The sequence below is a fragment of the Arvicola amphibius genome, chromosome 9 (genome assembly GCF_903992535.2).
Source record: "Arvicola amphibius chromosome 9, mArvAmp1.2, whole genome shotgun sequence".
Lineage (NCBI taxonomy): Eukaryota > Metazoa > Chordata > Mammalia > Rodentia > Cricetidae > Arvicola > Arvicola amphibius.
Window position 1 is genome coordinate 7514242 of NC_052055.2, and position 576716 is coordinate 8090957.

At 38.9% G+C, this 576716-nt stretch overlaps 1 protein-coding gene and 1 pseudogene across 1 annotated transcript; one reads left to right on the forward strand and one right to left on the reverse strand.

Annotated features, from left to right (window-relative positions):
• Positions 1 to 155135: 155135 nt before the first annotated feature.
• On the forward strand, positions 155136 to 156836 carry LOC119823685 (annotated as a pseudogene).
• A 16479-nt stretch (positions 156837 to 173315) lies between these two features.
• Positions 173316 to 416331, reverse strand: Angpt1 (angiopoietin 1). Its single transcript, XM_042055692.1, has 9 exons — positions 415681 to 416331; positions 272366 to 272521; positions 261687 to 261808; positions 242072 to 242304; positions 227072 to 227199; positions 217903 to 218004; positions 209185 to 209351; positions 187547 to 187677; positions 173316 to 175724 (listed from the first exon to the last, which is right to left on the reverse strand). The coding sequence occupies exons 1-9, from the start codon at positions 415975 to 415977 to the stop codon at positions 175564 to 175566; spliced, it is 1497 nt and encodes a 498-aa protein (XP_041911626.1). The 5' UTR covers positions 415978 to 416331; the 3' UTR covers positions 173316 to 175563.
• Positions 416332 to 576716: the final 160385 nt, after the last annotated feature.

Genomic DNA, 576716 nt, shown 5'->3' on the forward strand with positions numbered 1-576716 from the left:
AATCTAATGAAGTTAGCATTGAAGAGTAATCATCAAAAATTCACACCTTGTCAACTTGACACCACAGGCATATCACTTTAATGGCTAAATTTCTACCTCTAGCTCCCGAGTTCTCATTTTCTTCTCACAATTCAAAATGCACTTAGTCCATCTCTAAAGACCCCAGAGTCTTTAACAGTTTCAACATTTTTCAAAAGTCCATCTGAAATTAAACATGACCTCTTAATTGCATGCCCCTAAAATGAAAAAGAAAACCAAAGATAAAGAAACATTGGATACTTTCAATACAGAATTGTAGGTAATAAAGATTCCCAATTAAATAAACAGGAACAGGGAGTGGTAGAAGAAAGAAAGACTAGACCAAAGCAAGATCACAATCTGGAAGAAAAACATCAAATCCTGCAGCTACATGTTGGGCATCTGGGGCATGTGATGGAATCATTTATTCTCCAGAGGATTTGTTTAACCCCATCCCTCCAGCTCTGCCACCTTTAGCACATATAGCCTCATTCTTGGCCAGTTTCCCCTTGAGCAAGCATCTTTTCTTTGTTCCACAGTTTAGGCATCCTGAAAATCCTACTGCCATGATCACAATGTTGGCTTTACTTTAACCACTTCATGCTGTCTTCTTTCAAGACCATTTTGAAAAGCTTTTCCTGTGTCTCACATTGCCTTTGGAAATCTAGTATTTTTGGCACAAGCCTTCATGATCCCCTCACTCTTGATTCTTGCATGCCGGCAAAACAGTACTGGATGGTTGATACTACTGAGTTCCATTGCAGGCTAAAGATGCAATCTGGCCCATTTTGGCCACAGTTTTTTTTTTCTGCCTTTGTTCGATGAACCTGGCAAAACACTTCCCGGATCATTGACTCTGAGTAGACAATCCCTTCAGTGACATTTCAATTTATACTATAACCTTTCAAATGAAATTTATAATTTCACAGCATGGAGCCTCATCTGAAGTCTTACTCTTAAACATCTTTTCAAATATATGGCATGAGGTTTCTTGACAGTGAGATTAAACAATTGTTAAGATATCTGCTGTTGGACCCATACTGCTTGTCTGCATCTTTGAATTTATATACATTCCTTTCCTGAACAACTACATACTTTCAATATTTCTGTCCCACTTATTTTTCTCATTGCAGAATTGGATAAGTGCAGTAAATGGTAATTATGACTTAGACTGAATGATATCCTTTCTTGAAATACCTCTGACAAGTGAATTGGCCCATTACTTTTGAATCCAGCCTCAGGTCCTCAGGATACAGGAAGAATTCAGCTAGATCCTTTCCCAGAATGTAGTAACAACACCCTTTAGCTCAGTTCTAAGAGAATCCTTGTCTTAGGGTTTCTATTGCTGTGAGGAGACACCATGACTATGACAACTCTTATAAAGGAAAACATTTAACTGGGGTGGCTTACAGTTTTGTTGGTTTAGTTCATTACCATCATGGTGGGCAGTATGCAAGCAGACTTGGGGCTGGAGAAAGAGCTGAGAGTTCTACATTTTGATGTGCAGGCAACAGGAAGTGAACTGTGTCTACACTGAGCATAGCACAGGCTACATCAAAGCCCTCCCCCACAGTGATGCACTTTTTCCAATAAGGCCACACCTATTCCAACAAAGCCACACCTTCTAAGAGTGCCACTCCCTATGAGCTTATGGCAGCCAATTATATTCAAATAATGGTAGTCCTTGTCCTTTGAAACTTCATGAGCTGGGTTTCCACTGTCCATGATTCTCTCAGCATTATGGTCTTCTAGATCCCACGGGGGGGGGGCACTGAGTAATGCTCAGAGAATTATAGGCCTTTCCAAACCTGACGTCCCGTCCTGTTCCATATTCCTCTTGAAAACAAGTTCTAAAGGCCTAGGAACCACATGGTAAGGTTGGTTACAGCAACATTACTACTTCTAGGAATCATTTTTTTAAACCTTAGTTACTTTTCATATTGCTGTAAAAAAGTATCCAATAATGGCAACTAAGAGAAGGAAAAGTTTATTTTGTCTTATGGCATATGAAAAAATAAAATCATGTTAGAGAGGAATGTCAGTGGGAACATGAGGCACCTCGTCACATTGCAGTCAGGAATCGGGAGCAGAGGAGGATGAACGCTGGGTACTTGGCTCACTTTTCTCTGTTTTACTAAGTCCATGATCCAGCCACAGTAGTGTACTGCCTATACTCAAGAACAATTCCTTTCTAATAGCTTAGAAAGACCAGGGGAAGTTGGACCTTTCCATTTCCTTGATTCTGGCCTGGGAAAGGCCCTGCCATTCCCTTGAGTCTGGGATGTTGTCATCCTGAAACTTTCATGTGACCATACCATGAATGCCCATTTTTACAAGGGTACACTTGCTTTTTACGGTGATGCTAAATGAAGTCAAATTAACAATGAAATCTAATCATCACAAATAGTTTACATAAGTTCTATAAGCTACCGCTAATACCTAGTTTTGAGTATTAGAGTAAAACAGCTGTAATTTCAGTTTTGTTTAAAACAGAAACAATATAGTAAAAGTAGACTAGAAAACTACAGATTTTTACTGTAGGGAGAAACCTTAGAACATTTTCAGCCAGATGCCTTTTTCTCTGGGTGATTACATGAATGAGACAATGTAAATGATGTTTATAAGACAAGACATTCATACCATGTTCTTCTGCAGTACGATGCCTCTAGGAACATGCTATTGCATGTTCCATATACTAAATCAGTGACCATTCTTAGACATTCAAGAAGAGATGGCAACTTTATATCTAAGCTTATATATTATGTTTCAATATCTTTGTTGGAGTATGCAGCTTACTTAAGGGATATTGCTGTGTCCGTGATATTTAAGCCATGGGGTGGGGGAGGTTTCGTGGGGAGATAGTAAACATAGACAAGGTATTGTCAAGGTAAGCATTTCAGCATACAGCTATACCTGAAAGTTTCCTAGAGACAGAAGATCTTAAACAATGAGAAAACAATTCTGTTAGGAGAGAGGCAAAATAGACAAGAATATATAATCATGGAAACTTTTTTTCTTAAATACAAAAGAACTTCAGGACAATGGTGGCAGCAGCCCACATGACAGAGGTTGCTTAGGTGTCATGATATGAGACCAGTAAGTGAAAGACAGCTTGTGTTAAGGTTGGTCCCTAAGAACCCTAAGGGATTCACAGGAGCATTATGCATGGCAGTATAAGTAAATATATTTTATTTGCAATAATTCAACCAACTTAGCATAATTTCCTTCAAATACTGGCCTCCACATGCATACATAATACTTACCAGTAAAACGTTTCCTAAGAGGAGTGGGAATATGAGCACAGAGTTGAAGACCATGAAGGGGACAACCACTGAAACAACTTGCTTGAACTAATGGGAGCTCACCAACTCTGGCAAGACAGGGAAACAACCAGAATAGGGCCAAACTAGACTCCCTAAATGTGGGTGAAAGTTGTATAGCTGGGGCAGAGTGTTGGGCTCACTGGCTAAGGTGAGCATTTGGCTGAAATTTTCTGCCTTCCTACCTAAGCCCTACTAAATACTACAAGTTATATTTTCAGCAACCGAAAATATGAGCTATGCGATGAATAGCACAGATGAACTTTCCAGCTGAAAGGAAACATAAGATACTAACAGTGCAGTCAGCATATGTCTCTACACTGGGACCTGTTACAGAGAGACAAAAGACAAAAAAAAGGAAGCATAAATGATGGTTTAAGAATCTTCCTAAGTTTTGAATGAATGCAGCCTGTTAGATAATGCGACTAAACCAGCGTTAAATTCTCTAAGGCCAATTATTATTGTTACATAAGAGAATATACTTGTTCTTAGAAAACCCACAGGCAGTATACACAGCTTATTTGTGCAGTTGGAGTTTTTCATCTGGACTACTGTTTCCCCAATAAATGACATAGAAACTTGGCCGGTAGCTTAGGCTTATTACTAACTAACTCTTACAACTTATTTAATTCATATTTCTTACCCACTCTCTTCCTGTGGTGGTAGCTTTTTCTAAACACAGCATTTTCATCTTGCATCTCCAAGCATCTCCTGGCAACCCCCCAAACTTCTTCATTACCCACATTCTGTTTTTCCCTGTCCACAAGTCTGCCTAACCACTTCTTGCCTAGTTACTGGCCATTAGTGCTTTACTAAACCAATGAGAGCAGTGTACAAAAAAAAAAAAAAAAAAACAAAAAAAAACAAAAAAAAACCAGTGTACAAAAAAACTATTCCATAACATATTTGGAAATTATTTCAAACTTAAAATGTAGGTTGCTGGGTCTGTGTATATAGGTAGTTAGAGAGGTAGTGTAAAAACTATGATGTGGCAGGATTATAAAATTTCATAAATATAACCAAAATGATTATAACAATTTTATGTATGGCTCTTCCAACCTTTCTTTAGTTCCGAGATAATCTCAAAATAAAGTTATTTTAAAAAGAAATATTTTAAGCAATAAATGGCTTATATTCTTTGTTTTTATGTCTTCAACTGTATTGCATTGGAAATCTCTCTCATCCGTAAGCTGCTTCTAGTGCATATGAGCTTTATTAAATTTTGATTTTTTTTTTGTGAATCATCTGATCATGGCCAACATATTCTACACTGTCTTACTGAAATGCCTACACATTTACTGAGACACTAAGAATTTTGAGTTGTTTTAATAAAGATGCATCAATTTGGGACACAGCCAAATTCCTGGCAAAACTATTAATAATTAAGGACTTCAGGAGTCAAAGACTACTTGTCCATGACACTATTGGGAATTAATTGCCCTTATTGTTCAACAGAATATATTCATCTAGATAGCAACCAGCTATTTTCAACTCAGTGAGAAAGGCTGAGGTTGGAAGAATAATAACAGCATTGCTCAAATGCATTCACTCCAAAGTCAAATGTAGTTAAAAAAGGAAGGAAGGAAGGAAGGAAGGAAGGAAGGAAGGAAGGAAGGAAGGAAGGAAGGAAGGAAAGAAGGAAGGAAGGATAGAAGGAAGGAAGGAAAGAAGGAAGGAAGGAAGGAAGGAAGGAAAGAAGGAAGGAAGGAAGGAAAGAAGGAAGGAAGGAAGGAAGGAAGGAAGGAAGGAAGGAAGGAAGGAAGGAAGAAAATAAAGCTTGAAGCAGAGAGAGAAAATTGTCAGCCACTTCCAAGATATGCTCCAGGATGCGATTGCTGTGCAGTTGGCCATGTTTCATCTGGATATGGGAAAACACTTGCACAGAGCCCTGTGATTCATAAAGTATGTGTATATATACTGAGATGTCGAAGCTGTCGACCAACCTTTATAATAAATCACTTCCAAAACCATCATTATATTCTGTTCATATTCAGGTCATAAAAATGTCAGTTGTTTTCCTCGAGAGTATTAAGTAAAAGGAGGATACACAAACTGAATCTAGTTTTTATTTTATGTTTACTGCCTTTTATGCTTTTCTCAGAAACTCGCAGAAGCAATTAAAGACATTTGTCCATATGAAAGAAGTCAGGAAGGAAACAAATACAAACAGGAATGATTATTGGCAATTCGGGTCAAAAGTAAGAATACTACTCCTTCAGTAGATGGTAACACAAAGAGTCACAGCCATAAGATCTGTTTGGACTGAACACTAAGCCCTAAATAGGATATCTCAATCAAATTCCTCCCCTGCGGCCCAGAAAACCTGCAGGAAAAGGAAACAGAAAGAGCGTAAGAACTTGAGGGAATGGAAGACACCAAGGAATCAAGCCTTCTACACAAAACAGGTCTGATACACTTATGAACTACCACAGAGGAAACGGAATGCACTGGACCTGCATGAATCTGCATTAGGTAGGCTCCTAGACCTGAAAGGAGAAATAGACACAGGCCCCAATCTCTAACCCAGTAGCTAGCTCCAAATGATAACTGTGTGCAAATGAAATCCCGCTTTTCTCCATGGGAGTCTCACTGGGGAAACAAGCTACTCTTAAGAGCAGGTCATGTCCCGTAGTAGGTGGCCAGCAGAAAATGAACTCAGTAGCATCTTTGGAGCTTCTCTGTCTCAAAATGATTTTTTTATTTTATTTTTTTCATTTAAAAATTTCATCTTTTTAATATTTTTATTTTATTTTACCCTCCGGGTCTTTTTGATACATATTATGGCCTCCAGTTTTGTGTTTTTATGAGATTCCTGAGAATGTCTATAAATCAATATGTTTCTCGTACCTCTTTTGACTACTTTTCTTTATGCTTGTTTGTTTTGCCTGATTATGATATGCTTGTTTTTGTATTATCTCTTATGTTATGATATAATTATATTTCATTATTATCCCTAGATGCCTGTTTGTTTTCTAATTAGAGAAGAGAGGAGGTGGATCAAAATGGGAAGGAATATAGGGAGGAACTGGGAGGAACAGAGGGAGAAGAAACCAGAACTAGAATATATTACATGAAAAAATGTTTTTAATAAAAGAAAAAAAGATATGCTATCTAATTTTTAGCAAACATATAAAAGCTACCTCATTGTAAGGTGTACTTAGAGTGTTGTGACAGAATGCAATCTGGCTTCATATGGAAGAAAGAAATAGGAGCCTTCTTCGTGCCCTTGCAATATCTGACATTACTCTAATAATTGCACATACTTAGAGTTGGACAGACACACTTCTGAGAACAGCAGCATTACAGAACTTTTCTGACTGAAGATTTTGATTAAACTAATCTTCTTCATTCGGTGTTTAGGGAGGCATATTTAGAGTGATGGATACTTGGACCACTCAACTGATTGCACCATTGGATAAAGAATTATGGATTTCCTGTGGGTTTTGGAACTTAAAGAGGTATTTGTCCCTGACCCTTAAAATATGGACCTCTGCCTTTCTCCAAGAACATCAGCACATATTTATCTTGTGGAAGGATAACGTACCCTTCAAGTAATTTTAGATTCCTTCATTTTTAGGCATACATTCTCTTTGGGGAGGTAATCAACTACAAAGAAAACATATTTAGCTCTAGAAGAGATAAATAACACTCTACTTATATTTCAATTGGATGGATGATAAGGATTATTAATACATAGATGTCAATTACAAGTTCAAACTGGTCATTCTTCCAAATCTAATACACAGTATTGGTTATGCTCATGGGCTCCAAAGACATACTTCTGGATTTGAATCTTGATTTCCATGCTGGCTAGGTAGGTCTTAATACAACTTTGGCCAACCCCTCTGAAATTTAATAAGTAAGGTGTAATTCTAAGATAAAAGTCATAAAGTGCTTTGAAGATGGACTAAATGAAAATATGTAAAGACGTCAGTTTCTACCATATTGCAAGTAAGGAAGTAAGTTATCTATTTGGTATTTCCAAAATAGTGATTCATGACTAGTGTTATTTTTGCCAATTTTTTTTGTGCACAAGTGTAGTAGTTAATCTTGGCTGTCTAAATTGTACTGAGGGGTATAGAGAGACAAATATTAGTAAAATACATCTTTAAATATGGCATTCCATGACTGGAGAGAGAGAGTTCAGTCTTTAGAAGCACATGTTGACATTCCAGAGGACTGAAGTTCAGTTCCCATTTCAGGAAGCTCACAACTGCCTGGAACTCTAGTTCCAAGGGATTAGACACTAGCTTCTGGTCTCCATGGGTATTCTTAGATTTATGGCACATATTTCAACAAATGCACAGATACTAACATGAAAAAATATTAAAATCAGTCTAAAAACTGCATCCTGTGAAGATGTTTCCAGAGAGGACCAACTCAGGTAGAAGGTCTGCTCTGATTGTCAGTGGCATAAGCCCATAGACTGAAGGCATAGATATATAAAACTCATATACATAACTCATAATTTCCTATCTTCCTCAAATTTCACATGATAAATAATACATTTGCCTGAAATAGCAAACCTTTAATAGGTTTCTATTCTTATTTATTTATTTTCCATTTCATAGAATTGAAACTGTAAGTCTCATAATGTGTTATTTGAAATAAACCAGTGTATCTAAATTAATTTTGTTATTATGAAAATTAACACACAAATCATTTTTGCAAAGTATTAGGGAGTGCAATTATACTAGTACAGTTGGTTCTAAAGTTGTTTGTCAATACTGAACCAAAAGATATTTTTTGTCGATGTCTTTTTTTATAAAGATTTATTTATTTAGTATACAGGGTCTGTCTGCATGTATTCCTGCGGGCCAGAAGAGGGCACCAGATCTCATTACAGATGGTTGTAAGCCACAATGTGTTTACTGGGATCTGAACTCAGGACCTCTGGGAGAACAGTTAGTGTTTTAAACTGCTGAGCCATCTCTCCAGCCCTGTCTTGTCCATACCCTTGCATATTTATAGTCTCTGTGAAGAGTAATTATAGCTTTGGAATTGATGTTATCGAGGCAAAGAGTTTGAAGAATATATTGTTACAAGTATCAACATGATTTCATAATAGGAAGTTTCCAAAATTTGCTTTCAAATTTTAACTCAAGAATTAAATCGTTTTAAAAATGGAAATGTTCGTAATTTCATAGATGCTCTTCCAAAACACAATCTAAAAGAATAATTAGCTTTGCTGGTATAAGTACACATTGGTATAGACCATATCATGTTTCTACTCCCCCTTTGATTCTGACAGATATGATTTGACACAATTAAAATATATTCATGTATTTTATATGAAGTAACCACAGAGAGTTTAGTTTCCTTTTGTTGCAACAACAGCTTCAGTCAGTAGACAAAATGCCCATGTCTTAGTCATAAATGTACTTACCTGGTATAGGTAAGGCCCAGCATTCAATCTCCAACATCACTAAACAGAAAAACTAAAATGTTCTATAGATTACTGCTGACTCATTAATAGAAAAAAATCATAATTTCAGTAGCTTATTCCTTCATTTCTCATAGTAATTATAAACTTAAATCTCTTTGAACTATGCCTCTCTCTTCCTGTTTTCAAGTGTGAAGCATCTTGAAAATTAGATTTGGTTTTTAGAAGTGACTAGCTCTAATTATAGAAAAGTCTAACTGAAACATGAATAAAAAACAACTTACATGGATTACAAATTTTGAAATGGAAAGAAATTAATATTCCAATGACAAGATACTTTCTCAGAATTCAGCAGATTCATGAAGATGACGAAAGTGGTCACTGACAGAACAAAGAAAAATATCAGTGCTATGAAAGGTCTGCTGGAGTAGACATTTGTGTATCCAGGAATGCTTATTTTTGTTATTTTATTTGCGGTTTTTCTGTGTATGCTTGTTTCTTACCTAGAACTCCAGGTTACCCAATCAGACAATTAAGCTTTGATCCAGGACTTTAACCCCCAGCACCTGGAAGATGAGTAGGTGAATATCTGCAAGCTAAAGCAAAGCCTGGTCTAACAGTGAGCTCCAGAACAACCAGGCTTATACAGTTAGATCTTCCTAAGGAAAACATGAACGCGTCTCACTCTGAGAGATTAGGGAAGCTGCCTGTTGTTCTTATTTGACTATCATTGAACTTAGAATATCTTGGTTTAACATTTGTGTGCAAGGCAAATAAAATTTACCAAACAGATTTGCCCTTTCAAAAACTTTATAATGGTGTAGCCACTTTGGGAAACATGTTGTTCAAAAGGGTAAATAAAGAACTGCCCAAACACCTAGCAATACTCGGGACTAGGTAACACTAAGGATGTCTGTATCTGAGGAAACAAACAACAGAATGAAAAACCAAACTACAGGTCGTGAAAAAAATCTACCATGCATCTGACATGGAATTTAATATTTTAAATGCATATAAAGAATTGACCCTAGTCATTGAAGGATAAAAGGTAACTCAATAAAAAAAAGGCAGAAGATTTGAATAAAAAACTTTCTCAAGACTTGATGGAGGAGTGTTTATGTGTTACTTTCATTATTAATAAAGAAAACTGCCTTGGCCCTTTAAGAACAGAAAATTAGGTAGGTGGAGTAGACAGAACAGAATTGTGGGAACAAGGAAGTAGAGTTGGAGAGACGCTTCAGGCAGTCGCCATAGGAGTCTCCATGCTGCTCCTCTCCGAGATGGACGCAGGTTAAGATCTCTCCTGGTAAGCCACAACTCGTGGTGCTACCCAAATTACTAAATATGGGTTAAAGGAAGATGTGAGAATTAACTAATAAGAGGCTGAAACTATGGGCCAGGCAGTATTTAAAAGAATACAGTTTCCGTGTAATTATTTCGGGTGTAAAGCTAGCCGGCTGCCGGGTGGCGGGACGCAGCCCCGCCGCTTCTCACTACAGATTGGCGCTCCAACGTGGTGCTAAATCCACTTAAAAACCTTGCCCGCTTGGGATCGGAAAGAAAGTTCTCTGAGACCATGCCAATGGCTCACTGCTCCCTGCCTGCACCTGGGCAGATGGCGGAATCAGGCTTAGGCGAGCGGGACAGCGTTTGCGGATTCCTGCCGCCATAGAGAGAGAGATGTTTCCAGTCTGCGCAGTGCTCTGCGCATCTGATTTGGCTGTAACTTGGATGAAAAGAGTTTCTGTGCTGCACGCTCAGTCTCAGAATTAAACTGCTGAGTGCGGCTCCAATGTCGACTGCTGTGTGCCTGGAACTGTGTGCGGCTCAGGGGCACCAAATGACTGAGGCAGGAGCGGCTTTGGCTCTGCTCCGCCATGCTGAACTGTACTGATCTCAGGCAGGATCTATCGTAATTACCATGATAACAGCGCAGTTAAGGTTTGGACTTGGCTGTAAACAGGCGGTACCGTATTACCCCTACCTGGCGCAACTTAAGTTTTTAAGAAGTGGTTAACCTTTTAAGAAGTGCTCCTGGATAGTAAAAAATTACAGATTCACAATAGAAAAGATTCAGACATAGAAGGCCTTTAAATGGCTCACGTAGGCTTAAAAGAGAGAAAAAAAATATAGAAAATAAAGTTAATGCCTTAAAAAGAAAAGGTTAAAGTCTTTAAAGAGACAGAGTACAGATAGTTATAGATTAAAAGAAGTAAAGTGATAGAGTAAAAATAAGCCACGTAAAAATGGAAAATTCACAGAGAGTCTGGATTATATATTTTGTTGTGTTTTCTTTGATTTTTTTGACTGTAAAGGAGCTAAATACAGAGAGACATTTCATTATATGGGCTGCCAGTCTAGACCAAAATGGACATCTTAATGGTATGACTTCAGGATTTGGATTTAAGAACATGATGCTTTGGAAAAGAGTTTCTTCTTTTGTTTTCACAGAGGACGAGACTCTGTGGATTGCTTCTATCCCAATATGGTATGATAGACCACGCCCTCCTGAAAGGTTGCTGTGAACATCTTCAAAAAATTACTTCACTCAACTGCCAACTGAGAGGAACCTAGCACACAGGTTATACCATGAAAGACCTAAATAACAACGCCCCCACTCAGCAGGAAGCAGTTTGGAGAGAAATAACTGCGCCTACATTCCCAAATATTGTTTATAAATGTTCTTTTACATTTAAAGGGGGATATGATATAGATATGAATAATTTGCATTGGTATGGATTTTAAGGTCAATTTGTTATATGTATATGTATTTCTGATTTTGATTAAGCTATTGTGATTGTAGTTCATTTTAAAGAATGTAATGTATTATTAGGAAATATAGGTTGTTAATGGATAATCATCGATTAATAGTCAAGCTTGTAGTCATGTTAGTCATTTTCTAGATGTGCATAGATATATTTCAGATAGGCATTCTTCATATCTTTCAAAGACTGCAGAATATGGCATTTAATGTTTTAATAACTTAGGGTTTTTCATGACAATGAGACACGTCTGCTCCTGGCAGCACCAATCTACTTCGAGAGGAAGATGGGCATCGAAGAGGCTACTTATGGAGTTTGATAGCCATTTGGGCAAGAAACTGCACTTGCCTGGACTGTTGCATAGACTGGACACAAAGAACCCGCAGAGAGAGGACTGCTGAACTTGCCTAAAGGTGAGATGGTTTTTCGGGGTTCCTGATTCATGAAAGAGTCTGCGAGACGTTCTGCAGGACACAGTAGAAAGTGACTGAACTGTCTTTGGAATTTTCTGCTTCATGGAAATGTCTGCTGGATACTGTGGGCCTGAAGCCCGAAGATGGATGCCCCAACGGTACAGAGGAACTTTGGGTGACTGTCCAGGCAGCGAGTTGTCTCTGTCATTTCTAGAGTTTTATAAGTTACTTATTTCTTGTTTACTTAGGTAGCATTATATCCTTCTGGAGTCTTTGATGGAGTTGAAGAATAAATAGATAGTTATAGCTTTCCTTAGTTATGATAAAAGATAAAATAGATTTAGATATTGTAACTGTAATACTTGCTTGATAACTGTTTTGTTATATGTAATTTTGCTATGTTAAAGTTAAAGCCTTTCTTTTTTGTTTAAACAGAAAAAGGGGAAATGATGGAGGAGTGTTTATGTGTTACTTTCATTATTAATAAAGAAAACTGCCTTGGCCCTTTAAGAACAGAAAATTAGGTAGGTGGAGTAGACAGAACAGAATTGTGGGAACAAGGAAGTAGAGTTGGAGAGACGCTTCAGGCAGTCGCCATAGGAGTCTCCATGCTGCTCCTCTCCGAGATGGACGCAGGTTAAGATCTCTCCTGGTAAGCCACAACTCGTGGTGCTACCCAAATTACTAAATATGGGTTAAAGGAAGATGTGAGAATTAACTAATAAGAGGCTGAAACTATGGGCCAGGCAGTATTTAAAAGAATACAGTTTCCGTGTAATTATTTCGGGTGTAAAGCTAGCCGGCTGCCGGGTGGCGGGACGCAGCCCCGCCGCTTCTCACTACAAAGACTTAAAAAATTAGATATGAGAAATAGCCCTAATCATCATTAATCATCAATAAAATGTAAATCAAAACCTCAACTAGCATATACTTGTTAGAATAGCTATTATTAAAGAAAATAAGGCTAGTAAGGGTAAGGATAAAGACAGAAGTGTAATTGTTATAGTCATTGCAGAACATAATACAGGAATTCCCCATATTATCCATCAAGGTAAAACTAGGAAAGACATCCAATCCAGCTCATATCCCTCTTTGAATATATGTCCAAAGGAGGCTAATTATTAACTTACGCACACATCTTTGTTATTTCATTGTTTCCTTATCCACAGTGACTAAGACAAGGGAACTATTTCATGCCATATATCAATGAATGGACAAAAATGTGGACGCTGCACACTGAAACTGTAAGTCATCCATTAAAAGGAAGAAAACCATTTGCAATGGCAAATATAAGCTCAGAAAAAGAAAACTGGACAGGGTCTCACTTAGATGTGTAATCAGAAAAGGCTGAATCCATAGATACAGAAGGTACGAGGGTGGATACAGCAGAAAAGGCTGAATCCATAGATACAGAAGGTACGAGGGTGGATACAGGTGAGAGAAGACAAAGTGAGGAAATCTGGGCAAATGTAAAAACTGGCAGACACATTGGATGGTCATGCGTACCACAGTTAATTTTATATTAGATCATAAAGAGTATAAAACCATTCTATTTTAGGTATTCTCCCAGACACACACAAATGAGTGAATAATGAAAGCCTACAGTTTGGATAACTTTTAAAATAATTTTAGCAATTTTTCAATGGATAGATAGATGACAGACAGTTAGGTATAACACTCCTACAGAAGATATGTAGGACAGGAAGCACTGAGAGTAATTTTTAAGAAGGATTTTAAGTTGAAAGCTCAATCATCATAAGTAAGGAAGCATGATAGTACAGTTGGTATGAAACATAAAAAGAAAATTAAAAAGTAGTATGTGAGACAGAAATGTAATTGGTATAGTCATTGCAGAACATAATACAGGAATTCCCCATATTATCCATCAAGGTACCTATATTTGGACCAGTTTGCTATTATATAATTTATGATATTTCATATTGGCTAATATCAAATACTGTCGCATATATTAACTAATCAAGCATTTATGGCAAGCTCTGCAGTCATGAGGTTAACCTCAAATCACTGTAAATCAAATGGAGAACAAAGAGCGAAGAGGTAACTCGATGCAGAAAAATCTCCCACCCTTTACTGAACCACATTCAATAAAGTCTGCTGTTCTAATTTAGAGAATTCATGGCCTTATATGATAACCAATAAAGCTATCTTTCCCTGCCTCATGATTCAAGAATATTTCCTCATGTTTATTAAGGAAATTCAAAATGCTTAAGGGTCTGTTGACCTTCCCACTAATAACATATACCAAAATCGCTTATGAGGTTCTGGTTATGAGGAATGTTGATACATGCTTACTGAATACCAGTGCTGACCTCAACCTACGGACGCTTGTCAGCTTCTGAAGGGAAGAGTGTAAAACTGCCCGGATTGCCATGGTGATTAACTCCACTGACCTTTTTCATCAGTTCCGATTTTTCAGGATTTGGAGTTCAAAGGAGGGCCTCACAGTTTAGCCCATTACAAAGGGGCCGGAGGCTCAGCTCTGTGTGCCCCTCAGATGTTTATTGAGCTTTGTTGGATTTCTTTTGCATCCTGAAGAAGCTGCAGATACTCAGAAAACATTTCCTGAACTTCTATTTGAATTTTTCCCCCTCTGCTCATTTCCCTGGTATATAAAACATCTCCATCTTAAATTATTTTTAAAGCTTTATAAATGCATGTTGAGCCAAGATTAGGAAAATGCTAACTATCTGAAGAAAACAAATCAAGTTTACTTTCATCCTGCCACCTGTCAGTAAGAAAACAGTTTTCCCTTTCCGTTTTTTTTTTTTTAAGTGTTTTTAAGCTGGGTAGAGATAGTGTGTATCCCCAGAGCACATTTTAACAGCATCGGTGGGCAGTAATATTCTGCTACTTTCCTTTGGGTCTTTCTACCTGCAAATGTTTGTGCTTGCAAAGCTTGGTGAGAGGCTAAGAAATATGTGTATAGATTTACAAATATCTAAACTTGATTTGCCAGTAGGTACAAACTTATGAGGTCTTTATTCTTCTACTTATAACTAGATCATGAGAAGCTAATTGGTTTTTATGTGCAGACCATGAGAGTAGCAATGTAAACTAAAGATATTTGCTAGCATTAAGCAGGGTGAAGCAGAAGTGAGAAGGAGGTAGTTCATGTGGGCAATATAACTCTCTGGGGTCCTATCCTGGCTAACTTAAGCCTTACAGCTAATAGGTCTTATCACCATCTGTGACATGGAATTGGCCAGAGGCCCAGACCCAGAGTATTTAATTGGATAAATGATGATTAATCTGGAGACAATATAAATCAAGGGATTCAAGGAAGCAGGCTGCTCTGTTCATCACAAGTGGCATCTTTGGCAAATTAACAGCTCCCATTCACTCAGTACAGACAAATCGAGTCCTGGTAATCATATGTAGGATCCAGCCCAAGCAAAAGTTCGGCTTCCCAGGATGCCCAGCCTCTGGATCCTAAATGCAGTAAGGAAGCAGCCCTTACTGTGAGGTGGCTGTAACATAATCTGTGAGCCAGCAGATGTCGTACATACATTGTTCATTATTTGCTTTCTCTGAGGACAGAGCAAGTACTGGAAGGAGAGGAAACTGTTGCTACAGCTGTTAAGTGACTAAGAGGATCCTACCTACAGTAGTGTTAAGTTTATTGATAAAATTTACTTCCTCTAAAAGTGCCTGGGTGGTTCATGAAACCTGCTTTATTCATAGGAAGCATCTTAATGACAATGAACCATAATGATAGCTTTTGTGTTGGCTCTATTTTTCTGCCCCAAATTTTTAAGGTTTAATTCCCCTCCAAGGTGATTTTAATTTTAATTCATGCCTGCTTTTTTTCCATTTGCTCATGGCTTGATAGTTTCTGAGAATATGAACTAAATAAGGTTTTCCCTCTCAGTGACTTGGCTAAAGACATAAGCTAACCGACCGAGTACTACTACGGTGATGTTTGAATCTCTGGAAGGAGACGCTGAGATGAAATCCAGGGAGGTGGGCGCTTATGAGGAGATGGTGGGGGGCAAAGGGAAAAGCCAGTGTGTGTTTTATTCAGCCAGAGCTCTAGCCGGCAATGTGAGGTGTCTGGAATAAATATCCTACAGGAAGCCGGCCCCACGTCAGTGATTTAAATCTCTCTGTAGCCCGTAGCCCGTGGCTGGAAGTGAGTTGCCCTAGGAAAGTGTGACCTGCTTGCTGTGGGCAGAGAGGTAAACCAGGACTGTGCCTCCGATAGTTTGAGGCTGCACATGCGCATTCCCTGTGGAAGCTACAGGATGCCCTTTCCTTGTACGGAGATCTAAGTGATGTGGAGGAGACCCGAGAAGAATGTTACAGCTCAGCCTTTGGGATATGACCATGGATGATGAGTTCCCAATAAACCTTAGAGGCGTTAATAATAATACTGAGCTGGGCTGGGATGGCGCATGCTTTTCATATCAGCGTTTGGGAAGCAGAGGCATGCCTGGTTTACAGAGTGAATTCTAGAACAGCTAGGGTTACCCAGAGAAACTATGTCTTAAAAATAGTAATAATTAATAATAATACTATAATTGAAGATTTACTAAACCATTACTTTGTATCAGGTATATTTTAAAATTCTCTCCATGGATTATCTTTCGACATTTGTCACAAGCTTAGGAGATAGATATGTAGCTATCATTCTCAGGTTGTAAACGAGGATACGGTGGCTGAAGAATTAAGTCATTTGCTAACGTTTACACAGTTGGATTCATCCTGTGCTGTATAACGTCAAGGCCCATTGGGTATGTAACCTGCTTTGCCGGAGTGTGGACTGGGATATTGTGTTAATCCTGAGATTTGTGAGAGAAAAACCAGTTCCACATATTTGAGCCAAATTTGAAACAAGCTTAAATTAAGTATTGGCCAGGTAAAAAGAACTCTGGCCAGGTCCACCTCTGGGTTCCAAGGAGAGGACCACAAGTCACATTTTGCAGAGGCTTAAAAAGGTAAAACCCATAATTCACTTCGTTTCCCGTTAGGTCCAACCAGGGGCAAGCATTCATCCTTACTTATTTCCTGCTTAAGTACCCCATTCGCACATGTAATCAGTATAGCTGGTGCAAACAAACTCATTTAGCGAAGTAAAAACATGTGGTGTGTTATGTCCCAAGGACTACGACTCCCAGAATTCCAGGAAGTTACCGTGTCCTTGGGCAGGCGGAGCTTACTGGTTAATGTTAGCTCTTACCATTGCACTGAGAAAAGAGTGAACAAATGTGAACTCTCCAGCAAAGTTTCTGGTATAGAGTTCTCTCTCTCTCTCTCTCTCTCTCTCTCTCTCTCTCTCTCTCTCTCTCTCTCTCTCTCTCTCTCTCTCTCTCTCTCTCTCTCTCTCTCTCTCTCTCTCTCAGATGGTATCTATAGGGAGAAGAAAAGTGTAACGAAGAAAGTAGAAATCAAGTGAAGAAGAAGGTCCTCAAGAAGGTAGGGTCAAATAATTGCCTCCCCTGCCCCGTCACCATGCTCCATGTCCCCTCCCCCGCAAACACTTGATAAGTATTAAACACGTTGTGATTTCTGTGGGAAGATGCCGTTTTTGAGACTATTTTCCTCCACTCCCTAAAGATGTACATGCGGAGGATCCTCAGCCAGTATCCCTCTGTAGTCCAGTCACGGCCCGGCTGCATGCAAAGGCCCCTGAACTATGTGGAAATAGTTTATGTCGAGGTCAACTGATTCTTGCCTCTCAGAGATTCTCACTACCCCGGTAAGAACCATCCACTCGCACTGCCTGGCTACGGGACTTGTGTTCCCAGAATCTGACGGTCACAGGGTTTCATCTTCTGTTTTTGTATCTTTGTTTCAGCCTTTTCTCCAACTGCTAATTTTGTACTCGGTTAACAGGCAGCAGCACTGCTGTCTCTTGCTCAGTTCCGGAGCCCAGTGCTCATGCATTTCCACAGCCACACTCCTAATTCCCGAAGCACTGAAGACTTGCCCTCTCCCAGATATCATTTGTCTTTCAAACAATGTTTTGAAGATCGTTTCTAAATAGCATGAGCCACTGCTTGGAAGACTGGTGTTAGCCTATGGATATTTTTAAAGTACAGATAGGGCTTTGTATTTTAGTCACAAAGTTTTGAGCATTTTATTGATTAGATTTTCTGGTCCTGGATGTATTTTAATTGTGTGGCTCTCCTTCAAAGCCCATCATTTATGGTTTCTAGAGTTGAGAACCAAACAATATCCTGGACTGGCTGAAATGGAGGAGGGGAGAAAGTGAGCTGAGCTCCAGCGTTCATGTGTCTTTGCTTCCTGACTGTGCTCAGCCTCATAGTTTCATTGTGCTCTATCACCACGCCTTCCCATGATGATGCTCCTTAGCCCTTCAACCCACGAGCAAAACATTCCGCTCCTCCCTTCCTCCCTCCCTTCCTCCCTTCACCTTTCCCCTCCTTCCCCTCTTCCTCTCTCCTCCTACTCCTTCTCCCCCTCTCTCTCCATCCCCATATTTCCCTTTATAAGGTGCTTTTCACAGCAACAGGAACGACAGCAAATAACTGGAAGAACTAGAAGAGGTGGATAACACCATAGCTGCCTTTCCCGGGGATCTGGAAGTTGTCTTGCTAGTATTATGAAGATTAAACCAAGTAGAAGCCCTCAGACACCTAGAGTACCTGGAATATGATATGTCGTATTTAAATATATTTTTATTTTGTTATAAGATACTCTTTCTTATGCTTCCATTGTAAAAGCAAAATTCCAAACTGTCTTGAGTGGGAGGCATTATCACTTCCTTTTTTTTTGTAAGAGATAGGATCTCACTGTGTTTGCCAGGCTGGTCCAAAACCTCCTAGAATGACACAATTGCCCTGTTCTAGTCTCCCGAGTAGCGGACAAGACAGAGCTGTGCAGTCATGCCCAGGACCAACGTGTGTTTATGTTTCATTTTATCTTAAATGTTTAGAATATTTGCATATAGCTGACACTCTGGAGAACAGTGAACCAAGAATGAACGAGCTCCTACTCTTACTTAGGAAACCACAGGAGTTGAGGATATCCAAATGAACAAAATCATGCCCTTAAAATCTGCAACTTGATTATCTTAAATTAGGCAAATCAAGTGAAAAGCACAGTCATTCAATTCAGCACAATTTGAAATAAGTTAACATGATAGTGGAGGCATGGAAAGTCTAAACGCTTTTGGAGAAGAGACACTTGGGTTGATTTTTTTTTTTTTCCATTTGGTGAAAGTATCCAGGATTCTGTTGCAGCTAAGATGTACATAACCAGAGCAGACAGATGTGAAAAGGACATCCAGCTTCACAGGGATAATAGAGAAAAGCAGAGAGGCAGAGAGCAGGGCAATGTTTGGAAACAGCAAGGTGTATAAGATGACATGACAGAGGGAAAGGAAGAGCCTGAAAACAGAAACCCAAGCCTGTGGCAGTTCTGACATCAGTTGGAATCTAGTGGGGCTGGAATACTTGCAGGTTTCTTTGAATAGATATTTGTGAATATGAGGGGGCTCTTCTGGGTCAAACAGTTCTGTTTAGCTGCCTTTGAAGCTTTTGAATCTTTACAAGGAGTTTTTTAATGAAAATCTATAACTTAAGGGCCTTGTGTTGTAATTTATTTAAAAACACTGTGAAGAGAAGTCACGCCATGCAACAGGGCTCACATGGGAGGTTTATTGGAAGAGGAGAGAGATGGGGCAAAGAAGAGGCAGAGAGGGAGGCAGAGACCAGTCCCTGGGGACAAGAGTGATGGAAAAGAGAGAGAGAGAGAGAGAGAGAGAGAGAGAGAGAGAGAGAGAGAGAGAGAGAGAGAGAGAGAGAGAGAGGGGGGGAGGGAGGCAAGAGGTGAGCAAGGCTAAGGGCATATCCTGTCAGGTTAGACCAGTACAGATACCTTAATCCTAATATTCCTCCCTTTTGTTTATTATAAAAAGGTGAGGAGTTAGAAATGGGTAGCAGGTGAGGCTGGGATAAGGATGTTATGTTCTCAAGACTGCTTCCTGCTGACCTGGGTGGCATTGATCATCTTTGGGGGACCTGAGAAAGCTGGGGTGCTGGCCATGTCCTGGGGTAGCTGGCTGTTTCACTTCACTGTGCAGGCTCTATGGAACCATCTGGTGCCGCTTGGACCTGGCAAATGCTGTTGGAGATGGATCCAAGTTGGCTCCCTGGAGCTCACAAAAACTTTAAGTTTACAAAAAGAAGTAAGTTTTAGACACATTAGAAAGCAACCAAAGAGAATTTAAAAACCTGATCCTGTGGCTATGATGCAAAAGTGGTAGAGTATAGCGTTTAGTGCTCTGCCAGAGCTAGACTAATAGCTTCAACACCTATTTAAATTCTCTAGAAGTTTGGCGTTGAACACTCGGCAAAGACATAAATACTTAGGTGTTCTAAACCAAAGTTACCAATCCAAAATATTTGAGACTTGTTGCTTTCTAAGTCTGAAAGGAGATAAAAATGAACAGAGAACTCATTAGGATTAAGAAGTGTACTCTTTAACCTTAGTAAAAGATGGCTGCCAGCCACGTGAATGCTGACATCATGATGAGGTCATGATGAGCCAAGATGGAGAAGAGCCACATGATTGCTGTTTAAACAAAAAGAAAGGGAGAACTGGTGTGTGCTGAGCAAGAGGAAACTGGCTTCTCTATCTAACCTGCACAGTACAGCAAATAGACAGGACATTAAGAGAGGGAGAGCAGACAGACCCAAACAGGTTTTAGAACAAAGAAAAAATAAACCAGTGGAAAATTCTTAATTGGTTCCCTGACTGTCTGGTTCAAGAAGTACTGAGGCCAAATTTGATTTAAAAAGAGTGGTCAGTGGGTCTCCAAAAGACACCCCAATGGGAGCGAGGAGGTGTGGGACACAGCTCCCAAGGATGAGGCAGAGGAAGAATGAGTGGGCTCAACAAGTGGGTAAAGAAAAAAAAAATCCAAAGGCCTGAATACGCTAGCATCCTAGGGATCCAGGGAGGATCGGATTGCATGGGCACAAGCTGTTCAGTACATTGTCACACTAGTACAGGGGCCAAGGTCTCTGAGTCCTAGAGATACATAGGCATCTAGTACTAGGTCTTCGAGAAAAGCCAGAAGACAAGGAGAGGACTGTGCTTGAGATAGGAAGCCTCACATCCAGGGGAATGGTCAGAGGCGGGTAGGCCCTCCAGAGACCCAGTTCCCAGTGTTGAGTGGAAGGCAAAGCCATCAGAGTAGGAGAAAGCAGATTTGTTGCAATTGGAGGACAGTGGATCAGAAAACAGATTTGGAGCAGGTGGGAGAGAGCGGATCAGAAGGCAATAGCTAAGGGGAATTGAGGCCAGATCTGACTGTAAAGGCAGATGAGTTCAGAAGCCCTTAAATCAGGCGCTGAGTGCAAGAGTTGGAGGTATAGATGATGCCAAAGTTCCCATAAGTGAAGCAGATAAGTGAGACCCAAGGGTCTGTAATTCCTACCATCCCAGGAATTCAGAGAGGGTCCATTTCGAGAAGTCACAGGCTGCTCAGTGATTCATTAAACACAGAGCAAGGGCCAAGGGCTCCAAGCCCAAAAAAGCCTTGGTTGTCTCATACCAGGGCTTAATGAGGCCAAAAGGCAAGAAACCACGCCCAAGAGATGAGTCCTCACTCGTGGGAAATGGCCAGAGGTGGAGAAGAGGGGCGCACCAATCATGCCAGTGGTAAATGGAGGGGCCCAATGACCCAAGAGTTGCAGAAGCAAGACTGTTCTATGTGTGCTGGGTTCCAGGGTACCGGCATGCCTTAGACTGTGGGTGGGCAGGGGAAACTGTCAGGATAGGCTTCCTACTCAGGGAACCAATGCTGTAATTTCTTTTAAAACACCACAAAGAGAAGTCATGCCATGCAACAGTGCTCACATAGGAGGATTATTGGAAGAGAAGAAGAAGAAGAAGAAGAGAGAGAAGGGGCAAAGAAGGGGGCAGAGGCAGGCAGAGGCTGGTCCCTGGGGACAAGAGTGATGGGAGACAGAGAGAGAGAGAGAGAGAGAGAGAGAGAGAGAGAGAGAGAGAGAGAGAGAGAGAGAGAGAGAGAGAGAGAGAGATACACAAGGTTGCTCTTAGTGGTTGTAGCTGAGGACACGTCATGTCAGGACACCAAGCGTAGGTCAGTACAGATGCCTGAATACTAACACTTTGCTCTTTAGTGACTTTCATTCAGTGCTCTTGAAGGTTGTTCCAAATAACCAAAAGATTGTGTAGGTTGGAAAACTCACTTTTCCAGGTTGAATTTTGAAATCCTGTCAAGTTTTGTTTTCATAGTGTAAGATGCCAGGAACTTAACCGTGGGAAGTTTTTACTGGTATGGAACCCACACTGATCTCAATTTGCCATGTTTTTGTACCAGAAGGACTATAACTGAGCTTGGCCAGAACGTATTCTGCCCTTCAATTTTGGAGAATGAGAATGGTCAAAGGACATAGAAGGCCTATGTGTAATTTTCACATTTCTATCTTTCATTTTTGTACTTATCTTCATCACCATTTTATATTTTAAATGTTTTAGGACAATAAGTTTGCTTAGCACACAGTAAAAATTCAATGATAGTTACTTTACCTTTTGAATGTTATTTTCCACGTAAACTAATTAATATAATTAGTTTAATATAATTAATATAATATTCAGTAACACAGAGAATAGGAACTCCCCAAAATATCCATGCTCTGAGCATGTTCATATGGAAACCGGAAGCAATGATGAGTAAATCATCGAAAGGCCTGCTCACACTGCTTTCAAGTTTCATGATTACCCAGCTATCTGGAACCCAGGCTTCCCAATCCCGGGAATGATCACTTTCCCAGAGATAATCTATAGCCTGTACTATGGCCTTTTTTTGTGGAGAAAAGGAATATGGAAAGTAATCAAAGATTTTATTTCTTCCAGGGAACAGTTTCAAAGTAAGAATATGACTACTATATGCTTAACAGCAACTGGATTTCAGAATTAGATATGGGATCAAAATTAGACTCCAGTTTTGGTTTCTCAACCATGAAATTAGAATTCCTGGTATCCACTTCTTAGGGTTAATTTAAAGATGAAAGAATGAACAGGTTGGTAGCATCTTCTGGTATACCTATCAGGCAATCAGTACACCTGTATGTCTATGCCAGTACCAACCACATCATGCCTTCTGGTTTCCAGAGGGTTCCCCTTGTCTGAGGAATGAATCCTTAAATTTGCCTACATGAAGCCTTTTCAAACAATCCACTGGATAATTTAAGATTGCTAATGTTGAGTATTATGTCAGAGCTTTGTTAGGAGATGCCTTATTTTCTGTGATTCTATATTTGAGATAACCTTACTGATTCCATTACATATGAAAGGGTTGTCTATATACAAGATCCAGACACATACATTCAGGTTTTACACGATTCAGCTGAAGAGAAGGGTTAAGAGGTAGATATGTAGCTTATTATTGCACCCAGCATACTATTGCCTACCTTTCAAAAATATTAGGCAAGCTAGTGATGTTATCCTTTTCTATTGGGACTGATAACATGACAGAATATAGATCAGGAATCCCATCGATTATCTTGTAAACCATGTAGAAAAGACCAGTGGGAAGGGGAAGTAGGAGACAATAGAAGGAGGAAAGATGAGCAGGAAGGACCAAAAGGGGGAGAAAGAAACAGACAGAGAGAGATATAAAGATACAGAGATGAGAGACAGAATAACAGAGACACAGAGAGAATCACATAGTATCAGTTCAATGCAATACTGAATACAAATAATCCACCAATAGCACTTTTGTCCCCAGACTTCTTCACATAATTCTTCATCAGTCTTGAGATGCTGTGATTTATTTGTAAAGGAAGGCGTTGTGCAAATGCATAATTTACTTCCTCAGAAAAGTTACTTTGGCTAAAAATATTTACTCTTTTATAAAGGTATTTAAATTTTAAAAATAACTATGAATTTTTTCTTTTATAGGTTCATAATTTCTAAAAAACAACAGCACACACTGAAAAGAGGTTATTAAAATAATACGTTGTTTTTATTTTTTGAGGCCAGTACTATTAATAGCTAGACTGGGGTTTACAAAGTGGGATGTGTATTTCTTGTGCGAGGTGGAATATTAATATTGGAATGAGTGGCTAATTTTTGTGTTCAGGTCACCTCTGGAACAAGAGAGGCCACTTGGCTTAAGAATCACCCAGAAGTCAACACCACTACGAAAATCATAACATAGAAATAGTGAGAATATTCCAAGGTGTTAATCAAGGCAAGTGCCTGACTAAGCTGCTGGATTACAAGCCTGACAGCCCCTCTACAGTCCCTCAAGTGTCTGCAGTGTGGCTCTCTACACCTCACCACCTCCTGGTGACAAGGGATTTGGGACAATTATGGTGAAGATATCAAAAGAAGTAAATTTCTTTTTTAAAGAGGCATGGGAAAGGATTGGTTAGAATGATACAGGAGATTAAACACTCATTTCCACAAATGCCTAAAACCCAGGATCTCTGTCTTATTGAAACCTTCTAAGGGATGTGGCCTCATCTTAGAAGGGCTGATAATAATGATTTTCAGCACTCCTTTGGGTGTTTACTGAGTTTTCATTCAGTGTTAGTGACTTATCTGAACAGAGGACCTAGAAACAGAAAGCAATCCTTGCCCCTATGGAATCTGTGTTCCAGAGAAGGCAACTAAGAAATGAAAATAAATGAATCTATAATATGCTCAATTGTCGGTGTGCTATGGGGCAATCACACTGCACAGAAGGAATGCTTTAGTGAACAGAGGTAGGGGAAGGCCTCACAAAGAAAGGAAGGGAAAAGTACAGGGATATCTGAGGAAGGGTTTGAAAGAGGTGTGGAGGAGCATGACTAGTCCCATGACTAGCAAGCAGCAAAAAAGAGCATGGTTGGCAAAGAATGAAGATAGGAAAGATAACAGGAAATGATGTCAGAAAAGTGGCAGGGCCCAGACCGTGAATCTTGGAGCAGATGCCCAAGTAGATAGGGGAGAGACTATGAGACCTCAACCCTACACGAACTACAGGCAACTATAGAATTCTGAGAGCAGGAGAAATTGTGTTCCCTAGAGTAGAATACAGAGATAGTTATCCAATGCCAAGTGATCAGCCCTGAAAGCATACACACAAATGACATTAAACAGCATGAGCAGATTTATTTAGGAACATACATGTTTATAAGTATATGCACATAGCATCAATTAAAGAAGAGACCATGAATTTGAAAGAGAGGAAGGAGTGGGTGGGTATATGAAAGAATTTGGAGGGAGGAAAGGCAGGGGAGAAAGGATATAATTATATCATAATCTCAAAATTAAAACAAAATAATTAAAAAAAAGAGAATGGGCTTTTATTCTGAGCATCAGGGAGCCTTTGAGGGAAGTCTGACAGCTCCTCACTTACCCAATAATATGCTTACCTAATTCATGTTTGGAAACTTGATGGTCTATATATGTGTATATATGTACACACACACACACACACACACACACACACACACACACACACACATAAACCCCACAAAATATGCAAATGGTCCCACCATACAGGTTAGACACTGAAAGCACTATCTGTAAATGAGGCAGCAAGATGGGTGGATGAACATCACATATGTCGCTTCCACCTGTGATAGGTCCATTGCCTCACTGGGATTCAACTAGAGCACACCTCCACAGATGAAGAGATTCAGGATGAAAAGAGTTGAGCATTAGAGAGAATGCAGGGTGACCATGCAGGTGGCATGTGTGTAAACATCCACATCTTCACCTCCATTTCGCCATGCAGTCTCATCTTTTCCGTTAGAGTTCAGGAAACCTATTGGTTGCATCTTGGATTCTCATGGGGCTGAGGGCGGAGCTCGCAATTCTTCAAGCCTCCAGCTTTGTTGCAATATCATTAACAAGAAGAGTTTGAACTTAATTAAGGAGCCCTAACGTAGGACAATATGACTCCAATAGCAGTGTAGTCCGGTGTAGTTGAACCTCGCTGAGATGGAAGCCTCCCATGTAAAATTATCTGAGGCTATGCTGATTAGTTCGAATGTGGAAGGAAATCACAAAATTCACATTTCCTGATTCTTTCCCCCCACTCTTTCCTTCCTGTTTTCCTCACCTGTGAGGGTGTCCTGGGAGACTCAAATCTTCTCAGACTCTGTAAATCATATAGTTCTGTTTTGCTTTGATATCTTACTCCATATCACCCAACCAGACCTCCAGCACCCAAGAAAATGTGCCTTCAGGACCAAGTTGCTGTTGGTTATACCTGTGGAAGTACAGTTCCCCATGAACAGAATTCCTCCCTAAACAGAAATAAACATTTATAACTTAGTTATCTCCACCTTATTTTTCCATACTTTTTACATAGATACAAAGTTTAACCATTTTTAAATATATGACTTTAAAATCATTGTGCACATTTAATTTAATAGTGTTTCAGAGCATTTAAAAAATAAGTAATTTAAAGAAAATTTGTGGCACCCAGTTTCTGGTCCCACATGATAGCACTTCCATATGCTCATGATCCAGCTGATCACTCAGAAATACAAGTTTTTACACCACTTCTGTCTTTCTTATTTACATGGTGAATACCCCGAAGGCACAGATACTGATCTATTCAGATATAAACCAAGAGTCATACATGAAGAGCTTATGCAAGGTCCCTAATAGAAAGCACTGAGAACTTAAATCCTAAAAGAACAAAGGGCTGTTTCTTATTTCTGGGGCTATAATTTTAGTTGAGCTTTCAAAAATATACTTTAATATTTATAAGGCATTGTTTATACAGTGTTCTACTTTTGGGTTGATTTATGTAATAAACCACATCTAGAGGTCTATAAAGTTTAGGAATACTCATGCACTCTTACGCATTTTATGTTTTGTTTTTACAGTTACTTTTAGTCCTTAAAATTTCTGAATATATTTTTTCCCAACACTAACATTAGTTAAGGGGCTGAAAGATGTCCAGCAAACTGTTCTCACAACACTACTCTTTTGGTCTTCCTTCTGGGCACTGCTTAGTCAAAAGGTGCCTCTATTCGCAAGTCTAATTTCTCCCAACACCTATGGGCACTGCCAAAGAACCAAAACAAAGTAGAAAGTAGAATTAGGTGAGTAAAACATATAATTGTACTAGCACCCAGCCCATTTCACTTATCAAGTATGGAATTCTTGGGTTGCAAGCTGATACAGATATATAATAGATCTTTCCTAATGTATGGATCTCTTTCATACCGTAAGCTCTGACTAATTCACTAAAATTTTAACTTTGAATTCCAGCCTCTGATCCCTTATTCTAATGGGATGGGAAAAATGTGTGCCTGTATTATACACATAAAACACCTGTAGGATGGCAATCTTCACTAATCACAAGGTATGTGACTTTTGATTTCAAAAGATCCCAGCTTGCAGAATATATTGCCTTTTAAATGATCTTTTCTTTCAAGAGTTTGGAGAACTTTGCATTTATCTGTTGTCAAAATGGGAAACGTCATAATTGTGAATATAACCATGCATTTATTTTGTTTATAAATGTGAAAGCTACCTCAAGAGGAATTGTGCCATGTGAAAATCCCCACTGACTTGCTATCTATTAAGACTATAAGAGTTGAGTACCAGTTACTTTTTTTAGCTTTTGATGATCTCAAACACACACAGCATCTTCAGAAAACTTATTATTATTTGAAATAGAAAAATAGCTAAGCAAGCAATCCTATAGTTATCAGAATGTGAAAGCATAGATATGTGCATTAGATACACACATTTAATTTAGAGTGACCAGGATCAACCTAGATGGTAAATGATGAGGTCTGAAGAGGTAGAAATTGCCATGGTTAAAAGAATAGAAAGCAGTGTGTTTGATGGTCCTATGAGCGGAAATACCAAGGTAAGTAAGAGAAAGAAACCAACAAGGGCAGCAAAACAAATGCAGCGTGATTCAAAGAGGGGCAGCATATGAGGTGGTTCTGGGTCTGATGATAGAGGACCGACCTCACACATTCCATAAACAATTTGACACTCAGCACAAATAAAATGGAAGATGCTGAAAGTTCGTGTGAGTTGATGACAGAGAGCAGTGTGAACTGCACTGGGTGTGTGCAAGAAATGCTTTTTAGAGCCAGCTCTTGCAAGCAATTCTTACACAATTGGGAACATGGAGAACTTGAGTGAAGTTAGTGGAGGCTCAAAATTGGACTCAATGTCTTTGCTCATGGGACATTGGCAACCATCTCAATGAATGTTTGGCTGTATGAGTTCCGATGTTGTTGTTGGGAAGACATTTTATCATCCCGCCACAGGAACAGACGTAAATAATGCAAAGATAAGCAGAAACGTGTAGGACTGACCATACTGGGGAATGAAATGGGCGCTGATGTTTGAAAAGTATTTACGGGTGACTTCTTGTGAATCAGATATGGAGCTGGACAGAAAGCATAGCGTGCCCCAGGCTCACGTGCAGCCCATTTTCTCTCTTGACAGCTTTCAAGTAGCTCTAACTTGAAAACAAATGTCCAACTCTTCAAACATCCCATTGCCCATTCACTCAGACAACCTGCGTCTCAAGAAAATGGGTGTTATAAATCTTCCCATAGACTCTGGTGAACAAGTAAAGAACACATTCTTCAATTTTGATAATACTATCAGCATCATAAAGAGAACGTCACTTTATGTTCAGAGGCTGTGCTGTCCTCATCTGGTATTTATTTCCGATGTCCTCCAAGCCTCTCAAAGACAATATGAATACCAAATGGAGTAGGCAAGTTGGCCATTAAACTATATGTCCTCGTGCATTTTTTTCTTTAGGGTAACACTGAAGCAGATGTGATGATTCTGTGAAAGTTTTATTTGTCGTTTTATGAGATTAGAAAAAATTTCCATATGGAATGTTCTTTTTGGTTTTCAGTAAGAATTATACGTAGCGCAGAAAGGTAAGAAACAGACAGGGAAAGACTGTTTATTTTGGCTAATTCTGTTGCTAAGCGGACATATTATTTGTATTCTGGTTCCAAATGGCTCATTTTGAATATAGAACAGATTTTTTTCTTGTTGTGTCAGATGACAAAGGTTGAGGCACTTAGCCAATGGTTCACCTTTCTATGAAGGCAAAGCCATATCATGTCATTTTTACACCCCAAAGATGATTCTGTTTAGATAGGGTGAAGTGTCAGGAACGAAGCCCTTCTGACAGCAGGGCGAAACTCTCACCTTTAAAGAATTCTCACCAGAGGTGTTTGTAATCTCCCACTATTTTCCCTTCTTCAGAAAACCTGTTTGAAGATAAAGCAGAGTGTAACCTGTGCCCTGTCAGCTTCCTGCCGAGTGTTAGCTAAAAAATCCCCATCAGTCACAGAGGACACCATTTAACAAGTTCCTGGTGGCCAGGAATGAGTTCCAGATCACTTTCCACACTATCTGGCGGTCTTCTGCCACAGTCACCCTAGTGATTCATTCAGTCCGCAGAAGGCAGCATCTAGCTTCATGTTTAATGTTTTTCCTGACAAGGTCCAGTATTATTGTGTACCTGAAACTTAGAAATAAGGCAAATGACTTACCAGATTTTGATAACTTTACTAAAATAAGCATAGCATGAAATCACCCCTAATCTACTGTCTGTTGCACAGGTTGTTAGAAGTGTCTGATTTTACCTTTGGTATAGAGAAATAAAATTTTCTGAGTGCTATGTTATTTTACTTAGAACAAATTAAAAATTCTTCTCATTGTATTATGCCCATGTGTTGGGGTTCCCATGCTTAACCAGGAGGTCTTTCCTCTCAGGGAGCTTGTATTCTTAGAATGAATGATTAGATGAAATATCTCCTGGAAGGTGTGATGTTGATCTGTTTTGTTTCTTACCTAACTTCCTTCCAACTTTTTTTTTAAAAAAATATTGAAATAAATCTAAATTCAAGAAGGGCCACAAAGATGGTGCAGAGATCTTTCTGGTCTGCCTAAGCTGACATCTTGTATCCTGCGTAGCCAAATGATCATTGAGATATCTAAGATTGGGCTGACAATCATGGGTTTACGGGTGTTATACATGCTTCCTGTTTATCGTTTTGGTGTTGCATTGCCCTAGTGTGGATATCATACTGCAGACAGTTGTCATGTTTGCTTGCACTTCTTCAATATGTGACAATTTCTGTTTTTTATTTTTCATAACTTGGAGACTATTGGTCACACCTTATAGAATGTCCTTCAACTTAAAATTGTTTGGTATTTTCTTATGATAAGACTGAAGTTATGGATTTGAGGAAATGTGCAGAGAAAACCTTTCTTCTTATCACCTAATGAAAAGGATCATGGTATCAATATTTTATAAGGAGTGGCACTGACTTTGATCACATGTTTAGGATCAAACCGCTAGCTTCTGCCTCTGAAATCACTGTTCTTCCATTTCTATTATACCCCAGACCTGAAAACTCAATCACAGGATATAAACTGCACTCAAGGGGAAGAGCATTGAGCTCCCTTCCTAGAAGGGGGGGGGGGAGGAAGGAATTGGATACAAAATATATTGAGATGTTAAAAGCAGTATTTAATACAGACCTTTTCTGAGCCCATGTCTATCTCCCATGTCTCTTTAATATGACTTCCTTCAGTGAATATCACAACAGTTACTGCTCTGGAGGTGAACAGGTATTTGTATGGATATGATGTTGTGTATATGTTATTCTTTGCGTTTTGGTACAGTCTTATTATTATGTATTTTAATGTTCAGATTCCTCCAACTGTGACCACTTCATGCTTTGCTAGATACTCTGCTATTGGTGGCTAAAAGTGCAGCCCTGTCACTGGCTGCTGTCTGGCAGGGAGACTTCCTTCAAGGCAACTATATGAAGGTCTGTGATTAGCAAGCATGGGAAAGAAAGCTGGGGGAAAAGCCTTGTTCTCACTTTGGGAATTACTTGCACGTGTATTTGAAAGCATCAGTAGCACTTTGCTGAGCACAAGTGATAGCCGTAGCAGAGAATACAGGCAGCCTTCATGTTTTTGAGTTTGTTTATACCTGAGTAATAACCATGCATTTCCTTTAGTGAGATACCACACACTCATGGGTTACTTCATCCCTCCCAACTCTGTCTGAGCCCAGTAAAATGTCCTGTAAACAAGCCTGATTAACAATTACATGTTGGGCTTTATCTGTATACTCTGCTGTGTTCAGTTTGTCATGGGAAGAAAAATGAAGGATACGTCTCTCTTATATGAATGAAAATGAATTCTTTTGCCTTTAAGAATTCCAAGTTTGGGCAGATGACACACATGCATGGAGTTCTAGAATCTCTGGGAAATAAATTGGAGATAAAGAGAAATAAACAAGCAAACAACCTCAATTTGCTATTTACAGTAGCCAAGAAAAGTAATACAGGAAACTCCTGAGCAGAGCAGAAAGAAATCAAGTCCAGTTTCTTCTGGGGACAATTCCTACCCATTGTGAAGCACTCTCCTCCCAGTGACAGGAGCCCAACTGTAGAAGGTCAGAGACATGACTTAAGACAGATAGGTGCTTAAAAATATGCACTGTAGTTCAGCAGTGGACATCTTTCTAAAATACATTTGAATTTTTGAGGCTATAATTACAATACTTTCAGTTTTCTCACTCCAGGCCATTCCATGTATCCTGTTCCTGCCTATATATAATGTGATATATGTTTTATATGTGTTATATATGTGTAAATGTGTGTGCAATCCTAAGTATACAATTTGCTCAGTTTATAAAGTATTACTTGTGTGTGTGTGTGTGTGTGTGTGTATAAACAACTGGTGTGTTCTCATCTTGGGTAGACTATGTTTTCTGCTCTCAGCATTCCTTAGCTGCCTGCATTTCTTTGTGCAGGGTCGAGGCCTAGAGAGCGTTCCCTTATCCACGGTAGCTTGTTACTGGTGTCATCCTTCTTCAGGTCGTGTTGAGGCAGCCGTGCTGGTGCTACTTCATGGGTGTAGCTTCTGAAATTTCTAGGAGACGCAATCTCACAGTAGACTCTCTGCTCCTCTGGCCCTTACAGTCATTCCGCTCTATCTTCTGCAGTGATCGCTGAGGCATAGGACAGGAATTACATCATAGATATATCAGCTAGGCCTGGGCTCCTCAACTCTACATTTTGATCAATTGTAGCTGTATATAATGGTCTCCATCTACTACACAGAGAAGTTTCCTTATTAAAGGATGAGGACTGTACTTACCTATAGGTTTAAGTAAAAACACTTAGAATATAGTTAGGGATTATGCTGGTTTAGCAAAGTGGTAATTGTACGTTCTCCTCTGAGATCCATGACTTATTTAGCCCTGAGTAATTGGTTAGGTATCCAGTATCAAGTAGGGTTTCCCTCTTGCTGAGGAGATCTGAAGTCCATTCAGAGGGTTGTTGGTTATTACCAAGCTATGTGTGCCCAAACTGTACCCTTAGGATTATCATGCCAGGCTGGTCATTGTTATGACCTTGTAGTTGGGTAGGACTCTTGGCTGTTTCCCTCATTTGGCAGTTTGCATGGCACCTGTTGGCATCACAAAAGCTAGTCATCAAGGAGGCGGGATTCAGGTCTGATCGAGCGCAGGAGACCCCTGGACTGAGTGTCGAAAGTGCATGGTGTCTTCAGCAATAGAAAATTACTTTCCTCTTCTTAGGGGCAACCAAGGGCATTACCGTAGTCTGCATGCTTTGAGAGTCTCTTGATAGACTTGATCAACAGCTCAAAACAGGGCTTCTCATGCCTAGTATTGGAGTTTTTTGCCAGAATGACTGTCGCTCTTGGGGACAGTGTTGTCAGTCCAGAGAGGAAAATTTCATTTAAACTCTTTAAGTATATTTATATACCCAATTAATGTGTATTATATGATATTTAGGTAGACACTTAATAGCATCATTACTTATACATTTTTCAGACTTGTGCACATGTGGTTTTTTTCCTTTTGCTGGTGTGTTCTTATCTATCAGTACATGTAGAATGAATTTCTATCAACATACGGATGCTTCAGCAGTGTCTGAATTCAGGAATATCTGGCTTCAATATGCAAGCACAAAACCTCTTGGATATTTGTATTCTTAAAGATGATGTTAGGATTTATAACTCTCAGGGGCATTCAAGTTACAAATTATTCAGGCACCAAGTATCTGTAGGCTCACTCAGAAGCATTAAAATTTGCAATTTAAATTGAAAATATATATGCCATTTTTTTAGATGAAGAATAAGGCAAAGACTTAGGAAGATCTTCTTTGCATTATTGTATGCATCTGGTACAATCAACCTAGTGGAGAAGATCGGAGAGTGTACAGGAGTGTCCTTGCCAGAGAATTTGAGAACATGTCTCTTCTATGTCTAATGACATATATTAAGTGTAATATAATATAGTGTAATGAATTTCATTTATCTACTGTAATGGCTGTGTCAGAAAAGACCATATTTTATGACAGAGCATCATAAAGATAAGTATCTGAGATGCTGATTAAAAAACATGATATCACAAGAAACTTCCTTCTGAACGTCATTGTTGGAAAAGAGGAGAAGAAACCACTTACATAAAAATCAAGCACTTTTCAAAAATTAAGTGTTTTTTTCTTGACTTTATGCACAGGCTTACTCTCTCTCATACTCCCTGTTCCACATGTAACACTCCCAGCATTGCTGCAGTTAGGATATTCCACCTTTTGCTGTCTGCTCATCTTCCTCTAATACTAATTTTTGTCCCAAGTAATTTTCTTTCTTTTTCTTTCTTTCTTTCTTTCTTTCTTTCTTTCTTTCTTTCTTTCTTTCTTTCTTTCTTTTTTTCTATCTATCTATCATCTATCTATCATCTATCTATCATCTATCTATCTATCTATCTATCTATCTATCTATCTATCTATCTATCTATCTATCTATCTATCATCTATCTATCTATCTATCTATCATCTATCATCTATCTATCTATCTATCTATCTATCTATCTATCTATCTATCTATCATCTATCTATCATCTATCTATCTATCTATCTATCATCTATCTATCTATCTATCATCTATCATCTATCTATCTATCATCTATCTATCATCTATCTATCTATCTATCTATCTATCTATCTATCATCTATCATCTCTATCCATCCATTATGTATCTACCTCCCTATCCATCAACCTGTCCTCTATATACTAATAGTTGTCTATACTCATCACCTAATAAACTTTGTCCCTCATCACTGTTTTATTACTATTTGTTCTTATTCAAAGTGATAACGAGTATAAATGTAATCTTTTACAATTATTATTATTATTATTATTACATTACAATTTACAGGTTTATATTCTTAGATTATAGAAATTTTGCCTTTGTTTTGAGACAGGGTCTCTTGTAGTCTAGGATGACATCAAATTTGCTTTGAAGCTGAGGACAACTCAAACTTCTGATGCCCCTGCAGCTGTCTGCCATGCTCGGATCGCAGGTGCTCACCATCTCACTGGCTTTTGGGGGTGCTGGGTATGGAACTCTCACGCATGCTATACAAGCAGGTTGTCAGTTGCGCTGTGGCCCCAGCCCAGATTATTTCTGTTTTGTATATTAAAACCTAGATAATGTTCTTTTCTCACAATTTGGAATCCCTCTCTGTCCATTTTAGTACTAGAAATACCTTCTTGCCCCACTCATTTTTTTTTTTTAAATTTCCCCCAATCAGGAAAAAAAAGAAGAAAACAAAAACAGGCCAATCTATAAACAAGAATAAGAGCCTCCTCTTTAAATTACAGTTGCTGGATTGGATTGGGAGGTCTGTCTTGAAAGGAGTCTACTTATCTAATGAAGTAGCTTTCATAAATTGTGGCTTAACATTACACAGGAATCTGGCTAACTTTCATACTGACACATGTCTTATAACTCTTAACTGGAATTTCAAGGAAGCAGACATTTGCCTGGTTTTGATCACATAGCCTCAATTTCAAACACTCCCATTTAGATTAGGGAGGTTTAAATTACAAATTTTATTTAATATGTGAGTGTCACAGTGATAAGAAGTCCATAAATGTAAGAACTAAACACATTAGAATAAGATTATCCACATCCACGGAAACCCCAGGAACAACAGCTCTTTACGTTCAGATCTGCATGCGGAAATTTCTCTGATAATGAGAATCATCACTCCATTCAAAACTAATATTTTTTGACATAGCAAAAGAAACGTTAATCTCCTACTTACACTGTAAGTCAAATAACTCCTTTATTATTCTATCAAAAAAATCTCAATGCAATATTGTTTGGTTAATAGTATGGCAATCCTAAAATAGGATTTTTTTAAAAAAAAAAAAAAGAGAGAGAGAAATTAGATATTTGTGACAGTTAAAAGGGAGAGCAATATTTTGTTTCAATATTTTCTTAAATTCTGTGAATATGGACACCTTTTGGTTAATATAAAAAATGATATCGGACCCCAAATGGCGACTTAAAAATTTCTCTTGTAAGAACGGTTTAAACTCTTTAGGAGATAAAAATATGATAAAATCATAAAAGTTGGTTCTTTTCAGAATCATCTTATTGTTCATAATGTATTCTAAAGGCAATGTGTGTTCATAAACTATAAGATTAGTGCATGACAGTCAAGTGCGGATTAAATACAAGCTCATGAAAGTGCCAACTTTATGCCTTTTCAAGTGCACCATATATTGCCATCGACGTGAGAGCACATACTTCAGCAGCACAGTGTCCCCAAGAATGTTTCCTCTTGCCTGCGAACATTGTATTGTGCAGACCTCATAATCTGAGCCTCTCATGGTTCTACCTGCTCTTTGCTTCTGACTTTTCTCCCCATCCATTCAGCATGGAAACTTACTCCAGACTAAGGGCAATCTGCTCCATCATGTCGTAAGTCTGTGATGAGTTCCAAGTCACCAACAGGAATAGCAGTAACTCCGAATCTGCCCCGTTCTCTCCACATGTGCTTTCACTCCTCGCTACCTCACCTGGGAGCTCTTACTATTTTTATACCATGTTTTTTTTTTACTTAATACTTTATTGCAATTTTTCTTCTCTTCACACGTTGTGTTATCCTTAATCCCAGTCATTTCCCCAGTTCTATTTAATTCCAGATAATACTGTCGTGCCACCTAATGCTTTTCCAGTGTGGAGTGCTGAAAAACCTGGATGTAGGCATGCTAAGTATTACTCCACACGATGCTGAGACAGTCCACATCTTCCATTTCCTTCCACACAGTTTCAAAATTTCATTAAACCCCCCTTTTTTTTGTTGCAGCTTTCAACACATTTCCATCCTTTAAAAGTAATCGAATGAGTTTTGCCTATCCTTTTTGTTCATTTGACATAATTTAACTCTTGAACTATCCTTTATGTACATATAAATTTCAAATTTTAGGGTGAATCTTTAAAAATTCTTTTGAAAGAAAGAATTTATTTCATTTCCACTTCGTAGTCCCTGCACTCAGGGAAGGAAGCAAGAACCTGGAGGAAGGAACTAATGTAGAAGCCATGGATTTTTTTTCCCAAGCTACTTAACTGACTTGTTCCTCATGATTCGCTTGCTCCTTCTGCTTCCTTATAATATCCAGGACCACCAACCCAGGGCTGTGCATCATTCACAGTGCGCCAGACCTTCCCAAATCATCCATTAATCATGAAAATGCCCCCACAGGCTTGCCCATAGATCAATCTGATGGGGCACTTTGTCAGTTGAGGTTACCATTTGTATAAAAGTAGCATAAAACTGTCCAGTACAATTGACTCCTTGCCATCTTGACACAAACATATCACTACTCAACTAGAACTTTTCCTTCCTGTTGATTCCCAATATTTCATATTAATATCAGCCTGACAATATAAAACATTTCAAACTTTGGATGTCTTAAAGTCTTTAAATTCATTTACGGTTTTAAGTGGAAATAGAATTACATCACTTCCCTCCTTACTTCCTTCAGCTTCTCTCCTCCTCCCAGTTATCCTCCCTTAAGACTCTACCATAACTCTATCAAGTTGATAGCCTCCTTTTCATATATGTATATATGAGTGTGCCTATATATGTAACTTAATAAATATATATGTATATATATATATATATGTGTGTCCCTATGTGTGTATACATGACTTAATAAATATAGGCACACATATATTAGTAGATCTTGCTGAGTCAATTTTTATTGTTTGTGTATATTACATGTAGCTCCAGTTCCATGGCATTCAATTTCCTCCTTTGGCCTCCAGAGGCCGACCATTATGCACCGGAAAACCAATAAGGGGATTCACTCCTGAGAGAGGCTAATAATCCCTCTTCCAGCAGTTAGTAGTTGCCTATACTTCTTTCTCCAGAGGCGGGACTCCATGGAAGGGACAACCCCTTCCATGTCCGTGTGTCCATCACCATTGTCATTGTTCTGGTCTTGTTTATGCATTGATTCTATCTACACGATGCCATCTATCGTTGATCTGTTGATGGTAAAGTCATGTGGGGTGGGCAGTTCTAAGAATGGAGACTCCAAGCCGGGCAGTGGTGGCACACGCCTTTAATCCCAGCACTCGGGAGGCAGAGGCAGGCAGATCTCTGTGAGTTCGAGGCCAGCCTGGTCTACAAGAGCTAGTTCCAGGACAGGCTCTAAAAAAGCTGCAGAGAAACCCTGTCTCGAAAAACAACAACAACAACAAAAAAAAAAAACAAAAAAAAAACAAAAAAAGAAAGAAAGAAAGAATGGAGACTCCACTCTCCATTTGGCATTATGACTTCGCAGTATAATTTTGGCTGGTGGTTCTAGGTTCTTAAAAGAGAGGAAAGGGAAAGAAGAGGAAGGGAAGGGAGGCAGGAAGAAATATGAGCAAAATTAGCAGGAACTCATCTCCTCTAATATATTTGTTGATTAAATCTTTCTAATGATAAGCTAGATTAAAATTAAATTCCTTTGTATTTAAGTATTTAGTGAAACAGTGTGAAGTAAGTTCACTAAAATTAAAATGTACTAATTAAAATTTGAAAAAGTGTCTTTCTTATTTTGGATGCTATATTGTGCTTTCAATATTAGAAAAAAAGTCTTTTTATAGGCTTATACTTTCACATCAAAGTGTTATAGATATTGCAAATATTAACGGGAAAAGATTAAAGTGGGTGTAAACTTGAATAGTCTTGATTTTATAATTTTTTTAAAAAAAATCTTTGTGGAGATGACAAAAATAAGACATTCAGGACAATGTAGAAACTTTAAAAAAAGTGTTGAATTTTAGATTTAGGTTTCGATAAATTTCTCCTCGAATTGTTTCTATGTGAAGAGGCTTCAGGCAAAGCAGACTGAAGTAAACAGAAACAGATGTGCTGCATCTGGAATACTGGCATGTCCCACCCCAAGAGAAAGACTTTCCAGCCTGGTGACATCTGCTCCAAATCTTGTTCTTGAGATGCTCAAACTGTGGACGTGGCCTGATGAAGGCCGATTTGATTATCCTTGTAGAGCACACAGGACCTTATTTGGGATCAACCCTGAACAAGTAGATAGCACTTGAGTCTTAGATGAGGAGCTTCCATTTGCAACTGGTATCTGCTAGGAGAGCGAAAAAGGGTTTTCTCTGGTGGAATGTCCCTGGGTATACCAACCACACTCCAGGATACACCCTAGATCCAGCAGTAGCTGTAATGATATTTCATTTGTATCTTGATAAATAAAGCTTGCCTGAAGATCAGAGAGTAAAACAGCCTCACTGGTTGGTGGTGACACACACCTTTAATTAATTCCAGTAGCCATACTAGTTTGTCATAGAATCCTAGCAGTAGAGGTGCACTCCTTTAATCCCAGAACTAGAGAAAAACGTAAGACTGGAGGAGACAGCTCTCAGACACAGTCTCATTCTGAGATTCCTGGAGGTAGGATCGCCATTTTGACTGAGGTAGAGGTAAGAGCCAGTGGCTGGCTGTTTTGCTTTTCTGACCTTCAGGTTGAAGCCCGGTTTCTGTCTGTGGGGTTTTTTTTTTTTTTTTTTTTTTTTTATCAATTGTGTTACAAGTAGCTGGCCAACACAGAACAGACTCTGTCTTTTTTTTAAGTTGTTGTTATTTTGTTTGTATGTGTTCTTTTTTCTTTCTTTTGGTATTTTGTTGTCCTGTATTTTTGTGTTTGGTTTTAGTATGCTTTGATTTTCATTTTTTGTTTTTACTATTTTTTGAAGGGGGGAGAGAGAGAGATGAAGTAGCAATGAAGATAATTTTATGATTGGGAGTCACCACATGAGGAACTGTATTAAAGGGTTACAGCATTAGGAAGGTTGAGAGCCACTAATCTTATAGCCAACAACACCTATATCTATGAACTGTTTAGACAAAATCTCAGAAGCTGAGATTTTTGTAGACACTGTATCTATCATTCAGTACAGGTAAACCAACATTAACACTGAATTTGAGCAAAGTCTACTGGGAGATGTATCTCCAGATCATGATATTTGGTTAGTTACTGACTAACAATTATAATGTGAAGTTCAATGTGATACTTTGGTTATGGAATGTCCTCAAAGTTTCATGTATTACATATTTAGTTCCCCAAAGTGGTGATATTCGGAGGTAAATTAACCTTTGGTAGGACCTACCAGAAAGTATTAGGTCACTGGAGACATGCTCACAAAGGGCCTCTGGTTTTTATTGGTCCTTCATCTTTGGATGGACATCTCTGATGTGCTATATGTTCCCTACTCATGATATGCTGCCTAGTTTAATTGCCAGGAACAATAAATCATGAACTGGGGGCTCTGAAAACACAAGCCAATATAAATTTATATAAAAGTATTGTCTTTATAAGTTGGAGTATTCAGGTACTTATTATGGAATCAGAAAACTGAAATAATAAGCAGCAGTTCACATCCAAATTGGCAAGATTCCCTTGTACACAGATAACAGACAGGGCAAGGGTGTAGAAGGGAAATGCAATTAATGTTGACTAGATTTAATTGCTTCAAAAGAAGTCTGTCAGCAAGCATAAAAAGCAGAGGCAGGCTTTACTTTGTTCATCACTATATGAAATGCTACTTGCACTACCAAAATAGTTTCATTGTTTTGTGTTTTCTATACAGGCCAGGAAACACTTCTGTCATGAATGTGCATTTGCTCCAGTACCACTGACAGAATCATTATTCAAACTCAGGACAGGTTTAACAATGATAGTGGCTCTCTTTAAGGGAATATTGGGTGAAATGTACATAAATAAGGATTTTTCCCCTGTAAAAACATGTGTCACCTTTATACAGCTGTGGAAACTCCTTTAGCCAATCACCTTTAAGATACCGGCCCATTTTGGGAGTGGTCTCATGTACTATAAATGTAGATGAAGAGTATGCGTGGGCCTCTTGACTGTTCGATTTGATTTTCGTTTCCAGCGCACGCAGAGGACTGTGGATCGCTACTCTCTCTGTGAGTGTATCCCTAGGTAAATAAACGTTTGTTACACTCCATTTTGGGATATTTTGGAACTCTTTTGTACGTTACCAAATTGGTACTCATATGTTCGGGGGCTAACCCACGTGGCCAGTCACACACTTTGGATTCAGATCTGGGTGCTTGGATGCCCACTAGATTAGGTGAGGATCAGATGTTAAATAGTGATATCAATGTGAACCAGGTGGTGCTGGCACACGCCTTTAATCCCAGCATTTGGGAGGCAGAGGCAGGTAGGTATCTCTGAGTTCGAGGTGATATCAATGTGATGAACAATACCAGTGCGAGCATACATTTGTTCGGGACACGCAGCATGTTCTCAGGAGGTTATTTTAGTTGGGTTGATAGGACATCAAAATTCTAATTCTTCACATCCATCATATTGAAGAGCAATATTTGATCCTTCCTTCATTGTATTGCCAGTTGATACAGGGTTGGTAAAAGTTTGAGGTGTTGGTGTTAAAGCTGAGTTCAAGTTTGACTAAATTCTTTAGTATTGGTAGGATGTGGCATAAACCAGTAAAAGACATGATGCAAAATAAAATTGCTTTCCTTGTTGCACATGGTTTCAATAATTCGACATGCTCAGCATATGACAGACAGTCAATAAATATGCAGAAAATGAAATACAAGATGCTATCATACAAATCCCCCTTTTAAAAAAGTTATCCATGTTCTGCTACAACTGTACAGAACATCTGTGACAGGAAACACAGCTCCAGAAGGACACACGGAGCCAATTTCCCTGGGAGTTGTTAAATCTTCTTGCTTACATTATGATGATCTGAAGTCTGTCTTTCTGCACTTTCTGTCTTTCCTGTCCTTTCTGAATTAAGAGTCTCTTTCCTTTCTTGGTATTCTAGTACTCCTCTTTAGATAGTTATTTTGCTCCAGGCAAAGCATCTCATTAATTCCAACACTCATAATATGACTTGCTAGTTGGAAGAGAAGTATTTTACAAATAATCTCGGGATAAAGCATGAACTTGGTGTGTGTTGGAATTAATAGTTAAGTCAGTTTATTTGCTTTTTCTATTCTGGACAGTGCATTAACGTCTTGATTCATGAGCTGTAGTTATTACTGATAATAAATTTTCGTATCCCTGTTCTGTTTGCTGTTATCTTTGCTTTGTCTCATTTATCACTTTTTAATCTGCTTTGTGAACAGTCATATCTGCCACTAAAATTTCAAGAAACTATTAAACAGAACTGTTTTCTAAGAAAATATACCATGTCCTTCACTGGAAGAGCCACTTAAGTTTATAAAAATGGCTTATCATATTCCTTTCCTACCTCCCTTGTCTCTAATCCATCATTTCTTAGATTGTTAATCTAAACTTCTGTGCATAAACTGTGTCTTTTAATCAATCATTATTTGAAAGAACATTTTATAAATGTGCTATATATATGCAAACGTGACATATGAGATGTTGTGTTTTCAACAGGCAAATACATTTTCATTGCTAATTTTAAGTATGGGTAACTTCTAGCAATTTTTGTCAAAACATCAAATTTTCATGGGATGAGATATAATTAAAGAATAGTTTTGGCTAGCTAAACAATCATAGAAAGGCTAATTTGTTTGTTAAGTATCTTAAAAGTTAAAGACACATTTTATTTTCCTCACAAACATGTAGAGTGATGCATCTTTAAAACGACTCCTGCACCTAGGGTTCAAGGGACATCATGGAAGATGGAACAATAAGTTTATAAGAGACAAAGGAAATCTGCTATAAGATGGTGTCTCTTAGATATGACAGGGAAAAGCTTCAGTCATGATACTTCCAACAACATGGTTGCCTAGAGAAGAGCTGAAGGAATACATAACCAATGTACACGATAACATGAAAGGAAAAAAAATCTCACCAGGCCTCACCCTGGACAAAGAACTTAGAAAATTAAGGAATACTAAGAGCCACAGAAATAATCTTCTGCAGGCATGGTCCCCCAATTAGTTATGCAATACCAAGTGGTCATCCCTGAATTCATATGAATCATGTGTATACAAGTAACACTCATAGACATAAGCAAGTTTTGTTTATATATTTACGCTTTCCACATACACACTGTGTGAATATGTGTATATTTAAATTCTTAAACATTTTAAATGCCATTTCTGTAGTCTTTGAAAGGTTTGAAGAATGCCTATCCATCTGAAATACATCTCTGTACATCTAGAAAACCTACCTAACATGACTAAAAGCTTGACTATTATAGATGATTATCTATTAACCTATATTTCTTAATTTTAAATAACCTGCACAAACATAATACCTTAATCAAGAACAGAAATACATATATAACAAAATTGATATTAAATTTGTGTCAATAAACCAAGATCCACATCAATGCAAAGTATTCATCTCTATAGCATATCCCCCTATAAGTGTAAACAAACATGTATAAACAATATTTGGGAATTTGAGCGTAGTTCTTTCCAAACTGCTTCCTGCTGTTTATTGTAATTTTTGAGGGGTGTTCAAGGCAACCTTTCAGGGGTCTTAATCCATCAAACTATATTAGTCTAGAAGGATTCCACAGGTTCTCATCCTCTGTGGAATCAAAAGAACCTCTTTTCCAAAGCAATATCCTTAGACTCAAATTTTGAAGACAAGATAACTTTAAAGTATATATCTTGGTTACTGAGCTCCTTCACAGTCAAGGAATTTAAAGGAAACACAATAATATACATAATCCAGACTCTCTGTATATATTTCATCTTTACATGGCTTGTTTTTACTCTATTACTTTTTAATATTTATTTTATTATCATTAATCCTTTAATCTATGCTGTCGGTACTCTGTCTCTTTAAAGACTATTTTTTAATATAAACCATTCACTTCTTTTTATAACCCTCTACACTCTTTTTCTTTTTCTCCCAAGTCTATATACATTTTTAAACACACAGTGTCTCATTTAGAGTTCTCTTATGTCTGAATCTGTATAGAAGTTAGCTCAGTTTGGGAAATAACCAGGCTAGCTAAAAGATAATACAATTATATTTTTATTTATTATAAGGGGAAAACTCATGGGACAGAAATGAGAAATCCATGCTCAGCTGTGTGGTGAGGGAACTACAGAGAGAGCACCTGGGCCACGTAACCTTTTTCTCCAGGTACCAGAAAGCCACACCCTAACTTGGTCCCACCTCTTGAAGCTAATTGGTTAGCAAAGCTTCCCCATCAAATCTGTCCTATTGTGTATCTGTAATTTTTTTTCTGTTCAGGAGCGTTTCTTAAAATGCTAAGTGCTTCTAAGGCTGCTTTGCCTTTTGGCTCTGCTCAGTCCAACATGGCAGAGCAGAGGTCTGTTTAGCATGAGCTGTGCTCACAGCCCTATTTTTCAGGCACACAGCAGGCTTATGTTGCCATTAAGCTAAAAGCAGACCTGTCACATGAAACAACAATACCACCCTTCATCATATACCCTAAGAACTTTATACCCTGCAAGATATACACCTGTGTTTCCATGTTCATTGCAGCTCTTTTCATAAAAGAAATGAAATGGAGCCAGTGTATATATCCACCAACTGGTGAATTTTGGACCATATATATGTATAATTGATATATATGCATTTATATATAATAGAATTTTAGTAAGTAGAAAAGAAGAATGGGATTATGAAGTTTGCAGGAGGAAAACGTATACTCCTCAAAAATATTAACCTGAGTAAGGTAATCCAGACTCAGAAAGACAGTTGCCACTAATTCCCTCTTATATCTTGACCCTAGCAATAATTTTTTAGACTAGTGTGTTTCATTCTGAGTGACAATAAAATCCAGAAATACCAAAAGGGATCATTAGGGAGCACTTCAAAATGATAGAATACAGAGAGTGGGAACATCTAATCAAAGAAGGGAGGGTGATGTCAGAGAAGAGAAGCCAGGAGGAGGGATGGGCAACTAAAACTGAGAACATATGAAAAAGACACATGGAAAACCTAGTATTTCATAAACTTAATAAGTTATAATATTAAAAAATCAGATTGGATAGATGTGCCCTTAGTAGGTGAATTATGGTTTTCTGTAAAGACATGGATTGCAGGCGACCTTCCTTTCCCAGAGGTCTTCTAAACAAGAAAAGCCATTCTCATTGGTCTTCATTGCCTACCAGCCCCTGATGATAAGACTGTACTGCTAAACACACTGAACATTTTTTTGGCATAAGACAGAGAAGTCTGAGTCACAAGCTTCCTCCCTCTTTTCTAACCTTCATAGTACCAGAAGGTAAACTACTGGTAGAAAAAAATCATTAACCATCTTATGTAAATCCTAAAAACTAGAGATTGACATGTCAATCAGTACAATAGTGACTTTGAATCAGTATTAATATTTAGATTATTAAATTGAATAAAATTTTAGAATTTAGTTTTCATTTCACATTTCAGTTTAACATTAGTGCCTGATATACATTCTATCATTATATTTAATAACTCTTTGTAATTGCTTAGGATCTAGATATTCAGCTCATTAATTTGATCAAAGCTTGAGATCAGTTTAATTGCAGCCTTTCAATTAAGCATGTGGTTGTTGGGTTCTTGGTATATCCTATCATTTGATCTACTAACCGTCTTCATAAACATCAACAAAGAAATTAATGGAATTTAAACTCCTAATAATAGTTGCATATTAACTAAATTTATTTCCATAAACAATTCAGATGTATGAGATTTGAAGCTAGACATTCAATATATCAAAATTTGCTATACTTAAACATTTAATATCTTACCATATCAAATGTATCAATATAATGTACCAAGTTCAACATTATTTCAATAATCCAAATAATAATATAGTTATTTCAGAGGGGTTAAAACTTAGAAGCTGGAACAAGAGCAGAATTCTACATCTTTGGGTTGACTCTTTCTTTACTGTATAATTGAATTCTGAATTCCTTTCCTCTTCTTTTCTTCCCTTTTTCTTTTTCTTCCTTTCTTCCTTTCTTTTTCCTTTTTTTCCTTCTCTTTCTTTCTGTCTTTCTTTTTTCCTCTTTTGTTATTTGTTCAGCAACGACTTTCCTGGTAGATAAAAGATAGGGCTATGAATCAAGGTCAGCTCTTCTAAGTCCTATCCCCCAATATTTGTTTATTCTGTAACTGCTCACTATTAATCTACTGTATTTATTGAAATTATACTTCTCCCTTCTCAGCCAGGATCTTCATATTTCATTTTGAAATTGTATTCTTTTAATTTCTTTAGCTTGTCTGTGACTTCACAAATATTTACAGCTTCTGCCATTTCTCTCATTCATTTTCAAACATTAACCAAAAATTGAGCTTATTAATTTACATTCAGATGTTTTTGTTTGTTTAAATAGACGACTTATTCCTAATTCCTTATTTGTCAAGGACCCACCTCAAACTTATAAATAGTTGATTGGTGTTACTGAAATCTTGACAGTTAGGGACCCAAGCCTTCAACTATGGCTGAACCAGAGGCCCTACTGAGATATCATAATGTTTGGTTCTGCACATCTTCCGGTCTGTTGCCATGTTCGTCTATCTTCACATTTCAAATTGAGTTTGAGTCTGTTTCTTTTCTCCCCACAATGAATGACTTCTTCCATATGGCCAATGAAAGTGATTGTAACTCCTCCACTTGCATATCCTTTCATGTTTGATTATGTGTGGAACAAGAGCGTTTCTTATGATTTCTTACAGGTCTTGAAGAAACAATCTGAGGCTAGCCATTAAGAGTCCCAGTTTGAGCTACTTGACTGCCTCTGAATAAATTATAGGGCTATATATGGATATGAGGGTAGAATTATGTCATATATGTGTTCTGGTCTGGAATCAGTTATACTTAGTATTCATTGTATTGATTGTATTGTATTGATTCTAACAAGAAACACAAACTGAAGTGGCTAGTGATTATTTCAACTTTGATGAACATTAAAGAAATTATAGGATTTTAACATGCTTTAGAATGAACATAGACTGTAAGTGAGGACAAACATCCCTCTGGGAAATATTGCTGAGAAATTCATTGGGTTCTTTAAACTGACTAGAAAATAGGAGAAGGAAGGAAAACACATGAGGAAGAGTAGAGGGCATCTGTATGCAGTCTCTGGAGGGAGGGACTTGGGACAGTAGCTGAAGCAGGAGAGTGAGAGAAGGCTTTGGTTGCACAGAGGGTGGGAGCAAACAAGAGATGGAGTTTGGGGGATGGGGAGAGATAAGGGCAAGACCATGTCAGGTCTCCAGCAATTATGATTCATGGTTTTTAGGGTTGTGTAATCCTAAGGAATGAAACTGATGATAGGAATTTTGGGATAGCACAAATTTGGGACAAGAAGATACAGAGGAGTCATAATATTTGAAGACATCTGGACCTTAAAATTTTCCTGTATCCTTCCAAGTCACGGGTGTTGGACCTTGTCTAGGGGTGGGATTACTCAAGAGTCTGAGGCATTGTTGAGAGATTCTTCCCTCAGTATTTTTTTTTATCCAATGATATATGTGGTGCATGTTATGTGGGTGAGTGACTCCAGACAGTCGTTTTACACTCCACACTGTGCTTAAACCATAATCTTCCCTGCTTTTAGGTCTTGAAGAGTATTAAAAGTTTTATAACCATCTTCATGCATCCTTTCTCTTTACTCTGCTGTGAAGCTAACATCGTTCCATCTTCAGATTGGAAAACGAGAGCCAGCAGCTTGGGAAACCTCCGCTACTCAGAACAGTTCAAGTTCAACCCACAGTGCAAGTGTGAGTGTGGTCCTTTCATTGGAACTCATGTAATTACTCTTTCTACATTTGTGTGATGACATATAATCACATCTAACCTCACTGGATTATAAATCCCGAGTAGGCGATGAATGCAGCCTCCATTGTGCCCACCAGGGCTAAAAGAATAGCATGAATGAGGGAATAATCTCACCTTCCGATTTGTTTTTAGTTTTCACGTTATTAAATGTGACAATAGTCTGTTTGTACTAGCTTCACTTTGACAAGTTGTTCATGATTAGCGTGCAAAAGCATTTGCGGAAATGAATTAAACTGAGAAAAATAAATCAAGACTGTTTTTAGAATGCCTGAAACTATGTAACTTTTATATATAATTTGATTAAGAGATCAAAAGAACAGAAAAACTATTTGAGTCATCTCCTTTTAAATTCCGCTCTTTGTAGACACACACATTGGTGACCTTTGTCCTTCCCTCAGAATCTCTCCATCCAAAAGATGCCTGCTGTTGCAACCCTGGAGGGGACAAGACAGGAGGAAATGAGAGAAGGAGTTTCTGGGCCAAATAATAACCTCATCTCATCTGGTCGGGACCAAATGTTCTATGCCACAGGTCTTAATTCTCAGAATCATATGTATTTCCCTTTGTTAGCCTTTTGGTGTGGTGTTTAAGTGCTGCTAAGTCGAGGAGTTTTACACCCCCACACACATGTACTTCTCATTTCTGAAGCTCCCATGTTGAGTTCCTGGGCCTAACGCTGATGCTCACAATGTTGTGTTATCTTTGCCCTTCAGTTTGCACTTGAATAAACAACACATCCAGGCCCCCAGCAGTAGCTGTTTGGAACGGCTCTGTGGCTAGGAGGAGAGGAGATCTCAGTGATACGAAAGTATTCCTGGCATTTGGACTCAGTGGCTGCTGTGCTCTTCTAGAAGGGACATTTTAAAGATGAGTTGACATAGCTCCATCAGCAAACATCCCACCGGATGTTTTCTTAAGCCTTCTGAGCAAAGTTCAACTGCCCTTTGGGAGACAACACATAGTTTTTTCTCAGTTATAATTTCTGGAATGATACCAATCAAAAATATTTAAAGTTCATTAGGCAAAAAAAAAAAAAAAAAGACCAACTATAACAATACCTTACTTGTCCTTCATTCGCTAGAAGCATCTAGTTCTTTTTAAGTACCTCAGCAATCATTCGCTACCATCTTTTAAGGGAAGCAGGAAGCCCCAGTGTCCTGGCTGTAGAATAAACAGAAAGGCTTTACCACCCTGCGGTTAGGCTTCTTCCTGGAAGAGGGCTAGCTTCTTGGAGGATGTGTTAATGGTTTTGGAGTTTACCCATTGCTAATTTTAACTCTGCAAAGGACATGGGCAATGCAAGGGAACCTTCACAAATTCATATATCCTTTCAAACGCAGATTGTCTCACGGGGTTTGCTTTTAAATGGTGAAAGACACAAGGTTTTACAAAACTTGGGGTAGTTAACATCCAACGTGAGAAAATTTATCTTAATTTTAAGTATATTTGTCAATTTTTCGTATTTCTCTGTGGGCCAGTAAAGGCTGGAGTGGGCTACAGAACAAAAACACAATGATTCCCAGCTAGGGCACAGCACGCTACCAACTTCCAGCAATATCACAGGAACCTGACGGCTCCAGGCCACCTCCAGCATCCCTGCCTCAGCCCACCACCCTAGAAAGAGTATGGCAGACCTCAGGCCACTCCTGAAAAGTAACAAAATCTACCACACAGGAACTTCCATAAAGGAGACCATATACTGCACACATAAAATGAATGTGGTGTGTCTGTATGTATAAGCAAGACTAAGGAAGGGCACATCCTGAGCCCACCAGCCAGAATAGGAAACAGAATTGGACCACAGAATCTGGCTCTGTGCCTTTCTCCCACCACAGGCGATAATCCCCCCCCCCCCCCTGTCTGAAGTCACTGCATGACTGACCATTAGCTTGGTCTTCCTGACATTTCTTCTGATAAAATGTAAATCAAAAAGAAATATGGCAATTGCTTTTTCATGCTTTTAAATTTTTTAACATAGAATTAAAATATCTTTTTTGCGACATGCTTGTTTTTCTAAATCTATATTTTTTTGAGACTCATTCATATTAGTGTTTACAGACAAGGTTAGGACGTTGCATATTTACTCTGGTTTATTTTAAAAATTCAGGCTGTATTTTGTTTATTTGTTGAAGTTTTATTAATGTATATCATATATCTTGATCATATTCACTCCATCTCCTTTCTCCCACTTCCTCCATAAGTGTTGTGTGAATTATCATTTTAAAAGTCATTGCTCCTCTTGATGGCACCTAAGTTAGCATTTCTCCCAGTTTTAGCATTCTTTTCATAGAACCATGTAGCTTTTTAAAGTATCTCATCAATCATTTACTAATATCTACTAATATGAATAATGATGTTCTGAAAATCTAGGTTCTGTGCAGTTCTGCATAAATATGGGGTAGGAGTAAAGCAGGTGATGTAGAGCTCATAATTTTCATTTGAACCTTCTTAGGTGTGGCTCACTGTTTTCCAAAGTGACAGTATGTATACAGTCACCAACAGCAAGTTCTTTAGTGAACTATGAATTCTCAATTAGAAATCTTTTTGAATTACAGTACTATCGGTGCTTTGTCTAACATCTAAAGTTTTTGCAGCTCTACTTAGCGTGAAACATCATTTCGCTGCAGTAAAGTTTAGGTTTAGTGTGTGTGTGTGTGTGTGTGTGTGTGTGTGTGTGTGTGTTTATATGTTAAAACTATGAACACTTTATTTTTAATTCATGTTTTTGTTTTTACATCCTGACCAAGGTTCCCCCTCCCTCCTGTCCTCCCAGTTTCCCAAACTCTCCTCCTCCTCCTCTGTTTCTCTTCGGAAAAGCCCCTCCCCCATACAAGCCAACCATGGTATATCAAGTTGCAGTGAGACTACTCTATCTCCTCTTCTATGAAGGCTGGATGAGAAAAGCCTGTAGAAGGAGCAGATCCCAAAAGCAGGCAGCAGAGTTAGAGACAGCTCTCGTTCTCACTTGTTAGGAGTTCCACAAGAAGACCAAGTTACACGATTATAACATATATGCAGAGGGCCTAAGTCAGCCCACACAAGCTCCGTGGTTGTTGGTTCAGTCTCTGGGCCACCCCATGAGCCCAGGTTAGTTGATTTATAATCATTACTCCCTCTTTTCTGCAGGATTCCTAGAGTTCCACCTAATATTTGGCTGTGGGTCTCTGAATTGTTTCCATCAGTTGCTTTGGGCAACCTCTCTGGTGATGATTAGATTATGCTAGGCTCTTGTCTATGAGTATTGTAGATTACCAGAAGGAATAATTTCATTGACTTTTTTTGTTTCTGGGGTAGTCCTCTGGATCCTGACCCTTGGGAGTGAGCTCCGTCTCATGGTGTGGGTTTTGAGCTGGGCCAGGCATTAGTTGGTTACTCCCACAATTTCTGTGGCATCTTTACTCCAGCACATCTTGTAGGCAGGACAAACTGTAGGTTTAAGGGTTTCTGGCTGGGTTGATGTCCCAGTCCCTCCCCTGGACGTTTTGCCTGGTTGCAGGATTTGGCTGGTTCAGGCTCTATATCTCCTATTTCTAGAAGTCTTAGCTAGGCTCACCTTCATAGATTCCTGGGGGTTTCCATTGCACTAGGTTTCTGGCTCACCCCAGAGATTCCCACAGATTCCAGTTGTCTCTCCCAGTTCTCTCTCTCTCTCTCTCTCTCTCTCTCTCTCTCTCTCTCTCTCTCTCTCTCCCAGTTCTCTCTCTCTCTCTCTCTCTCTCTCTCTCTCTCTCTCTCTCTCTCTCTCTCACACACACACACACACACACCTCCCTTGACCTGATCCCCCCTGTTCCCATCCCCACACCCCGTTCAGATCATCTTTCTCATTTTTCTCATATCGGTTTATACAAGCTGCACATCCCTGTCCACGTCCATGTGGCGGCCAGATGAAGATGCTGTTATCTCTGTCACTCTGACATCATTGTCTAAGGCAGGGTCTGTCCCTGAATAGGAAGTGTACCATTTCAAGGATCTGCTGGGTCCACACCCTGACACTGGGATGATGGATATACACAGAAGTATCTGGCTTTGTTTGTGGGTACTATTTAACTCAGTGTCTCATGCTTGCAGAGTAAGACCCCTGACATCTTATTCATCCCTCAAAACCCCAAGTTTAGTTTCTGTTATATTTATATTGGTCACTTACATTTCCTTTCTAGAAAATGCCTATAGTATCTTTTCTCTTTTCTTATTTTTTATTTTGAACTTGAAGAAATTTTTTCAGTTTTCATGTTTGTTATAATTTTTCCTAAAACTATTGCCCTGTATATTTCTTAAAATTTTAAGATTTTTAATTTGTTTGCATTTGTTTTGTATATTTAGAAACCTCCATTTTCCTCTATGCATCACTTAATGAATACCTGGCCTTTGGTTTTCCATTTCTCTACAGTGTATCTCTGCATCCTATCTTTTTCCTGCAATGTGTGTGTATGTAAGTATGTATGTACACATGTATATACATGTGCATGTGCTGGTGCATTGTATGTTTTTCAAACGACAGATAGCACTATTGCTTTTAACTTTAAAAATGACTTTCTGTTTTAATAGAGCTCAACTAACCTTGTTTGATTTCTTTTACATAGCGTGAGCTTATACATTTAAATATTTTATACTTTGTGTGGTGGTTTGAATAAGGAACTTCCCAATAGGCTCATGTATATAAACTCTCGGTCCCAGTTGGCGGTGCTCTTTGTGGGTAGTGGGTTAGAAGCTGCAGCCTTGCTGGAAGACGTATGTCTCCAGGGCTCTGAGGGTTTGAAGAGTCCGGCAACTTCCAGTTATTCTCTTTGTTTCACGCTTGCATTTCAAGAGTTGAGGTCTCAGCTTCCATATCTGAGCACTGTGCCTGCTGTTCACTGCCATGCCTTTCTGCCATGATGGACTCTTTTTCAGGATCCACAGACCAAAATAAACTCTTTCTTTCTTCTATGAATCGCCTAAATCGTGGCGATTTATCACAGCCACAGGGCAGTAGCTGATACAGGCTGTCTTTGAAGAGTCATTATGCAATATGGAGACATTCCTGCCATGCCCCACTGAAATGTGGAAGGACCACCAGAAAGGGACAAAAATGATCTCACAATTGTTGTCCTTGAAAGTTAATGACACAGTCGGGCTCATCTTTCAGGCTGTTTTCTCTTAGCAACTGACACAGAACTAGCATCTATGACTTCAAGCCAGTCTTGGGTAGTAAACATACTCCACATCTGAGCTCACTGGCTCCCTCAAACACCAAAACATCAAATGAAAATTCTTTCACAAGAACTTGGAGAGATATTTCCATTCAGTGAGATCCCTTTGTTCTCTGGTTATAACCAAGTCCCTCCTGGCTTGTATGGGCATTGCTAAGAGCTCAATCCTATTCTTTAGTCTTAAATAAAAGTTTCTTTATTTCAGATTTATCTGAAGCAGATTGCCTCTTGTGCACTGTACTGCCCAAACTGTATGTTTTATTATGACTAGCATTTGGCATTGTGGTTACTGATACATGTGAATTAATTTTTTGCCATTTTATATTCTCCTTTTATACTGTTTTCTTTTTCTGCTTTTCTTAGGACACATGGAAATTTTATTTTCCTCCTATTTTTTTTCTGATTTGGATAGAAAAAATATTTTTAGGGCCAGGGAGGCTCAGCTGGTAAAAACATTTGCCACATAAGTCTATGTATATGTGGAGACCAGAGTGGACCTTGGATTTCTCAGGGGCCATTCACATTAATTTTTGAGAGTCTTCTCTCTCTCTCTCTCTAAATTTTTATTTATTTTCCTCTCACACAGTACATCCCAACTGCAGTTTCCCCTGCCTCTGCTCCTCCTTTCAGTTCCATCTCCAATGGTACAAGAAGATAGAATAAGGCCAGGTGCAAACTCTCACATCAAGGCTGAGCCAGACAACCCAGTAGGTGGGAAAGGGTTCCAAGAACTTGTAAAAGAGTCAAAGATACCTACAGTCCCATTGTCAGGAGTCCCCCTCAAAACCTCAAGTCAACAAGCATACATGCAAAGGATTTAACATAGACCTATGTAGACTCCAAGATTGCAGCTTTAATCTCTGTGAGCCACCGTAGGCTCTGCTTAGTTGATTCCTCTGGCTGTGATTGTTCAATGTCTTCAAACACTCTGCCCCCCACAATTCCCTCTCCATAAGGTTCCTGGAGTTCCAAGAGGGAGGAACTTGATGTCCAAACTGGGCTTTTCCTTTGTCTAGTGTTAGACTGTGGACTTATTCATCCACTCCCATCAGATGCTGATGGCTGGACTAGGTACTGATCTATGGATAAAGTAGAATGTCATTAGTAATCATTTAACTGATTTTTTTTTTCCCTGGGACCTGAACTTCTCAATTTGGCTGATCTGGCTGCCTAGAAACTTCAGAAATTATCCCCCTCTCTCTGTCTCCCTAGCACTGGGATTATATGTGCAAGCAAGTCATCATGTGTAGCTTTCCACAGTACTCAGAATCAATCTCAGGTCTTTATGCCTGCACGGAAACCACTTCACTGCCTAAGCCGTCTCCTCAGCCCCGGATGTATATGTTTGTAAACATAGTCTTCTTTATTTCCATAGTTTCCGATGGTTCGAATATTGATAACATCCCCCAACTTGTATGTCAAATATTTGGCTTCCAGGGTATTGAGAGCTGCTGTGGACCTATGAAAAACAGAGTCTAATGAGAAACCTCAGGTCAATGGAAATGTGTACTTAAGGGAGTGATCTTTCTGCTAGCTCACGTTGTGTGCATCTTGCTTGGATAGGCGCTCTCACCAATATCTTTGCCCAACCTGGCCAGAGATCCATAGCATGGGGACTGTCAGATCTTAGAGTGAAGATTCTAGAACTACAAGCTGAATACATGGCTCATTTTTCTTTCATATATTAATTTTCATCTGGTAATTTTTTTAATGAGATGCAGCTGGGAATACATTGGTCTTCCTACACCTGAGAACTGGGTCTTAAACGTCTTCTGGGAGACAGTAATTTTGCATGTTCTCCTTTCCGTGTAGCTCATTCTCTCTTACCATTGTCTTCTATGTCATTCACTCTACATTAAATGTCTTCTTCCAACTTCGCATCGCTATGTGTCCCTGCATCAAACTTGGGCTGATTTCTTCAGATTTATTTCCCATTTGACATTCAGCTCTCTCTTGAAATGACTTTGTCTAAGCATCTGGTGAAGCTATTTGTGGATTTTTTTTTTAATTTTCATTATTTATAAGAAAAGCTTGATTGGCTATTTTGAAATGATGTTCAATCTGTTATCTATTTTATCATATTTTTAAACCTGATAACAGCTCTGTTGATGTTCTGGGGTAACCTCATCGCGCTTTGCATGTCTGACCCCACAGTCCTGCTCTTGCTGACTGGGTCTACTTGTGGCTTTTTGCATGTTTTGCTATTCTTTTTTTTTTAAAAAAAATTAAATTTAAATGTTCTGCACAATTGTATATGTAGAACTTCTGGGAAATCAAGCATCAAGCACATTCCTTCACAGAGTGTCAGTGTTGGCTTTTTGAGGCTTGTTGGTTGCCCCTTGCACACACGAAGGGTGTGAATTCCCGCATTAAAACCATGTGAGTATGGGCTGTGGTTGGAGTGTGACAAGGGGTCCTTGTTTCACACGGATCTGTCTCTACCTAGAACTAGGGTGAAATCAGACGTGATTTTCTACTGTCTTTTCCTGTTATTTTTGAAATCGTTCATCTGCTGAAGAAGGCACCCCTCATTTATGTCAGCATTTCCAGCTTGCTCTGCTTGGAATTTTTCTTTTTTTTCTTTTTTGTACCAAAACGAAGCTTCAAAACATTGTGCTTTCAAGTTCCTCTCATAATCTAGTTTAGTAGTTTACCTCCTGTGATGTGTGCTTTCCAAGAGTGAGCAGTATAGCGGTTTTACTCAGAGGAAAAGTCCACAAGATCCTTCTTCGGCTCAGCTTTTGCTTTCTCACACCTACATACAGGAACCCTTGCCATTTTGCTATGCGTTAGGCTCTAGTTATGCAATAATTAACTTTTCTCCTGACCTGGATTTGTTAGAAGCCCGTGCCTCACTCTTTCCAGCTGAGTCAAGAATCTATTAGCTGCCCTTCTGGCTTTGTTCCCTATTGCTGAGATGAAACACTTACACATAAGAAATTTAGGGTACAAAAGGTATATTTTTAGCTCAAAAGCCTTTAGCTACCGTCTCTTATTGTGGGGAAGCCAAGATGGCCAGAGTCTGAAGCAGCTGGTCACATCTACAGTCAAGAACGGAGACAATAAATGTGTCTATGCTTGTGCCCATCCATTTTTCTGCAAACCGGAAATCCCCTACTGCAAACCAGGGGATAGGGGTGCTCATAATGGAGGGGTCTTTCCACCTTAATTCACTTAGGAAATGTTGTTCAGGTTTGCCCATGTGTTGACCTGACCTAGGCAATTTCTTATTCAAATTGTCTTCCCAGGTGACTCCTGACAGGGCCAAGTCAACAAGGAAAACATCACAATTGCATGTTTGAAATTTCTCTCTGGAGTTTCTTTCCCATGACAAAATAAGAACATAGCAAACACAGTCCCTAAATGATATATTTTCACCACAGACTGACCTGACCACTGCATGTGCATCTGATCTCGGGGTTTGTGAGTCTTTCTCTGTTGCTTTTTGTCAGTCACTTTGGCTTCGCTGGACTCCTTCCTGACTCAGCACCTTTGCGCCGTCTGTCACCTCTGCCTGGGAGTTTTCCTTCGCACCCTCTCAGTACTCAGTGTCCCCAGACTTTCTCTGTTGTCCTTACATCACTTCCTCAGAGATGCCCTTCTGACTCTCAAATTATTTAAATTAACAACCTTCCATCCCCTCATATCTTATCTTGCCTTTTAAAACACAATATTATGTCTACGTCTTTGTTTTTTTGGCTGAATCCCACACCAGAACATAAGGGCCACGAGGGCAAATATTTTATTTGTTCTTTTTTTAAATCACTAACTCTATAGCTTTAAAATAAAATCCAACAAAAATTAGTCACCCAATAAGTACGTGTTGATATAATTAGTAACATAATAGCCACGAAATTTTGATAAAACTTCTCCGTTTTCAGTATAGTGATTTGCTAATTAACACAGTATATTTAGATGAATTGCATGGCTTTTCACATGGGTAGTTAATCAAGAAACTATGTGATTTTCAGAATTATCTCTAATCTGGATTATGTCTTGCCAAGTAAGACACTCTAATGCCAATATAGTAGACACACTATTGCAATGATCTTTGGCCATGTGTTTAATACTATACTTAACAAATAAAGGCACTGAGGTTTTAAGCATTTAAACTAGGTAGTTTAAGGGTGATGAGTGCCCAAACTCCTACTTGAAAAAGACATCTTACTCACTAGCTACCATAATTGCAGCTCCGGTGGGCTCAGTTATATGTGTGGCGGACCATCAGAAGGTTTTTGAGGACAGGTAGGTGGAGAAACTGTGACCAAGATTCTGGGAAATTGGATTATAGTTATTCGCATGCTATTTTAAGGATCTCTTGGATCGTCGGTCTTGATTACAGACAGCCAACCTTACCCAGTTTCCAGTAAACTCAGGCTTTTAACTCAGCACAGACTCACACTTCTAGGCGGTGCGTTTGTTAGCCAGCTACTGAGTTTATGTGAAATTAGAAATTGTGTAAGCATTTGGTGTCTTCCTGTGACTATAAGGCTATGAAGCATCCTAGCCTTGATTTGTAGATCCTTCTGGTCTCCAAGGGAGTTATTGCAATGAGGTGGGTAAACATATTTTCCCCTGGCTTGTCCTCTTACCAAGAAATCCTACCTTTCCTTCCGTTTCTGTTTGAGAATTCCTTTCTGAGCTCACTTCTGCTGTCACGTGGTAGGTATTTTCTTTCCCAGATACTTGTTTCTCTGGGCCTCGAATAACTGTAACTCTAAGGAGAGCAGTGCGCTCCATCTCTTTGGATGTGCCACTGCCGAGGGTACAGATGGTGTCTGCTCACTTTGGAGCACCTGTTACCAGGCCCTTGAGGGGCTCTTCCTACACTCAGGGTAGGCTGTGCTCTCGAAGTTCCATGATGAATTGTCTATGTAGAGATAAACAGCTACTTTTGTATTACAGTGGAGGATCGGAATCTTAAATGGATGTGGGGACTTAAACCTCCAATGAGGTTTAATTATTTAATTTTATGTTCCTTTGCTTTTTGACTGTTGATGGATCAATGGATCTGAGATGCATGTGTGGCAAGGATGAGAAGGGCAGAGGCAGGGTGATGACTAGTAACTCAGTCTCAGCTATTATCATATTTACTGGGGTGTGAACTATAGGGCAGACTTAAAGTGAATCATACTCTACTACTTTCAAGAGGTCCACACCTCCAGGGACTGCTCTTGCTAGGTAGTCTCAGGACCCATTTTTTGATATTTTAAAATGACGTCACTTCCAGGTAGATCATTTTCTCACTGGGTGAACAGGTTTCTTCTGGGCCATCCTACAAGCTCTGATTGCATTAAGTAGACAGATCCCAGGATAGAGCTATGGTTATTAATTTTGGATGGAAGCTCCTGAATAGCAAAGACTGGCCACTTTGAATTTATAACTTTAAAAATTCTTAACACAGTATCTGATTTTCTTCCGTGTCTCCTTTATTAATTTGCTTCCCTTTTAAGCATGGAGACTGTGTTAGTCTCCTGGGGTTTCTCTCCTGAAGCGCACACCCTTGCTCAGCTGCCGTAAGTGCCCACTCTGCCTTCGAATCACCAGGCTTCTCTTTCTTCCATTCATTGTAGTGTTCTTCTCGTATATTTTCTTTTATCCTCTTGTTTTCTCCATTTCCCGATTTGCACTTATATATCTTTCTAGTTGCTTGTGACTTCAGAGTTTGACAGTTTCTCAATCTCCATTTTCCTTCTTTTCCCCTTTCCTTTAGCTGAGAGATGGGTGGAGTCACTCGCACGCTTTTCTCTTTGCAAAATGTTGTTAAGACCTCCTTTGGTGATTTTGCTTAGCAACCTTTTTATATATTTTTAAATTAGCTGAATAAAGAATTTAAAATTAATTTCTGAAATTAGATATATTTCTATTTCAACTTTTAGTTCAGAATAATGCAAAACTTTACAAATCCTAATTAATCCACTCTGCGTCCTAAATTGAAAGTAAGGACCTGTGGTGATGGTGTCATAGCTGAACATTGGTAAATGCTATTCAACTGTGGTTTAAACAATACTGGCCTCCACCCAGCAAGGTTCCCGTTGACCCTGGAGAAAGAAGAGAAGCCCTTTTTAATCCCAGGCTTGACTTGAACTTGAAATGTAAATACGCTGCTCCTTATTTTTGTTTTTGTATCACACAGTTCAACAGTAAAGCTTCAAGTTTTGAATTACTGTCTACTAGGAACCAAGTAGCATCTCAAAGAAGAGAGAGGGAAATTAGCCAGTTTTGCTGGCAGAAGCAGCATTTTTAAGGCAATTGTGGAAGTGTGTGTGTGTGTGTGTGTTTGACATTTAAGCTACATTTTAATTTTTAATTTACATTTATTCATCTGAATAAAGGTAGGTGTGTGTGTGTGTGTGTGTGTGTGTGTGTGTGTGTGTGTGTGTGAAATTATACACCACCCTGCATGTGTGGCTGTTATCTGTAGGAATCAGTTTTCTACATCCAGCATGTGGGTTCCAGGGAAAGGACTCGGTTCCTCGGTCTTGGCAGGAAGTGCCTTTACCCACTGAGCGATCTTGTTGAGTTACTGTCAGATTTTCTTTTCATCATGTATTGAACTTCTGTGTGCCTGATTTTTTTTTATACTTTGGGATCTGTATGTTTAGTGTTGTATAAAGTGAGTTAGAATTTTGTTCCAAATAGGTGTTGTTCTATCTATGGCAGGATATATTTATTCTTCTAGGCTTTCCTATGTGTTTTTCTTTTGTAATTACTGTGATAGTATTGTGTGGCTTAATAGGTTTCACATGACACATACGTACAGGCATGTATCATGACTTGCTAGCATTCGTGGCCTTAACATTCTCCTTGCTCTTGCTCCACCCCCAGTTCTTTCTTTCTTTCTTTCTTTCTTTCTTTCTTTCTTTCTTTCTTTCTTTCTTTCTTTCTTTCTTTCTTTCTTCTTTCCTTCCTTCCTTCATTCCTTCATTTTTTTCTTTCATTTTGTTTGTTTTGGTTTTCAAGACAAAGTTTCTCTGAGTAGCCCTGGCTGTCCTGGGACTTCCTCTGTAGACCAGGCTGTCTTCGAACTCAAAGATCCACCTCCCTCTGCCTTTCAAGTGCTAGAGCTTAAGGCATGTGTCACCACCCTCTGATTACAAATTTCAGATAATTTTTTATTTCCTCTTATCTTTATTTTTTCCACATATGAGAAAAAAAAACATAAAGTGCTCATCTGTCTGTGCCTGGCTTCCTTCACTTCAAATGATAGTCTTCAGTTGCATTCCCCTTTCTTCAAGTGACATGATTTAATTTTTCTGAGCACTGTACCACATTTTCTTTACCCATTACTGTGCCCACAGGTCAGGTCCTGTTTTTAACCTTTGTTAGAAATTACCCCAATTTGGTATTTGAAAGGCTGGAATAGGATAAATCTTCCCGTCATCCATACAAACACACAGAGTCCTCTTTTCTTCAGGGCAGGATGCTCACAGACGCATTTCTACCTTGGCCAGTCCCTTCTGCCACCAGTGTCCTCTACTCCTCCTTCACAAGAAGGCTGTCACTTTGGGGTTTCTTGTCCCTCTCACTGCTACCCCACTATTGGATTTCTACGCCTGTAATTTCACATACAGCAAATGTGAAATTTGCTTCTTCCAACCCTCCTGACCTTTCCCCTGTTGTTGGGGATTTTTATTATGTTTTTCATCTTATAGATGAAAGCAGAGCTCCTTTATATCCAAGGGTGGTTGGAGTATTTTGAAGGAAGTAATTAGGAAAATTTTGTATGGTGATGCTGGAGCGATGGTTCAGCAGGTAAGAATCTTCACTGCTCTTGTAGGAGACTTGGGTTTGGTTCCCAGCACCCAGATAAGAGGCTCGCACCTACCTGCAACTCCAGTTTCAGTGGATCTAGTGTCCTTTTCTGACCTCTGAAGGCACCAAGCAACCACATAGTGTGCACACATACACACAAGCAAATACTTAGATACATAAAATAATAAGGAATCTTTAAAAGATCCCTTATTGTTAATTTCGCTCGGTGTCAAATTTCTACTAGCAAAACGTATTGTTGCAAAGGATGAAGCTGTGTGCCTTGTGATACACTTGGGCACCATCTTGCCTCTGAGACCCATCATGTGCCTTGTGATACACTTGGGCACCATCTTACCTCAGAGACACTCCCCATCTCTATTCTTTTTTTTTCTTTTTTTTTTTTTTTTTCCTCAGTTACCTCATAAAAAACAAGCAAAGATTTTTTGCTCTGTCACTATCCTTTGCCTTAGATGACTACTCTATTTGGCCTGGTCCTTCTAAACCTTTGTATTTTAAACAGTGGTCTTAAATCAGCCTTTTAAAACATCCACTTTCTCAGTAATACTTTTCAGTGCAGCAACAAAATGTCTTACCTCAGCCCAGAGTTTAACATCATGTTACCTACAAAGACTTCTTTTGAACATAGTCGTCAAGAAGTCACAGTGACAGAGGACAGCTGTTTCAAGCAAAGGGCTTAGGAGTGGTAAGAGAAGAGGGAATCATGGGACAATAGACTTTTGGGAGCAGCTATGTGTGTAAGAGTTCAATAGAGATAAGAAGTATATTTTTTTTTAAGTGAGAGACTGAAGAGATGAAAATGAATTGGTGGGATTCCTTAACTTACATGGTACATTCATATTGAAATAGACAACATTAGGATACATATATTGGTGCCTCCATATAAGGCATAAGGAAAAAGAAATTGTAAGTGAGCTGCTTTTGGCCTACTATGTCTTATCTGTGCTTCCAGGAAGAAGGGTGGTATTAGGGTCTACAAAAGTATGGTTTGGATAGACTGAAAGAAAACAGCTAAGGGGAGATATAGACAGCACCCCTAAAGTTACTCAGATTCCTAAGCAGCTTTATGAACCCATTTAGGTTTGGGGAATTTTTCATAGAAGAATATCTTGCACTCAGTTGCAGTGCAGGTAATCTTTGCTGTTCAGCATTTAAGGTAAAGTTTCAGAAGGGTAATAAGGTGATGCATGTTCCAGTATGGTGGCATGATGAAAATCCACCATTCACAGTTGTTGAAAATACATCTAAACACATCAAAGAAACCATCATAGACAGCCCTGGGCAGGTCACAGATGAAAAAGAAACCATAACACCTCTTGCTGAGTTTTTGTTAGAAATTCATTGGCTCTGAATGAAGTTGGGAAACAGATCTAAATAGGTAGAAAGGAACTGGAGTGTCAAGTTAAGCCATTGATATTTCCCCCACTCTTTGTTAGTAACTTATCCCTGTGTGTGGTTACAGAGGGACTTGTGGCTTTTGAAAGAATTCTACATTTGGAGCAATATTCCAGACATTTGAGGAAATAACAGCTCTCCTTACACCTGCTCAGTCACAGAGTTGCGTTCAGTACATTCTGCATGCCATTCTGTTTTCGAGCTGGAAACCATGGTTTTAAGATTTGATCCTTGATGTATGTGGGCATTTGAAATATTCCTGGCCACATCTCACTGGTTTCTGGCAGATCTTGTTTAGAATGTTAAGCCCAAAATTCTGAAGGGAAAGTAATGCAAATGCCAAGTTTTAAGTCCTTCAGAGAGTCTTTCAAAATGACGTCCCATTATATGGAATTCGGTGCAGTTATTAAAACATGCATTCAAGTATAAAAGGAGAGACGACTAAAATAATCACCATTTAACGGGCTCTTTACACATTTTTATGTGAGCTTCAGAACTGGCCCTGGGGTATTATTTCATTCTTATAATAATGCTCTTGATTTTCATTATCTAATTGAAGGATACATATGAATTTAAAGCCAGAACTCTTCGTTCATGAGCAAATTATTAAGTAATTTCTTTATTGAAAGGAGCTGGTACAGGTTTGTTAGTTCATTATCTTACAACTATCCCTCTTCATGGTCTTTATGATACATTCCTTAACTCCTCCTCATACCAAACAGACGAACGAACAAATGAGCACGTTATGCAATGCCTTAGGAAACGATTGAGGTTAATAGGCTCAAATACTGCTGTTCCCTTAACTCATTTGAACCTCATTCAATGCCTAGACTTTTCCAGTGCTCAGAAAGCTCCAAGCTCCAGCTTTCAGAGTTTGGTCATTAAACTACAAATCACCTCAACAAAACAGGACCGTGCTTTTGGAAATTGAAGCTCTGTAGCACGCAGTAATATTACGAGCTGTGAAACACTCATAAAAGTTATGCTTTTTAAAAAGAGAAACCTTGGTTTAACCAATTTCAGCAGGGTTCCTCCTCTTTCTGCTCAGATGCATCACAGTCACAGACAGCACTCAGGCAGTAAATATTTATCTAGTCCCTACTGTGCGCCAGGAACATGCTTTCCTCAAAGCAACATCAACACAGCCTACAAGGGTTCTGTTTGCGTAGAAGTTCTAAAGTAATTGAAAGACAGGGATTAAAAGAAATAAAGATAAATATTTAAACAATAAATTATGGTCTTATGAAGGAAAAAAATCAAGATGCCCTAAGAATTAACAGTAAGAGGTATCAGTTTAATTAGAGGGCGGATTTAGGGGCAACACCTCATAAGAACTGAGCTCTAAACAGAAACAAGAAGCAAGATTAGCCAGGTAGAGAGGAATATAAGAACAAGTTTGGTAGTATACGCTTACAGTTCCAGAATTTGTGAGGTGAAATACAAAGATCAGGAGCCAGACAGGGTTACATGAGGTTTGGTCTCAAGAATTAAAACGAAGTATTTTTTTTTTTTTTAAAGTGTGGCATCCAGGGCTGGAGAGATGGTTCAGCAGGTTAAGGACACTGACTGCTCTTCCAGATGACATGGGCTCAAATCCCAGTACCCACATGACAGCAAACACCTGTCTGTAACTGTAAGATCTGACTTTCACACTGATGTGCCTGAAGGCAAAACACCAATGCACATAAAATAAAAGTAAATAATTTTAAAAAGGCTGGCATCTAAACAGAGTGAAGAACAAATCCTAAGTTTGAAGGAAGAAGAAGGTTCCAATGTTGGAAGACAGAAAATGTCAAGATGGTGAGGTCAATATGATGAGGTCAAGATTATGAGGCTTACATGATTTTATCTAGATGGTGAGGTCTACATGTTTTGAGGTCTACACAATGGGTTTACTTGGTGGATCTACATAGTGAAGTTTCAAGGAGCGACAGTCTAGGGTGAAGTAGGAAACATAACCAAAGGCAAATTCCTGCACATTTTTAGGTTCTGCAAATAGTTTTGCTCTGTTTTTTCTTTTCTCCTAAGAAGAGGTTTTATGAGAAGCATGATATTTAAAATGCCATTTTCTTAAAGAAAGTGTAATATGACATTTAGTGTCCTGAAATATAGTTAGCCACGAGAACAGACTTCTTTGAAAAAGGATTATAGGAATCAAACTGGGACTCCCATGTGTGCTAGATAAACACTCCACCATAGAACTGTATTCCTGGCCCCAAAACTGACCCTGTGAAATATTCCAGGAAGTAGTTTATTTAGAAGATCCTTCCAGCAATACTTTCAGAAATCTTCCTGTAACTTAGCTTCTCAGATCCTTAGACTGTGATAGAAAATAACAAAAAGAGACTTCATCGTAAGCTTCAGCAACTTCATTTCTGGCAAAAGAAATGCTCAGAAATGGGACCACCAACTTTCTGTGACCTGATTCAAATGTTGGCAACCCCAAATTCCTGCATTTATCAATCTTTTTGCTTCCTGTATTTGTTTTATTCTCTCTCAACAATATAACCCCCGAGTTCCAGCATTATCAAGTGCTGTGTCATGGTGACCAAGTCATCTCGTCACAGGGTTTTGGACTGAAGTCTGTTTTGCGACATTCTCACCCAAACCCTTTCTGTCTTGATGACTCTAACTGAGGTATACTTACAGGATTCAATCACTCAGACTAAGGCAATGGGATACAGTGGTCATTTAGGTCCAAGTTATTTACAGTGCTGACTATTTTGATTCTCAAATATAAATAGAAAATGAATGTTATAAGAAGGAAAATGTTGGTATGACAGAAAAGTTCCCATGTAGAGGGCCTTTCTTTCACTCTTCAGTTGCAGTGTTTCAACTTATTCATATTATTTCATGTTGTCATGTTTTAGTTTCTGTTAAACTATTAAACAGAGCTCTAGCTCTGTTGGTGGAACGCTTGTCTAGCACACATGAAGCTATGGGTTCTAGCCCAAGCCTTCACTTATAGGTAGAGTTGTAAATGCCTATAAGCCCAGAAGTTGGGAGCTGGAGGGAGGCAGGAGGACCACCAGTTAAACGTCATTCTCTAATACCTAGGCAGTCTGGGGCAAGCTTACACTACTTGAGACACTGCTTTTATTTTTCTTTGGAAGTAAAAAAGAGAAATCCAATAAAGTTAATACAAAGAACCTCAGGAACTGAGGACAACTGAATGATTCCTTTTTGTTTCTTCTTGGTGGTTGGGTATTAAAAGAAGAAAACTTTTGGAGCAATAAGATTGGTAACTCACTCCATCTGTCTATATTATATGAAAAATTTTCTGCCTGACTAATAAATCACAAAGTAAGTTGGGAGTTTCTTTTAAATTAGTGGTTCTTACCCTCTTCTTGTGAATTTTTAAACAATATACAATTTGGTACATCAAGCATGTGACTAAATTTGCTTAGACTTCAAACATTTTTAAAGAAACTAGAAATATATATACCTATACAAAGGAAATAAAATACACATGCCTTGTAGTATTTATACCTACATCAACAAAGTATTGAAGATTATATAAAATAATTATATAGTTAGTTTTTTCAATCAAAGTCTCTGGTACATGAATGTTAACAATATATGAATTTATAAGAGATAATGAATCAAATTTATTATCACATAATATAGCTGAGAAATATAAAAGGAGAGCATACCATCTGTGAAATGATAATATAGTCTCAGTGATAAAAATAGACTTAAACTGTGCAGCTTGGAGAAAACTATGGGTCAGTGAAAAGCTTTGACCCTTACAGCATTGTCTAGCAAAGCATTTTCAGTCTTAAAGGCAATGATTAACACCTCTGGTCAGTTTTATTTTACTTCTTGCTGTATGACTGCTGTTTAAAAACAGTTGAGTTGCAATAAGTGTTGGAATTGTTAGGGAGAGGCGTGGGGGTGAAAGAAGACTTTGGGGAACTTATTTTTATGGTGATTACAAGAAGTTCAAGGTGGAAACATCAAGACAGGAGTCAAAGTAATTCTTTGGGAAAAAAAATCCCTTTGCCTATGTGGAACCATGTATTGTGATGACTCTCCACACCCGAAATCCCCCTGTGGCCTCCTGATTACACCAAGAACAGGAAAATTAGAGATTTACTAACTGGGCACACCTGACCCCAAGGATGAAATGCATATAACCCAGATCTATAACCTGAGGATGCTAACGGCAAGAGATCAGTTAAGTATAGAGAATTCAGAATGGTACAGTATCGTGGGAAAAGAGTAAGACATTAGGACCTTCCCTTTTGGGAGCATATGAGAGGAACAGACTCATATAGTAAGACTAAGACACAGAAGAATTTCGGGACAGCTCAGTGCTTATGCTGCATCCTGCTGCTTGAGGAATGAAAATTGCTCTTAAATTGTGATGGGGTTGTCTGGTCCCCAAAAGTCCTTTTCCCAAGGTCATACATTCCGTTAAGGGCCTCTACTCCCTCCGGATTGAGGAAAGTGCCTGCTTGCTAAAAGCAGTCATTGTCCTTATCAGGCAGGGAGATCTTGGGCCCTTCCTGGATGTAAGAGGAACTTGGTGGAGTTACCCAACTTTTGAAAACAATAGGCGTTTAGATACCTGCTGAACTTATCAATTCTGTCTCAGGAAAAGTGCATTGATCTTGCCTCCAGTCTAGCCTGTGCATAAACTATTGTCCAATTAGAGAGTATTAAAAGGTGTAGCCTTTTGTCAATAAGTGGACAGCCATCCCAATTCACCCTCAGATCCCGTCAGTCTCCTCCTCTTCCGCACCTCCTCTTTGGGACCTGAACCCCAAGGGAGTGGGTCTGTGGAATGAAGTGTTCTCAGAGTCCTCGCTCACACTGGCTTTCGGTTTGAAAATGAAAGAAGCCTCAACAACAACAAAAAAAAAGCAGTGGATTTCCCCTTCGCCATCTCCTCATACCTCCCCTGTCTCTCGATATATGCACTAAAATCAAAAGCTAGCTGAGAGGGAATGCGGTTGGATTCCTAAGCGCGGGTGCATTTCCTCCCTAGTGTCAGCGTGCATGTGCCCTCTCTTCTCCATCGTTTCATACGGCCATCTTCTCTCTTCACTCTCCCTCCTGTCGGCTTGCCTTCACGAGTGTTTTCCGCTTGCCTTACTATATCCTGTTGTGTGCTGTTTGGTTACTGTCTCTTGGATGCCTGCTCTTTTCTGAAGGGAAACAGAAGATGAGTAGATCTACGGAAGAGGGGAGGTGTGGGGCTGTTGGGAGGAATGGAGGGAAGGGAAACTGTGGTCGGGATATAGTGGATCAGAGAAGAATGCATTTCCAGTATAAAAAAAAAATCAGTCCTAATATCTGTGCACTGCCATCATCATTCTTTACTCTTTGCTTGGGGAAACACACCTTCTTCCATTTCAAGTTCTTATGTTGTTTTCAGCTTCACTTTCCACTGAGTTCCAATTTCTGAAAGTAGACTGTCAAGGACTGTCTCTGTGAAATTTAGATTTCTAAAAAAAATTTCCCATCAGATTGATCAGGACTAGTTCAGCTATAACTGATACATAAAAACTATCAAATCTGTCTTGTTGTTGTTTTTGTTTGTTTGTTTTGTTTTTTGAGACAATGTTTCTCTGTGTACTTTTGTAGCCTGTCCTGGAATTCGCTCTGTAGACCAGTCTAGCCTGGAACTCACAGAGATCTGCTGCCTCTGCCTCCCAAGTGCTGGATTAAAGGCATGCATCACCACTGCCAAGCTTCAAATCTGTTTTAAAATTAAAGAAAACATCATGCATAGTTGATGTGGGATTCTCCTCTGTATGCTGTTAGTATGTTTTATTGCCATTGGTTAATAAAGAAGCTGCTTTCAGCCAATGGTTTAACAGAGTAAAGCCAGGCAGGAAACCAGAACAGAGTTGTAGAGAGAGAGTAGGAGGAGTCAAGGAGCTGCTGAAGGAGAAAGGCAGATGCCAGAGCTTACTGGTAGACCACAGCCTCCTGGTGATACACAGATTAATACAAATGGATTAACTGAAGATGTAAGAGCTAGGTAGAAATACATCTAAGGTATTGGCCAAGCAGTGTTGTAATTAATGTACTTTCTGTGTGATTATTCAGGTCTGGATGGCTGGGAAATGAGCCAAAAGTCTCCATCAACACCCCAGGGTATTTGATATCAACTAAACTTCTCCTTCTCTTAATTTTCATTTAGGTTTCTTTATATGTTGGCCAGAGACTGAGGAAGACTCTAGTATTGGGCAGAGTGTAACTGGGGTCCTCTGGAAAGAGCCCCAAGGCTTTCCCATCCTTTGCCTCCTATCCTCATTAATTCTCCCAGTTAAAGTCTGATGAACCAGCTGCCAAGGCCATGTCTCGCTGTCTGACCTTCAATACCTCTGAGAGAGCCACTAGCAGAAGAAGAAGAAGGACAGTACCATGAGAAACGGGTCTCCCTTACAGTCTGTAACTTGTCACTGTAAGGTGACAGTAAGTGGAGTGTACAGCACCTACCCAGCACAGCTTTTCCATTTGGATAAAATCACAGAGTTACCGAGAGGGTATGTGGAGAAGGGCAGGTCATTTTTCTAAAGAGAGACAGTTCAGACCCAGGAACAATGTACATGCTGGGCATAGTTATTGGATCCTAAGTGTTACCTGGTGATGGAGAAACAGGCAGTTTAATTTAGGAAGAAGATAAGTCATCTCCAATTCCTGATCCATGTGTTCTGTTTTCACTAATTAGTTTGCTGTGATGTTAGCTAAGAACTTAACCTGTGCACATTTTATTCTTCTCATCATTAAAGCTCATCGGTGTCTATTTGTCAGAAGTGGCATGTATGTAAGCGACTCGTGCCTTCAAAAGTGTGTTGAGGTGCTGAGGTTCTATAAAGCGTCACGAGGAAGGAAAAGGACTCTTTGGTCAGGTGATCTCTATGAGCAACTGTGCTAGCGGCGTGATTGAAGATGGTTGTGCTCATAAAACAAGTGTCACATAGAGTTCCATGCCTGAGCAGGACAATGCTATCTGCATTAGCGGTGGTAAACTCCACAGGACGACTCCAGAAGAAAGAAGTGCTCCCTCTGAGCACATATGTTCCAACAGAAGACAACGAACCCTCCCAGAAGACTTAGGGATGCCTGGGGATTTTCATGATGGTGTAGAACAGCGTCCTCCAAGCAAACAAATCACCACCTTCATCATATCAGTGTGTCTGTTTGCAAGGCCCTATCAGGAATGCCGCTGTGGATTGATTGTTGGTATTCCCTCACAGGAAGTACCTATAATCTTTGAACCCTCACCTGCTTTTCCAGTTCCTAAGACATTTGTTTTCAATTCTACCCTGATTGCACATGGGTATCAAATCTCCTTGGGTGCTAGAAACTTAGGCTTGGAGAGGTTAGTTCAAAGGGGCTCTATCTATGAGGTTTTTGAGAAGCTATAATCCATGGTGGGTAGAGACTCTAATGTGGCTGTTTTGGGGTCACTGACATACATTTCAGGAATTCTTCACCCTTTCTCTTACACGCTTACAGACTTCCTTACAGTAAGTCCAATAAACTCATTTGTTCCCTGAATTGAAGGCTGAAGAGACTGTACTTTGGTTTGTCAATGGAGCCTAAAGAGACAGGAGTAGACTATGCTTATATTTCCCTAGGGAAAGAATTTCTGCAACACATGGCCACCCACAAAAAGCCTTCCTAAGGAACCTTTCTTTTTTTTTTTTCATTACTGCTAACCCCTTCTGTCAACACAATCATAGCAAATGTCTTTCTGGACTCTTCAGGCAGTGAACATGCGAAACTTTTCATCAAGGAACAGAATTCATCATGTAAATGGACAATTTTTCCTTTTTGGATACTCTGCTTGTAGCCCTCGGGGGGCATCAATCATCACAGCTTCCTCCATGTGGTCCACAGAAGGGGAAAGAACTGGAGAGACATGAAGGACAAAGACACTCAAAGACATGAACATGTGAAATGCAAAATTTATTTCCAGTTTTGGTTTATTTTTCACTTGTTCTTGAGGCCCGTGCTTTTCTTGAACTTGAATTCTCTAAGGTGACCCAATATAATTGTTAATTACTACAAGTGTTTTTTTTCTTTCTTACAGTAATCCAAATATCTAAAGTCATAAAAAACTGGTAGGCCCTAAAGCAAGTTAGCATTCAATTATAAGTTAAGTTTGTATATTTATAACTATTGCCTAGTTTGTTGATGATTTCTTTAGACATCAAATATTAACTATAGATTATTTTAATGTCTCCCAAACTCTACAAAATGAAGAATTTTGCCTCCTTCATACAGAACATTAAAGTGGAGTTGAGAAACCGGATCTAGAGCGCTTTGGCCTAGCACATGTTCAGGGGCAAAGGCCTCCTCTCAGGTTTGTGTTAGCTCCTCTCAAGCCTGAGCCCTCAGGCCCATGCTCTTGCTGCTATCTCGTAAGATTAAAAACAGTGTGAGTTCCAAGTGGGAAATGTGAAGTCATAAAAGTATACAAAATTTTGGTTTCTCTAAGTCGTCCCAAATTTTCAGCAAAGGAAATCAGTGTGGCTTTGGAATGATGATGGGAAGAAAGAGCGGTTGGGTTTTAGAGGAGTTGCTAGCAAAGCGAATCTTCCTGTATGTGATTCTCTAACCCCGAGTGCTATAGCTCCTGAGGAGTCGGCTGCAATGGGAAGGAAATTATGTAACGAACGGCCAGTTTGCTCAGAAGTGAAATCTGTTCATCGTTTGGCTGGTATTTACCAGTGCCAGAGGTCAGAAGCTACCAGTTCGAGAGATAGTGCATTCTTCCTCACTGAATGTCTCCCAGTCTGCAGGGCCTCCCAAGTCCTTTCAAGTCTATCTCTGTTGTCTTCACAGCATTTTAATCACATTCAGCCGGCCACAAACACATTCCTCTACCATTCCTTCATTGGTGTCTTAAGAATGAACTAAACTGTGAACTCACTTTAAAACAAAGCTGAATAGCTGAAATATCTGGCTGCTTCCTATCAGTCCCCCAAATATTGATTGGTTCAACAGCTGCAAGTCGTTTCTGTAAGGATTAAGTTGTACCCAAGAAAGGGGGGGGGGGACCAGTTGTCTATAACAAGGAAAGTGTAATGTTGTCCATAGAAAGATATAGACACACCCTTAGCTTTTTAAAGTTTGTTTATATGAAAATGGCCTTTTCTGTTATAATCTATCAGATTTCCAGAAGATGAGAAGTATCAGATCATAGACATTGTACACTTCATAAAGAAAACAGGAGGCAGGAATTGAAGTGCTTTGCAAAAACTAAAAGTATCAAATATAAGACTCTTGATCAAACATTACTAAATGTCAAGGCTGCTTTGCAAAGAACAGGAAACCTGCCCTGGAGGTCTTTTCTCGTCGGCAGCCCTCTGCCATGAGTGATCTAATCTGTATCTTTTTGACTGACCAAGATTACAGAACAGTATGAAACCCTTATAGGACAACTGACAAGTACTCCCAGTCCACTGTGGTTTTAAGAACAGCATCCCCAACTATGTATTGTAGCTACTACAGCAATCGGTAATGCTCCATCGCCCAGAATTCCCATATCTACCCTGGCTCTGTGCACCCAGCACCGAACATATTTGGCCCACCTAGAGAGGGTCTGTTTCTCGGTAGCCAACTTGTTTATTAAATCATTCAATTAGTCACTCAGGAAGCAAGGCATGAAGAATGAGAGAAGTGATTTGAGAGCCAGCTGCCAGATGCGAATGTCAGCTTTCCTGCTTAACCAGCTTTCCTGCTTAACCAGCGAGTGGCTTAACCACCTAGTGGTTTATAGATAGGAATGTTGGTGACTCTGTGGGGCTGGGAGAATGAGGAGGGGCTTCCAAAGAGATAGAGAGTGGGCAAGGAGATGGTGATAAGGACCTAGAAAGTCAAGCTAAAAAGTTAGGGTTTCCTTTTTAATTCTGACAAGATGTATTTCTTTTATGACTTTAACGTTTTTGTCACAGTTTATCGTGGCAAACATGACACATACCCGGGGTGATGCAATTTCATTTAAGGAATTGCTTCCAGAAGAGTGGCCCATGGACTTCTCTGTGGGACATTTAATGAAATATTGTTTATTGATATCACAGAGCCCATCCTTCTCTGGAAGGGGTCATCCCCAGACAGTAGGTCTGTGTGGTAAGAAAACTTGACTGCCGGCCCAGACGCAAGCTAGTAAACAGTGTCCTCCATAGTTTCTGCTTTAGTTCCTGCCGCCATGTTCCTGCCGTAAGTTCCTGCCCCAGCTTCTTTCAAGGGGGGGACTGGAAACTGCCTGTAATCGGCAACAAATGCGGTCCTCCTCAAGTTGCTGTTGGGCCACAGCGGCAGAAAAGCAAATTAGAAGAGAACAGAGGTAAAAATAAAATCTTACTTAAGAAATGATGAAAAATGTTACAGCTTAGCACCAGTAGCAAATAAATAAAGGAAAATTCCAATTCACAGCGAGACCTTTGATAATACATCCACTGTAAACTGTTTTCCCATCTCTTTACCAGTTCAATATTGATTACAGTCCTAAGTTTTGTCTTAAGATTGTTTCCTTTATTGTACTGACTATGGTACCCACCAACACTTGCTTTATACCTAATAAAAGTTTCTTAGGGTAACTTTTAGTGATCAAAGTCTCATTCGTGTAGAAGCTTTACTGTTTCTATCTGTTGTGACTGGGTGATCCTAGAGCCTCGGAGTCCTAGATAGAGGCTTCCCCAAAGGGAACTTAACAGTGTTCCTTACAGGACAATAGGTGATCTCTGCACAGGGTTGCCAAAGATTTCTACCCTAGATCTCAAGGCACTTCTGCAAAGTGGGTATGCCTAGGTAGTGTTGATTGACAGAATCTCATGATGGGCCTCTGGGCATGAGTATGAGGGGTTTCTTGATTATGTTAACTGAGGTTGTGCTGCCTGGGTGTCCGCAATAAGAACGCCATGCCAATTGAAATCAGAAAGGGCTCAGAGATGAACCCCGCAGAGCAGGTTTAGAGGGGATAGCGTCTGCTTTTTTTTTGCATGTGGGCTACCCCTATCTACAGTGGAAGCCTATGGACCGTGAGGGGTTAGCATGCTACCTCAGATTGGAGAGTGAACTCTCATACCTCCAGGGTCTCTATGCAGAAGAAGCACATACAAAGAGACGTGGGGAGCATTGACTCCTCTGCTGGCCAGCCACTGGCTACTCATGCTACTTCAGAGTTCAGTGTTGCAACTTCAGGGGCATGGTGGGTTGTGCGTGCTTCTTATCTAGACGTGCAGTGTGGTGGGGATGCCAGCCACTAGGCCATGCTTGCTTTTTATCCTGCTTCTTTGGACTACAGTGGATGGCAGCATTCTCTTTGATCTACCAGCTCACCAATAATGACATGGAGACTTTTATTAATTATGAAAGCTTGCCCTTAGCTTAGGCTTATTCCCAACTAGCTCTTAAAACTAAAATTAACCCATTTGCATTAACCCATGGTCTGCCACATGGCTCATTACCTCTTCAGTACCTTGTGTCTGATTTGTGTCTGGCTGGTGAATATCCCTGGTTGTTTTTTCTTTTGTTTTTTTTTTTTTTTCCCAGAGTTCCTATCTCTGCCAAGAAGTCTGGCCTTACTTCTCTTGCCTAGCCATTGGCTGTTCAGCTCTTTAGTAAACCAATCAGAAGGTGCCTAAGGAGGTGAGGAAAGACAGAGACACATCTTCACACAGTGTGAAAAAAGATTAACCCAATATTTCCTGACTATGGACGTGAACTGTGTGAATAGAGAATAGAACCTGAGAAACAGTATGCATTTATTGCTGTCTGTTCCTAACTGTAGACAGAATACTTCAAGCCCACGCTTCCTTGACTTCCCCACCATGCAGGGATGAATTACACACTGACAAATAAACATTTTATCCCCAATATTCTTCCATTGGAATATTTTATCATAGCAACAGACAAAGAAACTGAGACATTAAGTGATGTAGTTTTGGTTACATGTAATAAGTGATATTTTTGTTCCACAATATTTTTCTTACTTTTATGCAGTTTCAAATATTTTTCTTTTTCTTTACTTCCATCCTCTGATGGTAGAAAATGCAATCATGTCAATTCCAAGTAAACACAAACTAGGAATTTTCCCCTTCAATCCTCTGAGCTGAAGTGGTCCGCATGCCAGTGGGCTTATGTAACAGCAAGGCTTTAAATGACTGGGCTTGGGGAATCAGAGGCCTTGCCCAAGTTCTTCTCGTGTTCACAATGTTGCCCACACAGTGTGCTTCACTCCTGTCTCCATTGGTATCTGTGAAAAGCCTGTTCTGTTCCTATATGTTCCACACAAACTGCCTCTTACTGGCTCCACAGAGAATCCACCCCTCCCTCCCCATGACACGTCTGTCCTTTCCTAAGAACTTAATAAATTTTCCAATTGTTTACAACATTGCCAACAGCTGGAGGTGTGAGTCATCTTTAGCTTTTCTCCTAGGCACTTTGGTGCCATGGTTCTACATTTGCTGACAGCCATGCTTAGGTTTGAGGATCCCTAGGGGGCGTCTGTGTCTGTAGGTTCACTCCGAAGCTTGGCCCAAGTCATCATCTACTCCTAGGTCACTAATCTTTGGCATACGAACAGTATGAAGAAAGGGGCATGGGGTCCTGCTCAGGAGACCATTCCCACCTACATCCTTTCCACTCCCTTCTCAGGCCCACACTCTCTCCTTAGTCCTGTATTATTTTAAGTTAACTTTCAAATAGAAAATGTCAGCTGTTTAAATAGAAATGTTCTTTTCATCTCTACTGTTTACATATAATGTGATGTATTTTGACCTTTAAAAGACTGGCTCCAATAACTCAAAAAATCATTTTTTGATATTTTCCATACTATTTTTTAGTCTTTAGCCTTGCTATTTTAAAAGTTTATTTGTTTTTACATGTATGTGCATGTACTACATGTTTGCAGGGAGGAGGAGGAGGCCAGAGAGTGGTGTCATATCTCCTGGGATGGGCATGGCAGGCAGTTATAAGCTGCCATCTGGGTGCTTGGAATTGAACCCAGATCCTCTGGAAGAGCAGTCAGAAAACTTGCTATCTTCGTGTTATCTCCAGCCCTCCTATCATTTTTTGACTCTTCTTTTCTCTGTGTGACTTCTCCCCCGCCCCAACATGATTAGAGTTCACATTGGTTGACATTGATATAACCTTGTCTTGATAAAAATTCTTTAGGATTTAGATAAAAATCTTTCTTGGTATCTATGGAGAGAGATGGATGCTTCATATCAGGATCAATTTTTCTGAACTCTGTTTTATGGAAACTCATGCTCATCTTTTTCTGAGATGGAACTTCTAAGATCTCTTTCCACCAAAAACTACAAAAGAACAACCTCTGACTCACATCTGGCCTGGCCTTCATCACATTCTATACTGGATGTGCAGATGCCAAAAAGAGGAGCCCTGGACCTGTAAAAATAGGCATGTGCTATTTCGTAGCAAGACCCTGTACAACAAAGGGAAACTCCTAAGATGGAAATCAAGACAGAAAAAACAAAACAAAACAAAAACAACAACAAAACAGGTCCGGGGAGACACAACGACAATTCCCTGTGTATGTTGAAATTTACTTAGCTGCACAGTGATAATTCCATGATTCTCTAGTTTATATACAATGTTGCCTAGTGGTGGGTATATTGCCAATGCATCATGGGTAAATATCCCTGTCTTCTCTATAATTTTTTTTTTTTTGGTTTTTCGAGACAGGGTTTCCCTGTAGTTTCTAGAGCCTGTCCTGGAACTAGCTCTTGTAGACTAGGCTGGCCTCGAACTCAGAGATCCGCCTGCCTCTGCCTCCCGAGTGCTGGGATTAAAGGCTGTGCGCCACCACCGCCCGGCTCCCTATAATTTTTTTAAAGCCACAGAAAATCTAACATCTATATTCCTCCCACCTAATGATGAAATTTTAAGATAACTCATTTAATTTCTTTCTCTGTATAAATCCTTAGTTGTATTATGTCTGTAGGGATAGAAAACACTGTGTCTTTCCAAAAATAAGTAAAATATGAGGCCCAGTATAAAAAAAAAATATAGCTTTAGAAATAGTCAAAAGATCTAGGTAAAGTATATTAAAAGAAAACAAATAAGAAACAGCTGCCTACTGCTAAGGAAACAGAGAGAAATCAACTCACAACACATTTCCACTATAGCTTTAAGGGAGGACAAGACTAGATCGTCATAACTATCTGTTTTTTCTCAGCCTTGTCTTTCGCTCCATCCTGCTCTCTCCTTTCCTTTCCCATTGTTGCCAATGGCTGAACCTGGCAGGCTGGCCCTGGTAAGATACCTTTGTGTTAATATCACCAGTTTTCACCAAAATGATTGCCATAGATCAGTTTCAACAGTTCAGTAAAAACAAACCTACACACAAGGGTTTGGGGGACTTTCTTTTAAAACTTCTATAAGAACTTTTGGTTTTTTTCTTTGTAGTTAGTCTACCAACATTTCCCATACACTGCTACCTTGTATCTTTGGCCTTTTGTCATAGTAACGTGGGAAATAATCATAGCATGTCTTGACAGTATGTGTGTATTATTTTTTTAATCTAAAGTATACTTCTGTGTAAGCTTGCCCACAAATGTGTTTCTACTAAATCTGAGCTGCCTAGACTCAGTGCTGAGAAACATGTCAAATACCATTTCCCTGGTCTAATAACTTAGTTCAGTAGAAGAGCCTTCAGATTTTAGTTGGATGCAGACCCAGTAACTTTCAAAGGGGTTGAGTGGCTGTTTTTTTTTTTTTTTTTTTTGACCAGATAGATATCTTCTTGTGAAAAAAAGATGGCCTTAAATTAAGATGAAGATGTTTTTTTATATAAAAATAAAGCTATCATCATCCATGTCAACCAACTGTTACCTGTTAATGTTAATTGTGTTGAGCATTTTAATGGTGGTACTCCAGTCAATCTTGATTAAAAGACATAGGAGAGAATGTATGTTATATATTGTATATATGTTGTCATGTATATCATCATCTTCGTTGTATAGGTCCCCCTAATGACCAGTAAATGGAAGACTGAAGTTTCAATTTAGATGGGCGGATACAAAGTTCGCTGAAATTGAACAGTATAGAATGTGATGGGCTAGGGTGTGGTTTGTTAAAGTTATTTTGTACCCAGTACTGAAGTTCATGACTGATGATGATGTTTTAAATATATATTTAGCTGCTTTGTTAGTAGGGAGACTTTTGCTAAGCATATCAAGACACATGGTGGATCAGCTTGTTTTACTTTACAACCAGAACTCCAATTTGAACATAGTTGAAGAGAACAAAGATATTGCCTGTCTGTTTTATTGCTGTCTTCCCAGCATAAAAAAAAAAAAAAACGACCATAGCAATTGCTCAATGAATATTTGTTGAATACTGAGCACACATATAAAACCACAGCTATAAAAATGAGCACTGTATCAGATACCTAGATAGAGTGAAAATTAGACTGTGTGCTCATGGGAAATTGAATCTGTTTTCTCAACTCTTCCAATTTTGTGCACGTGTGTGTGTGTATACAAGCATGTGTAAACATTATTTGTGTCTTTTGGTGGGTTTAGTGAAATTGTCATATATATAAAAAGAACATTCAATGGTGAGAGTCACAGTAGTACAAACTGTAGTAGTATAAATTTAAATATGCTCTTAGCCATAATAGAATATGGTACAGAGAACCTACAATTGTTTCACACAGAAAAAAAATGTATGTTTAGAGGGCTAATTGTGTGAGGACATCTTGAGAAGATGATTAAATATTTAGGCATCTGGTATAATAGCTGAGTTTGAGAGACATTTAAATTATAATTGCTTATTTGTAGTCTCTATGTTTTCTATAATCTTCTTTCCTTGTTCTCAATTCTTACATTTTTTTTTAATTTTTATCTTCTTTTGCCAGCTAGAGCTCACAGCTGAATGTTGACGCAAACAATTACATTTGAAATCTCATTCCATTCTTGCTGACTTTAAGAGAATGTACTAAAACACTAAGATAGCTAGCGCAGAGAGGAGGAAGATTGTAGAACGAAAGACAATATTTTGGGGAGCGTTTACCTAACAGTAATATTAATACATGGGCAATTTAAACCACTCAAAAACGTAACACACAACTCATGAAATACAGAATCAATGGCTGAATAAAGGAACTGAACAAATAGTTCTCGATAGCAAACATTCAAGTGGCTCATAAATATACAAAAACATTCAATTTTCCTAACCATAACACTTCTTATTGAAACTGAATTAAATTTCATCTGACCCTATCTCAGATTGGCCGTCATCAAGAGGACAGATACTCACAAAGGTGTAGTGGACAAGGCCTAGGGACTCTTAACACGGCTAGTGTGACTGAATGCTAGTGCAGACACCAAGGAAATCAATATGGAAATTCCCCAAAAATCTAAAAATAGAGGTACTATATGTCCCAGCTGCACCAGTCCTGCGTATAAACCCAAGTTAAAACAAATCAACACCAAACAGAGATTCCCACACACCATGTTTATTGAACTATTCTTGAGCTTTGTTTATTATTGTTGAGCTATGTTTATTATTAACTATTCACAGCAGTTATAGAATCAGAATTTGTGTCCATCAGAAACGAATGGATGACAAAAGGGACGCTTTTGTAATTGGCCTCAAAGAAGTATGAGATCATAACATGTGCAGGAAAATAGGTGGAAATGAAAATAATCATGGTAAGAAAAATTAGGCAGGCCAAAAAAGACAATAGCATGCCATATATAGAACTTGGACATTGTATAGTATGTGTGTGTCCTAATTAGCATTTATCATCAACTTGAAAGATCCTAAAATATCATAATAAAGAGTCTCAATTGAGTAGTTATCTGTAGCACGTAGGTCTGTAATGGGTTATCTTTTTTGTCTAAATTACGATAGGAATTCTCAGCCCACTATGCCTGTAGGCTTCATTAGAAAGCTACTTAAGCATGAACCTATAAATAAGAGAGAGAGTAAAGTAGAATCAATGTTCCTCCATGTTTCTTGCCTTGATGCCTTGGTCCTGAATTCCCGTTAGTGATGGACTGTGACCTAGGAGTGTAAGTTGAAGAATTTCAGTTTGCTCTTCAGGATGTTATGGTCATTGGTATTTGTATTACAACAGCGATTAGACTAGAACAACACATGGTATGGCCTAGGATGAAGGAGAGGCCAAGTGGGTAGGAGAAAGGAGGGACCAGAGCGGGAGGAGAGACAAAGGAGGGTAATGGGCAATATGACTATCAGCTAGGTGGTGTGATGGGTGTGTGCAGAAACGTCATAATGAAACTGATTATTTTCCATGAAAATCAAAATTAATAATATTAAATAAAAATTACATTTGATGCTCTTCATTCTGAGCATCCTTATTAGATCCCACCAATTGACTGTGTGGTCATCATACTATTGCTTCTCAGTTTTAAATTCTCTCTTAATGAAGGCCATGGCCTATGCTGTGCAAATTGAGCAACCCCTTTACATAACTTTTTCATTTTATTTATTTATTATTTTAACATGATGGTAAGATATATATAGTTCAGCCAGAGTTTTTACAGAGTTGCAAGAAGGGTTTTCTTCTTGTGGTAGTGGATTGGATTATCCAGTGCCTCATTCCTGCCAAAGAGACTGCTGTTTGAGCATCTCTCTCAATGTGTTATAGACTTTCCAGTGCCAGAGCCCTAAAGCATAAGTGGCTTCTCTGCTATCAATTCTTGTGTACAATCCCTATAGCCCGAACCATTTCATTAGGACTAGGCTATTGCAGTACACGGTTGTCAGGAATGGTTATCCCACCAGCTAGGCCTGCAACCTCTCCTCTCCCTAAAAATTATTTTCCCCCAGAAGGGTTATGAGGAGGTTCTGGGGTTAGATTTTAGCCATTTTTCTGACAGGACATCACAGTCTCTGCCACCAACCTCTAGAAGGTCTGATTCTTAGCTGGAGTAAACATGGGGTAGTGGGGAATCTTTCCTTCAACTTTACATAGCACCATGTTCAACACTAAGAGTAGGGACGGTTTTCATACTTGATATGTTCCTTAGTATTTCCCTTCCCTTTCTTGTGTGGACCTGGACTGGTAATGTCAGCCTAGGTCAGTTTTTTTCCATACTTATTTTGCCAAAACTTTGTAATATAAAGATAACTATGAATGGACACTGAATTTAGAGTTTTTTCTGTAGTAATTGAAATGGTATGTTTTATACAAGTTGTTAACGTGATGATGCACATTAATGTTGATGTGAACATCTCATTCCTGGAGTAAATTCAGTGTAGCCCTGGGCTTTATGTGCCTTTGGTTCAGCAATGTTATTCCAGAACATTATGTCTATGTACAAACAGACTGAGCCACAATTTTCTCTTTTGTTTGTCCCTGGCTTACGTTGGTCTCAAGCACATATAAACCTCAAGAAATCCACTGAGTAGACCACAATCTACCATCTAGATTGCTTTCCTTTCTGATCTTCCTTCTCGTCCTCAGGCAGCTCCAATGAAACCTCTTGCTGTTCTGTCTACTTTTGCCTTAGGCTTTTAGTATTCTTATGCTGTGTTCTAACAAAGGCGTTTTTTTTTTTCTCTTCCCCATGTAGGTATCTAAACTAACTTTCTCAAGCAACAGCTAAAGGGCCTTACTATATAGCAGCTAAAAATGTATCTAATAGGAATGTATTTGAGCTGGCTGTGGAATAACGTGTTATCAGAGAAACTCTATTCTTTCATGACTTAAAGTTAATCCAAAGTTTTTACAGTTCAGCCTTTTTTAAACACACTCTTCAGTGTATTTTTACCATTTCTTTCACTGTGTTCGTTTTCCTCCTAATCAGTCAAGTAGTCAACAAACTTAGGTTCAGTGAGTTCAGATGAGGCTGAATGATTTCCTTTTGACATGATGATTTTCATATCCGTCTCAAGTTGTCTTGCTTCATGAGATCTGCTTATCACCAAGCCACCACTTTTCAAAAAGTCTCTGGTGATGAACGAAGGTCAACTGCAGTTAAAAAAACATTTTAAGATGTTAAACGCTAATTTTTCTTTAATTTCTTAACCCCAGCAAGCTTGCCACTTAATGATAGTTTATCTCGTGGACACTGACATATGAATTTGGAACACTAAATGGCAGGATGAGATTCCTACGGTTAATGTGGGAAATTGAGCATAGCACTGCCCCCTCTGTGCTGTCAACAATGTCAACTTATCCTCTCAAACCTGGGCACACGTTATTCTTCTATTTCCAGTCTCTGCTGTGTACCTTTTATGCTTTCGGCCTGGCTTCAGGCTTCCCCCTACATTCATGAGTTCTGAACCATCGATTATTTTCAGGCTCTTCTTTCCTTCTCTCAAAATTACTAAGTGTTTCCAGGGTTTTTGAAAACAACCACAACAGGAACCCTTCCTTGCTCAACTTCATTCAGTCCCTAAGAAATATTACTTTTTCCTATATGTACCCTGAATCATTTATTTTTTTTTTGAAATTGGATCTTACCGTTGGGGATTCACTCTATTAGTTGGGGATACAAAGTTAATCATATCCTTTTAATATTTTAATTAAATAGTTTTAGTCATCCATAACTTTTCCAACAAGTTCTCTTATACCTAGGGCCCACATTCTAGAGAAAGCCTGAAAAAGAAATAAGTGCTAATAACCATTAACACCTTACATAGTACTTAAAATATGCATTTTACAATATTTCATCATTGCTGTGATTCTGTTATATATTATTCCAAACATGTGCATTGTACAGTGGGAAATTTTGTTGCCCAGAGGTTAGAGAGCTTTGTTTAAGGTCATCCAACTGTTCTTTGTGTCTCAAAGTATTCTTTTCAGCCATATTCACAGAAAGCTCCAGATGAAAGAGGGAAGAAAGTAGTTTTGTGAGCAATTCTATAAACCAGGGTAGCACCAGGCAGGGTTTGGGGGTCAGGTGACGTAGTGGGACAGAATCTGAGACAAAGAGGCTCTTTTCTCACTTCTGAGAGGTCTCATCTGGCTTCAGTACAGAGAGGATTCATAGGAATACAGTGTCCCACACACCCTAAGGGTGTTCTCCCTGGCAGCAGTTGGAGCCATGTCCCTGGTACATTTCCCCTGTCTTCTTGCATCAGTTGTGTGGGCACAGAAAACACTTTGTGCTTGGAGAAACTGCTGAGGAGATTTTTGAGTGTTATGTACATATCACCAGGAGCGATTCTGTACAGATGTCAAAAGGACCTTGGAAAGCCATGGGTGTAAAGCTGTCAGAAGTCCTCCTCTATCAGGCACTCGGTTGGTAAGAGGCACTGAAGGCGGCCTTGTTGTCCTTGCTGAGCTGCCAGCACTAACAGCTTAGCTCTGTGGGTGATCTTCCCTAGGGCCCACAATTACCTTGAAGATGCCTTTGCTATTTCTACCTTGGAAGTTTAGGAACCGGAAGTCAGATAAATAACTCACTGGAGTTCAGGTTTCCTAGAGCAGCAGCAGAATCGGAGTCCAAATCAGGCCATCTACTTCTGAGTCTGATATCTTTGTTTGCTCCACTGTTTGAATGCTGCCTTCTCAGGCTCATTTCTTTTCAGACACTTCTGTGTCTTCCGTTTTGACCCCCGCAGGCAAGGCATTCCTTCTCCATACTTAGCATTTCTCATGACCTAAAAATTAGAATCCATTGATCCTCCCATAAAATGGATTCCCCAGGGGATGTTTTTCCTCATTCACCGTCAACCAGCTTCAGTCGGCTCTCCAATCTGGTGATTATCCATGTGGTTTTTTTTTTTCTTCTTCAGAAAGTGTGGGTCTCTGATGTAGTTATCACTTTTAACAGGAGGGTAAGTGTCTGTGCATGGTCCAGCTGTTCAGCTCTCATGTGGTACACAGATGACAGCTACCCTCCTTTCCCACAGTCCACCTCACAGAAGTGGTTTTTTTTTTTTTCCAAATGTTCGCAACAAAGCAAATTTCTCAAGGCATTATGTCGTTCATAAATCTTAGCATTTTCCTGCTTAAGAGATTCTTCGAGCTTTTACTTTTAATTGAAAAATTAAAGGGAAATACGGAAATTGTATCTCAAAAGCAGAAAGGAAGAGGGAGTGGCTCTGGAAGATTGTAGAAAGGTAGTCCCATGGGGGATTCCACCCTGAACTGGTCTCAGTACTTCCCAGTCCTGATAGTCCTGGTAGTTTACTTTTTTCTCATAGGTAATGTGCTCCCACACTCCACACAATTGTTAGAACTTCCAAAGAAACCCCAGATCATTTCTTCCTAAAGGAGAGGGGAATGCCATCACTGACAGTCAGGGTTAGCTGTCATCTCGTCTTCAACCTAGCTTGGGGTTTTACATTATTTGTATGTCAGGGAAGCATGTTTTGTTTGTTCGGACATCTCGGCTGCCATATGACTGCTCCCTGGGGTGGGTTAGTTCAATCATAAGAGCTTCTATTGTCCTTTTGGCTGCACTGAATGGCTTAGTTCAAGCAAGAAAGTTGGGGGTGGCATCTTCTTGTCTTGTACCAAATTAAAAAGATAATACACTTCGGAGTAGATAAGAATTATGCATCTGTGCTACAGCATTGAAATTTTTTATTGTATTATTCATATGTGTCAGACTGTGTGTATAATATTATATATTAAACATGTATATTTATATATGTTATGTATATATAACTTTATAAATACATATATATGTAAATATACATTTCTTAACACACCGTATATATATATAGAACTTTAATCATAAGCCAGGAAAGGTTTATGTGTATGGAGATGACTGTGGAGGCAGAAAACAAAGCTTTTTCACTGAGTCATCTCCTTAGAGTAATGCAAAATTTTGTGAACTGTCTAAAGAAACACGAAGTATATTAGAGCAAGAATATTCCGCCTAATATTTTAGTTTCAATAAATTTTCAGAAATTTAGAAATTGAACTCATTCCTTTCTAAGCTCTCTTCGTTATAATATTCATAGTTTTACATACTTTTTTATTTGATCCGATGTGCAAAGTGAAGGATCAGTTCAAAAATATGTTCTTGGCTTTATACTCAAATTCTAGTAGGGTTTCTTTTTGAATAACGTTTCTTTCCTTTAGCAATCATGAGTAAACTATTGGCCCTTCACCTGGTGGATATTTAAAGGGAGTTCAGAATGGACAACAATAAAAAGTGAGGGATTTTTAAACACACTGTAAACTGTTTAGAGGTTTTTTTTCATCTGAATCTATCTATACTGTATACCTCTCTCTTTCTGGCCACATGAATCTTTAATTTGCTAAGTAATATGACTAGGAGTAAAGCCATGGCTTTGACGACTGGATCCATCCTATTCCTTAGCTTTCTGAGAGTCTAGCTTCATGGCAGAGGTACTGGCGGGAGCCACGTTTACTGCCACAACTCTATGAAGTTTCAGGGCCCCTGCCACCATCAAGAAGCATGCTGTCAGCTATTCATAAACTCCATTTAAGTGTTTGGTGTCAGGGCCTCTTAAAAGAGCAGCAAGTTTTTTGCAGCTGAAGCTGAGTCAGGAAACCTCTCTTAAATGAGACGCAATTGCTTCTAGCAAGCAGAGCTCACCTGAGAAAATGCTGTTACCAAGAAGCTGTGCTTTATTCTGTTCTTTTGTGTCTAGAATTACTTCCCAATCTCAGGTTTTATGTGGATGTAGCTGCCCACATAGGACCATTTGTTGACCAAGGTTTCTTTCCTGCCCGTTCCACAGTCATTCAGTACCAAAGAAACACACAGAGGTCTACATAAATTATAAAGTGGCTGGCCTGTTAGCTCAGACTTCCTATTAACTAATTCGTAATCTTAAATTAATCCGTAATTCTTATCTGTGTTAGCCACGTGGTTTGGTATCTTATATCAGTGAGACATTCTTATCTTGCTTTATCTGCATCTGGGTGATGACTACAGACTGAGCTTTTCCTCTTCCCAGAACTCTCCTGTTCTTGTCACCCCACCTATACTTCCTGCCTGACTATTGGCCGATCAGTATTTTGTTAAACCAATACAAGGGACAAATCTTTACAGGGTACAAGACCATTGTCCCACAGCAGGTTGCAACAGTGCTGGGCTGTGGTGTCTTATCAAAGTGGCTGTTGCTTCTCTAGCAACCAGTGTCTGGTGTCGGGGAGGCCACTAACTGTAGCAAAAGTTAAAACCTGTAGCAAAGTGTTAAAAGTGTTAAAACATGTAAAGGGTAAAAATTTGCTGAAAAATATTTTCATATATACCTTAGAATCTGAGAGCTTGTGTCCAAAGACGTGCCCTAGAAACATGACTATCCACCATGCACTTCACCCTCATCCCCAGATGGCCAAGCTGAGTATTCCTAGGTTCAGTTCAGATACTACTTCTTCCCCCAATGCTTCTCTCATCTGCCCCACTCTCCTTAAAGTGTGGGTTGAATACTAGTGCTGTCTTAATGATTTTTCCCCTTGAAGCAAATGTCCTACCTTCATCAGACTGAACAGACTTTATGTCTTAAAACCCTCTAAGCAGTCACAAAGTTCCCACGAAGAAGTTCTTCATTATGAAGTTTGTCTCTGAGGTTTTTTTTTCCCCCGGCGCAAATGATGGAACGAGAGTCCTGTACATGCTAAGCGGGTGCTATACCATTCAATTATATCTTAACGAATAGCTAGTGTAATACACAGGAAGGAGCTCTCCCCTGAAACTACATCTTCACAAAGTTAGTGTGATACACACCAGGAAGAAGCCAAGGCAGAGCCACTGAGAGTCACTGAGCATTTGCTATGTCCCCGTCAATCTGAAATTCGGAATCCTTTAGTCCTCTGAAAGGTAAGTAAGTAAGCATTGCTATTTCCTTTTCACAAGTTTTGACCCAAGTCTTCAAACAAGTGAAAAATTAGCAAATATTCAAGCCCTGACAATTGGACTTTGAAGCTGGTGTTCTTTTAAAAAAAAAGGCTCTAAGTGAGAAAGAAGAGAAGAAAAATATTAATTTACCAAACAGTGGTGGGGATTCCAAAGCAGACTTAGATTATGTGTTTCAGCCTCATATTATGAGAGTATTTAAAGAATCAAAGCCCCACTTAGATATGTTCTAACCCTCTCTAACCATCACAAAACACCCACCTGGGATGTTCTAATCTTCTTTAGCCCATTACAAAGACACCATTCATAGTTTCTCTCAAAAAATCATCTGGTCAGTTTTACCCTAATTTGGCAGGGCAGAATACACATCTAGGAATATTGCGACCCAAATCCCTGTTATTAGCTGTAAGGTTACAGCCTTCAGTTCCTACATGGCATATTCTAAATGTCATTTGTGCCTCAGTTCTGTCGTGTTGCCCTGCTGCTTTGCTGACCAGGTGCTGCTGTCTTCTGGGGAAAATCAGCCGACAAACCCTGTCTTCCCTACTCCTCAGGCTTTCATTTCCCCCTCAGCCTCCCTTTTCCAAGGTTGAGATAAACTATCCTTTCCAATCTCTTCTACTTCAGTCACTTTTTTAATACACAAAAACATTCTTGTGCCTCTTCGTTGCCCCTCCAGGTTAGATTGCATGTGAACCACTAAGTAACTTGCCCTAGTGGTTCAATTGTTATCCAATAGTTGTGCTTTCCCATTGGAAACACTGCAACTGGAAGATTGCACAGGCAGCGTCCAGTGACTTCATTGTCATGTTGCACGATATGAAATCAACGCAATGGAAGCAGAGGGAAGAGGAAAGAGGGAATGTAACTGCCAGCGGGAACTTCAGAAAAGAGTGATGTTCTTAGAACCTCGGGAGCCACTGAGCACAAATGAACCTTGTCTAGTTTTGGCAATGATATAAGGATGCATGCAATCCTCTGGCTTTTCTGGCCTGCGCCATGTTTTGGGGGAGCAACAGTGGACATGTTCTCTTAACATTTGTGTGTCTGTGTCTCCATGCGTCTTGTCTTAGAATACATCCCCCTAATTAAATGTGCATGAAAAATTATCGGGAGATGTTAGCAGACAGATCCTCTGTTAGTTTGGGGAGATGGCCAGAGGATTCGTTTATGAGTATCATGTCAGGTGATGGTAATGCAGCGATCTCTGATTAGAGAACATGCATAACGAAGTCTCACTTAAACCAGTGTGACCAGGACTAATGGTACTTCTCTAGATAAATGGTCAGCCACTGAAAAAAGTACACAGTGTTGCTATCTTCATATAGAAAGAAATAGTTCTTCACTATATTGTAGACCTATTTGATTTTTATTTCCACTGCAATACCACCAACATTCATGCTGCTGTTCTTACTTTTCTCTACTCATGAAGTTGCTTGTGTTCTCCTTGAGGGCAGCCTTGGCTGCACAGCAAATTTGAAATCACTATGAGCTATAAGAACCCCCCCCTCTCTCTAACACACACACACAACACAAACACATTGCTTATATAACTCACACCCTCTCATGTATCAAATATTCCAAATGTTTCTTGTTGACTTACAATGTGAAATTTGAATAAATGTTTGAAATTAAAATATAGTTGCTTCACCTTTCCTTTTCTTCCTTCCAACATACTCTCACTTTGCCCTCTCTCTTAAGTGGTGGTCCTCTTTTCTTAATTGTTGTCACATATGTATTTATATATGATACACATCCTAAATATATAAACACATTGCAAAGATTCTGCTTAATGTCCAAGATTCCCCTTTGCTTTCCTGAGTGTGATGCACCATGCGATTCTGAGGCAAGTTTGCTAATTTGGTTAGAGTCTAAAGCATTCCTCTCTTACCTACTCTTTTGCCTTGAATGCTTCAACTCTTTTTTATATCTGATATCTCTCTTCTGACCTCATACCAATGTCACTGCTTCAGACAACCCCATTTGACTTTCCAGATTATTGGGTTATGATGTGATAAGCTATTTTAGTGTTCCCCATGGGGAATATCATCATAGACATAATTATATAATTAAATGAGCAAATTAGTCTGTTATTCCTGCTATTTTAATATACAAGGACAGGAATCCTCTCTGTCTCTTTGTTTCTGAAGAAAGTGTGACCAGGCCAATGTCTGGCACAATATAGTGGCAACTTACGAAAAATATGATTTTAAAAATGGAAGGGGATATAATATTCATCAACATTCTTCTGTTCAAAATAAGTGGTTTGTCAATTTTCAAATAACCAGTCTATTACAAAACTCATGTCCTTAAAAATACAGCCTGGCACCTTAGTCAGACTTGAAAAAAGTAGAATCCTCTCTAGTACGTCTATATTAATCCTATGTTACACTTTTTCCCTCTGGTGTACATGAGATGATTAATGAAAACTTAAATTATTACATATAAAACCCCAGCTGCTCATGAATCTGAAAGTGTTTTTAATACCTGCCACATCCAACCTCCTACTGCTTCATAAATTGTTTCCGGTGACACACTGCCTTTGTGTATGCTGAAATATTATATTTACTTAAGAGTTCTGTGTCAAAAAGAAAGATGAATATTTGAGAGCATCCCAGGAACCTTTGTGATTTTATTATTTGTATCTTCTAAGGTGCCACTTCTTCATCTTTCTTCCCTTGATTAATTTCATGCCTATTCATTTGTGAAAATATGGGCTGAAACGGTTTCTTGAAGCTCTGCCATTGCTCTGGGGCATGGTGGGAAGGAACTCCAGGTGCCCGACAATGGTCCTGCAGTCTTCATGGCCTTTGGCGGTTTGGACCACAGGTGCTCAAGCCTATGAGGTCTCTATGATCTCTTTGGAAAGCATTAATTGATAATTATGTTTTGATTTTTCAAAACGGCTGGAGAACCACATTGGATTTGGAAAGGTCCTTGCATCTACCTTGTGTATAGTCAACAGGAAGAACTGAAACGGATGAATGGCAGTGACGTTGTTGGTGGCATCATGCATTTATCTGAGCCTCTTGACTCCAGTCTGATCACAAAAGGTCAGAGACAATGTCCTCAGTTCCCAGAGGCACACACATTCAGTTACTCCAAGGTGGTAATTCAGTTTTATTTTGAGCCCTGTGGGAAATGGGGGAAATTATTCTCCTCAGGTCCTCTATGGGCTCTAGGCCAGCGGCAGCTGTCAGCTCAGCAGGGTTTCAGTGTGCCCTTCAACGAAGACTGACTCTAAGCCCTTGCCAAGGGTGAATGAAAGCCCCGCGGTTATGGGAAAACACTTAGGTTGTCTGTTCCCTTTGGTTTGCTGCTGGTTTCCAGGCCAAGTCTCACTAAGGGGATGTCAGGGAAAGGCTGCGCTGTCATCAGTGTTCGTGGAAATACCCATCTTATCAGGGCAGCTCTAGGGAGGCCTTTGGTTCTGAGCTGAGATGCTCTGTCACTGACAGGACCTAGCTCTGCAGAATGATATGGTTACTCTGAACCACATGTTCCTCCCATTCTTACCTTCTCACATGTGCATATTGAGCTTACACTGTTTGCAACAGCTTCATACTATGGCTACAAAAAAGCGTTCTTATTCTTGCCCTTCTTTGTTGCTCTTACAAATCTTTGGGTTAGCTTTTGCCTTCAATTTATAGTAATATTTAAGTGACATAGTAAACCATTGGTTGTAGTTTTTAAGTCACAGAAAAAAGCAGAAAGGTAACGAGTCTATGAGTGTCATGGTTTGGAATATAAGACAACATCAACAGCTCATGTGTTAAAGGTTCGGGGCCACCACATAACAGTGTTATTAAGAGGTGGCTGGACTTTGACATATTATCACCTCAGCAATCAATCAATCAATCTACTTATAAGCTCATAGGTGAATGGGCTATTAGGTGGAGAGCTCTGATTTGGGGTAAGCCACTGATGCCATGCTCTTGAATGGTATGCCTTGCTCTGCTCCCTTTGCTGTCTGCCACTCTGCTTTAGGGCCAATCTGAGGCAGTCATCTCCTAGGTCTCAAGTTTCCATTACCATAATGTTCTGTCTTACCCCAGGCACATGACAGTGGGGCCCGTGGATGGTGGAATGAAATCTCTGAAACTGTGATCTAGAATAAGCTGTTCCTTCATTAAGATGGCTGTGTCACCTTTTTGTTACAGTGACAGAAGTGACCAGCACAGTGAGTGTCAAGAGGCTCATGCTGTACGGTGTTTTATTTTTGTGTCATTTTATGTATTCTATTCTGATTTCTCTTTTCTTTCTACATCAGAGACCACAGTTACATCCCTGAAAGACCTCTTACCCATGCGGGGTTGTTTTTGGAGAGGAGGAAGGTTTAAAAACATTCCAGGAAAAAACTTCAGGCCTTAGTTTGAATTCTCTTCTCTTAGTTTGAATTCTTAGTTTGAATTTCTTATCTTCCTATATTTCATTCATTATGTTTCTCTATAAAGATTTTTAGATTTCTTTTCATTCACTTATAGGAATTTTCTGAGTCATGCCATGTTTTACAAGTAGGACTAGGTACAGGGACAATGATAAACAAAGCCATTATTTCCTCCTGGGCTTCACTCAGGTGAGAAGAGCCCACAATCTGCAGAATGACAATCAGAAAGGTAAAGGCACTGACAGATGCTACCAGAGAGTGGTTCTTTTCTATCTGAAATAGATGGGATTTTTCCTGTTCTAGAAGCTCTTCATAGAATTAAGTTTAAGCTGAAGTCTGGATAATAGGACTAATTCAAACCTGTGAAGAAAGAGGAAAAGCTAAAGAAGAGGACATGAAAGGACACATATTTGGAAACTAGCAGAAGTCAAGGGTAGCTGTGGGATATCAGAGAATGTTTAGACAGATTTAGAGTGAACCAGGCCATGTAGATGTAAGTTTCTGTTCCTCCTTGTCCTGCAGCCATTTAGTCCCAAAAAAACACACAGAGGCTTATATTAATTACAAACTGTTTGTCCCATTTCTTAGGCTTATAACTAACTAACTCTTACAACTTAAATTCACACATAATTCTTATCTATGTTTAGCCATGTGGCTTGGTACCTTTTCTCAGTAAGGCAATCTCATCTTGCTTCCTCTGCATCTGGCTAGTGAGTGACTCTCTGTATTTCCTCTTCCCAGAATTTTCTTAGTCTGGTTGCCTCACTTATACTTCCTGCCTGTCTTATTAAATCAATATGAGTGACAAATATTTATGGTGTACAAGAGCATTACCCCACAGCCAGGCTGGGGAAAGAGTCACAAGAGAGCTTTGCAGGCCATAATAAACCTTTGAACAGTATGAGGCTCTATGTGAAGGACTTTTTTTTTTTTTTTTTTTTGGATGCATCTAGGTGATGACTTAAGGGATTCACCTGATTGGTGATTTGTGAATAAACACACTGGCCTTCGACCTGAGATAAGAGCTGACAGAGAAACTTAGAACCATCAGGTTCTTCGTTTTCAAGAGTATATCACATGTTAAATTTATACTGTGTAGGATAGTCTAACATGGAGAATGTTTCTAGTGGATACACTGACACATGGTGTTGTAGCAAACATTCTTGTCAGACTGTCTTTGGACAGCCAGCGGGCAAATAATGACAGGACGACTTACTGTTAATTATAAAAGCTTGGCCTTTAGCTTAAGTTTGTTTCCACCTACCTCTTAAACAAATTTGCCCGTTTTTATTAATCTACATTTTGTCACACGGCTTTTACCTCTCTCACGTTCTGTATGTCCGACTTACTCGCTGGCATCTCTCATCTTCTCTTCTCCCCAGAGTTCCTCTGTCTTCCAAGAAATCTTGCCTCTTTCTGCCTCCTTAGATATTGGCCTTTCAGCCAACCAGAAGGCACCTAGGCAGAAACATCTTCACACAGTGAAGTGTAAACAAGTACTCCACAACATCATGTAATCGTTTAATAGCACATTCAAGACCTGTTTATCTAGGTCAATCACACAACTACAAATTTCTGGGCAGACTGGATTGAACCAAACTTACAAAAAAAAAAAAAAAAAAAAAAAAAAAAAAAAAAAAAAAAAAAAAAAAAAAGTCTAAAACAGCCCCAGGAAACTCCTTTTAGCTTCTTATTTTCATGGCTCTTCTCTCCATGGATGCCTATCAGGCTTGGACATTGTACAATATTCCACATCTGCTAGTATTTTACTCTTTTTTCATTCTTAATATGTTTTCATCACCCTCCCCTGTTCCATGTTAAAATGTGATCATTTGACTCCTAAATCTTCCCCCGGCTTGGTTTCTCTGTGAGGTTGACCATTAAGCTATAAACATTTAATACTTTAGAAACTTTAAATACTAGTGAGATTTCTGTAAAATTCCAACAAAGCACTTTAAAACCTATTTCAAACGAATAGTTTAATTTGTTTCCTTAGGCTTTTTAAATAGTAGGTTGAGCCAAAGGTAAAGTAATATCTTATTATTATCTGCATTATTGTGCTGTGGAGCATGTGGCTCAGTGGTGCAGAACTGGGAAGAGTCTCATGTAATGAAGCCAGGTGGTAGAAGAGCGTATGTTCCATGCGTTCATATGCAGAACACATCAAACAAGTGAGCTGTTCACAGACATCCATTACATCGTCAAAGTTGGGCATAATCATTGTGCTTCTGTCAAGAGACCAAAGTGGACAACAGCCATTTCAGTACAGTTAACATTAAGGGATTACCGCCTTAATTTTAGACCATAATCACCTGTAATTGGAAAACTCATAGTTCTATATGCCTTGTTCTTTTCTGCTGTCTGCTAAATATTTATGCTTTTCTGATTTGAGAGGTTGCTACGTGGACTAGTATTTAGAAGTCAATAAAACTATACAATATATTGCCAGGTAACTGTTGAATAAATAGGATGTTCAGAGTATATAAAATCTGGTACCTAAAAAAAATGCATAAAAGACACTATTGTTAAAAATATGTAAAATCCGTGACTCTTTTCTCATATGTAATAGATTTAAATAAATTAACATGTATTTCATATACTTGATGGAAACTGTGATAATAATGTTAATATATATATAAATATGTATATATATTCATACAAACTACACACATACACACACAAGGAAATACTGGTGATATTTTTATGACATTTCTTAACCCCGAATTTCTATTTTTGGTATTCTACCTGAATATGTCATTGATGATGTGTCTTCAACAGCAATGTTTCATGTACTTTGCTGAGACCACATAAATCACTTGCAGAAAGGTCACAAAGCATGAGAGGCGTTTGACTAACAAAACATTTGCTTTTCAAAAAAATCCAAAAAATAGCTAATGAACCAAGATAAATTTGTGTAGCTATGTAGTTTTAACTTGAAACACAAATTCAGTGCATCTTATTTTTTTTAGCATTAAAACCAAAGCTCTGATGAGGAGAGAGTTACACAGTGCTCGGCACAGGAGGCCGCGGGTTGAGAACTGTACCAACAGTCACAGCCCTGAGTATTTTTCGTTGTATTTAGTTTTATTATTTTATATATATATAGGAGCTTTCCCTGCATGTGCGCTTGTGTACCAACTGCAGTACTGGTGCCCACAGAGACCAGAAGAAACAGTCAGATGCCCCGGGACTGGAGTCACAGGGGATGTGAGCCACCATTGCGATGCTGGAAACGGAACCCGCATCCTCTGGAAGAGCAGCCAATGTTCTCAACCACTGAGCAATCTCTTCAGCCCAGCTCCCTCAAGGTTGATAATAAAATATGCATTATTAGCAAAAAATAAGTATTTATACTCTGTTTCCCATATGAATTTGATCTTAAAATATCCAAATGGCATGTCTTTCTTTGTTGATAACTCAATCTAACAATTCAATAAATGGGTTTTGAAAATAATATTAAAATATTCATCTTACTGCTTTGTCAATAAGTTTATTATCTTTATGAAAGAAAATCTTCATAAGAAATTCCTTTTCCTCTCAGCAGGTTGCTCCTAGGTTCTGAGGAAGGCTGTTTCCTTTTGAAATCAGTGATCCAACTTCTTGTCTTAGCACGTAACATTTGGTACTGCTCCACCTCTTCATATTAGCTTCTGTCTTGGGCTTCTTCTCATGAATTGGGTTCCCGAGGATAGCAGCATAGTCTTCTTATACGTCTTCTCCATTCCCCGAGTTCTCTTGTTCATTATGCACTGAGAGACCTGCTTCTTACAGTCATCTCTGCCGTTGTGTGTAAGGTAGGACATGAAGTTTGCAATGTTCTGACCCATTCTGTGCTTCTGATGGTCTTCTGCACTAAGCTCCTTCTGTCAGAATTGTGACCAGGGAACCATTTGGTCCTGTGAGGGATAGATGAGGCTCCACCCACAGATTCCTTCCAGGCCCCAAACCTTTATTACCAGTTGTGGTTTGGGCAATACCTGTATTCAAACTCTGCCCAGCAGCAAACCAGTATCAGACCAGATGCTGCAGCAGTATCTCCCAGGCTGAATTTGAGAGTGTATTCTGGTAGTTTGTGTGATATAAGAAACCCGACAGACCGTATCTCTGTTCATTAAATGAACTATCATTCTGTATTTGGGTTATATTGTTTTTATTTTTGTCCCAGGTCATCACTTGTTGGTTGATTTAATATTCAGTTTTACCTTCTCATCATCTCCTCAGCTTCACTTGGGATTTCTTGCCAGAGTCCTTATTTCTGACAACTTTTATGACTCGATCCTGCAGAATAGAGACCAGCAGTACTCATGCCAAGGTGTCCAGGGGACCCTTCCATTGAACAGTATGTGGAAAGTCAGGCAGAGTAGGATTTCAAGCATTTTCCTAGATTTTCATTACGTATAAAATTCAAATAAGAGAGGTGAAAGGACATAGTTAATGTCATTCAGGAAGTGAGTGGCTTCTCACACTGTAGTCACAAATACATTGAATCCGGTTTCCTCTTTTGGTTTTATGTCTGTTTTAAAGACACCAAATGACTTGCTTTTTGGTGCTTGCTCTGTGACGCCAGAACTGTAAGAGCCCTTGAGATTCTACTGAGTAACAGGACCATTAGCTGTAAATCCTGATTGCCTGTGTGTGAACTTCACTGTGGGATGAAGCTGGAATTGCAGAGCAGGCTCAGGGCCTTTTCTTCCAACTCCTTAGAGTAAGGTTACAGCCGTCCATGTTTTCAGTAGGTCCAGTGGTCAGACTCAAGACAGTCCAAGACACGGAAGCACATCTTTGTGTTTTGTTAATTAGTGCTTCTACAGGAGCAGTGAGTCTCTGCCATATTTTTCCCAGGCCTTTCTGGAGCTTTCTATGGCTTACTGCTCAGAAAGGAGGAAAACAAACAGAGACAGACCTTCTTTGTGTAAGGGTTCTCAGCCTGCCAAACTGGCGGGATGCAGAGGCAATTCCCTTCAAGTGTGCAGCCTCGCTGTGACTTCTGCACAGGGAAGTTGGGAAATATTTATTGTAGAATGGGGCCCTGGGAGATTATTCTTGGAAGGCACAGCTCTGTGAACCTTTGTGTGGTGATCTAAAAATGTCTTATGGCTAGAATTTTGTAACTGAGATGTGAATGCTTCCACCTAACACACACACACTACAGAAAAACAGAAGAAAACAAATCTTTGTGATTTGAAATTCAACCATATGGACTTGGTTTTTCTTGCTTAAGATAATTTCTATTTCCAGAGCAATGAGCAAGGGAGGTGTGTAATTTAGAAAAACCTTTAAGATACTATATTTTGTTCTTTAACATTTTGGGAACCATTGAAATTTAAAGTAGTAATATTTGTTTACTCATCAAACAGAGTATTTTTGATACAGAAAGGTGCAAAATGAAAATAAATATAAGCATTCAGTTTAAAGGGTTCGTAAAATTCATTATTATCAAAAGATAGAGTAAACTTTTGGTGTATATATCTAACTGAAATGTTCAATTTAAAACTTCCGTCTTCCTTACACTTAGTCATTCTCATAGCATTCCTTGCCACTCTTTCTTTTCCTTAGGTTTGTGTCTTAAGTTAGTGACCCACGTTAGCCTGTGAGTACTTGGTTACTGGAGTAGGGCACACACAGCTATACTAATGGCAGCTGTCAAGGTCCCCAGATACAACAAGCAAGGATCAGCATCCCTAGGCACAATGATGTCTGTTACGACTAGACTCTAAGGCAGTCTACCTCCTGCAGCTAATTCTTCTGGCCATCTTGATTCATAGCTGGTCTACGGCTGACAATATTTTAAGTTTCCCTCAGTGGGTGCATCAGAGTTACCTCTGGCTTAGCACTGGCTTTTGCCATATAGAGACCCTACATTCATCTTGTTCCATCAAAGTCAGTCTGTTTTTATAACTTTGGTGTAAAACAATCTTGTCAAACTAATAAGAAAAGCTCAGCTTAAATCGCAGTTTCTTTGAGAAAACCCTGGGTGCTTCTCAAAGGTTAAGTTTGGAGGCCACTCTGCTTAACCTCTAAATGATGCTGGTCACTATGTTCATCGATACCAGCTGATGGCTTGGGGATGTGCCAGAAATGGTCTCTTTTAGGAAGCCTTAATGTGAAGCAGATATAGCTCTTCTCTACCTTACTGGAACATTCTCACCTCTTCATTCAGAAAGGACATCAGAAGATATTCATTTCCCTCAGACTTCAATTTGTATCTTTTCCACAAGTTTCCTAGCATGGCCAGTTTTGAGGTTGTTATATTTCCCCCAGATCATATCTCCTTTGCATTCCGCTGCACTGCACACCACGACCAACCACTGAGTTTACTTTCATTACCTAAAAGAGGAAAGAAGTCTCTGCAGATTCTGTGATCATGAACATGGTCTGCTTTTATCTCAGGGACCAAACAGTGCCATGTTCTTCTCTTCCTGTTATCTAAGCTCCCCAGCCAAGCTAATGAATTGTTCAGGGAAACAGGAGTGGAACTTCATGTTTAGGAAGGCAGAAAGGAGCACTTGACTATTGTTGAAGGCATCATCTTGTTTACATTTAAGATGCATGTCATGGTGGTTGGAGAGATGGCTCAACTGTTAAGAAAACTGACTGTTCTTTCGGAGGACCCAGGTTCAATTCCTAGCACCCACATTGCAGCTTATAACTGTCTGTAACTCCTCTTCCAAGGGACCAGACACTATTATATAGACATACATGCAGACCAAACACTAATGTACATAAAATGCAATACAAGGGCCGGGCGGTGGTGGCGCATGCCTTTAATCCCAGCACTCGGGAGGCAGAGGCAGGCGGATCTCTGTGAGTTCGAGACCAGCCTGGTCTACAAGAGCTAGTTCCAGGACAGGCTCTAAAAAAGCTGCAGAGAAACCCTGTCTCGAAAAACCAAAAAAAAAAAAAAAAAATGCAATACAATACAAATTAATAAACTATTATTTTTTTTTTTAAAAAAAGTCTGTCATTTCCACTTGCCTTTTATCCAGAGACTAAAAACTCTTGCCCAAGTAAGTGAACAACATCAGACATACTTTGGGTGTCACCTCTGTGATCTAGTGAGACCAGAAACCATCAACCACTTCTTGCAGTCACAATAAGCAGCCCAAGATGCTTCCCTGATAGAAGCTGCTTTTGTTTGCAGAGGAGTCTTCAATCTAAGAATGGGAACCTCTGAAGGCTGAGAGCGCATGAGGCACCCCCTCCCCCAGATCCCCAACCCTCTCACAAGAGCAACTGTTTGTACATAGGAGGGTACCTGCCTTAGGCTTTTTAGTGAGGAGATGGATGAAGCAGAGAAAACAGAAAAGGCCAAGAGTAGCAGAAGGAAAATGGAAGCAGCATGTGTGGGGCAAGCTGCAGGGTTTCCTCAATGCTCTCAGAAGGTGGGAAGGCCTGGCTAACTAACAGCGGTGGCAGTTTGCAGAACAGAAGGCAGATTGGAACATTGCTGAGATCTGTAATCTTTTATTTCCCCGTTCCCGCTGATGAAACTCTACGTACGATATACAGCACAGTAGGTGAGCGCATAAAGGAATGGATCCATGTGCTCACTATTTGTCTTTTCTCATGTTGTATTTCTGGTCAGTTTCATTCCTTAAGAAATTTGATGGCTTAACTGATTCAGGGTTTTTTTTTGTTTTGTTTTGCTTTCAGTTTGCAAGCATCAAGATACACAGAAGGCAATGTGGTCTAAGTTTTATAACAGAGACAGATAAAAAATAACCATGCCCTAGAGTTGTTACCACATGGGATGCTGAGACACAATTCATACCGTGTCTTCTGCCTAGAAACTCCTTTCCTCCTACTCTTTCTGTGTTTTACTTTGTGTGCTTGCCTAAGCAGTGGTCCCATAGTGAGTGCAGACTTTGTGACTCTTTGGCATCCCATGCATGTTCCTGCTTAGTACTTTCCATGATTTATAATTCTGTATCCATTTGTGCTATTTTTAAATGTTACCTATGTTGTCCTATTATAATGTTAAATACCATGGTTCATTCATCATGGAATATAGAAAAGGGACAATGAGACCCTTGTCTCTAATGTCAGTGGGTCTAGGAGGAACAAAAGAAAGTGTTGAATCCAAACAGCTCTGACTGTGGACAGAACAGTTATTTTGTTGAGCTTCATGCTGTCCTTCTTTTTCTCTAAATTGACAAAAGCCAGTATCCACACCCATTACTTCTCTGTTCAACTCATGATCCATCTTTTTCCCCTTACTCCCTCCTTTCCTCCTCCCTCCTTCCTTCCCTTCCTTCCTTTTTATTCTCCTTCCTTCTGTAATGGTATATTCATATATGCTGTATGCATTAGAGAGAATGTGTGTGGAAGTGTGTCTTAGTCAGTGTTCTATTGCTATAAACACCGTGACCAAGGCAACTTTTATAAAGGAAAGCTGATTGGAGCCTGCTTACAGTTTCAAAGGTTTAGTCCATTAACATAATGGTAGCGCACATGGCAGTATGCAGGCAGATGTCGTGCTAGAGAGGCAGTTGAGAATTCTATATCATTACCTACATGCAGCAGACAGAGAATGAGACACGGAGTCTAGCTTGGGATTTGGAAACCTCAAACCCCTGTGATGCACTTCCTCCAGGAAGGCCACACCTCCAAATCCTTCTGAAGCAAGGCCATTCCCTGGTGACTAAGTACTTAAATACATGAAGGCCAGGGCCATTCTGATTCAAATGACTACAAGCTGTTTGTGTGGATGTGTGGTCCCCAGTGGATATATGGATGTCTGAGATCAACTGTCAAGAGCACATTCACAACTTTGACTTCGGGATCTGTGGATAAACTCAGTGGTCAGGCTTACCCAATAAGAACTTATAGCCATGAAGCCATTGTGATGACTTTCTATTTCTCTGCTTCCTCCTCCAAACTTGGATCCCCACACCCAGAGAATGGGGGGGGGGGGATATTTCCTTCCACCCTTTATTAGGTTGGAAAGAGACAAATGATGGCAGAGGCAGCAAAGAAGGGGCCAAACCACCAAAGAACTGTGGACAGACAAATGCACTGGGTCCTTCTTTTCAACTCTTGCCTCAAACAACTAAAATACTAGAACGATAGTGCGGGCTGGCCAACTTTGAAGCATGCTTAAGGTGTCCAGTGTATGAGCTTGAACTCTGGATGCTCTGATTCCAGGACTGTATGTTTCCTAACCTACAGGTCTGGTGTTTGCAACTCAGAATCTGGATTACCTAAATGTTGTGCCATTAATTTCAGACACTGAGCTCACTGACTGAGCATTCTGGGTTCTTTACTTAGGGCCCTTCAGAAACATGTCTCTGGCTCCTGATTTTCAGCACCCCACCTTTTTCACTTATGCACACCTGTGCAACCAAATCTCCCTCTTCTTCCAGGACCAGTGGGTTGTTGAGCTGAGAGTGCCAACTGCATGTGAAGAGAGAAGCCCTGGGGTTTGAAAATACCATGCCCCCTTCAGCTTGCATTCCCCAGAAAAGCTGGCATCACCCCAACTTTGAGAGTCCTTTTTGGGACCTTTGCAGAAGGAAGGCCGTTTGTGCTTGAATCATTGCATCACCATCATTTCTTCAGAATCTGGCCCATGGTGAATTGCCACGCACCGCGCCCCCGTGTCTGCGCTCTGTGCACTATTACCCAGTTACCAAGCTTCGGGCAAGGGGCTGGAGGTTAAAATACAGAGACAGACACACAGACAGAGAGACAGCGACACGAGTCATCCTTAAATTCCCCAAGTTTGCCCCCTTTATTGTGTTCAGGGGCAGATTATATAGAGATAGCCACGCCCCAGCCAAACCCACCAGAAACCACTCTCCTGCCATCAGGAACTCCTGAAGGTCTCGTGCTCAGAGCAGCTGTAGGCACTCAGATGAGGGGATTACAAGAAATTCAGGATCTGGGGTCTCACTGCTCCCAACAGTGAATAGTTCCCCTGGTTCAGTCTAACACTTCAGTTCTTGGAATCTGATTTAACTTCCGTGTTGCTTACTGTGTGTTTCTTTTAGCCAGTTCCTGGGACACCCTCAGCGCGTTCCTCACTAGAAAGCCTGCCAGCTGTTTACCATGTGTCCTAGACACATCTGTGTAGATACTCATCTCTTTATTTCTACACAAATGTCCTCTCGGGGACATCATCATGGTCTGTCTAGTCTCTGGGTCTCCATTCCTTTAACCCCTCCCTGTTTATTTGGGTCTGCCCACCACATATATTTACGCAATTATGCCTTGTTTTTCATTGTTAACTTGAACCTACTTTTAATAGCTTCATCATGAGTGAATGAGCTTATAAAAAGAGTAATGTGTCTTCCTTACAAACATTTTTATATGAATTCTTTTTTTATAGGCCCTGAATGCCTTGATTCAACCAGGAAAACACAATAGAACACAGATGTGTGGGCCGAGTGAGCTTGCTTGGTAGTGTCCCGTATAAAATGCTCTCAGGCATGTAAATATTCATAAAAAATGATGGACAGTTTCCCCCCATCCCTTGGAGGCCTTTATTCTTTTTCCTCAGGCTTGTCAATAGCTGGTTTGTAAATGAAATCTGTGGGTATTTCCTTAAATATATCACTGTCAAAATGTGAGTGAATGTTAAAGTTCACGAAAAAAAATCCCTTTAATAAAACCATCAAGCCATTTAAAACTTGTTAGATAATCTTCTCTGCTGACTTAGGACCTTTGGGTTCATATTCTTGCTCATAGGATTTCTGGGTTTGTTTTGTCTTCTCTGAGCCGTTGGAAATGCACTCTGATAATGAGATGGTGTAGTCTGGCTTGGTGGGGTCCTACGAGCTGGGACCTTCATCAAGGATCCATTGCGTAGAATTCATTGAAAGAAAATTACACTTTATATTACTGTTTTGCTTGTGAACAGTGCATATCCATTGGATACTGTTACCACAATAATTAGCAATTGATTTTCTTCTCCATACCCAAAGTGAATATGGGATAATAATATACACTAGAGAATTAAGCTCTAGTTATAATGGAAAGAGCTGTGTGCAGGAATCAGTGGTAGCAAGTGGAATCTTTTCAGTCAATAGCAGCATTTTAATCCTGTCTTCTCTTACAAAGTTTCTCAAACTATGAAGTACTATTCTAGAGAGAGAGAGAGAGAGAGAGAGAGAGAGAGAGAGAGAGAGAGAGAGAGAGAGAGATTGTGTGTGTGTATGTATGTACTAGGCATTAGAGGTACACGAGTATTTTATCTATTATGTATACTAAAATATGTATATTATAACATATTGTAGTGTGATCTATTGTGACTATTATATTGCAGTATATACTTATTTGTAATTCATGTGAACTGATAGTAAAAGTAACTAAATACCATTTTGTGGTACTATTTCAAAAAGTTCAGAGAAGTTCATAAAAAGGTTACATCTGAAGAGAGAGCCTACTCTGCATTCTGAAGAAGATGCCAGTTTGAAATTTCCATTTTTAAGACATCTCCCCTGGCCCCCTCAATAAGATACAGGTTATGTGAACCAGAGTTTTCAGTTAGAAGGTTTATCCTTTAGGACAGTAAAAATGCTGTACATTATTATAGTCTGTGACGTGTTTAAGGGGAATGAGGAATAATACATAATCTCGTCTTATTTCTGGATTTAATATGATTGTATGTCATTTTATGGAAAGAGGTAAATTATCTTATAGTTGATTTCTCACTCAAATGAGATATTAGTCACTCAAACAGATAAAAACATTTCCTGTTAAAACCATTACTAGCCAGATATTTAGGAAAGAAACAAAACTGTTTTACTCACTAGTCCCATCACAAACACGTGAATTTGTTAGCACGCAATCTACATTCCTGTTTTTCCTGGTGTGCGTTTGGGGGGATGATGCGGAAAGGCAGTGATCAGGACTCATGTGTCTGTATCACTGGTTTCGTGTTCCGATGACTGCACACTTCTCTGTTGCTGCTAACCACACCACTGAAGATGATACAGCATGGTGTCAACTCTCACCAAACTTGAAGTTAGATTTGATAGTTTTCTTTTTACTTACCTGTAAATTTATACCACCTGAAAATACTTGTAGTCCAGATAATAGAAACCATTATCAATTTATCTGAATAAACATATCTGTTCTTCTAAAGGAAAAAAAAATGAAAACATATAGGGGAGGGGCTGAAAATGCTGCCTAAGATAGACATGAATTCAAATCTTCAATTGATGATGGTATGTGTATTTTAGAGAATGTATGCTTGCTCTCCCTACTAAGAGGAACTTCTCAGATTGGTTGCCATTCACTTAGTCAAGATGAATAAATATAGTCTTACTCAACCAGATCAAAGAAAGAATGCTAACTGAGGTTGAATCAGTGGGCAAAGTGCTTGTGAGTCAACAAAGAGGACCTAATTCTGTAGCACCCCATAAAAGCAGGGTAGCGTGATCATTTGTGGGTCTGTAGTGGTATCTGCATACTGAAAAAAAGAAGTTCCTTTGATGAAAGGTGATAGCCATGCTTACTCTTTGTAAAAGTATTTAGAATAGAGTTAGAAATTATATTGATTTAGGAAAGTGGCAGTGGGAGTTTCTCCTCTAGGTTACGTGGTTTCAACAGCCAGGAGTAGTTGGCTAGGTTTGTAGCACAAGATATGGACTCCCTCCTATGAGTGGGCATTCTATCCAATTAGATGGCTACCCCAAGAAACACATGCTGCTACTACACCTTCGCTGTTCATTATTGTGGTTCATAGACATCACAGCTTTGTAGAACTATTCATTAATTTTCTCCCTTAAAAATTGCAGAGTGTCTTTCAGTACTATCAATTAAATATCTCAACTGCTCTCTTTCATATTTAATCCTTCTTAATACCTACCTGCATCCTGCTAATCTCCTCCCTAGAGCTGTGGGTTACCCAGAATGATACTCTCACATCTACAGATTCAGAGTCAGGAACTACAAATAAGAGATAATATGTGGTGCTTGCCTTTCTGGATCTGGATTACCTCACTCAGTGTAACATTTGCTTGTTCCATCCACTTACCTGAAATTGTCATGATATTATTTTCTGGGAGGGAAGAAAATAATGAAAAGGAAGATAGCAATTCCTTAAAAAGTGAAGCATGGAGCTACACATTAACCAGAAAGTCTACTCCAAGGGATAGGCCCAAGGGAAATGAAACTATGCATCTTTATCAAAACATTTTAGGAATTTCCATAGCAGCATGACTCATGATAGCCCACAAATGGAAATACTCAAATATCTGTCAACTAATAGTCTGATAAATGGCATGTGAGGTACAACTTACAGGGTTCACTTAAATAAAATTTCATAAGCAAAATTTCTCTATTTTCATTTAATTTCACATACAATGTATCTTGAACATATTCCTTCCATCTCCCAGCTCCTCCCAGATCCTCGCCACCTTCATCCCCTCAACTTCATGTTCTTTGTGTATAAAAAGAAAAACACAAAGACAAAAAAATAGTAAAACAAGACAAAAGCTATGGAGTCCACTTTGCATTGTCCAACTGTTCTTCATCACATGGACCCTGTCCTGGAGTGGGGTTGATATTCCCAGTGACACTCCCTTTGAAAGGACTTATTTTCTCTTTCCCAACAGTGACCAATTGTAAAAGCCTTCCCTTGTTAGGGGTGGGCATTGGTTTTCATTTACCGTTTTCTATGCTGGGATTTTGCCAGGCTCGAACATGGGCACATCCTATCTGTGCTTTCACAGTCGATGTGAGTTCATACATGTGTCAGTCCTGTTGTGTCTGGATGACACTCTTTCCTTGGAGTCATCCATCACCCCTGGCTCTTACAATGTTCCTACTTCCTTTTCCATATATATCTATTAGCCTTGAGAGGAAGAGTTTGATAAGGACATCTCAGGGAGGGTGGAGTTCTCCAAAGTCTAAGACTCTGCACAGTGACGGGTCTGTGCGTCTCTGGTGTTAATAATAACACTGCAAGACAAAGCTTCTCTGACAAGGATTGGCAATGCAATCGTTTGTGTATGGGCATAGCAATATGTCACGAGAAGTCATCTTATAGCTATGTTTCCTTAGCATCATAGTAGTAGTAGGTTCTCCCAAAATACCAATGACCTATCTAAACCTCAGGTTCTTGTCTACTTTTACAACAACAGATGTATGTTTATTATCTACATGGCCTTGAATCTGATTTTTAAAGAGTGTGTTGTTGCTCCCATAACATCTATGCCACTGTTGCAAATATATCTCACAGGCAGATCATTGCTGAAGGCCATATGATTTGTAGCTGTATGATATTGATGATTATTTTTCTCCTCCAGCAGTGTGCAGGGTACCTTTTAGTATGATGAATGCTAGTCAGTAGGCATGAATGCATGAATATTCTAGTCAGACTCTAGGTTGATTTTTATGTTTGATGTCATATGTAAATTGTGTCTTAGGGAATAGGACTTTAATATCAGGTTGTAAAGGATAACTAATAGCCTTGAGAAATAGCTTGTAATGTTTTGGGGTCCTTTTGGTTGATTATATTTATAGAGAAGTCCCTGTTTCAGAAAACGTTAAGTATAAATATTGCATAAATGATAACCTACCTACTTCCAACACTTAAAAAAACTGACTCTTCCTTTCCCAGAAGTCATCAGCTATTCATAGCACCTCAGGTTGGGAGCTGCAAGCTCACAAATAATATAGATATATTATATTGATATAGAGACCTATTATTAATCATGAAAGTTCAGCTTTAGCTTAGGCTTGTCCCACTAATTCTTGTAACTTAAATTAACTCATTTATTTTAATCTGCATTCTGTAGTGTACCTTGTTATCTCCTCTCTCTATGCTGCCCATTTTGCTTCCTCCTTGTCTGACTGGTGACTCTGCCTTCTTCCCAGAATTCTTGCTTTGCCCTGAAGTCCCTCATATACTCCGTGCCTGCCTTTTGGCCATTCAGCTTTTTATTACCCCAATCACAGCAATGCATTTTCACACATTGTACAAATATCCAATAATGCCTCACTTGGGATGATATTTTCTAGTTCCTCTCATGTGCCTGGAAGTTTCATGATGCTATTCATTTAAACAGCTCAGTAATATTCCATTGTGTAAATGTACAACATTTTCTTTATCCATTCTTCTGTGGAGGTACATCAAGGTTGTTTCCAATTTCTGGCTATTTGACACAAAGTAGTAAGTTGTGAGTGGTTGAGAACCCCCTAGATTTTCTTCTCCCAAGACTGACTCCACCACCTCACACCTCATCATCCTCCCTGTGGCTAGCCCTTTCCCACAACTCCTGCAGACTCCATCAGACCAGGAACAGTCCACATAGGCTGGAGAACAGGTGAAGGACCTGCCTCCCAGTAAGCTGCCCCACTCCCTAGACCCTTCCCCTTTTCTATAGTTTCAAAAGCTTTACTGGAGGTCAGGCTGATCCTAGGCACTGAGGTAACACACTCTTCCACTATCTGCTAACACTCCTTAATACCTGCCCAACAACCTCAGACTTCAGCCCCTATCCTAGGCTCCATAATCTGGCCTACAACTTTGGAAGAAGACCTCAGCTTTACTGGAAGCCAGGCTGGATCTAGGAACCCAAGGCCCCTAAAACCTCTTCAGACACCCAATTGGACTGAAGATTTGCCAGTCACCAGAACCTTTGGCCAAATAGGCTATAATACCAGAAGTGAAACATAAACCAAAGAACAAAACACTCACCCAACAAAAACAAATGCAGGAATCAACACCTAGGCCTATAAGAAATCACAAATCCAGATCCCTAAATGCCAGTTAAAGAGCACAATAAAAAAAAACAGAAAAGGCAATATGGAACCACAAGAATCCAGCTATCTTATGACAGTAGGACCTGAACATTCCAATGCAACTAAAGCACAAGAAAATGACCTTAATAAATTATGAAGATAGACATCCTTAAAGAGGAAGTAAAAAAAGTCTCTTAAAGAAATTGTGAAAAAGACAAAGAATGAGATGAAATAAATAAATCCCTTAAAGAATGCCAAAAAAAGCCAAGAAAAAACAAGCAGGTGAAGGAAATGGTTCAAGACTTGAAAACAGAAAATAAAGAAAACAACAAACTGATAGAATTATGAAAATGGAAAATCTGGATAAGCAAACAGAAACTACAGATACAAGTATCACCAATAGAATACAAGAGATGGAAGAGAGAATCCTAGGTATTGAAGATAGATAGAGAAAATAGATTCATCAGTCAAAGAAAATGTTAACATAAAAAGTTCCTAACCCAAAACATTTAGGAAAACTGGGACACTGTAAATAGACCAAACCTAAGAATAATAGAAATAAAAGAAGTAGAATGATCCCAGCTAAAAGAAAATATTTAACAAAATCATAAAAGAAAAATTCCTCAACCTAAAGAAAGACATGTCTAGAAAAGTATAAGCAACTTTCAGAACACCAAGTAGACTAGCCCAGATAAAGTCCCCATGTAACATGATATTCAAAACACTAAACATCAGAATAAAGAAAAAAATATTAAAGCATCAAATAAAAAAGTTCAAGTAACACATAAAGGCAGACCCTATCAGAATTATACCTGTCTTCTAATGAGATCCTAAAGCCAGAAGGACATGCACAGACATCTTGTAGACTCTAAGAGACCAACAGATGCCAACCCAGACTATTATACCAACGGAAAAGTTCATAGATGAGAAGGAAAACAAGATATTGCATGAACAACACCTATCTACAAATCCAGCCCTTAAAGAAGGTACTAGAAGGAAAACTCCAACAAAAGTTCATTACACCCATGAAGAAATGGGCAATAGATAATCTCACACCAGAAAACAACCAAAGAAGGGAAACATATACACACACACACACTACACACACACACCACACACACACACACACTACCACCAACAACAAAACCAGAAATTATTAATCACTGGCATTAATAACTACCAAATAATGGACTCAATTTGCCAATAAAAGGACACAGGCTAACAAAATGGCATACAAAAACAGGATTCATCCTCTGCTGCTTAGAAGAAACACATCTCACAGTACCAAGGATCAACATTATCTCAGGGTTGAAGGTTTGGAAAAGAATTATCCAATCAAACAGACTTAAGAAGTGAGATGGTTGATGGCCGTAGTTATCCTAGTATCTAAGATAATAGACTTCAAATCAAAATTAATAAAAAAAGATAGAGAAGGGTATTTCATATTCATAGAAGAAAAACCCACTGAGAAACATTACTAAAGCTTAATTAACACACTGAACCCCACACATTAATAGTGGGGTATTTCAAGACCCCACTCTCATGAATGAACTGGTTGTCTGGACAGAAACTACACAGAGAAATAGAACTAGCTTATGTTATGACCTAACAGATACCAATAGAACATTTCACCCAAACATCAAAGAATACACCATCACCTCAGCACATCATTGAAAATTTCCTAAATAGATCATATACTTTGCCACTAAGCCACCTCTCAAGAATACAACAAACAAAACAAAACAAACTGGAATAACCTTCTGTTATCAGATCACCATGGATGATTAAGCATGGATTAAAACAAACTACAGAAAACCTACTAATTCATGGAAGCTAAACATCTCTTAATCAAATCATCACTCGGTCAAGGAAGACGTAAATAAAGAAGATAGACTCCCTAGAAGTTAATGAAAATAAGTGCACAACATACCCAAATTTATGGGACACAATGGAAGCAATGCTAAAACGAAAGTTCATAACACTGTATGCATAAAGAATTTGGAGAAATCTTTTACCATCATCTTAAGAGCACACCTGAATGCTCTAGAAGAAAATGAACGAAACACACCCAAAAGGAGTAGATAGAAAGAAATAACCAAACTGAGAACTGAAATCGATAAAAATAGAAACAAAGAGAATACAACAAATCAATGAAACAAAGAGTTGGTTCTTTGAGAAAATCAACAGGATAGACAAACCCTTATACAAACTAACTAAAGGGAAGAGAGAATATTCAGGTTAACAAAATTAGAAACAAAAGGTGGACATAACAACAAACACTAAGGAAATCCATAGATTCATTGGGTCATCAAAAACCTATTCTTCACAATATTGGGAAATCTAAAAGAAATTGACAAATTTCTTGATAGACACCACATATCAAAAGTAAATCAAGATCAGATATACCATTTAAATAGATCTACACTCGCTAAGAAAATAGAAGCACTCACTAAGTCTTCCAACAGCAACAAAAAAGCCCAGGGCCAGATGTTTCAGTGCAGAATTCTATAAGACCTTTAAAGAATAACTAATAACAATACTCCTTAAATAATCCCACAAAATAGATACAGAAGAAACAATGTCAATTCTTTCATGGTGTCAAATTCACCCTGATTCTCAAATCACACAAAGACTCAACAAAGAAGAGCATTCCAGACCAATTTTCCTCATGACAATTTGTAAAATTATCAACAACAACAACAAAAATCTGAAATCTAAGAATGAACCAAAAAGATCATTGACCAGGATCAAGTAGGCTTCATCCCAGAGATGCATTAATGGTTCATCATAAAAAAAATTCTGTCTGTGTAATCCACCATATTAACAAAAATGAAAGAAATAAAGCATGGTTATTTCACTAGATGCTGAAAAAAACCTTTGACAAAAGGTAGCATCCCTTCATGATAAAAGTATTGGAAAGATCAGGGATACAAGGAACATACCTAAACATAATAAAAACAACAGGCTGATAACCAACACCAAATTAAATGAGAAACTCAAACCAAATTCACTAACATCAGGAACAATATGCGGCTGTCCACTATCCCCATATCTATTCAGTGCAGTACTTTAAGTTCTAGCTAGAACACTAAGGCAACAAAGGAGATTAAGGGGATACAAATTGGAAAGAAAGAAGTCAAAGTACCCTTATTCAAAGACAATATAAGAGTATACATAAGCATACTCCAAAATCCTACCAAGGAACACTTATAGCTGATAAATACCTTTAGTGAATTTGGTGCATACAAGATTAACTAAAAAGAAATCAGTAACCCTCCTTATACAAATGATAAACAGGCTGAGAAAGAAATGAGAGAAAACAATACCCATATTTTAGGATAACTATGATCAAGGATGTAAAAGACCTGTATGACAAGAACTTCAAGTCTTTGAAGAAAGAAGTTGGGGAAGATATCAGAAGATGTAAAGCTCTCCCATGCTCATGAATCAGCAGGATTAACACAGTAAAAATGGCCATCTTACCAAAAGCAAACTACAGATTCAATGAAATCCCCATCACATTTCCAACACATTTCTTTCCAACTTTGAAAGAACATTACTCAACTTTATATGGAAAAAGGGTCAGGGTAACTAAAACAATCCTGTCCAGTAAAAGAAATTCGGGAGATATCACCATTCTGATTCTAAGATCTACTACAGAGCCACAGTAATAAAAAACAATATGGTATTGCCATTGAAAACAGACAGGTAGATCAACGGCATCATATCAAAGATCCAGATGTAAACCCACACACTTATGGATGCCTGTTTTTTTTTTTTTTTCAAAGAATCCAAAGTTATACAATGAGGAAAAAAAAGAACATCTTCAACAAATTGTGCTGACATAACTGAATGTCAGTATGTAGAAGAAAGCAAATAAGTCCATATCTATCACCATGCACAAAACTCAAATACAACTGGATCAAAGACCTTCAACATAAATCTGATACACTGAACCCAAAACAAGAGACGGTGAGAAAATGGCCTTGATGCAATTGCCATGAGACAACTTTTGAAAAGAATGTCAGTAGCAGAGACTATAAGATTGATAATTATAAATGGAACCTCAAGAAACTGAAACGCTTCTGTAAGACAAAGAACACTGTAAATATTAAAAAAAATGGTAGTCTACACAATGGGAAAATAACTTCACCAAACCCTACATCTGACAGAGGGCTGATTTCCAAAATATATAAAGAACTCAAGAAACTAGACATTAAAAAGCTAAATAATTCAATTAAAATCAGGTTTAGCTCTCAACAGATAATTCTCTTTTTAAAAAAAATTATATTTATTTTACGTGCATCAGTGTTTTGCTTGCTTGTATGTCTGTGTGAGGGTGTCAGATTTAAGCATTACCTATAGTTACTAGCTACCACATATATGCTGGGTATTGAACCCCAGTCCTCTGGAAGAGCAGTCAGTACTATTGACTGCTGAGCCATCTCCCCAAGGCCCTCTTTTTCAACTTTTATTGATTCTTTGTGACTTCCACATCATGTACTCCATCCCCACTTATCCTCCCCTATCCCGTTGCATCTGCCCTATTGCCTTTGCCATCATCCTCCCAAACAACACAAAATTTAAAAGAAATACAAAAGGCTAAACTAACGAAAAAACAAAACAAACAAACAACAAAAAAATAAGAAGACTCTTGTCTTGGGAGCTGTTGTGGTGTGACCTGTTGAGACACACAGTTTATCTTTTAGTCTGTTCGTCTTTACTTGCAAGTGGTCACTGTCACAGGTCATTGGTCTGGCTCAAGACCTCTGGCTCCCGTTATACCACTAACACTCACTGGGCTCCTCTTGGATATTCTGTTCTTGTCCTGTGTCATGGAGATGCTGCTGTTTCGGATCTGTAGGTGTTGGGAGCAATGAGACCCCAGATCCTGAATTTCTTGTAATCCCCTGATCTGAGTGCCTACAGCTGCATTCGTTCTGGGTCCAAACTGGTGCATGGAGTGGAGCCGAACTCAGGGAAGCAGGCTTGCTGCTCTGCAACCACTGGAGGGGCCCCACTTAGAGAATTTGGGCATTGTCAAGTCTGTCTGGCTACTTCCTGCTGAGAGGGGACGCTGCATTCTTGGGGGTATTTACTACAATTTACTGCCATTTTCCAGTAGCGCTATGCTTCTGTGCCCTGAGGCAGGCACTGGAGTGGGCCAAGCGTTCTTGCCTCATTGGTCCTGAGCAGGTCCCGGGGTTTGCTAGTGTCGCAGACCCTCAGGGCCCTCTGCCTGGAGCCGCTTGGCCTTGGAGCCACCTCCGCTCATACTGCAACATTTCAGGAGATCTCGGGGATTCAAACCACATGAATCTCGAATAAATCGTTAGGCTCTCATCGTCTGTGGAGACAAAAACAGAACCTCCTTTCCAAAACATCAAATTCTTAAGCCCATATTTTAAAGTCAAGATACCTTTCTTAGCAGTTCTAGAATCAAATGTCTTTCTCCAGTCCAGAACACAAAAGACAACACAATCAACATATCATACATCTGTACACATTTATCTTTTTTAAGCTATATACATTCTTCTATCTTTTCCCAATACATACGTTCCCTTCGACTGGGGACCACCCTGTTCGTTTTACCCCTCTTCTTGGTTGGACTTTGCTTTGTTCTCTACTGAGCGAAGGACGTCAGGATTAACCATACTCCAATCCACACTCACCCTTCTGAAGGCGACCCTCTCAGCGTTCCCCTAGTCCCGATATCTCAGCTGGAACCTCCAATCGTCGAAATCTCCGGTGGAGACCTCCAATTGCCACGCACCCGCGCCCCCGTGTCTGTGCTCTGTGCGCTATTACCCAGTTACCGAGCTTTGGGCAAGGGGCTGGAGGTTAAAATACAGAGACACACACACACAGACAGAGAGGACAGTGACATGGGTCATCCTTGAATTCCCCAAGAATGCACCCTTTTTGTGTTCAGGGGCAGATTATATAGAGATAGCCACGCCCCAGCCAAACCCAACCAGAAACCACTCTGCCATCAGGAACTCCTGAAGGTCTCGTGCTCAGAGCAGCTGTAGGCACTCAGATCAGGGGATTACAAGAAATTCAGGATCTGGGGTCTCAATGCTCCCAACATCTGCCCCCTAATTTTTTTATAAAAGTGTCTGATCTTAAGTATTCGGGGGGGGATGAGGGGTCAGTATCTCCAGATAACATGTACTTCGGGCACTGCTGTGGCATCCACCAGGCTAGGCACCTACTGGGCTGAGGCAATGTGCCTTCCAACACAGCCCACCTAGCAAAGCTCTGCTCCAAGCTGCCTTCTAGCCCCAGCTGCATTCGTTGGGAGCAGTGAGACCACAGATCCTGAATTTCTTGTAATCCCCTGATCTGAGTGCCTACAGCCTGCTCTGAGCACGAGACCTTCAGGATCTGGGGTTTCACTGCTTCCAACATGTAGGTTCATCCCCTTCACATGCTCCAGCAGTTTATAGATTTGGTACACAATTGGGGTAGGCCAACTCAGCGTCTTGGTTCTGAGCTTGTTTGTATCTGGGTTAGTCAGCTCACTAGCTTTCCCTCATTGTCACTACCTGGCTGAGATCTCCAGCACTGCTTCAGCTTCTTCTCTCCATGCAACCTACTGCAAGGAGCAGGGCCAGTTCTGCTCTTGGGCTCTCAGACCAGGTTCCCCTCACTTATGTGGCCCAGGCAAGGTGCAGAAACTTTAATCCCAATTAAACAGGGGGTTCCCAACAGAAGAATCTCAAATGGCCAAGAAGCATTTAAAGAAATACTCTTCATCCTTATCCATTAGGGAAATGCAAGTCAAAATGACTGAGATTCCATTTTATATTTGTCAGAATGGCTAAGATCAAAAACACATATGACAGCTTTTCCTGGAAGGATGTGTAGCAAGGGGAAACATTCCCCCACTGCTGGTGGGGAGTGCAAACCTACACAACCACATTGGAAAATCAATATGGCCAGTTTCTCAGAAAAATGGCAATAGATCTTTCTCAAGACTCAGCTATACCAACTCTTAGGCATATACCTAAAGGATGCTCCATCATACAACAAGGACACTTGCTCAAACTATGTTCATAGAAGTTTTATTTGTAATAGTCATAACCCCAAAACAACCTAGATTCCCCTCAACTGAAAGAATAGGTAAAGAAAACGTGGTACATTTACATAATGGAGTATTATTCAGCTATTAAAAACAATGACATCATGGAATTTGTTTTATTTTTTATTTATTTATTTATTTATTTATTTATTTATTGGTTTTTTAAGACAGGGTTTCCCTGCTGTAGTTTCTAGAGCCTGTCCTGGAACTAGCTCTTGTAGACAAGGCTGGCCTCGAACTCAGAGATCCGCCTGCCTCTGCCTCCCGAGGTGCTGGATTAAGACGTGTGCCACCACCGCCCGGCAACATCATGGAATTTGAAGGCAGATGGATGGAACTATAAAACATCATCCTGAGTGAGGTAACCCGGATCCAGAAAGACAAACGTGGTACGAGCTTATGTATAAGATGATACTGCTGTAAAGATAACTATGCCTACAATTGACAGTCCAGAGAGATAGGTAACAAGGAGGGCCCAAGGAGGTGGGGCACGTGGATATCCTGGGAGGGAAATAAAAGAGATCTCATGAATTGACTGGGAGTAGGTGGGGACAGGAATATGAGTGATCTGGCTGGGGGATGGATAGAGAGAAGGAGAGAGTACTTACAGAGATGACTGGAAAGGGGTGCCATATTTCAGGGCTAGATATAAAGCTGATGCAAGGGAAACTCCCAGAAATCTACATGGGTTGACCCCAGCTAAGACTCCTAGAAACAGTGGATCCATAGCTTGAAATGGTCATTTTTTTGTGACCCAAACAAGACTTCAAGTAGAGGGACCTAGGGACACCAACCAGACATGCAACCTTGGACCTATAGTCTGTCCTACCTATTGGTTGTGCTAGGGTAATGGTGGCATAGAGATTGTAAGAGTGGCCAACCAATGACTGATCTAGCCTGAGACCTATGACACATAGGGAGTCTACCCCTGACATTGTATGAAGTACTAGGAACCAGAGGTTAGAAGGTCCAGAGTCCTAGGGAAAAAATCAAACATGATTAGAGAGAAAAAAAGGCAACATTATGATGCCTAATGATATTATGCTAAACTCATAGATTGGTGACTACCCTTATTGTCATCAGAGAGCCTTCATCCAGAAACTGATGGAAACAGATGCAGAGACCTACAGTCGAACATTAGACCAACCTTGAGAAATCCTGATGAAGAGGGGAGGAAGGATTGTATGAGTCAGGGGATCAAGAACACCACAAGGAAAACCACAGAAACAACTAATCTGGGCTCATAGGAGCTCATGGAGCCTGCATGGGACCAGCCTAGGCCTCTAGTATATAATGACAGCTGTGTAGCTTGGACTACCTATGGAAACTCCTCACAACTGGGAACAGGGACTGTCCCTAAGCTTTGACTGGCTTGGGGAACTTACTCCTTACGCTGGGCTTCCTTGCCCAGCCTTAATACAAGGGGGAGGTGTCTTAGCCTTACTGCAACTTGATATCCGATGCTTCATTGATACCCATGGGAGATCTGCCCGTTTCTGAACAGGACAGAGGAGGAGGATTGGAGTGCAGGGCCGGACAGAGGAGCAATGGGGAGAGGAAATGAGAGGAAAGGAGGGAGGGTAAACTGTGGTCAGGTTGTTAAATAAATAAATGAATTCAATTAAAATGATCTTATGAGAAACATATGCCCAGTAGAAATTATATAGAGAGAGACATTTAAATAAACATAAATATGTATTGCATGCATGTATATTGCTGTAGTGGTTTATAATAGTTGAAATAAAATACTTTATTAAAGTAAATAAATAAAAAGAGCAGCAAAGAACATGGTTGAGCAGTTGTCCCTGTGGTAGGACAAAGTGTCCTTTGGGTGTATGCCCAAGAATTGTATAGCTGGATCTTGATGCAGATTGAGCCCCATCTTCCTGATGAGTCCTCACACTGATTTCATAGTGGCTGTGCAAGTCTGCACTCTCCCCAGCAATGTCTGAGTGTCCCTCTTGCTCCAAGTTCCCCAGAATGAGCTGCCACTTGTTTTGTTGATCATAGCCTTTCTGATGGGTGTAAGATGGAATCTCAAAGAAGTTTTGATTTGCATTTCCCTGGTGGGTAAAGAGTTGACCATTTATCAGCCATATGAGATTCTTCTGTTCAAAATTCTCTGTTTAGATCTGTAACCTATTTTTTAATTGGATTATTCGGCCTTTAAGTATATAGTTTCTTGAGTTATTTACATATTATAGATATTAGACCTCTATCATATCTGGAGTTGCTAAAAAGTCTTTTCCCATTCTGTAGGCAGCTGTATTGTCAGAATGACAATGTTCTTTGCCTAACAAATGCTTTTCTATTTCATGAGGTCCCATTTATTAATTGCTGATCTTAGTGTCTGTGCTGTGTTCTGTTCAGAATGTCTTTTCCTGTGTCAGTGAGTTAAAAGACTATTCCCTACTATCTCTTCTATCAGCTGTAGTGTCTCAGGTTTTATGTTGAGGCCTTTGATCTATTTGGACTTAAGTTTTGCGCAGGTCGATATGTATGGGTATATTTGCATTCTTTTACATGTAGACATTCATTTTACCCAGCACAATCTGTTGAAGACACTTTTTGTTTATAACTTCTTTATCAAAAATCAGCTGAATATCACATGCAAATTTATATCTGGATCTTCAATTCCATTCTATTGATTGACGTGCCTGTTTTTATGCCAATATTATATTGTTTATATTAATATAGCTTTGTAAGAGAACTTTAAATCTGAAATGGTGAGACTTCCAGTATTTCTTTTATTGTTCAAGATTATTTTACCTATCCTGGGTTTATTGTATTTCCATAGGAAGCTGAAAATTGTCCTTTGAAGATCTGTGAAGAATCCATGAAAAAAAATTAAGCAATATTTATTTACAAATCTGGCCCTACAGAAGGTGTTTAAAGGAAAACTCCAGCCTCAGGAGGTTAACTGCAACCATGAAAACATAGGAAATAAATAATTTCAGACCATCAGAATCAGATGAAGGAAAACACACACACTCTCTCTTTCTCTCTCTCGCTCTCTCTCTCTCTCCATGAAAAGCAGTAGCAGTAGCAACAACAACAATAATAATAATAATATAAAATAACAGAAATTGCTAGAAAGATAACTCAATGCTCTTTTAAAGGACCTGGTTCAATTCCTAGCAATCACATGGCAGTTCACAACTGTCTGTAACTCCAGTTCTAGGGAATCCAACACCCTCACACAGATATACATACAGGCAAAACCCCAATGTATATAAATACAAGTAAATATTTAAAAAAAGAACAGGAATCAATATTAATTGGTTGTTGTGGAATACTATTTTATCTAGGCAAAGATGCGTCACATTTGTTTATGCTATGGAATACTATTTTAACTGTGTAAAGGTGTGTTACATTTGTTTCTGCTGCCTTTGGTAATGTGTGCCAAGATGAGTTGCATTCATTTATACTGCATCTGTTTAATTATGTAAAGATGTGTTGTTATTTCACCTTGCCTGCCTAAGGCACCTGATTGGTCTCATAAAAAGCTCAATGGTCAATAGCTGGGCAGAAGAGAGTTAGAGAGGGCTGGTAGACAGAAAGAATAAATAGGAAAGAGAAGAACTAGAGGAGAGAATGAGGGAGAGAAGAAGGGAGGCACCGGGAACCAGTCAGGCAGGCAACCACCAGTCAACTAGATGGAGTAGAACATACAGAAGGAAAGAAATATAAAAGGCCTTACTTTTCTTTTTTTTATTTTTCCATTCAATTATTTACACTTCCTTCAATCCTCCCATTCCCCTCCTGCTCCTCCACTCACTCTCCTCCCTCCCCTCCCTCCAAATGAGAGGGCAGGATCCCCTCTACATCCAACCAGGCCTAGGGAGCTGTGCATCCATACTAGGGTTCCAAAAAGCCAGAACGTGCCGTAAAAACAAGTCCCAGTGCCTTTATCAATGGCTTCTCAGTCAGCCCCCCATTGTCAGCCACAATCAGAGTCCCGGACTCTCTGATTGAAGCCTTACTTTTCTTACTTAACATGTTGGCTTTTTTCTCAGCTATCTCAGGCCCTATGTTGAAATTCGTGCCCTGTGCTGGACAACAAATGTACCAGGATTTTTCTTTTAGGCAACCAACAAACTCTCAAATCATGACAAGACAGGGAGACTCAATGTCAGTTATGTATGCCTGGCCTTATCTTATGCTCATTTCTTGCTAGATCTTATAATTCAGCCTATTTCTCTTTAGGTAAATTTTGCCTACTGAATGAAAAATGGGTCAAGACAGAAATAAGGAAAACAATTAAAGCCTTTCTAGAATTGAATGAAAATGAATACCCAACATGACCAGTCTTATGCGACATGAGGGAAGCCTTTCTAAGAGGCAATTTCACAGCACTAAGTGTGACATAATAAACCTGGAAAGATCTTATAGTAGCAACCGATACTTATATATCATTTTATATTAGCATGCCTGAAATCTCAAGAACAAAAAGAAGAAATCAAACTTAAGAGAAATAGGGCAAGAAATAATCAAACTGAGAACTAAAATCAATTTTTTAAAAGAAACAAAGAAAGAAATAAAAAGAATAAAGGAAATTAAAGAATTGGTTCATTTTTTGAGAAAATTAGATTGGAGAATCCTGATCCAAATTAACTAAAAGGTGGAAAAAATGTATCTAAGCCAGGTGTGGTGGTACATGACTCTAATCGCAGCACTCGGGAGATAGAGGCAGGCAGATCTTTATGAGCTTGTGACCAACCTGGTCCACAAAGTTAGTTCCAGAACAGCCAGGACTGTTACACAAAGAAAACCAGTTTTAAAAAACAAAACAAAATACACAGAGAGCATATTCAACTTAACAAAAGCATAAATAGCCGGGCGGTGGTGGCGCACGCCTTTAATCCCAGCACTCGAGAGGCAGAGGCAGGCAGATCTCTGAGTTCGAGGCCAGCCTGGTCTACAAGAGCTAGTTCCAGGACAGGCTCCAAAGTTACAGGGAAACCCTATCTCGAAAAACCAAAAAAAAAAAAAAAAAAAAAAAAAAAAAAAGCATAAATAAAAAGAGGGCCATTACAACTGATACCTAGGAAATCTAGAGAATCTTATCATCCAGACAAAAACTAAATAGAGATAGGTCATGTTTTCAAAACTGTACTTCACCAATTTGGAAAATCCAAAAGAAATGGATAATTCTCTTGATAGGGGCCACTTGTCAAAGTTAAAACAAAAATGAATTAAGTATTTTAAACAGATATCTATCTCCTGGTTTAAGAGAAGCAGACGTTAAAAATCTCCCAGCCAAAAAATCCAGGGCAAGATGAGTTTAGTTCAAAATTCTATCAGACTTTCCAAGAAGAGTTAACTCCAATACTTCTCAAACTATTCCACAAAATAGAAACAGAAAGAACATTGCCCAACTAATCCTATGAGGTTACAGTCACTCTGATACCAAAGCCACATAAATATCCAAAAAAGAAAGAAAATTACAGACCAAATTTTCTTATTAATATAAATGCAAAAATAATAAAATACTAACAAACTGAATCAAAGAACACATCAAAAAGATCATTCAACATCATCAAGTAGGCTTCATCCCTGAGATGCAAAGATGGTTCAATATAGGAAAATCAATAAATGCAATCCACTATATAAGCAAGAGAGAGAGAGAGAGAGAGAGAGAGAGAGAGAGAGAGAGAGAGAGAGAGAGAGAGAGAGAGAGAGGAGAGAGAGAGAGAACAAAACACATGATCATCATACTGTCCACTCTCTCCATACCTCTTCAATATAGTCCTTGGAGTTTTAGCTAGAGCAGTAAGACAAATGAAGGTGATTAAGGTGATACAAATTGGAAAGGAAGAATTCAAAATATCTTTATTTGCAGGTGATATGATAGTATACATAAGTGACCCTAAAAATTCCACCAGGGACCTCTGATAGCTGATAACCACTTTCAACAATGTGGTTGGACACATAATGAATTTATAAAAGTCAGTAGCCCTCCTATATTCAAATGACAAATGATGTGAAAAAATCAGAAAACAACACCTTTCATGATGGCCTCAAATAATTCTAACCAAGCAAGTAAAAGATTTATATGATAAAACATCAAGTCTTTGAGGAAGCAAATTGAAGAAGATATCAGAAGATGTAAGGATCTCCCATGCTCATGTCAGTAGGATTAGCCTAGGAAAAATAACTATCCTACAAAAAGCAACCTACAGATTCATTATACATCTCCATCAATATTTGGAAACAAAACATAGGACCTTTAATGGACAGTAGTCAGTGGTAGGTATTAACTTCTCTGTGAATAATTACACTGTTTTATTAAGTTTCTTTCCTCTTAAATGGCTGCTATTTTATCAAGTCCTTTTCTGATGTATTTTACAATTGAGGATATCTTTGCCAGCTTTCACACTTGTATGAGGTAGAGCAAAGACTGAAATTCAAAAACAGTTATACTATGTTGAACATTGTTATTTCAACCCTGTCTGAATCACTAACCAAATAGCACCAACATTTTTTTTTCATGCCATTTGAGTCAAATTGGAGAAGGGAAAATTAAATTAGTGGGTGGTCAAATTCAATAATTTATTGATAAACTTTAAGATGTATAATCTTTAAAATATTAATTCTGATAATATCCTGCCATTTTCTTCCTTCTCAACAGTTAGCAGAATATGGGAGATGATAAACAGAATAGTTTTTAACTCTTCATTTGATTCTCTTAAAATGGCTGCACTAGGCTGGTCAGTGGAGAGGTTGCACTCCCATATGAAAAATCTTATGTCACATACCAAATGCAAATATTTTTGAGAGGAACATGTGATAGTATCGTCCTTGTACAAGTAAAATGTCTTAAGAGAAATAGCACATAATACCTTGAAACTCTGCTCACTCGTATGCTTCCTGCTCACTACTAAAAGAAGAATCTAGCTTATGTTGGAGCCTCCTGCTTGTGTGAGACGCCAACAAGCCCCTTGTAGTGGAATGGAATCCCTCATGTGGCCATTCTTTTACTGGCTTATTTCACCAGCATATGGTATTAAGATATATTGGGTTTGAGTCAGGCGGGCTGATTCTGATAGTGTGCCAATTAGCAGAGAAAGGGTATCATCCAATTACAAGATTGTGGGCAGCAGTGCCAAGCTTAATAGAGACTTTACTTCTGAGGGCTGATTGATTTAATGCATTGCTAATTTGTAGCCTTGGCTCCACTCTGGTGTGTGGAGCCTCAAAGGATTGCCAAACGAACAGCCATGTATATTGCATGACATTACTATGCCTTTTCCGTATCAAAGGGAGAGCTTGTTTTACCTTGGAATTTGGCAGTGATGCATTCTCCTTGGCTGCGGAGCAGAGATATCATGGGCTGAGATGAAGGGTGGAAAATGAAAGTAGATCAGAGGAAGCAATCAGCAGATGAGAAAACTGAGCAGGAAATGCTCATTTAGATAAACGAGGCGCATGAAAGGCTAAGAGGCCGCTCATAGTGGTCTCCTCAAAGGAATTTTAAACTCTAAAACAGGTTGAGATTTTTTAAAAATGGCTTTAAGCCGGGTGGTGGTGGCGCACGCCTTTAATCCCAGCACTCGGGAGGCAGAGGCAGGCGGATCTCTGTGAGTTCGAGGCCAGCCTGGTCTACAAGAGCTAGTTCCAGGACAGGCTCTTAAAAAAAAAAAAAAAGCTGCAGAGAAACCCTGTCTCGAAAAAACCAAAATAAATAAATAAATAAATAAATAAATAAAAATGGCTTTAAAAAATGCCTGGTCACAGAAGTGTACTCTACTACTTTATTTTTAAAAATTTTATGTAAGAAAGATGGCATCATTTAAAATCCCTCTTGTATACACACCAAAACACATGCTTATAGAAAAATATGACACTGAAGAAAGATATCCATAGCTCATCCCTTCAGCCACAAATATCAATATAAAAATACTAGCCAGTTTGAACTTTTGAACTTTGAGATTCTTTGCAAATTGTTTTTTTTTTCTGATTGTTGGTAAGATAGACTAATTATAATTCAAGGTGTCACATTCATCAGGAGTATATGAATTTTAATAAGCAATGAAGAACTTTCAGAGTTCTGTGGCCCGACCCTAATGATGAAGTGTCATAGAGCTTGATGGGGTTTTAGTAGTCATACACACGGGGGAGGGAGACCTCACATAAGTCTTTAATCATTCTGCCCTCTTCTGAAGCAAGCTGTAATAAAGAGTTCGCAGGCTCAACTGTACACGAGACTCAAGGGAGCCTTAAATAATCCCGATGCCCAGGCCACCCCACAGACCAATCAAACGGAACTTGCATATCACTATTTTGTAAAAGGCCCCTGGGGATTCTACTGTGACGTCAAGGATGAGTAGCCCTGTCTTATACCTTCAGTCAACAGAGCATAGAATTGTGGCTCTTAAACAGAGAAGCTCATCTTAGGTCAGACAAGCAGCACGGGAACCAAACCAATGAGTTCTTCTCTCTCCCCATCCTCTGGCATGCTATTTCCTCAGAACTCTCGTCTGCCTGTTCTCCTCATTTGGTTGCCCTCAAAGCTGGCCTTTCTATGAGCTGCCTTTCAGATCTTCTATCCCACACTTACATACAATACACAACAGTGTTGGAGAAGCCTTCTGCTGATGAGATTTCCACAGACCATTTTCCTTTCTTGAAGACAGTTTTTTTGTGTTCTCAATTTAGATCCAGCTCTAATTATTCCATCATATTATTGAGGGGGGGGAGGAAAATAAGAGCTAAGGGGATAGGCTAGAAATATTTCATGAAGCAAAGAGTAAGGTGCAGTCAGATTAACATTGTGTAGCTCTCGCACAAGTTCTTTTCTACTCTTAGAAGCATTAAACTTTGAAGGTGGCCATACTCAATAGCATCCCTTCCTTGGCACTGCTTAAGGGGCAAGCTCACACATTAAAGGGCCCTGAGATGGAGAATCTGTGAGCAGACGAAGCTACTGCTGTCTTCACAACAACCATCATACTTATCATGTTGGGAGATCAGAAGGGAGCCCAGAATACTGCCCTATAGCATAGTTCAGGTTTAGATGCTGGCTCAACTCAAGAGTTAGAACAGAAAGCCCTGCTCACAGGTGCTGTCATTTCTAACCCAAGCCAAATATTGTACATTAAAGACTGATGAAGAAAATTAGGAGTAGAAAACAACAGCTGATATTTACACAACATTGTTTAGCTCAAAATGTTCTCACTGAAGATGAGAGTGATCGCTAGATAAACTCATTATGTGGTTTGAATAGAATGCCCCCCATTAGGTTCATATATTTGAATTCTTAGTAAGTGGCACTCTTTGAAAAGATTAGGAGGTATGGCCTTTTTGAGTTAGGTGTGACCTTGCTGGAGGAAGTGTGTCACTCGGGCCTTTGAGGTTTCAAAAGCTTATGCCTGGACCAGCAGCATTGCTGTCTGCCTGGTGCTTGTGGTATGGGATTTATATTCTCAGCTACCATGTCTGACTGCAATGTTCCGCCATGCTCCTTGCTATGATAATGATTTAAAACATCTGAAACTATAAGCAAGCCCCAATTAAATGTTTCCCTTTATAAGAGTCACCATGGTGTCTCTTAATAGCCTTAGAACAGTGGCTAAAAAAACCCATTATGTAAGAAGGGAGAAGGAACTGCCAGACTATTAAACATATTCCAATGCTATGTTGAGAGTTTTGTACAATACTTGTGGCAATTCGACGGTGCTATACTAGATTTGATGGAGCTAAGCTACTGCACACATACTTGTTTATCAACATTCTTCACAGACATCTTTACTGAAAGTACTAAAACACTTTTCAGAAGGGAAGAGCAGTGGAGTTGGTGGAGTGTTACTCTTACTGGAATTCAGTTTGTGTATACGGATTTTGAAAGTTGATAATAGCTGCAGAGAGGAGATCAGGGTGTTAGTCAGATAAACCGTGAAATGACTTGAGTCCTTTCCAAGTGACTGAGCTGGAGAAGTATTTTAATCTCCAGAATTCAGGTGAGAAAAGTCTTCCTCCAACCAAACACGCTGCCTTGTATAAAGAAGGTTTGAAAACACAGCAGGTTAGTTCTGTAAACTTGGAGTTAATATGTAGGCCAGCCTAAACTCACCACTCCTCCAAAATTTCTATTAACTCCTGAGAGTCCAGAGTATTATAGATTCCCTGTTTTTGTCCAAAGTTCAAAGTAGTGGAAGAAAAGGGAAGACAAGATTTACAGAGCAGAAAGAAGGTTGTTTATAATCTGTAGTGGACTTGGGAAATTTTCTGAGGCTAGCACTCTCATACCTGTGGTACAATCTCAGCTGAGCTTTTCCTTCCTAAGGACCATCATGCTTCCACAAGACTGAGGAGAAATTTTTCAAGACAACGAGCTATTTTGTATTTCTCTTTGGGCATGCAAGGAAACAGCCAGACAGCAGCTCACAACTGTTAGTAACTCTAACTCTAGGGGATGAGATTCACTCCTCTAACCTTCTCTGCACCTGGCAGGCTCATGGTGCACACACATAATTGTAGACAAAACACTCACACACAATAAGAATTTTTAATGAAAAAAGGAAACACTGAAGATCAGAATAAGAGTATATAGTGGGCATAGCCTCCTTTTCATGGACCCAAGTTTGGTCAATGTATCAATTCTCTGATAGAAAGATATGAGAGAGAGAGAGAGAGAGAGAGAGAGAGAGAGAGAGAGAGAGAGAGAGAGAGAGAGAGAGAGAGAGAGAGAGACAGAGAGAGAGAGACAGAGAGAGAGAGACAGAGACAGAGACAGAGACAGGAGAGAGAGGGAGGGAAGAAGGAAGGGAAATATATATATGTATATATATATATATATATATATATATAGAGAGAGAGAGAGAGAGATTTACTGTTCTTTTTCAGAAGTATGTATCGAATTTGCTCTTGACATTATTTCCTGTATTCCAGACCTACTGGTTCTAAAACAAACTATCTCAGAACCTTTAAAAGTTCCATGAATGCCTAATTTATCCTGAGAATTATTTACCTGTCTCAGAAAAGATCCTTAGACAATGTCTGCCACCTTGGCTTGGTGGGCATTGTTTGAGACAGGATCCTTGGTTTCACCTGCATGTCCAAATGGTATCCACCATTCCTACTTACATTCAGGAATCAGAGACAATATGATTACTTGATGAATCACAATGCTAGCTTTGGGAGGAACTATAGAGATCAAATGTGTCGTTTCTGGAACAAACCTTGACAGTCTTCCTCAGAAGACTATGTCTCTTCTGTCCTACTACAAGTATGTTTACAAGGGGTTACTTCCTTAGTTCAAATGAAGTTACCAGTCATAACATCACATAACAGTGACTTTGAATAATGAAACATTACCTTTTCTCTGGATATTGTCAGCTCTGTTGAATTCTTAAAAGAGGCCAAATATATCATAATAGGTAAAAGAAAGAAATTATTGCCACTGTAGTAACTTGAATCTTGTGATGTCAACAGCCACATTTTTGTGAGGGGGAGAGGCATGACTCAAAAGCAAGAAAGAGGAGATTTCTTAAGATTGCTTTTGCTTCTTGTTACATCAATAATGAAAAACATTGGGGTAATTTTAAAATCAGTAAAGAAGAGTTCAGTCAGTGAGAATTTTCTACCATTAGAAAGATCAGCAACAAGCAAATATGCAAACTTAATTCCCAGATATATATATTCTAGACCATCCCAGCATGAGAACTCATTTCCTACTCTTCGTGTTTTCCCATGATAGCGCCTTTTCTATCCTGTCCCGTTCTTCTCATAACACTAGTGAACTATAATCCTTTTGAGGAGAAATTAGTACATGTCTGCATGGACCCTACTGTGGTACTCCGCAGATGGCACAGTTTCATTGACTGAAACATGTTCTCATATATATTTTATGAATGTCAGAGTTCCTCATGTTTGGAGACATCTTTAATATTTCCCATCTTATACTCCAGTCATATCTCTTGATTTTGCATTGTAAGTTTTTCCTTCCTTTGCATCTGGAAATGCCTCAGTTTTTTTTTTTTTTTTTTTTTTTTTGCCACATTCAGCCAATTAGTCCCAGATCTCTACAGCAATGAATCCTTCTTACCTAAACTGTTCTCTTTTTGTCAATTGCTTGTTAATACCTTTTTTACTTTAGAAGTATTATTTAGGGGAAAAAGGAGAAGCAAAGGGATTTTTCCATTGTTGTGTTTTTATTTTTGTTTTTGTTTTTTTTTTGTTGTTGTTGTTGTTCACTTGGTTGCTTACTTTGATTTGTTTCATTATGAGTGTCATGGCAGGGGTGAGGGGAGGACAAGGGGGACTGGGAGGCGAACGGAATTGGGGTGCATAATGTAAAACTCCCAAGGAGTCAATAAAGAAGTTATTTTTTAAAAAAAGAAATATTTTTTATTTCCCTTGCAAGAAACCCAAAGTAATTGCCACTTTGCATTAACATACAATGTCAAGAATTTATTCTAACTCTCTGTGAATATTTTGACTAGCAACTTTGACGCAGGCAAACATCTGTGGCTTACAAACCAAATTGAACTTGTCCTTTCGTAAGTCCAGAGCAATTTCATTTACAGCCTGAATTGTTCCTTCGCATAGTTAGCTTAAATAGTGAGCCACCGAGCCTGAGTTTGAAAAGCTGCAAACCCTTGAACCACTGTGGCGTCCTTTGTTGGCATTTTGAGAGGAAAAAAAAAAGCCACACTAATTTTCATAAAACCCAAGAAGACAAAAGATTAGTCAAAACAGTTATGGTCTATATTCCTCTATTATGCATAGCTATTTAATGCTGGAAAGAAGATAGAAAATTAAAACATTGCCACTCCTACTGCCTTAACCCCCACGGACCATGTCTGGCCCCAGTAGAGCACAGGACTGTTTTCAATTGAGAAGCCCAGTTCTGTTCACCAGCCATGCTGTCTGCGAGGTCTAAGCCTTTCAACGTTTGGGGAAATGCATTCCGTCGCTCTTCACTGCGTCGTAAGGTCTATGAATGCTCCCTGTTCCTGAGGCTCCTTCAAGAATAATTACTACCCTCATCAATTTCTCTGCCCTTGCTCAGTTGACAAACAAGTGCCACATGAGTGAAACGTTTGCCTTCTCTGCTCAACAGATTTGGTGCGGTTCCTCCGTGGGCTTCACAGTAGAAATGCTCCCAGGAGGGTCAGAAGTGTCTGCTAATGCAAGCAGCGTCGGGCTGTTTGGCAGTGTAGCGTTACGTCTTGGAACAGACCTTTCCTTTTAGTGATTAGCAGGTGTGGTGCGCGAAGCCTTTGGGCTCAGCTCGGTCTAAACCAAGGGTCCGCTTCTACTTTGTTCACAGCCTCAGGGACAGTATTAAGCTCCTAGAAAACAGGCCTGGATCTGCCCATTTAGATCGTCTTAGAGATGTCAGAGCTGGGGAAGCCTACTGTAATTCTTTGGATCAGGCACGGTTTCCTCTTTTTATTTTCCTAAAATTTTGCATATAAAACTAACTGCTTCAAGATATCTACCTATGTTATTATTCTTTTTATGTCAGAATAGCATTATAAGTGATGATTATTGATTAACCAGATCAATTCTGAATCATTCTCTTGAGAGGGAGCTGTTTGCCTACATTTCTCTCCAAGTGCCTGCACTTGGGCATTGCTCTTCCAGGTAGTGGAGAATGTCTTACCAATACCAATTCCCACTATTACTTATTACATACAGCAAAAAGGAAGACAGTTGGTGAGAGTTCCCAGATTGCTATGCTGTTCCATTCAAGCAGCATGTGTGGAGTACTGACTGCACCCTTGGCATTTGGTTTTGAGCACCAGAGGGAAAGAAACACATTATTTCCACTGTTTGAGAAATGAGGGATAGGCTAATGGCATGTGAGATGAAAATAATACAAGGATCTAAGAAGGTCTGGAAGTGTAAAGTGGGAGGAATGGCATGCTGGAGCTGAAGGGGCGGGGGGGGGGGGGGGGGGGGCGGTGAGGAGCTGGAGAGGTGAGAATGCAGAAGGGTTGGCTTTTAAGGAGAAAAGACAAAATGAATCTTAAGGCACAGAAACAAAACACATATTATTTGCACCCAAGTGGTAAAGCTATGGCAGTTGTTCAAATCCTACATAACAAGCAGGGTGTTATTTACATGACTGTGGAGAGAGTCACTGACAAGTTACGAATAATGAAATTCATAATAACAGAGAAAATTTATAATTAGAGAACTGATATACAGTGAATGTCTCTGTGCATTGTCCTTAGAAAGAGCTAAATTAAATTTGATATTTAGTATAGTAAGCCTCACATATTAAATACATTGGGAAAAGCATTCAGTTTTTATTATAAGGGGTTGCTACATTGAGATAGATCACAATTAGTAGATTTGCTTAAAGCTTTTCAGTAACATTAAGTTACTGTCTCCCAGACTACATGAGTAAATAAAATTTAAATTTAAAAAGTAGTTACTTTTGCCATCCATTTCCCCAAATGATCTCCCTTGAATAATTATGACACAAAATTTATTACCCTGAGATGTGATCAATCCAGACATCTAAGACAGGGGTTCTACAGAGAAGGTTCCTGACATATTCCATTCTTTATTATGACACTAAGAGCCATAGAAAAAGAAGGGCTTCATATTGAAAGTTTATGGGATTCACTGAAACTGAGGATGACCTTGCAATCCCCAAAGTCAGCTTTCAGAGTAATCTTTCAAAAAAAAAAAAAAAAAAAAAAAAAAAAAAAAAAAAAAAAAAACCCGTTTGAATGCAAATTGTCATTATATAAGGTCTGGATTTAAAGTTGGGATTTATGATTGCTGTGGTGATCCTGATACACATTGCAGTAAGCATTGGTCTGTGACACAGTTTGACATTCATGGGAGATATTTTATAAGCAAAACTTGGCTTTTGCTTTGGTCGATGGTTTCTTCTTTATCAAAAACAGAAGAAAGCATTTATCGGTATATCAATCAAGGATTTTGAGATTCAGAATGTAAAGTTATTAAGGGGAGCCAGGGGAGACATTGGAAGCTGTCTATCGAAAATGACTTCAATGATATTTTTAAATTTACTGTAATGCTAAAGATATTTGTTTTTATCTGCTCTACCTTAGAGTTACTCCTGAATAGATTCACAATCATATAGTAAATTTAAAACTTATACTCCAAAATTTAATTAAAGCATTGTAATCAATACCACCCTGACAAGACTGTCGAATAAATCAGGGCACTTATTTCATTCTTTTAATGTGAAATATAAATTAACAAGGTGTTCAAAGTGTAGATTTCATGGCATGTTTTGGCTGTACCCTCAGTGATGTTTTCAAAACATACAAATGAAATTATAGCTTATTGATGGAAGAAGATTGACTGCTAATAGAAGCACTTCCACATGTGATTGCTTTCTCCATGATTGTGATGTGATGTCTTCCATTCCACAAATATGCCTTTGCTCTTGTTATCCAGCTGGGAAACACATAAGACATTGGGCGATCAATTAATATTTGCCATTCTCCATTTTCTCCATACTCTCCAGTTATTTCTTCTATTATCCTTATCTAGTTTGTCCCAGGGTTCCACATACTCTCTCTTGGTCCCTCATATTCTGTTTTATTGTTAGGGAAACTTATTTTTATTTGTTTGAAAGCCATGAGAATTTGTAAGCCGACAAAGAAGTCGAAACACTTCTGTAACATTAGCTATTATAGTTAAATAGGTATTAGCATCACATCATTAAATGAAAGCAGGACAGTGGAAAATGTCTATGGTGACATATGTTTGTTTTTTTTTTTACATTTTTTATTAGTGCTCTTTTTTATTGTTATTATTGAGTTATACATTTTTCCCACTCCCACTACCCCTTTTACCCTTCCCCTGTTCCCCCACCCCGTGCTCTCAATTTACTCCGGAGATCTTGTCCTTTTATCTTTCCTAAGTGCATCCATGTATGTCTCTGGAGGTTCCTGTATTTTCACAATGGAATACTACTCAGCAGTTTAAAAAAAAATGACATCTTGAAATTCGCAAGCAAATGGGTCGAACTAGAAAAAAAACCATAGTAAGTGAGGTAACCTAGGCCCAGAAAGACAAATATAGTATGTACTTACTTATAAATGGTTATTAGACATAAAGTAAAGGCTAACAAGCCTACAGTCCACAACTCCAGAAAACCTTTAGATTCTTTAATGGTAGTCGGAATCCAAAGGAAGGTCACGTTTAATACAGCCCCTCTCCCTTTAAGACTGGGTCTTCCTTTAGTAAGTTATTGATCTTCTTTGAAGGATATGTATTCCTAAAGTTATTTCTAACTCAGGAGCAAGATTGTATCAGATTTGAGGAGGTCATGAAGGTAAAGAGAAGGAGGCTTGGGGCTAGAGAGATGGCTCCGAGGTTAAGAGCCCTGACTGCTCTTCTGGAGGTCCTGAGTTCAATTCCGAGCAACCACATGGTGGCTCACAACCATCTGTAATGAGATCTGGTTTCCTCTTCTGGCCTGCAGGCATGGAGGCTGAACACTGTGTACATAATAAATAAGTCAATTTTTAAAAAAAGAGAAGTAGGCTTAATAAAAGGTTCGTGATAGTACAGTGTCTGTCTTGACTACAGGAAAGAAATTGCAACAGAAGGAAAAGAAAATGGAAGACCAAAAGGATATACATTTAGTCAGCTTGGTATTCAATTATCTTTCAAGAGTTCCCAAACTCTGTAGAAAAATGGGGTGTGTAGGTATGTGTGGGTGTGTATGGATCCAATTATTTTAGAATATTTGACAACTACATTCAATGCGGACAGGAAGACCAATCTAAATTTAATGAACACAAAGAAAAGAATGACTGCATTACCACAATTCTCCCTTGGGATAAGTGAGACAGTGAGTTCCTCTTTTGTGATAAAAATAGAAAAATGCTATGAATAAAGAACAGAGGACAAAGAAAAATGAGAAAGTCTAGTAAAAATGATCCCCACATTCACTGCCTGTGAGAACTACAATGGTTTAATGATCTTCCTATCATGATAACGAGCAAAGAGCATAGCCTTGGAAGGAAATAACACGCTTTGCACTTGTCTGTATCATGACAAGTTTGAAGACTGTAAAACATTTGTCCAAACATATCTGCAAGCTTAACATCTAGGTCTAGACAGGGGGAGTAGCAGTATTGGCATAGGGAGGTCATCTGGGAATGATCTAAAAACCACATAAAGCTGGGTGTGTGGTGGTGTCTGCTAGGGAAGGGAGGTGTGGGTTCCATGCAATTCAAAAGGAAACCAGTTGGAGAGATTCTCAGGGACTGGGGCAGGAAGGCTGAGGTTCGAGTGCAGAGGTCACTTTTCTGGAATCTGGAGATCTAAGATTCTGTAGCTGGGTAATTATTCCCTCTCCACCTGGCCTATAGTTCAGAAGCTTAATGCCAGCAAAATGGGCGAACATGAAAAGAACAGAGCAAAGCCAAATGCCAACAGGAATGGTACCAAGAAGTCTGAAGATGGTGTTACCATAGTCTCTAAACTCCATGAGGATGGGAAAATGTGATGGTTATAGGCATATATTATTTTTTTAAAGATAACTCATTCCATCTTACTTTGACACTTGACATTTGAGCTGTTTCAGGATTTTTCACTCCCTTTTGCTGGCCTTATAGATTGATATTTGCGGTAGGCATTTGAGACTCTAAATGTTCTCTTCTGTGCAGAACTCTTTGAAAAAATCCCCAAGTGACCAGAAGGACTTACAGAAGCCAGTCTGGCTAACAGCAAAAGAAAATACCAGAGGACAGAAGTACACATGTCTACCTGCTAACTGCTGTCTTGTAAGTCATGTATGGTTACAGAGGTTCACGACTGGCAGGGTAGCTGCACACTGGAAAAATGAAGGAAAGATTTAAAGGAGAGGAAGGAGAGCCAGGCTTTGAAAGGTGGGGTGGATAGATATGCCAAGACAGGGGAGGAAAATGGCATGTCCAGTACAAGAGATGTCATAAAGGTGACACTGATGTGGTATGTGTGAGTACTCTTAAGACAGCCAAACTCTCAAAAGTAGTCTTCCTTGCTCTGCTCCTTTTTTTAAAAAAAGAAAAACAGAGAAGTTGTGTTGTAGGAAGCTGCATTTTCTGGCTGTCGAGACTCCCAAAATTATCACACAGAAACTATATTATTTAAATCGCTGCTTGGCCAATCACTAAAGCATATTGCAAGCTAGCTCTTATGTCTTTGGTCACCCATTTCTATGTAATATGTGTGTATCGCCACGTGGCTGTGGCTTACTGGATAAAGTTCTGTCTGGAGTCTGGTGTCTGTCTTCAGCAGGGCTGCATGGCTTTGCACTGACTCCACCATCTTTCTCCCAGCATTCAGTTTAGTTTTCCCCTTAGCTCTTATTCTGTCCTGTCACAGACCAAAGCAGTTTCTTTATTCATTAAACCAATAAAGCAACTCATATACAGAAAGGACCGCCCACACCAGAGGAGTGGAATCTGGGGGAGAGATGAAGGGGGCAGGGGGACTGTGAAGAATGGAGATGGAGGGGGAAGCTAGGTCAAGATGCAATATATGAGAGGAAACTAAAAAGAAAAGTGGTAGGCTAGAGGGCTGGGAGTGGAGCAGAACTGAAAGGCTTTGGAAGATGGACAGATGGAGCTAAGCAGAGATATGATGAGTAAGTCTCTCTTCCTACACAGCAGCTATCAAAGAGCAGACTGCGTGCTGTTCAGAAGGCCCATTCACACCAATGGGAATGTTCCATTGCATTAGCCAACCAAGCTGGTTCCTGCAACTGTGTCTCTTTCTCTGCTGGGAAGAACAGCGCTGCATATTCTTTCTCTTCTTCGTTTCACCACCTTAAAGTTAGTAAAGCAAAGCAAAAACTTCTGTCTTCAAATTACTGGTTGATAAAGGGTTGTCTTCTTACCAGGAATGTGTCACTTGGAGCCTTGTTAGATATGTATAATTTGAACCCCACTCCAGACTCACTTAATCAAAACCTCTGCAGATGGACTTGGCAGTATTTATTTATTTATTTAAATTTGTGCAAAGAACCAACAGGTACTCCCATAAGTCCTTAAGAGACTAAGAGTTAGAAGAAGTGGTGATGACTCTTAGGGGTACCACAAAAAGCACTTTGTAGGTCTCCCAAAATTCTTCCCTGAGCCTAACACACATCCCCATGTCTGCCACATCACTGATTATAGTGCACATATATAATATGACCACCCCAAGCACATTATATGCAATCTTTGTCTTCATGATATTTCTATCATTTCTGAAAAGTGCATGTTCCATGATGTTTACTTTTCACATGCCTCTGCTTGTCTTTCCCATTCAGCCCCAAGCTCTCTGTAAATCCTATCGATCTTTATCTGTCCTGTCATTGCAAAAAACCATCAATGTGAATTTGATGTTCATTGTGAGTCTGACTAACCTTGATGACAGAATTGTCACCGCCAACTCTGAGCACCTAGCAGCTAATTAAAGCATACTAATGTTTAAGGAAAACAAATGGACATATTATTAACCATATATATAGTACCTATAGGTTACATGTGATGTATAAATTTTATAAAAATAAAATGGCATTACTTCTTCATGCTAAATGTTTCATGAGCTGGTTGGTTTTCAAAAAGGCTCAACCCCACAGGCCATATGCAAGTGAACTCTAAGAGTTGTTCCCTTCTCAGCAATGGCTGACGGGGAGGCAGATATGGGCCACCCACAGTATGTTGAAGCAACGGTTTGCAGCCAGCAATGATTTGGTTAACCTTTGGTTAAACGTAGGAATTTAAAGCATGAGAAGGTCTGGAACTTGACACAACCCCTTGACACCCACGCTGTCTGTCATTAATGATAACCCCATTAGATGTTCAGCTTGAAAATGGAATTAGACTTCAGTCTCCAACCCTAAACCCTGCTGTACTGTAAACTGAAACCCTGCTGTGTTTTGGAGACTTCCTGATTTTACTGCTCTGCCCTTTTAACCATTTGCAGGCACTTGGGGGTTGGGAGGAGGGCGGAGAACTGCAGGGATCAAGTGAGTACAAACAAGGGCCTCTTAAGTACCACCAGGGAAGAGACTTTCTACTTAGCTAAGCCACAGGTCAGAAAGAGCATCGTTTCCACAGTTTGATTTCATCTTCCCCCAGCTAGGTATAAGAATTTCCTCACTGGGACATCATGCAAGAAATATTTGGTATCCCTTTTCACTTCCTTTTGAAAACAATGGCAGTAATGTTAAATTCCCCTGATCCCTCCTTAGTCTCAAGATTTTCTTTACTTGTTAGCCATGATGTGTTGGAAGACTTTACATCTCATTTAACATGCAGGGCTGTGCTCCTTCTCAGGGCACCCATAGGTGTTAGCGCTTCCTAAACAACCTAATTGCCTCCTGTTTCTAGAGCTATGTTTTACATATAAAAGTACATTTTGGACACCAGTTAAATTATATATAACAGATTCTTCCTGTTAAGAATCAACTTGTTCACTTTGGAAGTATATTTTGAATTACCACTGCGTTAGTCAGGGTTCTCTAGAGTAGCAGAAACTTATAGAATGAATCTCTCTGTAGATAGAGCAAGGGGAATTATTAGAATCACCTACTGGCTGGGGGTCCAGCTAATCCAATAATTGGCTGCTTAATGATGGAAGGTCTAAGAATCCCACAGTTTATTTACTCCACAAGGAGGGTGTCTCAGCTGCTCCTCAGTGGTACTGGGATCCCAGAGAAATAGACTGTAATGCCAGTGAAGGAATGCACTTGCTAGGGAGGCTTTTGGGGCAATGAGAAAACTCTCTTCTTTCATGTCCTTATATAGGGTTCCAGCAGAAGGCAAGGCCCAGATTAAAGACAGTTCTTTCCACTTCAAAAAGATCTGGATTAAAATATCCAGAACAGAAGTGCATCTTCAAGCTTCAAAATAAGCAAAAAATATTTCACAGGTGTGCCTATCTTTGGGTTTAAGTTAAACCTCAGATATAATCAATCTGAACAACCAAGGAATAGCCATCATTCTGAAGAAATAGAATATCCCGTATGTTCTTTAGGCCAGTCTCTAAACCGAGATATGTTTTAACATGGTAATTTTTGTCCTTTCCCACAAAGGTGAGTGCATCATATCAGTGAACATACAAAGACTTCTAAAACTGTTAATCTTAGAAAGTTCTGTTTCAGGGAAAGCAAAACGATACAGACACCAGTAGCTTAGTCCAAGACAGCGGTATTACTTTGTGAATCTAGAAGTGAGGTCAGAATTAAGTCAGCGTCATATCAATTGACCATGTTCAACTGGAAAGTTTTGTGAAATTAAACAAACACACATAGTAGTTATTAGAAAAAAGATTATGCTTTATGAGCTACTTATATGTATTCATTTAGTTTGGGGGAAAATAGGAGGCTGGTACCACTGCTAGTCCATCTTAAAAGAGTTTGGAGATGTTCAGTGAATTGTCCACAACCTCACAGATATGAATGATGGAGCTTGAAATTCAATTTTAGGCACTGCACCTATAATCGGTGCTTGTTTCATGCTCTAGAACCATGATAAGGTTTAGAGGAGATTTGGCTCAAATAATGTCAAAGCCTGAGGGGCCCTAAGCCATGAAAATCTCAAATCTAGATGATCAAACCCCACTGTTCCAAGCCTTAGTGCTTCTTGGTTTGAGAACAAGGAACTTAGCTGTCCACAGGCACAACACAGATAAATGTCCCAGTTTGAGAAAAGAGACAGAGAACTGGCCTTTTCCTGTCCTGTGGGAGATCCTTAGGGTGACTTAAGGTTTACTCTTGAAGAGATTGAGATGGTTGTGCTGGACCCTTCCTTAGCTATCATTAGCATCATGAGGGGGATTTGTGGCAAACTGTTAACATCTGTCAACCCCGACACATGCAGACTTCCTGCCATGCCTCTTCCTTCTTCACCTGCACTTACCATTCTGGTGCCATACACAACTGATCTCCAACGGACCAATCCATAGGCTTTCAGCCTCTAAAACTGTTCCCAAAATATTTTTTTTTTTTGCCTTGGTGATTTCTCAGGCTTCAGGCATCTTGTTACAGTAGCGGAAAAACCCATTGATGAAAATACAGTGGATCTTTCATGTTTTATGATGTTTCCAAAATAAGATGTTTTTCCCCTTTCAATTGGGCATTTTTATTCCATTTCTTGCCCAGTTGCCTTAACTAGAAGCTCAAGGAGAATTTTTAATAAAATGAACAAGGAATATTTATTTCAATTTTCAATCTTAGAGGAAGCATTTAACCTATGAACATTGAGTGGTGACCACTCCTGCAGGTCACAGATGTGCTTTTCAGTTGAATCAGCGCTCTTTAGTGCATCACAACGTAACTCTGCTGGAGAAAACAACTCAGAAGCTTATTCCCATCATCCTCTGACCCCAAACCTTTTGTATCCTCTCACCATAAGAGAATTCGCATGCTGAATCCAGGCCGAGTCCTTGAGGCATCATAGTGAATTTGGAATTGGGTGATGGTGGTCCCCAGAAATTCCCGTATGAGATGCAGCCACCAGAAGTCCATGGATAGGTCTGAAATTTTGACAGCGCTTCACCATCCTGACTAGGAGAGTCTCGTATGCTGAGAAAAGAAGAGTAGAAAGAAGGTAGTAAGTAAGATGTTGTCGGCTTTCTCTTTTCACATTGAGGGTCAGTTCTTTCTCTTAAATATTTCTCCATTCACCATTTTTCTGAGAATTCAAGAGCTCTTGACTGTTTGTGATTGTCATTTCCCACCACCTGGGTTAATGGCATCGTTAGGGAGTGAGTCACCTGAGCTCACTCTTCTCTCTGGGTATCCTGTCATTAGTATACTCCGAATTCCTGGACAACTTTATTTCCCACTAGAATAAAATGTGCTATTCTCAGCATGCTTCTCAAATCCCAGTGTAATTTGGCTTCTTTGATAACTGCCACATTCTTGATTTGTTCTTTCTGTCAAACTGCTCTTCTGATTTCACCTCACAGCTCATAGCCAGTTCTCCCATTCCTTCACTATAAAATGAAGACTCCTGTTATGTGCTCATCTTCAGTTCACCACTCTGGTTTCATCTAATAAATGTGATAAAAACTTAACTGTGCCACTGACTTCCTCTTACTTTAATTGTAAACAAATTTAATAGATTTAACTCTTCCCTTGCTTAGAAAAGATCTCAGCAGAGGAGGCAGTTCAGAAATAATTCTTGCTCCATGATTAACTGGTTGAGATAAATCCCTGTGGGAAGCAGGGTCGAAAGCAACAACTCTGTCATTTCATGGGCATTTTATCACATATATGTGGCATATGTTTATCTTAGTAAAAATGTTAGTCAAGATTGTCACTGTCTTCCTATAGGGAAGTTGGAGCTTCTAAATTTAAGAACCACATAGATATCCATCCTACAGATACAAAATTCCTGTTTCAGATCTAGTGAATTCAAAGTCCACATTCAGTTCAAAACTCAGCTTGTTCTATACTGAAAGGAGACCAAAGAATCAGGAGCCTTTACTGCTGGGAGGACCAAATATTTTCCTTTAAAATGTAGTAAGAACAAGTAAAATAAGAATAAAATAGATAAAGGAAACCCTTTCTGAAATTTTTGCTTAGAAGTCTAAAATTTAAACTTGAGGTCCTGGTCATGAATAATGGTCACACAATAGATAGTAATAAAGTAAGTCTATTCATCACAAACTCTCTCTGTGCTAGCCTAACCCTGTGGCTATCTCATTACAGTGACTATGTTGTTTCGAAAAATAACTCATTCTGCTGAAGATGAAAGATAACCAACTGCCTGCATGAGGAGCAAAGAGGGAAGCTTTGTTGTATGTGGGGCAAATCTAACGTTGGTTGAGTGGAGGAATAAAAGGTCTGGAAAGGAATTAACTTGTGGGTGTAATTTTAGAGATGGTATTGAGTTCTGTTCTTTGGGTCACCAAGTCACCTATGTTGGTCATTCACCAAGGGCTGCTTTACCATACCTCTAAAAGTCCCGTTTACTCTCAGTACATTTGCTTCACAACCTCCTTTTACGTTACATCTGGTTCCTCCATACTGACAGAGTTATCAACAAAGGTAACCTTTTGTGGATGTTGGCTAAGATGGAGAAAAATTCTCTATCAAGGATGTAGGGAGAAAGAAGCAAACTATACAATGTAGTGCTCTATACATAATGTGTACACTTAACATTTTATAGAAAAATAATGGGTGCCATTTTGGCCATCTATGGAACAGGCAAACTACATGTCGTCCTGAATACTTTTAAAGCCGTGAAGTTTTCTAAGAAAATGATTAATATTCTGTGTGTCCCTCTTTCATGCCTCTCTTTTCCTGAACTCCTCGACATATGGTGTACAGCCCCCTTGATAGTTTTCACTAAATTACATAAAATCCCTCGCAGAAGAGTGTTGAGAGTTTGATATGATGAAATGCATCAAGAGGGTAGGATTTCTCCATTATTTACTTTAGTCACACCATTTAGTGATGATGGGGCTCTCTTGGGTGATGAAAGATTCAGTGAAAATTGTGTATTCATGAGAGAGGGCTCATACGTTAATAGGTTATTTGCCCAATGTTCTTTATTCGTGCAGGTTTCTATCTACGTTTCACTTTGATTTTCTCAATATTCTCACGAAGCAAATGTTTTTAATTTTCATACTGCAAATGAAGACAATGACAGAGAGACTGACTTAGTCTTATACTGAATGTTTAGGAGGAAAACACTCACACAGCCAGTTTTCTATTAAGAGAAAATACTTTGTAATTCTATAAAACGTTGAAGAAGGACATAGAGACTCTACATCAGGAAGGAGGTATCATAGGCACACTTGGTCAGTGGTCAGTTAGTTTTTATTCTAATCTAAAATAGCTCAGGCCTTGTATTATTTCTCTATGTGTGATTAGGTCAGGACAGTGGCATATTTCCAATGAAAATAGATGAACATAATAATAAGTGTTTGTTGATAGTTACCACTTTCACAGAAACAGAACAAGACAAGAAAATACTCAAAGATCAAAAGTATAATAAGTTCAAGAGCCCCAAACTTGAAACTTAATGCAAACTTAAGTTTGGAAATTAACTGTGGTTAATATTTTTAGTTTGTTGTCTTCTACACTACCAAGTAAGTTATTTGGGAAAAAGATATCTGCATTGTATATATTATTAAATTAAAATAAAAACATAAATATACACTGCATATAGCTATATACAGAGAAAAACTTGACACGATTATTATAGAACATTTCTCCCCAGAAATAAAGATTAAATTACATTTTTGATCATAATGTTTAAGTCTTGAGTTTTAGTCTGATTTTTCCTACAAGATCGAAACCCTCGTTCTTGAGATTGTTGCCTCTGACAACATTGCCCAGAGCACTTGCTGAAGATAAACATAATGGAATCAACACAGTAATGTGATATTTCCTGATGGAATACCAGGCTTGCCCCTTGTGGGAGACAATCCCATAATCAACTGGCAGGGCTGTGAGGGTCTTTCTTACATACTAGATTGATGTGATAATCCATACCATGTTTTGACATATTTTGTGTATTACAACTTCTATGCTTTTGCTTCTATGGCAACTGATAGCTTTGTCAACTGGCTTCAGAGTGCCGGGGAAAGAAATATACTGGCAGAATACTTCAGTTTTCATTTTTTCCATACGATAGGAAAAGCAAGATATTTAACCACGCTGGCTACGATGATGTGACAAGAGATTGTTTAATTATTTTTGACAAAAGGTTACATAACCAAGAAAAAAAATTTCAAGCTTCTTACATTTACATAAAGACAGATCCAAATGCAAAAAAGTACCTTCCTTATTTTATTAAAGTACATTTTTAGACATGGTGGTATGCACGTGAAACATTTATACTGTTGGAGCTGCAACACAAGAAAGAAGCACCGCTATTTAGTCTACAGTCACTGTGTTTTGATGACAAACAATTAATTATATTTTAAAGCAATCTTTAGTCTCTTAATTTTTGTGAGAAAATTAGGTGTTTATTTATTTACATAAAATATGCATGTGCATTGGCTAATTCTTTTTGAATTTCTTATGTGGCTTGTAACTTTTATTGAAACAGGTGAATGGTTGGTTAGCTATGAAAGAATTATGATCATCTATATTCAGGCATGTCGTATTTGTATGCATTGTAAAGTAATAGCATTTACTTTTAAATCATTAGAAAAAGCATTATGTATATTTTATAATACATGAAAATTAACTTATACTCAAAATTTAAGCAAAGTTTTTTCTTGGAAGATAATGTTACTCCATTTACTTGTCATTACCTATGCTGCTATTGTACAACAATACTAGGCAGTACTGGTTAGTTGAGACAATGACCATATGGCCCTCAAAAATGAAAATATTTGCTCTCTGATTCATTACAGGACAAGTTTACCAATGCTTGAAATATTTCTATCTATAAATCCCAGATGACTACTCAACTGTTCTGTGGGATAATGCTCTTGCACACTGTAACATTTTTTCAGTCATGTTGGTTTAATAAAAACACCGATTGACCAATAGCTAGGCAGGAAATATAGGCAGGGAAACAAAACTAGGAGAATGTTGGGAAGAGGAAAGAAAAAAAGACATAGTTGCAAACTATATGCAGAGGAAACAAGATGAGAATGCCTTACTGAGAGAAGGTACCAAGCCATGTGGCAAAACATAGATAAGAAGTATGGATTAATTTATGTTCTAAGACCTAGTTAATAATAAACCTGAGCTAATAGGCCAAACAGTTATAATTGATATGAGCATCTGTGTGTATTTTTGGAACTGAATGGCTGCAGGACTGGGCAGGACAGAACTGTCTACAATACTATACTCATGCTCAAATACAACACATCATTAAGTTATGTGCTGTGAAAGAGCTGTATCTAAACACTTTGCTATATACAAACTATCATTTCATATTTTGAACATTATTTTCAAAAATCTTAAGCACTGATATCCAAAGCTTATGCATATGAAAACATAAGAAATTGTATATAAAATACTCAGAAAATCTTACATCATAAATTGGGTATCTTTGTTTGTCTTTCTAGCTCTTCACCAATACACCAAAACATCAATGCAGTTATTACTGGGACATTTATCAGATACATAGTTGATACTAATATTCATTTTGGTCTCTGGATTATTATTGAAAATGATGGATGCTAAGTTTAATTTAATTTTAATAATTTGTATCATTTTTACTGAAAATCTAATTATATGTTATTTGACTGTCAGGCGCCTAATTGACATCTGATCCCTGTGGTATGATAAGGCATATCTGAACATTATATGGGGATTTGTATTTTCCAGAGAAAGAGAGCTCATCTAGCAACAGTTTCCAGACTGTGTAGAGTTCTCTGGAGACAGTAGCCTGTGGGTGATGTGTAAGGGAGCAGCTAACGTGCTTAGGCTTCATGACTTTTGCCATGTCCTTGCTGAAGAAGTTTGACTTCCATTTTCTAATGGTACAGGTTCTACTTGAGGCATTTTTAAAAATATTTTTCACAGTTGTGAATTGTAATGTTTAATTATGGTAGGCATTTAGCACTAGTAGAACTACATTTCCCAGAATTCACTTCTTTGTTTTTTTTTTCTAAGTTAGTCTTAGCCACTGGGGCCTTGAATTAAATGTGGTAGGCAAGAGTGCAGGGACCCTCTGAAGCCCCCTCCCCTTGAGCTGGAGTGCACAGCTGGTCACCCAGCCCTGGGGTCCAGGAGACAATCAGTCCAATCAGACACAGCAGGGAGTTAAGCGGGAACTCATTTATGCAATCTATAAAGGAAAAATTCACGAATCCCAGAAGCAGAAGGGAAATTAACCAATCACATCAGCAGTCACATCTGCATCAGCCACGCATCACTTGGGCATCAGGCACTTTATGTCATCTTACCCCATCTCTTGCTCCAGTTATCCTCTTGTAAATAAGCCAGATTCCTCCCACCCCACCCCTTGCTCCCCTTCAGCGCCATCTTGGCTTGGAGTATTCTCCACGGGCTTTGCAACGTCACCTTTTTTTTTTTTTTTTTTTTTTTTTTTTTTTTTTAATTTCGCGCCTTTTTCTAACTGTCATGATTTTGGTGTAGTTCTTATGCTTTTGGCGCCAACTGCGCCTTTTTCTGTCACTGTTTTTGGCGCTAACCATATGCTCATGCTTGATTCAGCCCACACAAAAGGAGCAGGAACTTTCAGCTCTGGAATTTGATAGATTTTTTTTTTTCATGTCATTAAAGGACTGGGCAGTTTGTTTGGTTCCATACTCATTCAGTTGCTCTCTGTCCTACTGTGTTGAAGAATAATAGCATATTTGATCGCTTCCATCATCATAGTTAGATGATTCCAATATAATTTCATAGATTTGTTTTGTTCTTGAAATTTTCTTTTTGGTCACATTTTTCCCTCTTCATGCTTTGCTTTCTTCCTTGATGAAGCTCCAGCAGCTGCAAACCTAAACTACTTCAGGCTGCTAGTAGTCTCCCCCAGTATCTCCAGAGCTTCTACCATGGGAAAAGGCATGGCACACAAAGAGGTTCTATCCTTTGCTAGAATCATGATAGACATACAAAGCTGACAGAAAGTAGCTATTAGCCATCCACGTTGGTTTATACACAAGAACATTGCAATCCAAAGGAAACAGTATTAGCAGCAGTAATAAATATTTATTGAGTATTTACTCTCTAAATACGTTCAACCAGGGAAGCTTCCTAATTCTCATTCAAACCATGAGTTTGTGTGACTGCTCTTTCTCATGTTAAAGGAAGAAAATATTAACACAGAGAAAATGTGCACTTCAGCCACAGTCATAGTTTTATAAATGATAGAGTTAGATTTTTGAATCAAAGCAGTTTGACTCCATCCCATCCTTTATTAATCACACCTTTCCTTTGATAGTACTTTTTGTAGAAAGGTAATAAGAAATGTTTTTTTTTTCCAGGTCTCTACTTCCCCAGACAATTGTTAAACAATGCACAAATTTTTGCTGGGTCCCTATTAAATGGTTTGTGATTTCATTTTCCTCTTTCTTTTTCTTTCTTTCTCTCTCTCTCTCTCTCTCTCTCTCTCTCTTTCTCTTCCTTCCTTCCTTCCTTCCTTCCTTCCTTCCTTCCTTCCTTCCTTCCTTTCTTTTCTTCTTTCTTTCATTCTCTTTTTACCAAATGGAGCAAGCATGCACCCACATTTGAGAATGAAAATTATGCTCTTTATGAGACTACATTTATATTTAATCTCTTGCTCTCTTTCTCTAGATGTATTTAATTTTATTGTAAATAATATATTAAAGATTGTTTGATGAAAATGTGAGAATTTAGACCAAATGTATTGAGTAGCAAAAAATAATAAAAAATTGTGGCTTCTAAAATATTTAATATAGAATTCCTATTCTCAAGTGTCATACCATGACAAGAAAATTATGTCACACATACTTTTGCAAGACATTTTTCTAATTCACAGATGAAACATGTACTAGAGCTGACCACACACTCTCCTGCATCAATCACAGTAGTTGAATCCATGGAGATATTTGTAATTAAGACATGGCAGATGCAGAGGTAAATTATTAAGGTTTATTTTGGGGTTAAGCCCATTAAACCTGCCAGAGTCTAGAAAGATTCTCTATGGCAGGTAAAAACTGGCTAAAGGGATCTGAGGGTAAATAGAATAAATCGACTCGTGTATGTCACAGCTGCATGTCCTTCATCCTTTTGTATGAAGAAGTAGTGAGAAGAAGGATGGGGGGGGAAGAGGAGGAAGAAAAAGAAGGTTTGTGGCATAGAAAAATAAAAAGGTACTGTATGGTGGGCATGGGAGAATCTTCACATGGGGTTTACTTTTTTATGACAAGAGGAAGCCACTGAGCAAGAAAGTGCTTTTGCCTCCATTGCTGATGGGATGCTGTCCTAAAGGAATAAGCAGGACTCAAAAGAGAATGACTACCACACCCTGCCAAGAAAAGGTGTTACTGTCCTTCACAAATCCTGCTTCTTAGAAAAGTCTACCAAATATTCTAGGCCTGTAGGCCGAAGATAGGTAAGCCAAAGTTACAGAAGAACCTTGGGTGACTGGCTAGGTAGCCAGCTGTTTCTGTCATTTCTCACATTTTTTTTAGAAGATATTTGCTTTTACTTCCTGCTTACTCGGTTAATATTATTTCCTTATCAAGTATCTGAGGGAGTAGAGGACTTGATATTTATAGCTATGTTTTCCTTGCTTACTGGACTCAGAAAAGGAACTCACTATAAAGCTGTAAATTGTATAAAGTTGAGAGACATCAAAAGATAGTTTTCGATGCTAATGCAAGTTAGTATAGAAAGTAAATTAGGTACAAGACTTTGGACTCACTGAAATAGGATAAATAATGGAATATTTTCTCTAAATTTGTTAAATGCAAATGGGCTAGATATTGTTGATGCATTTATTGCTTGTATATATTATATAGTTATTGTACTTATTGTATATAGTTTTTCTTATATTAGGTATAGCCTTATTTTTATTTTAGACATAAAGGGGAAATGTTGTGATGTTTTGTTTGTAATCTAACAGATAAAGCTTTCCTGAAGATTGGAGTGCAGAACTAAGTCACGAGTCAGCCATACAAGCCAGGGAGTGGTGACACATACCTTGAATCCCCGCACTCAGGAGACAGAGGCAGAGGGATCTCTGTGAATCCAAGGCCACCCTGGGCTTCATGAGATTGAATCTTACTAAAAGAGAACCAGAGCTCAAACAAAGGTGATCCCTTATGCATCACATGCCATTAACACCAGCACTAGACTAGGGAGGGGGAGACAGGAGTGATATGGCTGGGCAGAGAGAGGACTGTAAGGCGGGAGGAAACAGGAGCTCAGATGCAGTCTGAGGATTTAGTCTGAGGGGAAGTTTGTGGTTTCTGCAGTACAGCAGCAGTCCGAAGATCAACCTTTGGTCTGCGCATTGGTAGAGGTAAAAGGTCTCTCTGGTAGCTGCCTGCACTGCTTCTCTGATCTCTCAGTTTTTACCCCCTAATATCTGACTCTGGGTTTTTACTATAATTAACAATTAGAATTCATGCTACAAGGAAATTAAAGTTGAGTCTTGTCAAGTAAAAGACTGATGTAGCCAGTGTACGAGTGTGCATCCCTCCCAGGGCATTAACTTATGTGCTAGTCAAAGACAGACTTTCAACACTGTGACAAAATTCTACCCAGAAAACAATAGCAAAAGGAGAGCTAAACAGGGCAGGTTTAGCAAGCAAGCTCCCTGCCCATCTTTTCTCCTCCATTTGGTCCTCCAGTCAGCGGCAGGTAGCAGCACTAAGAGTTTAGGACATGCCTCACATCCCAGCTGCATTCTTACCTACCACATTTCATATTACATCATCCCTGGAATACGTTGTCCCGGCAGCATACACAGAAATGGGATTTACTCATTTCCTATGTAAGGTGCAACACAAGCAAGTTGCCATTTTCTTAAAAATAATTAGATAAAATCCCAATGTCAGTATAGATAACTGGTCAAAAATCGTGTTAGGATTTCACATTCTGCTGAATCGTTTTTGTGATGTGTGACATTTTCATCCCATAAAATATCACCATGCATTGTAGAATTGCAAATTCACATGATTTGACGTTCATTATTTTCTTTCTTCTTTTTCAAATATTGAAAATAGATTTTTTTCATACAAAATGTTCTAATTATGGTGCCCCTCTGGCAACTCCTTCAAACATGTATCTAAAATAATAATAATAATAATAATAATAATAATAATAATAATAAAGAATCAGATAAGATTAAACAAATCAGAATAGGACAAACAAGCAAACAAATAAGCAAGTAGAAGAAAAAGAGTCAAAGCAAAAGCACAAGAAACACATAGAGATGAAGAAGCACACTCATTTTCACACACAGAAACCCCATAAAAACACAAAACCTGAAATCATAATTTATACACAAAGGTTTAAAAAAAGCAAACAAAAATGAAGTGGACCTTAAACCCATTCAGATATTGCTTGGTTGTTCCCACAAGTTTTGTGCCATTATTGTACTAGCACATGTTGTGGGCACGTCAGCATTGTAGATCAATTGGAGATTTGTATTTGTAATGTGTGTGTGTGTGTGTGTGTGTGTGTGTGAACTCAGCTGGAGAAGGGTCTTTAGTCTTTTTCTGATTAGTTTTCTTCATGTGTTAATCTTTATGTTGTTATCTATAGTCCCCAAATATCTGCCACAACAAGGAATTTGGGATTTGGAGTCTGGCTTATCCTATTTCCTTTCAGCTTATTGGAATCATCAGAAATAATAAAATAAGACAAAAATTATTCATAGTACATCTTTGACCATCAGAATATTGGTTTTGTAGTAGATATCATATTTTATGGCTTGTAGTTTTTCCACAACTATATTTTGGGGAGTTTTTAAGAGTTTTGTCAAGTGTTCAATAAGGAAAATTCTTATAATGGGACATACTGAGCACTATAAACTGTGTGGGAATTGGAATTATACTGGCATTGTAAAAACAAATGATTTTGCAATCAGTATAACTACCAGTGTTGTTTTATCTGATATTTTAGAATTTACTGAATATAATCTTTCTCCCCAAATCCCTATTTTATTTGGAAGATGGTATTAACTGAAAAGTGAAGCTGGTACGTGTGAAAAGGGCAGCATCCATCTACTTGTACCCCAAAGTATAATCAGGAAGTCAGCCATGAAAAATGACATAAATTCATGTCTCTGTTAAGTATGAAAAATAAGAAAGGAGAACATTTACGTATCAAAATAGCTCATCACTAGCTGAGTAGAGATTGAAGGTTTCTACTAACTACTTTCCATATGTGGCATTGCAGTATGGCATGCTCAGGCTTCCCATAACTGATTGGGTCATATGACTACTTCCAGTCAGTAAAATGTGAGCAGCAGGCACATGGGTCTTTTTCCGGGTAAGGCAAATAAAGACTCTCTGGGTGAGAGTGATAGATTCCTGACCTTCCTGCTCTCCAGAGACAGGAGTGGGAGGATTGTGTCAAGTTCGGAACAATCTAAGACTCTGTTGAATTCCAGGACCTCTGGGGCTATACAGTGAGACCTTGCTTTGAAACAAGAAGTAGGGGATTCTATGTGTAGTTACTCAGTCTCTTCATTGCCTTGTCTTTATCACCAAAAAATCTATAAGCTTCTGAATGTGGAGCAGCAAGCTGGAAGCGTCTCTTGTAATTAGGATCCTTGTGTGAGAGTTTGGAGACAAATGGGTACCCTCTCCTCACTAATCCACTACTACTTAATGTGCCTTGCTTGGGTATGCATTAAATAGACCTTTCTCTTAACTAAAATGATGCAGAATTTGTGCTTGTATGTGTTTTCTGAGTTTGAATTTTCAGTGGAACACTGGCAGTTAAGACTTGTGCCCTGTAATCCCTCTCTCAATTGTATATCGCCTAGTGCTGTAATCAGAGAACTTACGTAACTGTCTAGTTACCACAGTGGACCTCTAAAACTCATGCGAGAACAGGGATCTCATCTGCTGTCTTATACTCATTCTTGTTGTATGCACGTGCTTGCCTCTAGGGTCCTGGACTCTGCTAAGTGACCGTAGCAGAGGCATCTCAGTTCTTTTATTCATTGCTAGAGTCTAGCATAGCACTGGGCCACACAGCAGATATTCAGTAAGTGTTTATAAAATAAAGGTGTTTGTTAACCAAACCAGCTTTGCAATTTGACTAACCCAAGCTCTGCAAGTCTCTTGAGGACTCAGGTGGATGAGGAATCAAGCCACGAAAAAAATCCCTCTGACCTCCCGAATCTTGGATTATGTCCCAAGTTCATCTTAGGGTCATACTGCCTTTCTATTATCAATCTTTATTTTCAGAACTTTGCAGTTTATGTAGGGGAAAGAATCCATTCCATGTGTCAGAGTTTAAATTAAATTGTTTCAACCTTTAAAACACTGGCTTCTGGGCCTGGAGCATGAAGCATGTTCTTATTTCATTTCTAAGCACTTTAGGAGCTTGGTATATATAATAGGTTCATGATGTCCATCTCTCAAGCTTCTTTACCTCTAAATAAATCAAAGTAATGAAAAACCATTATTTACTGTGTTTTAATAAGGCTTATAGCCTTTAAACCAGGATGGACAGACAGGCCCCAATTTATTTCTGCTTTTCTTTGAGAAAACTCTGATCCTTAATCTTAATTAGCAAGTAGGAGTATGTTTCTTTTTTCTGTAATTCTAACAGAACTGAAACTGTCGGAGATTGTTGGTAGGTAACCTTTATGCTCAACCTTGTGCACTGTGATAAGCCTCCACTAAGTAGCTGTCCTCCCCAGGGCCAAGCTACTGAAAATAATTATAGCAGCACAAATGATGCTGATAATAAAATACACTAATGCCTACACCAGAACAGAGAATGGGCTAGATTCATTTAAGTCATTGCCTTCTTTAATATTTACTATGGCAGTTCAAAGACAGTCAGTTCTGAGGGCTGACCCGGCATGAAAGATGTGACTACCATTGGAGCTCCCCGAAAGGTTATTGCATAGGTAACTGAGGAAAGGAAATACACAAAAATATATAAATCTACATGCCAGTTGTGCTGAATGTACCCAGAAGACGCTCCAGGATTGGCATGATACTCCCAGTAGACACCAGTCATTGCCTCAATGCATGAAGGTGTCTGAATATTTATGACAAAAATAATACCTTTAATCAAAGTATTTTTTGAGTTTTGGACTGATATTTTTTATAACACGTGTAATACAAAGGCTAGATAGATGTTAAGACATTAATCACTATATAAGATAAAAAAGCTTTACTTTCTTAAAATATTAACGTTCAACTAAGTAATACCACAAAGAGCTTTTGATTGACAGCTAAGGCTGTGATTGTTGAAAGTACACCCTGATAGGCAAGACACAGAGTACACAGAAAATTTTGAAACGAAACTTTAGGTTCAGCCCTTGCTGCCCAATAATGAATTGTACCTTAAATCTTTTCATTGTATGCCCTTAAATCTTTTATTGTGCATTAAATCTTTTCATTATTAATTAGCTAATAAGATAGTAGAGGGTTAATATTTTAATGGAAATATGGGTAGATAATTATTTTATCACGACCATGTCAGCTCTTATTATAGGATGATCAAGAAAAACCATTGGATGAGCCTCTTCCTTGTGTATACCATGAAATTTACATGCAATCCTATTACTGAGAAATTGCTTCTTTGAATTTTCATTATATATAAAATAATTAAATGACTAACTTTTTCAAGAAAAAAATGGGCTTCCTTCTGAGTATTAGTGACTCAAAAACTGATTCAGTTTCATTTTGGTGATCATTATTTACTGATATTTATGTCCTTTAGAAGAGAAAGAAAACATCATATACAGTGTCATTACTAGGAAAGTAACATGATCTGAGACTCTTCCATCAATAAGGAAAATAAATACCCTACATGGCCACATTGCTTGGACTTTGAGAGTGGACTCATTCTCCCACTGGAAATAATTTTCTAGCACTCAGTTTTCAAAGAGATAAAATTGCCTTTCATTTATCAAAAAGTTTCCCCAAAGACAGCTTGGTTTCCATAACTAGTGTAATAATTATTGCTCTGTTTAAGTTTCACACTATCAGAATAAATGAGCTACATTTTCCAAGGATGACTAATTGCTTGATAAAGACGCTAATGAAATGTGCTCTCTCTCTTTCTCTCCCGCTCTCCTCTCTTTTCCTTCTCTCTTCTTTCTTTTCTTCCTCTTTCCCCATCAACACTTTGCTCTCTCCTTCCTTGTACTTTGGTTTTTGGTTTAATTTCTGAAATTATTGTTGAATGCATGCCATGTTTATTTATGACCACATATAAGCTCAGTGTCTTCCTAAAATCAGACTTACTGTCTTCCATACCGAGCCTACAATTAGAATGATAATTGTAATTCAATCCATTCCAACATCAGGAAGAGCGGCAACAATAAGATATAATTGTATTATAGCAACAAATATGGGCCTATGATTTATGTGAATTATTGAACTACTATTCAAATCATTCCAAACATATGTTGCTCCTTCCCTTCAAAATTCAATAGAAATGAAAGACACTGGTTTTGAATTCTGAAATAAAATGAAAGATAGACAGATACTTTTGGAGAAGTAGTTCTTAACTCTGATGCTGAATAGGGTTTTTTTTTTTTTTTTAAAAAAATAACGTCTAAAAACATACACTTAAAAGGTGTGTTCTGCTGGTCACATATGTTAGGGGACTTTAAATTTTTTTTTTCCTGTCTATGATTTTGTCCTGCAGAGCATCTTGACTCTTCCATTTGAGGACATGAAAGTTAGGATTCTCTGTGCTTTCGTGGTGCTTGGAGTGTACTATGCAAGTGATTGGGAAGAAAAGTCCATAGTAATACCTAACAGTGAGCCCCAAATCCCATGCAAAAAGTGAAACCTGTGCTCACTGATACAATAACAGCATGAAGGTTATAGGAATGACCAGCCACTTTCCGATTAGACTAAAGGCATGTTCACAAAAGGGAAATGCATGCCTGGTAGTGTGAATGTGGTCACAAGCCCCTCACGGCTAGGGACATTATTCTCCCTAGTTCCATCTATTGGTGTTGCTTCACCGATGGCGTTGTCTAAATGCTCTTTAAATGTTCATGTCTATTCCCATAGATTCCTGTTATTTTCAGTCTTGGCTTGCAAAGTTCTTTTGCAATGGGGAAGTAGCCTACGAAAGCGACTCAAAACTGTTCAAAGTGTTGAGAGTAAGTGATTGATGACTCTTTGACCTTACATGCAACATCTGTGGTCACCTTGTCTTCCCACGGCTCAGGGTATACTATGGAAGAGGATGTGGACGAATTTAAGAACTGGAGGACTGGAAGGAATTCCGGGATGTGTTGTCTTCTAGACAAGATAATACAGTCATATTCATGACCTCACTGCTGCAGGGGTTTCCTGCACAAGACCAAGTCAACAAAATCAGAAGGCAAGCACTTAACAGGCTGCACCAATTTTCCTCAGCGAGGAAGAGGAGGGAAGAATATGAACATGGAAAGGCACATGTCACAGGGGAGTGGGAAGGGACAATTGGGGCGCATGAGCTCAAGATCCACTGTATACATTATGAAATTTTCAAAGAATAATAAAAGTTATTTAAAATAAAAGACAATAGAGGTTCTGATAAAAACAAAAATGGAGACATGGTATCTCAAAGAACAGAGGAAGGTACTAGTACTCTATTTTCCCAAAACATTATATCACATTGTGAGTGCATAGAAAAATCAGCTCACAGAAGGGGCAGGGGGAGTTGTAGTCTCAATCTTTTTTCAAATTATTTATATGTTAGAATGTGGTGGGTGATAAGGTTATAAACATTAACCCAATTATTCTGAGAGCGTATTTCGTGTGACTTCTCAGGACTATAAAGATAAAGTAGCCAAATATTGCTTCTCAATCTTTAGGTATCTGATTTTTTTTTAAAGTAATGTTCTTTTTTGTTGCTTGAAATTTAATAAGTAAATAAAGCTTCTTGAGTCAATAGGTTGACGAGAGAACTAGTGTGTGCCCATGTTCATCCTACACAACGACTGAGCTAGGATTTTCTTCTACGTAAGCTTTCTAACAATGTGAGGTATTTCCCATTATTTTGTATTACAGGTGTTTGGAGGAGTCAAGTTCCTTGACTATTTGACACAAATGCCTGGTTCCATAATTTGATACTTTCCTGATGTTAGAGTCATTCCTGCTTTACAATTTTTTATATTTTTGTATAATAGTCTGCCTAGGAAGCTGCCATTTCCTCTATTGTTAACCTAACAAAACCAGTCACAATATAACCTGCCGCCCTTGAAGGCTGTGCTCTTTTTGGTGTCATTGATTATTAGGCCTTTAATATATTTATAATCTTTGATTGAAGGGTAAGTTGAGTATATGTAAATATACCAGAATGACTGATAAATAAATATCCATATAAATAAGAATGCTTTTTAAATCTGAAAATTTTAAAAGAGTTCATAATTTATTGTAATTTTACAGTTAGATTTTATGATAATGTGACCAGGATGAGCTCCTTTCATCGTTAATATGGTAAAGATGGAGCTTCAGAGAGTGCGTTTCCATGCATTGCTAGCCTCTCCTATAGCAACAACTCAGTGGAAGCTCTTGCTCACCAAGGACATCTAACATAGCACCTCAAGCCTACTTGGTCTATGTCCTTCCTGAATTTGCTCTATAGCTTACCTGCCAAGAATTTTCTACCCGCCTTTTGAATATCTCCCACAATGATCATCTCATGAGATTTAAAAAAATTCAGTACTCTTTAGGAAACGGGTTAAGATGGAGTCTCATTGTCTAGTCAGGTTGACCTCGAGATTTATGCCTTTGCCTACCAACTTCTGGGGTTCCAGACACGTGCCCATGTAGTTTCCTAGTGCTCAGCATTGAAGACAGGACTTTGCTCGTGCTAGGCAAGGGCTCCACCACTGAGCTATACTCCCAGCCGTCATTGCACTTTTCAGTATTTCTAATAATCAGGTAAGTTTGCCTCAAATAGTTGCAATCAGTGTACAATTTTCAGATATAGAACATATTTAATTTCTACTCTGTATAACAATAATTAAAATTATTGTCCATGTGAGACATTACTAAAATATTTCCCATGTAGTAGTCATTCAAATTTGATAGCCATATAAAAATAACTGTCGTTATCTGTCTCTGAGATTTCCCTACTTCTTTTAGTAGCACTTGGAACGACAGTCCTTTGACTTTCTTTACCTAAAACCAAGAAGACACACAGGACTAAATCAAAACATTCTAGCATAATTTTAGAATATAATTTTATGAGTAAATAATGTATCAATTCTAAATACTCCCCTCTTTGCCTATTCTAATACAGGCTATTCAATATATTTCTGTCATTGAGTCTCAGTTTACATGAGTTTATTTGTCACGTGTTAAATATTGCCTTATAACCTCATGAATTTTTTACTTACACTATGTTTCAATTCACAGTGTGAGTTTTTGTGCTGTTTAAAATTTGATTAGTTAAACTTTTCTCTTTTAATATTATTTCCTTTCTTTCTACATGACTTAGAATTTATTTTTAGTGTTTCATACTTTTACAAATCTAAAATTAGTTTAAATTATCATAATATTTTAATTTCTTTTGTTTAGTTATTTTAGGGGGACTTTCATTCAAATCCATGATTATTTTCATTGACGTGCTGGTCTTTGAGGACCTCATTTGAGCCCAGTGGCATTACTTATTTTGTACTTTCTTGACAGCAAATGTCCAACAAGAAACAACTTGCTGGGAAAGGTTTGTGGTCTAATCCATTATGGTGGTGAAAGCATGCCTGCGCGCTCTTAGCTGCTTGGTTATAGAAAATGTAATGAATGCTAGCGTTCAGATTCTCTCCCTCTCCTCCCTCAATCCCTCCCTCTCCCCCTCATCTTTATATCGAGAGCCCCATCCTATGGAATGATGGCCACTCTAATTCAGGGTGAGTCTTTCTACTTCAGGTAAACCTCCCTGGAACACTGTCAGACATACCCAGAGACATGTCTTTAGGTGACTCTAAATATATGAAGTTGCCAATCAAGTCGACCATGACTTTGGAAAACAAAACAACTACATTTTGTTATTTGTTCCTAATTTGACTTTGAACATTTGTAGTGATTTTATAGTAGTTCAGAAATGTTTATACAACATTTTACAGTTTAAATAAATGATGTCACATTTAAAGCTCACAGAACTATAGAAGGTTTAATTTTAGTTTATATGAGCATGCTTATTTCATAATTATGTGGGACAAATGAATTCAAATAAATGTAGAGAGAAAATAGATTGACAGAGAGATAGATGCATAGATAGGTAGAAAAATGGTGGATAGATAGATAATAGAAAGATAGAGAGAAAGTAGATAGATAGATAGATAGATAGATAGATAGATAGATAGATAGATAGATAGATAGATGATAAATAGATGTCCAAAAGATCTTAGGAGAAATCTAGTTGTTAAGTGGCACTGTGGCTTGTATAGTCCTAGTGTTTATAGGAAACAGATATAAAATAACTTAAACTTCTCCTACTAACTACATAGAAAAGCGCATGGAATGTAGGCCAGAAACACTGAAGAGAGCTGTAGCTAAGAGTTCATGAATCTAGCAAGGACTGAGAGGAATCCCATAAGTTATACTCTACAGCTTTCTTCTCTGTATAATTTTTCTGAAATTATTTCTTTTACCATGAACCCGTAATTCTATTAGTAAGATATAATGTAGTTTATCTTATCCCTTCATTTAGCTTGTCTTATCCCTTCATTTTTCTTTGTGTGGGACTCATGGTAAGAAAGTCTGACAGACAGTCGCTGTGTTAGATAGCCTCTGTACTTCCTGTAATGTGAAAATTGGTCAAACACAAATTCTTTAACACCATCAGTCATTGGTGAAAGATTGGCATTTGAGTAATGCCTCTCAGAACCCTTCAGGGAGGACTTACAACTTGTACCCTGGTACCCTGATACACACACACACACACACACACACACACACACACACACACACACGGGGGGGGGGGAGAAACAGACAGACAGAAAGACACATAGACAGACAGATAGAGACATAGAGACAGAAAGACTCAGAGAGTCTAACTCTTTTCTTCCTTTATTTTTAATTGCTCTCCTCCTATTTTCCTCCACTCATTTCTACCTCTGTCCCATTGTCCTTACTTCCCTTTCTCTCCTTGTTTCATTCCTTCTCTTCTCAATACATTTTCTGATAGACAAATTTAAAAGATGACAGTGTTGTCATCTTTATTTTCTCTGCACTATAAAGCCACGCTCCTCTGTCACAATTACTTAGGGCTATTGGGCTATAAAGTCTAGCTCAGTCGTTTCCTAGTTTGTCTAATACCCCCTTTGCTCTGTGACACTGGGGAAGCATTCTTGCTTTCTTCTCCCTTCCTGACACCCACATGCTTTCAGAGGTGGCCTAGGAGAGAGCGTTGAGAAGTTGTCTCTATGAGACCCTGAGACTCTAAGACTACTTCCTTGTCATACCGCCTCAGTATATTGTCATGTTAACTGTTTAAATTAGAGCAAAATCTAAACAGATGTTTGCCAAATCAGCAGAGAAAAATAGAATTACTCACTGGGCACTAGTTATTCCCTTTCTGTTTATTACAGTGGTTAAATGTGATTTTTCCCTTCAGCTATCTGCTTCTAAATATATATCTGAGAGATGCCAAAAAGGAGAGAAAGTTAACAGTGATTTTTGGATGGTTGCAGATTTCAGTTCTGTAGCATCGTTTCCTGGCCTTGTGGGACCACGCTGACGGCCCTGAAGAGCATCCAGAAGCATCGTGTCTCCTAGGCTTCTCTTTCAAACTCCTGGAATGAAGTCAGATAATTGCTTTCAGTTTTTATTGTTTAGGTCCATTTTTAGGCCCTATGCAAGATGTCAGTTGGAAACCAAATAACCTTGTCCTATTGTGACTCCGTACCTTTGGGGTTCCTTCTGCTCCTCCTCAGATTCCAGGAAGATTAATCATTGTGCTTTCCCACTGTGTTTGTATTTTGGAAAGAAGTGAGAGTTATATCATGGTAGTCAGCTTGATTTCTCTAAAACAAGAGTCCACATTGTGAAAATGTGGTTTTCCTTTGTATTTGTTGATATATTAATCTATATTTCTAACTATATTTATTTTTGAAGGAATAGTACTAAAATTGATTTATAAAATCTTGGAGCTTAAATTATCCTAAGTAAAGAGCAATGATATTTCTTTTTGAGACAAGTCATCCTTGTACAATTCAAGTGGGCCTCAGATATACCATCATCCTTTTTACTTAAATGAAATTATTATATAATTGTTCTCATAGCTGATATGTTTCATTTTAATAAACTAAGCTTTTGAGATAAAAGAGAAAATTACATGATTTCAGAACCAAGTCATTAGTCTGAAATAATACTTATAAACAAAACTGGTACTGGTTCATCAATCTTGACTAATTCATACCATATAACCATGTATTTAGTTAAAAATTTAAAATTAACTATTATTTGTTATAAGGAATCAATTTTTTGACTACAAACAAAACCATGAATAACAATTGTTAATCTGGTTGCATATGTGATCCAACATATGTAACAATAAAACCTACAGTTTCTGCCAAACTTAAAAGACTATAAAACTGTATAATCGTATCCAGAACTTATAAAACACCTTTTGAATATTTTATATGACTTTCTTAATTTACCCCCGATATAATTCTAAAATATGTGAATTACTATTGTTAGCTCAATTTTATAGTCAAAGAGCCTGAGATTTTAAAAAGGTTCATTAACAAATTCAAGGTCATCCATTTACACAGTGAAGAATTAATCACTAACGTGGAAGCCAGTGTATTGGGAGAGTTAACGATCAGAACCTTGGTGGTAAATAGCTTCTTAGTATTCCCATTCCCACATGATAGGTGAATGCAAATCCATGTCTAATAATTCTATGTGAAGAAAGAAGTCAGCTGCAATTCAATTCAAGTGTATGGATATGAAAAGATTTTAAGACTTGTATTTTATTTTCTCTCGACAAGTATTCACAATAGGATTCAGGAAGAATCATAAGGATGTTACAGGTCAATGGTTGACTGAGGAGAATTGCAGAAAGGCTTATGTTGGGACTGGTTCTTATTAGAAGCCCATTGTGAAGAACCTAAACACAGACAGGTGCTTAAGATTAAGTTTTTTTAAAAAGGCCATTTTACCCAATGGAACCTTCTAGAGACTGTCCTGAATAAATTGTTGTATTGCTAACAATTTTCCCTGGCATTTATTACAGGATATTGCCAACACTTCACCATTTGGTGCATGGCCAGAAATTTCCCAGTTTTCTCTGATATAAAAACATATTGTTAGATCTTCTTGTGAGTCATCATCTTTCCCAGACATCAGATAGCTGAGTCAGTTAAAATAAAGTTAATTGCTATTTTTTCTTTGCTAATTAAATCATCGGCTATGGAAAAGTTTGTAGATTCTAAGCGAGGTGAAGGCTCAGATGCCATGGCTCAGATGCTGCTGTGCTTGCCTGGAGAGAAAATAAACATGATTCTAGTTCTGAAAATGTCATTTCCAAATTATGTAGATGCCAATCTTTGCGAACGCCATCTTCCGCATTTCCTAGAGATTCACTTAATGTGCCCACAGAGGAACTCGAGACTGAGCAGCGTAGAGAGATCAGCCCGAGAGAGTGGTTGCTCCCCTTCACAAGTGTTTACAACCTTCTTTAAATTAGCCAAAGTTTCAACTCCTAAGGCATGCAGTTGTGGCAGTTGAACAATTCTGTAGCAAAATTATATAAATTTAAAATACTTCAGTGTTCTATAGCTTTTTGACTTTCCACCTAAAGTCCTCCCAGGTAGCTTTCTGTATTTTGTTAGACAGGTAGATGATGGATCAGAAATGTCTACAGATTCACCTTCTTCTAAACAAAATACAATGCTGAGAAGATAATTGTCACTTTAGCAACTTTAATACCGGGAACCATTTCTTAGAACGATGCATGCGAAGTAAGTTTTGCAGAACTTTTCTTTTTCAGTTACCCTAATAATAATCTTAGAAGGCAGAAATCATCTTGTGAGGACAGTTTTCATAATTTACACAAGCTCACATAGCTTCAAGGGGGATGGATTCAACCCTCTCTTTGCATGTTGAAAGGCCATCTTGGGGGCTGAGGAGATGTTTCTGAGAAAGTGCTAGGTAAGCATTAGGGAGGAAATCCCATAAATTTCTTTAATCCCAGCATACCGACAATGGAATGGCCACAGAGCAGGGAGAATCATGCAGAAGCGCTTAGACTAGCTAGCCAGGTGCAAAGAGCACAGTGAGTGGAAGAAACAAGAGAGATCCCGCTTGAAGTACATAGAAGGAGAGAACAGACTCCCTCAAAAGCCCTACGACCTCCACGTATGTGCTAAGGAGTGCCTGTGCCCTCGCCCTAAAATAAATAAACAAATTTTAAAAAAATGACGGCGAGATTGAAAACATAGAAGTTAAGGAAGATGGGCAGAGTGGAAAAAAGAGAGAGTCGGCTTTTGTAAGTGTTGATGATTAGGACTCTGTTGATAAAACTGTTCAGAAAAAGTAACTGTCGGTGTGCATAATTGTGAAGTTAAAAAGCGCTTTCTAAATGAGAGACGCAGTCTGTTGGATCACGGAGCAGTTGTGGAGGTAGATCTGGCAACCTTATAGGTTATGGGAGACACTTTAGAGGTAGGGAAGGTAATCTTGGTCATGGTGCAATCTTTGGATGAAGAAGAGGCTGTGATGGTCTAGATGTCAGCAGCCGAGGTAGTTCTCGAAATGGTGACGGTGGATATAATGGTTTGGAGGTGGTGGTGGCGCTATAATGGTGATCCTGGTTACAGCAGTAGAGGAGACTACGGTGGTGGCCGACCAGGATCTGGAAACCACAGTTGTGAGCAGGATGATGGAGGAGGAGGCTACGGTGGTGACAACAAAGGAGGAATTTTTGGTAGAAGTAGCTATGGTCATGGTGGGAACTATAATGTCTTTGGAGATTATAATGGACCACAGTAATCAGATTATAGACCCATGAAGGGGGCAGTTTTGGTGGGAGAAGACCAAGCAGTCCTTACGGTGGCGGCTGTGGATCTGTTTGGTGGTGGAAGTGCTGGGGATGGTAGCGGAAGGTTTTAAAAACAGTGGGAAAGGGCTGTAGTTCTCAGCAGGATAGAGCGAGGTCTTGCCAGGAAAGCTGCAGAGACAGTCATTCCAAATACATCAGAGTAACAGAAAAAATCAGTCACAGAAAGAACAATGATCCGTAGTGAGTTAGTGAGATAGGTCACTGCAGCTTAAACAGAAAACCCTTCTTCTCAGGACTGTCATGGTCAACAGTTTGCAAAATTTGCAGTTATTGATTAATGCGATGTAGCGCCTAATAGATATACAGTCTTTTCTCTGTTGTACCTCTTTTTCTTTTTCTTTTCATTACCTCAGCTATATTGCCTTGTAAAAATGTGGTGATAGTACCAGGACTAAAAACAATTAAGGATCTTCTTTAACTTTTCAAAAACAAAACTAAATACACCATGGAAAAATTTGCCATTTATTCCGAGTATAACTCAGAATAAAATAGGCACAAGAATATCAATAGATTGTGTTCATTCATAAAAAGAACTGACAAGGACTTCGGACAATGTGTACGAACAGCTAGGTGATTGACCTGATTGAAGAAAGAAGGGCATGGAGCAGAACTCATTATTAGAACTGTTTTCATCGCTACATGCTATTCCTAAATTGCAAAAAAAGAACCATATGCACTTGTGATATTCTTATAATATGTCATTATGGATGCAGTATGTTGATCTCATATATGTGTACAGTGTGGAATGGCTACTTCCACCAAGTAACATGTTATTACCTCACATTCCTGCAGTTTTTATTGTTGCTTTTTTGTTTATTTGCTTGTATTTTTGTGGATGAAACATTCAGTCTACTCTCAGCCATCTTCAAGTACATCACATTGTTGCTAACTGCAGTTACCCTGTTGTAGAAAAGATCATTTGAATTTATTCCTCGTGGGAGGTTTCCAGCAAGAAAATTATGCCTGTCCTGGCAGCAGTGAGAAGTGAGCACAGCTGGAGCAAGAACACGTCTGAATTATTTGCTAAGACGTGGTGGCTGTTGTAAGAACACCACGGTGCATTTGATGAATCCAGAAGAATCTGCTTCCAACAGTTCTATTCCCAGGAGTTTGTTGTAATTCTGATCATCGTTCAAAATTTTCCTAGCACCGATTTAGTAAAAACTAAAGTATTTAAAAACAAGTGTGCTTGGCTGTTGCTGTATCCTGCCCCAACAGAAAGATTTTGCTGTCTTCGGAACCAATGCACACATTGAACATTAGTCTTCATGGTATTCATTTAAAAATCGTGTATGTTCATTTTTTTTCCCAACACTCTCTTCCTCACATAGATATCCCCTAAGGAATGTAAACCTCTACCTGATAGACATTTCTGGAGTAATATTCAGGGAGTTGTTTGGCCTATGATGATCTCCATCATAAGGAAAGGATGAAGATTATCTTCCCAGCCCTTGGATGTAGATGTCACAATGCAACTCCTCTGAAAATTTTGTTTCTGCGTGGGGGTTTTCTACCAGTCTTGCCATGCTTATTAGTCATCTTTGGAGCCCACAGATGTCAAAAGTGACAACTCTAAGGCATGGTTGAGGGGAGAGTTTTTGTCATAGATACAATGGAGAGTACAGCCAGAGGCATCAGGAAGAGTCCATAGCAAGCAAAGTAGTACACTAAATGTGACCAGCAGATTAAACTGGGGCTTGGGGAAAGAGAGAAGGTGGGAGATTGAGAAAGGAGGACAAAGATAGGAAGATAAGAGAGAAGGCGTCAGGGCTGAAAGGACAGAGTCATATAGAAATGAGAAGTTTGGGGAAGGGAAGCTGAGGAGATGGAGAAGTTTATGATAGGGGGTTGGGAAGATGAGAAGTAAGATGCCTCTACTAGAAGACTTTTTAACAGGTATTTGTGATGCTAATAGAGCCAGAAGCCTGCATATACTTTGGGATGCTACTAGGCCCTACAGTTAGCTATTTGTCCTGAGTTTCCTTTGAAACTCATATGATGCATATGGACCCGTAGATGACTATGACACAATATATCAATCAATTATGCCTTTTAATTTTGAAGCCCCTCACCACTGTGTTAGAGTAGCAATTCTTACCCCTTTCTCGTTTGAGTCTTTCTGTCTTCTCTGAGAATCAGGTTCCACTGTTTTTCAGGAAAGAGATTAATTGTTCTTAAGCAAACAGAAACTGGGAAACGTGCCTTAGCATCCCACTGACAAGGCAGAAAAGATGAACGATCTATCTGGGTGCTCCATACAGTCCACGGTACCTTCCTCAGACGCTCTCACGTGACGGATTATGGGTAAGGCATTAGTACTGTAGAAAAAGAAAGTCCTCATGGGAGTTTCTCTTATGAACATGCCATTCAATTTATGTTCTCGTGACTAGCAGTGAACTGGGGATTTGACACCGTGGTGTCCCAACTGGATTTGCTCATTTCTTGTAATAAAATGCTACTTTGTTTTATGCATGGTGCCACTGCAACATTTCCCACTCAGTAGGGGCTCTATAAATATTGACTGGTTAAAAATCGGAAATTTCAAGTGTCATAACTTTGGGTTATTGGCTTCTTAGATTTGCCTTGTGAACTACAAATGCAGCTAAAATTGGATCCCTACCCAAAGCATTTCCATGGAGATTTTGGCCTATGTTACAGAGAAAATCCTTACCATGGAAATTATCCCTTTTTATAGCTTCAAGTATTATTATTTAAGGGCAATAAATAGTGGTTAATAATGAAGAAGTCTTAAGTTTCAGGCATGTTTTTAGAGACTCAGCCTACTAATACAATTAAGTGTAGGTCAAGAAATGTTATTTGTTTTGGTCATAGACCCTGAATTTCTAAGAGAAACACACATATCATGGCCGTGGTAATGGCTTTGTGGTTCGACTCCTGCTCCTTACATGTGGGAAGTGACTTGAGATGAGCATAATAACTATTTTAGGGCTGGAGCCTCATTTTCAACATCACAGATATGTGTGGACATTCCTGGAACTGATTTTAAATACATAGCAAAGATAATTTTTAAAGAACCTTGCTAAAATATCACTAGTTTTAAGGAAATTTATTGTGAGATCTCATCTTATATCATTAGAATATTAAATCTAACAGACGAAATTGAAGGAGTAGATGGGACCAAACTCTTGAGGGCTATGTTTGCCATTCTGAGACAACCTACTTAATATTCAATTTTGCTTGGAGACTCCCACTGGACTCCTTTGAGGAGGGAAGAAGTATGTATCCCATTTCTTATGATTGACTTTCATAGTCATGGGAAGATGAAATTGAGAAGCATAGACTAGGATTATATGAGTTCCTTAGACATACGATATATGGATAAACAGGTTTTAAAAAAGTTTTTTTGTGGAAAAAAAAATGCTTCTCTGTCTCGAGATTGTTTCCAGAAAGTGTGCAGACTGCATGGTAGGGTAGCAAGGATATGGAGCCATGAAGACAGGAAAGAGAGTTCTATTGCTCAAGGGTCAACAAAACCATTCTGAGAAAGGAGTAACAAGGGAGGAGTCAGTTGGAGGAAACAAGGAGAAGGATCTGGAATGAACTCTATAAGCAAAAATCATGACTACAGTATTCACAAGTATCATGCCAATATCACATGGACTACAGTATAACAACGTATCATGCAAATATCACATCATATCGTCACGTAGCATAGTGTAGCATAGCATATTGAAATAGAGACAGCAGAGTTCTCATTTGGGTTCTTAGTTTTATTGATAAAATAATATAAAAATGGTCTCAGACAGAAGCTCAAAGACAATTTTCTTAGCACTTAGGAGGAAAACAACAGGAAAGGCAAGCTACATGTCTTAGAAGCTGCTGCAGGGAGGGAGAGAGGGGTAAAAGAAGAGAGAAAGTCATTCCTTTTGAGTTGAATTCTTAAAAGGCTGGTATGCTTATCAGTGAAAGTCAGCAAGTCAGCAGGGAGGTCAGAGTGAGGGGAGCTTCAAAGAGAACGAGAAAGCGCAGAGTGTCAGAGCAAGCAAGCTTGGGCTTCCGGCAAGTTTCTGAAGCAAAAGAGATAGAAAGACAGAGAAGGAAGATACATGCTTCTGAGTTAGAACTCAGAACAGCAGACAGGATTACAAGTGTTTCAGGAGAGAGACTCCATGAGTATCAACTAGGGGCTTAAAGGAAGGGTAAGCTCATTATCTCATTAAGGGACTAATTATGTCTCCTAGCTCCTTCTCACATCCTCAGGCGAATTAGCTTTCCAATGCTGTGGTCCTCTGGCCAGATGATTGACAGGCCCATCTGGGATGAAGAAGGAAACATAGTATGTAATGAAATTTTTGGAGATTAGAATGTCATGTATCCAAGCAGAGCCCTCAGACTGCCAGTTATTCAGATGGTAATTTAAACCTCAAGGGGGTAAATGGAGGCTTTCTCTTTCATGTTTACCCAGAGAAACACTGGAGGAATGTCCCAAGGAGGACTGTGAGGGATAAAACAATCTTCAGTGGTTTTCAAAGCTGGTCTCTGTAACAGGATCATCATATATAGCATACGTAAGAAATACAGTCATAAATGAAACACGCAAACATCCAGAGACAGCAAAGAATCAGGTAAGCAGCACACACTGGAAGTTCAGTAGTGTTAGGATACCGATGGCAAGGGAGGAAGAAGAACTGACAAAATTATTTCCAAGAATATTCTCCTTGGTGAACGATGCCTTACAGAATTGAACTTTCATTAAGAATGTGACAATTAATTAGCAAAATTTGTCCTTTCCTGAATGATGGCTACTGATAAGTAAGCTTTATACCCTGTGTTAGGCACTCTTATGGGTATTTAACAATATTGCTAAGAATTGGAGGCAGAGACAGAAACTGGCTAAGTCAGTTGTTGGGAAAAGGAGCCTGGAAGTGAACAGTTCTAATTCTTGTCCTTGGTCACAAGCCAGAAATGTCCTTGGTTCTATCATGGACAGAGACCAAAAGACCAGAGTGAGCTCTGATTTCTTGTAATCTCCCACTTTTAAATGAGCACCCCCCGCACCCCCCCACCGCCTAAAAGCTATGTGTGAGGGTGTGACTGAAACCCGAGTCCAGACCCCAGTCCCTGGGGAGAAATTTTGGAATTAGATCTCAGGATTTTCATGGTAGAGATGAGTTGTGTCCTTTTCCCAAATTCATTTCTTAAATAGTTTTAAGTTCTTAACTGTTTTTCAGATTTGGCTTTTCAGTTTTATTTGTGAGTGACCAGGGTGTGTGGGTATCTGTTTGTGAAGGAAGACGTCCCTGAAGGACCGAAGAGGGCACTGAATTCTCTGGAGATGGGGTAATAAGCAGTTGTGAAGCACCTACTGGTTGCCAAACCTGAGCAAGAGCCACAAGCACTTTTAACCTCCTAGCCATGAGTCTAGCCCAGAGTCTCAACTCTCTGGGGAGATGTTTAGGTAACTAGACCAAGTTTCGGAGTCCTGGTGGCCATTGGAGACGGACCCTCCTAGTCCCGAGGTAATAATACAAAGGAAAACATGACAACTGACCCTCCTTAGACCTTCTGTCTTTGGATAGAGGCATGGTATTCTGATGTACTTCAAAAATTAAAACACTACATAACATTTTCTTTTGTATGGTTTTTTTTTTTTCTAATTTGATCCGCCAATCACCTGGCCAGGAAAGCACATAATTGGACGCTGATTCAGCTGAGGACATGTAAAAACAAAGAGAGGAGTAAGTAGCCCCTTAAGGCAATGGTTCTCCATCAGTGATCCCTGCCTTGGAGTATCGAATGACCTTTTCACAGGGGTTGCCTAAGACGAGTTATGAAGGAGCAATGAAGTAATGTTATGGTTGGAAGTCACCACAACATGAGGAAACGTGTTAAAGGACGGCAGGAAGATTGAGAACCACTGCCTAAAGGAGACAATGTTCCTACCCTTCTCAGAGACCTCCCCTTATGCAGCCTCGGTAGAGAAGCTGGCCCATTTTTTTCTGAGTTCTTTCGAACTCAAAATCTTAACATTTCCTTTTTCTTCTTTCTATTGCCTTTTCTTTTGGACACTGGCCTGACACCCAGGCTTGCTTTCTCTGACACTCGGAGCTCTCTCACGTTCTTTGAAGTGCTCACCCTCCCCTCCATGCAGTTACTTGCTGACTTCTATTGCTAGACAGACCTATGTTCCTAGACTCTTAACTTGAAAGGTTTGGTTTCTCCCTTCCTACTCTTTCCATATCCCTTGGCAGCTGCTGAAATTTTTGCACCTGGCCTGGTCTATTTTTCTTTCAAACTCTAATAAAATCATGCCCAAGCATCTTCCTGAGTCTATTTTAAAATTATTTTATTAAGGAGACTATTAGCAGCAGAAAGGAACCCTGACTATCCAGTAAGAAAGATTATGGGCTTACAGACATGGGTATGAGGCCACTGTGGTGCAGGGAGATTAGTCGAGGAGAAATAATGTTTCATAAAATGTGTAGGAGTTTTGCCAAGGTCCCTAGCAGGTATATGTATAGGACAGAAAGCAAAATGTACTTCAGATAACAGGGCCCAGCTCCACAATAAAAACAGGAAATCGTGTTTGTGACTGAGGAAGCCATCTTGCATTGGTGCAGCTTTTAGACCTGTACCCAGAATGGCAGACACCTACGGATAGAGGACAGGCCGACTTCCACAGTATTTGAGGTAATATTGGCTGCTGAAGATGAGACCCTAAATTACAGTTTTGAAAGCAGAATGTTTAAGAATCACAAAACAAAGTCATTCTACATTACATATAATATACACTTTTTTATCCAAATATGTTAATGTGTTTCCCTGATTTCCATTTAAATAAGATTATATGCAATATATTTAAATCTATAGTGAATATTTCTGACTGTTTAACTGTAGGCTGATGTTCATATCTAATGAGGTGTATGTAAAATTACTTTAGGTCAGGTGTACCATTTTCTTTTAAAGATTTCGTGCAATAGAATACATGCTTTAGGAAATGAACAGGATGTGTCTGCACATAAGGAATGATGTGGTAAGACTTATAATCCAGTTGTGAATTGATATGACATGTTGAGCTGATAAGGGTGTTTTATGACTGGTCATGCTTTTTATTTGGAACACTGAAGCTATTTTATCAAGGCTAGCTTGTAAGCTAGAAGACATGAAATACTAAAAGCACCAAAATGTCATTTCAGCATTGTTGTAGATGATAAAATTTCTTTTGAGCACAGAATAAAAAAATGCTGGGTTAGATAGCAAGAGACTAAAGAATTCTGCTGCATGTCACTGACAGGAGCCTCGCCTCTCCTCCCCTCCTCTCGCCACCTTTCTCTCCATCTTCCCTATATTATGACCTCTCTCACTGTTCTTTACCTCTCTCTTTCCTCCTCCTAACCATTCTCATCCTTCTGTATACCCCTCTTATTCCATCCTCTCCCCTCCTCTCTTCCCCCTTACTCTCCCCATTCTCTCCATGCCCCTCACTCCCCTCCACAGCTTCATCTCTCCTCTCCTAGCTCCTCCTTTTTCTTCTCTCCATTGTTTTCCCTTTCCTTCCCTGTGTCCTTTCTTTGTCCTGTCCTCTTTTAGCTGAGGATTGAACCCAGAACTTTGGGCATACTAGGAAAGCCATCTATGGCTAAGCTACAGCTCCCAGGCAACACTTTTATTTCTTTACTGGGAAAAATGCGTGTATCCTATGTGGGTTTGTGAAATCCTACACTTCTACATTTAGCATTGCCCCTGATGCTGTGCTAGGGTGTGGATTCTAGGATCAATGTTTCTGAATGCCTGTTTCTGTAAAAAAACAAACAAACAAAAAACGAAAAAAGAAAGAAAGAAATATGTATTGCATGTGATATGGAAGTTCAAATTTTCTAGTCTGCATATTAAAGAAGTAAAAAAGAGAACAGATTAAAATAATATATATTCAAGAACTAACAAAATATGAAATTAATAATGTAAAAATGGATGATCATATCTTTTAAAAAACTTATGTACCTTTATACATGTGAAGCACATTTTCTATCCCTTTTCACGTTGGATCAACCATATTTTAAGTGCCCAATGTGGCAGCAGAAATGGCCGGTGTAAGGTGCAAGTCCCAAGCTAACTGATCTCCTAGCATCACTACTCAGTATACAATCCTGTCCTTCATCCTTTAACCTGTTGTCAGAATCATAATGCTCTTGGTTTGCTTGCTCGGTGGGGGAATTTCTATGTGGATACCCAGTCCTTCCTCTCCCCTGGTGTTCTCACCTTATATAACCTCAAAGTGCATGTGCTAGATAGATTTCGCTCCTGCATCTGGCCTCTGAACATAGATTTAAAGGGCCTGTGCGATTAGATCAAACTCATTAAGATAATCTATCCAAACAGTAGCCGTGAACGATCTCCAACAAGAAAGCAAGGCCTGAAATCTATAGCCCTAGGAAATAAATTCTTCCAACAGAGACCTTGGAAGAAGATCCTGAGTTCTAAAGAAGAACCCAGGCTGATGACACTGATTTCAGATGTGTCAGACACTTAACAGAAAGTCAATGCATTAACACAAAACAGTATCACAGTTTGAAGTAAACATTTTGCTAAAATGTTTCTTGGAAGATACTGTTTTTATGTTGGGAAACAATACTATATCTGGAAATACTTAAAGACAAATAAATGTTTATCCCTGAAATAATAATGGTAAAACCAGTTTGAGTTTGCATTAATTTGAAGCCTGAGTTCTATACTTCAAAGGATTGAGTGTGTTGTGGGTAGGAACAGTTATGGAAAGCAGAAAGGGCCAAGAGGCAGTGTCAGGTATGCCAAAACTGCAGATCTGCAGAGGGACCAAAGTGAAGGTCATTGTCCTCATCCTGGACTGAAGAATTCGCTACATTTTAGATTAGGGAACATTTAATTCCTTAAATGTTTAAATTTAAATTGAGGGAACATTTTATACAAATGCCATTAAATATTCCCAGGCTACAAGTATGGAAGCGACTGTCACAAGGGAGAGTGGTATGATAAACTGTCCTAATTCACATCCTTCGCGGGGACTTTCTGAGTCCCCAAGGCCACATTCAAAACTGCCCCAGGAAAGGTCATCTTCCTTCTCTTCTAACTGCAATTCAGAGTGGGCACAAATCCTTGTCTCAGTTATCTCTAGCATGAGTCTGGATGAACAGATGTGAGAAAACTCAATAAAGGGATGCCTAACGTCGAGTGAAATAACTATAATACAATTCACAACTGGTTCTGAGATGACGGCTTTGGCTCCTTGACCCTTCCCTCTGTCTTCCGAGGGTCTGGCTCTCTGAGACCATGTTTATGGAGAACCTTTCTCCTATCAGACACGAATAGTCTTTAGAGTCGTCAGGAATACAACCTGACAGAAGTAGAATCTCACATACGAAAGGACAAGCAGCTTTTCTTTGGGAGGAAATAATGCCATTATGGATTTCAAATGAGACAATAAATGATGTATTAATTACTAATTTTTGAAAACACAAAATCATTTTAATATAGTATTATTTTATATATGCATTATACTGCTATATATAAGAAAACATTATTTTTAAAATACAAAAATACTTTATTAATTGCGGCTTAAGAAGCAAAGCAAACAAAACCCGAGAGAGCAGTTAGAATATACCCACAATTCCTTTTTCGGGGGCGGAGGGGCGGGGGAGAGGCAGGGTATTTATCTATGAAATGTCATTCATTTGTAATAATGGGTTGAAACCCATTTACTGAGATATTAACTATTTAGTGCTTCCAGCTTGCCCTGTTTCAGGTGTGCTATAAAGAAAGGAAGGAAGGAAGAGGTGCGGGAGATGGGGAGGTAAAGAATCTCAGCCTTATCAGTAAACGCCCCTACCATGTAGAGGGAAATGTCTGGGTCACGGGAAGCTTTGCTCCAAGTCTAATCGTGACACAGATTTTCTTAGAGATAGTGGACGGCATTTACTGGTCTCTGTGTGCACCAGGTGCGTTCTGCAAGGGGCTCACCCCTGCCCTTTCCAAGAGACTTTGCAAAGGCCATTTCGGCCTACCTGAGACCACAATGGGGACTTTTGTCTTTATATAACAATGGAAATTTCTATATCTTCCCCTCTCTACCTTACCATCCCAAGAAATGTCAATATAGCTTGGGGTTTGATATTTTAGAGTCAGAGGAAGCAAAAGAGACTGAGTCAGATGGCTGCTCTCTGGCTTATAAGTGTTTATTTTTTCCATTTTGTTTTGTTTTGATTTTTTTTTTTTATCATGAACATCCTCGCTATACAATCCTGCTATACTAGCATCCAGGGCTTACTCACAGTTACTTTCCTTCATGTTAAAAAAATAAAAAAGAACACTTTTAACTCTGAGGAAATGAAGTCCACATGATTCTCATTAGCACATAAATATTCTGATGTCCGTTTTACATGAACTCTTTGATGTTTAGGGGAAAACATGTGTCTTTATGATCTTTCCCTTAAAGTTTAGAAGGAATTTTTTTAATATAAACTCGGGGTGGGATGCATAACTTGGTAGACCATTTTGAGATCATGTTGTTTTATACATTTTTCAATTGCCCATTCATTTCTATTTTTACCAAACAGACAGGCAGACAGAGACAGACAGACAGACAGATAGATAGACAGACAGACATACAGACACCCCCCACACATGTCCAAGAACAAGAACTCAAATATTTTTCCATCTGCAACAGAAAAAAAAAAGCAGCACAGGAAATAACTGGGTATTTGAACATTTAACTGGGTCAAAGAAAATCTCAGACACAATTCTAGGTTTTAGTAGCACAAAAACTAGGCAATTTTTTTTTTTCGAGACAGGGTTTCCCTGTAGTTTCTAGAGCCTGTCCTGGAACTAGCTCTTGTAGACCAGGCTGGCCTCGAACTCAGAGATCCGCCTGCCTTTGCCTCCTGAGTGCTGGGATTAAAGGCGTGCACCACCATAGCCCGGCCTAAGCAAATTTGTAATTGAAGTAACCAAGTCATCTTTTAAGAGAACAAGGATCAACAATTGAGCAGAGCAAAACTGTGGAGATCCTGTAATTTAAGTGTCTTCGTTAGTGTTCAGTTCTGTAATTTAAGCATCTTCGTTAGTGTTCAGTTCAGTTGCTGTGAAGAGACACGAGGACCAAGGAAGCCCTTATAGGAGAAAGGACTTAATTTGGGGCTCGTTGACTAAAAGTTTTAGGGGTTTAGGACCTGATTACCATGGCAGGAAGCAGAAGCCATGGGACCAGAGCTGTGGTTGGGTTCTCCATCTTGATCCACAGCCGTGTTTCCTAATTCTTTCTGAAAAGTTCCACTAACTGGCACCAAGCATACAAACCTTTAAGCAAGGCCATTCTCATCTTAAAAAAATAAAAACAAAAACAAAAAAACACACTAAGCAGAAGTGAATGTGGTAGGAGAGCAGGATCAAGATGAATCCAGGCGTTTATTAATGTATGTCTTGTGCATCACAGATTTTTCTTTTACGTAAATAGATTGAAGGTTTTTGGCAGCTCAGTTTTTTACTTTCTTTCTTGGTGTTATTTTTGAAACCTCAGTATTTCAAACATTTTAATTATTACTCTGTTATAGTGATATGTGGTCAGTAATTTTTGATGTTAGTGTTCTGTTAAGAGGAGGTAAGACATGTTTTGTTTTGTTTTCTCAGTTTCTTTTTTTAATTGATTTTTATTGAGCTCTACATTTTTCTCTGCTCCTCCCTTCCCTCTCCCCTCCCCTTCACCCATCTCCCAAGGACCGCATGCTCTCAATTTACTCAGGAGATCTTGTCTTTTTCCACTTCCCATGTAGATTAGATCCATGTATGTCTCTCTTAGAATCTTCATTGTTGTTTAGTTTCTCTGGGATTGTGATTTGTAGGCTTTTTTTGTTTTATGTTTAAAAACCACTTATAAGTGAGTACATACGATAATTGTCTTTCTGGCTCTGGGTTACCTCACTCAAAATGTTTTCTAGCTCCATCCATTTGTCAGCAAATTTCAAGATATCATTTTTTTTCTGCTGTGTAGTACTCCATTGTGTAAATGTACCACATTTTCCTTATCCATTCTTCAGTCGAGGGGCATTTATATAGTATTCAGTTTCTGGATGTGACAGATAATGAGGTGAAGCAAGTGCTGGTGGAGTAGCAGCAGCACACTATCCAGAAAGTTCTACCTGAGTTCAGTAGGTTGGACCAAACAGTAGGTTTCCAATGTAAATACAACCACTCTATGATGGAAACAGATGAAGAAGCAGTTAATTCCTGATTTTAAAGCTTCTGGGGTCAGTTTAGCACCCTTGGCTGAGGCTACGGTAGTTGGCAACTATATTTCAACTTTAAGTGATTTGTCATTCTGAAAATGTCCGTTCTCATAAAAAAATTCCCTGCTTGTATGCTCTAAGTGGAACATCAGAGCCCAGAAGATAGAGCATCTGTTTGTATATGGTGGCTGAAAATCTTCATCTCACTGTTGAGACCTCCAGTTTAGCCAAGAGAATGTCTTTCAAAGTGTCAATGACCATTGGCAATGCATCTGCCCACCTAAGAGTTCGTAGGGAGATGTACGATGAAATCATTGCTGTCTTCATGCCTGCTAACACAGCATATGTTCTACAGCCTGTGGGTCAAGAAGGAATTTTGACTTCTAGTCCATATTCTTTAAATAAGCCACACAAGGCTACAGTGATTTGTCTGATACATTTAGACCAAATAAATCGAATATCTGGAAGGAGTCAGCACCCATGCTTAGCAAAATTATTCTTGGCTCATGAAAGGAGGGCAATACGGTAACACTAAGGTGGTGATGTGTGGGAAGGTTATTTCCAAGCCTCATGCATAAGGTGGGAGGGATCAAGACTTGTGTAGGAAGTGATTCAGGTGTCAGTCATACCTAGAATTGGGAGTCAAGGCTGAGCAGGAGATTGAACTGCTGCAACCTCAAGCCAACTTAGAGAGGATAGAGGGTTACTTGTAGAAGAAAAAAGAAAGTGAGATCCTAAGATAGAATCTATTCTTCCTGGAGATGGCTGTGGACAGTGTCCAAGTTATAGCGAAGGATCCGCAATTATATACCCCAGTTCATTCCAAAGGTGTGGCTCGGATTATGATTAAAATTCAGTCTTGATAACATACTATCCAACAGCATACATGCTACAGAGAACTCTTTCAGGAGAATGAGAATAAATGGATTCAAATATAGCACTGTCTCCTTTTAAGCAGCCGATATCCCATCTTCCAGCAAACACAACAGGAATTAGTTGGCTGCTATGAGCATCACTGTGAGAGCCTCCACTAACAAGGTTATGATCCACTGAGATCTCAGCTTATTGTGAACACTTTTTAACCAATGAAATATTAACAAAGTTATATACATTCTGTTTACAGCAATATGGCAGTCTGATGTCATTTCATAAATACTTAATTATACAGTGTAGTATAAATGGGACATATGTACCCAGAAACAACAACAACAACAAAACTCTGTTGCTCATTTTACTGTGACATTCTCTTTATTGTGGTAATAAACCACCAGACTCACAATAACTCCAGGGCATACTCAGTAAGGAGGTTGGGATAATTAAGGTGAACTTCAAAGAGGAGAAAAGGTTTTATGGGTGTTCACATTCACAGACAAAAATGTTATAAGATGAATTACACACAGATGCTGTAAAGTCATTTCATTACTTATAGGATAGACTGAAACTTTCAAGTTAAATGTCGGTATTATTCTATTATTATTATTTATTATTGTTATTATCATCATTATTATTATTTTATATTGACCTTCATTCTCTCTCTCTCTCTCTCTCTCTCTCTCTCTCTCTCTTTCTCTCTCCCCCCATGTGTGTGTGTATGTGCGCACGTGTGTGTGTGTGTGTGTGTGTGTGCATTCAGGACATGACATGGATGTGAACATCAAACTTAATCTTTTCCTCCTATCATGGGACAGGATCTCTGTTTTCTAATGTACACGCTATGATGCTCCGCTCCCAAGCTTCTGGAAAGACTCCTGAATCTGCCTCTTATTTTCTGGTAGGAAGTCTGAGATTATAGACACTTATGCTATCCATCTGACTTTTATGTGTATTTTAGAGATTCAAACCCAGGTCCTTACATTTGTATAGCAAACTCTTCAGACAGTTATCTGTCTTCCCGGCACTAAGGGGTTTTTTATTTTACTTTAAGTTTTGGCAAGAAAACCTATCCAAGCACGTCTCATTTTGAAAGCTGTCACCACCTCCTATTCCTTATTACTGTACCTCCCTGTTTCCTTCTACTCGCAACCCACCTTCTTAGAAACACAACCTAAAGATTCTCAGATGTTAATGCCTTTGAGCTGTTTGAACATGGTCCGAGGAAAAGGAAGAAAATGTTAACCTTGACTCCATTAGAAGAGGCAAGCCAACAGTAAACTAGGCATCAGTGGGGTTTTACACCCTAAGCTGGCCTTAAACAAATAATAACAACAAACATATAAGGGACAATGATTACAGGGTTGGGGAGACAGCCCAGTGGGTAAACGCTTGATATGGAACCATGAGGATCTGATTTTAGATTCCCTAGACTCCACATAAAAACAGGCATGGTGGCTGCTAATAATAGCCTTTCTGTGCTAAGCTGAGAAACTGGGACAGGGGAATTCCTGGAAGCCTGCTGGCCAGCCAACCTAGCATCAGCAGCCGTGAGCAAGAGACACAGTCACTAATAAGGTGGGATGTGAAAATCAGAAATCTAAGGGTTTTTTTTTTTCTGGCTACTCTTTGTACCATGGATAAATTTTTCAGTTTTTTCAAACAATTTAATTTTATTCAACAGATAACAAGTTTTTTTTTCTTTTTCAGGCACTGTAGAGAAATAAAAATAAGTAAAATAACCACTCTTGACCATGAATTGAAGGTCTACCTGGGTTATATAATGAATGCAAGACCAAACTGAATAGCCCAATAGTACCTTTCCTCAAATTAATAATAATGATAACAATAATAATAATAGTGTAACTATTATTAGGCAAAGAATTATTAAGTACAGAATGCTTCTCTACTATACCTAAGGCCCTGGGTTCAAACCCTTGAACCTGGAACTATCAAATAAATAAAACAATATCTGATATCTTTTTTGGGGGGGGTTTCAACACAGGGTTTCTCTGTGTAGCTTTGGATCCTGTCTTGGAACTAGCTCTTGTAGACCAGGCTGGCCTCGAACTCACAGAGATCTGCCTGCTTCTGCCTTCCGAGTGCTGGGGTCAAAGGTGTATGCCACCACTACCTAGTTGAAGCAATATCTTAAAATAATATAAAGGACTGTACTGTTCAATCCAGTTAAGAGAGGTAAATTGTATATAAATGGAGGTGACAGGGGAGTGGGTTTGAAAAGGCAGGAAGGTGGGGAGGGGCTGGAAGAGTAGAGGGAGAGGATATCATCATCAGAATAAGTTATGTGAGAAAAGATATACTTTCAGTGGAAGAAAAAAATGGGAAAATGATTTTTAAAAAGTATTTTCTCAGAAAAGGGGGTCAAGAATACCTAATACCTAATATTTAATGCAATCTAGAGGGTTATTTTGTACATCCGGACTGAACAAAATGACGGTTCTCCTAAACCTTAGACTACTTCAGAATCACAGTGTGTGCATGATTGAGCACGGTTATACACTGTATTGCCAGTTGGCTATGGACATTTTAACAAAACACTCCAAAATCATGCGTCATAAGATGATCACCTCAGCCGTTCTCCTCAGATGATGTATGTTATCTGGGAAATTCTGTTGCTCTGCGCCAAGCACAGTTGACCTCAGCTGAGATGACTCACAGAGTAATAACTGTCCACAAGTCAGCTGGAAATGAACTGGTCTAGGGTGGTCTCAGCTGGTAAACTTGGCCTTTGTGGTCTCTAAGCTCTCGTTAGTCTGTCCTGGGAAGAGAGATGCAGAAGAAACTCTACCTTTCTAGAAATCAGGACTGAAGTTAAAGAAAGGTTGAATGGACGTGGTCGTGAAGGGAGCAGGGTGAAGAACAGAGGTAACAGAACTCCTTTCTTGTAGATAAGACTGTAACTTGCAAGTCCATACGAGGCACATAAGGCGTGGGGATGCGCTGGATTTCTCATAGGCTCTCTCCTCTTCCCTTTATGCCAAACTCAGATATTCAAATAATTGATATTTTTCCAGATCCCACAAAAAAAAATCAAAAGGTTGTCAATTGCCACATGACAACAGAACCTGAAAATTGTCAGAACAAACATAAAACCATCAAGTGCAGATGTAGGATGAAGAACTAACACTTTGACCTTTCATTCTAATGGGTCAAAGCTTTTCTATTGCCTCCCAGCATGAAATTTTTGCAAATATTGAGGCTCTAGTTCATCTGGCAATTTTACAGTGATTCCATCCTTTTGTAGATTGTGACATTAAGTTTTATAGCATATATAAATAAAACAAGATGAAGTTGCAAACATTATTTTCAACTTTATTTGAAACAAATAATGTTGTGAGTGTTATGAAGACATTTCCATAGAAACCACACAACTTTTTTTGAAGTAGAAATTGAAAGACAAAATTCTAGTATCTAATTATTTTATCCTGAAATAATTAAAAGCAAAAGCTATGAATGTCAAATTGCTACAGACATGTTGGCATTACACAGTGTACAAAATGGAATCACTAAACATTTATACTGTTTTATTATAAATAATTGGAAACATTATCTCATTTCTCAAACCCAGATAGAAAAACAGTAAATACCATGCTTTTTTCCTATTATATCACTGTATTTTTGTAATATAGATTGAGAAACAGTACACCTAATCCGAGACTGGTTTGAAAACATCTGTGGGAAAAACAACAACAATAACAGAACCACAACCACAAAAATATTCCTTTTCCTTTACCTAAATGAAAGCAAGGATTTTAGATGGAGAGGCTTAGAAGAGTTCTGAGGGAGTTACCAATGTCAGAAAACCTGTAATTCCTGAACATACCACTTGTAAGGCAAAACGGCATTGCATACAAACATATAAATATAAGAGAGACTTGATGGTAAACAATGAAAAAACCTTTTCTTAGTACCATGAGTAGCTTTATTCTCCCAGGCACGGGAAAGCCAGTGAGGCTGAGTGAGTGCAACGGTCAAGCCTGATGTGTTGAAATTTGTATTCCACAGAAAACCTTTCTTCTCCAAGGAAGCAGAACTGATGTACAACATTGTTTTCTCATTTCATAGTAAATCATGGGGATTGCATTTTTTCTGACGTAACCTTGACCATTTATAGACGAAGAGCATTGCTTGACGGAACCCTGCAGTAACATCAAGTTCTTGCAAACACATGTGTCCAAATAGATTATGCCATAGGGACATCTGAACGAAGGCACTTACAGTAGCTGATAATCAGAAGTTTCCTAGCTACATGACTGTAAATTTTTATATCTCTCACATATAAGGAATTATGCCAATTTTCTCTACTAATATTATTTTTCAAGAGAGAAAATGCTTGAAGAAATAGAGGCTGAAGGAGAAAACACAATGTGAAGAGTTATAGGTTTAATCAGGTAGTAGAGTAAATGTCTTTGAGCATTCATGTTTATGATCGTCAGCTGGACAACACTGTATATCCCAGATTAAACAGGTGTTGAGTTTAGCATGGACAGGGCTAGCAGGCTATGTACAATGGCATTTAAAATGCTTCCATTCTATTTAGACTTCAAAGTTTAACTTTATAAAGAACTGGAGCAGGATACCTTTTGTAAATAAACTTCAGCTAATTGACAAAAATTAGCACACAATATCTGGATGAAGAAATGAAGATCTACAAACATTTTAAAAATAATGATGCCACAGATATGCAAATATATGTCAGAAAATCTGTACAATGGGCTGCTCCAACTCAGGTACTCCACACACTGCTCCCCTATACACTGTCAATGAGACCGTTAGCTGCATGCGTGTTGTTTTAAGAACAGGGTGCATTTTTTTATATATGCATACACACACACAAACACACACACACACTCAGGCTCTAGACATACTTGTGTATCTGTGTATCTGTAAATCAATTTCCAATGTAAATGAATACTTTAGCACGAGAGTAATTTTTACCGGTTGTATCCATTCTTGATTATATTTTGACGCTTCTGAAAATGGCACCCCCAAAACTGAGAGTTCTTGAGTATCTTTCTACCTCGTACTGTAACCCTCCGTGTGCTGTACTGTATCATGACTTTCAAAAATGGAATTTACCCTTGAACAGAGGAAAACCGAAACCAACTATTGAATATAACACTAGAAATGGGCTTCCAAAGCCAACTAACTTTTTACCAGTTCAGAGGACAAGGCTGTTCTTATGTCACATTTGTGCTGTGATGTCAGTGTTACGTGTCAGCGAGATGTCCTGTAATGATACCATGTCACCACGGCAATCTGTCTTCAACAGATTCTGGCAGGCCTGTTCCCATTTTTTTAAAAAATGTATGTTCTTTGTTGTTTATTCTTCATTTGGTTTTATATGAAACAAGCTGCATTTATCATCAGCGTGCTATAGGTTCAAAATAAAATCCAGAAGCACTTTGAAGTGTGGCAAGCCGAACAGCTTCCTCCCTTTCCAAAGCGTGACAGTGAGCGGCCTTCTCTGGATGCAGTTCACTAGAACACAGTGACCCACGTGGACACTTTTGAAATCAGAAGGCTCCATAGTCAAGAACTTGGTGCCATCACATATCCTCTTGCTGATGGAAAGAAGACAATGCTGTTTGTTTCTGAAGCCTCCAAAAGGCTTCTCATCCGGGAGCACTCCCAGATTCCGTTGCAGATTTCCCATATGGGCACAGGGCTTTCAAAAATCCAAGGGCCGGATCATCATGGTTGTGGAACGTAAGGAGTAACTGGGCCCTTTGAAGTAGTGCCACTTTATCCCGTTCAGTTTTCCGTGGTTCTGTCCCGCAGTGTAGAACATTCCATTCAGATTGGAGGGGCCACAGGCATCAAACCACCAACCTGGAAAATGAACCAATGGGAGGGAAAGTGAGAAAAAATAGAAGCAGGTCAGGCTTAGCATTTGAGAGTAACTGTCATGATTGATGAGAGATTTCTTGGTCTGATTATTTGCAAACAGGAAGCCTTGAAACAGTACCCTCCCAGCACAAGTGTCCCAAATGACACTTGGAATACGTGTAAGTAATGAGAATGACAGAAACTCATGTGAACCAACTTTCAGTATGACCGCGTTGGGACTCTCTTCCCACCGTAATTAGGCGGAGCTTCTACACTTGGATCTTAACATAAAGTCAGGCCTAGATATAAATTCAGAATTGCACCTTACTTCTGTAACTGAGAACAGAACAGTTATTAGCATATTAGTGATGTCAGAAGCTTAGACAACTGTCACTTAAGGTAAGGAAAACATTTTCCATTAACTTCATGATTTAGTCAGGAATTGATCCTAAAATTAATCGCATATTCTAGGGCCTATAAAGCTCAAATTGTATCTAGCATATCTATAATTTATAGCTACAGGGACCTTTTGCCAATAGTGGCCACATGGGTCATTTTTATCAATATTTCATCTATGATTGTCCAAATTGTTTTCAAATGTAGCAGAAGGAAAACAAGCTGAAAATGACGTGGTGGCCCAGTGTTAGAATAACTGAACACACTACTTCTCTTTTCTTGATGAACTAAAGCTTTAAACTTTTCCTTTAAATCATAGTTCTTTTCTCCTGAAGTAACACAATTGAGGCCTTTAGGGAGAGATTTATGCCAGAGACATTCTAGAATATTTTTATTTGGATACACTTGACCTCTATTTGATTGCAGAGCTCTACCTAAGGGACTAATTGCTAACGAAAAAGAAAGTTGTCCAGCTGCTGTCTGACAGTAACATGAGCATTGTCTTGCAGAGACGTTAGAAAAAGTTAGATGAAGTAACATTAGTTCCCCCTGCTTTCAACTTTGGAAGGTGAGTGCAGCTGGGGTCTGTTTATAAAGTCACACCAGGGGCATAACAAACTGCATTCGTCATCAATCCACCTGAGGAACAGTAAGGCCTGTCTGATGGATTGTGAGAGGTCCCGAATCCATGATAGAAGGACCCAGCATGAACGTTAACACGGTCAGAACACAGGGGACAAGAAAGCTCTTGTTCGGCCCAAAAGGAGGAATTGTGTGATTCTCTCTTTCCTTTCTTATAATGAATTCCCCAACATTTGGTCAGTATTTCTAGTAAAAGCTCTTGATTTATATTGCAGAAGATATTCTAGTTTTATGGAGTTGATCTACCCAGAAAATTCTCTTGAAGGGACCAAGCTAAAACTCTAAAATGAATTCCACTTCATTGCGGTTGGGCTTTAACTTCCTTCCTTCCTGTGCAATCCCTAGGACTCTTCTGTCACCTTCCTCAATCATGCCATCTTGCCATTGTCCCTCCTCATCTCTGGAGGAAGCAAAGGCTCTTACTCGGTAAGGAAAGCGGTGAAGAGCCACAGAATCAAGCCTTGAGTTGCATTCTGTGGCTGTTGCTAAAATATAAACTTTATCTGGTTTACACAAAGAAACAACGGTTGTGGGGAAAAGTATAAAAATAGACCACAGCCTGGCTGCTAAGGGAGATGCTAGAGACTGGAGTTACTGGGCTGAATGAGCTCAGGAAAGAGAGGACACTGGTGTCCTGTGTTAAGAATGAGGCAAATCTCTCCTGTGTTCTTTATCTAATTAGTTAAACAAGTGACCATAGTGGAGAAGGCATTTTGAAGACAGTTCAGGAATATCCTCCCTGCAAGGGACACCATCCATAAGAGAAATAGTCACCCATACCTCAGAAGATTCCAGAATGAAAAACCCAGGCTTTTGCTCATTACCCTAAGGGCAAATACTTAGTATGTCACCCAGTTGGGCTTCCCAAGTAAATGGCATGCAGAGGTTACAGGCTTCTCAGTCACTGGCTATGACAGAATAGTTTCCTTTATGGAGTTATTTAGTTCACTAAAAAGATGTTTTAACGAATGCTTGCACAAAATATTTGGTCTTATTGTGTTCATACTCCCCATATACAGATATTGTTATGCAATAGTCAACATAACAGCAATCTTGTTTTCCCTCACAGAAACTACATGCAAACTGAAAAGCAAGAACAGAGTGTAAGAAGGTCATTACCAGTCATGATCAGGAACACTATAAAGAAAATAAGGTACTAAGAAGGGAAAAACAACTTTCCAAGTTTTGGAAGAAGCCGATGATTCATGAGGTCTGAAGAAAAAGAAGCGGGCAACCAGATGAAAACGAGTGAGGACTCCCACAGCTGCTGCAGATGCCAACAAGGAGATGGAGGTGCCCAGGGCAAGTGCTTAGAGACGGACAGAACCTAACTGTGGCCGGCACACAGTAAGCAAAGAGACTTTCAGGAAATGAAGCCTGAGAATGGTCCACTTAAATTTAGCCAGCCTGCTTGTCTATCACGAAGTGAAGGAGCACAATATTCTCTATCAATGGGAACTTGTGTTTAACCGAAGGAAACAGCTCTGCCAGCTGAGACGTTTAGTCAAATGTGGAGAGCTTGGACTCTGTATTGTCTGCCAAAGCCATCTTGACCATTCGAATCAGTCCAATGAGCAGGAAAATTGAGTCTAGAATCAATTCCACAATACTAATCCATGGACAAACACAGGATAGGTGTTCAACCCAAGCAACATTTCGACTTCAGGCCATTTGTATTGATAAAAAGTGTTCAAAGTTAGGAGATAGCTATTAAAACTTTGTCGAATGGAAATGGTTTGCAAATAAAGAGGCTAGAGACTCTCATGGCCAAGAAGCTTCAAAAAATTACTCATTTACCACTTACACTGGATCCAGGAACATGAATTCCTGGCCGGAAAGCCATTCGAAATAGTGTGTGCCTGAGAAGACAGGAGAATGTCTGCCAGCGGCGGGGACCGCTGAGTGCCAGTGGGGAGGAGATTCGGGGAAACAAGTAGAGGAGAGCACACAGAGCGAGTTTCTATGGGTGGGAAACTTTCTGTGAACAGTGGGGAGCCGAGAGAGCAGCCAGCTGGTAGAGAGAAAAACCTTGATTGACACCGACCTCATCAGTTAACAACTGCGGGATCCTCAGCAGCAACAGTAGTATTTGATGTGTACTGCTAGCTAATGTGTGCCGCTGACTGTGTGAAGATACTTAGTCTTTTTTGTTCTCCAAGCAACCTTACAGAGTATGACAAAGTCCATACTCGAGACATCAATGCTCCCAGAGTTTAAAGAACTCTTCTCAGGTGGCATTTGTAATGCATGGACTAAGAGCAATTATGTTGCAGCACAGTTAGAACTAAATAAGATGATCCACTGAGTCTGGCAGCCTGTACACTTCTATCTAGGTGCTTAGGACCACTTAGACATGCAGTGGTGGAGTTAGAGTGGTAACCAAAAGAGCCAGATGCTCCGCTGTGCCCTATGGGGCAGGAATGAAGATAAAGTCGTAGGTGCCAAGGTATTGTCTTATTTTTTTTTCAAGTCTAAGAGAAAAATATGAACTGGCATTCGAATGAGTACAGTTCACTCTGATATTAATTGTTTATTGATAGTCTTCATGCGATACGGGATATAAGTTTGAAGTATTGTTAGCTTTAAGGATCAGTGGGCCACAGGTAGAGGGATCGATTAGAGAGCAATTGATTGTTGGGAGCTGTGAAGCCCCAGATCCTGAATTTCTTGTAAACAACTTGTTTTCCTCTGCTCTGAGACAGCTTTCAGCTGCTCTGAGCATGAGACCCTCAGGAGTTACTGATGGCAGGAGAGTAGTTTCTGGTGGGTTTGGCTGGGGCTTGGCTATCTCTATATAATATGCCCCTGAACACAATAAAGGAGACATTCTTGGGGCATTTCTGTTTCCAGGATGACCCGTGTCTCTGTGAGTCTTTGTGTGTTTCAATCCCCAGCTCCCTTCCCAGCTCAAGAACTGTATAGTAGTACAAAGGGCTCAGGCAGGCGCTACAATTGATGACCACTAAGAAGATGAGTTAACATGACAGAAAACAGAATGTAAATATTCCCCATGAAAGTTTCTGCTTCTATATAAAATATTCTGAACTTCTATGTAGAGGAAGCTGACGCTTCTGTTGAGCAAGATTTTGATAGGTGCATTAAATTAACCTGAGTAACAGGGACATTTCTTTTTGTCAAACATTTCTAGTAGTTTCTTTTTCCCTTTTTATCTTTTTTACAAAAATTTTCTCAGCATAGCCAGTTTTACTTGTATATATCCCAATGGTGTAAAGCGCAGTCAATGAAAGGTTTACTGTGTGTGCTCTTGTACCTGCTAGTGCATTTAGACATGGATGTACAAGTGTGTTTTGGAGGGGGCATGACTGGGAAAGGGGGTGTAGGCCAGAGGTTGATGTCAATGTCTTTTGCTGATCACATTCCCCCTTTTGAGAGAGTCTCCCACTGAACCTGTCTAGACCACTAGCAGCTACAGGTTAGGTTGCTGAAATTAGCAGCTGGTGTGTAATACACTGATTGCTAGTATGAAGTTCTGCAGGAAGGCCTGCTGGGACAGAGCTGCGTTTGCATCCATAAGACATGAGACACTGCACTGTAGCAATTAGGACTGGTAAGAAATCATTAATTCTGTCTTTTGTCCTGTGCATTCCTTGCAGTAACAATTAGGAAATGCATTATAAAGTGAACTGGGAGAATGAAGAGATTGCTCAGCCAGTAAAGGGCCCAACAGAAACCAAGAGGACCTGATCTCAGATGCCCTGAACCCACATAGAAAGCAGTACTTAATCGCAACACCAGTGGAGTGGAGACAGCCAGATCCCTGAAGCTCACTGGCAAGCTAGCCTATCTAGCCTATTCATGGCTTTCAGGTTCAGTGGGATACTCTCTCAAAAGGGGGAACGTGATCAGCAAAAGACATTGACATCGACCTCTGGCCTACACCCCCTTTCCCAGTCACCCCCCCCCAACACACACTTGTACATCCATGTCTACATGCACTAGCAGGTATGAGCAGCACACACAGTAACACACGCTGAGCGGCACACCGGGAAAGACACTTCAGGCTCAACAGAACCCAGTGAGGCAAGCAGAGGGCAGAAGAAAGCAGCTTCCACTTGTCATTGCGGGGAACTGATAGAATGTCTCAAATGTTTGAAGGCTGGCAGCTCCATACGTAGGCTTTGCCAAGTATTTTTCATTATAACCTGTAACCTCATGTATATTTTAATAAGAAATCTGAGACGCATGTTTCTAATTCATTTACACTTAACTCATTAAAAGTTAGTTTTGCAATAACTATCTCAGGCTTCCCAGGACTTTTAAAATTATTTGAGCCTTTTATCTTTGAAGCAGAAAACTCACATTTTATCACTAATAAATGAAACTCTGCCCAGAACATAGGAATTGGATTTTAAACTTTCTACTCAGGAAGTTCAAATTTATTTGAAAGTCGGGAAACCTAACTCTCACAGTCCTGTGATCCTAAACAAAACGTCTCTCAGCACGTCTTTTTTAAGGTAAAACATACAGCGAAGCGGAAAGATATATCTGTGGATTTCTTCCACTCACGTTACTGTGCATAATCTAATCATCGGTATGCAGGAGCGTCTCCGCAGGAAGCAAGACTTTTCTCTTCATCAGTGAGGATGGGTGAGGCTGGGATTCAAGCGCTCTGTACCATTGCTAGCACCAAGATCATAACATAGAAGTCACTGGCTGCCTTTAGGTGTCAACCTCTTCACCCTTGCACAGCCAGCTTCAAGGGACAGTTGAGTGATTCTTGTGTATGTGAGGCAACAAGCTTTTTCAGAGGTCTGTCTTCCTTCTCTTCCTTCTCTTGTCTCTTACTCTTTCCCCTCAGGCCAAGTGTGTGTGTGTGTGTGTGTGTGTGTGTGTGTGTGTGTGTGTGTGTGTGTGTGTGTGTTGTTTCTTTCTCTTTTTGTTTCAAAGATGAAACGGTGTTTGCTCTGGCCAGCAATAGTGAATTTATTTAAATCTTGTATGTGTACTCTTATTGTCTTTCCCCTTCTATGGACTTCAGTTCACCTTTAAGCATGTTGAGTGAGGAAGTGCTTGTGAAAATAGCCTTCCAACATTTAAATACAACCCCTTCATTCCCGTTGAATGCCTTTACTCCCAACAGAGGCAGTAGAAGCAACAGGGTGACGACCTTGGGGTTAAGTACATGTGCACAGCTCAGACTTTTGACACTAGTTCTGTGAACACAGGCAAATGGCAAATGATCTAACTTTTCTGTATCTCGGATCTGGTGAAAGGAATGAGTTAGGTCCATATTTTCCCCAATCGAAAGGCTTTGGTTAGCCACGTGTGAGTTACGAAATACAGATCATTTAAGCTAATGCAGAAAGTCTGTGAAACAATCAAAGCTGGGTAAGTGTTGGCTGCATTGTGGAGTGCAATGCATATCAAGCTATTTATTTGGTAGTTTCTCACACGTAGTCAGCTACTAAACTGTGGCTGAAACATTTTGCCATCGGTATAATTATGATATGTGCAAAAGGCTAACAGATTATAATTCTAATTATCTCCTTCAAACTTGTGAATAATTTTCTTTGTTAATTTTGAAACAACAATATTGTGTACTGTAAAAATAGAAATACGATTCTAAGCATTGAGATTGGGAAGATCAATTTATTTGGAAGCCGGAAATCTAAAAATAAAACTTTAACAATTCTGGAGGTCATTCTTGGATTCTGGAATTCTTAGAGATGGTACCAATTCTTGATTACTTATCTTTTTTTTCCTGTTTGTCTATGCAAACACTTATTATTTTTATGCCTGTTCACAGGATCATTTGTGGCTCATCCATGAGTTTGCGTGTCCTCTCACAGTCTCAGATAACATAGTCATCGAAACCCTGAGTTCATGGCGTGTGCCACACCCTAACAGGATCTGGAGATACAGTGGGAAGTAGCACGCAGTTAGAATGAGGGGAACATGACTCTGTGGTCTGGTCAGGTACTATTTAAAAAGTGAGTTAGAATAAGAGGAATTCAAGGTAGATTTTGTTCACTCAGCCCCAGATTATCCACGTGAATCTTCTGGTAACATTTAAATTAATTAAATTAAAACATTTAAATTAAATGGTAACATACAATGTGAGGATAGCCTCTCATCTTGTAAAAGTTTGCCCGGCCCTTCCTGAATTATCAAAAAATGCCAACTTGACTACATTTTCCCAAGGGTTCTGTCCTTTCAACGTCATGCACCACTTGAAGAAGCAGCTAGTGTTTTTTGTTTGTCTTCGTCAAGGATAGAACACAAGCTGAAGAAGTATCTATCAACCCTGCTGCTAGCATCTGGTAAGTCCTAGGACAGACTAAAAAATTTATGTGTATGGCTTTATCCGTTCTTTTAGGCTGGAACAGAAAAATATCCCTTGTTAGCTTTAGAAAGCCATGCCTGTCAGCTGACATGGTTTATGCGTGGGAAAAGAGGGCAGAGTTTCTACCGCAATGGATTCTTTCTGACGAAGGTTAGGTCACAGTTTTACAGAGTTTCTATATTATATACTAAATATGGAAATCATATTGGAGTAAAACTTAAAAAAGGAAAGGGAAGTAAAATAAAACCATGCTGCTTGGTCTCTGTTGTTAGCAACTTCTAATAATTGTATTTTATTATGAACTTTCAGACAAAACAGTTTATATAATTATTTGATACTTAGATTGATTGTAGAACTAAAGCTTAGTAATTGAAGCTTATTTTGACTTTTAGAACTGTTTATCTGGAAGATTCTTGATTTAGTACCAGGGACTATACTCCAGGTGAAGACAAATTTACTTTAAAAATGACAGTCTAATAGTAGGAGTTCTTTTTCTCCGTAGTTTTGGATTCAGAATAATTTTTTTTGCATAACTACTTTAAGCACAATAAATACAGACAAACAAAAGCGTACATAGAGTGGCATTGCATTCGCTCTGTCTTAATGTTAAGTAGTAGTTATAATTGACCAGTTTTAATGAAACTGATTGATTGATCTCTCTGAGTTTAAGAGCGCACAGCGAAGTTCCTCCTCTTCATCAGCGCCTTCCATTTACTCCAGACAGAGCTTCACAGTTCTGTTCTCTATACAGGGAGGAGTCTATAGCAAAACTGAGCACAGATAAAATCACACGACAAAGATATGTATAAGTCCCTGTGGATAAATCATTCTATTTACTTCTTACTTGAGAAGTCATTTCAGTAGAAAACTCTGTGTCCAATATTGAAAGATATGCACTGTTGCAATAAAAAATTGTAATAAAGCATAAAATCATTCAGTATTTAAACGGGGTGGGAGAATTACTGGTTTCTTGGTAACATGGGAATAAGTTTGCATACTTGTGAGATGCTATAAAATGTTGTGCTGTCTGCTTCTGCACATGCTAATGTACAATATTGTCTCAGCCCATGGTGCGCTCCCATGTTGCGCGTACAATGTTACGCATACAAATTTTCATCTATGTGTTGTATTTGTTTTTCCTAATTAACACTACAATGACAACATGGAAGGATAGAAACACAGAACCAGAAGAAAGGCTGATACTGTTTTTACCATACCCACGCTCCAGAAAGGATCATAAATAATTCTTTAAAACAAAAGCCTTTTCTTCATTTCTTGCAAGTGTCTTTGATGGGGAAGGCACTGCCCTTCCAGCATGTCACTCCAGAAACTGACTCCTGGATGATCAGTCTGAAGTTTCTTCCTTGCTCCTTACAATTCTGCCATAATTTGTGTTTTGTCAATAAAGCTGTTACGTGCAAGGTTACCTCATTCCTTGTACATAATTTTTCTGATAACCTCTTTTTATTTCTTTTTTTTTTTTTAACTGAGATGAGCTCTAATTTGCTCAGTTCATTTTTCTAGTAGAAGTTCACTTAACCCATACTTAGAAAATGTAATAAGTTGGTTGGAAGAACTAAGGATATTAGAAAAGAAGGTACATGCTCACAATGCTCCATTTTGCATCTCTCTACAATACTGTCAGCTTTCAGTTAAGTTCATCTCCTGGTCTCCAGCATTTAACAGATGAAGGTGACAAAGACGCCACAGTCTTGGACTCAAACCCTTCCATGTTCTTAAATAAAATGCTCCAGGACAGCTAGCGAGCATTGAATCTTACTTCAGCCTTGAAACTCTTGAGCACATGACAAGCCCCACAAATTCTTACTTTCAAACGGTGAAGACTCTTGTTGCTTAAAAGAGTCAAAATCCAGCAGGAGTGAGCTCAAGCACGATGTACAACGCAAAGGAAAGGAAAACTCATCAGACAACGGAGCGGTCTGATTTCTAAGGGAGATGTGATGAGGAACAGACACGGCGGTGAGCAGCAGCTCTGTAGCACATACGTTCCAGGCCATGCTCCAGTGACTTGGACGGCTGTTGACATTCATGCCTATGATTTCCAGCTCTCAGCTCCCTAAATTCCACGGCTTAACTTTTCAGTGTGAATGGCTTTACAAGACCTGGTTTCTCTCAAAAGGATATTTGATAGGGTATTGGTGTTTATGACAAAAACACATTTACTTAGACTCTTCTAGCCCAAGCAATGAGTGGAGATTTTTCTCTTCCCAATGTATGTGTTGAATAGTGACTGGGAAGCGAATCCAAGAGTAATCATGGATGAAAGTTTCCGACAGAGTTCTGTCATGTGAGGCAGAAGTAACATCATAACCCTGAGTAGTGGTAGTTTCTCAACGACCAAGAAGTGAATTCCCTTCTTCGCACCTTGTTGGAGTAATCCTGACAGAAACATGAACACAGAGGGTGCTCTTCTAAGAACACAGTGGAAGGAACTCACTGTTGGTTGTTCAAGGACTGTATTTATTTACTGCAAAAACATATCTTTCAAAATGCAAATGGAGAATATTTCAACACTGAAACAAACATTGGCTGGAACATTCAAGTCTTTGTATGAAGCTGCCGATAATGTTGGTTATGGAAACGGGGCTGATGTGAGCCACATTCTGTGGCTATGACTTTAAAATAGTTCTGAGATATGTAGTTGATAATAATGAATAAAAATTGCTAAAATCATTCTGACAGCTGAGAACTGGAAATCACAGGCATGAATGTCATTATCTTAGGTATAGATCTCGGAGTTACATATAGGTAACTTTAATATGCTCAATGAGGTCGAATTATGATGCCAAGTGACACATTCAGAACTGAAGTATGATGTGAATGTGGATAGAAGCAGATTCATGTCATGTTGTCCTTGGTACTAGGCTGACCCTATGTTGATTTGATGTCACTGTAGGTGAATTTTTTGGTGTTGTTGTTTGTTTTTTTATTTAGACAAGGTTTCTCTGTAGCTGTGGAGCCTGTCCTAGAACTAACTCTTGTAGACCAGGCTGGCCTTGAACTCACAGAGATCCACTGCCTCTGCCTCCTGTGTGCTGGGATTAAAGGCCTAAACCACCACCACCCAGCCAAGGTGAAGTGGGTTTTAAGGTTGTTATTTGATAATGATAGCAAGGCAAAATGGCCTCCTCAAGGAAAACTTACTCTAAAACTTTTCATGGTTTTCTGTGTTCTGATAATGTGTGACAGAAATGCCAACTTAAAATTCATTTTACTGGATTTAAAACTTGAGAGCAGAGCATTTCATGGATAAAAAAAATGCGCATTTATTTACCACACCCTGTATTTTCTACTAGGTTCCCTGTGCATCACAGTAGAGAAATGACAATGTCTCTGCTAACATTGAAAAGATTTTTCTAGAGTAACACAAAAAGAATGTCAGAATGGTTGATGGTAGAAGCGCTTACTCTTATATTAAAAAAGAGAATTACAATTCTGAGAAAAAGAGCCATTTATATAAAGCCTTCACCATCTTGTTTGGAACTAACCTCGTTCCTGAGAAAACCCGCACTACTCATGACCAATATCCCTGGGTTTCAGGTTAGTGTTTTCTACACTTCCACCAATCACTGTAACAACTTCTGGAAGACTTTCGTATGTTATGTATACAGCATTTTAAAAGTTCAAGGTTTTCTTTAAATCAATAATTACGGAAGTACAAAGGCATGTTAACCTGTGAAGTTCATAGAATTCCTTTAGAGAAGAAATCAGTACAACTTGCAATAATGGAAGAGAAACAGAAAATATAAGAAAAAAAGAATATATCTGGATCTAGGAGGAGCCATTTTGCCTACCAGAGCCTCTGAGAAAAAGAAAAAAACCCTGCTCTTTCTTGGGTAAAACAGTGATTATTAAGTTTGATAAAAGTTGCAGTTATTTTAGAAGCAAATTAGAGTTTCTTTTTGAAACACTCAAAATGCTTAAAAAGATGTGGAATGATACAAAAAACATTGACTTTTTTTATATAGTGATACAATGCTATTTGATGGTGTTTTCTCTAGCATCTATTTTTTTTTTTTTCCAAAACCCTGGTAAAGCTGGTCTGAATGTATAACTTTGTTTTAAGCACATTTCTTTATTTTTGTTCTGATTTTCTGTGAAAATTCATCACCAAGAATGACTGTGATAATTATAAAGCGTCTGGAAAGAAGTAATGTTCTATATATCACTAAGAGCAACCTAGATTAATTTAAAGGCAGAGTACCTGGTGCTTGAAGCAGTCAGAATTCACTCAAATTGATGCTTAGGTTACCGCCATCACAGATGAAGGGGGAGACAAGCTTTTAGGTATGCCAGCAATGGCTTGCAGGATAACAGATAAGTCCCTGTGCAGAGCTCAGTGATCTCTAGGGACTTGCTCTTCAGTTTCCTGACCAGTAGTTCAAACCCCTTTCTCAGCTATAAGAAACCCCACACTTCAAACCAACAAAAGGCAGCTCAGGGCAAGGCCGCTGGGACTTACCTCCTGTGAGCATGAGGGCACACTTGCACATACAGTTGTCATTGTCGGCATCCTTCGTGCTGAAATCAGCTCCGTGAAGGATTAGGCTGCTCTGTTTGCCTGCTGTCCCCGTGTGACCCTTTAAATATAACCTGCAGTTAAACAGAGCGAAAGATCAGCCGCTTGGCAGAACAACGTAACCTAGACGGCAATCTATTAGCTGTTTAACCTCTCCTTCCTCCTTTCTTTGAGATCAGCCCTTCCAACAAATCACTTTCTGAACCGAAAGTCAAAAGATAAAAGAAGGCGAGAGAGGGGGGGGGAGGGAGCGGGGAGGGTAAGAGGGATCCAGATTATAGGTGTGGGGGGGCACAGGTTCTAAATTATGAGTTGGTAAACTTCTCTGTGGCCCGAGCTTGGAGTTTATTTTGCTATGCATACAAAACCCATGTGTTTCTCTGATAATGCGGGACCCACAAAAAGAAATAAAGTTTATTCTTACAGTTGTTTTTAAATTGAAATCCCCCTTAGAACATCAGTGCAGCAGACTATTTCATTAACACCTCATACAGATAGCATGATAAACATTTTTAATATGAATGCAACCACTGTGACTGAGCCTCAGTGACAGACGCTTGTTCGGTGCAGCTCAGAGGAAAGATAAAGGTGACCCCAACAGGTAACAGTACCTTCAAAACAAATGTTTGCTGAGCACACACTGTGTCTCTCTTCCTACAGCTCCTTAGTTAGGCCTTTCGACTTAGGTCACATGCCACACTTCTGTATCTGAGCTATTTAGTTCTAGTGGCTTAACAAAAACTCTGTTCAAAACCTCAGTAGCTGCCTAATCTTAAAACTACACTATGTAAAGAACCCAAAATTACTCTCTAGAAACATTTCTTATATGTATTTTTCAATAACATAGATCAAGGGCTTTCTGATGATGTGTGTACAGCAAACCCTCAGATGCTTCGAATACAGGCCTGGCCAACACGCCTCCAAAAATTGAGTTTTCAAGATCATCTATGACAACTAAAGATTTGTAGACCATCTACGGATTACACATGGGAACCATGGGAAATCACAGAAGGCGTCTGGTGCAGCTTTCTATCTGGTGGTTATCTTCTTTCTTCTTGCCCTTTTCACTTCTGGGGCCATGAGAGCCTGCCCAGGTTCTTCAGTTGCTTCCTTGGGGCTCTGAGCATCTATGCTACAGTGATCAGCATAGCCAGTTTGGTACTTGTGGCTGTCTCCCTTCCTCTCTAGCAATATGGATTCTCACCAACACCATTTAGCAACGTCCACAGTGTCTGTGATTAGTACCCACACGTGATCAATGGTGGTTAATATTTGCATGTAGAAGAGTCTCCTAGGATCTGCACCAGCTCTGGCAGGATAGTAAACAGTACTAAAAAAAAAAAGGTCAAATAAAATGTGAAGATATGTAAATACATGTGACTTGTGTTTGCACCTAGATATATGTATGATGTAATATTTTCTCATTATTTAGTGATGTTTGCTAATTTTTGTTTGGGGATTAATAATAAGCACCATATCATATTTTGAGACTTTTTCTTTTTGTTCTTTTGTTTTTGTTTGTCTGTTGATTTTAAGCCAGATTTTCAAATGTACAGGTAAATCTCATTTAGTCTGGCTGGTGTCAGTGACTAACAGAATTTCCAGTTCGGAGAAGAATACAGAGTTTCCCAATCTTGCTCATCTAACACTGAATGGTCACAATTTCTGTTTTCAGACTCTGAGAGGCAGAATAAATGTCCCACATGCTAATGCAGGAAAGAAAGAAACTCAGTCCCAATTCTTGATATTATGAAGGTTTAGTCTTTTTCCTTGTTTGTCCTTTCCCAATATGAGATATTTTCTATGTAAGTGTATTTCTAATGTCTAAATACATCCTTTTATAAGAATTTCTAACAGCAATTAGTCATTGCAATATTCCTCTCTCTTTCTTGTTTCCCTTCTCTTCTTTAAAGATTTGTTTTTATCTTATGTGCGTGAGTGTTTTGCTTGTATGCATGTCTGTGGCCCTGCATTGGTGTCTGGTGCCTAAGGAGATGAGAAGCGAGCATTTGATCTCCTATAAATGGAGTTACTCACAGTTCTGAACCAACATTTAGGTGCTGAGAATCAAGCCCAGGCCTTTTGCATAAACAGCTAATGCTCTTAACTTTTGAGTCAACTCTCCAGCTCTTTGTTTCTTTCTTTAGAATGAAACACCATTGTCCAATTTGCATCTTTCAAAGTCATTTCTCATCATGTATGAATGAAAATTGAAATGACATTGTACATTACATATTTCCTTACAGCCTGAATTTGGTGCGCTACTTTATTACCATTTCCCAGACATCCCATATTCTTCTCCAGCAGCTCCTGGAAACTATGGTCTTAATGTATCACAGTTGTAATGTTTGAGAGAGCCTTTATGCCTCTCGATGTGCATACAAGAATAGATATATGCTGAAGTTAAGATGACATCTGTAGCATCTCCTATCCCTATCCTTCCTCTGATGGAAGATTGATGCCCTTGTCAGGGTCATTTCCTTTGAATCTTTCCAGTTCTTTTTTTTTTTTTTTTGTCTCAGTTTTCCAAATACAAAACCATGTTCAACTTATTATGTGTACAAAGGCTATATCATGTTTCTTGTTATTTCTTCTGTTTCTTAGTAAATGATTTATTAGTATTGAGAACTGCTTCAGTGAGATGGGACCCCAAATGCACACAGGACAGACCATAATGGTGTTGCTCTGAGAATTCCTTCAGTGAGGTGGGAAGACACAGAGAGAGACTCACTAGGAGCCCTCATGTAGGTAGGCTTACTGTTATAGACAGAAATGAATAAAAAGATATTGTCTCAAACATGATGGAAAGTGGGGACTAACACTCAAGGGTGCCTTCTGATCTCCACATATTCATGCCCATACTCACACCCATAAACACTCACGAACACATCACACATACACTCATGCAAAGTATTTTAAGAAGTAGATGAGACCAGTATTTTGAGTATAATAGATTTGTCCCTGAACAAGACAAGATGCATTAGTAATGTACCCTGTGAGGGTCTCCTCTCCTCCATGACTATGTCTTAGTATGTCACAGAGGGGCAGTTTATGATGTGAGAAGAGATACTTGCTTTGATGCCCATTCTCTTACATTGGGAGACAGAAGTAAAATTTCATAAATGAACACTTTCTCAACATTTTTAAAAAAGAAATAAAGACAGCTGTGAGTCTGTGTAGTTATACAGCAATACTAGAGAAACCCAGATCAAGAAACAGCCTCTTTCCAGGGGCTCATTTTATGCTCCCTTTTACGCAGGCGATAGAGTCACATTTGTTGACCCGCAGTTGACATCCACAGATGACTTTTTGCTACAGCTCAACAAAGACTGTCCACACACTAATGCCAAGAATTTTTGTAATTATATAAGGAAACTTATTTGAATTGAGACTTAGGAAATTATAGACTGTTCTTTTGAATTGTGGATGTGGCCAAGTTTTTGAATCCTTGTGTATAAGGAAGTACTTCTGCCTTCCACTATTCAGCTAAGATGTTGCAATTGGACCTTTGCTTTACCAAGTAAAAGTCAAGACTCTCTTTGCAGTTGATTCTGGTGAAATGGTGCACCAGTAGGCATGATGCTTCTTCTAAGACAACTCCATGGGAATCCTAAGCATTTGTTCTTCGTAAACCAGGGGGGAAGTGAGAGGCATGAAAGATGATGTTAGGAGATTAAATTAAAATGTTCTTCCACAGCAAAGCATTTAAGAAAACAGGAATAAGGAATCAGGAAAGGGTGGAAGTGGGGTATTCAACAACAAAGAAGGATACGACCAGGGAGACAATCAGATGTGAATGAAGAAAGACTGTCTGTAAGCACAACAGTGCTAATTGCTGTAAAATATATCAGCATTTTGGCTTTCTCCAGTTATTATGTAATGGGAAAATGCATCCAATGGGTATACAACTAAAATTTGTCACCGTTCTCCAGTTATCTGTAGGAGAAATACAGAAATTTTTATATTTATAAATTTCTCATACAGAAATTTCAGCAAGTGGAACGATAAAGCTATTGCATTTCTCAATGAATTCACGACAACAGTACGTTCTATTATGGAAGAGCAGGCGTCTCAGTTCCGTGAACCTTGCTTCTCATGTTTCTCACAAATTTCATCTACTAAAAAGACTTCCAGCTCTTCCACTTTTGCAGCTTGTTTTTAGGACGCCAAGAGTCTTTTTCATTGTTCAAAGGAAAGTGAGTGGTAGGGAGGACAAACTGAAGGTTGCCCTTGAATCTGAAGTGATAGATGAAGTCTGAGATATCGACCTTAAGGTCTTAGGTACTCACAAGCTGAGCACATTTTTATTTTTGTTTCAAGGTCTCTCTCCTGCCAGCCTAGGAAAGTGATTTGTCATTCTTACAGTTACTTGAAAAATATGCGGATGACATCACTTCCACCACCCCACACCAGTATTTCTTCAGAGCCTATTTGTAGTGATTCCATCGGACAGAGTTTCACAATAAAGCCATGTCACTGATGCTGTGGCCAAGTTCCGTTACTGGTTTAACATCTTCCTCAATCAATCTGCACCCGTAATGAATGGGCAGAGTGTCATCAGCAAGGAAGGCTCTTAGAGCAGGCCACAGCATTGCTATTGAAAGATACAGGTACATCTTTTGCTGAAAATAAAGACAACATTTCAATTGATGATTTACATTGAAATAAAACAGTGTTTGCTTTAGTTTAGACTTTTGGAAAGAAAGATATTATAAACAGAGACTACTTGTTCGTTTCCTGGCCGCCCAGACCTGAATAATCACAAAGAAACTATATTAATTACAACCTTGTTTGGCTGATGTCTCAGGAATATTTCTAGCTAGCTCTTCCATCTTTTTAAAAATCTCATATAATGCAATTTAATCAAGAAAGTACAACTAAGAAATATTTGCGACTACCAGCTAAGAGTTCTGTTAATCCATAAGTTAGTCCATAATGGACTAGAGAATGTGACTTTTCTTTGTCTTTTCTTCGTCTTGATGAGGCCCTTCTTGTGAAATAAACAAAAACACAGTGTTCTTTTAACTACAGAGAGAAAAAAAACTCAGATCATGTCAGAGGGACAATCAGAGGGTCTTAATGGCAAAGGAAGATAGTGGAATGTCAAGGTATGTCTAAAATTTATTCTGTGAATTCTGAATACTGATAGAGACCTTTCGCTCTTCCATCTTAATTAATCAATTTCTATTATTTTATACTTTACTATGAGGCTCCTGGTTTGTTGAGGAAATGCAATTCTAAACCAACTTTGTGATTTCATTTACCACAGTCAGAATGGCAAAGATCAACAAAAGAGCTGAAAACAAATACTAAAAAAGAAAGGGCAACCGGGCGGTGGTAGCGCACGCCTTTAATCCCAGCACTCGGGAGGCAGAGGCAGACAGATCTCTGTGAGTTCGAGACCAGCCTGGTCTACAAGAGCTAGTTCCAGGACAGGCTCCAAAGCCACAGAGAAACCCTGTCTCGAAAAACCAAAAAAAAAAAAAAAAAAAAAAAAAGAAAGGGCAAAAAAGAAAAGAAACAAAACCCAAAAATAAAAATCAAAAAACCCAAGCCCAAAACCAAGATCAAATTCAAAAAAAAAACAAAAAGAAAAAAATCTTTCACTGTTGATTGGAATTCAAATTGTTGGAGCCACTCTGAATATCAGTATGGAAAATCCTTATTAAACTTAATTAAATAAATGAAAAAAACCTGCCATATGACCAAGCTATACCACTCTTGTGTATATGTCCAAAGGAATCAACATCCCCCACAGATAATGACTCAGCCATATTCACTGGTATTCTACTCAAAATAGATCAGAAATAAAAGCAACATACAGGTCCTTCAACTGACTAATAAATAGTGAAAATATTACATACATAAATGAGCTATGAAATACTATTTCACAGGAAAAAAAAACGAAATGATGAACTTTGTGGGTAAGTGGGTAAAACTAGAAAAGATCATATTGAGTGAGGGAACCCAGACCCAGAAAGACAAACCACATCAATTCTCATCTGAGCTTCCTAGGTCCAAATCTTCAGAAGTGAGTAAATAACCTGGAGAGATTCCAGAAACCAGCAAAGAAAAAGGGACAAACATAGGGATAAAGGGTGGAAAAGCAGTGGAAGACAATGACAGGCCACATGTGATCTAAGGGGAAGTGGTTAAGAAAGAAAAGCAGGGGATCTAATTAGAAAGAAAGGAAGAATATAAATATAGAAGAGAGAAGGGTAAAATGTAGTAAGGATGTCGGAAAAACGCCAAAAGAAACCATATTATCAATTATTTCCCTAAAATATCTATAATACACATAAGATTGGTGTGGAAATATCATACATAATTTAAATGGAAATTTCCCATCTGGGCTCACAGTGCACCCTCCAAGGCCCAAAGAGTATCTAACAAACGTCCCAACACCAGTTATGAGAAGCCCTTTTGTAAGTTTTTGGTCAAGGTAGTCCAAGTGACTCCTAAAGCATTATAAACAGTTCACGCCCTGAAATGGAAGAGAGGTTCCAGTTGCTGAAGACAGCATGTGTTTCAGACACAGGACCCAGAGACATCTGAGCTAGCGCTGACCTAAAAGCCTCCTGCCTGAGGACTGGCTTTCATGGTGCCAGAAGAGGCCACGTAAGATGTCAAAGGAGGGAGCCGAAAGTATTACCCGGCTATGGTGCCTATGAACCACGGCAATGGCCACAACTTGGTGCGATAACCCTAAGGGTACAAAAGCAGTTCAGTACCTTTTCGTAACCAGCAGTTCTCTGACTGGACTTAAGACCAGCAGAGCAAGAGTGAAATCATGCCTGATACTGGAAACCTAACCAACTAACGACCCAGGGCCAGTAAAGTCTTGGGGAAAGACCTAAAGCCACTATTTTACTAAACCAGTAAAATCCCTATAATATTCTAGATAATTGTCCTTCTATCCAGAGACATTTATTTCTCTTTCTGACATGATGAGGATGGCTTGCAGAGTTCTACAAATGACGGATATCGAAGAACAAAGTTTTGTGAATGAACGGATTCATTTGCAAAAGTTTGATAGAGATTATTTTTAGAAGATGTGGGGGGTGGGGAGGTTTTCTACAAGGTTTGTGAAATTTGAGCCTAACTGTGTTTTAAGGCTATCTAGCATCAAGGAAAGAAATGAAAGAATAAATTCCTTCAGTTAATTGAGTGTGTTGCAGACATCCTTTATTTAGTGATATCAGAAAACTTAGTATATTCCCATTTCTTGTCTGTATTTAAACTAAAATGTTTTACATTTCTATAAAATAGGAATATATGTTCATAATAGCATAAAGGTGACTTTGAGTCATATATTAGATTTTGTTAATATTGTTAAATTAATTCTAGTTAAATATTTGTAATTATTCCTGAAATGACATCTCAATGCAACATTTAATTTATTTATCTTAAATTACTCAAAACTCATCCAATTACAGAGCCTATGATAATACGGAATCGGATATTTACTGAAGCATGTCCACACGGGTGATGTGGATCTGAACTCGGGTCCTCACCCATGCACACACTTTTCTCACTGAGACAGTCCACACACCCTCTTTTCGTTAAACTATCAAAACATTGAAGAATTACTTACCTTTCATAATGCAATATTATTAGTTATATATGTGCCTCATTTGCTTGACTAGACTGGAAATTTTTAGCGCTTTATGAACTCTTATATCCCCCACACATAATAGACTTTCAATAACTATTTATTGAATCAGTATAAACTAAGGTTTCAAATTGTTTGGAGCTTAAATTTTAGTCATCTCAAGAGATGGTCTATATGCTGTAACACCCTAACTCTAATAAAATAATTATCTTTTAGAATTCAAGTCCCAAGGACATTATTTTTTCACGATTTGACCTTTAGCCAGTATTAAGGATCTGTTCACATTGTATTTGGGTATTGCTTTAATGAGTATAGTCTTTCCCAATAAAGAAAGACTTGAGAAAATAACTCATAGAACACCCCACTAAAATGACTACTTAAGTCCAAATGAGAGATGAAAGCATCACGATTTTTTTTTTTTTTTTTTTTTTTTTTTTTGAGACAGGGTTTCCCTGTAGTTTCTAGAGCCTGTCTGGAACTAGCTCTTGTAGACCAGGCTGGTCTCGAACTCACAGAGATCCGCCTGCCTCTGCCTCCCGAGTGCTGGGATTAAAGGCGTGTGCCACCACCGCCCAGCCAAGCATCACGTTTTATGAAGGGACCTATATCACATACAAGTGCCCATTCAATTGAGTAATTCCCATTGGAATCCAGGCATTGAATTTTTGAATCTGTTTCAACAGCTTCCTACTGTTTGTTAAAGAACAGAAGTTTAGTTTGCTGGTGTTGAATCTTGGGATAGTCCCCTATGCTGGAGAAGGCTCCATAAGTCTTCTGCAGCACTTTCTTGTGTGTTGGAGAAATGGTGTTTTACCAAAGTCTCCAAAGGCAACTTAAGCACTTACTTGTTCCCCAATGCCTATCTCTGCGTTTGTGAGAAAATGATAAAAAAACCCATGAACTTCTCAGTGAATAAATGTCCAGAAGAGATAGTCGTCTGATGATGACCAATATCCACAAACACAAATCTGTAATGAGAAGGAAAAACTGAAAAGAAGATTGGGAAGAAAAGAGTGTGTGAGTAGGAAGATGAAAACAGCTGATATTCTGTACTTTGATAAGTTAAGAGTTAAGTTATGAGATCAACTTTTAAAAACCAGAGAGAAATAAGGATCAGGCACATATAAGTGGTGCAGTAAAAAATAAGTACCAATTGAAAGAAAAACCCTGCCAGTGAAGTCACCGATGAAGGCATTATTTCCTTCTTCTCTCCTATAGCCGGGGAATAAGTAAAGAAGTAAACAAGTTAACAGCTTCCAAAGAGACTGTGTCTCACACTACCTCTGGAAACATGAGTTAGGTGAATGACTGAATCGAAATTAAAGAAATATGCCTTGATAGGCAAGTGTCTGGAATCAAATTTGTAAATATACTGAGATAGAAACTTGGACTATTAATATAACACTAGAGGCGGTAAGGGGGAGAAGTCACAGATGAAAGGATCCGTTTTCCCAGGTGCACACAGTTTTACATTATTTGAAAGAGTCAATGGAACACTAGGTTCAAAGAACAAGCAACTGAAGAGTGGATGTCGGGGCAGATGACCTCATTTAAGGTCAGCGTTTTCATATACAGGAGCTGAAGAAGATTCACTCAAACATCTATTCTTTAATCAATCTTCCAGCCCTTTAAGAACTCTTAGGTTTCTTTTGCTGTATTATGGAGTGCTTTGTTTCTTGAGTCTAGAACACTTTTTACTTATTTTCTTTCTTTACTCATGAAGGACTCTGGAAACTCTAACAAGGTCCTCTAGCTCACCTGTCCTTTAATTCTCATGCCTACTTCCTGAAAAGATAATCACTATAACTCTTGTTGAAAAATTACGCTATTTATACTAAGAAGGTGTTTTATTTTCAAGACTCAGATGTCTTGAGTTAAGCATGCTATTTATCTTTGCACACCTGTAGTTAAAAGGGCACTGTTGTGGGGGTAGGAGGGCAGACAAGCTCTGTAAATTGAAGTTCCAGGGCTCTGCATTGTTAGGGCTTCCAGAATCCCCAAATCCTTAGCCCCAGTGATGATTAGCATTGAAACTCTGGTCTCATTTACTACTGGTCCTTTTGGTATTTACTTTCAGTATCATGCATACATCCTGTACTATTTCTTCCTTATCTATTAAGTTAATTAAGAGTCCAACCAAATTAATTAATCAACTATTTAGGACTTCTTTTTGAGGTTTTGATACTAAAAATACCGAGACAAGCAATTTCTATTGAATATCCCAGCAAAAGTTAATTCTCAATGTTTCTTAGGGACAGTCAGAGGCTTGCCTGGTTTCAAAGCTGATGGTCATATATTCTTTCAAAGAAAATACTGACAACAAATGTTATTATCTTTGATTTTCTTTGTGTAGTGATGAGGTTGTACCATGCTTTGGCACACATGCACACACACACACACACACACACACAGAGAGAGAGAGAGAGAGAGAGAGAGACAGAGAGAGACAGAGAGAGACAGAGAGAGACAGAGACAGAGAGACATAGAAGAGAGAGAAACAGAGAGACAGAGAAGAGAAAGAGGGAAAGGTATCTTTGGGAGTCTAAAGAAATAAAATCTTACTTTACAAAGTTTAGAAAAATACAATTAAAATTTTCTGTTACAATTCAAAAAGCAAAGAAACCAAAACATTTCTTCTAGTGCATCTTTCCTTTTCTAGTAATAAATCACAAAATTGGATCATCAAGATGAATTATGTGGCATAAAATCCTGACATTCAGTTTTTGTGAGGGTTTATGTGATTGACAAAATCCCTCTTTTGGTGCCTAAAGCCTCAGGTCAATTGCCACCTCAAAGAACTTAAGGATTCTTTTTCTTTGACTGGAAAATAACTTGGAACATGGTAAAAATCTGATATCTCAATTGGTGTTTTGCAGTACAAAAGTCCAAGAGAAGCAGATATAGTCTCATAGTTATTTCCAATTTAGAGTACAGTAAGAAAATTCCTTCCCAGCATCTTCTAGACTGAGGACAGAATGGAGTGATTAAGATGCTAAAAATCATTGAGAGGCATTGTGTGAGGTTTGCTGCAGGGGAAGAATTCCTTCTCTTTTTGTGCTTGATGGAATGTTACAACAAGAGCTGCAATTAAGAACCCAGTGTGTATACGCAGATTCTTCTGCAGACCAAAACCATCCCTGTGTTTAGTTCTCTTCACAATTGGTGTAACTCCCAGGTCTTCAGCATGGATTATGGTCTTCTGTTATCTGTGGCAGAGTGAACCCCCACTTTGGAGATGGTGGCTGTCTCTAAATGAGGCATGCTCTTTCCTACCTCATTTTTTTTTTGTCTACATACTTCATTCTTACCGGAATCCCAAGCTCCCTCCTCCACTGCCACCATCTTTCATATTTGCCTCTCACACACATCCTCACATTTCAGAAAGCATGGGGGATTTCCTCAAGGAAGCCTTTCCCAGTCCTCCTCAGCTTGCTCCAGCGTGCCTCATCCATCTTCGCTCTCAGCAGAATGACTCTCTTATCTCTAGTACCCAACTATAATCTAAATCAGTTTCTTAGCCAGGGACTTGGGTATTGAGCTAAATCACAAATATATGCATGTGAAATTTTAGTGTCTTCCTTATCCTGGGGAAGAAAGTCTACATTTTATTTTAAAAAATAACCAATTTCAGATTGGATCTGAGGCCTATTCTGTTGAAAGCAACTCATGCCTGGTATTGTGAACCTAGTCAAAGCCCCGTGGCACAGAAGTCCTAGGCACAGGGCTGGGCTTAATATCCATGTTTTGCTAAACTGATATGCTACCAAAATCCTTACTAACTATTTGCCTTTATGTCTATAAACTAATGCTGCTCCAAGTCTTGAGCAGCAAATCTTCTCTTTGCAGCAAACAGCCGATGCAGAAACTCGTAGCAGCACCAGACTCTGAGAACCAGCGACTGCAGTGTGTTCACCATTAAACAAGACCCCATTCTGCCACCTTCAACGTAACTCCTAAACCTTCATATCTGCTATTACCTCTATTGCCAACTCTTTTCCCATATTAGGTTCATTTAAGCTACTCCTGGTGAGCCTTCCCAACCTCCCCAAATAGTCCATGCCCCCCTACTCATGCCATGCTACTTTTGTTAGAGTTTGTGGCATTTTATTGCTTGTGTGGCTCTTTCCTATCCATATCTTCTCCCATCCTCCAAAATGGTTGTACCTCAGAAATATTTCATCTCACGCAAGGAGTTTATAATACAAATTCCAACCATTAAGTTTTAGGAAATAATCGCAACAAAAGCAATAGGTTAAACAGAGTGATCACTTCTATTAAATAGGAAGAACTATTATTACTCAGGTATGGTGCCACATTCCTGCAGTCACAACACCCAAGAGGCTGAGATAAGGAGGTTCACAAGTTCAAGGCCAGTCTGGAGTATATAGTGAAACTCTGTTTTAAGAGAGAGGCAAAAGGTACAAAGATGCTTTGTAAATTCAAATAAAACTACTTGAAAGTTCAGATTGGAAACCTCTGCCGGATATTTAAGAGAACAGTTGAGTTCTGCAGAAATAACTTTCTTAGTACTTCAAAACATCTGCTACTGGTTCCAGCCAGGACCATAGGGCCACATAGTCCCAAAGATCAGAGAAATGAGAAACATTTCACAAAAAGTTGGGGAGGGCAAGTTTTCCAATACCTCCAAAAATGCGGGGCTCGGATTCACATGGGAAGCTCAAGAGACTTCTTTTCAGTTCATATGAATTTGTTTTGTAGATTTGGAATGAACTTCAGCTTTACCTCCTCATTTTACTCCCGAGGATCTGAGGTTTGCAAAAGTGAAGCAACATGTCCAAGGTCATTCAGAAAAGCAACCGCAGATCCAAGTCTGGAGTTCATGTCTCTGCTTTCCCAGTGCAATATTTCATACTCTACAACAAACCGCTTCCCCAAACAGGTCCCAATCAAAAATAAAACTTGTGCAAAAAAAGTGTGTTTAGTGGCCAAATCATTTCAATTCCTTTCCCAAAATTTTCTCAATATTCTCATACTTTACTCATCTGTTAATGTAGAGCTTTTCCAGGCAAAGTTTATGACAGACATTAGTCACTCAGTTCTGATCTAAGTACCACTCAAAGCCCACAAACATGGAAATAACAAAATAATCGACCTACGTGAATTACAGGTGGCATAACCATATCATGATTAAAAGGATCATTATTAAGTGATATAAACTATCTTCAGATTTAAGTAATTCAAGTTTTCTACTATGTGTAGAGTGGCTCATTTTACTATCTGTAATACTATAAGATTTACTAATTATGCACAAACAAGAACTGGAAAACAAAAATTAAGTTCAGATCTTTAAAACTTTCCTAAGATCTGATAGAAAATAATCCTACAACATATATGGTTTCAGATGATATGTTTTTACATTAAAGTTAGAAAATCTTTATTCAGTTGTTCTGTCCTGAAAGTAGTAGCACAATTAAATTTGTTTTAAAATAATAAATCATACTTTTTACTTATAATAACATAAAGAAATAATGTTCAATGATGCATTACAAACATTCAAAATGCTAGCAAGAGGAGAATCAAAGCTAAAATCATTTAAAAATATTAGTTTAGTAAATTTTATGAACTTTGATTTTTTCATAAATCATTTAACTTAGCCCAACCAATTATGGAACAGATGAACCTTTAATAGGTTTGAGTGTCAGAGAATGTGAAATGTTCAAATTATTTGTCTAAGAGATAGAGTTAAATCTAATCGGGAACAATAATCAATAAAAGAAATGTCCTGAAAAAAATTCATGACGTCTTTAATAATATCAGTTTTCTATAAATACTATTAATATTTTACTAATTTACATTAATTTTGAATATTTCCTAGTTATTAAGTATTCAAAGAGTTATGACCAATGCAATGAGTGGTTCTGGTTTAGATTCTGAATCCATATAATGAATAAATAAATAGTAAACCACAAAAGAAGCTATTAAGATAATGGAATAGATGTCAAGATAGATTATATTATTATATTTAAAAATTATGCATGTATATGCACCAAGTATGTGCCTTGTGTCCACAGAGTCCAGAAGAGTTTCTCAGATCATCTGGAAATGGATCTTCAGATAATTGTGCTGCAGTGTGGATGCTGAAAATCAAACCTGGGTCCTCTAGAAGACATCCACTGCTCTTTACCACTGATACGAATCTCAAGTCCTCACATCAAGATAAGTTGAATTTAAAAAGTCTCACATTTGTATGGCTAAATTTATTTACCAGGTACAACATCTGATGAGAGTATTTTCTCACAAAAAGATAATTCAGATATAAATATTATCTTTTCCACATATCTTGGTTTTATGAGTACAAGTTGAGTGTTTGTCCATATACATGAGCCATAGACTATAGCAAAATGCTACTGGTGGAAACTTGGAAACGGCATCCTTACTAGTTAGCTCTCACAGTACTGGAAGGAGCTATACAAGCTACTGGAGGCGAAAAGTAGTAATTATAGCCAGATTGGCCTGGCAAGCCATGGCCATCTTGCAATAGTTACATGAACATAATGGAAGTAACCAACCACTTTCTGATTGGATTCAAGTCCTGTTCCATGAGATGAAACCCATCCATGGATTATTACCAGGCTTCAAATATATCAACATGTCGTAGACACTAGGAGGAAGCCGATTATGAAGATAAATGGACATAATACTCAATAGACTCCTAGTTGCTCATTTACATATCCATAAATCAATGAATCTCTCAACCATCATTTGATGGTGATTAATGCAGTGACCCACACTGACCAAGGTGCATAAAAAGCAGACTGTAGAGATCTCAGCTTTAAAGGAATACAACCACCACCACCCCACTAACACCACCCATCCACCACCATCACCCAACCACCCCCATTACCACCCCCTACCATCCCCAACCCCCCCACCACCATCACCACTCATCAAGTGTCAAAGATCACTGTGCAAGAGGGGTGGAAAGAATGTTAAAACCCTGACACAGTGGTTGACTACATGGAAACATCTGGACACAGCAGAACAGCTGTTCATATGAACTCACAATGGTTGGGACACCATGTACAAAACTTGTGCAAGCCAAAGGTGAATCAAATTCACTCATGTACAGGGAAATGGGGTACATAATCCCACTTCTATCTATGGAGCTTTTGAGAGTTGTTAGCTGCTAAGGGAGGAAGAGGCAATTCTCGCTAAGAGTATCGTCCCTGATGAGTACACTATTCTCCAGCAGAAGACGATGCATTCAAGAATATTTGGGCAGCACAAGTTAATCTCGAAGGATTTTTTTTAAAGAAAATGTTGGTTGGGTAGGGAAAGAAAGTGGATCTCAGAAGAGTTGTGGGAGAGGAGGTAAACATGGCCAAAACACATTGTCCTGGCTTGTCCACCATGCCACATGGTATGCATTGATTTCAATGTAATTACCATAGCAAGCAACACAACTCTGTTTTTCTGCATAACCATGGCTAGTATATTTCTGTCGGTTTTATAGACAATGAGCCCAGATTTCTCTAGAGCCTGCACAGCTCTGATTCTCATTACAGAATTGTTTTCTTTGCACTCCACTGAGCACAGCGTCTTTTCAACTCCACAATTAATCTGTTATTTTGAAAGTAGAATTTATTGTTGTTCTGATGATTGTATATTTGTTTTTTATCCGTGTTTTGAAATAGCAAACACTTTTTCTGAGAAGTTAAAGGTCACTTTAATCTCTAAACTGACAGAAACTCTTGACTATTTATTAGAGAAACAAAATCCAATTGTTTATCAAGTAATTCAACACCCGTAAAATCAAAATGTAGGCATAGAAGTAGAGCGACAGCTGGAGGTATGCTGCATGGGCAAGAGCACTTGCTGCTTTTGTAGATAAGCTAGGTTTGGGTCCCAGCATCCACATGTGGTTCCCAACCATACATAACTCCAGCTGTAGAGTGTTTGTTACATTCTTATGACCTCTGCAGGCACTAGACACTCACATAGTGCACATACATACATGCAGACAACAATTCATACAGTTAAAGCAAATCTTCCTAAAAAGTACCAAGCTATAAAATACTTTTTAAGCTTCAAAAAGCTTCACAAACACTTTAATTTATTGGGCTGGAAAGTTGAGAACCACAGCAGGATGAGGGTTCCCACCTGTGGTCCAGGTTTTAGGAGATCAAGGCAGATGCATTAGTTTAAGGCCACTGTGGGCTACAAAGTAAGTTCCAAGGTTTGTCTAGCTCACAGAGTGAGACACAATCTCAAAGCACAGAAAGAATGGAAGAGAAGAAAAGAAAGAAGAAAGGATAAAAGGAATGGGAAAGAAAATTGAGAATAAAAGAGAAGAGGCAATGTGTATGGAAGAAAAGATTAGAAGAAACGTGCTGTTGTAGACTTAGGAGTTTTATTTTCTTCAGTTTAGAAGACTAGCTAATGCATGGACCTTTATTGTGGAATGGCCATATACATGGTGCATAGTTAAAAGACCAAACTTCAGGTTATTCCTTGAAGTCCTATTAGTTCATGTGACTTTATGCGAAGTGCCATGCCCTGGTTTTCTGATGTGGAAACAAAACATCTGACCCATAGAAAGTACACAAGTGCTTACAGGATTTATCAACACTTGCTAATTTTGTTAACAGTCGGAACTTGGATTTTTATGGAAATTGTTCCCACACACATAGAAAACAAATATAAGAGTGTCATATAGATAAAAAGATCGCTGGCTATAATTAGTTTATAAATACTTATTAATGACACAATAGAATGTAGATGCTGGAAAGCCAGTCACAAGTCAATAGAAGTACAGAATCCAAACTGGTTTGAGAATGAGATAACATGCTTTAGAGGGGATTGCTTCTAGTTTTTACAGCATTGTGAAGGGATCAGGACATCATGGCCAGGGAGGTAGTCCTAAAACCAAGGCACTGTAAGGAGATTGTACACCTTGTCCTTGAATGGGGACAGGAGGGTTTTTATACATCTCATGTATGAGTCATTGATCATAATTTTCCTATTAAAAGGAGGATTGACCTTCAGTGATATGACTTCCCTTGGCTACAGTAATACTTGGAGAGGGAGCATGAGCTGCAAGCATTCTGCCACCAACATTCCCAGGAGGTAGGAAGAGTGACCCAGATCTCAAGGAAACAGTGGGCTGACACACCCCAGCATTTGCTAGAGAAGGTTTCTGGGAAGATATCCTCAGTTAAGATAGAATCTGAATGGTAGAAAACACATCAATGTAATAAAGTTAGATTTGTGTATGCATGATATGGATACAGCCCAACAAGGCACAAAAGTCTAAGAAAATCCATCAACAGTTACTGCAGCAGCATCACCACTAGGAAGGTGTTGGGTTGAAGAAGGCTGGCAGCATCAGCTGGATTTTGTTAGTAGTGACAAAAAGCATGGAAGTGTTAATAGTATATTTCATTGTGGATATTAACATATTGTTCAAATCTATGAAAGAGGATAAATACCAAACCCAATCGTCTATTGGAAACCCATTCCAGCTATAGCGGGAAAGAAATATTTGAGATCAGCAAGGCTGGAGGCAGGAAGGCTGTACAATAGCCTGAGCGTTAGATGATGAGGACAAGGATAACACCACCCCACCCCCAGGGAAGGTGTTTAATAATTTCACATTTATTGTGTGTTATTCCACATGTTATGTTTATCATGACACTTCTACATTATTATTTTTTTCTGATTCATGTTCTCTTGGGTTGTGTGGATTTTATTTTCATCTGAGAAAAATCATTTGAAGTTTCCTTGGAGGATAAAAGGGAAATACGTATGTAATGTGTGCAGCTCTGAGCTAATCTACCCATTTACAGCACTTGCTTTTAATCAGTATATGTCAAGAACATAAGAACGAATTTTTATTTTTAAAATAAGCTCTGTGACTATTGCTAAAAAGCATTTTCAGAATAAAATGTCTAAGAATCTCATGCAATTAATCATTGTGGGGAAGAGAATTAGCTTTTTTTATTAAGGAATGAGCCCCCTTATTGATTATTCAGTGCAGAGTCAGTTTTGAGACCTTATACATAGAAACAACAAAAACAGACGCAACAGACCCTAGTTTTATATATATATATATATATATATATTGCATACACAATTGTGTGTGTGTGTGTGTGTGTGTGTGTGTGTGTGTGTCTAGGAAGTATATTAAAAGTAAAAGAGGCTATCAACTTAAGAGCAGAGGGCTTCAAATAAGAGGGAGAGGCTGGAGGGAGGAAAGGGAAGGGGGTAGTAAAAGTATTATTTCACTTAACATCAATAAAAGAAAAGAAAAAGAAAACCCTGCAAATTTAATTCAAAACACGAATAGGGAGAGAGACCTCATTGATTTAACTTTTCTTCCACCATGTAGGTTACTTTTCTCATTGTTGTAATAAAATACCTGATAAAAACAACTCAGGGAAATGAGGGTTTATTTTGGACTATCGTTTAAGAAGTACTACAAGGGCTGGGGGTGGGGGGATGACTTGGTTGTTAAGAGCACTGACTGCTCTTGCAGAGGACCTGGGTTCAAGCCCCAGCAACCACATGGTGCTAAGAACCAACTGTAAACCCAATTCCTGTGAATATGATTCCCTTTTCTGCCCTTGCTGGATGCCAAGCATGCATGTGCTGCCCAGACATACATGTAGACAAAACACCTATACACATAAAATGAAGTGTTGCAGTCTACCGTGAAGGAGAAGGAATGGCAGCAGTTGTTTGATGTGGCTGATAGCATAGTATATACAAGCAAGAATCAGAGAGAGATGGGAAGTGGAACCATGCTATAAAGCCTCAAGACCCATTACTGAGTCACCTTCTTCATCCAGTGAGGCCTCCTAAAAGTTCCACCACACTCTAACCCTGAGCCTCCTCCTGGGACCAAGTACTGCAACAAAAGAGCCTATGGGAAACATTTTATATTCAAACTAAACATCTTTGTGGGGAGGAGGGATGAGTAATATCTTCTATGGCATACTTCCCTTAACCATATACCAAAGCAGGCTTTTGATTTAATGCATCATAATCCCCTATTTGAAGAAAACAAGAGTCCTATATTCAATTTTGTGAGAGGCAATTATGGCAGATCTAGCTTTTGTTAGGTCATGGTAAGAGATAAAGCCAGAGTTACCCACTTTGTTATAGCAATACTATCAGAGGAACCACCGTGAAAAAGATAATAGTAAAAAAATGCCTCTCCATCCCTGAGAAAAATTGTGTGCTTTTTAGCCCCCACTTTCTTTCCTTTAAAACCAGAAGTATTAAATTAAATCACAGTCCTAGCTTTGCAATTTTGTTTCTCAAGTTTCAAACATCTTTCATGAAAGAAAATTCTATAATATATATCATTCCAAGCTAGGAAGACGTAATATTTTACTGTAGTTCTGTATCATATGTGTGAAAGACATGTGGACAAAGGAATCATAGATACCAAAAGTTCATAGAGGATTTAATAAAGGTAGCAGGGGTAGACTCTAACACGAAGCCAGTGATCTCGCATGCATATGCAAGAGTAATGAACACTTGCCACTAGAAGCCTTGCCGATGCCAGCTATTTCGAGCTTACCCTAACTTTATCCACCAAAGACCACCCAACCACACATGCACGCGCATGTAGCTTAAATGTCAAACACACACACACACACACACACACACACAAGCCCCTCTACCACAACGGCATTACTACCATAGCAAACTGAGCAGCATTTTGGAAAGGAACCAGGGCAAATTCTTCAGAAGCCTAGAAAAAGACTAGACTAATTACTTGCTAGTTCTATTGTCAAGCTGTCTGACATTAGCCAAGTTTCATACAGTTTCAAGTTTCAGGTCAAAACATTTACATAAGAGTACCCCTGATGTTTTACAGTGGTTTCTCTTGTTGCAAAACTCTCAAGATATTGACCTTGCTAGAAACATTTCTTCTTACACCCCATTGCATTTTATAAATGTCACTTCTTTGGTTTCTGGAGCTGCCATAAAGTATACCCTTGATCCCACCCTGAGACTTCTATTTTTTATAACTATTCCTTGTCCTTTATTATGTGACATCATCAGTATTTGTTAAGGAAATGATTATTAGATACCCAAAGCTCTAATCGTACACATCATATGCTAAGAAATGAGTTGTGCCATTAAAAAAAGATTCAGATTTAAGTTCCCAAAGATTTCTATGACTGAAAAAGACAAATAAGAATCAGAAGTAGTTGATCTTCGAGGACACAGCCAGCCACACTGGGTGAAAACACCACAAGGCTTTGTTTGGTAACACTATAAGTTACACACGGTCATGTGTCACCATTTGATGTTCACTATTATGCTTGCAAGACAGATGAGGAATATGGAGACTCAATAGCCATTGCACTGCCTCTTTACCTGTTATGAGATCAAGGCACATGTGACTGAGGATCCGTTATGTGATTAGTATTGCATCGCGAGTCATGAAAGGACACCAACTACAATCGTCTCCAGGTCTCAAGGAATGCGACCCAGGCTTTCAGCAGCTGTCAGTCACAGAGCCTGAAGACAAGGCCTGTGAGACTCACTGAGAATGGCCGCTGCCTAATCAGGATCTTAGAGCATGACAGTAACACAGGAAATGTTGAAATAAATTTACTGTAGCTCCATATTTTCCACTTTTTCTACGCTATGAGCTTGCTCTTTGAGAAGATAATCAGAACCAATTGAAATTAATAGGTTAGTTTGTCTATTTCCACATCATATTACATGTACAGCCTTCATCATTTAGATTTATTTTTGCAGTTTATGTTATTTAAAAATCCTGTTGATGATGCTTTGTCTCCTCTGATGTGAATCACTCAGAAATATAGATGTTTCCTCTCGTTACATTGAAAGTGATTGGAAAAATTAAAGTTATTTAATAAGAGTAAAGGAAATAAAACCTTACGATCTTTTGTTAGAAAGAGTGGATCATTAGAAGGCATTAAGTCATAATTTTCTGGTATCATTCTTAGATACATGAAGTGACTACACATTCATAGCAATTACAGTGGAGCTACACATGCATCATTTAATCCATTATCCTCTCAAACTGTTGCAACACCAGTCAATCTATGAGACCCATGCCACGAGAGAGAGAGAGAGCCCTGCCACCCCCTACATACACACATACTGCCCAGAGGACCAGGACTCACAGGCTGGAATGCCCACAGACCTAGGATAGAACCAAACATGACTGGAGGAAAAAAAGTCAATGTAATGACGCATAGCAATGTTCTGCCATACTCATAGATTGGTGCCCAGACCTATTGTTATCAAAATCTTCATCCAGAAGCTCAGGAAACATATGCAGAGACCCACAGCCAAACATTAGGCCCAGATCAGGGAAGCCTGATGAAAAGAGGGAATATAGGTTTGTAGGAGCCTTAGTGGTCAAGGACATTACAAAAATACCCACAGAATCAACTAACGGAGCTCGGAGAGACTGACCCAGCATCCAGGGAGCCTGCATGGACTGACCTCGGGGGGCCTCTGCACATATGTGACAGTTGTGTTGCTTGGTCTTTTTGTGGGACCGCTAACAATGGGAGCAGGGGCTGTTTCTGGCTCTTCTGCTGGCTTCCTGAAACCTTCTCATCGTACTGGGTTGCCTTACACAGCCTTAAAACAAGGCAAGGTGCTTAGTCTTACTGCATCTAGATATGCCATGTTTTACTGATATGTATGGGAGGCCTCCTTTTTTCTAAGTAGAGGAGAGGATTGACGGGCGCGAGGGCGGGAGGGAGGGTGACAGAGGGAGACAGGGAGAGGAAACTGCAGTGGGATATAAAATACATTAACAATTTTTTAAAAAACCAACATTGAAGATGGTGAAAAGCCCTTACAGGGTTTTCTGTATTTCATCATCATAGGCCTAGACAAATAAGTTGAATTTTCACTGTCGGGCATCATGCACATTATTTTCAGCTCTGTAATTAAAGCTCCTTGGTGGTGAGGTCAAAGCCTGCTGGTTGCCGTTCTGCACGTCGCTTACCTATAGTTCTGCTTTTCATTTCCTATGTGGAATCTGTCGTACTGTGAGTAGGCTCGGTTTCCTTCCCAGTCTGTCAGCTCAATCCTCAGCATGTACTGCCTCTGACTGGTTATGGCAAAGATGAATTCATTCCCCAGCCAGTATTCACCAGAGGGATTCCCAAAGCCCTGGGGAAGAAGAGAGGCATGCTTGTTACTCCGGAGAGAACTTTGTCATGTGCAAATCTATTTTCTAAATAGCAATGTCGAATTATCTTTCAAAGACAGCTTTCTTTGTCTTTTTACACGTTGTTTTCATTACTAAATTATTCTAGTACTATTCTGCTATTTCTCTCCACTGACGTTAACATCTAATTCTTATCATAAAAGCTTGTTTTGATGTGACATTTTTGGGTTAAATTAATCTAGTTAGTAGACTTAACCAAAAAATAACTCCCAATCCAAACTTCTTTTAGACAGTTTTTTAAAACTAAGTTGACATTTTAAACATAATTTGAATATTATCATGAGACTTCCCCTTGTTTAATAATGTTGTATTTGTTGTTATCACTATGCAGAAGCCCAGTTATACTATAATTTTATAGATGATTCAATTCTTCTAGTGATCTCATGGTTAATTTTAATATTCAAGTCTAGAAACCAATGGGTGTTATCACTTAGAGTCTTCTTTGGCAGAGATTTGGGTTTGGAGGTAGGAGGATGACTTAAGGGCTGTTGAGTGACTGAGCTGAACTCATTGTATCTCAGTCTCACTGTCCTCTAGTTTTCTTTGGAGTCACCTAAGTCAACACTGTCAAAATTTCAATTATTTTTAGTTTCTGTGTGTGTGTGTGTGTGTGTGTGTGTGTGTGTGTGTGTATGCTCACGCGCATGCGTGTGAGGGAGGGAGAAGAGAGGGAAGGAGAAAGAGAGAGAGAGAGAGAGAGAGAAAGAGAGAGAGAGAGAGAGAGAGAGAGAGAGAGAGAGAGAGAGAGAGAGAGAGAGAGAGAGAGGTGGTCTCCAAAGCTGATTCCTAATATTGAAGATATTGACAAAAAAAAAGGAAGTTGAGAAATTGCTGATATAGATTTGGGGCATTTTGCAGTTGCTCAGAAAGCCCTTCCGTGGTAATATCTGATGATCACTTTAATTCCCTGTGCCCACATTTGTCTTACTGAAACTGTTTTGGGCTCCTCGCAATAAAAGCCATGCTTTATTTGTGAGTTCTCAAATACTAATGAAGAAGTGGCACACAGTGAGCAAGAAACACTAAATTTTTCAGACACTGAAAGGGAAGGAGGACGTGAAAGAGGAATATATATCAAATGTTTCTAGTATTTTGCACTAATATTCAGAGATAATTCTGTTGAGCAACCTAGAGCTGGTAAAAATAAAAGTGTCAGCTTCTAGACTAAGCGTCTGAGAATCTTGCATATAATTCCACATATGGGCAGACTCTTTAATTGTGCCGGCACACACTAATATTTAAAAGACCAGGTCCCGTAATCACAGGATATATGCATGGTTGTTTTATGAAGAAATCGACCATGGTTAATTGAGACATTTATTAATGAAGGGTTAATCTGTGCTTAGTGTGAAGGAGTGTTGTAATAGTTACATCAGCATTGATTGTCTCAATACAGGTGATACAATATGGAAAATGTTTATTTCTCTTCCAACTTAACACCAATTTCAAAGTAAAACAGATGTTTCCTTAACTTCTCCTTCATTAATCAACCTAAGAAATGAATCAATGCTCAATGTCTACCAATAATTCTCTAAATTTGTTCTATTGCCTCTTACAATAGAGCTGCTTCCCACAACCAGCAGTGTTTGGTGTCAAATCCCTTTCTGTGAGGTCTGTTACTGCATAACTACAGAACACAGTGCACTGCGTTTCAGTCAGTGCTGAGAGCAAATGCCTAGAGTGGCCAGAGTTGGCTGCACACCACACACACACAGACACACACACACACACACACACACACACACAGCTATAGATTTATATGTGTGTGGACATTTTCAAAGTTACTTTCTGATTTAACTAATTTTTTTATCCAACTGCACAATGTTCGTCTGGATGACATTGAATATGGAGTCCACTAAAGACTACTTGCATAACACAGAGGAAAATATTGAATTCATTAAAATTAGTACTCTACTGACTCGGCGTGCACGCGCGCAAGTGTGTGTGTGTGTCCATGTGTTTTTGTTTATGTGTGTATAAGTCTTCCACACAAGTGCTTGTGGAAGCTAGAGCTTGACATATGATATCTTCTTTTCTGTTTTTTTTGTCCATGTTACTTATGCAGACAGGATCTTTCCTGAGCGGGAGCTCACATCCTTGGATAGAACTGCTGGCCTTCAATCTCTGGCAGCGTTCTCTCTGTCTCCCAGTGCTGGGACAAAAAGTGTTTGCCCCAACAAAACAAACAACAGAGATTTTTATGTGGGTTCTGGGGTTGTAATCCCAGCCCTCATATTTTGCTTCCTTACTCCTAAGACACTCAGGCCACATTTGGTGAAAACACCACAGTAGCAGAAATTATCAGCCATTTTTAGGATGTGCTAAAGATTTCGCAGCATCTCCCAAGAGCTAGTGCTCCATGCTAAGAAGTCCAACATTTTCCGGCTGTAACACAGGCACAGAAGAGAAAGTTACAGGGGCTGAAACTCGGAGGTAGCGCTCTTCAGCTGCAGCAATTGCTGGAAAGACAGGGAGGACCACTGGGATTTCTTTGCAGTTTTCAGCTCAGGCCAGCCAGTGCTGTCCCTCTCGTCACTTGACAAGTCCCTGTACCACGCAGCATTGAAACATGGATTCGGCAATCATATTAAATGTGAGTAGAGAGGCTGGGGATGATGAAGTGTTAATTCTTAGGTCTCATATTTCCAAAAGTGTTGTGTGGATAAAACTCTCCACTTTCCCCAAGGAGAAAGAGCGTGGATCCTGGGTGAGCCTCAAAAGCAGACAGACAAGAGAATCGTTCCTACAAAAGTTCATGCTCTCTTGCTCTCTGTCAGTATACAGGTCTCAGAGAGCGCCAGCCTGTGTTCTCCCTCTCAGCATTCAGGTCAGAAGGAGCACTAGGAAAGAAAAGTGTTACTTGCTGAACAGTTGCTTTTTTTCCCATTCAGGGGGACATAACTGAAGAGAAAAACACTGAAATTTGCCACTAGAAGCCAAATTTTTAGTTCCTGCACCTCACCCCCCAAAACTGTCTACATGAGCAAACTGTTTTATTGCCATGATAGCGGAGGAAGGAAACTGTCTAAAGGCCAAGTGCAGTGGAGCAGAAACAACTGTTTCATCATCGTGAAGATGACAGACTTGCCAAAAAGGGGAAATGGAAATGGGTTCCCACATTAGGAAACCGTTGGGTAGTTTATCAGGCACATCCATGGGTCTTGTGGGGGAACAGAGGGTTGGGTGGGATTAAGTAACCTCTCCCTTATCTCTGCCACACTTGAAGCCTTCCTTTACCACACATTTTCAGCGGAGCTTTCTACTTCACTTAAAAGACTCGGGTTCCTCATCTGCAGAAGAGATGGTTTAAAATATTTCCATGCACGGTGTTATAAGAATGAAAATTAGCCAAGGCTCCTGAGTGTTCGCACAGAAAAGGCACTTAGGAGAAACCTACTGAGTTCTGTGGCCTTACACATTCATGTTTTGCTTTGTTCTGTAAGATGGCAAGCTATTTGATGGGGACAGGAATCCTCCTCTGTAAGATCTAAGTATCCGAGGGTCTTGTCTTGGCTGAAAATTAATGTGTATATCAATAGCATTAGTCAACAGGCTTTTAGACATGAAGGTGTTATGATAAGCTGAGCGCTGCTTTGTGGAAGAAATGTTATTTTAACCCAAGACTTTAATTGAGAAATGAAAAGTTAAAACCAACTGTTTGTATAAATGGGGCCTCACTGTGGCACAAACGGCACAAAAGGCAATGACCACTCCCTCCTTAACCTTTTCTGCTCGCCTGAGAAAAACAAGTACCCAGAATGAAGCTAAATCTTCAAGCCAAGCCTTCAGCAAAGCTGATCAGCGGATTAGTGACAGTGGAGAGCTTATCATGTTGGAGGTCCAGAACCTAACACAATTTATCTTGAGCCATCTTTAGCCCTCCAAATAACCATTCCTTGCCCATTTCTGTGTCACCTAATGGCCTGTGACTAACAGGTAAACCATCTTAGAACACATTAACTTAACAAAGTCGTAGTTTCCATCAATCAACGGGCTAAGGAGGCTAAGGCAGTGAGTGTCTTGGGCCTACAGGAGACTCACCCTCCTGTCTGCTGTTTCCTCTAATGTGTTTACTATGTCTTGATTTATGAGTTTATCTGTTCTATTACTATAAAATCTTCATGAAATTGCTTCCATGGTGGACCATGGAATTTGGGGTAACCTAAATCTGTGTTCCCAAGTCATGGATCCCATGTCAATTGAACTATCTCTTATCCCCTTTGAGGTGAGTGTTGTCTTTGTCAACACATATTAATGGGAGAGTAGCTGTGTCCTTTGCCTCCCCTTTGACTAGATTTCTCCCCATCTTTCCCTTCCTATATATCTCACGTGCTCTGGGATCTGGGAGAAAATAATTTAAGTTCATATACCCACAGTAATAACTAATTGATACCTCTAATGATTCCTTTACTTGGAAGTGAATATCAAACAGAAGGGAGGGGGTTATTTATGAATAGAGATGAAATACTCTTCCCATGTGTATTTAGTTTAGAATGCCTGAGATGGGCTTAAAGATCAGTATATTCAAACAGTTTCACATATTAAAGGTAGAAATTCATATAAATACAACATTAAATAACTATGTACAAGTTAGGAACAATATATTAATCAGATAAAATTATCTGAATAAAGGAGGTATGAAGCCACATCTTTGTCCTAGTCTCTGTACCATGACTTTTGATTATGTAGTAACAGAAAAAAAGTCAAATTTATGCATAAAATATAGTAGTACATAACTCAAAAACCATTTTTATATATGTTTGGATATAGTAACTTATCACAGGTCAGTGTTTTATTTTAAATACCCTGTAAAAACATAAAATATGAAAATAATGAACAGAGTTCTGTTCTGATGTTAAGGAGGCAGAGGTGAACCAGCACTAGGAGCAGCTTATTCTGTTGTTGATAAGATGCAAGGACTCCATTGCACACACAAATGCATGTATTCAGATTTGCACAAAGAACTTTGATGCCATGAATCAGATTCAGTGCTGATTAATTTCATTTGTCTTCCAGTAGTTTAATAAAATGGGGAGCACAGGAATTTAAAAGAAAACAATGCTGACTTCCAATTGGCCTCAAGAGTCACCTTACACTTCTAAACTACAGAGGGAGGAAAGGACCAATATTCGTTAATTTTGCCAAAACCTGGAAAAATGTCCAATTTCAGCTTGCACTTTTTCCAAGTTAATAAAATAATTGTCTCGGATACTTTATTTGTTTTGTCTGATAATACTCACAGGAAGTGTTGACTTTTTATAGAAGAAACAAAATTGAAACCAGACACAGGCCTTGTATTCTATGGGCTTCATCTTTCTTTCATACACATTATTAAAGAAAGCAGATAAGGCTGGTTTTCCAAAGGTTTTCTTTTCTTTCTTTCTTTTTTTAAACTTCACAGTTAGAGCTAAGGTTAGAAGTATCTCCTTCCTTGGCTGAGACACTAAGCCCAAGAAAGACAGGAAGAAATTTTGATTTAAAGAATTTTAAATTCTTATACATTTTTTTCCAATATGGACACGCAGAAACGCAATTTACAAGATATGCTTTTAATTTCTTTCCACAAACAAGAACGCCCAGAAAGTAAGTACATGCTCTCACAGAAATGTTTGTTTCAATAGGAAGCTCGGTTTATAGGGATAATTGTCTTCAAAACAAACCAACTTTGTCCCCAGGGAGTTAGTGACTCCCTGTCATAAAGCTGCCACTTAGAGAAGTTGTTGGAACTGTCTGGTTCACAGACTACACGCAGAAGGACTATTGGTGAGTGTGGTGTCCCCATAGTCCCTAAGTGCCCTGTTAGAAGGACCACCACACACTTCCCTCTGAGCAGTAAATGTCTTTACAAGTCTGTAACCCAGATTTGCCGGATTTCCGCCTAAGGAAATGTTAAGAGACAACAACGTTCAGAAGTTCTCCTTTGGGCTAAAGCCAACGCTGAGAATCATGTGCTGTGGAACCTCCATGTAGGGAGTGACTTAAAAATAAAAAGATTGGGCTGATGACATTAACACAAAATTCTGAAAAACTTAATAGGAAAGAGGCAGTCAGAAGGTATCAGTCAGTGGGACGTGAAGGACAGAGGGACAGTCATCAACAGGGGAAGGAACAGAGGCCACAGCTACTTACAATGTCCCAAGAGTGGAAACTAGTGAAGACGAGAGAAAGAACTGCGTGCACACAAGTGTGACTTTCCACGAGCATGTCCACTCTCAGCCGAGGAAGCTTGTAGCTAGTTTCCAGCAAGCAGCACCAGGCGTGCGTGAGACATGAAAAACCTTTCATGCCTCTACCCTTCCTGGTGGAATTGTGCTCTTTTGTTTTCAGGTGAAAGAGAGACTTTGAAAGAGCTAGGACACTTTTGACCCTGTGCAATGCTGAATATTAACTAAGTTTTAACATACAATGGATTCTTTCAATTTAGAAAATCTTCATATTCATTTTTTTTGCCAAAATCTTTAAAAAATTCAGAACTAATTTACTTTCTGACCATGAATAATTGAAATAGAGGCGATAAATTTTTCAAGCTTAAATAAAACCTGATAGCTTTTCCTGTGTAAGCATAAGGGAGAGGGGAAAATGTCAATGGTTAACGAATATTCCCAGTCTCCTTCCAATAATGAAAAATCAATTGTCTAAGAATGAATTCATTTGGTAACTACTCAAAAGGCATTAATCAATTCCATGCCTAACAAGTCAGTGTGTCTTACATTACTAGTGTGAAACAGGTAGTCACGATGACAATTTCACATTCGTTTTCCTGTTTTTAATATAAGTGGTGATGGAAGTCAGAGCGATTTGACTCTATTTATTTTTATTCTCAGTTGTAGTCACTGGCTCTAGACAGTGTTTTCCCCTCAACTCTAACATGCTGCTTGCAAACTCTGGGCTAGTCTGTCCATTTGAAACCCTCCAGGGCGGCGCAAAGCATACTGTACACACACTCCTGATGTAACTAGGTTGTGGCACTCCCTGCTGAGTTGTGCGTGTTTGTGACTTACAGCTTATGCGGATGCACTCTGAGTGTGTGACGTCTTGCTCGTTCAAGGCAGACCACACAGACTGAGCTCGCAGTGAAATGGTTCCACCTTCCGCTCAAGTTGCCACCCTTACCTTTCATTCCCCGATTATTTGTTTGGTTTTTTTGCCGCAGTAAAAAATCACAAAGTTATCTCAGTAGATTTTAATAACCCTTTATTATACTCAATTCTGAGCTAGTCTGGGATATCATTTTTTTTTATTAAAAATTTCCGCCTCCTCCCCGCCTCCCATTTACCTCCCTCTTCCCCCTCCGTTCCCCCTCCCTCTCCTGTCCGAAGAGCTCACCAAGGCCAGCTGGACTGGGACTGAAAAAGCACGGGATAAAACCGGACTCTCTGAACATGGCGGACAATGAGGGCTGCTGAGAAGCCAAGAACAATGGCACTGGATTTGGATCCTACTACACATACTGGCTTTGGGAGTTTTTAACGTCAAGATTTCAAATTCTTGTGACTTTACAGTACTAATTTGCATTGAGGATGCTCACTGAATTTCTCAACAAATGCCATAGATACAAGGACAGCATGGTTTCATTAACACTTTGCTTAGCCTGGTTAGCCGTGTACTTAATGCAAGGTTTGTGATCAACCAAAAAGAACTTTTGCATTGTTTGCTAAGATATCAAGACAGAACTTTGGCTAACAGGGAATTCTGATCACTTTCTTTTCTTTTTTTTTTTTTTCCTCTCTCATGGTTTATTTTTTTTTTTATATTTAAAAATTTCCATCTCCTTCCCTCCTCCTCCCCCATCCCTCCCCTTCTCCTCCCCCTTCCCTCCCCTCCTTCTCCCCCTTCCCTCTTCTGATCACTTTCTAATTTTCACCTTTGGAGAGAAAAATTGTTTAAAAAAAAGTCAAATTACACAGAAATTTTAACGCAAAATGATGAGAATCACTTCATAAATGAAAACTTCTTCTCTTAGAATGACTCTAAAAGTTTACTTCTGAACTTGGGAAATGCTAACTTTGACTTGAGAAACCTGGCAATCCTGAGTCATTGCACCAAGAGAAGTCCAGGCTAGTCACATGCAAAGGTTTATGGAGACGCTCTTATTCAGAGGTCAGCAACTTGAAGCAGTGTGAGGGAGGCCACAGTTAGGTGGCATCCATCTTGTTCCATGACCTGTGACACTGCACAGCTTCCTGTCCTGCTCGTGTACCCAGCCTGGGTTGGAATTCTACTTTCTCCCACTAGAACAAATGCGGACAGTGCATAACAGATCACCAAATAATGACAATAATGCATTTTTCTTTCTATTGCACATAGGGAAATAATTTACTGAACATGATTTATGAGCGTTTTGTATCTAATGAAAATAATATCTTTAATGTAAGAATTGTTATTTTTAAATGACTCAAAGGCATTTAAAAGGTCAGGGTTTATCGTATATTGTGGGTGAAGATAACCTTAGGATAAAAACATCAAAAGGCACTGTAAATTTTTCCATCTTACCATTTTATATTCTTTCCAGCCCCTTTGGAAGTCCAGACTTCCATCTTCACGGTGTTGTATTACAGTCCAGCCTCCCCCATTCACATCCATATTGCAAAATACCTGAAAAATAACAGAAAAATAATGGTACATGGAAATTACATACAACTTAAAGAAATGTATGGCTGATATGTTTCAAAATATAAGTAGGATAGACAGGTCTAGCCTGAAAGACGACAAAAAGCTATATTTCAGGCATATTATTGATTACTTCTTCCACAATTTACATTTGTGCTACACCTGATAATGTTCAACAGAAATGTTTAATTATTTCTAAAACAGAAAATTGGCCTGCAGAAAATTAATAGCCTTAGTTTCAGACCACAATACAGTTTTAGAGTTCGGGGTGTAGCTCAGTGGTAGCATGCTTGTCTTGTACGTGCAAGATTTTGAGGATAACCTCTAGTATCCCCTCCCAAAAAAATTTAAAATCTCAAATTTAAATAAACACTTGTGGAAGTTTACACTTAAAAAAATACTAAAATTCCCAATGTGACATAGTATTTTTTTGGTCAAAATATAAAGTTCAGTATTCTTTAATCTATTATTATAAAGTCAACGCAATTAAGAATAAAAGAATGAAATTTCCATATTTTATTGACAAATTCTCCTATGCTTACATATCATAATACATACTGTAATAATTACTCTTGTTTTATAAATTTTACACAGGAGGCAAAATTTGGTGAATGGAGAACAGATTGTTTAAATTTTAGTAGCAAATAATATAGCTTTGTGTTGGGAGCAGTGAGACCCCAGATCCTGAATTTCTTGTAATCCCCTCATCTGAGTGCCTACAGCTGCTCTGAGCACGAGACCTTCAGGAGTTCCTGATGGCCGGAGAGTGGTTTCTGGTGGGTTTGGCTGGGGAGTGGCTATCTCTATATAATCTGCCCCTGAACACAATAAAGGGGGCATTCTTGGGGAATTCAAGGATGACCCGTGTCGCTTTCTCTCTCTCTGTGTCTGTGTTTTCTAACCTCCAGCCCCTTGCCCGAAGCTCGGTAACTGGGTAATAGCGCACAGAGCACAGACGGGGGCTCGGTGTGTGGCAGCTTAGTGTATGCCTCCTGACTGTGGCAGGCTTTTCTTTCCTATGTAGCCGAGTTACTTGAAGATTTAATGCTCATTTCAAAAGAGCTTGCATGCAATAGCATTTATTTGAAAACTAATTTATTCTCGCCACACTTCTGCAATGGTCTTGTCTTTGGACGTCCCTGAAACTCACGACACGTGAATATAACAGTCTGATTTCTCAAGAGCTGCACCCTGGGGAACGGCATTCCTTCATAAGTTGAATAGTAAAGCATACCGAAGGTTAGCTAAGTTGTGGGACTGAGGCAAGAGCAGTGAGCAGGCGCTAAGGGTAGGGTGTTTTCCCTGAAGCATTAAGTTCGAGCACAACGGCCAGGAATATAATGACAAGAACTGTCATTCACAGCAAAAGCTTTTAGTGTACATCTGGGTGACAGGAACTAAAACACACAGGCCCGTGTGTGCATATGAATCAGGACAGATCTCCTGAGGGCTCTACCTCCAGTTTGACACTTACCCTTCTGCCTTTATTACCCCTAGTAATCGACTCATCTCGAAATTCATACATTCTAAATTCTCCTTCTATTCCCAAGATTACTCTTCTGCTAATCTTCTAGTCTTCTCCATCTGCTCTATGTCCTCAACATGACTCCTAACAAGTCTGCCTTTAATTATAAATATTCATCTCTCCTCCTCAATTCTAATGTACTCATCCACTTATTGTTTTCACTCATTAATTCTTGGGCAATGAGTCTATATTACGAAAGGGGAAATTTTGACAAATATGACATGGATCATGTCGTCAAGATTCCTTGATATTTCAATACTGATTGCTCTCATAAGGGTAAGAAGGCAGCAGAGTCCATAATTTTCCAGCTTTAGTGACTTCAGGAATGATAGCAGTAGTGACAAACATCAAGTGGGGAAAGAAATGATTGATATTTTGGACACTTCGTGATGCATGCGACATGGGCACCCAATAGAAGGAGTATCAGATGGTAATGAGAGATGAGATGATCTCCTGGAGGTAGACCAAAGGGGTATGAGCAAGAAAATGAGAGGATAAAGAAGAGTCATTAGCAATGACTCTTCGCATATTTTGAAAACTTAATGTGCATTTTCTAACTTAATCCCAGAACAGCTTTCAAAAGGATGATTATTATATTTATGCTACAAATGCAACACTGGAGTTTAGGTTTTGTAAAAGTAACCTTCAGTGGTTATACTTATTAACTATAGGGAATCCAGGATTTGAGTTGGATTTTAATTAGATTTAGGGTTTGAGGCTTCTGTATACCGAACTCAACATTGTTAGTAGTGATGTAACGGAAAGCCAATGTTGACATCGTTAAGAACAATCTGTTACTTAAATAAATAAAGAAAAAGATCTTTTAGTGGGAAGGGAAAATCCATGAGTGGGTTTTAGTAAATAATTGTACAGATAATATACATCCGTAACTTGTAAGTGTGTACATATTTTGTGTTATTTGTTGTTATCTCTAGTTTCTCAAGCAGTGGGCAACCTACTGTCGATATTAAATGAATGTTCATTGCAGTCATAAGAAAATGTGATTACCATAACCCCAAGAAAATGAGCTATATGTGGAGTTGGGAGGGAGAATAAATTAATCAACTATTTGAGAGAAATCAAGTTAAGTGAATATTTTCAAATATCTAGAAACTTTAAATGAAGGTGCCACTAGTGACCTTGGCCAGAAAGGTTTCAGAATCTTTATAAAACTAAAGTCAGACAGAAGATTTTAAGCAGAGCATGGGTAGAAATTCCAAAGAAGCACCTGGAGAAGTTAACATTTGAAAGTGATAGAAGCGAATATATCAGGGAAACATTCTGCTAGGGGAAACTAATGTCATTGGTTTCTTAATTAAATTTTGTACCACATTAACTGATTAATCCAAAGAAGGAATCTATTTATCTGCCTGTCTGTCTATCTATCACCTATATATCATCTATCCATCTGTTGATTTTTGTCTCTCCACTATTCTCTTTCTTCCTCTGCCCCACCCCCATTTATCTCTTAATGGAACTACATACTCAGGAAAGGACTCATCACATTGATAAATGTGCAAACTGTAGAGAAAACTATGCTATGCGTTTTCAAAGACAGTCACTTGCTATTGTAATTGTACACACTTGTTTTAAATCACTCACAGTTTTTCCCCCAAACACAGCTTTCCTTTTAAAAGGAGGCGTCCACCAACTTGACATATTAAGTGCTGAGAATGCATTTTAGGGGACAACTCAGAGAAAGATGGAGGGAGAAGTCACCAGGTTGAGAAACAGAGAAATAGGTTAAGGGATTTAAAGTGGGTCTGATTCCTGTGAACACACAAAAGTAACAATGATAGTAGATGCCGAGGCAGGATGTGGGGACAACAGAGCTCAGCGGACTTGAGGGCTAGATTAAAGTTGTAACTCAGCTTTTTTTCAATTTTCCTTCCTTCCTTCCTTCCTTCCTTCCTTCCTTCCTTCCTTCCTTCCTTCCTTCCTTCCTTTCTCTCCTTCCTTCCTTCCGTCCTCCCTTCCTTCCTTCCTTTCTGTCTGTCTTCCTTCCTTCCTTCCTTTCCATGTGTATGTGTGGAAGGTTAAGTGTACATAGCTTACTCACAGCTGTGTTTGCCACGAGCACTGCCATTACTCTTAGATCTTAGATGTACTGTTGGAGGACCCTCATTGGTTAATAAAGACACTGCCTTGGCTTTTTGATAGGGCAGGATTTAGATAGGTGGAGTAGACAGAACAGAATGCTGGGAAGAAAGGAAGTTAGTCTGATGCCATGCCTCTCCTCTCTGAGACAGATGCCATGGAGCCAGCTACCAGGTCAGACATGCTAGAATCTTCCCCGTAAGCCATCCCTTGTGGTGCTACACAGATTACTAAATATGGGTTAGTCAAGATGTGAGAATTAGCTAATAAGAGGCTGAAACTAATGGGTCAGGCAGTGTTTAAATGAATATAGTTTGTGTGTTGTTATTTCGGGGCATAATCTAGCCAGGTGGCTGGGAGCCGGGGCAGCAGGAACACAGCCCGCTCCTCCTTACTACAATGTACCTTATGGACAATATAATACAGGTTTATATTAAGCATTACTTATTATACATATTTAGCATATTTACTGCATTGAAGTATTGTTATGTATGATATTGAACATGATTTACATTTATTATTTATTATTAATAGAATAGACTATTCACAACAAATCATGCAAGTGTTCAACAAGTTTGCCTAGCGAACATGATTCTTGGCTGCTGTTTATTAATACTGGTCCTGTGAAGATTAATCATGCTAATTTGTATTTTATATATATTTAAAATTTGGGTTCAATATTGAAAAGCAATGAAAGAAACCCCCATTGTTTTCTCTACAGTCTAAAGCGGAAGAAAGGAGCCTATTCCTAAAAGATTCAGGACATTTCATGGAACAAATGACCAGTTACACAAGGATTTGAACACAGAAGATCCAAAGGGCTCATTTGCTGGTCTTGTGTGGTCTATGTTATCTGGCATGCTCTTCCTGTGACCAGGGTCCTGCTCCATTTGCTACGTCTGCTGCATCTATTGATTCGATGACTGGAGTTTAGCTCTGTCCAAGAAAAGGCTAAACTGGCTTCTTCCCTGGGCAAGGCCAAAGCTTTCAAGCATTAAACACCTTTTAACTTAATACGGAGATTTAAACCCAAACAAAAAGGGGGAATTTGATTCACATACTTTTTATGCTTCTATGCTTTATACAAATTGGAATGATTAACCTTCTGGATGTTAATTATTTTTCCATAGCCTTAAATGGAAAAGGCTTAACACATTTGTTACAGTACTTTTTCAAGAATTCGAGGAACTGTGAGTTCTGAACAAAAATTTTAATATTTTAAAAAATAAGACTTATGATTTAATGACTTGTTTTTGGATGAAGCAAACTGACTACAGGGCATTTGGCTTTAAAGACTTGTGAAATGAAAGAGACATTCCATTTCCCTCTGCTGTGCCTTGAGGGGAACACAGAGGGAAAGAACCACAAACCATGAACGCTGTGAAACAGAAGGAAGATATAAAAGATAGAATTCTTGTTTTCCTTCTGCTTGAAAAATCAAATCATCCCGAGCTAACGCTTTTGCCATCCACATGACATCTGAAAAACAACCCTTTTCAAACTTTAGCATGCATTTCTTTTTGTTTTACATAGAGCAATGTCAATCAAAACAGACAGCACGAACAGGACCTACAAAGACTCACATCTCAGTGCTGAAAGCAGGAGGCAAACAGAAGCTCCCATCCCTAACATAGAAGCTGTCTCTATTGGACACTTACTTGAAAGGAAAAATTCTCCAAAGTCATCTCACAGGGAAGATGCTTAAGGGCAGGCCCTATTCCCAAGGGTAAAATGATATCACAAAAGGCCATCTCTGGCATTTTGTAGGTGTTTTTCTCAGTTCATTATGTATGGGCATTTTATGTATTATTGGTTCTTTGCTGTGTATTATTGCTTCTAATTTTGTGTTTTTGTGTTTTGAGGTGTGTGTGTGTGTGTGTGTGTGTCCACACATGTACATATAGTGTGTATCTTGTGTTTTCTCTTTGTTAATTTTTATAATTATTATGATTTGTTTTTTTGTTTTCTAAAAAAAGAAAGGCAGAAGGCATTGAGTTGGGTGAGTAGGTAGGTGGGGAGAATCTGGAAGGAGTGAGGGAAGAAAACCATGATCAAAGCATGGTGTATTGAAACATCTGTGTGTTAAATAAAAATAAATACACAAATAGTTCTGGTAACTGCAGTCCCTACTCTTCTGAAGGATGAACATTTGCTGACAATTGCTTTTATTGTTCCCTTAAACACCCCAATTTTATTGATTGCTTCATATTCCACATCATACACACTGAACTCAGTTTTACTTTTTAGTTTTCATAGACTTCAGTCTCCTTAACTTCTGATGAACTTATGAGAACATTACAAGAAGAGAAAAAAAAAGAAATGAACTTTTGGTAAGCGTATTCAGGGGAAGTAGCAGCTGTTTTGTTGATGGTACCCTAGTCTATTTGGAAGGGCCTAATATTAAATTTTCTCAATATCTTTTATTGTAATTAATTGAATATCAATAGTTTGGATCAAAAGAAAGAAAGTGAAACCTTAGAGGATATGGGGAGTGAAGGAGATTTCAATAAATTATTCCCTCATGCCTCACATATGTCTTCTTCAACTTCATATAAAAAATTGGTCGATGGAACTTCAATCATCACCAATGTAAACAATTATATTTTTAGAACTTCTCTGAAACTGGAAACAGATGCCTGCTTTCAAAGGCAATGTTCAATAGTTGCCGTATATAATTTGGGCATGTTGTCTTTCTGACATTAGGATGCTAGAAGCACACAACTGTTGGAGCTATTGAAAAGGAAAGTGAGTGTGCCATAGAGAAATCAAGTTCTCAGAACCGTGTCTGGCAAACTGTTCATGATCAATATTTTGAACTGTTCCATTAATCAGTTTCTAGATGACTTGAATGAAATTCATAAATATTTATTCTTTCCAAGGCCATGCTAAATGAATTTTAGATTTCAAATGAAATGCATTACCAGTCATAAAAGTGTAGCTATGGCAGTTTGAATCAAACAATATTACAACTTATTAGAGAATTCTGTTGGGGGAAGATAAAAAAAATACTCCTTTAAGCTTCTAATTATGAATACTTTTAGCTTACACATTGGAAAGGTCAGAACACCCTATTCTAATGTTGTAGCTGGATCCTATGTTGAACCCCTCAAGAGAGTGTTTTAAAATTACATTTCCACAAGTAATAAACAAATAATTAACAATTGCATTAAATGGATCTTTTAAGTTGTTCTCCAATACAATAATTTAATAATCTAAATTATTAAATCTGTAATATCATGTATCATTTGGACGAGAGTTAAGTAAATGTACGACGCATGTTTAATGAGTTAGATAAAATATTCCATTTGCTCTAACAGGAGCAGTGGCTTAGTGTGTAGCCTGGCTATCATTTGGTTCTCAAAACAGTTTGAAAGGTAGCTGACTTATGCTTTTATTTGAATAGAATGATATGAGTTGAAGTTCACAGAATGACTCCTTATGTGTGCTCCTGTCCTTTCCCAGGGACTCCACAGTAGCGTGAGCGACAGAGTGAAAACAGCTTTCAGGACTTGTGGGCACAGTGTGTGTGTGTGTGTGTGTGTATGTGTGTGTGTGTGTGTGTGCATGTGTGTGTTGTGTGCAGATTTATTTTTAGAATATCAAAACCCCCTCCTTACCCTCAGCTTTCCTCATCCTTGTACATTCGTATTTTATATGTTTCTTTGTTTCACTTTATTTTAAACCACAGATTTCCTAATCCAAAGACTAATGCCCAGAAAAGCAGACGACATCATGGTGCCTTTGTAAGTGACTGGGGTGGGGGGAGGAACAGAGAGGACTGCACATGCGCCTTTACCCCTTCCTGTGCTTTTTGTCCCACTTCCCCTCTGCCATCTGTAAAGCAAAACTAAAGGCTTCTTTTCAGAAGAAATTTTGTTTCAAAAAAGAAAAATAGTGAGACCACTCTACCCAGTAGCCCTATTCAAATCAGTATCAAGAGACAGGGGCAGAAAGAAATCCAGCCTTGGAGTGGAGGTGGACTTTAGGCCAGACACCTAGCCTTGGTAAGTGCATAATATCTGGTACAGGGGTCTCCAAGATTCACTTCCCTTGCTTATCAAAATTCACAGAAAATCAGGGGGAAAAAGTTAGGCTTGGTGGATGCTAGGTAGACTTGTTGAGGCTTTCATTATTAGTGCATTCTTTCCTTCATCTGTACATTCTAGTGCTTATTGATTAAGAACTTGCTATGTGCAGAAGACATGCTTAGCCCCAGGAAATCAAAAATAAAAAGCCACAATTCTACCTTGTAGAACTTTAATAATAGAAACATCGAGCAAAACTCTTGGGCAAACCTCAGAAAGACTTTCATGAGCATGTTCACAGGATTCAAAGAAGGTTCATACATAGGTGTGTCAATGAGCAGAAGACAGTGTTTTAACCCAGAACAGACTTCTGTCTTGGGACCTTATAAGTCCAAAAAAAAAAAAAAACAAAAAAAACAAAAACCTTACATGTTACAGTAAGCAGGTCTACTGCCTCTGATTGCACTGTCTTTTTCTGCCTCCCTTAAAGAGACATTTCCAGCACTACACTTCTTATATTTTGGGTTGTGAGCCTAGCCTTTAACAGCTGAGCCATCTCTCCGGCCCCAGCACTACATTTCTTTAGTACTTGGTAACTGCCTTCTTTTGGCAAATGCCTGTCTTCTCTATCACACTCAGAACTGTTTGTCTTGTATTTGTGTTTAAACAGTGACTGGCAAATGAATGGCATCTCATTCATTGTTCTGAGCGAAGGCATAAATGAATGATGTAATGGACAAGTTGGGAGGGGTCTCTAAAAGGTAAAGGATAGCAAGATATTGCTTCATTGTTTCCATGATTACTTTGGGCACTGACCAACATAAAGATGAGTCTCTTCTTCCAACTTGCACACAAGTATGTATGAGGGGAACATCCTTTCATTACTGTGTGTTAGATAGGATACATTTTTTCCCCACATCAACAGAATCAATAATTGTCTAAGGAGCTGGATCTGGCCTGCTCTTATGCTGGAGGACATGTGCATGCTGACATCTTGGGACTTTAGAAGATGATTTCCAGTGAAGGTGCATGTGACTAACAAACATTTTTGAGCACTATGATATTCAAGAAATGGAAGAAAATAAAATTTATATGACTAACGGATCAGAAGTACTGGTGTTGGAGGATGTCTGCAAAATAGGGTTTTTATCCCCTGTGGACCAGAGAAACACACTCTCTCTGAGAACACAAAAGAACAGCTGAGGTGTGTGTGTGTGTGTGTGTGTGTGTGTGTGTGTGTGTGTGTGTGCACGCATGTGCGTGTGCTCATGTGTGTGTGCGCGCGAGTGTGCATGCATGCATACCAACATGTATCATGTATAACAAACTCACAAATTTATTTGATCATATAGCAGTTCAACTAGGATCTGCTTTAGTTTACATAAACAAGTACTTCTGATTTTACCTTTTTGGGTTCTGGCATATTATTAAAATAAATAGTGTAGATTCCACTCTTATTAAAACCAGCTTGATATACATCTGCACAGTCTCGAAATGGTTTCTCTTCTTCTTTCTTTCCCCCCTTTAGCAAAACTGCAAAATAAAAGAGAGATTATAATATACAAATAAGAATATCAGCATCATTACCATCCAAATGGTCTGCAAACATAGCAGGTTTTTGCAGCCTTCACACAATATCTATATTGCATATATTGAGAAATAAAACATACCACCCCAAAGTAACTGGTAAATTGAAAATTTTTTTTTTAAAAAAAGCTGTAAATCAATTTTCATTTATATATTAATCTTACATCCATTTCCTTACCTTGGTTTTTCTATATCTTCATAAACTTCATCTTGATGGACAAATTACATATTTATATAATGCTTCCTATTGTTAGCAATTTATGTCAATGTTTCCTGTTAAATGTATAAAACACTTCTATCTACATTTCAGAGAGAAGTTGACTTATTTATTGCATTGTTGGAAATTTCATGTGTCAGGTACACGCTCTACCAATGAGTTATATCTCAAATGTCAGGGTTAAAATATGCAAAAATATCAAAGGCAGCAACAATGACAACAAAAACAAAAATAATTCCTGTCCTTGGTGTTGATGGTGCACACGTTTAGTCCCAGCACTTGGGAGGCAGAGGCAAGCAGAGTTTGAAGCCAGCCTGGTCTTCAGAGTGAGTTTCAGGACAGTCAGGGCTACACAGAGAAACCTTGCCTCAAAAAGGAAACAAAATAAAAATAAAAATCAGGAAAAACAAAAAGGGAAAACATTTAAAAATACAAGATTCTTATTAATTCTTTAAGAACTTCCTACATTCATACAGTGCATTTCGCTTAAGTGCTGCTATCACAAAGTGCAATTTCAACATAGAATAAGTACACACTGGAGAGTTCATACGACAGTGAAGAAGTGTCTTTTGCAAAATGTACGCAAAGAATCATTTAAAAACATATAGACAAATGCTTACCAAAAGGCAATTTTTAATGGCATTGGGCTAAAAGCAACAAAAAGTTTGCTAGGTTTTGCTTATAACAACTAAATGGACCATTAGTTTTCAAAATCAGTTTTTCCTAAGTACTCAGTACTTGATCACTTCTAATGTGCAAATGTGGAAAAATCCTCATTAAGTGCCCCAAATAGGAATGCAAAGAAGTATGAACTGAAATTTATGATGGCATAAGAGAAGAAAAAAACACAGGAAAATGTGGTGAACAGAAACCCATTGGGGGAAACTCATTTTTCTTTTTAGGGAGAGAGAAGAAAAAAGTCATTTATCTAAGAAGAAAATGTTTCTCTCACTGAACACACTACTTCCTGGCCTCTTGTATGTGGTTATGCAAGGGAACACATTCCCTCCTTCCTTTCTTCACTTCCTGTGCCCTGTGCTTCTCCACTGCAGGAAGATGTGGGTGAAGGGGCTATGTGTGGTTAGACACATGCTCAGAAACAGGAAGAAGGGAAAGGTTGGCTAGTTCCTCCTTTGTCGAATTTGTGTCAGTGCTGTCTAAATTAGAATTAAAAATTCTCTATATGGGAGAATCTACTATGGTTGAACTGGAAATTTTTATCATAGTGGTATGTGTGACATAGATCTTTGCTTTGATTGCCATTTGAATCAGCGTTTGAAAACCTGACAGATCATCTTTCCATAAGATGAATGTTTCCCCTTAAACACTAGGCTACTTTTTCTAAATTATTGTCAATTTTTAAAACTTTGGTTTAGGTACTACATTTAGAGTGTTAAAACTTTGAAAAATGAATATGATCTAAAAATTCATCTACAGTTTATCTCTGTTTTATTTTTAATTTTATATTGTGGCTTAAAGAAGAGTCCATCTCTAAAGGTAGCTTGACTTCCAGGTGCTTGTTAAAATCAACCTATAATTTGAAGCAGTCATAAATATTTCTGAGGTAGGCATGTCAATCACAAACAAAGCAGAATGGAGCATGGTAATAGAGAAGAAACAATAGTTACAACCACTGATATAATAATGGTAAAAACACTCATCATAGCAAACTTAAATCTCTACTCACTTTCTGTTCTACCACCAGAACAGAGAAGCCCACAGCAGGTGGAGCTCCTATGGTCTTTCTCCCCTCAAGTTCAAACCCTGCAGCTTACTAAATCCAGGGACACTAAAACCATTCGATCATTTGTAAGATTTTATTGATTTGACTTCTTAAAAAACTTAATTGACTTAAGATATTGCTGCTTTGAGTCAAAAAGAAGGAAGTAATCACATGGTATGCAATAAGCTTGATCTAAGATTAATGATTCAAAGCGCCTTTCCTACTTCTTCCTCGTTGGTTCACTTACATGTCACACACATTTGGATGCACACTGGACTTCCATTCTTGTAGATTTACCCTTATACATCATCTGTCGTGACTTCAAAGTACTACAGAGATGACTACAATATAAAAGCATTTTAAACTTCATATCTTTCCCTCTTAATTTCATGTTTCTTGTTTCTATTTATCTGTCAGGCTGCTACCTCAGCTTTGATTTACCTTAGGCTGGCCAATCTTCCAAACTCCATGTTCACTTTTTACCCTACTGACCCATTTTCTTCTCCTGTTTATTATCAGTGAAAAATTAGCGGCAATAATATAATAATAATAATAATAATACAATTAGCCTGTGGTTTTATAATTACTCTCTACTTCTTGCCTTTTCTTATTAATTAATAAATTCAACACATATTTATTGATTAAACACTTCCTACATGTAAAATTTTGTCTAGGCATTAAACATAAAGACATAAGGACTATAAAAGATTTCCTTAATGATCTCACAGCCCAAGGGCAGAAAGTTCTGTTCCCTCATGACAGCAGAAAACACAGCTCCCACTGGCACAAGCAAAAAGGCAACTTTAGGTAAGGCATGGTCAGGTTTCCAACACTGAGAGCAGAATGTGTTTCTTTATTGTCTTCATGAGTCACTTTGTTGGTTCTCTACCTGGTCACAAGATGACTGCCAACAGCCTCTAGGGCTATAGTATTACCGGTGTAAACAGAGTATCAGAAAGAGAAAAGGCAGAACATTGTTATCTTAAAGACATATGTCAAGTGCGTTGGGAGCTTTCAAGGAGAATGCACTCCATCTGCCAAGCAGACTCAGGAAGGCTGCCTCAGAGAGATAACACTTAAAATAATAAAACCTGCAGAACAGCTTAGCGGAGGTAAAGTTTAAGAGCCTGGTGTGTCAGTTCAAAGACTTCCCTCATGCAGATATCAGCAATAAATCTAGAATGTCTTGGGAAAGAGTCATTATTCATTCTTTTCACTTCACCTTATCTGGACAAGCAAATCTTTGTCATCTAAAGAGAAGAATAGGAACATGAGCAGGTGCATGTCTGTCTGTCACTAGCCAACATTCAGTCAGTAAGCAACTGGACGCTGAGACTAGCAACTGTTGACTGTGGCTTGCTTTTCTCTCCATTTGACCAACCAATATCAGCCCAGATGGTAGACGAACCACCCAACTGACTTCAGGAAAGGGCCATGAAAGCTGAGCAGAGGGTCACTTCAACTCAGGTGAACCTTCAAGAGAAAACTTCCTGGAATGTGTACTTATTAATTCTTAATCTCAGTTACCCTAGAGAACATAGAGAGCCATTAGCCCTGCTTCCAGAGACAAGACAAAACACTGGCTTCTCTTCCTAACCACTTCCCAATAGCTTGCTGCAAGAAGTCCATGACTCCGGCATTCTTTGTAAGACTCTTATGTGGTGAATGATCCAAGGCTTTTCAATTTTTAAAATTATCTGTCCAAGGAAAAACCTAGTGGAATTTTCTGAACCACATCATTAGGGAGATCATAGCAGTTGGAATTGACCTGAATCTGTGATTCCAACAGGTCACTGAGGTTCAGTGAGCATAAGGAGAAGTAAAAATGGCAAACTTGACACGGGCCAAACATGCTCAAAACTTGATTGATTTAGTCTGTACTTCCTGGCCAGGTGCATGGGCATTTTAAGAAAACTCTGCTTTGAAGACATTCCCCAGAAATCTAAATAATTTACAAGGACTTTGAGAAGTAGAACGCGGTCCTTCTTCACACTAACAAGGGTGTGAAAAATGAGGTATTTACAGGTGGTCCACAGTTCAGTCTTTTGTAGACAACATAGACATAAAGATGAAAGATACTTCCCAGTGATGTTACAGTATATGCACAAATTTGTAGTTATAAATGTACATTAAAGTTTTTTATAAATTAAATTTTTTCATTTATTTTATATCCCGACCTCAGTTTCCCCTCCCTACTCTTCCCTTGTTCCCTCCCCCCATCCACCTGTTTCTTTTTGGAAAGGGGGAGTCCTCTCATGGGTGTCAACAAAGCATTGCATATCAAGCTGTGGTAGGACTAAGTGCATCCCTTTGTATTAAGGCTTATTTAGCAACCCAGTATGAAGAAAAGGTTCCCAAAAGCCAGCTCAAGCATTAGGGACAGGCCTTGATCCCACGGCTCAGAGCCCCACAAATAGACTTACCTACACAACTGTCACAGATATGTAGAGGGCTGAGGTTGATCCCATGCAGGCCCCCTAGCTGTTGGTCCAGAAACTGTGAGTTCCTATGAGACCAGGTTAATTGTTTCCTTGGGTTCCCTTTGTACTTAGAAATCATATGGTATTTTTGTCATGTCTAAAGTGCACATCCAAAGATAAATATCTGTGGATAGATAGCTTTGTGTGATGAATTTAGCCTACAGAAAACTGGCTATATATATATGGATCTATAAGCACACACACAAAACACATAAATATCTACATTCTATTCTTAAATACTCTTAATATGAAGCTGAATCAAACTAATATTCCTCTTTTTTTCAAAGCTACTGGTCCTCCACATATTCTCTCTGACACTGGCGTAAGGGAAACCAGACCTGAATATAATTTACTTACTACATTGTCATTTCAATTAGTTTATTCTGAACTATTCCACTTTTATATGAAATATTTAGATGTATATTACATAATCTATAAATTCTTAAATATTTTCACAGTGGTACTACCATAATCATATTAATAATAAAGTCAGCTTGTGTTCATTGAATACTACCAAATGCTCCATTCTGAACTATGTACAGTTTGTGTGGAGTGTTTCATTCCACCCTTGTAGATAACTTACAAGAAGTTTTTGGGTATATTACCATGTAAACTCAGAACCAGTAATGCATCTTAATCTCATTAAAACTTGTAAGGGGCAATGCTCAGTGGCTCCAGTGATGAGAGACATGGCTGTGGGTGGCCAGCTTCTGGAGTCAGACCAAGCTGAAATGAACCGCCAATAGAACAGCTGACCGAGATGCCCAATCACTGCCATTCTCAACAGCAGAGTCACACACAGTTTCTTAGGTAGTTTGACACAGGCCTTAATTTTGAATTAGTACAAGCTTTTCTCACGGAAGAAGGCTGCATAGGGAACTGATAAGAGGCAGACGTGACAGATGTTGACATGAGGATAAAAGGGAGCCACAGGCGGCAGAATTGACCATGAGATGGGGATCCCCGTCAGAAATGGGCATCTGTGATGATCTGCAACTTCAAAAGCTAATGGGATTAGAAATTAAGCGGTCCCTGGAGCTGGGCCTAGGGCAGGGATGCAGGTCAGTCGTGGGGAAGCCGTCTTGTGTGCCAGGAGGCTCTGGGTTAGACCTCTAGTTTCATGGTACATTTTTTTTAATATGAAAGAATGGCACATAGTTTTAGTGTAGTTTGATCAGTATATCTGAGTATGTTTTCCAATGGCCTTGTAATACAAAATAACTCATATGTAAATTTTAATTGATATTCATTTTTTCTGGTATGAAAATAAGAGCAGAACAAAAATATCTGACTGAAAATTTAAAATGGAGTTATGAATTTTTGTTTAATGAAGCAATCAATCATTTCTCATAAACTCTTTTTCTGTGTTTTCTCTTTGGGAACCCTACCGGCAGTTATGAATGCCGTGTGACCCCTGACATTTGTTCAGAAGGTCACTTCATTACCAAAGATATTTCAGGTTTCATGTGTGTTAATTTCCCATGTAATGTCTTCAGCCTGTATTGATTTTACACAAAAGGCTTCCCGCACATGTGGGAAAGCTTAAAAAGCCTGGTTTATGCTCCGTCATGAGTGGACAAATAACTGATTTCAGCAAAAATCCATTAACATGGAATGAAAGTCCCCAGGCAGTGCTGGACGCACAGAGAGTCCCTGCCAGATGCTTCTGAATTCTGCTACAACAGAAAGTCTTCAAGGTTTTAAAGCAGATAAGGGTTGACTGTCCCCATGTGACTGGCACTTCCCTTTTACACGTGTGATAGTATAAACTTGAATTCTTGACTTCTCATTCAGTGCCACATGTGGCTCCATTCTGTTCCTGGGACTTCCTAGGGAATTAGGAGAAGACAGGGAACAATTGGTTCATACTATGAAGAGGGTAGAATGGGTTAAGACACCAGGCAAGCACTTGGATGTGTGATATTTTACCTGGCAGCCAAGCCGGACCTAAAACTAATGTCCCTGTTTCTGATTTTTCTATCTATGCCACCCTGTACTGCCCTCCAGATGGTGTATTCTATAGCTGCTCCAAGAAACTCAGAAAGGAACATCGAAGTCAGATATGTGGGTCTTGAGGGTTTACTATGGTTGAGATTAGTTGTATGTATATGTGTCTACAAGTTTAAATATCTGAGCATCCTTCCCTTCACAATTGTGTTTCTACTTAAAACTGAACCCTAAGTTTAAGTTCATGGTTATGCAAGAACTCATTCTAATGTGCAATTATAATATTCATATTTAAATATGAGTATAAATCCATGTAAATATACAAATTAAAAGAAGTCAGGCATTGATATCACCTTTATAGTTTCAATTTTATAAGTCCATTATAAAGGTGGGTCATCTCTGATAGGTCCCATATTAATACAATTCAGCATAGACGATCTGGCTTGGAATGTGAGTGCCATAGCCATCTCTAGGATTAGAGATGACAGTACTCAAAAGTAGTAATAATTCTTTAGCCTAAAGTAAATTAAGAATTTATATAAAAAGCCAATGTTTTTATATTTGTTATTTATTACTATTATTGTGTGTATGTGTGTGTGCAGATGTGCATGCATGTGCGTGTACATGTGTGTGTATGTGTGTGTGTGTTGCATGCACACACAGTGCCACAGCAGGTGTGCACAGCTCAGAGGAGAACCCTTAGACATTGCTTCTCTCTGTCACTGTAGGATCAGAAGATTGAAGTCAGGTAATAGGGATTAAATGTTAAATGCCTTTTCTCAGTCATTCTGTCACATGTTGAAGCTTTTATGGATTACTAGAATTTTAAAAATACTTTGTAGTTGTTTTTTAGAAAAATCTTATGCTAAAATACATTTGTATGTATTTAAAGCTAGATGCATAGTATAATGTGGTTGAGATTTTACTCTTTATCCTCCCTTCTGAAAATGTACACATTGCCAGGACATTTTTACTCTACAGTTCATAAGATGCACGCATATTTAATTATTGAATGGTGCTGATGGAGTGTGTTTCTCTCAGAGAACTCATTGGTGTCAAGTCCTATGCCTAACTAGCCCTTGCTGACACAGTGCAATCTGGATTCATAAAACAGCTACAGAACTTGACTTGTGTGTGGTTGAGTCCAAGAAACTTAGTTGAGGCTCTATTCAAACTATTTGTACTTCGTTGCCTGAACTAAGAAAGCTGTGGGAGCAAAAGAGAAGCAAGGATGGAGGTTTTTCATCATTGTGTTGGAACATGAAGGAGACTCTATTTTTTTAAGGGTCCTTTCATGCTGGGAATGTCCAGTCCTGGCCGGAACCAGGAGATACCACTTTGCAGATAGTTCATTTAGTGTCTGAAGGAGGAACTAATTCTGAAAGAGAACCACAAAATTTCAAATCTACCTCAAAAGTTGTGGTTTAGAAATAGCTCATGGATGAGATCAGCAGCTGTAGTTTTTAATTTTGCTATCACTAGTTCAGCTATCCACTATTCTCCCTCCTCCTTTTTTTTTTTATAGAAATTGCAGTTTTCCAAAAAGCAGATAACATGCTTCATCTGAAAGAAGAAACACACTATGTCCAAAAGTAAACAGCCACTTTCCCCTTAAGCCACTCGCTCTGTTTTATGAAAGGAAGTGCTAGATAGTGCGGTTCATTTTACGGAAACTGTATATGTTTGACATATAATTTTCTGTCAAGATAAAGCATTTCCCCCCACTAAATGCAAACAAGGGCTCGCTATAGTATGCAGCCGATGACTTTGTTTATTTTCCTTTCTCCTTCTACCTAATGTTAAATTGTACAGTACTAGTGGTCAGCAAAACATCAAGTATCTCACTCAGTCAATGAAAGGGATATTTCCTATTTTCCCAATATTTATCTGAGTGTCTTTTAAGGACTTTTTATTTCCTCCCAAGACTTGCCATGTTTTTAGAGTCATTCTGAACTCAAGAGACTTGCAGTGCAAGCTACCCCGTCTCTTGACTGGGTGATCTGCTTCAAAGACTCAATAGATGCAATGGCAAATTCCTTTCAGATGGTAGAATTGTTGTGAGAACAGAGCCAAAGGATTCTTCTGTACTGGGAAGGATGCGAATGATTTGATTCACCTTTCTAAAGAAGGCCAGAAGACTGACAATAATGATCACATGTTCATACCATTGTAATCAGCCTCTGGGAAAGGCACTCTAGCCCAAATAATGCAGAGCACTGAAAAATGTGTCTTATCAGTCATTGCGGCTCCCAGACCATGTGAAAGAATCTTTTCAAAGGACTCCCATGGGAGATTCCTATAACTTACAATGTGAATTTTTAGTCAGGAACTGAATATGTTATTATGCCCATGGCCTCCGCATTTATTCTTGTTTCCTTTCTCTCCTATGCATTTGCCAGTGCAAAACTTTTACCTATGCTTTAACATTAAAGTTTCTTGAGAGTAGATAGTCTTCAATCTATGCAACTGAGACAAGTATGTATATATACATATATGTGTAAACATACATATATGCATATGTATATATTTAAATATACAAATATGTATCTTTACATTTCTCTTCTTCTGGGAAGGGGACACCACTCCTAACTACTCTCCTGCATCACATTTCTCATTAATATCCACTCCCTAAGTTGCTGGTGTTATTTTTTAAAATCTAATTATAAGGCACTCTGAATTTGCACTTCCTGCCTTATTTTAATTTTACACTTAGCATTTTATAAAATGAGCTTATTATCTTAGTAAATAAATTCTTTGAATCTATAAACAAATGCATGCCTTTGTAAATGGGCTCCACTATACCCCTCCCTGCTCTTCTTCAAATTTGTGGTCTCCTTTATCAATAATTGTTATTGCATATACATATGTTTCTTAATGATGTGTTCAGTATGTGTAATGTTACTTGTGTGTATACTTTTAGATTTTTTTCTAAAATGCAAAAGCCATTCCATTCCATCCCTTTGTACTGACAATGGACTGTAATTGGTTTAGAGGAGGGGAAAATCCTGCCTCTTTTATCTCTCTCAGTTGACCTCTTTTACATCCTCTTCTGCTGTCTCTGCCTTGACTCTAAGATTTAGCCTGTTGATCTACATATATGTTCCTATGCTTTCCTGACAACACACATGTTATTTGCACTCCCTGTGAAAAACTGTTCCTCTACTATATTCCTTTCAAAGACATAGCCATCATTTCTCTTTTAGAGCCAACTTACCTATGCTTCAATACTGGTTCCATTTTTTTTCTAGGTATGAAGATAAATTGGTTATATTTTTAAGTTCCCCATGGCAGTTACAAAATGTGCTAGACTTAGTAAATTCTCCATAATCTTTTAGTGAGAAAACTAAATACAGGTAAGTTTACATAGTATTAGAGTCACACTAAACATTTAATAAAATTATTAAGAAAAGTCTATAGATGCTGAATGGTACTCTTATTCTGTCCTGGTGATGACATTTTATGTGGGGTGTGTGTGTGTGTGTGTGAGTGTGTGAGTGTGTGTGTGTGAGTGTGTGTGTGTGTGTGTGTGTGATGTCTGTGTGTGTGATGTCTGTGTGTGTATGTGTATGTCTCTGTGTATGTGTGTGTGTGTACATTTTCCTGAGTGAGCAGATGCACTTGTGTGTGAACACACGTGTATATGTCAGAAGTCCACCTCAGGTTTTTTTCCTCAAGGGTCATCAACTTTTGTATTGAGACAGGGTTTCTCACTGGCCTGGATCTTGCTGAGCAGCCTAGGCTATTTGGCTAATAGAGCGCAGGGGATTCACCTCTTCCCAACACTGGGATTACCGAAGCTTGTCCCATGCCCAGTTTTTTCCATCATTCCTGAGGATCAAACTCAGGTACCAATGCTCACATCGCAGGCCCCTTGCTGACTGTGCTAGCTCCCAGGTCTCCTTGTCATGATTTTATATATGTGTTTGGTTGGTGCCTGCAAACCTGGGTTTACCACCAATGAAGAATTCAGGAACTTATTATTCATTTAACTGTTTTTCTCTCAAATTCCAATTTCCTAGAAGCCACTAAATTCTAAAACATATTGTTTCTTCCCAGACCAGTGAACAATGGGAAGAGATGTAGGAACTTAACAAGTTTTTGTTATGTAAAAACAAAAATAACTGGTATTCCCGGAAGAGGCTATGTAAAAAAAAAATAGTTGCTACAAAGCTACTTTTGATTGAATAGATAAATTCATGAATCACATTTTATTATGGCAGGAATGCACTCAAAGCTGAGTTAAATGAGGAGATAGTGAATGTGTCACTTTATGATTTGCCTAAATAGTGGTTCCTCTTTCAATTTTTCTTTTCTTTCCTCCTTTTTTCTTTTAGCATTCTATTCCTCAATTAAATTCCAATTTCCTATTATGATGTGGTTTCTGTTGCTTCCATCGTACGTGGCGATAGCTTAATTTACCAGGGCACAGGGACAACGATGGCTGGTGGCTACGGGCAGTGACCACAGGGCTCACGTGTCCTCTCTAAAGCAGCAAACACATTGTTTCCATGCCATTGCCACTGTGAACTTTTTAATTCTAGCAATAACTATGATCTGCCAAAAATCGTGAAGCAAGCAGCTCAGCTCTGATGCAGTGATAACACGGAAGGCAATATTTCTCTAGTGGGGAATGTACCTAAGAACAAATGTGACCAAACGTTCTCAAAGATCACACAAAAATAAATGTGTTATCCGGAAGCTGCAGAAGTTTGAAATGACCACTGGCCTGTGGGATCATTGCTGCCTGTTGGTGCGTTATTGTGAAAGCACGCTTCTCAGCAATATTTAGGGTAAGTGTTTCTTATGGCGTCATATGTTCTAGAACGAAAGCACCATGAAATGGAAATGATTATTCTATGGAAAGACAGGTTAACAGTTTTTTGAATCAAAAAAAAAAAAAAAAAAAAAAAAAAAAAAAAAAAAAAAAAAAAAAAAAACTTCGGGGAAAGTAACATATCTACTCATTGTGTCCCAGACAAACTTTGTCATGGCACCTTAATGCATTATCACATAATTTTCACTTCTTTGTGGTAAAACACATAAAATCGATTCCTGCCCAAGCTTGAACTATACAATAGACAACGATAAGCTCCACATATTTATGATGTTCCGTGGACTCTTCAGGGAAATCTGTGATCCTATTTTAGACATCAGGAAACTGAAGGAGGCTAAAAGTGGAAGCTTGGATGGCTCTTAGGCGTGAGTCTAGAGGACCGTGTTCAGTGTGCCGAAGAAATCCTGCTTGCAGACAACTCTTAATGCTTGTCTAACCGAATTTTATTCCGGAGGAAAGATGGAAGGGACTAAAGCTTAGTGCGCAGTCTGTGTCATTGGAACTGTGTGCTTTGCTTTATATCAAACATCTCATTTCATTCTTTTCTTATCCTGGCAAAGGAGGCAAAATTATCCTGCCAGATGTTTTCTACCTCACCATCAGACAGAGAAAACTCACTACCAATGTACTCTACTTGCATGGCATTATATTTGAGATCATTCCCCAAATGACTAAAGTACAGTGAAATCAAAGTTAATTTTTTTTTTTTTTTGGTTTTTCGAGACAGGGTTTCCCTGTGGTTTCTAGAGCCTGTCCTGGAACTAGCTCTTATAGACCAGGCTGGCCTCGAACTCAGAGATCCGCCTGCCTCTGCCTCCCGAGTGCTGGGATTAAAGGCGTGCGCCACCACCGCCCGGCTCAAAGTTAATTTTTGTTTTGTGAGCTTCTCATTATGACACTGTTTGAACTTTCAATATTTATTTTAGGAAATTTAATGTCGTGTTGTGTTATATCAATTTTGCTATATTTGTATGCATATAAATTTAAAAGTACAACAGTTTTATATACTCGTCTGATAAACAGTAAGCCTGGATAACAAATAAATTTTGGGCCATAAAATAAGAAAGGTTGGAGATGTGTTTAATTGCTATAATGAAAGCAAAGTTCATCTGGCAAAATATTTAATTCAGCACCAAGGTATTTACACCTTGACATTTAAGTGCATGGTGAGTAAAGACTGTGTATGGCTCACGTGGAAGTATAAAGATGAAGAGGATTAACATCTTGATAGAAACCACAGTGAGAGGTACATCTGTTGTGTGCCTCTTAAGAGAACGAAAATGGCTGGGTCGCTTACCTGAGATGAAAGGGAATACAAACTATCCAGAACAACGTCTGCAGCTTTGAGAGCACAAAACCCAGTGCAGCATCAGACAGTCCTGCACCGAGTCTCAGCTAAGACAAGGTTTGCTTTACAGCTGCATCATGAAAAGGAAGGACTATATATGAAGTCTTAGAGCATCAGAAAATTCAGTCTGCGTCATTATTGCCACTACCCTTCAGATGTTCTCCTCCTCATAGAGCAGACGCCGACACCTTCCCCGCACCCTGAGTAGATGCTCAGCATGGCCGGCACCTGTCATATTTGCTACCATAATTTCTCAACAAATGAACAAAGAAGACATTTGGTTACTGATATTGGAGTCAAAGTCCAAACCACAGCAGAAATTTTAGTTACAATCCCTGCTTCTAACAGCTTGAAGACATGTTTATTAGACAAACACTGAGGAATGAAATTAAATCATGATAAGTAGGCAGACATACGAGCTTTGTGAGAATCCCCAGTGCTGGACATTTCTGAAATCATGTACAAAACACTACCCAACTCCATGTGCTTAAGTCTCAGGATGATAAGAAAAATATGTTTTCAATCTTTCTCCCAATGTATTCATCTCAATATGAGAATAGATAGGTTTCATATTAATGCTTAATTTATAAATACTCATGAGCTCTATTAAAATTCTCTGGCAAAATCCTACCAAGCTTTTCTTCCAGTGGACTCCAGCTCAGGGTTTGGCAAGCCCTGTCTGATTAGCAGGTTTTTTTCTTCCCAATCACATTGCTGAGCACACCCAAATGGAGCTCTCCAGACTCACTGTTTAAAACAAGTTCTTTACAAAATATCTCTGGGGCTTGTTTAGACTATCTAAAGGAGATACAATGTAAGGAAATGGAGTGTAACAGAGAAATGTGAAACGTCTCTAAAACAAGATCTCTTCTCGTCAAGTTATCTTGTGTATTCCTATCTCTACATGAAAGAAAAGAATGAACCACAGCTTTTTTTAATGTAGCTCCATGAGTCAAGGATCGGCCACATGTGTACATTGCACACCCACACTGAACCGTGGCGTGAGTGGTCACACCAGCCACAGCTCGATGACTACAATCAGTTTCAGATGTAAGCAGTGCTCTCGCTCCTCTTCATTTACAAGCCCCTCCCTGCTCAGAGGGCTGACTGCAGGCTAGAACTGCAGGAGATGACCCCAGCCTCCAAATGTGAAAGCCCTGTACTAAGCTGCAGGTCAGGGTTCTGCTTATACTGGATTTGTGCAAAAGCGCATTCCTTCAGGGATGCTTGGGTGAGAGGAGGACAAGATGTTCAAAAGGGAAAGGAGTTTGATTCAGAAGTCTGAAGACTCGAATTGGGTCTCCAGAATCCATGGAGATCTCGAAGCAGAGAAGAAACTCTATGAAGTTGTCCCTTGACAGACACATCTACACTATGGCACACATATGAACGTAGTTTTACATACATCAGTCCCACACACAATAAAGAAAGAAGAATTAATGGATGGATATCAGTCGGGTGGTGGTGGCAGACGCCTTTAATCTCAGCACTCTGGAGGCAGAGTCAGGCAAATCTCTGTGAGTTCGCGCCCAGCCTGGTCTACAGAGCGAGTTCCAGGACTGACTCCATAGCTACTGTCTTGAAAAACAAAACAAACAAACAAACAAAATGATGGATATCTTCTCAAGGTATATTGACTTGCAGCTGTGTGGCTCCAGATATTCCAGTTATATAAAATTTTAAATTCCATCACCACAAAGATCCCTACAGAGATGTCCTTGTTAGATCCCTGCACAGGACCAAGGATAAGGGATCTTAGTGGATATTTTACAACAACCATCTTTCCTTACTATAATGCTTATTAAAACCATCTTTCACCTTTTCACAGCTGGACTTCCCTTCCCCTCTCTCCTGAAACAAGAAACACTTAAAATTAATTATGAAACAGGAACTGCCACAAAACTCACCCCAGAACTCTGAACTCATTTTTAGTATTGCCTAATTTCTGCTCTATACAGAAGTATCTAACACCATAACCATTACAGTATAAGGGATTTTATCAATGTTAAAAATACCAAAAATGAAAGATGATTTTTATAGCATCCTTTTAGAGAGACATTGCAACACACAAATTCAAATTTAAAAATAATTGTCCTGAACTTAGCGAGCAGTAAAACCTGCCAGCTAAATCTTGAGAGTGCTTTTCAGGATGAAGTCCATCTACAGCATTTGCATTGGCACCCGTGCAGTTCAGAAAACAGTAGCAATCCTTTACTTGTTTGCATGAAAGAAAATATTCACAAAGCCAAAAGCAGGAAAGAATTCTTACCACCTTCCTTAGTGCACAGGCTGACGAGGTTATGGACTGTGTCCATGAGCTCCAGCTGTTGTCTTTGAAGGACGCTGTTGTTGGTGGTGGCTCTCGTGAGCTGCTTCTCTAACTCCTGGATGATGAATGTTTGCCGCGTAACCAGACTTTGGAGGTTTTCCTTCTCCTCCTTCAAGGTGTCCAATTCTTCTTTGTGTTTTCCCTCCATTTCTAAAATTTTATGTTCTAATAAACTACAAGGAAATGAAAATAAGACTTAATTCTTACAGTGCTGGAGAAACAAGGTTGTAATTCTACTTGTCCCCGGGATTAAGATTACAAGTTTAAATTATTTATTATAGGAGTGTGTATGTGTGTGCATGTGTTCGTGTGCATGTGTGGATGTCTCCATGTTCATCTGCACATGCACATTTGCTTACACGTGCTACAGTGCATTTGCATATTTCAGAAAATGGTTTACAAGTGTCAGCCATTGCCTTCCCCTCTGTGGGTTCTGAGGACTGAACTCAAATCATCAGGCTTGGTAGGCAGTAAGGCCCCTTACCTGCTCAGTGGTCTTACTGGCTCATAAAAGTAGTTTTTGTGAGACAAAAATGTATAGAGTGTCAACCACATGAAAAGCACAAATCGAAACCACAGTGAGATTCTTTTTCACCATTGGCAGACGCCAATCATTAAGAGAATAGCAAGAAAAAGCCCCAGTGGCTAAGAGCACTTACTGCTCTTAAGTAGGGAGGACCCGGGCTCTGTTCTCAACACCCACATGGCAACTTACAGACACTTGCAATTCTAGTTCCAGAAGATCGAAATGCCATTTCTAATTTCCATGGGCACATGCATGCAGCTGGCTCATATACACACTCATGCACACATATGCACATAAAATGGATGAATTATGAAAAAGAAAGTGACTTCAAATGCTAACAGAGATGTGGACAAAAGGAAACCTTTCTGCAAGTAAGAATCTATTGAGGCAGGTTCTGCAGGAAGAGAAAGCAACTTAACCAATCCTGTTTTGCAACTCTAGCTTTCTTTTCCTGTGAAGTCAGGCTTCTGAATGAGACGTGTGGCTATCACAGTTCCTGAATCACTAGGCTGGCAGTGCGGAAAAGGAAGACTCCACTATGTGAGTACCATAGTCTTACAGAGAAATGTGGGATACTTGGCTCAAAGTAATGCAACCATGGGAAGCTTTTCTCAGCGCTCTTCCAACGCCACCCTCCTTGTGCAGTGTGCATGAAAAGCGACAAAGAACGCAGAAGCACTTGGGGATCTGGGCAACTGACTTGAAATAAAAGGCATTTTACACTTTATAGAGTGTCTAATACACTAGTATTCTTAGGGGAAAGGACTCACTCAGTTTTCTTAGTTCTGTTTTCAGACGGTTCCAAGCCGTCCTTAGTTTACAAGGTGCTATTCCAATGCAGCACACCCAGAATGGGCACTTAATTTACCTTGGAGAAATAGAGAGCTGAATCATTCCTATAAGTCTTCAAAAAGAAGACACTAGGGAGTGTTTTAAATTTAATACTTAAATTATACAATCTAGTGTGTTTGAAGAGTCAAACTTTCCAAGTGTTTGCGAGAAGGGGCAAGATGTAACATCTGACCATCTTTACACACAGGAAGAAGTGTGGCAAGAAACACTCAAGGATATTCCAGGTCTTTGCTAACAAATCTGCTCTCCAAAAGAGAGTGTAGCCTAGTATATGATAGAGAGCTGCTGGGAAGCTGGGCCCATTTGTGAGACCAACTTAATTCGCAGAAATTTTGGGATTGAGCCAAAGTTCACATATGCAGGTTCCACACGGATACCCCGTAAGGGATGCCGCATTTCTCTCTTGAGTTTCCTTCATTCTACGAGATGCCAAGACAGAAAGAATCCTTCACTTCTCCTGGCTGTACAGGGACCTCTATTTGTGAAGGGAAGAGGAGAAATAGTTATGGTCATTTATATTCGTTTAATATAACTGAAAAAAAAGTTAGAAAAGGAAGCCAGAGTAAGATGAAAGAAGGGATCTCTAGGGAATAAGTGTGATGCAGTGTCTTTTAGTAGTTCCTGCTGTGCCAACAACTTGTTGCTGCTAGAAAAACTCTCATGAGAGGAGAAAAAAGCAGAGGGAGAGGTGGGGGAGAAAGCAGTCAATTTTTCGATTGTTTGTATTGATTTTAAATAGTGCCATCCACATCCTACTTAACTGAGGAGTTCTCTGCTGTGGATGGTGGTGAAGCCTTCCTTTCTGCTTGTAGATTTTTGGCTTTTGATCTGAGAATTAACCACAACCAATGTTCCAGCTCATGTTTAGTTTACTTTTTAGTTATGTTTGCTCCTATTTCAGGAGTGGAGATCTGATTCATGACTGCCGCAACTCAGAGTCGTTAACTTATAAGAAAATCGTGTGTCATATTCACATCAGTAATCATATTCTACCGGGAAATCTTTAGCATTAATGGCTAAGATGATGATCATGTACATGCAGTTCATGACTTGGAAGCTGAAGAGTTCATATGATTCTGGACAAACGTTCTGAGCAAGTGTTTGTATCCCAGAAGTAAAATCAGAGCTGGCCTTCCAGGTTTCCTAATTAACAGACAATATCAGGTTCTAGTTATAAGTCATATTTATTAGTTGCTAAGTGCCAATAACTATGTGGCATATAAGATGGCAATATTTCTACACCAAGGATTTATTTTTAGACAGCAAGTCTCAGAGAAAAATCATAAGCAGCAAGAAACTTCTGTTTCCAGCATAATTCATTTTTCATACTTTGTGTTAATATTTTCCACTTCTGCATCTGACGTGTCTCTACGAGAAGAGCACTGGGAGAGGCTGCTGCTCCACTAGAGAAGTCAGTCAACGACACTGGGAGCTTTGTTTTGCTTTGTTTTCAACACAATTTGGAAAGCTGGGAGAGTAAAAGGAAGATGAAGGAGATCCTTAATCCAAAGAAAACAATCTTGGGGGTTGGCTTGTAGAAGAAAAGTGGTTTCCTTCGTTAAGGGAATAGACATTATCACATTGGAAAGAACATTAATTTTCATTACCCACTAAACAGGTGTTAATCTACCATGACGTCCAGGTTTCAAGTGGCATCAGCCCAGACTGTCACTTTAGAAGAGATATTCAGGGAGAAAAAGAAGCATCCACCATCAGGATGCAAGAAGACACTGATCATAGATATCTCAAAGGACTGGGAAACCAAAGCAGCAATGCTCTGGCTGCAATACTGGATCCCTGACATACGGAATAAATAAAGTTTCCCAGAAAGTGTTTCCTATCAGGATACTTAGGTCTCTCTTCATAGCCTTCCTAGTCCAGTTATTTTCTAGTACGATTATAACTAATCTTTTACATGTGTGATATCCCTTAGACTCTTTCAGAATGACCATCTCTTCCTGACCCTTCTGTCTGCTCTGATGGAACTCATCCTCTTTTTTCATCTACTCTTTATGTATGGTTTCCAAAAGACTTTCCTCTTTCCTCTTTTTCTCTTTGCCTCTTTTTGCACTTTCAAAGTCAACCTGTTTGCCCTATTTATTTCAAATGGTTTGAATCCAAGATTCACTCTTCAAAAAGGTATATACAGTCTGCAGCTATTAACACATGTGTAATATAATATTAGAGTTACATAACACTTAAGGAAATCCCTATCTCCTTTGATTCTTTTTCTTAAAAAAATTTCTTTTTATGCTTATTCTAGGTGTAAGGGTGTTTTGTCTGCATGTATGTCTGTGTACTATAACATGCAGTATCCATAAAAACCAGAAGAGAGAATCAGATTCTCTGAACCCTGAGTTATGAGTTTGAGCTGCCATGTGGGTTCTGGGAACTGAACCTGTGCAAAAGGTTGTGAAAGAGATGCAACCAATCTTCTCTTCAGTCTTTCCTTTGATTCTTACAGCATTAGAGTTGACTTGAATGAAACTGATTTCCAAGTCCTAGAATATTAGTAGCAATCTATACTTCTTATCTAAAACCTTAAAACGTACATTAAGTATTGGAATCAGGGCTTAAAGAACATGTTCTCAGTTGCTTTATGTTTAAAAGCTACACAGATCCCCACTGCTATGAAACTGGTCCCCATCCACAACTATCCCATTGACGCAGTGTAATGCAGCCTTTACCTATGTGATGGCTTGATTAAGAGATGATCCCTCATGAATGTGGACCTATACTTAATCCTCATGAGGGGTGCTATTAGGGTAGGTTTGGGAGATGTGGCCTTGTTGGAGGAAGTATATCACTAAGGGGCAGGGTTTTTTAGTTCCTAAGCTACAAGCCATTCCCAGTTCTCTCCCTTTCTACTTCATGCTTAGAGTTTAAGATGTGAGCCTTCAATATTAATCCTGTCGCCATACCTTCAATGCATCATCATGACCTCAAACCCTCTAGAACCATAAGAACGTGGTATTTAATTACAGAAATAGAAAAGTGGCTACTATAACCACTATTTACATTATTTACATTATTTACATCACACCATTAATTAAGCTATCACCAGAAACATCTCTGCAACATGTGCTCTTCATCATCTGATTGGTTTGGGAGCTTGAGAGGCACAGTACTTTAACTTACCCATTTTTCCCATCTGTAAGGGAAATCTTTTTAAAAAGTCACAACTAAGTTTTTGTTTTTAAAAATTTATTTTATTTATTTGTGTGTGTGTGTGTGTGTGTGTGTTAGTGTGTCTGTCTGTCTGTCTGTGGGCGAATGTGCCCATAGAGGAAGGCCCGAGGTATCTGATCCCTGCTGCAATTATAAGGAGATGTCAGCTGCCCAACATGAATACTAAGAATTGAACTCAAGTCATTTGAAAAAGTAATCAGTGAGCCACATTCCCGGTGCCAAGGGGTTCTTAATTATAGCTGAACCTTTAAATGTCTGCCATCCAATTTAATCTTTCTATCCAATACATTGATCATATTCCATCTGGTCCCTGAATCCTTCTATAGATTCTCTATCATTACTCCTAATCAGAAAAAGTCCAAAGATCCTTTCTCCATCTGGCATGGAGACCACTAGATAAGAAAGTCAAATCTTGGGACATTAGATCCTAAAACAGGATTTTAAAAAAAAGTTGTTGATTTCCTTAATGATAACTTTTAACAAGTTTAGTTGAGGGTTAAGCTCATAACAAAGCTGGGATCCTGACTCAAAACATCAGTGCCTGGCTTTTGTTTCAGAGTTTATTAAACAGAAAGAGAACTCTACGGTCAAACTTTTGGAAGATTCAGATGAGATAAACCCTTTTTCTTGGGATGCTTCTTTTGAGCTCAGTGTTCCATGGGGCAAGTTTACCAACTGTGCATTCAGCCTACACACACTGAACTGCAAATTCCAAAACATAGTTTCTCACAGGATTCTCAGTACTTCCTGTTTCCCATCTTTCTGGGAGCACTTTGAGAAGAGACATGCATAGGATTTTGGCACTTAACTTCTAGTTTGAGGCAGAGGTGCACTCTAATGAAGAATAAAATAAACAAAATAATCTAGGTCTTGAACTTCAGTAAAAGCTCGTGAAAGGGTATACATAATTTGAACATTCTGGTTGATTTGCCTGCCCAGCACACACCCTCCTTTTCTACAATATATCTTCCTGGAAATATTTAAAACCATTGGATACATCTTGAAACTTTCACATAAATGCTCTCCCTTTCAAATTGTTTCCCACAATAGAATTCTTAACATAGCAGCCAATGAATGCTAGTGGTGAGAGCTGCCTGTGCTATGTGTAAATATAGCTCTTGATACAAGGAAGAGATGTTGAAAATATAGAAAAGGCTTAATTTTTATCTGTCTTAACTTATTTACAAAAGCCTTAATTATTTCCTTGTTTGTAGCATGCACTATGTCACCATATGGTACAACTATGGGCATGAAAAGGATGACTTTTTTTCTAGGTTAAATTTATAATTTGCTACTAAATTAAATACTAAATTCTCTTTCAAAATATGGTCACGTTTGTTTGGCAACTCAAATTTGGGGCAGAATTATAAATACTATAAGGTCATTATCAGACAGCAAACATTTCAAAGCTTGAGGAAATAAGAATAAGCTAAATATATTGTAGAAGCCAGAAATAAAGAAGAAAAAAAGACTGATACATTGTGTGACTTAAGAGAATGTAATAGAGATATTAGAAAATGAATGTTTAACTGCATAAAATATTTTCAGTACATATAACAGGATTTATATGCCACAAAGAATTCATGTGAGTTAGTAAAACAAAGACAATTGATGTAATCAAATGAAAACACTTGGGCAATCCAGTCATAAAAGAAATACATATAGCTTATAAGCACTATGACCTGATACCCTAGTAAGCATAGCAGGGATATTTTGGAAAATTAGAGCACACATACACACACAAACTTGGGGAGAATATATAATTTAAAGTAGTTGTCTACATTTTACAAAATTTTAAACAATCAAGATATATCTAATTAATATTATTTTATTAGTATAAATGCAAATATATGTTGGGCATAGTTGCATCTCTAGTCCCCACATTTGGGAAGCTGAAGCAGGAGTGTATTGTGGAAATTCAAGGCTAGTCTTTACTTCACAGCTGGCCTGGGCCAATTAATGAGAGCCTGTCTCAACAAAGTAAAACAAACCAAGACAAAAAAAATAGCAAAAAATGAATAAAGAGAACTGTAAATTATGGTGTATTAAAAATGAGTGGGTGCTCATTCTTTAGAAAAAAGAGTTATGACCATACAATTACACATGTATTAATGTAAGATATTTATGACATACTTTATGAAATAATAGGAATAATCCTACATTTAAAATAATATCTAAAATATATGTGTATAACATATAAATATGTCCATATGTATAGTTGCATGCCAGAATGTGTTTGTGTCAACATTCTAAAGGTTTATATATTTGTATAGAACTATGTACACTACATACTCATGATCATATTGCTAGTGAACTTTTAGAAAGTATAGATGAATAAGAACCAATTTATTTAGCAATTGGTGCAAGGGCATGTTGCAAGGGAAGGTGGTGATGTGGAAACAGGCCAACGTTAATTGCACATACTCATATTTAATTTGTGGTCTACATTACTTTTTAAATTTTTTCAAGGAATGAATTAGATAGAAGTCTATAGATAATGGATTCTGTACACCCTGTTAAGAAGTTTAAAAGTTGGACTGAATTAGTCAGCCTCAGCGTGTAGATTAAGAGCCTTGGCTGCTATTCCATTGGACACTAGATGTGCATAATTGTGATGTGATCATTATGGTTTAATAGTGTTAACAAAAGTGAAAAAATTTCAGTATTTAGTGTAAATCATATGATTTGTGTTTTCCACTGAAAGTATTTTAGTTATGTGTATGTTAGTTATGTTAGGGATGTGTGTGTGCATGTGTGTGTGGGCACAGGTGAGAATAAGTGGCATTTTAGGGGCTAGCATTACTGGTGTGATATTGGCCATTTATTCATTTAACATTTGAAAATTATTTAAAACTGTTTATGCTATGTGAGGGGAATTGGGCCTGGTAGTAGATAAATCATAAAATTCAGACTATACCAGGAGATTACTTCTTAGTGCTGTACATTCTGCACACATGCATAAGCACATATGTCATGGAATGGGTCGAATAACTGTAGAAGGTAGGTATTATGTATATTGTAATTAGGAAACTTCCCTCACTGAGTTAAAGAATGGCTCCTAGCCAAAGCAGTGTGTGTAGTGAGTTTTCAAGGATGAACAGGAGTTTGCCAACCAAATAAGGAATGTCAACCACGCTAGACAATTCAAGCATCAAATTAGTATAGAATAACATCATGTGGTAATGTGGGATACATCTAACATAATTGAACACAGCTATGTCTGCCAGGCATCGTCCTTTGTGTTTCATATACATTCATACAGCATTAATCTTCATGTCAACTTCAAACAGTATTATCATCATCATCATCACCTCTATGTTCAACATTAGCCAACAAGCCACAGAGAGTCTCATGAACTTGCCTAGAATCACACAAAAAGTACACAATAGAGCTAGTTACAGCAAGAACAGAGGAAAGTGAAACCCAGTCAGTCTGGTCTCAGAATTGCTGCCGGTAGCTTCTAAACTAAAACCAGTAGGGGGAAAATGCTTCAGAATGATTGTATTAACAGCCAGGCACTGTGTTCTGCACCAAAGAACTTTAACTTCTTTTGATCTGCTATAATATTCAATGGGTGGAAGAACCTTAGGAAAAAAAAGATTGGAATTTGAAAAAAATAATGATTTTGTCCACAACCTGAGTAGGTCATGCTGGCACAAAGCTAAGGATACCAAAGTCGCTGCAGGGGAACAGTTGAGAACTGATGAGAGTCCAACCTAAATATACTCAACTGATAAAGATAGAAAGGACGGGATGTGTTTGAAAAATACTTCAGTGGTGGAAATCATCAAGATCGGCAAAGGCTGGCAAAGTATAGAGGATGCAGAGAAAGGGAAGGATTAATATGGTTCTTAGATTCCTTGTTGACTCAGAACTCTCCATTTCTCTCTGCTCCTGAGGCTCTTAAAACTGAGAAGAAGAAACATGGGTCTGCCATTCAGTTCACGATGTAAGAAACTTGACCTGGAAGATAAAGGCAATTCTTTCCCTGATTCTAGTTACAAGGAATAGGGTACCATAAGATATTGGACGTTTCTTTTCCTGCTATTGGGGACAAACGTGAGGGATTTGTGCAAACTTACACTCTGCTACTGAGCATCATGCTCAACCCTGAGTACTTGACCTCTTACAGCACTTGTCCTTGGTCAATATTATACACAGCTAATGCATTTAAATCCACTCTAATTTCTAGTGCTAGAACTTAGCTTGTCTTCCCTTTAGTAACTTTAAAGGCCTTATCAAATGGGGGATAGTTCCAATTAGAAGACTTTTCACTTCCTCCAAAACACTATTAAAACATCAATATTTCTTTAGTAACTCATTAGTATCCTGCAATTACATCAGATTCAATCACTTAAAAATACTTAACTTAATGATTACTCATAGCTCCAGCTGGGAGATAGATAAGACATCAACTAAGTTGAGTAAATTCCCAGTGTAAACTAAATAGTTTATGTGTCCGGTTCCAACACTGGAAGGACTAAATAATAGTCTTTACCTTGGTAGGTCAAAATCCACCAGCCTACCACTTTCTTCAATTTTATATTTGTTTGTTCTAAGCCAATCACTTGATGACCACTCCAGTTACACCCTAGGCTGCATAATGCTGGAAAATCTTTCTTATAGTGATTAACACAGAAAATCATCCTGGAAACAAATGTGAGCTTGGCTAGGTACTAGCTCTTTAGTCATGGACCAGCTATTTGAACTCTGTAAGGTTCAGCCTTTTAATTATGATGTGGAAATAGCAGGTTCTTTAGAAGACTCCTTGGAGGGGTAGCAACAGTGAACGGCGTGCATCTGACCCAGATGTTTACATTGTTAGATGTCAGCATGGTGGCAGCTGGAAAGGCGTTAGAAGATCCATCAAGCATCTGGTCCCATGTTACTCTGTACTGTCTTAATGACAGTATCCCTTGTCTTTAATCAGTACATTCAACACAATTGTCAAGAAAGCCTGAATGCCCCACCTTTGTATAAATGTGTTAATGTTTTCCTTTCAGGTATACCCCATTGTGTGAGAGAAATTTCTTCTACAACATTCTTCTGCCTACCTGTCTTCTCCATTTGGAAAACAATTAAGTCCAATATATGGCCTAGGAGACCCATGCTTCAGAGGCATCCTCCAGGACAGCTATGAACGCACATGAAAAAACAGCAATCATAGACTTACTCAAAAGTTTTAACTCTTTTGAACAACTTAATTTTGTTGTCCTTGAATGTAGAGCTTTGTAGATGTCAGTGTGGTGTTGCAATTCAAAAGATTGGACCTGCCTAGTGGCGTGATGCCCACTTGGTTATTTGAATAAAATTTCATTGATGTATATTCTCCTACACACCTTTAAAAAAACAGGGTTTCTCTGTGTAACAGTTTGGGGGATCCTGGAATTAATTCACTGTCTAGACCAAGTGGTCCTTGAACTCACTGAGCTCCCCCTGATTCTGCCTGCCTAGTGCGGGGATTAAAGCTGTGCGCTACCTCTGCCCATCTTTTCTTTTTTCTTTCTCTATTGTTTCCCCTTAGACAGGGTCTCGCTCTGTGACACTACAACTGCACTCTATCTGTCCTAGAACTCATCATGTGGACCAGACTGACCTCGAAGTCATAGAGATCCACCTAACTCTGCCTCTCCAGTCCTGGCACTAGAGACACTTGCCACCACACCCACCTTCTTTTCCATCATTTTTGATCAGAAGAAATGGGATAATATTAGAAGAATGTCACAAAATTTAGCACATTACATACCTCATTGCATGGTCATCCTAACCCTATCACAAGCAAAGCCTAATAGATTTCCATTTGTTTGGGTGTTTAATTGTGTATTTTAAACATAGAGATGGGAGGCCAAGTCTCCTTTTGATGTGGGAGAGTCTTCTGTTTGAGTTGATTTCATTGGCTAATAAAGAAACTGCCTGGCCCATTTGATAGACCGCCCCTTAGGTGGGTGGAGTAGACAGAACAGGAAGAGGAAGTGAGGTAGAAGGATCAGACAATTGCCACACCTCTCCTAAGTGAGGCAGACCGCTGTGCCTCTCCTCAGAGAGAAGCGAGATGCAATGAAGCTCCAGCCCAAGATGGACGTACGCTAGAAACTTCCCGGTAAGACACCTCTCATGGTGTTACATATATTATTAGATATGGGTTAGTCAAGATGTGAATAAGAGGCTGAAAATAATGGGCCAGGCAGTATTTAAAAGAATACAATTTGTGTGTTGTTATTTTGGGGCATAAGCTAGTCAGGAGGCCGGGAACTGGGCCACAGGAACGCAACCTGCAGCTCCACACTACAGAATGGTGCCCAACGTGGATAACTGAATCCACAGAAAGCCTGAGAAAGCTTGGGAAAGACTAGAGAAAAGCATGTTTTCTTGATAACAGCAATTTCTCAGTTCTGAGCAAGCGCTCTCATCTAAGAGAGGCTTCCTGACTCAGCTTCAGCTGCAAAACCCTGCAGCTCAATAAGAGGTCCTGCCACAAAACACTTAAACGGTGTTGATGAAAAGCTTTTCAGTTTTCAGCTGTAGCAGGAAAAAAGTTGTGCTGTTTTAAAATGCCGGCTTTCTGGGTCATCCTGCCAAGGGAAACTCTGACTCTTTTAAGCAGGGGATCCTGACTATGGAGCTTTTGATTGTTGTTTAACACTGTTGCAGCTTGCTTGCTGGGAGGGACCTTGAACCACCAGAGTTGTGGTGATAAACATGGCTACAGTCAGTACCTTTGCCAAGAGGCTGGAAAGCTAAGGAATGGGCTGGATCCAGCCGCCAAAGTCACGGCTTTAGTCCTACCGATATTGTTTGGTAAATTAAAGACTCATGTGATTAGAAAAAGAAAGAGATGTACAGTAAAAGAAAGATTCAAAGTCGAAGAAAATGTCCAAATGGTTTACAATGTGTTGAAAATATACGCAGGCTAAAGGTTAAAGTTCTTAAAAGTAAATAAGAAAAAAAAAAGGAAGTAGTTTGGTGTGGTAGTACACACCTTTAATCTCAACACTTGGGAGGCAAAGGTAGATTGACCTCTGTGACTTCAAGGTGTGGTAGCACACGCCTTTAATCACAGTGCCTGGGAGGCAGAGACAGATAGATCTCTGTGAGTTCAAGGTGTGGTAGTACACACCTTTAATCCCTGCACTGGGGAGGCAGAGGCAGACAGATCTCTGTGAGTTCAGGGACAGCCTGGTCTGCAGAGTTATTCCAGGACAAAGATATACAGAGAACTTGTCAAAAAATAAAAAAATAAAAGTAAAAATAAAGGAAATAGAGGTTAAAATAAAGCCATACAAAGATGGAAAATACACAAAGAATCTTGATGCTGTATACTATTATGCTCTCTTTGAATTGTTTGAATGCTGAGGAAGGAGCAACAGCTGCTAAAAGATATTTGTTTATAAATGCTGCTGAACTAATCCAAGATAGATATTTTGAAAATACCTTGACTTCAGAATTTGGATCTAAGGATATGATACTTTGGAAAAGAGATTCTTCTTTTATTTTTACAGAAAATGAGACCCATTGGATTGCTTCTATCCCAATATGGCATGATAGACCACGACCTCCTGAAAGGTTGCTATGAACACCCTCAAAAAATCACTTCGCTCAACTGATGACTAAGATGAACCTGGCACACAGGTTACATTATGAAAGATCTGATTAACAGCGCCCCCATTCAGCAGGAAGCAGTTTGGAGAGAAATAACTGCGCCCATATTCCCAAATATTGTTTTTAAATGTTCTTTTACATTTAAAGGGGGATATGATATAGATATGAATAATTTGTATTGGTATAGATTTTAAGGTCAATTTTGTTATATGTATATGTATTTCTGCTCTTGATTAAGGTATTGTGATTGTGTAATTCATTTAAAAATGTAATGTATAATTAGGAAATATAGGTTGTTAATGAATAATCATTGATAATAGTAAAACTTGTAGTCATGTTAGTTAGATTTTCTAGATATATAGAGATATATTTCAGTTAAATAGGCATTCTTCATATCTTTCAAAGACTACAGAATATGGCAATTTAAATGTTTTAATAACTCAGGACTTTTCATGACAATGAGACATGTCTGCTCCTGGCAGCACCAATCTACTTCAAAAGGAAGATGGGCATCAAAGAGGATCCTTATTGAGTTTGATAGCCATTTGGGCAAGAAACTGCTCTTGCCTGGACTATTGCATAAACTGGACATAGAGAACCCTCAGAGAGAGGACTGCTGAACTTGTCTAAAAGTGAGATGATCTTTCGGGATTCCTGATTCATGAAAGAGTCTGCAAGACATTCTGCAGGACACAGCAGAAAGTGACTGAACTGTCTTTGAAATTTCTTGCTTTATGGAAATGTCTGCTGGAAACTATGGGCCTGAAGGCCGAAGATGGATGCCCCAACAGTACAAAGGAACTTTGGGTGACTGTCCAGGCAGCGAGATGTCTCTGTCATTTCTAGAGTTTTGTAAGTTGCTTAGTTCTTATTTACTTAGGTAATATTATATCCTTCTGGAGTCTTTGATGGAGTTGAAGAATGGATAGATAGTTAAAGTTTTCCTTTGTTATGATAAAAGATAAAATGGATATAATATTGTAACTAATTCTTACTTGATAACTATTTTGTTATATGTAGTTTTACTATGTTAAAGTTAAAGCCTTTCTTTTATTGTTTAAACAGAAAAAGGGGAAATGATGTGGGAGAGTCTTCTGTTTGAGTTGATTTCATTGGCTAATAAAGAAACTGCCTGGCCCATTTGATAGACCGCCCCTTAGGTGGGTGGAGTAGACAGAACAGGAAGAGGAAGTGAGGTAGAAGGATCAGACAATTGCCACACCTCTCCTAAGTGAGGCAGACCGCTGTGCCTCTCCTCAGAGAGAAGCGAGATGCAATGAAGCTCCAGCCCAAGATGGACGTACGCTAGAAACTTCCCGGTAAGACACCTCTCATGGTGTTACATATATTATTAGATATGGGTTAGTCAAGATGTGAATAAGAGGCTGAAAATAATGGGCCAGGCAGTATTTAAAAGAATAAAGTTTCTGTGTAATTATTTCGGGTTTTAAGCTAGCCGGTGGCCGAGAGCAGGGCGGTGGGAAACCGCCCGCAGCCCCACACTACACCTTTAAGTGATTTTTTTTTAATACCATGTTTTAAAATTAGGACGGTATTCCACCAACAAAAATAAAATTCCTAAAGAAAGCAGACTGGCAGATTCCCAGTCACCTCTGTGAGACTTCTGGGAAAACAAACAGTGAAGCTATCCTATTCCTGCTTTGTGCTTTGGGGTATTTAGGGGATGAAAAAGTGAATCCAATGAGGCCCCAAATCCACACTCAGCCCTGAAAGAGCTATGCTTAATTTTTCAGGATGTAAGTCAGCAAGACCTCTCAGCATGTGTGTGTAGTATAATCCTAACTATAAAACATGATTTTTTTTTTCTCTGCCAAAGAGGTGGGAGATACTCCTGAGGCCAGCTCACCGACTTGGCAGCAAAGGCAGGAATCTTTCTCAAAGCTGCTAAGTCACACACCCAGACACAACTCCTGACATTCCTAGGGGAGGAAGCAGAGCTTAATTTAGATAATCCCCTCTGGAAAGTGTATTGGCTGATTCAAACCAGACCTGGCTGACTAGGGCATGCTGTTCTTACATTTCAGAGATGCCTCCTTGTAGAAATAGCTTCTTGCTGTATCTGGGGGATTAAGATTCACATAAAGAATAGGTAGGTATGATCAACTAACTATTTACAAAAGCGTAAACATTAGACTCTGACCTCTTCTCTGCTTACTTGGGAGGACACTGTCTTTGCTGTTTTCGATAGTGCTTGGCGGAATGCCTCTCCTTCCACTGACCATATGAAACAAACAACAATAAATAGAATGGGGAAATACGCTACGTACCACGAAAGGATATTTTTGGTTTGTTTGAAGAAAATCACTTATTGAAAATGGGGCAGACAAGGATACGTGACCTAAGAGTAGCTGTCTGGCTCACACACCATTGCATGAGCTGGAAGTTCAACAGAAAGACAGGACAGATCGCTGCAAGGACGCAGCCAAGTGGGAAGATGAGTCCACTAGGAACATGCCCTCATGGATCACCCTCGGATGCTCCAGAAAGAAGAAACAGGTGTCAAAGGGGGTATGAAATACATGGATATAGAAATATATATTAAATTAAAATCCAAGAGACTTAACTAACTTAACTCTTCTCAAAATGCCTATATTACAAGAAAAAGGGAATTGCTATGATCCTAAAATTCTATCAAAATGCCTATATTACAAGAAAAAGGCCTATATTACAAAATGCCTATATTACAAAATGCCTATATTACAAGAAAAAGGGAATTGCTATGATCCTAAAATTCTATCATTAGCAGTAAATGACATGAGTTATATGTGGAAGAACACCCCACTTTTATACAGAAATTAAAATTTGATTAGAGGAAAAGTCAGATGTGTCACATTTAGCAAATAAAAATGCAAAAACCCCGATTAAATTTGAATTTCTAAAAAAAATTTTTAAAAAACTTAAAAAGTCAAGATGGAATGGCCCAGTGTGTGTGTGTGTGTGTGTGTGTGTGTGTGTGTGTGTGTGTGCGCGCGCGCGCGTGTGTGTGTGTATGTGTGAGAGAGAGAGAGTCTGTATGTATGTATGTATATGTATATTGATAGTAGATTGAGATAAGATAATATAGATATAACATATATATTTGTTAAGGAAGGGGGTAATGAAAATAAAATGAGAAGGAAAGAAGGAAGGAGGGAGGGAGGAAGGGAAGGAAGGAAGGAAGGAAGGAAGGAGGGAGGGAGAGAGGGAGGGAAGGAAGGAAGGAAGGAAGGAAGGAAGGAAGGAAGGAAGGAAGGAAGGAAAGAAGGAAGGGGATAAATGAACACAACTGACAGGTGAGGGCAACAGTTTTTAACGCCACTGACAGCTAGTGTCAGTTATGTTTGTAGCTAAGCACCCATCATTTCGTGTTTCTCACTGGAAACCTAGGGTATCCCAAGAGTGAAGTGAGAGTCAGCCCTACGGAGGAGGAGACGGTGTACATATCAGTAAGAGATGCTGTGACGATTGTATGACAGCAACTTTATCAGATATTACTCAGAGGCAATAATAAGTCTGCCCAGAGAAGGATTAAAGATCGATCTATACAACACTATGGAATGTAGTCAAGATTTGTGTTGCAGGGACATTTTATTGACGTTATATTTCTGTGATGTTCACGGCATCATAGGAAAAATAAGGAAACCGATTGCCTCTGGGCAGACTTGATAAAATACATTATGCATAGATGTCTTCAGTTTTTCAATTCCGAAACAATTTGTATAAAGAAATACAAACATTAACCAACTTGCTAATAACACTACTCTAAAATTCTTGAATTTGTAAGTCCTTATTGTAATTAAACTTCAAAACAACGTTCATGTACTATTTTATTTAATTTTAAGTATTTCTTTATTTGTGTATTTACTTATTAGTGGTACAGCCCCAGCTCAGGTCTTGTGCTTGCTTGGCAGGCAATACATCACCGGACTATGTCTATAGACCTTCAATATAAAATAGATATAGTAAGATTCCTTGCAATTCACCTTGCCAAATTAAAATTTTAAGTAGAGAAATGATGGCTGATTAACTTTACATAGTAAAGCATTAGTGTTAATTCTGAGGCTCTCTAAAACATTCTGGCATCCTGATGACTCTATCCTATTAGGCATTCAGCCAGTCCTAAAAGTGAAGGGCATGTTCCTTACTTTTACAATTGAAAAAAAAAATCCGAAGTAGCTTATTTTGTTAGGAAAGCATCTTTTAGAAATTTACCTGAATTTGGGAGTGGAAAAAAATTGAGTTTAGATACTTCCTATGTTTCTTTAAAATTACTGGAGTTGTTACTCTGAGAACAAAACTCAGTTGCAAAGGTCTGTAGTCAACCTCACGCCGCAGGAGTTAACATCAGCCAATGCTCCTAGAGAACTACTGGATTGAAACGGACTTGCAATTGGGACTTTCCTGACTGCTCAAAAAGCATCTTATTAACATTTAATCTAAAAAAAATGGGAAGCCGGGCGGTGGTGGCGCACGCCTTTAATCCCAGCACTTGGGAGGCAGAGGCAGGCGGATCTCTGCGAGTTCGAGGCCAGCATGGTCTACAAGAGCTAGTTCCAGGACAGGCTCTAAAACTACAGTGAAACCCTGTTTCGAAAAACCTAAATAAATAAATAAATAAATAAATTAAAAAATGGGAATCAATTGGAAATAGCTACGTAACTAAGTTTGACCCATAGCAATGCATTACTGCGGTGAGCAGGAGCCTGATAAATGCACTTGGGAGAAAACCCTGGTAAAAGGAACATACTCCCAGTCCTCTGGTTTAACTAAGAAGGGACAGGAAATGGCAGGCTGCCGCATTAACATCTGTTTGTTCCCTCCACCTTACTGCTGTGACAATACACTTGGCAAAAGCATTTGAGGAAGGGTTTGTTCTGTCCCATGGTTTGATGGTACAGGCCATCATGACAGGGTCTAGCGGTGGCGGCAGGAAGAGATGGTTGATCACATTGGGCCCATAGTCAAGAGTCAAAGAGGGGTAAATGTTGGGAATAGCTGACCTCCTCCGTTTTGTTCAGGCTGGGATTATAGTACATCCCTCCTTTAAATTTCTCTGGAAACTCCCTCACAGATAGTTTAGAGGCTTTTCTTCTAGGCGATTCTAACCCCATCGAGTTATGAAAATTATCCATCACCACAACCCCCAGGTTAGGCCTGCTTCTCCTGGCCAGTTCACCCCAGAGTTACAACAGGGCTTTACCTCTTCCTCACACTGTGTAACAAGTCATGACAAGCATCCTTGGGCTGCTAATGGAATGACCTCTGGTCAAGCCAAGTGAACAGAAAGTTTTAACTGACCAAGTAACTAATGCGATATTTCATCGTTTCTTTCCTACTTCACTTGTTTTTATAAAAGAATTTTTCATTTCCCATTTCTGATAGAGCTTTTGACCACCCTCTCATCATCTTTATGGTGATATGCTCTGCAAAATGTGTTTGAAAATACTACTCAGAAAATATTCAGTCTTCTCTGTGGGTTGGGATGGCTATTTTAATTTTTCCTTTGTGTATTTTTCTCTCGTTTCTAAAAAACTTTGAGCTAGTTTTATAATTCTAAAAACAAACAATAATTCAGAAAAACAATGTAACCTTTCAATTGCTCCTACATATTAAAAATTCCTGGACAGAAATCCTGAAATATATTATTATAAGTGGGATTCTCTTCAGCAAGAAAATTAAGGCATTTGGTGGTGACCCTAAATTGACTGTGACTGCAGTAAAGTATACCTGTTACACACAGGCATATTTCTAGTTATTGTGTAACTGTGTTGGGATAAATAGCAGTTTGCAAGAGGATTTTCAATTTCAGAGCATTTCATTAAACAGCCACTTCGGGGTCATGTTCTGTCAAGTTTATTTATAGTTAAATAATGTATCCCATATCACCCTACAAGAATAAATAAATGTAACATTTGGTAATTTAAGTCATCATGCATGAGTGACCCTTGCAGATGCTATATCAACAGGCAAATTTCTTTTATTCATGCAAGAGTTTAATTGTAATTGTTGGCATTGATGTCTATTTTTTGCTTGAGGTTGGTTAAGTCTTTAGACTGTAGATCATGTCAATTCCTGTGTGAGGGGGGAAATGAGAGAACTATCAGAAAAGCAACCTGGATTGCATTCCTAGTTCTGTCATTAGCAAGGTGTGTGACCCTGGATAGGCTGCTCACTTGGTCTCTCTGGTTCTTCTGCAAGGTAGGAAGGCTCACAGTCCTGTCAGAGGCTCGCCTGCCTTGGAGCCTAGCTGCAGCAGACAGTGGTATCTAACTACTTCCTACCAGGACAGAGGCCTTTAACTGAACACAGGGGATAAGAGTGGAAACATCTTCAAAATAACCAAATATTCAGGAGAAAATGTAACGAAATAGAAGATACTTATTTGCTGCGCACCACGCCTCCCCTCCCCTCCCCCCCGTCTGTGCTCTATGCACTAGAATCCAGTTCATGAGCTTCGGGCAAGGGGCTGGAGGTTGAGGAAACACACGCAGAGACAGACCGACACACGGACCTCCAATCACTGGTACAAAGCCCTTCTTTAATAGCACCATGAAGGCTTAAATGCACAGCCGTCAATGGCCAACAGGTGAAAATCCCATCCTCTGATCCTCTAGGTAAGGCACAGCTTTTAGTAACTTCAATTAGCAGGCTCTAGACAGAGAAGAGCAGCTGAAGGCCGGGACTCAATTTGTCCCAACACTTATTCCTCAGGAACTGGTGTTCTACTCAAACTACCCTACCCTCAGTTAATGTTAATGACTTTGAAATGAGCTAGTGTTTCATTGATCCGCCTTTGAACATCTTAAAGTGGAATTCAATGACCTGTTAGGCTTCTAACCTCCACGGAACACTACCCTATGTTGATATCTGTAAGTCAATTAGGTAAATGTATTCTGTCCAGAATAGAATAAATGACTTTAAGTGCAAAAAATTCCTTCCTACTTATTCTATAGGCGAGTATTTTCTTAGAAGCACAAGCTGTGTGAATTTAACCTTATTGTATGCCACAAAGATTCTCGGGAGTAGAATGGGAGACAACTGAACAACAGCTCAAGAGACTCTGCTATTCTTTTCTCTAGGCTTACAAATTTGATGCTGCTAAGAAACTGTCAATCTATTTTGCCAAAATATCAAATAATTTTTGGATACATGGTGTTGTTTGAACAGTTGCTCATTGTAGCAACTGAGGACCAAGCACCTCAAAAATTGAAGCAGGACATACGCCTCCGTGTTGAGACACTGATTGCTTTTGTGCCTTTCTCCTCTCTTGTGACTTTGTTCTTTAAATATCCACAACATTAAATATTAAATGGTAATATTAAATACCAATGAGATGGAGGATATAAAGAAGTATACATAAAAGCACTTTTAGGATACCATAATCCTTACCTGTTTTTCTCATGAATCTTCAGAATTTCATTTGTCTGTTGGAGAAGTTGCTTCTCTAGTTTGTATGTTGATAATGAATTCTCCAGTAGTTGTATTTCAAGTCGAGATGTTTGATTTAGTACCTTGAAATAGTTTTTAAAAATTAAATTTCAATCACAAAGAAAGTAGCAGGAAAAAACAATGAACATTTTAAAGATCATTTTTTCTTACTGTTTTTCAGAAAGACTTAACTAGGTAGTGTCCAATCTATCAAAGAGTACACAATAAACAGATTGGAGTCCGAGGTGAATTAGGCTCATTTGCATACTCTAATTTTGATACCCATACATTCTAAGATATTATATTATGCTCATATATTTTATCTCCAAATTTTATAAGCACAAAAAATTGCTAATCCAATGTCTTGATATTATAGATCATTTAGAACAATTAGGAGATGTATAGAATACACCTACTCAGACCTATTGCCTTATTCAATTGGAAATACAAACAACTCTTGAGATTGTTGGGAGTGATGTCTATTGTTGGCTGGCTATTATGGCATGGGGTTAAGCAAAGAGAGCTTCCATATATTATCTCAATTCCTTGACAGTATCATCTGGTGGCCATGTCATTTTATGAATGAGAACATTGGAGTCCAGAGTCGTACACATTCACACAGGAACCAAGTCAAGATCTGAGTTTCTAGCCAGAGACATTGAGCCTACATGATAAAAGGAATCTGAAAATATTCATTTTTTTCAATATCAGAATCAGATCCACAGTCCTGCTCTAAGCGTGCCAACGCTGGAGTGCTCCTCCCCTATTGGGCAGGGGTAAAGCTGGGATCTAGCCGAACCTGTGGAAGATGCCCTGAAGTGCTTGAGCTGAGCTATGGCTGCAGGGACTGCCATGGAATGGGGCTCTGTGTTTGTAGTAGCAAGACAGAGAAAGAGCTAGGAGAGAGGGGAGAGGCCAGTGCCTTGGATGCAAAATCTAAAGAAAGGCTCTTTCCCTCCTTGTCTATCAAGCTAAAGTATACGTTATTTCTTTGTATATATTATTTCTGAGCAGAACGATTTTTAAATTCAAACACATTCCATAAGCATTAGATATGATTATTATTGACTTCAAATCCATATCTGTGAAAACTTAATATATAAAAGAATAATAGCAAGTTAACTATTTTAAAGTATAAATGCCTCACCTTAGCATTTTCTCCTCCCTCCTCATCACCTCATTCCTTGTTAGACAAGGAACAGGGTAAAATGAGGAAAACAGCCTGGATTCGACCTTTTCAATGACTATATTTACTTTAAAATTACTTTTCTGTTACATGGGGTTTTAAAAACTTTTTAAATAATGCATTTTTCCAGGCACGTATGAATTCAGTGGTTGTGACAACAAACCCACACCTTCACAGCTCAAGACGAAGACCCAGCACAGAGGCTGAAATGTAGGTATGAAACTAGCTATTGGCATTGGATGACTGTTGGAAGAGCAAATTTTCTTGAATGATGTGAGCTTGGTGGGTGGACACACTCAAAGTAGGCCCTGCTCCCAGAGTAGCTGTGCAACACAGAAACACAAAAGTGGTCTCAAGGTGGGAAAGGAGAGCAAAACTGAAAGCTGGAGACTAATGAGGGGAGAATGGAAAGGGAACAGTGGGGGGAGAGTTTTTGTGACCAAATTATGCTGTATGAAATTCTCAGAGAATTAATACAAATATTATTTTTAAAAGGTATTCCTTATCACTTTATTTAAGGTTAAACAGTATTTCAAGAGCAAAAGTTAAGACCGAGGCTATATTCGTCAATATTTTTATTATTTTAAAAAAATATTTTTTTATTCTTTCTTCATATCAACCACAATTCCCCCTCCCTCCTCACATCCACCCAACCTACCGCCATCCACTACTCCAAAAGGGTAAGGCCCCTTATAAGGAGTCAACAAAGCCTGGCACATTCAGTTGAGGCAGGACCAAGCATCACTACCTGCTCCTGCACATCAAGACTGAGCAAGGCATCCCACCATGGGGAATGAGCTTCAAAAGCCAACTCCTGCCAACTCCTGCTAGGAATAGCTTCTGGTCCCACTGCCATGGATCCCACAAAGAGACCAGGCTTTGAAACTGTTGCCTGCATGCAGAGGGCCTGGCTTCATCCTTTGCATCCCCACCTGTGGGTCTAAAGTCCATGAGTTTTCCCAAGTTAGGATCAACTGTCATCATTTGTTCCCCAGGCTAGTTTATTTTTTGTTTGTTTTTTTGTTTACTGAATGACTATTTACAAATATTTGAAATGAGGAGTAAAACATTTGGGGTATTTTGTGACTGAACTGTACCTGATATAGAGAAGACACTCAACATTTGTTTATGAACAAAAAGCAGGCATGCCAGCTCATAGGATTAAACCCTTTGTTCACAGGTACCTCAAGCTTACGTTTGCTTTTATTTGCCTTACTCCCCAAGAGCACATCCGCTGGTTGGTTTTTTGTCAACTTGATGCCAACCTAGACATATTTGGAAAGAGTGCCTCTTAATTGAGAGAATGCCTTCTTAAGACTGAGGAGGACTGGATGGGGAGTGGGGCAGATGGGAAGAGAGGAGGGAGGAGAAACTGTGATAGATATGTAAAATAAATGGAAAAATGTTAATTAGATAAAATAATTAATAAGAAGATTGACCTAGAGGGAGTCAGTGAAGCAGTACCTTGACTAATGCACTGTCATCCCTCAGCGGGTGGCCTCAGATAGGCTAAGAGAGTGGGCTGAACCACCCATGTAGAACACGCCTATAAGCAGCACTCCTCCATGGCCTCTGCTTAGGTTCCTCCTCAGGGGTTCCTGCTTGAGCTCTGTCGTCCCCTCCCTGTGACCTGAGAGTTTGCAGGACAAAACAGTTCCTTTCCCCGAGTTACCTTTGTTACGGTATTTCATCACAGCATTGGACACCCTAACTAGGACACACTTCCTGATGCACTCAAAGACCAAATGTTTTGCTTACAGGGAGTAATGCACATCATACTCTATGTTCCCTGGAAACGGAATGGAGTCACCATCTGGAATTGACCATGAAATACCTGTATCTAGCTCGCTTACAACTACAGCTGTTATTGATCTGCCCTCTCTTTGTCTCTAGTCTACACTGTCAGAGAGCCATGGGTCTTCTGTAAAAATGAGCGAGATTGTTGTGGTTTCTATGCTGGATGTGCTAATGGATCCTCTCTGCAGGTAGTGTCCTTCTCAAAGAGCTGTGTGTGGTCCACAAGGCTGCTTAAGATCAGCAGCCTGCTCACTGCCTGCCTGTCACCCCTGCCACCTGCCCGGCTCATTATTATCTCCACCATCTTTTCTCCCTGCTGCATTTGCCAAATCCCCTTTCACTTCAGGGCATTTGTACCTGCCCATGCATCTCTCTGGCTGGAATCCCCATTCCCTCCCAGATGCAGAACTAGCTTCTTTTCATATTCAAGACATGCTCATGGGTTGACATGTTCCTGCCGTGTCTAGGAAAGTTTCTTTCCCCATGCTCTCCATCCATTCACTCCATCCTACATTCCTTCTATTGAAAAAATTCCTGTATTTTTTTTCTTTCACTCATGTGGTGATTTCCTGACATACTGCCATGTCAGTACAATGCTGTGTCCAAAGGGCCTACAATGCTGTGTCCAAAGTTCTCCAGCATAAAGTCAAGAACACTAGGGTGTTCCAACTGTGTGTTGGAAGACACACTGATAGTGTACAATGGGTTGTTTCAAGTTAGACAATAACCATGGAAGGCGACAGCCCCACATTAGTAGTTAGACTCTTACAGCCCAAACCTGAAGATTTATCTGACATGGAAGAAGGGAGCTGACCAATCTCAGAGATCCAGGATAAGTGCTGGGTAACTTAGGCTACTTTAAAGCACAAATAACATGTTCTTGTCTTTTCCCATCGTCTTGACTCCATTGCTGTTTTATTTCAAGTCACCCCACTGAAGTCTTCAAATAGGCTTGAAGTTCAAATCTGGGCATCCACGGGAATTGTAGAAAACTATGATAAATTGACCACTGCCTTGCATGTGTCTACAGATCTTGCTGCTGGCAATAACTGAAGTACTCCATTAAGATGACAAAAGACATGCTCTTCGTAGCTTAAACACATCCCAAAAGCATATCACTGGGGAGAAAAGTTTAAGAGGGAAGTAAAAAAATGAAGACAGGAAAGAGTGAAGAATATATTCAGCAGTCCCCAAGGACTGATGTCCGAGCTCAAGATTCCCAGAGTATGCCATGGAGTAAGGATGGCGTACACTCTGAAATGGAGGACTTGTGTACTGATAATTTAGCTCTTTCTTAAAAGAATAATAATTATTTATTTTCAAGAAAAAGTGAGCTAGGGAATTTAGACAGCCTCTTTTAATATTTTTAAGAGTACTTAATTTAAAACCCACACTAACCAAAAGGTCATTACTGAAAAAGAACACAGCAACCACAAAAGGAAATCTCTCTGAACAGCACCTTGGCCTTGAAACAGTCTTCCCTGCTGGGCACATGTATGCTATTGATTTCATTTTTTTTTTTTTTTCAAATAAAGCAAGGTAGCAACATACAATGTAATTAGACGTTATGGGAGTATGAAAGCTGATCAGCATATAAAGAATGAGAGCTATAAATTCACTGTTTGGCAATATCAGTGAAGTAAGTTTTTGGCCAATAAGGGGCAAAGTGATCAAGAACCACCCCGTGGGTTACTTGGTTGCTTCATAAAGGGAAAGTGAGCATTTGAGATGGAGTGATGTGTGTGGCTGCTAATACTCTGACTGCATCCAAATCCCTGAGTGCATGATGGCAATCTGTCTTTTCCCCTCCCAGTGAGATGCCACACGCAAAGAGATCAGCAGTTCCGTAAAGCAACCCTGCTGCTCAACTCAGCTCCGGGAATCCTTCACACATAGCAGCTTCCAGTTTAAAGGAACTGCAGTTATGAAAAAATAAATCAAAACCCATTGCAAATAAATACTGGGGTGAAGCCAGAATACGAGAGGTTATCAAACGATTGTCCTAGTTTCTTAAAATATTATTCATTAGTGGAGTGGGTGGTAAGAAGCAAAAGATAGACCTAAGTTCATTGAGACCACCAAAGCTGGAAAACAAACTACCTGCAAAATTACTGTGGAAACTAAGGAACCTTGAAAAAAAACATTGTTATTATAAGACATGTTTTGATAGTATATATTTAATACTATATGAAAATTGTGACATATTATATTTTTGTCATATATGTTTATATTAACCATATGTATTAGTATTCATAATGTTTATAGTAACCTTATCATATTTCATTATCATGTAATTGAATTCTCACATAGTCTAATTATACCACAATAATGTAACTCTGTGCCATATAATATTATAGCTGCATTTATTTGTGGAATTTGGTAAATTTGGTGCCTTTGGACAGACACAGACATTATAGGTTGAATTATCTGTTCATTAGAATTAACCACAAAGCTCTTTGAATTTAGCATCTCTGTTCTTCCTAAAAGCTCAATTAACTAAGAACAAACAACTCCTCTGCCTAAGAAAGGTGACCTTGTGATCCATACCTACTGCTAGCAAATGTTTTCTTTCTAGTCATCATTTGCTCCTTGGTTTGCAGCAGTGGCTGACACTGAATTTCTCCTTTCACATACACATTAAATTATCACAATAAGGCAGGAAGGGGCCAAATTTTTCATATTCTTTAGAGTACAGAAAAGATATGTTGTCACGATTTCTACTTCAGTCACGTTTTTTTTCAGTAGGTTATCTTTCTGAGCATATTCTGAGCCATCTGCTATTTTTTCATGTATATTACTATGAACACACGGCCTTGGGCTAAAATACAAATACATTATGGTTAGTGTTTGCTAATTTAATTTCTTAACTAGCAATTATTGAGCGTTTGATATACATCATGTCTTGTTAAAATTCTCAATGATAGGTACTAGAAAAGAAAAAAAAAATCCTTGCTTTCTACTTAACACTGACATGAAGAGTGGGTTAGGCTTTCAGTAAAGGGACAGATATTAACCACATCAGCTTGGTCAGATGTCATTACTTGAATGTGAAATGCTCCCAAAAGGCTCGTGTGTTTGAACATTTGGTCTCCAGCTGGTGATGCTGTTTGGGGAAATGATAGACCCTTTATGGGTTGGGAAGTCATTGAAAGAAATGGGTCCCTAGGGAGTAGGCCTTATGGTGCATAGTTTGTTCTGGTTGTACCCTCAGATCCGTCTGCTCTCTGAGCCAGTGAAATGTGACTATTTCTATCTACACACTCCTGATGTGGCCTTGCCCACGTCATGAATTTTGTACTCTCAAACTGTGAGCCAAACCTAATTCTTGCTCCCTTAAGTTGCTTCTGTTGGGTGTTTTGTGACAGTAATAAGAAACAAACAAACAAAACCTTGACATACAGGCCATGTTGTCTTTGCAATAAATCTGGTGCAACCTGCTGTGAGAGCAGAAAAGCAACCCTGGACAACACACGTGAGGATAAACGTGGTTGCATTTAGCACAGCTTTAGAAAGGAACGCCGTGTCACATATCCACTGTGGTCCAGGGTTTCCTGAGCCTTCTTCCAGTGGCTTATACAAACTAATTACTGAAGTATTTTCCTTCTACGACCCCTAGCGAATTTATTTCACCATCATTTCAGCTAAATCAAGGTGAAAAGTTTATTAAACTACACCCTCATCGAGTTAAAGAAACACAGTTCAAATTTTAGAGCTGACCTTTGCATGTAGACTTAAGAGGAAACTGATTGTTGTTTAGGGAGGTGTGCTCATTCCAGAGAATTCTCAGGAATGGCTTTAAATTTCTAACTTTGCTGTTTTGAACCTAACAACAGTTGCCATGGTTACTTATCTCCGAGATACAGAGGAGTAGGATTAGATACATAGGGAATTTATTAGAGCAAATGTCAAAGAAAGGAGACTGGGAATAAGTGGGAGGAGCAGGAGACAACCTTCAGATTATGGTGCAGGCTTTATCCCAGTGAAGAAGAGGGGAGGTAAAGGGGCCTTAGATGGAAGTTTTAGCCCTCAAGACAGCCATAATTATATTCAACAGGCGATGGGAAAACCTTAGTCAAAGTCATGTGTCAGCAAAGTTCTCAAGCTCCTGGGAACAAGACTAAGTATCCTGCCACAGTGAGTCATGGCTTAGAAATGGCTTTAGAGAATTGTGGTCTCTGTGCCAATACCTGATGGGTTCAGGAGCACAGCAGTTGGGGTTGCTGGTCAATTACAGTTCCCACAGTAATGCACTGGAAAGATATGCTTAAATCTGACAGAAAGAGAAAAGAAAACAGACCTGGATACCTTTTCCCACCTGAACCTGAAATCACTGGACATAATTACTGCTCCAGGTACTTCTGCAGTCTGCAAACCACCTATTGGAACAACTTGCATCATGGAAATACGCAAAATAGATCTGTTAAATTGTGATTGAATTCCACGTCTACTACTATAGCGCTGGGACTTGTTGGAGACTGAAGGAAACTTGAGATGCCAGTCTAAAGAGCTTCCCTATGGTTAACACAGCTGGCAGCTGCCAAGGGCAGCACTAAGGCCTTGGTGATGAACTGACTGGCACAGGAGGGAATGATGTGAGTGGGTGGGCCTGCCTTTCTCACCAACAGGAAAACAGCAGCATTTTCCAAGAAAGCAGCAGCATTTTCATTGCATATCAGAGACTGTCTGCAGTGTTAAGATTAGTGCGGTAGTTTGCTTGCTCTGCATTAAATCTTGTTGTGTGCTTGGACCCATTGATACAGTCCCGAAGTCTTAGAGAAAAAGCAGAGCCAGAAGGGAGAGATGAGCATGGGTAGTAGGATGAGCACGTAGATGTCAAACTGTTTAAATTCTCAACCTAATATTCACTAATTCTTTCATTTGAACCAACGTTTCACATCCCTATTTTGGTTTCCTCATCTTTGAAAAAGGAATGAAAATACTACATACGTCTGCAGAATATATTTGCTAGTAAGAGTTAATACATGTGTAAGATTATTTAAAACCGAGCCAAGGAGACGATTAAAAGTAGACTTAATTTGGCTTGTTGATCTGATAATTTTCTATACACCAAATTTGCCTGAGGAGAAAGGGAGGAGATTATGCAACAGGAGAGGGACATGAATAATTCCTGATCCTAACTCCTTCATGCAAAAGAGGAGCTTGAAGGAGAGGGGATGCCAGGTGAGACTGATAAGAGCTGGTTTGTTCTGCTGGTCTGTGGAGGAAGAACAGGTTTTCTCTGCTTTGGGTTTCTCATTATCCCTCCTCCCTCCCCTCCCCCTGCCCCATGGCCAGCAATGTTTTCAGGTGGGCTCACCATGCAGTGTTTTTTCTGAGTATAATGGTCATCGAGTGTGGGGATCTTTACGCTCTCACAAAGCGATGGTCCTGCCACCTCCTATGAAAGTACTCATCTGGAAGGTCACCAGAGGACTAGCAAGCAGTCAGTTGCTTATCTTTACAGCATCATCACACAAACGGGGCTAAGCCATTGCTACCTGATCCTCCAATACCCAGCAGCCTAAAGTCAGTTTTCAGAAAAGTAAAATACAAATGTCAAGCCAAGTTAGGTGAATGTCAGAGCAAAAATGCAAGAGCCAACCTGGACAGAGCAGAAGCCTCCTCCAGCTTTTAAATGCCAAGAAATGAATCACATATAAATGTGCTGAGGCTTCAGTATTCTTTTCGTAAACTTCACCCTGCATCAAGTCGTGGGTGCACTGAGTGGTTATGTTGAAGCAGGACACGTCCTGTCCTAATAGTTCAAGTATACACCATGTGGATACACACCTGCTTTAAAAAGGGTTGGACCACAAACATCAATGACTGTAAGATGTTCAAATGAAAATAAGGAGACCACAAAGGTTTCCATTTATAAAGTAGATTATGCTGCCTACTTCCCTCTTTTTAATAATTCTGAAGGATTTGCGATTATTTTTTAATTTTGTCTATCTGAAAAATGTTCTTGCTATTTCTAATAAGCTTTAATTGGTTTCATGATGACTTTTTACTGTTCTACATAGGGAGTTTTATTTTGTCTTTATTCGTTGACTTTTGTGTGCAGTCTTTCCAACAGCACATATCTCAAAACGGGCAGAACAAATTTTACTTTGGAAAACTTTTACAGCATTGGTCTTTACAGTTTGGAGATTAAAATATTAATGAAGGTATCATTTTCCTCCATCACTGCAGCAACTTTCTAGATGAGAGGAGAACAAAACCACCGCAGAGAAAGTTTTAGGGAGACTTAAACATTAATAAAGGCCTGTGTGCATGCGTGCATGCGTGTGGGGTGTGCAGGAGCATACTGGAGTCCTTTCCTTCCACCACGTGAGTTCTGAGGATAGAACTCTGGTCCTTAGTCTTGGCAAAAAGCATCTTTATCTGCCAGTGTCTCCAGGTCTGAACTTATGAAAATGTTTGCAGCAGGTGGTAAGTTTTCTGACTTAAATGAAGAGAAAAATACAGTCTTATTATATGTAATGCATGAAGCCGATATTATATAGATCAGCACGCTTTCTTCATGTGATAAGAAATGAGTCAATATATCTTGTATTGTTTAGTTATGAGATATAGTTCCCATTCCCTGTACTCTGTGTGGATCTGATAATGATCCAAAGGGGGAAAACGTTTTCTAAAATCTTATTTACCCAGTGTGACCAGCATTTAGATTCTGATTCCACTAGTTGATAATTAGTATCATTAATCAATGGAAGAAATATGAGGACTCCAGAGTTTGAGTCTGGAATTCTGTAATTACGTTAGTGAGAGGGATCAGTGCAACTACCTGACCTACAGGCTCTAAGCGGCTTCCATAAATGTGTTTTGTATCTAGGAATCCAGTATTTTAAAGAAAATGCTTTGTCCATGATAAAGCATCTTTATTATTTCTCTTTATATATAAACACATAGTCTGCAATGTCACTGACACAGATTAAATAAAGTATAAATAGTCCCCCATTTTTGAATCGTCAAATTTGCATATGCAAACTTTCAGCTACACTGGAGCAGAGTCACCCCCACTCCAAGTTCAGAATGTTATCAAGGTGGGCTCACAGAAGCCACACCTAACAGTACTAAGAGATCATCTCGTACTACTTTATTGTGATCATCGTAGTACTTTATTGTGACGTTGACTAGAATATTTTTGACCATGATACTGAAAGAGCATCCTTACACTTTACTAATTTCTACTCAAATATGCAGGTATATTCAGACTCATGCTTAGTCCTGCTCAGTGCGCACAAGGTTTTCCTTTCTATGTATTGAATGCACAGGCCACTGCAGAAGCCACTATCCCTGGAGCATTACCAGAGACAGAGCAAGATAGGTCGAAAATGCTCGTCAAAGGCACCAGTGAGACCCGAATAGCTAGTTTGTTTGACACAAGTCATAGCACAGTTGGGAGCTGCTGTGTTTATTTGAACTTAATACAGATTAGATATTCTTATCTACTCTGTTTTCGCACACACTAAATACACTCAACATCATTAATGCAAAAAAGCATGTATAACTTGTCAAACGCTCATTGTTGTTGTTACCAGTAAACAAAAACAAGCCTCATGCTGAAATATGCTCTGAGTTTATGGAGTAAACAAAAGAATAAGTTCAAAATAATTCTCTGGTTGAGTATGTGACTCTGGCCCTGGGGACATACCTGGGTCTCAACATCTGTCAGCTTTCGGGTCTGTTCTGCAGTCTGAGACAAGAGGCTGGTTCCTATCTCAAGCATGGTGGCCGTGTGGTTTTGAACCGCGTTCTGTTGTATCTGGGCCATCTCCGACTTCATATTTTCCACAATGTAATTCTCAAGCTGCAAGAGATAAAGGACAAGGCATGCAAGATTATAAGCAAAGCCTCCCTGTTTGGGGCATGCCATATTTACAACGACCAAACAAGACCCAGCTGGCAGACCAGCCATCTGGCAGATCTCCTTTGCATGTCAGGGAGCTGAGGAATGGAAGTCGGACACACACCAGTCCAACTGCTAACAAACTCGTTACACACAGACATGTACACATGATAACCACAAATCATAAGAAGAATTTTCACTGGGGTTCCACTCTCCTGTTGTGGACATGATCTCATCTAACCCTCACAGCAATGAAGTGAAGGGGGCAATTAGTTGCCTTTTTTTTTTTCATTGTATAGTCGAGGAAAGAGAACTGAAAAGAGCTGATAATAAAGCCCACAGTTACCTAGCAAGAATGCAGGTGATTTAGCAAATAATTTAAAAGTAAATCTTACTGCTTTGGTCTTTTGGTTATTTACCATGCTGACTACTCACTTCAGAAGAATTCAGCATCCTGTTTCTATTTCCCACTGATAAAAAGCAGGTTGTGTTGAGAGAATAAGAAAGGGAGGGAGTAAGAGGAGGGTGGGTACCCATTAAAAAAGTCTTCAAAACAGTATTACAGCATCAGCATTGATGGATAGTAGGAGCCACAGAGCCTGGGAGCTGGCCTTCACCATTCTCCTTGCTCCTTTGAAAGCTCCAAAAGAAGGCAATGAGACTGCAGTTCATAAACTACCATTTGCCCGGCTCGCCTGGGTAAAATTTATCCCTTTATGATACCATCTCAGAGAACTCAATGACCATAAAATAGATGGTACCATAGGGGCCAACAAGAATTATGAAGTGGCTGACTGTGGCGGGGGGGGGGGGGGAGTGGGGGTGGGGAGCTTGTTAGGCACCTGGGAGAGTGAAAGAGCATAGGCATTGCTTAAAGAATGCAGACAAAGCCAGCACCTCTCTGTCAGTGCGCTTAGCTCTGCAGCACGGCTGTGTGGTGACTGTACTTTATTACCCAATTTCTCATATGAGGAACTACATCCCAGAGACATCAGCTCCAAGGCCACACACCACACAAACAGTCAAACTTGGACTTGAGCGCTGAAGTCCTTAACTCGCATACAAACACTTTCAGCCACTTGGTAGCTCTGCCAAGTTGTGCTTAACAAGCCGAGTTGGAAATCATTAACAGCTACATGATTTTTATTGATTCAATGAACTATAATGCATCCATATTGTAAGTTCCGTAGTTTCATTATCATGCAATAAATAGAGTCTAAATGTAAAATCCCCGCTGAAACCTTGGCAATTGCCTCTCTAACACCATCCATTGCTGACTTGTACTTATCTAACTTGACTCTGGTCCAGATGAACAAAATGAAAATCAAACTCATTGTTGGTGATCCCTGAATTTGTATTTCATCAATATAAGGGTTTTGCTACAAATGCAAAATAAATCATAAAATATCTGAATGTTACTTTAGCAAAATATTTGGCCTCAGAGCCAAATCCGGAGTTTATTCTCATTAAATCACCTCATTGCAACAACCAAAGAATGGTAGAGGACCAGAGGCTTCGCCAAAACGGTGAAAGGCCCTCCTTTTGTGATTCATGTTCCTAATGATAGCTCCGCTGTCTTTTGTGTAATTATCTGTGGCTCTTTCAAGAGTAAGTGCTTCAGATAGAGTTAATCCACCACCGTTTCTAAAATATGTTCATGTTTCCAGAACCTGGAAGTCTACAGTGTTCTACATTCAGTTTGCTGTGAGAGTTGTTCAAAAATGAAAAGGCGTAGCGAGCCACGTGAAGCTTCCGTTTCAGAATTCTTCACAAGAGAACTTCATTTGCCTCTGAGATTCTTACACTAGCAACGTAGATGCCTGGTACTGTAGATGTTCAATTTCACCACCACAAAATCAAAGCCAACCTAGGAAAAGCAGTCTAGGAAAAAAAAAAAACAGATAGGAAGGTGATGGATGGGGAAGCCGGGTGACAGCAGTAGACAGATGTTGCAAGTCCCTGGATAGAGGCATGTTTTTAATCAGATTGACCTTTGGACATCCACTTGTAAGTTGCATGATCCAATAATTTCCCCTGAGCAGCCAAGGTATTTTTTTTTTGTTCAATCACATTGATTTATGCTTTAGCATAATCAAAAGATTATTGGCCCGTTACCAATGAAAGATGTGTAGCACGAGAAGCCCCTGACAGACAAACGTCAGTAGTATGATCTTTTGTTGTCCAGGAAATTTGAGGCTTTCATGGATATCCTATAAAATGGCACGTGAGATTCCATTGTGAAGACAGCAGCCATTTATAGCTAATGTTGGTCAGCCGCCTCTTGCACAGCAAGCATCAGAGTAAGCTGGTTCTCTTTATAGGATAAAACCTTAAGGTGTTAAACTCACAATAATTTGCTGGTCTTGTCTGTGCTTCTTTGGAGGTGGAACTGGGGAGGCTTAGGAACCCCAAAGTAACTTGCTTATGATCAAGCAATAACTCGCTCATCAAACCCCCACATGCTGTTCTACTTTTTTATATCTTTACTCTACATTCTTTGCCATTAATCTATCCAGCTAGGACTATCTAGGGACCATGTATATTTTACATGCAACTCAAGATTCCTGATTATTTGTTAAAACTGCAGAAAAGGAGTTTTCAACATGCAGATGAGGCACAACATGCTAGAAAACTCCTAAGGTAATTATCAAGACAGTATTTGTTTAGAAAAGCTCTTCTATATAGTTCTGATTCAGCTAAAAAAAAGCAGTGCTTTTTAAGACATTGTCCATATTAAAAACACCTGTATGTAAACTGTGAATGACTGGTCATTAAAGAAGGAATGAGTGCCAGAATGCAAATTGTTTGGGTCACTAGCATATTGTCTAGTTCACCTGACTGACAAATAGGAAAAAGTTTTATTCATCTTAAAAAGGTTTACATGCTAGGCCAACCTTACATGGTTCACAAAGTGGGAAGAGAAAAGAATTACTGACTTAAGCAACCAAATTTGTACTAGTATGCCAGATTTCATGGTTTCAAGAAATTCAAACGATAATTTGATGACCTAAGAAAATTGTGCTCGACATGTATAAAGTAACAGTTTTTTTTTTTTTTTATACTACTGCCTCATAGAAAATAGTCCCCAGTGCTTGTGTTGGTATGGACAGGGACACAGAGATGTACTCCAGGCATCATGTAGCACTGGGGCTACATGGAGGTTCAGCTACTCTGTGATCTATTAGCAGGTCAGATCCTGACCACTCTTCACTACTGAGTCTCCTATTTAACTCGGAGCTTTAGAACATCAAGTCCGAACAGCTGTGCCATGTCAGCATACATCACAACCACAGAGAGCCTCCCGGGTCAGCCGTCTCTGCTATAGAAACACAGTAGGTCTCCCACCCTTACAGAAATCCTCATTTGAGCTGCTGTGGTGCATGGAACTCCAGTCAATTATTTTTTTAATCAAATGGGGCTGTTATGGCTAGCGCTAGCTGTCTTTTAGTGCACAAGTAACGGCACTCTGAAGTAGCAAGAACCAGATGCCATTGATTTAAAGGCTAAGAGGAAGGCTAAAGTCAAATATACAATGTGTGAGGACTATGAAGCCTGCTTTCATCTTATCTCGAAACATTCCTCTAGATACAGAACTGTGAAATCCATCTTTATGCTCCTGATTGGCTACGTTCAGGAACGATTTGTAACAAATTTGATTGTCTTCATATATTCTCTAAAAATATGTTTACAGAAAATGATGGCTTTATATATTCTCTAAAATATATATTTACAGAAAATGATGGCTACCGCAAGGCATAATATTTTAAACATGCAAGGGTTGATGTTAAGCTGAGGAGGTACTGAGCACAAGAGCTGATGAGTTATGTTGCGACACTTGAATGATAAAGTTATTCTGCTTATGACCACGCCAGTGTCTGACTCCAGAGTTTTATAAGGAGTGGGCCAACAGGCTAGGAAGGGGATGCAAGATCTGGAACAACTAATGACAGGAAAGTCAACGATATTTTAAAACAGGGAAATGGTATTGGCTTTGTAAAATGATTTAGTATTTATAATGGACTTTCACACAGATTCTCTGCCTTGCTTCTTCTATCAACCCTACAAAGGGAAAACTGGTTGCATTTGCTAGTTCGAAAAACAGGGGCCTTGAGGTAACTCGATAGAAATCAAGCGAACTAGCATCTTGCCCTCCTGATGCTCCACTACCCTCAGAACTGGAGTCACTGATCTCTTGCTAAATCATTTGACTGGATGATTAATCTCACTGGTAGCTCATAAAGATTCGCTTACTTGCTGTTCTTTTGGGGGAAAAGCAGTGGAGGGCGATTGCTTTCACTCAGCTTCCCTCTAGAGGCAGCCAGACTAATTGGAGGTAGTTGAGAGGTCCTAGGTATCTGGAGAGGTGAATTTGTCAGTTGTATCAATGCAATTAACACATCATGGTGGTTTTTTTTTTTTTTTGGCCAATTGCTTTTCTCACAAAGTATTTAAACCATATCAAGGGAAGAAACTATATACTAAGCTTCTACTGAAGTTAAATATGTACCAGGATTGATCAAGATGTTGCTCATTTGACTCTTAACATAACCCAAGTTATGTTATTTTTCTCATTTCACTAAGAGAACTAAGGGAGGTACTTAATGTCTAGTAGGGAGTAAGAGGCTGGCCTATTTTCCCTTATGACAGCCTTGAAGACATTACTGGACTCAGAATCCTTGATAATTCATGTTCATGAGGAGAGTCTCAATGAGATTATGACAAGTCTTGCATGTGCAATGCATTCTCTAGCAGGTCTAGGCCTGAAGTGGCTCTTCAAGTGACATACACAAAGAATATAATTCCTCCATGTAATTCTTAAGAAAACAACATTTTGAAACCTATAAAATCTGACCAAGGCATGTTGGCTTAAAATATGTTATAGATTAAGTAGACTCTCATTGAGTCAGGGTGCATATGGTATTACTCAGCTATGGCCAAGTAACCATGGAGCAAAATAGATCAGTAAATATGAGAAAACAATAAAAAGGTAAAGTAATTCAAAAAATGTCTTACATGTTGATGGTTTTATCTAATACCATCATTTTACAAAGCAGTGGGAATATTGAAAATTCAGATGTATCTAGGTTTATGGCCTAATAAAAAGAAATGGCTAAGGCCAGCAATATTATTTGCAAGAATTTCTACTATAAGATCTCTGAAAATATAACTTATTTTTTATTAAGTAAAGAATAAATATCTTCTTAGACAATAAATAACATTTAGCTAAACTTTCGAAACCATTTCTCTGCTCTCAGCTTCTTTGTTGTCCTGTATCTTGACATCAGTTGTGTTCATCTCTGAGGCCCTTAGGATAGAGAACCCAGGCATTGCGATGATCTCCGTGAACATCACTTTATAGACATAGCAAGGGACGTCATAGAAAACAAAGTGGCATAGGTAATTAATGTCAGATATCAGGTTGCAGACTACTGGTTTGTGGAAAAGTCAGGCCTACATTTGAAGACTGAGCCAATATTGGTGGCCATATTCTGGGCTTACCTCCCATGTCTTATTAAACCCCAGTTCCTTGACTTGCTTTATTTCCGCTGGTTTCTGGTTTGGATACCACATTTAAGAACGCCAGTGTTCACACTCTTTACTCAACCTTTGCTTCCTGACCCTGACATTTTCTAGCTACTTCTCAGTCACTGACCCCAAGAACCCATCAGTTGATTCTCTTAGGTATCACTCCACAAGTAGCAAAGCCAGAAACGGAACCCTGTAATTTTTCCAAGTTACTAAATCCCATGTAAGTTCAGCATAGTTCAAACATGTACATATTTGTTCTATGAATTAAGTCTGTACCTGACTGCCCAAAGACAGGGTTCAACCCAGCAGGAAACAGATGTGTAGGAGGACACTGTGGCAGCCTACTTCTGAACATCTGCACTACTTCCTACAAACACTCTTTTATCTGTTGAAAGGGAATATATTCCTAGATATTGATATTAAAATGTGAGTGCATATTTGCTATATGACCCTCAAAGAAGAATTAGCAGCTGAAGCATTGGGAGAAGACTTCAAGAGAACAGCACAAAATCCTGACGGGCAGATGCTCTCTCAAGGACTGTTGTTAATAGAGATTCGAATGCATATTTTTGTGACTGTTGACAGTTCTCAAAGTCATGTTCATTATCCCAGAATTAGAGTAACATCTAGGAAGTTGTTCTCCCTTTATATAAACAAAAGAGAAATTACCTGCACCCGAACACATTTTCCTGGTCTGGGACTTTTCTTTTCCACTCTGTTTCTTTCCCCATGAAAATATCATAGTCAAGAAATATTTAAGACATTAGCATCTTTATACATTTTCAAAAGGAGATGATATGTGAAAAGCATCTTAAATCAGGAAGGACTCGGATATCTGGAGTTTAATCCAAGGTCAATCATTTTTTTTTTTAATTAGTATTTGGGGGATTTTATTTTATTTTTTATTTTTGTAGTTTTTTTATTAAATTATATAATTTTACAAATTTTACAAATTTTTACCTCCTCCCATTTCTCTTCTCCTCTCCCCATCCTCCCTCCCCCTCCCTCTCCAGTCCAAGGAGCAGTCAAGTCAATCATTGCTTTATTCTACAATCTTGAGCAGTGTATTAAGATTAGCTTAAGACCTTCATCTACTAAATAAAAGACTGACCGATTATTTCAAATGCTTCCTGAAGTTCTCATATAACTTCATTTAAAACTTTTGCTGCGAGGTATGAGTCTGAAAGATTTCAATTATTTTAATTTATTGTAGAAGAAAGAAGCAGGGATGTATCCATTTGTATCTATAAAACGTGTCCTACTTATCCTTATTGGCAGTAAAAAAGCCATGAAACCAGGAACACAACAGAAGAGCCCTGTATCAACTCTTCTGAACAGGCACGTCTGTCTTAAGGTAAAGAGCAAGACCGACTGAATCTCTTAATCCCCAAGCACCATTCAGTCCAAAAGACATTCATTGTCTTTTTGCTACACAACATGCCTTTCCTTCTGTGTTTTTTTTCTATCAATGAAAAATACTGCTATGCCTAAACATCCTTCTGAGCCACAGGGAATCCTCCTGTCAATTCTCCATTCTCACCCATCAATCTCTCGAAGGTAGCCTCGATCCGCGTTCCCATTTGCTCGCTGTTGACATTATCCCTTTATCCTCCCAGCCTCCAGCTAGGGTCAGACTCATCCATTTTCTTCTGGCTCTGTTAACGACTACATAACTGGTCTCTTGACTCCAGCTTTGCTGTTCCCAATTCATCATCTGATGTGCAGCCAGAGGGCTCTATCTCAGTACGGATTTGTCCTTTCTCCCCATGTTTAGGCTCTTTTAGTGGTGCCCACTATCTGCCACTCAAATTACAACCCTTTCTCTGTATAGAAGATTTTGATTTAGTTTTTTATGTAGTTAAATTTCTGTATGTGTAGTATAAGTATGTGGTGTACATACATAGACCTGTATGAGCATATGCAGAGGCCAAACAGGGATGTTGGGAGTGCTCCCTACCTTGCTCCCAGGAGGACTTAAATTACTCGTCAGCCATATTTTCTGTTCTCTTAGGCTAGATCCTATATTTTAAAACTTAAATCAACCTTTCTCTCCTAAAAAGTCTTTTAGGTATACCAAAGACACAAGCAAAAGACCAGAAAATTATACAAATTAACAAAGCAATATGAGAAAAAAATTTCACAAAAAATACCATTCAATTCATTTTGTTGTCAGCCATCTACTTCTGGATGTGGGGCCTTCCGTGAAATGTGGTTTTAATATACCCAGTAAGATTCTATTGAAGAAAACTGACTTTTTCTTTGCAAGTGGTTATTGGAGACAGCGCCTTGGTTGGGGGTGGAGATTATGTTGACTCCTTGTTCTCAGCACTGAACCGTGTCTGCTGTCTTGAACTTGCTGCCATAGTCTCTGTGAGTTCATATGTGCATCAGTCCCGTTGTGTCTGGAAGACATGGTTACATTGGTGTCTTCCATCCCATTGGTTCTTACGACCTTTTCGCCTCCTCTTCCACATAGCTCCCTGAGCCCTGAGTGGAGGGGTTTGATGAAAATGTCCCATTAGGACTGAGTGTTCCAAAATTATCTCACTCTCTGACAAACATTTAAGTATCCCTTAACACTGGTTCTTTTTCAAAATGAGTCTGGAAAACTAAATGGTGGGAAATGAGAGCAGTCACCAAGAGATTCTGACCACGCATAAGGAACTGTGCTTGCTAAACCAACCTGTCTTTCCTAACCATCTCCTGCAATCTGCTTCTCTGGAAATCAAGTGGCAAATCAGTAATAAACCAGGGCATGTCGCTGAGGCCACACAGGGATACCAAGAACTTGATATTAAATTTTCAATATGATTCATTTGCAAGGTTAAGACAGTTGTTTTCCACATTTCCAAATTGCTATGTTCATTTCCGTGTAGTTTGTTGTTGTTGCTGTTGCTAAAGATTTAATGAAAATAATAAATGCATCACTTTTCTTTGGAATATTTTATGTAAAATTACACAAATTTGACTTCATGTTCAGTATAATATGTGTTTCCTTTTTGGTCTTGTTTTGGTTCTGTTTTTAAGAGGGAGAAAGAGCATGAAGGTACGTAGATGGAGAATATGGGAGGAGCTGGGGAAGAGGAATGAACATGATCATGAAGTTCTCAAAAAGAATAAAAACCTTAAAAAACACCCATGTGAATTACTGAAACTACATAATCACTCAAAAGTAAGTACAATTTTATATAACCATTAAAATTTTAAATGTTAAAACTTCTAAAAAATGTTTTAATTACTAGGATGATGTTTGTTAATCTTCAGAAGCAAGCCCAGTATGCTACCTAACAACCTAGAAATCTTATTCCTAAGATGAGTTTATATTTAGATGAAGGGAAAGTGGAAGAACTATAAAATAACTTAGTGTGTGTTGTTTTCCTAAAAATTAAACATACTATACAAAATTCTTTCTGGTTTACTTAAAGGAAGGAAATTTGTACCTTGAGCAGCCAATCACCCACACAGGCAATAGGTGATAGAGGATAGATAGGGGGGAAAAGACCCCATATAGGGGGATTTCTACTTCTAAGAATCATCTTCTATCAACATTTTTTCTTAACACAAGTAATATAAATGAAAATAATAACTTAAAGTGGCATTTTTAAAGGAAACAACATTAAGAGAAATATTCCAGGTTATACTATGAAACTTAACACTCCAGTAGATAATAATGTATTTAATATCAGGATTGCATAAGCCTTCATGAGGGGATTTGTAGATTTTTTTTTCAGAAGTATCACTGGCAAGGAGAAAGCTGCTATCTCTTCACTCTGGTATTTCATACGAAATTTCAATGGTATTAGCTCTTAAAGTCAAACTTCACTCCAGTGCGGTCTCTGCACTTAGCCTTCTGACTTAGGAGTTATTTTTCTCATGCTAATTCTTTTCTTAAAATAAAAATTCTCCATCCGTTGTCTGTATCATCCAAAATGCATCTTAAGTTTATGAGGCTTCAAAATGTTCTTTCTTAAGCTTGCACAGGCAAAACAAATGGTACAAATGTGTGGATGTGCCTGTGTATGCATGTGTTTCCTCCTAAAATATGGGATCACTTAAATGGACTTGCAATAAGCCTGCCCAGGCATAGAACTATCAATGACATTATATAAGAAACATTCCAAAGCATAATGTGTGAGGTCCAGCTATTTCTTCTTTAATCATAGCTTTGGGTAGTGCTTATTTAAATTACCCTTGGGAGAATGGGAAGAAAATCGTCACTTAAAGAGTAAAAACAGGATAATAATTGTTGACATCTTATAAATAATATAAAAAACTCCAATTTTCCTTACTTTGATCAAGGGGCTTCGTACCCCAGGCATGATTTATTCATTCACACAGACAGTTTGCTGCTCTGGTGTTGTTTGTTTCCTAGTGTGCTATTGGATAGAAGTGCAAGTTGACATTTTGATGAAGTGTGTGTGTGTGTGTGTGTGTGTGTGCGCGCGTGTGCACAGGCGTGTGTGCTTGCGTTCATGTATACAAACGCATCCATATGAATACTTTTAATGTTGCTTATACATGAATCTGTATAGGGCTGACGACTTTGAATTAGATAAGAGCACTTGATAAGTTCTTACCTAAAGAAGCTCGGCTATCCTTCCCTTTGTAGTTGTTAATTGTCTGTAGCCTTTCCTCTAGAGGACGGGCCTTGTAAGATTCCCCCACCCATGTCACCATGGTCAGCAGATCTTGCAGGTCTGGTTTGGGCATACTCATTGTTGAGATTTCATAGGTGGACATATCTGACAGGTTTCTTGTCACATAGAGAAGACTCTGTCTCACAGCAGATATCCTGACCCTCTGGCTATTACACTCTTTCTGACTCCTCCTTCTTTGATGTTCTCTGAGTCTTAGGTGTAGGGGTTGTGCTATAAGATGTACAACTCTGGACTTGGCAACCATGGTCATTTGTGGTCTGTATTTTGACCAGTTGTGGAATTCTGTAGTGGTCTCCCTCTGCTTAAAAAGAGGCTTCAGTGATGAGGAGTGAGAACATTTTTCTGTGGGCATAAGGATAAGCATTTAGAAAATATTTAGAAATTATCTTAACTCAGAAAAGTGGAAGTGGTAGGCGCTCCTCTAGGGGCATGACCTAATGTAGTAGGTCACGGTTGTTGGCAAGGTTTACAATGTCAGGCATGAGTTCCTTTCTATTGAGTGGGCCTTAACTCTAATGAGCAAGCTGCTGATTACCCCAAAATATAAATGCCACTAGTGTGACCTTCGGGATATGGTTCAAACTGGTTTGCAGCCATTATAGTTGAGTAGACTATTAATTGCCTTTATCCCTTGGCAATTTGGATATGTTTCTCCAGTACTATGCGTTTGTCCTAAGAAAGAAGTCTTCCATATCAGATCTAGCTTTATTCCTTTGAATTCGAAGTCTGAATTATGTGGTGACTTCAGAAATAGGGTCATACCTTCAACTTCTAGGACGCAGCAAAGAGCAATGGCAATAGATTATATGTTGGGAGACTCCTTGAGTCCTCTAATCGACAACTCAGAAGGAGGCTTCCATGCCTGGTACTGAAGCATTTCTTAGTCTACAGCTCTTGGGGAGAATGTTTTCATCCCATGGAGCTTAACTTCACTCAACATATATGAATATGTTTTTAAATAAGCAAAAATTATGTTTCCTTATGAGCTTTGAAAAAAAACTTAATGTTATGTATTCCCCTCCCTTCTTTATCTTCTGTATTGGCTTCCTTCCCTAGACATATTTTTAATTCATATAAAGTCCATAATACATTATGTAGAGCTACAACACATTTAGCAAACGTTTCATTTTGACATATCTGCTTTGCATTTTATTCTCCTAATCGGAAATAAAGCATTGCATGGATGACCCAGAATGTCTGCTCCTCAGCCAGAAATAATCTTTATTTTAAAGTTCAAGTTGGCTTTTTACTACAGAAGTACATATCCCAAGTAATACACCATAGTGTCTACTATATTTATTTTTTTTTTGGTTTTATTCGAGACAGGGTTTCCCTCTAGTTTCTAGAGCCTGTCCTGGAACTAGCTCTTGTAGACCAGGCTGGCCTCGAACTCAGAGATCCGCCTGCCTCTGCCTCCCGAGTGCTGGGATTAAAGGCGTGCGCCACCACCGCCCGGCGTGTCTACTATATTTTGAAGATTGACAAAAGCCTTATTATTTGCGTGACTGATTGCAAGACTTCTTCAAATGCTTTGTTTTTAATCAATACTATGGTTTTTAGATATAGTAAACATATTAGTTATACAACTTTATTATGAATTAAATGACTGAGTTAGGTTAAAAATTTTGACTATTAATAAAGTATAGTTGTATTCTGACCCGTCTGGAGAGAATTACAAAGCCCTTGGGGTTCCTGGTATCCTGAGTTCTATCTCAGATGCAAAAAGGAACAAATTATTTCTCAGACTCTCACAAAGCCCCCAGGATTTCTTCTCTAAGGAGCTGAAAGAAAGTTGTGTGATGAATCTTCCCCCATTTAAAAACTAAATCTCAAGAATCTGAATGAATACTTTTATTTTTGGCAAATAGCTATTTCCCAGAGAGAGCAATTAAGGGTTGAGAAGGAAAAAAGAAACAAGTTACCAGAACTAAAAATTGATTCTATAGTCCTTCTCAAACATAAATTACTACATTAAGGGTTTAAAATAACCACAACCACAATTATAAAGACAGCCTTCCCAACATCTCAGGCTTCTGTTGAGAATCAGCCTAGATTTTAAGGTACACAGCGACTAAAAACTACCAGCTTTTCATGGCTCAAAGAAAGAACCATTTCTGCTCAACATAATGAGCAGTATACAAGGTGATATATTTAGCATGTTCTCAATTATGGTAAGCATATTAAAGAGCACATTTGTATGCATTGGAAAAGAAAAGTTGTGAATGGCGCTTATCTCCTGCTAGTGTAGGAATAAGTGAATCTCATTTTCTTTTCCAATGGCTTGGGGTTTTCCACTTTCTTTATGAAAGCAAAAGTCTAATTTTACAGTCAAAGTAAAAAAAAAAAAATGAGAGAATAAAATGTGCTCAGAGTGTATTCATTGCTAGCAATGGCAATCACCTGTCAGCCTTCGATAGTTCTTGGAATAGAAAACCATGAATAGCACTGATGTCATCCATGGAAAAATCCCATTGGCTTGGTGAGTTCTCTTTCAGCATCGCCCTCCAACTCCCAGCACTCTGATTCCCTGGCTTTATGGGGAAGAGGAAAACACACAGCAGAAATCCAAAGAGCAGAAACAACTAAGGTCATCTTCAGTGAGAGAGATTTTAGCAGGCCAGTCATTGAGCTATGTCGTTAGATACTGCCTTTATTTTTATTTTTATTTTATTTTATGTATATTCATGTGTATATGTATGTGCATCATGTGTGTATGTGGTACCTGTGGAGAGTATCAGATGCCCTGGATTATAGACAGTCATGAGCTTCCAGGTGGGTTCTGGGAGTCTACCTGAGTCCTCTGGAAGACCAGCAATGCTTAGAACTACTGAGTTCCCTCTTTAACCCATTGATATCCCCTTTCATTTTCCCTCAGAGATCCTGTGTGAGACATGCATGACTGTTATCTCAGACCGACCAAATAGCAGAAGTTAAGTGTCATGACCAGTCAGAGAACTCGAGTATGATAATCAGGATCTCTTTAGAGTCTCAACTCGGCTGTCAAGAACCCATACTATTTGCACCCATCTTAACTCCCAGCTCCCCTTGGTCGATGAAGTATGATGTATGTATGTATGTATGTATGTATGTATGTATGTATGTATGTATGTATGCATGCATGCATGTATGTTTGTGTGTGTATGTGTGTATGCATGTAATAGTCTTGCTATGTTGCCAGGATCCTAAAGGCAAGCAATAAAGAACCCCAATAGTTTGTAATCAGCTTCATACAGAAAAAAAGTCATTATACTTGATTCGTTTTACCAATAACAATGAAAACTGTCCTTCACTATTCTCCTGCTGAAACAATAATTAGGCCACGATACAGTGGAGCAGTTGGGGCCTTCAGAACTCAGCATGTACATGGGATGGGACTGTCCCGTACCGAGATGACCTTTTCTTTCCTCACTAGAGGAGTTGTGTGTCATTTTAGCTATGTTAATTATCCTTGCTGAAAAACACCAGTGCTTTCTCTCATCCCCTCATCCAGAGCAGAGATGCCATCAGCAATATGCACGTGGTATAATATTCTCCTTGTGCCCCTGTTCACTAAGCCACCACCCTTCAAATAAACATGAATGTCAAGTAAACACTTTCCCAACACTCATATAGGCACTTACACGCTTGGAAAATTACTCTTAAAAGAGAAGACTTTAGTCATTTGATTTTTAAATGTTTGACAACAATCAATAGTCTTCAAAATGGTTCTGCTTTCAGGAAACTACTTTAAGACACCCTGGACTACTTCTGAACTGAACTGCTGATATAAAGGAACTTTACTCAAAATCTTCTGGATTGTCAATAGATAAATTTTATTTAAAGCTAATTGCATAATATCCGCTATTTCCAGAAATAAAAGTTTCTCACATTTAGGGTGAGGGAGCTGGAGAGATGTCTCAGCGCTGGCTTGTCTTACAAAGGACTTGGGTTTGATTCCCAGCACCCATGTGGTAGCTCATAGCCATCTATAACTCCAGTTCTAGAGAATCCGATATCATCTTCTGGTCTCTGTGGACAACAGGCACATGCACACTAATATGAAGGGAAAAGCCATACACATAAGATAAAATAAAATTTGTTAAAAAATTCTCACATTAAAAGTAAGAATGTTTAGTCTCCCTAGTCTCTTCCAATATGGGGAAAAGGTCTTACTGATGTCTCTCAGCCAGGTGGAATCTTGCAGCAAACAGGGCTATCTTTAGCCTGGTGTTGTGGAGAGCTCCCAGAATATGTCAGCAGGGACCTGAGAAATCTGTTTGCTATCACTTGTCTTCCATTTGAACGCTGCAGTCTTTCGCTTCTTTGAGGTAACTACTCCCCATCGGAAGATCATCACACTGATCAGATGGGCCCTCAGATTATACGTTCTGGGAAGTTTGCTGCTGCCGTGATCAAAGGACGTCAGGTGTGCCAAAATATTTGTCCTGGTGTAAAGCACTCAGAAATGTCAGGTGCTTCTACTGCCACTGGCATGTGATTAGCAAGTGGGAAGTGGTTTGAGAACCTAATGGAAGTGTGAACTCCTGTTAGGAGTGGGGAGAAACTAAGTGTAACTATGAGAGTTGTAAAGAGAAGGCAAGGACAGCTAAGGTTAACCCTGGTTTGAGTTTTTATCAAGGCTACATCTACCTCCTGTGAGAAGCAGTCTATGACAAGCAGTGTGTGACAAAGAGAAAGGTTTGAACTCTGGACAGTTTGTGTAGGAGTGTTTTTTATCACTATAGTTTTCTTTTACTCTATCTATCTATCTACCTATCTATCTATTTATCTATCTATCTATCTATTTATCTATTTACATATGTATGTATGTATCTATCTCTCTATCTCTATCTATCTATCTATCCATCTATCTATCTATCTATCTATCTATCTATCTATCCATCCATCCATCTATCTATCTATCTATCTATCTATCTATCTATCTATCTATCTATCTATCTATCTATCTATTTACATATGTATGTATGTATGTATCTCTCTATCTCTATCATCTATCTATCATCTATCTATCTATCTATAATCTATCTATCTTTCTCTATCTATCATCTATCTATCTATCTATGTACATATTTATCTATATCTATTTATCTATTATTTAAGTTTTCTGATGGATTTTTAGACTGACAAGTGAATAAATTTACATCATTTCAGGTCATTGATGGTAACTTTCAACAGGAAGTTATGGCCCTACAAGTGTGACACTAAAATTACAAAAAGGATGTTGGCCTTTGTGGCTTCCTACTAGAAATGTGAATGACACTGAAAGTACCAAATGTGTCCTGTCCTCTGAGTGAAGCAAGGCCTCTAGTTAGACAGGTTGATGTCTACATTTTCCTAAACCTCAGGGTCATCCTTGAGGATGCCTGTTTGATATGGGAAACATTCCACATAAGGATGCACGTGGAGACACCACAATTGTGGCTCTCTATGAAAGCAGTTGCTGCCCCTAGGAAGTGAGGCAGGAAGGACCAAGCCCTGTCCATACATGGCTGCAGTTAGTGGTGTATGCACACTGAATGTCTTAATTCTGTGAATGCCTGCTTCATCTTGAAACCCAATTCTAAAGAGAAAACTAATCTTCAATAAAGAAACATTAAGGTACTCCAACTTCTAAAACAATGCAGTCACTGGAGCCAGATAGGCTGGTTCACCTCACGAGAAAGCACATATATGATGAAGGCTCAGATAGAGGACAGCTTCTCACACAGTGGGGGGGGGGTGTCACTTGTAGCTCCTGAATGTGGGGGTCTGGAAACATTTGCTAATAGTGAAAGGTTTGCAAGTACGCAATAATATCAAGAATTAATTTTAACTTAAATGCAGTGATTCAGAGGTGTTTTTGGAAGTATTCTTCCAGGAAGGGTTGGGCTGCACCATAGCCTTCCTTCTGAACACACCAAATGCACATTTTATATCACACCACACATGCTCTAACAATACCACAATGCCAAGAAAAGCTGCCTGAAATGCATCAACTGCTACATAATAGAATTTCACTGCTTTACATGGTATACATAAAGTCAACATAAAATCACAGAAAATAGATTTATTGTACCTTCACAACCCAGCAGGATATTATACCTTTGAATTATATTATGTTTGAAGGTTTGATTTTTAAGATATTTGTGTTTCTGACTTAAGTTTTATTTTTAAAAATGTTAAATGAATTCTGACTTGCAATTATGACAGAATTTTTAATGATTTCTAAAATAGCCTTGAACATACTTCTAACATTTCAATCTAAATATTTTTATGGAACAGCATTCTCAGGATTAGAAATTACAAAATAAAAATATCAATCAATTCCAAAAGTCATTGAAGATGTTTTGTTTTGCATACTCCAGTATCAAATATTCAGCCACAGTTATTTGTTTGTATATAAATAAACATGCAACACCCATCTCATATTAGAACATATTTTCAATCTTTAATAAATGGTAAAATTGTGTATATATATATATATGTATATATATATATATATAACAAAGTACTTTTCTTTAAGGTTTACACAGAGTAAGTATTCTATTTTCAAACTAATTTTATACCCTATATGTTAAGGGTCTCATAAAAAATATCTCATATGTAAAGAGAAAATGAGCAGAAAATGTCTAGGAAGTCATGGATCATGGTGACCTTCTCTCATGTTTTATTGTCAATCAAAATAAGGAACACAGTTTTAACATAAGAAGGAATTAATGTATCACACACACATACATACAAACACACACTCAGAGAGAGAGAGAGGGATAGGAAAGAGAGAGGAAGAAGAAGGAGAAGGAGGAGAAGGAGAAGCAGCAGCAGCAGCAGCAACAGCAGCAGCAGCAGCAGCAGCAGCAGCAAAAGTTTCATGAAAAGATACTGTCCTACAGGAAAGTCTAAAGTTCATCTGTTTTCCTGCTGTCTTCTACAGTGTTGGGCTTTATTTCATTTATACTGGAAAGCTAATCTCAACCCATTTTACATGTTTCCTAACTTACTAAATTAGTTCAGATCAAAAACACTGGTCTGGAAGCCAGCATTCTGTTTACTATCTATTATGTTCTCACTATGTGTTCAGCAATGTGCTAAATACTTTGCTCACTATGTCACTGAGTCCGCAGGCAGCGAACACAGACCATTTCTAATAAAGCTGTTTTATAAATGAGGCATTTGAGATGAAAGTGATCTCTGCTCATAGAGCCAGGAATCAGAAGATTATAGACTATATGTCAATCCTTTCTCATTTTAATCCAGAATTGCACTTATAGAGCCAAAAATTAAAAGTTAGTAAGTCAGGGAATGTGAGACAGAATCTTGACTGGAGCAGCGCAGAGCTATCCCTGTAAAATACATACATACATACATGCATGCATGCATGCATACATACATATAAATATACAAAGCTGGCAGAATATAAGATATGCTTAACTGCTGTCTTAAAAATATTTTATTATTTTCAATTCTTTAATATGAGTGTTTGTCTGAATGTATGCTAGAGTATCATGTGCATCAATGTCTCCCCTGGAACTAGAGTAATAGATGGTTGTGAGCTGCCATATGGGTGCTGGGAAGTAAATATATGTCCTCTATAAGAACAGTAAATGCTCTTAACTACTGAGCAAGCTCTTCAGTCCTTATTTTTAAGTTGTGTGTGTTCCCATATGTTGATGAGCATTTATACACACATGTGCATGCAAAGGCCAGAATTCAACCACACTTGTCATTCCTCAGATGCTGGCTACCATTTTATATGGATACAGGCTTTCTCTCACTGGCAAGGCATTTGCTCAGGCTCCCTGGCCAGCTAACCCCAGTGATTCCTTTGCCTCTGTCTTACAGCTGTGGAATCACAAGCATGAGTCTCTGTATCTTGCTTTTTTATATAGGTCTATGACTCAAACCAGGGTCATCATGCTTGTAGGATGACAAGATTTAATTGCCTCAGGTAACTTCTCAGTCTTCTTTTCATGCTGATAGTTTGTTGAAGATCATTGTGCATGAGAAAAATAAAAATAAATGCGACATAGTTCAGTATATGGACACACATGTCACCAACAACGTTGTTCAACATTACTTTCATTTTTCCTATCACAAAATATATTTTGTATTGATATATTCAAACAATTAATTTGGATAGAGTCAAGTTTATATTTGATACAATATAATGAGTTTACAAATCAGATATTTGGAAATAAGTCACCAATGCAGTGAATGTCTTTGTGGTAATGGTGCTCACGTTGGATGATGAAGGTGGTACATTTGTAGTACATGTTTTCTGTTTTGATTTCACCCACCTCCCTCCTTCTCCTGGGGATAGAAAATTGTATAAGGTCCTATGATAAAGAACTTAAGATTTAGGCCGGCCCTGGGTGAATGAGCTTGGAATCAATCCCCCAGAAGTGGTAAAGTCTTAAAAACTGCAGTCCCTGTTATTGACCACATAGTTAAGACATCTCTGGATCCTGACACTTACAAACTATGTGAGGCAATGAAAATTGTTATTTCAAGTCAATGGATTTTGGCCTGATTTTTTTTTCTCTAGAAAACTGTAGATCATAAGTTCAAACAGTTACAGATTGAACCTTGATGGACACCACTCCAACAAGGTTTTGTTTCAATGTGTAACGTGAAACAAGGAAAAAAAAATAGGAGTGCAAAGTTGCAGGTTATATAGGTCATAAAAAACAGAAAACTGGATCATGAATTATGGAGACAATCTGACAGTTTACTTCTGGGTTTGAGTGAACTACACAATGAAGCAGTTTATGAATTACTGAGTTCTTAAACCCAAGGGGCCACTAAAAGAATCTGTCAGCGAATCTATAATCCTTCGGTGTATCTTTCCTCTCATTCACCCTCGAGTATTTTAAAAATGACATCTCACTTGAAGGTGGACAAGAGAAAGGGAGTTGTCGCTCACCTATGACCTATGTAGGTTTAGTTGCTTTAGGCAGAAATGGATGCAGGGTGGTTGGAGTAAACTTGAACCTAGGCAACGGTGAGTAGCATCTTCCTTCCCCGTTTCCTTCTCTCCTGGAGCTTCCCATGCTATTGCAACCCTTCTTTCATGGCCCTCACCCAGAGCCACCCTTTACCTCAATGGCTCTCCCTGTATTGATTCAGACAGGAGCATGAATTGATCATTTCCAAACTGTTGCTTCCTTTGGCTATTTCAATGCGCTATCGCGTTCTGTGTATTTAATTTAAATCTGCTACTTTCTCTCTCAAGCATCATCACAGTGTGAAGGGTTTCTATGTTGAAAATGCATGTGTTTTACTTGTTGTATAAAACAAAACTGAATTTACTAGAAAAAAATTTGTTTCAAGGCAATGTCTTTCATAAACTTGTAAAAAGATTCTTCAACTTCAAAATTATTGACATTCAGAACAGGAAAAGAAAGCCGGGCGGTGGTGGCGCACGCCTTTAATCCCAGCACTCGGGAGGCAGAGGCAGGCAGACCTCTGTGAGTTCGAGACCAGCCTGCTCTACAAGAACTAGCTCCAGGACAGGCTCTAAAGCTACAGAGAAACCCTGTCTCAAAAAAACAAACAAACAAACAAACAAAAAAAAAGAACAGGAAAAGATTCTGTTGTGTGTAGCTGTAATTATGTGGACATCTTATACATGCAATGAGATATCCCAAATGTGACAACCCAAAAATGTCCACAGCCAATTTTCATATGTACATAAGGATGACACATCAGACCCCAATGAGTACCACTGATGCCAAATAATTGTTATGAGTTTGAGAATGTTTCCGTGTATGTGCATTTAATAAGAGATTTAAAAATATAATTTCAGGAAATGAGGAGCCACTCTCAAACACCTAAAACCATAATCAATCACAAAGTCAAATTGTATGCCTGGGTCATATCCCAAATTGTCACCAAAAGCAGAGATTGAAACTGTAAAATTTTAGGTCTACTATTTATCTTAACAAATAACTGAAAGTTGACCATATTTATAGAACAGACCAGTGTGATGGTGCCTTTCTTTTCTTTCTTTCTTTTTTTTTTTTTTTTTTTTTTGGTTTTTCGAGACAGGGTTTCCCTGTAGTTTCTAGAGCCTGTCCTGGAACTAGCTCTTGTAGACCAGGCTGGCCTCGAACTCAGAGATCCGCCTGCCTCTGCCTCCCGAGTGCAGGGATTAAAGGCATGCGCCACCACCGCCCTGCTGTGCCTTTCATTTTTTGAGATTTCCTTCTTTTAAGAACCAGAAAGAAGTGTCACCAAAGCTCAACAATACAGTCAAGACCAGAATGCAGGTTTCTGAACTTGTTGGCTTTCCAATGAAGGTTAAACAAAAAAAGATGATTTTTTTCTGGGTTGGTAGTATGTTTCCCCCTGCTTTATGTGTTATACCAGCCTTGGTGCAACACAGAAACTGGATCTTGAGCATGGAGTCTGTTATTTGAATGATCTTGGGGCAGTGCTAAATTTCTTTACTTCAGTTTCCTCTTCTTTACTATAAGGATAACACCAACATTTTATTATGAAATGTTCTGTAAACCCTCAAGTGCAGTGAAAATGTCATTTAGTTTATTGTAATGCAAAACATTTGTGACAGAGGCACAAATGGGAAAGACATCCTCCAGTTATTTCAGAGAGGAAAAAGTGAGTATCTTGCTGTGGTGCAAACTACATTTACAAAGAGTTTACATTTTGACAGTGATAAGGGGCTAAAAATGTCCTCTGACAATGTGTAAATCCTTTTCCATTTCCGAACTGTTCTTTTCAGTATCTCAATTCCCCACTCTCTTAAGTGGGAATTAACTTAGACGCTATTTTTAGTCAAGTTCAAAATAGATTTATCTTTGTGAATCAGGGAACGTATTAAGAGATATCTGAAGAAACTAGATGAGTTTTGAAGGAAAACTTGTTTTGCCAATACAATACATCTGCAAGGCACAGCTTGACATGCAAGATTCTAAAGCGGCATTTTGCAGTATGCTGCAACATGAAACTCTGTAATGGACAACCCTGAGAAAGAAGTGCACAGCAAACACAGTTACGGTGTGTCTGAGCGAGAGTATATCTGCCGGGTGGAGGATGAAATGAGTGATGGGGATGGAAGCAGTGAAATGATGGGAAGCAGCAGGGATGGCAGAGGCATTCGACTCCACAAACTTACTAGTTACCACCCGAGCACAGCCAACGAACCTGCTAAGTTCCAGATTGACAGGTTTTTGTTCTTGGTATTCAAGCATATTCCTCGGATCATTAGAAGCTTCCGGTGAACCAAATACTTATGTGTTTTTAAATGCACAGCCTCTCCGATGGAGGAGCCTGGGCTTTTGTGGGACTCTGGCTATTGCTCCATGCAGTCAAGTAAGGGAGTAGGGAACACAAATTGGAGTAAAGAATGAAGCTGATGAAACCGGTGATGTTTTTAAGGAGTTCTCGTTATTCTCTTAAGCAAAGTGACCTATAGTTAAAACAAAGTGGCTTGGGAAGACTCCACCAGTGCCTGCACCCAATGTTTAAATTGATTTTTTTTTTTCTCCAGTGAAAGCTGACTGCTTGGTTTCTCTACCAAAGAATTTCTGAACTTAGCACCACTTCAGCTGGCTGCCTGAAGAATGTTGACCTTAATCCCCATTTAAGAGAGTGAAGGGTTAGGATTAATGTTTCTGGTTTATGCATATTACCTTTCAAAACTGTCTCCATTTACTTATAAAGGAGGCTTGCCAACATTTCCTTCCTTCTTTTTTTATTTTTTCTTTCTTTGTTTGTTTCTTTTTTTCATTTCTTTCTATTGGATGGATTAAGACCAGGTTATTTCCATCCTAAAAGTGTGATTAAATATATTTGTGGTTACTAAATAAGAAGCCAAAAGAGCCAACTGCAATGGTCTGTAATATACTGCAGAAGACTACTTTATGGGGTATATTTATGGGGAAGTTATAAGATTAGAAAGTATAGTGTTTACATTTAATTGTACTTTCCACAATGCAAGTTTTCATGAAAAAAAAAACCTCTAAAAATGGCAAATAAATTAAACCAACATGCTTATACGTACTGTATATTCTGTCTAGAGGTTACCACACACTCCTGCAGGATCTCTCCTCTCCAGCACCATCGAACCACAAGCATGAGTGAGAATGGAAACCCAATCCACTGTTAGCTTCCTGGAGAGGCCTGGGGCTTGAGTGTTCTCAGAAGCAGTACATGGCTTAACAAGAGATACTCCTGAAGTGTCTGTGGTCCCAAACTGTCTTTCATCAAACTGCCAAGAAGCACTTTCTTAAGAACACTCCCACAGACAGAAGTGGCCACAGAGTTACAGACCAATGTACCAAAGAATCAGCTTGAACTCACATTTCCCGGATGGAGCTCCCGAAGCAACTATAGCATGCTGCGTGCACTGTTAGAAACTCCTGGAAGCTGGGGGGGGTCATATGGTGCTCAGCCAATATATATATATATATATATATATATATATATATGAGTTTAATCCTTCCTTTGTACAGCTATAATCTTTGGGCATAGCCAAATGAACTGTATAGCCAGTGCCACCTCTTCGTATAAAGATACAAAGGAATCTAGGTTCTACATTGACATTCGTTCTGTTCTGCTTTGGAATTCTTTGGGATTTTGCTTGTTTGTTTGTTTTGTTTTGTTTTGCTAGCTTGACACACTGTCTTACCATGAATCTATGACTGGCTGGGATCTCACAGAGACACACCTACCTCTGGTGCTGGGATTAAAGGAATACACACCATTGCTAGCTCTATTCGTTAAATTATTTCTATGTAAAATTCCAAAATGGAGCTTTTGGATAAAAATGGGCTTTGAAGTGCCTTCTGCACTAACATTAATAAATCAGTGTAGTGTTCTACCACCATCCTGTCAATCACAGGATCAAGCTACTGATCACACCCTTGTGAGGGTGGGGAGAGGACCATGAGCTCCAGCCAAGCTTGTCCACTGGAGCATGCAAACAGGATAGTGTTGATCGTCTGGAATGTATGATGGAAAGAATGAATGGTAACATAGAGGAAGGCACAAACAACAATACGTACATGTTCCTGCTTTAATCACACTGAAAGGGGAAACAAGAAAAGTGGAGAACAGGTATGATAAGAGAAAAGAAAAGGTCTGGTTGGTTTTTTGATGCAGAATCTCACTAGGAAAACTAGGTAAGCCTCTTCCACTGGAGAGCTGCCTTCCTCTGCATACCAAATTCTAGGAGTATCAACTGTGACACCACTCCCTGCTATCAGTGCATGAAGTTTTAAGGCCATCTGTCTCTGATTTCTATAATATATTATATTATAGATGTTGTCCCAGACTGTAGCCTGAGTGTATGAGCATGTCTTCTTGTTTTGGAAACAGAGCCAGGAGAGGCAGCAGAATATAAAAAAAATACTTTATTCATCTAATATTTCTACGCTATCAGATTTTTAAACCTGCTGTACAAATAGACCATTTTACCCTTTATAGGCAAATACTTCATAAGTATATCACTCCTCCAACTGCCGTGTCTTTGCATTTTAAGATATAGAACATGTAACTGGAGGTGTAGTTCAGTGATAAACTATTAGCCTTATATGTACAAAACTCTGGATTTGATTCCCAGGACCACAACAAAAAAAAAAGGGGGGGATAAGAGGGAGAGGTGGAATAATTGAGGAAGCTCATAATTTTCTTCTTTTTCTATCCCTGACATTCTGTGCCTAAGTTTCTGCATCCTACTCACATTGAACACATTGGTTAAAAGGTATAAATCCACAGTCACACTGCCGGCTGCATGCCAAGTGGAATAGAAAAAGATTGAAGCCTGAAAAGTCTAGAGATTTTTTTTCAAGAAAAAGTTCCAATATGGAAATATGTAAGTCCACGAAGTTCTCTTACGAGAGAAGAGGTAGAGGGCAAAGAGAGATTGTCTTGGGAAAGGTAGAAGTTAAGCTCAGACCCAATGAATGTCTAGAGAAGAATAGAAGAGCATTGCTCATAGATGGACCATGTCTTAGACTCAGAAGCCAGAAAATACACTCCTTTTAATGCAAGAGGAAGGACTTCTCGTCTTCTGCTCATTCCCTCCACAGTGTTTGGAAATTAGTAAGAAATACGATCGGGCCTGGCCAAGCTGTGGCAGGTGTTTGGTGTTAGCTAAACAGAACTTGGATTATACTTAGTGAAGAAAAAGAACAAAATCCAAGGATATAGGCCCTTGATTCTGAATCTGGATATCTTCTAAATTCTCCAAATATTTAAAATTTTACAGCTCCCGGAAATATCGTATCCAGGCTCTCAACATGCTATTTGTAGTTCCTTATGTCTGGGAAATGGAGTCTTTCTAAAGTTTTTGAACTTGGAATTAAGGACATTTCTAATTTTAAAGCCCGTATCCTCTCATTGTTTCCAAAGGTCAGTCACAATGTTCGTTTTTCTTCTACTACTGTCTCATTGGCTCCACTCTATTTCAAAGCACAGTTCATCACTGATGGAACAAATACTTACAAGCAGAGTCCATTTTTAGGAGGTAATGAAGTGTAAGGATGAAGCTTAAATGATGCAATCTGCCCCATGTCCACTCTTACATAAATAAATAAGGACCATTTGTTTCATTTCATTTCGATACACACTTATGCAAGGGAATGTTCTATTTCTTTTGGCAGCCCTAAAAAAATTCTAAGTATATATCAACATCTTTTTAAATGTTGAAATATAGCCTTCATTTGTCCTTTCTTCTAAAATAACTATACATGAGAAATACTGGTTTTTTTGAGTGCTTATTGAAGATGAACAGGCTGAAACTTCCCTGAAATGCTTCAACATTGATATAAGTAAAGCAGGAAGCCAAGAAACTTCCAGTCATAATCTTCCTTGGAGGAATCCCCTGTGTGAGTGAGGCAAAGCTTACTTATTTATAGTAAGAGATCACCCATCCCCACAGCTTCCCTGGGAACTTACTAAAGAAAGCATTGAAGGAGAAAATCATAGATATTATTCAGGGAAACATGTCAAAGTATTTTGACCTTCAGAGAAGAGAAAGAAGGGAAGAAGTGAGGGTAGAAACTAACAAACCAAACTGGACTTCATATTTAATCCTTCTAATCCTCAGAGCATTCCTTCAGATGTGTGTTCCTACAACTGTATGAAACCAATGTTATGTTGCAAGTCAATGGTGGAATCATATTTAACCCTAAAAACCCTAAGAGTCCAAAGCACACCTATATAACCTATATATAGGACAGTATCAAAACATACTACTGGCAGGATAGAAGAAATGATAACCTAATTATTAATACTTGTAAATTTCAGTAATATTTTGGTTGGATTCAATAAGCTTTAATGTTTTCTTTTGAGGAAATCACATCAGTTGCCAAAATTGACGTCATTACATTCTTATGCAATGCTGCTTAAAATGTCCCATGAAAGCTGGCAGCATGGCCAAGGGGAGAAATAGAAAATTATCCACTGAATTAACAAGTCAATCTTGATCATTTGTGCTTTAATGTGAGGTTTTCTTCCATATTAAGTTTGAATGTTTAATTCAGATTGATTTAAAACTCAAAACAGGTTTTAGAACTGTTAGGCTAAGATACAAGTTCTTCTAGGTTAAAAATATGAAAAGTGTCTTTATTTCTGTCTGTTGTTATTATGATTATTGATATCATGGTTATTTTAGAAATATAAACTCCTTCTAATCATGTCTACTCATAATTTTTGAAAGACATGCTTTACAAAGTCAGGAAAATACAAGTTCTAAACTCCAGTGACCATTTGTTTATGATATAAAGGTAAAACACAAAAGTCACTATCTCAATTATTCTAAAGGGAAAAATTTTCTTATTTGTATATCTACACATATATACATATTATATATAACATATAGGCACTGTATGCCTATTTGTACAATGTATATTGTACATGTACAAATTCATTCAGTAATCTCTCTAATCTTGAATATACTCATATAGTTACTACATTTTCAACAGTTTTAAAAATCATCTGCATTTATTTGACATTTTATGACAAATAAAATGTTAAAAATACTCTTATCATGGGTATTTAGGGATGAGAGTTGTGAATATATGCCTTCACAGGAGGGATATATCATCATTATAATTCTTTAGAATTACTAATGGCTTATGAGAATAAAATGAAGACCAAGTTTCAGTTTGCTTTGGTATCATTTTTTTTCCAGTTTATTTATTTTTTTATTAAAAATTGCCATCTTCTCCCCTCCTCCTCCCCCTTCCCTCCCCTCCCCTCCACCCATACCCCCACTCCCTCCCTCTCCAGGCCAAATGGGACTGATGGAACATGCGACCAAATCGGACTCTCTGAAAGTGGCTGATGGTGGAGGCTGACCGAGGAGCCAAGGACAATGGCGATGGGCTTGGTCTCTACGACATGGACGGGCTCTGTGTGAGCCTTGTCAGTTTGGTTGCTCACCTTCCTGGACCTGGAGGGAGTTGGGAGGACCTTGGACTCAACATAGTATAGAGAACCCTGATGGCTCTTTGGTATCATTTTTAAGTAATAACTTAAGAAGTCAGATGTATAATGTGTATAACACACATGTGCAGTGGCACACCCTATGGCAGACAAAAAAAAAAAGACTATATGAAAGTCACCAGGTTGACATGTCATGTTCTTATATCTTTAAAGTAGAACTATACACAGTTACATCACAGGATGTCTTGAAAATAAATAAACCACTATTTAGAAAATACTTCGTATACACAGTGTCAGGCATAGTAAGCAATATAGCACTGTTCACTGGGATACATGATGTATATGAAAGGCCCAAGACAGAAGGCTGCCAATCTTATTGACAAAGAGAATGAGTCTAAGAAAAGATTTTTAAATAGATTGATTCAACACCAATGACTTTAACCAATGTGAGGTTAAACCATTCCCACACATAGCAGGTGTTTTATGTTCCTATGCAAGATTATTTCCTTAACTTTTATCGAGGAATCCAACAATCCCTGTTTTTTCCAAACTAATTCTCCAATGTGCTTGTTTGCACATATATTTTAAACTTCACGTTACTTTATAGCAGGTGCATTGAGATATGACAAAAGAGCTGGTGATATTAATTAGGAAGAAGTCAGTTCAATCCAACCTTTTGAACTCTTAAAATCACTCAAATTGAATTAGCTTATTGTTATTTTAAGAAAAAGAACATTTTACAAGGAAAAAGTGTTCCTTTCTAAGAAAGCACCAACCAGATGGGTTCCTGAGATACCCCAAAGGGTTGTTGGCAAAATGTGATGAAATAACTTACACACAAAAATCTAAGAAACTCTGTGCACATTACAAATATGAATGTTTTTTACAAAAAAATTGCAAATGTGCTTTATCATCAGATACCAGAGCCTCAGAATACCCTGGTTTTTCAACTGTGGTTTGAGAGAGAAAAAAATTACAATGAGCAAAAATAAAAAACCCTACTAGAATATTGTTACTGAGATAATTATACCACAAACTTAAACATTGTGTGAAATAATAAACTGCTCAGTTTATAAATAAAGCAGAAAGGAAGCTCTAGAGGGTGGGGAAAGGGTGGTAGAATGAAATGTGGGGTCAGGACGATGAGGGACAAAAGGGAGAGAAGAATTAACAAGATTTAATTTTGTCTGTAAATTCCATAACGAAGCCTAATAGTGTGTACACTAAATGCATTTTTAAATAAAATAAAAAAAGCAGTGGATAAATAAAGGCCACACAAGGGCTGGGAAATGCCTTCATTGGTAAATTGTTGTACAGTCATGAAGACATGAGTTCAGTCCCAGGCATCCAAATAAAAAATGCCATGTGTGTTGTTATTCCAGGGTTATGACTTCAGATCTGGGAGACAGAGAAAGGAGAACCTTGTCAAATCCAAGAATTCCAGATCTGAGAGACCCTGTCACACACAAAAAAGAAAAAATTCTCCAAAACAAGAGAAACAAAAAAGGACAAACAACAAAACAAAAGACAAACAGAAAAAAATAACCAAGAAGAATGGTGTGAAGGTCAATATCAATTGTCAATTTGATGGGAACCAGAATTCTCCAGTAGGATAGAGACAAATCTTTACACATACATGGAGGGATAGTCTTGATTATGGTATTTGAGATGGAAAAGGAAGTATTTTACATACATACATACATACATACATACATACATACATACACACATATACAAACTCACAGACATGTGTACACTCACACACAGATGTAGTAAGGAGAGAGCCATTTGTTGGTTCCTGCTACCCAGAACCGAAATAATCACACAGAAACTGTATTATTTAAACTTGGCCCATTAGCTCTAGCTTCTTATTGGCTCTTACATATTAACTTAACCCATTTTTATTAACCTGTGCATCGCCACATGGCTGTGGCTTGCCAGCTAAAGTTCCAGCATCTGTCTCTGGCAGCTACATGGTTTCTCTGACTCTGGTCCTCTGCTCCCAGCATTCATTTTAGTTTCCCCCCCCTAACTCTTTCTGTCCTGCTCTGCTATGGGCTCAAAGCAGTCCTTTATTCATCAATGGTATTCAGAGCACACAGAGGGGAATCCCACATCACACAGAGACATGCAGACACACACTCATGGAAACACACACACACACAGAGATACATACACATAGAGACATACACATAAACATACACACTCAGACACAAACACACACACACACACACACACACACACAGAAGTTGATACTATCTCCTGAATAAGGACCCAAAACTGTATGAAAAAGGAGAAAGGGGGCTGAGCACAAGCATTCATTGATTTGTGCTCCTTGATTGTTAGGTGCATGGTAACCAGTTGCCTCCAGCTCCTGCTCATAATGGTCTTTAACCTTGAACTGTGACTCCAAATAAGCCTTTGCTTCCTTCAGTTGCTTTCATTTGAGTGTTCTATCACAGAAACCGGTAAACTAACAAGACATGTTAGAAATATAATGCCAGCGGGAGAATGCCTGATGGTATACACACATGCATTTGAACCTGCACACAACTTTTAGAAACATACAAGTAAAAAAAAAATAAGTAAATGTTACAAGTTCTATTTGCCAGCCAGTTATTTGTCGATACAGATTGATAGGTATTAGTTAGGTTCAAACGTTCTCACTCTTTCATTGTGTCTATTTCTTCCCCCTCTACCTATCCAGGAGGATAAGAAACTACATACTTATTTCCACTTGTACTGCAAACATTTTATTCTAATTGCATTTCGGTTTTTATAATTTTTTTCTCATTTTTTTTATTAAAGATTTCCATCTCCTCCCCCTTCCCTCCCCTCCCTTCCACCCATACTCCCACTCCACCCCTCTCCAAGACAAAGAGCCATCAGGGTTCCCTTCACTATGTTAAGTCCAAGGTCCTCCCAGCTCCCCCTAAGTCCAGGAAGGTGAGCAACCAAACTGACAAGGCTCACAGTGAGCCAGTCCATGCTGTAGATGAACATGGGATGTACTCACTCATAATTGGTTTCTAGCCATAAATAAAGGACATCGAGCCTATAATTCGTAAAAAATCCTAGAGAAGCTACATAAGAAGGTGAACCCAAAGAAAAACATGTAGTTAGCCTCCTGGATACTGGAAGTAGACAAGATTGCTGGACAAAAAATGGGAACATGGGGGGTGGGGTGGGATGGGGGGAGGGGGGATGGGGAGAGAAAAACGGTTTTTATAATTTTGTAGGGATTGGTTGGTGTTTTAAGATATGGGCTTAGCCAACATGTGAATTCTCCTTCTATGAGCAAAGACCCCTTTACCAAAACCTACTTTTTAACTGTAATCTGGAGGATGGTCAATCCTTTCTTATCCTATCAAACAGAAGTGTACATGCCACTCTTCTGAGATGAAAATCTTTCTTTCCCATCTTTACTTCACTCAGCTTTATGTTTCTCTACTAGATATTCAAGAGAGAGCCACAGAAGACAAAACACCCTGTCTTATTCTTCATGGTGACCTTGCATGGGCCAAGGACATCAAAGTAGCCAACACTTACTCATTCCTGTTGTTTATAGAAGTTGTGTCTGCCTGCACTTAATGCTTTGTCATTAGCTGAATCAAAGCAAGCGTCTCTCTGCTGACAACACTTCTTGGTCCAGATAGATTTTCCTGGTTCTTGGGAAGCCCTGAAATTTAGTGAAGCAAAGTCAGACTCCTCCTGATCCTGGTTTCCTTGGTGTTTTAATTTCATCTCCTATTGGGCAACTTTTTGTTTTATGTCATTGGGCAGATAGCCATTGGCTCTTTTTCTGGTTTTTCTTGGAAGTTCCTTCAAATGGCTGCAGATTATTTCATTGAACTATTTTTTTTATCATGCTCCCTTCACTTAATTTGGTATTTGGAGAGTTCCAAGTCAAACAGAAATTTCAGGCAAAATGCTAGCGGGTGGGGGGGGGGGGGAATCCTTGAATTCAAATCAGCAGGACCTAAAAGCAACACCGAGTACCGGGAACTTTCCCAGATCAGTCCTATGAGTCTCTGATAGGTAGCTGTGAATACCTGTCAATGTTTGCTTCTCTAGAGGTTCCCAGGAACTACTCCTGCTTATTGAGCCCCTGGTTATAGCCAAAGCCTGAGTAATTAGATATCCTGAAGAGATGTAGATGCCCTCGTGAAAGCGCCTTGCTGGGTCTTGGCAGAAGCATGAGGGCAGCCCCAAAGAGGAATTACACTGGCGAAGACTTTTGAATTCTCTCTTTGTGAAACCCCATCTCCTTTGTTCCTTGCTTCTGGCAAACTGAGAACATCCTGAGAATGGGTCAAGGGTCTTTCAAAGGAATCCCTGCTGGCAAGATTAAATCACATTTCCAAAAGCCAACTGCAACATTTTTCCATGTCAGACTAGGACGTTATGACAACTGGGTACTGAAGCGGCCACACGACAAGAATGCGAGATGGGACAGTACTTTTCCAAAGCAAAGTACATCCTATAAGGTGCCATAGCTTTCTAAACTTAACTAAAGTTCATAATACCTTTATTGGGCAACCCAACATTTTTCCTGCTCTTTGCCTATTCTTCCTTATAAATGTTGCATGTATGTGTATTTGTATGTATACAAATAATGATGTTAATTATAATCTATAATCTGCCTCTATGTCTTATACTTGTCTCACCTATGTGTCCACCAAGTGTGGCACAGACACAGAACCCAAACATCATGCCTGACTGACTCAGCATAGTGACCTCAACGATAGATGGTTAGGAATCTTAAAAAGACTTGAGGCTTGATCATTTTGTCATATTTCAGTGTACATTATTTGTTTCTTTTTCTTACTTCTCCCTATATTCTTAAGTAGACCAGAGAGATGTTGACTGGTTACTTGAGACAGGAAAAAAAGAGAAGTTAATTTTTCAAATTACATGAAGTGAAAGAAACTTATTTGGCATAGTTTATTAAGCATTTGCTTATCTGTATTTTATTCATTTTTTTTAACAAGGTAGATAAAATAACCTAGGGAGGTATATGCGAACTGCATGTGTTAATCAAGAGCATCCAAATGAAGGTGAAGCACATTTGACTGTCATATGTGTCATGAGACAGATCTGTGGTGGTTGTCCATGGACTGGAGCGGGAGCTGTTTCCCAGGTTTTATGGACGAACACTATAGCAAAACGTTAAAACAAAACTGACAATTCTGTTCTAAGATTTTGGCTATTTGGAAAATATGACCTTATTTATAGAATTCTCCATTCTCTGTGGTTAAAAGAAAAAAAGCACTCAGACCATGACAGATTTCTAGATACCAACTGATGTCACTAAACATAGAGTCAGGAAAAGATGTACATAGTTCATTCCTGTGATCCTGAACCACCCAATCATATGGGTACTTGGACTTGAGAGGCATCTTAGAAATTATATACCATCAACATCTCATTTTTGGAAGGCATACATGAGTCTTAGAGGTGAGAACATTTATTTAAAGCCATGAAAGGATGGTCAAGCTGGGAATTGTTGCTTTACCTTTTTCCTAATTCAGAGCTTTCTTCTACATTAAGGTTTAACTTACAAATTGGCTTATACCAGTTAAAACCACAAACCATAAAATTAATCAATAGATTTTAATATATAAGAGTGCCGCACACTGCGCCCCAGTTCGTGAGCTTTGGGCAAGGGGCTGGAGGTTGAGGAAACACACGCAGAGACAGACAGACACATGGACCTCCAATCACTGGTACCAAAGCCCTTCTTTAATAGCACCATGGAGACTTAAATACACAGCCATCAATGGCCAACAGGTGAAAATCCTATCCTCTGATACTCTAGGCAAAGCACAGCTTTTAGTAACTTCAATTAGAAGGCTCTAGACAGGGAAGAGCAGCTGAAGGCCGGAACTCAATTGGTCCCAACATAAGAGTACTTTTCAATCCCAACAGCAATATTAAATAAACTGGTTATATTTTAAGAATAGTGATATAAGCTGATATATTTAAACAGAAAGCAGTAATACTAAAAAGCTATCTTTCTTTCTAATTGAGGTGATTTTAATGATAATAGCCACTATAGAATCATATGTTTGAATACTTGGTACCCTATTGGTGGAATTGTTTGAGAATGATTAGAAGATGTGGCCCTGTTGGAGAAGAGATGTCACTGGAGGACAGATGTGAGGTTTCAAAATCCCACACCATTCCCAAGTCACCCTCTCTGCCTTGCTTGTGGATCAAGATGTGAGGTCTCAGGAACTTCAGCACTGTCTCTTCCTGCCTGCTACCATGCTCCCTGATATGACAGTCATGGACTCTACTTATTTGCGTGGTCAGTTTTCTATTGCTGGGAAGAGAAACCATGACCACAGCAACTCTTATAAAGGAAAACGTTTAATTGCAGATGGCTTACAGTTTCAGAGGTTTAGTCCACTAATGTCATGGCAGGGAGCATGGTGGCACACAGGCAGACATGATGCTAGAAAATTCTATATCTAAATACACAGGCAGCAGGAAGAGAGAAACACTGGACCCTGGCTTAGGTTTTTGAACCCTCAAAGTCCAAAGCTCACCCCTAGTGACACACTTCCTCCAACAAGGCCACACCTTGTAATCCTTTTAAATCGTGTCAACCCCTCTTTAGTAAGCATCCAAATATACATGTTTATGGAGGCCATTCTTATACAAACTACCTCACCCTCTGAAACCACAAACCCCAAATAAACTTTCATCTATAAGTTACCTTGGTCTGGTGTTTTATAATCATAGAAATAAAAAGTTTACTATGGCATGATTGCCATGACCTCTTCACATCTTCTTTGCCATGAAAACTCAGAGTTGAAATAAGTACTATCCAGCAACAAGCTACGATCCAGGAGAAATAAATTCCATATTCCTTCATTTTGGACCACAGTGTACCACCAGGGATTAACACAGACAGTACGGAATAGCTCATACTCTTGTGACCCTCAGAGGTAAAAACAAACAAACAAACAAAAAACAAAACTAACACAGCCAACAGCCAATTACTTCTCAATTGATCTACATCAATGAAACTCAAAATACAATTTGTAGGATACAAAGAATATTCCATGTGCCCTTAAGTGCAACTGCAAACTCAAAATTATTTCTTGAGTTAAAATTAAGATCTTCTTTGCCACACTTACTGTGCTAACACTTGCTTTGACAGTGAAATGCTGAAGTAGACTAAGCTGTTGCTATCGTACAGCAAGTCAAGGCATTGCCACCCTGAAAAGTTGGTTAGCATTCTTCACCATCACAATCACAAAACTGAATGAGAGAGAGAGAGAGAGAGAGAGAGAGAGAGAGAGAGAGAGAGAGAGAGAGAGAGAGAGAGAGAGAGAGAGAGAGAGAGAGAGAGAGAGAGAGAGAGAGAGAGAATCTGTTTTCTTTTAAGATCACCGTTTTGGCTGATATACCAAACATGGCCTGAGATGCGTTTGGTATATCAGGGACTAAGGAAGTCAACAGAGGAGGCAAGCAATGAGCATTAGGCTCTTGAGTGGCTGAGCTGGGAAATGTGATTCAAAGAATTCTGTGGAGTGAGTGGTAGAGAGCTGAGACTGGAAGACGTGAGGAGCACCATAGGCTTGCCATAGCCAGATCAGAAGGCAAGCCTGGCAAGTTAAGTAGCCATAGCTGAATCACAAAACAGTTCAACTGATGTTCTATAGCCAGTACACTTGCACTGTTCACCTGATTCTACACTGACGAGTAGCAGTAACGCTGATGGCACCAATTCACATGTCAAGTGCCGTTGGGGAGGTGAGGAGCCACTAGCAAGCCACCTACCTCACTCAAAATAATTCCAAATCTCCGTGGAGGGGAGTTCTTGTTAACTCACACCTCCTCTAAGATACACAGATATCCTAAAAGCTACTCAGCCTGAGGAGACATCTAAATCAATCATCAAACTTTCAAGAGACAGCATTAGCCTATCAGAGAAAACCAGAGATATGTTTATTTGTAAAGAGTTAGAAGACTAAGATGGCTTGTGAAAGGAGGTTGAAACTTCCTCTTGAAGGAGTATTTGCCTATCAAGCATGGTGTTTCATAATACAGTGCTTAGTTGGAAAGTGTTGTAAGAAATGAGGAGGATGTGGGTGGGAGTGGGAGTTTCCCACAGGCTTCACAAAACACCTCATCTTTCTATAATTTAAATGAGATTTTCAGAAAGGGGCAATTAGAGCCATCAGTAATTGATACTGTTCACCCATAGTTGCTGTTAAGAACGAACAGAGAGCATTCCCTTTGCGCATGTGGTATCATAATTAAGGGTGTCAGTGATCTCCAGAAAAGGGCATCCTAAATGCTTTCTCTTTGATGAGCTGGACACGGCATACCACAGCAGGAGAGTCAGAAGTCTGAAGTTCAGGGTTCAGCTTTGTATGCGGCCTTTTAATGTGCTGTATTGTGTGTTTGTGTGTGTGCAGTACCCACTTGTGTGCACTGACAAATTGCAGATGTATCTAGACTCTAGAGGTCAGCCTTGTGTGTCATTCTCCAGAGAACAAGTTGAGGTAGTGAGGTCTCTCCTTCATGTTGTTCCTAGGATTCAAAGTGATTAAGCTAGGTCATACGGGCTTTTACTCACTGAGCCTTTTACTGTGACCTTACTATGTTTCTATGCAATGGTATTTGTTGATTACTTTAAAAGTTCGTCAGATATTGTTATGGTTTGTATGAGATATCTTCCAAAAAGATAATGTTTTTGAAAGAGTGGACCCTAAGTGGTGTATCTAATTCTTGAGAGGTGATTGGAGCACAGTGGATCTGACTTAATCAATGAATTAATCCACTGAGGATTTATAATTTGATGGCATCATTGAGAAGTGATGGAGACTTTGGGAATAAATAATTTGAGGTATGATTTGTGGGCCAAGTCTCCCTCTGAGTCCCTTCCAGTGTTCTGAATTCCCAGTTCCCAAGACCTAAGCAGATTTATTCTACAACACCCTTATACCATGTTCTCTTTCACTACGTGCTCAGAAACAGTAGAGCCAACTGTTCTGCCACAAATTGAAACCTTGACCCAAAGCAAATCCTTCTTCTGAAAATTCTTTCTCTCAAATACTTCTAAGACTGAAAAAACAGACACCAAATATGTCCCAGATATGGTGTGGGATGCTAGGTTTTAAAAATGAAATAGATGTCTTTTAAGAATTCATAGTTTAAAGGTATAAATTGACACAAAGTATAGAAAGATCAGCAGTAGCAAAATATGAGCAGTAGTATGGAGACAGCAATAATGTAACCTGAGGCATTAGGAAAAGGTTCACAGATAGTGTGAGTCTGAAAGAAAGCCTTGAATGAGGCAAACAGAGGACAGGAAAGGGGCATGATACCGATTCAAGGACTGAGCATCATCTTTGACATAATGATGAGATACCCGTATGTTCCCTTCCTTTGCCCTGATCCTTACTACAGAGATATGACATGGGAGTTTCTAAAGTATTAGAGTAAATTCTTCTGTGAACTTATTGATAAGCCATCAGTGATAGGAAGAATTTCAGCAAATGTTAGCATATACCGTCGTGTGTACACTGCAGAACCTTGAGCTTCCAAAACTCTCGAGTACGTTATTGCTTTCAATTTATTTATTTTATACCAATCACAGTTCCCCTCCATCTTCTCCTTCAGTTCCATCCCATATGCTCCCTTCTACCCCTGCCCCGTCTATAGTGGTATATTTTTTTTGTATTTTGATAGATTAAATATTGCCTAAAGACCAAAAACAAAGCTAAAACCACTAGAGGTCAGGCAGGGGTGACATAGAACTTTTAATCCCAGGATTTGGAAGACAGAGACAGAGGGATCTCTGTGAGTTCAAGGCTACCCTGGGCTACACAAGATCAATGCAGAAAAAATTCCAGGTGGTGGTGGCTCACACCTTTAATCCCAGTCCTAGGGATCTACACACCTTTAATCCCAGCACTGGAGGGAATGTAAAATGGGAGGAAAGAAGGCTGAGGCTGTTTAGTAACATTACTCAGCCTTGGTAGAGGTGAGACTTCTCTAGTGTGCTGGCAGCTATGCTTTTCTGGTTTTTAGGTTGAACTCCAGTTTCTGTCTCTGGGTTTTTATTATTCGTGCTATACCCACCCATTCCTCCTCCATCTCCATTCAGAAGGGATAATGCCACCTATGGAACTCAACAAAGCATGGCATATCAAGTTGAGACAGGACCAAGCTCCCCCCACCCCCATTGCATGAAGGCCAGGCAAGGCATCCCACCATAGGGAATAGGTTCCACGGAGCCAGTTCATGTGTCAGGAACAGGTCCTGGTCCCACTGCTTGCAGCCCCACAAAAGATGAAGCTACACGACTGTTACCCACATGTAGAAGGCCTAAATCATTTCTATGTTGACTCCCTAGCCATCGGCCCAGGGTCTGTGACCTCTGAGAAGTTCAGGTAAACTGTCTGTTGTAGGTATCCCTGTCATAATCTTGAACTCCCCCAACCTTGTTCCTCCCTCTCTTCAACTGGATTCTCCGAGCTCTCTCCAATGCTTGGCTGTGGATATCTGCATCTGCGTCCATCAGTTACTAGGCGAAGGCTCTATGATGACAGGGTATTCACCAATCTGATTTCAGGGAAGGGCTAGTTCAGGCACACTCTCTACTATTGCTAGGAGTCTTCGCTGGGATTATCTATGTGGGCTCCTGGGAGTTTCCCTGGTACCAGGTTTCTCCCTAACCCCATAATGACCTTCTCTTTCAAGATACCTTGTTTATTACTCTCCCCTCTGTACTACCCCCAACTCAAACATCCATATCCCTCATGTTCCCCTCCCCCAATGCCCTCCCTCTATCTCCAACCTCCAGTTTACCCAGAACATCTCATCTTCAAAGATATCATCCTTAAGCCAACATGGTATGTGATACCTGGTGATCCCTTGAAGGAATTATAATTTTACCGTTAGTCTTTTTTTTCCCCACAATCTTGAGGAAGGGTAAATTTTGGATAAAAACAATATAATAATGGTAGAAAAAGTTCAAGTTTAGATGTTGTCTACAAATACTATTCAAAGAAGATTCCAAGTACAATTATAAACGAAATTTTCCTTTATTTTTTCTCATTAAACAAAAACTAAATTTTTATCTTTCACATAATAGTAAAAAAACCTATAATCTAAATTCCATTTTAAATTTTGCTGTCTTAAATAATATCCATGGAATGTTAAATATTATTTTTGTGCTATATAAAAATATGAATTGAAATAAGTGTTAATGATTTATTTCTTTAAAGCTTTATTCAGCTTATACAAATGGGAGATTCTCTGTTGGCTTTTGAGGACAGAATTTCCCTCTGTAGTTCATGAGCTCATTGTGCCGGCAGACTGACTCCAAACTCACTGTAGACATCCTCCTGCCTCAGCCTTCCTAGTGCTGAGATTATAGGTGCACTTATCATATCTGGCTGCAAAGTGGAAGTTTTCTCAATAGAAGTTCATTTGTATTTTATGGCCTAGTTTCTAGAAACTACAATGGAAATCACAATTGTTAAGAAATATAGAAACACTAACTTTGGTAAAACTTCTGAAAGAAAAACACTATAGAAAATACACTGGTTAATGATCAGTGTTTTTGAAGAAGTACCATGGTCTGTAAACAAAAATATTTTCTGAATCTCTCTTCCAAAAGCATATTATTCCAGTGGGTATCTAAATGCACAGAGTACATGACTGCATTTCCTTTGCAGCAGTCTCATGGACTCTATGTAACATACATAACAGGATACAACACGGGAAACTTTCTCAGTGCACAGCCTAGGATCTGTACATAGATGGAGGCAACAACCTTCTGTATCACTGCGGGTATTGGTGTTGCCCCTGGAGGGATGAGCTGAGAGACAATGGGCCATTTCTTGCTTTGCCTACTATGGAAAATTCTGCATTTATGGCTCAAATGACTACTGGTGGGCTCCTGTGGGCTCTTCCGTGTGCATATTAGTTAATTCATCGTGGCTGTGATGACATTTCTCAAGGAAAGAACAACTAAAGAGAGAAAGGTTTACTTGGCTCACATTTTGGGGGCACAGTTGGTTACAACAGGAAAGGCTTTTATGAGAGGTTAAGGAGGAAGCTGCCCATGATGAGTTCACCCTTTAGAAGCAGAAAAAAGAATGCTGGGGATTTGCTTGTTTTCTTCTACCCATGTGAGAGTGCCATCAAATTTAGGATGAGTGTCCTCTCCTCAGAGGAACCTCTCTGTGGATTTCCTTCCCAGATACATCCAAAGATGTGTTTTGCAGGTGACTCTAAATCCATCCTGGTGACAACAATGAGACTAGGGGGATGGCTCAGCGGCTAAATCCTTACTGCAGGAAACGTGAAGACCTGAAGTTAAATTCTCAGAACCTACCTGAAGTTAAATTCTCAGAACCTACCTGAAGTCAGGCACGATATCATGTTTCTATAGTTTCAATGTTACTCCATTTATATAAGAGGCAGAAGGAGGCAGGATATTCCTCTGAACGGTAAAGGACCACCTCCATTGGAGTAGGGAGCAGAGAATAACAAAAAGACATCATCCCAAACAAGGTGAAGGGTAGGGACTAATACTTAAGGCTGACCTCTGGCCTCCTCATTTGTCCTGGCATGCATGTACATGAACACGAATGAATAAGCAATGCACACATGCATACATATAAGCACATACATTTGAAAGTACACACCTATATAAAAATGTAAGACAGAATATTAACTATTACATGAAATAAAGAAGTTGTCCTGTGCAAGTCATGTAAAATTATTCTGCAACACAGTTAAGAGTTTTCCATATGTTCTTTGTTGGTTTGCTGATCTGAGTCATAGATGCATGCACAACAGCCATGAATCAGTTCACAGAGGTAATAGTAGACTCCAGGAGTTCAGGTGGGCTAAGTGAACCTGATACTCAATGTGGAGATAGAACCTATTATTATTCAGGCTACATGAACCCACTTCCCATCAGTCAAAACAATACAGCCTTCATATGACACCAGTCTAGAAAAACAATGTGGTATCAAAAATGGAGAGCGCCTTTCTCAAAAATTATGCTGTTGGGGGCTGGAGAGATGGCTCAGAGGTTAAGAGAATTGCCTGCTCTTCCAAAGGTCCTGAGTTCAATTCCCAGCAACCACATGGTGGCTCTCAACCATCTATAATGGGGTCTGGTGCCCGCTTCTGGCCTGCAGGCACACATACAAACAGAATATTGTATATATAATAAATAAATAAATATTTAAAAAAAAACTATGCTGTTGCTTGTTTGTTGTCAACTTGACACAAACCTAGACATGTCTGGGAAGAAAAACGTAAATTGGAGGTGTGCTCCATCAGATTTCCTGCAACAAGTCTGTGGAACTGATGGACATAAGAAGGCCCAGCTCACTGTGAGAGGTGCAATCCTGAGCAAACAGTCCTGGGTTATATAGGAATGTATGCTGAGCATATCATTAGAAACAACTCAGTAAGCATCGCTCTTCCATGGCTTCAGCTTCAGTTCCTGCCTCCAGGTTCCTATCTTGAGTTTGTGTTTTGGTTTCCCTCAATGGCCTATGATACAAGCTATATAAGCCAAACAAACCTTTTCTTCTCTATGTAGCTTTTGGTCTTTATTGCAGTAATATAAATCTGACAATGACAAAAGCCAGTCACCACAACATTGTTACTTTCTAACATCGTTGCTAAGAGGGTTTTCCTTTCCACTCTGTCTTGTGAGCTTGTTCAGTCTACATGCTCTCTTTATTCAGAACCAGTCCTTGACTTTTTAGAAAGTAAGAGCTACATCTGTCATGAAAATCATGTTTCAGCTTAGTTATACAAAGTCAGGTTGTCCCTGGCAATGAAGGAAAGAATCCTTCCTCGGGAGACTGGGAGCATGAATTTGATATGCAAAGCAATTACACTTCATAATAATGGATGTAACAGAACCTCAAGAAGACAGCAATTAAAGAGAATTCTTAGTGTCTAGTAGATCCTTTGCAAATCCCTCACTGGGGAGTTTTCACATCCTCTCCAGACTGAATAGTCCACTTAATTTTCCAGAACATCTTTTGTCTGTTTAGCTTACAACAAAGCCAAACAGAAGAAGATAACATACAAAAAAAATTACATAGTGCCAAAGTAAACACCAGTGCAAGAAGATGAATTTGTAGATCTTCAAAACATGTGTGTATGTACATGCACGGGTGTGTATGCATGTATGTGTGTGTGTGTGTCTGTGTATGTGGGTGGGGAGAGAGAGAGAGAGAGAGAGAGAGAGAGAGAGAGAGAGAGAGAGAGAATGATTGTGGCTAGGTTTTCCATCTAAAAGTAATTCTAATCAGGCAATATTACCAGGGTATTATGATATCTCTCAGCATATGATTTTACTGTGTTTTATATTTTTAAAAACTTAAGGATGTAGAAAGCATTTGAAAAAATAAAACCAACATCTTAGAGTTCCTACGAGGTTTTCAAATTTGTGGCCATTTCTAAATCTCAAAACCATTAAAAAAATAAAATCTCAATAACAACTTTCCCTTTAAGGCTAACAGTCAAATATGCCACAAAGCAAACTTCTCAAACTAATTTTGAACACGTTGTCATACTATTCAATAATTTTTAGAGCTTTTTGTTTTTTAACTAGTGCTCAGAAAATGTATTTTTACTTAATACCACTCTTAAAATCTGTACCATATATAGGTGGAGATGGACGGAAGAGAGTGTGGTGGACATTCACCATGACTTACAATAGGATACGCATTTTCTATAATCAGAAAGCAAGACATCTGTCATCCACTGTGTCAATGAACTTAGACTCTCTTCATTCAGTGGGATTTTAACTTTTAGGCTAAAATGATCTGAACCCTCTCTTGTGGTGGATATGGCTACTCAGATGAGTAGCACAGCTGCTGTCCTCCTGAATTCCACAAGATAGTTTATCATGTTGTTATTATCTTAAGTGGCAATCAAGATCAAATGTGGCATTTGATGTTTGTTTGGTAGCAGACGAAGCACCAAAGGATTCCTCAGACTTGGTATGTCGAATGGTCAGGAGAGGATCCTCTCATTTATTTTACAAACATAGGAAAAGCAATTTCTGTTCACTAATATTTTAAATATTTTATAAATAGCAACTTACAATTATCAGAATGGACCTCTGAGGTAGGCACTCTGTATATTTACATATAGAAGAAATGTAAAGTATCACCATTTCCCTGAAGTTAGGGCTTAGAGCTGGCCACTGGCATTCAGGAGCATCAGAGGCAGTAATTCCCCACTGGAGAAAACAGAGTGAAGATGGGCTTGACTGATGGAGCCACAGAAGAAGCAAGCATTCTCATTGTTTCTCTGCTTTGATTGCTTTCATTCTTTCTAGAGAATCTACGCAGGAACTGGGGCTGTCTTTCATCGACCAGGGAGTCCAGAGGCAAGGGAAGATAAATGTACATTTCTGCAAGAGTGGTCCAGGCTCTGTCCCTGATAGAAGGCCAGCAAGTTTGGCTTGGTGACCTAATCAAATAACACTTATGGGCTCCAGATCTAGTGGGTTATCTGGGTTTATCCAGGAGGAGTTCACTTTCAGAGTCTCGGGGAGGACGGGTGCTAAAGGAGAAGTTTAGGGTCTATCATGACAAAGTATCTGTTTCATCTCACTTGTGAAAAGGTAGCCTATGTGGATATAAAATGAAAGGACCCATATTGAGCTAAAAGATTATCAGTAATGCCTTCAGCCACTTATCCAAAGTGCAGAATACATACAAATGATTTCTTTTTACTCCCCAAACTATTCCTGTCTACAGGATGGTTTTACTGAGCTGTTCTGTTCTGTTTAATACTTATACAAATTTTAAATCTATCATTTGGAGAGGATAACATCATTTTATAGCAATACGGAATATTAATGACCCATTAACAAAATAATGTCTCTTCTTAGAGCTTCCCGACGGATCCTCCCAAAAAGCCTAAGAAATATCGTGTTTGACAAATTTGTCTGGCTATTTCTTACAAGTGGGAACTCTCTATAGACTAAAGACCATCTAGATGATATTAATACTAAATGCTGGAGAAATAAATATCATAAAGAAAGAGGGAGGACAAGGGTAAAAGCCAAAGCTGTTCAAAGCAGAGTGAACTGTTTTCTGGAGGGAATCTGAGGAATGTCTAAGCTGAGCCTGCGTGATTCCCTCTGATGTGCATCCAAGTGCCACACGACCTCTCGGCATCTGCAGACTGCTACCTGGGATGCAGTGAGGAACTCCATGTGGGGCTAGAGAGCCGGGCAGTGACCTCTAAGATTTCTCCCATTTTTATGTTGCTTTTGTTTTTAAATTACACTTTCTACATTTTTTATTTAGGATCTCCAGGGGGTTGGGAGGGCTGGAGAGATAGTAGAGTGATTAAAGATTGCTTGCTTAGTCCTGAGTTCGGATTCCAGCATCTTGTAAGAAGCCAGTCATGACTCTGTGTACATCTGTAACCCCAGCACTGTCAAAGGAGGAGGCAGGAGGATCAATGGAGCTTGGTGGATACCAGTTTAGCCAAAAGCAAGAGTGTCAAGTTCAGGGGAAAGGCAGAGAGGGATACAGGATGACTTCTGCTGTCTTCCTCTGGTCTCTATTAATACTCACATACATGTACTCTATCTGTCTCTGTCTCTGTCTCTGTCTCTCTGTCTCTGTGTCTGTCTGTCTCTCTCTCTCTCTCTCTCTCTCTCACACACACACACACACACACAGACACACCACAGACAGAAAGACACAAAGAGAAAATCTCTTACAGAGGATACTAGAACATTCATAATTCAGTGCCTCATAATTTTAAGTACTACTGAATAATTTCTTATAATATCACTGTGCCAATTAAAGTGATAGCAAGCATTTATACATCAATTGACATAAAATTCATAACAAAAATGGAAGATTTACATATTTTTCTTTTAATATTTAAATATGACTCAAAGTATCAATATGGGCATTTCACAGAATCTACAACAAGAATGTGTTACTACTACTGTAAATTAGCAGAAAACCTAAAAAATGAATAATAATACTTCTATTTCTTTGAAACATGACATATTTATTTAAATTACTTCCCCGGGAACAGCATTTACAAACACATAGAGAGGTTAAGCACAGGTTATGATCACTTGTTGCTTTTGTAGAGGGCATGGGTTCAGTTGCCAGCACCCTCTCAGCAGCTTTCAGCTGCACATAGCTCCAATCCCTGTGGTTCCAAGAACCTCTTATGCACATATACGCTCACAGGGACAACAGCCACACATAAAAACAACAAACAAATCTTTATAAAACACATACAAAATTGGTAGCTCTCACTGGAAAAAAATGGTGATGGTTAGGCCAAACAAAAGAAGGCAGTTTGTATTTCCTAATCATGAGTGCCCAGAACTAGAATGAAGAGGAAGGAATTGATCTCAGGGTATCATCAAAGGCAATTTTCTACCTTCTTCTTCAGGGAACACTCTCATTCTAAAATACCTGGACAGGAAACAGCGTCAGAGTTACGCTTTTAGAAAATGTGTTCTAATAGAATACACTCCAGGAATACCTGGTCCAAAGCAAACATTCCTTTCTAACAAACTGTCAGCAATGTATAACCAAGGTAGCTCTGTGGCAAATATATAATAATAACATCACCAACTAGTGAGCCAGGAGAAACTAATTCTTGTCTGCTCTGGAGATATTATAAGAGGTTCAGAGATTTACTGAACACCATCTGGGTAACTCAGGAGACATGATTGTTCTATCACGTGGACAAATTATTTTTCATTTATCTCTGCATTTTATATCCTTTCGATATTACCGTACACATTAATAGGCATTTAAGTAAAGAGTCTCAACCATGAAATAACAATAAAAATCCATTTGGTATTTGCAGTCATGAATGAACTCATGGCAGCAAGAGCTTCCTGCTTAACACATGCACAAGACTGGACCCAACAACATTCCATCTTGAATAATAGGGAGGGGCTCATGAGGCCCCATCCCTCCTTGAAGGGCTGTAGGTAGTTAGTGATTGTTAGAAGAGGGGGCATCTATAGTACCCAGTGGTGTAGCCACTGATAGAACACCATTAGTCAATTACTGCTCTTGCAGAGAACCCAGGTTTAATTTCCAGCACCACACGGCAGCTCACAACTATCTGTAACACAATTTCAGAGGATCCAACATCTTGTTTTGGCCTCTGTGGGGGCCAAGCACACATGAGGTGCACAAATATACATGCAAGCAAAATACTCAGACACATAAAAATTTTAAAACTTAGCTTAAAAATTTAAAAAGTTAATGAAAACAAATTTTCAGATGAGACAATTTTGTAAGTTGTATCTAAGGTAAAAGAATGTATTAAAAATGGAATTTAAAAAATGTGAGGATAGATCTAAAAACTCAAGTACAAATGAAGAAGGTTTGAGCCAATTACAAACAACAAACAAGTTTCATGGCTAGAGAGACGGCTCAAGAGTTAAGAGCAGGCACTGCTCTTCCAGAGGATCCAAGTTCTGTTCTTAACACTGAGGTCTGGTAGCTCACAACTCCCTGTAACTCTAGTTCCAGAGAGATTTGAACCTCACAACCATGTATGCACACACACACACACACACACACACACACACACACACAATACAGGGACACACACACATACACACACATACACACAATACACAGACACAGACACACACAGACACACACACATGAACACACAATATTCACATATATACACACAGGAATGCACACATGCACATATAATTAAAATATTGCTTAAAGCTTCTCATACATAAAACTTAAAATGGTGCACCTGTGATAGAATCCATTACAATGAAAGATGGTTTTAAAAATATTTTTAAAGTAATTATTACATAGTTCATCATGATGGGCTTTAAAAATAAGGGTTAATGGCAGTATATAAGAACATTTAATTCAAATGTAACCGAAAATGACACTTCTGAGTTAAGTTGTTTCAAATCCTGACTGCGCTCATCACTGCTTGCCATTTTGTGTCCTACTGAATATTTCATGACTCAAGCAAAACTGAGCAGAACTGAGTGGCTGGCAATGCAGCAACTGCCCTTTTCATTCCATAGTGAAAACCATCAACAAGAGGATGGTCAGACGCTAATAGAAGAAAGAATCAAGGGATGCCGAAAGACTATGTCTCATCCCCTGAGACTCCAGAGTTCCTGGTAGCTCAGAGCACCACTCAATAAATCACTTGCATTCAGCTTCTTCAGCGAGGACACCTGTGACCCACAGAAGAAATCGTGACTCTCATTTTTTCAATTCATTATGAAAATACTTTAAACCTTCTTTCCTGGATGAAATTCACCTTTATTTGTTTTTCATCTATTCCCCCGTCTGGAAACAGCATCAGACCAAGGATACCTGAACAGCTTGTGAGTAACAATACCAAAATGATATCAACTGGATAACAACAGTCTTAAGTGATATGAAGCCAGGCTTCTCTCTTTCTTATGTGACATGAAAGATTTTTGTTCTTGTCATTGTCTCCTCTTTCTCTCTCCTCCCTTATTTCTTTCCCTTCCTTTACTTCCACCTCCTCCTCTTCTTACAATGTGGTGGGAGAGGGTCTTTATAACTAGACTTAAGTTTAAGTTTCTGGCTGCAAACCAAGCGTGTTGGCTCATGCCCGTGTTCCTAGAACTTACGAAGATGACACAGAAGAATGTAATACCTTCAACCAGGGTTATCTAGGAAGTTTCAGGCTAGCCAGAGCTACAGAGACCCTGTCTACCTCTTACCTCTAAAAATATGTTAAGCTAACTAAGGAAAGTATTTCAAAAAACAAGACCTCAGAACCAGCAACAGAGGCATCAACAATATTTTCTCACTAGCATCTATATTCCCTAGCCTGTTTCGGTGCTACAATTGCTTTGGGTTTTGCTGAGGCCATGTTAAAAGTCATTAATAGACAAAAGAAAAGTAACCTAGCAGAGTCACATTTCCTCACTCAAAAAATTGTATTCTAATCAATAAATATGCAGAAGACCAATCCCCTAGTTCATTGAAGACTTCAGCATCCAGTGATTCAAATTCCACAGTTAAAAGGAAAATAAATCAGATTATTATCTAGGATGCCTGATGCTGTCTTCCTCTTGAAGCAAGTGAAGACTGAGCTGGCTTACTTTCATGTGCTGCCTCTGCCACTGGAGTTAATGGGAAGGATGGAAGCATTTAGTATTGGGGAATATCGTGTGTGTGTGTGTGTGAGTGTGTGTATGTGTGTGTATTTAAGTATGCGCATTCCTAAATAAACATGGTGAAAGTGCTCAAAGCAGCAGAAATCATTTCTACAGGTGTAGTTTCTTATGGTTTATAATTGCTGATTGGCCATAAGGACATAAGGCGTGTAAAACATGAAACTACTTAACATATTAATAAGTTGGGAAAGTTTTTACATTTCCACCTAAACTGTTGTGGTGGTTTGAATGAGAATGGCCCCCATGGACACATAGGATTGAATGCTTGATCTCCACTTAATGGAACTGTTTGTGATAAATTAGGAAGCATAGCTTTGTTGGAGGAGGTATGCCAATGGGAGCAGGCTTGGAGGTTTCAAAACCACATGGCAGGTCTATCTAGTCTGTCAGTCATCCCCCCCCCTCTCTCTTTCTCTTTCTCCTTTTCTGCCCTCTACCTGCACATCAGCATCAGATTGCAAAGCTTTCACCTGCTGCTCCAACGCTATACCTATCTGCTCTAACCAAGCCTCCAATTAAAACTTTAATAAGAGCTAAGCACTTGCTGTGAAGACATAAGGGGCTAAATTCAATCCCCAGCAGCTTCGTAAATGCTCAGTGGTGCCTGTAATGCCAGCACTGGGGAGGCAGACTGATGCTGGCTGATCTGCAGCATAGTCAGATTATTAAATTCCAAATTCAGTGACAGATGGCATCTTAAATGATAAGATAGGAAGGCAACTAAAAGAATGGCACCGGATGTGAACTCTGGCTCCACATGGCGTACGCACATACGTGCACACACGTGAGTAAACATATATTTGATGCCAGGTGCATGACGCCCTACACTAGTTTTATGTTCTTTTTTATGCAGAAAAATCTCCATCATATAAATCATAAAGAATAAAATTAATTGTCTTTAGTTTCTTTTAAGTTCTCTTTGGTCAAGGGAAGCATGAGAAGTTTAAATCAAAGATTATCTTGGTTGTAAAGATGGATCCTCTTTTTCAAGCTAAATTTTGTTTAGAAATTTCAAACTTTCTGCCAAGTGTGAATATGCCTCTTGAGTCAAAGAGTCAGAGATCTTGTGTTTATGCAGGGCTCACAAGCATGAGAGGTCTCTGGGTAGGTCACTGTATCCACTTCTGCTCTCAACACAGGCTTACATGAAAACTTCTATGAACAGAGTGGTACCCAATATGATTTTTTTAATCTCCTGGGAACTCTAAATATACATTCATTTATTATTACTACAGGATTTTTTATTTTGTTTTTCAGGTCTTTTCCTGTAGGGTTAGGGTGGGAAAAGAGGAGAAGATTGATGAGCTGGAGAAGCAAGAACCGCCATCTGGTCACTAGCAAACGGGACCTGAGATGACACAGGGGCATTTACTGTATTTCATAGTTCTCGCTGTTCTGGGAAAATCATGAGAAATATTCTTCCAGAGTTATTTCAGTAGCTGGAACAACCGAATTTGGAAGTCATAAGATCATTTGAAATGTAAGAGAAGATAGAATATGTATTTGAAACAAGCAAACAAAGTTCAAAACTTCCATTGGGATTTCATAATATTCAGGTTCTTCCTAGCTTAAATCAAATCAATGTCAAAGTTTTGAAAATATACAATATACTGTTACATTCAGTGAGCAGAGTGGATGTTCAACATTTATTCAAAGAGGGGACAGCTTCCTGAGCAAGGTCCCCATCCCACTTCCAACCTGAGAGTTTTGCTTCTTGTTCCTAGGCCTTTTCAATCTTTATAATAGTTTTATGGAGTCAGAAAGGGGACAGGCCTGGGGGAAGAATTCAAAGGAAGGAGAACACATTAGCCGGCGTTTGAAGACCTGTTTTTCCAAAAACTGGTTCTGTGCTCACGTGTTAGAGAATGTTACAAAAAGAACAGACCCAGTATAACTCCTAGTTATCATATGAGTGATACTTCTTGCTCCTTTAGATATGATCAGTATGAAGAAACATGTCCATTTCTCCCCCAACATTCATGTCAATCCCTTAATTTTGCTAAATTACAAAATGTTTCATGCTGAATAATCAAGGCAAGTAGACTCACTGACATGAAACAGTACCGATCGTTCAGGATTTGTAGTGCACAATGATAAAATAGCTGTCTCACAAGCTTGCCACAGTTAGTGGGTACAAAATCTTCTAGGGACATGTAGGGGTTCAGATTCCAAATGTTTTCCTACACCATGAGAACATGGACTCTGATAATCCACATGACAAGTTAACATGTATTCAGAATGGTCCACAACACATTCAGTCATACCTCAAATACTACCATTGCTTTGAGATGCCAATATCAAAGATAGGTAGGCACACACCACATTTGTTTAGGCAACAGGGACAAGGAAACGACAAGGGTACCTGTTTATTTTCATACCAAGCTTGGGCCTCATCACAGCCAAGTTCAGCATTAAAAGCATGAACAAGGTTGGGAGTTTTCACTCCTTTCAGACTCTATCTTTGCTAGAACACAGTGGAGATCCCAGGCCTCTCTCGAAGAACAGAGCTTTTTGTGAAATATATGTTTACTGAATAGCAAGTCTCTGAGGCAAGACAACAGTCTTCCCATTCTCATTTGTGAATAATCAGATGAAGAAAGAGAGGAGTCAGTTTATTTTAAATCAATTAACTAGAAACATTTGCTCATCCCCAACATCACACCCCTGTTTATCAAATATACAGATCATAGGTCAACCTGACACGCTGATGACATTCACAGAGTAGCTCTGTTCTATTATTTTGACCACGTAGAACAGTGGCCAGCTCGTTACAGGATAATACATTCTCAGTAAAGGGTCAAGAATTTGTGAATGGAACCTTTTATACTAATAAACAAGCATAGCCTATGGAAAGAGTGTAATTATCAACTAGCAAATACAGGAAGACACTGGCAGGAACTAATCGGTTTGTTAAGTAGAGAACAGCATTTGTATGCTCTGGTAGTTCAAAGTTCTTCAAAAATACCTGGACACATACAGATTTATAGTGGTAACAGCAAGGAAGTGGCTGATCTTCAAAAATGCAAGAGCGCCCTTCTTGCCCCCATCCCCCATGATTGACTTTACCATAAAACACTCTCTCTGGCTCTTAATCCTGCTGTAAAAGTGTGGCCTTTGAAGTGTGTTTCTGGTGCTCTTGTAATCTGCTTTGTGGCTTGCTGACTAGGCAGTCCTTTGGGTACAAAGATTTCTGCCATTCCATAACCAAGACCTAGATAAAACGCTCAAAATCTACTTCAATTTCAGGTCCCATGGTTCACATGCAGTTTTCCTACCATTCAACAGCACATTTTCAGTAAACTATAAATCCCAACTGACCATATGTCACTAAATGAAATGTAGATTTTGCATTTCTCTTCCTTTTATTCTCATTGTGCTGAAAATAATATTCATGTACATAATATATTATAATCTTATAATTATGTATATAAAAATAAAATAATTATAATAAAATTACCACTGATGGTCAAATAACAATAAACCAAGTGCATAATAAAACAAAATAATATTCTCAAAGCAAAACTAAAGTGCAAGAATTATTCAGAGACCCACTGTGACATCAGGTTTGGACAGCTATTTCATTCTGGAAGATGTCTATGCTACCAAGTAGACAAGAAAAAAAGAGAAAACAAGCTAACAATTGAAAGTGACCTGCTTTTAAATCCACAAAGGATTATTCATGAGAGGGCAATGTGTGGGTTGATGGGTAATCACTAGCCAAAGAGTACTATAGATAGATGTTAAGCAAAACTTACGAGAGATTCAGGAGCCCTTTGATGTAGGCCTATAACATTTGAACTTAAAAATGTATTAAAACTTACTATAGAATTCAGATTTGCCTGGGCACTATAACACATACACATGCATTATATATACGCATTATACATATAAAATTGTTTTATTTTGTTGTATTACTAGTTGTTCCTTTATAGGTTATTTTTGAGATGGGGTCTTATTTAGCACAGACTGGCTTAAAATCACTCTCTAGTCAGGCAAGGCTAGCATTAAACTCCTGATTATCAAAAAAGAAAGAAAGAAAGAAAGAAAGAAAGAAAGAAAGAAAGAAAGAAAGAAAGGAGGAAAGGAGGAAAGAAGGAAAGAAAGAAGACAGAAGGTTTTCACATTGTTATTTTATGGCTTTTCTTCACTGAAACAGACTAAAGGAAAATTATCAAAACATCAAATAAAAATATACCATCAACAGTCAAAGCACCCATTACCTAGAAAATACAATTCTATTATTCTATTTTTTGTTTTTATAGTTAAAATTTAAAAAAATGACATTTTGATTTTGCTGCTTCTCTATTTCTTCTAGCTCCAGGGATTTTAGAATAATGAAGAAAAAAAAAAAACTCACTTAGATTTTAGGTAATTCTCCAGAGTGGTAATTGGCTCATTGGCTAAAAGATGGAATGGAGTGCCCAGAAGAAAGTTGCTCCTTGAAGATCTAGTGTATTGACTCCATGATTTTCAAAGAGCCTGTTGGAATCCATATGCAAATAACTGCTTGGTGTTGCCTAGCTTTTGTCAGAATAGAAAAGGCTAAATATAAGGAAGCTAAGTGTGAGGAGGAACTGAATGCAGACAATGGACACAAGTTATGAAAGAAGATGATAAAGTTAATTAATGTTTTCCTATTCCCAATTCTGATGTGGATGTTTTCAATTTTAATGGTGGATACTTCATAAAATATATTTGATATTGAATGTATAAAAATTAATAGGAAGCTTCACAACCATTGTTTTGAAGACCATCTCTAACAGTTCATGAGGTTGCAAAGAATTTAGGTCTGGTTAATTTGGACGTTTGATATATTTGTTCACTTGCAATGTCTTTTTTAATAATAAAGTTGATTTGAAATGTAAAAAAAGCAGAAAAATATTTCATAGTTGAGCCTCCTTTGTGTCAAAAATCCATGCTGACTCATAACTGTGACATTATATTCCAGCACAATTTATGATCTTGGCAGAAAGACAAAATAACAGAGCCAAGAGAAAGAAGAGGGGACCTCAGTGAACTTAGACAGAAGAAAACAATAGTCTAAATACAAACTTCAGACTGACAAGTATCTGTTACCAGGACAAGATGAGAGGGAGCAGCAGACAGCATGACTTGTTCTGGCGCTAGGACTGGATGAGTCCAGTCGGTTTGCCAATACTATCTTTGGCTTCTCACAGAAACTCAAAGAAAGGGATACATTTTTCAACCTGTCTCTTAGGGAGATAGTAAACTCAGGCACTGACTGGTTAAGTGACATTCCCAAAGTCAATCAAGCAGAAAGCAATGTGGTTACGAACCCAGTCAGTAGCACGGATGATCTTAGGCCACACTCTTGATTCCTAATTCAATCCACTGTCACAGGTAAGAAACATAAGAATGGGGATAGAGTAAGACAACCTGGCAAAAGCATACTTAAAAGAATTTTAAATTTATATTTCAGGTTAACTAAGCATTGGAAGATGAATTCCATTTCCAAGAAGTTTTTGCAAGAAAACTTTTGGACAAGCTTATACGATTATGTAATAAACAGTGAACATTTCAGTTTTGTTGGAGAGGTTGAAAATTTAGTTAGATGGATTTTTGGATGCAGGGAGCAAAATGATTTGATTAAGTTGGCTAAAGCAGTATTAGTTTCTTTGACCATAACGTTCTTGAAAGAGAGCCAAGGAAGATGGCTCCACTGGTAAAGTGTGAGCCCAAACCCCTAATTCAGAAGGGGAAACATGATGGCTCCTATTTGTAATCACCATGCTGGGGAGGTGGAGACAGGTGCATATTAAAAGGCTTTCTGGTCAACCAGCCTTTCCTAATGGGAAAGCCCCAGGAAAATGAGAAACTCTGTCTTAAACAAGCAAAGTAGACAGTGCCTGAGAAATACCCGCTGATACTGACTCCACTCATTCACACAGAGGTGCACATACAAGCAAGTACACACAGACACACACACACACACACACACACACACATCTGTAAAGGAGATCTTACTTTCCATTCAGTGGTACATGGATGTCATCAAAGAGCCCTCCAAATATTTTCATCTTCAAACTCGACTTGCGTGGCTCTGAGGACTCATTTCTCATGGTCACAAAACACTTCGGCAGTTCCACATACCAGACCACCACAATTATATCCAAACCGGGCGTGTGGCAGGGGGTAATTTCTCCAACCGTGTTTGCTGGTTTGGTTGGTTAACTGGTGTTTAGCAAAGATGAAACCTATTCTAAGAATGTACTATTAACCTACTGCTGAGATTTGGGCTTTTGGCCCACACTGTGGCTGCTAAGAAAATAGCAGGCAAAGTTGTCTGCCTCTGCTATTGTAGGTAGGCTTCATCAAGGGGGAAGGAGGGGCTATGTCACCGGCAAAGTTTTTATCTCTAAAAAGGGAGTGTGCATCTGGGAGAATCCTTCACTGCTGTTACAGATGACAAGGACCAGGAATTTGTGGCATGGGAAGAGTCCAGTGATCCAGGAAAGTTGATAAGCACAAACCAGAGACAATGTTAACATGTGTGTGAGTTTGTGCTTGCATTTGGATTAAAGTTTTATTTCTTTGTATTTCATATAATATCTGATACTTTATATTAGCTTAACTTGCATCTGCAATAAAAAAGACCTATTTTCAATTCTGAAAAGCAATCTAATTCAAAGAAAAAACATTATTTTCTAACAAAATATTGGTAGTATTTGGGTGTGCTGGGAGGCTGATAATTGAGCAGTCAAAAAAAGTGAACAAGACATTTTTATCAAAATTTATTTTGCATTACTGTCACGAAGAAATGAGAAAAGAAAAGGAGGAATGGTCACAGGAGAGTTTTTAATAGGAAAAACAAAAATCTTCTGTTAAGAGATGAAGATTCGACGCACAGCCTTAAAAGAAGGGCTGTTGCAACTTAATATATTAGACACTTTCCTTGGTGGATTCCTCCCTCTGTGAGAACACCTTCCCCTCTTGCCAAAATCAGCTTTGTGCTTGCCACAAAAATTAAAACAGTTTGAAGGAAGAAGGAAAAGACTCATATTTTGTGGAAAGTAATTCACAGTCCTAACTACGTGTTGATATCTGCCAATACGTCAGTGTTTGTTTTAAGCGAAGGGATAACACTTTTCTTGGGTCATTGATCACTTTAAATCATTTTAATTGTATGCTTTACACTAAATGCTTCTTGCTGCATAAACTTCAGACAGTACTGACGAACGAAAGTTAAAAATAACATTCCTGCTGGGCATGGAGGCGCATCTTTGTAATCTCAGCCCTTGGGAGGTGGGACCAGGAGGATCAGGAGTTCAAGGCCAGCCCAGCTTCAGAATGAGTTGGAGGCCATTCTAGGTTACAGTGTCTCATGTAACCTACAAAACATGAAAGAAAACCAAAAAACCTTAATCTGTTGTCTCCGATAAAACCTGATTCATTTTCTGCTAAAGACACAACACTGTGAAACTTAGAATTCATCTCCTCAGATATTTCCCTTATAATCAGGTGTTTTAAGCTTCACTTGAATCATAACACACTATTGTGCCTGCCATGTGCTTTTTGAATTCTGGGAAAATATATCTTGCGTAGCTGTCTGTGCCATTGTACATCAGCTGCTAACTGGAGATACATGTGCTTCTTTGGATGCTCCCATTCATTTACTTTCATAAAAAGACGGACAGGCTCTAAAGCTGCAGAGAAACCCTGTCTCGAAAAACCAAAAAAAAAAAAAAAAAAAAAAAAAAAAAAAAAAAAAAAAAAAAAAAAAAAAAAAAAGACATTGAAATCTGTATTTTTAAAGCTTATCATCGAATAAGCATAGCTGACACATCTGAAGTGTTGTGGTGGCACCCTGCCCTCACCACGGGCAGGGCCAATCATAGTTTGGAAAGGACCTGTTTCTGTCTTAAGGTGAACTGAATGTGAACGGCATAGGAAAGTCACCGCACTTGCTTGAGCTCCCAGCTCCAGAGTAAAGGCAAAGCTGACCTGCTCCAAGCCAATGCCTAGAAAAATAGAAGCATTGGATTTGCACTTGGCTATAATTGCTTGAGACATCTGGATCTATACCCTATTGTATAAGCCATGTATATATTAATAAGAAATGTCCTAGAAGGAGCAAAATAACATTTATAATTAGCATATAATTAAATATTAATTGCAGTAATTTTAAGTATAAACCATTTTTAAAAGGGAAAAATTCCCTTATAATCCTGTAGTTAATATAGTTAATGGGTATTTCTTATGTTATGTAGAATTTTATATTCATGTGTATAGTATATAGTAGCTACATAATGGAATAGTTTGTTATGCCTCTAATTACATTTAGAGAGTATTTATTTTCCAAGTTGAAATCACATGCATATACATTGTTTCTTGTTTATTTTTCTCCTTAGTAGTATATTATGAATAGTTTTAAATTAATTAGTTCCAAACTACAACTAGCACATAGTTACAACATGAATTTTTAGGCTTATACTTTTAAAATTTATGCTATTTAAGTTGTTTAAAATGTAGTTATGGAAAATATTTATGCAGACAAAAATTGATGAACTTTCACATATTCTTTGTGTCAATTATTATACGTAAGTTTACTGGCTCCAAGTTTATAAATATTAAATATTTACAAATATCCTACTTATTTTTAAAACAGTTTTAAGCTATGTAATATGCTTATGTATATTTTAAGAGTTTTACATGTGGTGTGTGTATGTGTTTTTTAAATGCCTGTTTATTTTCTAATGAGAGAGAAAGAGAGGAGAGAGAGGGGTATGGATTTGGTAGACAGGGAAGTGGGGAGGATTTAGGGATAGTCTGGGTAAGGAAAACTGTGATCAGAACATACTATATAAAAATATCTGTTTTCAATAAAGTTAAAATGGTAAAAAAAAAAATGTATGTAATGCCTATACATCCTTAAAGAAATTAGGTGACAACTCACAATTTTTATAGTTTATAGTAACACTGTTTTGAATCTTTGATTGCATCTGTTCAAGTCTGGAAAATTATGTTTATTTTCTGTGGAATCCCTCATCACATACTTTGGCCAGTATCCTATCCTTTCTCTATATATTCATAATTATGTATGCAACGTCTTTGTATATAATAACATCAGCATTTGTCTTAGGTTCTTGTTTATATTTAAGACCTCTCATTGCCAAATATACATGTAGAAAATATAGATTAAACTTAAGAAGATTTCATACTTGATAATATAAAATGAAAACAAACACGGAAGAAAATGTCATAAAGTTAGAAGTCCTGCCATGCCCAAGGGCAAGCCAGTCTTTTTAGTGATATTTTCTATTACAAATGACCATTCATAGTTAAAATTATAAGAAATGTCTTTTATGAGGCTCCAAGAATGAAATTATATCACCATCAGGGAACTCTTGAAGAAAAAAAAAAAACAAATATTCTTATGTATCTCCTTTCAAGTTAATTATATTGTGTAGTAAAATAAAGCAAACTCCACTTCTCTTGCTGTCTAAGCTTCAGCGAAATGCCTATGCTTTCCTTGGGTTATTTATACCAATACAGATGAGGAGTAATGATAATAGCCGTCTTACAAGGTTTTAAAAATAATTAAATCACGTAATTTATGTAAAGCACTTGGCATAATGCTTGGAACAAAATTGTTACTCCATAAATCATCATAAGAATGACTGTTCTAGAAGTATTTTCATACGTTACAAAGAAATTCTCTCTACCATTAAATCCTTCAGCAAACAAAAACCCATTTTACATAAGGTTCAGTCTTTTAGGAAACTCCGCCAAGTGAATTTGGGTCTGTTGAAAGCCTGCTAGGGCATTGGTCTTTTGAGAAAGTGCAACATCTTTGAAGTGCTGGTGACTCGGATTGATGTGTTCCTTCCTCTTTGGGGCTCATTCTTAGCTCTTCTACAATTGAAGCAGAAAAGACAGGGCTGGGGATGGGGGCGTTCTGTTCCACAATGGTGATTCCATAGAGCTGACCCAGGCCATACATATGGCCCCCAGTAGGTGGATTTTATTTAAATTAATAAGATTGTCCTATGTTTAATTCATGATGCAGGAACTTAAAAGCACTGTGATGCAGAGGGAAGGTCAAAACATAACTCATGGCAGATCATATTTCTATAAACGGCAGGCTGCCCTTTTTGAAGTGGATACATGAAATATCAAAAGACATACTGTGAAAAAGACCAACATATATAGACTTTATGAATCAAACACTCAGGGCAGCTCTTGAACCTAGCTCTCTACTTTGTGACTTTTGTTTTTATTCTTAGCTTGCGGGTCTTTATGTGCAACTTAGAAGGCTGAGCTTTTGGTTCTGATGGGAGATGGGAATAGCGGATTTATTATCCTGAGTTGTAGCATCCTACCTGGACCTCACTCAAGTGCTTGCATCCCCTTCAGCTTGCGTGGAAAATACTGGTCAGCTCTAAAGGGGAAAAGTCAACGGATATATCTTCCCTAAAAGTCACGTCCCCAAAGAGACAATAAATTTGAAAGGGAGCAGGGGAGCATATGGGAGGGTTTGGAGAGAGGAAGGGAAGGGGGTAATGACATAATTGTATCATAAACCTCAAAATAAAAGAAATAGTAATGATAATAATAGTAATAGTAATAATAATATAATAATAATAATAATAATAATAATAATAATAATAATAATAATAATAAACACATCCCAGACAGCTAATGGTAAAGGAAAATAACCAACAAGAAGTTTGGGTTCGTGGCTTGGTTTATTTCCTTCTTCTCCCTCCTACTCACTGCCTGTGGGTCACTTGACTGCTCTTGGTACCTCTATTAGTGGGTGTGCATGCAGGGTCAAGCAGAGGAAGGGGGAAGATCATCAGTCAATTTTGCAGCCCACTAGCTGTTAAAGAGAAAGGTTGGGTGGAAACAGATGACCACAATGAGGACTGGGGATTAGCTGTGACTTTCAAAGGGCATTGTTCCTTTATTATTATGAAAACCAGCGGTGGGCTGTAAGCTCACTTCCTTATTCACACCGATAGTAGATGGTGGATTCAGAAAGCATCCCCATCGAGCCCAGATCTCAACTTTCAAAGTAAGAATAATGTACAGAAATGTCATCCTCTTAAAAAAGAAATTGGTTAGGTCAGACACCATGAGAGAAAACCAAACTCAGCTGTTTGCAGAGCTGGCTGTTGTCAGTGACTTCATGGCTTTACGATAACAATAATGTAAAATGTGCCTTCAGTCGTGTTCTCCATTTAATCCAGTCTTTCTAAACGTCTGCTTTCTTGCCCATATGTTTCTCGTTGTGTATACTAAATAGCAAAATAAAACGTTATCTTGCAGGAGCTGTTTGGGGTTCCAGAGGTTGTTTGGTTGTTCTTAGAAAGCAGAAATTGTGATTTGCTAGAGGGAAACTTTAAAAGTCTGAGAAGATGGCTTTAGGAAAGGTTTTGCTTTCCTTTATTTGCCTTGATACCTTTCACACAGGGACAAAAAGAAAAGTGTACTTCCATCCGCTGCTAAAGCTCTCATACTTAAAGTAGGGAAACAAAGACAGAGATAGGGGTGGGAGGGGACGCTCTGCCGGCTTCATAGAGTGCTACTGTTCAGAGGCATTCTATCCCGCTCCTGAGAAAGCACAATGATGGGAGTGGAAGGCCTTTAAACAGTGATAATGCATTGCAAATACAGGACTCTTATCTTTGGAATTTTAAAGTAGACAGGAGGAAGCAGGGCATATTTTGTTTAAGGCTTATCCCCAAAGCTGGACTTTTATCTGTTATAGGTCATTCTCTGCTTGTGTGCTTCAGAAATACATATTGGAGCTTTGGAGTTTCAAATCACAGAGAAAATAAAGCGATAGTATTCATGTAAAAATCAGCAATTTGAAGGAAGATTTAAAAAAAAAAATGTTCCCACAAGCCGTGTTAGGGGAATGAGGGACTATGTGGTACCATAACATGTCTTTGTCAGGGCCATCATCCTAATCCTTTATAATCCCTTCCTTCATCCCAGTGATGCGTTCACATATTCAGAGATTTCCCTATAGCCAGTAGTAGTTCCTCAAATCTGAAAAGGGAAAATAACTATAATCAGATAGAAAGCTCATCTTTATTATTATATGTGGAACTTATGCACATATGCCAATGCAAAGGCTGCTGATAATTACAACTCGGAAGGCCTTCAGAGTTTGGCAGAGGATGCTACAATCTGGAGCAAAGATGTCATTTATCTATTACTTGCCACCTTAACTGTCAAGAAAGCAGTATCCTCAGAGCCATTTCTGTCATCTCTAGTTGAAACAATAGTCTCCCTTTTCCATACCTAAAAAGAAGGAAAACAAAAGGAACAAGGAAAACCTCTCCCTACAAAGACCCCGACCATCTTCACAATGAGATGTTAGTGATACTGGTCTACTGAGTTGATACACCCAGAGCCAAGTTTCTCTTTGTGTTCCTCAGTGGAACTCCAGCTTGATCCTTCTGGAGAAGCTCCTGGTCCTTCAGTCCACGTTGGTTGACTGTATGGGTCTGTTCTAGCAGGTTCAGGTCCTCCCCACAGTTTCTGCTTAGACAGCAGTCTGAACCCCGCTCCAGTTTTCCTCTCTTGGAATGTATACCTCACATGAGGAGCTGTTGGGTCTCAGGAATCTACCAACCAAGGCTTTGACACTTGAACCTTCTACTGTCCTCACTCTGTGGTCTGCTCATGGCAGTTAGCAGCCATGTTGACAGCCAGCAGGATTGACCTTCCAGGAACTGAGAAAGTCTTTCAGATGGGATTCTCAAGTTCTGAAACTCCGTTTCCCACTCAGCTTTCTTCAACTCAGACAGCTCACAGAAGCTGGCCTTTCAGCACTGCAGTCCATGGAGGCCACATGACTGCCAGAGCCACTGCTGCTGGCTCAGCCTGCCTTGCCCACATTCCATAATGGCAGCTATTTCTTTGCTAAATAGCAAGGTGCCTAATTTGAACCTCACACAAAGGAGATTGTTTCAGAGATTAAATTAATGAAAGCCCTTGCTGCTGAGTAATTTTAGATGACAGTGGCTTTCCCATTGTTGCTAAGGTGCCAGGATGTGTGAGCTGGCGCAGGAAATAGACAGAAAGTGTGGTCGTTTCTCTGCATAGACAATTACGTAGTCAGCACAGAATACTCAGTACACATAGACAAAAGTGCAACAGGGAGCATTTAAAATGGGACTTTGGTAGCTTGTGACTTTTCTCGCAGAAACTTTGCAGTTTATCACTGATGTGTTTTTGTTAAGTTTGTCAGCTGCCCAGGATGTTAGGCACTTGTTAGTGCCAATTAATAACCAGTTTAAGGTTCTGCAAGTCCCCATAGCTATTCTTATTGTAGTCATATCACAAAATAAGCTGTCTCCGTGAACTCGTGTGACAGTGCACTACAAAACTGACAAGCAGTAGGCTAAGGAATCCTTATGTCTTAATTGAACTATTCAAGAAATAAAGATCTGTTATATAAAATATAGATTATACAAAAGCTTTTTTTCTCTCGTTTAGTACTAATTAATACATTATTTGGAATTCATCTATTCTTAACTTAAAATATTCCTTCATTTTTCTGATACTTAGGTATCACTTTATCTCTCCTATACAGCTCCATAAAATTAGTGAAGGTACTTTTAAAATATGAAAAAGCAAAATCAGGGAGCTATACATAAATCTGATTTAAGATGAGATTCTGGTAGGAAATCTGAATTCAGAGATGCAGTTGTGGTTATTGAGACTGCATTCAGAACTAGTTTGGGATTTGAAACAAAAGCCAAGCAAAATTGGGATACATCAGTTGTGCAACTTACGATTTGTTTTATAGATAGCGAAGCTATTTTTTATAATATTGAACCTATTTTGGCACAAAAAAACATGGCAATTAAGAACTTTGACTTGATGAAATAAAGTCCAAACCAAGGTCAGCTTTAACATTAGTTGCTTTGCCTGCTAGTCACGTCAAGAGCACAAAAGCCTCTCTTTTGGTGATCCACATGTTGGGTTCTATCTGAAAGCATTTTTTTTTCTGTACCTGTTTGCTAAAGTGACCACAGTAGATGCCAAATACAATCAAGAATGTCTCCAGGGTGTCAAGATGGCTCGGCAGGTAAAGGTGTTTGCCCCCAAGCCTGACTTCAATCCCTCAGACTTGCATGGTGGGAAAAGGAGTACCTCCCACATGCTATCTGACATTCCCTCTCAAGCCCTGGCATACACAATGCCTCACACACTGCAATGATTTCAATGAGAACAGTCCCTATAGCCTCACATATTGAATGCTTAATCATCAGTTGGTAGAACTGTTTGGAAAGGATTATGGTCTTCTTGGAAGAGAGGTCTCACTGGGGGCTGACTCTCCTGCGATTCTCCATTAACTCTTTCTGTCTTCCTAAAGCTTGCTAGAGAATATATAAGCTCTCAGCTACTGCTCCATTGCCCTGCCTATGTGTCTACTGCCATGCTCCCAGCCACGATGCTCAGGGACTCACTCTATGAACCTGTAAGCCCCCAGTAAACTTTTTATCTTAGTCATTGTGTCTGGCAAACTCAATAAAAATGTAATTCAGGTACAAATAATAAATAGATGATATTAGAAAATAGATAGATAGATAGATGTTAATAAACAGCAAAAATAACAATGGCTCCAACAAATGTCAAATATTTTCTAGGGGGCAAAATAGCCCATAGTCGTAGAAGAAAAGCATTCTAGAAAAATAGTATGAAAAATTTCAGAAGCCCCAGGAAAACAACTTCCCATCTGACATATACCTTAGGTATTTTCAAAACTGTTCGTGCCAAGAAGGTTTGAAACATTTGCATGAAGAATAGTGTGGAGATTAATGCATAGGTGTGAGTGCACACACATACACACACAAACACACACACATGAACGCGCGCACACACACACACACACACACACACACACACACACACACCTCTGCTCATAAGGAAGGGGTTGACTTTTCTCAAATGCTATAGATTTCATGGGGAAGGAGGGACTTCTAAAGAAAACCAAAGCTCAGTTAAGAAGTTGGCTTTTTTGTATCCTCTTTAAAGGCAACTCCTCCAGAGTATCAATAGCCTCTAAGGATTTTTTTATATATTATTGTTTGTGTCATAATGTCTGAATTGGCTTTTTTGTCGCTTTCTTATTTTTTTTTCAGTGTCAAAATTTAAACCTAGGACATTGTACAAAGTAAGCAAGGACTCTCCCATTGAGCTCACCCATAGGCCTCTACCATGCATTCTAGTTAAACTGAATTATAGAGATTTTCAGCACATGACTCAGAAGTCAGTATTGATTCTTAATAACTTACAATCAGTTTGCTTCTAGAAAGACAAGAAAAGGGAGGTGCTAAAATGGAAACCATATAACTAATAAGTAAATATGCTTAAGAAAAAGTGTGAATACTTGGAAATCTAATGCACATATAAGACACCCATGCTCTTCTCTAAGGGGACATTTTGAGAAACCACATTTTGTAAGCAAGAAGCGAAACATAAATCAATGTTTCATTTAGACATGCCAGTCAGTGAAGAAACCCAATAGGAATAAGGAGTATTTGAACAAGAAGAGACAAGTTATGCCCTGTAGATGTTTGACCTATCCTATTCATTCATTCATCTACTCAATTCCCTTATAATGTTTTCTCAGTATAAGACTCTACATACGGGTAATACAATGAAAAGCCAAGTAGACGTGCCTTCTCAAGCTCTTCACATGATACATTGCTCTATCTGGACTTTATTGTTTATTCGCTACTAACTAACTGGTGCTGTTATGTAAGACATTGATACGAAGACCTGTACCGGACACGAAATATAACAAGGATATACAAAACATAACCGGACACCAAATATAACAAGGATATACAAAACATAACCGGACACCAAATATAACAAGGACATACAAAACATAAAGTGTTTCTTCTGTAGTTTCTCAGAGAAGCTTCTGATGAGTACAATTTCTTTCCAGTTGCCTGAGTGAATATGCTGGAGCAAAGCTCTCTGTGGGATCAACTTGAACTCTTAACTATGACATCTATATCCATTCAACAAAATGAAGGTAAAGGAGGAAGAGACAAATTCAAAAGCTGCATCAGCAGTGTTTCAAGGACAGTTCTGAACATCTCATCCAGTAGAATCAAGCCTCACCAACATGGAGCTGTTCTGCTTTTCATCTATTTTTATTTAAAGGCAAATTTGGGCTCGAAAATAAAAAAAAAAAAATGCAACTTGAGGAAAGCAGAAAGGAGAGGAGAGGGGACAGGAAGCTAGCAGCCTCTCTCAGACCAGGCTGTGTAAGAAAGTCATCTGCGTTAGTAGCAGTTTTTAGCACAGCCTTAGCCTCTTTCAAGTGCCCACTCTCCTCCAATTAAGGATACAATTCCACTGTAAATATGAACGTAACTCTCTGAACAGTTGACTGTACACTTGTCTTTTGGAAAGAGAGTTATCTATGAACCACCAGAGGATCTGAGCGAAGACCCAAGAAGGGGAAAATGATGCCTTCTGCGGCAGCGATGCCACTCTTTGAATGTTGGCAAACTGGTTAAAATATTCATATCACCAACCCTTATGGTCACAGAAGAGCGGATGATCATAGCATGTAGGTTCAAGTGGATTTGGGGATCTTTAATTCTGAGTGACTGCTGAACTTGGAGGTGGTCAGATCCAGTTCTCATTGCCATGATTAAAAATGTAGATGCATCACTCAAAACCAGAATGATTTAAGTGTGTTTTATATAAGGAGTTAGAGCTAAAATTAGCTGCTTTTGGGGTTGCTGTTTGCCATGATTATATGGTAAACTACCCATGGGCTTGTCGCAGAGAAAAGACTATCTCCGCAAAGGGGTTTTCTTAGAGGGAAAGAATTTGGGCAAAAACTAATTTTGAATGGAATGAAAGAACTCAGTAACTTCTAACATTATCTAGGTTTGCATTTAGAGTCAACTACAATTTCTTTTAGTAACATTCTACCCTAAGTGAAAACCATTGATAATTTTATAAAATGAACTTGAAACCTTTCAAAACCCATACTCAAGTTTCCCATCATCGAGTTTTGTGTGTCAGACTGAATGTGAATTTATAAAGTAATCCCCATTGGCAAAAGGGTTTACTTTACCCATTAAAACCTCACTCAAATGGATATCCAATATCTCTGGTGCTGTTAAATGATGTAATCTAAGCCTGAAATTGTCTGTGCTTTGCTTTAACCAGGAAGTTAAAATCTTTCTCAATGGAGGCAATAGAGTGTATCACTGATAAGGAGAAGGTGATCCAGCAGGTCACTACTTGGCCCATTCTGGACAAACAGTGAATGAAACTCATCTTCCCCTACATTGTGTGACACCAACAAGCCAGTTTAGTTTAACCCATCAAATCCCTTCCATGACTGAAGTCAGCCCTTCCTTACACCCAGAACTTCCTGGTCATGGTGGGCTTCCTTTTGTGATACAACCATGGTGGAGCTATTGAGCAATTGTAATTTTTTTTTGCAACTATGTACAGCTATTGAGCAACTGTATTTTTTTTTTTTTTTTGCAACTATGTACTAGCAGGTAGGGGAGAAAAACAAATGCATAACATAATAACATAATTTTACTTTCTACCCAGCTAATAACTCAGAGAAAGAATATGACCAGACACATAAGATCTCCAGCTCAATATTCTTACAACTCATCTCTTACTACTAATATTATAGCAGTACAGAGCTTAATGAAGAAAAAAGCACTGTGCTCTGAAGCAATGAGGGAGCTCAGGGTGGAAGGGAGCAAGGAGAGGATCTATGAGACAGGAATGAGCATTGCAGGTCAGGTGCGGTCAGTTAGTTGTCAATGGACTTGGTAGAGAGAGCAAGAGTAGAACAGTAAAAGACGGACCAGAGCAGGGCAGTCATGGTGTAAAAGACAGTCGTGCAGAAAAGGAATTTGACTAAATGCATAAATGTGGTGACTGTGATGATTAATTTTGAGTGTTAGTTTGACACAATATAGATCCATGTGGGGAATGAAGTTCTATGACGAACTATCTATATTAGGTTGACCTATGTTCCTGTCTATAAAGAATTATCTTAACTGGACTACTTGAGATAGATTTGAGCTATATGTCTCTATTGGACTTTTCGGACTGTAGATACTGTATGACAAAAACTCTCAGCTTCTGAGACTGACTACCATGATAGACAATAACCTATAATTCTGAGCTAACCTAAAAGCCCTTCTTCCTTATGCTGTTTTGTTGGGGTATTTTATCACAAAAATGAAACCAGGGCAGTATCCATTCTAAATTCCTGATAAAAAGTCATGACTGTGATAGGTCTTATATCAATAGGTTTGGTGGTTTTAATAAAAATGGTCCCTAAAGGCTCAAATGAATGTTTAGTCATCAGAGAGCAGAACTACCTGAGAAGGATTAAAAGGTGTGGTCTTTTGGGAGGGAGGTAGTCAGTAGGGATACGGCTTTAAGGTTCCACAAGGCCATTTCAGGTCCAGTCCCTTTCTTTTTTCTTTCTCTTTGCCTATAGATCATGATTTAGCTCTTGACTACTTTCCCAGCATGGTGCCTACATTGCTTGTTGCCGTGCTCCTCGCTGATATAGTAGACTAAGTCTCTAGAACTGTAAGCCACTAATTAAATGACTTCTCTAATAAGAGTGACTGTGTTCAGGGTGTCTCTGCACAGCAACAGAACAGTGACTCAGACAGTGGGTCAGAGTATATGGTTGCGAAGGCTAGTTACAAATCCAGGGCGCTAATTACATAGATATCTAAGTATATGTCTCTAACTACTTACATCAAATATACATCGCTAGCTACTTAGAGATGATTCTTTGCTAGTGATAGCTCAATTCACTTTTTAATACTCTATAGCCATATACTTTCTGTGGAAGCCATTGCAAATTTCAACCTTTCCCGGGGGTCAAAGTCCATATAATGTTACTTTGTCCCAGTGCTGAGCACTGGCAATGAATGAGCTTCAGCTCCAAGAAAGTGCTTGGAATTAATGACTGACTCCACAATGTACTGCCTTGCCGGTGCTGTTTGTGTACCCCCAGCCAAGAAATTGCAGGAGATAGTCAACTCTTCATTATGAAATAGACAGTGACTGATCAGCTAGATGATTTTGCTATCTGTGCAAGTGTTCTGAGCAGGATTAAGGCAGGCTAGACTAAGCTCTGATCCTCAGTAAGTTAGGAGCATGAAATACATTTGGATATTATTCTCAATGAGTTTATCAGGACATAACTTCACTCTAAGTGAGGAACATCTGTATTCCTCTTTGCCAGATCCCCCCTCTTGAGAAGGAAGACTGCCAAGCTTCCACATTGTGATTCATCTTCAGTCAGAACTCCCTCCAGATCGGCATTTGCTATCTCCCATTATTTTCTACTTCCTAGAACAGAATTTTGCATCTGTCTACACTTACACATTATGTTTTCTCCAAATAGATTGTGGTCATCCTAGGAGCGCCAACAGGGAACTGTTAGCAAAAACAATACACATTACATCATTAAAGAAAACTACAGACTCATCTTGTGGAATGATAGCTGGCTGGGAGGGGTTGGAGATGTGTGTTGGTTGGTAAAAGCTGTCTTCACAAGCAAGAAGACCCAAATTTGAATCACAGTCATCCATGTAAAATTTCAAATATAGATGTGTGTGCCATAACCAGAACATTAGGAGTAGAGAAGAGTGGGCTAGAGAATTCCCTGGGCAGCCAGTCTCCAGGAAAAAGGAAAGTTTTATGTTCACTGAGAGATACTGTTAAAGCTGAGAAGTGATAGAGAAATACATCAGATATACTCCCCTGGCCTCTGCATGCATGCACATGACCTGATGCCTCCACATATTGTCCTATAAGACACACATGCACGCGCGCACACACACACACACACACACACACACCACACCCCTAACCAGAAAATATCTGAAATAAAATAATCTTAAGGGTCCAACTGTAGATGGAGATTTCTCTCTGTCTCACCTGATCCCTGTGGACTGGTTTTGCTCTGCCTACCTGCTCCCCAATAACCACTCAGAGGTTTTAATATCAGCTACAATTGTTTGGCCAATAGCTCTTACTGGCTAACTCTATAAATCAACCCATTTATATTTGTTTACATTTTACCATGGGGCTCATGGTTTGTTACCTCACATCTTGTTTCCCTGGTATCTCCTTGATGCTGCTTACTCTCTATCTCTGTTAGGATTTCCCACCTGGCTTTACTCTGCTAAGCCACTGGCCCAAACAGCTTTATTCATCAACCGTATATTCACAGCATAATAAAAGATATTCCACATCATCCAACATAAAGTAAGAAGTTAGAATACGGGACAGAAATGTCCTAAAGCTATGGATTTGGTCAATTTGTTTCAAAGTATTAAATACCTCTAGTTCTTAGAAATCATGCAATTTGCAGCATGAAAGACATATTTTTGTAGCCATGGCTTTATTTGGTATTATCAAAAAACAACAAATGCCTTGCACAAAGCAGACAGAAGTGTTCTCTGTCTGCAAACTGGCTTTTCCATCTCTGTCTACAGGTCCACATCATCCAGCGCATTCACTAAAATTAAAAGCGTGCTTCTGGAGAGGTGACTTAGCAGTCAAGTGCACTGATTGCTATTGCAGGGAGCTCAGGTTCAGTTTTCAGCACACAAATCATGGCTCAAAACCATCTTTAACTCCAGTATCAAGGGAACAGACACCTTTTTATGACCCCCACAAGCACTGGGCTTGAATGTGTGCATGTAGTCAAAACACATACGCACATAAAAGATGGAAAAATAAATAAAACCTTGCAACATCTTCAAGAGACAGATGAGCCATGTCATGCTTTTCCTTTTCATCTGAGATGCATATGGCTATTTGGAATAAGAGGAGGATTTAGATTTCTCTTGCTAAAGCCAGGGAACAAAAGACAAAACATGCAGAAAAGATAATTGAATAGAATGATATGAAAACTAGTGATTGACTTTATCTTTCCTAATTGATCCCTTTCCACGATTTTATTATTTTATGGTAATTTTATTTAGCTGACCAAATAGGAGTTTTCCAAGCCAAAATCATTATAGCTTGAAGATAAAATCTGAAAGAGGACTTTAGAAAATCAGTAACAAAAATGAGCACATGTATTTATATGATCACTGGTTTGGGGTGATAGCAAATTGGTTGACATTCAACTGAATTTGGCACCACCCTTGAAAATCCAGCAGATTTAGCAACTCCTCTAGTAAGTCTAGATTGGCAATTCCTCTGCTTGTCTAGCTCCCTGTGGGGAATCAGAAGGATGGAGCGCATGATTTCCTGATAGATTTTAAAATATCTGCAAAACCCAGAAAGAACATTACATCATTTTCAGGAACATGGATGTAACCCCATGTTTAGCAAATTAACCCAGATTCAAAAGAACAAGTATTGCATGCTTTCTTTTATATGTAGAATCTAGATTTAAATACAAACATACACACACACACACACACACACACACACACACACACGAAATCAGAAGAGAAACAATTCAGAGAAGACAGAGATGAACAAGAGTTAAGGAAGAATGGGTAAGGATAGGAAGGGAATTAATATAAGAAAAGTGAAATAATATATATAAAAGTATCATATAAAACCATTTATTCTGCATGCTAACTAAAAAATAGTAAACATTTTATTTGTATATATTAGCAGCAGTAAATAAATTGACAGAATGTCATTTACGGTAGATTCAAAATATAACACAGAAAATAAATGGCAAAAAGTGAACATTAAAAAGCTACTGTGCAAATAAAGCAATAATTCATATGAAAATGACAGGAGAGAAAAGGGGCAATAAAACATTTTTCCTCACAAAAATAAGAAATTTGGATCCTACCCAGAAGTCCGCATTTCACTCACAGAATGAAGTTCAGTTGGGACCGGGTAAGGAGAGAACAGCAGGCCCGGTCACCAGCCTGACCTGTAGCTTCCTGCCCTGAGAAGATTTGATTCTATTCAAAATGGGGAGACTGCCTGACGATAACCGATAACCGTTCTTTCCAAACGAAAGAAGAGCAATTCTCCCACGGCACGTTTTATTCATCCCGTTCTTTACAGAAAAGGCAAATACACACTCTTTACTTTTCTTTTAGAGAGACGTAAACTAGTATCCTAAAGCCAAGGACTAATCCAGAAAGACACTAGGAGTGTACATTCTAAATGTAAATCACCCTGGCCTTCTCTAGTCTGCCATGTATGCATTTAGAGAGAAAAGGTAAAGGGAGGATGTAGGATGTCAGAGAGTAGCGAACTCCACGTTTCGATGACGTTCAAAACATGGCTTGGCTTGTTATTATATGGGAGAACAGCAGATGTAAGAATGTCCTCTGCCCTTTGCCTGCTCTGAAGCAAGCCTGTAAAGGCATTATCAGTCCTTCTGATGTCTATCATAAAACCTTCATTCCTAAACCCAGGGGAAAGGAATACCCTTATCTTGGAAGCCACAGAGATGCCAAGAATTTGAACCACCAGCCCCTCAATGGATTCCTTCTCGTTTGTTTTGCTACTCCAGAGCCTTCTGTCTCCCAATCCTGTTTCTCTAGGATTGTCTACTCTTCATCAACCCAGCTTGACAGCCACGCATTTACCTGTTCCTTTGGATTTTTGTGTCTGCTCGTTTGTCATTTCAGTGTGTTAAAGTGGCACGATTGTGTCCCTGTTTCTGGTGAATTGCAGAAGACTGTCCACTTTTATGGCGACCAAGAGAAAGCCAGAGGGATAAAAATACAGAAGCTGATTCAGCAGACTGACCATTAGTCAGCCAAAGTGGTAGTTTACTTGAAAGGTTTTCTTATGCATTGAGATGACCAGATACTTAGATTAGATTCTTCTAGGATTCCATAGCATAATGCTTTCTAGTTTCCACTACAGAATAAATAAACCTTACTAGAAAGTCTTGGGGCCAGAATAATTTCAATTTTCAGTATTTTTCAATTTTGGAATATTTACATAGACATAATATGATGCATTGGGGATGGAATACAGGACTAACAGGAAATTCATCTATTTCACATAGCCTGATGATATAATTTCATAAAACGTATTGGTATGGCCATGTTTTGACTTTAACCTGTCACAGAAGATTGTGGTTGGAATTTCTGGCTATCGGATAAGCAAACAAACAAGCAAGCAAACAGAAAAACTTTCAGAGCATGAAGATCTCGGATTTTCTAATTCTACATGCTTGAGCAATATAAATATGTCTCACCCCAAACTTCCATTATGTGATAACCTCTATGGTAATTTTTTTAAATCCATGATTTCATTTAATATCTGCAGTAACCTCACCAGCGCCCTTATGCCTGTTTATAAAAGAAGAGCAATTTTAGACTGAGTGGATTAGAGCGGGAGCCAACATATTAGTTGGAGTTTGCTTTTAGACTCCTATTGCTGCTATTAACTATGAAGCATTCACAGTCTAAATACTTTAATTAGTTTAATACAATGACACTTGCTCATGAGTCCTACCAGTTTAATTTAGTAAGAAACTAATGATTCATTTGACTTGACATCTGAAATGATTTGCGGTAATAATTAATTGAACAATTCACAGGTGTAAAGGAAAAAGATTCACAAGCATTACAACTAATGGTGCCCATCAGAAATAATGTCTCCTAGAAACAGCTAAAATGAAATGTCTAGCTTTGCCCATTCCCAGGTCAAAAGGAAAGCAATGTCTTTAATCTCTCACTTTTCCACCTAAAAAGTATACATAAAATAAAAGTCCGTTAACATCAATAAAATAGTCCATGGATTCCCTAGACAGAAAAACAATATAAAATAAATCTAAACCCTAAACTGTCGTTTTGCTAATGAAGGAATTGCTAGGATTTAATACAGTGCCTGCATGCCTCCATGGCAAGCCTTGGGGACTTGTGGGCAGTCATGGGCACCTTCTCTATTTACTTGACTTGTCTGGGTGGTGACTTGGAAGGGGAAGTTGCTAACTCACCATTCTCAACACAGGTGGAGAAGAGGCTCAGGTTTCAAACCCCCTTCTACATACGATACTCCACTTGTCAACCTGAGAGGAACCCGGACTTTGCCAAAGCTTTTGTTTTTAATCTGTCACTTAGGTCATCACTCTGTGTCTATGGAGAATGATCAGGAGATATTTAAGGTATGCTTTAAGTGGGAACACACACATAGCTCAAAAAATAAAAATTAAAGGTTTGCCTTTCCTAGTAAATTTTAACTCTAAAAAAAAATAAATAAATCCTTCTACTTGAAAAGGTATAAATAATATAGAAATTTCTAACCTTAGGAATTATTAAATATTATATATAAATTTTATGCATTCAGCAATGAAGCTAACAAATCATTGCATAGATTATCAACAAGCCAAAATATTCTTGACTGCTGAATTTTAGCTCAATAGTCTTCTCTTTGGAATTTTTCTAGAGCATAGTAAATTCTGGTAATTCAATTGTACTAGTTATTTTAGAAATAGCAAGGCAATATTCCATTTTATTTTACAATATATTTTGTAAATACAGTGTAAACATCATTACTGAACACCATTAAATTCCTTTTATTATACCTAAAACGTACTGATGCTGTGTGGAAAGGTGAAGAGTCTGTGCACCATTTCTCAACCAGCCAGGGTTTTTCCTGGTGAGTGAAAAATTAAGTCCTTTTCTTTCTCTCTCTCTCTCTCATCAGCTAACAGTGGAAGCAGTATTCGTCACAGTGCACGTGGAAACCTGCCAATAAAATAAAGTTAAATAACATTTCTCTTCAAGCCTCATAAAAATGTCTAGAGGCCTTTTGTAAGGATCTAAAGCATGACTCACACACTAGCCAAAATAGAGCAAAAGTGGAGAAAGGAAAGGGACGGACATGTCTTGCTGCTTTAAGAGCACTTACAAGCACCCTGACATCGTGGCAAAGTCCACTTCGGTGTCTCTGTCAATCCTCTCCCAAGCTACCTACAAAAGAGAAAGAAAACCGCCTTCCCCATCACAAGCATACAAAAGAGGAGTCTTGCTGGCAAGGTTAGCATCTGTCAGTATCAGGCCTGGGACAAAAGCAAAGCCGCTCTTTGAATTGTTTGCTTAATAAGATCTCGCAGTGAATAGCCTCTATCTGCAGCCTGGGGTGTACCGGGAACACAATACTGTGTTATTTTACATAGGAAAGAGGTTAGTTTCAATAAAACAAGTGGATACGGCCAGCGTGTCATTTTAATCTAGTTTTAGTGTTTGTTCTGAAAACAAGGTACGCTTGCTAAACATCGTTCATAAGAGCCATCATGGCCATTCACAGGCTTTGCCCTAGCAATCTGATCTTTCTGGGATGTTCTACTTTGTATTGGCTGCTTTTCATTGTCTGTGCTCCATTTGTGGCTTGCTGCTATAGAATTTTAATGAGTTCCATGTTAAACATCTATTAGAATTCATTCTTTTAATCAGTCTATGGGGAACAATTCTCTATATCCTTCTAGATGCCACTCATCTCTCTATTATACAGGAAAATAATTCACACACATTTAAAGATAATTCTAGAGAATACATTAAGTAAAACTATAGGGGGACTGAGAATATGTACAAACCCAGCAAACTGTTGTTTGGTGTGTGCGTTAACTGAAAGCCCAATTCAGGATCATACATTCATAGAAGGTAGCGGAGCCCAGTCAATTACAGCAGCCGAGAGCCAGTCAATCGCCTGTGGCCACTGACTCAAATAAGGCAAAACAGAGCGCTGCAACTAATTAACCACCTCTGTGCTTCATTTCCCTTCTCTGGCCATCAGTGTTGTCTGACCACCTTATGGGGCCAGAATTCTTAAACACGTTCCCTGGATCTGAGAGATGCCGAACGTGTCAATAATTCTTATTAAACCCTCATGAGTTTAACTAAACGAAGATATTTCCATTTCACAAATATAAGATGATTACTTCACTGAAAGTACTAGGTTTAAATCCAATTGCTTGGCTTCCCCCATAATGTCAAGCACAAGCAGAGTTTGCTACAGGCTTATTCAGTAACAATCTGGTACCCCATTTGAACTCATCAACAGCCTGCAAAAGTGGTTTTGCCTTCTCCCAGAGAACCTTGGGGGTCAGAGAGTTGGAGCTTCGCCTGAGGACATGCACTTGTGATCCCAATGAGTCTTTCCATAAACCCTCGGAGTGCTCATTATGCCACATTTCAGTTGCACCGTAATATTCACAAAAGGTTTTTTATAAAACGGTGACGGTTTACAGAAGAACAAGAGTGGTTCAGGGACCAATGAGCCACAGTCTGTGAAATTCCAAGCCCAGCTGACACTGGTTTTGCTTTCTTGCTCTTCTGGTGAGTCTGCATTTCCAGTTCGGGAGGTTCTTTAGATAGATTTTTACTCAAGTCTTAAACATAAGCACCCGCATCTGTGCAATTTCCTTTACTCTCAAACTTTCAGGAACCCCTAAACTGGCAGGTTTAGAGCACAAAAGGCCTGGGCTAATTTGATTCATAACTTTTCTTATTGTTCATTCAGTCTAAATGTTTCAATTAACATAAATCACTGTATCTGCTGCCAAAATCGGTATTTGAATAAAAATGTAAAAGTATAGTTTCACCCAGACTTACATATAGAGTTGAAAATGAAAGGTTCATAGGTAGGTCTTAATGCCACTGTGAAGTATGGTCTTGTTTTGCTTTAATTTGGCTGACTTTCACACAGTAAAGTTTGTAGTGGCTTTGTGACTGGAGGCTGTGTAGATAGAGGAATTGAACACAAGAATTTCACAAAGCTAGTAATACTATTTTTAGTGAAAGCTTTCCAAAGACCAAAGTAGTGCTACCTTAGAGCCTGTTCATACTGAATGAATTTCTTCTCAACTCCAGGTTCACGTACATCAAATTGGTAAGCTGTAGTTGCCTGCTGAGAACATTCACAAGGGACAGACAACAGCAAAGGACGCAGACCCTAACCTGGCCCCTATTCAGAGCCAGTTTCTAAGTGTCTGTGAGTACAGCACTGACAACATGAGATGACGTGCTGCAATGGATAGGGATTTTGTGATTATCAATCCAGGTGCAGGGTACACCGACTGCTGAGCACTCGGGGCTATTCAGTCTGTGAATTGTCCTTAGTGAAAAAGCAGAGTTTTTCGTTAAGATGTTGCTCCTTCCATGTTGGACAGCTTCCTGGAAATGGGCTCACAAGGACATACATCCACAAAATGTGATGGCAGCTTCTGTAGGGGTTTGCACTGGGCTGGATGACACCTGCTCCAGAGCGTAGCTTCTGGTCCTGCTTAGCCCTGCTTCTGTCTCCCTTTTTCTTTTACAGATTCTGCTGCTTAATGATAGATTTTCCCATCTCTAAATAAATAAATTAAATAAATAAAACAAATAAAACTCTCACTACAGAACCTGACCTAAGATTATGTCCTACTCAGAGCATAATTAGTACTCAATAAACTTTATTTACTAACAGCTGTAATCTTTCTTTTACTGCTGCATTGCAGATAGAAGGGAATGGCTTAGGTAGTTTCTCTTCTTGCAACTTGAAAAGGAATCCAGCACAGATAAGAAGGAGAAATTGTTAAAGCTGGAATCATAGTCATCTCTTAAATGCTCAATTCAAAACCAACAGAAAGCCACAAATATTCTAGTCACATTAATTTAGGTAATAAAGGAACAGATTTAGGTAATAAAAGTAGTTCATCCAATTTGGGTTCGTGACTTTTAAACATAGCTGACTTCTGGCTAAGAATACATGTGAGCAGTCGTCTTTAATGACAATATAAATATAAAATCTTTCACACCACAGCTCTAAAGATGACTAAGAAGGTGCTTCGTCACTAATCAGCTCAATAGAAACCTTCCTTGGTCAGTTAAAAAAAAAGGTGAGTGTGAGGGCCATATTAATCTCCTCTTGAAACTGCACAGGACTTAAGCAGATTGCATCCCTGGAGAGCATTCAACACAAATCACAGCTGAACAGCCCTGGGCAGGCACCGCGGCTCTGCAGTGATGCAATAGTCTGGGCACATTTCTGGTTTATGCATGGATGTCATGATGACTTCTAAGGGAGTAATTATTCTATTTGGAATCATAACATTTCTTAGAACACAGTGAAGGCCTTTTCAAAATTAATCCATAATAATTCAAACTTTGTTCACATATTAAAACATCGCAAGCATCTTAGGTGCATGATTTTTAACCGTTTCCTTTCCATGCTTTGAAAAATCTCATTAAAGGCATCTATCCATGTGTCTGACTTTTAATATTGAGTTCAATATGTTAGTCATGGCTACTACGGAAAGAACCTACCTCGACTTCCCCATTCCTTTGCGTACTGACTAAGTTTCAGATTACTCTGAACAAGACAAAGGCATCAAGGTGATGAGAGAAAAAAGCAAAGGTTGTTCTGGTGACAGACCCTGTAGACTCATTGGGAGCCACACAGGCAAAGAAGTCAGTCTGATGGATTTCTTCAGAACGCGCTTGGCATGCATATCAGTCATTTTCTTGTTGCTAGGATATAATTCCCAGCAAAACCATCCACTGTGGAAAGAATATCATGGTGACAGGTGCTGGAAGAGCCTGGCCGCGTTGTGTCCACAGGCAGCAAGCCAGAAATGATGAATTCTAATGCTTGACAGGATCCCCCCTTTATTTCAGTGCTAGGGCTATAGCCCACGCATGCCTATATTTAGGGTGGGTCATTCTACCTCAGCTACAACCTAATCTAGAAAATCTCTCATAGCTGTACTTAGAAGCTAACGTAATCTAGATATCCCCTCAGAGATAGGCTCGGAGATTGGACTAATAGGTGATTCGAGATCCTGTCATTTTGAAAATCTATACAAACAATAGATTTGTAGCTAAAACATACCACTTTTCCATATTGATTGTCCTTCCACATGGCTGTGTTAGTGACAAAGAGTTCCAAAAACAAAGTGTATTACACATTAGTTTCAAGTTGTGACTCTTCTGGACTGAACATGGTGGGTCTCAACCAAGACTGTTGACCTTTGAACCCAGGCAGACATTGATGAAAGGTTACAGGTAATATTTTCCCTCTTCTGCAATAACAGGCAAAGGAGAATGATCAGGAGTGTTTCCAAGCATAAGCTCCAAGAGTTACTTTCATGATAGATACAGAGGCCTCTGGAAACCATCCCAACACGCTGGAGTTGAATTTTTCTAGCATCTAGCTGAAAGCCAACAACATCCTGGGCAGCAGCGGCAGAACCAGGTCACCTAGGCCACATTTGCTTCTCAACGGTCTTTTCATGAATATTGTATAAACGTGGTCAGACATGGTGGCACTGAACCATACGTGAGAATCCTCTTAGAACATGAAAACCAAATTATCCACACATAATAAAGTACAGGTACCATTGATTTTGGACGGCAGTAAAAATTGCAAAGTACCAGACATGGGAAGGGGGGCATCTTTGATAATTTACCAAGATAGGCAAATATCTTATAAGATGCCACCCGCACCCCAGGCTTCTCTGGGCTCACTGGCTACACATACAGAATCAGTGTCTACGTGAAAACCAACCCCTCCCCTTGCCACACCCAGAACTCTCCACGACAGCAGGCTAGTAAGACATCTGACCAACTAGGACGTAAACAGTTCTGTGCCTGGGGCAGCTTGGAAGGTCAGATTGGACGGGCCACCATTAAACACATTTCCTAATGTAGGTGAGTGAACAAAGGGGGGGGGGGGGACCAGCTCCACACTGGGAAGACTCTCAGAGGAGCGAGCACTCAGAGATGACCAAAGGTGGGCACCAAAGACTGCAAAAAATGAATACTATTTTGTTTCTAAGGAAGAACACCCTGCTTCAGAAAGTTTACACGATTTATTTTTTCTTTTAAAGACAGGGCCTCTTCTACTTGCTATGTAGTTCTACTGACTAGAACTCTCAGTCTCACTGACGGACTTGAGCAGCTGGCCTGGTTCTTCCAACTTAAACCGAAGATCAAGTGACAAAACGTAAAGGTGACTGTGAAGTGTCTTCTGGAATAGACGTGCCGACATTATGCTTTTCTTCTTCCTTTCTCCACAGCTCGGCTGCTCTTTGTTCTCCTGCATACTTCCCCGGCTTTGAGTTTAGAGGAGAAGAAGGCTTCAGCGCCCTGCATCCAGGATTTTTATGTTCTGCATATGCTTTTTATTGGCAGGATATTCTACCAAATCCCAATATTTTGTCCTTGTCTTTAAAACAAACACAGCACTCAAGAAAACTAAAAGAATAAAGGAGTACAACAATAACAAATGACAGGGTGTTTTCCCTGGATGCCAAGATTCTCACGACATCAAGGAGCTTAGCAGGAATAACAAACTATTCTTTCCAATATAGGATCCATGTCACCCAGGGTTCAACAATATGCCAAGTGGAGAAGAATGGAAACCAACGGAAAGAAACTATGGAAGAAAATGAATGGCACTCCATGTATGTAAAGCTAGAGATTCAAATTTTGAACCAAATAATTAAATAAATTTGACTTTTCTCAGAATTCACATGGGAATTCTCACACAGAAACAAAGCAAGGGACCAAACTCTGTTCTGCATATTCTTGTTCTTCCTGACACAGATAGACAACCATCCATTCACAAAGGCCAGGCTGAGTGTAGGACACTCAGGCCACGTCAGGCAGGACTGACCTACTTTTGTTAGTAATATAATTACAACCAAAGAGTCCCTGGTTTCCAAAACTATGAAATGATTTTTTTCCCGATTCATCTAGATGAATGGCTGTTTGAGACACTCTTGACAAGGATAAGCTTTGTTTTGGAATTCCTCAGTAGGATGATGTAAGATCTGCTGGAGCCCTGCAGTACCCATATTGAGCTGTAAGTTGCTGATAGACACCTTCCCAGTAACCCTGGGATGCCAGCTTCAGGTAAACAAGAGGTCTGCCTACAGACCACTTGGTATTTCCTGACTCTCCTCTGTTCTCCCTTCTGCTGGCGGACAGTGAAGGCTCCTAATCAGTTTGTAGACATTGTCCTGGAGAGGCTGTTTCTTAAGAATAAATACATGACATGTTTGCACCTAGCCTCAGGTCAAGTTCATTATCTTCTGCGTATTTTGATTTTCTTCAATCATAATATTTCTCTCTGATTTTTGTTTAGTTTAGGAATGATGTTCCAACATGACTGTAATCACTGGGGAGGGGGGTCTTTATTGCTGTAGTTTTGAAACTGTGGTGTGTCTTAGATACTCTTTCTTCATGAATCCCCTGAAATTGTTCCCATAGAAAAAAGCTGCCTCTCAAAATATGGCTTCTTTAGTCTCCAGTGCTGTGATCTTTTTGTCTTCTTCTAATCACTCATGTGCTAGACCGTGTTTCTTGGGTAAGAGGTCTATCATAGGGGAAGAGACACGGTAGTCCTATCTTTTAGTATCATTTACAGAGAAGACACCAAACCTAGAACATGCCCATGAAAATAGGAAGGAAAGTAGAATCCATGTGTGTTAGAAAACATGGGAAAGGCTAGGTTTCCTGAGTGAGTAGAAGAAGTCAGCTTTTTTCTGTGGGAAAAATTTCAGGGTCCATGTAAGATCTTCGCTTCCATCTGTCATTTTCTGTGATCTTGTTACCACAAGGAATGGCCTGACCTGATATTTAGGGACCAAGAATTCATTCTTACAAGCTACAGAGAATAAAATATGTGATCTGGCTCCTTTCTATGACACCCACACAGTTATGTCTTCTAGTACCTGATCTCCATTAGTATGTACAAAATCCACTGATGTGTGCAGAATCTCTTATGCATACTTAGCATATGCTACATACCTTGAACAATTACAAAGACATAGAAAGCCTGAAGTCTGCCTGGAGGAAACAGGACTGACTTTCCGTTTTTAACACAATAGATTTTGCTGGGTATCAGATCGTATCTTACAAAACTAACATTTATAACTACCTCATGTGCAAACATTACACGAGGTGTTCTAAATCTGATATAAGGTATTTTGGGGTATTCTGAATTATTTGTGTCATGTTATTCTACACAACTAGTGGGCTATTTAAAGTCAAAGCAGGCAAAATCAACACATGGGAGGGATTGGGTAATCAGGTTACTTAAGGATAACTAGCTACCAATCACTTTAATTAACTGGTGCTGATTCTGGTTACAAGTCAAGTCGTGAGATGACACTGTGCCCCTGGCAGTGTTGTGACAGAAACTGAGGGGTCATTTAAACCATGAAGGGGTGTAGTGAGTCATGGGTGGAGAATGTCTGGCTACTGAAAGCATTTAACATGGAGGCTTCTCAGGGAAGTCTTCTAATGGGCATCTCGTCGGTTAACAGCTCAGTTAACAAATTTGGACAAAATGCAACTGAAAACTTCATCCCTAATTATCAACCACTCCTGAAGCTGTACATTTCTAAAGGCTTTCCTAAGAGAATAGGTGTCACTAATCAATAATGACACCCAGTGAGACACTCCCAAAGAGCTCTATTTCTATGAGACTTCTGTTAACCCAGCAGGAGGAGTCTGAGGTAAAATGCTTCTTACTTCAGAGTTAATTATTTGCATTTTCTCCTCAGAGCCAATGGGAGCTGGAAGTATGAAAGCCAATTGCTGAATTCCAGGAAAAGAAGAAGAAAAAAAACTCAACTCTGCAGGAATCCATCAGCTAGTGGATCCCTGGATTGCCTTTGTCTTGAGGTAGAAATTCATAGATCCATCAAAGGACTGTCATTCTTTTCATGCAAGGAAAGGGATTTTCCATAGACTGATGTTATTTTTAATTGAGCCTTTCTTGAGTCTTTTGCTTTAGTAGGCTGACAACACGGTGACTTGTTATGATAAAACGTAAAAGTCCGAGCACTAATAGTTCACTAAGATGCTCACAGCTGGTCGTGTTTCATGTCTCAGAGACAAAGTCCATTTGTCATGTCCGCTATTTTTACCTAAGGTAACAAAGTGGGCAGTGACAGATGCAGGGACCGTTGTTGGGAAGGCTCTTCCCTCTGGACTGCACTGAGGGATTTGCAGCCGAGTTCTTCTGTATTTGTTGCTGCTGTGATTTTGCTTTGAATTAAATTCTTAATTTCAATGCACAGAAAACGTCTTGGCAGCGCTTTGCTTCCTAGTATAGTATTTGATGCTTTAGGAACTTCAAAGAAGTCATGGAAATAATTTTAGATTGAAGTTAAAATTATTCATTTTAATTAATTACTAATTTTCCAAGAGATACTGATTTGGGAGTGTGTATTTGTGTATTTTAAGTTGTTCTATGATATCCTTGGGCTGATGTAAATAAACCCTGCTCTATCTAGGCTGCAAAGCTATGTCTCATTCTCTTACCTTTTATTAAAGCTTTCAAAATTACACAATTGATCTGTATGATGCTGGTGTGGGGGAGGGGAGAACCAACAGATGTGAACTCCAGACCTTTCACTTGGTGACAGATGAAACTTTCCATTACAACCAAAGCTCATAGACACAAATCAGCAAAATATAGCATGACAGGAACATCCTACTGCAAGTGGGTCCCAGGGGCCAGCTCTTCCTGAGAAATTCAATCAGCCTATGGAATACTTCTGTGTCTTCCCAACCAGCGAAGAGACATTTCCAGTAAAACCTTCATCAGAATGTTATGAAGGGGTATTGATTGTCCTAATCCCTTGCCATGCAAGACAGAAAGAAAAATCTACAAATGAAGGTTTGGGCTAAAATGTTCTTCTTCTGAAAAACTGACAGATGGCAAAAGCTTATCATTCAATTCTTTGAAGCTGTGGAGAGTCAACGTCTATAAAAGTATGAAACAGGTTGGCTAACTGCCATCGGAAACCGGACTTCCAGGACCAGGTCTGCAAATATCTTGCCCCATTCAAACTGATTCTTATCCGTAATAGAAAGTTTAAATGTTTTAACCAATATGCCTCTCCTTTTAAAAAGATGGAACACAAAGATACAAGATAAACTCACTTCTGCTGGAGGGATGGAATCTTATGTCTCATCCAGATGTTCGCATCATTTCAGGTTCAGTGATCTTCAAAAGCAGAATTCCAGAGGTTCCCTCAACCATTTACAAATCTATATATTCTTTATTAATCTCCAACTATGCTCCAGATGCCACGAAAGGTAGCAAGAATATATAATTAACTACAGAATGGTCCTCATCCTCCCATGGACTCTTTCAGTTTAAAAATACCACATATGGGAATACAAATTGAAAAAAGGTAATTATGATAGAGGAGACCACAGAAGCATTTGAGATGTCGTTCAAGTTACAGTTTCATATCTAAGAGAGGAGGACCAGGGCAATAGCCTAGGCAAAGACACAGAATAAAGATTATGTAGCACGCTTGGCAAGCTTTGAGGAGGGGGAGAAATTTATCATATCTAATAGGCTGAGAGGGAAAGCAGTGTGGCAAGGGAAGAGACAGGAGAAACAGCTGCACTGAATGCATGCTAGGGATTTTGGACTCCATTGCAGGGGCTACTTGAATTCATGAAGGGTTTTTAAATAGAGTAGTTGTATGTTTGGGAACTAGGAGTGCCAGAAGGAGGCTATAGTACTCTGGATCAATGAAATTATTTATTGGCCTGCTCGGGAAATCCAAGGGAAAGACCTACAGGAACTACATTCATAGAGCAAGCAAACTATTATAGAAGACTATGCTAACCAAGTTGATCGCAGCTAAGACAAATGTTAGAAGAAATGCTTTTAAAACTTCAAGTAGAATTTAACCAAATTTAAGATGTATGTTTGCTGAGACCTGAGCCTAATTAGATAGCAATGATTAGGGGATTAAAGGGAATGGGTAGAAGAAGAAGAAAAAAAAAAAAAAAAAACCTAAACCCCTAGTGTTCCCATTACAGTTAGAATGGTCCTTTTTGTTTGTAAGTGTGTTCCCAGTGAGTTTAAAAACTGAACTCTTTGGAAGGATTATGTTTCCTGGAAGTGGTGAACATCCACTTAAACATATTTGAAAGTTCAGCTGGTTGCCAAGTTGGTTTACAAATAGTTATACACAAGCAATCTCATTCAGCGGTCACTTTCATTTAGTGACATATAAACAAGACCGATTTGTTTGCCATTTATGAACTGGGGTCTAGCAGCAATGGATGTTTCAATAACATTATTATAGTGATTCAAGTTGTGGTTGGCGGTGAGAAATGGCTTCAAAGGAGCACAAGGGATGCTTTCTGCAGTGAGGACGTGTGCTAAAATTAGAAGGCTGTATGTATCACAGCACCAAATTTACCTGCAGGTGCTTGGCTTTTGCACCAATAATGGGTACATTCCATACTTGTGAATCCTTCTCCCATGAAACTGTTAAGGACGTCATTGATGTACACCTAGAAGGTATTTAAAGGTGCTAAATGTTGTGGTGAAACCTGCAGTCATTCATCTGGCAATATTTTATAGAGAAATTCCTGGAAATAGTTGTGTTCTTACCCACTGGGGATATATTACAGCAAGAGAACAAGGTTATTTTCTCACCCCCTTAAAATGGACAACCTAGAAAGAAAGGGCTCTCGTGTATATTAAATAGCCTTCAAAGCTGGGCGGTGGTGGCACATGCCTTTAATCCCAGCACTCCGGAGGCAGAGTAAGGCGGATCTCTGAGTTCGAGGCCAGCCTGGTCTACAAGAGCTAGTTCCAGGACAGGCTCCAGAAACTACAGTGAAACCCTGTCATGAAAAACCAAAAAAAAAAAAAAAAAAATAGCCTTCAAAACAACCTTATAATTCAACTTTTCCTTGAAACCCTTTAACGGGCTAGTAAAGCGGTTCAGTAGGTAAAGGTGCTTGCCACCAAGACTAAAAGCTTGAGTGACTTGAGTTCAGGTCCCAGGACCTACTTGGATGACTACCTCAAATCATCCCCTGGCATTCATTTGCTTGGCCAGGCATACACGTGTGAGCACTTGAGCACACACACACACATACATAAACTAGCTAAATAAATAATGATAAAAGCATCTTTACTCCATATTGACTATGTGGCAGGCATCAAGGGAGGCACCAGAAATACAATGATGAGCAAGTTATGATTTCCAGTGGCCCCAAATTCATGATTTCACTCACTGTTGAGACATTCCTATGAAGTATGAGATGCTATTGACTGAGGTTTCTGTCCCACCCAATCCTGTAGTCATTCAGTCCCAAAGAAATCACACAGAGGTCTACATTATGCATAAACTGATTGGCCTAGTATCTCAGGCTTCTTCTTAACTCTTATAACTTACATTAGCCTATAATTCTTGTCTGTGTGAGCCATGTGGCTCAGTACCTTTTTTGGCAAGGCAGTCACATCTTGGGTCCTCTGCATCTGGGTCACAACTGCAGAATGAAATTTCCCTCTTCCCAGAATTCTTATTGTTCCACCTCTACTTCCTGCTTGGTCGCCCTGCCTATACTTCCTGCCTGGCTACTGGCCAATCAGTGTTTTATTAAAAATAACACAAGTGACAGGATAAAAGACTATTATCCCACAGCAAGATGCGATTCTCTTTCCTTTCTGTAGCAGAACAAAAGAATCAGAATATCAAGTCTTTTCTCCAAGACCACACCTTTCCAGGGCTGGGTTTCAAACTTAAGATTTCCTCTCCACACTATGCTAGGCTACATTGTCTCCAAGGCTGCTGCCAGATGTAAGACATGAGAACTTTATATAGAATTTATTAGCACAGTGCACTATGCTCTTCGGGACTGCAATGGGCTTGGCTAGCTGTATATTGTTTTTGTTGCCTGAGTACTATCCTCCTTCTGCGTCTCACCCTGTGAAGGCACCTCTGGTGGTGATGCAAGCAGCTGTTATCTAGAACTGCACTTCTTCTTCTTTGCTACCAGTTTTAGCAGCTTCTGCAGGTCTATTTTCAAGTCCCCATATAGGAATGCAAGGCTCCTTTTCATTTCTCCTCTGAAGAGATACCTTCTGTGCTACTTGCTTCCTTGTTTCAGCTCGCTACCAAAGTTGTTAAGCAAAATCAAACTCAACACTGACTCAGAGGACAGCTCCTCAGTCTTTGCGCTTGTTCCACATCAATCACTCACGAGTATCAAAGCTTAACACGCTTCTACCGGGACAAGAACAGATGACTCGGGCTCACTCGGGAGTGCAAATTCTACATACATGTTGAAGAACTATTTCAAGGCAACAAGTCCTTTGTATGAATATGAACAACGGTAGTGAATAAGAAAGGGAAATGTGCTGACAGACTTAAACAGTGTGAGAAACAAACTACCTCACAGATAACTGTCAGTCAGTTATATTATCAGCGTCTCCAATGTTAGAAGTAATCTTTCAATGTAGTTGCATTTCTTGTGATAACTACACATATACAGTGATGAGAAAAGAGAGATTGTGAGGGAAGGAAAAACTAAAACTATAAAATTCACATATTTTTCTAGTATTAGTTTTTTGCATGAATAAGTATATTTTGCTAGCCATTTACTGGCCTTTAAAGAAACTAGCTACGCTCCCCTTCTAACTGGGACTATGACAATCCTCATGCTCTCCCAAAGAATGCTCAACTTAGAAAATTTAGTCAAGCCTTTGTCTTTTCAAGCAACAGTTGACTCTGGTGCTTTCTAAGGAAAGTCTGTAGGTCCACCTCGTCAGCACACAGTTATCAGTAGCTACCTGGAGATAAGTGTTTGGAAGCATAATCCAATTTTTACAAAGCGGAGGGGGGGGGGTGAAGTAATGGGCTCTAGTATGTACAGGGCCCATAGTAACCGGCCAGCCATGGTTTTAGAACAATTACATTAAGTACACAAATCTGGTTTCAATGGCCATGCTTAGGAGAGGGGCAAAGTGCTGAATGTGTAAGTCATTATGAACTTGGCACAGTAGCTCTGTTTATTTTAGGCTCTTGCACTGGTTTTGTGGAGGATGTTTACTTAACCAGAGTCTATTAAACATGCTAAAGACATTATTGTGGACTTGGGCTCTGAAGCACTTTTCATTGACAAGCTGAAGGGGGGTACATCATTGAACTCAGAGACAATGGCAGATAGGGTAGAAGAGATGCAGGCGGGTATCTTTTTATCATGAGTTAGAAACATTTTTAGTTGAATTAGTGTTTCTGAAAACCAAAGTCATGATAACCTTGGAGACAAGAGGGTACTGACCAGATTCACCAGACACAGCCCAGGGAACTTGTAGTGGGCATTGCTCTTTACCACCTCTGACCTGCTGGCCCCAGACGATAGTATGCTCTGCTGTCAGGAATATCCTATGCCTTGATCTGTCACTCAGATGCAGCTGCCAGTTCACAACTAACTAATTACTTACTCCAAGAGCTTGACAGGGCAAGCGTCTTAGCTCTTGATAACGCTGTCTAAGCCCAGAAAGGAGGAAGGGCCTTAGAAGTGTGTCAGGACGCCAAGATAACAAACTGAAAAACACAAGACATGCTATCAGTGATTGTCATGTGTGATCCGATTCACTCTGGGAGCTGTTATTTCTTTTTCCCTTCTCCTTCTTTTCTTTCCTCTTTCCTTCCTCACAGTGTCACTTCCTTCCTTCCATCTTATTCCTTCCCCCTCCTTCTCTTCTTCCTTTCTTTCTTTCCTTCTTTTCTTCCCCCTTCTTTCTTCACCCATGTTCCCTCTCCCCCTCTCTCCCTTCCTATTCTCTCCCCTTCCCTTATTCCTTCTTCCTACCTCCCCCACTTTCTTCTTCCCTTTATACTCTCCCTCTTCTCCCTTAACCAATTTCACCTCTTATGCCACATGCTCAACGTTTGAGAACTTTTATTTTTATATAATTTTATTTTTACATCCCTATAAAGATTATATAAATATAGAGTCACATACAGCAAATAAATTATTGTTAAAATTAAAATATTTTGAACAATTGCATTTTGAATTTAAACAATGTCAGGTTTCCACAAAGTAAGTTCCTAATAAAGAAACAATAATTTTATTCTAAAAGGGGCAGTTGAATATATTTTCCATGCACTGTAATTATTTATTAAAGCCATCCTGGAAGACAGATAATTGGCAGACAGGGATAACCAAAAATTAACGCATATGTTTTCCTTTGCCATTTACATAAATCTAAACCCAAAAGAGATCTTAGTCTGTGGTATCACAAATTATCTGGTATGTTCTTTTGAAGTTCGTTGACAAAATACACCCCAGACACAAGTCCATTTTATGTGGTGTGTGGTCTTGGAGCAAAACCTATTAGTTTTATTTAGCTGAAAAATAAACACTCTAAGTATTTCTAACAAGGTTTTATGGAACAGGTCTGATAAATAAAGCAATTAATATGAGAGACTGGTTGTCAGCCCCATGCTCTTTAAAGTAACACAAACTATTTATTAAAAGCAAGTATGCACATTTCTACGAAGTTGACTTTTGAGATCCAAACACAACATCATTATTTTGTAACATTGTTCTTCCATCTGGACCCTCGTGTACAGTGTACTGTGGGGTATGGAACATGGCAGATGACATTGCTTGCTATGCAAATAAGAAGCAGGGCATGTTAGTGACCACAACAGCAGTCACTAATGTGGAGTAAAGGGAAGTTTGGATTTTTACTTTATACTTTGAACATTTAAATTTTGCTGAGTTGTTACTGCTGCCCTCGTCTGGGAACGCCATTACTTAAGAACCATTAGCACAGTGCTGAGGGCCAGCAAGCGGAACTGAGGCTTCAGGGCAGAGCTCACAGTATTGGGCCTCATTTTTCCAGCCTTAGCATCAGCCTTTAATTGGAGATGATGACTTCATTGTAAAGCATTGAAGAAGGTTCAGATGAAGTCTTCTAGGCCATGCCCAAAGGTTGGCATTTATGTATCAACTTGTTTTAGTTTTGTTTATTTTTAGGAGTAGAAATGATTTTTCTGAGGGAACAGAGAGTTATTCAACCTGTATTTATAGCTTAGACAACATGGCAGAGTGTTAAATCCAAGTAGCTTCAGTCTATTAAAATAATTCTCTCTCTCTCTCTCTCTCTCTCTCTCTCTCTCTCTCTCTCACACACACACACACACACACACACACACACACACAGAGAGAGAGAGAGAGAGAGAGAGAGAGAGAGAGAGATTAAAAATATCACTTTCAAAGTTAAAATAGCAAAATACCTCCAAATATAATTTGAGGGAAAATTTATTAAGTATCTATACTTAAATAGTGAATGTAATAATAAGAAAAACAATCCCAATGGCACATAGAAACTATTAAAGTAGACTTAAGAAATGAATTTTTCTTTCTCCTCAAATGGCATTTGAATAAAATAATTTGAGTCTTTATAGTGTCCACAAACAAATACAAACACAGGCTGGATCAGAAGGGGCACCTGCAGAGAGAGGCCTGGTGTTGTTTACACCAGGCCAAGAAGGCAAGAATTGAGATGCAGAAGAGGGAATCTCTGCATGAGAGTCTGCAGAAGCAATACTGGCTTGGAGAAGGTGGCAGCTGGAAATAAGAGGTGAAGTCTAGGCTTGTTACCTAGCAAGCCAGGGAGCAAGGGTAGCAGAATACTTGGGCTAAGAAGAGATAATGAATTCCTTTCTCTGCCATGTTTAGATTTAGGTGATGGAAGAACATCTAAGTAAAGATGTTCCATAAACAGAAAGAAGTCTGCAACAAGCGAGGGTATAAAAGGTCAGGGCCAGAAAGATCTGCAAAATGTCTGCCCGGTGCTGAGTGGTAAACAGCTTCGAGGCCTCAAGCTTCAGACTTGCTTATGGGGCATGACTTAAAAACCACAGCAGATTATTTTTGAAAACTCTATTTTAAATGCATTTATTTAAAAATATCTCTGAATTCTCTCTGTGGATTAATATAGCAGCACGTTTTACATACCTGTTTAAAACTAAAAGGAACCCAAGAGATTTCTGGTCAATTCCGTCAGTTTATAGACAGGCAAAACCCAAAGGGGTAAGCTGATTGAGCAAATAAGTTTTGTTGTTTATGACTCCAGTAAATACAAACAGCCAGATAGAAATGACTGTAAATGTCTGATGATTTCAAATTCTACATAGGTTTCTGGTAACAATCCATCAATTCTTTTGCAACTGTTATTTAAAACCAACCTATACTAACTAGAATACTTGTGTTTTAAGTGATTGATCCAAACCCATAAATAATGCCATAATTGGAAAACTAAAGTGTCCCTTCAAACAAAATGTCCCTTAAAAATACCAGGCTGATGGTGTGTAAACACGTCCAAATTTAGAAACATTTCCTTACTTTAGCGGTTGTTAAGGTTCAAAAGTGAAATATTGACTACAGACTCCTGTTTTCAACACTGGGTTCCTAGTTAATTATGTTGTTTGGGAAGACAGAGGTACCTTTGGGGTTTGGGATCTACTTGGTGGTTGGAGGCTGGTAGAGGTTAGCTTTAAAGGAAATTCTGGTCTTACCTTTGCCAAAACTCTCTGCTTCTTGGAGGTACTCTGTGAGAAGCCCCCACTGTTCCTTTCCCCATGTGGACTGGCACACTATAGCAGCTATGCCTTCGCCTCATGAAAATCAGTTCCCTCTGAACTGTGAGGCAAATAAGCCCATCCTCCTCAAGTTCTTTCTCTCGTAGGTCGGGTCACAGAGACAGGAGCAGTAGCTAACATAGTTGGAGGAAGTGGGAATACTTTGTAGGTCAGAGAGGACTCTTTTAAACACTTAAAGAATGAGATTTGTACTGTCTTAAAGTTGATCCCAGCTGCTCCATATTGCTTAAACTGAGTGTATAATGTGGACACTCTAAGCCAGAAAAAAAAAACAAACAAATAAGCAAACAAAAAATCCCCACACATTTCCTGTCCCCTTTCCACAGTTAGACAACAGTAATTTCAGAGATATAAATGCAGAAGGAAACCATGGTAAAACCATCGCTCGCTTTCAGTTCTAATTCAGGTCATCAATCACTCTCCTGATATTTAGTCTAATTGCACTTTATCTGTCTGACAGTTGCCAGAATAAAGAAAGGGAAATTTATTAAGCTGTGAGTTTTCCATGTGATTGTTTTCTAGTAATAGATTATCAAATGATTACACAGCCTAAAACTAAGGCCAATGACAGAAAACTGACCGCCTTCCAAGTAAGTTCTGCCTTTCTTGAATTATTGCTCTTTTGGAAAGTTCTTTCATAGAACAGCATTCCCCTGAAAGTTCCACATAGATACCGTTTTATTTGCTACATCTAGAGATCATGCAGAGCACACCCAATGGCTCCTCTGGCCTGGTAAACTTCTCAGTGTTTGAAGAAGCAACCAGGCTCCTTCTGGGTCTCCTTGCCCCCTGAGTACTACTTCTGGGAACTGTCCAAAGTTCTTTAACATATAGCTTTCTCCTCACTCTTGAGATTAATGTTAATGTATTATGGACTGTAGCGAGAAACTCTGTTCAGGATTGAACAATCTTTATTTGGATCTCTGCTTTGCCATTAACAGCCTGGTTAGATCTCACAATTTATTTAACCTCCCTGGGCCTTGATTTTCTTATCAGTCAAGTTGGAAATGAGAATAATAACTTCCTTGGTCAGTTGTGTGGACTCAATGAGATCATGCAGACTCTAGCTTCTGGCACAGCTCTCGTCCAAACCACACCCCTCGTAGGTGCCAGATTCTCAGAGATAAGGGGGAAAATGTGCCACCACCTCTTAGGTTCAGATACTGTGTACCAGCTGGAAACCAAGAAAAAATAAGTTTATTTAAAATTTTTTAGTGTTTTACATGAGCTCACACAGACCCTTTCAGAATAACAGTCATGAGAAGGGGTTCAACAAATTCATTTCCTTTGAACATCTAACAACATCAATGATACGAAACACAAAAATAAAATAATAAATTTGGCACAGCTAGTTTAAGTCAATAAATACCATTGGGCACAGGTCACAATGCACTCTTGGTTTCTTATATCACCATCTATCCTAGGTTCAAATTGGATTTTATTCTGTGTTGTAGTCTATTTGTATTTGAAAAGTTTTGCCAATGCATATATGCCATGGTGTGTATAATTACTAGACAAAAAGTTTATTTCAAAAATAACGACAACAGAGAAAAGGGAACCTAGAGAGACGACTCAGTGGTTAAAGTATTTTCTGCAGTATCATGAAAGCCCGAGTTCGGTCTCCTGTACAATATAAAGACAGGTATGGTAGTGCATCTCTGTAACCCCAGTGCTGGAGGGAGAATCAGGAATCCAGGGGCTTGCCGACTTCCTAGCTAGACGAATATGTGCACTTTGGGTGCACTAAGAGACTGCTTCAAAAAATAAGGCGGGGAGTGATTGACAAGTATAGCCAGTGTCAATTCTTACGTACATGGGTAAGCGTGTCCAAAAACCTGTGAGTGTGAGCATACTCACACACCACACCCACAAAGAGAGAGATTAAAATAAAAATAAATGAGATAAAAAAGCTAAAAAGTAAGGCAAACCCTTAAAAATATTGTCCAAAAGTGTGAGATATATTCTGCAACAGGAATTCTTTCGGTAAGACAATGGAAACTTTGGACTAAATTAAAATTTGTCGTACAATTACCCTCCCTTCTCTATGTTTGTTAATTCTGTGTCTCCCAAACACAGCTTCATTCCATCAATGTTTGCATCTCAAAAGCACATACAAAGGCAAAGTCCTGTAGCATTGAAGTACCTATCTACTCCTCCCTAAGGATCACTGTGTCCTATTTGGTTTAAGTAATGCATCTGTCTAGAAGATGCCAGGGTTCCTCTGGATAAGGCAAAAAGAAACCCTTTCTCCAGCAGCATTTATATTTGTGCTAGCATCTGCTCAACATCTTTTTATCGGAGGTCAGAATTAAATGTGTCTCCTCTAATATAAGATGCCAAGCTGTCTTTCTTTTTAAAGTCCCAAGATTCATCTTCATTTCATTGGAACATTTAAACATGTTCCAATTACCTACAAGTGTTTTTGATCTTTTTTTTTTTTTGTCTTCTCATTTAATACTTAATGTGCTCTTTTCTTCCTCCAATGTTGGAACTCAAGCCTTGCATCCTACACACTACCATAGGCAAGCACACTACCTCACTTGGACAAAGCGTGGGCAAATACTATAACTCCAGACCTATCCTTAACATACTTCTTTAAGACTACCTAGGTATTTAAGTCTTTGCTTTCTTGGCTGCCTTTACTCTTGACATAGACTTTTCAAGGACAAGGAAACTTATTTTGCTAAGGGCACTTAGCTCAACAGATCATTCCCTTCCATAAAATCTCCTGATTTAATTACAAAGGCAGAATTATTTAATGGAAAGCTTGTGACTGGAATTTAGGAACACTAGTTTGCAGTTTGGTTCTAGCTTTGTCATTAAGCAACCTATTTGAGAAAGTTAATTAACTTCTGGGAACATCTGAAGTAATTATGGTATTATGCATACATCTGAAGTAGCAGATGGTATTATGTATGCCATCTAAAGTTTAGTTTCCAATGCAGGCATTCACAATATACATGATAATGCAGTCAGATTAATAATAATAAGAAGAAAACTTTCAGACCTAGACTGTTCTGACTGAAAGGATAGATGGGTCCGGGTCATCCATGTCATTGAACCTGAACTTAGTATACAGATGAGTATACAATGAGCTCTGGTTAAAATCAACTCCCAGACTTTAAGTGAAGAGACAGACCACTTGGTTCTAGTTTGTTATGCTTGATAGCAGTGACATTAAGAGTGTCCAAGAAGAGCTAGTGTCCTTCCAGAACTGTCTAAATTGCTCTCAGAATATCTTCTGTGCGGGAAGAGCTGGCTCTAATATTCATGGGTTATATGTGGATGCTCCCTGTCTGAATCATTGGCACCAGTGCCTAATACCAAACAAAACTCTTAAACCTCAAGCTATTAAGTGTTGAGCAAGCTATTTAGCAACACAGGAAGTTCTGAAAGTACATTTCATTTTGGCTCAGCTACCTAGGGGAAAGGACAGGTTTTCAGGATTAAGTTGAACTTTGAGTATCATTATCCTTCCTACAGAGGCCAGATGTATTTAATGAGGAAAACACAAAGCATTCCCCTTCAAGCACATGTTTATATGTCAAGGTAATAGGACAACCTTATCCTCCTGTCCTTCTGTTCACATTAGCCAGCCAAAGTAGGCCTTAAGTAATATGGCTCTGCACTTGAATGAGTTCAATACTATTGGTTCATGAGGTCCTACACTTATTCTCATTGAAAGGAAATACACTGTGAATCTACATAATGTTTTGTTTAAAGAGTTAAATAATGTTGAGGTCATCATTATTCATGTAAAAAAACTTCAGAATTAGTTGATACAAGTTGATATGGAATATAAAAAGGCAGGTAAGTCAATGGACTATACTAATGTAGACTGTTCTAATTATTTATTTGCATGAATTTCCTTTAATCTCATATTCAGGAATCAGTTTAATATTTTAAAATATGAGAATGAAAGACATTTAGCTGTGTTATTCCTAAATGACAATGGCTTATAGATCAGATGGTGGCCATTCATTTATCATGGGAGAAAAGTTGTACCAGGCTACTCTTTTTCTGAAGGGCAGAACACTCAAGAGATCAAATAACAAACCAGAACCCTGTTGAGAGAACCATAAAGGCGGGTTTCTGCAGGTCGAGAGGAGATTTACATCAAATTAACATATCTTGGGGTATCATTCTTCCTCCCTGCAGGGGTATTTCTGTCTAGACACACAATCTGGTCATTAGAACAGTGCACTTGGTTGAAGCCACTGACAATACATTCCAATTTTGCACATTCTTCTTGGCTTTGCTTCAGAGGTGGCTCTCTGCACATGCTCCCTGGGCTGAGTTACGTGGCATCCCTCACATTAGCATCTTGTTTCATGGAGGCACAGAGATTGTGGGACCATTTTGCTGGTTTGTCCGTTACACTGTGATGCACTGAATTACTTGCTATGATGGACACCGGTTCCATTTCATTGCTCAGGGAACATTTTCAATTTATTTCTGACTTGTAGAGAGTATTGGATGTCTGGGAATGTACAGAATAAACTAATAATCTCTGCTTTATTTTTACCCTTTGTAAGTTTTTCAGGAAACCTGGAATTCCTTCAAAAAGTATAACTTTTAGTTCAAAAATTACATATGGTCAACTAAAATTATGGCTGGTTATGGGAGAGAACAGTGGTTTCTGAACTGCATATCATAGGTCTATAGTTGATTTTTCAAATTCTGTATCTGGATACATTATAGGTGAGTTTTTGATGTTTTAATGCATTAAGAACAGCTTCAACAGAAGTAAAAAAAAAATCAGTTACTTGTTGTTGACCATATAGCCATTTAATAATTCTAGAAAGAGAATGTAAACAAAATTTCCATTTCCAGAAATTCAGAATCTATCAGACCACAAATGAGATATGATTAACTTACATTTAATTACAAGTTGCAGTTTCAAACCATCACTGTTCTGTAGAAATAAATGGCAAGACATAGATGAAAAGTCACATATACCACTGGAAAGCATATGGTATTCCAAATTTAAAAAAGACATCAGTAAATTAATACTACATTTTATTTACATATCTCACACACACACATATTTATAAACATATATGTGTGTGTGTGTGTTTGTTTTCTTTCCTATATCTTACATGAAAGCCTTTGAACAGTAAGGTTCTGATATTTGCAGCACATTTCAACTGGGACCAGACACACTTCAGATATACAACAGTCAAAATGCAGCCGAACAGCTTCCGTGCTGGGCAACATGGCAAAACACACAAGAAGTTCTGAGGAGCCACGGAAGAGGAAGCAGATTTCCCATAGGACCGTCATGGACACTGAGCAGAAGTGCTGACCTTTGAGCTTGGCATTTAAAGATTTTATTAGTAAAACAAGAATAGATCTTGGCCTGGTTCTGAGTCTCTTTATTAAATTTGCATGTGTCTTTTAAGCTATGGCTAAGCTATAAAGACAAAATAACAGGACAAGTGTTTTTGCTTTATCTAAAAAAATTAACGTCAAGATGAAAGATGCTTTGAGAAAAGGGAGACGCAATACCAAACAGACCAATCACATGACTGTTCAAAAAGTGTGGGAGATAAATTCAAATACCGTCTACATTCCCTTTTCTTCTCCTTATTGGGGACCAAATCTTAGGCTTTACACTTTCTGAGCAATAGCTCTACCACTGAGCGAGAGTCCTTCTCTCTGAATATCAGCCACATTTGTAAGACGCTTCAACCCAGCTCTCTCTCGTGAACTCCCGACATGTTAGTCCTATGGTGGACCCTTCCATTCAAGTGGAATCCACAGACACTTTAACAGAGGACAACAGGAACCCAGTTTCTAACTCTCCACCTAGATATGATCTACCTATTTATTTTTGTAGGTAATATTCTAAAATGCCTTTCATTTTAAAGAAAGAATAACACAAGGGTTATTTATGATCAATATGTATTTTATGTATCAAATATACAAATGTATGAGAATATATGTGCCTGATGAGAGAATTCATCATGAAACTCCTTGCTTTGATAATTAGCATGCACTAATGAAATGAATGTATTGGCATAATCATGCTCTCTACAAAGTGTCCTCCATCTCTGTTTATAGTCATTCTTCCTTCTTGTCTAATTTCTGAAACTGGAATCCTTCTCTTCATCTCTAGCAGCTGACGCTAAGGAAATCCTACTAGTTATACCTCCAGAGCACACTCAAAACATGACCCCTTCCACTGTTGCTACCTTGATCTGATCCATCACTATCCTTCATTGAATTACTGGGACAGCTTGCTCACATATGCCCCTTCCTTCTTAGACAGTCTATTGTAGTACAGAAACTAGACCAGCATTTTTGAAATTGAAGTTAGAGTGCCACCTGAAAGCTTCTAAGTTCTCCCTCATTCAATTCCTAAACTATGTGCCTGGGGCCTGTGTGCTGACAAGAGCATTCTTGGCTCATCAGCACCTTAATAGGATGAACTCAGGCTTTCACGCCTCTTGCCATGTGAGATTTTCAGTATTTCAGACAGGTAAGCAAGTACACATTACTTCAGGATGAAATTTAAGCTTGGGCAAATATTTTTCTTCAGCCAATGGAATGAGAACAATGGTTCTTGCACTAGGGCCTTAGCATAGGCTGACCTGTCTCCATATCCACTTTCCACTTCCTTAGTTGTCTGTCCCACTCTGCATGGTTCTAAGAATCGAAATACCTAGGAATGTCAGGACACAATGAAAGGACAAACATACAGACACATAGAAAAGCTGGGATCAGAGGACAAGCCATGGTAGCCTAGCAGCTCAGCATGGTTTAACACGAGATGGAGTTATTACATACAGCTAAATAAGGAGGCAGGGTGATATTTATTGACAAAAACGTAGTTTTAGCTAATGTTAATGGGAACAGTCTTTAGACTCTGAACATCTTGCAGGAAACACTGTCAACATTCACACTCAAACCAGAAGATAGCAATCCCTCTGAAGTTTACCCAGAGAAAGTTCTCCCCTCACATTGGGCTGAGGCATTATCAGTTTTTGACATGGCCATGCCCTTGTCAATCAATATACATTTACTCGGGACTTCATTCTTCCTAGATATTAGAGAGATTCACTCAGATACCTTTTTTGTATATAAATCAAAATATTCCCTTTTCAATGAGCAACAAATACCCTCTTAACCAATAGATTAAGGCTAATGTCACCAACATTGGAATAAAGCAACATATTTTAGCACCAGTTATAAAGCCTAAGGAAGACTAAATATCATTTTAATGTTTTCCCTATAAAAAAATTTATTGCATGACCCAGTTTGAAAAGAAACAAACTAACTCAAAATCTATTGTCATTGTAAATGCTTCAAAATGCTTTGACCAAGAAACACACACACACACACACACACACACACACACACAAAGACCTAAAATGTTCTAGATCAGAGACTGGTAAAACCTGATGATAAAAATGAAGTTTATAATTCTAGAGTGAGTACTGGGGGAGCAAAATCTTTATGAAGAATATAACTGAATAATTTAATGAACTTTTAATAGGGATCTAAATGAGGAGAAATATTCTATCACCTTTTATTCTCCTGATTGGAAATTAAAATTTGATTGTGTTTTTAAATGACTTTATTACTAGCAGCTCAACAATGAAATATTCATGAGTTGAAGATCATAACATATCTAACTTCTTCAAAAGCTCATGGAAAATCTGCTTATATAGGCAAATCATGACATATACAAACGTGTAATCAAGAAAAATTTTAAATTGAAGAGAATTCAGTCATCAGTTCAGAGACTTTTAAGCTCTTTCTTCAGTGGTTTCTTTGTTTCATAAGGAGTATGCAATCAGGTTATGATGGAGTTACAAACACACACACACACACACACGCATGCATGAATACACTTACACACACACACACACGCACATACACACACACACACACACACACACACACACACCAGCAAATCAATAATGTCCTAGTTACAAAACCCATGTAAGGTTTCAAAAAAAGAGTTTTAGGTTTATAAACTTTCTGAAAGTCATAGCTCTGAGTTTTTATTTCTTCTTTGGGCACCCAGACGAAAGAGTTGTCTTATTTAATGATGTGACTTATTTTGATTCTAAGTTAGTGGTAGAACTTGGTGGCTGTGTGAGTGCCTACACTCTAACACTTGCATGATAGTTACATGAGCGGCAATGCTCATGAGCTTCAAATGAGTAAACTCTGGTTTGCCGTCCATAACTGGTATGAGCGTCAAACTTAATCATATCTCGAGGACGGATGAGTCGCCTACATATATACGCAGTGATTGCTTACCATACAAGTAGGAATGGATTTTTCTAATCTGGAAAGAATGTTCTGTAACATTGTTCCCTATGTTGAGAGGAACAAAAGACTGAAGAGAGTCATTGATTTTCTTCCTCTTTCACCCTTCCTATCTGTCCTGCTTTGGAGTTCAGGAAGGTAAGAGGACATGGTCACACTTACCACACTTAACATCCAGTAAGGCAGCTTAATTTCAAATGATTTCTGTGCAGAATAGTTCATTTTTCCTATGCGGTCCTGGTGTGTGCGTGCATGCGTGTGTGCGTGCGTGTGTGCGTGCGTGTGTGTGTGTGTGTGTGTGTTTGCATGCATACAGATACTATGTGCATGGCCTGAGGAGGACAAGCTAAGGTTTTTGAGGTGTACAGGAAGTGATAGGAAGGAAAGTTAGGAAGTTCTTTCAGCAATGATGCAGCAAAATTATTAGAAAAGACATTTTCTTTTTCTTTACTTTTTTTTTGGAGGGGGTGGAGATAGGATTTATCTATGTAGCCCTGGCTATCCTAGAACTCACTCTGTAGACAAGGCTAGCCTTAATCTCACAGACATCTGCCTGCATCTGCCTCCCTAGTGCTGGAATTAAAGATGTGTGCCACCAGTGTCTGTAATAGGAAGGCTGCTTGTTCCTTTTCCTGGTCACCCAGACTCCTGAAATTATCACTCAAAAAACTACATTATTTGCAATACTTTTTGACCAATAGTTTAAGCATATTGCTAGCTAGCTCTTACATCTAGAATTAACCCATCTCCATTATTTTATATTTTACCATGAGGCTCATGGCCTACTGGCAAGGTTCTAGCTCCTCTGTTTTCAGTGATGGCTCCATGGCATATCTTTATCTGCCTTCTTTCTCCCAGCATTCAATTTAGTTTTCCCCACCTAGTTCTATTCTACCCTATTCCAGGCCAAGGCAGATTCTTTATTCATTAACCAATAAAAGCAATACATATACAGAAGGACCTCCCACACCGTGTCCAGCCCAGAAAGGGCATTCTCTACATAGTAAGGAACCTTCCATTGTTCTAGTACTACTTCCAAATTATTCTCCCTTCATCAGTTACTATAGAACCACACCATCCCTAACCTTCTAAGAGGGGACTTGTTAAGCAAACCATCTGCCATGGATTCCCACCTCAATTTTGGCTTGGATACATTATTTACACTAGATGTAAATTAGTGACCTGTGTTATATGATCTGTGTTTCAGTCTGGAGCACAGACAATTTGTAGGGGTTCTTTGTGAATCCTCACTAGTCAAGTGAAAAACAACAACAACAACAACAACAACAATAGCAACAACAACAAAATTCAGTGTTCTTAAGGGAAAATGTCCTGGAGGGGTGTGTGCACAGTTCAAGGCTTTCACTTCCTATGCTTGAGCCCAAAGACAGTGGGGCATTTAAGTGTCAATGTTAGGAGATTGCTACATAAACAAAGTACACTCCTATAAATATGCATTTTGGTAGTTACATAACAGAAATGGAGTCTGTTTCTCTACTTCTGCATCAAACCACGGGACCAAATTCATCTTTGCTGCTTGGATTCACAGTTTTCAAGTTGTGAGACTTCCCTCGAGTATGTAAGAAGCATTTTGCATTTAAGTGGTGCAGTAACATTTATTGATTTTTGTGGGTTGTGAAATTCACTCTTCTTTCTCTATTTTTACATGTATTAATTAATACACAATAGGTTAATGATAGACCATGCACTATCTAATGTACATAATGAGGCAAGATACTATATTAAAGTTGTATGTCATGCAGATTTCATTTGATTCTTTTGTCTTTTCTCCCTTTCCGATGATATGACTAGACCTCCGAAGTTTAGAAGTATCAGCCTACATCTGTTGTTAAGATGATGACGTCGAGACTAAATACAAGAACTCATAATTGTTTCACTCTTTAAAATACAAAAATCCATTAGATCAGTTAACATTTTAATTAATAAATATATAAAATTTAATAAGGTGATAGGGCAATTTGTTACATCTGAACTCAAGTAAAGATGGCACCGAACTGAAGATGCCTTGTGTTCTAGTAGAGCCGTGTGGATTTCAACATATTGTTGCACAATGTTTAATATTTTTGAAAAAGTGAGTTTGAAGCGATTGCCCTCAGCCAGCTCACTGTGTTACTTCTCGTTAGTGTCCATATTTCATGATCTCTACAGCTAGCTACACATTTGGAGCATCTGCAAAAGCTCAAGCTCCACTCTAGCTTCCTGCCGCGGGACTGAGGGCTATTTGCTTTGGTATGGTTCATTTCTGTCTGTGGTATGTGATAAAGGTGGTGATTTCTTGACACAGAAATATAGATGGGTTTTCCCCATTAAAAGCTCAACTGAGGGGGAGGGGACCTTATTAATCACTGTGTGGTCTTGCAAATTGTGCAGTGGTATGGAATATTTTCTTCCCAGGTTTGGGACAGAATAACAGCTACATATGAAATTGCCAAAATCATTTTTTTTTAAAAAAGCAAGCAACCCCAACCAAAACAAACAAAATAAAGTCTAATATTATTTTAAGAAAAACTATCCTGAAAAAATTGTTTAACCCAAATGAAATATTTCCAAGGGTATTGCCAAAAATATGAAAATAAGAATAGACACACACACACACACACACACACACACACAAACTCATACATGTATACTTTCCAATCTTTAACCAGAGGACAAGAAGACATTAAAATTATAGTAATACAGTCAGTAGTCAACTAGTGCATATTTATTGAACATCTATTCTACACTTGGCACTCTGATATATTTCCCCTTATTTACTTTATTTAATCACTACATTCACTCCTTTTAGTAAGAATCAAGTCACAGATATGAACACTTATGACTGTCTTTTGCATATTTACTAGAACAATCTGTGAGTGCATCTTGGTATTTTTAATTCAAGTCTCATTTAAGTAGAAGTTGTTTGACAACATATAGCCACCATCCCCAACACACACACACACACACACACACACACCTTTCTCAAAATGACTGAAGAATGACTCTTGTGACAGTGGAATGTCTTTTATAAATCATCTGGGCAGTGGTTCGTAAGAGGACATTTGATGAAGAAACATAGGAAAGTTACAGACACGGAAATGATGCTGTGGACGTCAACACATGTCTCTAGAAATTCCCTATTAAGAATTTCAGTTTCAGTGACCCAAATATGGGAAAACTATGTTTCTTCTAAATTAAGGAGATCTTGTATATGGAACACTTACTTTTCATTACACTACAAGAAAACTTAGAGTCTAATATGTGAATCGCTGTCAGAAAATTTTAAGAGTATTAATGTGTATCTCACTGTGCCAATTCTTTTCCTATTTGCCTAATACTATGAGATAATTCTTTTGTACACTGTAAAGGTTTGTCACTAATATTGGTTTAATAAAAAACTGATTGGCCAGTAGCCAGACAGGAAGTAGAGGTGGGGAAACCAGAATGATGGAGGATTCCCATTGGCTAATAAAGAAACTGCCTGGCCCATTTGATTGGCCAGCCTTTAGGTGGGCGGAGTAGACAGAACAGGAAGAAGGAAGTGAGGTAGATGGCTCAGTCAGATGCTACACCTCTCCTAAGTTAGACAGACAGCCGTGCCTCTCCTCAGAGAGAAGCCAGACGCAATGAAGCTCCAGCCCAAGATGGATGTACGCTAGAAACTTCCCGGTAAGGCACCACTTTGTGGTGCTACACAGATTATTAGATATGGGTTAATCAAGATGTGAGTAAGAGGCAGAAAATAATGGGCCAGGCAGTATTTAAAAGAATACAATTTGTGTGTTGTTATTTCGGGTGTAAAGCTAACCATGCGGGAGCCGGGCAGGACGAAAAGCAGGCCTGCCCGCAGCTCCATTACTACAGAATGGCGCCCAACGTGGTAATAAGAATGGCTCTAGCAAGTACCTCTGCCATTAGGCTGGAAAGCTAAGGAATGGGCTGGATCCAGCCGCCAAAGTCACGGCTTTAGTCCTACTGATATTGTTTGGTAAATTAAAGACTCATGTAGTCAGAAAAAGAGAGATATACAGTAAAAGAAAGATTCAAAGTCGAAGAAAACGTCAAAATGGTTTACAATGTGTTGGAAATATATGCAGGCTAAAAGTTAAAGTTCTTAAGAAAAAAAAAGGAAGCAGTTGGGTGTGGTAGTACACACCTTTAATCCCAACACTTGAGAGGCAAAGGTAGATTGACCTCTGTGATTTCAAGGGGCAGAAGTGGATTGACCTCTGTGACTTCAAGGTGTGGTAACACACGCCTTTAATCCGAATGCCTGGGAGGCAGAGACAGGCAGATCTCCGTGAGTTCACGGTGTGGTAGCACACACCTTTAATCCCAGCACTTGGGAAGCAAAGACAGTGGATCTCTGTGAGTTCAAGGACAGCCTGGTCTAAAGAGTTATTCCAGGACAAAGATATAAAGAGAACCTGTCTCAAAAAATAAAAGTAAAAATAAACGAAATAGAGGTTAAAATAAAGCTGCACAAAGATGGAAAATACACAGAGAATCTTGATACTATATGCTATTGTGCTCTCTTTGAACTGTTTGAATGCTGAGGAAGAAGCAACAGCTGCTAAAAGATATTTGTTTACAAATGCTGCTGAACTAATCCAAGATAGATATTTTGAAAATACTTTGACTTCAGAATTTGGATCTAAGGATATGATACTTTGGAAAAGAGATTCTTCTTTTATTTTTACAGAAAATGAGACCCTATGGATTGCATCTATCCCAATATGGTATGATAGACCACGGCCTCCTGAAAGGTTGCTGTGAACAACTTCAGAAAATTACTTCACTCAACTGATGACTGAGATGAACCTGGCACATAGGTTACCCCATGAAAGATTTGATTAACAGCGTCCCCATTCAGCAGGAAGCAGTTTGGAGAGAAATAACTGCGCCCACATTCCCAAATATTGTTTATAAATGTTCTTTTACATTTAAAGGGGGATATGATATAGATATGAATAATTTGCATTGGTATAGATTTTAAGGTCAATTTTGTTATATGTATATGTATGTCTGATCTTGATTAAGGTATCGTGATTGTGTAGTTCATTTAAAAATGTAAAGTATAATTAGGAAATATAGGTTGTTAATGAATAATCATTGATAATAGTTAAGCTTGTAGTCATTTTAGTTAGATTTTCTAGATATAGAGAGATATATTTCAGTTAGACAGGCATACTTCCTATCTTCCAAAGACTACAGAATATTGCATTTTAAATGTCTTAATAACTTAGGGCTTTTCATGACAATGAGACACGTCAGCTCCTGGCAGCACCAATCTACTTCAAGAGGAAGATGGGCATCGAAGAGGATCCTTATGGAGTTTGATAGCCACTTGGGCAAGAAACTGCTCTTGCCTGGACTGTTGGCATAAACTGGACACAAAGAACCCACAGAAAGAGGACTGCTGAACTTGCCTAAATGTGAGATGATTCTTTGGGGTTCCTGATTCATGAAAGAGTCTGTGAGACATTCTGCAGGACACAGCAGATACTGACTGAACTGCCTTTGAAATTTCCTGCATCATGGAAATGTCTCCTGGAAACTATGGGCCTGTAGGCCGAAGATGGATGCCCCAACAGTACAAAAGAACTTTGGGTGATTGTCCAGGCAGCGAGATGTCTCTGTCATTTCTAGAGTTTGGAAGTTGCTTATTTCTTGTTTACTTAGATATTATATCCTTCTGGAGTCTTTGATGGAGCTGAAGAATGGATAGATAGTTATAGTTTTCCTTAGTTATGATAAAAGATAAAGTAGATATAAATACTGTAACTGTAATTCTTACTTGATAACTGTTTTGTTATATGTAATTTTACTATGTTAAAGTTAAAGCCTTTCTTTTTTTTAAACAGAAAAAGGGGAAATGATGGAGGATTCCCATTGGCTAATAAAGAAACTGCCTGGCCCATTTGATTGGCCAGCCTTTAGGTGGGCGGAGTAGACAGAACAGGAAGAAGGAAGTGAGGTAGATGGCTCAGTCAGATGCTACACCTCTCCTAAGTTAGACAGACAGCCGTGCCTCTCCTCAGAGAGAAGCCAGACGCAATGAAGCTCCAGCCCAAGATGGATGTACGCTAGAAACTTCCCGGTAAGGCACCACTTTGTGGTGCTACACAGATTATTAGATATGGGTTAATCAAGATGTGAGTAAGAGGCAGAAAATAATGGGCCAGGCAGTATTTAAAAGAATACAATTTGTGTGTTGTTATTTCGGGTGTAAAGCTAACCATGCGGGAGCCGGGCAGGACGAAAAGCAGGCCTGCCCGCAGCTCCATTACTACAGAATGGCGCCCAACGTGGTAATAAGAATGGCTCTAGCAAGTACCTCTGCCATTAGGCTGGAAAGCTAAGGAATGGGCTGGATCCAGCCGCCAAAGTCACGGCTTTAGTCCTACTGATATTGTTTGGTAAATTAAAGACTCATGTAGTCAGAAAAAGAGAGATATACAGTAAAAGAAAGATTCAAAGTCGAAGAAAACGTCAAAATGGTTTACAATGTGTTGGAAATATATGCAGGCTAAAAGTTAAAGTTCTTAAGAAAAAAAAAGGAAGCAGTTGGGTGTGGTAGTACACACCTTTAATCCCAACACTTGAGAGGCAAAGGTAGATTGACCTCTGTGATTTCAAGGGGCAGAAGTGGATTGACCTCTGTGACTTCAAGGTGTGGTAACACACGCCTTTAATCCGAATGCCTGGGAGGCAGAGACAGGCAGATCTCCGTGAGTTCACGGTGTGGTAGCACACACCTTTAATCCCAGCACTTGGGAAGCAAAGACAGTGGATCTCTGTGAGTTCAAGGACAGCCTGGTCTAAAGAGTTATTCCAGGACAAAGATATAAAGAGAACCTGTCTCAAAAAATAAAAGTAAAAATAAACGAAATAGAGGTTAAAATAAAGCTGCACAAAGATGGAAAATACACAGAGAATCTTGATACTATATGCTATTGTGCTCTCTTTGAACTGTTTGAATGCTGAGGAAGAAGCAACAGCTGCTAAAAGATATTTGTTTACAAATGCTGCTGAACTAATCCAAGATAGATATTTTGAAAATACTTTGACTTCAGAATTTGGATCTAAGGATATGATACTTTGGAAAAGAGATTCTTCTTTTATTTTTACAGAAAATGAGACCCTATGGATTGCATCTATCCCAATATGGTATGATAGACCACGGCCTCCTGAAAGGTTGCTGTGAACAACTTCAGAAAATTACTTCACTCAACTGATGACTGAGATGAACCTGGCACATAGGTTACCCCATGAAAGATTTGATTAACAGCGTCCCCATTCAGCAGGAAGCAGTTTGGAGAGAAATAACTGCGCCCACATTCCCAAATATTGTTTATAAATGTTCTTTTACATTTAAAGGGGGATATGATATAGATATGAATAATTTGCATTGGTATAGATTTTAAGGTCAATTTTGTTATATGTATATGTATGTCTGATCTTGATTAAGGTATCGTGATTGTGTAGTTCATTTAAAAATGTAAAGTATAATTAGGAAATATAGGTTGTTAATGAATAATCATTGATAATAGTTAAGCTTGTAGTCATTTTAGTTAGATTTTCTAGATATAGAGAGATATATTTCAGTTAGACAGGCATACTTCCTATCTTCCAAAGACTACAGAATATTGCATTTTAAATGTCTTAATAACTTAGGGCTTTTCATGACAATGAGACACGTCAGCTCCTGGCAGCACCAATCTACTTCAAGAGGAAGATGGGCATCGAAGAGGATCCTTATGGAGTTTGATAGCCACTTGGGCAAGAAACTGCTCTTGCCTGGACTGTTGGCATAAACTGGACACAAAGAACCCACAGAAAGAGGACTGCTGAACTTGCCTAAATGTGAGATGATTCTTTGGGGTTCCTGATTCATGAAAGAGTCTGTGAGACATTCTGCAGGACACAGCAGATACTGACTGAACTGCCTTTGAAATTTCCTGCATCATGGAAATGTCTCCTGGAAACTATGGGCCTGTAGGCCGAAGATGGATGCCCCAACAGTACAAAAGAACTTTGGGTGATTGTCCAGGCAGCGAGATGTCTCTGTCATTTCTAGAGTTTGGAAGTTGCTTATTTCTTGTTTACTTAGATATTATATCCTTCTGGAGTCTTTGATGGAGCTGAAGAATGGATAGATAGTTATAGTTTTCCTTAGTTATGATAAAAGATAAAGTAGATATAAATACTGTAACTGTAATTCTTACTTGATAACTGTTTTGTTATATGTAATTTTACTATGTTAAAGTTAAAGCCTTTCTTTTTTTTAAACAGAAAAAGGGGAAATGATGGAGGATTCCCATTGGCTAATAAAGAAACTGCCTGGCCCATTTGATTGGCCAGCCTTTAGGTGGGCGGAGTAGACAGAACAGGAAGAAGGAAGTGAGGTAGATGGCTCAGTCAGATGCTACACCTCTCCTAAGTTAGACAGACAGCCGTGCCTCTCCTCAGAGAGAAGCCAGACGCAATGAAGCTCCAGCCCAAGATGGATGTACGCTAGAAACTTCCCGGTAAGGCACCACTTTGTGGTGCTACACAGATTATTAGATATGGGTTAATCAAGATGTGAGTAAGAGGCAGAAAATAATGGGCCAGGCAGTATTTAAAAGAATACAATTTGTGTGTTGTTATTTCGGGTGTAAAGCTAACCATGCGGGAGCCGGGCAGGACGAAAAGCAGGCCTGCCCGCAGCTCCATTACTACACCAGAATAAGAGAATTCTGGGATGAAAAAAGGAAAAGAGTGAGTCTCTAGCCAGACACAGAGGGAGAAAAATGAGATTTTTGCACTGACTAAGGTACCAAACCATATGGCTAAACATAGATAAAAATTATGGGTTAATTTAAGTTGTAAGAGCTAATTAATAATAAACCTATGCTAATAGGCCAAACAGTTTATAATTAATTAATATAAGCCTCCATGTGTTACTTTGCGACTGAAAAATTGCAGGACTGGGAGGAACAGAAATTTGTGCTAATAGCCTAATTAAAAATTTCAATACTTTGCTTGTGAGAGATATATATATATATATATATATATATATATAATGTATAAATTATGTGTACACAGTTATATGTATATATGTGTTAGTTACTCTATCTCACAGAATAAATGTAAAAGTCAAGGCATCAATATTTATGAAGACAAATCAGTAAGTATTATGAAACAATGCTGGAAAGAATTAATTGTATTTTACATGGCATACACTCTATTATTTTATTTGTCATTTGAAAATCTTACGCATATATGAGATGTATCTTGATCATAGCAACCACTGAATCCCTTCCCCAATCTCCACTGAACCACAGACTTCCCACTGCATCTCCCTTCCAACTTCATGTCCTCCTTTCAGGATATTTATTTACTTACCTATTTATTTTTCTATTTATTTATGGGTTCCTATTATTCATTCATTTATTTATTTATTTATTTCAACTTTTTAAATCTATTTAGTGCTCCCCAAATGTACATGGTAATAGGGTCATCCATGGAGTCATAGAGAACCTATAAACGTTCACACCCCTAACAGGAAGCGACTTTTCCTCCCCAGGTGGTCATTAAGTACTATGTATGAAGAGTTCTTCATCTAGGATTGGGCCCTTTGAAGTCCCTCCTTAATCCTTGATGGGAATCTAAAAATGTTAAATAGCTTTACCTTGTGTAGGTAACCACAGTGAGTTCCTGTGTACAGCAACCACTTCGTATTCAGAGGACATCCTTGCATAGTATCCATCCCTATCCTCTTACATTCTTTCAGGCTCCACTTGCTGAATGTTTCCTGAGTCTTGGATGAGGAGGAGTTGATATAGATATCTAAGGCTGAGCCCTCCTGGTTGATTATTTTTAACTCTTTGAACTAGCAATGTGTCTTTGTATTAGCTACTACCCAGTAAAATAAGGAACTTCTCTGACCAAATTGTCTTTGACATAAATGAAATTAAGAACAGTGGAAACAGTGCTGGGGAGATGACAAAATGGGAAAAGGAGCTGCTGAAACAAGCATTGGGTCTAAGTATAGATACCAGCACCTACATAAATGTCTGCCGGGCATGGTTCCCTGTTGTAAGATACAGCACTGAAGGCAGAGCTAAGGGTTCAACTTGGAGAATGTGCTTCAATAAATGAGGAGTAGAACCATCATAGAAAAATTGTGACATCAATCTTCGGCCTCTATACACACAATACATATATGCTCCAACACAAACACAAACACACACACGCATACACCCCCCCCACACACACACAAGTGTGTAACCTTTCCCATGCCCACAGGCACAACAAATGCAGACATATGTCAACAAATAGTAGAACCAATAAAACCTCCCTTTACAATTAAGATTGTGTGGGCCAGCCATGGACTATGAAGTGAAAAACTGTGGACCCTATCCTTCATTGCAAAGGCCACTGAGTCACCTCAAATTAATGACACAATCTCCAAAAGCTCCCTTATCTCCAACTTGGAATAATTTGTGTGTGTGTGTGTGTGTGTGTGTGTGTGTGTGTCTATAAGGTTTAAATGAAATGAAATTAACTTGACACATAGCACAAGCTAAATAAATTCTTGCTTCGTCCTTAGTCTCCTCTCAGAAATCTCTGTCCCTTTGATTTAGATTCAACACACACATATTGAAAAGTTTAACAATGAGAATTATTCAGTTGGGCTTTTGAGACAGGATCTTATGTAGCCCAGGCTGGACTTGAACTCAGAAACTTGTACTTCCACCACCTGAGTGCTTGAATATTAGGCCTGTGCCACCAGATCTGCCTGAAAAATGAATTCTGATGAAGAATATGCATTTGCTTATTTCCTTTTATTGCATAGGGAGAAATATTCTAATTTTATATTGAGTGAAATTTTAAATGATACTAAAATTTATTATTATCATTTATTTAAATGATAATAAAAATAACTTTATATTAAATGTTAATGTATTTTAAAAATAATTTCAACATTAATTAATTTTTAAATGATGCAGTTCAATGGTTGCAAAGATGTATTTATATATGTACGTGCATATATATGTGTATACATGTGTGTGTGTGTATATATATATATATATATATATATGCACTAGTAGAGTTATATGTTTATTTGACACTAATTACCTGAAGTGGCCTTTAGATCTCTAAATATAATTTTTGATAGAATCTAAGCAGTGCCCCATTACAAAAATCATTCTCAACCACTGAATATTTGTGCTTTTAGAGTCAACTAAATATGTCTGTTCTTGTTATCACTTTTATGAGACAAGATTGTGGAGCACTGCAGGTTACAATCAGTTGTTTTCTGACAGTTTGTTGAGTGGTGTTTCAGTGAAAGGAAATGTAGAGGAATTTGGACTTTATGCAGTTAAAAAATTATCAAGTAGAAGTTTAAGGAAAACGCTAACTAAAATGTTCATTTTATACTACTTTTGAAAGCTGACTATGAATTGAGATATTCAACAATAGGTAATTAGGTAGAATACTTGTGAACCATTGAATCTGAAAATGGCAATTAAATGAACTGGAGAGTGCATTTCTTGACATGAAATAAAACGTACATAAATAAAAGCAGATCTTGAAAAACAGTGTATGCAATGACCTTCTACTTTAAGAAAAATAAATTCATACCTCTATCAGCATTTTCTGATGTTTTCACTAATGAGCACATGATACTTATGAAGTAAGAATCATTAACTAAGAAGCAAAGGACTTCTAGCTAAAGTCCAGTCTGTCTTCACTTCCAGGGACCAGCCCATCTCCCAACAGCTGGCTTCGCAGAGAACCGAATGCAGCACGTAGTCCTCCACAGTCCTCCCTATGAGAACCACAGGCACATTTTTGTGGCCTTAGAGGCACAAAGTGAGAGCAGTTGAAAAGGAGTTTTAGAAGGGAGGGCCCTGCTGAGATTCTGTCTCATTTTCCTTTCTCAGGACCTGCTACTATCAGAACTAAATTTTCCTTTATGTCCACTTCTTACATCAGAAATCAGTTCACGAAAAAAACCCTTACAACAATTATCCAGCCAGTTTGCGTTCACTTTTAAATATCTGGTAATGCTAAAATAAGTTCATACAGGCCTCCAAACGTTTATTATTTAAATCACTGTAATAACCTGATACCTATGTGTCTTCCTACATGCAAAGGTGTGCACTCTAAGTGCAGAACTGCTGTATGTTTTCTTTTCAAGAGAAGCATTACTTACTTTATTAGCAGCTCTAAACTACAATATGTTAATCGACTGGGATGTAATACAAATTCTTAGTAATATCTCAATATTGACTTGAACTTAAAATAACAATACCAGGTCTTACAGACAAATTTTACTTACCCATGTGTATTTCTGGCTCTTGAATTCAGCTTAGTAAGTCTTTTATTTTTTACACATAGACTTCTACTCCAGTGTCAAACTGATCTGTTAATACATTTGCATGTTCTCATGGAGAAGGCAAGGAAGAGAGCAGGGTAACTGAGTAAGAAGTGCCCTGGTCCAGAATGGACTTCCTCCCAGACCTTGGCTGTGCTTGTAAAATGAAGTCATTTGGAAATAGGTCTTACCCTTGTCTACTGACCTTTGGCTCCTATATGTCTTCTTCTCGGGCATGTTCTGGACACATTCCTTCAGATGCCTTTTACTCAATCTAAAAATAGGCCCCAGATGTCTTGCTACCTTATTATGCAATCTCTTTCCCCCGCATAGAGACTGTACCGTTAGCCAAGACAAAGGGAAGACTTTAAAGACAGAAGCTTGAGTTCAAAATGAGTTCATAGCATTTTCCTTTTGTCTCTACATGAACAGTTAGGAAATGTAGAAAACCATTTTAAGTCACTTTATTTCTGAATAATGCTTGATAATTGAAACAACCTTTTGGTTTAAAGTCAGATGTCAATGTTTGTCAAATTTTAGATGAGAGCTGCTTTACATATCCACCACTTGAGTATCTTACATGTGCATATCAATGTTTTCATTAACTTCTCAGCTTCATTTCCAACAAATACCTTCTGTTCCTCATATCCTGTGATTAATAGCTATCATTGAATTTTCTGGCAATGGTGGGTAAGTGGTTTAACCTTGGCCATCTGTCCTAGGACTGGAAGTCAAGTGACCACAAGAACCTCTGTGACATGTGTCTCTCTGAAACAGTTCAGGTTCGTTTCTCATGTGGAATTGGACTGAATGTTTTGAAAGAAGAGTTGGGTTTGTTTATTTATGTTATATTCTTTGAGAATTTCATACATGTATATGTGCAGTTTGAAAAAGAGAGAGTTGATTAAAAAGAAAATAAATATTTTTTTGCAATTCCTAGCTTCTCATGACCCATTTTGGGTGATTTCTGTGATGTGTTGTGATTGTTTATGATTTGGTACCTGTGACAAATCAGGGAATAAGAATATTTCTCATGGGAGAAGAAGTGGGGGCTCACTAAATTAATAATCACAACTTTTATCTCTAAGAAACAATCAGGTCATCCTCGGTTTCCTTTACAAACCTTTCCAAGCGTGGAACAGCCTCAGAAACAACAGCCTCAGAAACAACAGCCTCAGAAACAACAGCCTCAGAAACAACGGCCTCAGAAAGAACTAAAATGCATGACTTTGAAATTTGAATGAAGCCACAAAAAGTGTGTTTGTGCAAGGAGAAGAAGTCCAAAGCTGATATTCATTAGCATTCTGTCTTCAGCATAGAATGTTCTGGAGACCAGGTTCATTTTGTCAACTGATCACAGAGCAGCATCCCTGAGAGTCAGGGGTCATTATGCCCCACTCAAAAAACAACAACAACAAGGACAACAACAATTAAACGTGTGTTATAGCTTCAAAATTATTTGTGTGGTATTCTACTTAAAACAACCAAACTTGAGTTGATCAATATTAAAGAAAAACAAAAAACAAGAAAGTTGGGTAGCAATTGAAGTCACAAATATTTTTCTGTGAACTTGGATGTCTTTAGCAAAGCTAGGATGTTTGCATAATCTTTTCTGTGGCAACAACATTCCACACGCATATTTCTCTTTAAAAAGAAACTCCACACTTAGTGGTATTCTGGATTCAATGTCTAAATAAAAAGCATCTCAAGTCAAACCCCGTTCTAAAAATTGACATGCATATAAAAGTTTGACTCCTCCATTCAGGCATCTGTAAACAACTTAAGGTCATATTAATGCAAAGTATAATTTTACTTAAATTTCTGAATCGACACTTTCAACTATCTAGCTCAATTTTATCTCGCAAATCCATTCAAATGTCTGAAGTTTCTTCAAATGAAGTAAATCTCTATTCATACTAATGGGTAAAGTGCACATTCAGTCTACTTGAAGAACCTTTGTCAGGGTCCAGAAACAAAAATGTTGGACATGACCTGGCATTCCCTGATATTTGTTTTCAACAAAAGATTCACTCTCAAAGTGCATAGTACATTTGTTTAAAAAACAGAAATATAAAACATAAATACACAAATCTAAAATACACAAAGCTATAGGTTATACATACATTAACAAGGGGTTATTTAAGATAGAATTTAATAAAGCAATGCTTTTATAGTGAAAATGACTCTATTTAAGACAGTGGAAGATGTGCCATAAATCATAATTCTTCCTCAATTCAGTAGAGCTGCACGTATGTTCCTGATACTCCATGGAGCAAAGTGTCTCGTCTCATGACTACACTTGAACTACACATATGTTTCTGATACTCCATGGAGCAAAGTGTCTTGTCTCATGACTACACTTGAGTGAGAAATAATGATATTTTTACACAACAAAATATATTTCTGCTACATATTGTAACAAGCTTTTCTGTTGGACTATCTTTGGACTGCCAGCCTACAGATAATGACCTGGAGACTTATTATTAACTATGAAATCTTGACCTTAGCTTAGGCTTTTTCCCAGATAGCTCTTATAATTTAATTAATACATTTTTTAATCTACCTTCTTCCACATGTCTCTGTTTCCTCTTCTTAGTACCACTCACCTAACTTGTTCTGAAATCACACACCTAGATTCCTTCTCCCAGTTTCTCTCTCTGCCCGGAAGTCCTGCCTATACCTCCTGCCTAGCTATTGGCCATCCAGCTTTTTATTTCACCAGCAATACATCTTCACACAGTCTACAAATATCCCACAACAACATCCTTTCCTTGAAACTGTCGCTGCATAGAGGCAGACTTATAAATACAGGATGTTCCAAACTGTTAGGTAGACCGATGGGAGAAAAATAATTAGCATATGTCATATCTTATTTTTGTTTGCAAATAATAATAATTACCTTCACCATGATGTCATTATTTGCTACAAGAGCTGTTGCCAACAGCTGCACAGAATGACAAGACAGTCAAACAACTAAGCTGCCATTTAAAGGAAATTAAGCATCACTGGAAAACATTCTAATCAGATGATGGGTTAACCCAAGTTTCCACACAGCCTTATTTATAGTTTCTAAAGTCAAAATTGATGTTGACCACTTCAAATTAGTGCAATTAGCAAAAATCTAAAACAATGGGGGCTTTTCCAATCCAATCTCTCTTTTTGGAAGTCAAACTACAAACTACACTGGGTGGTTCTACTTTTAAACCTATAGCAGGGCAGCTGAGTTTTATGTATGTCACAGTCTCAGTTAGTGGGAATTATGGGTAAAGATTATAGATATGGGTATACATTTTTTACCTAAAAAAGTAATTTATTTTACTGTCAGAAGTTTAAACTACACATTATACCCCGTAGAAGTGTCTTGTTTGGGGAATCACGCACACAGCACACATACTCGTATATGCATATACAAAGAAGGAAAAATACCCACAAGGGAATTTTCTTTATACATTGAACCTGCAGATAGAAGCGAATTAGTAAACTGAGTCACACCATTCCTTTCTATGAGATGTTTTGTTGTTGTTGTTGTTGTATTTTTGTTTTTTCTAGATAACTATGTTCCTTGTAAGAGTGATGCTGAGAGGAAACGGGGAAGCCTCTGATTTCTGTTCTGGTAACGACTCTCAAGTGTCTAACGCAGAAGGCAAAGGTCCGTGTTGATTGTTTGTGTTCAGGTGTGCCTGACTCTCCAGTACGTACTCACAATCAGGTTGTGATTGAGGAGGCTGGGGAGCGGTCAGTGGGAAACGAGCTTGCTGTGCAAACGTAGGGACCTGAGTCTAGATCCCCAGCCTCCGTGGAAAAGCTCGTCTGGTCTACGAGCTTCAGAAATTGTGCCTACAATCTTCTCCCACCCCTGCCCCCCACCATGGCACTCAAATTTTGTTTTGTATTATGTGGAATAAGCTTAGTAACTGTTTGGAGGTATAGCATAAACTCCTTTAATGAAGTAAACAATGTCATAGATTACAATTCAGCTCATAGCAAGTGAGAGCCGGGCATGAACAAGACCCCCCTCTGGGGTCTGCTACCAATGTGTGCACACAGTTTCTGGTGCTCAGCTCCCAAAGAGGACCGCTTCCACGTTCCACTAGCCGGCACAAGTTTAAGACTGCAAATAAGTAATAGTTCTTCTTTATTGTGTTAAATCTGTTAAAATACGCTTGACTAACCTCCTAGAATGACATTTTAATAGACGGGGGAGAGTTGCTGGCTTCAAAGACCCATGAAATAAACAGCACAGAAAACTCAAGGAAAATGCGTTTATCCTAAAACACAGTTTTCTGCCCTTTGCTGATGAAATTAATAACAAGAGAACAAAGGGTTGTGTAGTGGCCAAGTGCTAATAACTCCTGCCATAAACTTCATGGACGCCAGTGATTTTCTGTGGAATTGACCTGCCCGGTAAAACATACCAGAACTATCAGCACTTTCCCTACTTGCTTTGAGTCGTTCGTGTCCTGTTCTGCTTCTGTTGTGAGGATGCGTCAGAGTTTCACAAAGAGGATCTGGTAAGAGACTCCAGGCTCCTCAAACTAAGACTGTTCAACCCTTCCCAGATGTGGAGGAGTGTGAAGTGGTTATCTTCGCTCTGTGTTTACACGTGTATTCTGTAACTTGCAGGCATGTCCCATTGGAGAGTGGATGCTAACGAGCAGGGAAGTGGATAGAGATGGGATAAGGGAGGCAAGGCTTAAGCAGCAGTTATCTTTTGGATGCCCATAAAGGAATGGAAAGCTGCTGGCGTGGAAAAGCCTAAGAGCGAAGTGAGTTTCATCTCTCATGAAGCGCAGTGAACTAGCACATTCGCGTCTGCCCAGATGAGCTCTGCTCGGGAGTTGGGCCAGCCAACAGGTCCAGATTGCATGGTGACTCTGCCACTGTTTTTAATTCTGGTCAGCTTCATTATTTGCTACAGAAGTGAAAGACTTTCCAAAACGATTTTCCAATATACACCCACAGTTATGCAGAGAACACTATGTGCTCGCCAGTGTGCTGCCTCATTAATCCACACTGGGGTTAGAAGATAAACCACAACTCAATTCTATCGGAGGCCGTTGTTATCATCAAACAAGGCAAATGTACTTATCTCTCTTTAAGATATGATTTTCACTTAAATCTTCACGGGCCTATTCTTCATAAGAAGACAGTGCAAAAATAGACCCCAGTGTAGAAAATGTGAGTGAATGCTGTGGAATAAGACAAAACCACTTATTTTTGGCCCTTGGTCAGAGTTAAAAAGTAAATAAACAATCGTGACTGCCTTTGCTAAATCTATATATTGTCTTTAACTGCCTGAGTGTCTCAAGGGAACTTGGACCTCAAAGGAATGTTGCAATGTGACCAACATACCCAAAACCAAAGGAGAAAACAGAGGTTCTTCTTTAGGGAAAGCTACTTTTATTTATAAATGCAATTTTTAATATCTAAAAGAATTATAACAAAGAATCATTTACCCTTGTACTTATACTTTTGATACTAAAGCATTTTAAGTGAGTCAGATGACTTCAGGTTGTATCTGAAGACCTTTGGCACCTTATTCTCTCTCTGCCTCTCTACTTGGCACATTTTATTGGGAAATCCTGGGAAATCCTGGTAATTAGTTTGGAGCCAACAGAAATCAAATGTTCATAAAAGGCAGTCATACTTTTCAATCTCTGGGCAGGCCTTGGCTTTAGTCACCATGAATTCTGAAAGCAGACCAATTGTTCCTTGTGCCTGGATTACTAATATCAACCAGCTAGGCATTCGATACTATTGCATCTACTGTCTCTGAAGTCAGGACACATCCTATAATGGAGCAGTAAGAAATGACGTAATATGAAATGAAGTAATAAGGAATAAGGACTATTTGGCCCTGTGTTCCTTTTTTTCACCAAAAACAAATAATGAGGCTTCCTGCCATCATTGGCATCAACAAAGTACATTTAAAATCCAATTGCACAATTCCATCTTGTGCACAAGCTTGGCATCAAAAACCCAGCCACTCCAGTATTGAAATGGGATATACGTGCTTTGGCCAAAGTGTGCTATAAAGTATACGGGTTCCATAGTTTCAGTGTACCTTCCTTGTGAAAGGCTCTGTTTGCACATAAAGCAATAAATATTTAAGTAAGTGTATGATGGAGCCGGGCGGTGGTGGCACACACCTTTAACCCCAGCACTCGGGAGGCAGAGGCAGGCGACTCTCCAGGTTCAAGGTTTCACTGGTTTCCTAAAGTGAGATCCAGGACAGTCACAGCCACACGGAGAAACACCGTTCATCCCCCTGTACCCCCCAAAAAATGTGTGTTGGTAGCATGTGGGGCTTTTCTAAGCACCAAAGCATACCAAGTGTGGTAGATAGCATTGTGACTTTAAAACAAAGCAAGGAAAGAAGTATCGATTAGAATTTTCATTGGAAAATAGAACAAACGAGCACAGTAAGTGTTAGCTTAACAAGCAAACCGCTGGCCGAGAACACTGATAGCGATCACTGCTTTTCACTAGGCGTACAGTGACCACACAGGGTCCTCCAACGGAACTATTAAGCCTTAGAGAGGACAGTTGATACAAGCGGTCTACTTTCATTTTCTCAGGGATCAGGTAAACCGTTAGCCCTTCATTTAACTGAAAAATAGTGTATGGTTTTAGATAGCAATTCACTACGACAATGGAGTTGGCGGTGAGGGCATGAAGGGAGAACCCAGACAGAAGCAGAAATTCCAAGCAGAAATTGGTTCTGTTTTGACTTTTCACAACTGTCTCTTACACAGCATGTCCTGCCTCAAGTAACAGGCCCATAGCCTAAGCCTCCAATGAGGGAAAGAACACAGACCCAGAAGCTTGGTTGCTACCCTTAGAATCTTAGTGCTGACGTGAAAAGCACAGGTTTCCGACATGGTTCTAAAGCAGGAAAGATAAGCAGAAACTATAGAGCAAGAAGCAGAATGTGCTAGCCATTTCAGGTGAAACTGCAGTCACTCATGCTCCTTCCAAGGTGCCCAGCAGATTCCTACCGCTGGGGTGTCACAGAAAACACAACCAAGCTTGACCGCTGGGTTTGGGGACTCTTTTATTAATGAGACATTCATGACCAGAACCAGAGCACACACAGGGATACCATGCTGCTGTGCAGCTATGCATTCCATACAAGCAGGCAGTCAAAACCATTAGAAGGGCTTTTATTTTTATAGTCTCTAAGGTAAGAAGAGCAAGCAGAAAAGGACAAACCAACCAATAATGACCTTTACTCTCCCCCATACCCAGACTCACACAATACTTCTGATGCTATATGAACTCATAACTCGAAGCCTGGAAAGTTAAACTCTGTTTAGACTCAGCCACTTACACCCACAACAAAAAGCTTCTATTTGCATCCCTGTGGTAGGCAGGTTTCTACCATACCCCCAATCTTTCTTGAATGATAAAATTTGCACTCTTATACATATCTCCCTCCTCTAGTGTGTGGCCTGGATTGAGAAACTTTCTATAATCATTAAGCTACAGCAACATTGCCACTTCCATGACAGCAATGCAACAGAGGATGACAGCTAACTGTTTAATAGATTCCACTGACTTTCTGCATGCACGGTTTGATGAAGCTAAGTATTGGATGGGTCCTGGTGACATGAAACTGTGGTCATGGAGCCACCTGCCCACAGGAGCTGAATCTATGTGAGCTTAGATGGTAATCTGTTACTATTTGACAGTCAGAAACCTGGGACTGGATCAGCATCTTTTGCTGTTCTTAATTGTGTATAATGTTTTGAACAAATCTACCTCCCCCTCCCATCTCCAATTCCTACTCTTTTCTCCCATAATTTTTCTCTCTCAGCTTCATCTGTTCCTGTTTTAAAAGTGCATGGAACCCATTTACTGCTGCCTTTCTGTGCAAAAGGATTAGTACCATCTACTAGAGCAAGGATAACCAGAGCAACATCTTGATCAAGGCCTTCTCAGGGAGTATAAAGCAGGAGACACAAATAGCCCAGATTTCTGAATGATAGAAACTTTCAGTGAATGAATGGGTGTTTCAGTAAGCTACTAAATTCTCAGCAACTTATTGTATAACAGAAAATGAATGCAGTCATAAGAGAGCCTCCTAAGAGTTAGAACATACTCCAGTTTGTCTAGAAGCAACCAGAATTCTGTAAACATCTTTACAATCATCACATAACTGTCTACTAAAAGAAAATAAAACCCTACAAACAAACAAAAAAAAACAGAAGGCTGCAACAGTCTCTATGCTATTATCATTAGCTTTTTAAAGAACTTCAGGGGTGCTGAGAAAAATGTATTTATTAGTGAAGACTCTAAAGATAGATCCTAATCATGCCACATGTAGACTTGTGTTTATCTTAACTCCTAACAGTTTTAAGGTACTATCCATGGCCTATTAATAACGACAAATAAGGTGATAAACTAGAAGACTGCTCTAAATGCCGGACAAAATTTCTTTCCCAGTAACTTTTGTAGATCTGAACTATACATGGGTCAAGAAATTCTAAACATGAACTAAATAAATAATATATAATAATAGCCCTGTAAAACGTAGACTATGCAAAGATAGAATGCAAAAATCATTGCGTGGTAGGAGTGTGAGCTCTGAGGCTAGCTAACTCCAGGTCTTTCCCTTTTCTGCCACCCAGAAACTCTCACACATTGATGTTCTCTTCATGTTTTTAATTTGCCCATCTTCTAAAGTGGATGTGAGGACAATATCTCCTTCAGATGAGGATAATATTAGATGACACATAGGTACTAGTCCTGGTGTGTCATGGAATATTAAAAAGGCTAAACCACAATGGTGATCTTATGACTATGACTTACTTCTGTGTCATGGTCTCTCAATTTTAAAATAGTTGTAGGAGCAATTTAGGGTAGTAAGTATGAGCCCAATCAATGGACTCAGAATATGGGTTTTAGGATTTTATGACTTGGGACAATTTTCTTAACACTCAGCTCCCAATTTCTTCTTCTGAATGAAATAATATCTGATATATTTCCTGTGAGGATTTGCTGAGGATAAAGAAAAATCCATACATAGAACCCGGAGCATAGCAAATACTCAGTAAACACCACCTCTCCCTCCAAAAAGAAAACATAAGTTACAAAAGTGAATGGACTGCGGTAGATATAGTGTCAGCATATGGTTTCAAGATGAGTAAAAACATATTAGGTTAGTAAACCAGATTCAATTAAGTACAAGGCTAGATAGAAACATCATCTCAAATATCTTATTGCTCATACTAGACACACTCACAAAGTTCCAGTGATGCAGTAAGCCTCTAAACCCTTATCTCTGAAACATATATTTCTGCTGCAAGTGAGCAAGAATTTGAGCCAACTACAACAATGGAGAGGAAGACGCTATTACTGTTCCTTAAACCATCCCGCTTCTTATGGTGGGAACCCCTGTACTTTCTGTGAGCACAGACCTCTTTCAAGTGAATGGAGTTGGATGACTCGGTAGTTAACAGTGCTTGTAACTCTTTCAGAGGACCCACATTTGGTTCCCAGCACGCAAATCAGGCAGCTCACCATGCCCTGTTAACTCCAGCTCCAGGACCGTGCAACACGTTCTGATGGCCTTCCACAGGTTTCCCCAAACACATCTCACACACACACACACACACACACACACACACACACACACACAAAACAAACAACTCAAGCAAACCAAAACAGAAAGGAAGGAAGAAAGGGAGGGATGGAGGGAGGGAGGGAAGGAGGGAAGAAAGAAGGGAAGGAGGAAGGAAGAAGGAAGCCCTTCAGTACTCACAGATGATGTTCTCTACAAACTGGCAAATTTTGATAATTGGCACAAGCAACTATTCACTTCAATTATTGCTATTGGTTTGAGAATAAAATTTTAATATCGAAAAGGAAAATAATGACCACATGGTTTATGCAGAACGATAGTCACAAAAGAGATAGCACTTGGCGCAGGTGCTTGTTCCTTCAAGGGTCAGAACCACAAAACACAGGGTTTCCTATATGTAAGCACAGAGGCAGACAGCATATGATATGAATTGAGCTCATTCATGTCATTCTTTTCTTATTTTTTTTTCAGTAACTTTTGTAGTATCAGTCATTAACGTGCAGTGCCCACTGTCAGAGCTCACCTTTAGAAAAGAAAGTGAGCTCATTGTTGCAACTGAACATTTTTCATAGTGATGGAGTCAGATCCTTTATTTTATATTTTCATTATGCTCTCGATCTCTTGGTTGTGTTGACCTAAAATAAGCTCCTGTAGCCACTTGATGCACGACTACTCTCTGTTGGACTATAAGCCCTATGAGGACAGCAGGATGTTGTCCCAGCTTGTTAACACACGCTTAAGGACGCACATGGTACTTGTCACCATTCAGTGAGAATAAAAATGATGCGTGCAGCCTTGTAGAGCCATTTTAATAATCACAGCTTTGCAGCCATTCATACGTGATGTCAAGAACCTTGACTAAACAACAGTAAAATCCAACCTGTCTTTGCAAAACATAAATTTAAACAAAAGCCTTCTGACACTTCTGAAGAACAATACCAATAATTATGTTATATCCGAAGACTGAAGAAGGCAGTAAACAGGGCCTGCAATGTAGCCTTAAAATGGCCAAGGTCTAGAGTTTGTTTTCCATTCCTGAGTTACACAATTTCAGCATTGCAATCTACTTTCTTAGCAAAAACCTACACCAGATTGCTGGCATTTCAAGTTTTACTTCACGAGGTCCTAACTAACACACAACAGGTTTGTCATGAGTTATGAAGCAATACGATTTGACATGAGGCAATGTGGGAAACAATGCCATACCACTTCTTAAAAATACCTTTCTGGGAGTCATACACAAGGATAACGGGATGCAGATTTTGCTTGAATGCTGCCTTTAACCACTCTCTATACGTTAAAATGAGCAGAGACTATTCCACAATTGATCTGGGCACGGTCTGTATAATGTTCATTACAGCTCTTACAGAAAAGAGGCGTCAAAGCCATATCCATAGTCACAAAACAAAATACTTTACAGATCTGATGTAATGTAATAAAAAATGTTTGGGGGACGTTTTGTTTTACACTAAATATTTCAATAAAATGTTGCTGTAGTTTTGATTTCTTGTTCTGGCACAGATGCCTTCATTTTAAGGATACAAAGAAAATTATTATGCTTTAGAAAGAAATAGCACTTATCTTGAGCATTCTTGTTCAATTTATTAGCCTGACTCCTCAAGTGTTTGTGGAGAAAGATATTTTTAAGGGGTATATGATAAAGTATGTGCTATCAGCAAATTTACTAATTCTTACATGAATGCTTTCAGAAGGGTAATAAAATTTATCAGGTTACATCTAAAACATCCTCAGTGACAGACAAACTCATTTTTATAAGCCGATAAAAGTCCTTGCATTTCAAATGTATAAACTTGCTGTATAACAATCATGACCCTATAGAAGTGAGGATGTGCCCAGGTCTTAAGAGCAGGTGAGCAAAGGTTTTTACCTGAGATTCCAATAGATGCTTGAGATGTGAAAAATAAGAATCCATTTTTTTTGCAATTAATTTATGTATCTAATGACTCACTGTGAGGATCAAGCATTGCTCAGTGAGGTTGTTCTCAAAGTCTCATTACAAAAATTACTCATTTACACAAAATTAGACGAGGAATGTATGTTCCTAAGAAATCTCTCAGATAGTAAGAATGGCTTCTTTATAAAACTTGTCAAAGAAAATCTTTCTTCTGAGACTTGTTTGATCTATTTGCTATTTTCTACATTTTATTGTCGAAAGTCTATACTTTTCAGATTTCCTTAATTTAACCCAATATCCTCTTTTGGTCCAAGTTGTCAGCAAGGATGCCACATGACTCACAATGTCTCCTCAAGCTCTATTTCCTTTTCAGATTACCTGGGCATTTTGGAGGAGTTCTTGACAAGTATTTTGTAAGATGTGATTAGCTCGAGGTTTTCTAATGCTCTTGTCTCAACTATGGTTGTGGGTATGAGGAAAATAACCACAGGAAGATAGTGACATTCTGTGTTGTTATCATAACGTTGATAAATGGACCTATCCAATAGGACCTAGTCATTGTTGATTTGAACAACAGTGGCCTGGCCCGAGGTCATGTTTGGTGAGCTTCTCCATCTCCCTCGTAAAACTGATTGCTCTTTTAGGGCAGTGCTCTCTAGAAAAGATTCTCACTTGTAGTCTGCACTTACAGATGGAGCGAGTTTTGCTCCACAACCTTAACAGCAAAGTGACTACAAAACTCTTCCAGATTTCATAGATGAAGACATTTGAAATCCAGTCCTGTCCAGGTCATATCAACAACCCATCACACGCTAAGGAAAAAGAAACTATGAACATGAACATAACACCTCTTCCTAGAACCAAATCAGGCAGCGCGACAAATCTTCTGATTTCTGTTGTAGCTAAATTGGCTACTAGGCATGACTAATTAAAGGCTTCTCTTCACACTCTTCACTTGCCATCATGAAGGTTAATGGCTTCATCGGCCATATGAAGCACTGGCTCTCACCTCACTTAAGGTCTGCAGCTCTCCAAGGGCTTTCATGATTTACATGAATAAACTCCATGATATAAAAGGAAGAGACCGCTGGAGGGCTGTGTGTTTTTAAGAGGGTGTGAGTTTCCCAGTGAGTGTATTTTATTTCTACAGATAAATATGTGTTTGCTTAAATATCCACATGGTCCATATTATAGGCCCATTATTCTTGCCCAGAAAACATGGTATTTCTATGTTTTCACAGAACCAGATTTTTACTTGCACGTTTTTTTTTTTTTTCCAGAACCTTGCAGGATTGCCAGGGCATGCTTATGCCTAATATTAACCAGAAATCTCTTTGTGATAAACTAAGTCACACAATTCATTATGAAGCACCATCCATTCGTTCAATGTTTAGAGTATTTCACTTATACATTGATTACTAAATGTGCATACTACCAAATATGTAACTTTATTGTTACCAAGTTGAAAGTGCAAGATTGAACTGTTTAAAAGAAGGAAGATCCAAGTGAAACACATAGGTGAATTAGCATCACTTAGTATGCCTTGATGCTCCTGTAGGTGTGTTAGCATCACTTAGTGTTCCCTGATGCTTCTGTAGATGATTTAGCATCACTTAGTGTGCCCTGATGCTCCTATAAGCAAGTTAGCATCACTTAGTGTGCCTTGATGCTCACATAGGTGAGTTAGCATCACTTAGTGTGACTGGATGCTCCTATAAATCAGTTAGCATCATTTCTGTGCCCTGAAGCTCCTCTGATCATACTTTTGGAACCTAAGTAATTCTTTACTGAAATGTTTAATTTTATGATCTAAGAAAAAACAGAGATCTTTGTTATTTTCTGTGAGTTAATTTGAAGTTCAAGGATATAATACACTTAAAAGTATAGAATCATTCATTTGTGTTTTATAACCACAACGAAATTCTTTTTATGTTTATTACAAAATTAGAATTGTACAATACCTATCTTGATTGTACAATGGGTGGAAATCAAAAGTTGGGCTTCTTAACTTGAGTTTTAATAAGTAATTTGATCCAATTCTCCAATACATTGTGTCTACACAAACTGAAACTTCATGGAAGCATTAGAAGCCATGGAAAACAAAGTAGACATCTCTATAAGTGAGTTAATAAAACATCAAGCACTGCGGGGTCATCCTTCCCTTTTCTCACTTAGCAGGATGGATGGCACTAACCACAATTCACTTCCTAAAGCTGCCTGATGTTAACAGCTCACTACGACACCAACAGAATTATCTGCAGTTTTCAGCGTGCGTTCCCCTTGCACCATGCAGCCACTCTAGTGATGCCATTAGTTTTTAAGAATCTCTGTTATCTAGGATAGAGATTTGAATTATTTTATTAGCCTACATTGATGGGTTTTATCATTAGAATTTAGTGGTTTTTTTTTTTAATATGACCTAGTTGATTTCTTATGTATCCATTTGTTTATCTTACTATCTCTTTACTTTTGGAAAGTATCCAAGTGTGTGGGTCAGTCTACCGATTAGCCCAGTTTCTGGTCATTCGCCATTTCCTAATGGAACTGCAGAATCCAAGTCCATTCTTCACTACGGTCATTGTTTATACCTATGTCCAATGAAAGTCGAGAGTAAGATTCTATCACCTCCTCTGTCACCTTATCTATGAAGGTCCGCTGCCTAAAAGAGTTCAGGACTATATCCTACCTTTCCTTTCACTTATCAAAAAATTAAATCATAGCCATCTCTATCTCTTCATCCATTTCCTCAATACTGTAGAGAGGATAGCTCAGGAGACAGGCAAGAAATATTCCTTGGGAACTCAAGCAGATTCATAAAACTAAGGAAGGGGAATACACAGTGATATCATAACAGAACTGGTAGGATTTAGATATGGCTCACAAACAAACAAAATGGAGAAATTTGTGAAAGATGGGACTAGAGAAGAAAGTAGAGGCAAATCCCGTACTTTCAAATATTTCTCCTAGATGTTCTTTACTAGAGAAACTGCTACTATGTCCAAAGGCTCTTTATATTTTCTTGCCCCACAAATATAATCACAATGAAAAATTAGGGGAAAGTGGTTGATCCTGAGAGCCAGTGAGGATGAGAACATGAACAATCGGATTAGGGGTGGGGATGGAGGGGGAGAGCACAGAAAGAGACTTCTGGAGAGGGGGGCATTTCTGGGTCAGGTAAAAACCTGCTTGAAGGAAATCTCTCAGGAGTCCACAACGATGACCCCAGCTAAGATTCCCTGCAATAGTGGGTATGTAGCCTGAATGGGCCATCTCCTGTGATCAGATTGGTGCCTAGTCCAATTATCATCAGAGAAGCTTCATCCAGCAACCGATGGAAAGAGATGCAGACCCACAGCCAAACATTAGGCTAAGTTCAGGGAATCCTGTGGAAGAGGGGGAGGAAAGATTGTAGGAGCCAGAGAGGTCAAGGATGCCACAAGAAACTAACCTGGGTTCATAGGGGCTCACAGAGACTGAACCAACAACCAGGGAACCTGCCTGGGACTGACCTAGGCACCCTGAATATATGTTAGAGTGGTAAATCAAAGGTGATGACTAATTATTTGTACCCATTTCTGCTCTCCGCTTCCTGATATGATTTAATAAAAAAAAAAAACCTGTTGATGAACGTGTGTGTACCCTGAAAACTTAAGTAGAGATGACTGAATGTTTTCCATATATAAAAATTAGATTTATAATTCTTTTAAGATTTTTTATAAGATTACCTCTTGAGATAAATAATAAAATTATTGAACCTTTCTTTGTCACCACAAAATGCAGCCTGCCAGTCAAAGAACTGACTGAGAAAAAATAGCTTGCTCGCCTATATTGATAATCTATAGCAAGTTTCTTGGACATGAATGTATGTGGGTTCTTGGAGATAATTTGTTTTTCACCTGTAATGCATAATATGTTTACTCATGTGAGATATATGTCTTTTACTTGTATTCAATGTTATCATTACCTTAAGAAATGGAATGTAACCACATTGTATTGTTTAAATTGCTTGAAAGATTTTGTTGGGATATATAAACTGTAACAAAAAAAGAAAAGAGGAAAGAAGGAAGTCATCAGGAAAGGACAAAAGGAAAACATCAGGGTAGAAGAACAGAATAGAAAAGAATAGAGTAGAACAAGCAACAGAAATATAACAAACTGAAAAAGAAGCCTTTTTATTCCTCAGCAAAGAAGTCTGTGTGTTTTCCTCTCTGACTCTGCATTTCGTTAGCAGTCTCTCTGACTTGCAGAAGGCTGGATCCCATGCAATTGAATTCTTTATATATTTTGGAAATCAGCTCTCTGTTGGATGTAGGGTTTGTGAAGATCTTTCCCATTGTCTCAGCTGCCATTTTGTCCTATTGAACGTGTCCTTCGCCTTATAGAAACTTCAATTTCATGAGGTTCCACTTATTAATTATCTATCTTAGTGGTTGTGCTATTGGTGCTCTGTTCTGTGCAAATGCATTTGAGATTATTTCCCACTTCGTCTTCTACTAAGTTTGGAGTAGATGTATTTATGGTGAGGTCTTTGATTTACTTGGACTTGAGTTTTGTACAAGGTGATAGATATGAGTCTATATTTGCTTTCTTCTACATGTTGACATCTAATTAGACTAGCATTGTTTGTTGAAGATGCTTTATTTTTTCCATTGTATAATTGTGACTTCTTTGTCAAAAATCAGGTGTCCATGGGTCTGTGAATTTACGTCTGGGTCGTTGATTTTATTGCAATGATTCACCTATCTGTTTTTATGCTAATACTATTTAGTTTTTATTACTGTATTTCTATAGTAGAGCTTGAAATCAGGGATGGTGATAGCTCTGGGGGTTCTTATATTGTACATGATAGTTTTAATTATCTTAGATTTTTTTTTTTTTTTTTTTTTTGGTTTTTCGAGACAGGGTTTCTCTGTAGCTTTGGAGCCTGTCCTGGAACTAGCTCTTGTAGACCAGGCTGGTCTCGAACTCACAGAGATCCGCCTGCCTCTGCCTCCCGAGTGCTGGGATTAAAGGCGTGCGTCACCACCGCCCGGCTATCTTAGATTTTTTTACAGATTAAGCTGGGTATTGTTCTTTCAAGGTCTGTAAAGAATTGTGTTGGAATTTCAATGAGGATTGCATTAAATCTGTGAATTGCTTTTGGTAAGATGTCCATTTTCACTATGTTAATCCTACTGATCCAGGAAGATGGGAGATCTTTTCATCTTCTGATATCTTCTTCAATTTCTTTATTCAAAGATTTAAAGTTCTTATCATACAGATCTTTCACTTGCTTGTCTAGGGTGGTACAAAGATATTTCATATTATTTTTGGCTATTGTAAAGGGTGCTGATCCTCTGATTTCTTCCTTATCCCATTTATCATTTGTATATAGGAGGACTACCAATTTATTTTTAGCAAAAGTTGTATCCAGACACTTAACTAAAGGTGTTTATTAGCTGTAGGAATTTCCTGATAGATTTCTTTGGGAGTTGCATATGTATACTGTCATATCATCTCCAAATAATGATACTTTGACTTCTTCCTTCCCAATTTGTATCCCTTGATTTTTTTTAAGTTGTCTTATTGCTATAGCTAGAACTTCAAGTACTATATTGAACAGGTAGGGAAAGAGTGGACTGATTTAGTTTAATTCCTGATTTGAGTGGAATTGCTTTGAGTTTCTCTCCATTTAATTTGATGCAGGCAATTGACTTGCTGCTTATTAGTTTTATTAAGTTTAGGCAGGACATTTCATTTCAACATCCATTGTCATGGAGTCACTGACATCATGGCTCTTCTGTGGAAGGGTTTGGGCTGGAGGACCCACTGGGCTTGTCATTTGTCACTTGTGGGAACTTCATTTAGAACTTATAATTAATGTTGCTTATGTCTCAGAATGTTTTTAAAGGGTAGAGGTCATGTGTACCAGTAATCATGGTAAGAATTGAGAGGATAATAGTAAGACCTACCATTTCTAGTATTTCTGCTTTGATTACTGGGATGCATTGATGGTTTTCTCTGTTGAATTAGTTTCCTTGTATATGATTCCTAAAAGTTAGATTGTTGAGTCAAAGAATATCTAGATATTTAGGTTTTTATATTTGCCATTATGCTACTTTTCCAGTAACATTCAGTCAATATGTATTGTATTAGACAAAGCACCTCATACATTCAAAGAATGTTCCTGTACCTGTTTCATTTGAGTTGAGATCCTAGGCTTATCAGTTGAGAAGGGAAGACTCTGGTATAAATTTTACTGCAAAAATTCCAAACCCCTGGGATTTGAACAGATGCCTCTAACTAATTTTACACCAGGGGGGGCCACCAGTCATAGATGCTCTGTAACAGCTTCCAGAAACATCTGGCTTTGAGCTTATGGTGTAAACACAATGGGTTAAGTAGTATAGAGTTATAAAACACCTTCATGCCTATATCCTCAAAACTTAAATTTCTCTGAGACTTTTATTTTAAATTATCAGAAAAAGTAAGTAATATAAACATGAGGACTTATACAGCCCATATATGATGTGTATGGCAGTGTTCTGGAATTCTGCTGTGTTTGAAGTTTGATAGTCTTTGAGAATTTTGACAAATACTCTTTTGAAGATTAAAAATATCCTAACTAATAACAATTTTGCTTACATGAGTAAGTAAAAATATATTCTGTCCTCAAATTTTATATTTATTAAATCTTACCAAATTTGTATGAAACGAATAGAGTTAACTCTAAGGATGGTGAAAAGCACTTAGGGCCATGGCTTTAAACATTCTCTGTCTGTCTAAACCTTATTGGAATGTGGGTTTCTGGAAAACAGAGGAATATCTAGCCTACTATTGGTCCACAGTTAGCTAGCATTATGACAAGAACTTTGTCAGCCCCATGTGAATCTAAGTATTTTTTGACTATTACTTAACCAATGCATTATCTCTCTAATTAAGTGACAGTAAAATTAGCTTCCTAATGCCCACAAGGCTCACACTCATTCTTTTGGTCAGTTTCAGACAATCTACATTTGCCTGACATGCTAAAGCTAGCAGTAACTAAGTGGGTAAAGACTAAAACTCTCAGGAGGCTCATTTACGTGTGCTCAGCTGGCTCTAGAACTGCAATAGGGAGGCTCCTCATCAACCACCTACAGCTGAGTTCGACTCCTACGCTTGACCTCTTTATAACATGATGGGCCCTAGATGAACGGGTGATAGACTTCTAGCTTGGTAGCCTGGGGTCCTCAGAAAGAACGTAGTGATGAGCACAATGAAAGGAAGTAGATTTTATGACTCAGCTTGTTTCCGAGAGAGAGTGTCCTCCAAATATGGAGGTGCTAGTAAAGTGATCTTTGGAATTTATACCCACAAATATCCTCTAATTCTATCTTCTGCATATTTTTCTTTCATTCTTTAGACTTTGCAGAATTAAAAGGAAAGAGAGGTTTCTTACAGTTATCATATTCAAATATTGCAGAAAATTTGATACCTCAAATATATATAATTTTTAAACTATATCCAGCCACAAGACTATAACCCATGAAGAGGAATGTGGCTGTGGCTCTCCTTGGCAGAGGTCACCTTTTGCCATTGACTCTCAAATGTCAGAGACACACTGAGCACACACTTGCTTTATTTTTCACATGGGACTGGTACTTTGTATGTAACAGTAGAGAGTGTCTCATTAATTATTTGAGATATAAAAACCTTTAAGGAGATTTTAAGAGTTTGAGTGTTTTAAGTTGTCTGTGAGATCTTTTTAGCTGTAACTTTTAAGGCTAGATAAAATGGGATTTATTCCAAATATGAAACTAATAAAGAAAATTAATGTTCAAAATAATTCATTTATGTAGTGACCTTTGTCCAACAAATTGCCCAAGTTGGACTTGGAGTTCAAAATACATAAGCTTTTGTTTCATATGAAACACAATGATGAGGAAATAAAAATGCTAAAGTGGAGACCCTTTAGCTCTTCCAATTCTCAGTTAAGACACTGGGTGTAGGGTTTCTCCTACTGTGAGTTTAGTGATTTATTTGAACCAAAGTCTCCTAAATTAATTTGTCTTTGCTGTCAGTAAGAGATGTATACTGCTTCACTTTCAGAAGTCCATCAATGTTCTTTTTCTGATGATAAAATCTAGAGCAAATATTAGCTTTACATACTTAGACGCATAAGCATTTCGAGAACATATAAAGTCCAGTTTTTTAAGGTAACAAGTGAGGGGTGGTTGGACAGATGGCCTAGTGGTTAAGAGTTGGTACCACTCTTGTAGAAGACTAGAATCCCCAGAACCTACATCATTCAGCTCATAGTCACCTGTAACTTCAGCTTCAGGGAATCTAACATCTTTTTCAGGACCACCAGAGAACATTCCCTTATGCATGGACACACACACTCACACAGACACAATTAAAAATAAAATAATTCTTATAATAATAAAGGTAATAAATGTTGCCCTAAAAACACTTTAAGCAGGATACTATTTCATTAATGTTGAAAAATTAAAAGAGCTAATCTACTAACTGTATTCTATTCCTATTTGACACTTATAAAAGAATATAATCTGGCACTATACTGCATTTTTTCTAAGCAAAAATATGCAGACATCATTTATATATCCATCTCAAAATAGCCCCAACTTGTGGCACTGCGGCACTGTATTTAAGTAACTTACTTACAAAATGTGCAAGTAGCAATGAATTAATTTTTCATGACATATTTCTGAAATTAAAAAGAAATACTGGGACAGGAAGGGTAATAGAGAACAATTGTCATAGAACAACAACTTCCTCCCAAAGTTTATACACATGTAAGATAAATTATCCCAATAACCATGAAAGCTGTTTATCATGGATGAATTCTCTGAAAGTGTCTCAGAAAACATTTCTCGTATTCAGGACCTTCATCCACCCCACCCTTGATCTCAACATTGAGAAGTTAATTTATGAAGGAAATAGTCAGAGAAGCAAGAACACTTAAACTGCCAGATTTAACCACTCACAAAGTCTGAATTTAAATTCTGCATTTTTTCTCAAAGTAAATGTGTAACCTTTTAAGATTTATTTAAATTCAATAGCCTTTAGTTTCCTTGTGCACAAAATGGATTTAATAATATCTACTCCCTATGAGACTGTATGTGTTTTGTCTCTGGAAGATGACACTGCTTACTAGGGTAGGAATATGAACACTGAGTTTGTTTCTCAAAACACTCAACTTCACATTTCCTTTAGGGACAAACATCCAATCATCTTGTCTTCTCTTTGGAAACAAATCAGTGCACCAGACACAGAAAGTGAAAGAAAATGATTGGCAATAACTGTAATTCTATCATCAACATGATAACAATGACATCATAATTGCCTAATAAAGCACAACCTGTCCAATTAAAATAAATAAATAAACAAGTACTTTCCAGTATCTATTAATGTGCAGTTACCATATCCTCAGCTCTACATGGAGAGGAGATTGGTAGAGAAGTAACAGGTGAAAGAAATGGTGGGACAGGGTGTGATTGTGAAGAAGTGAACCCATAAAGTTAGACTACTGTAGACCCTGATTTAACAGTTTTCTGCTGACTGAGCAAAGGTCCTCATGATCCAGCAGTATCATTAGAATCTTGGAGCATTTCCTGGAATGGATTTACCCCCCAAAGAGCACAGATGCTACAATATGCATTTATCCATGCATTTTAGCAGCCTCCACTGGGCTCCTGCAATGTGAATATGTCACACACGGAAGGCACTCAGCCGCAAGGGGAGAGCCCAGGTCAGGCAAGAATCATAGCAAGAGTTATTTGTTTATTTCTAAGGAGGGGTTTAGTCTGTCGTATGCCACAGAAACTGGCAAAAAGCTAAATTCAAATTTGTTGTCCATCTGTTTTGCTCTTTCTCCTCTGTGGGACTCCATGGAAGAAAATGCATAGTAGGGAGTTAGGGTGGCTTGGGGTTTTCCATCCCACACAGTGGATCTCCCTCATCCATGGGAAGGCAACTCTTGAAGTACAATCATCTGGATGGCAGGGCCCCCAAGACCAGAAGAGAAGACAGGGAGAGCTATCTGTCACCAGTGACTCCAAGTAGCAATGTTCTTGGCCTCGAACCAAAATACCAGAAATATTTTAATTAGTAGCAACAATGATAAATAAAATAGGAAGTGAGATAAGCGGTCCTTGCCTGAGAAAACAAGGCTTTTCTTCTCATTTTTACAGCTCTCCGTGTGACCTACAGAAGAAAAGTGCATGCAAATAATATTTGAAGCTCCAGAACAGGGCTTTTGCTTTGCTGAGCAGCACTGCCCGCTGATAAATCCAAGGGGGAGGTCATGAAATTGAATGGAAGCTATTTAAAACGGGCAGCCCCCTGCGCCCCCTTGTAAAGTAATTGTAAGCCTTTCTTTGGAGTTTTGGAATTTTTAGATAAACCGTCATCAGACTCAATTAAGCACTGTGACTTCAAGAAGATGGTGTGTCTGCTGGGCGAGACAGGAGGGCCTCCAGACAGGGGTCTGTGTGGTCTGTCACCAGACCCGCGGGAGGGACAGAGCCTGGCTATTGTGCTGCACTCGGCAACATAACCTGCTGCCACAGCCAATTTAACCACGGGGCTTTGAAGCCTCCGTGAGGACAAATGGCGAAGGCAGGACATGAAGAAAGGGCAGCTCATTTGGTATGAAAGGACCAAGGCTTTGTCCACGAAGACAACTGTGGACACTTTTAAAGACAGACTTGTAATTTGGGATTCACCAGAGATGTAGGTAACATCATGCGGCTCATTCCGTAGTGGGTTAAGGACAGTTCACGGAGTCGCGCGGCCTGAGAAGGCCGGCTGGTCCTGAAGCGCGCCACTGTGAGACCTTGTGAAACGGCTTCCCTTCTCTATGCCTCAGTTTCCTCGGGTTCTAGACAAGTCAGCCGATTGCATTCTCCCTTACATTAATTTTCAAAAGGATTCAGTAAGCCGACATACGTAAAGTCGTCCCAGAATTGCAGATAAAGGCTCAAAGTGTCAGAACCGTCCCTAGTAACAGCTAAAATTCAACTAATAATTAATGCATAAACAGCTTATGCAAAAGAATTCATGTGAATTATGCTTACATCTGAAATAATCCTATAATGTAAGTAGTATTATTACTTCAAATTTATACATAATGAAATAGAGAAACAGAGAAGTGAAGGAAATTGCTTAAGGTGGCATGGTCAGGTTTCAAATTTAGGTGTTCTGACTGTAGTACACAAGTTTTGGATCATCTTTAAACTTAATATAGGAACTGTGGACAATGTATTTGCTTTCATGTCTGTCCATGGCAGTGGGTTATGCTTCTAAACTGAGGCTGAAGTAGATTCATTTGGTCTCCTTGAACCTCGAAGACCACCTTGGAGACACCTCCAAATGGTCCGTAACTGACAAGGGGCTGCTTGCCTTTTCCTAAGGCTGAGCTCCTGTAATTCCTGCTGCTTCCCCAATATCACGCCCTAAGGCACTGCACAGTGGCCCTGCCAGAAAATCTTGACCCGGCCCCTCCCCCACCCTCAGTCCCCAGGAAGGAACAGTCACTGGCGAATCTGTTCCTCCCACCTGCCTGCTCTAGTCATCTCTCTAGCATCCCACTCCATGGCTGGTGGGTGGACGTTCTCAGGGCACTTAAAAAAAAAAAAAAAAAAACAGTAACAGAAGAAAAATGGAAAAGAGAGACCCGAGCGCACGAGGATTCTGCAGTCCTGTTCTTCCTGCTCTGAGATGAAGTCTCCTCCTCTGCTTTCCCAGCTTTAGTTAAACCGAATTAGCTGCAGAGTAAGGGAAGCTGGGTTTGGAAAATGCCAGTCACTGGAAAACTTGAGAGATGAGAAAGACGCTGTGTGTGTGTGTGTGTGTGTGTGTGTGTGTGTGTGTGTGTGTGTGTGTGTCTGTCTGTCTGTCTGTCTGTCTGTGTGTGTCTGTGTGTGTGTGTGTGTGTGTAGGGAGGGAAGGAGGGGGAGAGAGACAGACTGAGAGAAAGAGAGAAACCTTATTTAGAATAATAATATGATTACATCCTGTTTTGGGGGGAAAAACAGAAAAAGGGAAAAAAAGTTACTAGTCAAGTTATATGAGAACTGGCATTAGGACCATCTCTCCCTCTGGGTATCTGAGTACCCAGAGTCTCCAGACTCAGTTATTTCCCCCATCCCCACTCCAAATGGCAAGTCCCATCAGATGCTTTTGCTGAAGAAAAAGCGAAAGTCCCCAGATACAATGCCACTAATCTACACTGTTCGCTCAGCAATCCTCATTCAGAACAGCGGGGTGTGTCTCAGCTTAGGCAGGAATCCCACAAAATGACACAAAACAGTTTCCTACAAAGTAAACATAAATAAAAATGGAGGTAAACGCAAAACTCAGCTAAGTCAAACAAAGCAGCATGAAAATTTGGAAAATATCAACGTGCCTACATAATGTTTATTATTTTTTTTTTTTTACTCTCATCAGAATTCTGTATGAAGTGAATATCATGCCTTCTACTATCAGGAAATCAACATACATCACATGTTCCTAAAGTGCAGACAGGCCCAACTGTGGTACAAATAGCTGATATTTAAATTGTTAGTTACACACTTTGCCACTGACTGATCGGGAGTTGTCTGTTATTTTAACACATTTGAGTTATCCTAAATAGGGCTGGACCTAGAGACTTTAAAGTCAAGAACAGTGAGTGTGTTTTTGTGTTTTTCTTTTTGGTGATTCCAACATTTAATAACCCTAAAGTGCTTTGCATTTTGATAGATTTTATACTGGCTTAGCAATAAATATTCAGCCTAACAAGTTTTGGGCTTTTTGTCTAACAGTAGGTTGGTTGGAACTCCTTTACCTGCCTCTTAGTTGATTATCTGGTATTTTTCTGGGGGGAGGGGAGGAATTCAAGACAGGGTTCCTCTGCAGCTTTGGAGACTGTCCTGGAACTAGCTCTTGTAGTCCAGACTGGGCTCGAACTCAAGATCCACCTGCCTCTGCCTCCCCAGTGCTGGGATTAAAGCCATGTGCCACCACCACCGGACTAGATTATCTGGTGTTGTACTGAAGTCATTTTGAAATAAATTTCTTGGGCTCTATGGTGCCCCTGAGGGTACTGCTGGGAGAGGAGCCCTGGGAAAACCTCATTGCAAATTCACCTGCTTCTAGATGACATACAAAATTTTTCTCTAATCCTTTGCTTGAAAATCAAGTTCTGTTACTACAAAGTATTTTAAATGCATCGATGAGATCTATTCAAATGCATTAACTATACAAAAACAGAGGTAAGGGGGATCTCAGAGGACTTGGGGGAAGGGCAACTGTAATCAGAATATATTATGAAAAAAATCTATTGTCAATTAAAGAAAAATAGAAAAAAATTATAAAATTAGAAAAAAAAAGTCAGCCAGGAGCTAGGGGTGGAGACAAGCTGAGAATGGTGATGTGTGATGTCATCATTCCCTATGAGAAGAGGTGGGGACAGGCAGGTGGTGGGGCTCACTGACCAGCCAGCCTAGGCTACTTGATAAGCTACACGTCACTAAAATAACCTATATCAATAAACAAACAAATAAATAGAATGTGGACTGTACCTGAAGAATGACATCTGAGGTTGTCCTCTGACCATTGTATGCATACATGTACATGTACTGCCTCACATACATGCTCATACACTACAAATCATAAACTTTTATTATTGGTATTTTGATTCTTAAATATCCAATTTATTAAATGACTGTTGAACTACTGTTTAATAACTATTAAAATAATTACCATATAATATTTGCATTCTTATTATGTAAAAAATCAAATGAATGAGGCGAAGAATAAAAAATTAGAAATATTGGTAATAATATATAATTTCTATATCTTATATCTTTGCAGTGAGACAGGATCTTGGCAATGAGACAAGATGGCTAGAACAATTCTTGAGCAGGAATGAGTACCCACTGGGCTTCCAGCTAGTTATCTATAAGTCAATAATAAGAATAGTGTTGACATGTATAAGACACACTGGGACTCTCAACAGTTTAGAGGAAAATTACAACTTAGGATTTAAAAGTATTTACTGGCTTCATCTACAGTAATTTTTAAGGACTAAGATGAGAGTTTACCTCATTTGATTTTCACAAATAAAACCTAAATTACTGACCAAACATACCCCTTCCCAATCACTAAACCTTAAAATATCTGTTATGCTGCGGCCAGTCTCAGTCATTCAACAAAATTTGATGTCTGTGAATTTGATGGTATAAACAAGCTATGAATAGTAAAGGTGCTCACATTAGCATCTTATATTAGCATCCTATTAATATTCCAGCTGCTGACTGGCCTTGAACACACTGACATCTGTGATTTTTTTTTTATTCCTTCAAAAGTTTAAAGCAAATAAGAAATACATTTCATTGGGGACTTGCATGCAGTACGTGAACTGTCCAATCAAACACGATTTATCTTACACCTTATTTTCCTAACAAAGGGAAAAGAAAAGAGACCTGAGCGTATTGTCAGTGGACTGATGAGCTATAGTAAGCTTTAGCAGAGTCTGTGCAGTATTTATATCTCAGACATTGTTTTCTCCTTTGTTCGGAGGAAGACAGCCCAGACATAGATTGACAGCTAGGACCAATCAAGCCTAACCTCTCCCACCTAATATTTCTCTGTAAGAATTAGAGAACTGTATTCAGAACCTGCCCAGAAATAACCTCCAAACACAGAAAAAAAAAATAATCCAGAGGGGGCTCGGCTCTTTAGAAACTCCTTGATAACAGAAGGGCACATCTTTTGTACACGTTGTAAAAAGATTTGAACACTAAGAGGCCCTTCTTCCCCGAGACCATGGGGCCAAAACCAAAAGGGGTTTGGAATTTCCCAACTTCACTGCAGAGGATAATCTTGTATTGGAACAAAAGTTGAGGATGACTCAGAACGTAATTAGTCTTGTGCATCTGTGCAAACGGTACAGCATAGTTTGCGGTAATAAAAAAAAAAAAAGAAAGAAAAAAGAAAAGAGAGGGAAAAAAAGACCACTCGCACGAAAAGGCACAAGGAAATCCAAACTTCCCAATGCAGTGTGTTCTAGGATGGGGCTGATGATGCCCTGCATTTGGCAGCCAAGCATTCCACTCCTGACATCTGTACAAGTGTGTGCTCTTTCTAATGTTTGATCTGAAATTAACGGGAGGGAGACCATCTACGAAGTGCACCGAATTCGAGTGGAGAGGCTGACAGAAGTCCTTGTTTCAGACCACAAAATGGTTCCAATGTCTTGTCAACATCCACGCTAATGCCGCAGGTGACAGGATGGAACAGGCACAGGAAACAGGACCCCCCAGACTTGTTTACCCGGAGGTGGCAAATCAGTATTGTTCTCTGGGTGCCTTTTCTCTTTAGCTTTAGCGTGTATCAGCTTCAAGACTAGTCCTCTGCTCACTTGCTGAAGAGCAGAGGGAAAAAAAGACACAAATTCTCTTATTTGCACTCTGAAATGTCACCTCACAGCATGCCAAACACCATGCCAAGAACTGGCTTAGTCGGGCTTTCTGCCAACTGCCAGAGACCTCACTGTGACTCCTGGAGGTCAATGTTTTTCCCACACAACCAGCCTCACAGCTTACCTCTTTCTTCTTGTGAGATACAACAGGTATCAGGAAACTTTTATTTAAAGGGCCAGATACTAAAATATTTAGGCCCTACGGGCCATTTCACTTCAACTACAATCCTTCTTTGTAGGACAAAAACAGACTTGAGCAACACATACAGGCCTGACTGTGGTTGTGGTTCTATTGTAGTCAAACTATATTTATAAACATGATGAGAGACAGGATTTAGCCCCAGAGCAATGGTTTGATGACTCTTGATATGTATTATTTAAAAGATTCTCATATTGCGTATCTAAAGGGTAATATGTGGAATATAGTTTAGCATTATTATCATAAATGTTATTTGTATTGTGAATATATCCATGAAATTATTCATCTCTTCACTAATTGAGGAAAATATTTTCCTTAATTAGCATTCAGGAGAGGGGTTGGTTCCAAAGCATCCCATTGGAGGACAAAAATATGTAGATTCTCAAGCCTGCTATGCAAAATATCATACCATTTTCATATTATATGTGCACACCATGCACTTTAAAACAACTCTGGGCTTCTTATCATACCTAATATAACCTAAATGCTGTGCAAATGATTGTTTTACCATATTGTCTAGGGAAAAAAACAAGATTTGCATGTGTGTTTCAGTCCCATATTTAAAAATATTTTTGATCTGAATTTTCTGGTAAGAAAGTCCATTCTCTGCCCACTATTTTAGAAATTGTTATCAAACAGTCATTATGCAATCAAAAGAATAAACGAATTCAACAAAAATTAATTAATAATACAGGTAAAGTTTTTACCTTCTAGTGCCCATGAGACTGTCAAGTCTTCCCTTCTGCAAAGACTTATTGAGGCCCCATTCTGCACTCTTTTAGGTATAAGGCAAATTACATCAATAAGAGACAAAAACTTTGTTCTTGACGACTTTATGTAGTCACGAATGTCTAAGACAGAATAAACATTTGGAAAAGCAATACTTGATATTATGTAACATAGCAGTTAATGCCAAAAAAATGGGAGTTGAAGGTTAAATCCCTTTCGCTGTGGGAATCGCAAACTTCAGACACAGGATCTCACCGGAAACACTCTTCCCTAGAGACTAGTTTTCAGGGTACCAGAAGGCAGAATGCAAGCTTACAAGGGGAGGAAGCAGTCAACAGCTCTACCCAGCTATGACATCTATGAATCACAACAACCAGCATAGCACAACAATGTTGTAACATTGTTAAGTTTGTATAAGTTGTAACAGTGGTATGTACCCACACCCCAGCAGTAACCAACAGCTCTCTAATTGGGCTTCAGACCAGCTCAACAAGAGGGAGGTCATAACTGGTACCAAGGCTAATGAAGTTGTGGATCTTGGAAAAGAATCTCTAGTATTCATCCTCCTAAACAAGCATGATACCTAACTACATTCTAAACATAGAATCCTTATATTCACAGTTAAATAAACGTTTTACCCCATATTAAAGAAATGTCTGTAACAAATAGAGACCATAACAGAAAACCCCAACTGACCAAAGTGCAGAGAAAAAGTGATCATGTGATGTCCAGCCCTCAAAGAAACATCTGTTCCTGGGCTAAGAGAGGGTAGACAGATTATAAGAACCAGAGAAGCAGGAAACTTGATGTGAGAATGTGTCTCCTAGAAAAGTCAGAGATGCGACAGCCAAGAAGTCTCACTGTCATTGCCACTTAAGCAAGACCTGAACACATGAACAAGGGTGACACCAATAGACATGCTAACACGGAAGGGGGTAACCTCATGGGGCTAAAGGGACAATTAGCGGCCACTAAGGAATGCTGAAAGTGGGAGAAATAGTCTTCCTGAGGGAAGAGCCGGATCAATTGATCATCTAATACCCAGTGCTCAGTCCCAACGTCATATACATTCAAGCAAAATTATAAATGGACTAAGCACGCGTATTTCTATATTTACAAATTAAACAACTAAAAACAAAGAGATAATGAATTCAAGAGAGAATTCAAGGGGACCCATGGAAGGGGTTGGAGACGGGAAATGGAAGGAGGTAATGATGAATTTGTATTTTAATTTTTTAAAAACCATAAAAAAATAAGGCAGGGTAGCATGCTAGCAAGTCACTCATTAAACTGAGGAGGAGAAGGCAGCTCAGGGGAACCTTCTGAGGGAGTGAGGACTTAGGAGAGACAGACACATCCACACTAATAGCTGGGGACCAATTTTCTGCAAGGAGTAAATAGCTTGTAAGTGCCTGAGGCTGGAATGAGCTTGTCTCTTGGAGAAATCAGAAGCAAAGCCATGCCATTTGAGTGTCTGGAATGTCCTTTGAAGGTAATAATGATGAGGCCAGAGAGGGGTATAGGGAGAGTGACGGAGGGCTTTGTGGTAAGGAACTGGGAATTTGCTCTTTCATAATGGGGAGTTAGAGGAGGAAATCAAGATATCTCCTACTCATTTTAAATTACATAATCCAATAATTACCTATGGGATAAGCACTACTAAAAGACAGTCAATGTGAAATGGTGGAATGGGGACTAAGGATGAGCGATAGCCTCCTGAAAAAGGACTTGCCTTGGCCCAAACTCTGAGACCTACTGAAAGAATTAAAGTTGGGAAAACCTAGTATAATAACTACAACTTCCCAGGTTCTGTGGTCAGACAGGCTTTCATTGCTTTAGATTACAAAAGTGCAACAAGTAAATAATAAAATGTATATATTGGTTGAAAAGTTAATGCAGATTAACTTGTTTTTTGTTTGAAAATCGTGTGTCTATTCTTCAAATGAAATTGGTGGCAGCCTTGCAACAAGTAAATAATAAAATGTATATATTGGTTGAAAAGTTAATGCAGATTAACTTGTTTTTTGTATGAAAATTGTGTGTCTATTCTTCAAATGAAGTTGGTGGCAGCGTTGTCACTACCTGACTTAAAGCAAATTGTTGCTACTAACATTTCTTGGCAACAGAGACTTCTTTTCCCCAATTTCCACATGAATCATATATTTATGCTTTCTTCAACATTAGAAAGATATAGATAATAGTTTACTAATCACCTGCTACTCACTTCATACACTTAGGAAGTTCCTCCACAATTAGAAAACCTTGATCTTCTGTTACCATTCTGGTCATCAGTAGCAAAAGATTTGGCAAAAGATCCCTGGCAGTGGTAGCACATGCCCTAAATTCCAGCACTCAGGAGGCAGAGGCAAGGAAATCTCTGTGATTTCAAGGCTAGCCTGTGTTACAGAGTGAGTTCCAGGACAGGCTCCAAAGCTGCACAGAGAAACCCTGTCTCAAAAAACCAGGAAACAAAAAAAAATAAAACAGAATTTGTCAAAAGTAAGGCAGACTTTCTAAGAATTTGCCCCCAAAATCTACACTGCTACTTGTTTTAAATGTGCATCTTTGCAAACTAATTTGTTTGTTTCTCTTTTGTTGTTGTTTATTCCAGTCCTGGGGCTTGAACCTAGGAACTCATGCTAGGTATGCACTCCACCACTGAGCTACAGGCCAGCAATCCTGCAGACTATTGAAAAATGGGAAAAAGGAATAGTCACAGATGGCACAGAATAGACACATTAATCACACATCTTTCTGTCATAAGGAGTCACAGGAGGGTAAGTGGAGAATACAAAAAAAAAGATGAAAGCAAACCAGCCACAGCAAGCAAGCCCTGGGGAGATGGCTCAGTTCATGGAGGGCTTTGCCTTCAAGCATGAGGATGTGAAGCTGAGTGTTCAGCACCCACATAAAACACTAGGCATGATAGTGTTCATTTGAGTTCCTGGCACTGGAGAGGGGGCACGTGAAGGATGTGGGGATAGATGGCCAGCCAGCCTAGCCTAATTGGTGAACTGTAGACCAGCAAGAGAAGCTTTCTTAGACGTGGTAAATAGTAGTCTGAGGACAACAACTTGTGGTTGTTGTCTGGACTCCACACATGTGCACACACACCTACACTCACACGCATGAACACATACACATTAAAAATTATAATAGCAGAAGCAATATCCAAACCTTCCATAACTTAGCATTTAGGAGGCTGAGGCAAGCAGATTGATGAGCCACAGGTTTGAGGCCACCCTGTACTACACTATGTAGTACATTCCAACTCCTGGATTGGGGTATAGAGTAAGACCTTCCTTAGAAACCAGTCAAACATAAAACCCCATGAAAATGACAACAGCAACACCAAACAGCAGCAGCGAAAACAACCACAAATATTAAGAGGGGCCAGGGAGACAGCTCAGAAGATGGAGGTGTTCGCCACCATGGCTGGAGACCCAAGCTGGGTCTCTAAAACCCACATGGTGGAAGAGTAAAATTGACTCTTACAAGTTCTCCTCTGAACTCCACAGGAGAGAGAAAGGAAAAAAAGGAAGGATGAAAGAGAGGAAGGAAGGAGCGAGGGAGGGAGTGAAGGAAGAAAAGAGAAAGAAAGGAAAGAAAAAAGAGAAAAAAGAAAGAAAGAAAAACCCAACATCCATTTGTATTCACACGTAGGTACCCAAGATGTGGTCACTCTCGTTCATCTGATACCACTGGAATAGTTCGCAAAAGAGCTGTAAAATATAGGAGCTTCAAAAAATAAAGGAGCCTCAAATCCAAACATAGACTGATGTTGAACATGTAATTACACAACTCCATCTGTCTAGAGTTATCATCTTACATCACATTAACAATGAATGATCATGGAAAATGAACCTTCTTGAATTAAGCCCATCAAGTCAAGAGAGCCATACCATCAAGCTCTGACATTTACAGAGACTAATGACTCATTTGCTCTCTTGCATAACTTGCTTGTCAGTTGTAAGACAGAAAAAGTTGGGTAGCTGAAAGTTGAGAGTCTTATAAAGTAAACCTTGCGATGGCCAGATCTTACAAAGAGTATTTATGAAAGTCCCCTTTATAAGTGTTTAAGGATGAGAACAAATTACCACAATTTTCTGGCTTTATCCAGCCTTGATAATACATATTTATTCTGCATCAGAATCCCAGACAGTGATGCCATGAGGTGTATAATATTCACCATACTTTGATAAATAACCCTGTTGAAGAAACTGCTGCAACGATTTGATGTATGCACAGTTCACAGCAGTTTCTGTCGTATACGACTTCTTAACCTATTGCAACCACTTACAATCAAAATAGAAACGGCGTAAGCTATAAATACTGGATTCCAAATAATCAGTCAAAAATGTGCATATGAGTGTTCAAACAAACATATTAAATGCAGTTTAGAGTCTGAGGTGAAGAAAACACTAATTAAGGGAAATTTATGAGCGTCTTTAGCAAGTTCTTTGATGAATGCATTTATTTGGTTACTTGATCCTCCAACCAATCACATTAACAATGACAAAAGATATGCAAATCCAAACAGACAATAGTCAAGCCAAGGGCTCTGACTCATACCAACTGGGACATTTCAACATCTATTCAGCTTGATTCATTCTTGTGAGGATTGATATAACCAAGGAACATTTTAATACTTTTGCTTGGCTATAATCTGAAAACTATGCCATAATCTCTAACCAAGAACAAAGCGAACGAGAATCAAATTTATTTCCTGAAGCGAATTAACATATGAAGTGTCTGCATGATGTAACCCCAGCAGAATTGGGCGCTTGCTCTGTCACTGCTGAATAATTGCATAGCAACAAAAAAACATGCATCGCTGTGGGAGTCACCATTTTGATTGTATGTTTAAAGCAAACAAAACATTACATTTTTGGTAGAATAGCTCATTCACAGTTTAGAACTGTATTTCCCACTGGTGTCCCCCTCAAAGAACCCAGACTAATTCATCATGATTCGATCCTCATTGAAAACACTGTGGATGGGATATTGACCATAATAGCAAACTATTAAACCAAACTCGTTTATTCACTGTAGAACGAAATTTGGCCAAAGAAAAAGCAGATGTTCTATTATAAACTAATACTATGAATAGTGCCAGAAAAATCTGTCTATGACCCCTAAAGACTGTTTGCTGCCTGCTTCCCATGCAGCAGCTTAACATTTCACCTGTGATCTGGTTTGGGAACCCCAGATCCACCAAGTTCCCGTTCACACGCTGGAAGAAATAACTGTGATCTTAGTTCAGTCCCTAGTGGACGAAAGGAGAAGAGCGTTCACCATGCGCGATTCAGCAGGCACAGTCCTAGGGAAGTGACTGGGACCACACAGAACCCTCGTGATCCCCCTGCCCACACTGAGGCCAGTGTTTAGCACAGATCCTGGGGGAGAGGAGCTCGCAGTGGGGACGCTGTCCTGGCTATGGAGACATGCACTTACCTGTTACCTAGCTGAACAGCCCAGAGGGAACGAGCTGGAGAAACTCTCCACCACTAAGAAGGCCGTCTTGACAACAGAAAACTACAGAGTGTTCTGTGGCTTATGAAAAGGGAACCACGTGCCCATCAATCTGACAATCTGACTTCAGTAAATTTGGATCAAATACGTATTCGATACTAAGGTTTCTCAAGAGACCCAGGGCTCCCTGATGGCACTGTCTCTGGAACTAACCCTGGGAAGGGAGGCTGGTCAGGAATCAGCTCAGCGGTCTTGTGCTCAGCCCAATCTGCAGGTGCACTCACTCAGGAGACGCCAGGGGCTCCGTGTCTACCCTTAATGTGGGCAAAACCACGTTCTTATGGCTTCTCACCAGAAGTTGTTTTCTTGAACTGTTTTTTTTTTCTCATGCACAGATGAAATATATGACAAATGTCATCCCTTCTCGACTACTGCTTGTGAAGTGAAGTTCCCTTTACTTATAAACACAGTCTTTCTAAACAAATACAACATGGGTATTTTACACTCGCTTTCACTTCACGATAGTGTTATTAAAAGTTGGGGGTGGGGAGCTGAACGTTTTATGACGATTTCCCATGGTAACTCGCAAAACTCCTTGCTGTACCATGCATTTAAACCCCATAGCATTACCATAACGATTTCGATTTCTTTTTACACCTACTTGCCTAAGAAGTGCGCGTTTTCTTTTCGACAGTTGGGCTTTGACAGAGTGCTCAAGATAAACTTTAGAATAGAGAAAACCAGCATTGACATAAAAGGGGAGCCCCACACGATCAGAGGTTTGCACAAGCCCGGGACTCTTGGCTTACCCAGGAAGTGGAGCCCAGGGACTAGAGAGCCCCTTTTCTTTTGCAAACACTGCCCCCAGGAGCAAAAGGTAAACACAAATACCCCCTATGGAACTCTGAGCTCACTGCAGAGTGGGAACGGAAAAGGCTCTATGCAATTAGAAACTGAAAGCGATCACTTACTTTTTGCAGCCACTGAGTATAATTTTCCATCACATGCTCCAGATGCTGAAGTTTCTGGGAAGAGAAGTCCGGCTCCACGTGTGGAGCATCCCTCTGCAGAGCGTTCGTGTTGTACTGCTCTGTCGCGCTCTCACGGCAGTTCCCGTCGTGTTCTGGAAGAATGAAAGTGTAGGCACACTGCCCATGTTGAATCCGGTTATATCTTCTCCCTCCGTTTTCAGGACTTCGGCGCTGGTTGCTGCACCCTATGTGAGTCAGAATGGCAGCGAAGAATGCAAAGGAGAGGAGAACTGTCATTGTCCTGCCAGCGCTTGCCTTCCGTGCCTCCTGCAAAGCTCGCTCTTCTCTTCTGACCTTTAAACTAGTTCTTTATTTCAGGTAAAACTGCTTGTTTGACTCTTTTCCCTTTAAAGCAAACGTTGGAGGAAGATCCACAGAAAACTGGCCATTTGTTAGCTTCGTTCTAAAATGTTACTTTTTTATTTTACTGTAATGATAGTTTCCTTCGTTAAAACTTGAGATTTTTATTGCATAGTAGCTGAGATTTATTGTTTCCTCCCTGTGTAACCGTTCAGCGCGCAGGCTGCCTGAGTCAGCTGCGAGTACATTTTCTAGCCCCTTTCCTCTACCCTATCTGCAGCAGATCTGCTATTTTCTCCCAGACCTCAGTGAGTTTTATTAAGGTTGCACATCCAAGCCAAGCTGGAAGCAGGCAGCCTTTCACAAGATGACTTGACAGGAATGCATGAGTGTGTGCCCCTATGCTAAGGATTGCTGATGGCTTTGGGCGGCGGATCAGCTTACAAATTGGCTAGATGCGCATGACCTCGATCATGTATGGGCCTCCCACCCCTTCCGCAGACAGTTGCCTTGAGCCCTTAGCAGATGCACGGAAAATCAATAAACAGAGCGGTCCACCTTAATACATTTGGGTGTGCGTGCTGACCTACTAAAACCTATCACGCTGGAAATATGTTTCCAAAGTTACTGCTTAATGGAGAAACCCCAAATTGGCGCAATCTCCAATGAATTATTTTTTATAATTCTATAAAATTATTAAATTAAGATTTCATATTTTTAACTCCGGGGAAAACATTAAAAACTATTTTTAGAGATGCCATTCTTCCTCTGTATTTACTTGGGAGGTGGAGAGAAGAATGAAAAGATCAACTTGTCAAGGAAATTACCATAATTTGTCACTCAAAGCAACACAGCCTGTGCGTACTAAGTAGTATTTTCTGAGTACCTTTTGGGATACCTTTTGGATTTTAAATGAAGCTAGTTTCTTAGTCAGAATGCAGCCGTTTACACTCTGAGAGTATAAATTGAGCAACTTCCCTACAAAAACAATGTGGTTACAGTTTAAGACAGTGGCCTGAGAATTATTAATTCCTGTGGTACTTGCTAATCATATATTTCACAAGAACCTCTGGCATTGCTATGGCTGTCTTCAACACTGGTATGGAAATTCCACACAAATCCTTTGTGGCTACAGAGGCCCACCATCTGAGAACAAGCACGTATCAGGTGTGCCAATGGCTTATACAAGAGAACCCTCTGTGGTTTTAAGAAAGAAAGAAAGACATGGTCAGAAGGTGTTTTCCCAAATGCAGAATATAAATATTCGAACAAAGGGATGGTCAAATACAAAGGCCAGGAGTGTTACAGAATTTAGTGTGGCACCAGGATATTTACCGGGTATGTGTGGAGGTCATGTTTTGTTACATACCGGGTTTTCATCAGGGACTGGGTGGGCTTTGAAGCAAAGACGCCTCCCCTCTCCATCATGTGTTCAGACAGAAGCCACCGTGTGACTCTGGTGTCCTTGAATGGGAGTAGGGCAGTGGGTGAAGTCAGTAGGGGTTAGCGATGCATCTTTAGGGAGGAGAGAGGTCACAATAGACTCCAGAAAGGCTGTGGTTTCCTTGGGCGGGGGGAAGAATAGTGATGGGAATCATCGGTCCACACCAAATAACACATTTCCAATCAGACGGGTATATATGCCAGACATAAGGGTAAAAAATCTCTGACCACCAGAGTCATGGGGGATATTACTCCTAGTCAGCTATAATGTCACTTGAGAATTTGCCAGTTCACATTCAACACTCCTTAAATACTATCTCATTTAATCATTGCAACAAACTTAAGATGTGGGTAGTATGTTTAACTCTTTTTTTTCAACAGGAACCCGAGTCACAGCAAGGCTGATCTGTTACAGCTCACGTAACTAGCAGATGATTATTAGAATGGGCTCTGAGACTAACTTTCTAAGCATTAGGTCAGCCAATCTTTGAAAACTTCAGAGAGGAATAAAAGCAATCTCAAAAGGACTTCAACTAACTAACTAACTAATAACTGAGTATGCTTCTACATACTCAAAGCAGAGAACTTGCTGGTACCCAATCAAGAAAGGAAAGGAATATCTAGTTTACCTCCCTCTATTTAAAAAAAAAATGGTGTCTGATGTAGACAGGATGACCTTGAACTTCTGATATTCCCTCCTCTACCTGATATTTCTTTACCAACACACCTAGTTTATGCAGTGCTGGGGATTGAACCCAGGGCTTCCTGAAAGCTGGCCAGGTCATATGCTCTACCAATTAAGCTACTTTCCCAGCACAAATATGAATTGATTCTTCCTCTGTAGCCCCACAAAATGATGCGTATCCTCTACACAACCACAGGATGAAGCACACTAGGAAAGCAGATTGCCAAAGAATGCTTTCCAGCAATGCTTACATTGAAAGTCATCCACAGAAAGAAGAGCGTCCAAAACCAACACCTATAAGTGCTTTGTTAAGAACCAAGTGCAGCTGAAAGCCGGCAGGGAGTTAACAGAGGAGCAATGAGGTCTCTATTACAGCCCCTGTGTGTCTAAATGGACATGACCAACTGTTCTCCATGGGTCTATACATGCGAACTTTCCAGTCTGAATGGAAGAAAGGAAAACAGGCAGTTTCCACAGACAACTAGGGAGAAGGGAACTGAAGCAAGCCTAAAACATTTGAAGTAAGCAAGAGAAAAAGATGATGCAGGGTTTTTGCCAGAAAAACATAAGTCAACAATACTGGAAGAGCTGGTATCAGTTTAGGGGAAATGTCCACAGATCAGGTATAAGCATTTAATAAACACAGAAATGTCTCTAAACCTGTGTTCTGAAACTATAGCTAAGGGACACTGTGGGCTTTGGGAAGTCCCTGCTCACTAAGGTTAACACGCTTTGAGGCATGGATATTACCAAGGGTGAGAGTTAATTGTCACCAGCTAGTTCTTCAGAACTATTCTGCAGTTCAGGAAGCGGTAAGAAGTACATGCCGTTAAAATTATTTTCTACGTCACCTTCAAACCTTTTATAATTCAAAGAGAGAAACAATTAAATTAAATTAAGGTCTGGAATAGGCTAGTTTTAAAACCTGGAATGTGGGCTGTAAGTCATAGCTACACATAGTCATGTAAATGCTGGAATTTCCACTGAGACCAGGGACCCCATTAAAATAGATACTTGATGCCCCTAAACGTGTCCCCCAAACCAGGCTTTGCAGATTTCTCCCTGAAGCCTTCCTGATTTCAATTAAGTCCAATAAGTGGCTATATCTCAGTTCAGTTTTAATAACCTCCTCTTCATATCTCTCACCATTTGTTTCTTTTTCATTATTTATTTATTTATTTATTTATTTATTTTGTTTCTCTCCCCTTGGGGCTCCGAGCTCCCTTCTTTCATTATTGTTTCCCCAGTATTTATCATGTACTTTATTTGAAGGAACAAAACATTAAATGAATGAGCGAATGGTATAACTAGTTACTTAACGGACACACTTCTCTGGTTATTTAGCTACCACAAAACTGCTCACATCCATTTTATTGTATTTGTTTAGCAAGTTTTCCTAGAACCTCTAAACATAAGGGAGAATGGTAAATCCAAACTTACCCAAAAGAATGTGATAGACATTAAATATAGTGCAATATCAATATATATTTTCACTCCTTAACAAATTATTTTTATTGTTTTATTTTATTAATTTTTATTAAACCCTCAGAATTGTATGTTATTGCACCCATCTTACAGATGAAAAAATTAGGTCTCATAAAGGCTAATTACCCAAGATCCATGATTATTTCTATAGCAGAATATGAACTTGATCTTTAAGCCATCTCTTACTCACCCATAGCTCACTGAACTAGGTTACTTACAAGAATGCTTAGCTATTAGGACTCGAGTAGAAGTTACTTCTTAGAATTTAGGATGCAGGGACAGCAGTCCTCTATTCCCAGCCATGGCCTCATTGATTCATGGAATATTCATCTCAAGTAGGGCCAATACTAAATCAGAACACACGAGTATTGTTGTCCCATCTGCTCATCCACAGGGAAGCTGGTTGCTTGAGCAGGCTATTCTTTCATTGATTAGTTCCATGTCAGGTCACTAACAGTCCTTCTGTCATCTGCAAGTGACAACAGCACCCACAGCAGATGGAGCTACTACATGACCACCACATCATGGGTACATGTGGAATGTCCCTTGCTCAGACCAATTGAGACAACACTGATAAATCTGTAGACACAGCAGTAGACAAAGGAGGATGAGGAAACTATTACTTAAATATAGACTTACTTTCTGGTGAAAGAAATTCCTAGCAATTAGTGAATGTCTGACTTGCAAAGTTAATTTTTAACCATAGCAAATCAAGTTAGAAGGAGCTAAGGCAGAATTTGTTCTAAGAAAGGATGGAGGTACTAAAGACTCAAGAGAATATCAAGAAACAAAGGTCTAGAGTAAAAGAAGTTTGGAGGATCTGTGGGAATAGGGTCAAATAAGAGAGGGAACTGTGACTGTGTGGTCACAGGAGAACAAGAGAAGGGAATGATGCATTAAGCAGGCAGATTGTGGGAAGATGGTATTTCCTGTGGATAAGAAGATCCGTTGGTCCTTGTTTTGTACATGAGAGCAGCATGTGGATTATATAAACTATTACTGTGCACTCCAGATCCCTTTTCCTTGTTGGTTTTTACATTGGCTCTGGGTTCTGGATGCAGGGAATATGCCTTTGTTATTAGTAGCTAGACCCTCCTTTTCCTGACACAGAGGAGACCTTGGGTAACTTCTGTACAGCACACTGATTAATGACATAGTCTCTTCATGTTTATGAACTCACAGTGGAAGGCACACACTTGGGTGTTCAGATTCCTAAGGGCATCCCAGATGTGACAGTAAGTCAGTACCTAAAAGTTCCAGCCATGTTGTATGGACATGGACAAGAATGGGAAAAACATTCACTAAACATTTCACAATTACATTTTATCATGTTATGATTTGTCATTTATACAGAGGAGGTAACTTCTATGTAGAGGTATCAGGGAAAAACAGAGATGAGATTTGTATATAGCAGAAATTCAGATGCCAGAAATTCAGATGCACCAGAATAGAGTAGAATAGAGAAAGACTACAATGAGGATACCCATTAAGATATATTTTATTAGGGAAAATTATATAGTTTGCATTGATACACAAATGTCCTCCTCTTTCTCTTTTTCTCTGTGGAGGTATCATTGCCCAGATAAGAAAAAAAGACCTCCCCCTTCCTCCCTCCCTCCCTCCCTCCCTCCCTCCCTCCCTCCCTCCCTCCTTTCCTCCCTTCCTCTCTCTCTCCAACTTTTCCAACTTTACAAAGAATATTTCACATATTCTTCAGAACAAAACAGTTTCTTAGGAAAGTCTGAAATTTTCATTTCACGCGTCATGAGCACCAGTGGTTGCTGGTCTTTATAAGACAAAGCTGAGAAAGACTGGATGTGGTAGTTTGAATGAGAATGCCCCCAGAGGCTTGGATATTTAATTACTTGGTCACCAGTGGGTGGTACTGTTTGGTGGGAGTAGTGTGGCCTTGCTGAAGATCACAGGTGTCAGATGTTGAGAGTTTCTAATCTTGCTCCACTTCTAGCTCCCTCTCCACTTTAGTGTTTGCAGGTAAGGATGCAAACACTTCCTGAAGCCTCTCCTGCTAACATGGACTCTTTCTGCAAACACACACCACACACACACACACACACACACACACACACACACACACAAATAAACTCACCCTTCATTAAATTGCCCCAGGTCATATGATTTGTCACAGAAACAAACAAAGAACTAATATTGCCCCCAGCCATTATCACTCATCTGGAACTCAATGACTTGGGACTTTCAGTCCAGAAAACTTTTTGATCTTGAAAATAATGTGACTTCTACTTACTCCTCGGCAAAAGGGCTACCATTCACAAACACTACACGCTCATGTTTCAAATCACTGGAGATGATATTCCTGTTGTTGTGTAACATTTCCATGGAGAAATAGGAGCAATGTCTTCTCAACACTGATAAGGCACCAAAAACAGAACAATCTAATGATGCCACAAAATGTATAATCTCATACAAAAATAGCTTATTGAGTTTCCTGACAGCATATCACTTAGAGGTTGTCTAGAAGGGTGAGTTGTCCCCAATGCATCTGTATTATCCCCCAAATTCTCATACCAGCATGGTTGAGAGTGCCCCTTCAGCTAACTTTCTATACTGTACAGACCCCATTACCTCCTAAGACTATGAGACCATGAACAACTTGTGCAGAATTACATACTGTTGGGAGCAGTTTTGAGGAATGGCTGGACTCTCAGGAGAGGGTCTAATAACCCACTCCCTTTTCCTTGCTAACATGACCATCTAGAGGCTCTCCTGAAATAACCAGAAGTGTTGCTACAGATACAGTAGGTTTTATGTTCAGAAGCCAGCACTCTCTAACACCTGCAGACTCAGATTTACAATAGTCTGGGAACTGATGCCTTGAATTTATCAAGAATCTTCTTCTCCCCCCCCCTCTCTCTCTTTCTCTCTCTCTCTCTCTGAAGCTCATCTTTCTGTTCTGATAACTTAGACTTATTTCTAGTGTAGCATTGTCTCAACCATCTTCCTCTTGCTAGCCTGGATGAACTCTTCCCTTTTGGACAAGGTAGGACACAAAGAGATTTGTTTTCATTTTGGTTTGTTTTTATTCTTTCCTGTCTGAACTATTGAATGTTGGATAACATCAGACGAAACAATTCTTTTGAACTTAGTCTCCTCATCTGTAGAATAAATAGTATAAACTATGTGATGGGGTTGTGAAGAATGGATACTAACACAACGAATATAAAATACTGAACTCAGCGCTGAAAGGACCAAAAAGGTAAATGATAATTCTTGGTTTTCTCCATGTGTGTTCTTTCTTGTCTTCAAAATTTCGTCCTACTTTTGACCCCACTTAATTGAAGTTTATGACTATGTTTATCTAATTCTGTTCCCTATCATTTCATCCTCTTAAACATTTAAGATCATTTCTGAGCCTCGTAAAATCACAAATTTAAGAAGCACATTTTGAAATGAGAGGATGGTCACATGCACAACAATCGCTCATGTAAACAGTTCTGTTTTCTTTGAGGGCAGGGGCTTTCATGTTCCCTTCACTGCTGTATCCCTTTACCTGGAACAGTGAGAGCCTGGCACACAATAGGTGCTGAATAAATATTTGTTGGGTGGATGAAACAACTTGGAAACAATCTAACAAGAATGTTCTGCCCTAAGTAGTCGGACCAGAGAAGCAACTGGTAAGGCAAATATTCAAGGAACCAATCGCATTTGGATGTCTGAGAGCTCATGGGAGCAATGAGGATGTCATCTGGGGCTTTACCACCATGACTTGTTATCTAACTCATTTCCAGCCAGTTCAACCAAATGACTTTATTTTCAAGAACGTCTCTTATGTCTGAACTTGGGGCATATATTGTTTCATTCTGTTTCCTGGGAGATAATGTTTGCCTCTGACACAATGAAAATAAAAGGAAACATTCTAATATTAATCTTAGAAAAATTATGCATGGTGGCTTGACTTATACACAGCAAAGGAAACCTTATTTTATCAGTCCCCCTACCCCAACAGAAAGAGTCAGTTTTGTGCCCCACCAGCACCGCAGGCTCTAATCAGATTAGGAATTTGGCAATTAAATTAGGAAATAAATTCCAGTGGTATTTAAAACTATGATTGCCTTAATCAGATTCTTGGTTCATATGTTGCCTGGCAAACACTAGGCCTTTTTATGGCAATGTTAGCCATAATACCTTTAATTCTGAAAAGTTACTACTTCCTTTTCTACCAAGTGCCTGATGTGGTTCATTCTTCCTTGACATTCTTTTAAAAAAATAGGGAAAGTCTTAAAAAGAAGAATTTAAGTAATTAGAAAGGAATAGACTAAATGACAACCTGAAATGAGTGAAAGATTTAAGATCATCGTGGCCTTGTTTTCCTCCCCATCATCCTCCATCATCTTGGCTATACACAGAGGGACCATTTCAGGGATTCCAAACTTACATATTTTGCAAAATATTTCTAAATTCATATTATACTCACCCTGCCTTCCAATTTGGCATTTTCACTGTCCTATTGCGTTCTTAGCTACTTCAAATTTGAAGCCCTTAACTTTCTTAGATTTCTTCTGAGCAGCAGCAGTTAAAAAATAAGACACTTGTATTTTCCCTAAATATTAAAATGAATGCAGGAATAACCTGTCCAGCACTGGAATTCCTACTGGGATGTGGGCTGCATGCTGGGGAATACCACTTAGTTCTCCTCTTAGAAAATAAATGGCCCAACGCCTCCCATCAAAGTGTCTATGGAAGATAATATTGTCCAACAGTTTCTTAAGATGAATTTGCATTAGGTCCAGAATGTTGGAGGACCATTTTCATTCTGCAGTAATTTCAGCCAAACAAACAATTCTTTGGAAACAGGTTTATCCATTTATCCTGGCAGAGAGCTCAGGAGGAACTCCCCTAGGCCTCATACAGGGAAGCCATTGCAGGGATTGGCAGCAGCCCTGTGCTCAGTGTTGTGTACCAACAGAAAGGCCCAACCAAGGGTCTGGAATGAGAACTACTGACAGACCAGACGCCAGTCACCCTTCTCTTGCATCTGGCAATGAAGAGAGCAGTGGGTTATTTAGCCTCTGTAATAAGCCTTCACTCCTCTGTCATCTTGCGTTTGGAAGAGCGTTAGGGGAACAGTAAGTAGATTTCTTCTCAAGAGTTCCATTCCCTTGGGAGAACTGACATTCCTAACTCAAACCCTTCAGAAGGCCATAAAAACACATCAGTTCCAAACAGGGGGAGGAAAGTTAATATTTAGAGAACCAGTTGAGAACCAATTAGCCTTGGTTTTGCAAGAGCTGTTGTTTACTGAGTACCTAAAGTATATTAAGGGCTATACTAATAACTGAACTAGCATAACCTCATCTGTTTTGATTATTGCAACAACCCAATATGCAAGAAATGTTTCTGCTGTCTTTTCTACAGAGGAAAGAACATTAAAGAATTCCAGGAATTATAGAAACTCACTGCTTGTTGGTTCCAGAACATAATCTCTTGATCACTGCATGTACATAAACCTTCAGTCAATCCTGTCATAGCATCTGCTTTTATAGATTCAAAATGAATTGTTCCTGCTTTTGGTATACATTCCCATATTTCTTAATCCCATAAGAAGCAGAACATTTGACAGGGAATTAAGTAAATACAAAATTCTAAATGTTGAAAATTCAAACATGATTGCTACCCCCAAAAGTTAATAATTGTGTTTCGTTTATTGTATGTGAATTCCTTTATATGCATTGCCAAATTTAATTTAAAATATTCATGTGTGTGTGTGTGTGTGTGTGTGTGTGTGTGTGTGTGTGTATGTGTGTGTGCGCGCGCGCGCTCACACACTGGTACTGGAAGAGATCAGAAGGTATCAGATCCCCTAGAGCTGGAGTTACAGGTAGGTGTGAGCCTCTCCCCACACCCCGCATGAGTTCAGGGAACTGAACACTGGTCCCCTGGAAGAACCTTCAGCACTCTAAACTGATAAACCATTTCTCTGACTCCTCAAATTTAATCATGGAGAAAATTATTGACCTGGTTCCAGCTCTCCGATGAAGAAACTGAAACTCCAGAAATAAGGAACTTGACACAGCAGTAACATTTTTGCCTGAACATTTGACTTAAAGGTCCTCTCATTATAACTAATATGCTGAGGCAACTTTTCTCAAACACATGAAATAATCATCTTAAAGCTATTCGTATGAATATCTCTCTATAAGCAGCTATTTCCTTGTCTTTACCAAATGCTAGGAATAAGATAATTCAATTATTTACAAATTGTGGTCCTGACTGGTCAGCATCAGTACCATCTAAGAGCTTACGTTTGATGCAAACTCCAGGGCTACCTCAGATCTACTGAATCTGAAGCCTGAGAGTGGTGTGCTCCTTTTATGAAGAAGACTTGCAGATAATTATGATATATGCTCACCACTAAGTTCATTCCTCACTTCTGAAAAGTAGTGACATGTCAGTACCCTTCATGACTTCCTCGTAAACAAAAAAGCCCAAGTTTACTCTTCTCGTTTTGGTTCAGTAGCTCTGGGAATAGCCTTAATTTTATACACATTAAAAAGGCATCAGGTTTTAATGTATAGCCATGCTTGAGAACTAGTGGTTATAATGGGAAGGGATAAAAAATAAATTCTTAAAGGCAATTGAATCTGTCTACTATAAAGAAAGAATTAATTTCCATGGATAAGTATATGTGCTATAATTTTGGATTATCTTTTAATTTTAGGAAAATAAACAATGACCTCAATGTCTGTAAAAAATCACTGTTTAAAAATTAATTTAAAACTAATGGTTTTATCTGGAGCATTTAAGGACACAAAGATTAGCACAAAAAACTTTCAAGAGCTCATGTTATTTTGTTGAACTAATTTATCTCTTAAATTTATATTTTAAAACCTTTATACACAAGGATACAGTGTTTATCTCACTTAATAATTGACAACTGCTGTTATGATGACATAACATAAGGTGGAGAGAGATGGAGTTTTTTACTCTCCTTTTAGATGGACTTTAACTCAGGAATTAGGATGTTGGGAGCCAATGATCTTACCAGGTTTTCACTGAGACAGTAGCTCTAGGTTCTTTTCATGCAAACCCAAAGAATGAAATTCACAGACCACATAAGAGTGAGCTTTTGGAAGAGATTTTATTAGAGGGAAGAGGAAAGAAAGAAGGAAAAAGAGAGAGAAAGACAGAAAGGAAGGAAGGAAGGAAGGAAGGAAGGAAGGAAGGAAGGAAGGAAGGAAGGAAGCGAGGGAGGGAGGGAGGAAGGGAAGGAGGGAAGAAGGGAGGGAGGAAGGGAAGGAGGGAAGGAGGGAGGGAGGGAGGGAAGAGAGAGGGAGGGAAGAAAGAGGGAGGGAAGAAAGAGGGAGGGAGAGAGAGAGAGAGGAAGGAAGGAAGGAAGGAAGGAAGGAAGGAAGGAAGGAAGGAAGGAAGGAGGAAGAGGTCAGAGTTCTGGCATCGCAGAGGTGAGTTCCAGAAAACCTTTGTACTATTGGTCTATGGGTTTTTATAGAACTTAAAGGGGAGACTTCAGTGAGGCACAGGGAAATGCTGAATCCAGTGGGACCACCCAGGAGATAACCAGGTACTTTCTCTATTTTAGTCCTATTTTCACATATAGTTTCCAGGCAAGGGTGTTCATTTAGGGGGAAATAAAAACAGGAATGGACCAGAAACCTGAACTCCCTCTGGCATTCTTGGCTTCCAGCAAGAACAGAATTGACGACAAGATTAATGATGTTTTCTGAACTGCTATCCTCAGGGTCTCTGCCGTAACACTGCCTCCTAGTTGCTATCCTCAGGGTCTCTGCCGTAACACTGCCTCCTAGTTTCTGTCTCTGGATCTGAATAATATTGTGCTGAGATAAAGAAGTCAGATATCAAGTTCATGCATTGTAGGATTCCATTTGTACAAATTACCCAGAGAAGATAGATCTATAAAGACAGAAAGACTGGTGGCTGCCAGGGCCTCTGCACAGGGAGACTCAGGGAGAGACAGAATATAGGTCCTCCTTTTGCTCTGATGTAAGCATCTTAAAAGTAGAAAGAGGGGTTGATCATACAACATTATGAATCTACTAAATGCTAATGAATTTTGTGCTTTGAAATGATTAATTTTATATATTTCACATCCATAAAGAATATTCTGTAAGTAATTAACACAGTGTTTTGACAGAGCACATTGACACCTATATTTTCTTTGGAATACTATGGAATGCACTGAAATCAAGTGACCACTAAAGTAATTTATTTTGATGGTCAAGGAGCTTACTTAGTGACAGAACACATGCCTCATACACACACTACCCTGGGTTCAATCCCCTGCACTGAGAATACAAATGCAAGGAGTGGGCACTGTTTGTATAATTTTATGACAGCTAGATTAGTGTAACCACAACGCTCTTGTTTCAGCCACTCCCTTTCTGAGAACCCTCGTTCTAGGTCATGTGAATTAGTATAAGTTCTTGTATACTAATTCATTGTAAAAAAACAAATCCTGCATCCTGCTTGTTTGCAGATTGTAATATAGATAAACTTTAATGTAATATTGGAGAAATTAATAGGAATAATTAGGATAGAGCTTTAATTAGCTCAGACAATGAGTTGGGCACTGTTAGATCTTCCACACTTCCACAATGTCACCTGATATACATTGTTATCCAATCAATTCCATAGAAATGTGTTTCATTTGTAGAAAGTGAGGTTCTTCAGTATTTTAGCCTTTGCTTTGAAAATTCACAGAAACAAGATTGCTTCCTTGTGTTTCCTGAGCTAGCTTCTACAACACTCATCGATCTAGATATTGGGGCTTCAACAGAATACTGCCCATTGACACTGAGAGCATACAGATTGTACACAAAAGAAGAAAATAAGAAACTATTAGTGATTCTAAAAAAATGAAGCAGGGAAGCAATGCAATGCACATTGTGGTAATGGTGGGTGGACTAACGTTGTAAGGGATGGCCTTCGTGGCGGCAAGGTGTTCAGCGAGTATCTAAAGGAACAAACCTGACCTTGCCTCCAACTCCTTAACAGAATACACATCATAATCCATAAAGAGCTGTGAATACAGTCTCTTAGATGGCAAATTAACATTTTCAATAGGCTTAAAATTTCCAGTGTTAAAATGTAGAGGTTATTCATTTGAGAGTATGTAAACTCGTAGTTCAATCGAATCAATACATCCTGTCCAGCTATGACCAGAGGGAAACGTATAGAAGAGCGATCAGACAGATGCAGTTTCGTACTTTGAAGGTAGGCGAAAATTCCCACAAGCCATGATATGTGGGTGGCCTTCAGAAGTTGGAAAAACAAGGAAACAGATTCTCCCCTAGATCCTCCAGGATAAAGAAAAAAAAGAAGGAAAAATAGAAAAAGAGAAAACACAGCCTTCCTAATACCTTGACTTTAGCCCTGTGAGATCAGAGATTGACTTCTGACCTGAAAAACTGTAAGATAATAAATCTATGTTTCCTTAACCACTGGGTTCATGGTAATTTGTTACAAAAGCAACTGAAGACTAACACAAGAGAGAGCTTCTAACATGTTCAAAGAGCAGCAGCGGGGGCAGTCATGCAACCTGGAGAAGAAAGGAGAAGACCGAGCTATAGTGGAGGAGTCTGGGTGAAAGACAGTAGAGGGCTTGTCAGCCAGTGTAACACTGGTTTCCACTCTGAGATAGGATGTCACCGTGGAGTCTGAGAAGAGGGATGGTATTGTCCATCTTACATCTAAAGGAATACTAAAGGAATCTCCTTTAGAGAGGAAAAAGGACAAAAGAAGTGAATGAAGAAGTTCTTTAAATGACCCACAGGAAAGACAGTGTTTGGCAGAATGAGGGACATGGTCATGGAGCTAAGTCACAGGGTAATTATCAGGAGTGAGGAATACTTACAGGTTTTAATCTAAACAAATAGAAAGTTGAGTTTTGTTAATGGAGAAGCGGAAGACTGTGAGCAAAACAGATATGGAACAGAGATACCAGAATAAAAGTTTCAGATACGTTGAGCTTGAGATTCACATTGAAGAGTACTGCTATGCAGTGAGGCACATGACTGGAGAGATCGCAATAATCTACAACAGAGATTAAATCACTGTCACTGGTAGGAGTGTGTATATCATCCTAGACAATGGAGGCAATTATCAGAGCAGGAAGTGCAAAAAAAGTGTCACTGTGGGGACAATATATAGATGGGGCAAGCAGAATAGGAGAATTCTGGGAAGAGGAAAGGTTCAGTCTGCAGTTGTAACCCAGATGCAGAAGATGCAAGATGAGAATGCCTCACTGATAAAAGGTACCAAGCTACATGGCTAACACAGACAAGAACTATGAATTAATTTAAGATATAAGAGTTAGTTAATAAGAAAGCTTGAGCTACTAGGCCAACCAGTTTATAATTAATGTAGGCCTGTGTGTGTTTCTTTGAGACTGAATGGTTGTTAGACCAGACAGGACAGCAACCTCTGCCAAAAGAGTGTTTTAATGCCCAGGCTTTGAGTGACTCTAATGTTAAAAGATGAAAAACATGAAGAGAAATCAGCCAATGAGACTGAGGAGGAGTGGCCAGTACGGTGTGCGGGAGAGGACAAAAACAAACACAAAGATCAGGAAGCTGTATGTCCTGGGAAACAAGGGAGGCGTGTGTCTCACAGACAGTTAACTCCCAGAATTGTGGCTGTCAGGTAAGAGAAGGTGAGGCTAACACCTGGCCAAGGATCTAGGTTCATGGCTCAGAGAAGAACAGTGGGGTAGGGACTGCGGGTCTAGACTGCACTTAGTTGAACATAGGTGGGGTTCTGGCTCAATGGCAGATCCTGCCTTGCATGCATGAGGTTTTAGGTGATCAATTCCCACTACCACAAATGAAAAAGCAACAAAACCAGACGGAAAACAACTCGTTGGCATCAGCAAATATATTGTTCATCACCTTCTCACGAGATTTGCTTTAAGTAGGCATGCAAATGCTAGAAAATGAAACGTTGGAAAAGTTCCACATTTTCTGCCAATGTTCTGGGAACATGTGGATACAGAATATGAGCAATACTCCTTATGAGAATGGTGCTAACCTGGGTATGTCAACCTCAGAGATGTTGTCTTCGCTCTTATTTTTATACCTTGTTATGCCAGGAGGGTTACTAAAACAGTATCTTTGAACTTGCCAATATACAGTCCTAAATCTTGCACAAATAAGCAACCTTTATTCCACGCAGTAAGGCTTCCAGAGAATCAGTGTAACAGTAGACGAGGGAATGAAGAATAACCCTTTACTTGACTTGGTAAAGCCTTTTGAAGTGTGAATTATGTTTTTCCTCTTTCATGATGAAAGATTTGTCATTTGTTATAAAAAGAAGCAGTGACTACCAACAAGACATCTATCCTTGTGTAGGTATATATGTTCTCGGTTTTATTCTTTCCTTTTAATTAATGTATGTCCCTACTCTTTGACAAATTGCAGAAATGAACAGGCTGCATGTGTTGCAATGGCTTAGAAATAGCTTTTGGAAAAACAGAATAGCACTATTTTTTTTGTTTGCTTGTTTTGCTTTTGTTTTTCATTTGCCATTTTTTAAAAATAGAAATGGTGTCTGCATAACTGGTTTTCATACATATTTCAGATGACTGAATTCAAAACACAAATTCCAAGACACTTGAGAAATTTAATATATGAGCAAGATTATGTCTCAAACAGTGCTCACAATGTCTTTAAAATAAATGATCTTAGGACAGCTGGATTATCCTGTCACACCCAAAAAGAGAGGACGCTGGCTTCGTGCTGTACAAGATAGGCTCCGTATCAATTGATATTCTTTTATCATTAAAAAAATGAGCAGCACCATTGCTACCCTAAGCTTGATTTCTTAGCCTTGAAAATTGCTAAACCAGGTTTGCTCACCTCATGTTTTGATTAATGAAATTTCAGAAGAAAGAGGACAGCTTGTTTCCATGCTTCTTAGGGTGACTTGCAGACAAAATGAATTTCTAAACATGTAACTGCTATTTAATAGTCTCAGTAGATGGATAGGCAGCCTTTGCTTCCCTAATGCCAGTACTTAAACGGTTAGAAGAGACAAAATTGGCTTTATAAAAATAAGGCTCGGAGAGATGGCCCATGGGTAGAGTGCTTGCTGCTCTTGTTCAGCGCCCATCACCCATATTGAGCAACAACTGCCAGTAACTCCAATTCCAAGGGATTTCATCCTTGACCTCTGGGGCCACTTGTACCCACATGCACATAAACCCACCCAGTCACCATCACACACAAACTCAGAGACCTATAGACATAAGTACATACAGACAAAAAACCAATAATTTAAAAACAGCTAACCTCATACCTTTTAAGAAATTTTTTTCACTTTTTATTGAAAATAAAAATTTTCAGACATACTAATCATGGTTCTATCTCGAATTACTCTCAAACGCTCCCTACCCATCCAATACCTTACCTTCTTTCTCTCTAACTTACACTTTTTATTATACTTATACTTATTATTGTTATTGTTATTAATGGGTTTGGTTTATCCAGACAGGATTTCTCTGTGTATCTCTGGCTGTTCTGGAACTCACCCTCTGGAATAATCTGGTTTAAAACTCAGAGATCTGCCTGCCTCTGTGTTCCAAGTCCTGGGGTTAAAGGCATCAGACCACTGCTATCCCACTTTCCCTCACCCCCTCACAATTTTAACACCAAAATTATTCATGTTAATCTACAAAGGGAAGAACCACAATATAATTAAGACAAACCTTGAACTTTTTCCTTGAGTTTTGCATGTGGGGTGTGCATGTGCGTGTGTGTGTGTGTGTGTGTGTGTGTGTGTGTGTGTGTGTGTGTATGCTATAGTGTACATGTAGAAGTGAGAGGAGAACTTAGAGGAGTTGCTGTTTTTCTCTCCACCATGTGGGTTCCAGGGATCCTACTCAGGTGATCTGTCTTAGTAGCAAATGCCTTTCCCCAGGGAGCTATCTCACTGACTGGAGGTACCCATTTATAAATATCACATTAAAAACCTAAGTGCAGTTCTTTGGTGATCTGGTATCACAAATAAGAAAGTATAGGCATACATTCTGCTATACAGCCCTTGTGTTGGAAAGATAAAACATTTATGTCATTCCTACCGGGGTATGGTGTCTGTCTTTGTAAGGGCTCCCTGCTCAGTGGTCTTAGATAAAGGGCAAGCATCCTTCCCTTCGCTGAAATACTTTTGTTCGCTCAACGCAATTGCAATATTGCATCTATATCAGATTTACCCAAAGCCTCCACGGGGAGCTGAGGCTCTAGAATTGGTTTCTCATCACAGCTTCAGAAACTTCTGCAGAATGTTTCTAGATCACCCCGGAAAGTGTTCATTAAAAACACTTCTTTAGGCTCCTGTCTTCCACCCACCTAAAAAGATTTATTTTCTTTCCGATCCTTAGTCGTTACTGAAGTTTAAGCTGTACTGCCTCCTGGGTGTCACATCCTGTAACCTTGTGCTACAATCGGCCCCTTGACAGCTGTTCCCGTGGTTTTGGCTGAGGCTGTTGTGTTTAGCCATCCAAAGGAGCAGGCTTTTGGCTCCTCTCGCTTACTGTATGCCTACTTCTGGCTGCTGGCCCTCTGACAGGTTGCTCTATCAAGTTTATTAGGTAAAAGGTCCTGAGAGAGACTCAGCATGATACAAATGACATCTCTACCACAAGAGAACACATATCACACCTCTGACTATTATACTTTATATGCACAACCTGCACATGTGTCTATTTCCCACAATGAACCAAGAATCGGTGAGGATCATTAAATCTACAGCAAATATAGTTTATATATTAGATGATGGAGTTGTATGACATGAATAACATTTCAGTTTGCATATATTAATAAGTCTGCCTTAAAGATTTTCTACAGGCTATAGTGACATTCACCCAGAACCTGAGTGATTCACATACTTTGTATCTTGAAAGAAAGTATTGAAATTAGAAATTTAACAGCCAACTACCAACAGCAAATTTGATTTTTCATTTTAAATTTTTGCCGCTAAAATATTTTCACTAGAATTTTTTTTCTCTTTCCATTCTCTATATTCTTTTTCTATTCACATTAAGAAAAATATATTTCTAATATGATGATAAAGTTATCCGACACCTGTAAGCAAGTTGGAGGCACTCAGGATAAAGTCCTACGTGGCAAACCAAGTAAGCCACAACTATAAATAAACATGGACATGAAATCCAGACTGCTTGTCCAGAGACCAAAAGGAATCAGACCAATAAAAAGATTTTAGAAGATATGGATGGTATTAGGCAGAGAAAAGCAGTATGACCTGTTATTCTATTCATATCCCTCTATATTTGTGGTGTATGCTGAGGAAGGATGGGTGTGTGCTAAGGATGGATGATATTGCTGCATATTCTGATACCTTTGTGGGAAAATGAGGACATGGACTCAATCCCCACTAGAGCAGCTACCTAGGACACACTGACTTCATAGATACTATTTTTAGACATCGGTATTATGCCTGGACTTTCTCACTTGAATAGCCTGAAACTTAGTAAGGGACCTAAAGAGCTGTTGAACTCAGCATGTAGCCAGACAGATCTGCTTTGATGCCCAGCTTCTGTGAACTTTGGGGGACGTTCTCCATTGCTCCACATGGGCCTCTCTACCATCCCACTGTACGAGAGTCATGATGGCTTCTTTCTGGGCCTTTTGTGATGTGTAAATGAAATGGCATAATCAGAATGCCTGTTGTGTGAAGAAAACCCAGTAAGTGGTGTCTTCATACTCGAATACTGCAAGAATAAAAAGGAAGGGAAATGCCAACAACGCAGAGCAAATTAGATACTTTTCCCTTTTCATTTCTCTGAAGACCAGCAATGTTGAAAAACCCTTTCCAAGAATACTATAAATTCTCCTAGCTGCAAACACAGTGGAATTTCTTGTAATGTCTTTTGAAAGTTCACTGGGTTTGAGAAACTGTATCTGGGGTCACCATGCTTGATACAAGAGCCTGGCAAAACAATTTTTAGTCTGATTCACTTTTAACCTTCCTGAGATTTATGTTTTCTTTTTTTTCCCCTTGTTTCTCCCACTCTCCCCCCCACACTTCCTGGCAGTGCCCTGATAATTTCCTGGGCAAAACTCCAGTTTCTGCTTCACACCAAGAGTGGCTTCTGCAAGAGGAATATCAAGAACTGGGACAAGAGGAGCCTTCGTGGAAGAGCAGTCTTAATCCACACACACACTCACCCTCTCTGACCCAGATAGGACTCTCCACTAACCTTTGTCTTGACCCTGCTTTCCTTTCTGGCTCCATTTGTCCATCTGTTCAGGGGAAGGGTGAAAGGTCTCTGGGTGGAGCCTGCCCTGTCACAGTAAGAAGCCTCCCAGGAGGGCAACGACATTGGGGGAAACCAAAAGAAAAAAAAAAGTAGATGTACAGAAGTGCCAAGACATTGTTATTGAATCCCTTTGGATTTATTTAGAGCATCTTGCTTTGCATACAATGACGAAACCAAACAAACCCCTAGGCCAGCCTGTGTAGGCCAGCTTGACTTTGCAATGGAAATTAAATCTGTGCTTCTGTGAGATGCCAAAATAGCTAGATGACAAGGAAAAGCCATGTCAATAAACAAGTATGTGAAGCTTATTAGTCAAGTTCACCCTGTGCCCTGGTGCTAATGAGAGAAGAGGGGGGCCTTTCTCTTCCATATGGTCGGAGAAATTGATAACATTATCCCAACTAAAATATCAGCCTATCATTATGGGCAAGCAGACCGTTCTCCTACGGTTTTTCTGCTGAGCCCTTCTGACTTTTCTGTCACTAGCTGGTACCTTCCATCCATCCACCCAGCCACCTAGAACTCATTTATCCTTGTATCTCTATCTACTTCTGCACCCTACATCTCTATCTCTGATTTTTATGCCAATCTTTAGTTATCCATCAAAATGGGTGATTTATTTTTGTAGTCATTTTTCTTTTCAAGAATGAGAACTTAATGAGAAATGAGGCATTGAGCTCATTCACTGCTATGTCTCTGATCCAAGAATCAAGTTGGGCATATAGCTAACACTCAGGGAAGTATTGTTTTTCCAGTCAAATAATGAGACCACAGCAATTCGCAAGACACAAGAAGAGTCAGGAAAATTTTGGAAAACAAAATAACACTGGTTAAGTCATGATGAATGACAGAATTTGAATGGAAGTGACAAATAAATGTTTTCTGGTGTGGCTGTAAATTGCTGCGGGGTACCATGGCTAGAGAGTCCAACTCTATCTGAAAGAATAAGGACATCAGCTTCTAGGTGCTTTTTTCAGGCAAGTATTTCTTCAATTCATAGCTGTCAGAATCATCAAACATGGCTTTCAAATAGTTCTCAACTTTTTTATAAGGGCCTTCATGTAAAGAACAAATCCTGTGTATGTAGGTGTGCGTATGTGTGTGCGTGTGTGTGTACACACATGTGTGTATGTGTGTGTGTGTGCATGTGTGCCTCCATGCTTGTACACCTAGGCATATATGCACGTGGAGATGTAGCAGTCAGAACCAATGATGTTTTTATTTATCTTCACCTTATTTCTTTTATTATTATTATTATTAATTTAAAAAAACAGTCTTTTCTCATCTTACATACCAATCCCCATTCTCACTCGCTCCCCTCCTCCTGTTCCCTTTACCTTTCCCCATCCCATCCCCATCCACTCCTCAGAGAGGGTAAGGCTTCCCGTGGGGGAGTCAACAAAGTCTAGCAGATTGATTTGAGGCAGGTCCAAGGCCATCCCCTCTATATCTAGACTGACCAAGGTATCCATCCAGAGAAAATGGGCTTTGAAAAGTCAGTTCAAGCAGTAGGGATAAATTCTGGTCCCACTGCCTGGTGCCCCCAGACTGCCCCAGTCATACATTTGTCACCCACATTCAGAGGCCCTAGTTTGTTTCTATGCTGGATTCCCCCCCCCCCCATGTCAGTCTGGAGTCAGTGATCTCCAATTAGCTCAGGTAAGCTGTTTCTGTGAGTAATCCCAACATGGTCTTAACCTCTTTGCTTATATTATTACTCCTCCCTCTCTTCAACTGGACTTTGGGAGCTCAGCACAGTGTCCTGCTGTGGATCTCTGGATCTGCTTTCATTATTTGCTAGATGAAGGTTCTATGATGACAATTGAGGTAGTCATCAATCTCATTACAGGGCAAGGCCAGTTCAGGCACCCTCTCTGCTACTGCTTAGGGTCTCAGCTGGGATCATCCTTGTGGATTCCTGAGAATTTCCCTAGTGCCAGATTTCTTGCCAGTCCCATAATTGTGCCCTCAGTCAAGATATATCTTTTCTTGCTCTACCTCTCTGTCATTCCCCCATCTTAATTAACCTGTTCCCTCATCTTTTCCTCCCCACTCCCCTTCTCCCCTCCTCCTCCCCTTCTGTGTTTCCTTCTCCTCTCATCCCAAGCTCCCAATTTTCTTAAAAGATCTTACCTATTTCCTCTCCTATGTATGTTTCTCTTAGGATTCTCCTTGTTATCTAGCTTTTCTTAAGTTGTGGATTATAGACTGGTTATCTTGTGTTTTACATCTAATATCCACTTATGAGTGAGTACAGTATCCACCTTTTTTTGAGGCAAGGTCTCTCACTGAACCATCAGCTCACCATTTCAGCTAAATTGACTGCCGTGCATCCAGAGATGTCACACTATATTGAGCTTTTGACATGTAAGTGGGAGATATGAACACAGGATCTCATACTTAGGAGGTCAGCATTTTACTAACGGAGTCATCATGGGATCCAGCTCCCATGATCTCATAATTCAAGGAGTAATTGAAGCTCAGTCTTCTAGCAATTAAGAAGAAAAGTTGCTCCTGTAGTTTCCTACTTTGCCACTGATTTCCAGATTCAGATTGGTCTCTGATCTCTTTTATCCTGTCTGCTTTAAGTTCAGCAATGATGTTCAATGTACATAACTTTCCTTTCTTTCCACAAAAACCAATGTGACATTTCTCAGTTAAAGAGAGAGACGGACATGGGATGTGGAGATGGTTCAGTGGGTAAGAGCACTTGCTTTGAAAGCCTGAGGAGAACTGAGTTTGAATCCCCAACACCTATGTAAAAAGCTAGGTGTGACTGCCAATGCCTGTAACGCCAGCACCAGGGGACGAGATTCTGAGATATTGTTGACCAGCCAGATTAGCCTACATAATGAGTTTACAGTACAGTCAGAGACAAAGTCTTGAGGGTAAGGCCAAGAACAATAAATGAAAACACATGACATCTGGTTATGGTCGCTGCATGTGTATACATAGACATAGATGCCCACAGACATGAACTCTTGTGAATGCACCATATATAAACCACATATTTACAGAGAGAGAGAGAGAGAGAGAGAGAGAGAGAGAGAGAGAGAGAGAGAGAGAGAGAGAGAGAGAGTTAACTGGACACTCTTCCACTTGTTCTACTGCCCGACACAAGAGATTGTATATTCACTCTGATTTGAGACTAGAGATTGGAGGCATGGAGGTTTTGGCACAGCAATGAGAGCTAATTCTGAAGGTAACTGGTCATTGCTGAGAAAATTCAGGTGGTTATTAAAGAGCCAAAGTTAGAATTAAGAATCAAAGTCATTTCTTATTTAAGGAATCTCCCAAATAAAGAACTCGTATCATTTTCATCTTACAACACACCGACTGTTATGAGTTCCACATGGGCAATGTGTCTAATTATGCACACCCAGCTATATTATAGACAGTAATGGTCTAGGTTTAGCTTCACCTGTCTTAAAACTAAATAATAGCAATGAGTAATAAGGGCAACATCAAACTATTGATAGAAATTAAAAGGTCAAGTTAATCCTAAACTTGAACTATTTCTTTAAATAATTTTACTTATTTTTAATTTTATGTGCATTGGTATTTTGCCTGCATGTATGTCTGTGTGAGGGTGTTGGAGCTCATGAAACAGGATTTACAGACAGTTGTGAGCTGCCATGTGGGTGCTGGGAATTGAACCCAAGTCCTCTGGAAAAGCAGCCAGTGCTCTTAACCACTGAGCCATCTCTCCAGCCTCTAAGCTTGAACTATTAAAGTACAGAACAAATACACTTTTCCAGCTATATTCCTGCTCAAATATGTTACTGTTAATATTTTAGGTTGTACCAGTCATTTTTATACAGGAAAATATTTGTTAGATTGCATAAATGATAGTGCTGGTAAAAATACAAAGGCAGCTCCAAACCTTTCATTTCTGTCTTTTCGCATTTCTATTCTCCTGCCATCTCTTAAAGGTTTGTTTTCACCCTGAGGTCTTCTCACACTGTGTGCTCTTCCTGCAGGCTCTAGAACAGAATGACTAGCCAATGAACAATTAGCTGGAAGGCAATTTTGCAAATGGCTAATTCTCTAAAAGCAATTTCCTAGAAAGGTCCCCACCACCACCTGCTAGCAAATTGCCTTTTGGTAAATTGTGCGAGTTAGTCCTAGAGGGGTGACCTTAGCCACCCAGGGAGATTGTACTCACACCTGGGTCACTTCAGCATCCCACTTCATGGCCCAGACTCACTGCAAAGTCTCCAACTCCTTAGGGCAGCTTGGTTACAAATGATCTCTGCATCTCAACAAGGAGCTCCACTTACCGCTCACTTTCCCAAGAAAAAGACCCAAGTCATCAGAGCCATTCATCTTCTCAGCCTCCACATTCAATCAATCATCCTCTCCTGCTGATTCTCACCACCTAATTAAACAGGAGAATGCAATCCAACGGACTTGTGTTTGGAGCTCCGGAGTGTTTCTCAATCACAGCCTCCTCTTTTTCACCGCCATCTATTAATGAAGGTCGGATCTCCTCCATCTCCCGTTAGGCCACCCCAGGGCTGTTACAATGAGATTTTAATTCAGCCGTGTCCATCTATTGGTTTCTCTCTCACATTCTTCCTCTGTGCTAAATATGGGAAGAACTATTCCATACTTCGCCTTACTCAAAGATTCTTCTATGTCAATACATGTGGTTCTCAAAGTATAGTCCACGGAATGTATCCCCAAGATGGTCTGCGTCATCCTCAGCCTGCAAATCCATTTGGAAAAGCATGCATTCCCTACATACAGAATCATAAAGATCTGACACATAATAAAGGTTCCCAAAAGGCTTGAAGTAAGGAGAGCTGTTTAATGTTTTTGCATTCGACTGAATGCCCCCTGCCATTCTAAAATTCACGTGTTTAAAGTTCAATTCCGTTGGGTTGCATTTGAAGATGGGGACCTTAGGATGTTATTAGATTATGGGGATGGAGTCCACATGAATGAGTAATGCTGACCAACCAGCCTGGAAGTGTGGGATTGTCATTCATGCTGTTTGCAAGGGTGAGGGTAAAATGCAATATGCCCACATCTGCCTTGGCTGCAGATTAAATTCAAGGCCAATATGGGCAACTCAACATAAAAGGTAAAATTAGGGCTGGGGATATATTATATGAATAGCGTGCCTCCTTGTTATATTTGATACCTGAAATGCAATTTGCAAAAGAGGGATTAGGGAGAAACAATAAGAAAGGAAGCAAACAAGAGAGAGAGAGAGAGAAAATAAAAGAAAGGCTCTTTCTACTATGTGAATATACATCAAGAAGTCTACAGTCCACAGCCCAGAAAAGAGCCAGCACCATTCCCAATCAGGCTGACTTCAAATTTCCAACATCTATAATGATGAGAAGCAAGTTTCTATCGCTTATGAGCAACCCTGTCTTCATGACTTTATTAAGGAAGCTCAAACTGACTGAGACCTGGAATAATCTAGCATGGTATATATGCATTTAACTAATGATTCCTATTTCTCCAGTGACAGCCATTAGCAGCTAGCAGAACAAAATTTGAACATGTGGGCATCTGGCAATCCGCTCATACCGGGGAAGTAAAGTTTAGCGCAGACTGATCCAGTCTGCTGCTCCTTCAGTATTTTCCTTCCGCCCTGCCCTCCTTTTGAATTCTGGGAATCCTGTTTGACTTGCAGTTCCCCACAGGCCGCATGTCCCCTCCCATTTGTCATTGGCATGCTGCTCCTTTTACCTGAAGTGCCCTATTCTAACCCCACCTCACTTCCATCTCTGCCGAACTACTCATTTGTCAAACAAAACACATCTCAGGTTTCATCTCCTCTAGGAAACTCTGACCTGTCTAATCTGGTTATGTTTTTTTTGTTTTTTTTTTCTGAAAATGTCCTCATAAACAGGTATCGCCTTTTAACTAAAGCCAACTTATATCTCTCATTTAAGCACCCTCTTAAGATTCTAAATAATGAGTACCTAGAAAGGCCTCAAAAAAAATTATGGTTGAACTCAAGTAAACTGGTCTAGGCTAACAGTAAAATGAAATGATAGCAAAGTCATTCTCAATGTCATATCATATGTATAATGTAAATATACATATGTAAATATCATATGTAAAATGTCATAATTCCTCAATGCTTCAGAAGTACATTTGGGAACTTTTCATTTGTAAGGAACAACATTTATTTTCCATCTTTCCTGAATAAAGACGGCTTAACTTGTTAGTGTCATTAGTGGGTTCTTATGCACTTTTCCTTCTCATTTGCATTTGCGTATTTCAAATACCATATCAGATATTCAAAAATTTATTCTTTCCTAAGAATGAGGAAGATAAGAAACCAAAATACTCACTACAGCAACTTTCTACTGTAAAAATTAGCGTACCACGCTAGGTCTTAGCATCTGAGCAGCCCCTTTAATCAATATGAGGACACTGAGCCCATCTTTGCCAGATTTAACTTAACCCACAGCTGCTCTTCATTTTATTGCTTTCAATCTATCAGACCTGTTTGGGCTATAAAGCAGATCTGAGCCAAGCCTACTGTTTAGCTGCTTATAAAGGATGACAGCTCATATTCTGGGTATAATTACCTTAGACCACATGTTTCTGCTAAATGCCAACTGACTTATATTCAGAATCTAGGTTTCCAAGAGCAAGCAGCAATCATTAACTACATGTTAAATAATCAACTTATTTATGCAGATATGTTACGCCTATAAATGTAATGTAAAAGCTTAAGCTGAATATTTATTTATTCATTCACTTACACAGTAAATGAATGGTGAGGACCCACTATGTGCTGATAGTCAGTAATCACAAAGGCTACCAGAGTATAATAATAAGCACAGCAATGCTATAAACAATAGCTATTTGTTGACACACTGTTTGATGTACCATGCTAATATATATATATATATATGTATATGTATATTGTGTGTGTGTGTGTGTATCTTAGATCATCTCATATTTATAACAAACTTTTAAGGTGGGTCTGCTACTGTTCTATATTAAGATGCCAGTGCTTAGAGACACTGATGCATCATGCAAGGTCAGAGCTAGAAAACAGCACAACCACAGTTTGGATTCAGACAGCGCTTAGCAATGTGCTGCTCTGTGTCCAAGTGTTACCTTTACCAGCGCTAATCGATGGAAAGCAGTCAATCTAGCTGTCCCATGGTCTGAACGGCAGAGAGGCAATAACCTGGTACCCAGGTGACAGTTACTGTAACACACCATGATCCAAAGACCCTTTAAGCACAAAACAATATCATTCTGGGCTTCACGGCAAGGACTGACACATTGTGTGCCAACTCAGATCCTTAATGCATCTTTTCTCCTGTTGGAAATAATATTTTCACAGTCCTGCTCTTCACCTGGACCAGTACTGTCCTGCTGCAAAATGAACAGTGCTCAGCAGGAGTCCTTTTAAGATTTTTCGGGTGACAAAAGCAAAATCAAATTGAAATGTTCATTTTTTTTTAATTATACAAGTTTTGAGCATATGGTGATGTTAGTGTTCAATGAATATTAACTGGTGGTAGTTAATGGCAAACTGTGCACTGCATGACCTTTGAGGCACCTCAAACAAGAGATTCTGTGATTAAAGAAGTGGCTGGATCTAGTTGGCCCTAGATTCTACCTCCATACTGTCTCCTGAAAAAAGAAAAATCACCTTTTATTCAGGCTATTTTCATAGCCATAAACTGGACTCAACAAGACATGTATTTATTTAAAGAGAGTCAAACAACATAGGAGTGGCTTGCGGGGGGGGGGGCATACTTTGTCTCTAGTTGGATCCCATGTCAATAAGGAACTAAAGATAAAAAACAGCTGACATGGCATTTGGCATGATGGAAGGACCACAGAAAGGGGAGGATTAATTTGTCTAGTTGGACAAGCTCTCTTGAAATGCTAACTTATGTTTTTATAGACCTCAGTGCTTCAGAAGTTGCTTCAGAAGACTGGCCAGTTTAATGAGTTTGTCACAATTTGATTGGTGCAGTAATTTGTAGTTGATTTTGAATATACTAAAAAGGCAACTCTTAGACTTCTTCATTCAAATTGTTTGCTGTTCCGTAACCTCCACCCCCACACCTCATTGACTTAGATATATACCACAAAATCAAGGATGCTTGAGCGGTGTTCTTCATAGTCCAAGTATTGGGATGATTTCTTGAGTTATGAAACATTCCCAGCCCAAAGGCAATCTCTCCTATAATTAACAAGAAAAAAACCCAAAACAAAACAAAACCAGACGGTATTCCAAGCTCTTTGACCACACTGACCTGGTCTTAGACCTCATTGACATTTCCATGAGCTCAGAAGTAAAATACATATTCTGCTAGTCAGGGGAAAAGAGTCAAGCTAGGCATTCCACAGTCTGAATGGCAGAAAGGCCATAACCTGGCACCCAGGTGACAAAGTTACTGTAATACACCATGATCCAAACTCTGTATTTGTACAAAACAATTTCATTCTGGGCTTCACAGCAAGGCCTGAAATATTGTGTGCCAATTCATATCTTTAATGTATCTTTTCCCCTGTTGGAAACAATATTTTCACAAGAATTTTGGAGCTGGGTCAACCAGTGATCCAAAATTATATTTAAATCCAGGGTCCCTATACTTTTTTGAAAGCATTCAGACTAAACCAAACAAAATGCTTACATAAGCCAGGAAAAGTTGCAGCAACAATACGATCATGCTATAATTATTGCCATTTAAGAAAAATAGAGTTTGTATGAACAGAACCAGAGAGTCGACTAACTGCTTAGGCTTCAGATGGAAGCATTCCAACTTAAATCGGCCTGGTGATTAAAGGGCCAACCTTGAGAAACACAAATCTCACTTCGGATCCTACCTCTGTCACTCACAGAGTGACCTTGGCTATGTTACAGACCACTCCTTTTCCACAAGTCTACCTCTCAGAACTATAATGTGGCTTCCATGTGCTAATAGATTTAGAAGTTCTCATTTCCTTGCTTGGCACACAAGAATCACTTCATATGGCCTGCTCAGTTATATTCATTCAAACAATTGCTGAAAGTCTACAATTGTCAGGGATGGAACTGTTCCAAACAACAATCCAGAAACACAATGGAGTGAGAAATGTTTTGTTGTTGTTGTTGTTTTGTTTTGTTTTGTTTTTGTTTTAGAAAAAAAAGTCTTTAAGTTTGCTTTCTTGGATAGCTTGCATACATCCTGTTAAAATGAATGGTCCAGCTACAATTTCTTTTGACTAACATCTAGGATATAACAGTTCCTTTGTATTGCCATATTTTCCTCTGCCACCAGTCAATTCTGAAAATACATGAGACACACACTGGACCAGTAGTAAAGTTAAAGCTTCCAGAGTCATCCTTTGTTACCTAGGAACCCTGTCACTATGGAGAGCATATATATCATGGACATTTGAAAGGAGCAAGAGGATCAGAGAAAGTTCTGGAGTCAGCAGCTCTAGAAACTGATGAGTCTCTGCAATGAGAAGCCTTCACTCGAGCACACACTGTATATTCCAGAGTTTCTGTAGAAGTCAAGAGACACGATCTCTTTGGCACTCTGCTGCTGGCCTGTTCACACTGAGGAACTTAAAAGGATGGCACATGCAAAGGCTTACGAGTCACTTAAAAAAGAAAACAGAGCCGGGCGGTGGTGGCACACGCCTTTACACTCGGGAGGCAAAGGGAGGCAGGCGGATCTCTGTAAGTTCGAGACCAGCCTGGTCTACAAGAGCTAGTTCCAGGACAGGCTCCAAAGCCACAGAGAAACTCTGTCTCGAAAAAACCAAAAACAAAAAACAGAGAGCCAGAGAGCCCTCTGTATGTGCATGTATGGGACACAGAATGTATTCAGTCATGGATATATATATATATATATATATGTGTGTGTGTGTGTGTGTGTATTAAATACTAATTCAAATTTAAATATAGAAATTTTAAATATATAAAAATTAAATATAGCCGGGCGGTGGTGGCGCACGCCTTTAACCCCAGCACTTGGGAGGCAGAGGCAGGCGGATCTCTGTGAGTTCAAGGCCAGCCTGGTCTACAAGAGCTAGTTCCAGGACAGGCTCTAAAACTACAGTGAAACCCTGTCTCGAAAAACCAAAAAAAAAAAAAATTAAATATAAATTTAATTATATATAAAATTGTATGTGTTTGAGTGTTTTGCCTATATAGATATATCCATACCACATGCATGCCTGTTGATCGTAGAGGTCATGGGATACTGAATTCCTGGAATTGCCATTATTGATGGTTGTGACCACTATGTGGGTGCTGGGAACCAAACCTGGGTCTTCTGAATGAGCAGATAGTTCTTAATGGCCAAGCCATCCCTCTAGCCCCAATAAGTACGAATTCTGGGACGCAGTCACTGCTTCCTTTGCTAACAAGGCTCTTTGAGGTAGGTATTTTGAATCTTGTATTTAGATGCAGCCATCTGCATGTGGCAGAAAGCACTGACCACCTCGGAATTTTCAGTAGGAGCTGGTGCTGTTATGAGAACCTCATCTTGAACATCCATTCTATGGGTCAATTGGCTGATTTACCGAACAAAAACAAAACTTTGTGTATGGATCATGAATCTAATCGCAAAGGATTTCTGAAACACCTTTTTATTGCATTTTGAGTTGTGGATCCATTTTCTTTTTTGACTTAGAATAAAATTCATCTCTCATTTTCATGCTATGGATAGAACCCATCACTGACCTCCCAAAATGCCTTAAGCTTACTAAACTCAGCATCGAGTTAAATAAAGAGACTTGAGGGTCACATGTGTTTTTCACACTGTTTATTTAAATTAGTTTTGAAGCAGAACAGAGAAATCTGTCTTCGAGGGTCAGAGTGGTTTTTCTGTGTTCTCATTAATGAACAAGAAGAGAACAAGCAAGTCACAGTCTGTCCTGTCCTCAGTTTTCTCATTCATAAAATATGGTAGTTAAACCAAAATGGGTACCGGTGCCTTCCAGTTTGTAGACAATATATGTCTTTATTTTTATCAACTAGTGATTACCCTTTAAGTTATCTGAAGAATGAAAAATAAATTTTATTTACAAACTAGTCTGAGTATGTACACCAAAAACGTGGGCTGTGAATGAACGTTTGAGTTGAGGTTCACAAGGATCCCCTACAAACTGTCACATCATTGAACAAAGTGCAAATAAACACACACGAGATTTGAATTCAAGGAAACTGACTGAGAAATAATTGTGCAAAAATAGACGCAGATTAGATTTTAAAATCAGAACAATCTAGAATTAAATCCTAGGCTCATGGCATTGTCTGGAGTAGATTATTATGAAATCTCCTGGGCCTGTCTTCATTTGCCAAAGCATGGCATAGGCCTGGTAGACTGTTGAGAAGATTCGTGGCACAAAGAGCATCTAGCATGGGGACTGTCTCCCTGAACACCTTCAAAGATTATCTGTGTGTTGACTCTCTCTCATGTGTTTCTGCTGAGGGAAAGATGTTCTGGCTTCACCAGCATCAAGAGTGAAATTAACAGACGTGAATGCATCTTGGAAGTAGGTATTTCACGGTGAGCCTCAGCTTGCACTTTAAGGTCTCACCCTTGGAGGAAATTCAGGGTCTGTCACGTGTGGCTTATTTAGGTTCTGAGAGGTGAAATCTTTCTCCGAGTAACCGGTGGCAGAGAGGTTTACGAAAGAGAGTAAAGAAGAGCATCTAATATATAAGAACAAAATAACCAGTAGCTATTTTGTCACACGTCTGTTCTGCAAGCTTGGAATGGTCAGTGCAAGGAAAAGACATGCCAATCAGCACTTCTGGAGAAATTAATGAGAAAACTAGTATTCCTTGGTTGATGAACTGCACCCAGTGTCTCAATGTCTTCTGGGAGTGAGGCAGGTCTTGGGATCCCACAGCTTCCGATGGAAGGCATGTCATTTTCAAAGCCGCTTTCTTGACAAGAACACAATACCCTGTAAAGCTCTTGTCCTCTTTATATGGAAGCAGCTACGGACTGCATGTTTTGGGGTTTTGTTTTGTGTACTCAGTTATAAAACTATTTCATGACACATGACACTTTTCTTGGGTGTTCAGTCAAACAAAAGGAGGACTCGAGAAGGAGGAGATGTGCCCAAAAGGTTTAAGAAATCTAAAATGAAGCCATATTTACCCCTATTGAGCAATCTTGAACAAGTTATAAAAAAACTAAAAAGTGTTCATACATAAACATGTTATTAAATATATGGAAGACATTAACAGAATAAAAAAGAATGAATCAACGTTAAAAATGTATCTTTCTATGGGTAATCTATAGGACCCAATGCTAACAAGAATTTTATTACTAAAATCTCTAAACATAATTAAATCATTTTATACCAACATGTAATCATCAATAATGTGTGGGCTCCCTCTGCTGGATCCTCACACTCTGAATACAGGAGAGATGTTTTGTTCTAAACGGTTAGTTACCTAACCAAATACTTTGATCATATTGTTGAAATCAGCATAAAATGACCATAAGTGATCGCATATTCATGGTTCAGTATTTTGTCAAATAAAGAAGTTAAAATAAGTTGTATTTTCCATCAGCACTGAAGAGCAGGGCTTTTGTTTTGTTTTAGGTTGGGTTCCAAGTGTTTGACTGCTTAGTTTATCTTTTGAAAAGATGTAGATGCTCTTTGTAGAGGGGTCACATGTGGTCCATGGTGCTGGTTGCCAAGGTAACCATGTCCTCTGTCTGTACATGTCCAGGCCAGTTGCTTCTTTGGAGACAATCAGACTCTCAGATGGAAAGAAACAGAAAAAGATGCAAACGATGATACTGACATTTCTTCAGAAAGGTGTGATTATCTGCAGTCGAGTTGGAAGCATCTTTGGGTCCATAAATGTCTTTAATGTTCATATTGTCACTGTTTCCCTTGAATAAGTCCTCTCTGGAGAGTGCTCAGCCACTTCACTCCTTTGCAGTGGAGGCTGTGTTATTTACTGAGCTTGGAAGAAGATGGGAGAACAAAACATTCATTCATAAAGTTAGAACTTTCCTCCTCCTAGTGTCCTCAGCTATTAACCCTAAACACTGTCAAAGTGCTACCTTTCCAACTTCCAGGGTATATTTATTGAAGTTTTCTCATCAAAAAATATGGCCCATTAATCCTGAATGCAGGTGCTACACTCTAGCAATTGCTGATGGAAGGTTGTAATTAGCATACCATCCCCTTTAGGATCAGCAAAGTATTATTAGGTTTGCCTTCAAGTAGAACAGAATTAAAATGTTTTCCAGTAGACTGGAATCTGACTTCGTGCTTCTAATGTGCTTTCTTACGGTGATGTGGTCAAAATTAATGATTTTTTATCTATCCATGCAATGCACAAATTAATTGGTCAAGATTCACAAATATTATGCTTGATTGTTATTATTATTACTACTTATTTTTTATTGTTGAGACAGGGGCTGAATATGACCCCCAGTCTACTTAAACCAGTTATCCCCCTGTTTCAGTCTCCCAAGTGCTGTAACTATAGGCACGTGACACCATCCTAGCTTATTTATGTAACTTTTATCTCAAAGTTTCCAAACCCATTTCAAAAGGTAAACTCTACTTCTTAGATAACGAGTGTGCTAGTGTACCAAACATGACCACGACTATAACAATGTATCTAAAAACGAATCTTTCAGAGTATCTTCACAAAGATAACTGCAAGAATTCCTTAAAGTGAAAATTCTCATTGATAATTGGTGCCACTTTGACTGACGCATCCAACAAGCAAGAGGTTAATAGATGCAGATGGGATCCAGTTTCCAGCTCTGGACCCACGCACTAATGTCAACGACATAAACACCAAAGCTAAATTACCCAACACAGGAGTTAGGAGCCTCATGAGACTATTGAGTCCTAGGATTGAAAACTAGCTCAAATCAAGATGTGCTGTAAATGTATAGACACGTGGAATTTTAAAAGCACAGTACCAAAAATAGATTAAAAAGTAGTTTGTGGTGTTCAGATTAATTGTGGGTTGTTGACTGAGGTTTCTGTCCTGCCCAGCTCCCACAGTCATTAATTTGCAAAGAAATCACATGTTCTGATGACCTAGTAGCTGAGGCTTCTTATTAACTCATAACTTATATTAGCCCATTAATATTTGTCTGTGTTAGCCACGTGGCTTGGTACCTTTTTCAGTGAGGCAGACACATCTTGCTTGCTCTGGTCTGGCTTCCTCTCTCTCTCTGGGTGACAACTATATTGAAACTTCCCTCTTCCCAGAATTCTTGTTGCCCACCTCTACTTTCTGCCTGGTCACCCTGCCTATACTTCCTGCCTGACTACTGGCCAGTCAACGTTTATTTGAAACACAAGTGACAGAGTACAGACCATTGTCTTACAGCAGCAGATCAGAAGGATAATGTTAAGAATTTACTGAGTTAAGTATAGTATGTTAAAATTAATGTCATCAGTTTGTTTAACTCACAACTTAAAACCACTTAGGTGGTTTACACAGTGTCACTGTTGGGAAGGATGATTCCTTTTGTCTTTAGACCCAAAATAAATATTCACTGAAGGAATAAAATAGAGAAGGCAGGAGGGGTAGGAAAACACTGTCTTTCCAAAGAGTGCTAGTTAAGAGAGGCATCTTGCTATGATTTTAGTTTAGAGAATTAAAATTTAAAACAAAAAGAATAAAATCCTATGATAGTTTTCTTTTCCCATTTCTCTCTCTCTTTCTCCCTCCCCCACTTTCTCCTTCCCCCTGTATGTGTGTGTGTGTGTGTGTGTGTGTGCTTGTGTTGCAGAATTAGCAGGATGCCTCTAATTGTTCTCACAAAAGAGCTCTTCTAGAGTCATCTAGAGGACAGAGATTAGTCCTAGAAGGCCACGCAGGGTGTTGAGGAGCATCCATCATTAATAGGTGCATAAAAAGGGGAAACAGAAAAGAGATGAGGGAGTAATCTGAGACAAGTATGTTGAGGGATATGGTCTGTCACATGCTGCAGAGAGCCCCAGAGGAAAGGGTGGTTGGATTGACAAGATGGGAGGCCACTGGCCACTGAACTCATGACAGAGTGGCTGTGATGGGAGCCAGTTTGAAAACCAGGTAGGGACAGAGATCAATAAGTATTCCTTCAGAAAGAAAAAAAAAAAACATGAGAATGTAGTGGAAGGGCAAAGACTAAAGATCATTAACCTCTCTAACTCCAGTTTTCCAAAGTACTTCATTTAGGAAAAATTTGAGGTACCCTTTGTCTATGATTTAAAAAAGGAAACACACTCCCAAGATTGCATTACCTATGATTCTACCCATAATATCTATGCATTAGCTAAGATTCCATGCTGTGTTTTCTATGTTTTCTGAGATGCTGTAGTCTGAGAGCTATGAGCAGGAAGCTGAAGGTGGGAGTTCTAAGCATGGGAGAAGGGCTTGGGAGAGTCACTGGAGAGACAATCACTTTGTAAAAAAATAAAAGTCTTGCAAGTGACCAACAATGAAGGGAGTGGGTTTGGAGTACCTTGACATGATGCTGCTTCCAGGGCAGTTAAGTTTTTTGAGACTTACCCAAGAGCACTCACTCACAAAGGAGATGGAGACAAGGAAGCCTTTGGCTGTTGTGTGGCCATAAATAAAATTGTACAGCATTCTTATGTACTGGTCATGTTTTTTCTCCTGAGGTTAAGATGTAGACATCTTCACCTACTACATTTGGAGGTGGGACCTAAAACAGTAATCAAGGTTCCATGACAGTGTATGATTATGTTTAGGGAAAGAAACATCAAGCCCCCTCACTCCTTCCCTCCCTCCACCCCTCTACACTCTCTCCCCCAAAACTGAGACGGGGTCTTAAGACTTGATCATAAACTTCTAGTTTCCAAACAGTGAGAAAAGAAGATCCTATTGGCAAATTACAATCTGTGATATATTGGAATGTCACCCTGAACTGGCGAAGGGGAGGAAATCACAATTCCAGGCTGGCCTTTAACTTGTTATCCTCCTGCCTCAAACATTCTGCATGCTGAACTTGAAGATTTACCACATGAGGCTTATGCTACATTTTTTTTTTTTAAAGTGCATTCAAAGCTAAGAGCAAGGAGTGAAAAGCCATTGGACTGTAGTGCTGAGAGCTGACTTCTGGCCTCATCTCTGTGTTACAAAGCACCGGCTCAGGGATGTAAGTTTGGCTGTATGAACTAGGGTTTGGGTTTCTGCAGATACTCCTGGTCATCAATGGGTCAAAGACGGTGGCATTTTTCTCCCATGGTGGTGCCTGCCTACCATGGCCTACTCTCGCCAACTGCTGGGTCCTGCACTTTTCAAGCCTGCATCATGCATGAAACAGCTTTACCATGACTAAACCCATTGCCCACCACTGTGTGAGCATTTTCTGTGTACTTACCCCTTGAACATATATACTTTAACATGTATACTGTATTACAGACTTCCTACCCCTTTGGCTTCTCTGGCTGAACACTGACTGATATGGAACTAAAATCATAGAGAAAAGGAGGTCAACTTTGGAAATTGAGAAACAGAGATTACATTTATTCATTCGTGTATGTATTTATGCTTGGTGACATACCCCTATGTCAGATGAGAAATGGATTTTGACAAGTTTACATTTAAACAGACAAGTGCAATAAAAGCTGTCCACATGTTTTCAAGAGAGGGTCCAAGAGAGTCACCGCCATTCTACCTAGCTTGGATTTCAAAGGAATGCTGATTTGAGATCGTGGTTTATTGTCTACAAGGTGCATTAGAGGACAACGAGAAAACTAAGCTCTCCTTTGGGCCCCAAGATGCATGTGAAGAAGTAAAAGGATCAGCTGACATGTGGAAGATATTTAGGGGAGAGTGTGGGGGTTCTTAAGTTTTTAAGCTGTTATTCGTGTCCAACATCACCTATTCACCATCCTTTGCTAAAAAAAACCCAGCTCTCTGCCTCACATTTTGTCCTGTCTCTGATACTATCCTGACAACAAGCTATTTGGGGAGAACGGGTTGTTTTCAGCTTGTAATTTCAGGTTATTATCTAACTGTGAGGGAATCATGATTGCAGACACCTGAAATAATCCAGTCCCATCACATCCCACCGTTGAGAAGAGATGCCAGTTAACCTCATTGGTTGATGAATAAAGCTGTTTCAGCCAGTGAACAGGCAGAATAGGGCCAGGCAGGAAATCCACAGATAGGGAGAGAAAGAAGGCAGAGTCATGGACATGTGGTGACACACAGATTAGTAAAAAGGGGTTAATTTAATGGTGAGAACTAGTCAGTGATCAGCCTAAACCGTTGGCTGAACAATTATAATTAATAGTAAGCCTAGAGTGATTATTTTATAAGCTGCTGCAGGACCAGGTAGAATGTTTGAAAGCTTCCAACTATACATTTCTTTCCTCTGTAAAGTACAGTAATATTGATAGCTTCTCCCAATATTTCACACTAGAGCTTTCATTTCGGAGAGAATTCCAGTCATTATTAGTAAATTATCATCATTAAACCATAGGTTGGCTCAGGAAGCCAATGAAATTATGTCATGGAAGTTATTTTTGATGTATCTGGACAGAACTTTTACATCACATTCTAAAAATTCATTGCTTTCTAAAATGTGGTCAGTTTGGTTTTGTGTTGCAGCTGATCTGCAATGCATTTTTACTAAACGCTTTTTCTTTAATCTCTTCTTTTTTCTCTACCGCCCTGTAATATCCTAACTTTAACCACGCGACCTTATTGACTTTTTTTTTTTCTTTAAAGACAAGGATGCCAACTTTTTATAAAGTGTACTCGACCTAAGGTCGGTTCTAAAGTTAGTCCTAATGTGTATCCATTGTGGGACAGCTTGCCCTCCCTGTCTCCAGGGGGATGGATTTGGCTGAGACCGAGAGTGACGGAATAAACATTTCAGTGCCATATTTTCAAGGAGACTATGTTTACTGAGGGACAAATGAACAGAGTAGAATGAGAAAATTAGGATTTTTGTTTTTCAAGCCCCAAGAATACTAAAGGGCCAAGAGTGTTGGCGAGGGAAAGAACACAGAGAAGAAGTAGTAACATTTTGTATGAAAAAGAGACAGAATTTTAGAACACTTTTGGGAAAGAAAAATCATAGGAATTTTAACTTTCAGGAAAATATGTGCTTGGGGACTGCAGAGATGGCTCTGTGCTTATGAGCTCTTGGTTGCCCCAGCAAATGGGCTGGGTTCAGTCCCCAGCACCCTCCCAATGACTCACAGCCACCCCTAACTCCATTTCTAAGAAATCTGACATGCTTTTCTGAACTCCCATGCATACTATGCATCCGTACACGCAGGCAAGACATTCATACATATAAAATATCAAAGAAAACATATACTTCCATAACGTTGATAAAACTACTGACCGTGCTGTGACAGCAAAAATCCTCAATTTTTTGGAAAGTAGGATGGCTTTAGAGAGGCGGCCTGTGGTAAGAGTTATGACAGAAACACCATGCGCATGCGTGTGGCGCAGACACAGGGCAAGCAGATGGGTGAGGGGTGGACCCTGTGGCCGAGAGACAAACGCGACTCATGCCTGGCCGGAACATTTACAGTCAAACAAGTTCCAACTGGAAAATCAGAGGCTGATTTGGAAGCTAGAATAAGACAACGCGAGCAAGATAAGCTCGTGGGAGACCGGAAGCAAGATTAGGCTTGCTTTCCTTTTCTGCTTCTGTGGCTGCTTTCTTACAAAGCCACCATGTTTAGAAGAAAAGCCTGGATGGCCCTTCACGTGAAAAGCGGAGTTACTTCAGTTCACAAGAGGACACAGAGGCAGACGCAGCACCAATAAGCGAACTGATGACAGATTTGAACACAAATTCCCATGTTAGAATAAATCTCCTTCGCAGTCCAAATCGTCGTATCCGGTTACCGGAAAAAGTTTTCGTGGCGACAGTGTAAACCCGTGGAAGGTTACTGTCTTACCCAGTGAATCGCAAGGCAGGCAAGGACTATATTCTTAGTTAGACATGCTGGATTTTAAAACCACACGCACTAATCCTCAAAGTTCCTTAAACTGAGAAGGACAGACATTTATTCTGGGAGTTCTATCAAAAGAAGCCTTAGCTAAATTAGGTTTAGAGTTGTCTCACTTGCAAAACTAATTCTTACTGTAACTAAGTATCTTAACTGGGGAGAGGATGCTCCCAACATGGCACTTTAATTAGGTCATATAAAATTTTAAAAAAAAGTTGCATATATGTTTTGTTTTGACATTTTCATGAAATGTAATTGTAGACTGGTGTCACAAGATAGGAGCGAAACGGGTTTTGAGTTCAAGGCTCCAAGATTCTCTATGCTTTTGGCTCATTTTATCCGTCCTCACGTCCTGCTGGATTAAGGTATCTTGCCTGGCAGTGCAACTCCCCCTCTCAAAAATGTAACATTTCAACAACACAGTTTCTGTAACTATGGATGGGAAACATTTCTTATTGTAAACACGTCCCACAAATAGGCCATGGGAGGGGGTTCTGCAGAGGCAAAAACAGCAAGTGGTTTGTAACTTATCTCTTAAGATATTAACTATGACCTTTATGAAAACCAATATTAAAATGGAATTTAAAAGTTGATTTGGCCCGAATATCACCTTTGCTGAGTCAAAAGTCAAAAAAATAATTTCTCAGCCACTGAAATGAGTATCTCTTTTGTCTCAGGATAGTCATCAAAACAGTAAGATTCCAGAAACTATTGTGTTCAGGGGCAGATTATATAGAGATAGCCACGCCCCAGCCAAACCCACCAGAAACCACTCTCCTGCCATCAGGAACTCCTGAAGTTCTCGTGCTCAGAACAGCTGTAGGCACTCAGATCAGGGGATTACAAGAAATTCAGGATCTGCGGGTCTCACTGCTCCCAACATCTCCTCCCTAATTATTTTATAAAACAGTGTCTGGTCTTAAGTATTCAGGAGGGATGAGGGGTCAGTATCTCCAGGTAACATGTACTTCTGGCACTGCTGTGGCATCCGCCAGGCTAGGCACTGACTGGGCTGAGGCAATGTGCCTTCCACCACAGCCACCTAGCAAAGCTCTGCTCCTGCTGCCTTCTAGCCCCAGCTGCATTCGTTCTGGGTCCAAACTGGTGCATGAAGTGGAGCGGAACTCAGGGAAGCAGGCTTGCTGCTCTGCAGCCACTGAAGGGGCCCCACTTAGGGAATTTGGGCGTTGTCAATCTGTCTGGCTACTTCCTGCTGAGAGGGGACGCTGCATTCTTGGGGGTATTTACTGCAATTCACTGCCATTTTCCAGTCACGCTCAGACGCGGGTCGCGGTTGTGCTGCTCTTCTGCGCCCTGAGGCCCACGCTGGAAGCGGGCCTAGCGTTCTTGCCTCATTGGTCCTCGAGGCAGGTCCCGGGGTTTGCAGGCATCACAGCCCCTCAGCACTGGCAGCCTGGAGCCCCCGCTGCTCACACTCCACCGCAACATTTCAGGAGGTCTCGGGGATTCAAACCACATGAATCTTGAATAAATCCTTAGGCTCTCATCGTCTGTGGAGACAAAAACAGAACCTCTTTTCCAAAACATCAAATTCTTAAGCCCATATTTTATAGTCAAGATACCTTTCTTAGCAGTTCCTAGAATCAAATGTCTTTCTCCAGTCCAGAACACAAAAGACAACACAATCAACATATCATACATCTGTACACATTTATCTTTTTATTTAAAGCTATATACATTTTATCTTTTCCCAATATATACCGTCCCCTCCGGCCAGGGACAACCCTGTTCGTTTACCCCTCTTTCTCGGTTGGAGTTCCACTTGCTGCCAAACCTAGCGAAGGACGTCAGGATTAACACATATACCCCAATCCACCCTCACCTTCTGAGGGCAACCTCTCAGCGTTCCCTAGTTCCCCATATCCAGCTGGGACCTCCAATTGCCGAAATCTCAGTGGAGACATCCAATTTCCGCAGTCTCCAATTGCCGCACACCACGCCCCCGTGTCTGCGTTCGTTGCGCTGGCACCCAGTTCGCGAGCTTTGGGCAAGGGGCAGGAGGTTAAAATACACAGACACACACAGACAGAGAGACAGCGACACGGGTCATCCTTGAATTCCCCAAGAATGCCCCCTTTATTGTGTTCAGGGGCAGATTATATAGAGATAGCTACGCCCCAGCCAAACCCACCAGAAACCACTCTCCTGCCATCAGGAACTCCTGGAGGTCTCCTGCTCAGAGCAGCTGTAGGCACTCAGATCAGGGGATTACAAGAAATTCAGGATCTGGGGATCACACTGCTCCCAACAAGAAACTTCTATAAGATGGTGGTTAATATGACCGTAATAATGTTAGTGTTCAGACAGGTTTGGCTGCTACAAGAAACTAGTAAAACTCTTTATGTGACAAACAGGCTCAGGATCAGTGTCCCTTTATCTCATCTGTATGCCATGATATTATGTAACACCTGACAACACATAATCATGGCATAAGCAACAAAGGTATTTTTGGAACCCGAATGCCATTGCTGCTACAACCTTCCTTAAATACTTTGTAAAGTTCCTCACACACTGCAGCAGACACTCAAAAAAATATTTGTTTAAAGAACTAATTTTCTAAAGAATTTATATTTGCTAAGATGCACACTGGATGTCAGGCTCCATAACTGTGAATCTCAGGCCATTACAAACACTGCCATTTAGATTACGAATAAATAAGCCCTGGCACTCTTAATTAAATTAAGGGAAACAACCTATTTCGTTCACACATGGACCTATCTGTGGACATATCCTTTCAGATAAGACAACTGTGAATTCTCCTACGCTGGTCCCCATCTTCACAATGGTTTTCGATACAGGCTGAGCAACAGAATACTCAGAGCAGCCAGTGGGCCTTAGGCTGCACCATAGTTAGATGCATTTTTTTTTTCTGTAAGTTTAAACATTTGAAAAGGAGACTGCAGTTTCATCAGAGGGCAAACTTAAAACTTGGAGTGTTTAGAAATGTGAACGTCAACACACATGGCTTTGGGAAGCTGCTCTTCATTAGGAGAAAGTCAGGAACAGAAACAGCTGTTTCCTTACAGTGCTGATGAAGTGAGAGGTTTCTTTTCTTTCTTTTGTAACAGATTCTATTTAATCCTAGCAGACCACTAGCGGTCATTCTTTAAAAGAGATCCCTTTAAAGACAACTTAATTATTCTAAGGGAAGTCAAGGAAAGCGTCTCAGCATGATTACATCAGGCTAACATTTGGGCATAACCATGTACATACATTTGCATATAGCCGGGGATTTATAACTCACTAAGGTAATTGCCACATTGCACCTCAACAAAACAATTGGATCGTTTTAAGTATTTTAATCTTCAAACCTTTCTGAATTTCTCCTTTCAAAAAGAATACTTGACACTTAAGGAAGAAGGTTATTTGCACAATTAAACATATTTCTCAAAAGCATTTAATTCTCGGCTACTAAATCCACATCAGCTAATTCCAAATAAGGTATGACTCGATTTTATGAACTAAGATAAAGAACGTTGTATTTCTCAAGCTGTTGCTGGTGACATAATGGCAATCATAAGGCTATAATGTGACACACATACAATCTCTAGTGGGTTCATAATAAATTTCAAATGGCTACCTTGTACAGTGCAAGTATGTGTGTATATTTAGGGGCTCCCAATTCTGACTAACTGAGGAAAGGACAATCGATCCTGAGTCTAAGTTCTCAAACATGAAATCAGTCAGAGAAAGTTGAAAGATATGAGTATCTTGCAGTCAGAGACTGCTTGTTCATTCCTGGTAACGAACTCTTCCATCTTCAATCAGCCCACTTCTACCAGTCTGTGTATCTCCATGCCGCTGTGGCTTACCTGTACCAGAATGTTACTCCTTTGGCAGCTACATGGCATCTCTTTGACTACACCCACTCTCTCTCTATCTCTGTTCAGATTTCCTGCCTGGCTTCACTCTGCTAAGCCATTGGCCCAAATAGCTTTATTCATCAATCATTAAAAGCAACACATATACAGAAGGACATACTACATCACTGTCTAAAGGGCAGCCAAGATTGGCATTTCATCTTCGCATGCAATGTCAAGAAAACATTAACAACAGAGCTATGGCATGGTGTAAAAGTCATCAAAGCTAAATTTAATTTTAAATGCATTTAACAAAACAGAAAAATCAGGAGAATCATGCTTAGCTATCTTTGACAGGGTTTCTCTTTGTAGTCCTGGTCGACCTGGAACCCATAAACCAGACTGATCTTGAACTCGCAAAGATCCACCTGCCTCGGCCTACTAAGTGCTGGGATTAAATGTGTGAGCTGCCACCACCAGTGCCCGTGGAATACTAAACAAGCCAAACACATTTACATACCAAACTAAGCTGCAGGAAAGAGTGACATGAAGAATCCTATCCCTAGTTCTTACCATCAGTTTGAAATATAATTTATCAACAAACTATATACTCGGCTTTTCATGTGAAATTAAAATAATCTTCTTATAAATTTTTAAAAGTATTTTAAAAAGCAATATAATTGCTTTAAAATGTCTATAACAAACTACCTTCACATTTCATATATTCACATAGTATTTCTTAAAACTGTTACAAGATGTGCAGGTCATGTTTTCAAGAATGCACATTTTCCAAACACTGGCTAGAAAGGGTCAACCTTGGAAAAGAAAGAGTTAAAAAGAAGAGGGAGGGAACAGAGTGGAGAAATTCTTTGGGGAATGCTTATGAGCTGAAAGGAACATCAGTCTATTCTCTTCAATTAAACAAAGCGGGGGAGGGGCATCCATATTCAAAACCGAAATTATCAATTTTAGTCGATACTGCCACCCTTTAAAATTTAGCTGACTTGTAAATATACAATATGACAAGTCCTCGTGTGTGTGTGCATGTGTATGTGCATGGTGTGTGTGTGTTTGTCTATGGGTGTGTATATGTGTGTGTATGTGTGCATGTGTATGTGTGTGTATGTGTATATGTGTGCATGTGTGTGTGTACGTATGGTGTGTCTGCGTGTGTGTGCTTGTGTGTGTGTGTGCTTGTGTGTGTGTGTGTGTGCTTGTGTGTGTGTGTGTATGGTGTATGTCTGTGTGTGTATGTGTGTGTATGTGCATAGTGGGAGAAGTAGTATTTATTCTTGTAAAGAGCTTTCTTTATTTTCTTTCTACAGGGTTTCCTTGAGGCAAATACACACCCCAGGAGACACCATCCATTCTGGCGTGTTTCTGTTGTAGACCTTTTGACTCTTGCAGGATCTTAGTCCTTTCTTCACTGAGCATATCTGTGAAAGTCATTGGGACAAAGTTGACACATTCCTAAGACTTCTTTGAAAAATAAACACCACTTCACAGCCACTTAGGGCTGAAGAATCTCGCTGGGAACTAGTCTGAGAAAGCTGCATCTCTAGGGTGAGGCCGTGCTCTGCTCTAGGTTTTAGCTGCATTGCATGTGTTTCAGCCTGCAGTTTCCTGCTGGTTCCCATGCCCTGCTGGTAATCTCCTATCAGCCTGAACTCTCTACCATCACTTCACACGAAGAATAACTTAGTTCCAAAGCACCTTCCTCTATTTACGACTAAAAGATCTTGTTTAAGTGGGTTTCATGCTGCCGCTTTTGTCTCTTCTAGGAGACTCTGCAAGTGAAATCTTTGATTGGGTATAAGAAATAGCTGGGTTTTCATGAATAACTTGTTTTAGAGACTTTGAATCATGCCACAGGTTATGGTTTCCCAGTTGCCATGTCTGCCAAAAGTTACATTTGTTGCCTAACCTTGGCAACGAAGAGAATGTGAACTTTAGTACTAATCTCCTGTTCTTTTTATAACCTGCCTTTAAAAAAAAAAATGACTCTTATATTTTCTTTACCAGCTTATGATGTCCTTTTTACTTAAATTGTGTGTCTGTGTATGTGTGTGTGTGTGTGTGTGTGTGTTAGTGTAGTGGTCATGTGTGGAATATGTACATGTATGTGTACCCGTTTGCATGCATGGGGATGGCAGAGGAAAATATTGGGCATTACGTTCTATCTGTTTCAACGTCAATCATTTGAACAGTCCCTCAATGAACCTAGAGCTAGGCTGGCAGCCTACAAGCCCTAACAATGTTTCTGCCTCTGCCAGGGCTGTGGTGACAGGCACCACTGTGTGGGTTCTGGGAGCTTGAACGTCGACCTTCACAACTGTAAGCAAGTATACTTAGCTACAGAGCCCTTATTCTGTTTTATTTTTAAAATTTTAAACTTATTTTGGAAAAAGCAATCAATTGTTATATAAAAATGTACTTTAATTGCCCAATAAGTGATCATTGTATGGCATAAATTACTGGGTGATATCTTACTAGGCCTTTTAGTAACATGTTTTAAAACTATGAAAAAGAGAAAATGAATTGAATGGGTTGTTTCAACAGAGCACAGTCGATCCTGGGTCTGTTTAGAATTGCTCAAACCACCTTAAGATACAAATGAATTGAGGATCTGAGAAACCAGTTCTGAATTTAAAAGTTACGATGGAGAAATTGTAGAGGCACGCATGGTAACAGAGGCAGATGCAAATGCAGTAGGATCCCTAGCAGACAGATATCTTGGAGGAAAGGCTTTGGTCCGTGATCTGGACCTTCGCCAATATGTCGAAAGGTCAATCTGAAATAACTCTAAGTGGCAAATGACGTGTGAGCTTCCTAGGCATGCAGATTGTAATGATCTCATTTTAGGTAGCCCAGGGTTAGGTAACTCAGAAAACACGAGTCTTGGCTCACACCATCAGGAGAAACTTTAGTGTTGTATTTCTCGCTCTGGAAGAAATTTTAATACCTTCTCTGTTATGGTGGCAGGTGAAATAGGAGATCCCTGGCTGCAGCGACTTCTGGAGAAATTGTGTTTATCTCAGCTTGGGTACCTCATTGGCATCAGGAAAAGATGCTGCTGCTGCTCCTTTCTGTGCTGTAGGCCATGGTCTGGCTTTTCGACTCCACGTGGAAAGTCTCTTTTGCTTCCTCTTAAGTAGTTCTCACAGTAGTCAGCAATATAGAATAACTATAATTAAGGTATTTGAGGGAGGATTTGCTTTAAAATTATGTAAAATCTACCACCTGTGCAATCTTCAGACAGAAGTATTTATGACAGTCTCTTGAGTACAGTTACAATCCCATCTTCTAGACAGTCCCAGCACCCTGCGTCTCTTCTACAGACTCGAGGGGCAGAGCATGAACACAGGATGATCCCTGCTTGCCTCAAATGTTTACACGAAGAAATGCTAGGTTAAGTAGCATTTCTATACTGACTGCGCTGTAAAAGCCAGCTGTCCAATTCAAGCAAGAGTCTGCTGCTTTTATAATACATTTTATGCAAATCTCATCATGCTATTAATTCATACTTGAGATTAGTGCCAAGGAGAAAGGTCTTATTCTATTATTCCTCTTGTTAAAAACACAAACCCATGTGTCTGACTGTTTTTCTTTTTCCTTAGCTACAAGAAAAATAAGCTGGCTGAAATCATGTGCTCTTTCTGAGGCTGGTCACAATGACACACTCTGGAGCCAGGCGGGCTGCCTAGATGCAGATCCCAGAGCCAGCACTTATCAGCTACAAGATAGCCCTGGCTTTAGAAATTTCTCTGAACCCCAGTTTCTTTATAGGTAAAATGAGGTTAATGATTTCACTGAGTTAAGGTCATGGCTAAGGTTAAAACTGTTAATTGTTAAAGACTTAAAAATGGCCAGTGTTTACTAAGCTCTCAGCAAGCACCACTTGGTACTTTTCCTTCCAGGGGACAACTTGAAGCTGTTCTGTTCCCCGAGAGTCCTTGGTTTACAAGTTTTATAAGGCCAGAGATCCCATGTAAGTCACCAAGGAACTTCTGATTTCCATCAGAAAAAAACAAATCTAACATAGTCTACATGTTTAAAACTAAGTGGCCTGAGACAGCCTGTCAGTCTCCTGGGCGATCCCGCACAACCATATGAATGGCATTGTTTTCTGTGCTTTTTCTAAGGAACATGACCTGGCTACCAACTGCTGCTCTTCCTGGCGCTCAGGAGTACTTACGCTCCAAAAGCCAGAGGGGTTTTATTTACTTTGTGTTATAAGATAGAATCTCATGTGTAGCCCAGATTGGCCTCTAACTCACAGCAATCATCCTGCCTCAGCAACCAAAAGAGCAAGTTTTGCAGGCATGCCAGCTGGAAGTGCTTTTGTAATCAAGGGTACTGGGACCGGGTCATCATTTCTGCTTGGGAGTGGTGGGAAATGAACTGAAGTGCCTTTCAAACTAGCATGTGCCCATCTTGTCACTGGAACTCAGCTTCCCAGATCACTCATCAAAGCCCATCACTAAACTGTGTAGAACCAACACCTATATTCTTTTAAAACACCATTTACCCTCATTGCTAGTAACTTTGTGCTGGTATTTCAAAGACCCACAACAAAGGACTTCCAGTTAAGCCCAAGAATTTTCTCACATGGTTTCTTGCACTAGAGATCACGTTAGACCATGTTTCTTAGCAGTCTCGTAGTTACATCTATGTTCAGCTCGTGCAATGTTTTGCAATTTTGGGGGGGGGGGGACTGGAGAGAGCACAGAGTTTCACTCTGCTGCCTAGGCTGGATCTTAAACTTCTTGGCTCAAGTGTTCCTCTTGCCTCAGCCACTGGGATATTCTTGGATTGCATGTGTGCAGAAAAAAAAAAAAAAAAAAAAAAAAAAAAAAAAAAAACCCATGCCTAATTTTCCAGTGTCTGCCTTCACCTTGCAAATGATTTTAAGACATTGAGGAATTAACAACTTTTTGCCTCTTTCTCTTGTATCTTCACAATAGTAAATATCCACTGTACATATTCAGGAAAACAAACAAACAAAAACCAAGGTCTGAATAAAACAAAGGATACACACATTTGACCAAGAGTTACACAAATGTAAGAAACAAGTCCAGGGAAGTAAACTGACCCCCATACCAATCTAAAAAAAGTCCAGACTATAAGTGATAATAAGAGAGAATTTTATCAACCCCATCAAAATACTATTTTCAGATTGATTTTAGATCCTAGAGGATTAAGTATAAAATTGCATTCACTATTAAACTACAAGTATTACTGAAAGCAGATTGTACAAAGACATGGTGGCACACACAATTCATGAAACCCAGCAATTTATGAGGCTGAGGCAGACTCAACACAGCCTGGACTGTGCAATAAGACCTTGTGAAGGGAAGGAGGGAAGAGAGAGAGAAACAAAAAACAAAGAAGGAAAGAAAGAAAGAAATGTTGACAGAGGTGTCTGTCCCACCTTGCCCCACAGCCATTCAGTCCCAAAGAAACACACACAGGCCTACATTAATTATAAACTGGTTGGCCTATTAGCTCAGGCTTCTTATTAAGTCTTATAACTTACATTAACCCATAATTCTCATCTGTGTTAGCCATGTGGCTTGGTACCTTTTATCAGCAAGACTTTCTCATCTTGCTTCCTCTGGGTCTGGGTGATAACTGCAGACTGAGCCTTTCCTCTTCCAAAATTATTTTCTGGTCTCCTGCCTAGACCTTCTGCCTGGTTACTGGCAAATGAGCATTTTATTATACCAGTACAAATGACAAATCTTTACAGAGTACAAGGCCATTGTCCCATAACAAAGAAAGAAAGAAAGAAAGAAAGAAAGAAAGAAAGAAAGAAAGAAAGAAAGAGAAAGAAAGCAGAGTAGGAGGGAGGGAGAGAGAGAGAGAGAAAGAAATAAGTAAATCCAGAAACAATTATTTTTTCTGTGTACTCTAATAATAGTAAACTGTTTAATCCATATGATGCATGTAAAGGGTAAGAGAGAATCTGGCAGACCATTGTCTATGAGGAATGTGAACTGAGTGTGCAGTTTCAGGTGTGTTTTGGAATTGTGTTACAGAGGATCTTTTTTGTTAAGAACTGGATGGTTTATGTTTAGAAGTATATTTTAGTGAACATCAAACACACACACACACACACACACACACACACCCTTCAGACAGGACCTGAACACGTGTTCCTCTTGCCTCAGCTTCTCAAAGAGCTGAGTATGTGGATCATGAGCCCCAAAGCCTGATTAAAAGATCTGATTTTTAGTAAGTGGATTACTCTTGAAATACCTGGGTTCTATATAAACATCTTGCCAAAAGTTAAAACTGAGGCTTGAGATCTTGTCATATATATGCTTAAGAAATAGTATTCATTGAAAAAGTCCCACCTGCTGCAGATATTTAATGAGTGAATGAGGACCTTAACACTATGCAAAAGAAATTCCTGAGTAAGGTAATAGTTTGAAAACCATATGAAAGGATGGCCTAGACAAGATGAGCGTTGCTGAAAGCGGCTCTGCAGGATGCCACGAGGACTCCAACGCAGACACCTTCAGCTCTGTGGAAGAGGTGTTGCCCAGATCGGCCACACGGTTTCCAAGCACTGTCTCTCCTGTGTTCTATGGCATTACAAACATGATCATTCACCATGTTGTGTTACCAATATCACGTCATATTTCAGCTTCACTCTTCTTCATTTTGATCATGTCACAAATTGCAGGGCTAACAGGGTTGATTTTTTTTCCCCACCAGTTAGCTTGAGTGTGCCAGCATTCGCAATTATGATGTGACTTTTGAAAATTAAGCTGAAATGATACAACCGTCACCCATCCGACAGTTCTGGAGGACTGATATATAAGGGTGCTCATTGGCTTTCATTCTTGTATATGAGGTTCCTCTTCCTGTCCTCTCAGGTTTCTGTGAGCAAAGATCTCCCCTTCCCGGCTCCTCCTGCTCCTCATTTTTTGACTTAACTTTTTTCTAAAGAACCTGAAGATGATTTCAATATACATAGAGACTTATAGGATAAAGCATAGCTCATATAACCTTTCAGTTGAATATCATTCATAACTGCTTTGCAATATAGTATCATCTTGTTTCCATAAGGATTTGTGTTATTTGTCTTGTTATTGGTAGTTTATAGAGGGAGAAATGAAATCTCAGGTCATCTGTTCACCTCTTGCAGCTCACCAGTAACAGGAGCTGATTCCCTTCACCTTCCCTCTTCAGCTCCACAAAATCCAGTTACCCATTGTATCACATGCACAAGCCAGTGATTTAGAAAGTCCCTTCATTCTGCCCTGCACTCTGCTAATCTAGCACCCATGGGTACGAAAGGCTAGATCCATCCCCCTCTCCTAGCGCTGTCAAATATTGCTATTATTCTTCCTTGAGACCATTCCAGGTGAGATGACAGCATGAAGCTCAAACAGGAAAATTTTTCCAAGAAAATAGAAGGCACATGAAAATGCTCACTATGGAATTCTGTGAGAAAGATCTTTAACTCCAAAGGAACTGCCATGGGATGACTTCACTAAGGACTGAACTCCAAAAAGTCCAGCGTGTCTCCAAACATCTCATTTCCAGGCTCAGCTTGATCTCTGGGTAGATTGGAATCTCTTTATAGAGAACATATCAGATAGTTATTATAATTATAAGCATTTGTACGGTTACCTCAGAAATCAAAGGCTTAAGACAAATGCTTTCATAGGTGGTAGAGCTAAGCCCCTGCAGTGAACTGTAACATTACATCATGCTCATGTATTACACCCCTGTTTGCAGCTCCTGAAAAATCCCTCTTTCCGTTTTCATCAGCTCCTTTTCTAACTTTCATCCTTCCAACCTCACCCTGCTTCATGGCTATAAACCTTCTCCCCACTCCATCTACCAAAAGTAATGTCCTGCTCTCAGGACTTCTCTGGGTGTACCTAAGGATTCCACATGAAGTTTCTTCTAACAGGACAATAATTAGAGAACTCCTTAAGTCATAAGTCTCTGTAAATAGCATCCATGCTCATACAAAGAAAGAATGTGTTAAACTGCGTCAATAAATATATACATTATCATATTGTTTTTTGAGACGGTCTTTGCTATGTAGCTCTGGCTGGTCTGATATGCAGACCAGGCTGGCCTTGAATGTATAGAGATGCACTTGCCTCTGCCACTGAGTGCTAGGATTGAAGGCATTCACCACCAAGCCCCATAATATACTCATTTTTATTCACAGGATTCTCATGCACATAGCTATGCAAAATGGCAGTTATGATCTTATATGTTAATCTAATGTATCTCTTCCATAACTGAATATTTTATTCACTTTGTTATTTTTATTGAAAGTCTCTTAAGACTAACAACTGTGTATGATAAGACAAATGCACATCAATAACCCACCACTATTTGTGGATGGCTAATGACTATTCTGAACGGCCAACTACAGCACACTTATCTGATAGGGGGTGAACCAATGACATTGATCTTCTCATTAAAGAGACATGAGCCGGCACCTACTATGTTTAACATGAAAACCAATTAAATACCGCATGATTTACGTACTCTGGTTGATTCCTTGCTTGAATATAATTGCAGATAGGCCAGGTGACCTCTCTGCTCTGCAGTTTCTTCCTTCATAATGAAGGACTGGGATGAGTCTTGGAATCCCTTCTAGCCTGTGTTTCCATGACTCAATGTGGTTATGCTGTGCCCTAAACTGAGAACCCATATCACTTAAGTTTCCAAATTAGATATGGCTTAATCTTTATAGTTACATGACATAAGAAAAACTTCTATAAAAATAATGCATGAATGACAAGAACTATTTTGGATGAGCTCTGGGTTCCTCTCAGTGGTATTTGGATTTAAGTGTAAATTAATCTTAAACATCAGGATTATATTTCTTCTAAAATAAACAAGCCTAAAATCATAGATGATATTTTCTTGGCAAAATGTACTTTATATTTTATTAAGCTCAGGACATTTGAAAATCAGATGATATGCTGAGAACAAGACATGTGCACAAGATCTATACCTTTGGAATGTAGTAAATTAAGGCAATTTATTGAGTATTTAAAGCTAATATGTTCTGTTGCCTTTGGTCTCCTGACAATTAAACAAAAGGAAGCTTAAAACTTGGTGCATTTTGATGCCCAAACCACAAAGATCTTACTTTTCCCCACATTCCCCCTATGACCCTGCCTGACCACCGCCAACAAATTCCTCCTCATCACATGTCTCTATACTGGCCATTTCTTTAAGACTAGCTTACCTAGATTCTACCTCTCTCCTTAATTTTCTCAGTTCTCTTAGGTATAGGTGTTCTTTGTGTCATATCACAGATATTTCAGGCTGTTCAAACCACATACAGCTTATGACTGTCCCTCCTTAGATTTTTAAATAGTGGGAAAATAACCTGTTTTCTAAAGCTCTTGCTTATCAGTTCTAAGATGCCTTTGTTTATTTTATGTTATGACACCCCCTGATTCAGTAGAACTTTTGGCACCTTTTCAAATCATTAATTTCCCACTACTTTGAATAATATCAACTCAGCAGCTCATCTGAGTTTGCACATAACAATCCTGAGTGTGCTTCGTTCTGCTTTCCTTCCCTTCTCTCTTTGGTTCGTAATGCTTTACTTTTACATGCTGAGAGTGGAGCAGCAGTCAGTCTTCCCTATGGAGGGTGAAGGAGAGTCATCTATTAGTGTTCACTGATGTTCAAAGGATTCTGTAAAGCCTAACATGTATGGAAAAAAACCTGTTCTTTCTTTAGAAAGTACAACTCATCAGAAGGATTAAAACAGAGCAGAAGTATGACTTTGCTGAAAGCAAGAATAAGTGGTTAATTGGGGATCATGGGATTTCTGAAAAATACATCTGTGACTTAAAATTTCTAGCTAATCATTTCAGTTTCAAGCTTGTTCTATGTGGCATCATTAAAAAAAAACTATTTCAGACCATTTTTTTTGAGTCTTTGGTTTTAATATAATTTTGCCAAGGACATTTCTCCATAGATTTTAAACATAGGGTTCTTTCAGGGGAAATTTAATCCTAATATTTATAACGAGCCATCTACATTTAAATCATCAAGATACCCCTATAAGAATACCACTTAGCTATTTAATGTTGAGATTCCCTAACTGGATAATTATTTGTATATTTAAGATAAAATTATTATTTGCCTGCAGTGATTTAGATAATTATCTTAATTACCCATTGGAGTCTTGTGTGTAGACAAGTCATAATCAAGCTAAAATATCCCACAATTGCAAAGTATTTTATTCTTTACATTTGGGAATATATTTTTGTCTAAGAGAACTGGCCCAGCAAATGAGAAGTTTAAGAGTGATTGTTTAAATGGAAGCCTTTTTGGTGATTAATGTATAATCCACATGTCACTATTAATACAGAAAACTATTTAGATAAGTTTGGAGTTTTTACTATTCCAGGTAACTTTAAAATAAATTGATTGTGAGGATGAAGATAAAAAGGAGTATAAGTTGGGAAAGTGAAAGTTTATGAGATCATCAATAGATTCACATTGGAAGAATTTAAATTTCCTTGCATAGTGTTTTTTCTTGAATTTTACAAGTATACTCCCATGTCACTCAAATTTTAATCTGATGTGGGATCCCTTCATTATGCTATGAATATCATTAGTTAATAAAGAAGCTGCTTTCGGTCAATGGCTTAACAGAATGTAGCCAGTAGTAGAGAGAGAGAGAGAGAGAGAGAGAGAGAGAGAGAGAGAGAGAGAGAGAGAGAGAGAGAGAGAGAGAGAGAGAGAGAGAGAGAGAGAGAGAGAGGGCACCTTGTAACTTCCACCAAAGGAGACAGACCAGGGATCTTTACAGGTAAACCACAAGACTTGTGGTAAAATATAAAATAATAGAAATGGGTTAATGTAAGATATAACAGCTAGGTAGCAGTATGCCTAAGTGATTGGCCAAGTGTTTTAATTAATATAGTCTGCGTGATTATTTTGGGTCTGGGTAGCCGGGAACAAATGAGCAGCCTCAGCTCTGGGCAGTTGGGAACGAATAAGCAGCCTCTGCCTACAAAAAGTCATCCAAACATTTGGGGTTGATGCATGCTATGCACTTAGGGTCCAGGTGCTTCTGCACCCACTCAGGGTCTGGAGAAAAGTAGCTGAGAAAATGCCCCTGGCTCAGCACTCACTCCCTGGATGAGATCTGCTAGGAATGCCCAGGCAGGAGAACATGGCAGATTCCCGCAGCCATACGCAGAGATATTTTTAGACCATGCAGGGCGCTGCAGGGCGCTGCATGGCAAGTTTAGCTTTTCCTCAGATAAAACGGGGATTATAAGCTGCATCGTGCTACCCAAAGTTGAGGTAGTGAGGAGGGCTCCCATCTGGCAGGCGCAGAGCTGGCGACCATGGCACCTCTGCCATATTGAAAGGCAGAGAGAGGCGGAGCCAGTATCCAGAGCTGATGTGACCAAGCTGTTTACCATTTTAAAAGTGCTCCTAGTTAAAATGATTACAGATATGCAATAAAGACAGATTCAGAGAGAAAAACCCTCTAAATGGGTCATAGTGTTTTTTTTTTTTTTTTTTTTTTTTTTTTTTTTTTTTTTTTTTTTTTTTAAAAAAAAATGTACATAGGCTTGGAAGAGAAAAGAAAACAAGTTCTTCACCAACCCCACATCAGACATAAGTCTGATCTCCAAAATATAAAAAGAACTCAAAAAATTGGTGATCAAAAGAACAAATAATCCAGTAAAAAATGGAGTACCCACCTAAACAGAGAACTCTCAACAGAGGAATCTAAAATGGCTGAAAGACACTTAAGGAAATGCTCAACATCCTTGGCAATCAAAGAAATGCAAATCAACACAACTCTGGGATTCCATTTTACACCTGTAAGAATGGCCAAGATCAAAAACACTAATGACAATTTATGCTGGAGAGGTTGTGGGATAAAGGAAACACTCCTGCATTGCTGGTGGGAGTGCAAGCTGGTAGAGACCCTTTGGATATCAGTATGACGATTTCTCAAAATTAGAAAACAATCTTCCTCAAGACCCAGCAATACCACATTTGGGTATTCAATCATACAACAAGGACATGTGCTCAACTATGTTCATGGCAGTATTATTTGTCATAGCCAGAACCTAGAAACAACCTAAATGCCCCATGACCAAAGAATGGATAAGGAAAATGTGGTACATTTACACAATGGAGTACTACACAGCAGAAAAAAATAATGACATATTGAATTTTGCAGGAAAATGAATAGAGCTAGAAAACATTATTTTGAGTGAGGTAACACAGACCCAGAAAGACAATTATCACATGTACTCAATCAAGTGTTTTTTAAACATAAAGCAAAGAAACCAGCCTACAAATCACAATCCTAGAGGACCTAAACAAAAATGAGAACCCTAAGAGAGACATGCATAGATCTAATCTACATGGGAAGTAGAAAAGGACAAGTAAATTGGGAGCGTGGGAACCATGGGAGAGGGTTGAAGGGGAGGGCAGAGGAAGGGAGAACAGAGAAAAATGTATAGCACAATAAAATCAATAAAAACTGAAAATAATAAACAAGTAAATTAAGAAAGCAATCTGGAGCCCTCACCCCCCAAAGAGAGAGAGAGAGAGAGAGAGAGAGAGAGAGAGAGAGAGAGAGAGAGAGAGAGAGAGAGGGAGAGGGAGAGAGAGAGAGAACTTAGGTCTTTTCATGACAATGAGACACATCTGCTCTTGGCAGAACCAATCTACTTCAAGACAATGATGGGTATCGAAGATGAAAGAGGCTCCTCATGGAGTTTGTTAGCCATTTGGGCAAGAAATTTTTCTTGCATGGGCTGTATGATGATATACTATATAAAGTGAACATGCAGTACCCACAGAAAAATGACTTCTGAAAGAAAGTGAGACAGTTCTTCCAGGTTCCGTCTTCATGAAAGAGTCTGCTCTGCCAGACAGTCTACTGGACACAGGAGAAAGTGGCTGACACTGCCAATATAGGCAGAACTGTCTTTGAAATTTCCTGCTTCCTGGAAAAGTCTATACTATGATACTACGGCCTGTAGGCAGAAGACTTAATGCCCCAGTGTTACAAAAGAACTTTGGGTGACTGTCCAGGCAGTGAGATATCTCTGTTAATTCTAGAGTTTTGGAAGTTGCTTACAATGTACTTCCTGTCAACTTAGGTAATATCATATCCTTCTGGAGTCTTTAATGGAGTTGAAGAATAGATAGTTATAATTATAGTTTTACTTAGTTATGATAAAAATAAAGTGGATATAAATATTGTAACTGTAATTCTTGCTTGATACTTGTTTTGTTATATGTAATTTTATTATGTTAATGTTAAAACCTTCCCTTTTATTTAGACAGAAAAAGAAAGGTGATGTGGTATTCCCCTTAGTATGCTGTGAATATCATTGGTATATAACGAAGCTGCTTTGGCCTGTAGCAGGGCAGAATATAGTTAGGTGGGAAAACTAAAGTGAATGCTGGGAGAAAGTAGGCAGAGTCAGAAAATGCCATGTAGCTGCTGGAGGAGACAGTTGCCAGAACCTTGCTAGTAAGCCATACCTTGTGGTGATGCACAGATTAATAGAGATGGTTTCATTTAAGATGTAAGAGTTAGCTAGAAATATGCATAAGCTATTGGACAAACATTATTGCAATTAATACAGTTTCTGTGTCATTATTTAGGTTCTGGGTGGCTGGGAAAAAACAAGCAGCCTATGCCTACATTAATCATTCTCTTCCTTCTACCCTTATCATTTCTTTCAAGAACCCATTTCCATTCTATCCCCTGGGTGTTTTTCTCTGGTTAATTACATCATCCATGTCAATTAACTTTCCATTACAAATAATTTTATATGAGAAGCCATCCCTAGGTATCCTAACTAGACAAGATTGATGTGGGAGAGTCTTCTGTTTGAGTTGATTTCATTGGCTAATAAAGAAACTGCCTGGCCCATTTGATAGACCGCCCCTTAGGTGGGTGGAGTAGACAGAACAGGAAGAGGAAGTGAGGTAGAAGGATCAGTAAGATGCCACACCTCTCCTAAGTTAGGCAGACTGCCGTGCCTCTCCTCAGAGAGAGATGCCAGATGCGATGAAGCTCCAGCCCAAGATGGACGTACGCTAGAATCTACCTGGTAAGGCACCACTTTGTGGTGTTACACAGATTATTAGATATGGGTTAGTCAAGATGTGAGTAAAAGGCTGAAAATAATGGGCCAGGCAGTATTTAAAAGAATACAGTTTGTGTGTTGTTATTTCGAGGTATAAGCTAGCCGGTGGCCGGGAGCTGGGCAGGATGAAAAGCAGGCCTGCCCGCAGCTCCACACTACAGAGTGGCGCTCAACGTGGACAACTGAATCCACAGAAAGCTTGAGAAAGCTTGGGAAAGAATAGAGTAAAGCATGTTTTCTTGATAACAGCAACTTCTCGGGTCTGAGCAAGCGCTCTCATCTAAGAGAGGCTTCCTGACTCAGCTTCAGCTGCAAACCCTGCAGCTCATTAAGAGGTCCTGCCACAAAACACTTAAATGGTGTTGATGAAAAGCTGACTGCATGCTTGTTTGTTTTCAGCGGTAGCAGGAAAAAAGTGCTGTTTTAAAATGCTGGCGTTCTGGTCTGTACTGTCAGGACAAACTCTGACTCTTTCAAGCAGGCGGTCCTGACTGTTGTTTGACACTGTTGCAGCTTGCTTGCTGGCAGGGACCTTGAAATGCCATAGAGTTGTGGCGATAAACATGGCTTCTGCGGGAACCTCCGCCATGAGGCTAGAAAGCTAAGGCATGGGCTGGATCCAGCCGCCAAAGTTACGGCTTTAGTTCTACCGATTTTGGTGGGTAAATTAAAGACTTATGTGGTCACAAAAAGAGAGATATACAGTAAAAGATTCAAAGTTGAAGAAAATGTCTAAATGGTTTACAATGTATTAAAAGTATATGCAGGCTAGTTAAAGTTCTTAAAAGTAAAATAGAAAAAGAAAAAAGGAAGTAGTTTGTTATGGTGGTACACACCTTTAATCCCAACACTTGGGAGGCAAGGTAGATTGACCTCTGTTACTTCAAGGTGTGGTAGCACACACCTTTAATCCGAATGCCTGGGAGGCAGAGACAGACAGATCTCTGTGAGTTCAAGGTGTGGTAGTACACACCTTTAATCCCAGAACTTGGAAGGCAGAGGCTGACGGATCTCTGAGAGTTCAAGGACAGCCTGGTCTGCAGAGTTATTCCAGGACAAAGATATACAAAGAACTTATCAAAAAATAAAAAAATAAAAGTAAAAATAAACGAAATAGAGGTTAAAATAAAGCCGTACAAAGATGGAAAATATACGGAGAATCTTGATACTGTATACTATTATACTCTCTTTGAATTGTTTGAATGCTGAGGAAGAAGCAATAGCTGCTAAAAGATATTTGTTTACAAATGCTGCTGAACTAATCCAAGATAAATATTTTGAAAATACCTTGACTTCAGAATTTAGATCTAAGGATATGATGCTTTGGAAAGGAGTTTCTTTTGTTTTTACAGAAAATGAGACCGTGTGGATTGCTTCTATCCCAATATGGTATGATAGACCACGCCCTCCTGAAAGGTTGCTGTGAACACCTTCAGAAAATTACTTCACCCAACTGATGACTGAGATGAACCTGGCACACAGGTTACACCATAAAAGACCTAATTAACAGCATCCCCATTCAGCAGGAAGCAGTTTGGAGAGAAATAACTGCGCCCATTTTCCCAAATATTGTTTATAAATGTTCTTTTACATTTAAAGGGGGATATAATATGGAGATGAGTAATTTGCATTGATATGGATTTGGCTTTAGTGATTTAAATTTAAGGTCAATTTTGTTATATGTATATGTATTTCTGATACTGATTAATGTATTGTGATTGTGTAGTTCATTTAAAAATGTAATGTATATAGGTTGTTAATGGATAGTTATCAATATTAGTAAAACTTGTAGTTATGTTAGTTAGATTTTCTAGCTATATAGAGATTTATTTAAGTTACATAGGCATTCTTCATATCTTTCAAAAACTACAGAATATCGCATTTTAGATGTTTTAATAACTTAAGGCTTTTCATGACAATGAGACACATCAGCTCCTGGCAGCACCAATCTACTTCAAGAGGAAGATGGGCATCGAAGAGGATCCTTATTGAGTTTGATAGCCATTTGGGCAAGAAACTGCTCTTGCCTGGACTATTGCATAAACTGGACATAGAGAACCCTCAGAGAGACGACTGCTGAACTTGCCTAAAAGTGAGATGATCTTTCGGGATTCCTGATTCATGAAAGAGTCTGCGAGACATTCTGCAGGACACAGCAGAAAGTGACTGAACTGCCTTTGAAATTTCCTGCTTCATGGAAATGTCTCTGGATACTATGGGCCTGAAGGCTGAAGATGGATGCCCCAACAGTACAAAGGAACTTTGGGTGACTGTCCAGGCAGCGAGATGTCTCTGTCATTTCTAGAGTTTTGTAAGTTGCTTATTTCTTATTTACTTAGGTAATATTATATCCTTCTGGAGTCTTTGATGGAGTTGAAGAATGGATAGATAAAGTTTTCCTTTGTTATGATAAAAGATAAAATGGATATAATATTGTAACTAATTCTTACTTGATAACTATTTTGTTATATGTAATTTTACTATGTTAAAGTTAAAGCCTTTCTTTTATTGTTTAAACAGAAAAAGGGGAAATGATGTGGGAGAGTCTTCTGTTTGAGTTGATTTCATTGGCTAATAAAGAAACTGCCTGGCCCATTTGATAGACCGCCCCTTAGGTGGGTGGAGTAGACAGAACAGGAAGAGGAAGTGAGGTAGAAGGATCAGTAAGATGCCACACCTCTCCTAAGTTAGGCAGACTGCCGTGCCTCTCCTCAGAGAGAGATGCCAGATGCGATGAAGCTCCAGCCCAAGATGGACGTACGCTAGAATCTACCTGGTAAGGCACCACTTTGTGGTGTTACACAGATTATTAGATATGGGTTAGTCAAGATGTGAGTAAAAGGCTGAAAATAATGGGCCAGGCAGTATTTAAAAGAATACAGTTTGTGTGTTGTTATTTCGAGGTATAAGCTAGCCGGTGGCCGGGAGCTGGGCAGGATGAAAAGCAGGCCTGCCCGCAGCTCCACACTACACAAGATAACCAATTTTTCCCAGTTTTCCCTGTGCTTTCCTTTTTCATGGCATTTATTACTAACTTCACTAACTTGACCTATAAAATAGACTTAGTGATGTACCTTCATGCCATCATGTCCCCCCAAAGAGTAGGAACAATGTCTTCACTACTGCTTCATATGACTTCAGTGTTGGTACTTCTATTGTTCTTCTGTCATTTCAATTTATATAGGTCCATGGGGAAAATATGAACCTCTCTAAGAAGGAAGAACACAGCTATGGAATTTGCTCTATCTCTGTTGTGGAGCCATTAGTTTTCTATCATATTTTGTGTATAGGTTTACTAGCTTTGTAGTAGAAAAAGTAAAGAAATAGTTAATTGCTTTTATGGAGAAAAGGAAATAGCAATACCAAAACTTTTTGATGTACAAGTAATGGAATCTTTTAGTCTGGATGAAAGATTAACTTCTTGTTAATTACTTTCAGTAATGTAAATTGCAGTGTCATCAAAGGAATAATTTCACCTTTTACATCATAAAACATTATTAACTTCCATAAAATACTTATTTTTCAAAATACTATGGTATAATGCCAGAATCTGACTGAGGATAGGATCGTGTCTTACTTAGGGTTACTATTGCTTTGAAGAGACACCATGACTACTTCAACTCTTGTAAAAGAAACATTAAATTGTGGTGATTTGCTTATAGTTCAGAAGTTTAGTTCATCATGGTGGGAAGCATGGAGGCATGCAGGCTGGAATGGTGCTGGAGAATAGCTGCATGTTCTACATCTTTCAGGCAACTGTCACACTTAGGGAAGCTTGAGAAAAAGGGACCTCAAGCCTGACCCCACAGTAGCACACTTCCTTCAACAAGGCCACTCCCCTTGGAAGCCATTTCTTTCAAAGCACCACAGATAAGATGAGACTATTTTAAACATTTTTTCTTCTTCATCTATTATTATTATTATTATTATTATTATTAGGAAAAACTCATGTGCTTGTGGCATAGGAGAAAGAAGGAGGAGGTCAAATATTAAGACTTCAGTTGTCATACAGGTGGTGGTGGCGCATGCCTTTAATAACAGCACTTGGGAGGCAGAGGCAGGCGGATCTCTGTGAGTTCGAGGCCAGCCTGGTCTACAAGAGCTAGTTCCAGAACAGGCTCTAAAGCTACAGAGAAACCCTGTCTTGAAAAAAAAAAAGACTTCAGTTGTCAGGAGAATCACATGTGTACTTCAGCCTGCTTGCCTTCTGCAGCAGATACAGTCATAAACCCTTATGGAGAAAGTGATAATTTTCTGATATATTTTTCTTTTCAACAATAATTTTATAGGCATGGTTAAGAATATTTTTCCTCTCCACAAAGATCAGCCAGTTAATTTAGAACAATGTCATCCACACCCAGGCAGGAGGCTCTGTTCCCAAAGATCATTTATACACTGTGTAACTAATAAAGTGTGGTTGAAACCAGAGCTTCATCAGCAGAACTTCACTGGTCATGATTTCACAACTCAGCCCCCTCCCGGTTGTTCTTTTAATTGAAACATCACCCTCATATAACCAAATTATAATCAAGGGATTTATCAGTCGAGAAAAACAGCATTCCAGAAGAATTCTTATTTTAGCAACCTAAGAACTTCATAATTTTCATTTCAAAATATTTCTCTTAATGAATAAAACCCAAATAATATTATTTTTGTTTTGTTGTCTTAAATCCCTTTAGTACTTTCCAGACCATCTCCTCAGACTCATGCTAGGGTGTATTTTTATGTGATTTTGGTATCAAATAGACATGCTGGAAGAATGACTATGTCTATTTCTATATTATTAATCCATTTATTTATCATCATACTATCAAAATTGCTGTAACTTTATAATTTTGAAGTCTGGTAAAATGATCATTCATATGCTGTCTTTTTTTCCCTTTTTAATATTACTTCAAATATTCTGGACTCTGCATTGTATACAAATTTAAAATCCTCTTTTCAAAAATATCTGTCAGCCTTTTCATTATGACTTAATTAATACTATACATGAAATTAAATAAGGTATAAAATGTTAATGAAAGTCATTATTGTGTCATTTGAATAAATATAACAAATAGGCATTTAAATTTTTGGTGTAAGTTTTCCAAATTTTTGTTTAGAAACATATATGAACATATTGGTGATCTATGTTTGTCTTAGTTAGGGTTTCTATTGCTGTGGTGGAACACCATGACCAAAAAGCAAGTTGGGGAGAAAATATTTATTTGGCTTATACTTCCATATTGCTGTTCATTACTGAAGGAAGGAACACAAACATGGCAGGAACCTGGAGCCAGGAGCTGAAGCTGAAACAGAGGTGATGGAAGGGTGCTGTTACTTGCTTAATCTTCTTCTTCCTCCTCCCCCTCCCCCTCCCCCTCCCCCCTCCTTCTCCTCCTCCTCATCCTCCCCCTCCCCCTCCCCCTCCCCCCTCCCTCCTCCTCCTCCTTCTTCTTGAAACATTTTGAAACAGGGCTTCTTTGTAGCTTTGGAGCCTTTCTGGAACTAGCTCTTGTAGACCAGGCAGGCCTTGAACTCACAGAGATCCACCTCCCTCTGCCTCCACGAGTGCTGGGATTAAAGGTGTGTGTCACAGAATGGCTTTTAACCTCCTTTCTTCCAGAACCCAGGACCACCCAACCCAGGGATGGCACCACCCACAATGGACAGGGCCCTCCTCCATTGATCTCTGCTTGAGAAAATGCCTTACAGCTGGATCTCAACGGAGGCCTTTCCTCAACTGAGGCTCCTTCCTCTCAGATGACTCTACTTTGTGTCAAGTGGACCCAAAACCAGCCAGTAAAATGATGCAAGAGTTAAATATTCCTACATACAGGCACAATGTATTTACTCATTTGACATTTTCATTGAGGAGTATCTATGCCATAGTTAACTTGAGTCTCTAAACACTCATGAGACAGTATTTGGAACTTGGACAAAATTTAATAGACACTTGTTCAACGAGGAAATGAGAGATGCACTCCACAAAGGATTTGTGGTCTCATCAGAGAGACAAAAACAAACAAGTGATTATAGAGCAATGAGAAAAGGCTAAGAGAGGGGTTTGAAAGGGAGTTGCTTAATATGCTGGGCTATCTAGTTGCAGTAAAAGGCAGCACAAAATTGTTTGTTTGTTTTTGGTTTTTTTTGTAGAAGGAATTTATTATCCTAAAATGTTCTCCCATCCTAATTGGTACTTAGGGGAAAGCAGCTCCATGTTTTCCTTCAATTTATTCCTACCCAACTATTTTAAGAAAAAAAGTACACCGAAAATGCCACAGCCACTGAAACCAAAATAAAAATATTAAAATTATCGACAATATGACTATCTAAATACATCATTGTAATCCCCGTGAAACTTCTGGTCAATAAAGAACAATATGCTGTCTTACCATTTAAAGATTTTAATGGAATTATAAAAGACAATCGGTATCTTGTTTCTGTGATTCTGGCTGATTTAAAGACTCAGCCAATATTTACTTCTCACCTACTGCTCATCAGGAACAAGCATGAGATCTATAGTTTCCTCTGCAAGGAGAAATAAAAGCACTATCTGGGAAATGGATAGATACTACTTAAAATCATTTTTAGGGTATTTATTACATCAATAATAAAGGTAAACCTAAAAGTGTTGGGAGGCCTTTCTGCTGATCGGAGTTTGCAGGCTATCATGTCCCGGTAGCTTTCACCAAAGCTTGGCAGCATGGGACTCCCTCCCTCCCCAGGAAAACTTCCTGCTCTCTTCCTGCCCTTACCTGGAAAATGTCTCTGGGCTGATGGACTGACCTTATCTGAAAACTGTCTCTAAGCCAGATACCTGATTAATCTTCACTGTGACCCTTGGCACAAATCCCTGCTAGAAGCTTCTTCTGCTGTACATGTGGTAACTAAGACTTATACTAGGAGCCTTATGATAGGAACTCGCCACTTGATGTAAAATTAGGATTTGTCCCCAAGCTCCCCAATCCTATATATTTCCTGTATTCTAGAATAAAGTTGAGCTGATTCCCTGAAGTCTGTCTCCTGGAGGGCTGTCTCCATCATGTTCTTACGCCACACAAACATCTCTATTGTCCCTTCTGCCAATTTGTCCTCTTGGACTGAGGGCTGACTGACCACAAAGACAAAGGGGAACCAGCACAAACACAAAAGGAAAATATCTGGGAAATAAAATGAGATCAGAATTCATCCCATCTTCCTTTAAGTATTAATCTTTAAACATTTGTATTCTTACTAAAGTTGTGCTCTGACATTATAAAAATGCCTAAAATATGGAAGAAAGATTTTGGATTTTGTATGCTCAAGGTGGAAACAAACAAAAGTCTAAAATATAGGATGGCATGTACTGTCCTTGACAGCACCTATAGACTTTGATAACCCAAGCAAATCAGGAAACAAAGCCCAATAGAAGATGTTAAGAGTGATAAACCTCAAGAAAAAAAGTACAGAAAACATACCTAGTATAACACAGAAGAGTGGAAAATATATTTAAAATGAAAAATAGAAACAAAAATATAAGATATATGTAAGCTAAATATGGATACCAAATATTAGGAATATAATAACTTTATTGATCAAGATTGAAAGTTTTTAAAATCCAATAATGTAACAAGAACAGTTGGAAAGTTTAAAAAGACAATTATACAAGATCATATAAAGAAGTATAATTGATTATACAAGATCAACAAATAAGTATAATCAATATTCCTTTATCTCTATAATAATTTAAAATAATACAGAAGTTATAGATGTTGTTCTCTCCAAATTTCCATTGCCTTCCAAAAAAAGGTGCTGGAAGAAACTTGAGGACAGATTCTAAAACATTATGGAAGAAGAAGAGAACAGAAACACTGAAGAGTGAGGATGAGTAAGATCTTGTCCTTCTTGCTAGTTATCATCAGTTTCACTTGTAATATAGAGGTTTTCATCTTTGGACCTAGATTTTTATCTCAGTTCCTGCATTGCTCAGACTGCTAATTGTCACCTCACCCTTTCTGCATTCAGGATTACATGGAGGGAGAAAGCAAGGGGCCTGAGTTCCATTTGCTACCTCATTTTCCTTTAATGCCGTAATTCCAGTATTAATTCCCATATATCTATGTATTTCTCACTTACGGTGTGGTTGGTCCCACTCAAAGCTTCTTCATAAAGTAGGTTTCTGCTATGCTATTGATGCTGGGTCCTCACTGGGAATCCTCTTGGGTATCCTGCTGCTGCCCTGTCTCATGGAGAGTCTGCAGCCTTGGGTCTGTAGGCCCAGCCCCTTGGTTGATGGGTTAGTCGGCCCTCCAACTCTTCCCCCATTCTCACCACCTGGGTGAGCTCTCCAGGTTTGCCTTGGTAGTTCATCACTTGATGCAATACGCAAGGGGTGGTGCCATTTCTCCCACTTTCACACTCTCGGGATCATATCTCCCAAACTTGGACCATCAAGGCCAGCTCTACTGTGTTGTCCAGGCAAGGTGCAGTGGCCGCTCTCCCGAGCTTATTACATGATTCCTATTGATTTTTCTCTCCTTATCTTTTCATTCCCTCGACTGTCAAAAAACAACATTAATAAAAGTACTCTCATCTCATTTGTGATTTATGGTGTTATTTTAAGCCTAATCTTCTTTTATAATAAGGGCAGATGAAGAAAACATGGAAATCATAAGACAGATTTATAGCTGAATTTTACACCATAGATTTTGGTTGTGTGTTTGATTGTGGTAAATTTGTAAATAAAATCATTTTACTATGGTTATAAATTTATGTCTAATTCTTCTTGTCTTCACATTTTGTCTTCCATCCAAAACAATTTTTTTGCAATGCTTTTTGTTACAGGATTGAAACAAAACACATGAGCTATAGTAGCAAGACATATATAGCAGCACAGAATTAATATCACTATATTCAGCATGCATTCTGTATTGGAGCAGATTTGATAGAAGTGTAAACATCCAAGCCAGATTTGATGGAAGACTTCCTTTCTTCTGTAGTAGTCTGTGCCCATGTTTTAGGAATTCAGATTATCAGCATATATTTTTCTTTCTCCTAGTGGTATTTTCTTTCTTTTTGTTTTCTTTTCCTTCCTTCCTTCCTTCCTTCCTTCCTTCCTTCCTTCCTTCCTTTCCTCTCCCTCCCCCCCTCTCTCTTTCTTTCTGTATTTCTGAAATGCCCTCATTACCAGGCTACAGGATGACATTGTACTCACAGCCCTCCCATTTCAGCCTCCCTGGTTCTGGGATTCCAGGTATGCCACTGGTCCCAGCTTATTATCAAATTTATCTCCTTCTGATTCTCTGGAACCATGTATCCAATACCAAGAAAGTCTTTGAAGAAAGTCTTAATTATTTGTACCTTGAATATAACATCTCAATTTCATGTTTAAAGTATTTTGATTTTTAATTTTTTTTAATGAAAAACAGGTTTTGGAAATTATGTTCATAACTCCTAAATCAGAAAAAACTGGACAAAAAAAAAACAGAGCCTGTGTTCCATTCTGCCATAGTCTCCATGTATGCACTTCTGAAACTTAAAGATCAAGTGTGAATTTAAAATATATCGGATCCATTGAGTTAGAGTAATGTACTTCTACTTTTAGTTTTATGGAGTTTGGAGGAGATTTTGCCTCTTGTGCTTTAAGAAAATGGTGTATTAGGGCTGGGTGTTTGGCTTAGATGGAAGACTGCTTGGTTGGCAGGCAGGAGGCAATCACTCTGTACTCAGCGCTGCATAGAATTCCCGCAATCCCATCGCTGTGGATCTAGAGTCAAGAGGATCCAAAATTTAATTCACACGGGGCCAAAGGGCAAGTTCAAGGCCAGCCTGGGCTACAAACAAAAAAGTGTATTAAAAGAATACAATTTTGAGCTCAGGATTTTTGAATGAAAGAAAAATCAGGAAGAATAAAAGCTTGTCCTTTTTATTTTTCATTAAAATATGATGCTATGGAAAACAATTTCTAAGAAAATAGCATCAATAAAAATAATTGAATTTTGTTTAGAAATTCAGATAGTGTTATTGCCATATTATAAATAATTTATTCAATATTTAATATTTTTAATTTATATTTAATATTTTAAACTGTAATTTAAATTTTAAACAAAATAAAATACACTTTCTGCAATGCTTAGACATTCGGGAATTAGAAAACACATAAAATTAACAGTATATTTTCAAAGGTTTTAAGATCCACTTCTGAAAAAGGGATGCTAGCAAGATGATAATGTAACGAAATGAATGTGGGTAGAGAATCTCCATAAAAAAAATGTAACATTAAATTAGATTTTAAAAAGTACATGGTAGATGTGCATCTCTGATTTTGGCAATATGAATTTAAAAAACCTGCCCCACTTTCATAGATTTCAGTGTTCAAATAGGATTTTAATCTTGGCTCTCCAAGTTTCTTTATTTTTGAAAAACAAAGCTTTCTTATTTAAGAGGTAAGGGGTTATTTTAAAGACAGAGAAAGTAGTCTTACATTACAACATGCAAAGGATTAAGCGTAAGCCAATCAGCAATATATGGATTGAGTTTCCTTCAAAATGCACATTGCTTGTAAGTTAGAGGAAAATCCCCCCAGGCCACTTGTTTTATCAAAGTAGAACAAACTAAAATAGTTTTAAGATGATAAAAATTCCCAAACTGTTGCCAAAACACCCTTCTCTGAGTTAAAGAAAATACCATGATCATAAAAATTCTATTTATACTATTCTCAAGAAAATAGCATGGGAAATGCCAACAGTTACTAGAAAGAGAAACATGCTTCTTGGGGGAAATCTGGGGTTACCTATGTGCTCTTCCAAATACAAGCATGTGTCACTCAGGGACAGGCCTCTATCTATTCTGAGGAATGTGTCCTTCAATGGACATATTAGCATATTAGTTTATAGACCACAATAACTATCATATCAATTGGTCATTCAGCTTCATGGGCTCACTAATGTGTCTGTCACTGATCCGAATGTCCTTAGAAGGTACATGGATGTTCACAGACACTGTATACATAGTACTTAAGAAACCATTTTATCAAATCATCAATAAATTAAACAAATGAGTGAATCACTCTGCAATGATTCCAGTTTGAAAAACAGTAGTGTCAGCGGTGGTGGCGCACGCCTTTAATCCCAGCACTCGGGAGGCAGAGGCAGGCGGATCTCTGTGAGTTCCAGGCCAGCCTGGTTTACAAGAGCTAGTTTCAGGACAGGCTCCAAAGCTACAGAGAAATTCTGTCTGGAAAAACAAAACAAAACAAAAAACAAAAGAAATAAAAGAAAAGAAAAGAAGAAAGAAAAGAAAAGAAAAACAGTAGTGTCTCAGGGTCTCTGATTCATTAAGAGGCTATTCCTTTTATTAACACCCTTTTAACTACTCCCAGATAGACACCGTTGGAATTCCTTCCTCCTACATACAGCCATATATGCACACATGTATACAGTGTACATTGTTGCCAGGTCTACCTAGCAACTTCTAGGTAAGCCAGAGTTACAAGATAAAACTCTATCTCCAAAGGGGAAGGTGAAAGGAAATATTTAAAAATGTATTGTGGTGTCTTTCTCTTCCTTTTCTATTTTTTCCTCTCTCTTCAATAAAAGATGAGACTTAGACTCAATGTACAATTCCTCTCTTCTGTGAGTCTATAATTTTTATACTTTATAAATTAAGATATAATCATTTCATTTACATTTTTCAGTTTAATTTCATCTGAGGAAATTTGTGATAAGCTATATTAAACTAGATGTTAAATGTTTTAAAAATACCTACATTAGTTTCATTTGATTTTAAGATATTATATGCAATATATATTATATGAGAAAACTATATAAATTGTTCACAACCTTATTTTCAGAGTTGCATTATCTGATATAAGTTTGGCCAAATGTCAGATCACTAATTTGATAGCACAGTGATTATAATTTGGTAAATAAATTTCAGCCATAAAGTTTCTTTAGGAATTTCTTAAACAACTTGTCAAGAAGCAAGGATAATGAAAATATGTGAAAGGAGCACACATGTACCCACACATACACACAAATGCATACACGCATGCAGGTACACACATGCATACACATGCGCACGTACATGCATGAACAAGCACGTATGTTCATGTCATCCTGCAGCTATGTTAGAAAATAGGGTGGAAAGTCTCAGTTCTGCAACGCAAATCTGAAAAATAATTGTAAAGAAAAGTCATCTTTGCTCTGGCATGTGCTCTGATTCCCAGTGCTCCCTGTGCCCTGAAGCATCACCTCAACACCACCTGCTTACCCACTCTCCATTCTCCGACGTTGCTGAACGAAGCAATGAGAACAGACCAGGCCTTTCCAGATCCAGTGACTGCTTCAGAACCAAATGTTGTCTGCGGACATATATTTCCAGACCTCAAATCTCATTGGGAAATGTCATCAACCCAGAGCAGATTTTCAGTAGGGCTTAAAAAAAATAAAGTGGTTGACTAGAAGGTCAAAGAGATGACATATATGTTAAGTCATAGGGATAGAAAATGAATATTGCCCTAAGCCTGCCAGCAGGCTGATGCAGCTGCGGACCATGTACACGGCAGCTCCCAGTGTCACTACAATAAATGGGTATGCAACGGAGAGGCGGGAAAGATGGAGGAACAGAGCAGCGAGAGGGGTGGAGAGAGAGGTGGTGACAGGTGTGAGAGAAGGCTGTGGTGAATGGGGAACATGTCCTTGCTGAGTTGGACCAATAGGGTGATGTACAGCAGCCTTGGCCTCCTGAACATGCTGCCCAGCCGCATGGCCAGTCTGATTCTGAGCAACAACAGAATGATGTTTGAGATAAAGAACGGTCTAGAGTGGACCTCCTCAAAATCCCTCTGTGGTTCCTGATGCCCCTGGAGGCCACACTGGTGTCTGTGATCTCCTGGCCTAGGTATGTTGAAGCCTGATGTTTATATGGATGTCCATGATCCTACAGGAATGTTAGACAAGCAGGGTTGTCTTTTCTTTCCTTTTTTTTTTTTTTTTTTTTTTTTTTTTTTTTTTTGGTTTTTTGAGACAGGGTTTCTCTGTAGCTTAGTAGCCTGTCCTGAAACTAGCTCTTGTAGCCCAGCCCAGGCTGGCCTCAAACTCACAGAGATCCTCCTGTCTTTGCCTCCCAAGTGCTGGGATTAAAGGCATGCGCCACCACCGCCCAGCTAGGATTGTCTTTTCAACAGAAATGTTTAACCTATTTTTTTTGGCTGGAAGTCTGTAAGTGGAGGTATCTAATAGTCTAGTCCAAATGACTCTGCTATCTGGAGGGCCAGGCCATACCTACCTAGTAATAAAACATGAGGGACTACACAGCAGAAAAAATAACAACATCTTGAATTTTTCAGGAAAATGGATGGAGCTAGAAAACATCATTTTGTGTGAGGTAACCCAGACCTAGAAAGACAATTATCACTTATACTCACTCGTGCATGGTTTTTAAACATAAAGCAAAGAAAACCTGGCCACAAATCAGAATCCCAGAGAACCTATACAACAATGAAGACCCTAAGAGAGACATACATAGATCTAATCTACATGTGAAGTAGAAAGGGGAACAAATTTTGATAAATAGTCCAGGCTGGCCTAGAACCCACAACCTTCTTGTCTCAGCCTCAGCCCCTTGAATGCTAGGATTGCCTGTGTGAGCCACTGCATTCCCTTGAATGCCATCTGCTGGGAAATGAAGTTTCCTTGGATTACTCTCATGGGTGCTTTCTTGTTGCAATGGAGGAGTGAGCAGCAGCAGCAGGGAGCAACAGTGCAGCTGAGATGGCTAAGATCTGTAGAAGTGAAGAGTTGTTGTGGAAATCATCCAGCCAGAAATCCTGAACTCCTTACAGTCTGGCCTTCAGCAGAAATAGCATGCTGATCCCTGACCTACAGGACCAACCACATAAATAACGGTAATAATCACAAATGTAAATACATAAATTATATTGGTATTTTGGCATCTGTGCCTAAGACTCCATATATATAATTTATCTGTATAAATGTTATTGGAAATGATAAGCATTTAAAGAATAGTAGGAGACAGAGAAAGACAGGAAAGTAATGACTTTTTACTTTAAGGAAGTGGGGTGTTATCGTTGCAATGCCCCTTGTTAAAAGCAAATTATATTTTGTTTTGTTTTGTATTTTTCTGCCCAACAAATAATTACGAAAACACTCTGGGACCTGAGCTGCTTCTAACATATTTGTGTTTGTACTTAAACTGTCAGCTTCACAGTTTATGGTAACAGAGACATAACATCGAAGTCTTATATTCTGCATGGTCACATCCCAGATAAAACCCGAATTTAAGTGTGGTGGTCCCCTGATGTCATTAATCCCTGTACAACAGAGACCAGAACCTGGCATCCTGGCTCTGATAAACACCAGGCATGTTCCTGCAGCCTAGCTAGCGAGTGGGGAGTAGGAACTCTTGTGCATACGGGACACATTTCTATTCTGACAGATCTTTATGCTAGACATGTTTCCAGGTGAGGGGGAAGGAAGAAAGTGTTCATATCTCAGTTGTCATGGTGATCATGACAACTAGGCTGCACACGCAGAAATCAAGGTTAAACAAGAAGTTTGCAAAAAGAGGATTTAATTAAGAAATCCAATCAAATTTTACAGACTTGTGTAGAACTGACACATAAGATCAAGGGGCCAGACTGGTTGCAGGCAGCTGACAAATCCTTTCCTTAATCTGAACATAGCTATTGTCTCCATTCATCTTCATGTAGTTTCCTGTGCCTCTCTAAGTCCTAAGATTCTCTCCTACAGGAACATCAGTCAAATTTGGAAGCTCTTCTACAGTGGCCTCGGTAAATTCTAATGACTTAACAACCCTGGGTCCAAATGAAGCTACATTTAGATAGACTGTAGTTAGAGTTCTTATTTGAAATTGGGGGGAGCAGACATAACTATTACCATGGTAATAGTTACTATAGTAAGGTGAGTAAATGACCCTGGGTGGTCATGGAAGAGAAGGAGTTGTTAGCAGAAGTTATGCATTCCTCATCAAGTAGCATGATGACCCTACTACGAATCCTTGGCTGGAGCTCATGATTGGCACCTTGTTTATCTAAGGAATAGATTAACCAAGATCCCAGAATCTTCCAAGCTGAGCCTGGATACAAGAGAACATACTTCTTTTACTCTTATCCACATTATGAAAGTAGGAACTCCATTATGGAGAAAGTGCTTTATCAAATACGTCTAAAAAGTTAATAATAGATATGAAAAAAAAAAAAAAACAAGAGTCCCGCAAGTTTTCAAGAACTTGTGAGAAAAGTGTCTCAATAGTTTAAGGCACAGTTGGTGGTGTTTTATTACAGATTATCCTATCAAGCTAATACTCCCTTTAATGGGACACAAAAACTAATATGTCTGTAACAATAAAAGATGCTCAGTGGAGATTTATCAGTTGTCTGAGAATTTGTGTAAGGACCCAAATAAGACTATGCCAAGAACCACACATTTTCTGTGTATCCATCACCTTTCTGCACAGCCTCCTGGAGGAACCAGTTGACCAAACTTAGTCCTTCCCACTTCTAACTCTAAGCCAACCTCTAAGAAGGAAGAGGACAACTTTCACAGACAAACAGGGGTCAGCAAGAGTGGTTGTTCCCATTCTGCCCCTTACATAACGCTGCCCTTGCTCGTCGAGGTTGTATAGCATTACGTTTGGAGATAGTGGAATGAAGATTAGGTTCTCAGAGGGAAAGTGGGCTATCACTGGAAAAAGAAAGCAAATATTTTAGATCATTAAGCATCTTCTCTAAAACTGTCCTTCAGTTCCTCATAAAATCTAAAGGCAATGCAGGCTTGGTGCCACATGTATTTAACCAAAACCCTTGGAGAGGCAGAAAGCAGGTAGATCTCTGTAATTTCAAGTCAGTCAGAAATACAGTGAAACTTAAAGAAATCAAAGCAAAAACGAAAAACCTGACTCTCCTATCCTGATTAGCTACAAGACCAAGTTTTTTAGGAAGATGCTGCTGATGGGATCTAGTTTAAACACACTGCTTTTGACAATCCCGACACAATTTAGCTCCATGAAGACTTAGTTATAAAACATTAACAGTATGCTTCATATTTATCTGTTTGTTTGTTTTTTGCTTTTCATTTGACTTTGGCTCTAAAAACCTAGATAGGTCTTAGGCAAGCTATATAAGCCTGTAAGCTATGTAACCTGAGTTGTCAAAATAGACTTTGCCGTCATGGTAATAAAATGTGAAAGTACCCAGTTATTTTCAGTTAGTCTCATTGCTTTACAGTACAGAAGAGATGTTAAGTTCTTTCCATGTGCGGATGGCAAAGTTCCGTTTACTCTTATATACAGGATGCATGCTACAAAACATTTTGCATCTCTTACCTTGCTTTATTAATTTGTAGTTATAGCACCTTTGCTAAGGCCACAAATTGTCATACAGAGTAGCTTAAAGCTACTTATTACCTGAAAATCCAAAAAATCAGAAGTCTATAGCATGTTTTATAGTGCTAAAATCTGGGTGGCATTGGAGTTGCTTTCCTGAAGGCTCCAGAAATAACTTCTTCCTTGTATTTTCCAGCTTCTAGAGCCAGCCTGCATTTCTTGGTTTCTGGCCCATCACTCTGACTTCTGCTGCTGTCTTGGGAGCTCCCCTGACTCTCTTGTCAGGACCATTGTAGTCCAATGCAGCCCAGTTACCGTGGCAACATGATAATTTCTGCACTTGGAGAGCTTCACATCTCTTACTTTAGTACACATTTCAGGAACTGTGATGTGGCCATCTTTAGTGATGACAAAATGCCTGTAGATACATCTCTCTGACTTGCTTGTCTAATCTTAAAGAAAAAGATGAATTACATGGACTCAAGGCAATTTCCTAGATTAATATGACTTAACTCAATAGATATTTTCATTAATATTGGCAAGCAGTTTTAAGATTTGCTCACGATTGGAAGCTTAAATATTCTATTCTGTTTAGCTAAAAATCAGCTCTAATCATTGTGTCTTGCACAGAAATAGATAGTACCTGTGGTGGAAATTGATGATTTTAAATATGCACATGTAGAGGGTCACCATCACCTGAATAGAGATGTCCAATCAGAACTGCTAATTCAGTTCTGCTTTTTCAAATAAGAAAAGTTGGCAGTAAAGACCAGATTTTTCTCATGATACAATAAACACTTAGCATTTAAGTTTTATATTTAGAAAACTATAGATAGTATGGCTGTATGCATTAAAATTCTCAGAAAATCAATTTAATTTTTGCAAAAATTTAATTAAATATCCTCCATGAAAAAAGTGTTTACAAAATATTCCCCCACATGTAAATAAACTTATTTGAGGATTTAGGAATGATTGTCCAAAATTATGATGAGGGTCATTTTGCCTAGACACACACATTCACATGGATAAGAATAGATCATAGATAGATAGATAGATAGATAGATAGATAGATAGATAGATAGATGGATAGACGATACATAGAGAGATGATAAATAGATAATTAATAGAACAATTAGAAATTATTTTTCCTATTAAATAGATATATAGGTAGATGCTAGAACAATTAGAAATTCTTTCTCCTATTAGACACAGTTATAATTTAAATTTTTGACTATAATGATGAACAATTTTAGTTATATCTTTATTATGTTTTGGAGGACTAGAGAGCAAATGCAGGGCCCTCCCTGTATACGTTAGTCAAGCACAGCTGAGTTGCATTCTAAGTGGACCAAGCCTTAATAGGCATTTAGAATAATGCTCCTTTGAATTTTGGCACCAATTTTTATTCTTTAATTGAACCTTTGCAGTGGTAAAACCAGCTTCCTTTTTTCATTAATTTTTATTGAGCCCTACATTTTTCTCTGCTCCTCTCCCTGCCTCAAAAAAAAAAAAAAAAAAAAGGAAAAGAAAGAAAAGAAAAAAATAACTGGCTTCCTGTGTTTGAAAGTTTTTGGGGATAGACAGTCTGTGTTGTCTACTTAGTGAGCCATAACATTGGAACAGACTAATTTTGTCTTCCTCATGCTAGAAACCTCCTAATTTAGTAGATGTCTTAGACCACAATTCATTCGAGGGGCTCCACTTAGCTGATACTATGCAAGTGCATTTCCTATAGTTGACACTGATATTGGGGAATTAACCTTTCATGCTTCTTCCCTCTTGATCCTACCTGTTGACATTGGTGTGCCAAAAAAAGAATATGTCAGTAGCATGAGAAACTAGATATGAAGTTTCAAAGTGCTTGTCAGCCAGCTAGTCAGGTTTTAGCTGGGGGAAGTGACTGGGAGAAGTGTGAAGATCATGCCAAACACTGAGGGACATGTTTAGAAACGGGGGCGGCGGGGGGGGGGGTGAATACCCAGAGAAGTCAGTGAGTGTGAAATCACTGGGAAGGAAACAGACGGGGGCCGGTGACAAAGTGGACCACCAAGGGGAGAATACAGGAGGAAAGCTACTGAGATATAGACGACATTCAGAAGGAAAATCAGACAGCTTACCAAAAACAGCCCTCATCAGCCTTCCCTGGTCAAAAGCATGTTTTAATTTGATCTTTATCACCTTGTTATTGAATGAGAATTATCGTGACTATGTGGGAAATAAATGGCAAGAGCAAGATCAATACCCCAAAACACTGTTTGAAGTCTATAAGAGAATGGAGTGCTGCCAAATAAATGGTCTCTCATTTGTATCAGTGGGAGGCTGGACAAGAATGTATTCACTCCAGGCAATGAATTTCTGTGGCTTTGTGCACAAGGGCCAGGAGGAAAAAAAAACGCCTGTAGTGACTATATGTGACAAGAGGTATTTATATGCATCTTGCTCTTTTAATTTTAATTCTTCAAATTACTATTTTATTATTTTCTTCATCTGGTTGTATTGTGTGTGTGTGCATCTACATACCACATGTGTGTGTGGTACACATGGGAGCCATAGTAAGGCATCAGCTACACTGGAATCGCAGTAAAAGATAGTTCTGAGGTACCATGTGAGTGCTAAGAATGGAACTAGGGTCCACTAGAGGAGCAGCCTCTGGTCCTAACTGATGAGTCAGCTCTCCAATCTTTCTTACTCTCTTATTTTCCTAAATTTCACAGCTAGGTCTCACTTTTCCTTGTTTAATATTTGTTTCTTTCAATGAGCTATAAACTCCAGAAATATGCAGATTTGTTTTCTTTACTTTTTATTTCCTAACATTGAGTTGGATGCCTGCCACACAAACATTAACTATATATTTATAGATTTATATAATGAATAGCTGAATAAGTCAATTAGTACAGGAATGACAAAATTTACATGATTATTAATGTGGCAAAGGTTTAAAAATATGATCACCCAAAACCAGGTTTGGTTTTTAAGTGGGCATATTTGAAACATTCAAATGAACATTTCTGTGTTTAGCTAACTATTTATAATTCTCCAAGAAATTATTTTAAAGAAATGACATAGTGGTATTTTCAGTCTTCCTGGCCATGGATGAGTGAAATGAACTATAAATAGAACCACAGATAGGTTTTTTTTTCTAGTTTTTGATTTTTTCCTTTCTGAATTGTACAGAAACTACAAACAATACCAAATATTTAAAAGATGAAGAATTTTGATTAATTTTAAAATCAAACAATAGATTCAGACTCTCTTCCATTGGATTGTTGAGTCCCTGTACTTTGATTAAAAGGATTTAAAAATCTGTTTATCATCCTTATCATTTACATTTAGATTATAAAAATAGATAACACTTGGATAGTGTGATGACTTGCATTTATATCTTGTCATAGTTTGGAAAAGATGATAAATACACACACACATATAAATTCTATATATGATGTAATGTTTGTGTGCATAGTGTATTGCATGTACTTGTGAATATACATGATGTGTGTGAGCATGCCTGTGGAGGGTCAGCATTGATAATAGCTGACTCTTCAACTGCACATCGCCCTTACATTTTGATAAGGGTACTTTGCTGAAACGGGTCTCACAGATTCAGTTAGACTAGAGGAACAGTGACATCTAGGGATCTTTCTCTCTGTACATCCAGCCCTTAATTCTGCAGCTCCAGATACATACTGTCACCACCAGATTTTTACATGAGTTCCAGAGATCTAAACTTAGATCCTCATGCTTTCATGACAGGCATTTAATGACTTAGTCAAACTTCTCAGCTCTATAGAATCCTTTTTATCCCCTGGAGCCATAATAACCCTAATAAGTCTCATTTCTGATATATTGAGGAAAATATCTAAGCAAAATCCCCCTCACCTCCTTTCTCTTGTGGTGTTTTAGGAAGAAGTATGCTTCTTATTCGACATTGATACTAATATCCATCTAGGAAAACCAGCTGTGAAAATGCAAGTGTGTCTGAGCTTGCAGGAACTTGTGAGTCTTTTCTTTCTTGATAGACATCCATGTGATTCCTATTGCAAAAGGGAGAATTATGTGGGAGAACTTTACCTTTGAACCCAGGGGTAACTAGATACCAACACCAATGCTCCAATGCTACGAATAAACATAATTGCACCCCTTTATGGAAGAGTTACGAGGAAAACTGATAAAGGGGTAGAATCTTGTATTTGTTCCCTACTGCTTCCTTTTGTCAATATAATGCTGAAGCTCTCGGGGTATTTTACTCTCAAGATCATAACGCTAGACTTCAACTCATTACTTGCGACATGTGGGTTTTATTTTCAAAAATCCTCCATTGGTTACAATCAATATGTGCTTAAAAGAACCTTTGGCAAATGCTAGGATTCTTTGGCATAGATCATTGCCTCGAATGCCTGGAACAAATGGAGAGGAGTGTGCAGGAACACATGTTCTTACCCCAAAATGCAGGCCCTAGGGGCCACTTACCAAGACAAAGTTAGAGCTATAACTCAAAAGGTATCATTTCACTAGACAAGTGGGCCTTCTCTTAGTCAGTGCTGGAACCTGACCTTCAATTAATTTGTTCTTGGTCTTGCTCTTTATTTTCCTGTTCTAAGAGATGATACCTATAAACAGTAAAGAGACAGAAAAATATAAAATAGAGAAGTAGCAACCAAGAGAAAAGGAAATGATTGTGCTAGAGACTGATAGAGTGCTACATCAATTTATAATGATTTGGAAATACAGGGGTATGAAATTACTGTTAGCCATATCAGCTTTACTGTTGTATTGTTCTATTACTTCAGTAAAGATATGGTCGAAGAAAAGACATATTTTTATCACTATCTCATCCCTAAGTCCTTTTGGCTTGATGTTAGAAGACATATTTTGTTACTGGCAACTGCAAAGAAGGCATAAGACACCAGACAGTTTCTTATGAGGCTAGTTAAAAGAAGAATAGTGTTGACATACCTCGCAGACTGCCAAATCTTGGTTTCAGATACACTGATAACCGAATACACACATGATAAAATTATCAAATTTCTCAGTTTTCAATTAAAAATGGAGCCTACTCATCAAATAAGTTATTATGATAATGGTAGACATGGACTTAAGCAAAAACAATAATGCTAATACATATTAATAATAGTAATAACTAAAATTTCTTTGAGAGCATGTGTGTGTGCAAATAAGTAAAGAAGCATATAAATGCTATTTCTTCTTTTAAAACACTATATGTTCTTTTTATTGTTTGTTTGTTTGTTTGTTTGAGATAAGCTTTCACCTTGTAGCAGTCACTGGCTTGGAATTCACTGTGGGGACAAAGCTAGACTAAAATTTGTAGCAATCCTCCAGCCTTGGCTTCCCAAATGCTAGGTCAGAAAGCAGATGCCATCATGCCCAGCTTATACTACGTTCTCCACAGCATTTTAGGTTCTCAGCAAAATTGAGCACAAGATACCGATTTCCCATTCCTTTACCCTGACACATGCAAAACTCTTCATCATTTGGCTTCTCAAAGTGGAACATTTCCTACAATCATAGAACCTACATTATCTACAGATTATCGAGGTTATTATTCACATTAGAGTTTACACAAGGTTATGTGCCTTTAGGACTATATATATAAATAAATTTTTGTTTCTAAAAATCTGAATGTCTATATCCAACAAACTTAATAAATACTGAATTTCTAATTAACCAACATCATTAATTAGTAGTTGACAAAGGTAAAAGAAAGAACACATTAAGGTATAACTCTGCAAGGTTTTCATGTGACAGTGAAATTCAAAATTCTTAATCAAATACTATTTTGTATTTCATCTGTAAGGTGCATTAATATGAGTGACTATGGAAATGAGAAAAATAATTTTAACATACATTCTACCCAACGACTTTAAAGTTCCACTAAATTAAAACAGAGATCTGTCATTTTAATCGACATTAAAAAAAAGTTCAGAAGTGATCTGACAAAATTGTTGGGATATAATAAATTGTTGGAATCAGAAGGGATTTATTCCAGTTTACTTAGTATTGCTTAATGGGAGATTTGGTTGGTTAATAGAGTATAGATTTAAAAAAAGAGAAATTAATAAGCAAAGTTACAGTCATGAAAAAAGGCAAAGTTTGTTCAATCGACTCAACCCAAGATCACCTCACTTCACTTCTCCTACTACTGCCTTATGATGCTGGAAACATGGGTCTCTAGAAGTGAAGTTAAACTCTAAAACTACACACACACACACACACACACACACACACAACACACACAAGCCTTCCAAAGCATTTCACACTATGGTGCCTCTGAGGGAAGATGGAGTTTGCTGTGTTCACCTTTTCCTTTGGAAGGTTAATTCTCTTTAAAGCATCCAGTTAACTGGGTCTTTACCCCTTTACAAGCATTTCCCTGTTTTTCTGAAAGACACAGCTACTGAGGTAGAAATGCCTGAGCTCCTCAGAATGGACCTCCCATGGCTAAAGGCTCCTTTTCAGAAAGAAACACAGAGGATGTGGATCTAAAGGATCTCTTTCTTCGGGTTTAATTCTATAGTCTTCCTTGCTACTCATCTTTTTAGCCAATGAAGAGAGAAATTAACTACAATGATGAATGAGAAGCAGAGCAAAAAGTGTAGGAATTGTCAAGGTGAACCAATCCACTATTGTCTCCAAAATACGCTTGGTGCTTATTTCCCCAGTCTCCAGAATAGAGCCTTTATTCTTGGTTTTCCTTTATTTTTCCATTATTCTCCAAAGGACCAATACACAAAGAGAGTCTGCAGTCAGCTTGTAATGAGAGCCGCAAAAGGATGGCCTCTGATTCCCCAGCTCTGAACTGGAGGTCCTGAGAGTCCCAAATATTATTAGCTAGATGAGTTACAAAAGACACGCAAAAATGCAAGCCTCCAAAGATCCCAGGAAAAAGCACTGATTATCAGCAATTATTGAAATGAAATTTAGCATACAAAAAAACTGGAAAGTGGAAAAACAAGCATACACACACAATTTGGACACATGCATTTGCACATGCACAGTGCACACATATGCACATTCGCTCACACACACAACATGTGCCCTGGAAATACTGAGAAGAAAAAATTTATTTGGCATCTTAATGTTTTATACAAGATCTCTTCCATTTTTACTTTGACCCTGCCCATCACACATATTCCTCACCCCCCCCATCTCCTTTGACACCAACGCTCTTCTAAAAACCTTGAAAAGCAATTGAGAGCCCGGAACTCATGCAACTACCAGTGCAAATCTACTTGTGGGTTTTTTTTTTTTTTTCAGGTATTTTACTGAACTTTCTGAGCCTTAATGTTTTCATTATAGACACAATGAATAACAATCCCCACGTTCAGGTTCTAGTTCTAGGGTATATTCAATAAGCTATTGATGCTGCATAATTAGAAAACAATCAGTGCATAGTGTGTTTGGTGTTTAATCATCATTATCATGACAATTATATTATTGGCACAGAAAATTATAAATCAAGATAGTATTGTGGCTCATCAGATAAAGACAGTCACATAAATAAAAGGTACGAGTCCTTGAACATAGAATTGTTCAATGCCCAGCAAGTGTCAAAAGGTCTTGGAAGGACAAACTCACTTAAAACCCAGGCGTCCTGGGTCAGTTACTATCACCTCAAAAAAGACCGAGATACTTAAAACTCCCAAACTCAAAATAGCTCTGAAGTGTTGGCAAAGATATCCTTGTTGTGAAGGTACATCAAGTGCCCTCTGTGAATTTCACTCCCCGAGTGTTAACTGACAAACAGCATGCGACACTTGACAGTCTCCTTCAAAGGCAGTTTAAAGAAAGTGCCTGAAATACAGAGAATTTGGCTGCTCATTATAGACCCCACTTTGGCAAACATCATGTTAAGGCATCAAAGCTTTGCAAACATTGGAGGACCTATCTTAGACTGAGATAAGCAAAGCTGATAAGTTGTCCCTGATTCCAGGATATAGTGTTTAATATGATTGTTCTTACCAGATGAAGCACAGGCAGAACATAACTTAATTGAAATCATGTAAGCAGAAAACTACTTTAAAACTGTGTTTCCGCCTGATTCTACTTCGGGCTTTTAGCAAGGAGCACATATAAGGCTTGAGAGTCTTCCCCGTGAATCTCAGCCCCCTCTCCAGTCCAATCTCCACTTTCATTGATTTTAGCTGGTTTAGGATTTACTTAATTTCTTAGGAAGTCATTTCACTGATTATAATAGGACAAGTGCTCTCTCTCTCTCTCTCTCTCTCTCTCTCTCTCTCTCTCTCTCTCTTTCTCTCCTTGGAATGGCCAATGCTTTATCCATGCTGTTAAAATGAAGAGAAATCTTTAAAATAATCTGAACCCCCTTGTGAGAAGTTGTCTGGAGTTCCTTGAATGTACCGTAACTACCTCGGTACAACAATCGAGACATTTATTTCAGACAAAGAAAACCATAGAATTTGGCTCATTTCATATATCAGGATACCCTACCATCTTTAGGAAAACTCAATGTTGTGTCTATCAAGAGCTTAAAGCCTGTGGAATGAAAGATTTATCTGTCTAGGCCACCAATTAAACCATTTACCTTTGATTCGCTTCCTCAGAACCGGATGCACAAAAGCCTTTACCCCTTTATAAATATAATAGCTATTTTCCGAATCCAAAACTCTTGAGCACAGGGATTTAGTAAAATTTTGTCAACATCACCTTGCAGGCCTTAGGATAAAACCATAAGCCCACAGTCTCTGCTCTTGGAGAGCTCACACTCCAGCCAGGATGAGGAAGTATAAATAGCTCCATGGAGTATGGCAGATGCCACCGTGGAGATAAATCAAGGTCAAGGTGAATTAACTGAGCATTGGAAATGCTGACGGTGCTGGCACAAAGCAAGCACAAAGATCAGTGGAACAGAACAGAAGACTCAGAAATAATGTCCAGTGACACCTACCTAATTTTTGACAAAAGAATGTCAACATACACTAGAGAAAAAACAACCTTCACCAGGCAGTGGTGGCCCATGCCTTTAATCCCAGCACTTGGGAGGCAGAAGCAGGTGAATCTCTGTGAGTTTGAGGCCAACCAGTTTACAAGAGCTAATTCCAGGACAGCTAGGACTGTTATACAGGAAAACCTTTCTCCAAAATCAAAACAAAACAAAACAACAAAAAACTTCAACAAATGAGGCTGAGAAAATTTAATAGTCACCTAATACATAAACTACACCATTTCTCACCCTATGAAAACAGAAATTAAAAATAGATCAAAGACCTTATCAAGATATAAGAATAAGCAAGAACTTTCTGAAAATTACTTTATATACTCATCAGAACTGACATACAAGATTGTGTAAATTAAAAACCTTCTGCATAGCAAAGTATATGCTCACTAGAAACAACTTACATACTAGAAAAAAAATTATCAGCTATCCATCAGACCAGGGAACAAGATCTAGAATACATAAAGTATTGTGAAAATTAAATACTCCTAAATGCTTATATTTTCCAGTCAGTGAGCTAGTGAACTAAATAGGCAGGTTTTGAAAGAAGAAACACACATGACTAACAATATTCAAAAAAATGTTCAGTGTTCTTAGCTGTCAAAGAAATTAATAAAAATTAAAACTATTTTGAGATTCCATTTCACCCTAGTAAGAATGGCTAGCATCAAGATGCAAACGCTGGCCAAGATGTAGAGAAAAGAAACTCTTTGACTACTGGTGGTTAAGAAGAACTAATACAATCACAGCACAAACCAGTATAGAAGTTATTTAAAAAACTAAAAATAGTATTATCATATGAGTGGGCTATATCACTCCTAGCTGAGGCGGAGGGTTCCAAAGAACTCTAACCCTTACTACAGAGACATGCAACCATGTTTATTGTGGTACTGTTCGTAATAGCTAAGAAGTTTAATCAACCTACGTGTCCATCAACAGAAAATGTGGTACATAAACATAATGGAATAATAAAACAAAATAATATTGTTAAGTGAAATAAACCAGACTCAAGCAATGTCGTGTTTCTTCTTCTATATAGAACCTCATTTTTAAGTGTGAGTGTGTGTGTAATTATGTGTGTGTGTCTGTATTATAAAACTAGAAAGAGGACCATCAAAGGGGAAGATGATTTCTTAGGAGTACTGGAATGTAGGAGGGCTATGACCAGAGTAATCCTGCATGAAAGAAAAGGAGAAGGAAAGAGCACTAAAATTTGATATACATTTCAGACTTGAGACAGGGGAACTAGGGAAGGTAGTGTCTTGGAGGAGAAGGCTGAAGACATTTGTTTTGTTTCTCATTATGCTGGGAAGCTGCACATCTCCCATAGCTCCAAAAACACATCGCCACAAGCAGAAACTTAGAGTATCACGGATGCAATTTACAACTACCAAGGGCCAAGGTTTAACAAGAGCAATGAGGACTGTGTTTCTTCTGGTACCCGATGGAACCCATTCCCTTCCTGCCCCAGCTTCTGGTTTTTACCATTGCTTAGTAAACGACCTCTTGAAAAACCCCACCGCACTGTCCTACCTCTTGGTCTCACTTTGACTCTTTAATTTCCCTCTTCCATGTCTCAGGACCACCATGAATGTACTGGGTCTGCAAGATAATCCAGGAAAAAAAAAAATCTCATCCTAAAGTGCTTAATGTAACCACCTCAGTTTATCCCTTCCTGCCAGGGAAGATAATAAACTTACAGGGCTGTGCGATTAGACTGTGGATGTATATGTAAAAGATGGGTGACCACAGGGCTCATTGCAAGGTTTTAGCAGCAACCAATAAAATCCAAGCATGTAATTATCTGAGAAACAAGGTCTCTTTCTAATCCACGTGTATCTGAGTTACAGCAGCATCTATAAAACATCTTCAAAGGCATCTCATTATAATACCTTAAATTCCAGTATATATCTTCTTTCTTCTATTTTCCCCAGTTTGGTGTGTGTGTGTGTGTGTGTGTGTGTGTGTGTGTGTGTGTGTGTGTGTGTGTGTGTGTGTGTGTTTAGAACATGGGCAATATGTATGAATATGGGCTTCTATATATTTGAAGGAATTATGTATATTTAGCAAATACTTTCTGACAGAACCTCAATTCATAGCCACATAGAACATTTTCAGGTCACGAAAAGTCAAAACCAGACTCAAAATGAAATCTGACCATTAAAAATCACATGATCTTGGACAAGTTGCTAAACGTTTTGTGGCCCTGTTATGCATACTTTAAAGGAGAAAAAATATGCCTTTATGGTAATTTTGTTGCAAAAATTAAGAAATATATAATAATAATAATGGCATTTGCAATTCGTATTGTGGCGGTATGGGCGGTGTGAATGAGAAATGCTCCCCATAGTCTCGGGCATTTGAGTACTGGGTCTGTTGTATCAGTTGATAGAACTGTTCAGGAAGGTTTAGGTGGTGTGGCCTTGCCAGAGGGAGCATCTCACTGCGGATGGAGTGATGACGGAGTGATGTTTTCTTGCTCTCTGCATCTTGCTCTTGATTCAAGAAGTGAGCTCTCAGCCGTCCTTTCCAGCGGTCATGCTAGTAGCTTGTGGTCATACCTTTTTTCCACCATCATGAACACTTTCCCCCTCTGGCACCATAAGCCCACACAAACTTTCTCTTTCTTGAGTTGACTTTAGTCTTGGTATTCTATCATAGCAAAGGAAAAATAACTGATCCATGTGACATCCAACTTTTATTATGGAGAATATTCTATATAGACATATTCCACAATACTTCACTTCTGCAAGGACACGAATAATAAAGCTCAGATATTGTGGATACGTAAAATTAAATAAAATGCAAAACAATAAAACAATATAATTAATGAATCATGGCAGGCTACTGCATACCTTTAGACTGCATTTGAGATGCTGAGGTAGAATCTCAGGTTTGAGGAGAGCTGAGACTACGGAAAAAGACCTGTCTTTATCCAAGAAAAGTAAATAAATTCCTCACATTAAGTCTACTCTGAAAATAACAGCTAATGATACAAGCTCCATAATAATTCACTTGTGCAAACACCAAAAGGGATTTTAGCATGACTACAATCAAGGCTACTTTATCACGTGTCTTGTAATTCACTTCTCTTGGGAGCCATTACCACTGCAGAACTTTCCAGTGTGTTTGCTTCGGTCCAGGCTGACAACCTAATACTTTTCCTTTACTATCACAGTTTATGGATACTGATGAACAGAAGCTGATAGCACTGATGTTAACAGGGATCCCAAATTATTTTGAATTCCTTTTCTTTGCTCCAAATTGTAGTCACTTCCAAAACGTGAGAAGACATGATATTCAGAATTCTGAAGGGACTTAAAAATCATTTCTTTGAAATATGAAAATAGTCCTCTGGCCACCAACATCAATCCATTAGAGGATGAGCATGAACACTGCACAAGCTAAGACACGCTCATCGGTGTGGTATGGATTGACACATGATCAGCCCATCCAAGGCCAGGCCGTGGATGGGGGAGAACAGTCTTCACATCAGGCATGAGAGAGTGGAAAAGTTACTGGCATGAAGCTAGAGAGGCTTGCTCGGTTTTAATATGTAGCTGGAAGGCCATGCACAGATCATTTGTTTCATTTCCTTAAGTTTATTTTTTTAAACTAATTCACTCAAAAAAAAAGCATGTATACTGGCACTTCTCTTGGTAGGTGTGTGGGGTAAACTAAAGGAGACACAGTGAGCATGAAGGGGCACAAAGCACTAGCTCTCTGGAGATAGTGTGACGTGCATGAATTATTTTCTCCCCAAACTATATTCCTTCATCCCAAGGATTTTGAAATGCTTTTAGAAAATGACTTTAGCAGAAATGTGTACTATGGACAGAAATAAATAAGTACTATTTAAGCATTTCCCTTTTGTTTTTATACTTTAAAATCCCTGATAATATTGGGAAATTAAACACTCATCTGTAAACTTTTAAAACATTTAACCTTTATCATTACTTATTCTTTATGTGTTTTTTATTGATTTTTACATTCCAAACACATTTCCTCCTCCCACCTCTCTCCCCACCCCTTCTGCCACTGGCCCAGCTCCTCATTCACTCCTCCCAAAGGGTAAGACCTCCCATGGGTAGTCAACAAAGCCTGGCACATTAAGTTGAGGCAGGCCAAGCCCCTCCCCTCTGCATCAAGGCTGAGCAAGGCATCCTACCATAGGGAATGGGCTCCAAAAAGCCAACTCAAGCACCTGGGATAGATACTGGTATTACTGCCAGGGACCCTTCAAATAAACCAAGCTACACAACTATCTCCCACATGCAGAGAGCCTAGTTTAGTCCCAAGCAGACTCCACGACTCTTGGACAAGAATTTGTGAGTCTCCATCAGCTTGGTTCAGCTGTCTCTATGAGAATTCACTGTCATGATCTTGAACTCCCTTTATCAGAAAATCCCGGGGGAGCCCAATATGGCACCAAACAAGAAATAATCTATAAATCAATGTGATTGTTAATCATTTCTTTAGGATTAATATGTTTTAACTTCTCTCATTGTATTGTGCTCACGGAGTCTGGTACCTTTCCATAGAAAGCTGCAAGTACTTGAAAGGTTTCTATTTCAAAATAAACTGTAACAGGTAAAGTGAGAATATTTCCCTTCTACTTTCCTGTATTTTGTTTTCAAAGGGAAGATACACTGGACTTCCTAAGATATTCTCCACAGGTAATTTTTATTAAGTGCAACTTCTATTATCAAAGCTTATCTTAAAATCCAGCTGCAAGTGTTCCTTGTTAACTGGTTGTTTTGAATGTATATAAAGGCTGCTCACCAGAATTTTATAAAGAACAATTAGCTTCAGCATTATGCAAGGTAATAATAAGAGCTAGAGATAGATGGATGGAGGAGTCGTTAATTGGCTGTTATCATAGTAAAGGCCAGACCAGGAAAGAAACATCATGGTTGCTAACCCCAATGGGGAGGTTCCTCTGCTGGGCACTCTACTATGGTCTCAGGCTCCTTCTCTGAACTGCTAAGTGACAGGAAGAGCACCAGAAACGCAGTAGAGAAACTGTTCACTATTGCCACCAAGTGATCCAAATGAGCATCACCAATACAGGGATGCGGGGGCGGGGGCGGTGAGGGAGGGCAGTTGTGAGAGACAGAGAAGTCTGTGAAACATAAAACAGAGGTAGGTGTAGGTAGATGGTGTTGATCCTGAAGGAGAATCTGTAACTTGAACAGAAACATCAAACAAACTCCAAATTGGAGATTTTCTATAAAAATAAAAAAAAAGAAAGAAAGATATTGCATTCTATGGAAATATCCTACTTTAAAACAACGGAAGTGAAGGGCTAAATGCCACACCCGAGTGCACAATGAATCTTGAAATCTCGAGTACTGAGAAAGGAGAGGACAACTTTACAGGAGGTTTGTAGCTAAGATGCTGAAGAATGGTCTCTCGTGTAACACCGTTTCATCGGTATTAATTTCCCTCATTGGCAACAGTGCTGGAATTACATAAAATAACCTTTTCACTTGAGAAACACAGGCTAACCTAAGAATGAAGGTTCACAATGAATTCTCTCTTAACAGATACAGAAAAATTGTACGTAAGACAGACGGCAGAGATAGAGGAGATGACAGAAGATATGTAGCTAGATGAGCAATGGATAGATACAGATTACTACATTTATAAAACAGATGAAGAAATTATGTAGAACAGCAGCACCATGTGAATCTGAGAAAGTGCATGCAGGCATCCTTTTCCTCATCTTATTTTTGCTGTTTTCTGCAAGTTACAGAAAAGTTCAAATACATGTTTTCAATAATAAAAATAGATCTCAAATAATATAAGGAGGAAATAAGCCACGTTCCTTCCGGGCCATCCTGTCACAGTAGCTATTGCTTTCTCCTGCTTCACCCTATCAATTGCTTTTTCATTACTAGCTAATTAGCTCCCTAGGAAACAACGCCTGAGAACAGAAGCCATAACTGCGATGTTGAACCCTAGCCTAGCATCTGTCATAGCACCCGGGGCAATACAGCACCAGAACTGTATGTGCTGGCTAGGTGACAGCACCAGAACTGTATGTGCTGGCTAGGTGACAGCACCAGAACTGTATGTGCTGGCTAGGTGACAGCACCAGAACTGTATGTGCTGGCTAGGTGACAGCACCAGAACTGTATGTGCTGGCTAGGTGACAGCACCAGAACTGTATGTGATGGCTAGGTGACAGCACCAGAACTGTATGTGCTGGCTAGGTGACAAAGGAAAGTATTGATTGTTATATTTGTCTTAATATTGAGGAAGTATTTTTCTTTTGTCTCCAGGTTTTCATAATGGAACATAAAGAACTTTTCATGGTGATGCTGAGGGAAGGGGAGAAAATGTACACTTAATCAACTAAATATATGTTACACTTTGCATGGTACTGTTAAAGTTGTACTATTAAACAATGTGAGTTCTACATTCAAATACTTAATTAGGTTAAGAATGAAACATTTTATATTATTTATTATGATATTTAATACTGAGATGTTGATCTAAAGACTTCACAATATTAATTTTCTTTCTTGATTAAGTTTTAAGATGAAGTGAAATAGCATTTATTTAAATATTCTGGTTTAATATGCCTACATGTGTGGATTTTGGAGGACAGTCAGAACACATCCATGATGCAGCTATGAGCCTGGAAATCCTCATTCCAGAATAAATAGTGAACATATGACAGGTTTTTAAGCATTTAAGTGGGAGAGCAAGTTTGAAACTTTAGAAGGTGAAGTAAGTCATTCTAAAAGGCCAGCATTACCCCAGTTATATTAATAATGACCTCACGAGTCTAAAGTCAATGCTTTTAGCATATGGTCCTTTGGCTAATCATCACTTTTGTCCTTCAAATCTTACAAATATAACAATGAAGAAATAGAATACATTTGCAGTGGATTTATTTATTATACAATAAAATGTATGACAAACAAACTCAGATGCTAACCTCCCAACAAGCAACTAAGAGGGAAACCAGAGTTGCTAAGCAAGTAAAGAAACACACAGTTGTTTAGATATTGAATTTAGTATAGTAATAATAATCATCTACATGAACCAAGAGATTACATTCTAGCAATCCAATCGAGGAAAAGAAAAACAAGAGCTATAAGAAGATTTGAAGATGAAGGATCATTAAATGTTATTCCTTGCAACCAAAAGATGTAACTCATGTAAACAAGTGTCCCCTGGCCAGTAGCTGAGTGAAATCGGTAGGACCTACGGAATAGAATTCTACTCGGAAATAAGAGCACTGGCTAATGCAACATGAATGAACCTTAAAACCATCAGCCTAAGCAAAAATCATTGGGTACAAATGCTATGTTCTATGTGATTTCATTCTTATGAGGTATCTGGAAAAGGCCAATTTATAGAGCTAGAAATCATTGCGATAGGCTAGAGAAGGAGCCAGGATTGACCAAAAACAGGTGTTTAAGAATTTCTGGAGAGTGATGTAAACATTCTAAAACTTGATTGTGGGTATGGTTGCATGGCTTTAGAAATTACCTAAAAGTAATATGTAATTCAAAGTAATTTAATTGTGCATTATAAGGAGTGAATTTTACATCTCAACAGTTTCTAGGAGAAAAAGCCACCATTGACGATGAACCAACAGAGAAAGATGAACTTAAAAAAATTTCTTCATGAAAAGAAGCATGGCCACATGTTGAGACCATCACATACACACCTGTGTTTCAGCTTTCTCTTGTGGCTCTTGTTGGTTGAAGAATTTCACAAGAGAATCTTGCAGAAAGGCTTATTCCAAGGTAGTGTTAGTACAATACCAAAGTAGTGCTACTCAAAGACATTGTAGATTACAATATTTGCTTAACTATGAAAAGATGTGTTACATTTATTTGTGTTACAAAATAATTGTTTAACTATGTAAGATATGTTACATTTGTTTATGCTGTATTTGTTTAACTATAAAGATGTGTTATATTTATTTACTTATGTAAAGATGTGTTTCTGTTCTACCATGCCTGCCTAAGGCACCTGATTGGTCAAATAAAAATCTGAATGGCCTTTATACATATTTTTGTTTTGTGTAGTGGATTTAATGAGAACAAGCTCTCATATATTGGAATACTTGATTCCCAGTTCATGGAGCTGTTTGGGAAAGGTTAGAAAGTATGTTACCTCTTACTCTATCCCTGGACTTCACCTGCAACAGGTAGGCTATGCAGAGTGCCAGTCTCATTTGGAGAACATCCTCAAAGCTTCCACCACTTCCAGATCTATTACAAGTGTGTTTCAAATTTTAAAAAACAGAAACGTATTTCTGTAGCAGGCTTTCTTGGACTGTCAGCCCCCAAATCATGATAAAGAGACTTATTATTAATTATGAACGCTCAGCTTTAGTTAAGGCTTGTTCTACTAACTCTTATAACTTATTTTGACTTGTTTCTCTTCATCTACATTTTGCCTCAGGACCTTTTCCCTTATTTTAATTCTGTATGTCTGGCTTTCCTGCTTCTGCTGTGTCTGCCTGGCTGGCTTGCTCCTGACATCACCCTCTTGTTCTCTCTTGAGCCCAGATTTCTCCTCTTACTTATTCTCTCTGCCCACCAGCCCTCTACTGCCTTTATTTGGTCTTCTTGGAGGGGCTATGTCACTGGGTTAAAATTTTGAGGTTCCACAAACCTACACATTCCTAATTAGCTCTCTATACTGCCAAGTACTTGACCAATATTCAAGCTCTCAATTACTGCTCCAGCACCTTGCCTGCCTGCCAGTGTTTCCCACTATGATGATCACCGACTCAAACCTTCTGAAAAAGTCCCCAAACACTCTTCACTAAGTTTCCTAGGTCATAGTGTCTTGTCACAATAGTAGAAAAGTAGCTAAGTCACCTTGCCAGATCAGAATTATGTAAATTATGATGAGTTGTCTAGATTTGCGTAGCAGGGTAGAGAAATTAAAAGTCAAAGAAGAAATCATAATAATCACAAAAAATTACTGATAATTATGTAAAAATCTCTCAAAACGGTAATTGTAAAACATGGCATGAGAAAAATAACTAAAATTACAAAGTAAAGAATACAAAGACAAAATAATAAATAGGAAGGAAGCTGTCACCATTGGTGAGGTAACAGTGAGCGCTGTTAAGTCAAATGTAGCAAACTGTTGGCTAAAACAGATGATTGCAGCCATTTCAGACTTCGTGAGGCAGAAGCTGCCTTTGTCACTGTTTCTCTTTCTCACTCTGGCTCGCTCCTTAACATTTTTTTTCTTTTTTAAATTGAAATAAATATCTTGGCTCAAGGCAAGGACCAGATATTATTTTTATAGCCCCACCTAGTTAGTGGCTTACTAAATATAGACAGATGGGCTGAGAGATGGGCTTAATTTTTTACTTAGCTGAGTTATGAAACTGTCAAATTCAAGGGCAGCTTTGGAAAAGATGAAAATAATGAACACAGTTTCCAAAATTGTCTTCCAAATATCCACAATTACGTGAGTTGGTTCCTCAATTCTACATTTTTTTTTTTGTCAGAGAAGCAATTCATCAAATGCGGGTCTCCATTTACTCTACACAGAGTTTCAATAATCTTCAAATGATGACTAATAAAGTCGCGAGCTAAATCTGTCTCTCATGGCTGCATGAAACTGGAGAATAGCCGTGGTTTCCATCCTGCCATATATCATCACATCTTTGGACGTTACCTTCATCCCCCACTGGGAAACACTAGTCAAGGAGGAGTCAGCTTCTTGAAATGACGACAGCTCATTGGGTATAAGGTGGTGGAAATACTCACGCCTAAAATCGGCTGTCTTTCTCCATCTGTAAACGGAGGTGAACAAGTGGCACTGGGGACTGGTGCAGCAATTCACACTGTTTTCCTAGGTGATTCGAGGGAATGAGATGGCACCACAAAGGGCAGCCTTTGGGAAGTGAGAGATAGTGTAGAATCTAGAGAATGCATAGCCCTTGACTCGAGATGATTAGCAGCAAAACCTGTAGACACATCTGGGGTAGATCACAAATGACAGGCATATTAGGCTGAAAAGAACACGAGCGTTCTTTTCTTTAAAATTAAACTTTGTACAAGATGATCCTGGCTTTTTATGTGTGCTTACAAGACACTATGTAAGTATTAACTGAGCAGTTAATTAATCTATCTGCCCTCAAGGCATATCATATATAGAAGGCTGTCCAGGTGAAATTCAAAGACCCCCTCCTTCAGTGAAACTTCATAGAGTTCTAGGTGGCACACATCCATCCACATGGTACTATTGCACTGAGATTGAAATCCCTGCTGCTGTCAGGCAACAGACATTGCTCACAAGACTCCCAATACCTGAAGCCAACATCAAAGCCTTGAGGGACAGCTTGGGTTACTTTCCCAGTACTAACAAGTGAGCAATCACAAGTAAACCTTCTCCTTCGCCCTTGACTGTACTTTCTAGAATTTCTAACATTTGAAGAATGGAGAATAACAAGAACTAACATGATACAGTTGGAGAAAAATAACTTAGTATACAAAGTTAATCTATAGTAGTGTCGTATATTTAAAGAAACTTCAGTACCAGTCTATACAGATCTAGAATAAGTTTTCTGAGGTAGATAATTAGGGAATTTTATCTTCCTGGAAAATTCTTAGTCACAAAAATGAGAATTTAACCTCTCTGTTCACTGTGCTTCATTGACTTTTGTAAATCTCTTTTGTCATAAAAGACTTTATTAAGCACATAGAAATATATAGATGTGTTCTTTGTAATAGCAAAAATTTCATACACAATGAAAAAAAAATCCAACGCTTAAAACTGAGAAAAATCTAGAGGCAATTGAGAAAGAAAAGGAAAATAAGAAAATAATGATCTGGCTAAAAATGACAGTGAAGGCCGGGCAGCGATGGCGCACGCCTTTAATCCCAGCTTTCAGGAGGCAGAGGCAGGCGGATCTCTGTGAGTTTGAGGCCAGCCTGGTCTACAAGAGCTAGTTCCAGGACAGGCTCTAAAGCTACAGAGAAACCCTGTCTCAAAAAACCACACACACACACACACACACAAAATGACAGTGAAAACTAATAGTAGCCTGAGAGCCCAACTCTTCGAGGCAATCTGCAGGGTCCCAGGAGGAAGTCCACAGCAAAGCAAGACTGAGCTTATCTTTTTCTATCTGAGGGGAAAGACTCAAGTACATCTTCTGAGGGTCATGTTCTTTATTGTTCTTTGGCTGTAATTCTACCTTAATAGCTTCTAGCTCTTCTTTGTTTCAATTCTCTGTTCCAATTCTTCCTGCTTCTATGTTCACCTAGCTTAAATCCATTTTTACAGGTCCTTGATGCAATAAGAAAAAGAATTACAAGAGTTACATCTCATTGGTCATAGCACATTCCTTGGGTAAACACTAAGGAGCCGAGCCAACTACCATGGCAATGCAAGGTTTCAAGGCTCTAGGTTTAAGACTGTGTTCAGAAACCAGGGCACCGTTCACAGGTTAGATGAGTTGCGGGGAGATAGGCAGAGGGAGTCAGAGCTTATTAGTCAGACTTGGCAAGTGAAGAATTGGCCTGATTTTTTTAGGTTGCTTTGTGTTAATAACCTTGGTTAGACATCTGTGACTCTGCCCTTGTGCATAACTGTGAAGTTTTTAATTTATGCTCCGTTTACAGAAACATTTAGTCTAGTTTGAACTTGCTCTGAGATGAAAATGACCTAATTATGTGTAATTTGAGTAAAAGGAGCAAAGTAAGCTTGTAAGTGTCTTACAGTCCTCGTGGGACAATAGATCTAGTTATGAAGCATGTCCTAGCATATTTTCTATATATCAAAATTATACAAATTAATGGGAAGTCATCTCCCTGACCACCCATGGATATGACAGATTGAAATGCTGTCACGAGATTACTTACACACATTACATGAGATTACACACTACAGTGCAGGTATTAGGGAGACACCATGGCTGCTTTAACACATGTGAAATTGCAGACAGGAACAGCAGTTTCCAGAGTTGGCAGTCCCACAGGTCTTGCCTGATGGGCACAGGTTTTGCCTGATGGGGTCCTCCGCCATCAGAGAAGCATTCCTCTGGTGGGTTGACTTCTGAACACTAGTTATCACCTGCTGTATACTCTCACACCCCTTGAGAAAAATTCCCATATTTTAAATTGTCTCTAAGTCTCTTAGGAATAAACTCCAGTATATTGTTAAAGAATAACCTGTTTGGTTTCCACGAAATCCAAGAACTGTATGAACAGTAAGTTGTTCAGTGCTGAGAAACAGTAAAGCTCAAGGAATAAACTGAGTTTATCCAGAAGCAGTTTATCATAGTGAGTGTTCTAAGCTGGGAAGAGATACCATGACCACAGAAACTCTGGCAAAAGGAAGCATTTCGTTGGAGCTTGCTTACAGTCCCATTCATCATGGTGGGGGCATAGTGGCACATAGGTAGATGTGGTACTGGAAAAGTAGCTGAAAGTTCTACATTCAGATCCACAGGCAGAAAGAAGAGAGAGACTCTGGGACTGGCGTGGGCTTTTGAAACACCAAATGCCACCCCCGGTGACACACTTCCTCAGCAAGGCCACAGCTCCTAATCTCTCTTAAGTAGTGCTACTCTCTGAGGACCAAGTTTTCAAATATGCAAGACTGGGGGACAGGCATTCTTATTCAAACTACCACACTCATAGACTGTTTGAAAATTATTTCACAAGCCATTTCATTTTCTAAACTATAAATACTATTTTCAATTTTCTGAAATGTATGATTAGATTTACACTGAAAGGAGAAATTGGCCAAAGAAGGGAAACTAAAGGTCTGAATTGTTTAGTTAAAGATGAGATCTCAAGCTCCAGGACCTTAGGCATCAGATAGCTAGTGACATTAAGTGTGGGCTCTTCTGTCTTTGAAACACATTAGATTTTGTTAAGTGTTAAAAATTTAGTTCAGGGGCCGGGTGGTGGTGGCGCACGCCTTTAATCCCAGCTCTCGGGAGGCAGAGGCAGACGGATCTTTGTGAGTTTGAGCCAGCCTGGTCTACAAGAGTGAGTTCCAGGACAGGCCCCAAAGCTACAGAGAAACCCTGTCTCAAAAAACCAAAGGAAAAAAAAATATAGAATCGAAAGCAGAAAACACTGCCTCTCATTGTATCTTATCTTTATGCTTGATTAAAGACGATGGGGGCATTGGAAAGGCAGGGGAAAAGCAAATGAAACAGAGCAAGCGGCTGCAAGAGCCCGGGGCGGCTGGCCTTTGGCACTGTTCCCCGAGTCTAGTTCTCCACTTTGGGCTTGTTTGTTTTACCAGTGCGAAAGATTGCTGGTTTATCTCTGAACATTTTGCACAAGTTAAATGTGACACTTTCTTTCTCCTCGTATGCTGTCTCATCGTTGCATTTCTGAACCCTTGATAGCCCTAATACTTTTTCCAAAAATAAAGGCTGTACAGCTAATTATTTCAAAGCCAGCCATGAGTTATTTCTCTTGACATTGTCAGCAAGATGGCTGGTCCTGTGCAGTTGAGCCAGCTTCATGTTATTTCCATCGTCTCTGGACACTCAAGAGTGGCTCTCATTCAGTAACTCCTAAATGCTACAGAAAAACAACAAAAGTCTGATTGGAATTCTTAGCCTCAAATAAACAACCAACAACAAAAATCAGAGTTTATTTTCAAACGTCTTTCACTATATCACCCAGTATGGAGGACAAAAACTACTTCTGTTAAAATACTTACAATTGGTCGTACTTTAAATATGAAATGTCTCCTTGTAAGCCAATGTGTTTGAACACTTGGTCTGTTAGCTCCTGGCACTGTTTGGGAAACCTGTGGAACCTTTAGGACATGGGTCCTATCTAGCAGGGTTGAGGTTTCTGGAGGAAGTTTGATTTCATTCTAGACTGGATTCTCTGCCTCCAGATGTAACCCTCCACCAGAATGTAGCCTGCAGTTGCCACAAAGGCCAGCTCCCTGGGAATGAGTCCCATATACCTCTTTCCCTGCCATGATGAAATGCGTGGTTTAAAATCCGTTTACACTATGGCCAAAATAGACGGCTCCTCCTTTGGATTGCTTGTGTCAGGTGTTCCAATGCAATGTTGCTAATCAAGAAACTCTTTATTTCACAATGTTCATTTCAAATTTATCCGAAACTCGAAGGAAGATATTAGCAGATTCTGACAAAGACTTTAATGTCTAAATATAGATTCAGTGCTACTGATATGTCAATCACTGTTTTTTTGTTTGTTTGCTTATTTTTTGCTTGTTTCTTTATATTATTTATATGGGAGATGTTGTAGGAGGTTACTTGTAAGTTTCCCGGCCGCCCAGACTCCCGAAATAACCACATAGAAATAACCACACAGTATTAATTAAATCACTGCTTGGCCTATTACTTAAGCATATTGCTAGCTGGCTCTTACATCTAGAATTAACCAATCTCCATTATTTTATATTTCACCACGAGGCTCGTGGCCTACTGGCAAGGTTTCAGCATGTCTGTCTCTGGTGGCAGCTCCATGGCTTCTCTCTGACCCTGCCTCCTTTCTCACAGAATTCAGTTTAGTTTTTCCCGCCTAGCTCTGTTCTACCCTATCAGGCCAAGCCAGTTTCTTTATTAACCAATGGTATTCACAGCATTCAGAAGGAAATCCCACATCAGGGCTGTTCTGCAGTGGGATCAAACCCACTGCATTATGCATACTGAGCAGGTGTATACCTGGCCGTCACCATCCTTATTACGAGAACATTGCTTCATATTTAATAAACACAGTCTAGAGACCATGGTGTCTACAATTCCACTGTGATGGTACACACCATAAGTCTGAGATAGCCCAGGATATGCACTGGGAATTTGTTAGGTTTGACATCATCTAGAATTCCCATTAGATTCTAACAGTTGGGCTCCTACAAGGCAGCCCAAACAAAAGAGATTTCCTCTGCATAATGGCAGACAAATGTGGTCTGAGCAGCTGAAGCCAGCTTCAGGATCTACCAAAGACTTCACACTACAAAGAGTCATCTAAGATGATTCATTCCTTCCAGAGGAGGAAAAAAAAGCCAGGCAGTGGTGGAGCACGCCATTAATCCCAGCACTTGGGAGGCAGAGGCAGGCGGATCTCTATGAGTTCGAGGCCAGCCTGGTCTACAAGAGCTAGTTCCAGGATAGGCCTCGAAGCTACAGAGAAACCCTGTCTCAAAAAACCAAAAAGGAAAACCAAGGATACTTTCTACTGTTGATCCCTGTATGTGCATCACTGACAGACCAAATACATAATCCCATCAGCTCAGTGAGTTTACATAGAGTGACTTGTAGGAACACGTGTGATGGTAACCTACAGGATCATGGGAAACTTGTCAGGTATGATGCTATCAGAGACGAGTACCCCAGTCTCCCAAATCATTAACTGCCTAGATAGCCACAAGGAGGAGAGGGACCATGTGATGATTTGCCTCTTGTCAAGTCCTCATAGAGGCCTCATGTGCTGCTTAGTGAGCCAAGATGCTCCCCCCCCAAACTGCAATGAGAGCCATGTGAGTCCTCTACCCTTCTGCAGGGGACTGTTATTGGCCCAATCCTGTGAGTGTCTAATGGGGATCATTGTAGCTGCTCTGATTTCAAGACGGCAACACTATGTCATGCTTGGAGGACAGGTGTCCATAATACACATTTACGTCTGTGGGGATTGACTCTAAAAGGGATTACAGAGTAGAGAGGATCGGATCTATTAGGGAGCTATGACAGTGATCCAAGCAAGAAAGGACAGGGGAAGAGCAGAGCGTGAGAGAGAAATTCTGAATACACCTAGAGAGATAGTAATGATTTTCACTGGGCTGGGGAATCTGTGAAAACAAACAAAAAAGCCATCACCAATAACAACAGAAAAACAAAACCAAACAATAACAACAAAAACAAGTATTAAAGGCAGCAGGAGAAAGCCAGGGGTGCTGGCTGTTCTGGCCTCTGTCCTTTGGCCCCTTTGAGCTGGTTCTCTCAGCTCGTGGGTAGTTTGCTCACAGTGTCTTCGTTCAGAGTGGGTTTACAGTTCAGCTTCCTAAGCCTTGGTCTCGTCCTTTACAAACGGAGTGTGTAAAACATTTATTGAGTACTCTCACCACTTCGGGCACAGCAAGGTGCATACTTGATACATTGCAGCAATTGCCAGTGTTCTATCTCCGTAATGAGAGGGAGCCTGTGTTCTCACTTTGAGTTTTGAAACCAAAGCTGAGCTCCTTTGATGATCTTCACAGCATAGCCCTGTTTAATTTTACTTTGTAGCACTAAAAGCTGGGTAGTGTCAGCTCTGCAAAAACCAAGCCACCATTCTGCGTTTGTTTTCACTCAGTGGTTCTAGGTTTCAGTCAGCCCAAGAGGGAATTTGGAAAAAGAAAACAGGGATGTTTGCACTCTGTAGTTTGGAACAAGTATGTTCAGGTCAATGAATAGGAATAAGACACTTTGCAAAGTGCCCAACCCTAAGAACCCACAGTGAAAGCAACCCCTGCCCAGGTCAGATGATAGAGCAGAGAATGTGAGCTTAGGGCTCCCTTGGCCTGACAGTCTAATCAAAATGTAAGCTTCAGATGCAGTGAGAGAAACCTAAGGCAGAGAATGTCAGAGGACGACACTGTCAACCTCTAGCATTCACACACATGTGTGCATGTGCTCACATTCACTCACACACAACACATATGTGTAGATCTTTACCAAACACACACACAACACATATGTGTAGATCTTGACAGCACACATAAAGAAACACATATGCATAGATCTTAACCAAACACACACACACAAAACACATATGTGTAGATATTGACAACACACACACAAAAACAAACACATATGCGTAGATCTTGACCAGACACACACATGCTCACTAGGATAAGCTATATACTAAATACACATAGAAAGGTGTAGGTGTTTCCTGGTAGGTACTTCTTAGCATATGAATGTTTTTGCAGGGTGTACACAGATAAAAGATCACAAGTAATAAATGTGAGGCTCATAGTCACTGAGAGGAAATGGGTCATCTTCCTGTCAACTAAAAAGCTTGCACCTTCTCTGGTCCTGCCCTGTGAGCACTAGGCTGTGTCGTCCCTTCAGGACTTAGGATCTCATTATCCGGAGTAGATAGCTGAGGGCGTTACCGGCTTGAAGCCTCATGAAGTGTCTTCTCACAAAGGCATTGCTTCAATAAATGTCTTCAAACCCAAGAGCGCTGATTGTAAGCTGTGCATCCAGTTAACGAAAGGGCTAAAAGACAGCAGCAATAAAAGCCTGCTTCGGGGTGAGTCGAGTGCGCAGCAATGTGTAGCTTCGCCAACTTGTCCAATGGCAAGTGGGCCCTAGACTACAAAAATGATGTTTAGAAATCAACACAGCCATCTCAATTTGACCTCAATTAGACAAGCCGCTCACTTCCTATAGTTGTGTGTTACTGGGATGTAGTAAACCAATACCTTCAAAATATGTGAAAGTGTACATTTTCTTTTAAAATCAATTAAAAAAATAATTTAGTGAATCAGAAGGCTCAAACTCTATTTTTTCTAAAAATAAAAATCAACAATGCTCACCTATTTCCTAATACTAAAATTTGAAATACACTCAGTTCTAGTTTTTACCTGATTCCCGTGCTGTATTCTGTGACAAAAATACTGGGTCTGGGTTGCTATGTGCATAACTCATTCTAGAGAGGACACAATGCTGCCGAGTATTGTGTGGAAATCCCGGAAGGGCTGATAGAAGCATAACTCATTCTAGAGAGGACACAATGCTGCCGAGTATTGTGTGGAAATCCCGGAAGGGCTGATAGAAGCATAACTCATTCTAGAGAGGACACAATGCTGCCGAGTATTGTATGGAAATCCCGGAAGGGCTGATAGAAGCATAACTCATTCTAGAGAGGACACAATGCTGCAGAGTATTGTGTGGAAATCCCGGAAGGGCTGATAGAAGCATAACTCATTCTAGAGAGGACACAATGCTGCAGAGCATTGTGTGGAAATCCCGGAAGGGCTGATAGAAGCATAACTCATTCTAGAGAGGACACAATGCTGCCGAGTATTGTGTGGAAATCCCGGAAGGGCTGATAGAAGCATAACTCATTCTAGAGAGGACACAATGCTGCAGAGTATTGTGTGGAAATCCCGGAAGGGCTGATAGAATGGCCCTTTCCTTCTTTCTGCTCTCTGAAAAATCCAGCAAGGAAGAACTCACCTGGAGACACCAGAGCAGGTGTGGGACCGGCGCCCTTACACTTACCCTTGGAATGCTTGCCAATGGGGAGAAAAAAGTAAGCAAAGGGGAAGCTAGAACTCTGTCTACAACCTCTTAGTGACTTCTGCCAGTCCCCTTCATCACATAATGCTCACTGTATCTGGGCCAGGAACACCACAAGAGGGACACTTTTCAAAATGACTCTAGCAGCCATTTCTCTGTTTAACATTTAATGGATTTACCTAAGACAAAAATATGTGTCCACCGAGGCTAGTTTGTATTCTCAAACATGGGAGCATATGATTGAACATGGATTATACTAAGTCAGAAAATTCTGTTTTAATCCATTAAAATAATAAATGTGACATGGAAGGAATTGCTTCCTAATTTCTTTTCATGATCCTTTTCCCTTTAAAGACAAAGACAGCCAAGTTTCAATGAATGGTTTAAAATTTACTTTTTTAAAGACTTTACTAATATTACCAAGGTTTTGAGCTGATGTCTGCAGAAATATATATATATATTCTAAATAAACACCTAGGATCTCCAAATGCTTTTGTGAAACTGTCACCTCCCCCCGAAAGCATTGTCCGGTCCTTAGGTCCAGTCTAGGGACTGCCTGAGGTTTTAGGAACACATAAACTACTGCCACGCTGCCCTAGCTGGTTCCGACATGCCATTGCTTTCATTGGGGTCATAACCCTAACAAACATACAATTTGAGACTGAGTTTGCCTAAATTACCCTTTCTCCTCCTATATTTTCACTTTTCTTTGTCCCCTTCTAATATGCTCTCAAAATTGGCCATATTGACATTTCTTCAGATGGTCACCATGACAACTCCTGTTCTACAGCTTTTCTGAAAAATCACCATTCTTTCTATTAAAATCCAGACCATGATCCTCCTGCTGAACCTTAGCTGGTCCAAGAGTGGCCTCCATCTGTGTAATACAAACAACTGCTCCGGAACTTCTGCAGTGAGCTTCTCTTGTTGTGTTTGGGGGTGTATGATGTTGGAACTAAGCCCCTGCAGGGTCCAGAAGCCCAGCTCACCTGTACTCAGGAAGGCCACAGATGGAATTGAAACTCAAATCTTCAAGTCTCCCTAAACTTCAAAGGAACAAGCCTGTACTGACTTCACAGCCAGTTGAGAGAACCATGTTCAAAAGGGATCCTTAAGACTCCATCAACCATGTATGTGATTGCACATGGAACAGAGACTCATCATTCCAACAAAGACAAAGTCAGGCTGCACGTTTATGAAAAAAATAAAATAACCAAATGGCTGCTTTGCTAAGCCACTGAACTGAAGGCAGACTCCTAGGCTCTGATTCTTGGACCTTGGGTTCTCAAGGACACGTTTAGAAAATTGCAAACACTGACCCTTTTCCTTCCCTTAGTCTTTCTGATAATTTAGTTTTTCTATAACTCATCCTCTATCTTACCAACTCACTTGTCACAAATATGTCTCTTGCTTGGCTAGAAAAACTTCAGCCAGTGCTTATGGGGAGTCTGAACTAATGCTTCTCTATTCTCTGCCCACTAGAATTTCTTGTGCTTGTGTCTCAAGACTAACATTTTTATTCATAAATAAAAGAGTCATTCCTAAAATGTAGATAAAGTTCCTGAATAAATAGCTGATTACCCTGAGAAGGGAAGTCTGTTTGGTGGTGGATGTTGTCCCTTCTCATATTTTATACCCTGGCATATATTTCTTAGTGGATAAATGAAAACTCCATAAAAGATTTACTGCAATTTTTATTCTCATCTCTGAACAAGAATTTCAATAATTTGTGAGTTTGCATTTAAAGTTTTTCTGCACTTATGGCTCCAGTATCTTTAGTGCAGATTTATTGATATTAGAAAGACACCCTAATTCTTCAGACTGCTTTTAAAATCTCCGGAGAGTAGGGACTAGAACCCTTATTCTGAGGATGGGAAAGAAAGAAGAAATAGGTCCATACATGTTTAAAACATGTCTAAGGGAGCTCAGCAATTGGCTTTTCCTGATGAAGACTAGTTTTTCAGTGCACAATGACCCTAGGCAGGCTGACAGTTGAACTTTCATTTCAATATTTATTTGGTTGGATGCTAATTTTGAGAACTGCTGTCAAGCCCCTATAAAGAAAAACCCAAGCAACACATAATGCTTAGCCACCAGATACCCCACCGAAAATGCCAAACTTTGTCAAAAGCACTGGTGACCCACATCAGTAACTCAAACTGAAACTAATGGGCCAGATCTCAGCCTGTGCTCAGATAGGGAGTGTTCTGTCAGGGGACGGAGAGCAAATGAAGATGAAGAGCAAACACCTACTTCTCCATAGATTATCTCACACTGTTTGGAGTTATCCTAAGAGTACAGTACAGTGTAAACTACATTTCACCCATCTATTATCGGGACGTCAAATATCTCTGAATCCATTCATTTCCCTAATCAGCGGCTACACATTTTTCCTCCAGCTTCTACCATCTGTTTTTAATTACCCAAACAATCTACAACCCAAATTGAAATGATAAATAGTTGATCATCACAGGCTCTCCCTTACAGGTGCAGCCAGGACAAAAGAAACCGGCAGACTCGTGCGGTTTGAAAGAGGGTTGAACTGACATGAATCCAGAATATTATCAGTTTCCTTGTTTCTTTGACATCTTGCAAGTTCATAAACAAATCCCATTTTGAGTAAACAACTGTGAAACAGACTTGGATTAACAAGATTAGCATACAGTGTTATTTTGGGCAGAATTTTGAAAGATAGTTTAAAAGACCAAGACTAACAAATTTCATGGAAAGAAGTAAAACTCGGGGAAAAAAATAGAGCCATTTCCAACAACAACAAATTGCCTGGACCTCTGTAGTTACATAGTATAAGTATTTCAACAACCAGTAAACCATGTTTACCTTTATATCATATTTACATTGATCTGGGAGAAAGAAAATAAATTCCTTATTTTTCCTTTTTAGACAAGGGGAACCATGGAAAGAAAGAAATGGCATGGATGAATGTCTAACATGCACTTTGTATATCACAAATTCAATCTTGTAAACAACAACCATGTTCAGATTATGTCTTCGAATTTAAATATAAGAAAACAGCCTGGAAGGTAAAGTTGAGAGTCAAGTCCAGGACAGTATATGATTGATGGGAACCATCTTGGCCTGATTAACTCATGATGAATCACAAAAAGTTGCTAAGCAAAAGGTCCACTGTATTTTTAAATGACAAATATTAATATTGCCATTAAAATGTTCATTGTTCCATTACTAGAAGTCTCATTGAGAATAGAGTTTAAATTATTAGACACATACACACACAAACATACACAGAGCACAGAGAAACGCTGACTGAAATACTTAAGAGAATTGGTGCTTTACTTTAACCTTTGTGACTCATAATAATATTGATCCACTGGTGATTAAAGGGAATGTTTTGAGGTTTTCAGTAAGAAGCAACAAGCTATATAAATGCTTAAAATAAATATTCTAATAATAATAATAGTTATTATTAGAAAATTTATTAATATCAATTAATAAGTGAATTTAACTCTTTATTACTCATATTCACTATTCTGAAGGAGAAGTGGAATATAACTGTGTGTGCACTCAAAGGACGGCTTGTGGGAGTCAATTCTCTCCTTCTACCAAGTAGATCCTGATGATCAAATTCAGATAGTCAGGCTTGGAACCAATCATTTTTTTATCTGATAAGCTATTCTTATTCATTTATTTAATTTTTTGAGATAGTGTCTCGCTATGTAGCCCAGATTGTTCTGGGTTCTGAATGTCACTACATAGATAAGATTGGTCTGGGACTCTCTAGGGATGGAATTACATATGCCTGTCCCCAGGCCTGGCATATAAATCATTGCGTTTTTAATGTGTGCTTCTCAGAACAGTAGTATGACACAAAGGGATACTCAAGACTAACTATTTAAAAATAAAAGAATAGGCGGTCTTAAGCAGAAGGAAAGTGCTTCACGTTCAATTCTTCATTTGCATAATTCCCTCTTTGACGCCATCATTTTTGATATGAAGAACAAATGTTTCCCATAGACTCTGATATCTGAAGACACTATCTTCAGTGGTGGTGCTGTTCATGAAAGTGAGGGAAACTATAGACTGTGGAGCTTTGCAGGAGGAAGTAGGTCACCAAGGCAAGCTTTCGGGGCTTAAAGCCTCAACTCATTTCCTGGTCTCTGTCTCTGTCTCTGTCTTTCTCTCTCTCTCTTTCTTCCTGCACGTGAATGGAAATCTCATCTGCTAGCTTCCTGCTTTGCTGTACAGACCTTCTCTCCCAGGATGGATTCTATCGCCCTGGAACCATAAGCTCAAATGACACCTTCCTTCCATAAATGACTTTGCTCAGAGTATTCCACTACAGCAACATGAAGGTAACACACCAGCAGGTGAAGTAGACCCTTCATTTGGTTGTCCTTATGACCACTGAGGACACACTTTGGAAGACCATAAAAGAGGAATAAGTAAAATTGAAGGGGCATAAAAAAGCAAGAAAGCAGATGAGGGTTTTCTAAAAGGAGACAGAAAGAAAGATGAAAGAGGAGGAAGAGAAGGCAAAGGGGAGATTTAACACATACCACATGGCAAATGATAATAGAGTAAGAACAAGAATGCTTAAAGAAATAATCTACCAAAATTTTTATGTAATAGCCTATAAAATTCTTTCATTGGTCTCCTTATGACATCATTATCCCTCTGGCCTCTTGTAAACACACATCTCGAGTTCTCTGCCAATACCCAAGTTCTAGGACTTTTCTTTTTTATCAGAAGTGACCTGGCCATCCATAAATGGCAACAGTGGCTTCTATTTAGCATCCTAGCTCCAGGTATCCATTAAAGGTCAGAGATCCCTTAGATTTCTAAGGAGACATGGAAGCCGCCAATGGAAAGCTAAGAGATCAGTTTAGTGGTAGTGGTTGATCATTAACCCATGTTTAGTGCAGCTGAGGTCAGGTGGCTTGAAGAAGAATTATCTACATTATTAAGAAGGACAGAAGGACACATTCCTCTTGACTCCGTTCTCTGGCACAAACTTAAAAAGTGCATTTAAAACTAGACCAGAGGAACAGCAAATGAGCTGTCCTCAGACTCGCTCTGCTTTCTCCTTCCTGGCATATGTCTATTAGAAAAGTTTATTTTAAAACTCTTCTACAGTTAATTGGGAGATCATTGGGGGTGAGAAGGCTTCTAGAGCTGTTTCTCAAAAGTCAACTGAAGCACAATCTAAATGATGAAAGAAAACTGACTTAATTAAGGAGAGACGACCACTCTAACTGGGGATTTCCACTAGCCCATGCTCAAGTAATGTAAAAGTCTACCTGCAGCCCAGCCAGTCATTTCATCATACCACTTCTATGATCATCCTAAAAGTGACTCACTACCTGTGCTAGTGGGAAAGATTCTGAACCTTTTGCAGTTTAGTACCAACATCGAAATCCTTCGATGCTGAAATGAACTCTGTTGCATTTATTTTGTGGGAAGTTCTTCTTCTCACCAAACTAAACACCAAGAGACAGGATAAGGGAAGAGAATGGCAACAAGAATCTTTGGCCTCGCAGAATGCTTGCTCAAGGGAACTGCTCTGTGCAGGGTGAATGAAGATGATGACCCTTAGTTGGAATCACATTTGACCACATACCTGTATGAATGAGATTTAGACCTGTGAGGGGTCACACTCAATAACAACTTGAGTATGGACTTGAAATTGATCGAATTTCTCAGAAATTGGGGCTCATATCTCATTTACACTCAGATAGGATATGTAAAAATAAAGCATTGAATTCAGAAAAAAAAATGGGCCGTGCCAACCAGCTGGGATGTTAACAGAGAGCTTATGAGAAAAGTGAAACAATCCCCTTGGGAGGCGGTAGCTCCCCAAGATCTCTGCCTCAGAAGATTATCAAAACACGGCAGGTCTTAGAAGAGGCTTCCTGTCCTGACCCTTTGATTCCACAGTGTGACTTCACAGGTCTTCTCTCACTTGTGCTGTAATTAAATGCATCTGAAATAACTCAAGAATCTCTGAGAAAGTACCAGAAACAATCACAAGGTGTGTGTGTCTTCCAACAAAGCAAAAGGGGTTAATTGGTGTTTTTGCTACTATAAAAATTTGTTTTTTAAAACTTTAATTGCTAATATACATTTATATAAATATGCTTATGTGCTATTGTATTGATATTTCACTTGTATTTTTAATAAGCAAAGCTTGCGTGAAGTTCAGAATGTAAAACAGTCACACTGAACAGACCAGGCAGTGGTGACACATACCTTTAATCCCAGTAGCCACACTATTTGCCACAGAAACCAGGTGATAGTGATGCACACCTTAATCCCAGCTCTAGACAGGAGGAGACAGATCTCACACATTATGAGATTTCTGGAGGCAGGATCGCCATTTCAGACTGAGGTAGAGGTAAGAGCCAGTGCCTGGCTATTTTGCTTTTCTGATCTTCAGGTTGAACCCCAATTTCTGTCTCTGAGTTTTTATTAATCATGCTACATAATATGATACATATAGAAGTAGATAGATATGTCCTAAATATATAAATATAAACTGCTTGGTTTGTATGATGTTGATTATATGTATATATTTTCAGAGTTGGCCTTTTGGGATTAGATAACCAATTACTATGTTCTTGCTTAGGGGAGACTATTTTTCCTGCTCTCTGCATCCCTTAGCTGCTATGTCTAGGGTTGAGACCTCATGAACTCCACCTCGTATATATTAGGCTGTATATTGGTGCTGCCATTGTTCAGGTCATATTTTGGTAGCTATGTTGGTGATACTACATGTCTATGGTCATATCACCCTCAACATGCCTGGCCTGGTTGACTGTATCCTTTTAATAAAATTCTGACTGGAAAGAATAATTCTGACTGGACATTATAATCACTTTCATATCATCCCCCACAAAGTAACTCTGAGGTCAACGAGATGGCTCAGAGTAAAGGTGCCTCCAGCCATTCCTGGTGAGCTGAGATCCATTCCCAGAACATACATGTTGGAAAGAGTAAAGCGACTCCTGCAAGTTGTCCTCTGACTTCCACACACATTCTAGAGCACTTTACTCCACACACACAGTTTTAAGTAAATCTGCTCATAAATTCTCAATTATAAATGAGATTTTTTCCTTCCATCTTGGTTTGAGGGGCATTCTTGGAGAATTATCCTAGTCTTCCTATGATGTCAATCAGGAACAGGCAATTCATGAGCAAAGATGCAAAATGGCAAATAGCTTAGGAAGATGAACCTGGGAAGGCTTAGTTAATGTTTACTGTAAACAGTCACAATAAACAAACACAGTCCTTCCAGAGGGCAGAACCTAAGAATGCGTGATTTAAAACCTCATTTCTATTCAAAACTCTAGTTGTAATTTAAATCTCCTCTGTTACAGACTTGGCTCCTTCCTCACTCCCCGCATCAATAAGAGAACTAATAATTGTTCTTCCTCAAAGATCTTCCAAATTCTGCTTCTCTGTACATAGCTATCAGTTTTCACCTAATAAGTTTCATTTGACACATAGTTAAAGTCATATTTCTAAAATACGAGGTCTCCATTTAAAACTTAGTGTCCACGATCCTCCTCACTCTGGTTCCTGACTCCTCTACCAGCCTGGCTTGTCATGACTCTAGAACATACCTCCCATTTCCAAGATTTCCGGTCCTGTTATACAGAATTACTTGGTTGGAGCTACTTGAAAATTCTTATAGTGGTCACTCTTGGATTCTCACAAATGTTCTCTTAGTGACAACTATTGTATTTAAATCTTCCACCTTCGATAATACCCACCACTGGACTCTCTTCACGTGGTACTTAACCAGGATGCATCACCACTGCCTTCTGAACTTCACTCTGGCTCTTCCAGAGCATCCCCAATATTCTCCATATCGTATTTTTATCTAACCTAATGTTAACCACACGGTACAGTATTTGCCAATTTATATTGTCGTTTACATGCTATACCATCTCTGGAAAAATTAATTTTTTTATAATTTCATTAAAATATTAATGTCCATAGCACCTTGACTCACCTCTAGTGAGGCCACCAGCACTTAGCTCCCTATCATTGTCGAACCCCTTGACTCAGGGGTCTAGTGTGGCCACCAGCACTTAGTTCCCTATCAGTATTGAGCTTCATTCTTTTACACGTGGACTTACTTCCCAGACTGCCTTCATTGAGAATATGCTGCCATCAGCTCAATGGCTACATTTTCCTAAGACCATTAGAGTAAAGTCCTTTTCTCTTGTCAGAGGCTCAGCAAAGTATACCCGCATTGCCATTGACTACCTGAGGAACAAGACCATTGAATTGCTTTCCCTAGCCAACGAGAAAGCTGCTCTGAATGCCTCGGCTTCAGTATATGGTCATCCCTGGGCCAGAAATGAGTGAGGTAACACTAACAGATCTACACCTAGGATAGATAGGTATTCTTCAGAAGGTGCTAGAACTGAAAGGGGAGTGATAATGAGCTGAGAGACAAAAACAAAGCAACTGCCATTGTATATAAATGATGTACTGAATGTATAAAGATTAAATTTTTGCAGTTTCACCATCTGCAAACACTTTAAATCTCATTTATTTACTTCATTAGACAATCTTTTCGTGAAAATTAGGCTTCTGATAGGCTCCTTTGGGAGCTAACTTCAGTTTCAGGAGTTCATTCAGGTTTTTAGAAACCTATGTAATAAATGGAATTTTTCCAATGTTACACCATGGCTTTCAAAGAAGATTCCTGACTGTATAAAAATTTATTTTATTGTTCTGGTTTGAAAATGGTAGTTTAAATTTGACTGATTTACCTCAGTCATTTCTAGCAATGGAAAATGTTTTAGGGGAAATGGCTAATTCTGGATACTAAAGACAAGAAAAAGCACTTTTAACTCTAATTTAACTATACAGAGGAATGGTAAAGCATTATTGAGGACTTAAATACATACAATAATTTATCATTCATGATTCCATTAGAAGATTCAATTTAAAGTAAAGCACAACTTTATCTGACAAACCAGGGCAGAAAAGATGGACAGAGACTGCTTACCACCAGTATGAAAGTTCCAGCTACTTTTCAACAATTAAAAACCCCTTAAGACACTTCCTCCCCTGTCCCCCTTCCGCCCAGCTCTGGGAACTTCAGTACAACTTGGCTGCTCACAGAAAAATCTCCTTCTCCTAACACCTTTCTGTGATGAGAGAAAGCTGCCAAGAAAACTCCTACCAGATGGAACCAAGTCTGAAGAATGTCTCTCTCGAGTCAGGTGTTATAATTATTTTTGACAATACTTTAGCTGGATGACTCTTTAATCCACTGAATTTTATAGAGGAATAAATCAAACACCTGATGTTCTATATATTATTTTTGTGGTATTATTAATCCTTCCAGTTCATGTTTTAAGACATAGAGACATTTCAGTAGTGGACATATGGACGGCCCTAGAATTCTTTTTGTATGTTTAAACCAAACACGTCCCTAGAGTAAAAGACAGTAGCCACGATTTACAAAGCTATTCAGTACCTCACAGGCAGGCGAAACTATGGCTGAATGAATACAGCGAAAGCATGGGATCTGGAATTTATATCCTGTTAGCAGGGCTCCCTTCATCTTTGTCTTGATACTTTGCAATTTGTAGGATTTATTCCTTACATAGTAGATAACTATTGAGATCATAAAGTTATTCATTTAGCCGAAAAGGAAAATCAATAGCTTATGTGAGCTTTGTAATACAGGTCATCTAGGCTCTGTATTGATGCTTTACTAGAATGAAGTTCTTGAAAACACTAGGAACTACTACAAGATGATGGCGTCAAGACAGATCTGTGATGTCTTTCCTACCATCTGTCTGACGAAAGTGCAATGTGGTCATGATCATCTCTGAGATTGATGAATTAGATGCAAATTACTACGCACAATATTTCATTCCAAAACAACAATCCTGCGAGGTAACTGATACTACAAATTGCTAGTTTATATATCAAATAAAGATTAGTAAAGATTAACTAACTGCCCCAAGCATATGCAACTAGACAGGTTTGTAATTGGTATCCAGTGTAGGCCGCCTCATACTCCATCAGTTTCTTTGCTTTGTTAAACTTCCCAGTTTCCCAGTTTCTTTGCTTAAATTCTCCATCCCCACAGGTTCATGAAATATAACCTCTTAAAAACATAAACTTGATTTATGGAAAAGAAGATAAAGTGCTAATCTGAGAAGTGTCAGACCACTTAATAAACAATAAACATTTGTATTTTTGTGGTAGTTTGAATGAGAATGACCCCCACAGGCTCATACACTAATGCTTGGTTCACCATCCATGAGTAGACTGCTTAGAAAACAATTTGGAGACAGGACCTTTTGGGAGAAATCTGTCACTGGGCACAGAATTTGGGGTTCAAAACCCCCATACCAGGCCCTATTGCGCTCTCTCTGTCTCTCTCTCTGTCTCTCGTCTCTCTCTCTGTCTCTCTCTGTGTCTCTGTCTCTCTCTGTCTCTGTCTCTGTCTCTCTCCCCCCCCTTTCTCTCTCTCTCTCTCTCCCCCCTACCTAGGCTCCAGTGCCGTTTCTGCCTACCTGCCACTGTGACCCCATCATGTCTCACTATGATGATCATGATCATGGATCAACCCTCAACTTGTAAGCCCCCATTTAAATGCTTTCTTCTATAAACTGTCTTGGCCATGATTCCTCTTCAAAGCAATAGAACAGTAACTAAGACACATCATAACATCGCAGTTTATAACAATGAGGAAATGCAATAAATGAGGCCTCTGACATTTTTAAACCTCTCCAACACTCTAAGTCTTAAAACATTGCAAGGCTGAACAGCTGTCCACTACACACACCTATCCATTCATCTGCTGGTAGTCGCTGGTTGCCTTCCTTTTGCGGCTGTGATGCTGTTATAAACATGGATATAGAAATAGCTGTAAAAGTTTCTGCTTACTAAGTCCCTGCTTTTTCTGGTATATTACCTGGAGTGAATATGCATTAGTTCACCTTCATGCAGTTGTGACCTAACACCTTTAGAAACAGTTTTTAAAGAAAGAGAGGGAGATTTGGGCTCCTATAGCTCAGCCCATCTGCTTGACTCCATGAGCTTAGGCAACCTCTTATGGTGGAAGGAGCACATGGCAGAGGCTGAGGTTCAAATTGTGTCCAGCAAAAGGCTGGAAGAGAGGTAGGAGTCAGGGTCCAGCGCCACCTTCAAAGGCCCACTCTTGGTGTCCTACCAACCCTAGCTACAGTCCACCTCCTAAAGCTTCTTCAGCTGCTGAAGTAGTTCAGCTAGAGACCGACTGTTCAAGACACACAGTGGTCTATGGGGGAGGTGTCCTAGCCAAATAACAGTAACACCATTTTAAATGTTGATGTTATCTTCAACTCTAGTCTGCTCTGGAGAATTTTCTTCTTCCCTTAGACATTCCAAAATCACCATTTAAAGAAGCCACTTTAGTTCTATTATTGCATTGCCTTTGCCCAAACAACCTCTTCAAATGATTCTCTCAAACATGGGATGTATCACAAGGCGCTTAACGGCAAGTTCACAAAAGAAACAGACCAGTTAAACCAACGTATCAATTTCTTGAGTGATTAATCATCTTATGTATTATTTTAAACCAAATGGTATTATGTGGTAGAAAGCAAATCTGCATAATATTTAAACAAAATCATGGGCTTCAAAGCTTTGTCTCAGGTGAGGTACTTTAGACTGTGTGTGTATAGTGCCACAACCCCTGGGGTGTTTCTTTATATCTACAAGAACACACGGAAGAGGAAACTGGGCAAGCGCTAATTTACATGGGAAAACATAACTTCCTTTAATGCCATTTGAGGACCCTGTGAAGCAGGAATCAGAAGGCTCACTTTGTGCCACTTCTCTCCTAATGAACTTTTTTTTTCTAAATGCCCGCATCGACTGTCTTTCAATGTACTCTCGGCGATTTCCTGTCTTCGGCCTACATCCCATGCTGTGTCTCACACAGGACTTGCCATTTGCTGTCCTTAAACCCGAGCTGCTCTAAGTAGCAAATTCTGTTTCCACCTTTTGGTGGTCTCTCCTCACTATCACTTCCCTGACCTCACGGCTGACTCACCCCTCCTCTCTCTTCCTTCTGATCCTTCAGATCTGATCGTTCACGTCTCCAAGAAAATGTAATTGTTACTCTCATTATATTATATTGTGCCATCAGTTCACAGATGTCTGTTACCCCTAAGAAAGACAATGTAGTGAGAAGCAATATGATTAAATTGAACTATTAAAAGCAAATGGCAGAGGACTGAGCTCCAGGAATATATTTTTATTTGTGTGGCTTTAACAAAATTAACTTTTCTGTACCTAAGGTCCCTTTAGAAAACACAGTCAATACAAAGGCTTAATTTCCAGAGCTGTTATCTATGGGATACTTGCATCTTAAGGACTAGAATGCCTTCTGGAAAAGAGTAAACATTCAAAATCATCAGTCGCTTTAGTCTTCCTTGTAGAATCCATACAACTGACTGCTGAATAGGTGGTTGGGAAATGCTTACTGAAAGAAATTTAATTTCCTTCTTGCCTTCTATTTGTTTTGGGACTTCATTTGCTTCTCTTTGGCCAAAATTGGAATATACGTTTTAAACAAATGAAAGAAACAGCAGAGACTTCAAAATCCCAAATGCACTGCCCATGGCCCTGGTGATTCAACTTACTAAGCATTCCCTCCCCCTAGTGTGAGTAGCAATTGTGTCAAATCACAAAAATTCAATTGAAAGAGGAAGGAATTAGAATACTGATGGTTGAAAAGGGAGTTTGTTTTCCCTCCTGCTACCAGGAAGTGGTCCAAGTCTCCATACAGCACTTGAAAGAGAACCTAAACTTGAAGGCCCATCTTTCAGAGTTCGGAAAACCCATTACATATTTGTTGAAAGGAAAATGTTTGTGCGTTTGGACAATATCTCCACATAGAGGGAGAAGGCTGCCAAAAGGCACGCATAATTGCCTGAATTGAGGGGGTTTGCTCAGGGTCTTGAGACTAGTGATAGATGAGCCTAAAAGGATAGCTTTAAATAAACCAAACCTCTTGGATTAGTGTTGTTAGGCTCTAGAGCCCCCTGGGAAAGGCCTGTCTCCTGTGATTTCCAGTATACTCTACTTTCAATGAGCTGGAAATACCACAAGAAAACCACTGTTCTCACGGTATTTTTGCCTTTTCCATTTCTGGTTTTAGCTAAGGGGTAAAGAAAAAAAATGGTAGGTGCAGATTAAAACTGGCGTGTATACATGACAAAAAAATAGAGACTCCAACTGTTAGATCTTTACACTAAATAGGATTCACCCATAAGTTTCAAACACATTCAAATTAAATAAGTTTGGGCAAACGTTCATAAGTGTCCGTGAAGTAGTTACCCTTATAAGTGATGTAGAGTCGCAGCAAGGACACTCTCCTAAAATAGCATTGCATATACACTCATTGAAAATCAAGGGGCAGCTCACAGTACCAGCAACTGGTTACTGTCTCTGAATGTTTGTTCAAGGATATTTACTTAAAGAACTTCCAAAAATGTGGTATAAATAAATAAGCATATTTAAGTAAATATTTAGTTGTTTCCCAAGAGAGACAATTTTGTCTATTTAATATTTTGCCAGGGGAATTTCATTCTATGTTTAGATATTTCTCCAAAAGCACACAATGAATGCTATGGATCTCAGTGTGCTGGGGCAGAGTGTTAAGAACTAAGAGCTAGGGATATAGTGAAGGGGACTCTTGACATATGTTCATGCTTTCTAAATATATGCAATAAAGAATATTTAGATAAGATAGTTGAAGGAATGTGAAGAAGAGGAGAAAAGGATGGAAGGGAAATCTTCAGAGAACAATCTGTGGGTGTGACTTTCTTCAGTGAAGTGCTCATCGCTTTACTTATTATTAATGACAAAAAAAGAAGTTTAAAATTGAGTGAAAATGTGCTTTAGGTTATAAAATCTTGACTTTTTAAATGTAATCGGCACTTAAATCTGTCTACTAGAGGAACAATTGTTGTGATTCTCTGAGCGGTGAACATAGCAAGTATCCTCAAACCAGCTAAACAGATACCAGCACCAGGGAGAAAGAAATGCTATTATGTATACATGGCTAGATTACCACACTCAATGGCATCTCTTATGGTAAAATGCTGGTGTCGTCCAATGGTTTAACTGCTCAGAACAAAGGCCCAGTCAGATATACTTGAGTCTGTTTATTTTTGTCCCACCTCTTTTTGTCCCAGTGACCACAATAATTTAACTTCTCCCAGATCAAAAGCCACACTTGAAAACATAAGAACATTAACAGTACCATCCCAAACAATTCAGCCGCAGAGTGTCCTTGTCTGAATGTATCATAAGAATGAGGAAAAGATGTTTGTTTAAATTAGCAGCTGTTGTGTTGGCAAGCAGGATAAAGGAATAGGGCCAATAAACAACACCAGTGTTCATGTTGCTAAGTTAATAGCAACTAATGCTGATAAACTATTAACATTAGAGAAATAAGATGAGAGGAAATTGCCAATGTGCACATAAATTTAGTAAGACTAGGTGATAGAACATCAGTGGGTAATGATACCATTGAATATTTATAACTGTAATTCAAGCATAACATATGATAGCATCTAAATCTCATTATTTTCTCTGAATCCAGGACATATTCAAATCCAAGTTTTTCAATTACTTACCCCTGTGGAATGACTCTTTACAATCCAGTGACCACATGGAAAAATGACTTACATGTATGTACATCATGGTTCCTATCTATGATGCCCCACTGATTTTTGTGAGTCTTTCATAGGATGGCAATATGTGAGCTATAGCTGGAATTTCTCCCATAAATATGGAACACTATTCTAATCTTAAATAATCCCTGTTGCTAGCTGAGTTTGGTGAGTAATGTCTTCTTTCTTTGTCTATAACCAAGACTGTAGGAATTTGATTACTAATCAAAATTTGGGGGACCTGAATCTATCTAGCAAAAGATCATGATTACTATCTATAGGGGCTTTCTGGTAACAACCACTTCCTCCCTACCCCCCCCCACAAAAATAGGCATACTATTATCCGCTCCCTTAAGAGTCAATACAACATTCCCATTAGTCACCTGAACAGGAGATCTCCCCTAAGCGAGCCATCCAGTCCAGAAATAATAAGAAATAGTATAAAGTGCACATGCAATGTGTTGGCACAATGTTCTCTCTAGCCATTGTCCTTCCTCTGGAGCACCCCAGTTATTCCATAACAAACTCTGTGGCTATCTCCCACAGTTCTAACCTGAATTATTTCCATGGTCATCACAATGGGCCACTCAGGGGAGGCCTGAGTGAGATTCCTTCCTGGGTACCATATGGAGGAAGGGAGGACCGGTTTTCAGGGACACTGCTCAGTGTCATCTCAGTCAATCAGAACAATGGAACCTGGCATTTCCCTATGTTCCCTGCACCTGCCCGTGAGATGGGGAGATGAGGAGGTTGTCTTGGCTCTTTCCGTGAATTTGTCAAGGTACCACTGTGGTTGACTCCTCACCCTTGGTGTACAACAGCCACATTCATCATAGAAATAAGGGCCAAAGAGTTTCTCAGCTGTGTGCAGCAAATCTTTAATGACCACCCAGTTTAGAAAGCTGTGCAGACTGTGGCCTGTGGTCTCTTTGGGCACGAGTTAGGAACCAAGATTAGTTGGGATCATCTGGAATATGGAACAAAATAGGACCCTAGAGAAGATGGGGCTGTTTCCACAGAGAAACAGACTTCTTATTTTATATCCCAGCTAAATTCCAAGGCTCAATTGGCCTTGGAAAGTACTCATGGCATAAGTGACTTTGAATTCTCCAAATCAATGTTTTCATATAGTTAAAACAATTAGTGAGCACAGAAAACATTAAGACAGATCGTATTTCTCTTTCTGGGGGAAAACCTGAGAATTGTTTGCTTTTGGAGTCTTGAAAAGATCGGAATTTTTTACTTCTAGTAAGTCATTAATGCCTGTCATCTAAGATGTCCCCTTTGTCAGAATGTTTATAAATGAGCAATTAGAATGTGCTGAAGCATTTTAGATGAAGCTTATTTAATTGATGAATGAACTCACTCCATATATCGAGTTGTGATTTTTCTTCCATAGTGAAAACAGAATGTGACATTAGGAGACACAGTGCAGAGCTCGCCTGCATGTAAGAATGTCACAAAGAGCTAAACTTTGCACCATGGAAACAAAATGGAGGCTTCTTTGGGGGATATAAATAAAATAAAAGATATTTTATACTCAGGGCAACAATTCACCTGTGGGATATGTGTGTGTGTGAGGAGGGAGTAAGAAAGAGAAGCAGGATAAGGAACATTTATTTTGGAAAGCAGTTGGCATTATTCCAACCCTCAGAAGTCATTATCATCAACAAGAAAATCTCATTTTTTAATCATTAAGATTCAAAAATAGCAGAAAAAAGGACTTATTTCTATATCTGTTCAATTGTTATGTAAAAATTGGCAGGACCAAAGGAAAGAAATAAGCAATTAATTTTCAGGTAAAAATGATTATCTTCTCTCTCCACTAATGCAACCTGCAATGTGCTTTGTGGTTGTAATAGAAGGTTTAGCATTTAGTTTGTCCACAAGCTCATTTTCCAGTGTTACATGAATCAATACAGCTCAGCAAGGCTTGTGTTTTTCTCATTTGATCTTCAGGGGATAAACAGCCACATTTTGTCTTGCCTGATATAGTATGAATGTGTTTGAAAAAAAATTTAGAAAATTCTTTACCAAACCTCAAAAGCTAAAGGTCACAGCATCACAAAGGAAGCCGTCAATCAAAGCGCACACTCCTTTCCTGGTTTTTATTAAAGTGCCACTGAGGATTGCAACCTTGCTTATAGGATATCGGTGCAGGGACATGATTAAGATAAAGCAGAAGTGAGACGGCTTGAGCAACACAGGAGCAGCACAGAGCATCCTTTCTGCAGGATAGAGCTGGCTTGTGATCCCTTGGCATCAAGCACCACAACCGCCTGCGAGCTTCAAACATTGAAGCTGGCAGATTGCGAAGCTTTGTATCTCCTTGTCTCCATTTAAAAGGATTGGAGAAAGACTGAGATGCTGTCTTCATGTGCAGAGGAAATGAAACATGTTCTCGCTTGGAAGTTTTCAATGAGTATACAAGGAAGTGTGGGGTCTCCTGCAAAGTCCCGGGAAAGCCTTGAAAGCAGAGAAATGTTTTGTTAAGATTAGTACTTTCCCCTCTGGCTAGAGAACCAAGGACAAACTTCTCCATCTCCACCCTTGCCATGTTCTCTTTATTCAAGATGACGCTCACTTTAAAGTCACTCTGTGTTCTATGGTGTTGATGACTCTGCCCCAGGCTGAGGGAAAACGGGCAAAAATCACAAATCTGACTCCAAGGGAGGTGATAGGGAGGGCTTGGATGTACAGAGACAGAAACACAAACACATCCTCTCACTCAACAAGGTGACTTACTCCACAAGCTGCAGGAAATCCCTGCTGTGTGCAGGTAGGGTAGAGAGAGGAGACAAGTTCCATGGGGAAGGATAATATCCAAACACACTTTTCCTTTCCCCTGCCTCCTATCAACTGCTTCCCCTAAAAGCAAGAGGAATGCATGATTGTGAAAACAGAGCACAGATTCAGAAAAAGACCCCAGATCTCCACACAATCATTCCTTCTGGGGTGTGGCGGGGCTGTTTCCTAGACTGTAACACTTCTGTACTTTGAAGCCTGACAATGTGAAAGACACTTGTCATTGTCCATATTTCTAATACTGAGAGAAAGAGTAAGTTTAATTACAAAATGAAAAGCTTAGAAAGCCTGTTACATTGCAGGCCTAAAGACTCAATCAGAATCAGTTTCTTCAAATCAATAAAGCTTGCAATACTTTGAGTTGCATGCTTATAACTCCTGTCCATAGCACTAAACATGCTCTATATTTGGTAGAGAGGAGACTATCTAGTGTTCCTCCCCACTCCAAAACTCTCCACAGATTTCATCTGTGGTAAATATCCTACTGTTGTTAGTGAAGGCTAGATTTCAAAGATGTTTATTCCAATTCTGTGATGGTTCTTATTGAAGCAGCAAAGGGAGCAATGGTTACTCCTAACGTGATCTAGCAACAAAAGTTGAAAGTTCGTTCACGTGCATGTACCTGCAGCTTCAAAAGTCCCTGAGTATTCAGGGATCACTTGGATAAGGCCTCCCAAGCATCTGGGGTGGGAGGGGGAATGGGGCTGAGATACCATCAGAGTCTACAAGGTCCAGATGAGTTGGTGCTGCTTCAAGGTGTGGTAATGAATGAGCTTCACCTTTTTTCTTTAATTGCGAAGGGATTTGCATGGTGTAAGAATTCTTGAGCACCCCACTTACCTCATTTCATTTTGAGGCTCCTGATGGGGTTGAAAGGGGCTGTTGTTCTCTCCATGTACAAATGGAGAAGCAAATCTGTGGCTTGTTTTATGCTGGTTTCTTAAGAATTTAAGGAGTAAAGAACAGAAACGACTGAGCGCGTCTGTCTTAACCTACCGCTTGTGCCACTTTGTATGCTCCACTGGTCTCACTACTAACAAATTCAACTGCTGCAAAACTTAACCAGTAAATATTTGCAAGCGAACCAGAACTAAAAATGGGGCTAGAACGTGTGTGTGTGTGTGTGTGTGTGTGTGTGTGTGTGTTGTGTATGTGTGTGTGAATGGTGAAGGTTAGGAACAGCCTTGTCACCCAGCTTTCGTGTTTGTGGACGTTGAAACTTGCCATCACCTAGAATGACATAGTACGAGCTAGAAAGCAAAGAATAACCACGTGACTAAAAAATGACGGATACATCGAAAGAAATAAAAATGACCCCCCCAATGTATGTGTTTATCAAATAAGCAAGAAGAGGGACGGAAAACATAGCTGTCAAATTTAAAGATCTTTGGTGCAAGTTTGGATTTGGTTAAGTGAATCAATTAAAGAACTGGAAGCATAGGTCTAACTTAACCCAAAGCATCTCCACTATGGTAATTCTTGCATTACAAAAGAGTCCCAAAGGGAAATAGAAACCCTTTTACTTTGGACATTTAAAAATAGACTGTATTTGTAAGAGAAAAGAAAGAATATGTCCATACAAAGACATGAGCATGAATGCTCACAGCAGCTTTACTTGTAATTGTCCCAAACTTGCAAGAGTCTCCGTGACTACCAATGACTAAGCAAACCAAAAATTGAAGTATATCTATCTATTAGAATATTATTCATGAAGAAAAAGGAAATGGGTTCTTAATGCATGCTATCAGGTGGATAGGTCAATAACCACGCTGAGTGCAAAAATGGCAAGATTTAAAATGATTTGCATGTTCTGGTTCTATTTATTTGAAAAGCCTACAGAGTGGTCAGCAGTGTCAAGTCAAGGGAGAATTACAAAGGGACATCATAAAACTTGGGAGTTGATCAATTTGTTCATTGTGCATCTATGATGATGAATTCATGGCATACAGATGTGGGCATACATGTTAGGTTGTACAATTTAAGTGCATAGTTTATTTAATGCCAATCACATTTCAGTAAATCTGTTTGAAAATCAAATGAACAAACATGCTTTTAAAAAAGAGATTATGGAACATTATAGAGGGTAGCAATGTATGACATTGTCCCAACAACGAAAAGGACAGAGTAACATCTTTTCCGAAGATCTCCCTCATTAGTTCTCTTAGTTAACACCTTCTCTGTTGGTAGGCCACTCTTCCTATGTCCTCAGCCCATTTAGTAAGCCACCACCTGGAGCAAAGAATGAAAACAAACCTCCTCACAATGCCACCACACAGAGACGGTAAGACATTCCATTTGAAGGTGTTTCTTTCCAGGGCTTGGCTTCCAGGATTTCACTCTCTGTCCTTGAACTAGTTTTAAGATTATGTTCACATCATTTGAATCCTGTCTCATTGACATTCTCATTTTTGAACTTTCAAAACACACACAGAAGTTGCCAGCATGTTACACACTTTCTTAGTTATCCATTGATTTTAGTTTTCTGCTTAAATTAAAAAGGAAAACATTCTAGGTGAGGTCCTAATCTTCATTATGCCCCATTTCCACTTTTCACAGAAGTAAACTAACTACAAGAATGAGCAGCTATTCTGGGTTATGCGTCACTATGTATATGCTATGGGTAGTAAAAGTCTCCTAACCTCTGTCATGGGCCATGCAATGTTGCAGCTTGCCTTTTCCATCCATATGTCTTTGAGGTTTATTCATGCTAATGCATATAAATACACTTTGTTTCACAAGGTTGCCTTGAATAAGTTTATCAGTCCTGGTTCACCTAAAATTCTACCATGATTATTCTGCATGTGTTGGTAGCTTTCCGTGCCTAGAAGGCTCTTCCTTCACAGAACTTTCTAGCAGGCTGTCCTTTCTCTCCCTCAGGTCAGTACACTCTCCTGTCCTATCTTCCTGGCCCCTTCCCTCCCCACCTTCTTCTTCTTCTCTGTGTGTTCTCATAGCACCTACTTTTCTCTGTGTCCATCTGTTTATCAATTTCCAAGACATTTTGGGCAGAGGCTTTGTCTTTTATGATGACTTTTCTACGTCTTTTTACGACCTTGAGCCCTCAGTCCAGTCTCTGAAATTCTCTTCATATTACCATTTCAAACAAAATCCCAAACACTGTTCTCTAAGTTTGGTTACCAGAACACATGCTTCTGTTTTCAGTGACGAAAAGTATTTAGTGAAACCATAGATACCAAGGTGAGTTTCAAAACTTTCTAAATGACTTATATAGGACATACGTAAGTGGCTGTTCAAATTTCCAAATAGCTCCTAAAGTCTTAGGAATTTGAAAAAATTCTAAACCTACACATGGTTATAGCTATTTTTAAATTTTATAGAGATAGCATTTCAATATCATAAAAATAACTAGGATGATCAGATAAGGCCAAAAGGCAAAGGGCAAAGGGTCCTAATTCATGTCTAATTGAAGTACTGCAGATAATGTGTATGGCAGAATATTAATTTCTCTGAGAACACAGCAAGATAAATACCATTTCTCAAAAAACTTGTATTATTATTTCTATTTTATGTACAAAACAAAAATACTTGGAAGAGTTAATCAGTGTAGAACTAAAAACTAGTTCTAAGCTTATGACAACTTAGCCATGGCACAGTATTAGAAGTTAAATGCAGTATAAATTAGAAAATAATAGTCAACCCTGTCTCGAAAAATCAAAATTATAGTCACCCTTCAACTCACCACCCAGATATCATATTTATATTTAAACTTATTTTCTACCATGGCAACATAGGATTATATTCTAATACTTTTTGTTTGTCTTTTGCTTAATCTCATCTCTATCCTGTAACCTGCCTTTGAAGACTGAGAATTCCTTAGTCTTATGAAACAACTCTTCAGCCTTTCACACTCCTGAAACTGTATGGACCACAGTTCTAATTCCTCCATGCGAATGAACTAACTAGAGCATCTCTCTTAGTAATGCCATGCTCTAAAGTGCATGTTTAAACGAGAAAAGCATAATACAAAGAGGGAAACCTGGGAAGTGTGAATAACAATAGAAAAATGATCATCTCAGTTTTTACTCAACTACTCTTTAATTTAAAATTCCTTAAATAATGGTAATATAATGAACATGCTGACTAACAATTTTATGGACTCTCCCTGAGAATAGCCCTCAGTACATGTCTTCTAACATGTACGAGGACTCTGTGGCAGAAATGTGGTTCTGTGGATGATTTTTGTATAATGGAATAAAGTATTGGTAACACATAGCAAAGACACCACCGCAGGGAAATTCCTACTGAAAATACAGACTGACCTGCACATTACAGAATGTCATTGCCCTGATGCATTAGACTGTGTCCAAGTCCTAAGATTATCCACGCCGACCTCAGCTTCATAACTGTAACTTGATCCAAACTGATGATGGGGCAAGAACAGATTTACAAAGCCATTCAGCAAGGCAACAAAGCACTGGAATCATGATGAGCTAAGAAAGGGTGTTGATGAAGTTATGCCAAACATATGGCTGATGCATTACACTCATCTCCTTAAGTGAGACTGTATAGTGGAGGTTTCACCTGTGTTTAAAAGTATTCTTTGTACTGGGGATATTTTTAAAAGGCAAATCTTATTTTGCAGTTGTGATGTTCTGTCTTACATATATAATAATTTCCCTAAATATGCCCATATTAAAATGAAAATATCCATATATTTACTCTTCAATTCAAGGATTTTGAAATGTCAAAATGTGTGTGTGTGTGTGTGTGTGTGTGTGTGTGTGTGTGTGTTGGAGGGTTGTATTCATGAAAGCCAGAACAGGTATTGGATCCTCTGGGACTGAAGTTATAGGCAGTTGTGAGCCCCCAATATGAGTGCTAGGAATCAAATTCTAGTCCTTTGAAATATCATAACTTCTATGCCACCTCCCCATCCCTCAAATTTAACCTTTCCTGAACAAACTCATCAGCAACAATTAATACACAGCACATGTAATTATCAGTCACTAATGCGGTTTTTGGTTGAAACAAGCACTCCCATTTCTTCTCACACCAGGGCAGCATGCCTAATAAGGAAGAAGTTTTGATTTCTCCAGGAGACAGTTTTATTTAATGAGGAAAGTGGAAGAGATTAGTTTGGAAACTTTTATATCCTTTTTTTAAAACTCCCTCTACTCAAGACAACTGTTTATGATTATCATGACAATTTGGATTTAATTATTTCTCGATCTTACAAAGTAAGGTCTTTAGAGACTGCTTAATGTGTGGAACTGTCAGCTTATTACATTATTTTCATCAAAATGCTTTTATAATTATTTAACATCTGATTCTCATCGTCATTCTGAATACCACTATTTCGACAAATAAATGTAAATCTGTTTGATATTATCTTTGTCCTATACCTATTTTTGAAATTGGTAACAAGCATATAAATATCCTTTGCTTTTAGAATCTAAATTCCATGGTAAGCAAAGCCATAATGGGCTAGTTAACATAATCTGTGAAATGGCATATGTTAGGGGTTGCAACCCCACGAGTGACAAGTGCCTCTGCAGGAGTGAGACGTTTGGTGCAAAGCTAACTTTCCTGTCACTAGCAATTCCCTCTTGCTTAACCTTCTGATTGACGTGATATTTCTATTCCATTAGGAGAGAATTTACTCTCATCCTGACTAAACATATTTGATTTGGCTTTTTAAAAATGTCCTTTGCAGGATCCAACACCAGCACTCAGTTATTGTAATAAAAAAGCAATGCAACCAAGATTTTATAATTACTGCAATAAATGCCTCTTATTTTACCGCAAAGGTTGCCCAACTCCTCATTTATCCCCAATTGGCTTTAGACGCAAAGTGTTGCTGCTTAATCTAGAACATGTTTAATGCCATTTCTCAGCGTTCACTTACGTGAGCATTCAATGCCTTGAGTTTTAAGTGAATTCTGTTTCACGTACAGCAACATTCTTCTGGGCCACTTAGTGAGCCAGTGGCAGTTTTGATTTGATTAAAGTAATCTAACTTTGTTATATAATTATATTCTGTAAACTTTAAGAAGAAATGGGCAAAGCTTCACCCCTGTCAACTACTCTCATAGAGTTCACCCTGGGTCCTATCGTAGCACTAAGGAGAGCTTGTCCTGCTGGAGTCATCTTTGGGAATCCAGTAGATTCCTGAATCTGGTGGAATCCACAAGATTCTCCCTCAACACTGAAGACCAACGCTTTCTTTGTGAACTCGATCATTCCAATGGGAAACGGGAAACAGTGGAGTAAGAGACTCTGACGAAAGATAAGCATCTTTGTACTTGTTTACAGAGAACTCACACAGAGAGATTTACTTAAGGGGAAAGGGCTGGCAGTACAGCCTTTGGAAATGGCAACTATTAATACTTTCTATGCCAGACTCCTGTTTACAAAAGCAGAAAACACTCTTGGGTAAGTGTCGAGTTTAAGATTGTTCGGCTGAAGTCCCAGGGCAGGGTGAAGTTTCCCCATGATACTTGTCTTGTTTGCTCCTCATGTGTGACTTCTGCAGATGTGCCCTGTGAATCTAGGTCTCCCCTTATCTGAGAATGCCCACTGGCAAATATTAAATGAGTTGCATTTTATGCATAGTAACCGGAGACAATGTCAATATCATGTTAAAGAAATTCTTTGTTACTAAGCAAGTTTAAAGTGTACACTGGTTACCCAGTTGATGGCTCTCTTTACTACTGACCTATATCCAGATGCTCTCTAGATAGCAAAACACATTCTCTTTCCCTACTCAATTTATCCTTGCCAATTAAGTCAAACAAAATGTCAACGATCTCAAGAAAGAACTGTTGATCGCAGTGTTTTTTACCCTGACAACTGACTAATGTACTAGATCCATAATTTTTTCAAGGACACGCTTTTCTTTTTATAGCTTGTATCCAGCATAAGAAACATTGAGCCACAACAGTGTTGTCCTGCTTCTAGTTCCCCCTTGGTACTCTGTGGAATAAGATTACTTTATGGTAACTAGATGCTTCTTCCTGGAATATGCCCTTGGGAGGTTAAGATTGCATGCCAGGCACTGGTGTTCAGGACAAGCAGAATCCAAGTGTCAGCTACTCCAGAGAGGCACCCTGACAAATGACTCGGTGCCTGAGAGTTAGCAGGAGAGCCAGTGACCTTGACCTTCCTTGACAGAGGTGACTGGAGAGGTTTCTGGGGAAGCTCTGCTTCAAGGTTCCTTATACAACAGCGACGAAATTTAAAACTGAAGAACTTGATTAATGCTATTTGCATGGGATAATTACATTTATCGGAATTTGTTTTCTTCATAGCTGTATCCTTGGGACATCAGATACTACCTACTACCTAGAAGGGATGGGATCAATATTAAATGAATCTTTCCAAAATCTGATTTCTCAGTAAAAACCGACTCTTCCTTATCTGCATAAGCAAAAATTCTATTACTTGAGGATGGATCAAAGTTACCCCCTTAGAGCTTTCTTCTAATCGAAGTATTTGGAAACAATTTTTATTGCTCAACTTAAAGAAAGCATGAACAATATCTTTTTAAGGAAAAGACCAAAGTGTCACAGCTTAAATGGTGATGAGCATCTAAAGAAAAGCCAACAGTACCGGCTCTCAGGTGCCAATCTATTACAGTTCATTTTCTCATCTAAAGGTGAAGACAACAGTTTAGAATGTAATATGAAAATATGTAAGTCTTCCTAGCCAATCAATATCTGCATCACCCTATGGCCATCCATCATCAACTCTGATCAAGTCACTATAAATACAGAAAATGTTTTATGTTAGATATCTAAAGTGATTCTTACTTCCAAAAGAAAAATGTACAAGTTTGATTCTAATTCCCTCTTTTTTTTTTTTTTGAGAATTTGACATTTTTAGTTGCTGAACCAATTATTATATAATCTGGTTTTTTTATTCTGAGTTTCACAAAGTATAAACGAATACATCAGTGTGTTGCTTGGACACCAACTCCCATGAAAGTGCATTCTCTGAAGTACAGGTAGATGTGAACGTCTTATATCAGTATTCATAATACAGTTGCTCTTTTCCCACTCTACAACTGTCAGTTTTTTTTTTTACTGAAATTAATGAAATGTCTAAATCATAAAATGGATTTCGAAGCTTTCAGTCATGTTGTATACTCTGAAACTTTGAGAATGCTTGTTCATGTATGTATCACAGCATAAGTCAAATTTCTTTGAAAATGTTGAAAGCCAGGGTGTATTGTTTGGGAGATTGTTGCTAGGTTTCTAATTGTATGGTAATAGGGTAACAGAGATTTTGCTCTTTCCTAGAGTCAGAGTTGAATTAACTTTGAATATTCTTTTAATTTTTCTACAGTTAATTTCTCCTATCGTTTCTCATATGGTGTTTTTGCATCATTTTGACCTTTTTAACTGAAAACACAAATTTGAATGTAGTTATTAATATTACTCTTTTTTCTCAAGCAATTAATCTTTCCTTCTAAGCTTCCTCTCACATTTTGATATGTGTATTTTCTTACCATTATGCTATTATCTTGGGTCGTTTGTATATTTCATTTAATTTTTTTACTATTCACCATCCTTGTACTTAAAGACATGAATACTTACCTAATCATAAAACTCAAAGCATTTGTATTCAGTGACTCTAAGATGTCTTTTCATTAACATGCTTCTCTGGGTATTGGATAATTGGGATTATTTATTGAGATATTTTATTGGCCTGAGATATTAAGATAAAATTTTCTATTCTTTATTTGTTTCTTTAATTAGCACCAGTCCCACTTTTTCTAGTTTTTAGTTTCATTGCATGTACTATTTACATGTTTAAGGGTTTTTTAGATTTTTTTTTCTCTATTTGGGTTCATAGTTGATTCTCATTATTATCACTGAGTCCCATGAAATAGAAATTTTGAGTACATGTGTTTGTCTCTGCATATGCTGACTAAAATCTCCCTCTGCAAGTCTTTTTTCTGCTATTCTTATGCTTCGTACTAGAAGAAACTACATGGTAACGTGTCACACAGGGAACACTGGTGTTATACTGCTCATAAATACTATGACTTGTACATTTAAAGGTTTAAATATCTCTATAGTTGTTTTGGAGCATGGATTCAATTTTCCGGTTTGTACATCAAGTTCAGTCTCTGCTCTCGTATTTGCACTGGCCTGGTGTGTGTTTATACACTTTTTAATTTCTTGTCTTCATGCCTCATTTGTTTTAGGTGTGGCTCTGTGGACAACACACAACATGAAGCTAAGTTTTATGTGATTCAGTCTAAGAAACTTTTCTTTCTTTTTCTTCCCTTTTCTTTCTTTTTCTTTCCTTTCTGTGCTAGGGCCTGAACTCAAGTTCAGGTTTGTTAAACATATGTCCTAGCATTGAATGACAACTCCAGCTCCAGAGACTCTGTTTTTTTCTTCAATAAGTAAGTTAAACCCTCTATTAACAGGATAATGTTTTTCATTATAGGGACCTCCAAATAAGAAATAAAATATATTTGAGGTTTTAAGAGCTTTTTGGTCCTTGATGAATTCATTCATCAGCTCGGCGTTTACATGGCAGTTATATACAATGAGAACTAATTCATTCAAACTTATTCAGACTAACTTATTAGCCCATTTTTGCTAACAACACATGGATTACCAAAGGTCTACTGTAACGATGCTTCCAGAAAAGCACGTGCCTGCAAGCAGAAGCAGAAAAATACCATGTTAACATCTCTTAGGGAAATCCCATTCCTCAGATTTTCTTCTAAAGTCTGTGGACCGCCTCTTGTTTTCTCTGCCTGGTAGCACTGCCTCAAACAGCTCGGGTATTTAAATAATTACCAATGGCCTAGGATAAATGTCCCTGGAGACAGGATTTCTTTACTGACGAAACTTTGAGTTGAGTTGAGTCAACTAAAGTAACCTCTAGGGGCATGCCTCTGGCCAGTCAGCAATAGGTCTCTGTGTGGATTTTGCCTTGCTCTCCCCTCTTTCCACAGCAGTTAGGTTGCTATTCTTGCAGCTCCTCTACTGTGCTTTCCAGGTGCCTAGTTTGTAAAACTACCATGGAAATAGGAAGATGGGGGTTGGAAGAGTGAACATCAAAATTTCAGAAAAACGCTGGGATCTTATCGATGTTCAAGTCTTGTTCTTAAACACCTCTCAGAGCACTGAAGGTATCTGACTAATTTCGAGAATGAGTTCCAATTTCTTTATGACAGTGAAGAGTTGGATTCTGCCCTGCCAGAAGGGGTCCTTCACTGTTCTTGGATGTCACTACTGACTGGATTTGCTGAGCTCTGCTTTTCTTCTTGCTTGTCTGTTGGATTATCCCATAAACCAAAGGCAGATCCTGACTTTAACTTGCTATGCTCACTCCAAAGGCTCTACTTGCTTTTATAACTTAAAGTACACAAGGAAATAAAAGGAATTTTGAAATTATGTTCAAGGGCTATAAAAACACTATTCGTAAGTACACAGACGGCTTTAACCTGAAATCTAATGAGTTTGTGGAATAATTGATACTCCACCCTCCATTAAGTTACCCCATGGCTAGCTTGACCACCAAGGTTGAAGGAGAGGTGGAGTCTATAGAGGCAAAAGGATTCGGGTATCTCATGTGATAATCTTTTCCATATGCACCCACAATGGCCATATTTAACCACCACATGTACAGTTCTCTAAAATGCAAACCTTCCACAGAGTGTAGGATGGCCACATTCTGTAGTTTTATTTTTGTTTTTCATAAGAACATCTAAAATTGTCTTTCGTAATAACACAGACACACAGTAATGACTGTATTTACCATGGAAAACGCATTCTTCTATTTTACCTAAATTTTAAGAAGGTTTCCCTTAGACAGTGAAAGCAATGATAATCAAGCCTCACATGAGCTGTCCTAACTAATTAACCTGTGAGCCCTGATAAAGCTGTTTCCTAGTAGATAATGTTAGAATTTAACTTAAGCATGGGTACCCAGTTGATGTCCACTGAAGGACTGGTTCTTGGTGAGAAGGAACTCAAACACATTAGGTGACCAGAAGGTGATATATTCTATATTCAGCAAAAAAATGAAATCTGTCTATTTTCTCTCTTCTATCCTAGTATATCCATTTCAATCGACTAATCTGACAAATCGCTCTCTGTTCAATTATTTAAGTCAAAGAAGTCCCATACATAGATATTGATTATGCCTATGCTTTTACGTCTGTTGTTAACTAGAGAGGGGAAACTTTGGAAGTCAAAATGCAAATATTGGAAGGAAAAATGTAAATGCAAAACGATGAGGAGGAATTTGTTTGTTGATTGATTTCCAGATAAAATAAGAAGTCATTAGCTTCTATCAATATGCACACTTGAAAGACAAGCATGAGTAGGCACATTCCAGATTAGTAAATTTTTCTTTGATTTTTTTTCTAAATTTATAAGACCAGATTGATTGTGGGAATTATAGTAAATGCCTTTACTGTAGTTTTAAATGGTTAAGGTAGTCTCTTAAGTTGTACTATTTTCATCACATCTATTCCCATCCATCATGTCAAATCAACATTAAACAAAAGTTAATTGTGCACACGTCTTTGTGCTGAAATCTTAGCCTGTCCTTAGGCAGACTCTCCTATCTTGAATAATGCCTGATTTGTCTGCTTACCAAAGTGTATCAGTTTTCTACATAGACATGAAAGGGAGACAGATACCCACGATCTAATCTACAAGCTCAATCTCCTCTTATCATACACTTTATTCAAAGACATTTTATTTTGATAAAAATCTTCGATTCCCCTTCCACAGAACTAGTATGTGACTCATCACAAATCCCATCCTTAAGCAGTAAGAAGAGTCCATTTCCCCTTTGGAAATTTGATCTTGTTCCTTGGGTTCTCATGCTTTATAGACCACAGAGAAACAGCTAGTGGTCATCGGTGGAATCTAATGGGCACGGTGTTTGTGTTACTCATGATGTAATAGATGTGACAAATAACTCCCACAGAGCATTTTGTTATTTTAAAACTTAAGGAATTTGAAAACATTATTACAAATATTTAGGACCATTTTACTAGTTCGTAGCATAAACAACAGGGACGTTCCAAAACATTACATTAATTAAACAGTAAAAATTTGCCCCTTAGCCAATTTTACATCAGTAGATTGGCAATAACAGAAATAAAATATATATTTGTAAGAAAAATAACATGTATATCTAAAAATCTGTATTTGTGACTAAAATTATATTCCTGGAGTCTTACATGTCCTATTTAATATTTTTCACATTGAAAAAAATCTCAGATGCATTTTTTGGAGATATAGGAGTTCAATTAAACATGCTCATTCTTTAAGAAACAAAGCCTGACTCGTCCAGCCATGAAAGCTGGGTTCTTCTTTGGCTCCCCATATCAACAAGTGAATTAAAAGCACTGTATTGAGAGATAAGTCACCAAAATATTTATAATTATGCATGCATCTATTAGAGCACGATCGGGATTCTAAGTCAGAATTGGGGCCACAATAATCGGTCTACAGTTCCAGAAAATTAGCCATATATTTTCTATTTTCCTCATGACTCAAAATTAATGAACAGAAAAGAAAACTTGATATCCTGGCCAAGAAAAGATTTGCATCCCAGCATATCTGCATTGGCTCAGAATCAGCAGTTGCTTCCATTCCTGTGAGATAACATGCTGTCTCTGAGCACATTTCTGAGATAAAAAGAACTTTTCTTATTATATTTTAATTGTAAAAGACATTGAGATAAGGTGTAACAATTTGATGAATATATGCGGTGTTTGCCGATCAAATCAATCATCGGGTAAGATTTGCAACTCCCTTAAACAGTTTCTTTTAAAGACTGCAATAATGTGATAATTATACACACAAGGTACAGTATAATATTTCAATACCTACGTGTGTGTGTGTGTGTGTGTGTGTGTGTGTATTTGAATCAGATTAATGTCTTTATTACCTTGTTATTCCAAAGTTGGGGCCTTTAGGTACTTCTTCTATTTGTAATTATATAATAACATATACTAGGCTGAGCTGAAGTCACACCATTGTGCTGTAGAACAACAGGGGTCTAGCTTCTATCTAATTGTGCTTTGGTAACTGATAGCCAACCTTCCTCTTCATCCAGGCTTTGGTGATCACTACAACCAATTCTCAGACATAGAAAATAAATGAACCGAGTAGCTATTTCCTCCCCATTGAATCATAACTTTCTAGAGAGAGGACTCCTCAGAAGAATCAAGAACCTACTGAAACTTGTCAGCTTCACAGAGTTTTGTAACTTACAGTTCTCACCAGGTCCCTCTCCAGTCTTATGCACGCAGTGGAAAGAGAGGAGACTTCCATGGATCTGTCAACAAGCCTGGCAGGGATGAAACTTTTATCACCCATCGATTACTCTTTCTGGAGTGGGGTTTTTGGTGATATAGCTGCCTTGGGGTCACTTAAGCTTCTGTAAGTAACCCCAAACTCTGCCATGAGCCTTGTAGCATACAACTCCATAAGTGTTCGTTATATGACTTCCTTTCTCCCGGTCTCTCATTCCATCAGCTGTCCCATGCAGAAATCAGGTAGTCGTCATATTCTCCTCCTGGTATATCAATGAAAAGGTTCGGCTACATCATTATGGACAAATTAGCTTGTCCTTGTTATGCATTATAAACCGCAAAAGAAACTTCTGTGCAGACTCTGTGGCGATTCAAGGGGGTCCTGGGCTTGATATTCAGAGGATCATTCACTTAGATCCAAATTTGCTCTTCTGAAAACTGTTATCAGCAGCCTGCTGGTGTCTGTGATTGACAAGCTCCTCAAAAGCAGGGTCTAATAACTTGGCTTTCATACTGATGCAGCTAGAATGAAATGTAAGATTTCCCCTGTGTCTCTAACAAAGATGGATAAAGAGAAAGACCATCACACAGCACTCAATGTGAACTCGTGTGGGTTGGCAATGCACACACGAGATGCATGACTTTTTTTACATGACTTTCCCTACAAAAGAACTACTAGTGAAATGTCTTCTTTTCTCTTGGGGAATTGTGATCACCTCAGTCCTGTTTTGCACACTGCTTGAGTATAGAATTACCTAGCACATCCAGGACCAGTGTCACTTGGTAATCTTCAAAGTTCACCAAGACATACACTTCCAGTAGCCAAACCATACCTCTCAACTCTAAACTAGGAGGGTCACACATTTATTTAGGTCACACATCAATGGTTCAGTATTTCCCACTTCTTAATTCAACAGCATTGATTTTATAAATGATAACAAACACTATGATACTCCCAGTCATGCATCAATGCTTTACCAATGTCAGAGAAACGCTCTCCACCTGCACCTATATACTATGCCATGAAATCTAATGGACTCTGGAGAGCATGTAAGCTGGGTTATGTCTTTGCTCTGGTGTCCTATTGGGTTTGCCTAATGGAAGAGCCTACCTGAGCAAAAGAGGAACAGTCAAGAATGTTTATTCTTCATGATCCTATGAACTGAGCTGTATATTAACGGAGATTGAATTCCTAGTCAGAGCTGCAGCTTCTCTGGCATTACTAGAAGAAAACATTATCATCAATATCATTATTATTATTATTATTATTAATGTGAGGAATAATTACTACTCTATGTCAGCAATTTCTGGGTGCTTTGCTATCTGGATAGAACCCACGATCCTGATTATTTTTTCTCCATACCCCTCACAAATAACACTTTTGTATGCCTTTATTTTTCTGCTGAGGCATTGTCTAGTATACTGCCCTTGAGAAAGAGTTTCATAGAAAGCCATATATAGATGTAAATGATATTTTATATCCAATGTAGAAACTATATACACAAAATCATAATGAATCTATAAAAATATAGTGTGTGCATATGTGCTTACATATTCATTTGAACGTGTTGAACTACACTTGTGTGTGTGTGAATGCTTATGTGTGTGTCTTCAGATGCAAGAGTGGACCTGAAAACAGCCTTGGGTACCATAAACCATCTCCCCCAGCCCATCAGTAGATAGTACTAGGCATGTAGTCAAAAGCCATTTTATTTTTAACCCTTAATACAAAATCTTCAATCTTTGAGATTAATGTTATGTTGTGTAGGTTGGATGACTGGTATATCTGACCCATGGGGTTGTTTTATAGGTTCTTTGCTTGTAGATCTTACCTTGAAAGGTAGAAGTTATGCATGACGGTGGATGGGTGTAATTCTTCTTTTTATAGGAAAGAGAAGAAGGGACGTGGAAAGAAAAATAAGGACAGGAAAAGCTAAATTTTAAAGCATATTCGCTACTCTATCAAAGATTTCAGCTTCATTCTGCTAAGGCCTGTGCTAATTTTATTGCTTTTAGCTGCACATGACACATTGCCTAGTAATCATGGCTTAGGCATATGAACATTTAGTTGTACATACTCCATATGCAGAAGTTTATAGCCATTCAGAGACTCCCTGATGGTATCACTTAATAATCATTTATGTCCAGTTCCACTTTGACTCTCTCAGCTTTGTACTACAGAAGCATCCTGGCCTGTATGGTCTGGAAATAATGCCTAATAGATAAGAAAATAACCTAAGCAGCTCTCTCCTCTCTCTTATTGATTTACTTTTATTAGGAAGGTAGACCTTTTCTAAAATCTTCCACTAGATAACTCCACAAATTTTATTCAAAAAGCTAAGCACATTCCCTTGCTAGTCAGCTTTACAGCACCAATGAACACCAACTCAGAGAGAGAAGTTTTATTTTTGGCTCACAGTTTCCCAGACTTCAGCATGAGCGTGGCTGGCTCCATTGTTTTGAATCTCTGTAGAGAAAGAACATCACGGTGGTGGGACACATAATAAAGGAGGCTGACCACCTCAGACACAATAAGAGAAAGCTCAAAGGGCTGGGACAAAGTTTATTCTTTAGAAATACATCGTAAGTGGCATGCTACCTCCCAGAAACCACTCTCGTGAAGCACATTCAGCTATAGACTCCTCCATGATTTGGTCCATTAATAAGATTTGCAACCTTATGATTCAATCACCTTTCAGCAGCCTGATCAGGGGGAGACCACACCTTTAACACAAGAGTCTGTGTACTATACCAAATCCCAATGATAAATTCCTCCTAATCTGGTATTTGGTAAATGAGTAAAAAAGGGTGTTCATTTTTTTTTTTTTTTTTGGCATGTCTTAACTTTCTGTCTTTCTTCTCAGTGAGATAACTTCAACTGAGCCCGGGGTGACCTAGAATAAATGCTATGTTTCCCAACTCCCTTTGTAATAAATTTTGATCCTATCATTGTTTAGGTTCTAGCCAATGGGTTCTACCAGACAAACAAATGGTGTATTCTGGAAACCTTTCTGAATAGCTAATGAGGATGCTCCTGTATCTTTCTTCTATATCCCTTCCCTTGCCTGCTGGCTTGAAGGAAAACTAGATAACCACATCTTGACCTAATGCTAATTGCCATGATGACTTTAAGAATGAGAACTTTTAGATGTAGTTATGTGGCAAGAAGGACTTGAATTCCTGAGAACTCTGTAAACCAAGACCTGTGGTGCTCCAAACTCTCAACTTTTGGATGTGGTTACAAAAAGAAATAACATTCCACTACATTTAAGTTACGATTACTTTGATTTTCTCTTATTTGAAAACAAATATTACACTACCAACTTAAATAACTTAAATTGTTGATGATTTATTTTCCTGCTCAAGGGTTGCTTCCCTTAAGCACGTTTATAACTGACAATACTTCAATAGAAAAAAAAATGTTACCTCATCAAAAAGGGACAGATAAACTGTAAATGATGCTACCAGTGGTGTTTGATAAAAGCAGACAGCAATTATGTTGCAGGAAAGATGGAGTGTTGTAATGCTACCCAGGCAGGTCTGCAAGAACAGAAGCCAGGAAGAGCAAACCTAGCCAAAAATAGCCTAGGACAAAGTCAACAGAAAGGGAAAGATGGGAATAGGCATGAGCTACTTGAATGAATGGTTGTGGGATTAGAGATAAGTTAAAGAGGATAGTAAGATTGAAATTACAAGAAAGGCAGATTTAAAACACAGCATTCTGCCTACTAGTGGTTTTTTTGTTGTTATTGTTGTTGTTGGATGATGAATACACAGTCAATCCTAAGCTGTAGCTAAGCTCTTACTACATGTCAACACAGGTCTTTACGCTACATCTGGGTTACCTTCAAAAGTTGGATAATTTTCTCATAAGTAGTAGTTAATCAGCATTTCTGGGATATATATCAGGCCATAAGTATAACCAGAACAGAATGAGCCCTGCCTTCCTGGAGTTCACAGTGGTAGAGCTGATAAGACACTAGGTCCTGCCACAGAATAGGAACTCCAAGTGATTGCTAAAGGAAGTCCAGCTGTGCCTAGAACTATAAAGGGGGCAGCAATGTGTGGGTTGAAGCTCACTTATTTGGAGGTACAAAGGAGAATTATGGTTTGTTCAAGGAAAAGAGAGAGGACTTCATAAAGAAGTTGACCTCTTTGTGGCTTAATTAAGATCATATCCTGTCTTCATCTTTTTTTCTGTTTCTTTTGTTCCACCTCTATCATCTTTTGAGCACTATCAAGATAGACTGATTTTACAATTTTAGATGTGAACAGCTCTATATGACAACTATCTTGTTTTATGTTAAAAGTTTCCTCAATGAGCTATAACTTATTATACCCCCATTACATTCCAGAACTTTGATAGGAGTTTTTTTGTATTATTTTAGTTATTAAGACTGATTCATTGCAAGATAATTAATTTTTAGTGCTTTTGCTTACCACAAATGATAGTTTAATAAAATATAAATAAATTTCCTATCCCACGAAAATCTGAAGACTCATTCTGCTTCATTAAATTCTCAAAAGCCAAGCTCTTTCAAGCACCCTGTTCTATTATCCTTAAGATACGGATACAGCCCTTTCTTCTTTGTATAGTACACCATCTGTAGCTTAGCCAGCACATCTGCATTCCAGACAGTAAGATGATGGGATGTGAAAAACCAGGGAGGAAATAGTTCATATCTTTCCTTTTTAAGGTAGTACATGGCACTTCTAATTACATTCAAAACCTAATCACGTGACCAGCTTTCCATACAAAGGAGGCAGACAAAAGTCAGTGTTTTTGAGCCAACTATTGTGAGCTGGACTGGAATAGAAGAAAGAATGAATAAACTATAGTGGATAATGGCAATCACTGTCACAATTATAATTCAGTTTTTTATTGATTAAGTATTTCATATATTCGTATAATGTGCATTGACCAAGTCCACTCCCCATTTGTTCCCCTTCAATACCTTCTCAACCCTGACTATTATTCCCTCCAAATTTCAAGTGTTCAATATTTTTAAAACTATGGATTCCACTTAGTGCTACCAGTATGAACATCACACACGTAGGACCATCTCCTGGAGCATGGTTACCCTAACAAGGACAGCATCGTTGACTAGGGGTAGGCTTCATGAATTTCTTTCTGCTCCTTGCTGGAACGTTATCTGACTTGGTGTGACACAAGTCTTATCCAGGCTGTCACAATTACTGTTCATTTATATTTGCAACTACTCTTTTATATCCAGGAGACACTGCTTCACTGTAATCATCCACTGTTTCTGACTCTCAACAATGTTCCTACTCCTCTTTTCCAATGATCTCTGAGCCTTTGAAAGAGATGCTATGTCAGAAATGTCCACTTTAGAGCTGAGTACTATGCAATCTTTTATTATCTACATATTGGTTTGCTGTGGGTCTCTGTGTTCACTGCCATCTACTTCCAAGAAAACAAAACCCTTAACAAATTATTATAGATGAGAAGCAAACACTTAGGATGGCTGCTCTTTGATAACATAGGTTGTTTATGTCAAAGCCCAGAATTGGAATGCCTTTCATCTCGATCCAAATTCAGCACTGGCTTTACTATACCACCACTTCCACCATTTGAAACAGAAAATGATTTGTCTTTTACTTCACATTTTCCCCTCAGATATGACATATTTCCAAGATGACTCACTTTAAGAAAACACATGAACAAGCTTATCTAATAATACTGTCCCTGTATTAGCCATTATTCTAATCTCCAATTGTCTTCTTTGAATTGTATGGTAAAATCTAAATAGCAATGTCTAATGTCTAAATGAAACCTACATTTCCACCATTTTCGGGTCTGGTAAAAATTAATATACATGCTTATTTTATGTATACTCAATGCTTACATCTTTTACCTGGGGTGCAGCTGGAAAATAAGGTAATTGTCTGGAAGCATCTGTCAGGTTTGTCTCCTGCATTCTGTCCCCGGGACAAGGCCATCTGCCATCACAATTGTCCTTGATTCTCATTAACTCTTTCTTCTCATTCTCACTGCCGATCAACTTCTGGGCAAACTCACTTGCATCACTGCATTGGTCTCCCGAGATCTCCTAGTGCGCCACGCTGTCAGAATCCTCACGATAAATGTTAGTTCCAAAGTTCAGATCTATCAAGACCTGGTCCCCCAAATACCCTCGAAATCACCTGAAGGTGATTTCTATTCTCTCAGTAGCCGCCATGCTGCAGTCCCATCTCTCTGCTGCGTTGAGTTCATAGGATTTCCCACGCTTTTGGGGGTATTCAGGCCTGAACTCTGCCTAATGGGTTCATGTGCTGCTGCCACTGTCCTAGCCAGAGTCGTCCGCCGGAGTTCCAGACATCTGAAACGCACTCCTGGTACCCCATCAATCTTCCCATCTCATAACTGAAGGAAGACTGCCTGCCGCATGACGGCAATTTCTTCCTGAAACGCTTCTTATCTAGCTCTCGGAAATAAATAATGTGCCATGCACAATTTCTATTGTTCGGGATTTTAATTTGTCAACTAACAAGTACTCACATCTGAACGCAAGTCTTTCTCAGTGAATCGAAGGGACTGTTTGGGGGGAGAAGGGTCAAATGTGGCCCTTCTTAAATGACTCCTGTTAGCGTAGCAGTGTAAACTGATACTTTCATATCACCGCTTTTATTATGGAGGGAGGCATAAATACATCACAATGGTTGGCATGGGCCATCCTTAAGATGGAAAGTTACAGAACACATCTAAGTCAAAAAGGAACTGTAATGCGCAGGAGGTGTTCCACTGAAAATATAAAATACTACACCACAGACTGAGTGGTTTATGAACAGCAGCAGTTAGGAGAATGTTTCCCCCACAGACATACATTAGTGGGCTAACAACAGCACATTTGACAGCTTAAACCTTATAAATGATATCATCCAACTTGCCTCCCTAAAAAGAAAACACTTCCCGAGTTATAGATTGGACAATGACATCTAGTGAGCAGAATAAAAACAAGTGATATGGTCATTTATTATTTTTTTATTAAACCTATTGATGTGAAATTTATTTTCTTTTGACAAGGTCACTGAAAATACTTCAACGGAAACATGATTGGAAAGTGGTTGGTGAGCTCCTTTCTCTCAGCGCTTTATCTAAGGCATTTTCTTTATGTTATGGGAAAATATCAAGATAGGGTCTGAGGGACTTTTAAAGGATGGATCCCTCAAAAATTGACTCTCCGAGCCAAGTATATCATCGAGGTGACCCAGAAACCACCTACACCCTTAACTATTGCATGGGTTTGTTGGAGTCTCATATTTTTTCTCATTACAACCAGTGATTGCATCTCCCTCTTTATATCTCCACGCAGTTCTCAAAATTATTGGGTTTCTATACTGAAGGGAAAGACGTTGGATTACAGTTTCTTCCCAACCGTTCAAATGTTTGGTCTGCCAGACCCCTAGCCCTCATCTTTTATTTGATTTTTGAAAAGGGTGGGCATGGATTCCAGGGCTGTGCCCCTTAGCATGATCTTGAAGCAATTATCAACCCACCTGGATGACCTGAAGGCTAGAATAACATGTGGACCAACACACCCAGTTTACAGAATTCTAGGGATTAGGCTCAGGACTGTGTGCAGGCTAGGCAAACACGCTACCAGTTGAGCTACATCCCCAGCCTTCACGTGTCCTCTTAAATTACACAGAATATATAAGGAGCTAGACTTTCAAAACTAAGTTCGCAATTAATTACATCTACAGTTTCACCTTAATTCTATATTAATGTGATGTTTAACATATCCTCATGTTTTGTAACAAAGAGAAAAATAATAAAGTGGAAAATAATTGCCTATTATTTGGCTTTATGTCCAGATGTAATTCATAGTATTGGGGGAAATATACTAGAAACTTCTTTAGCAAATTATAAAGCAGTTTTAAACTGTCTTTGGTGTTATTCATCAACCATTTTTGATACTCAAAATAAGGTTTTGAGCTAATGTGACTAATTCTTTCCAGTGAGGTATATGAGGACACCATACACCTTTCCAGCTGAGTATTTAATTATTGGTTAAAAAGACCCACCTAAGCTCTCTGCTTTGACAATGCGCGTTCTAACAACAGAAATAAGTGGCCCCTCAGTTAACCCAGATTTCTAAGTACTGAGATGTGTTCCCTGCTGATTCAAGATGTCCTTATAATGTAATAATACCAAAGGACATTTGGATGACACAAAATTGGTTTTGTAAGATTAAAAAAAAAGACAAACATGAACTTAGGTAGGCAGGGAATAGGGAGTGGATTGGGGGAAAAACTGAGAGAGGGCAAGATTCAAATAATAGCAATAATAATTTTATATACTTAAACTAGAAAGTTATATTCTTTTTTAACAATTACATAATTTCTCATGGTTAAAATAAAATGTTTAAGTTACTTACGTTTTTACTGCTTCTTTTGTTTTTGGCCTCTGAACACTTGCTTATATATGATACTCTTCGTGTACGGTCCACTCTAGGAAGAGTAAAGATCAAATAAAAATAGAGAAATATGCAGAGAGACAATTGAGCCAGATAGTCAGGAAAATATCTTAGTATACGAGACAGAACAGAAATAAGTATATTTTAAATTTCCTTTATTGGTTACCATTCCATCTAGTATTTTTAATTATGAAAATCTGGATATGAAAAATAAAATTGTATATACAAATGTAGAAGGAAACAAAATAATTACTCCTTAACCATGACTATCTGTCAATTATATTAGCATTTTAATGTTTTTGCCAGTTGTTACCATGTATATTCAGCATGCACATGCACATTCAAATTTAATAATGTGCTGTACAAATTAAAAGTTTTAAATAATATTAAGAATCAAAAGGAAATACATTTAAGCAACCGACTGAGTTCACAGACTTGGAGCTGTATCTCAGCATACATATAAAGTGAAAACAACTGACAAACACAATTACATTAAACTTTAAACTCATGCATCTGAAAGTAATATGGCAAAACACACCTGTCTCACCTAAAGTTGACACACGTTCACAGGGAGCACAACTAATGCATCAAGAGGAAATGGATGTCTTTTTTTGAAACTCTCTGAGGTTTTATATTTTGGCAGGCTCAGAATACATTTTCAGTGAATGCACATGAGTGGCGTTTCATAATCAAGTTTTCAAAAGAGAATTCACATGAACTAATTGGAAGAAAAATATGAGGAGACTTGTATTAAAATAAAAAGGCTAATTTGTAATAAAGACTGAAAGTTCTTTAAGAGTTCAAAGAAAGGAAATGTCCCTGAGAGAACAATCTCTATAGAAGAAGAACTGACCTTTGCCTTGATTCTATAACTTCTGAGGATTCCCTTATCTCTGCATAGAATCATTTGTGAGTCAGTGCTGAAATACACTGACATTATTAGATTAAATACGCATACCCTATTAGATTAAAAGCAGAAAGAGCACAGGCAGAACAGGTATAAAGGGCCTAAATTGGCAGTGGCGTTAGCCCAGGAACAAGACATCATGGTCAAAACCTAAAGTTCTGGAAACACTGCCAAGCTTAGATGATTTCAGGCTGGCACTGAGACACTGGACGTGCGCATTTTTGGACGGCTCATGTCAGCACAGGGCAGAAGCATGTCTGGAGCCACAGTGATCTTGAGATATACGATCCAGGTTAAAACAGAGGTGCCTATGTGATGTCCAGAGTTGGTAGAGAAACTGGTGGGTGCCACGTAAACTGTCATGCTAAATGTTACAACAAACAGAATGTTTTTTTGGAGTAAGGCCTGATTTCTAGCAAAGACCTTGAAAAAACAAGAAATAAGACAGAAACCAGACAATATGGATAGGGCCACCATCACTTGGAACTCTGGTGTGATTACTTCTACAGGAAGACTAAAATGACACCTCCCATCCCCTTGTAAGTCCCCATAAAATAACGTAGAATTTCCCCAAAGTTCAGTTTTAATAAGCTAGGGGTTGGTTGGGCTTACTTGCAGAGTATGGATGAGAGCTCGCCTACATGAACAGCATAGACAACCCCAAAGTAGCTGTACAAGAAAGTCTACCTTGGTATGGATAATCAATTCCCCATAGCTTCATAGATAGAGTCCTATCAGTTAGCCTTCCTGTGAAAGTATACTATATGCTAGTATTCCCACTGACTCTGATGAGGCCAGTTTGATTACAATAGAATTGCATAGAAATGGCTGGTAGGTGGCACTGGATTCTCAGGTATGGGTCCAATGACTCTTTCCCAACCCCTACTATTCAAAAGGAACTTGAGTGGTACACAGGCCTGATGGCCTCCTGAAAGCATGCGTAGCTGATGGGATGAAGATGGAATATGTTGCTTAAAGAACCACATTCAAGAATAAACTCAAAGTAAAGAGTACAGGCCCCTAAGGAGCTTGCACCAACTGTATCAGTATAGAAAGGTTTGGTCAGCTAAAGTACCTCTAGAGTCTACCTGGTAGTAAACTTAGGGTTTCTAAATACAGTCTCATCTTGGATACAAACTAGGGTGGAGCTGAATTGAAGCATGACTAATAAGAACTCGGAGACAGAATTTGGGGTTCAACTTGACGCCAGAAAAGCAAAGCAGCCAGCCACTGGCTCTTACCGTGACCTCAGTCTGAAATGGTGATTCTGTCTCCAGGAATGTCAGAATGATACTGAGCCTGAGACCTTTCTCCTCCAATTTTATAATCCTCTCTAGTTCTGGGATTAAAGGCATGCACCACCTGGTTTCTATGGCAAACTAGTGTGACCACTGGGATTAAAGTGTGTGTTACCAACACCTGATCTATAAGGCTGACCAGTGGGACTGTTTTACTCTCTGATCTTCAGGCAAGCATTACTTATTAAAATACAAATGAAATAGCTGAACACACTCAACACACCACTGGCAGGTTTTGTTCCTACTGAGTATGGAAGTGAGAAGCTGCCCTTGCCCGATTTTCCAAAAGTGTCCATCTTACCCATCTTATCGAAAGGCCTTTAACATTCTGCTTTTAAAAAAAATATTTTTATGGTTTATTTAACTTTATTTTATGTGCACTGGTGTGAATGTCTTCATGTAAAAGTATGCAAATAGGTCCATATTTATCACCTTGCACAAAATTCAAGTCCAACTGAATCAAAGACCGCAACAGAAAACCTGGCACACTGAACCTGATAGAAGAGAAATTGGAGAGTAGGCTTAAAAGTACTGGCACAGTAGATAATTTTCTGAATAGAACACTAATAGCACAAGCACTAAGGTCAACAACAAAACAACAATAAAACGGGACCTCTTGAAAATGGAAGCTTCTGTAATGCAAAGGACACCATCAATTGGACAAAGTGGCAGCCTACATACTGTGAAGAGATTTTTATAAACTCAACACCTAGTAGAGGACTAATGTTCAAAACATATAAAGAACTCAGCAAACTATATTATCAAAACAAAATCCAATTAAACAATGGGATACAGATCTAAACAGAATTCTCAGTAGAAGATTCACAACTGGCTGAGAAACATTTAAGCAATGTTTCACATCCTTAGTCATCAGGGAAAAGAAAATAAAAACAACCTTGAGATTGCATCTTATTCCTGTCATAATGGCTAAGAAAGATAACACAAGTGACAAGTCATGCGGCATAAAATGTAGAGCAAGGAGAATATGTCCCCTTTGCTTGTGGGAGTGCAACCTTATACAGTCATTATGGAAATCAACATGACGTTTCCTCAGAAAACTGGAAATTGACCTGCCTCAAGACTCAGCTCAGCCGGGCGGTGGTGGCGCACGCCTTTAATCCCAGCACTCGGGAGGCAGAGGCAGGCGGATCTCTGTGAGTTCGAGACCAGCCTGGTCTACAAGAGCTAGTTCCAGGACAGGCTCCAAAAGCCACAGAGAAACCCTGTCTCGAAAAAACCAAAAAAAAAAAAAAAAAAAAAAAAAAAAGACTCAGCTCTACTACTCTTGGACATATACCCAAAGGACACTCCATCCTATTACAAGGAAACTTGTTCAACGATGTTCATTGCAGATCTATTCATAATAGCCAGAAAATGGAAAAATCTGAGACTGTCCCTCAATGGAAAACTGGATAAACAAACTGGCACATTAATCCAATGGAGCTTTACTCAGCTTTTAAAAAAAATGACAACATAAAATTTTCAGGCAAAAGGATGAAACTGGAAAAATCATCATCTTGAGCAAGGTAACCTAGAGGCAGAAAGATAAATATGGTATGCATTTATGTATAAGTGGATATTAGCTGTTAGGTCAATGATAGTTAAGCTACAATCCATAGACTCAAAACGGTATGGTAAAGAGGAGGGGTCTAAGGGAGATGCCTGGATCTTCCATGGAAGGGGAAATAGAATAGATTTTGCCAGGTGGACTGGGAGAGAGATTGGGGATAGAAGCAGGAGGAAACAGTGGGCTGGTGAGAGATAGATGGGATGGAGGTGTAGAAACCTGGTGCAGTGAAAACTTCCTGGAATACATAAAAGTGATCCTCATGAGAGCTCCTAGTGACAGGAGAGACAGAGTCTCAACTGGCCATCTCTTATAGCCAGACCAGGTTTCCAGTGGCAGGACTGGGTCGCATTCAATTGAGTTGTTAGCTAAGGGAGTCCTATAGATATTCCCAAACAACCCAGGCTGATGCTAACACAAAGGTTTGCTCACTGCAAACTGACATTGGGGATCCCATTGAGAAAAAGACCACATCCACATAATTCAGTGAACATAGAAAAGTTGACATCGTGCCTACATGGAGCCTTCACCCTAACATTCTACAATCTGTCCTGCCTGCAAAATAAGCTACAATAGTGATGTTACTGAGCTTGTAAGAGTAGCCAACCAATGTCTGACTTGACTTAAGTCCCACTCCACAAGTAAGAACCCACACCCAGTGGTGGGTAACCAAGAACCAGAGACTAGATAGCCTGGAGACCTAGGAGAAAACCAAACACTACTGACTGGCTTATTAAAAAACAGTATCAATGAAATGATTCCTACTGATAGATTCACAGATCAGTGCCTTATCCAGTTAACATCAAAGAGGCTTCCTCTGGCAGCAGATGGGAACAGAAACAAATACCCACAGCCAGGCCTTACTTGGAGAGAGAGTGTAAATTGGAGGTCTTCATCAAATCTCTCCCCTCAGAGCTCAGGGAATCCCTTGGAAGAGGGGGCAGAAATATTGTGAGACCCAGAATGGATAGAGAACACCAGGAAAATATAGCCCTCTGAATAAACTAAGCAGGTGCATATGAGCTCACAGAGACTGATGCAGTAAGCTCAGGGCATCAGGTACTCTGCATATGTATTAGAGCCTTTAGCTATTTTTATGGAACTCCTGACTATGAGAACTATGAGTCTCTCACTCTTGTGCCTATTTTTGGAATTCTCTTCTTCTGGTTGGGTTTCTGTATCTGACTTCAATATGAAAGTTTGTGCTTCATCTTTTTATATTTTATTTTTTCATGTTCGGTAGTTATCTCCTTTTTTGATGAGAGACAAAAAGTGAGTGGTTCTGAATAAGAGTGGAGGTGGGACAGTTTGGGAGTGATGAAGGAAGGGTAAACTATAATCAGGATATATTGTATGAGAAAATAATCTAATTTCATTTTTTAAAAAAATTGAGCTGCACACATTCCACTCTATGGAAATGACCTCTTTGTGGGAAATGCTACTCAGAGAGTATAAACTAAATTTTTGCCTCCCTGTTGCTATGGAACTGTCCGTTACTTCTAGGCAATTCTGAAGGAAATATAATCTCTGCTTTCTTCTTCTCCCCTTTCCCAATGACTACTCTGGGTACGCAAACATGTGTGTTTGCGTGTGTGCGTGCATGTGATACATATAAAGTATTGAAATTCATATATGTTTTCAAAAAGAAAGTGGTCTGCAGGAAGAGTTAGCTTGGCAGAAGTTTATAGGGAAAAAAAGGACCTGAGGAAAAATTAGGAACAAAGGCCAGTGATTAAATTGGTATTCAGAGAGAATCATGGAGTCACGGTGATGTTTTCCCAGAGACGCAGTTTTGCAATGGGAATTCTGATCACAGTTTTTAAGCAAAAACAACTCACATAACACATTTCTGCAAATGAAGTGAAGTTATTCTGGTGATTGATCTAACAGGAGATGGAAAGTACATAAAGTCACAAAATATATTCTAAAAGTTGAATTAAATGTTGCATGATAATCATGGTAAGTGCTGAGTGTAGTAATTCCGGCCCGTTCATAAAGCATTTACTTACAGAGCAACAGCTGCATATTCTGCACAAAAGTAGATGGCCTAATCTCTCCCGAGAGGGGCCTGGTACTCTTCATGCTCCCTAAAACATGGTTTAATTTTTCTCAAATAATTTAAGATTTCTTTTTGTATCTCTGCCAAAACTTTTGTCCTCTAGGCTTTAGCTCCATGAGTAACCATGTATACACTCCCAGTACACAGAAGAGACAAGACGCTCCTTTTCCAGAGTCAAGTATGGCTTGTTCTGTAGAGGGAGGTTCAGCCCACTAGAAACGCTCATGCGCACCAAAGCTTCCGCTAAGCGCCTTCCATCAGCCTCATTTCCGTTGACTTCAAAGAGAGCCCCAAAGAGATACGGTGGGGAAATAAACTGGCAGATGTTCCGACACATCCTCCAAACACGGTGTGCTAAAAACACGAACCTTTCATGAAGCTAAGTGCCAACAAATGATACTTTAGTGTTTTCAAAGAGCTTCCCAGTGGTCTAATTAAACCTTATGAGGTCAATCAGTATTATTAGCCTGGAGATGTAGATAAGGAAATGGAAACACAGGAAGGTCAAGTGATGTGCCCAGGCATTCAGCGTCCAGCAGCATCCGACACATTCGTGTTTGAACTCCAAGGGCCTGCCAACCAAAGAATGCCTCAGCCATTCATCCTGTTCCCCTCACTGTGATTTATCAGCCTCTGTGATGGACATTCTTTATAGCTATTATGGGTGTTATTCAGCATCTGAAGGTGAGGGTACTTCTTACACAGCCAAAAGAGCAGCAAACATTTCTTATCAAATAACTGCATATCAAGGCTGGATTAGAGCAGAAATGATTCTGCTGAATGCGAAAATCTCTTAACAGAGGACTTTGTAAGGAATTACCACACCGCTTATTTGTGAGTTTCACCTCCTGATATATCCTAATGGTAAATAAGAGGAGATAGATTTTTCATCTCCTTGAAAGCTAGTGTACATCCTTAGAGTTCCTATAAACTGCCATGCATTTTTTAAATTGTATCACTGCTGAAGGCCATTTAGGATACCATTAAGTCAAGCTGTCACATTAAAATGACATAACCCAAAGCTGGATCCTTAGACTAAATTGTTCAATTGACTGTTTAGTATTAGTTTAAATGCCATCTTCTTAACAGAGAAGTAGATATAATGGAGCATAATTTACCTACTAATGTCTTTACTGCAAGTTCATGCAAAATCCACCATCAGTCGGTACAGTGAGTACACATTGCCCTTTTAATCTCTGGCATAGTTTTTAAGGACAACGTTTAAGATTGGTGAGTGGATTTTATGTTTTCTAAATAGAATTACTTTCTAGTTCATGAAAAAAAAACCACCATGAGTGGGTACAGTGAGTACACACAGCCCTTTTAATCTCTGGCATAACTTTTTAAAGACAGCATTTAAGATTAGGGATTGAATTTTATGTTTTTAAAATAGAATTCCTTTCCAGTTCATGAAAAAAAAAAAAACCTCAGTGGGCATAGTCAGTACACACTCCCCTTTTAATCTCTGGCATAATTTTTAAGACACCTCTTAAGATTAGGGATTAAATTTTGTTTTAAAATAGAATTTCTTTCTCCCATTCCTGCTTCAGTCAGAAGCTATGTTTCCGTGTTGATTTGCCATCATATTGCAGAGTAAATTATTCCAAGCCTTTGAGAGTCTATTAAAGGTGATTCCTTTTCATATTTTATGTTTAGTAAACATTAAGAAAATAAATCTACCTCTCATCATTAAACTTTCGTGGGCTTTTTATTTGTTTTGTTTTACTTGAGGCAGATTCTCACCATGTAGCACAGGCTAAATTCAAACTCAGAATATTCTTATTTCATACACTAGAATTCTGAGGTTATAAGCTTGTACTACTAAAAAGTAGTACAATTGTCCAATAAAAGAGTACTTACTTAATATGCATGTTATTTGTATTAGCTTTCTTTAACAGTGTGAGATTGAAATATGAACAGACATTAAAATGAGAGTTCTCCATATTTTTTTTCCTCCTTGTTGTGTGGCAGAATTCCTCTGATATTGGTTTTGAAAAAAAAATATGTAGCAGTAGTGAGTATCACGTCATTATGCCTGGATTCAGCTTTCCTAAGTAAGTTAAATTATTCCAGTTCTGCCAACTTCTCTTCTTGTACCTTCGGGCCCATCTCTTTCGTAGTCTTTTCGTGTTACCATTAAAATAGGCAAAGGAGGACAGAACAGCGGCGACTCATCGTGCGCTTCAACTCCAATGCACCCGCTCCATGGCTGGATAATCTGGGGAAAGCTGCCCAACCTGTCAGGGCTTCAGATGCATCACATGGAAAATCTGAGCGACAGATATGTACAGTCCACAGTTTGTTGATAGGAACGAAGTTTAGTATAGACCTTAGTTCCATACCCATCCATTATCTGGAATGAAGCAAGTGTTCAGCTGATGTTAGATGTGATTGGAGGAATGTAGTGGAGCTTGCAGAGTGGCCAATATATCCTCAATGATTTCTTTATAAATACCTATTCAACAGCATTTTTAAAAAATATCTAATATATGTATGGACTAGGCAGCCTATGTAAAATTCTAGTTTGTATACTAGATGAGATAATAAAAAAAGAAAATTGCTTCTATTTCAGGCATTAACATTCTTGGGGAAAAGAGAAGGTAGTTATACTAAAGGGATTGGAAAAACTGTGGCATCACAGTAGAAATGACCATATCGGCTTTTATGAAGTGAAATGATCTGTAATATAAAAAGGTAAAAAATGATGAGTGGTATCCTCATGGGGGAGTGGACAGGATAATGGTAAATTAGAATTTTATGAGTGTATATTCTTTGAGAGAGAAACCTTGGCTCATTTTGCTATGTTCATATGATTGTTTGAGATGATCAGTCTTGGTGCCACTTGAGAGTTATGCCTTATGCCTACACAACTCTTTTGCTTAGAATTCATCCTTTGGTATGGGAGAGCTAAAGACATCATCTTGGGGATGCAGCATTATATAGACCCCAACCTCTTTCTCAAAGCGACTGTGTTTGAGCTTCCTATGCCCATGCAGGACAGCTCAGCTCTCGCTGAAGAGTCTGCTACTGTGACTGAACGTCGCCCTTGTTTAAGATCTTTCAGATTTGACTCTCTAGACTTCCCTAGAGAGTACAAGACACCTGGTGTTAGCAGGTCAAGTATTTAAGTATTTAAACCAGCACATTTTGCTTTCATTATCTGAAACTGAACCATAAGATAACCTGCAAGATATATATGTGAAGAAAGTTGAATTGATGCAAAAAAGGCTTAAACCACTGGCATAGATTATACCATTTTTGTTTTCTCTATCAGTATTCTGACAGAAAGATTGCACTTTTCTACACTGAAGTTAGGCCCAATTTCTGATTTGCCTTGGCCAATGAATACACGAAAGTACAGTATGCCTTTTCCTACAGAGCTATTTAATTTTTGAATGTCTTCTGTCTTCCTCCTTCCTTTGATCAGGTAACAGATGTCTCTGCTGAGGTAGCCATGATTACTGCATGAAGAAGTGAATCATTTGAGCCATTAAAATCTGGGTTCTTCATTAATGCAGCATAACTCGTGCTAACCTGACTAAAATAAGCATTAGCATCTTATAGAAGATCTTGTAGAAGAGTTATATAGTCGTATTTTTGCAGAGAAATTGTAATTATTTCTTACACCAATAATTGAAGTTCTCATGCATTCTGAACTGATTCTATAATAATCTATAAGGAAATACTTAAATTGCATGAGGTTTACTTCAAGTTATTTTTAGTTTGTTTTAATTTACAATAGGACTGGAGTAAGTAGGGAGCTTTTGATCTTCTCTTTGGTGTGAAATAGGGTGAAATTAACCTATAATTTCACAACAAGTGTGTTTCGTAGCACTATAGTACTACTTCCTTCAAAAATACACGTCTTTCCAATTTTACTAATGCTGAAAATATTAGGTAGGAAATATAGATCTATGCTTAAAAATAATAGTCATCAGGTCAGAAAAGATGTCTCAGCCTTAAAGGCATTTGCCACCAACCCTGACAATAGAAGTTCAATGCCTCATTCCTAAATAATGGAAGGAGAATACTGACTTCTACAAGTTATTCCTGGATACATTCTCTCTCTCTCTCTCTCTCTCTCTCTCTCTCTCTCTCTCTCTCTCTCACACACACACACACACACACACACACAAACACACACACGTGCACGCACACACACGCACACACGCACACATGCACACACGCACACACACACAGAGAGAGAGAGAGAGAGAGAGAGAGAGAGAGAGAGCAATAGAGAGAGGGCACAGCACAAAAGCACAGGACAGTTTCATTTCATTAGTGTTTAAAAGGAAAACTTCAGGGTATAAAAGTTGTAAACCTCCACAGCTTCCCAGAGGAGAATGGAGAAAAAGGGAAGAAAACAAAACAAAACAAAACAAAACATGCCACTTGAGTTAAGCCCTCATGGAGGTCAGTCACATTGCACTAGGCAGCCAGATGATGGAAGTGAAAGCTTTAGAGAAAAAGTACAGAAACCCTGAGTGGAGGGGAAACATGTCTAAACTTGTTATGGGAAGAAAGAGAAAGCTGTGCTTTTCTGAGTAGTTCAGAAAAACAGGCAGAATCGCAAAGCTGTGAGGCTAAGACCTGATAAGCTACAATGCTAGAAGGCAGGGATTCTGGAAAGGCAAAGTGCACACATTAAAGGGATAATTATTTCACCTTCTCTTTAGCATACTTAAGGTGAATCTACCTTCCTAAGGGGTGGCTCTGCCTTCCTAAGGGGTGGTCCCTCTGCCACGTCATGGACATGCCCAATTGAATTAACTGTTTGGGGAAAAGACAATGTCATGCCTCCACCTAGGGAAAGAGTCCATTCTTTCCCAAGAGGGAAACCTACGATCATATAGGATATGGACTGAAATTGGAGAACAGATATAAGCCATTTTCATCATGAAAATTTAGAGATTAAGTCCCAAAGCTATTCTCTCTGGAGAGAATATGAATATGAACATCTAGACTTGAGTTCTAGGTCTACCATCACTCATAGCCTCCAGGGAAGACTTAAGGAAGAATGGTGTTCCAAAAATGAGACTACTTAGACCTAAGCTAGTAAAAATCAAATTATGCATGTCCTTTAGAATTACTTAGAACTGATTCTTTGGAAGGGTGTATAGAATAAGAAATCTGAAGTTAAATTCATATTTATTTAGAAAGAAACTCATGGTCAATATATATATACACGTGTGTGTGTGTGTGTGTGTGTGTGTGTGAGTAGTAGTAGTAGTAGCAGTAGTCACAGAGGGACAAATATGAACACCATTGCCTCTCTTTTGTTATATTATAATCTTTCCTTTTACATGTGAAGTAAGGTTGCTCTGGGTTTAAACTTCTAACCACTTCTATTCAATGGGACAGAGGGCATAAATGGAAACGTGCTCTTTTAGGTACCCAATTGTACAACACACTTCATCTTGCTAAAGACAGCTCCATGATAGGATTTAAATTTCTAGTTGTGACCATTTCAACGAAAACTTTTGATGTTTCAAGCTTCTCACTAGCGTATCCCATTTGAAGTCATATTGGAAAATTGGATAGGAGAATATTTGCACCCTCCCTCCTAGATGAGATTGTCTATTGTCGAATTTGCCTGAATCTGTTCAGATACTGTTATGCATTATGCTCTTAAACCTGTAACAAATGAGTGCTGATGGTAGACACCGCAGATGGAATGCCTAGCATGGCTTTCAGATTTCTTCCGGTGCAATGGTCGATGGCTATCTCAGGTGGAATGGCAGTTGCCTGATGGTAACATTGTCCAGAGGCATCTCAGATGTAAATTAGACGTCATCTCAGCTACTAAACTGATTGCAGCTGTGAGAGTTAAATTAAATAATAGTTCTTCCCTTAACTATACTTCTTCTTTATGTGTTTTCAGATTCCCTGGATCAGAGTCCAAAAACATAACACAAAAATTTTCAGAAGTAAACAGTAAGTCTTAATTAGTTTGTATTATAGTATATTGCTATAATATGCTAGAATAGTTTCTTTTCTGTGTACACATGTGTGTGTTTGCATCGGCACATGCATTATGCATGTGTGTAAGTCAACACATCTTGCAGAAGTGAGTTCTCTCTCCTTCCATCATGCAGTGTTCATTTGGGCATTGAACTTATTTTGTGGGGCTCAACAATAAAATAAGAACTCTTACCCACAGAACCATCTTACTGGCACTAATTTTTCTTTTTAATTAATTTTGTTATTACTTATCATTGATATCTTGCCATTTCTAGCATACAAATTGAAACATATAGATATATACATATGAGAAAAAAACAATACTTATAGAATTCTCTGTCATCTGTATTTTCAGGTATTGAACAGGTGATGTATCTTCCTGTGAGTGGACAGATACTTAGGATATAGCGCATAGGGGTATTACTGTAACTAAATGGCTATTACAGTCAATGAATCCACAACAATGGGGACAGGCCTAGCCCTTTAACCATGGCTGCATCAAATCGGTACTGGTCTCAGATTCAACCAAGCCTGGATATTTTTATTCTTGACAGTTTTCTTTCCAGTCTTACCTCCTGCTGGTAAAGATGCTGCACTTGCTAATGGGACAGGAGTGCCACACAGGATGGAGGTCCCGCTAGGACCTTTCTCTGGTATGTTTACTCCCCCCCCCCCGGTTTCTCAGATGCAGCTAGCTGTACGTACAAGGGGGCTGGGCTCAGGAGTCACCTTTAAAGAAACACAGGATAATCTCATGAAAACTGGCTTGGCTCTCACCTCTCCTGCTGCTACCCAACTTCATAATTCACAGCAATGGAATGCTGCTCGCTAACACTTTTCTCACATAAAATACCCATTGGGTTTCAGCTCTTCTGTACCAGAGACTCTGGAAATTTGAGGGGAAATATATTGCTCAGGCTGGATCATTCTGTTTATCTTTCACTGGGGCTCAGTCCCTCAGCAAATATTCATTGCTGTCTCCAGTATATTTAAAAAACCAAAGCTGCCAGACAATAAAAAAGAGACTCCCAGCCTGAGGAACTGTAGCATAAAACAATAACTCTCTTATATGCATAATCTTAAATCCCATCCAGAAAAGCATTTTAAAAATTATATGCTAAGAAAGATAGGGCTTTATCCCCTAATTTCAGAAACAACTGTATGTCAGGCTGCCAGATAAATATTTACAACACATTCAAATTTAGCTGAACTTATATGACTTCCATCAGTGAAACTGTTTCCAGACCCAAAGATCACCAAAGCTGTTATCAGGACTCCTGAGAAGGCAGCCACAATCACAGTCGTGTTGGAAGCCAAACGCCACACACTCTAGGCTTCCTAGAGTCCTCCATAGCTGATAGGAAGATAATCTCCTCCTTTCTGTCCAAGGAAAACACCCTGTCACATCTCCTCCTCTTCAATGACCAAATCTCCTCTTTGTCCAGATGAAGGAACTAGCCAACTCCCTGAAGCTTCCATGCCTTACTGCCATGGAATGTGCTTTGCAAACTGTTTAGGCTGGAACTTCAAGGATATGAACTGGTGTGATCATTGGGAGAGGGAGCGAAGAAATCTCACAGTAGCAGGCTCCCAGCCAAATGTGGAGGGTAAAGTTATCTGCCTAAAAAATGTTAGAAGGGCCACAGAGGTGCCCAGAGTGGGAACTGCCAATTAAAGGAGTGTGAATGAGACTTATGGGACTGGCCAGGGTGACAGGGCCACAGTCATCATCTGGCAGGAGACAGTTTACAGATAGGTGTCTGACAGGGTAGCCAGCGTTCTTCGGAGCTTATGGATGGTTCTTGGAACTGTGTTCTATGTTGCAGACTGTTTTGTTCCAATTAGAAATGCCTCAGGCTGACTTCAACAGCTAAAGCAATTATAATGAGCACTTCATTTCCTTAAGAAATGGGCACTGAAAAGATTTAGCTAGTAGTCAAGGGAATAGGTAATTGAAAGAGGAAAATTTTTAAAGTACCAAATTTTCGAGGTTTTCGTCTACTTCTTTGAAAGAAAGACTTCAAAGAGCTGAAAATAAATTACAAAATAAGAATCAAGAGCAAGGCTATGCCTCCCTAATAATAATGCTTCTAAGTTTATGAGCATTGTACTAGATGAGCCCAAGGGCTGTACAGTAATATAGGATCTAGCTGTATCATCCGATTAGGACTAGGTTTCTCTTTAAATATGTGAGCAACATATTGCAATGAATAGGGGCGAAATTCAAGCATATTTCCTTGTGTGTGATAGTCAAATGTTCGCAAACATTTTCAGGTATGACAGCTGATATGCAAATTGTCCAAGGACTGAGATAAAACTGTATCCAAATAGGCTATTTCAGGTTTCTGGGCAGAGGTGTATTTTGATGTAACATTGATAAGAATTACATAGTTACAGAAAACACAAATTGCACGCTAAAGGGGTTCATAAAGCAAAATTTTGGAATTAAATAAATGAATATTAAGTTCACCTTTTATTATTCTTGATGGCAAAATAGTACCTTTTGGTAAAATTAAGAGCTAGGAGCTTAGAGTTCATTATATGAGAGTTTCAATATGTTCTAAGAACCTTCCATGAATTAACTCATATAAATCTAAGCCAACCTGATGTGGTGGGTATTTGTATTAGTGTAATTTGAAAGATGTGAGAAATTGAGATGATTTGGGGGTGAAAACACAACTCAGTTATTGTAGAGCATTTCTCTAACATGTATAAGGCTCTAGCTTTGATAGTCAGCTTATGAATGAATGAATGAATGAATGATGAAATAATTGACTCCAGTTTAGAACTTAAAGCAAGATTCAACTGATATAACTTAGTTCCAAAGTAAAGACATCTCAAGGTAAAAGACTGTCATTTGAGTATTGTGGTGAGTCATACACACACATAAATGTTTGAATTCTCTTTGATTGGAGTATAGCAGAAGGGTAAAATACAAATCAGAGAAATAGAGGTTTACTTTTGAAACTCCTTCTCCTTCATATTATGTGTAGGGATAGAACTCAGAAACAAAATCAACTTTATTTCAAAGGATATTTCCATCATCGGAAAATATGTATTCTATAATTCTGACTCATTATGTTTAAGTGTTTCACTGTTTAAAATGTAATAGGCATTTGCTAAAACAAAACAATTATTACAATGACACTTCGGTGTGGTAAGTTAAGCATCTGTTGTCAGTTCTCAGGAAGATAATTGATAGGTCTACTATTATCTCCAGAGCGTTTTCCACCAAAAGACGAGATTGGAGGATCTTACTTCTGGGTGGCCCAGCACTCCACAGTGGTGTTAACAAAATGATAGCAGCTTCTTTTCTAAAACAGAAAGATAAACCATGTTGTTGAATCGCTGGATGTATTTTTAACACACGGAGGGAGTGTCTGCAAGCTCCTCCTAGCATCAAGGCAATGGATTCATTGTACCAAGACACAGGCTTCCAGACCCCTGTCTAGGACAGCCACTCAAACACAACTTCCATTACTCTGTGTGCTCTCTTCACCCTTCCCTTGACATCTACACTCACACTTAGCAACATACAGACACGGCTGCTGTTCTCAGCTCTCAGTGATAGCTGTTGCTCTGAGTAGAACCCACACCTGAGATCCTATATTCACAAGTAAAAGATTTGAGTTGAATCCAAGCAGTAAGCTGAAGAAGACAACTCCTGCTGGAAATGAATTTTAACACTCTATGTTCTCTCCTCCATTCTCCTCCTAGCTTACTCAGCTTAACCCATTTTGACCATTCCAAGTTTCCCCTGGCTCCTCCATCACTATTTTAACATTTGGAAATTAATGCCATTTCTTCTTTTTCTTGACAGTTCAGAAAACCTTCCATTCAACACATGCACGCCTTTCCCATGGGCCATTAGAAGACCACTCTAGATTTCTCCCTATTGTGCCTTTTATAGACTGATGCCAACAAATGACTCTGAACTGAAAAGGGGATTTGAAAAAGCAAAACACAAATCACCCAAGAAGCAGAGTCGACTGCTGAGCTATCCCTCTGGCTCCTAGGCTACTCCAAATGTCAAGGCACATCAGGAATGCGAAGTTCCAGGATGGAGTATTCGTTCTGATTCTCTACTTAGGAAAACTGGCTGCCATGAGGCAGGGAGAGCTGCATAAGATCTGCTTTGGCAGAAGCGCGCTCTCTCTCTCTCTCTAACCCCAGTTGGGAGGAGGGGTATTTGAAGAGCTGTGGGAATCTGGCTTTCTCTCCTGCTGCAGAAGGAAAGTGAAGTAAATAACCAACAATGACTAGCCTTGGCTTTGAATATCTAGTGCTTATTAAATGCACTCGGGCTTTCAGCAAATTAAGAGAGTGATGACCCACAGGGCCATACAAACAATTTATGGTGCTAAAATACTTGAGAAGGAAGTTTGATTTTGGTACTAAGGTTTATGTGTTATGATAGAGAGTATGTGTAAACATGGAGATAGCAGAGACCATAATTCTGACATAAAAATTATTATTATAAAACTGATCTCAACAAAAGGCAATTGATTAATAGATTTCTCTTTTGTAGACAGCAAGCAGAACATGACCTACTAAAGTTTTGTCTGACCCATGTGTTTTCCAGAACTCTCTTCCCCTGCACTGGGAACCTCTTTTCCCCAGCCAGGACAGAACTCTCTTGATTAACAATATGTATCGCAAGATCCCAGTTAAACTACATGTGACAGTAAAAGTGGAAAATTCCTGTCCATGGGAGCGACTTTGCGACCCAAGATCTATTGGTTGAAACAGACCACTGTGCAAGCTCCAGCGGGCTAAATAGCATCACAGATTGACCAGATAGAAAGAGTTTCATAATAGCTCTTCAGAAGTCTCAGAATCCCAGTGCTTAATTACATCAAGTTAGATAGTATATGAGCAAATCGATATTGCAAAGCACCCAGATCGCTTATCTAAATCTTAAACACTGCTGGCATTATTGTTTTTTTCTTTCACCCTTCATGCTACCTTTAGTCATAAAATCCATACACAAGAATTTGTTTTCAACAGTTAGTCTGATTCCAGAGCGTTTTTCTTGTCAACATCTAACAAATGTTACAGTAAGCAGAGGAATATAAAACACTCATGAAATTTCCATCCTCCACCATAAGCTACAAGAGGTTACAACTCTCTCTGGTCAGTCCCTCCTTTTCCCTTAGAACTGCCTCCCTGTGGCGTCACACAAATGGCCCGTGGAGTAAATGCCTGATATAGCCTTTACATTCTCTGTTCTCTCAGGTGGATGAAGAGAGTATGATTGTCCAATCAGTATCTACTGTTGGGTTGGGTTTCAACACTACTTAGGATTTCTATTCTATTTGTATACTTTAGTATGAATTGAAGATCTCCATTTAAAATATAAAGTGAGCAGTATAAATGTCTGCCTCATTGGTCTAGTAAATAACCTGGTATCTTGGTTTTTGATGGTTCCAGCTGGTTCATTTGAGTTTTATTCCCTTCTATTCCATGATCAACAGAAAACAAATGTATTGTACCTATTACATAAGAAACTATCATATTTCTTTTCAAGAAGATCGCTATTGTTTTGTATTTCCGCAAAACAAAACAAACTCATGGGAATTTATGTTCTGTACTTCTTACTTGCATTTGATGTTGACAGTTTTTAACATTGCTTACTATGATTGGCATGCTTTTGCATCAAGTGGTAGATAAATTGTAGATTTAAATTATTTTCCTCAATTGTTAATTGAATATTATATATATAGTTTCAAGATTAAAATTCATATATATATGAACTGCTTAGTATATATACTTACATATTGCTTAAAGTACCCTTTAAAGAAGTGTTTAAGTTATATCTAATGTTTTCAAAATTAAAGACTAAATTTTAATGTCTTCAAACAAACAATAACATCAAACCCCAGGTATCCATGATCAAAAAGTTCTAGGCTACTTACACTAATGGTATAATAGAATCTGAGGTGCTTTGTTGATCAGTGTAGTACATGTATCTATGGAAAATTCTGAGTTTCAGATGACATACCTGCAAATAAATGCCTGTAAAAAATAAAATGAAAGCTAAATTTCTTTGCTAATTCATTATTTTCAATCTTCAAACTATTCAGTTCATTACTTAATGTGGCATTCCCCTCTGCATGCTGTGAATACCATTGGTGTATAAAGAAACTGCCTTGGCCTGTTGATAGGGTAGCACTTAAATAGGTGGGGAAAACTAAACTGAATGCTGGGAGAAGGAAGGTAGAGAGAGAAGCCATGTAGTCCTTCTGAAGACAGATGCCAAAACTTTAGCTTGTAAGCCACAGCTACATGATGATACACAGACTAATAAAAATGGGTTAAATTAATATGTAAGAGTTAGCCAATAAGAAGGTAAAGCTAATAGGCCAAGCAGTTATTTAATCAATACAGTTTCTGTCTGATTATTTCAGGAGTTGGGCAGCCGGGAAATGAACAAGCAGTGTCCCCCTCACAACAATTACTCAAAAAGTCTCAAGTAGAAGACAAGTACATTTGCTCAGATGTTAAGGACTGCCAGTTCTTAGCACACTGGAGCATGCATGCAAGCTTGCACTGAGAGTCTGAAACAGAAGGATCAGGAGTTTTAAGTTTACTCCTGCCTCTATAAGAAAATTAAGGCCAACCTTGTCTACAAGAGATGATGCCTTAAACAAAGCAAAATCCAATGAAAGGAATGGCTTAGATGATACAGTTTCTCAGTTCTAAGGATTTAAAAGCTTTATTCAATACTCAGTGATACCATCTAAGATGCTGGGACCCAGTTCATAAACCAAAGAAATCAACAAAGTGCCGCCCATTGAGAAACTTACATCAAATAAATTCCTTTAAGTGCTAAAGACATTTATTTAATATGAAATTCTTTAAGTGGTACTTATCTGTTTTCGTGTTTTAAATTTAATTTTGTTATTCATCTTAGATTGTGGCTAGTTGACAAAGTCAAAGGTGAGTGACCCTGGACTCCATAACATCCTGCTCTGGCATGCCTAGCTCCTTTCCATTTCACATATTTTCACAATAGAACTTGGGGAGAGGGAGAGGCCCAAGAACCCCTCTTTGCATCCAGAATTGTTATCTTCAGCTTATCCTTACCACACAAGGTCTTCTCTCAGACCATCACTTCAAAATTCACCACAGGAAAATGTATCAAAAAGAAGTACCTCCACAACCTTCGAGATAACAAAAATATGCTTCTCCTAAAACATAAGATTTGCCTTGAAAGAACAAAAATAACTATCCCATTTTGTAAATAGATAAAAATTTCTATTTTACCTTATAATGAGCAAGCATGTATGTGCATGCGTATGAGTGTGCTGTTACATCAAGCATGTACTGTTCAGTGAGCTGTGAATCCCAGTCATACTCCATCTCGTTCTCTAAGCATTCATTCTCTGTGGAAGGCAGAAACAAAAAAAAAATGCCCAAGGTACTTCTCACTTGCCGTAATAATGGAAAGGGGAAATATTTTTAGCTAAATATAAAATGACATGATTCCTGCAGGCTTTATCAAACAACCTTGGTGTCATTTGTCCCTGGTCTTCCCTGTCTCCTTTTGTATTGACTTTTCTCTCCTCTCCCCATTTGTAGTCCCCTCCTCATTATTCTGTTTCCCACTTCATGTCATCTAGATTCTGTTTTTCCCCTTCTCAGGCCCTTCCCCCACCAATGGTCCCTTTATTCTATAATTCTATAATGGTATCTATAATTACTCCATGTTGTATATTCACATCTGAGGATTTGGAGCTGGGCAGTGTGTATAGGAGAGAACATGCGGTGTTTGTCTTTTTTGTCTGGGTTACCTTACTCACTATATCGTTTCTAGGTCCATCCATTTACCTACACATTTCATTATTTCATTTTTCTTTACCATATATCTACCATTGTGTGTATCTACCACATTTTTATAATCTACCTGTCTGCTGAAGGACACTTTGGTCGTTTTCATTTTCTGGCTATTGTGAATAGGGGGCAGTGAACAATGCTGACTAAGTAACTGTGAGGTAGAAGAGCAAACCCTTTGGGCATATTCCAAGAAATGGTATAGCTGGATCATACGGTAGATTTATTTTACTTTTTGATGATTCAACATAATGATTTCCAGAGTTAGCTGCACCAATTACATCCCCACCAACAGTGGGTTAGGGAGAATTTCACGTTCTCCGGCATTTGTTTTCGGTTGTTTTGTTGATATTAGCTATTCTGACTAGGGTGAGATGAAATCTCTAAGTTCTTTTAACTTGCATTGTCCTAATTGTTAAGGATGATGATTGCTCTTCAAATTGCTTCTTAGTTATTGCTATGTCTTCTATAAAAAAAATCTCTGTTTAGATGCAGTCATTTGTTTCCTTTATTCTGCTTCTTTAATTCTTTGTATATTCTGAATAATAATACTCTGTCAGATGTATGACTGAGAAATATTATCTCCTATAATTCTGTGGAGGTTTTTTCTTCACTCAGTTGAATGTTTCCTTAACTGTACAGGAAACTTCTAAGTTTTATGTGATCCCAGCGGTCAATTATTTGATAAAACCTCAAAGAATCATACTATTTTATATTTACTTAAACGTATACACAGTACATACAAGTGTGTGTGCGTTGTGTGTGTGTGCGCGCGTTGTGTTGTAAAAGTAATAATCCTAGGAAAAAAAAGTATCCACTTTAGAGTAGAGGGCCGCATGAGATGACTTTTTAGGGAGAGTGGCTGAAAAGCAAAGCAAGAGGGTAAAGTGATATTAATCCGTTTCAATTAAAGAAACAAAAGAACCGCCATTGGTAACAGAATGAGAAATTAGTAAGGGGAAAATTCTCTCACTACAATTTTAAGTTATAAGCGGTTAGAGCATGGGTCATTTTCAAAATACAATTATGTGTGATATTACTTTTCACAGGTATTATGTGGTGTTTTTTTTTCTTTTTTTTTTTTGTAAATTCCCTTCAATTTAGCTCCATGTGCCTTTATTATATGTTCATAAGAGATCTTTGAGACACAAATTGCACAGATATTTCATTCATCATTGACAACTCTACATGCCATACAATGTCTACAAGTAGAGCAAACAGTTCCTAAAACCCAATAGCAAATGGAGTTCGTTGTGATTTTATCAATCTTTGATTTGGAAGTCTCGCAAGAGGGTCTAAATAAAGTAGGCCTGTGTGTTTATTGACCTCCCTAGAGGACCTTGGTTCAAAACGTCGGCAAGGATCATTTCATTGTATTGTATGTTCCATCACTATCCTGGCTCCTTTCTATTTTTTGTCTGGGAGGTTGAAAGGTTGAAAAGCTTTTCTTGGTCTATTTGCTTTCTTTGTAGATGGTGCATTAGTGTATCAGATAAAATCAAACCATAAATATTTTTAACAATTCAATTTCTAACTGTGAAGCATGTAATAGAATTTTGCTAATGGTCTGAAGTTACTCTCTTCCTTACAAAACGTAATCCAACTACACATAAATGCTAAATCAGAGAACAAGATGTGTATATTTTTTTACATACGCAACCAATATGCAAATTATCTCAGAGCAAGCATTTAATGTGATACACAGTGGTTGACCTTAAATTTTAATCAAACATGTAAGCACTAATAAGTCCTCTAAAGACATTATTTTAAATTTAAACATAAATTACTGTTAATAAAGAGTAATACTATCATGTAGATGTCAATGATCTTTCCTTTCAAACAAGACTGCCTGAGAATCACAGTGTATCTACAAACTGGGGTCTGCCTTTCCTATTCAAAGAAAATCGCATTCATGCTTATAAGTGATTCCTTATTCTTGTTGTACTATTTTTAATGCTACATTTTTTATTATGTAGTCAAAGGGCATTTCTTGGAGGGATAGTCTGCAAAATGTTTGTTATTGTTTACAAAAAATGTTTTATGCCTTGTGCTTTGACTGTTTCTGCATTCTGAACCTAAGTGGATTTATGAAAATGTTACTTGTTCAACTCTTTTGTATTCCTTTAATGAAAAATTCTTTCCTATCTATGTTCGTCAATGTTTATCTGAACTCATATCCCATTATGTAAAAGAGAAAAGTACTTGGCTTATTCTCAAAGAATTGTTTGACACTTAAAGGATTAGAGAAAATTTGATTTATGATCTGTAATATGAACCCCTAGTATGGACAGGAATAATATTCTGAGATCTAAAATCAACTACCAACAGAAGGATTCAGTTGATTTGCTTTGGTGATTTGAAATTCCATCTCATCAGAAATAACCTGAAACCATTCTCTTTAATGTGGTTTAGAGGCTATGACATCAATATTTAAAAGGTAAATATTATGCGATATCTTCTGACAAATATATATCAAATGCTTATTATGTCCTATTTCCTTGATGTTTAAATTATTAACTTTATGCTTGCTTATGTAAAGAAAAAGGTAGGGTTTCTAGCACAAAGAAATTAATAAAGATCCAAAGGTT

What these genes read in the sequence shown, in the direction of transcription:
- Angpt1 (XM_042055692.1), bottom strand. Translation starts at nt 415,977, where the DNA reads ATGACAGTTCTCCTCTCCTTTGCATTCTTCGCTGCCATTCTGACTCAC. An exon ending in TGACAGATGTTGAGACCCAG is followed by an intron (nt 261,809 to 272,365) that starts GTATGTCCCCAG and finishes AACTATTTCAAG; the next exon opens with GTACTAAATCAAACATCTCG. An exon ending in CCTGTGCACTAAGGAAGGTG is followed by an intron (nt 227,200 to 242,071) that starts GTAAGAATTCTT and finishes TTTATTTTGCAG; the next exon opens with TTTTGCTAAAGGGGGGAAAG.